Source organism: Colletotrichum higginsianum, chromosome 5 (genome assembly GCF_001672515.1).
Source record: "Colletotrichum higginsianum IMI 349063 chromosome 5, whole genome shotgun sequence".
NCBI classification, from domain to species: domain Eukaryota; kingdom Fungi; phylum Ascomycota; class Sordariomycetes; order Glomerellales; family Glomerellaceae; genus Colletotrichum; species Colletotrichum higginsianum.
Window position 1 is genome coordinate 3,431,213 of NC_030958.1, and position 534,353 is coordinate 3,965,565.

At 56.5% G+C, this 534,353-nt stretch overlaps 165 protein-coding genes across 165 annotated transcripts; 80 read left to right on the forward strand and 85 right to left on the reverse strand.

Annotated features, from left to right (window-relative positions):
- Positions 1-3,371: 3,371 nt before the first annotated feature.
- CH63R_07897 (Duf300 domain-containing protein) lies at positions 3,372-5,269 on the forward strand (the record flags this gene model as incomplete). Its single annotated transcript, XM_018302871.1, has 3 exons — positions 3,372-3,411; positions 3,525-4,108; positions 4,163-5,269. 3 exons carry the CDS (start codon positions 3,372-3,374, stop codon positions 5,267-5,269), a joined length of 1,731 nt encoding a protein of 576 aa, XP_018157649.1.
- A 1,525-nt stretch (positions 5,270-6,794) lies between these two features.
- On the reverse strand, positions 6,795-14,158 carry CH63R_07898 (THO complex subunit 2; the record flags this gene model as incomplete). Its single annotated transcript, XM_018302872.1, has 3 exons — positions 6,795-9,390; positions 9,448-9,542; positions 9,593-14,158. The coding sequence occupies 3 exons, from the start codon at positions 14,156-14,158 to the stop codon at positions 6,795-6,797; spliced, it is 7,257 nt and encodes a 2,418-aa protein (XP_018157650.1).
- Positions 14,159-14,816: 658 nt separating this feature from the next.
- Positions 14,817-16,838, forward strand: CH63R_07899 (Homoserine O-acetyltransferase; the record flags this gene model as incomplete). The annotated part of the gene is made up of 3 exons (XM_018302873.1): positions 14,817-15,123; positions 15,351-15,741; positions 15,797-16,838. 3 exons carry the CDS (start codon positions 14,817-14,819, stop codon positions 16,836-16,838), a joined length of 1,740 nt encoding a protein of 579 aa, XP_018157651.1.
- A 3,617-nt stretch (positions 16,839-20,455) lies between these two features.
- On the forward strand, positions 20,456-22,888 carry CH63R_07900 (H+ symporter; the record flags this gene model as incomplete). Its single annotated transcript, XM_018302874.1, has 5 exons — positions 20,456-20,636; positions 20,697-21,067; positions 21,127-21,176; positions 21,242-21,734; positions 21,797-22,888. 5 exons carry the CDS (start codon positions 20,456-20,458, stop codon positions 22,886-22,888), a joined length of 2,187 nt encoding a protein of 728 aa, XP_018157652.1.
- An 852-nt stretch (positions 22,889-23,740) lies between these two features.
- CH63R_07901 (uncharacterized protein) lies at positions 23,741-24,100 on the reverse strand (the record flags this gene model as incomplete). Its single annotated transcript, XM_018302875.1, has 1 exon — positions 23,741-24,100. One exon carries the CDS (start codon positions 24,098-24,100, stop codon positions 23,741-23,743), a length of 360 nt encoding a protein of 119 aa, XP_018157653.1.
- A 4,153-nt stretch (positions 24,101-28,253) lies between these two features.
- CH63R_07902 (KH domain-containing protein) lies at positions 28,254-30,250 on the reverse strand (the record flags this gene model as incomplete). The annotated part of the gene is made up of 4 exons (XM_018302876.1): positions 28,254-28,366; positions 28,423-28,603; positions 28,658-30,129; positions 30,205-30,250. The coding sequence occupies 4 exons, from the start codon at positions 30,248-30,250 to the stop codon at positions 28,254-28,256; spliced, it is 1,812 nt and encodes a 603-aa protein (XP_018157654.1).
- Positions 30,251-32,032: 1,782 nt separating this feature from the next.
- On the forward strand, positions 32,033-33,283 carry CH63R_07903 (uncharacterized protein; the record flags this gene model as incomplete). Its single annotated transcript, XM_018302877.1, has 3 exons — positions 32,033-32,142; positions 32,454-33,062; positions 33,115-33,283. 3 exons carry the CDS (start codon positions 32,033-32,035, stop codon positions 33,281-33,283), a joined length of 888 nt encoding a protein of 295 aa, XP_018157655.1.
- Positions 33,284-34,040: 757 nt separating this feature from the next.
- On the forward strand, positions 34,041-36,230 carry CH63R_07904 (Plasma membrane fusion protein PRM1; the record flags this gene model as incomplete). Its single annotated transcript, XM_018302878.1, has 1 exon — positions 34,041-36,230. The coding sequence occupies one exon, from the start codon at positions 34,041-34,043 to the stop codon at positions 36,228-36,230; it is 2,190 nt and encodes a 729-aa protein (XP_018157656.1).
- Positions 36,231-37,455: 1,225 nt separating this feature from the next.
- CH63R_07905 (Tryptophan synthase) lies at positions 37,456-39,929 on the forward strand (the record flags this gene model as incomplete). The annotated part of the gene is made up of 5 exons (XM_018302879.1): positions 37,456-37,503; positions 37,650-37,737; positions 37,809-37,879; positions 37,940-38,172; positions 38,231-39,929. 5 exons carry the CDS (start codon positions 37,456-37,458, stop codon positions 39,927-39,929), a joined length of 2,139 nt encoding a protein of 712 aa, XP_018157657.1.
- Positions 39,930-40,293: 364 nt separating this feature from the next.
- CH63R_07906 (Ribosomal L28 family protein) lies at positions 40,294-41,067 on the reverse strand (the record flags this gene model as incomplete). The annotated part of the gene is made up of 1 exon (XM_018302880.1): positions 40,294-41,067. One exon carries the CDS (start codon positions 41,065-41,067, stop codon positions 40,294-40,296), a length of 774 nt encoding a protein of 257 aa, XP_018157658.1.
- Positions 41,068-41,619: 552 nt separating this feature from the next.
- On the forward strand, positions 41,620-42,748 carry CH63R_07907 (uncharacterized protein; the record flags this gene model as incomplete). Its single annotated transcript, XM_018302881.1, has 2 exons — positions 41,620-41,760; positions 41,867-42,748. The coding sequence occupies 2 exons, from the start codon at positions 41,620-41,622 to the stop codon at positions 42,746-42,748; spliced, it is 1,023 nt and encodes a 340-aa protein (XP_018157659.1).
- Positions 42,749-43,154: 406 nt separating this feature from the next.
- On the reverse strand, positions 43,155-44,870 carry CH63R_07908 (Aspartate aminotransferase; the record flags this gene model as incomplete). Its single annotated transcript, XM_018302882.1, has 3 exons — positions 43,155-44,254; positions 44,434-44,494; positions 44,754-44,870. 3 exons carry the CDS (start codon positions 44,868-44,870, stop codon positions 43,155-43,157), a joined length of 1,278 nt encoding a protein of 425 aa, XP_018157660.1.
- A 3,718-nt stretch (positions 44,871-48,588) lies between these two features.
- On the forward strand, positions 48,589-48,941 carry CH63R_07909 (uncharacterized protein; the record flags this gene model as incomplete). Its single annotated transcript, XM_018302883.1, has 2 exons — positions 48,589-48,810; positions 48,861-48,941. The coding sequence occupies 2 exons, from the start codon at positions 48,589-48,591 to the stop codon at positions 48,939-48,941; spliced, it is 303 nt and encodes a 100-aa protein (XP_018157661.1).
- Positions 48,942-50,692: 1,751 nt separating this feature from the next.
- CH63R_07910 (Immunoglobulin a1 protease) lies at positions 50,693-53,377 on the forward strand (the record flags this gene model as incomplete). Its single annotated transcript, XM_018302884.1, has 3 exons — positions 50,693-50,780; positions 50,831-51,148; positions 51,258-53,377. The coding sequence occupies 3 exons, from the start codon at positions 50,693-50,695 to the stop codon at positions 53,375-53,377; spliced, it is 2,526 nt and encodes an 841-aa protein (XP_018157662.1).
- Positions 53,378-54,038: 661 nt separating this feature from the next.
- CH63R_07911 (Ferric reductase transmembrane component 5) lies at positions 54,039-55,951 on the reverse strand (the record flags this gene model as incomplete). The annotated part of the gene is made up of 4 exons (XM_018302885.1): positions 54,039-54,481; positions 54,537-55,414; positions 55,468-55,620; positions 55,686-55,951. 4 exons carry the CDS (start codon positions 55,949-55,951, stop codon positions 54,039-54,041), a joined length of 1,740 nt encoding a protein of 579 aa, XP_018157663.1.
- A 681-nt stretch (positions 55,952-56,632) lies between these two features.
- Positions 56,633-58,351, reverse strand: CH63R_07912 (Major facilitator superfamily transporter; the record flags this gene model as incomplete). Its single annotated transcript, XM_018302886.1, has 2 exons — positions 56,633-57,737; positions 57,816-58,351. The coding sequence occupies 2 exons, from the start codon at positions 58,349-58,351 to the stop codon at positions 56,633-56,635; spliced, it is 1,641 nt and encodes a 546-aa protein (XP_018157664.1).
- Positions 58,352-58,783: 432 nt separating this feature from the next.
- CH63R_07913 (ABC multidrug transporter) lies at positions 58,784-61,231 on the forward strand (the record flags this gene model as incomplete). The annotated part of the gene is made up of 4 exons (XM_018302887.1): positions 58,784-59,292; positions 59,365-59,483; positions 59,539-59,977; positions 60,040-61,231. The coding sequence occupies 4 exons, from the start codon at positions 58,784-58,786 to the stop codon at positions 61,229-61,231; spliced, it is 2,259 nt and encodes a 752-aa protein (XP_018157665.1).
- Positions 61,232-63,884: 2,653 nt separating this feature from the next.
- On the forward strand, positions 63,885-65,782 carry CH63R_07914 (Peptidase s41 family protein; the record flags this gene model as incomplete). The annotated part of the gene is made up of 3 exons (XM_018302888.1): positions 63,885-64,013; positions 64,086-64,220; positions 64,301-65,782. The coding sequence occupies 3 exons, from the start codon at positions 63,885-63,887 to the stop codon at positions 65,780-65,782; spliced, it is 1,746 nt and encodes a 581-aa protein (XP_018157666.1).
- A 378-nt stretch (positions 65,783-66,160) lies between these two features.
- On the reverse strand, positions 66,161-67,123 carry CH63R_07915 (uncharacterized protein; the record flags this gene model as incomplete). Its single annotated transcript, XM_018302889.1, has 3 exons — positions 66,161-66,394; positions 66,458-66,858; positions 66,946-67,123. 3 exons carry the CDS (start codon positions 67,121-67,123, stop codon positions 66,161-66,163), a joined length of 813 nt encoding a protein of 270 aa, XP_018157667.1.
- A 2,170-nt stretch (positions 67,124-69,293) lies between these two features.
- Positions 69,294-70,467, forward strand: CH63R_07916 (Antigenic cell wall; the record flags this gene model as incomplete). The annotated part of the gene is made up of 3 exons (XM_018302890.1): positions 69,294-69,670; positions 69,761-69,938; positions 69,994-70,467. 3 exons carry the CDS (start codon positions 69,294-69,296, stop codon positions 70,465-70,467), a joined length of 1,029 nt encoding a protein of 342 aa, XP_018157668.1.
- A 1,337-nt stretch (positions 70,468-71,804) lies between these two features.
- On the reverse strand, positions 71,805-73,596 carry CH63R_07917 (Fungal specific transcription factor domain containing protein; the record flags this gene model as incomplete). Its single annotated transcript, XM_018302891.1, has 3 exons — positions 71,805-72,041; positions 72,115-72,466; positions 72,521-73,596. 3 exons carry the CDS (start codon positions 73,594-73,596, stop codon positions 71,805-71,807), a joined length of 1,665 nt encoding a protein of 554 aa, XP_018157669.1.
- Positions 73,597-76,172: 2,576 nt separating this feature from the next.
- CH63R_07918 (membrane protein) lies at positions 76,173-77,156 on the forward strand (the record flags this gene model as incomplete). Its single annotated transcript, XM_018302892.1, has 1 exon — positions 76,173-77,156. One exon carries the CDS (start codon positions 76,173-76,175, stop codon positions 77,154-77,156), a length of 984 nt encoding a protein of 327 aa, XP_018157670.1.
- Positions 77,157-79,167: 2,011 nt separating this feature from the next.
- CH63R_07919 (Chloroperoxidase-like protein) lies at positions 79,168-80,050 on the forward strand (the record flags this gene model as incomplete). Its single annotated transcript, XM_018302893.1, has 3 exons — positions 79,168-79,261; positions 79,334-79,855; positions 79,920-80,050. The coding sequence occupies 3 exons, from the start codon at positions 79,168-79,170 to the stop codon at positions 80,048-80,050; spliced, it is 747 nt and encodes a 248-aa protein (XP_018157671.1).
- Positions 80,051-80,634: 584 nt separating this feature from the next.
- On the forward strand, positions 80,635-81,780 carry CH63R_07920 (NAD dependent epimerase/dehydratase; the record flags this gene model as incomplete). The annotated part of the gene is made up of 1 exon (XM_018302894.1): positions 80,635-81,780. The coding sequence occupies one exon, from the start codon at positions 80,635-80,637 to the stop codon at positions 81,778-81,780; it is 1,146 nt and encodes a 381-aa protein (XP_018157672.1).
- A 391-nt stretch (positions 81,781-82,171) lies between these two features.
- On the reverse strand, positions 82,172-83,823 carry CH63R_07921 (uncharacterized protein; the record flags this gene model as incomplete). Its single annotated transcript, XM_018302895.1, has 3 exons — positions 82,172-83,157; positions 83,231-83,715; positions 83,795-83,823. The coding sequence occupies 3 exons, from the start codon at positions 83,821-83,823 to the stop codon at positions 82,172-82,174; spliced, it is 1,500 nt and encodes a 499-aa protein (XP_018157673.1).
- Positions 83,824-88,384: 4,561 nt separating this feature from the next.
- On the forward strand, positions 88,385-90,671 carry CH63R_07922 (Choline dehydrogenase; the record flags this gene model as incomplete). The annotated part of the gene is made up of 5 exons (XM_018302896.1): positions 88,385-88,909; positions 88,968-89,553; positions 89,639-89,737; positions 89,840-90,519; positions 90,642-90,671. 5 exons carry the CDS (start codon positions 88,385-88,387, stop codon positions 90,669-90,671), a joined length of 1,920 nt encoding a protein of 639 aa, XP_018157674.1.
- Positions 90,672-91,045: 374 nt separating this feature from the next.
- CH63R_07923 (uncharacterized protein) lies at positions 91,046-91,466 on the reverse strand (the record flags this gene model as incomplete). Its single annotated transcript, XM_018302897.1, has 2 exons — positions 91,046-91,183; positions 91,362-91,466. The coding sequence occupies 2 exons, from the start codon at positions 91,464-91,466 to the stop codon at positions 91,046-91,048; spliced, it is 243 nt and encodes an 80-aa protein (XP_018157675.1).
- A 3,755-nt stretch (positions 91,467-95,221) lies between these two features.
- On the forward strand, positions 95,222-95,545 carry CH63R_07924 (F5 8 type c domain protein; the record flags this gene model as incomplete). The annotated part of the gene is made up of 1 exon (XM_018302898.1): positions 95,222-95,545. The coding sequence occupies one exon, from the start codon at positions 95,222-95,224 to the stop codon at positions 95,543-95,545; it is 324 nt and encodes a 107-aa protein (XP_018157676.1).
- A 547-nt stretch (positions 95,546-96,092) lies between these two features.
- Positions 96,093-97,236, reverse strand: CH63R_07925 (Alpha-mannosyltransferase alg11p; the record flags this gene model as incomplete). The annotated part of the gene is made up of 2 exons (XM_018302899.1): positions 96,093-96,661; positions 96,804-97,236. The coding sequence occupies 2 exons, from the start codon at positions 97,234-97,236 to the stop codon at positions 96,093-96,095; spliced, it is 1,002 nt and encodes a 333-aa protein (XP_018157677.1).
- A 1,264-nt stretch (positions 97,237-98,500) lies between these two features.
- On the forward strand, positions 98,501-100,078 carry CH63R_07926 (uncharacterized protein; the record flags this gene model as incomplete). Its single annotated transcript, XM_018302900.1, has 2 exons — positions 98,501-98,620; positions 98,711-100,078. 2 exons carry the CDS (start codon positions 98,501-98,503, stop codon positions 100,076-100,078), a joined length of 1,488 nt encoding a protein of 495 aa, XP_018157678.1.
- A 211-nt stretch (positions 100,079-100,289) lies between these two features.
- Positions 100,290-101,587, forward strand: CH63R_07927 (uncharacterized protein; the record flags this gene model as incomplete). The annotated part of the gene is made up of 2 exons (XM_018302901.1): positions 100,290-100,618; positions 100,744-101,587. The coding sequence occupies 2 exons, from the start codon at positions 100,290-100,292 to the stop codon at positions 101,585-101,587; spliced, it is 1,173 nt and encodes a 390-aa protein (XP_018157679.1).
- Positions 101,588-101,920: 333 nt separating this feature from the next.
- Positions 101,921-104,701, reverse strand: CH63R_07928 (Major facilitator superfamily transporter; the record flags this gene model as incomplete). The annotated part of the gene is made up of 17 exons (XM_018302902.1): positions 101,921-101,945; positions 102,003-102,133; positions 102,195-102,268; positions 102,317-102,363; positions 102,416-102,487; positions 102,544-102,949; positions 103,004-103,120; positions 103,171-103,184; positions 103,254-103,344; positions 103,415-103,457; positions 103,521-103,563; positions 103,619-103,657; positions 103,710-103,820; positions 103,890-103,960; positions 104,022-104,129; positions 104,209-104,370; positions 104,456-104,701. The coding sequence occupies 17 exons, from the start codon at positions 104,699-104,701 to the stop codon at positions 101,921-101,923; spliced, it is 1,800 nt and encodes a 599-aa protein (XP_018157680.1).
- Positions 104,702-106,122: 1,421 nt separating this feature from the next.
- On the reverse strand, positions 106,123-107,025 carry CH63R_07929 (uncharacterized protein; the record flags this gene model as incomplete). Its single annotated transcript, XM_018302903.1, has 1 exon — positions 106,123-107,025. The coding sequence occupies one exon, from the start codon at positions 107,023-107,025 to the stop codon at positions 106,123-106,125; it is 903 nt and encodes a 300-aa protein (XP_018157681.1).
- A 533-nt stretch (positions 107,026-107,558) lies between these two features.
- CH63R_07930 (uncharacterized protein) lies at positions 107,559-108,053 on the reverse strand (the record flags this gene model as incomplete). Its single annotated transcript, XM_018302904.1, has 2 exons — positions 107,559-107,684; positions 107,805-108,053. The coding sequence occupies 2 exons, from the start codon at positions 108,051-108,053 to the stop codon at positions 107,559-107,561; spliced, it is 375 nt and encodes a 124-aa protein (XP_018157682.1).
- Positions 108,054-110,370: 2,317 nt separating this feature from the next.
- CH63R_07931 (Nuclear pore protein-like protein) lies at positions 110,371-111,610 on the reverse strand (the record flags this gene model as incomplete). The annotated part of the gene is made up of 2 exons (XM_018302905.1): positions 110,371-110,825; positions 110,905-111,610. The coding sequence occupies 2 exons, from the start codon at positions 111,608-111,610 to the stop codon at positions 110,371-110,373; spliced, it is 1,161 nt and encodes a 386-aa protein (XP_018157683.1).
- Positions 111,611-112,327: 717 nt separating this feature from the next.
- CH63R_07932 (Nuclear pore protein-like protein) lies at positions 112,328-113,535 on the reverse strand (the record flags this gene model as incomplete). The annotated part of the gene is made up of 2 exons (XM_018302906.1): positions 112,328-112,824; positions 112,911-113,535. The coding sequence occupies 2 exons, from the start codon at positions 113,533-113,535 to the stop codon at positions 112,328-112,330; spliced, it is 1,122 nt and encodes a 373-aa protein (XP_018157684.1).
- A 1,632-nt stretch (positions 113,536-115,167) lies between these two features.
- On the reverse strand, positions 115,168-116,567 carry CH63R_07933 (uncharacterized protein; the record flags this gene model as incomplete). Its single annotated transcript, XM_018302907.1, has 2 exons — positions 115,168-115,971; positions 116,526-116,567. 2 exons carry the CDS (start codon positions 116,565-116,567, stop codon positions 115,168-115,170), a joined length of 846 nt encoding a protein of 281 aa, XP_018157685.1.
- Positions 116,568-116,871: 304 nt separating this feature from the next.
- Positions 116,872-119,126, forward strand: CH63R_07934 (MFS multidrug transporter; the record flags this gene model as incomplete). The annotated part of the gene is made up of 4 exons (XM_018302908.1): positions 116,872-117,009; positions 117,112-117,399; positions 117,583-118,494; positions 118,578-119,126. 4 exons carry the CDS (start codon positions 116,872-116,874, stop codon positions 119,124-119,126), a joined length of 1,887 nt encoding a protein of 628 aa, XP_018157686.1.
- A 519-nt stretch (positions 119,127-119,645) lies between these two features.
- On the reverse strand, positions 119,646-122,506 carry CH63R_07935 (uncharacterized protein; the record flags this gene model as incomplete). Its single annotated transcript, XM_018302909.1, has 3 exons — positions 119,646-121,000; positions 121,067-121,919; positions 121,988-122,506. The coding sequence occupies 3 exons, from the start codon at positions 122,504-122,506 to the stop codon at positions 119,646-119,648; spliced, it is 2,727 nt and encodes a 908-aa protein (XP_018157687.1).
- Positions 122,507-126,000: 3,494 nt separating this feature from the next.
- On the forward strand, positions 126,001-126,509 carry CH63R_07936 (uncharacterized protein; the record flags this gene model as incomplete). Its single annotated transcript, XM_018302910.1, has 3 exons — positions 126,001-126,162; positions 126,207-126,256; positions 126,311-126,509. 3 exons carry the CDS (start codon positions 126,001-126,003, stop codon positions 126,507-126,509), a joined length of 411 nt encoding a protein of 136 aa, XP_018157688.1.
- A 2,281-nt stretch (positions 126,510-128,790) lies between these two features.
- Positions 128,791-131,389, forward strand: CH63R_07937 (Fungal specific transcription factor domain-containing protein; the record flags this gene model as incomplete). Its single annotated transcript, XM_018302911.1, has 4 exons — positions 128,791-130,328; positions 130,423-130,497; positions 130,565-130,851; positions 130,920-131,389. 4 exons carry the CDS (start codon positions 128,791-128,793, stop codon positions 131,387-131,389), a joined length of 2,370 nt encoding a protein of 789 aa, XP_018157689.1.
- A 439-nt stretch (positions 131,390-131,828) lies between these two features.
- Positions 131,829-132,891, reverse strand: CH63R_07938 (WD domain-containing protein; the record flags this gene model as incomplete). Its single annotated transcript, XM_018302912.1, has 2 exons — positions 131,829-132,341; positions 132,403-132,891. 2 exons carry the CDS (start codon positions 132,889-132,891, stop codon positions 131,829-131,831), a joined length of 1,002 nt encoding a protein of 333 aa, XP_018157690.1.
- Positions 132,892-134,376: 1,485 nt separating this feature from the next.
- Positions 134,377-134,589, forward strand: CH63R_07939 (Metallo-beta-lactamase domain-containing protein; the record flags this gene model as incomplete). Its single annotated transcript, XM_018302913.1, is given in 2 exon segments — positions 134,377-134,454; positions 134,473-134,589. 2 exon segments carry the CDS (start codon positions 134,377-134,379, stop codon positions 134,587-134,589), a joined length of 195 nt encoding a protein of 64 aa, XP_018157691.1.
- A 594-nt stretch (positions 134,590-135,183) lies between these two features.
- Positions 135,184-136,761, forward strand: CH63R_07940 (uncharacterized protein; the record flags this gene model as incomplete). The annotated part of the gene is made up of 1 exon (XM_018302914.1): positions 135,184-136,761. One exon carries the CDS (start codon positions 135,184-135,186, stop codon positions 136,759-136,761), a length of 1,578 nt encoding a protein of 525 aa, XP_018157692.1.
- Positions 136,762-138,215: 1,454 nt separating this feature from the next.
- CH63R_07941 (Transmembrane amino acid transporter) lies at positions 138,216-139,885 on the forward strand (the record flags this gene model as incomplete). Its single annotated transcript, XM_018302915.1, has 5 exons — positions 138,216-138,341; positions 138,410-138,671; positions 138,738-138,929; positions 138,986-139,398; positions 139,463-139,885. 5 exons carry the CDS (start codon positions 138,216-138,218, stop codon positions 139,883-139,885), a joined length of 1,416 nt encoding a protein of 471 aa, XP_018157693.1.
- A 1,781-nt stretch (positions 139,886-141,666) lies between these two features.
- Positions 141,667-142,738, reverse strand: CH63R_07942 (Alpha beta hydrolase fold family; the record flags this gene model as incomplete). Its single annotated transcript, XM_018302916.1, has 3 exons — positions 141,667-141,840; positions 141,920-142,273; positions 142,373-142,738. The coding sequence occupies 3 exons, from the start codon at positions 142,736-142,738 to the stop codon at positions 141,667-141,669; spliced, it is 894 nt and encodes a 297-aa protein (XP_018157694.1).
- A 2,505-nt stretch (positions 142,739-145,243) lies between these two features.
- CH63R_07943 (Integral membrane protein) lies at positions 145,244-146,630 on the forward strand (the record flags this gene model as incomplete). The annotated part of the gene is made up of 3 exons (XM_018302917.1): positions 145,244-145,441; positions 145,528-146,006; positions 146,066-146,630. The coding sequence occupies 3 exons, from the start codon at positions 145,244-145,246 to the stop codon at positions 146,628-146,630; spliced, it is 1,242 nt and encodes a 413-aa protein (XP_018157695.1).
- Positions 146,631-147,698: 1,068 nt separating this feature from the next.
- CH63R_07944 (Methyltransferase domain-containing protein) lies at positions 147,699-148,823 on the reverse strand (the record flags this gene model as incomplete). The annotated part of the gene is made up of 6 exons (XM_018302918.1): positions 147,699-147,780; positions 147,835-148,254; positions 148,320-148,457; positions 148,513-148,550; positions 148,608-148,645; positions 148,700-148,823. 6 exons carry the CDS (start codon positions 148,821-148,823, stop codon positions 147,699-147,701), a joined length of 840 nt encoding a protein of 279 aa, XP_018157696.1.
- Positions 148,824-148,847: 24 nt separating this feature from the next.
- CH63R_07945 (Methyltransferase domain-containing protein) lies at positions 148,848-149,450 on the reverse strand (the record flags this gene model as incomplete). The annotated part of the gene is made up of 4 exons (XM_018302919.1): positions 148,848-148,921; positions 148,987-149,072; positions 149,129-149,157; positions 149,193-149,450. The coding sequence occupies 4 exons, from the start codon at positions 149,448-149,450 to the stop codon at positions 148,848-148,850; spliced, it is 447 nt and encodes a 148-aa protein (XP_018157697.1).
- A 1,928-nt stretch (positions 149,451-151,378) lies between these two features.
- CH63R_07946 (uncharacterized protein) lies at positions 151,379-151,732 on the reverse strand (the record flags this gene model as incomplete). Its single annotated transcript, XM_018302920.1, has 2 exons — positions 151,379-151,548; positions 151,651-151,732. The coding sequence occupies 2 exons, from the start codon at positions 151,730-151,732 to the stop codon at positions 151,379-151,381; spliced, it is 252 nt and encodes an 83-aa protein (XP_018157698.1).
- Positions 151,733-152,021: 289 nt separating this feature from the next.
- CH63R_07947 (uncharacterized protein) lies at positions 152,022-152,573 on the forward strand (the record flags this gene model as incomplete). The annotated part of the gene is made up of 1 exon (XM_018302921.1): positions 152,022-152,573. The coding sequence occupies one exon, from the start codon at positions 152,022-152,024 to the stop codon at positions 152,571-152,573; it is 552 nt and encodes a 183-aa protein (XP_018157699.1).
- Positions 152,574-152,972: 399 nt separating this feature from the next.
- Positions 152,973-153,426, reverse strand: CH63R_07948 (uncharacterized protein; the record flags this gene model as incomplete). Its single annotated transcript, XM_018302922.1, has 2 exons — positions 152,973-153,062; positions 153,130-153,426. 2 exons carry the CDS (start codon positions 153,424-153,426, stop codon positions 152,973-152,975), a joined length of 387 nt encoding a protein of 128 aa, XP_018157700.1.
- Positions 153,427-155,027: 1,601 nt separating this feature from the next.
- CH63R_07949 (Hexose transporter) lies at positions 155,028-156,744 on the reverse strand (the record flags this gene model as incomplete). The annotated part of the gene is made up of 3 exons (XM_018302923.1): positions 155,028-155,700; positions 155,769-156,428; positions 156,512-156,744. 3 exons carry the CDS (start codon positions 156,742-156,744, stop codon positions 155,028-155,030), a joined length of 1,566 nt encoding a protein of 521 aa, XP_018157701.1.
- Positions 156,745-161,575: 4,831 nt separating this feature from the next.
- CH63R_07950 (LCCL domain-containing protein) lies at positions 161,576-163,600 on the forward strand (the record flags this gene model as incomplete). The annotated part of the gene is made up of 1 exon (XM_018302924.1): positions 161,576-163,600. The coding sequence occupies one exon, from the start codon at positions 161,576-161,578 to the stop codon at positions 163,598-163,600; it is 2,025 nt and encodes a 674-aa protein (XP_018157702.1).
- Positions 163,601-164,421: 821 nt separating this feature from the next.
- On the forward strand, positions 164,422-165,450 carry CH63R_07951 (uncharacterized protein; the record flags this gene model as incomplete). The annotated part of the gene is made up of 4 exons (XM_018302925.1): positions 164,422-164,580; positions 164,708-164,810; positions 164,861-165,204; positions 165,310-165,450. 4 exons carry the CDS (start codon positions 164,422-164,424, stop codon positions 165,448-165,450), a joined length of 747 nt encoding a protein of 248 aa, XP_018157703.1.
- A 160-nt stretch (positions 165,451-165,610) lies between these two features.
- Positions 165,611-166,186, reverse strand: CH63R_07952 (Acetyltransferase; the record flags this gene model as incomplete). Its single annotated transcript, XM_018302926.1, has 1 exon — positions 165,611-166,186. The coding sequence occupies one exon, from the start codon at positions 166,184-166,186 to the stop codon at positions 165,611-165,613; it is 576 nt and encodes a 191-aa protein (XP_018157704.1).
- A 2,559-nt stretch (positions 166,187-168,745) lies between these two features.
- On the forward strand, positions 168,746-171,466 carry CH63R_07953 (Beta-galactosidase; the record flags this gene model as incomplete). Its single annotated transcript, XM_018302927.1, has 1 exon — positions 168,746-171,466. One exon carries the CDS (start codon positions 168,746-168,748, stop codon positions 171,464-171,466), a length of 2,721 nt encoding a protein of 906 aa, XP_018157705.1.
- An 869-nt stretch (positions 171,467-172,335) lies between these two features.
- Positions 172,336-173,683, forward strand: CH63R_07954 (Pepsinogen c; the record flags this gene model as incomplete). Its single annotated transcript, XM_018302928.1, has 3 exons — positions 172,336-172,431; positions 172,490-172,614; positions 172,747-173,683. The coding sequence occupies 3 exons, from the start codon at positions 172,336-172,338 to the stop codon at positions 173,681-173,683; spliced, it is 1,158 nt and encodes a 385-aa protein (XP_018157706.1).
- A 1,009-nt stretch (positions 173,684-174,692) lies between these two features.
- On the forward strand, positions 174,693-176,894 carry CH63R_07955 (uncharacterized protein; the record flags this gene model as incomplete). The annotated part of the gene is made up of 4 exons (XM_018302929.1): positions 174,693-174,830; positions 174,889-175,004; positions 175,128-175,229; positions 175,286-176,894. 4 exons carry the CDS (start codon positions 174,693-174,695, stop codon positions 176,892-176,894), a joined length of 1,965 nt encoding a protein of 654 aa, XP_018157707.1.
- A 2,760-nt stretch (positions 176,895-179,654) lies between these two features.
- On the forward strand, positions 179,655-182,468 carry CH63R_07956 (Secreted protein; the record flags this gene model as incomplete). Its single annotated transcript, XM_018302930.1, has 1 exon — positions 179,655-182,468. The coding sequence occupies one exon, from the start codon at positions 179,655-179,657 to the stop codon at positions 182,466-182,468; it is 2,814 nt and encodes a 937-aa protein (XP_018157708.1).
- A 1,213-nt stretch (positions 182,469-183,681) lies between these two features.
- On the reverse strand, positions 183,682-184,062 carry CH63R_07957 (uncharacterized protein; the record flags this gene model as incomplete). Its single annotated transcript, XM_018302931.1, has 1 exon — positions 183,682-184,062. The coding sequence occupies one exon, from the start codon at positions 184,060-184,062 to the stop codon at positions 183,682-183,684; it is 381 nt and encodes a 126-aa protein (XP_018157709.1).
- A 281-nt stretch (positions 184,063-184,343) lies between these two features.
- On the reverse strand, positions 184,344-185,807 carry CH63R_07958 (Integral membrane protein; the record flags this gene model as incomplete). The annotated part of the gene is made up of 1 exon (XM_018302932.1): positions 184,344-185,807. One exon carries the CDS (start codon positions 185,805-185,807, stop codon positions 184,344-184,346), a length of 1,464 nt encoding a protein of 487 aa, XP_018157710.1.
- A 958-nt stretch (positions 185,808-186,765) lies between these two features.
- CH63R_07959 (Beta-glucosidase) lies at positions 186,766-189,480 on the reverse strand (the record flags this gene model as incomplete). Its single annotated transcript, XM_018302933.1, has 3 exons — positions 186,766-189,180; positions 189,294-189,365; positions 189,424-189,480. The coding sequence occupies 3 exons, from the start codon at positions 189,478-189,480 to the stop codon at positions 186,766-186,768; spliced, it is 2,544 nt and encodes an 847-aa protein (XP_018157711.1).
- A 954-nt stretch (positions 189,481-190,434) lies between these two features.
- On the reverse strand, positions 190,435-192,537 carry CH63R_07960 (Ankyrin repeat protein; the record flags this gene model as incomplete). The annotated part of the gene is made up of 4 exons (XM_018302934.1): positions 190,435-190,467; positions 190,540-191,386; positions 191,443-192,130; positions 192,183-192,537. The coding sequence occupies 4 exons, from the start codon at positions 192,535-192,537 to the stop codon at positions 190,435-190,437; spliced, it is 1,923 nt and encodes a 640-aa protein (XP_018157712.1).
- A 383-nt stretch (positions 192,538-192,920) lies between these two features.
- Positions 192,921-194,754, forward strand: CH63R_07961 (uncharacterized protein; the record flags this gene model as incomplete). The annotated part of the gene is made up of 2 exons (XM_018302935.1): positions 192,921-193,319; positions 193,381-194,754. The coding sequence occupies 2 exons, from the start codon at positions 192,921-192,923 to the stop codon at positions 194,752-194,754; spliced, it is 1,773 nt and encodes a 590-aa protein (XP_018157713.1).
- Positions 194,755-196,307: 1,553 nt separating this feature from the next.
- Positions 196,308-197,969, forward strand: CH63R_07962 (Membrane protein; the record flags this gene model as incomplete). Its single annotated transcript, XM_018302936.1, has 1 exon — positions 196,308-197,969. One exon carries the CDS (start codon positions 196,308-196,310, stop codon positions 197,967-197,969), a length of 1,662 nt encoding a protein of 553 aa, XP_018157714.1.
- Positions 197,970-198,191: 222 nt separating this feature from the next.
- On the reverse strand, positions 198,192-199,717 carry CH63R_07963 (UbiD family decarboxylase; the record flags this gene model as incomplete). The annotated part of the gene is made up of 2 exons (XM_018302937.1): positions 198,192-198,864; positions 198,915-199,717. The coding sequence occupies 2 exons, from the start codon at positions 199,715-199,717 to the stop codon at positions 198,192-198,194; spliced, it is 1,476 nt and encodes a 491-aa protein (XP_018157715.1).
- A 1,567-nt stretch (positions 199,718-201,284) lies between these two features.
- Positions 201,285-202,236, reverse strand: CH63R_07964 (uncharacterized protein; the record flags this gene model as incomplete). The annotated part of the gene is made up of 2 exons (XM_018302938.1): positions 201,285-202,181; positions 202,228-202,236. The coding sequence occupies 2 exons, from the start codon at positions 202,234-202,236 to the stop codon at positions 201,285-201,287; spliced, it is 906 nt and encodes a 301-aa protein (XP_018157716.1).
- A 694-nt stretch (positions 202,237-202,930) lies between these two features.
- CH63R_07965 (uncharacterized protein) lies at positions 202,931-204,498 on the reverse strand (the record flags this gene model as incomplete). The annotated part of the gene is made up of 2 exons (XM_018302939.1): positions 202,931-204,388; positions 204,466-204,498. The coding sequence occupies 2 exons, from the start codon at positions 204,496-204,498 to the stop codon at positions 202,931-202,933; spliced, it is 1,491 nt and encodes a 496-aa protein (XP_018157717.1).
- A 943-nt stretch (positions 204,499-205,441) lies between these two features.
- On the reverse strand, positions 205,442-206,588 carry CH63R_07966 (Cinnamyl alcohol dehydrogenase; the record flags this gene model as incomplete). The annotated part of the gene is made up of 2 exons (XM_018302940.1): positions 205,442-206,341; positions 206,412-206,588. The coding sequence occupies 2 exons, from the start codon at positions 206,586-206,588 to the stop codon at positions 205,442-205,444; spliced, it is 1,077 nt and encodes a 358-aa protein (XP_018157718.1).
- Positions 206,589-207,638: 1,050 nt separating this feature from the next.
- CH63R_07967 (uncharacterized protein) lies at positions 207,639-209,524 on the forward strand (the record flags this gene model as incomplete). Its single annotated transcript, XM_018302941.1, has 4 exons — positions 207,639-207,756; positions 208,129-208,487; positions 208,540-208,911; positions 208,961-209,524. 4 exons carry the CDS (start codon positions 207,639-207,641, stop codon positions 209,522-209,524), a joined length of 1,413 nt encoding a protein of 470 aa, XP_018157719.1.
- Positions 209,525-209,606: 82 nt separating this feature from the next.
- On the reverse strand, positions 209,607-210,395 carry CH63R_07968 (uncharacterized protein; the record flags this gene model as incomplete). The annotated part of the gene is made up of 1 exon (XM_018302942.1): positions 209,607-210,395. The coding sequence occupies one exon, from the start codon at positions 210,393-210,395 to the stop codon at positions 209,607-209,609; it is 789 nt and encodes a 262-aa protein (XP_018157720.1).
- Positions 210,396-212,939: 2,544 nt separating this feature from the next.
- On the forward strand, positions 212,940-213,770 carry CH63R_07969 (Flavoprotein oxygenase; the record flags this gene model as incomplete). Its single annotated transcript, XM_018302943.1, has 3 exons — positions 212,940-212,957; positions 213,060-213,641; positions 213,705-213,770. 3 exons carry the CDS (start codon positions 212,940-212,942, stop codon positions 213,768-213,770), a joined length of 666 nt encoding a protein of 221 aa, XP_018157721.1.
- Positions 213,771-214,838: 1,068 nt separating this feature from the next.
- CH63R_07970 (Subtilase) lies at positions 214,839-216,341 on the reverse strand (the record flags this gene model as incomplete). Its single annotated transcript, XM_018302944.1, has 3 exons — positions 214,839-215,438; positions 215,616-215,945; positions 216,039-216,341. The coding sequence occupies 3 exons, from the start codon at positions 216,339-216,341 to the stop codon at positions 214,839-214,841; spliced, it is 1,233 nt and encodes a 410-aa protein (XP_018157722.1).
- Positions 216,342-220,994: 4,653 nt separating this feature from the next.
- On the forward strand, positions 220,995-222,033 carry CH63R_07971 (NLP4 protein; the record flags this gene model as incomplete). The annotated part of the gene is made up of 3 exons (XM_018302945.1): positions 220,995-221,151; positions 221,254-221,711; positions 221,794-222,033. 3 exons carry the CDS (start codon positions 220,995-220,997, stop codon positions 222,031-222,033), a joined length of 855 nt encoding a protein of 284 aa, XP_018157723.1.
- A 1,389-nt stretch (positions 222,034-223,422) lies between these two features.
- On the forward strand, positions 223,423-224,596 carry CH63R_07972 (Phytanoyl-CoA hydroxylase; the record flags this gene model as incomplete). Its single annotated transcript, XM_018302946.1, has 3 exons — positions 223,423-224,274; positions 224,411-224,503; positions 224,558-224,596. The coding sequence occupies 3 exons, from the start codon at positions 223,423-223,425 to the stop codon at positions 224,594-224,596; spliced, it is 984 nt and encodes a 327-aa protein (XP_018157724.1).
- Positions 224,597-224,757: 161 nt separating this feature from the next.
- On the reverse strand, positions 224,758-227,173 carry CH63R_07973 (Zn 2cys6 transcription factor; the record flags this gene model as incomplete). The annotated part of the gene is made up of 6 exons (XM_018302947.1): positions 224,758-224,906; positions 224,964-225,060; positions 225,130-225,245; positions 225,362-226,145; positions 226,222-226,820; positions 226,978-227,173. The coding sequence occupies 6 exons, from the start codon at positions 227,171-227,173 to the stop codon at positions 224,758-224,760; spliced, it is 1,941 nt and encodes a 646-aa protein (XP_018157725.1).
- A 4,542-nt stretch (positions 227,174-231,715) lies between these two features.
- On the forward strand, positions 231,716-233,809 carry CH63R_07974 (ZIP Zinc transporter; the record flags this gene model as incomplete). Its single annotated transcript, XM_018302948.1, has 3 exons — positions 231,716-231,965; positions 232,240-232,400; positions 233,120-233,809. The coding sequence occupies 3 exons, from the start codon at positions 231,716-231,718 to the stop codon at positions 233,807-233,809; spliced, it is 1,101 nt and encodes a 366-aa protein (XP_018157726.1).
- Positions 233,810-234,296: 487 nt separating this feature from the next.
- Positions 234,297-235,494, forward strand: CH63R_07975 (uncharacterized protein; the record flags this gene model as incomplete). Its single annotated transcript, XM_018302949.1, has 3 exons — positions 234,297-234,353; positions 234,401-235,288; positions 235,438-235,494. 3 exons carry the CDS (start codon positions 234,297-234,299, stop codon positions 235,492-235,494), a joined length of 1,002 nt encoding a protein of 333 aa, XP_018157727.1.
- Positions 235,495-235,551: 57 nt separating this feature from the next.
- CH63R_07976 (uncharacterized protein) lies at positions 235,552-236,334 on the reverse strand (the record flags this gene model as incomplete). The annotated part of the gene is made up of 4 exons (XM_018302950.1): positions 235,552-235,832; positions 235,911-235,991; positions 236,060-236,137; positions 236,196-236,334. The coding sequence occupies 4 exons, from the start codon at positions 236,332-236,334 to the stop codon at positions 235,552-235,554; spliced, it is 579 nt and encodes a 192-aa protein (XP_018157728.1).
- Positions 236,335-237,845: 1,511 nt separating this feature from the next.
- Positions 237,846-238,625, forward strand: CH63R_07977 (SCP-like extracellular protein; the record flags this gene model as incomplete). The annotated part of the gene is made up of 1 exon (XM_018302951.1): positions 237,846-238,625. The coding sequence occupies one exon, from the start codon at positions 237,846-237,848 to the stop codon at positions 238,623-238,625; it is 780 nt and encodes a 259-aa protein (XP_018157729.1).
- A 565-nt stretch (positions 238,626-239,190) lies between these two features.
- Positions 239,191-240,745, reverse strand: CH63R_07978 (Ubid family decarboxylase; the record flags this gene model as incomplete). Its single annotated transcript, XM_018302952.1, has 3 exons — positions 239,191-240,363; positions 240,474-240,546; positions 240,654-240,745. 3 exons carry the CDS (start codon positions 240,743-240,745, stop codon positions 239,191-239,193), a joined length of 1,338 nt encoding a protein of 445 aa, XP_018157730.1.
- Positions 240,746-245,087: 4,342 nt separating this feature from the next.
- On the reverse strand, positions 245,088-246,098 carry CH63R_07979 (Alpha beta hydrolase fold-3 domain-containing protein; the record flags this gene model as incomplete). Its single annotated transcript, XM_018302953.1, has 1 exon — positions 245,088-246,098. One exon carries the CDS (start codon positions 246,096-246,098, stop codon positions 245,088-245,090), a length of 1,011 nt encoding a protein of 336 aa, XP_018157731.1.
- Positions 246,099-251,029: 4,931 nt separating this feature from the next.
- CH63R_07980 (uncharacterized protein) lies at positions 251,030-253,372 on the forward strand (the record flags this gene model as incomplete). The annotated part of the gene is made up of 2 exons (XM_018302954.1): positions 251,030-252,054; positions 252,193-253,372. The coding sequence occupies 2 exons, from the start codon at positions 251,030-251,032 to the stop codon at positions 253,370-253,372; spliced, it is 2,205 nt and encodes a 734-aa protein (XP_018157732.1).
- A 2,475-nt stretch (positions 253,373-255,847) lies between these two features.
- On the reverse strand, positions 255,848-256,621 carry CH63R_07981 (Cell wall galactomannoprotein mp2 allergen f17-like protein; the record flags this gene model as incomplete). The annotated part of the gene is made up of 1 exon (XM_018302955.1): positions 255,848-256,621. The coding sequence occupies one exon, from the start codon at positions 256,619-256,621 to the stop codon at positions 255,848-255,850; it is 774 nt and encodes a 257-aa protein (XP_018157733.1).
- A 6,399-nt stretch (positions 256,622-263,020) lies between these two features.
- On the forward strand, positions 263,021-263,662 carry CH63R_07982 (NADPH-dependent FMN reductase; the record flags this gene model as incomplete). Its single annotated transcript, XM_018302956.1, has 1 exon — positions 263,021-263,662. One exon carries the CDS (start codon positions 263,021-263,023, stop codon positions 263,660-263,662), a length of 642 nt encoding a protein of 213 aa, XP_018157734.1.
- A 579-nt stretch (positions 263,663-264,241) lies between these two features.
- Positions 264,242-265,993, forward strand: CH63R_07983 (Aspartic proteinase; the record flags this gene model as incomplete). The annotated part of the gene is made up of 1 exon (XM_018302957.1): positions 264,242-265,993. One exon carries the CDS (start codon positions 264,242-264,244, stop codon positions 265,991-265,993), a length of 1,752 nt encoding a protein of 583 aa, XP_018157735.1.
- Positions 265,994-268,011: 2,018 nt separating this feature from the next.
- Positions 268,012-269,215, forward strand: CH63R_07984 (glycosyl hydrolase family 18; the record flags this gene model as incomplete). Its single annotated transcript, XM_018302958.1, has 3 exons — positions 268,012-268,037; positions 268,106-268,169; positions 268,190-269,215. 3 exons carry the CDS (start codon positions 268,012-268,014, stop codon positions 269,213-269,215), a joined length of 1,116 nt encoding a protein of 371 aa, XP_018157736.1.
- A 686-nt stretch (positions 269,216-269,901) lies between these two features.
- On the reverse strand, positions 269,902-270,272 carry CH63R_07985 (uncharacterized protein; the record flags this gene model as incomplete). Its single annotated transcript, XM_018302959.1, has 2 exons — positions 269,902-270,175; positions 270,232-270,272. The coding sequence occupies 2 exons, from the start codon at positions 270,270-270,272 to the stop codon at positions 269,902-269,904; spliced, it is 315 nt and encodes a 104-aa protein (XP_018157737.1).
- Positions 270,273-271,575: 1,303 nt separating this feature from the next.
- Positions 271,576-271,963, reverse strand: CH63R_07986 (uncharacterized protein; the record flags this gene model as incomplete). Its single annotated transcript, XM_018302960.1, has 2 exons — positions 271,576-271,857; positions 271,895-271,963. The coding sequence occupies 2 exons, from the start codon at positions 271,961-271,963 to the stop codon at positions 271,576-271,578; spliced, it is 351 nt and encodes a 116-aa protein (XP_018157738.1).
- Positions 271,964-273,641: 1,678 nt separating this feature from the next.
- Positions 273,642-275,504, reverse strand: CH63R_07987 (Carboxylic ester hydrolase; the record flags this gene model as incomplete). Its single annotated transcript, XM_018302961.1, has 3 exons — positions 273,642-274,900; positions 274,930-275,305; positions 275,370-275,504. The coding sequence occupies 3 exons, from the start codon at positions 275,502-275,504 to the stop codon at positions 273,642-273,644; spliced, it is 1,770 nt and encodes a 589-aa protein (XP_018157739.1).
- Positions 275,505-280,567: 5,063 nt separating this feature from the next.
- CH63R_07988 (Glucanase) lies at positions 280,568-282,280 on the reverse strand (the record flags this gene model as incomplete). Its single annotated transcript, XM_018302962.1, has 4 exons — positions 280,568-280,594; positions 280,637-280,906; positions 281,006-281,716; positions 281,816-282,280. 4 exons carry the CDS (start codon positions 282,278-282,280, stop codon positions 280,568-280,570), a joined length of 1,473 nt encoding a protein of 490 aa, XP_018157740.1.
- A 1,809-nt stretch (positions 282,281-284,089) lies between these two features.
- CH63R_07989 (uncharacterized protein) lies at positions 284,090-284,638 on the forward strand (the record flags this gene model as incomplete). The annotated part of the gene is made up of 1 exon (XM_018302963.1): positions 284,090-284,638. One exon carries the CDS (start codon positions 284,090-284,092, stop codon positions 284,636-284,638), a length of 549 nt encoding a protein of 182 aa, XP_018157741.1.
- A 2,824-nt stretch (positions 284,639-287,462) lies between these two features.
- On the reverse strand, positions 287,463-288,921 carry CH63R_07990 (Gas1-like protein; the record flags this gene model as incomplete). The annotated part of the gene is made up of 3 exons (XM_018302964.1): positions 287,463-288,082; positions 288,233-288,640; positions 288,804-288,921. The coding sequence occupies 3 exons, from the start codon at positions 288,919-288,921 to the stop codon at positions 287,463-287,465; spliced, it is 1,146 nt and encodes a 381-aa protein (XP_018157742.1).
- A 3,355-nt stretch (positions 288,922-292,276) lies between these two features.
- On the reverse strand, positions 292,277-293,026 carry CH63R_07991 (Duf1264 domain protein; the record flags this gene model as incomplete). Its single annotated transcript, XM_018302965.1, has 2 exons — positions 292,277-292,876; positions 292,943-293,026. The coding sequence occupies 2 exons, from the start codon at positions 293,024-293,026 to the stop codon at positions 292,277-292,279; spliced, it is 684 nt and encodes a 227-aa protein (XP_018157743.1).
- Positions 293,027-294,002: 976 nt separating this feature from the next.
- CH63R_07992 (uncharacterized protein) lies at positions 294,003-294,188 on the reverse strand (the record flags this gene model as incomplete). The annotated part of the gene is made up of 1 exon (XM_018302966.1): positions 294,003-294,188. One exon carries the CDS (start codon positions 294,186-294,188, stop codon positions 294,003-294,005), a length of 186 nt encoding a protein of 61 aa, XP_018157744.1.
- A 2,161-nt stretch (positions 294,189-296,349) lies between these two features.
- Positions 296,350-297,460, forward strand: CH63R_07993 (Ricin b lectin; the record flags this gene model as incomplete). Its single annotated transcript, XM_018302967.1, has 2 exons — positions 296,350-296,826; positions 296,954-297,460. The coding sequence occupies 2 exons, from the start codon at positions 296,350-296,352 to the stop codon at positions 297,458-297,460; spliced, it is 984 nt and encodes a 327-aa protein (XP_018157745.1).
- Positions 297,461-299,142: 1,682 nt separating this feature from the next.
- Positions 299,143-299,650, forward strand: CH63R_07994 (Secreted protein NIS1; the record flags this gene model as incomplete). The annotated part of the gene is made up of 2 exons (XM_018302968.1): positions 299,143-299,383; positions 299,457-299,650. The coding sequence occupies 2 exons, from the start codon at positions 299,143-299,145 to the stop codon at positions 299,648-299,650; spliced, it is 435 nt and encodes a 144-aa protein (XP_018157746.1).
- Positions 299,651-303,201: 3,551 nt separating this feature from the next.
- Positions 303,202-305,138, forward strand: CH63R_07995 (Aureochrome1; the record flags this gene model as incomplete). Its single annotated transcript, XM_018302969.1, has 2 exons — positions 303,202-304,833; positions 304,953-305,138. 2 exons carry the CDS (start codon positions 303,202-303,204, stop codon positions 305,136-305,138), a joined length of 1,818 nt encoding a protein of 605 aa, XP_018157747.1.
- Positions 305,139-305,201: 63 nt separating this feature from the next.
- CH63R_07996 (Aureochrome1) lies at positions 305,202-306,635 on the forward strand (the record flags this gene model as incomplete). Its single annotated transcript, XM_018302970.1, has 4 exons — positions 305,202-305,287; positions 305,407-305,633; positions 305,808-306,166; positions 306,297-306,635. The coding sequence occupies 4 exons, from the start codon at positions 305,202-305,204 to the stop codon at positions 306,633-306,635; spliced, it is 1,011 nt and encodes a 336-aa protein (XP_018157748.1).
- Positions 306,636-307,835: 1,200 nt separating this feature from the next.
- On the reverse strand, positions 307,836-309,324 carry CH63R_07997 (uncharacterized protein; the record flags this gene model as incomplete). Its single annotated transcript, XM_018302971.1, is given in 4 exon segments — positions 307,836-308,297; positions 308,470-309,009; positions 309,068-309,163; positions 309,172-309,324. Coding segments are annotated over 4 exon segments (1,251 nt in total).
- A 713-nt stretch (positions 309,325-310,037) lies between these two features.
- Positions 310,038-311,515, reverse strand: CH63R_07998 (SRPK2 bound unphosphorylated; the record flags this gene model as incomplete). The annotated part of the gene is made up of 2 exons (XM_018302972.1): positions 310,038-310,807; positions 310,870-311,515. The coding sequence occupies 2 exons, from the start codon at positions 311,513-311,515 to the stop codon at positions 310,038-310,040; spliced, it is 1,416 nt and encodes a 471-aa protein (XP_018157750.1).
- A 660-nt stretch (positions 311,516-312,175) lies between these two features.
- On the forward strand, positions 312,176-312,657 carry CH63R_07999 (uncharacterized protein; the record flags this gene model as incomplete). Its single annotated transcript, XM_018302973.1, has 2 exons — positions 312,176-312,315; positions 312,378-312,657. The coding sequence occupies 2 exons, from the start codon at positions 312,176-312,178 to the stop codon at positions 312,655-312,657; spliced, it is 420 nt and encodes a 139-aa protein (XP_018157751.1).
- Positions 312,658-314,538: 1,881 nt separating this feature from the next.
- Positions 314,539-315,606, forward strand: CH63R_08000 (Pyrimidine 5'-nucleotidase; the record flags this gene model as incomplete). Its single annotated transcript, XM_018302974.1, has 4 exons — positions 314,539-314,600; positions 314,685-314,713; positions 314,839-315,300; positions 315,431-315,606. 4 exons carry the CDS (start codon positions 314,539-314,541, stop codon positions 315,604-315,606), a joined length of 729 nt encoding a protein of 242 aa, XP_018157752.1.
- Positions 315,607-317,382: 1,776 nt separating this feature from the next.
- CH63R_08001 (Fungal specific transcription factor domain-containing protein) lies at positions 317,383-319,944 on the forward strand (the record flags this gene model as incomplete). Its single annotated transcript, XM_018302975.1, has 4 exons — positions 317,383-317,414; positions 317,500-318,726; positions 318,856-319,305; positions 319,329-319,944. 4 exons carry the CDS (start codon positions 317,383-317,385, stop codon positions 319,942-319,944), a joined length of 2,325 nt encoding a protein of 774 aa, XP_018157753.1.
- Positions 319,945-320,225: 281 nt separating this feature from the next.
- On the reverse strand, positions 320,226-321,341 carry CH63R_08002 (Aliphatic nitrilase; the record flags this gene model as incomplete). Its single annotated transcript, XM_018302976.1, has 2 exons — positions 320,226-320,620; positions 320,729-321,341. The coding sequence occupies 2 exons, from the start codon at positions 321,339-321,341 to the stop codon at positions 320,226-320,228; spliced, it is 1,008 nt and encodes a 335-aa protein (XP_018157754.1).
- Positions 321,342-322,287: 946 nt separating this feature from the next.
- On the reverse strand, positions 322,288-322,968 carry CH63R_08003 (Duf636 domain-containing protein; the record flags this gene model as incomplete). Its single annotated transcript, XM_018302977.1, has 1 exon — positions 322,288-322,968. The coding sequence occupies one exon, from the start codon at positions 322,966-322,968 to the stop codon at positions 322,288-322,290; it is 681 nt and encodes a 226-aa protein (XP_018157755.1).
- A 1,400-nt stretch (positions 322,969-324,368) lies between these two features.
- CH63R_08004 (Short-chain dehydrogenase) lies at positions 324,369-325,115 on the reverse strand (the record flags this gene model as incomplete). The annotated part of the gene is made up of 1 exon (XM_018302978.1): positions 324,369-325,115. One exon carries the CDS (start codon positions 325,113-325,115, stop codon positions 324,369-324,371), a length of 747 nt encoding a protein of 248 aa, XP_018157756.1.
- Positions 325,116-327,099: 1,984 nt separating this feature from the next.
- CH63R_08005 (uncharacterized protein) lies at positions 327,100-327,468 on the forward strand (the record flags this gene model as incomplete). Its single annotated transcript, XM_018302979.1, has 1 exon — positions 327,100-327,468. The coding sequence occupies one exon, from the start codon at positions 327,100-327,102 to the stop codon at positions 327,466-327,468; it is 369 nt and encodes a 122-aa protein (XP_018157757.1).
- Positions 327,469-327,850: 382 nt separating this feature from the next.
- On the reverse strand, positions 327,851-329,958 carry CH63R_08006 (FAD binding domain-containing protein; the record flags this gene model as incomplete). Its single annotated transcript, XM_018302980.1, has 4 exons — positions 327,851-328,155; positions 328,261-328,412; positions 328,497-329,020; positions 329,092-329,958. 4 exons carry the CDS (start codon positions 329,956-329,958, stop codon positions 327,851-327,853), a joined length of 1,848 nt encoding a protein of 615 aa, XP_018157758.1.
- A 1,458-nt stretch (positions 329,959-331,416) lies between these two features.
- CH63R_08007 (Dimethylallyl tryptophan synthase) lies at positions 331,417-332,631 on the forward strand (the record flags this gene model as incomplete). The annotated part of the gene is made up of 1 exon (XM_018302981.1): positions 331,417-332,631. The coding sequence occupies one exon, from the start codon at positions 331,417-331,419 to the stop codon at positions 332,629-332,631; it is 1,215 nt and encodes a 404-aa protein (XP_018157759.1).
- A 1,762-nt stretch (positions 332,632-334,393) lies between these two features.
- On the forward strand, positions 334,394-335,081 carry CH63R_08008 (uncharacterized protein; the record flags this gene model as incomplete). The annotated part of the gene is made up of 2 exons (XM_018302982.1): positions 334,394-334,574; positions 334,642-335,081. 2 exons carry the CDS (start codon positions 334,394-334,396, stop codon positions 335,079-335,081), a joined length of 621 nt encoding a protein of 206 aa, XP_018157760.1.
- Positions 335,082-335,984: 903 nt separating this feature from the next.
- CH63R_08009 (Isoflavone reductase family protein) lies at positions 335,985-336,979 on the forward strand (the record flags this gene model as incomplete). Its single annotated transcript, XM_018302983.1, has 2 exons — positions 335,985-336,023; positions 336,098-336,979. 2 exons carry the CDS (start codon positions 335,985-335,987, stop codon positions 336,977-336,979), a joined length of 921 nt encoding a protein of 306 aa, XP_018157761.1.
- A 359-nt stretch (positions 336,980-337,338) lies between these two features.
- CH63R_08010 (Endo-1,4-beta-xylanase) lies at positions 337,339-338,137 on the reverse strand (the record flags this gene model as incomplete). Its single annotated transcript, XM_018302984.1, has 2 exons — positions 337,339-337,674; positions 337,784-338,137. The coding sequence occupies 2 exons, from the start codon at positions 338,135-338,137 to the stop codon at positions 337,339-337,341; spliced, it is 690 nt and encodes a 229-aa protein (XP_018157762.1).
- Positions 338,138-340,338: 2,201 nt separating this feature from the next.
- Positions 340,339-341,601, forward strand: CH63R_08011 (uncharacterized protein; the record flags this gene model as incomplete). The annotated part of the gene is made up of 2 exons (XM_018302985.1): positions 340,339-340,805; positions 340,968-341,601. 2 exons carry the CDS (start codon positions 340,339-340,341, stop codon positions 341,599-341,601), a joined length of 1,101 nt encoding a protein of 366 aa, XP_018157763.1.
- A 2,240-nt stretch (positions 341,602-343,841) lies between these two features.
- CH63R_08012 (Integral membrane protein) lies at positions 343,842-344,948 on the reverse strand (the record flags this gene model as incomplete). The annotated part of the gene is made up of 1 exon (XM_018302986.1): positions 343,842-344,948. One exon carries the CDS (start codon positions 344,946-344,948, stop codon positions 343,842-343,844), a length of 1,107 nt encoding a protein of 368 aa, XP_018157764.1.
- Positions 344,949-349,097: 4,149 nt separating this feature from the next.
- CH63R_08013 (Amine oxidase) lies at positions 349,098-351,505 on the reverse strand (the record flags this gene model as incomplete). Its single annotated transcript, XM_018302987.1, has 5 exons — positions 349,098-349,257; positions 349,346-350,190; positions 350,297-350,422; positions 350,505-351,081; positions 351,168-351,505. The coding sequence occupies 5 exons, from the start codon at positions 351,503-351,505 to the stop codon at positions 349,098-349,100; spliced, it is 2,046 nt and encodes a 681-aa protein (XP_018157765.1).
- An 843-nt stretch (positions 351,506-352,348) lies between these two features.
- Positions 352,349-353,361, forward strand: CH63R_08014 (Amino acid permease; the record flags this gene model as incomplete). The annotated part of the gene is made up of 3 exons (XM_018302988.1): positions 352,349-352,617; positions 352,723-352,799; positions 352,964-353,361. 3 exons carry the CDS (start codon positions 352,349-352,351, stop codon positions 353,359-353,361), a joined length of 744 nt encoding a protein of 247 aa, XP_018157766.1.
- Positions 353,362-354,679: 1,318 nt separating this feature from the next.
- On the reverse strand, positions 354,680-357,390 carry CH63R_08015 (Fungal specific transcription factor domain-containing protein; the record flags this gene model as incomplete). Its single annotated transcript, XM_018302989.1, has 5 exons — positions 354,680-355,726; positions 355,783-356,061; positions 356,143-356,896; positions 356,974-357,138; positions 357,230-357,390. 5 exons carry the CDS (start codon positions 357,388-357,390, stop codon positions 354,680-354,682), a joined length of 2,406 nt encoding a protein of 801 aa, XP_018157767.1.
- Positions 357,391-359,351: 1,961 nt separating this feature from the next.
- On the reverse strand, positions 359,352-361,490 carry CH63R_08016 (Key lime pathogenicity protein; the record flags this gene model as incomplete). Its single annotated transcript, XM_018302990.1, has 2 exons — positions 359,352-361,109; positions 361,173-361,490. 2 exons carry the CDS (start codon positions 361,488-361,490, stop codon positions 359,352-359,354), a joined length of 2,076 nt encoding a protein of 691 aa, XP_018157768.1.
- Positions 361,491-363,352: 1,862 nt separating this feature from the next.
- CH63R_08017 (uncharacterized protein) lies at positions 363,353-363,875 on the reverse strand (the record flags this gene model as incomplete). Its single annotated transcript, XM_018302991.1, has 2 exons — positions 363,353-363,649; positions 363,840-363,875. The coding sequence occupies 2 exons, from the start codon at positions 363,873-363,875 to the stop codon at positions 363,353-363,355; spliced, it is 333 nt and encodes a 110-aa protein (XP_018157769.1).
- Positions 363,876-371,228: 7,353 nt separating this feature from the next.
- On the forward strand, positions 371,229-372,413 carry CH63R_08018 (uncharacterized protein; the record flags this gene model as incomplete). Its single annotated transcript, XM_018302992.1, has 2 exons — positions 371,229-371,617; positions 371,708-372,413. 2 exons carry the CDS (start codon positions 371,229-371,231, stop codon positions 372,411-372,413), a joined length of 1,095 nt encoding a protein of 364 aa, XP_018157770.1.
- A 1,393-nt stretch (positions 372,414-373,806) lies between these two features.
- CH63R_08019 (Glucosidase II beta subunit-like protein) lies at positions 373,807-375,508 on the forward strand (the record flags this gene model as incomplete). The annotated part of the gene is made up of 2 exons (XM_018302993.1): positions 373,807-373,908; positions 373,982-375,508. 2 exons carry the CDS (start codon positions 373,807-373,809, stop codon positions 375,506-375,508), a joined length of 1,629 nt encoding a protein of 542 aa, XP_018157771.1.
- Positions 375,509-380,042: 4,534 nt separating this feature from the next.
- On the forward strand, positions 380,043-383,430 carry CH63R_08020 (Fungal specific transcription factor; the record flags this gene model as incomplete). Its single annotated transcript, XM_018302994.1, has 3 exons — positions 380,043-380,298; positions 380,747-381,683; positions 381,792-383,430. The coding sequence occupies 3 exons, from the start codon at positions 380,043-380,045 to the stop codon at positions 383,428-383,430; spliced, it is 2,832 nt and encodes a 943-aa protein (XP_018157772.1).
- Positions 383,431-385,633: 2,203 nt separating this feature from the next.
- CH63R_08021 (DEAD/DEAH box helicase) lies at positions 385,634-387,388 on the reverse strand (the record flags this gene model as incomplete). The annotated part of the gene is made up of 1 exon (XM_018302995.1): positions 385,634-387,388. The coding sequence occupies one exon, from the start codon at positions 387,386-387,388 to the stop codon at positions 385,634-385,636; it is 1,755 nt and encodes a 584-aa protein (XP_018157773.1).
- A 738-nt stretch (positions 387,389-388,126) lies between these two features.
- CH63R_08022 (Protein kinase domain-containing protein) lies at positions 388,127-389,925 on the reverse strand (the record flags this gene model as incomplete). The annotated part of the gene is made up of 3 exons (XM_018302996.1): positions 388,127-388,643; positions 388,711-389,297; positions 389,353-389,925. 3 exons carry the CDS (start codon positions 389,923-389,925, stop codon positions 388,127-388,129), a joined length of 1,677 nt encoding a protein of 558 aa, XP_018157774.1.
- Positions 389,926-390,433: 508 nt separating this feature from the next.
- CH63R_08023 (Protein kinase domain-containing protein) lies at positions 390,434-391,594 on the reverse strand (the record flags this gene model as incomplete). The annotated part of the gene is made up of 2 exons (XM_018302997.1): positions 390,434-390,826; positions 390,908-391,594. 2 exons carry the CDS (start codon positions 391,592-391,594, stop codon positions 390,434-390,436), a joined length of 1,080 nt encoding a protein of 359 aa, XP_018157775.1.
- Positions 391,595-393,165: 1,571 nt separating this feature from the next.
- CH63R_08024 (uncharacterized protein) lies at positions 393,166-393,676 on the forward strand (the record flags this gene model as incomplete). Its single annotated transcript, XM_018302998.1, has 2 exons — positions 393,166-393,384; positions 393,551-393,676. The coding sequence occupies 2 exons, from the start codon at positions 393,166-393,168 to the stop codon at positions 393,674-393,676; spliced, it is 345 nt and encodes a 114-aa protein (XP_018157776.1).
- Positions 393,677-394,166: 490 nt separating this feature from the next.
- CH63R_08025 (Fungal specific transcription factor domain-containing protein) lies at positions 394,167-396,083 on the forward strand (the record flags this gene model as incomplete). Its single annotated transcript, XM_018302999.1, has 5 exons — positions 394,167-394,576; positions 394,662-395,205; positions 395,280-395,597; positions 395,657-395,809; positions 395,865-396,083. 5 exons carry the CDS (start codon positions 394,167-394,169, stop codon positions 396,081-396,083), a joined length of 1,644 nt encoding a protein of 547 aa, XP_018157777.1.
- Positions 396,084-396,954: 871 nt separating this feature from the next.
- On the reverse strand, positions 396,955-397,830 carry CH63R_08026 (Alpha beta hydrolase fold-containing protein; the record flags this gene model as incomplete). Its single annotated transcript, XM_018303000.1, has 1 exon — positions 396,955-397,830. The coding sequence occupies one exon, from the start codon at positions 397,828-397,830 to the stop codon at positions 396,955-396,957; it is 876 nt and encodes a 291-aa protein (XP_018157778.1).
- A 1,171-nt stretch (positions 397,831-399,001) lies between these two features.
- On the reverse strand, positions 399,002-403,543 carry CH63R_08027 (ABC transporter; the record flags this gene model as incomplete). Its single annotated transcript, XM_018303001.1, has 1 exon — positions 399,002-403,543. The coding sequence occupies one exon, from the start codon at positions 403,541-403,543 to the stop codon at positions 399,002-399,004; it is 4,542 nt and encodes a 1,513-aa protein (XP_018157779.1).
- A 1,159-nt stretch (positions 403,544-404,702) lies between these two features.
- Positions 404,703-406,860, forward strand: CH63R_08028 (Cytochrome P450; the record flags this gene model as incomplete). The annotated part of the gene is made up of 5 exons (XM_018303002.1): positions 404,703-404,942; positions 405,038-405,229; positions 405,333-406,137; positions 406,302-406,699; positions 406,816-406,860. The coding sequence occupies 5 exons, from the start codon at positions 404,703-404,705 to the stop codon at positions 406,858-406,860; spliced, it is 1,680 nt and encodes a 559-aa protein (XP_018157780.1).
- Positions 406,861-407,207: 347 nt separating this feature from the next.
- On the reverse strand, positions 407,208-408,917 carry CH63R_08029 (Fungal Zn binuclear cluster domain-containing protein; the record flags this gene model as incomplete). The annotated part of the gene is made up of 3 exons (XM_018303003.1): positions 407,208-408,044; positions 408,192-408,390; positions 408,529-408,917. The coding sequence occupies 3 exons, from the start codon at positions 408,915-408,917 to the stop codon at positions 407,208-407,210; spliced, it is 1,425 nt and encodes a 474-aa protein (XP_018157781.1).
- Positions 408,918-410,513: 1,596 nt separating this feature from the next.
- On the reverse strand, positions 410,514-414,086 carry CH63R_08030 (nitrite reductase; the record flags this gene model as incomplete). The annotated part of the gene is made up of 4 exons (XM_018303004.1): positions 410,514-411,627; positions 411,717-413,725; positions 413,806-413,956; positions 414,028-414,086. 4 exons carry the CDS (start codon positions 414,084-414,086, stop codon positions 410,514-410,516), a joined length of 3,333 nt encoding a protein of 1,110 aa, XP_018157782.1.
- A 1,813-nt stretch (positions 414,087-415,899) lies between these two features.
- Positions 415,900-416,808, reverse strand: CH63R_08031 (3-demethylubiquinone-9 3-O-methyltransferase; the record flags this gene model as incomplete). Its single annotated transcript, XM_018303005.1, has 1 exon — positions 415,900-416,808. One exon carries the CDS (start codon positions 416,806-416,808, stop codon positions 415,900-415,902), a length of 909 nt encoding a protein of 302 aa, XP_018157783.1.
- Positions 416,809-418,541: 1,733 nt separating this feature from the next.
- Positions 418,542-419,382, forward strand: CH63R_08032 (3,4-dihydroxy-2-butanone 4-phosphate synthase; the record flags this gene model as incomplete). Its single annotated transcript, XM_018303006.1, has 2 exons — positions 418,542-418,605; positions 418,748-419,382. The coding sequence occupies 2 exons, from the start codon at positions 418,542-418,544 to the stop codon at positions 419,380-419,382; spliced, it is 699 nt and encodes a 232-aa protein (XP_018157784.1).
- A 757-nt stretch (positions 419,383-420,139) lies between these two features.
- Positions 420,140-421,637, reverse strand: CH63R_08033 (FAD dependent oxidoreductase; the record flags this gene model as incomplete). Its single annotated transcript, XM_018303007.1, has 3 exons — positions 420,140-420,410; positions 420,508-420,754; positions 420,809-421,637. 3 exons carry the CDS (start codon positions 421,635-421,637, stop codon positions 420,140-420,142), a joined length of 1,347 nt encoding a protein of 448 aa, XP_018157785.1.
- A 3,772-nt stretch (positions 421,638-425,409) lies between these two features.
- CH63R_08034 (uncharacterized protein) lies at positions 425,410-426,292 on the reverse strand (the record flags this gene model as incomplete). Its single annotated transcript, XM_018303008.1, has 2 exons — positions 425,410-425,917; positions 425,970-426,292. 2 exons carry the CDS (start codon positions 426,290-426,292, stop codon positions 425,410-425,412), a joined length of 831 nt encoding a protein of 276 aa, XP_018157786.1.
- A 5,268-nt stretch (positions 426,293-431,560) lies between these two features.
- Positions 431,561-433,822, forward strand: CH63R_08035 (uncharacterized protein; the record flags this gene model as incomplete). Its single annotated transcript, XM_018303009.1, has 4 exons — positions 431,561-431,813; positions 432,006-432,413; positions 432,463-433,586; positions 433,652-433,822. The coding sequence occupies 4 exons, from the start codon at positions 431,561-431,563 to the stop codon at positions 433,820-433,822; spliced, it is 1,956 nt and encodes a 651-aa protein (XP_018157787.1).
- Positions 433,823-434,166: 344 nt separating this feature from the next.
- CH63R_08036 (Duf323 domain-containing protein) lies at positions 434,167-435,371 on the reverse strand (the record flags this gene model as incomplete). The annotated part of the gene is made up of 2 exons (XM_018303010.1): positions 434,167-434,941; positions 435,052-435,371. The coding sequence occupies 2 exons, from the start codon at positions 435,369-435,371 to the stop codon at positions 434,167-434,169; spliced, it is 1,095 nt and encodes a 364-aa protein (XP_018157788.1).
- A 13,822-nt stretch (positions 435,372-449,193) lies between these two features.
- Positions 449,194-450,205, forward strand: CH63R_08037 (Zinc finger protein; the record flags this gene model as incomplete). The annotated part of the gene is made up of 2 exons (XM_018303011.1): positions 449,194-449,196; positions 449,249-450,205. The coding sequence occupies 2 exons, from the start codon at positions 449,194-449,196 to the stop codon at positions 450,203-450,205; spliced, it is 960 nt and encodes a 319-aa protein (XP_018157789.1).
- Positions 450,206-452,370: 2,165 nt separating this feature from the next.
- CH63R_08038 (DSBA-like thioredoxin domain-containing protein) lies at positions 452,371-453,254 on the forward strand (the record flags this gene model as incomplete). Its single annotated transcript, XM_018303012.1, has 2 exons — positions 452,371-452,539; positions 452,764-453,254. 2 exons carry the CDS (start codon positions 452,371-452,373, stop codon positions 453,252-453,254), a joined length of 660 nt encoding a protein of 219 aa, XP_018157790.1.
- A 354-nt stretch (positions 453,255-453,608) lies between these two features.
- Positions 453,609-454,499, reverse strand: CH63R_08039 (Transcription initiation factor IIE subunit beta; the record flags this gene model as incomplete). The annotated part of the gene is made up of 1 exon (XM_018303013.1): positions 453,609-454,499. One exon carries the CDS (start codon positions 454,497-454,499, stop codon positions 453,609-453,611), a length of 891 nt encoding a protein of 296 aa, XP_018157791.1.
- A 1,698-nt stretch (positions 454,500-456,197) lies between these two features.
- On the reverse strand, positions 456,198-456,832 carry CH63R_08040 (Cytochrome b5; the record flags this gene model as incomplete). Its single annotated transcript, XM_018303014.1, has 3 exons — positions 456,198-456,362; positions 456,483-456,609; positions 456,720-456,832. The coding sequence occupies 3 exons, from the start codon at positions 456,830-456,832 to the stop codon at positions 456,198-456,200; spliced, it is 405 nt and encodes a 134-aa protein (XP_018157792.1).
- A 2,235-nt stretch (positions 456,833-459,067) lies between these two features.
- On the reverse strand, positions 459,068-460,158 carry CH63R_08041 (F-actin-capping protein subunit alpha; the record flags this gene model as incomplete). Its single annotated transcript, XM_018303015.1, has 6 exons — positions 459,068-459,413; positions 459,463-459,600; positions 459,653-459,795; positions 459,848-459,963; positions 460,034-460,052; positions 460,105-460,158. 6 exons carry the CDS (start codon positions 460,156-460,158, stop codon positions 459,068-459,070), a joined length of 816 nt encoding a protein of 271 aa, XP_018157793.1.
- A 445-nt stretch (positions 460,159-460,603) lies between these two features.
- Positions 460,604-461,862, reverse strand: CH63R_08042 (Transketolase; the record flags this gene model as incomplete). The annotated part of the gene is made up of 2 exons (XM_018303016.1): positions 460,604-460,641; positions 460,698-461,862. The coding sequence occupies 2 exons, from the start codon at positions 461,860-461,862 to the stop codon at positions 460,604-460,606; spliced, it is 1,203 nt and encodes a 400-aa protein (XP_018157794.1).
- Positions 461,863-462,320: 458 nt separating this feature from the next.
- On the forward strand, positions 462,321-464,484 carry CH63R_08043 (Beta-glucosidase 6; the record flags this gene model as incomplete). The annotated part of the gene is made up of 2 exons (XM_018303017.1): positions 462,321-462,858; positions 462,908-464,484. The coding sequence occupies 2 exons, from the start codon at positions 462,321-462,323 to the stop codon at positions 464,482-464,484; spliced, it is 2,115 nt and encodes a 704-aa protein (XP_018157795.1).
- Positions 464,485-466,572: 2,088 nt separating this feature from the next.
- CH63R_08044 (Major facilitator superfamily transporter) lies at positions 466,573-469,169 on the forward strand (the record flags this gene model as incomplete). Its single annotated transcript, XM_018303018.1, has 4 exons — positions 466,573-466,940; positions 466,983-467,563; positions 467,633-468,155; positions 468,770-469,169. The coding sequence occupies 4 exons, from the start codon at positions 466,573-466,575 to the stop codon at positions 469,167-469,169; spliced, it is 1,872 nt and encodes a 623-aa protein (XP_018157796.1).
- A 2,701-nt stretch (positions 469,170-471,870) lies between these two features.
- CH63R_08045 (Transcription factor) lies at positions 471,871-474,131 on the forward strand (the record flags this gene model as incomplete). The annotated part of the gene is made up of 2 exons (XM_018303019.1): positions 471,871-472,117; positions 472,303-474,131. 2 exons carry the CDS (start codon positions 471,871-471,873, stop codon positions 474,129-474,131), a joined length of 2,076 nt encoding a protein of 691 aa, XP_018157797.1.
- A 505-nt stretch (positions 474,132-474,636) lies between these two features.
- CH63R_08046 (Riboflavin kinase) lies at positions 474,637-475,475 on the reverse strand (the record flags this gene model as incomplete). The annotated part of the gene is made up of 2 exons (XM_018303020.1): positions 474,637-475,137; positions 475,359-475,475. The coding sequence occupies 2 exons, from the start codon at positions 475,473-475,475 to the stop codon at positions 474,637-474,639; spliced, it is 618 nt and encodes a 205-aa protein (XP_018157798.1).
- Positions 475,476-476,547: 1,072 nt separating this feature from the next.
- On the reverse strand, positions 476,548-477,267 carry CH63R_08047 (Nad dependent epimerase dehydratase family protein; the record flags this gene model as incomplete). Its single annotated transcript, XM_018303021.1, has 1 exon — positions 476,548-477,267. One exon carries the CDS (start codon positions 477,265-477,267, stop codon positions 476,548-476,550), a length of 720 nt encoding a protein of 239 aa, XP_018157799.1.
- A 2,287-nt stretch (positions 477,268-479,554) lies between these two features.
- CH63R_08048 (Ring finger domain-containing protein) lies at positions 479,555-480,263 on the forward strand (the record flags this gene model as incomplete). The annotated part of the gene is made up of 2 exons (XM_018303022.1): positions 479,555-479,573; positions 479,677-480,263. The coding sequence occupies 2 exons, from the start codon at positions 479,555-479,557 to the stop codon at positions 480,261-480,263; spliced, it is 606 nt and encodes a 201-aa protein (XP_018157800.1).
- A 441-nt stretch (positions 480,264-480,704) lies between these two features.
- Positions 480,705-481,115, reverse strand: CH63R_08049 (uncharacterized protein; the record flags this gene model as incomplete). The annotated part of the gene is made up of 1 exon (XM_018303023.1): positions 480,705-481,115. One exon carries the CDS (start codon positions 481,113-481,115, stop codon positions 480,705-480,707), a length of 411 nt encoding a protein of 136 aa, XP_018157801.1.
- A 7,985-nt stretch (positions 481,116-489,100) lies between these two features.
- Positions 489,101-491,326, forward strand: CH63R_08050 (Camp-dependent protein kinase; the record flags this gene model as incomplete). The annotated part of the gene is made up of 7 exons (XM_018303024.1): positions 489,101-489,143; positions 489,409-489,531; positions 489,645-489,756; positions 489,813-490,017; positions 490,070-490,225; positions 490,288-490,739; positions 490,795-491,326. 7 exons carry the CDS (start codon positions 489,101-489,103, stop codon positions 491,324-491,326), a joined length of 1,623 nt encoding a protein of 540 aa, XP_018157802.1.
- A 4,503-nt stretch (positions 491,327-495,829) lies between these two features.
- CH63R_08051 (Transcription factor PAP1) lies at positions 495,830-497,648 on the reverse strand (the record flags this gene model as incomplete). Its single annotated transcript, XM_018303025.1, has 2 exons — positions 495,830-497,116; positions 497,169-497,648. The coding sequence occupies 2 exons, from the start codon at positions 497,646-497,648 to the stop codon at positions 495,830-495,832; spliced, it is 1,767 nt and encodes a 588-aa protein (XP_018157803.1).
- A 3,328-nt stretch (positions 497,649-500,976) lies between these two features.
- CH63R_08052 (BSD domain-containing protein) lies at positions 500,977-503,242 on the forward strand (the record flags this gene model as incomplete). Its single annotated transcript, XM_018303026.1, has 4 exons — positions 500,977-501,174; positions 501,229-501,943; positions 501,997-502,462; positions 502,588-503,242. 4 exons carry the CDS (start codon positions 500,977-500,979, stop codon positions 503,240-503,242), a joined length of 2,034 nt encoding a protein of 677 aa, XP_018157804.1.
- A 754-nt stretch (positions 503,243-503,996) lies between these two features.
- On the forward strand, positions 503,997-506,786 carry CH63R_08053 (Lipase esterase family protein; the record flags this gene model as incomplete). Its single annotated transcript, XM_018303027.1, has 3 exons — positions 503,997-504,074; positions 504,197-505,231; positions 505,272-506,786. 3 exons carry the CDS (start codon positions 503,997-503,999, stop codon positions 506,784-506,786), a joined length of 2,628 nt encoding a protein of 875 aa, XP_018157805.1.
- A 303-nt stretch (positions 506,787-507,089) lies between these two features.
- Positions 507,090-507,492, reverse strand: CH63R_08054 (50s ribosomal protein 27; the record flags this gene model as incomplete). The annotated part of the gene is made up of 2 exons (XM_018303028.1): positions 507,090-507,209; positions 507,301-507,492. 2 exons carry the CDS (start codon positions 507,490-507,492, stop codon positions 507,090-507,092), a joined length of 312 nt encoding a protein of 103 aa, XP_018157806.1.
- A 2,147-nt stretch (positions 507,493-509,639) lies between these two features.
- On the reverse strand, positions 509,640-510,846 carry CH63R_08055 (Cation efflux family protein; the record flags this gene model as incomplete). The annotated part of the gene is made up of 6 exons (XM_018303029.1): positions 509,640-509,751; positions 509,812-509,890; positions 509,945-510,359; positions 510,420-510,575; positions 510,632-510,706; positions 510,769-510,846. 6 exons carry the CDS (start codon positions 510,844-510,846, stop codon positions 509,640-509,642), a joined length of 915 nt encoding a protein of 304 aa, XP_018157807.1.
- Positions 510,847-510,871: 25 nt separating this feature from the next.
- CH63R_08056 (Cation efflux family protein) lies at positions 510,872-511,831 on the reverse strand (the record flags this gene model as incomplete). Its single annotated transcript, XM_018303030.1, has 3 exons — positions 510,872-510,937; positions 510,994-511,547; positions 511,786-511,831. The coding sequence occupies 3 exons, from the start codon at positions 511,829-511,831 to the stop codon at positions 510,872-510,874; spliced, it is 666 nt and encodes a 221-aa protein (XP_018157808.1).
- Positions 511,832-514,794: 2,963 nt separating this feature from the next.
- On the forward strand, positions 514,795-516,341 carry CH63R_08057 (ZIP Zinc transporter; the record flags this gene model as incomplete). Its single annotated transcript, XM_018303031.1, has 6 exons — positions 514,795-514,885; positions 514,943-514,969; positions 515,029-515,144; positions 515,202-516,076; positions 516,126-516,253; positions 516,307-516,341. 6 exons carry the CDS (start codon positions 514,795-514,797, stop codon positions 516,339-516,341), a joined length of 1,272 nt encoding a protein of 423 aa, XP_018157809.1.
- A 3,566-nt stretch (positions 516,342-519,907) lies between these two features.
- Positions 519,908-522,573, reverse strand: CH63R_08058 (Glycosyl hydrolase family 3; the record flags this gene model as incomplete). The annotated part of the gene is made up of 7 exons (XM_018303032.1): positions 519,908-520,285; positions 520,350-520,979; positions 521,031-521,372; positions 521,429-521,509; positions 521,557-521,857; positions 521,910-522,153; positions 522,216-522,573. 7 exons carry the CDS (start codon positions 522,571-522,573, stop codon positions 519,908-519,910), a joined length of 2,334 nt encoding a protein of 777 aa, XP_018157810.1.
- Positions 522,574-524,042: 1,469 nt separating this feature from the next.
- On the forward strand, positions 524,043-526,406 carry CH63R_08059 (Glycosyl hydrolase family 31; the record flags this gene model as incomplete). Its single annotated transcript, XM_018303033.1, has 2 exons — positions 524,043-524,216; positions 524,289-526,406. The coding sequence occupies 2 exons, from the start codon at positions 524,043-524,045 to the stop codon at positions 526,404-526,406; spliced, it is 2,292 nt and encodes a 763-aa protein (XP_018157811.1).
- A 1,752-nt stretch (positions 526,407-528,158) lies between these two features.
- CH63R_08060 (Glycosyl hydrolase family 3 N terminal domain-containing protein) lies at positions 528,159-531,573 on the reverse strand (the record flags this gene model as incomplete). Its single annotated transcript, XM_018303034.1, has 6 exons — positions 528,159-528,176; positions 528,243-528,329; positions 528,380-529,605; positions 529,659-530,933; positions 531,006-531,124; positions 531,299-531,573. 6 exons carry the CDS (start codon positions 531,571-531,573, stop codon positions 528,159-528,161), a joined length of 3,000 nt encoding a protein of 999 aa, XP_018157812.1.
- Positions 531,574-532,368: 795 nt separating this feature from the next.
- CH63R_08061 (N-acetylglucosamine-6-phosphate deacetylase) lies at positions 532,369-534,032 on the forward strand (the record flags this gene model as incomplete). Its single annotated transcript, XM_018303035.1, has 3 exons — positions 532,369-532,989; positions 533,041-533,711; positions 533,762-534,032. 3 exons carry the CDS (start codon positions 532,369-532,371, stop codon positions 534,030-534,032), a joined length of 1,563 nt encoding a protein of 520 aa, XP_018157813.1.
- Between the last annotated feature and the right edge of the window lie 321 nt (positions 534,033-534,353).

Consider the following 534,353-nt stretch of genomic DNA (forward strand, 5'->3'; position numbering starts at 1 on the left):
GAGCCCACGGGTATGATGTTGAACGGCAACTGTACATACACACACACCGAGATTTCGTGGACCAGCAGAGGATCGGCTTGGATGACCAGACTTGGCAGGATCGTTGAGATTGGGGGGGGGTGGTTACAACCGGTAACAATCTGACAAGACTTGCCTTCCACAGAACACTTTGCGTGGGTGACGATGCTTCCATGACACGTCTTGGGGTTAAGCAAAGGACGTCGGAGTTAGGACGGAACTGGTCGAGCTGAGTCGAACGAGTGGCACTGGCTGGACAACAAGCTGTGGAGCCAACCACACAGTGCTTGGGCCAGTTCAACGTTGGACTTTGAACGATGGCTGCTGGCTGGTGAGAAAAGGAAGAAGGGTTTCTTAGCTACGTAGTTGCGAGAATCATAATGACAAACGAACGCGTACAGGCGTTTCATGGCACTTCCACATGGCATGCGTGACCGATGACGGGGTCAGCCTTGTGCAAAGACGGCCTCTGTTGCAGAAAACTACCACTTATTGCCTGTGCGAGCTCGGATCGCGGTACAATCTCAGATTCAAGACGCGAGTAGGAGGGATGGACGGGGCATTGCGACGAGGGCGAGGGCGCCGGCGAGGGCGGCTTACCCACTAATGAACGGCTGGTAACTAGCGATGAAGAAGGGGAAGATGTGCAATCTGGACGGGCGTGGGGGGGTCGATCGCAACATTTTGATGTGGAGTGTTTAAAGAAACGAGGGTCGGACGGAGGCTGCCCGTGTTGATGTGAGCGGGTTAGTTGCGTGCGTGGTTGATGTCATTTCCGCAGACGTTTGTGTTGTGGTAATTTGGCAGAGATTTTACCCTCTGCGTTAGATTAGGGGTTAGGAGGGGACGGACGTAATGATGGCAAAGCTTAGCGTGGTGGAGGATGGGGATGATCTGATGATGGACATTGGGGGGGGGGGGGGGGGGGGGGGGCGGGTGGATGCAACTGGAACGCGGGTCTTGTTTTTATTCTGGGGTGGTTGCCGGTGGTTTCCTGGTTGTTTAGCTGGAGCGCGGCGTAGTTGCACATGCCACAACGAGTTGTTGGTTAGGCATCGTGAGTTGTGTTTGTGACAATGGTCACTCCCAATTTCTCTCCCAGGCGAAGATAGGGGTATTGGAGGGGAGGGGAGGAGCAAGTGAAGGCAAACCACGGCGCCGTTCTGGGTTCTCGAGGGCGTTGAATCTAGCATGTGGGCAGAACAAGCGTGAGTGCGGTTCAGGAGCCTGCGGGCGCCCTTGATGAGAGAGATGTCGATGGTTGGGCGCCCCTTCGGAAAGGCGCATGTTTCGAAACAAAGCTGAACAATTTTATATGCTAGAGGGGGGAAGGGAAAGGATTCGAAATTGGTGATCAAATGAACTCGAGACCTTGGCACGATTGTGTGTTGTACTACTGTCTTGTTTCAGGAAGAGCACGGGGTAGTGTACATCACGACATGGACGAGACATAAATTTTATAAAAAATTGGTGTTTGCTTGGTGCCTTTGGCGCCGCGACAAAATGACGACAACCTGCTTCTTGCGATGACTGCTCAATGGCGGCCATGATTTAAAAAGGCGGGATTGCGTTTGGAATACGAGCGTTCCGCGGGACCCGTTTGACTCGTGTTCCGTCCTGGGATGCATGGCCCTCCCCTTGCCCCTACCTAAAATCCCACATAGGATGTAGGGGGGGGGGGCTCGCGGAAACGGTGGCTGAGGAGTCGGGAATAGCTTCAGCCAGGTGTCGGCCGAGGCTGCGGCGCGCGGGAAGGTGGGAGGACGTGTCGGTGTCCCTGTGTGCTGTAGTGGATGTAGATAGATCAAGGACGCGCCTTTTTTCGTCGGCTGGGTTGACCTGTGAAGTCGTCGTGTCTGTCCATCATCAGTTCCGTTCGGGCTCTGTGCGTTCGTCTCATCATCGAAAGGGGGGGGGGGGGGGAGATGCTGTTTGATCAACACACAGAAAGACGGGATGGATGAAGGGAGAAAAAGACAAATCAAACTATTTGCATCCGTAAGGGGGACAACAAGAAGGGGTGGGTAAGGGAACCCCCCCCCCCCCCCTAAAGAGAAGAGTGTGGCCACGGCCCATGATATGCCACCAAGGGAAGGGAGATGGCGCCTCGTAAGAGTACGCGTTTATCTTTTGGCCCTTTCTCTTGAATGGTTTGGATCCAGAGGACCTGGAAGACATCTCCCCGTTGGCTGAATGGACGTGGCCGTCGATGGCGGCCCTGCAATCTCAGAGGGCGTCGGGTCGCTGTCGTCCATTACAGCACTGCCGCACTACATGTAGCATGGATAGTATACGGATACCTACCTAGGTAGGTAGGTAGGTAGTGTAAGTAGGTAGCGGCTCTTGGCACAGCCACTGGTCAAACGGCCTGGCAGGACCGGGTAGGCGAACCCCGGATGCTGATGCTGACCCGCCCCTTTCCCCTGTTCCTTGCTCCTGAGGGTTGGTTAGTAACGTAACTTAGTGCTGCTGCTGTCAGTCAGCATGGTGTGGTCGTCAGTCTTTTCCCCTCCGCTTTCGCATTTTTGTCGTCATTTCATTCCTCCTGTGCATACCCACGACCGCCACACTACTCCGACTTTTGCTTTCTTTCTTCTCCGTTTTTGGTGCGCATTCTGTTCTATCTATACCTTCCCTCTCTCTCTCTCTTTCTCTTTCGCGCCCGGACACGCCCACATCCGCTGTTCATCACACCGCAACTTGGCACGCCGGGCCCCCTGACGAAACCAAGACGATACCCGGCAGCGAGGACGACGACAACGACGAAGACGACGGCAAACCGGCTGCGACCACGCGGCGGCCGGCTCAGTATCCCGTGGAACCTCAAGAAGAGGGAGGATCGGCCTGCGCAGGATCGTGAGCGTGCTGGGGACTACATCGATTGGACGAGGCCCGCGAACCACCATTTGCGAACAATTCTACAAAACGCAGAAACGCTACTTTATCGAAGCCGAGTAGGAGGCGGAAGAAAGATAAAATAATACAAAGGAGAGCGTCTCGACATATATACCCGACCGTTGCATCTCTTCCCTCTGGATCCGTCTCCGTCCACTGTTGCGAACGCGCGACCGCACCCCCGAAACATTCGAGTTCGAAAGCCACGAGGCGACCAAGCTCTCGCCAAGACCGACACCCGCTCTGTTCCTGCAGCAGACTAGTCTTGGCGATCATCCAATATCCCCGAGCCCCGACCCCAACCCACCACCCCTCTGATAGTCCACACATACCAACATCGGATCAGGCCTTTGTGTCTTGCTTCTTCCGGCCGTCACCTACCCCGAGTCTTCGGTTCCGTCTCCGACACCATCCAACGTACAGGACCCTCCTCGGAAGGGTCCTAAGCCGCCGCCACAATGAACCTGACGTGTAACTCAACGCTCGAGGACATGAGAAGTATGTCACCTTGCCCGAACCCCCCTCCCTCACCCGAAACCCTCCCACCACACAGCCAACGACCCCGTCAAGACGCAACCAAGCAAGCTAACAAGCTGACCACCTCCTTCCAGTTGTCCCCGGCTCCGAGATTCTCATCGCCGGCCCGTTGACCTTCCATGACCTGGCCCTCATCATCGCTGGCTCCTGCACCATCATCGCCATCTGCCTTTCCTTCTACCTCATCTTCATGCACTCCATCAACTACACGAAGCCCCGCGAGCAGCGCCAGATCATTCGTATTCTTTTCATGGTCCCCGTCTACGCCGCCTCGTCTTTCCTCCAGCTCTACTTCTACTGGCACGCCGTCTACTTCCAGCTCATGAGCGACTGCTACGAGGCCTTCGCCATCGCCTCCTTCTTCTCGCTCATGTGTCACTACCTCGCCCCAGACGTCCACACCCAAAAGGACTACTTCCGCAACCTTCACCCCATCAAGCCTTGGGTCTGGCCTCTCGACTGGTTTGCCAAGTGCTGCGGAGGACAGAGAGGCCCCTGGCGTACCCCCAAGAGCGGTTTGACATGGTTCAACGTCATCTGGATCGGCGTCTACCATTATGTCTTCATCCGCGTTGCCATGACTGTCACCGCCGTTGTCACGCAGTACTTCCACCGCTACTGCGAGAGCTCCAACAACCCCGTCTTCGCTCACGTCTGGGTACGTATATGCTCCCCCCAAGCGGCCCGTCGTGGTTCTGGCTGACATCCATAGGTCATCTCCATCAACTGCGTAGCCGTCACAATCGCCATGTACTGCGTCATTCAATTCTACGTACAGATGCGGGAGCCTCTCAAGGAGCACTCGCCCTTTCTCAAGGTTCTTGCCATCAAACTTGTCGTCTTCTTCTCTTTTTGGCAGGTCACTTGCATCTCTCTGGCCACATCCACGCTCGATCTCGTCCACCCGAACAGAGTCCTTGCCTATCCCGATATCAAAGTCGGCATCCCTGCTCTTCTTCTCTGTTTCGAAATGTCCCTGTTCGCCCTCCTCCATCTCTGGGCTTTCCCCTACGCACCCTACGTGCCCGGCGCCAAGATCACCTTCTACCCGGCCCCAGACGCCCGCGACCTCAACGCGCCTCTGCGCGAAAACGTCCACTCCGCCCCCGGCGGTGGCTGGATGGGTCTCCGCGCTATCGGAGATGCCCTCAACCTCTGGGACTTCGTCAAGGCGTTTGGCCGTGGTATGCGCTGGCTATTCTGCGGTGTCAAGCGCCGCAAGGAGGACCCCAGCTACAAGACAGCCGCCAGTTTGGACATGGATGACCTCGACAAGGGCGGCGACACCGCATACCATCCCGCTGGCCTCAAGAGCACCGAGCATCTCCCCATCGCCCACGAGTTCCGCCGCAGCACATATCTGCAGCCCTCGCGACCACCTCCTCGACCCGCACGCCTAGACAACGAGAGCGCCAGCCTCATCGCTCACGCACAGCCGAACCCTTCCCAGATGTCTCCACCGCGCCGCCCAGAACGGCCACGCTCACCATTGTCGCCCTTGTCACCTATCTCGCCGTACCAAGACCACGGCTTCCAGGAGACGGGCATGGCACCTGTGTACCATGCTCACCAGACCTCGAACGCCGACTGGGAGAAGACATCGCCCACAACGACGAGCCCGACGTCGGGGCCACGCGATCTGACTCAGCAACGGATCGGAGAGGCGCTCTGGGGACCACCGCAAAGCCCCGCCGCCGCCGCCGCCATGATGCCAGAAAGCCCCGTCCTCGGGTCGCCCATGAACGGCGCCCCCGGTCAAGTACGCCCGACACACGGAAACCAGCCACATGGGCAGCCTGGACCCGGAACGGCCTTTTGAAAGGCCTGTTTGCTTGTCAATATATGGGCATGTTGCGCGGCAGCGCTCTATCACATTTGTGATGAAGAATCCAGCAAGGGACCCTTGCGCCGCAGGTGTTGGACGATTTGGTGTTTGGATATTTGGCATGCATGGGACACGGCGTTTTGATTTCTCACGAGATACCACATCATTTATTTTAGCTGATTGGGAATGAAACCGGTTATTTACCCTTCATAGCGTGCGGCAGTCCGTTTGATTCGTTCCCACCCCCATCGTCTGCATTCGTGGTGATCTCGAGAGCATGCCCAAGTGGCACCACTCCCTTTCAGGGTCTAACGATTCTATGACGAGGAGCGAGAGGACGGGGGGGTTCACCGTTGAAGATGGTGATGCATGTATAGTAAGTGACAGAAACCCTTGGACATTCACGGGGCGTCACGATCAATCCTGGCACTCCCCCCTCTCCCCTATCCTCCCCTCCCTTTTTTCTCTGTAGTCCTCGTCTTCGAGGGACCATGGCAAAACTGGCGACGTCCTTCTTGACGCACACTTGTCACCAAAGGAAACACGCACCTCGACTCGGGACGCAACGCCCCTTCAATCACGATGGGACGGAACTGGAGGATCGGACTCTTCAAGAATTGGGTGGTGGACTGGGCTTCTTCTATCGGCGTCGCCCAACCCCTTTTTTTCCTCTTCCCGGTCTCGTCGCCTCTGGCGGGGGGGGGGGGGGGGGGAACAACCCGCTCTCATCGGTGACACATACAATCATACAATGCGTCCTCCTCCCTCCCCTCCCCACTTCCTTTCCCTTCCTTTCCTTTGAACCCTTCTAGTTTACCAATCCCACCGATTTTTTATGCGCTGTTTCGATCTCGATGGGTGATTTTACAGTTGCCGTCTACTCATCTCGACGATGCCTGCGGGGCCCCCCCTTTTTTATGCTTACAGGGGGCTCGAGGTCTTTGGGTATCATATTATAGTAATCGCTTCATGGGTCGAAGGATTGGGTCATTACGAATGCGGCTTGTGTACCGGGCCAATGCCTAGGGAAGATCCGAGACGAGTTGGAAGTCGAGTCATCATCTGATCCTCTTGTCTTGGTATGACGCCGGCGCCTCTCCCTGGCGATCCAGATGGTTGTGGAAAATGGATGTGAACGAGGCTGTGTGTGTGCTTGTGTGTGTCTGTGTGTGTGTTTGACACTTGAGTGGATTGGTTTGTGTATCTGAATTTGAAAATTCCGTCTTTCCCCTGGCGACCAAGACAGTTGTGCAGACCCCCCAAAATAATAGTAATACTCGTAGACAATAGAAGCAAGTGTAAAAAAGCGATAATGAATGTGTCTTCTTTCGTCGAGGATTGCGGTCTCTTTCTCGTCCATTCTATGCGCGTGTCGTCGTGTTGACCAATCGCATATTCTTCTCTTCTTTTTCTTCTTCTTCCGTTCCGCGCAGTAACACGACTCTTTCTCTTTGTCGGATTATTTCTCCTTCTTGTAGACTGCTGTTGGCTCCTGCTTCCGCTTCAAAGCCTCTCCATACTAACGTCTTTGCCTCTTCTCGCGTTCGTTCGATAGTCCAACTGCGTCTTCGCTCCTCCGCTTTCGGCCACGCTCATCGCGCAGCTCCCGTCGGTCGTCGGTCGGCCTCAATCCTCCGTCACGCGGACCATTTCTAGATGCGCCACGCACGTTTACGCCCCAGTCTTCGCCCCTTCCACCTGGACCCCCCTCTCCGCGTCCGCCTTCTCCGCGGTCGCTGCGATGACGCTGCTCACGGCTGCTTACGTGAGGGGCGTTGGCATGAGAGTCTCTGGTGCTGCTAGAGGGCTCTCGGCCAGAGCGCCGGGGCTCACGTTCCTCGCGGGTGCTAGACTGGCTTTGGGCCCCCGATCTTCGGTCCCTGTGTTCACGCGGTTCCTTGGCTTCCCTCTCGCGGTCGGGGCTGCGCTCTCGCTCGCGGCTGCCTCGCCTCGAATGTCTGCCGCGCTCCGAACGGTGTTCGCGTCGGCTGCGGTCGTGCTCACTTCGCAGATGGTCATCCCCGTTGGCCTGTCCTTTGTCTTGACGGACCGGGTCTGGACGCTCCTGGGTCGGCGTAGATACCGGCGATGCGCCCGTGAGGACTTGAGCATCAGAGCCAGCGATACTACCTCTGGGAGCTCCACGACCGCGAATGCTGGTGCCCCTGTTGCTCTCTGGCATGTTGGCTTGTGCTTGCTGCAACGTGCTGTTAATACCAGCAAGCTGCCTGCGACTGCCGCCGCTGCGCCCTCGGTCGTTTGAGGATGGCCCAGAAGGCGCGCCTTCTGTTGAACCTGGATAGCTCCCTGTTGGTGTACGACTGTTGCCACTTTGGATTATGGGGGCACGGTCAGGCGTGTTGATAGGTGGCAGCGATGGTCGAGAGTGGCTTGGTGGTTGGCCTGGAGGTGGAGGCGGCGGCGGCGGTGCGATTTGTGCCAGTCGATCAGGATGGATCCCAGGGGCCAGTGTGGGGCCTCCAGAAGATGGCGTGGGTGAGTTCGTCGGACCTGGGTTCATGGTACGTGTACGATCAGGGTGAGCGGCTGGCGTCGGCGTCATCGTAGACGGTGAGTTGACGGATGCGCTCGGGTCGTACTGGCTTCGACGTCCTCTACCAGAAGCCGGACCCGTAGGTGGGTGTCGCTCTTCGGGCGCCGGGTTGTCGGTGTTCGGGGAGAACCATGGGTCGGATCGTGAGTTAGGTGTGCCCATGTGGCTACCTCGGGCTGCCCCTCGGCCGCGACCACGAGGCCCCAGAGGAACGTCATTTGTGACAACTGACTGAATAGGGTTCAATCGACCGTAATTCTGATCCTGCTGAGTGGTCCGGCTGTGGTCGGGCTCCGAGTTTCGGCTGGAACCGAGGAAAGCCTCTCTGCTTTTATCTGGGCCGAAGCGTTCACCTTCCCTCTCCGCAATGCGATCCGCTCGCGGGTTGGAAGCGGGAGGCTCGACAACGTGTGTATCTCTGCCAGAGGGACGATGCTCAGAGTGATGAGTACGGCCATGTCTATCATCTCTGCCAGCATCAGCCGTTGCGTCTGGGTTGAACCGTCCGCTTCTTCTGGGCGAATGAGTTCGCGGGACGCCTCGGTCCCTGTGTTCTTCTCGCGCCGGGCGTGCTGACGGATCTGACCGTGAGTCGCCCATCAAAGCAGCACGCTCAGGGTTGATGATGTCGGCACGCTCTTGATCCGGGCCACGTGGCTCCTGACCACGTGAGGCCCGCCCACTGCGTCGGTCTGCTTCTGAGGATCGAGGTGGTCGCTCCGAGCGGCTAGGTCGGTCCGGCTCTCCTTGGATAAGGGCCAGCCTGGCAGGGTTCACCGGGGGGTCCTCGGCCGGCTGCTGGGTTGACTGCGGTGGCGGCGTGGCATTTACGGGTTCTCGCGAGAGCCTGCCAGCCTCGGCAGTTCGGCCGTTCACCGGCGCTGTCTTATCCCGAGGCGGACGGCTGTCACGCTCATGAGCTCCATGGTCGCGGCGGGGAAGCTGCGGGTCTTGCCTGGCAGGCCAATCTTTTTCGGACAAGCGGCCGGTTTCCCTCGATGGAATCTCTGGTCCACGCCGGTCTGGGTTGGGAAAGTCACGACTGCGTTCAGGTCTAGCAGCTTCAGGGAATCTGGGATCTCTCGAGGAATCTCGGGGGTCCCGGTGTTCTCTGGAATCCCTAGGCTCCCTTGTGTCTCTGGGACCGCGTGGCTCTCGCGGTTCTCTTTGGTCTCGTCGCTCCGGTAGGGCGGCGTCTGGCGTGAAGTGGTTACGTCCGTAATGACCAGGGATAGGAACGTCCGGTCGCTTAGGAAGACTGTGCGCGCTTCTGTCCGGGCCTGTGGGCGTGGGAGTCGACTTGGGCACATCCCGGTGGTTCGTATTGCTCTGTGCCGGGGCGGCAGCCGCCGGCTTAGGCGTCGAGGGCTTGCTGGAGGCATTGGGGCCAAAGTCAGCGCGTGAGTGCCCGGCCTTGACAGGTTCTATCGGTGAGGCCGACGGCTTTGGAGGCAAGTTGGGATCTTTTTGCGTGAGCGTGCCTGGCGCGGACGGGGCTGCGGGCCGAGCCTCGACATCTCTACCGTCCTTGACTTCTCCATCTTCGTGTTCCGTCGCGGTCCTGTAGACGAAATGTTAGTCGAGATGCGTGGGAACGTCCTTGGAACAACAGACGTACTTGGATGATCCTGGCTTGAACTCGACCGCAGTTGGGCGAAGATTTGTTGCGCCGCTGGGCTCGCCATCCTTGGCCTTCCCTTGAGCTTGACCGTTCTTCAAGACGTTAGCGTTTCCCTGGTTAAATGATTGCTTGCTTCGCTCACCATGTTCGGCCGGAAGCCGGCTGGCAATACCCATTTTGCCTTCCTCCTTTGCAACTCAGACAGAGCGCCTTGGGCGGCCACGGAAAGGTCTACACGGTGGCCCTCCCCTCCAGCGGATGCAGTCTTCGATGCTGCTTCTCGCTCGGTGATTGTCTTGAGCTGTTCGATGAACTGGTTGCCCATAAACGTCACGGCCGGGAAGAAGTCGAGAACAGCCTTGAGCACTGTCATGGCGTTGCGAATGTGCATCCACTCCATGCCACCCAGGCAAGACTTCAACGCCAGGTTGAGCTTGTTGTGCCATCCGTAGAGAATGTCTCGGAATTGCGCATGATCATAATAGGATGATGGCTTTCCCTTGTCGTCAAACTCAGAGGCAAACCCGAGAAGGAAGCTTCGCTTGCCGACAGCCTCCCTCTCGTAGACGTTCGTGTCGCGATGCCATCGGGCAAGGTCTTTGAGGATGCAGTTGAGGAACCTGCCCATGTGTTCGGCCTCGCGGACTGTGCAGGTGAAGATGATCGCCCGCAGCCGGTTGACGTTGAAGAGTCTATCATACAACGCCTTCAGCCGGAAGTTGGGTGCACCAAAGGTGTGGAGCTTCTTGATCAGCACGTAGCAGTACTCTGCGTCACTAGCCGAGAGTACGAGCCGCGGAAGCAAGCATTGCTCGAGAATGGCGTCCGAAATGCCGTTCAACTTAATCGCCGAGCCTGGGAACCATGTTGCCATGTGCTCTGTCATGTAGTCTCGCACTACTCGCGCTCGCTTCATCTGTGAGTCTGCCTCCTTAGGTAGCTCGTTGCTGATCTTGAGGAGTTCGGCTTTCTTGGCCTCCTTCTTATTGATGCCACTGCGGCTCATGTCTGAACGATCTCTGTTGAGATCTCTTTGCATATTTGACAGCCTCTTGTGGGCGCTGTTGTAGCTTGCAGCGGGCACCTCGATGTCGCCGAGCTGCAACGCCCAAAACAGAACATAAAACTCGGGACTGAGCTTGCTCCAGGAAGACGCTGCAGAGATGGACCGCATCGATTCTACAATAGGTTCAAGCGCCTCGTGAATCTGGCGAAGGGAGTCCTGCTTTGCCTTTTCTCGAATCTCCGCCGGCGTCATTGTCTTGTCCTCCGTCTCATTCGGTTCGCCGGTGGCCTCTTTCGCATCGGTGGCACTCTGGACCATCGCAACGTCTCCGTCTGGGTCAGCGGTGTTTGACGATGAATCAAGCCTCTTGGAGAACATGTTGTGAGCAACACCCTCCCGGCCAATGAGGAAAGCCAGGCTTGCGTCGAGGCCAAACTCGTCCATTAGACGGGTGATAGCGGGCACCAGCGAGTCGAACTCATGAGGCTCCAAGTTGGTCCGCAAAAGGTCAAGATACTGAACCAAGATCTGATGGCTGTCGTCGATAACGGAACCAATGTATTTGATGTGTGCCTCGTCGTCCGGGAGTTTGTAGATGGCAGACTGTCGATACTGCGCCACGTTGATGAGCACCCGGCCGGCGAGGTTCGAGTCGACGAGTGACTGCATCAAGCGCTTCGCGCTGCGAGTTGACTCAAATCGCTTGTCTTGGAGACTGAGAAGCGTCTGGCGCCGCAAAACTTCGCCTCCCGACATGGCCAAGATCTGGTCGTCTGTGAAGTCAAGAACTTGGACCACGCCACCCATGGAGGCCACAAGCTCCTTGAGAATGATCAAGTCGGTCGAATTGCCTTGGAAGAGCTGATCATTGACATACTTGAGAATCGGGGTCGGATCAAGTATGGAGTACCGCTTAAAGACTTTGCCGGCAAACTTGGAAAGCGCTTGAAGCCATTTGCTGGTCAGCAGGATGGAGGACTCTTGTGTGCGACTTCGCTGGCCACCCAGAGAGCTCATTAGGGACCAGACGAGGACGTCGTATGCCAGGTCGGTGAAGTACTTGGCACACTCGACGAATGCCTCAATGAGGTTGGCGTAAGACTCGATTTGGCCCAGTGCCTCCTTGAAGACAATGCCGGGCGAGGAGTAACTGGTCTTGGCCAAGGACTTGGCCATTTCACTGAGATTCGTGAGAGAGATGCGCTTCATCACGCCTCTGGTTTCGACACGTGTGCGGGTGAATGCAGCCTTCATCGCCGGCAGGCGGGAGATTTGACCCTCAAACCATTCGGCGTAGATGGAGTATCGAGTGGCAACGGGATAGAGCTTGAGCAGATCCCAGACAGAGTTGACAACTGCAGCGTTGGCAGTCGTCATGCTGAGTGCAGGGACTAGGATACGTCGCAAGAGTTCCTGCCACCGGTCCATATTTTGTTGAGAGTGATCCTCCGCCAGGCTTTTAGCTCCGATGCTGACGAGCTTGGCAAGCAATGCAGGGTCTTTGCCAATGTTTACGCCAGAGAGGTTCAGGAACGTGTCACACAGGGTGAAGACGTCGTCGACCGTCTGGCAGACTGGAACGTTGTCGGCCCATTCATCCCAGTAGAATCTGTAATGCTGGTCTCTGCTGTCGAACCCATCAGGAAATGGCCATCTCATGGACTTCTTGACCGGTATGGTTCCCAGCTTGATGGTGCCTTTGGCAACACCGGCTTGGTCGACATCGGCGATGGACTTTGCGGGGCATTCAGCCATTCCAACAGCGGTGGGTCGGCTTTCCTTGAATACCTTCTCGATACTGTGATTGAGGATGCGGTGTATCCGATCAAGGATCTCGGGGTAGGCCTCGGGAAGCCAGGGGAAACGACCTAGGATGAAAAGGGACTCGGGAATGGCGCCGATTGTCAGCAGGCAGTTGAGTAATGCAGCCTTTTGCTCCATGGGTTCCGGTAGCTTGTCCTTCTCGTCCGTTCCGACGTTGGTTTTGGCATCGGCATCGGTCTTTCCAGCGGCGTCTCGAGTACGCGTTGTGGGTGGCGGTGCCGTGTCGTCAGGCAACGCACCAGCCATAAGGAGAGCATTCTGTGCGGCACCGGGTCGGCTTTGCTTTTCCTTTTCCTCGAGCTCCTTCATCTTCTTTTCCCTCATGGTGTCCATCTCTTCGTCAAGAGGCCAAAGGTGGGGGTAAATATCGACTAAGGACATGAAGCCAACCTTGACAAGAAGAGCGACGAGGTAAAGGAGGTTTGCCGGCAAGACGTCGTCCGGATCTCTGGCGTCAGAGGCGTAAAATCGCAGCTTGAAGCCAAGTAGCTGGGCGGCGGTTCGGTTTCCCTGGGGGGGGAGGGTCTTCGTGGCCTTCATCCACGCGGAGGCGGCGTTGACTTCAGCCTCGGATGCGGACTCGGATGCCTCCAATAACTTGAGATGCTCGTCCGTGACTTGTCTTCCTCCGAGCTGGAAGAAAGCATCAATGTGGACTTCGCGCGCACGATCCCAGAATTCAGCATCTCGTTGACGTCTCAGTTCAGCGTTCGCCAGTTCGACATCTTCGCTGGTCATCCAATGGGAATGGTCGGGGAGAGCCCAAGGAGGTAAGCCGCCAGCGTAAATGGATGCAGCCGAGGTTTGGCTGCGAGGCCACCAAGAGCTGACGCGGAGAAGCTTGATGAAAAAGCGGAATTGCTTGATAAGGACGGCAGCAAAGACGTCGAGTGTGACATCGAGTACTCTTCCGACGTCGAGGTCAAAGGTTCCGATAAGCCCCTTGAGACGTTCGAATGCTGCGTGGGCCGTTTCGGCCGAGGGGGGCTCTGCGCTGCTCGTTGTGAAAAGCTCAGTCATCAACTTGGAGTAGCCTTCACTTTCTTCACGCAGCAGGTTGTAGTTTGCTTGCCGGTACAAGAGATTGGTCGCGCGTCTAATCCCAAGCTTGACAAAAGTTTCCCTGATGAGGCCAAGGTCCTGGAGTAGCTGAGCGTCGAGAGTTTGGCGAACAAGTTCTGGCGAGACGCCAGTTGCTTGTATGAAGTCGCGAAGTTGGGGCTTGAAGAGGTCTCGATCGTTGTCAAAGATTATGGACAAGGTGTCGAGAAAAAGGGTGTGCGGCTCGAACGAGAAAGAGTCCTTAATCATTTCTTGCGATTCAGTGCCGAGAATCTCCTTCATGCAGGCGCCAGCGTCGGCGGGTGACAATCGGCCCTCCACAACAGCATGAATAAACTCTTGGTAGATAGTGGTCAGCTCCTCGGTGTCCACATCTAACCTCGAGCTGATTCCATGATCGATCAAGGCCTGTTTGCTGCCGCTTGTCCAGGAAGCGACCGCGTCGTCGGTGATGTGTTCATAACAGTAGGTTGTGGGTACCGGGGACGGCGGATGGGACGCCGGCGCAGACGCCACTTGCTCCATAGCCATCGGGGCAGGATGTTGCGATTGCGACGGGGTGGGCGGGGGGCGGGGGACAGTCGGAGAGGTAACGCGGGAGGCGCTCGCGGACTGGCTCCCAGAGTGTGCTAGTTGTCCTTGGGCGGAATCGCGACGGTCGTTCCGTCTAGTGTTCCTGCCTCCGCGACCACCTCTTCCTCCTCCCTCGGAGAAGTCTCGATCGCGTTGGCCCAGTGCCGTATCTCCAGGTCGATGGGGGGAGGGTCTGTTGCCTTCGCTAGCAAGACCACCACGAGCCTTACGCTTAGGAGGCATCGTGCTCTCTCGGTCGCGGGTTTGTTCAAGGTATCATCGGAGACACGCGCGCTCTGTCTCAAACAGTCGTCCTGGAGATATACTAGTCAGCAAAGCTCGAATTGCCAGCGTGCGCGAGGCTGGAAAGGGAGGTAGGTACCTGGTGGTTTGAGAGGTTTGGGGAGCTCGTCGCGTGTAGCTCCGAGAGAGAGTGCCGTGCACAAAGGGAATGAAAAATAGCCGGTTCAATCGTTTGGACCAAGAAGAAGAAAAATTGATCAGAAGTAAGTAGAGCCAAGGAGGTTACAGAAAGAGGTTGCGCCTTAAGGTTGGCGATTTCGCTTGAGTTGGCGACAGGACGACGATGATGGCTGGTGTTTCGCGTGAAGAGGCAGTTGCATCGATCTAAAAGCTTCAGACCCACTGCAAACGGGTAGCAGCCTCACGAAAGACAAGGCTGCGAGGTGGCTGTGGATAGAGGCCTATGTACGTACTGGTTGACGGCATGTACCGGCTACTTGCATGTGCAAGGGAGTGATTGTAGAAGTTTCCGTCCCAAGAACCTGCCAACTGTCCACGTCCCTTCCAAGGGACCGGTTGTCGGCTGACTCATCAAGCAACCCCGCGCAGCCAATGATTCGCTGTCAAAAAAGCAACAACTGGGTGGGAACAAGTACTAATGTATTTATTACTACAACTGCAATTACGCCATTTTCGGCGCAAATCTTTGGCAACCCGACCAGTCATACAGAGTCACACTGAGCAAGCCCAATCCCCAGATTCTTCATATATCTCGCATATCTCGCCATCGCCGAGAAGCTCCAGTTTCTGCAGCCTTGCCCTTGCTCTATCTGGCCTCGGAATCTGTTGGCATCATCGAGTTCACGGCGCAATCTTCAACTTGGCAAAGTCTACAGTGCCCCTCGTTCACTCCGAGATCGGAATGGCTGCACAAAATTTACAGAACGGCGCTCAGCCGAAGTACGGTCAGTATGATGTTTTGCCCAAGAGTGTCATCACCTCTCTCTTTCATCTTCCCTACCTCGATTGTAATCTCTGTCCGTTTAGGTCTGACCTGAGTGGCCTGCTGATTTCGCGATGCTGTTCCCTCGCCCCACTGCATTTATTACATCACACATTGCTATCCCTCTCTCATTCATTCCCTTCCCCCCTCCGTATGAGATGAGAAGGCCGGTTGCTGAATACCTGTAAGAAAGAACCCAAACGCAGCCTGAGAACCCGTTTGCCGCATTGATTCCGGAGCAGCAATTCGCTGTCATCCCCAAGTTCACTCTTGAATCCGGTGTTACTCTTTACAATGTGCCTGTGGCATACACCACAAGAGGCAAGCTCTCGCCCAACGGCGACAATGCCATGGTCATATGCCATGCCTTGACTGGCAGCGCTGATGTCGGTGACTGGTGGGGACCCCTCCTCGGAGGGCCCGGCAGAGCTTTCGACACATCGCGGTTCTTCATCGTCTGCATGAACGCCTTGGGAAGTCCCTACGGCACTGCGAGTCCGGTCACTGCCAAGGACGGAGACCCGTCGAGGGGCAGATACGGCCCCGAGTTTCCCTTGACCACGATCCGCGACGATGTCAAGTGAGTTGAGGTCCCTCTTGTAGCTCAGACTGTTGAGAAAGCTGACGAATTCTAGCCTCCATAAGCTCCTCTTGGATGATTTGGGCGTCAAGCAAGTTGCCGCAGTCATCGGTGGGTCACTGGGCGGCATGTTTGTGTTGGAGTGGGCGTATTTCGGCAAGGAGTATATCCGATGCGTCGTGCCCATCGCAACATCGAGCAGGCATAGCGCATGGGGCATCAGCTGGGGCGAGGCTCAACGGCAGAGCATCTACGCCGATCCGAAATACGACGACGGCTACTACTCTTTTGACGACCCCCCGTCGACTGGTCTTGGCGCCGCCCGCATGTCTGCCCTCTTGACCTACCGCAGCCGCAACTCGTTCGAGTCGCGGTTCGGACGCAACATCCCCGACCCTTCTAGACGGCAAACGATCCGCGAGAGGCCCAGACCCAGCACGCCGTCGGAAGCGCACTTCCACATCCACAACGACGGCCACAACGTCAAGCGCGGCAGCCTGTCGCGTCAGAACAGCCAGGGCAGCGCGTCGAGGACGCCGGTAGAGAGCACGACGGCCGAGGCGGTCACCGAGGCGCTCGACCCTCAATTCCACGGCCCGCAGACCGAGAGCCTGACCGGGGGTGACAAGCTCCCGACGTCGACCTATTTCTCGGCGCAGTCCTACCTGCGTTACCAGGGACAGAAGTTCGTCAAACGTTTCGACAGCAATTGCTACATCGCCATGACAAGGAAGCTGGACACCCACGACGTGTCTCGGGACCGTGCCGCGACCATCGCAGAGGCCTTGGCGTTGATCGAGCAGCCCACCCTGGTCCTGGGCATCGAGAGCGACGGACTTTTCACGTTTGCGGAGCAGGAAGAGATTGCGGAGCACGTCAAGGACGCCAGGCTTGAGCGGATCGACAGCCCCGAGGGCCACGACGCGTTCCTGCTCCAGTTCGAGCAGGTGAACCGCTATGTCTTGGACTTTTTGAAGCAGACGCTGCCGGACATCATGGACAAGAAGGGCGAGGAAGTCGAAGAGCTCGGTGTCGGCCAGTTGACCAAGAGCAGCACCTTTGGAGAGGCCGAAGTGGAGGACATCACCGCGTGGTAAGACAACCGCGGGGACAGGGCGCGGTGAAATCGGTTGGCCTCGGCGTATGGCCGGGAGGGGGGGTGGTTTTTGCGTGCTTGTTTGTTTTGTTTCAACATGACTGGAGTCTTTTCAACAACTCAGCGATACACATACGGGAAATAGACGGGGGGGGGACAGAATTGGATCTTGCGGCACTGCTATTCGATGACGTGAAGCCTGGTTTCGGGGAGAGATATGTCCGGAATGAGAGGCACATGGTAAGAAAATGCCGCACTACCGAATGCTCCGTGGATCAGCTCATTTCGGCGACGAGAGACGGGAGACGGGAGATGACGGTGTCGGTCGGCGGACTAGCCATTGGCGAGCGGGTTTTCTTGCCATCTTCTCATCGTACGCCCAAGCGCCGGGCTATGCTAGACCCCTCACAACCAGCAAAGCAGATGCCGTCGCCGTCTGTATGAACGGCAGACCTTGTTGCCAATTGTTGCCAATTATGACCAAAGGCTATTCTCGGCCGTTGCCCGGTCCTCAATGGGGCAATCTGACCCTTCGATCTGGGCTTCTACTCGGCGTACGAAACCGATACGAGTATACATCGTACTACTTAAGTAACCCTGTGTGAAGCAGTGGGGGAAATAACAGGGGGTCGCGTCTTCGGGGAGGCTCGCCGTAGAGATCACGAACAACACTCCTTTTACAGTGAAAGGCCCAGGAACCCCAGCTCTCGATTCTCGTCCGTCCAGAGCAGAGCAGTTGGCACAAGCGGGAGGCGACGACGAACTATGCGCAGGTTCGGACAGTCAAGCAAGACGGCGATGAGCGCACGGGTAAAAAGGGTTAAAGGTCGGTTGATGAGGAAGGGAAAAAATAAGAAATGGTACGGGTTCTGTACTGTACAGATGTTGTGAGGAAGATGACTCGATCGCCAGGCGGTTATTGAGAAGGAACCAATTTTGAAACCAAACTCTATTAGGCGCAAAGGCCAACAGCAGGCGTCAGGGACTTGAGCGTACAGACGTACAGACTGTACAGTACAGACGAAGACTTCCGTGCTGAATGGACTGGGCCTGGATCCCATCGACTATGCAAGCTACATCATTAGGAATGCCGTGCCTCATCCCAGTGATTCCGGCACATCACCGAAAGGCCGGCCGCCGCCGACCTTCCAGGTGTCGTCGAGCACTGGTTACACGTGTGAGAGTGCATCCCTGTCATTGGCTCGGGGAATCCTTGTACGAAGGATTCACAGTGCAAGAAGGGCCCCTTTTCGACAAGCCAGGCGAGAAGAGCGTTGGCAGATCTGGAGACCGTGGGGGGGGGGGGGGGGGCTGTCAACAGTCATTTACCCGTCGAAGGGCATCCATCCACAAGGTGGAGCGAGGGGCAATCGTCTCTTGGCTGACAAGACTGGATCGTTTAAACTGCGTTGAGGCTGCAACCACAAAATCCATTTCCATCGAGGTGAGACAAAAGGGCTAGGAGGAACGGCGCGCCGGTTCGTCGAGTGCAAAATGGGAAAGAAGAATGGGAGGGGAGGGAGAGATGTGTTTTCAACGTGTTTTATCCCACATGAGACACAAGGAAGAGAAGAGCCCAATCGGGACGGATCTGCAGGACGGTCTGCGTCAAGAAGGGGGTCCCGTGTGCCCGGCGTTCCAGCATCCTTCTAGAAGGGACATCCCTGTTGTTGACCAAGAGAGTGTTGTGTGGGGGCGAGGTGGAAGGAGAGGAGAAGCCACCGGCGCATGAAGAGCAGAAAAGCGACGCCTTCCCACCTTCCATTGCCATTGATTTCTCTCGGGTCCGTGGTCAGTCAGTGCCCGCTCAAATGAAGAAGGAAGGCACGTTCGCGCCGTTGAAGACGGGTGAACGGCATGAAGGAAGTGGGGCTGCTCGGTTTACGCCTTCCATGTCAACTCACGTATCGTACACGGGCAGGAGAGATAGAGATACATCAGCACCTAATTGTACTCTGGACACCGGGCATGCTGAACGCACATCGCTGTACGATGTAGGTACCTAAGAGGTATCTTGGGTATCGGTGGTCCCATCCGGTCAACCATGTCCTGGTACGGACATTGTAGAACTTTTACTTTCTGTCCTTCCTCTCATCGTCTCATCGTGTGCGGTGTACTGTACGATGCTAGCCACTTCGCATGACCAGGGCCAAGCGCAGAACATCTCCCCGTCAAAAAGCTTCTTCACGGCGATCACGAAGCATCAGGTCAGCGTTGGGGGCCATTTTCATCCAACGTCCCCTGCGCCCTGGCGACTGCCATCCTTGTCGATGCTGCCGCTCGTATCGCAGAGGAAATTAAGCTGCATACAGTAGCAGCCGTTATCTTTGGCACGTGGTAGGCAGCAAGATACTACCCAGACATGGCTACGATTTAACTGCTTCTGAACAAAGTACAGATGTGCCCTCTCTTCATTCTGTACAATGCAAAAGGTGCCGCCGCGCCAGGTCAACTCAACCGAAAACGAAAACTTCGGCTATTCATTGATTTTTAACCCGGACTTTCTGATTCAACACGGTTGACAATTCTGACAGAGACACCGAAAAACAAAAACAAAGTGATCCGAATCCTGCGTCATTCCATGTTTCTCGTTGGCGCAACGAGTTGTGAGACACACCCACACAACACTTGTCGTTCTTCAGCACCGGATCTCTGACCACCCACCCACACACACGCATGCACATACCTCTTCAACACGCCGCAAACTCACCTCTGTAGCCAAGACACCTATACAGCCCTGTCTTTCTGGGCTGTTCTGCGCGCGTGTGTGTATGTGTGTGTATGTGTGTGTGTGTGTGTGTACGTGTGTGTGTGAGTGCGCGCAGTGTTTGTCCGGATCCGGGGATAGTTTAACTTCTTAAAATCGTGACAGAAGCAGGCCATTCTGTTCGATACCGTGGACAGAACAGCACTACCTGTACCACTACGCTTTATGGGCGACCCCCCCATCTCTTTATCAAAGCATCCCTCCCCTTCCCCCTCCTCCCCTTCGAAGAGAGAGAGAACAGCCCGCACCCGGACGCCATTACGTGCTGACACAGCCAATCGGCCTTGTCTCGCGGACGCTCCCTCCCTCCCTGGTAGGCATCCCCTTGCGACTTGCCTGCCTTGCCGAACCCCTGTCAACCCACGTTCAGCTCCTCGCCCCATCACGCAGGACCAGGACACCGAAGTCGTGCACATGGTACAGTGTTCACACCGGATTGCGTGGGACAAAAGCGACATGATTCTATGCAGCCCTCGGCCATTTCCCCTTTAAATTCTTCCTTGCCCCTCCCATCCCGTGCCTGCAACGGCCGAGCCGCCTTAAACCCGACCTTGACCGTGAACGACCTGCAGTCTCGGCTACATCACGTCTGATTTTGCGACGCCCGAGTACAACTGCTTCTCGCTTCGAAGACGCCGTCTAATCGCTCGCGGACCATTTCTGGTCAATCAAGGAGCCCGACCTTGGGAAGAAGACTTCTCGTTGAACGAGCACCAGCCTATTTTCCACGGACTTGCGGGGCTCCACCATGGCAGCAGCCGGGCATACGACTGCGATATAGACCGGGCAAGATTGCCATTGCGAATACTCTCCCTCGCCGCCCGAGCTTTCGGTGACCGTAGGTTTTCGAGATGAACGACATGTTGCCGCCGCCGATGACTCCGGCCGCCTCAGACTGGGGTCGCCGGCGGACCAACGGGGGCAACAAGGCCTTTCACAATTTTGCAAACGACTACTCTCATATATCCGATCCCAACTTACGGAGAAGATTAGCACTGAGCGAGATCGATAAGGTCCCTTTCGGCTTATACCGTTCGTCAATACCAGACCTGCCATGTAAGCCTTGACGCTAGACTAACACATTTCCAACAGATGTAAGAGCCATTCTCGTTGCCGGCGTTGGTTTCTTCCTCGACTCGTACGACATCTTCGCCATCAACCTGATCACCACCCTGCTCGGCGTCGTGTTCTGGCAAGGCCCCCCTAACCAGAACGTTCATGGTTACGGCGGCAACAACGGCGAGTTGCCGAGCTCCGTCAACTCGGCCCTGAAAGCTTCCACCAGCGGCGGCATCATCATCGGCCAAGTTGTTTTCGGCTGGTTGGCCGATGTCTTTGGCAGACGGAGGATGTATGGCGTGGAACTCGGAATCATCATCTTGGCCACCCTGAGCGCCGCCCTCGTGTCACCAAGCCAGTCCGTCAGCTTCACCGGACTAATGATATTCTGGAGGGTTATCATGGTAAGCGCAAAGTGTCTTGGGCCACGAGTGAGGGTCATGTGCGCTAACAACTGCGTCAGGGTGTTGGCATCGGAGGTGACTATCCGCTCAGTTCCGTCATAACTTCAGAGTAAGTTCGGTCTTCAACCACACAATCATTCTGCCGCCTGTATCTGTGGCTGATGCGTCTCTCAGGTTCGCCCCCACGCGTTGGAGAGGAGCCATGATTGCGGCCGTTTTCTCCATGCAGGGCATGGGCCAGCTCGGCGCTGCCGTCGTTGCGTTGGTGACCGCCGAAGCCTTCAAGGACTCGTACCTGGACGTGCACACTCTCAGTGACTGCCACGATCGATGCCAACTAGCCGCTGACCGCTCATGGCGCATCATCGTCGGCATGGGCGCAGTACCTGCCTGCATAGCCTTGTACTACCGGATCACCATTCCCGAAACGCCTCGATACACCTTCGACGTCGAACAAGATGTCGAAAAGGCCGACGCAGATATCCGTGCCTACATGTCGAGCAAGTCAAAGGGAGACTTTGATCCGGAGGTGCAAGCGAGGATGAAAAAGGAAACCGGTCTCGCCTACAACACGCCGGCCGCGTCCTGGCCTGACGCGTGGGCCTACTTCTCTCAATGGAAGCACTTCAAGATGCTGATGGGCACTGCTTTGTCGTGGTTTTTTCTGGTGAGTCGAGCGAGAATGTTGAAGCCAATGAAATGATGCAATATGCTCACCTCGTGAAACAGGATTTGGCATTCTACGGTTTGGGATTGAACAGTACAGTTGTACTACAAACCATTGGTTTCGCTGACGGCGACAACTTTTACGAAAGGCTACACAACCAAGCCATTGGCCTGATCATTTTGGCATGCGCTGGCGCCATCCCGGGGTATTGGACATCGGTTTTCACAATCGATACCATCGGCCGAAAGCCCATCCAAATCATGGGCTTCTTCATCTTGACTGTCATTTTCTGCATCCTTGGCTTCATGCTTCACCAGCTCTCGGACGCCGTTTTCATCACCATCTACGTAATCGGCCAGTTCTTTTTCAACTTCGGCCCAAATACCACCACCTTCATCGTCCCCGGCGAGTGCTTCCCGACGCGGTACCGATCTACAGGGCACGGAATCTCAGCGGCGATGGGCAAGGTCGGTGCCATCCTAGCACAAGTCATCAGCATCCCTCTGCTGGCCAAGGACGTGCCGGGTGACTGCCACGGCGACCACTGTGCGCCATGGCTCGATCGCCTCCTGGAACTGTTCGCCCTCTTCATGTTCCTGGGCATGCTATCTTCTTTACTCATCCCGGAGACAAAAGGCATGACGCTGGAGGAACTGGCTGGCGAGACCCCGACCTCATACAACCGCGGCCGTAATGGTAGCATATCGCACTACCCCCGTCAAGGCTCGAAATGGAACCCGTTTTCCGGGGGCCGTCCAGCGGGATTCCACTACCCGCGCTCAAGCAGCATCAATACCGCCCGGGTCGGCATCATGTCGTCCCCCGTCTTGCTGGCCGAGGAGGAGCGTTGGAGAAGGGGTCAGTCGCGGAGCTGGCGGAAGAGGAGGAAAGAACGAGGCGCGAACAGCAGCACGGCCGGCACGGATGAATACGCCATGAGCATCCGCAACAGCGGCGTCTCCTCGGCGCACGGTCGGAACATGGGCGCCGTTGACGAGCAGATGCCACCGGAGCCGGTGGCGCCCGGCGTCTTCCCGACATGGGGGGCTGGGTGGGGCCGGGTGGATCGCGGCGCGCAGCCGATGGAAAACGTGAAGCTGCACGATGTGGGGAGTCTACTGCGGAGGGACTCCCATAGGGACTCCCGGCCTTGAGTTGTTTTCTTCTCACTACTTTGGAGGGGGCAAACGAGCGTCATGGATTTTTTTTTTGATTTTTTTTTGTATTTTCTTTTTGCTTTTTAATATGGTTCAAAAACCGGCGAATTTGGCTGGACAGGTACTACTCTGGTTTGATTAGACAGGTTTGCATGATAATGCCCATTACGAAGACCGCTCGCGCGGTCATCATCACATTATTTTGATGAAATTTTTAGAGTGCCAGTCTGTCGTGTTTAGTTCGTATACGGTTTAAGCTGTCTAGTATGTTGGAGTCAGGAGACCGGGTTGCAGTGGCACATGAAGACCAAAAGGGGAGAGCCTTGCTTGGCTGAGCCTGCTGTCAAACAGATCTTTCTCGCAACAAAAGGGATCAACAATTTGTCTTGATTGATGTCTTAAATTATCGAAACTCCAGTAAAGGAACCTCCCTCTCAACGGCCTTCTCAACATCGAGATGCGCGTCGCGGATCACCCGCATGCCAAGAAGGCCGGACCCCCTCACTAGGGGCTCCTCCCGATCGCCACGCCACGCCACTCACTCACTCACTCACTCACTCATGCTTGGGTATCTCACCTTCACCCTCCTCTTCCCCAGGAATGCTACGGGGAATCTTCCGTGCTCCCGCAGTCTGTCCATCCGCCTGTAATGATCATGTATTCGTGTGTCACCATGCCCTCCGGATGATGATGATGATGATGGTGCCATAATGCAACAACGAGCGCCGATTCCCGGTATCCCGTAACCAATCAGAGTCCTCTTGAACACCAAAACGCCTCGCCCGGTAGTAGAGAGCATATTCCCAATTCGATTCGTTGTCCTTGTCCTTGTCATTGATGGCAGGACGCTCACGTCCTCGCCCTCTTCTTCTCCCCCCCCTCTCCCTCTTCTCTACCACCACCGCAGCCGCCGCCGCCGCTCCTCTTGCCAGAGCTCCGGGATGCCGACAACGACGAAGCCAATGCTTGCTGGTACTGCTGATATTGCTGCCCCCCAAAGTCCATGCCGGCAACGCCCTCGTCCTCGCCTGCGCAGGCGTCGCACTCCTGGTCGAAGGGGTGGGTCTCGACGTCGACGCCTCGGCGGCACCCGCCGAAGCTGTCGGCGTTCTTGGCCTCGAGGCACGAGAGATGCTGCGAGAGGTCGGCCCAGGTGAGGGACTCGTTGCAGCGGACGCAAGTGCCCGCGAAGAGCACGAGGCGACACATGGCAGATTTCTCTTTCTTGCTTTTTTCTTTTCTTTTTTCTTCTTTCGTTCGTCCCTCCCAGATAGATGACCGGTGTTGAAGAGCCGACCTTGCAACAGGGGCGACGGCGGTTGGAGATGCGTGTTGATTGACCAATGTGAGGATGCGTGGACGACGAGAAACGACGGGGGCGAGACCGAGTCGCGACCGTTTGCTGTGCGTTTGTTTGAAAATAAGGGGAACCTCTATGGAAAGGGAAGAAAAAAACAAGAGGAAGAGGGGAGAGGTCGGTGGGCTTATGGGGGGGTGGGTGGAAGGGAGGAATGAAGAACGGCAGAAGAGGAGAAGACTAAAACGGCGGTTCGAGGGATGGGCAGCCACGAAGCTTTACAGGTGATCGACACAGGGGGCTCTAGCACACATATCCTCGCATGAGGTGGGGAAGAGAGAAAAGAAATGGTAGACTAACAAAAAGAGTAGACTAACAAAAAGAAAAGGAAAAAGAAGAAGTAGAAGAAGAAAACGGGAGAGAGGAAGTGTGTGTGTGTGTGTGTATGCAAAAAGATGAAGCAGCTGGCAGAAGCAGCCCGGATCAGATTAGCAGCACCGAGTACGGACACTGACCTGATAGTCGTCCCATCGGCAAGGAACAGAAAGAAAGTAAAAAAAAAAGGAAGGTCAGACACACGTCGAGACACAAGAGATAACCGAGAAGCAATCACAGATGGGCAAGACGCGCCCTTCCCTTTGCCCGTGCAGCCGGCAACCCGTCTTACAGGCAGTCCAGGCGGATCGGATGCAAGACGCAGCAGCGGCAGCGGCAGCGGCAGCGAGCCTCCCTCGGATCCCTGCGCCGCTCAACTCACACATCCACACGGCCCGCGATGCTCTGGGACTCTTCGAAGCAACGAGGCGAGGAGCATTCACGCCACACCACACACACACACACACACACACACACCATGGCTTGCAGTGGAATCTTACGCCCTGCGTAGTAAACAAGGTGATTCCGACGGCGCTGAGACACTGCCAGCCTCTTTTGGCTTCGGCGGACGAAGCCGGAGTCTTCCTCCTGTGTCAACATCCAAACCTGTGCGAACCCCAATCCGGGAGTGCGCCGAGGCTCAGGGCTAGGAAAGAAAACAAGCTTTTCGGATGGGGGGGAGGGGGGGAGGGGAGGGGAGTTGGCGAGAAGAGAAGCATGGATCGTGGGCCGAGCAATGCAGCCAGCTCGACACTTGCAGGACGGCTCTGGAATCGCAATCGTCCACAAACACATACACACACACACACACACTCTCTCTCTCTCTCTCTCTCTCTCTCTCTCTCTCTGCGCTCTAATACTCCTACTGACTCACTCCTTCATCCATATTTCTTCCATCCGCCGTTACTTGAAGCCATCCAAGGAAGACGGACAGAGACACCGGACACCTTTCAAGCATGTGATGATCGAGAATATCTACGCAGGTCCCCCACCCCCATCGAACACCGAAAGCCAGCCGTTTCTCTCGCTCGAATCGCGCAGACCCCGTCCTTTTGAGACCTTGCTCCATCTCTTTACTTCAACGACAGCCACAGCAACAACAGTAGCAGCAGTGCATCTTGGCACGTCTCTCCTCATCTCCCGTATCATTGGCCGCCAGGATATCTACTACAGCCGGTGGGATACTGCCTCCCTTGGGATCATACGATGCAGGCCAAAATATCGCGCTGCATCTGTGTGCCTGGGTGTCTGTGTGATGGCAAGCGTCTTGCAACGGACCAATGCAGGTAACAAAGAAAGAAAGAAAGCTTGCAAAACGATGCACGGCGGCATCGGTTCATCACGTCTGTTGGCAACCTTAACCTTACTGCCCAACGCAGGACCAGGTCGTGTCACGCCTTGTCACGACGGGGAAAGCTATGGAACCTCCCCGCCCTCCAAAAGGAGGCGTCTCATCAAGCATCGTCCGCAGCTTCATCCTGTTGCCCTCATCGGAGGAGCATTCACTCCAAAGGGGAATGAGGGGGAGCGGCTGGTCTCGCTCGGCGCGGACGGTTGGAACCATTGGGCCCTTTACCCTCCATGCCCTCCAAACATCAGTACAACACTCGGCGGCAACCTCCGGGGCCCCTCCGTACTCGTTTTTTTATCACATGCGTGTCCGGCCACAGCGAAACGCACGCACCCTTTCCGCACGGCGGCGAAAGCTGCGGGGCGGAATCCAAAACTTCAGCCCAGATGCCGCAATGGTCCTGCTGCAGGAAAGCATATCTCAAGCCTGATGTCGCCGACGCAGATAAGCGAGAATGTCTGTTCGATGACGGCACGCGCGTGGGCCCCCCGCTCCCCTTCCCTTTCCCCTTCCCCTTCCTTCTCCATCCCCGGCCTCATCGCCGAACGGACACAGACGGATACTATATCCCCTTTTGATATCGCGCTCGCGCCCGCGCCCGCTGAGAGTCGAGCGGGCGATTGCTCGACAACCTCCCCGCTTCCGCCGAGCCGACGGCGCGCTGGCATTTCATATCTTTCCTCACTCTCTATCCCGTGTCTGCAGTCCGGGGCTGAAGCGCCATGGCAAACAAACGAACGCTCCAAGCCCACACTCCACAAGAAGCGCCAACACCCTCGTCGTCTGCCATACACAACTAATTCTGGGTTATAAGACACATAGGCGTCACTGGTTTCAAGACATGTAGCCATCGCTCCTTGGGGTTTTCGAGGTCGGCGATGGTGATGAAACAAAGAGAGGAAACCAACAAACACTGCAAGGAATCAAATCCAGCCCCCTAATAAGCTTCGCCCATCATGCCAGTGTCTCCTACTACTACTGCAAGGCACGTCCACATTACATGGCAGTGTCTGTGGTGCCACGTGCCGGATCGGCGCCGAGATCCCCAGTAGCGTAGGAAGAGCTCCCTCCCGAAACGTGCCGCGCAGACAAAAGCGAGAGCATCAAATTGGTAGGCAGTGCAAAGAGGAAAAGGAGGAGAGAGATCCCCATGTGAATGTAAAACAAGAGTGAAAGTGAAGGTGAAGGTGTAAGCGTAAGCGTAAGCGTAAGCGCTGAACACTGATTGGACCTGCATGCTTCTCTGTTGCAACACTGCTAATAGACATGCATGAACACTTGACATTTTGTTTGGTCTGGAATTTGAACATCACCAGCTCTTAATGTCACAGGTACCAAAAACACGAACCAGGAACATTGTCCTTTGTCTTTATTTGTAAATAACACAGAAGACAGCGCTGCACCAATTGCCTCTTGTGAGCGAGACTCATACAACCAGAAGTATTGATTGACTTGGAGATTACTATTATACAGAATGCACTCTTGTTTTTTCTTTCTTTTCCCTGCCCATCGTCCATCCCAAGTAGCGTCGTTCCACCAAAAATGCAAAGAAAATGGGGAATCAGTAGCATCAGCTTTGCGTGAAGAAAAGAGAACCCAGCCTGGTATCATATCCACAAAGACCATGAAGGAGAAATGGACTATACGAGAGAGCGAGAGAAAGCTGAGGACAATGCATGCAAAGCTTGTCTCAAGGGAGCATTGGCCACGGAACCCACAGAATGATTCAGTTGAGACAGGTTTCGATGCAGTTGCAGTTGTCGTGGGCTGAGACAGTCGCGAATTTCCTTAAGCACCCTTGTCCAGGTCTTGTACCTTGACCAAACAGACACATGCCTCGAGGCTCCATCATGGCCTTCATCAAGAGCGTGTATCATGGAGATTTGGCAGTAAACCAATGTCGCAGAGCGGCATCACGCACCGTTTCCATGTCAGGTGTCCAAGTCCCAGTCATGCCAGTCAAGGATCGTGATCATGTGCAAGCGAAGAGTGCCATCATCATCGTCAAATGTCGAGTGCAGTGCATCGGGAAATCAGCGAAGCGAAACCAGAGGCAGCTTGTCTCCCATCTCGATGTCCGGTCCTCTCCCAGTCCGCGGTTTTGTCCAAGAGAAAAAAAACAAGTTGGCGCTCTGCTGTTCCGAGCCCAGCAAGATGAATGTAATCAGTCGTCGGAGGAATCGTAAATGCGCACTGCCATGAGCCACCAAGTCAACGTGCATGTGCGGCGCTTCAGTATACGTAATGCGAAAAAGAGGCATCATGTCGAGGTCCATGGCAAGTGATCAATCACATCACACAAGCATGGCCCTCACTGGAAAGAGCGCATGCGGCTTGCTCTACGAGGAGCCTGGCGGAGGTTGAGAACCGGGCTGGCCGGCTGCACCGCCTTGCTGCTGCTGATACACGAGAGACTGGTACCAGAGGGCGAGGTAGTTCTGGTATCCTCCGTCTGCGGCATGTTAGCCATACGTTCCAGAATGCTTCTTGAGGGTATTGTGCACTTACACTGCGCGTACGGGTCGGCGCCGTCGGCTCCCGCGGGAGCTTGAGCAGCTGGCTGATTAGTCGATCCTGACGCTGGAGGGTTAGATGCCTGCTGAGAGTAGCTTCTGTCATAGTCCTGGTTCTGGCGACCACGGCCACCGCCGCCGCCACCACCACCACCACCTCCAGAGTTCTTCTGGCGCTTCCATACGTTAGTGACCAGGCCGGCATCGCACAGACGTAGAGATTAACTTACCACTGCGTCCACCTTCTCCTCGATCGCCTGCTTGGCTCGGGCAATGCTATCGCGCGAGCCGATCAGAGCAATCTCTCGCTGGACCTCGCCGGGGCCAGAAGACTGAGCAACGTTGATCTTACATCCAGTGCCGTTCTGCATGTCCCGGATGGTCTCGCCTCCCTTGCCAATGATCATGCCAACCGCTTCGGAAGGAACATAGATAGCATCATGAACCTTGTCGCCGCCGCCTGCAGGGCCAGCGTCTCTCTGGTGACCGCCGTCTTGCCTCGGGGGCTTCTTGGCGGGAGCGGCGGGCTGTCCCTCGTTTCGGCTGTCGCTATCGACAATCTCCATTATCAGATCCTTGGCCTGGGCAGCCGACTCGCGGGAGCCGATCAGGTTGACAGGTCGAAGGCCGTTGACGCTCTTGGATTCCCCAACGATGTTGATGTGGCAGCCAGAGCGCTCTTGCAGGTCGCGAATGGTCTCGCCGCCACGACCGATGATCAGGCCCACGGTTCTATCAGGGACCATGATCTGCATGCAATCCTCGCCGTCTCGCAGAGCTGCCGCTCCAGCACCAGCTCCGGCACCAGCTCCGGCACCGACTCCAGGTCCTCCAGGAGGGCCAGCGCGATGATCGCGGGGAGGCGGGCCCTTGGGGTTGGCTGCGCCGCGGTTGATGGCGCCCATGCCGCTGTCGTCAATGATGCGGTTGATGGCCTCCTTGACTTCACTGCGTCGTGCTCTGGGACCAGTGATCTTGCATTGGCGGAAGGGGCCGTTGTCGCTGGAAGGAAGGAACTGAACTCGGCAGTTAGACTCGGACTCAATTCGACGGAGGTTCTCGCCCTGGCGGCCGATGATAAGGCCGACGAGGCTCGACTCGATCTGGATAGTCTCGGCGTTGTCGTCGCCGCCACCACCGCTGCCTCTGAGAGGGGATCGCTCTCTGGCGCTCGAGTTACGGGGAGAGAAGGTGTGGCCGCCGCGGGGACCGGGGCTGTAGGAGCGGTCGCGGCCTTGGCTGAAGTCTCGCGGAGCAGGGCGATCATCGCCTCGGCGCTCGTCTCGGTAGGGGTTGAAGTTGTCGCGGAACTGGTCGCGACGGTTGGAGGGGGAACGCGAGCGTGAGGTCCTGCTGTAGCCGCGAGAGTCCGGGCCGCGAGGGGCTTCGTTGGAGTAGACAAGGGGTCGGTCATACGAGGTCACGCCCTTTTCCGCAGCAAAGGCCTTAGCTTGCGCGATGGCGTCCGCGATGCTGACAGTGCCAGAGTTGACAGGACGGATGGAGCTGAGATCCAAGCTGCCGCTAGACGAAGGCTGAGGCAGACCTGGGTAGCCGCCACCACCGCCGTAGGGCGGAGCGCTCTGCTGAGGCATCGGGGGGTATGAGGGGGGCGCCTGACCGCCGGGGGGAGGAGGGTAGCCAGGAGGCATGCCGGGCTGTGCCTGGGTCGGCGTCGATGATGTGCCTCTTTGTGCGGCGCCTGGAGAAAGACATGCAGTCAGTCAAGGTTGTTCCGAGATGCGGTCGACGCTCAGGTCGTGCTTCGGGTACCTACCTAGGGCCGCGAGGATGGAACTGATGTCGCGGGATGGGTCGGCCATTGTGGCTGTCGCGTGCGAAGACAAATAGTGGGCGACCAAGAAAGGAATTGTGATGTTTCAAAGGAGAAGAGGTGGACGAGTGAAGAGTTGGGCGGACGTAAGACTTTGCGCGCGGGTTGAATTTTCAGCGCGGCGCAGATGTGAATCGGGTTGATTCCGAGAGTGGGTTTGATCAGGTGACAGAAATTGAGATCAATGCCAGCTCCGTGACGAGATTGAAGTCAAAAATCCGCAATGAAAGACAGCCGTCGTGCTGATGAGAAGATGATCGCAATGTAATCGCGTCAGCTTTGTAGCAAGTCAGAGAAAGCTGAGCGCGCGAGACTCTTGCAGAGTAGGTAGGTATTGAGGTTAGGGAACGGGAGACCGCCTGCCAAAAACAGCTGCGAATGTACGGATAAGAGTGCGCTCCTTCCCGTGGGTCGTCGGGCTAGGTTTGCTCAGCTGCGATGCGTGGATGCGTGCGCAAAGGCCTACTCGGAAGGAGGCAGGGGGCTGGAGGCTGGAAGGTGAAAAATTGGCATTCTCGGACTTTTGCTTTTCCGAAGCTCAAGGCCGCACAGAGCCCAGATACAAGAGTGGATAAGACGGTCACTGATAAGATAAAGAGGGATAAGGAAATGGGCCGGTCACACAGGGCACTGAGAGGCTGGAGTCTTTTAGGGTTTATGACAAGAACATTACTTGGGTGAGCCAGCCAACTATGGATTTGGGTGCAGGTACCTACCCACCCAGAGGTAGGGGAAAAGGGCGCTGGTTTTTGTCATCCGAGTTGAGGGCCACCTTCCTGCAATATCAAAATTCTGAAAGTCATGCATGCGTAATAACTCGGCGTGCGTAAGTGGTTATGTTGTGTAATTCAAAGAATGTCAACTTGGAGCGCGCGAGGGAACCAGCATTAGTCGAAGTTGTTGGGGCTGGTGATGCTGGTGATCCTACAAGAATTAGACAATGATGTATGCTGGTGCGTCATGGGAGTCTTAAAGAATGAAGATGAGCCTGCAATGTAGTTTCGGAAAAGCGAGAGTTGTGTACTAACACCTAGAACTAGGCTGGAATTCTCATTCCGAAGTCCGGGGGGGGGGGGAACCTTATCGAGATGGGCCGCTTTTTATAAAGACACAAGCAGCCTTATATCCTCTTCTTCACATAGGAGAGTTTGAGCGAGGGTCTCGACGGCAGACGTGGTAAGCGTCAGCCTCATCGCTCGCGGCGTTGAATTTAACGTTGCGAAGCGCCCATCGCCATATCTTTGAGAAGTAGCCGGGGGCGCTCTCTTCCATCATCAAGAACTCGACAGAGCTCCACACGATGGGAAGGAGCACAGGGCACGTGCAGTTTCTTGTTTAGTGGAGCCAACGGCCGTCGGTGGCTTTTCCAAAGAAATGGATCGGGGACTCTCTGGGCAGAAAAACGGCGGTGCTTTCCCTTCCTACAGCAATTCGGATTCAGAAGGAACAACCACATACTCTGTAATTAGTCTTTGTTGCGCCTGCCTTCGGCAAGATGAGGGCAACGTCGACAAACCAAACAGGGAAGCAACCAAGCCGTCCGTCTTCCCCCCTTCTTTTGCCTTCCAACTCGTGTAATTGCTATTTGATCGTCTATCTGCACGTACCGACATTCTGACGTGGCGAATGGCTTGAGACGAACACTTCCTCGGATGCCACAATTAGTGGACCTCCACCAGGTAAGCTTTCGTGCAGGCTGACCAAGATCTGCCTCCCAAAAGCTGTTCCTGTCGCAAACCTGTTTTCACATTCTGTCGCGCTCGGTGGCAAAATGCTTGCTTGGCATGGATCATCGCTCGTCGGTCGACGACCTTCTTTGGACGCTGGAGGGAGCCTTGGGAGCCAAGCACAAGCGACATCACCAAAAAACCCCAATTCAGGGTCCGTCCCATGATCCCACCATGTTGGGTTCTCCTCTTTTGACCAATCCCCGCCGTTCTTGCCATCCGCTTACCGGGATTCTCTGATAGCGGCGTGAGCCGGGCGGCCTTTTGTAACCCATGATTGGACAAAATCACTGGAAGAAACGTCCAGGGCCCCCTGACAAGCGCCAGCCACCGCCGTCTCTTTTTCGTTCGCTGGCTGACGATCTTTGCTCTGTTCCTGCTTTGCTTCCTGTGGCTCTCAGGCGTTGCGTTGCGTTTCTCACGCACCTCTTCCCAGTCACCATGAATCCGTGACCCTTCGTGCAGCTCCGCAAGCAAACATCCCCGGAAACGCCAGCAAATCCAGAATCGAGAATCTCTTCCGGACCACTCTAAGCCAGGGCCAACTCACCGTTTCTTCCCTCCTCCGCCGGGCACAGCCACCAGCAAACCGCCAGCCTGGCTTGCTCTCACTGGCGTGACTCGCGACGGGGATGCGAACTGGGCAGCGCCGTTCACGAGGTGGCACCGTGGGAAGAGAGCTCTCCGCAAAAATGCCCTCGGCTTGCCAATGGCGTCACGGCGCATTCCCGCCGTGAGCTCTCTGGATCGATCCGAGCCTATGGACGAGACCGGGTTCACATTAAAATACCCTTCACCCTCTGCCACATCCCTCCGAATGGTGGCTTTTGGAAAGATGGGCACCATTCAACCGTTGCTCTGTGGTGTCCCCTTGCTCAGTGACTCAACCCTCGATTGGTATATCACTCGAGTTCGCCCCGTTCATGAAGCCATCTGTCGTTGGCTTATCTTGAGTTGGGTCTTTGCTCATGTGGTATCACAACACGACCAAATCTCACTGCGCATGTCTCAAGCAACGAGTCTCGTCACCCGATCGAACCTCATTGTGAAGAGCAGCAACGATAAAAAAAGAAAGTAAACAAGCACGGCAATTCACCGTTCTCGCCAAGCAAGCTCATCATATCAGCGAGTCTCGCCCACTCAGCCCTGCTCTCGAGGCGGACCGGACCGAGTCTACTGCTGTAATAGGGCAGAAGAACATCGCTCGATCTGATCACGCATACGGCCGGCTACACGACATTGAGCCTCTCGGGAGCCCCATCATCTCGTCGTCCAGAAATATCGCATTGCCTTAGCAGCGTTTGGGCAGCCGCTCATCGTGACCCCGGACTTTGCATTTGGTTGGCTGAGAGGAGCCGCCGCTGAGCGCGCTTACAGCTTACACCAGACAACACCGACTTGCCCAAAACCCACCCTCACCCGGTGCCGCCCAACGGAACAGCGATTTGGGCCAAGTCGAGGCAATTTCCTTTCAAGGCCGCGGCCAAACGGCCCTTTGACGGCCTTCTTTGGCATTGTAGCCCGAACCAGGTAAGCCACCATGTTTCTTTTCCCGAGTTTCCATTGTTGCGCGGCTAGGGAACATTGCTATGTGATGATGTTGTGGAACCTCGCTCGCTGTGTGGGTGTTAGTCGGCTTCCCTTTTTATTGTATGCGTTGCCTCCCAGTCACGAAACTTTCGTCTCTTGTCTCCGTTGTCCTTCCAAGTCATCCTCTGCCCTGCGTATTCATCCTCTCTCCCAAGACATACCCCATAATGGATTCATAGAATCTTGTTCGGACTCAGTGCTTGACGGATTTCCTTTGTCACTCTCCTTCCCTACGATCTCCATCGTCTTTTCCTCGCCGCGTCAAGTGATTCACCTAATTCTTCCACCACCCTTCACCAACAAATAATTTAACCTTGACGTCGACCGTCTTTTCCCCTTCATTTTTAGATTTCTGGATTTCGGCTTTCCACTTCTCTATTTCTTTTTTCTTCTTCTTCTTTTTCTTTTGCTGGCCACAAGAACTTTCGCATCATCTTCTTACGCTCTCAATAGACTACAAAAATGTTTTCCTCGCGGAATCGACAAGATGAGGCCTATCCGGCCGTGCCCGACTCCCTCAGGTCGGACTCGCTCGAGATGGCGGAGCTTAGAAAGACACAACAAGCGCGAGCCGATACTGCTCCTTACATCACGCCCTACCTCAGCCTCCGTGCCAGACTCTCCCAAATCTGGCTGAACCGGTGGACAATTCTGCTCCTACTTGTCCTGCTCAGGGTCGTCTTGCTGATCGCCAGCCTCAACGACAATGTCGACGAAGCGAACCAGAAGGCGCTCTCCGCATGTACAAAGGTTGAAGACATCGGCAGCGCCATGGCATCCATGCCTCACTACCTCTCCGTCGGCGTGAACGAGCTGTCGGCCAAGGGCATCGAGAGGACCCTCGACGGCATGGTCGCTGTGCTCGGTCTGCTCATCACCGGTGTCCAGAATCTCATCATCTTCGTCATCAACATGATGACTTCGATGTACACCTGCCTCATCACTGCCTTCATCCACGGCGGCCTCGACGTCGCTTCGGACGTCACCAAGAAGGTCACGGACGCCATGAACAAGGCGGTCGGCGAAATCAGCAACGTCATCGACGACAAGTCCAAGAGCCTGTCCGACGGCATCAACAAGGCCGTCGACGCCATCGAAAACTCTGTCCTCGGCAACGTCCTACCCGACTTCCCAAAAGTCGACTTCTCGGGGCCCGTCAACGATCTGCGTGACCTCAAGATCGACACCAGCGGCTTTGTCGGCGATTTGAACAAGCTCAACGACGACCTTCCTACTTTCGAAGAGGTCCAGAACATGACTGCCGAGGCTATCTCGTTCCCGTTCAACCTCCTCAAGAAGACCGTCGAAGATGCCTACAAGGGATACAAGTTCGACCGATCCGTCTTCCCTGTCGCCCAAAAACAGGCACTCCAGTTCTGTTCGACCAACAACAGCATATCTGAGTTCTTCGACAACCTGCGAGACATGATCCAGAAGGCGCGCATCATCTTCATCGTCGTTCTCTCCATCCTCGCTGTGCTGGTCATCGCGCCGATGGCGTGGTTGGAGATCATGCGCTGGAGACGCGAGCAGAAGCACGCCAAGATCATGGCCAGCAACCAGTACGACTCGATGGACGTCGTCTACATCGCATCCCGTCCCATGACTGCCACCTGGGGCATCAAGATCGCGTCTCACTTCAAAGGCAAGCGGCAGATCCTCGTGCGATGGGCCATTGCGTACGCCACGTCGCTTCCCGCTCTTTTTGTCCTGGCCCTTGCCATCGCCGGCTTCTTCTCTTGCTTCTGCCAGTACATCCTTCTCAAGGCGGTCGAGAGACAGGTGCCTGCGCTCGCCAATCAAGTGGGTGAGTTCGCCGACGACGTCGTTGCTTCGCTCCAGGACGTCTCCACGTCGTGGGCTGACGGTGCCAACGGTGTGGTGCTGTCGACGCAGAACGAGATCAACAACGATATGCTCGGATACGTCACCAACGCCACCTCGGCCGTCAACGACACGTTGAACACCTTCACCAACACCATGACAACCGGTCTGGAGACGGTTTTCAACGGCACCATCCTCATCAATCCCATCAAGGACGTCGTCCGTTGCACGATCGGGCTCAAGGTCGAGGCAGTCCAAAAGGGACTCACCTGGGTCCACGACCACTCGCAGGTCTCGTTCCCTTTGTTTGCCAACGACACCTTCAGCCTAGGTGCCGAGGAGTCCATCTCGGGCGATTCGGACCTCAACACGTTCCTGGCCTCCCCATCGTCGGTGACCACGGACGAAGTCACTGGCGCCGTGACGCACGTTACTGACGTGCTCCGCCGTGGCATCATCCAGGAGGCTCTCATCTCCACTGGCATCCTCCTCGTCTACGTCATTGTCGTTCTCGTCGGTGTCATCCGTGCCTTGGTTGGCATGGCCATGCCAGACAAGGGTCGTAGCGAGGGCGGGTTGCGCTATACGGGGGATGACCGTCCAGCCATGAGCCCGAGAAGCCCTCCCAGATCCCGTGACAACGATTCTCGGTTCCCTCAATTCGGCAGCGACGCATCTGCAGTAGACGACGACCATTACTCAGGATTCCGAGACGAGAAGGCCGTCAAGAAGACGAGTGTCCAAGGCGGCAGGGTACAGCCCATGGAGGGCCATCAAAGACAAAGCTCATATGGACACCTCGACACAACGTCATCCACCAAGATCTAACACGAGTATCTGAGAAGTATCAACTATAAGAAAAATAGAAAACGAAGAAGGAAAAAAAAATGAGGAGAAAGAAAAGAGAGAAAGAGAAAAAAGATATCGGAGACCGCTACACCTCAGGCCTTGGCTGGACCGACGCCGAGAGATACCCCTCATTTACGATAGGTCTGGATAGTATGGGCGTTGGAACATGGTTACCAGGGATTTCGACGTTGATGTACAGGAAAGGGAAGAGGGATACTTCAAGAGATACCAACGGCTCAGTCGCCGCACCGTTTGTTTTCGATTCCACAACGGTTCTCATTTTTGCACTCTGGTTCATTTCATCAAGATGATGATGTTGTTCTTTTTCTTTCGGTGGTTGCATCATTGGCCACTGGAACCTCTATACGGTACATATCTCCAGAAGGTAGCTCGAGTTTGAACATAGTGCTGCTAGCTGCAACCAAACACGCACAACATATCTTGAGGGAGAGAAGCGTCCCGTCAGTGACATATTGTGTGTCTGTGAGGCATCAAGGGGGGATCGGACCGCCTTGGCTCCCTACGCAGTGGCCCCCCCGCCCCGACTCAACGCACAGCGGCCGATGAGTCCTCCACTGCGATTTGCCTGCCGGAGCGGCGGATGGCGAAGCGGGGAGTTGGAGTGACCTCTTTTGGGCATCTCCGCCCCGCCTCGGATGTGGATAGCGGGCTCCGACTTTCTGCCCCTGGGATCGCACCCTACCAATCAGAAGACTCAATTCTGGATGGACGGGACGCTATCCGGCATCGGTGAGGTGGCGGTAATGGGATTTTCTGGGGCCCGTCGGGTCCCCAGGTACGCGCTGTAGGGCGTTCGCTATGCGCTGTAGTAGTCTGTAGACTGCAGAGATGCAGCGGGCGGCCGTCAACTGTCCAGTACCTAGGTATGGTGAGGTGGCCATTAAAGGGAGAGGTGACCTCTACCAAATGATAACCGAGTGGGACCCTTGCTGCGTAGTGACAGTGGTGGGCCCAGAGTCGGAGCTCCCGCTAAATCGGCCGTCCCGCCTTTTACACGCCTCCGACAGTCATTCCCGTCACTCCCCCACGCTGAGATCATTATTTCCCATCTACTACTTAAAAGTACCGCCGCCGCCTTCAACCTCTTCTCGATCTACTCATTCAACCCCCTACTCAGTGATACCCGCGAGTCAAATTCTTCTTTTATACCCCCAATTGACATAAGCAAACATCACACACAACCATGGAAGGCATTCGGCAAACATTCCAGCGCTGCAAGGCCCAAGGCCGGGTGAGTCTTCCCCCACCTAGTCTTCTTGCGCGCCCCTCGTTGCGATCGCGGGGCCCCGCGCCGACATTGAAGACGGCTTGACCGCAACTGGCCAAAATCCCACGACATTGGCAAGACAGGAAGCGATCGAACTAACAGCGTGGCAGTCTGCACTCGTTACCTATGTTACTGCCGGTTTCCCTACGCCCCAGGACACACCTGACGTCCTGTTGGCTATGGAGAAGGGTGGTGCTGGTGAGTTCTTCCAAACCCTCAAGACACCCGCAGAAGGGGAAAAGGAGGCATGACTCTGACTATGAAAACAGATGTGATCGAACTTGGTGCACCCTTTACCGACCCTATCGCCGACGGCCCGACTATTCAGACATCAAACACTGTGAGTGGCGGCTAGAGCTGCAGGAGTTGATGGCGGGCAACATGGACTGACAAGAGATAGGTTGCGCTGCAACACGGCGTCACGATCGAGTCAACGCTCAAGATGGTCAAGGATGCAAGGGACCGGGGCCTCAAAGCCCCCGTCATGTTGATGGGATACTACAACCCTCTCCTGAGCTATGGCGAGGAGAGACTCTTGACCGACTGCAAGACATCAGGCGTCAACGGCTTCATCGTTGTTGATCTGCCGCCCGAGGAGGCCATTTCTTTCCGCAAGCTCTGCACCAAGGGAGGGTGAGTGTCCGTTCTATCCCACGATACCGCCGTAATACTGACAGCCAACCCACTCCAGTCTTTCCTACGTTCCCCTTATCGCTCCTGCGACCTCCGACGCTCGCATGAGGATTCTCTGCAAGCTGGCCGACTCCTTCATCTACGTCGTCTCCCGCCAGGGTGTCACCGGCGCGTCCGGCTCTCTGAACGCAAACCTTCCCGCCCTCGTCGAGCGTGTCAAGAAGTACAGCGGCAACAAGCCCGCTGCTGTCGGCTTCGGCGTCAGTACAAGGGACCATTTCCTGAGCGTCTCTCAGCTCGCCGATGGCGTTGTCGTCGGCTCCCAGATCATCACAACTCTTCAGAAGGCTGCCCCCGGCGAGCTGTACAACGATGTTGCAAAGTACTGCTCTTACCTCTGCGGCCGCGATACCGCCAATGAGGAGACTACCCGCGAGGTCGGCATCGTAGAAGCCATGGCCGCCGCCAAGGAGCCCACCAACCCCACTGTCGACGACACCATCACCGCCGACCAGGACAGTGAGCTTGTTGCCGAGCTCGCCGCCATGCACGGCAAGATTCCCGACCGGTTTGGTGACTTTGGCGGCCAGTACGTCCCCGAGAGCTTGATGGACTGCCTGTCCGAGCTCGAGGAGGGCTTCAACCAGATCAAGGACGACCCCTCCTTCTGGGAGGAGTACCGCTCATACTATGAGTACATGGGTCGCCCCGGCCACTTGCATCTCGCAGAGCGCCTGACGGAGTACGCCGGCGGCGCCAACATCTGGCTGAAGCGCGAGGATCTCAACCATACCGGCTCGCACAAGATCAACAATGCCCTTGGCCAGCTTCTCCTCGCGAAGCGCCTTGGCAAGACCAAGATTATCGCCGAGACGGGCGCCGGCCAGCACGGTGTCGCGACCGCCACCGTCTGCGCCAAGTTCGGTATGGAGTGCACCGTCTACATGGGCGCTGAAGACGTCCGCAGACAGGCCCTCAACGTCTTCCGCATGAAGCTCCTCGGCGCAAAGGTTGTCGCCGTCGAGGCCGGCAGCAAGACGCTCCGTGACGCCGTCAACGAGGCCATGCGCGCCTGGGTTGTCGAGCTCGACACGACGCACTACATCATCGGCTCCGCCATCGGCCCTCACCCCTTCCCCACCATTGTCCGCACGTTCCAGTCTGTCATCGGTAACGAGACCAAGGCGCAGATGCTTGAGAAGAGGGGCAAGCTGCCCGACGCCGTCGTCGCCTGCGTTGGCGGCGGCAGCAACGCCGTCGGCATGTTCTACCCTTTCGCCAACGACCCTTCGGTCAAGCTCCTCGGCGTTGAGGCCGGCGGCGACGGTATCGACACCGCCAGACACAGCGCCACCCTCTCGGGAGGCAGCAAGGGCGTCCTGCACGGTGTCAAGACGTACATCCTCCAGGACAAGCACGGTCAGGTCGCCGAGACTCACTCCATCTCGGCCGGTCTCGACTACCCGGGCGTCGGCCCTGAGCTCAGCTCCTGGAAGGACAGCGAGCGCGCCAAGTACGTGGCCGCTACCGACGCCGAAGCCTTTATCGGTTTCCGTCTTATGAGCCAACTTGAGGGCATCATCCCCGCGCTCGAGTCGGCGCACGGCATCTTTGGCGCCATTGAGCTCGCCAAGACGATGAAGAAGGACGAGGACGTCGTCATCTGCCTGAGCGGCCGCGGCGACAAGGACGTGCAGAGCGTCGCCGACGAGCTGCCCAAGCTGGGCCCCAAGATCGGCTGGGACTTGCGCTTCTAGATATAAAAATTAGAAACATGAAAAGGGAACGGGACGGGCTGGCTGGTTGAATTACTTGCATGGGGGGTAAATCATGAAAAACAACGGGCATCTAGGCATTTGCAGGGCAGGGGCGTAACGAGGAGATATCCATTTTTTTCAGGACCAAAGGCTGGTCCTGGAAAGCGATTTTTGTTTGTAGACCAAAACCGACAGAGAAAAACGGAGGTTTGCTTCTTTTTGAAGAGTAAGGGCTTTCCCCAATGCGTATTTCTATGATGTGAGAAACTTTTGTACATATGATACACCAAGTCGTTCCCCTGTAACAACACAAACGTGGTTCCATACACGTTCTCCTCTATCCCCTCTTGCTTTCTCCCAGACACTACGATGACCACTTGGCCTTGGGGGCCGGCTTCTCGAAGCCTTCCGTGAGGCCCTCCTCCCCGTAGTGGGCGCCAGCCTCGAATAGCTCGGCATCCTCGCCGAGCACAAACTCCTCGGCGATCATCTGGCTAGCCCTCCGCTCGATGATGCCCCTGCTGACGGCGCTCAGCGGGCCTGGGGTGGCGGCGTCAACCATGTAGTGGACCAGGTCGGTCTGGTCCTCGGGCATTTCGCCGCGGACGCCGAGGGCTTCCCTCTCGGCGGCGTACTTCGTGCGGAAGGCTGACGACTGCATGACGAGCCAGCGCAGCTTCCAGCCGCCCGGGCCAAGCTCCCTGACGCGGGCGGACTTTGCCTTTGTGACGTAGGCGTCGATGCCGCCCTCGCGCTCGACGGTGCGCAGGACACGGGTGGTGAGGCGGATGCGGACCCAGGCGCCGAGGGCGTCGGACCAGAGGCGCTTGTAGTGGACGTTGGGGCGCCAGGTGCGGGCGGTGACCTGGTGGTGCTTCTCCGAGACGTTGTGGCCGTGGCGGATGCGGGCGGAGCCGTAGAGGCCGTTGTTGGACTGCTTGTAGAGGAGGCGCGGGCCGTAGGGGTAGGGGGGCACGGTGGAGGTGGGGATCTTTTGGAGGGAGATCGTTTTCGTGGCGAGAGGAGCGGATGTTGAGAAGGCGCGGGCGGCGGTGGTGGTGGTGGTGGTGGTGAGGGTGAGGTTTTGGAGGGAGGCGAGGAGGGAAGAGGACCCCGGCCTCCAGGTGTTGAAGCGCATCCTTCTTTTTTTGTGTGATTTAACGTCTTCGGCGGGTTCTTGGTTATCGATTCGGATCAGATGTGCGGCATTGGTTCGGTCGGAAGGGGGGTAGGCTCGCGGGCGACGGTCCGGGGAGGGGGGGTATCGTCGTCGTCGTCTCGAAAGTGAGGCCGTGAGCTGCGCGAGTCCGGGGATGGATTTTTTGGGCAATGGTCAGAGTTCGGAGCTTCGAGATTCGGCGGGGTGGATATTCCGCTCCTCGACAATTGGGAACTTTCATTGGCTGATGGAGTCAGAAAGCGAATCCACTCTTAAGCGTCAAGTCAAGCGGGATCAGGTGACGGCGTGTTCCTTTCGTGACAGGGGTCCGTGGCTTTGCGACTGGGAGCATCTCTCCTCGGGCCCGTGCGAGCGACGACCCCTCTACACCGACACACCGAGACCCAACTTTGGCGGCAGGCGGCCCGACGAGTGACATTTTATAGTTCACCTCCTGAAGCAGTGCGACAAGAAGCAGCGCAGGTAACATTGAGACAAGGCGCAAACCACACAAAGCCACCACAGACCGCCATGATACCCCCAATCGAGGCATCAGTCCTCGAAAACAACCCCGACTTCGCGGCGCTACATCACGCCCTTACAACCGCGATCCTGAACCCCGACGGCTCGACCAAGAAACCTGCGTCAAAGGAGCAGACCTCGATCCAGAATGTCAGTACATCCACTTTTGCGTGCAGAATCGCTCACGGCCTTCCCAGAGGTCATGAACACCGCTGTAACGATCAGCTTGCCCTCCCTCAGCTAAAACAAGCACCAGGAACTCGCAGACCACAGATTCACCGCCGCGAAAGAACACCTCTTGATCAGCGCCATCTCGAAGACCGTACCTCCCGAACCCAAAACAGCGCCCGCGAGGACAATCACCCGCAGCAAACCTGCACCACAACCGCAACAATCGCTCCCGGAACCCCTACTCGACCTCCTCCTCCTCCTCCCGCCCCTCCTCACTGCAACCGAACCCTTACCCCCCGATTCCCTCACGATCCTCCTGTCGAACCCGCCCTTCACCGATTTCCAATCGCTCCTCCCGCAACTCGGCGACCTTGTCTCCACCACCCTACATAACTCGGCCGTCTCACTCGCGCGCATCGCGAACCCGACAACGAACCCCTCCTTCCTCCACCGCAGCGTGCCCGCCCTGCAGACGACGTACCACAAGCTAGAGAACGACGTCCAAGAGGCCAAGCATGCGTTGGCCCGGGAGCGGCTGCGCGCAGCGGCGGGCCTGACTGGGGTCCTGGACGAGTACGCCAGCGCGCTGACGCTGCTGATCCGAGCGCTCGAGGCGAAGCACGGCGTCGTGGCGAGGAGCCTGGAGTTCAGGGCGGCAGAGACGGCGTTGCAGGCGCAGCGGGCCGAGGCGGATGCTGTCGCCGCGCGGGAGGGCGTCAGGAAAGAGGTGTACTCGCCCGAGATGGTGGCCGCGCTGGACAACTACGCCGCGCACTTGAGGGATGCGCGGTTGAGGCTCGAGAGCACGGTCATGACGCGGCGCGCCGAGCTGGAAGGGTACGGGGTCGGAATCGAGGGCGAGGAGGGCAAGGAGAGGAAGATGAGGGAGATGGCGAGGATGAAGCGGCAGCTCGATAGGGAGTTGGAGGACGTGAACAGGGACCTGGCGCGGTTGGACAAGGCGTGACCGAGAAGGCCGAGGAGCCCTGTACGAGCACAACAAAAGTCACTTGCGGGCGGCAGAGGCATGTTTGGAACATGGTTTACATCGAAAGACGTGTCGCTATATTGTACACAGCTGGGACGCATGTGTGGTCTACTACCGAGGGAGCCCAAACGTCTATGAAATCCACCAGCCGCATTTGCCTTGGCGTCGCAAAACAGACGGCCTTTCCCCTCCCTTGTTCGTACAAACCTCCTTTTTATGGTCATTCTGAGAGAGCCAAGGAACCAACTACCTTTCCAAGCAACGGCCATGATGTCTCATGATGGAAGCGCACGGTAGTTCAGACCTTGTTCTCCCCAGGATACTGCCCGAAACCCACCCTTGGAACAATAAGTCCCTTGTCTACTAATGAATGGCTGGGGTTGATTTAACCCTTGACCTTGTAGATGGCCTCGGCGAGACGGCCGACGTTGCCGCTGGTGATACCGGCGACGGAGATGCGGCCGTCCTTGGTGGCGTAGACGGAGTGCTCCTTGGCGAGGGCGTCCATCTGCTGGGGGGTCAGGCCGGTGTAGGCGAACATGCCGATCTGGCTGGTGATGTGGGACCAGTCGTGGGCGGAGCCGAGCTTCTCGAGGTTCTCCTTGAGCAGGGCGCGCATGGTGATGATGCGGTCGGCCATGCCCTTGACCTCGCCGAGCCACTGGCGGTTCAGGGCGGCGTCGTTGAGGATGGTGGAGGCGATGCGGGCGCCGTGGACAGGGGGGTTAGAGTACATGGGGCGCACAAGGATCTTGACCTGGGAGTCGAGGCGCTTGCGCTCCTCGGCGTCCTGGGCGACGATGGAGAAGGCGCCGACACGCTCGCCGTAGAGGCCCATGTTCTTGGCGAAGGACTGGGCGAGGCAGACGTTGTGGCCCTGCTCGACGAAGTGGCGGACGGCGAAGGCGTCGGTGTCGGTGTTGCCCGAGGCGAAGCCCTGGTAGGCCATGTCGAAGAAGGCGTAGTGGCCGCTCGCCTTGACGGCGTCGGAGATCTGGCGCCACTGCTCGGGGGTCGGGTCGACGCCGGTGGGGTTGTGGGCGCAGGCGTGGAAGAGGAAGATGGAGGCCTTGGGCGCGGCCTTGATGTCGGCGAGCATGCCCTCGAAGTCGAGGCCGATGGTCTTCTGGTCGTAGTAGCGGTACTTCTGGACGGCGAGCCCAGAGTCGGCGAAGACGGCGCCGTGGTTGGCCCACGAGGGGGTGGGGATGTAGATGTTCTTGGCGCCGGGGTAGAAGCGGGCGAGGAAGGCGCCGCCGATGCGCAGGGCGCCGGTGCCGGAGATGGACTGGGTGATGGCGAGGCGTTCCAGGGCCGACGAGTCGGCGCCGTAGGCGAGGACGGCGGCCGACTTGGTGAACTCGGGCACGCCCGTGATGCCGGCGTACTCCTTGTTCAGCTTGGCGGCGATGACCTTCTCCTCGGCGGCGCGGACGGAAGGCAGGACGTAGGGCTTGCCCTGGTCGTCGCGGTAGGCTCCGACACCTGTATGGCTTTGTCAGTCAATGAATGAAAAGGGGACCAGTCGGCGAAGAGGGATTGGTCGGCCCGGCAGAATCCGACTGGCTGTCGGTGTCTGGCTGGAGAGAGAGAGTGTGTGTGTCTCCAGCTGAGCTTGTGACAGCTAGCCAAAAATGTGGCTTGGCGGGGGCAGGTTTTCGTACCGAGGTTGATCTTGGCCTCGAATTTATCGGCCTTGAAAGCTTCCGTGATGCCTGTGTTTGTCTTTGTTAGTTGCAATTGAGCTTCGGAAAGGGGATGTAAAGCTCCACGCGCGGGGAGGGCTTTCGGATGCGTCATACCGAGAATGGCCTGTGATGCGGAGGGAAAAAAAGTGGCCAGTTAGCAAACCAAAATTTCTCTCCTCTTGTCTGTTCACTCCTTTCCTACGAGGTCAATCTACGCAGTCAATACTTACATCCTGCAGGCATTCGTTAGCAATCGTGGCGCAACGCCAATTGGCATTTGAAGGTGTGAGACATACAGGAGGACCTTGAGGGACGTTAGCCCAGGTCGAGCCGGCTCGCGCGGCCGACACGGGGAGAGCGCCCATGCGGCGGGCGGCGGCCTGCCGGGTTGCGATTCTGGCGGTGGACAGCATCTTCTCTAGAGGATTGTTATGGATGAAGAGAGAGAGGAGGGGGGGAAAAGGGTAAAGAGATGGTGGTGGAGGAGGAAGAGGAGGAGAAGAGAAGGAAGTTCTGCAGCAGTAGCACACAAAAAAAAGATCCCAGTGAGGTACCTCAGGTCCAAAGATTCCGAGACAGCGAAGTGCCGAAAGAGCTGCAGACGGGGAAGTGGTCTAACCAAGGAAATGGGCTGACCTGTGACTCTACCGCTTTTCTGGGGACTCCAGCAGCACATGAGTCTTGGCCGCCTTCGCCTAGCAAGCCCAAGTAGGTACCTAAGGGGCACAAGCTGGTAGGCAAGATACCTTACCTACAGGTAGCTACCTGCCCAGAGAGGGGCGCGCGTGTACTCCCGGTCCGGTGCGACTCCAGGACATGGAGAAAGAGAGGGCGCATTCGGAGTAAAGTGGATCGAGTCATGAGAGGCTCCGCTCCAATCGTGCAATCGCGGGGGAGCGGAAATTTGGTATCGCCGCAATCCGGATGATGTAATCTGTGCGGGACCCATAGCGGATGAATCCCGACGCGCCCCTGGCCAGGTCTCTCTGACTGGAGCGCATGTGGGCGACGTTCCCCTGGCCCTTCCGGCTTCGGATGTCGCCGCATTTGACTCAGTCCTTCGCTCATTCTCGTCCCTGGACTCGACTCGAGGGTTCTCGTCAGGGACAGCCGAGACTGTCTACGGTGGCCTGGGCGGGGTGGGTGGGCTGCTCCTCTGGTTGTGCTACTTGTTCGCTTCAAAGGGGTTTCACTTTTTCGTCAGGACGAAGGAGCTCAGGGACCCATCTCCCGTTTGCAAGGAAGCAGTTGCATCGATAGCCGACGTAATGTCATTCGAGTCGGGTGCTTAGCGTTTCCCCTTTGGGCCTCGATTGTCCAGAACCGTCTTGTTTGTCTCTTCCCGTGCGCAGTCTCGACCGATGCGTCGTGGTGCGACACACCCACAATGTTGGAAATCTCAGTCGCTTGAACCACGTTCCTGAACTGCGCCACATTATGCACACAACAGTTGCGAAGCCCATCCAATGATACTTTCTAGGGCATCTGAAGTGGTGTAAACAAGCACATCCGAAGGTCTCTTTCTTAGCTGCAACTGACTCAGCATGAAATGTGAATGCTACTTGGAGGGATGCTATTGAAACTGACTTGGTGAAGCACACATGTATGCCTCGATTTGAAATAGTTCTACACGAGATGCTGAGATAGAAACTCTTGCCTTTGTTTTATCGGCGAATGCCTGTAGACTGAATTTGGCGTTGTTTTTCTGGTGGTGGTGGTCATGGTTCCGGGAGATCCAGAGAAGCCGATCTTGATGTCGCCCATTGCATAGGTGCTTCTTTGAGGGAAACCAAGTGAGAGAAGAATACCAGAGACTCAGAAGTCGTGCTTGAAACCAGTCTAAACATGTATTAAGGGTAGAAGTGCAAGTACCTATGAGTTGATGCAGTTGCGACTTGAGTATTACGATGCGGCACGAAACAATGATTAAACTGATAAGAAACTAGAAAAAGTTGAATATCACTCCAGCCTCAGTGGCTGCTTCTAAGTCAGACAAATAAATAGATGACGATTTCATGTGGTTGAACAGCGAACGACCAATTCAAGAAACCACTTTACACATCGAAGTCTCTCATCATATGCGACGAGACCGAGATAATAAATGGTGAAGTCAAACGCAGACTTGCTGGAACCTTTGACTATGTACTGAGAAGACCGGTGATTGATAAATCGTATGACCTATTTAACAGCGAAGTATCTATCTGCGAAACGAGTAACCCCGTTAAACTTGCGAGATCCGTCACAGCCCGTACCTTGGAGATCCAATTGTCTTCCCTCATGCGTTTGCTTCCAGCTAACTACCAGCGCAACATGCGGTAATTAGAACTCTGAAAAACTGTTGAAAGTGTTGATATTAGCTGCCCGGGAATTTTGTTAAGCATCAAGACATACAAAAAAATCAAGTATATCCCTTTTCCCAGCTCTCTAATAATCGTAGCGCGAGTGCGGAACTAGATTCCGAAAACAATGGTTAAACGAGATGTTTCTTCCAATACATATGGTTGCTGTGGTTCATGTGTTTGTGTTTGTCTGTCATTTAATAGTGTATTGGTTCTGGTTGTGATCCTCTAAGCAGCAATGATTTGAGGGTGACCTTGTTCCATCCCGCCACTCGAATCAAAAAGCTCACAACTGATAAAACATCTTCAGAGAGAGAACTGGCTTGATAACTCATAGCGAATAAAACTGCATGATACGAGATAGTCTTTCTTGGTGTTAAAGAGGATAGCGAATTATTCCCAAACAACTCACAAAAAAAACGGGATTTTCCTACTACAGCCTGTATTGGCTCATGGCTAGAAGCTATTTAGGAACTCTCCGCACACCGTATCATGCAGTTCCCTGATGAGTCCTCGTCAAACAACCCCCTCCGAGGTACGCTGGCTATGTATCAGCACTCAAAGAGGATGGCTTGTTGAGACTGGCAACACGAGTCAAAACCCTCAGCTGGTTAAGCAACAAAGATAGAGGTATTTTGACAGCGACTCAGAGACTCATGACTGTTCGATCAGACAAGTATTCACAACAGACCGTATATGCGCAGTAGCAAGGTACCCTTATGTAAACACTGCAGTTTGCGAGCTACATGAAGACTAGTCCAGTCGATCGTGGAGTTCACCGACGGAATGGTAAACTTTAACCTGTCTCACATAGTCTCACATAGTCTCTTTGGAACCCCTCTTAGTTATTGCACGGTTATCGAGTTGGTCATATGCTTGCAATGTTCCTTGCACACTAGTGTGAGATGAAGGATGCGCTCTTAGAAGCTGATTATTGGCTACCTATGCGCGTCAGAAACCCCTGACGCCGACTAGTTCTTGCTGGCCAGGCGGTGTGACTTGGCTGTCCGGGCTCTGATCCGGGCGGCGACATAGTTTTTGGACAACCGGGCGGAGTATTGGGCAGAACAAGCACGGGGCACCGGCCAGGCCGGTCGATGAAGTGAGACCAAAGTCGGCGGGTAGTCAACTGGTCTAGACTCCTGAATTTGGCGTGGATGAGGCCAGTCTCGGTGGTCTGAAGACTTGAAAGGGCACCAATGAGCAGGGGGAAGTACGAAGTGACAAATTGCCCTCCGCTCTTTTGACTGCTTATCATGATGTCTTGACTAGGGTTCTCTTGGACTGAACACCAATTGGTCCTTGACTCCTTGACCGAAAAAGTCCCCTCGAGTAGGAACATATCGATCGGACCTACCGATGGAAAGACATCACTGACTGTTCGTCCACCTGGCTACTCAAGCGCCCTAGCCATGATGCCATCCCTTGCGCGGTTCGAAAACATGATACCGCTAACTATCTGGCTTCAGATATGAGCCGATTTAGCCCATGCGCACGGGGGTCTTCGCCTTCGTGTACATTATGTGCGCCGCAGATGGCATGTTACACCTCATTGACAAGAATCAAGTGTCAGATCGGTTATGCGTTGAGTAGATTCCCAGAACGAACATGGGTTCATTGATGATGCACCCAATGCTGGTCACTTCCGAGCCCTGGTTAGGGTATAAAGCTGGATAGCCATCCTCAATTCTAAGAAGCTCTCATCCGCAACAACAATGCTCACTTCTCTGACGATCACAGTTCTAAAGACATCCACTACCGCAATCTCACAACTCCTTTCTCAATACTCAACATGAAGTACTCCCTCGTCATCACTGCCGCTTTTGTCCTGCTAGCTACTGCGTCTCCTGTCCCGTCCCCGGAATCTATCAGCAACGGCGCAATGGGCAGCGGCCGTGTTCCCTGCGATGGGAAGAACAAGGCAAACTGTGTTCCTGGGGGCAGTACAGGGTCCGCCAATCCCCCAAGCAGTGGCTGCAATCACAACAACAAATGCCGTGGTGGCAGCAAGCTTGTAAGACCTCTGGGAGTGCTCTTTGAAATCGTTGTTCTGATCTCACGTAGCGACGCATGGCGGCGGATGAGCTTGTTGCTGAGGATAACGAGCCCGAGGATGAAGGTGGGATGGATATTGGTTACAACTAGACAAGTCCTATGACATACACCAACCACCCCGGGCTGCGGACCGTGAGGACGGCTTGAGAAGATAGAAGAGAGGATATTGGGATACACGCATTGGCCAAGTTAGACAGTTACGCAACGCGCATTATACGCACGCAATCGAAGCAATCTAAGCTGCATGCACCAAAAACACAAACAATGCCAGACGCATGCCTGAATTATGCATGTTTGTCGTCCCGACTATACATGTTCGTACACATGTTATTGTGAGACGATTGCTAGTATTTCTGAGTCAAAGTAATTGTTGTATACTATCAGTTTGCAGATCTTGACAACATCAATTCAAACAAAACGTTACACCACATAAGTCAGAGGCATCAGCTGACATAGAACCTCTTTGTTAGTGACGCCTTGCTTCAGGAACATGTAACATATCCAGCAGCCGAAAATCACGCACCGTCATGTTACACGCACTTTTGCTCAACATTATGCATTTGATCAAGGCTAAGCAACTGGGTCCTTATTGCTGGAGTGTGTCTCGGCTTCTCTTGCGCTGACAACTGTGATATCTGGAAACTCTGCTCATGAGTCTGACATTCTTCTGCAAAAGCGCCATCCTGTACAGAATGATGCATTTGAATATGTGTTCATTTGTAAAGTCGCATTTCTCATCCCACTAGAATCTGCATCTCACTCTATGTCGATCCGCACGATTTTGTCCAAACCAGTGAGCCACTCGAGTCAACAAAGGCCCGAATCCGAAACCCATTTGCGAGTCCGACAATCCTCTACAGTCAGCTTTAATTTCACGCGGGCTGTTTCCTCTGTGAAAAAGACAACCTCGTATCCATTCTTCTGCTTGCTCGGATCATTGTGCTATGGACCCATGGTAGGCTTGTGTACAGCCGTTCCGTCCGAGATGGCGGCAACTACCACAATGATCATGCTGTGTACCTGTAACACATTCATGTCATATGCTTCTGCGTTGCAGATTTCTGTCAGCGGAGTATCAATTGTGAGGAGATACCGTTTATACGGAGCCACTCATTGAGGACCTCTTGGCTACCGAAGCAAATTTAACTATAGATAGAAGCAGTGCCGAGATCGAGCAGTTCTCGGGCGTCAGTAGCATTTGTCATTTCGCATTCATTTGTTCACATGACAGTCAACATGATCTTGAAGATTGCATTCGCGCTCTCGTTGGTTTCATCCCTTGCAGAGGGGTCGGCCGGGCAGGCACGGCATCTTGGTTTTCGTCGGTTCGAAAACACAACCTTTCCTGTTCTTCAGCCAACGTGCCAGAGTGAGTTCGGTCTGTGTAGCTCATCGGTCACTATTCCCTGGCAAAACACTACGACTGTGAGTCTAGTACCATGTCCTTATACAATGTGCGACGAGGAACGCATTGAAAGACTATCACTGTGATTTATGCACCTACTGAGACCCTCTAGTCAGTGTCGACTGGAAGTGTCGATATTCCAGACACAGTCACCTCTGTCACCTCACTTGCCCCATCAACCACGAGCGAGATCACTGCCACATCGACGTCAAGCAGCCTCACTTTTGATGCTTCAACGCCACAACCATTCATTCCTATCCCAACCAACAGATCTCCTTCAGCGACGGATTCTCGACAATCTGTACCGGGTCTTCCGAGGGTAACGGTGCTGCCACAGCCACCCATTACGGGCCCTGAGATACCAATTCAGACCGCCTCAACTGCACTGCTCACGGCAAGCTTCTCAACCTTGACAAATCTGCCAACAGGCGCAAATATGATCGATGTCACTGGTGTCACATACACGTCTCCCGTTTTCATAACGACGACATCACCCGGAAGCGATGAACCTACCATAGTTCCTAGTAAGCTCCCCAGGCTCCATTGGGACCATTCCAGAAATGACGTGCTCTAGTCATCATCCCCCTTGTTGGCCCACCCAAGATATGCTTTGGCTGTCTCCCTGGTATTGCCCCTCCGAACCTTGAAATACGACTTCCTGAGTTCTGTATTCGAATTCCCATCATTGGTAAGATCGGCCATTGCCCTCCAGCAGACAATGACTTGGGGGGAAATGATGATGGAGGAGAAGACGACAAGAAGGAGGAAGAGAAGGAGAGGGAGGAAGAAAAGAAGTCGACAAAAACAGAATCCTCGACGTCTTCTTCGACTACATCGTGTACCACGATTGTAACTGCAACCCAACGGAGTGTCTTCTGTTCTGTTACCAAAGGTATGATTGAAGTGTTTCCAAAGTACAGAATGGACGTCTTACAACAAAGATTGGCTGTCTGGATTGTGCTAACGCAAACATGAAGCTGCAAATGACCCGTCTTCTCAAGTCTTTGGCGGTTGCACAACAAGCGCCTATACGACGATCACCGGGTGCAGCGTCTATGACTCAGCGAGAACCGTGACGACAACCAAGACGGTCGACAAGGCCGAACCCACGTGCGGCATCGTGACCTGTGGCAGTACTGCGTGCCCAAAGGATGCGGCCCCGGAGCTGCCAAAACTCCCGCATCATGCCCTTGATAAGCGCGGTTCAGCAAAAGAAGGAGACTGGGAAGAACCCGAGGACTACGAATCCGGACTTGTGGACGACTTCATCGACACCCAGCTCAAGTTGTGCATAGCCTATAGGGACGGCCGCTACCCCGGCATCGGGAGTATCCTCGGGTTCACACCGAAACTGGTCGCCAATTATGACATATTGAACGTGAACACGCCGCAAGAGGAGATGGTCAGCGCCAATTGGCTCTTGTTTAAAGACAAGGTGGAAGTTCTCGGCGTCGAGGGTTTGTACGGCTGCACCTCCGTCGTCTTGGTATCCGAACGCGGCGCATGGGCGGCACACATCTTCGAAATGAACATGCAACAAGACGATCTATTTGAATCCCTAGTCCTACAACAGACAGCGGTTGGTCTTCCCGAGAACCACCGGACTCGCCATCTTTACGAGTACGGCCTCAGGGACATATTAAAGAGGCCGGACAAGGGCGACCATGGTGTCATGTTTGGTGACTGGAAGCCGAATCCCGAGAGCGAGGGCAAAACGGCTCAAGACCTGGGCATGCAGGCCTTCATCATCACGCCTCGCCCACGAATCCGTCACTACCCGAATGGCCAACTTCGCACACAAGCGGAAAACAGCGACATCAACCGCGACCCCGGAACGCTGATGTCACCGGAAAACGTGCAAAGATTGTTGGAGCTGATATCCCGGGTTTACGGCGGCATCCAGCCCGAGATCATTGACTACGCGCCGATCATGATGCCCAACGAGGCGTTTGTGGCGATAGGCACGTCGAAAGCGTGGTCGGTGGGCAAGGTAACACGATGGATCCAGCGCCAGCAGAAGGACAGTCCCCGCGGCAAGGTTCTTATCCAGTACAAGCCGGCCAAGACGTGCGACGGAAAGGCGGCGTGGCGGGTCTGGAGCGAGACCCGGCAGATCGGCACGGCAGAGTGGACCCCGGCGTCGGGGCAAGTATTTGTTGCCCCCGGTGGAGCTCCGGTCCGAAGGCAGGCTTGCCCACTCCCGAGCAGGGGCCGGCCAACGGGCTCCGCCTCGTTCACCACCGCTTCGACGCGTGTTTCGGTATCGACTCAGTCCGCTTCATCAGAGAAGCAGGCAACCTCAGCCGGTAGCAGTGACAAGCCGACCCCATCCTCAGGCGCCATGATCACTTTTTCCGTGCTTCCGTCTCTTGCAGTCACTCTCCCAGCTTGGCCAACTGCCGTCCACACTTCTGCTGCGAAGAAGCCCTCTTCTGCGCCAAAAGACTCAATAGTCACTATCTCGGTGCTACCTTCTCTCGCAATCACTCTCCCAGCTTGGCCGACTGAAGCCGAAAAGACTATCGTGAAGACATCCTCGTCAAAAATCCCAGGCTCAGTGATCACAATCTCGGTGCTCCCGTCTCTCGAAATAACCCTCCCAGCGTGGCCGACAGTCATCGACACTTCGGAACCCAGAAAGACATCGGCATCGAAGCCCCAAGAAGACTCGACCTTGCTTCAATCGAGAACCGCCAGCACGAGCTCGGCGCCACGACCCCCTCCTAAACCTCAACCCTCGGAAGAAGCTCTTGTAATGCACGAGACGAGAGGGAGAAACAACTACCATTGGGTCATGTACGGCCGGAAACGTGGAGATCCGAACTTCAGTCCCTGTAGCGGGAAAAATGCAGGCTCAACGAAAGCCAACATGGACATCAGACTTGAATTATCGCCGTGGCCCAGTAGCTTCAGCGCCGAGAGCGACGTAATGGGACGGAAGGACTGTGAGTTTACCCAGGGGTTCGACGACTCCTGGCCCGGTTCGATGCAGTGCAAGGGCACCAACTCGTTTCCTTGCGAAGTCGACAACTGGGATAACAGGGAGGAGGTGTGCGGCAAAGACGCATATAACAAAGGGAAAAGCTACAAAGGCCGCGTCGTGTGCGTGTTTCCTGTTTAGGAATGGCCTATGTATAATGCATCTAAGTCTGGAGACAATGTAAACAGTAGGTAGAAGGGAGGGGAATCAAGGATGGAAATATTTGTTGACCTGTTCAGCCGTACTCTGATCACCTAGTCGCTCATCTCTGGTGGCACTTCATCATCACATCGTAAACGGCCATCTTCAAGTGAGTAGGTAAGTAAGGACGTTGCGTAAGATCAACGAAATATCTTGACGTTTATTCCATTTCAGAGTGGGAAGCATTAACGCCATTTATAAAAGTCCATCATGCCGATTCGTGATCTGGCCCTCTTATGTTTTTTCAATGATCATCTGAGGGGGAGTCACAACCCGTCAACCTACATTAGCTTGAATGCTCGATAAACAGAACCCAAGCAATCCCAAACTTGAGCAAATTGAGAGGAAGTCCTGCTGTCGCAAATGATTTAGAAGGAGTTCTCCATGCTAAATTTCGAGAGCGGTGAGTTTCCAGTGCCATGGGAAATCTTTGATCTGTGCGGACCGTCTGGCAGGACAACTGGAAACTCCAGGAAACACGCTTCTTGTCGGTCTCAGCACGTATGGGTGTGGCGTTATCGCCGCCTTTAGCGGCAGGAAAATACCGATACAAAGACTTCTCCCAATGTATGTTTTAAAAAAATGCCATTCATTGAATCCATCAACCGTTGAAGTCCTCGCAGTGGACATCTATCCTGAAGCCTCGCTTGCTCCGCCAATCGTCCGCCGAATCCTTCACGGCATCCATGAGTGATTCTGGACCGCAAGCCGCCACAAAAACTCTTTGACAACTTTTTGATGTCCCCATAGCTTTTCCAATCACCATTTCAATATCCATTCTCGTGAATGTGACAGCATCCCAGTCGGTTCCGCCCAGAAGTGCGTCCGTATCACATACCTCCGAGATACTCCCATAGTTGGCAAAACCTGTCTTCGAAGAAAGGCTTCTCTCCATTTCGGGTTGGACCCCAGATTCAACGTCAGAGTATGTGGCAAGACTCGGGCTTGCCACCGAATCCTCGCTCGTGACATAGAGCCTCACACTCACACCTGACCCAGCTTTCGAAAGATTGCGGAGATGCTCGGAGAACCAGCTCAATTGCTCTACTGAATGGTCAAAAAAGGCACAGCAAGTAATCGAAATTGCAGGTTGACATACCTGCACGCTTCACAGCCCACACAAACTCGATAGACTGGTGTATAGGCCGTTCCGACTGGCTCAGGATGCGATTCATGAGACCAACTGTGAACGCTGCTCCACTTCCGCCGGCAATAAGAATCAGCTTGTCGTAACTCTCTGTATTCGGGCATGATGTATATGGGCCGTCTACTGAAGCCCAAGCAGTACAGCGAGGGTAGCGGGCCGCGAAGTTGCCGACTGTCTTGGTAAAGCCCTTCCGTGACTTCATTACCAACTCCAAGCCAGAAGGGCCGTTACTGACGATTGTGAATGGATGACTTTGGAAGAGGTGAATTCTCGGGATCCACAGAAAGCAATGAGCGCCTGGGGGAGCGACCTCGATGCCTGGCTTCTTTAGAAGTAGTCGCGTTCCTCCGCCGGGAAGTGAGTAGAAAGTAGCAGTGTTGTTGACGAGGTTGTAGGTGATTCTCGCGGCCCGAAGTACGCGATCTGCCACCCAGAGTGTGGCGATGAACAGCATCAGCACGGGGAGTTTCTTCGCCCAGTTCGGCCGGTGCAGCGATGTCAACACGACGGCAGCCACGAAACCGACGATGTGACTGACGTAGAAGATCTCGTAGCTTCGGTGTCTAAGAACCCCCATGAGCAAGGCCAACATGGAAATTCCAGCGCCGATACCCTCCAGGTTTTCTTGTTTCACCATGTTTGCCCAGCGCCCCTGGCGGCCGAAGTGTATCGTATAGAAAATGGCATGGAGAAGCACCAGAAGCACCGCCGTATATCCCGCGATGCGGTGAAAGATATTGAGCTGAGCATGTGAAATAGGCGTTATATATGCAAGTGGCGTGTTCTTCAATCCAAAGAATACACACAGCGCCATATTCGCCGCACACATCCTAGGAGATGTCAGACACAGCGCAGAACCATGGGGAGTGCATTGGAAAATTACCATCCGAATCTAGATGCCCAGTGGTTCAGTTGATACATGGCCAGATTTGTCGAGGAGAAGACGGTGTTACCAGCGAGGTAGATGCCAACCAATATGATGAGTCCGAAGGAGCGTCGTCCAAACCACCCCCAATCTGCCTGTCTCTCCAGTTTCCTAGAGAGTGATTAGCATGCTGCCGGTCCAAACAAAGAACCCAAGTCTTTTTTCATGATATTTACCGGAAGAGGTGAAACCATTTGAAGAGATGGGGATCTCGCGACGCGCGAGATGCAGCCGAACTCGGGGTCCTGTTGCAAATTTCGCGCAGCCAACGAGCCACAAAGGCAAGGACCAAAAGGCCACAGAGAAACACGGCGTATATTTTCAGCGTCTTCTCATTGCAATGTTGTTTTGTGGTCGGAGGCCTGAGAGCCTGCATCATCGTTGCGGTAGGCATGCTGAGAGCGGCGTGGTGCAAGTCGAGAGTGAACCAGCCGACGAGCATGAGAGCTCGCCTCTGATTGATAAGATGAGGGATGTGGTCTGATTGATAAGATAATCTCGCATGAAATGGAAAATTTCGGGCCCCATACTTTTGCGAGACCGGGGCGGATCATGGAATGGAGAAGCTGATAGGCCAAGGGTGACAAGACTGGGTAGCCCCTTGGCGGCAGGGTTATCGGCATGTGTTCATCTTTCACAGTGAAAGAGGAACCCCGGTAACGAACCTGGGTGACAAGGATGCGAACTGGCTAGCGTTTATCACAGTGAGAAATCGGCTTCCACGGAGAGTCCAGAGACTAGCGTACATCTCAGCTGACTATGGATCCTGTAGTTCATCTGACCTGACCATTGACGTGAGGTAACGATAACTGGGTCAAGCTGGACTATTGGGTCGGGTGACGAGCCTTCTGGTAAGACCAGTCTACTGACTTGTGCAGCATAATCCAGTCAGCCACTCAAGCAAGATGCTGCTGGGCTCGTCGAAGAATGGCAGCAAGGGACCAAAGTCAACACCCGAACCCAAAGATTACTACCAGATTGACACTCTTATAGACTCTCACACTTACGTGCCGTATTGTGTTTGGTGATCGATGCTAAGCAACTCTAAATCTGTGGACAACTTTACATGAGCTGTGAGCTGTTCGACCCCCCCTCCCACCCCCCATGACCCGCCCATCCCATCTTAGTGAGACATGCTCACGTCGTCGATCCACCAGAGAACAGCCCAGTTGATCACCGCCAAAACCCCCAACAGCCACAGAGGCAAGCCCACGAGGTCGTGGGTAAGGCCCCAGCTAAGCATCGCGCCGCCGGCCGTCGGTCCCATTATCCGACCTGCGCTCGAGATGCTGGATGCCAGACCGTGTACCGTCCCGAGCAGGTTCGGGCTCGGGGCCGAGTCGTTGACAAGCAGCATCGTCGCCGGGTTGACAAACGTTCGAGACAAGACGTGCATCGTCAGCACGGCCGACAGGCACGTCCAGATCAGGACGGCATCGTCTGGCAACAGTACGAGATAGGGCAGCGAGAAGTACGCGACGATGCTGAGTGGCAGGAAGACGCGGTAGGATTGCCTGACACCAAGCATGCTGATCAGCCTCGGATAGAGAATCAGCTGTAGAGGTATCCCGATCATGCCTATCGTCGTGTTGGCCAACCCGATCTTCTCGCTGGAGAGGCCGAGGCCGCCGGTGAAGCGGAAGGGCGTGTGGAAGTTGTTGTTTTCCGCCCTGGGCGTCGGTAGGAGGCTGAAGAAGATGGAGTTGAATGCCGAGACGTGCAGGGATTGAAGAAACCGTTGCAGCATGTTGAGGCAGACTTGTCTCGTCAAGATGGCACTGAACGGGGCCCGGATCTTCCTCTTTGGCTTGATCGGCAATGCACCAACCTCCTCGTCTATAGGCCCTTGAACCGAGGCGGACGGAATACCAACGGCTCCTGGATCGTCGTTGTAGCCCGGCACCCGTCGCAGAATCGTATGCATAATGTGCTTGCCCAACCTACGTCCAGCATCCGGCTGATGCTTCAGTTGCGGATGCGTTTCGTCGAGACCCAAGATGATCCCGAGAGTTGCAGTTCCCAGAATGACTGCACAGAACAAGTTGGGAAGCGCATATGGGAAATCCCTCATCCATTGAACACCATGAGCACCGCCGAAGAGCGAGTCTGGTCCGAAAAGGCGTGGGAGAGTATGAACAGGATCGGCGAGGAATCCACTCAGAAGTGGCCCGATGATGACGCCGACGTTGAAGCACATGGGCAATAGAAGAAATGCTCGAGGTTGGTACCTGTGGTGTGACCGTGTCAGCATTTAGTCGACGATCTGTAAATGCTAGAAGGACGCTCCGGGAGGGAATTTTACACACCGCTTGTCAACGACAATCTCAGAGACCATAGTCCTGAGAACACCGATGTTCCCATTAAGAGCGCCGGCACAGAACCGGAAGAAGAAGGCAGCGTATAGAGACGTCGAGAAAGCCATGCCCAACGCAGACATGGCCGAGCCGACAAGCCCAATCGTCAAGACGCGCTTGCGGCCCAGACTCGGGTTGTCCGCGGCATGCCCCCACCAGACAGACGTGAGGCACTGCGCCGCTGCAAACACGGCAGTGAGGTAACCGGCTTGCTTGGGAATCTCGGCAGGGTCGAGGTCCGGGTTGAGCCATTGCAGTTGATAGAAGAGGTAGGACGTCAAAGACCGTTCGCTCAACGGCTCGGCCAGACGGGCCATGACGAGGACGGCCAGCTGCCACTTCCCAGGGATCGAAGCCCATGAGACAGAACGAGACTTTGCCGAGTCTGGGCTGCTCGCATGTTCTTGGAGGAGAGGCGTTTCCTCGCATGTTGGTTGTGCTGGACCGGGCTTGGACTTGTCCAGCTCGTTGGGTGATGAGCGGCCCATGTCTGATGGCAAGCAGTCTGCTATGGCTGCAAGTTGTAACAATGGAACAAATGAGAAATGATACAGCAAGAAACAAGTTGGAGGAAGAAGAAAAAGAGACGCGCTCAAAGGTCTTTCGAGGACGATGAAAGCCTTAGTCTCCGCTAAGAGCCCGGGTCCATTGTTACCTCCACGATCCATCCCGGTCTATTCGGAGGGCCCACCGGAACTGGGAACAAGAGCCTTCTACCGAACCAGGAACTTTCATGGGCTGGAAAGACGATAGACAGCCACTGGAAGTGGACCAATGTTACCCATGAACAATCTATCGGGGCGGGTCGGGTGCTTGCAGCGACGAGTGAAGCTCGACGACAGACGAGGAGTGGGCATCAAAGTCTGCAAAGTCCTTCTTTTACACAAAAACTTCGCCCTGAAACCCCCCCGCGCAGCGCAATGGATGCCACCTGCATCTGCAGCTCGATTCAACTCTTGGCCAAGGGACACGACGAGGACAGCGCCAGGGCCTTGATCCCTGCTCTAAACTGCCACCTGGAAGATCTGCGTCGTCTTCTGGCCCAGTCAAAATCGCTCTCCCGCGATGTCCGGTATCGAGTCACACCGCGTAATGAGCGAACAGGCAGGGTGTTGTCTGTGACATCAGCCCACATCGCGCCCGTGAACAGGATACGCGAGTTATTCGGCGATACTGTTGGTGAGTTTTGGGTATCTTCAGACGGCCGTGTCAGCACCGAGCTGCGTCGACGACTTGCGTGCGTTGTGATATTCCTTCGGTCCAAGTTGAGCTCCCAAGCTTCAGTGCCCCCTCAACTCGCCGGAATATTTCATAAAAACTACAACTATACCGACATTCGAAACTGTGGGAGCAAGTATCTCCAGATCGCTCGGAAGCTCGGTGGCCTCGGATCGATCCTCTGGCTTCCGCTGGACATCCCATCCTCAACGTAAGGAGACTTAGTCTAGTACCTAGTGGAATATTTCCGAGGAAGACAGATAAATGTACTTACGCCAAGCAGCTACGAGAGATACCTAAACTTGGACGATGAGGAGGTATTCCATCATTTGGCTTCTCTCACCCCTCGGTACGAAGACTATACAGCTCTTGTGCAGCGTCTCATATTAAGCCAACTACTTGGTCAGTAGGCTCTGGTTCTTGAGTATGGTTGTAAAAGTGCTCATGATTGTTTCAGATCCGACGCTGCCACCCTCGTATCTGAATCTTTTTGCCGGGTACGCAGATATACTGCCGGCCCCAGACCAGCTATTACTCCTCCTCCATGCACTCGGCGGCTCTGACATTCCAGAGAAGCTTCTGAAGAGTGTCCGTTTGCCGCAGAGGAGATGGGACAGCAATGGAGAGATCCAGACCGTCACCGCTGCCGAGTTTGGTCTCCCATCGGAGCTCATCAACATACTGTCTGATCAAATTCATCTTTCTCGCGCCGCGAAAAGCCCGTACATCATCAGAAGCGCCCTTGATGACACTACCATTGTGTGGTCTCTTTGTCCCGACTATGCGTCGATTTTGTCGCGCATCCTACATCCTAGAACGGCCGATGAGCTCGGAGACACAGCCTTGAAACTCATTTGCTATGTTTGCCCCCCCTGCTACGAGGGCAACACAGACTGGTATGCCTTCGTTTACGTCTCGAAATGTGTTTGAACAACCATCACTCACTTTTATTTTGCAGGTCACCTGTGCTCAAACAGGCTGTTTGGCCGATAGTGCAGAGAGTCACAAAACGACACAAAATACCACCGTCACTCAGAGTCCAAGTCCTTGAGACCCTTCTCTTCTTTGGGGAAAGAGATTCGGTTGCTATACGTCGTGTTGCCGTCGAGCAGGCCAAAGGACTCCTGCGGAAGTCAATGCCATATTATCTCCACGCTTCCGTTGCACTCTTCCGCAGCACCCTCCATCGCGTCGACGCAGACTTCGCCAAATCGGAGTCGTACATACGCGACTTCACCTGGCGTGGACCCCGTCCGACCACCCGCCGGGACCACGCGCTCCAGGGACGCCTTCACATTTCCCAGATGGAGAACAAGATCAAGTGTTACGACAACGACGTGCCGTCATCCATCTACGGCTGGAAGGCCGACCAGCCGCTGTCGGCCCTGGACATCGAGGTCACGTTCCGGCTCCAGAGCACGGCGGCGCGGTTCTTCCAGTCGGTCGGAGATTTTGGCGCGGCCAGGGACTCCTTGGAGCAGATCCTGTCCCTCGACACGACCAAGCCGATACGCGGCAGCACGCGCCGCGTCTTGGTCGGCAGACTCGCCGACACATACTGCGAGATGGGGGATTGTGCGGCTGCTGCCGAGATGGTCCGCGCAGAGCTGGACAACATGAACGACTCTCAAAGCCTGCGTCGCGAGTTTCGACGGCTGATGCTCGCCTCGGCGGAAGCCAACATCGGACTCGAAAAGCTGGGCGCGGCGGAGTCGGCGCTCGAGGAGCTGGAGGGGGCCACGCTTCCCAGGCCGGACAACCTGCACGACCAGCAACTACACATGCGCGCGCTCCTCGCCGCCGCTCGCATCGCTCACTCCGGGACGGACCGCGGCTGGGCTGTGCTGCGGTGGAAGTCTGCGCTCGAGGAGGTCCAGCGCATGCACACCCTCGGGTCGGGGGGCGGGTTCACAGCGGCGGTGATCCATGTGTCTCTGGCCCACGCCCAGCTCGCCGCCGGTGACGGGGAGGGCGGTCGACGGTCGTGGGCTACGGGGATGGAGCTTATGAGGAGCCAGACGTGCGAGTACTGGCTCCCCGTCGTGCCCACCGCATGGTTGCAAAGGATCGCCAGGGAGGTTCATGATTCGCAGGGTTGGCTGTTCCGCATGAAACTGCCTGGCGCGAGGTGTGACATCACATGGACTTGAAATCAAGAGGTGTAGACGGATAACTGATTCATCCTCGCCCGTCTAGTCTGTGTTCGTCTTGTTATTTATTGAAGTCTGCTGAGCGATTAGGAAAGGTTTCGGATAAGTCAACTTTTTTCTGTTCGTCAGGACGGCCATGAGTACTTTCGCGTCACTAACGAACAAGAGGAAAATGTGTCGCTTCGTCCTCAAAACCGGCAAACAATGTATTTCAGGATGCTGGAAGCTTTGCTTTCTCGCAGTTGCAGATATACCACCAGGCACTCAGTTGGCTATTGCTGTTGCGGTGAAAACTGGTTTCCCAAGTAAGTGGTTATCAATGAACATCGACTCTATGGCTTGTTAGTTCTACAAAATGGACTATAAGGATGATCTGCTATTATTTTACTTGGTTGGCACCCTATCACCAATAATCCAGGGCGCCCGTGAGGGCTGTTCATGACGAAATATTCTTGACTAAGGCAACCTATGTTCAATGTTTCGTTTCATCTCAGGGACGAAATCAAAGATAGACAAGCGTAGTGATGGCAATACTGCTACACATCATGTAACAGCCAAGTCTGATTCATCAACAAAGCCAATTCACAGCTGTAAGCTACAAATTGTAATCCCTGATGGAGCCATCCGACCCTATGATCTTGGATGTACTGTAGTCTGTGTCCGACTCTTCACAGCCCCATGTGCCGTAGAAGACAGAGGACTTGTGTTCATAAAAAAGATAATCCCATAAACAAACCATCGAGATTAACGATTTAGTGTATTCTGTCATTGGCTGCAGTTGACACCCATCTGATTCCATCAACCAAAATATCAGCAGCAAGGTCGAGGTACCCACTCGGCTCACATCTATTCCCTCAAGATTGGTTATGGACGACTCAACGTGGTTCAGGCCAGTCCACGTTAAAGAAGCAAACCACCAGCTGCCAGGATGGCGGGGAATTCTTCTAGATGGTTGCAGGCTCCGGGTCGCATAGTGCGGAGGCGTTTTGGGGCCAGTCAGGAACGTTCTAGGTCCAGTCGATATAAACTCGATCGCGTGCTCGGGCTAAGCCTTTCCTCATGGATAAGGGAACCCTTGAGTAGAGAGACTAATGTAAGGGCAATGCGGGCAGGCTCCGCGTTCTGCAGGGGAACGCCAATGTAACAGTTCGCATCCGTCTTCCGTCGATCAATATGGCGTGAGGCTCTGCCGGTTTGACGTGAAGTGGCTCTTTGCTTCGGCCCAACTTCGTTTTGCTCAGACTTCATTTAACCTCCTTTAATGTGATCAAGTCGCCTACGAGTAGTGTGTCCTATCAAAACAAGAAATCAAAGCAGCCCTGGCAAGATCTGCAACCGTAACTGAGGAAGACCTAAAGCTGAGCTGATATTTAACTCAAAAAAGGGAACCTATGAACAATGTCAGCTTGGAAAGCTGAGAACAACGCACGGAATGAATTATTGCAGTTTGCTTTGAGCTGGTGAGCTGGTGTAGGCTTCACTCTACATCAGGTCACAGAGTGTGTCTTGTACGGCCTTCTCTGTCCATCAGCCTTGAGCATACACACGTACATACACACAGTTGGTACCTTTTGTTAAATGACAACGTAATGACGACAGCTGCAGTTAATTCTAAGAAAACCTCACTGGCTGTGTGACGTCTCTGACACCAGATGGTTATGATGGGCCGAACCTGTTCCATTCCGCTTTTGATAGTGAGATATTGGCAAAGGCTCGGCTACAAGAGTCCAATCGGTTATCCTTTAGTTCTGATTGGTTGTGAATGAAAACCTCGCATAGTTGACATCTCTGGAAGAGACGCCTAGCCAAGTTGCGATTACCAACCTCCCCCCCGAGTCGTAAGCTCCAGCGTCATCTTTGATAGAGATATGGGATTCAACGGGCCTGCAGCTGACAATCCACATTCCCCATTGAGGTAAAAGCCGCCTAGCCCCCAGCGGCCGCTTGGTTACCACCCCGGAAATCGCTCAACCCGGAGAACTCTAATGCATTCTCCTCCCCCCCGCTGACCCAGGACCTCGGGCTTGTCAATAACAACATATCAATATTATCCCGCACCTGCCTAATAACGTAAGTAGCCAAGCCGGTACTCACCTTCCAGAAGCAGACAGCTTTGGAAACTAGTTGCGCGGCGAGTCGCGTTGGGCTTGGTTGGGAAGGCTCTGCAATGCTCGGCGTGCTGCGGTGCCAAGGCCGCCAAGGTCAGCTTGATTCCCGGCGTATGGTACCAAGCACTGCTTATCAAATAGTTTGATATGGGCCAAGCTTTTACGGTAGCATCACTCGTCTTGGAAGCTTCCCTTTCTCCCTCGGGGCTCACTGGAGGGACATATTAGCATCGACGTCTGGATTTCGCCAGCCTTCCCTAGAATCACGAAAGTCGTGGCATTCCCCACAGCAAACGTTTGCCATGGCTGCTATGCGGGGGAAAACAAAAGCCATCTTACTAGTTGGTTATTGGATGGAGGAGGGAAGCATGACGATCGAAGGAGACTTGTCGGTGAGTACTTATAGATCCGGGTGTGGTGTTTGCTTGAGAAGCTGATGCCCCCCTCTGTCCTACTCGCAGTCACCTCTTCCCTTCAGTGACAGTTTCGTGTGACAAAGCCGTGGTACTCTTTGCTGAGCCTACGACACAAGTAACACCGTCATCATGGTCCGAATCAACTCCGCAGCCCTTCTGGGCTCTGCCATGATCGGCTTGAGCAGCGCAGCCGGCGCCGGCACCAAGGCCGAGTACGCTTCTGGCGAGGTTCACCACCGCATCATGGGCATCAAGATGGTACGTTCTCGCACGGGAAATTTCACCCAACGATCATGATGCTTTGAACAGCTCTGTTGACGGTTTTCAAAGGCTCAATGGGAGGCCGAGTCCGAGGCCGGTCTGATGGACAGCGCCCGCTACCCTGAGCTCGGCTACACTCCGTGTGTCAACGGCTTTGCTGCTGCCATCCCCGGCGATGCCAACAACACCTTCCGGTGCAGAAACGTACGTAACATAACGCCCTCATGATACACCTGTTGCGTTTGCTGGTTGGCCGTTGAGACTAACCCCGTCCAAAAAAAAAGATTGACCTCTACCACTTCTTGTCCCACGAGCAGCTTGGCAGCTGGGGCGGACGAGGATCTTCGTCGTGGGGTTGGACCTCTGCTGATGGCAGAGAGTTCGTTGCCATTGGACAGTACGACGGCACCGCCTTCGCCGAGATCAGCAAGGAGGGAAAGCTGGTGTACCTCGGCCGTCTCCCCCAGTACGACTCCATCGGCTCGAACTGGAGAGAGATCCGCATCGTCGGAGACATTGTCGTCATCGGCTCCGAGGCCATCAAGCACGGCGTCCAGTTCTTCGACATGAAGAAGGTCCTCGACCTTGACCCGGCGAACCCCAAGAACTTCACCCAGGCCGACCTCACCGGCCACTGGGACGAGCTCCCCGTCGGCCGCACGCACAACATCGTCGTCAACCAGGAGCTCAACTACGCCATCGCCTGCGGTTCCGTCGGCGGGAACGCCACCATCCGCGTCAGAGACGAGCTGCCCTGCCGCGGCGGTCTGATCTTCCTCGACATCAGCGACCCCACCAACGTCACGAGCCCCGGCTGCGCTGCCGGTGACGGCTACGTCCACGACGCCGAGTGCCTCGTCTACCGCGGCCCCGACGCCCGCTACTACGGCAGGGACATCTGCTACGGCTACAACGAGGACACGCTGACCATCTACGACGTCACGGACAAGAACGGCAACGTCACCAACATCATCTCCATCAGCGACTACCCCGGCGCCGAGTACGTCCACCAGGGCGTCGTCAACAACGAGACCTGGCAGGAGTACCTCTTCCTCGACGACGAGTTCGACGAGCGCGACGCCAAGGTCGGCCCCATGACCCAGGGCCTGCCCACGACGCACATCTTCGACATCCGCGACCTGGAGAACCCCGTCTACACGGGCTACTACGCCGGCAAGACGCGCTCCATCGACCACAACCAGTACATCGTCGGCGGGTACCTGTACCAGTCCAACTACGGCAACGGCCTGAACGTGCTCGACGTCTCCAGCGTCACCAAGGACCCGACCGGCGCCGGCATCTGCGAGGCCGGCTTCTTCGACATCTACCCCGAGGACGACGAGGAGGAGGGCGGCGGCAAGGTCCAGTTCGCCGGCTCGTGGTCGTCCTACGCCAACTTCAAGTCCGGCTTCGTCTTCGTCCACACCATCGAGCGCGGCAGCTTCGTCGTCAAGATGACCTCCAAAGAGTGCCCCAAGGCGCCCGTCTGCAACGCCGACAACTGCCTGCGCGCCCTGCGCGCCAGCAGCGTGCCCGGCCGCCTGGAGGAGTCGGTCGAGTTCTGCGGCAACTTCACCACCCGCCAGCGGACCGAGGAGAGCCTGCTGCCCGAGTACGCGTCCAAGGCCTGCGTCGAGAACAACAACAAGAAGCCCGTCGAGAGGGTCAGCAGCGCCTGCGCCTGCATCCCGACGCCCGTCGTGCCCGAGCTGCCCCGGACGACGACCCGTCCCCCCGTCCCGACCGTGCTGCCTCCCAAGGCGTGAGCGAGTCCGCGGCAAAACCGCTGCGAAGCGAGAGCCCGGGAGGGCGGGGAACGTTTGGTCTGGCTGTAGAAAAGTTAGCAAAATACAATACGTTCTGACCACTCCATGTCCCGGGTTTTTGAACAGAATCTCCTGTGAAAGTGTCAGTTTGTAGGTGTCAGAAGTTCTCAAGGCCCGTTCTTGCACCAAGTTCTCAGTCACATTTGTGAATGTCAAGCTCTTTAGGCCTTGACTCTACACGGACTATATTGTCTAAAGACTGTATGTTATACAATGCATAAGCCTCTCTCGCCTTAGAGATTCTTGCACAACACTGATATAAGCCTCGCCGACAGTCCATGTCTGTGTATCGGCACACATTCAGTTGAGATGCTGTACTCATCGCGCTTGATACCACTTGATCCCCGATCCCTCCGGGATCTCACGCTGTTCAAAGGTCCAGTGGTCGCTCGCACTTCTCCCGGCCTTCTCGAACCAAGCGTAATAAATGTCCTCGGAGCACAGCCTCATCCACCCCTCGTAGTTGTCGCCGTCCTCGACGCCCTGATAGCGGTTCACGGCGCGCGAGTCCACGAGCCAGACGTATGAGTCGATGTAGGAACCGATCCGGGCCTTGGTCCAACATCAATATCAGCCACGGACAATAGGGTGAAAAAAGCCAACGAAGGACCCTACACGTCTATCTGTTCGGGACACGGGCCCCAGGTGCGGCGTCTCGTCGGGCAGAGCCGCGAGGGAGCGGAGGGCGTCCTCGTCGATAACCAGAAAATCGCAAAATCGAGGATTATCCCGAGTATCGAAGTCGGTCGACCCTGTAGCGCCATGCCGCCATATTTCGAAGATGTGAACAAGCGACTCGGCATGCTCCCTGCTTGAGAGCTCGTGCCCCCTCAACTCCTCCGTCTCGACAACTTCGAGCACGAAACGACGGGCAACCTCGTCATTCAACGTCCCGTCGAGCTTGTTCGTAATCAGCCGGTTCAAGTGCACAAAGTACTCCGTCACCCAACGCTTCAGCCTGTCCATCGCCGCCGGCCATAACCTGTCGGATTCATCGGAGTATGTCGTGCGAAGCACTGGGCAAAGTCAGTCCCCGCCCCCCCAAGAACGTGAAAGCCCGCGCGGTCTGGCCGACCAGGGCGACGTTTTCGGGGTTGACTCACCAGTGTATCCCCAGGACCCCGAAGCGTAGTCGATGTTTGACAGTTCGCAGGCGGACATGCTGTCCGAAATCACGCGCAAGCAGTTCATCGCCTGTAGATCCCTGTCGCGATTTTCTCGGAGGCCGGGCCACCGGTAGTGGCCATCTTCCGGCCGAGGAAACGTTTCCTTGATCGACATGGCGCACGATGGATAGCCCTCCTCCGGGGTTTTCTTTCTTTCTTCTTTTTCTTCTACCTCTTCTCCCTTCAGAAGGAAGAAATCCCGAGATCGAAGTCAAATAGGAGGGCAAAAGGCTGGGAAAGAGGGGTTTCGTCCCGAGCCAAGTGATGGATGACAAGGAGACGATGCGCCAACGAAAGACCCATGTTGACACTAGGCAGCCACGGCTTGATCAGGTTAGCCAATAGGCAAAAGAAGTACGGAGATTCCACACCGATATCTGCTGTCGACCTCGTCCATGAGATCCTTTCCTCTGCTCGAAACTCTACTCCCCCGTTTGAGCTTCAGAGCACCAAGAAGGCGTTTCTCCCCGCTCGCTCGAAGAGCCGCGTCCAGCCTGCCCTAAACTCTGCCAGGGTCTCTCCCGCTCTTTAAGTCGTTTTTGATTGTCTCTGTGGCACTGACTTTCGAGATCGCTTTAAACAGCGGGCTGGAACCCGAATCGCTGTAGTCAGGGTACTCTAGCAAAGGTCGGCCTACAAGACAAGAGCTTAAAGGGATAGGCTTTACAGAGTTCTCCTACAGATTCCTCATTTGGATAGCGTCCATCTTCGGGTCCGACCTGTGAGCCTGGGTCAGTCACGACGTCTCTGACGCGATGGTTCTGGTGAAAAAGTTTCTCGGAGAACAAGTCAAACAACCGACTGCGAGACCGTCCAGCGGCTGCCGGTACTCAGTCTGACGTTTCCAGCGTGGGGTACTGACAAACGATGACAAATGATGAAGAACCGCATATCAATGAAGACCGTCCCCTGAGAAGAGCTTGGAGTCAGGTTAGCCAGGTGGTGTATTGTCCGTAGCCATCCCGGGTTTATTGGGACGAGTCCCGTCGTTGAGTCACGCACTCTCAAGAGTGAAAATCATCAAACGAAAGAGAGATTCGCTGGTTAAGCGAGATCCCGAAGCCAAACCGCCTTCATCTGGTGTTGCGGCGTTTGTATCGGATGGTCAGCTTGGGCCAAGGGGTCCGTCGGGACCGTGAAGCGGGTGTGATGGCTCCAAGAGAACCCGAGAAGGCGGACGTGGTGGCCAGTCATCTGCGGTCTACTACCTCATCCCTTCTCCAAATCATTCTCCGTCGAGTAGCAATGTGTGAATGTCTCCGCAAGCCCTCGTCGGGGTGAACTTTGACCGCGGTCTAGACATCAGCAGAGTGCGCCGTTTCCCCTCTTTCGGCTGATGCGTCGTAAAAGCTATTCCCATCATTGGGGTGGCAGCCCCATCTTGGATGACGTTTAACTGAAGAGAATACGAAGATGTCTGAGACCTCTTCAAGAAGATTCCACAACCGAAAACGATTCCAAACACATCGCCTGACCCTTCGTACTTGTCACCAAACGGGGATGGACTGTCGACGAAAGAGCACGACTCCCAGCAATCCTCCCGAATTTTCCACAACCTTCCCTCGTCATACTAATTTTCCTAATACTTGCGTGCCAGGATGAGCTGTTGGACCGAGAAGAGTCTTGCCGGAGAGGGCGACCATAAAAGCATACCTTGCGAATTTGCCCGCCATCAGTCTCGGTCTGATTGGCCGAGGGGGGGGGGGGGGGGGGGAGAGATGGTGCCCGTCCCCTCTCCGTCGGTTCTGCTTCCAAAGAGGGGGGAGGGATCTGAACACCTGTTCGCGGAGAGCCCATAGTTCCCCATGGGGGATGAGCCTCCGGCGAGAAACTCTATGCCGACTTACGATGTACAGAACCCCGCGTAGCAATATGCCCGACCCATGAGCTTCTGGGGAATACTTGGGGTTTGGCTGCCTCGTGGAGGGGTCTCGTCTCGATGGCCCGTCACAAGGCCGCCCGACTCTGCGATTGCGACTCTTTCGTCAGTTGGGGTCAGCCTGGGCGGTTAGCCTATCTGCCCCTGGCCCTGTTCAGCGGCTCAGCATCTTCATGGTTGTTGTCCACTGCCTCGGTGTCACGGCTTGTGAAAATCTGGGGTCAAGAGTATTTACGTGATGTCCTATCCTGAAGTCGCCCTGTGGGTTCCGTCGCTTACACAAACCCCAAAAGAGACGTTCTAGTTCTACCTGTACCTGACCAACCTTTTCAACGAAACAACTTTCTAATTAGGAAATTGTGTTCGTCCCTTTCATCCTCTCGTCGATTTCATCCTATCATTCAAGATGCGGTTCCTGCTCGTCCTGTCACTGCTTCTATGCCTCGTCGTGATCAGCGCCCAACTGGTGATACCGCCCGAGGAGGCGCTGGGTCGTGGCGGCAGGGACAAAGGCAGAGGAGGCAGAGGCAAAGACAAAGACAAAGGCAAGGGCAAAGGCAAAGAACCGGTGATGGGCGGCTCGCAAGCTTTGCAGAAACAAATCGGGACTCTGCAAGAAAAGGTCACCTCGGCGAAGGAAACGCTCGAGCCCTTCAAGGGCGGCAGCCTGAAGGGCCTCGTGGGTCTGCTGAAAGTGAACGAGGCGGTCGTCACGCTTGGAGAGACAATCGACCGCACGACGGAGTCGGCCGAGGCAACGGACACCCTGTCAGCAAAGGAATCGTAAGACGATGCCCTACCCCGCGGTCTCTTATGTTCTCGATCGAAGGTGTCTGTGCTGACCCTGTCGTTTGCGTTTGTGCGCGTACCTAGGACGGAAATCGGCACCCGGTTCCTCAGTCTGCAACCCGACATCAACAACTTGTTGACCGAGCTCCAGAGCAAACGCGGCGAGTTCGACAAGGCTGGCTTCAAAATCCTGGACGTCAGGAGCCTTATCCGAGACTCCGTTGTCATTCAGAAGGATAAAGCCAGTGACTTGGGTGGTGCTGTAAGTTTGGAGAGCCCAGAAAGCCATGCCACGGGAATTTCACCTCGATCCCCAGACTGACCCGACCCGCCGCCAGTTCACCAAGGCTCTGGACCCGCAGTTCCAGCCCATCGCGACGCAGGTGAGCGATCAGATCCAGAGCAACTTCTCCCAGGCCATCGGAGAATACGAGGGCCGCGGAGGGAAGATCAAAATCCCGTCCAAGGCCGTGCCGCAGCTCACGAACCTCCTCGCCGGCGTGGCGAGGGCCCTCGGCGTCGGCGATCGGGACAAGATGGCCATGATGATGGCGGCGGCCGGGCCGGTTCCCAATGCCGCCGAGGCCGTCCCGATGACCAACTTCGCCAGCGCCGAGGCCGCCTTCGCGGACATCAACGCCTCCGACACGGTTCAGGCGAACACGGCCGTCGAGGCGGCGCTCCGGGGGACGTCGGACATGGAGCTCAGGAGGTTGGGCCCGGACGAGAACGACTTGCGTGGCATACCGCCTCTTGTCCTCGCTGTCCTGCGGAGATATGACATTATTTAGCTGACGGGTGCGAGCGGGCTGAGCTGCGGTCGTGTTTTTCTCTTTGGTGTTTTGTGCCCTCGACTGCTGGTTTTTGGTTAATGTAATGTGTGAAAGCGCACTTAGTCTAGAGACGAGCGGAGCAACGAATAAGTCAACTGCTGTTGGACAAAATCCTACCAGAATCGCAATGGGCTAGCTAGGTCTTGCGTATCCGAAATCAGACGTGTCCCGTTCCGTCTACCCAGGTTGTAATCGTTCTTCTTGCAGAGTCTACCAAAAGTACCCCCCCAAGATACTTTCGAGCGGTTCAACTCCTGAACATCCCCTTGACATTTCCTTCAGAGAGCTGCCGGTCTAGACATACAATCTATTTAGGGTCCGCCAAGAGCGCGAATCCCACCCGGCCATCACTTCTTGGCAAACGTTGGCTATTTTCACCCTTATGCGCTCAATGCCATTGCCATTTTATACTGTACACACTGCGATACGGTGTTACCATGTCAGAGGGTCGCGCGGGCGTCAAAAAAGTTTGCCCGATCAGGAATAAGATTCTCCCTAGCAAAGGTTCCCTCAGGCGGCTCATCGACCTGCAGTCAGCGTCAGCCTAGAACTACCGGGGCCGCGATCCCGGAGGATGGAAACATTGTGCGCTAGACCATATTCTGATAGTGAAATAAGGTTAACTCTTGCAAGTTGTGCCTATGAGAGTTTCGGATGAAAAAAGAGGGGAAATGGGGCCAAGGGAGGAGGCTGAAGAGGGTTGGAGAATGGTTCCGAAGGGGGGGGGGGTATCCTCTTCTTGGCCTGGGACACCATGACGTTTCTTGTCCCCCTTCCCCAATCAGCCGATTCATCTGAAACCAACGTGGCCGTGGTGCAGTTTAGACTTTTCCATCGACGGAGACCTTAGTTCGCCGGCGCCCGATGTCCCTCACCGAACCCATTCCATCCCTAAGTACAGCTCAGCCATGAAGTCTGTTTGATTTACGGGGAGGAAGAGAGGGAAGAAGTTGCCTTGATCACGGCCATCGTCAAGTAAACGGGCTTGCTGTCAAGAGGTCCATGTTTTATACTCAAAGTCGAAAACAAGTCTTAACTACGGCGGACATTGTGTCCTGTTGGAGCGAGTGTGAGTCGACTTGGCAAATTCTTCCAGGGCCGATCTTGTGCACATGGACGAGGCTTTGTTGGCGGTGGATTAAAGTAAACCGGAGTAAAGCATGTCGGAACGCTTGTGCAACTGAGATGGAATACTACCAAACTCCTACTCTGATCTCTTTTCGGCTGCAAGTTTAATCGAAAACCATTTCAATAGCGGCGATCATGTCGCAACCGAGCGTGAAAGAATGAAAACGCTACGAGTTGTTGTCGTACTCATACGAGAGGCTCGGCGTAGGACCAAGGCCTTGTTGAGCACCTGTGAACCCTCCATCATATTGGCCCAGAACGCCTTGATAAAACATGGGCTCCAGTTCCGGAATCCAAACGCCAAACAGGCTCATCACGTCGGTTCCGGCAGGGTGACTCGCAGCCATCGTCATTTCATCCGCGTCCATAGATTCCGCCGGATGCGACGCCGGGATCGGACTCATCTAGGAAAGGGGGGGCTTAGTTAGTCCTCTCATACAGTGACTTGCCATTATCGTGCTTGGTGCGAGATCTTACGTCTGAGAAGCCGGGCTGTACTTGAAGCGGCGCGAACCCGTAGTTGTCGACGTTTGGCAGCGACCACTGAGGGCAGAAGGAAGATGCCTGCAACGTGTTCGACGGTGCCTGGGGCGTGTTGCCGGTCGGGGTTCGGCGGTCGACCTCGATTACGTAGCTTCGGGCGATGTGTGCGAACTCTCCGATGAAATCGCCAGGTAGGGCGCCGTTTGACATGACATCCATCCGATTGCAGTGTGCGCTCATGACGTCGAGCAGTGCCAGGTTCGCTGCTGTCTGTTGCTGCCGGGGGTTGTGGATGACGAGTTCGAACAGGACGAAGAAGGCCATGACGGGAATACCGGCCATCATCCTGGCGTGATCCTGGTCAGAGAAGAATCAGGAGTTGCGCGCCGAATGCACGTACCATATCGGGGTGTAGGGCGCCAAGTCTATGATGGGGACAAGTTCGAGCAGCGAGCTGGCGGAATGCTCAACGGTCTTCATTGCGGACTCTCGCCGCGCACAGTCGGGCTGGGCTTCGGAGGACGGGAGATGCCTCAGAGCCATTCTCGTCATCGTCAAGAGGAAGCTGTAGTAGAGGAAGTGCGTAGCTAGCGCCAGCGTGCGCTCTTGGTCATCTACGATCGAGTGAGCCTTTGTCTGGCCGCCCGGCCTGAAACCGTTGTCCGGCAGTGAGACTCTCCAGTCCTCCAGCTCTACTGTCAGCTGTTCGATTGTGTCCAGGTAGTAATCGCCAGGGTAGTGAGACACGCCGACGGCGAAGAGAGACGTGCATGCTCGCGACAGCAGGCGCGCGTGGGTGACGAAGCACAGAAACCAGTCAAAATCTCCAGAGAAGAACGAGTCGGGGGTATGGGGGATCGGACATGCTATGTCACAGTCGACGATGCCCTTCTTGAGGTAATTAGTTGTCGAGTTTGATGCCACAAAATGGGCCCCTTCCTCAGGGCCCGCGTCCTCGAGCAGTGAGGGAAGACACTCACTGACGGTCTTCCATGGTGAAAGGTTGTGATCTTCTCCAGAGAGTACAGCACCCAGAAGGTCCTGTTGTACGCATCCGCCGCGAGACCGATGAACTTGGCGTCGGCCAGGTTCTGGGCTCTTCGTATGGCCTCGGACATGAGAATGTGCTCCAGCGCGATCCCGGCCACGCCGAGAGAGTAGATGAACATCGCCGTCACCGCTTGAAACGCCGTCACCGTGTCCGGCAGGACCATCAGGTCCGTGAAGTTGGCGAGGGCGATGGAGAACAGCTTCCAGGACTCTCCCTCGGTGGGCTGGAAGCTGCCTCCGCCGTCGTACTGGCAGCCCAGGGCGAGGACCGTGTGGTAGAGGCAGGTCCAGGACTTGCTCCTCGGCGCCGAGTTGGGCTTTTCCTGGTTGGCGGCGGCGGATTCGAAGGCTGCGCGATCCAGGAACGGAAACCGGGGATGGATTCGTTGGAAGTACACTAAAGCCTGCAGGTGAGTGGGTTGTCATAAGGAGGAGGGTATACAGAAATTGTCTTGCGTTGGATATACTTGGCGACAAGGGTTTTGTCGTCGAGGCATGATGGTCGATCGGCCGGTCGAGAGAGGTTGCAGCCGACCTGTTTCACGGCCCGTATCCGTTCCTCAACCGAACTGGCGATTCGCGCCACCAAGTCATTGACTCTATCGTGGCCGAGACATTGCGAAAGAGACTTTAGTCTGCTCTCGGAAAAGAAAGTCAAGTTGCTGGTGCCGCCTATGGGTACACGAATCGTAAGCAGGCTGAAATGAGTCTCGCCATGCAACCAAAGGACTGGCCGGCCACTGGCAAGTTGTGGACCGCGTCGTCTGTTGGCTCACCGAATATGCCGTTTCCCTTTTTTGCAACTGTTAGAAGAAGGGAAGTCGACGTGGGGCATTTTTGAGTTGCGACTTACTCTGACGTAATTGATACTCTCAGTTACAGGCCTGGATCGCCTGGGGGCTTTACGAGCTCGGTTGATGATGCGGTCGACGAGTAGCTCCGGCATACGGTATCGTTCCGCGGCATGTCCGGTGTCAAGCTCGGCAGCGGGACCGCCACTACTACGGTTCTTCGGCTCCGGCGGCCGGGGCGGCGGCGACGTGGCAAAATCCAAAACCGAGACGGTGCAGCTCTGTTGAGTTGCGTCAGGCGTGCCGCCCGAACCGGAGGTGGTGCTCTTAGTAGGGTTGAACTGCTTTTGGACTATTGTGGACATTGCCGTAAGAGATGGGAATGGCAATCAACTTGGGGTGGTGCTTCGGAACACCAACTCACCATTCGGCCTGCGGGCTAGCTTCCTCGTCCCGAAGACGCATTCAGTCTTCCGTCGCTAACAAAAGTGACATGGCGGTGAGTCTGCGGCTGATAGACATGAACGCCGGGCGCGCCAGGAAACCAACTCACTATGCAGTTGCTGCAAGATCCCGAGGCAGAGGGTCCTTAACCACCATGTCAGCTCTAATGCGCCTCACAGGATAATCTATCAGAGTTGTCGCGGGCGGGCGCTGGACTTACCGGCACAGCGAACTTTCCGCGTGGTGCAAGCATCGCATGACTTGTGGATGCGGGAGCTCTGTGTATTGGTAACCATCTTTCGGCGCTTGATTACCACTGCGGGATGGAATCCCGAGGAGGAGGAGGAAACTGGAGTTTGACGGATAGAGAACGTTGGGGTAATGGCGCAGATATCACGGCAAAAGGTAGGGAACACGACTGGTCCTCGGGCTCGGGTTACTCGATCCGGTAACGACTACCGAGGCTCGGGGTTCTGACAGCACACTCGGCCGATCACCAGCTTTTGTTCGCCGAAACCTCAGTGAGGACACCTCGCTTTGACAACCGCAAGCCTAGTTAAACGACAACGAGTCAAGTTGGAGTTTCTATTGGCTCTAGGCTGGAGAAACTCAAGGTGGTTATGGTATTGTTAGTGTGATGGAGTAGTTGTGGCATGTGAGTTACCAAGCATGGTATGCAAGCACTCATAGAAGCTGCAACGCCAGCCAGTCGGAACAGGCCCTAAACACACCAAGTTCGCAAGGATTAAGGCATCCCCGGCAGGCTAGGGTTGAAGCGGGTGAGGTTAGCGATGGTACAACGGAGTTCAAAGCAGTTGTATAAATAACAATTGCCGGCGAAATACTTGGAGAAATTGCAGCTGTTGATGGTTGTGTTGCGATTGTTCGATGTGGTGAGAGCGCGAAGTTGGTGACTGGTGTCACGCAACACGCAGCACAGGAGTGCACCAGCAACGTCTGCATTATGAAACGCTGCAAGGAAAGTCGACCTTTATGTGGATGAAATGAAATCAAGTCGCGGAGAGTGGGTTTTCGTGTACATCTTACTTGGACGTGAATTTACCAAAGTTAACAACCCACTTGTGCAACATCACACAGGCCTGAAAACCATACATTCACCCGCAAGTTCGTCGTTATAGAGTTAGTTGACTTCATTGACCAGAAACACAAGCAATACAGAGCTCCACCCACGTGCGAGTGCCGGCGAGAGGTTGTAACCCAGCTCCTCTCACAAGCCTTGCAACCCGTCTCACCCATTGGGTGGATGCCATGCAGAAACAAGAACGCGTGTGTTTTCCGCGAGTTCCCCCCTTCTTCGCCTATTTTACTCCACACAACATGCTACTGAGTGAATCTCGGCCCCGAACTGTCAAGTTGGGATGCGTAGATCCCTATGCCAGAACCTTTCCCGGCCACTCCGCGCTCTGCCCCGGCGATATGAGTAATCTACTGCGTCGATGGAGCGTCGTTTCTGCGTGCCTGACGGTTTGATTCCATGGACTGAGGCGAAAAGTGTGGAAATGGTTTCATCATCGTGGTTGGGAGAGGGCAGAGGAAGTGACCGCTCTCACATGCAGATCCCCGTTCGACCCTCTGATGGTCGGCCGCGACTTGCCGGATTTGGAGTACGCATACGTTGTCCTAGTAGTATCGACGTAGATAAAAGTCGGTCTTTGCTCAAGCTGTGTAAGAGTTGGTTGGATTCTTGAGTCTGTCTGCTTGTCACAAACAACTCACCTCTTATTTCCTCACAACATCAGGCAAGACATGGAGAAACCCTCCGGACGTCCACTGCTCACCGCAGCTCTACTCCTCTCTACTTTACCGTCTGCCCTGGCCCAGAATGCCCGAGTCAAAGTAACCTTGGACGAGACCTTCCGCACCGTCGCCCCTCCCAACGACGCCTTCGCCCACAATGCGGACCACGTCCGCGTCGCCTCGACGGTCCTCCTCGGCCTCATCCTCACCTTCGTCCTCCTCTCCCTCCGGGAAAGCAAACGCTGGTCCTCGACTGTCCCGACGGCGCTGACGCTCGGCGCGGCGACCTGCATTCTCCCCGAGGCCGTGGACAACTACCTCGCCAACTGTTACTGGGCCCAGTCCCACGACCCGTCGCAGCTCATGTTCACCTTCCTGGGGCGCGAGTTCGACGTCTACGTCGGCATCATATGGTGGTCCTTTGGCGCGGTCTTGGGCTGCACCATCTTCGGCGCTCTGATGCGCGGGGTGACCACCAAGACCCTCTGGGTCCTTTTGGGCCTCGCGGCCCTGTTCGACCTCGTCCTGGAGGAGTGTCTGCTCAACTACGGCGGGCTTTACCTCTACTACGGCCACCAGCCGCTGGTGCTGGTCTCCAAGTTCCCGTGGTGGTGGGGCTTCTGCAACGTGTCGGCCATCTTCCTGGGCATTGCCTCGACGTACCGGTACCGGGAGTGGTTCAACGGGTGGCGGAGCATCTTCGTCCTGCCGATACTGCCGTTTTGCTACATCGCAGGATGGTCTCTTGCCGCGATGCCCACCGTTTACGCCGTCCACGCGGACTACTCCTTTTTCATCACGCAGCTGTGTGGTCTTCTGACGTGCTGTTTGGCTCTGGTTCAGACCGGGGTCATGATGGACGTCCTTCTTGAGCGCGACCCGCTCAAGTTGGATCAGTCGGGCCGATCGCCGAGGCTGGGAAAGGGGACATCATCGTCAACCAGGTCCGCAAGCAAGACAAAAGCCTTGGGACAAATCTGGGAGGGAATGTAGAGCTCGTGGGCTGGTAGAGGGGCGTCTTCACGCTCCCGATGTATATCGATGGCCCTAGACCGCAGATTTATAAACCTTTCATGTACTATTATCACACGCCAGAATTCTTTACACTTCTGGCCGGTGGACTATTTGCTGATTCCAGCCAAGGGCCTGTATGTTAGTGTATGCGCAAACAACCCATTGGACTCTTTGAACTTGCCCTAGTCAATCAGTAGCTTACCAAAATAGAATGGCTCGGATAGATCAAGTGCGATAAGTTTAGTCCATCACGTCGTCGAAATCCTGTGAGCGAAACGGGCACAAAGTCCGCCTAGACGGGTACCCGAACTGTTCATCCCGCGAGACGATGTCCTATAACATCGTTTGCCTTGCTGAGGAGAGATGGACTAGCCATGTCAGAATAATCAACTACAACGGAGACAAAAAAGCAAAGCAACACTTCCACGGTAAGTTTTAAAGAGTAAATGGGCCTTGAATCTATTTTCTAGCCGGGAATTTTCCATGATCAGGCGGAAAAAAAATCACAGCTTCCAGCTGCCGATCGGCATTCTACTTGTGATAGAAGCAAGCGCAAGCTCCAGACATCTTCCGGCAAGGTGAGACAGCAGGTTATCCCACTGCTTCTGATGTCTGACGTTCGGAAGGACAAAGGATAGACAGGCATTCGGCTGTAGGCTGCTCTTAAGAACGGGGTAGCAGCATCGAGTCGTGCCGCTGGACTGGCCGTTCCGGCAGGAATCCGGTTCAGGAGAATGTCGCCGGTCCCACTTACGCCCCTCTACCGAGGAGTTGGAGCTGCGCCAGCCCATGGAAGCCGTGTCGGCAGTTGGTCCATTCCACACTCTTGAGGCCACTTGGCAAGTGTTTTCACTTGTAAACTCCAACTGTAAACTGGATTGCGAACAGCTGAGACAGTGGGATGTGCTTCCATCTTGGGCTTCGAGGAATAAATCGTCTGGTAATAGACACAGAAAGAAACTTTGCAACATTGAACACTGAGACTCTTTTGCTTTTGTATGCGGATTTTCTGACGAAAGTTTCTAGGCTTCACACGCCGACGGCAGCAGTATTGTGGGGTTGATTATCAACGGCTGAGCGATGGACGGCCACATCAGTATTGGCGGCCTCCTATCTGGGAGTACAGGATGCCTGCCGCAGTGTAACCGTCATGTCGGTAGTGACCTTGGCATGCTCGGCGGCTTCATCTTGGGGCTGGGTCGCTTTTCATTCTTGTCCTCTTCATGTCCGCGGCGGTGGTAAGCAACGAATGATGGATCTATAGGCCAACAACGGGCTACAAGACGCAGAGAGTGTGTGATGCATGGAAGTCAAAGATAGACACAGAACAACAAGCCCAACCCCTGCACACTGCGATTCGCTGCGGTGATGTGGGTTATAATAGGATAGTATAGATTGCGCCTACCGTGCTTGGCATGAGCCGGCCGTTTGCTTCTCCACCAGCCACGGACTTGAGAGACCGCATCATAGAGAGGAAACCCCTATTTCTAACCCGTCGCAGCAACCAAAGTTCCCGTCGGAACCCTGAGCGGTCCGGGGCTGTGACATATATACCGGAGCACACGATGATTAAACATCTAAATCCAGCAGGTGGTGGGTTCGCCCCGAGTCAAGGGCGTTGGTAATCCGCCGGCTGTGTTTGGCGAGACTGGCGGCGGCTCACTCAATTTGAGTTGGCGTAATTTCCAGAATACGGGGTGTCCTATCCACCCACATCGCCCATTCCGTCGACAGCCGTGTAGCCTATTGTCGGGGAGCCCGGGATCCGGGGGGACTTGGCCGGCCTTTCATCCTCGAAACGGAAATGGCTACCCGGTCCGCATCGGACAGTCCGCCGATCAGGGAAAAGCATATCTAGATCTGAGTGTCCCGGTGGACAGCTGTGTTGTGTTGCAGATCCTCTGGAACCAGTTCGCTTGCTCCTCTATGTCCAAACTAATACTCTGAACTGCCAGTCAATCGTTGCCTCCATTCGGTAGTTTAGTTCACGATGCGCCTCGCTGTATTAGCTCTCGCCGTCCTTGCTGCCCCGGCACTCGCCCAGGATGCTCAACACGTGTGGCAGGCTCCCGGAAGCAATGATCGTGAGTTGCTCTCTCGCTCGCAGACAGAGGTAGATCGGTTTCCCCTCCTTTGGTACTAACCACCCCCCACAGGTCGATCTCCGTGCCCCCTCTTGAACAGTCTCGCCAACCACGGCTACCTACCACGAAACGGCCAAAACATCTCCGTCGACGCCCTGATCGATGGCATGCACGCCGGCCTCAACCTGCGCGAGGACGCCAAGCTCTTCTTCCGCCTGCAGGGCAACAAGGCCGTCGGGGCCTCGTCGACGGGGGACAAGACGACCTTCCACCTCAGCGACCTCAACAAGCACGACCTCATCGAGCACGACGCCTCCCTCAGCCGGGCGGACATCTACTTTGGCGACAACTGGTCCTTCAACCAGACCATCTTCGACGAGACGAAGTCGTACTGGCCCTCGGCCACCATCTCCATCAGCGACGCCGCCAAGGCGCTCGCCGCGCGGCAGAAGAGCGCCGAGGCGATCAACCCGGAGTTCAACCTGCCTCTCGACGGGCACACCAACTCGCTGGGCCAGACGGCCATGTACCTCGGCCTGTTTGGGGACTACGACGACGGCAACGCGAACCGGGCCTGGGTCGAGTACTTCTTTGGTGAGTCTTCTTCGCGTGTCGCATGTACGATGCGGCAACTCGACTGATTTCCGTCGTTTCCTAGAGAACGAACGACTACCGTTTGAGCTCGGCTGGCAGAGGCGGTCGGACAACGACAAGATCCCGGCCACGGGGATCCTGGCCTTGACGACCAAGGTGGCCGTTCACTACCTCGCGGTCAAGATTGGACTCTGAGTAGGAGACCTCAATGGAAGATTTGTCTTCCGTTCTCGTCTGGTTACCAGGAAGCCGTGTATGCCCAGAGTCGAAGTGACGGAGACGGCACGTAATACAACCTAGACACCAGGATGAGCAACGCAGGGGGCATGGGACGAAAATCGATTGTTGGTCCAACCCGCATGGACCAAAGTTCCCCCCGAAATGGACCGACATTCCCGACGAAGCTAGATCTCGCCGTTGCAGGTGGAGAATGGTGTGTTGCAATGCCCCGGATGATTGATCAATGCCCAACCGGTAGCATGGGTCAAGAAGCTCTTCAGGGGGGCAAGCCCAGGGGGGGCTCTGTTGGTTGGCATCAGGTATGATACCAACGAGAGTTTACAGAGTCAGTCTTGACGGGGGTCTGGCGGTCTGGGAAGAGGGGAAGATAAAGTTGGTATGAAAGATCCCTTCCGAACAGTTGGTCGCTGTTCTCGCAAGTTTTCAATGTCGTGTTGGCGTGCTGGTGAGAGGTATATATATATATCCATGAGAACGTTGATAAGTAAAGAGACAGACTTCTTGAACCACAAAACTCTAAACTTTTCCATTCACTCACTATGACATCCTCATCCCTACCGCCCAAGATCCTTTTGACCGGGGCAACCGGCTACGTCGGCGGTTCCGTCCTCCATCACCTCCTCAACTGCGCCTCCCTGTCGTCCACCTTCTCTTCCTCTCCCACAACCGTCCCCATTCGCGGCGGCCCGGACCGCGCCGCGAGGCTTACCGAGGCATACGGCTCCCGCGTGAGGCTCGTCACCATCGTCTCGTTCGACGACGTGGTGACGCTCACAGCTCCCGCGTCCCAGCATGATATCGTCGTCAACGCCGGCTCCGGGTTCCACCCGCCGTCGGCGGAGGCGCTCGTCCGCGGTCTCGCCCGGCGCAAGGCGCTCACGGGGGGGCGGCCGGTGTGGATGATTCACACGTCGGGATGCTCGAACCTCGCCGACAAGCCCTTGACCGGCGTCAGCCGACCCGACAAGGAATGGGAAGACGCCCGTGCCGAGGAGGCCTTTGAGTTCGAGGAGGCCGAGGATGCCCGGGACCCGTACCCCCAACGCACGGCGGAGCTGGCGGTGCTCCGGACCGGCGAGGAGCTGGGCGTGAAGGCCGTCAGCATCCAGTCGCCGTGCATCTTCGGCACCGGGTCCGGCTTCTTCAACAGGGCGGGCCTGATGATCCCCATCATGATGGGCTACGTGCTGCGTAACGGATACGGCCTGACGGTGGGCGACGGGACGGGGTGCATCGACTACGTCCACGTGGCGGACCTCGCCGACCTCTACGTGCTGTGCGTGCTGGACGTGCTCGAGCGCGGCGGCGCCAACCTCCCCACGGGCAGGGGGGGCATCCTCTTCCCGACGGTGGGGAGGACGCTGACGATCGAGATCCCGCGCAAGTGTCTCGACATCGCGTTCGCGACGGGGAACCTGCCCAAGGAGGGCGGGCCGCGGCAGAAGGAGGTGCGGAAAGTGAGCCTCGAGGAGGCGGCCGAGACGTGCGCGGGGAACCTGGACGTCACGGAGACGGGGTACGCCGGGCATCGGAAGACGAGGGGGACTGTTGCGAGGGAGAGGCTGGGGTGGTCGCCGGTCCGGCTGGAGGAGGCCTGGAACGGCGACTTTGAGACGGAGTTGAAGGCCGCGCTGAGTGGGCAGAGGGGGTTAACGATGGCTACTTGTATCGCTGGTACGAAGTGAGGTTTGTGGGTCAGTAGGTCCGAGGACTTGGATGCTACTCTGAAGTAATATCATGTTTGGCACGGTGTTTTGTAATACTTGTGATGCATGGCCGTGATATTGGAATGTATCCGGATAGCCAGATGCCACCAAGGACAGAGACGAACTACACAACAGGATGTAAAACTCGCCTCACCGGGTTCTAGAGGGCTCTGGCACTATCAACTTATTTTTATATGTACGGTGGTTTTGTCTTATATAACGCTCAATATGCACACTCGAAAACAACATTCAACACTACGGTATCCGGCATCTGCCTTCACGGGGGATGATGAACCCTTCAACAGACCCCAAAAAAAAAACACTTGGTTTTGTTGATGGCGCAAAAGCCCAGGGATGGAAAACATCATGCTCATTTCAGGCCGCCAAACTTGATACACTTCTCGATCCAACCCCTCCGGGGCGTGCCCGGCGGCGACTGCTGGTGCTGGGGCTGCGTCACGCCGCCGCCCCAGCTGCGCCAGGTGCTCTCGGTCCTCGCCGTGGCCTCGGTGGGCGCCATGGAGACGCCGCGCTCGCCGAAGACGACGGGCGGCGGGTCCATCAGCCAGGGCGGCTGGCCGGGCTGCTGCTGGTGCGGGTGCTGGGGCTGGGTGTGATACAGCGACAGGAGGGAGTTTGTGTTGTAGCCGGTCGACGGGCTGTCGTCCGTGTCGTCGTCGTATCTGCTGGAGGAGGTGGTGTACCGAAGGTTGCTTCTGCTGCTGTTGTAGTTGTTGTTGTTTTGGTGGTGGTGTTGTTGTTGTTGTTGTTGTTGATGCTGGATGCCGAGCCCGGGGGGAGCTTCGAGGCGGTCGGAGCTCCGGTAGACGTCCGGCACGGCGGGGACCGGCGGTAGCGGGGCGTTGTTGACGGAGCGGCTGCTCGCGGCGAGGGTGCGGGTGGAGTAGACGCTGTTCCGACCGGACATGGGGTTCAGCTTGAGCGGGTGGTGGCGGCGGATCCAGCTGGCGAAGGAGTTGCGGACGTTGGGCTGGGCGACGGGCGCGGGCTCGAGGATGGGGAGTTGGCGGGCCGGGTCGTGGCGCTTCTCGTCGAGGTAGCCCTGGGGCGTGAGGGAGTTGCGGTCGGCGTTGTCGCTGGCGTAGGCTCCGGCGGCGCCGTGGCCGTTCTCGGCGGCGTAGGCGTGGCCCATGAGCTCGGCCATGACGGAGGACGGGGACCGCCGGACCGGGGCGGCGGCGGCGGCGGAGGGCGGCGAGAAGGTGGCCGAGGGGTCCCAGAAGCTACCATCGGGAGAGATGTTGCGGTCGTACATCTTGCGGGCCTTGCGGCGTTTCTGGTAGCGGACGCACCACCAGATGCCGACGCCGAGGACGAGGAAGAGCGCCGCGATGGCTGGGGGGGGTGGAAGTCAAGGTCAGTGGATGATGCCCGAGGCACGGAGACGAAGAAGGTCGTCAAGACATACCAATGGTCCCGAACGCGATGGCAGTCGGCGTCCATCCCGTCTCGATCGACCTGTCGTTGCCGAGTCCCTCCTCGTTTCCGCCTCTGGCCGCGCCTCCCGTCGGTTGCGAGTCGGAGCCGGTTGTGCTCTGGGGGAATGCGGTGGGAAAGGAGCTGGTTGAGGAGCTGGACGATTCCGAAGTGACGGAGGTGTCAAAGCCGGGAGGCTGGCCGCGTTGAGGTCCCTTTGGGGGCGCCGTGGGCGTCGGGAAGTCAGTTGACGTGGACGACGACGACGACGAGATGCTCTCGGTGGGATCGGCCGGGTTGAGGACGACGGGCGGCGCCGGTGGTGGTGATGGCGGCTCGGTCGGCCGCGCGCCGGGCGGGAACGTCGAGCCGGAGGGCGAAGGGGAGTCGTCGTCGTCGGACGAGATCTCGCCGGGGTCGTCGCGGATCTCGATCTTCAAATCGTCCCTTGCGAAGTGTGGGCGGCGAATGGCACGCCTACGCGTTTGTTTAGTCTCGTGATGTAACTTTTTTTGTTGTACAGTTTTTAAGATGCTTATGAGGCCGTTGCCCTTACCTCCTCAGCGAGTTCATGGGAGAAACCATTGTGAGATTCTTTTTTGGGGGGGTTTTTAAACAGGCTAATGGTTTGGTAAACCAAACTGAAGACCGGGTCTACGGTCGAGTAGAAGAAGAAGAATGTTGATAAAAGGTGTATAAATCAGGTCATCGAGACACACGAGGTTTGTTGAAGCAGCTCAGCTGTACGGGAGAAGTCGAACGGGAAAAAAGAGGAGGGCGCTGCCCGGGCGAAGAGAAAGGGAGGGGGGGGGAAGGAGGAGGAAGAGACGACGAAGGAAACTTGCAGTATCGAGAATGAAGCTTCTTCAAGTCATCTTGGCCCTTGTGTCAAAAAAGGGAAAAGAAAAAGAAGAGGGTGTCGTTTTCCAGATGTTGGATGGCAACGAACGTGTACAACAGGTTCCGATATGGGGGAGTGGTGACGGAGGTGGGGGAGAGGGGGGGGGGGGCCTCAGGAGGAGGAGGAGAACAACAAAAACAGGGCCGTCTTTACTTTTTTTTTACTTTTTGGTCCCCAAAAGCAGCCCGTTCGGCTTGGTCTGATGTCGTTCCGGCTTCGAATCCATCCCTCGATATCCTTGTCCGGCCCTCCTCCTCCCTCGCCTTCTGGGCCTGTCTGCAGACCGTGCAGCCGCTGTCTCGTCCGTGTCATTGCGTCAGGAAGCGCTGCAGCGAACCGAACCCACTCCCCCCCCCATTGTTTGTATAGACTTTCTGCCCTTGCGGCTTCTCACACCATCATCAGCAAGGGTGGAGGGGTTTGAAAGAGAGGGAGAGAGAGTGATGGAGTGATGGAGTGATGGAGTGATACAGCGTACAGAAAGTAGAGTTTGGTGTGGGAGGTGGACTTGAACCCGCAACCCAACCCATTCTCACGTTGCCAAGAGACGAACAATGCGAAGCCTCACTCACGCAACTCGGGGATGTGAACCTCCCATCGCAGAACACAGAGAGACTGACAGGCTGGTTGTTTCTCGGTTTCAGAATCTCTGCCAAGAGAGCCGAAAACGAGCTGGTGCGACACCATCCGTCCCCCCCCTGGGCTGGGGTACACGTCCACCGGCCATACATCGTACGCACACAACTACCTGTACGTACGGATACTACGCTGCTCTTATGGGGGGACCCCCCTGGCTGAGACTGTCAATCACTTGCCAGAGCCAACGGCCCTCTCTGGTCCCCGATTCGCCAGCCCCGATTTTGACCTTGGAGGCATCGAAGCCGATGTGGGCGGCCCGGCCGGAACATGCACCCTTCGGAAGCTAGTTGGTTGGTCTGCGGGTGCGGGTGCGTACTAAATCCTACAAATACAGAGTACAGGTATGTATAGTTGGACCAACGTTCTCTTCCATATTGTGCGTGTCCCTGTGCGATCTCGAGAGGAACCGACCGGCTTGGCTACGTATTCTGTAGCTTAGAAGATGGCTGGAGTACCTGTAAAACACCAAGTGGGAGGAGAAGATGATGACCAGGGTCTTCGCAGCTACTCAGCCCTGACTTGAGAGGCGCACCGTTTCAGAATGTCGTCTCCCCCCCGCCGCCATCGCCTGAAAGATCAGATCGGCCGTCCCGGATTGATCTTTTCTTGGTAACGGGGGAGCTGGTTCAAACGGGCCTCGATCCCTCTCTTTCTCTCTCTTTCTCTCTCTTTCTCTCTCTATCTCTCTCTCTCGACCCCCTCTGGGCCGGCCAATCAATCATGAGATGGAACCCTTCAGGAGCGTCCTCGATGGTTCCCGAGACAAACGAGTCAAGCTCCGGTATCTGCATTGGCAAAAGACGCAGAGGCCAGATCGGGAACCTGACTTTCTTGGGGGGAGGGGGGAGCAGTCGAACACCTCCAGGCCAAGGGACTTGTCGTTTGCATCTCGACAAATCAGCTGTATACGAGAGACCTGAGCGGCGGCGTCGTCCCTCCAGACTTTCAGTCGAACGGGGGGGGTTGGAGCAGAAGCTCAAACCAACCTTTGAGCAACACAGAAGGGAGAGTCCACACCAAGACCCCCTCTCCTCTCCCCGCGCTCAATCAAAGTCGAACGAACCACCTCCCCCTCCACCCTCGTTTGCCTTCCACATTTTCCATATTTTCCACCTTTCTTTCTTTTTCCTTTTCCCCATCTGCTTGGCCACTTTCCATCGTCTGAAGGAACGGCATCCCTCCCGTCGCGGCCGCCGCCCTGGACGCCTCGGCGGCGTCTCTCCAAACAGACGCTGGCGATGCTCGCCATCTCGCTTGCGTGACAGAGATGCGTCAAGTCAGCAGGCTGCAGCTCTAGCGTCGGCCGATCCTCCTCCCTATGCCTATGCTGGGCGCCCCCCTCTCCCTGTCGCATCACTGCTGATTTGGAGAGGGACTACCGAGTAAGGGGGGACAATAACCGTAGGGCTCTCAAGTCCCTTCACCCCCCCCCCCCCCCCCCCCCCCTGAAGCTGAAGAGGCTCTTTTTTCCCATCACTCTACGCAAATCACTCGGCCAATATACCTGAGCCACACGCCCAAGACCGCCGAGACCTCTCTTCGTGGGAAACTTGAGATGTTGTTCAATGTACGTAAAACGCGCGAGAGCGCGAGAGCCCATTGACTGCGAACGCTTGGCCCGGCGGGACTTCATAAAAGGGACAATGCAACAGAGGCGAGAGAGTGGACACCGTTTAATCTAAAGTAGTAGTGTGTGCAAGGCGAGGGAACCTTAAAAAAAAAATGCCTTGTGCGAGTCAAACCCAGTTCACCTCTCTCGCTCGACCTGGTATGTTTGCGCCGCCCATCCCGCACTGAGATTTTTTTTTATCTCCGTGAGGGACATGGCGCCAAAGTTATTCAAATCTCCAACCAACGTTGCTTGCCAACTCATTTCGACATCTATTAAGCTTAAAAACGTTGGTAATATTGCCCGATCCCCCCCCCTATCGGATTAAGTGCCCCCCCATGCCGGTTGTCCGTGATGCCGGTCGGTGTCTGCTAGATGACACGTTTTTTTCGGGTGAAGGGTGTATGCATCGGCCAAGTTGCGGAGGCTCGGCGGAGTTTAAATCCTGTGACGGACGCGACTCTAAGTCAACCGTAGACGGACGGCCCTTGCTATGTACCAGATTCCTACCACAACCAGCAGCCATCAGCAGCCGACCGTCCGAAATGAAGCGTGCCAAAGCCATAAGAAAGGAAAGAAAGGTCTACAGATAGTTCGCGGCTCTGCTCCAGCCCTGGGACGGCTTGGGATGAAGGCAAAAGTGCCGTGCATGCCATCAGACCGTCTGAACGACAGGACCCGAGGACGCGATGGAGGCCTGGGTTTCAGACGATTGCACCCGCGTTGAAAGAATAGAGGGCTAGATGACTTGGACTTTGAGCCCGCAACACCGTCAGCATGCTAGAGCTTCATGTCGCCAATAGACACGTGGGACTTGGACGGGACGTGTTATTCGATAGGTCAGTCAGTCATGTAGCTGGCTACATTTGGGTAAGCTCTTTTTCTCATGGCGCTTCTGCCAGTTGAATTCGACCTGCAAACCGATCTGTCAAGGAGGATCATCTGAGGCCATCCTCAGTTCCGCGATAGCTCACGTCTCCTCCTACATCCCCTTGACCTTCCTCTTTAACCATTGACCCTAGAGCCTTTCACCGCACCCATCCTCAGACCTACTTTCCAACACCCATTTCAGTAGCTGACTGATGCTGACAACACTTCCCACTCTATCTGAACGCTGGGTATAAAGAAGCGGGGACCTTCATGCATAGCCACTACTACTATAGTACGGATGCAGGGTTGACATTCGCCAGAAGCACGTCAGCAGCGAGCGCCTCGTCTGGTCCACGGCATCGTCGGTTCCCCTTAATCACCTTGTTTTTTCCCCCATCTTCTTCTGTCCTCTTTGGGGTACGGACTGAACAGCTTCCTATCTCGTACCTCGTACGGGCCGTACCTGTCCGCCATCCCCATCTCCCCCAGGATCTGCTACGGGGCGCGTGGTGGGGAGGGGTTGCAAAAGTTCCTTGACGGCGTTGCGGTGATATCTTCTGCCTGCCGGAGAAAAAAAAGGTCGAGCCGTCTCGTCGACCATGTCCTTAAGCCGCAACTACGGTCACAGCAACATACAGGATGCGGCTTTGCACCTTTCTGTGACTAAGCTCGGATCCAATTTGCTTCATTCTCCGAATGGAAATGGTAACCCGCGTTAAATCCGAGTGAGAGGGGACCCGACTCTTGTTTTTCCTCGACTTGGCAACTTACTTAAAGTAGAAGACTCGGCGCTTCTCCACAGCACCCTCGCCCACCGGTACCGGTGATTAGATTCCCAAGCCAGAAGGTCAATCTAGCATTGGGATATGCAGCAAGGTATCGTGTCATGGCAGGTGGATTAAGAAGACGGTCAAGACGGTATCGATGCCGGGTCAACGCCAAGTACGGATTGTGATCTGCGCTTGATAGAAAACCTTAAGACGCCCATTGTATAAGTATGGCTGTTGTGTATCCCGTACTCGGGTTCATCATTTCTAAGCCTCGCAAGGCGTCTACGGGCAACTGATTTACTATTTCCACTCATTTTTTCCGCTCTTTTTTTGCGCAGCAACGATCGTTATTTCGCCATGCCGTTCTTTCGCCAGTCCAAGTCCCAGCCTCGGTGGCCTGGGGTCGCGGTGGCAGCCCTCCTCACGGCGAGCTCCTTCGCCGACGCCTACGTCCTCCCGCGCTACATCAAGCCATCTCAGTTGCTGGATAGCTACGACTATGTCATTGTGGGAGGTGGAACCGCGGGTCTGACGGTGGCAGACCGCCTGACCGAGGACCCGAAGACCAACGTCTTGGTCCTCGAGGCCGGTAACTGGGGCAACATGTCCGACAACCTCATGGTCTACGTTGCTGGCAGATCCGGAAGCTTCACCGACCCCATGTGGCCCGGCCTCCAGTCTGTGCCGCAGCCCAACTTGAACGGGAGGCCCGGCAACGTCCTCGTTGCCAAGCAGGTCGGAGGCGGCTCTTCCGTGAACGCCATGATGAACATGCGTGGCTCTGTCGAGGACTACGACCGCTGGGCTGCCCTGTTCGGATCCGAGGCTCAGAAGGGCACTGCCGACTGGAGCTGGGATGGCATCTTGCCGTTCTTCAAGAAGGTGAGAGAAGAGAGCAGTATCCCTGAACCAAGCTGACTCGTCATATTAAAACAAAAAGGGCCTCCACTTCACTGAGCCCCCTCCCGAGCTCACCGACAACTTCGACAGCGTCAAGTACGACGCCTCCTACTGGGGCGACTCCTCGGAGATCTATGCCGGTTGGCCCCGGTTCTACTACCCCGGCGTGACCCCGCTGGTGGAGGCCTTCAAGGAGATCGAGGGCGTCGAGTTCCCACCCGACAGCGGTGCCGGACAGCCGGGCGTCTTCTGGTTCCCCACGCTCATGGATCCCCGTTCCGTCACGCGCTCCTACGCCGGCAGCGGTCACTACCTCAACGTCAACGCGACCCGCCCCAACTACCACCTCTTGGTCGACACCCAGGTCCGCAGGCTGGTGGTGGACGACGCGCTCTGCGCCAAGGGTGTCGAGGTCCCCGTGGGCAACAGCACCCTGGTCACCGTCAAGGCCAAGAAGGAGGTCCTCCTCGCCGCCGGCGCCGTCCACACCCCCCACCTCCTGCAGCTGAGCGGCATCGGGCCCAAGAAGCTCCTCGAGGCCGGAGGCATCGACGTGCGTGTCGACCTGCCCGGCGTTGGCCAGAACTTCCAGGACCACAGCAACCTTTCCGGGGTGAACATCACACGTGAGTGACTGGCAGCAGCTTTGGGAAGAGACGGACGGCGGTTTTGGGTGAACTTGAGATGACTGACCCTCTTTTCGTTACTTAGTCACTAAGCTCGCGTCGATTCACCCCAACCCGCGGGATCTGGTTGAAGGAAGCGAATTCCAGGCCTGGGCCGAAGAAGTGTGGCAGGCTAACAAGACTGGTGAGTATTAACCACACTTGTCTCCCATATCGTCCCCCCCCTACGCATGTTTTCCAATACTAGAGCCGGGTTGACAACTAACTGAATGACTCTCAAAAACAGGCCCGTACTCCCTCGCCTTCACCAACCTTGCCGGCTGGCTCCCCTTCACCACCATCACGGACAGGGCCGACGAGATCGCCACGAAGCTGGAGCAGCAAGACTTCGCCAGCCTGCTGCCGGCCGACACCGACGCCACCGTGCTCGCCGGCTTCGAGGCGCAGATGAAGATCCTGGCCGCCCAGCTGCGCTCCAAGAACACGGCCTTCACCCGCTTCCAGCTGGTCCCGGACCACGGCTCCCAGGGCCCCGTGGCGATGCAGTCCTTCAGCCGCGGCTCCATCAACATCAACACGGCCGACCCCTGGAACACGGAGCCCGTCATCGACTACCGCGCCCTGACCAACCCCGTCGAGGCCGACTTCTACGTCGAGTCCATCCGCTTCCTCCGCCGCTACAACTTCGAGACCTCCCTGGCCGCCGAGTTCGACCCGGTCGAGTACGTCCCCGGCCCCAACGTCACCTCGGACGCCGACCTCAAGGCCTACATCGCCGGCGCCCTGTCGCCCACCGACTACCACCCCGTCGGCACCGCCTCCATGCTGCCGCTCGAGCTGGGCGGCGTCGTCGACCAGACCCTGCGCGTCTACGGCGTCAAGAACCTGAGAGTCGTCGACGCCAGCGTCATGCCCATGGTTCCCGGCGCCAACACGTGCCAGCCTACCTACGCCCTGGCCGAGAAGGTGAGTCGATTGCTTTGAATTTCTTTCCATCCCATCATACGCCTTTCCCCTGGGTCGTTGGGTTTCCCACCAGGCAACTCTCTCCCTACGACTTGGTGCTAACAAGATCTTGCGAACTATAGGCCGCGGAGATCATCAAGCAAGGCATCTAAACCAATCAAACGACAGAGGCCTTGAAAAGAACTGTCGATGCTTCTTGTCACTTGTTTGCTTTCCGTAAGGATGTGAGTATGGCACGCCTGGTGCAGATGGAACACTTGTAGCTTCGGGGGTACCCTAGACACTACAATACAAATTTTATGAGGCTCGTAGTATGATTTCCACGCGTCCCTACATGGTGCTATGTTGGCCCTTCATTACTGGAGGCTTTGTGTTACTGATCATTCCTTGGCAACGTTGTCGTAGCAGTCGTAATAATCAATGGTACATCGTCCCTCTATGCTAAATCCAGACAAGGTCCAGCAAGAGACTCCGAAAACACAATCGCTGCATGTAGTGTTTCTGGTATGTAGACCAAAGCGGTCTACTATAACATCAAAGTCATCACGCTTCCATGAGAGTGGATGTTTGAGCTGTCTGACACCACATGGATGGCCTTCTCTCCTGTCAGACTAGGCAGGGCAGTAAAGAGCTCCGGAACAGCATGAGACGGCAGCATCTCTTCCTGAGTTGGGGGTACACTGTCATAACTTGAGTCAGCATTCACCTGATAGAGGGTTGTCAGACAGTTGGGAATGTAACCTTTTGTTTGCAAATTGCCCAAGGGTCTGCATAGTTTGTTCTACACTGCGGATTGTTTAGTTACCGGGACGTCACTCAACATTATCTCACGCCCAGCTTACGTCCTCAAAGTTGCAGTCCGGGGGAGGCCCCGTACAGAACTGAGCAGAAACGCCCTGAAAGACGGCGGCGGCGCTCAGGAAAACGGCTGTGGTTCGGAGACGCATGGTGGAAGAGACGGATGGGCGTAGGCCGTTGTAATGACTGTGTGTCCGGTTTGATTGATCAAATGATTGCTCTGCATCAGTCAGGGAATCAATCTTTATACAGACTCAGAACATTCTACGGCATCCCTCGGAGGCCGAGACGACAGAATTGAGTTTGAGAATGTTGGACTTAGATGACCGCTCCACTCCCGTTGTAGCAGATGCTTGCAGATCAACGACGGCGGATTGGGTACGAGGTAACAGCACTGACTTGTTCTAAAGATTGTACGATGGGCGTGGTGGAAAGAGTTTCTTGGGCACATGCCTGAGAAGGTATCCCATGGGCTGCGGACTCACGCAAGTTTTGCTATTCCCCAGTGTCTCTCCAAACTTCACTGTATTTCATTTCTTTCTATTAGATGAAGTTATCTTGTCAGTAAACCTGACTGGCATCCTCCGCACCCCGGGCAAAACTGGCGTGAGTCCGCACCCGGTGAGATGATGACAACCAAAACAACAGAAGATCTTCGGTTGCACGTGTTAGAAGTCATCTCGCCTCTTGCCGCTCAACGTTCGACCGCTTTGCGGATCGCTTGGTTGTCCAAATTACCGAAGCAGGGAACGAGAAATTTGGTTTGGGGACACAGGCATCAAGGGGTAGAGAAAACAGTGATGCGCCGGTACTCGGTCCCCTTGTGATACACAACAAATTCACAGACCAATCACGGCTTGCTGAATATGCTTCAGCACGAAGCGGCACAGGTGAGTGCGGGTATCTGGCTGGTTTCAAAAAGGTCTATGGCCGTATTCAAACCGCTTGTAGAAGTTGCGAGACGCACCCACATACAGGTTCACACCCTGAGAGTATTCTTCCCAAGGGTACAATCTGTTTTTGCCGACAACCTCTACAAAACGTTCTAGTTATTGGAATCTACACCTTTACAATAGTTTGTTTTATGCCTACCTGAAGAGTGTACAGCCTTGTTCAGTTACTTTTACCGCTTACAACTTTGCGTCCTTTCGAAACGTTATTTTTACCTTGGAGCATAAATCTCAGACAATAAGCTGTGTTAGCCTAAACGCAGAATTACTTCTTTTACTTCAAATAGGAAACGTATCTAAGTTTGCTCGGCGGCCTACGTTGTGGCTGTGACCATGGAGTTTTATGCCCAATGCAGTAAAACACGGCGGCCATGGATCCTTTTGCCTACGGCCAATTACTCGCACTCAACACAGGTCGATGATCTTTTCTAAATAATGAGGCTTCTGTTGCTGCCTAGAATGGGACCAGCTGTTCAGAGAACAGGGGTAATGTGAATTATCGGATGAGTAGCCTCGGCCCGAGTCAACCGCTTGAGTCGGCTCCCGCCGTATTTCTTCATAAATCCTGCTGTTTTCTCAAAGGCTTGACTGCAGAAACAAAAAGTTTTCCAAGTGTACATACATTCCTTGTTAAGAGCGAGTGTCCAAAAGACTGGAAACCGAGGTAGAGAAGCGTGGCATGTAGAGATACAATCTGTGTTCTGTGGGTTGAGTTAGAGACTGTTACGAGATATGGCTGAAGACGATGAGTGCGTCACTCTCGACGAATCTGTGTATTCAATCAGAGAAACATAGAAAATAAGAATCACTTTGAAGAACAAGGAAGAAATAAGTGTAGAGCTGGGAAATCCCCTACTTAGAACTGCCTAGAGATCTAGCTGTAGCCTACTTCTACTTGATTCAGGGGAGGCCACCGAAATCCTCTTCCTACACGCACAATATTACTACCAGCATTCCAAACAATCGTTCCATAGAGCAAGCAGCTATAAAGAGGTTGGATACAAAGTTTGTATTAGAGACGGTGCCAATAGGGTACAGCCAGTCAGACCCCACTGGCGAGTCAACGCCAGGGAGAGGGGCCAACATGGAAGTCTGGTTGTAGGCACCTTAAAAGCAGTAACGTTAGCGATAACAGGGAGAAATTACAAAGATCCAGGGCAAAATGAAAAGAACTGCCATGAAGAGAACGTGATATTGCGCTGTGCCTGTGCCCACTGGGTACACGGGTGCTTGGTCCCATGAGTTGAATGGGCGAGTACGAAATTATGTCGAACAATTACCGAACCCACCTCCCCAAGTAACTGATGCCATGGTGACTTCTTGGGGAAACCCGCGCCAACTGAATCAACTGAGCTGATAGACTGACGACAACGACGACTAGTGTTGCGGATGGCCCACGTGGCCTGGTAAGCGGATGGTATCACCCCAGTGGATAAGACCTTAAACAGCTTAAGGGGCTAGATTGGATGGGGAAATTCGTTCCAGTGGCGCAATCTCTCAACACTTCGCTGTGCTGTGGTTACCGGAAGCCCTGAATGCTAGAAGTCTAAGCCAATCGGCCGAACAGACCGAACCGATCAATGCTCATACTGACTCAGGATATCAAGCCACGAAGGAAGATGTGAAATCTCACAAGCCACAATTCGGGTTGGGTTGGGGGGCCGTTGGCCATTCAAATTCCAGAGGTGATGTGATGTGGCTGACTTGTCGTCAGCACTGCCGGTGTTAGTTTTAATTAGCAGAAAAAAAGCAACAGAATGGCGCATCTCCCGCTCGACAAGACAGACACATGTCCAACCTCCAAAAACAATGACGAGTCTGGCAGGCCCCCATGTTGGAGTTGACAGACGTTGCGGTGTGGCTTGCATGGGTGGCATGGGTGTTGTCCTTGGCCGGGGACGCACACATCATCACCAACCAAGGGACTTTGGCGGCCAAGGGAACATGACGTCATTCTAGTTTTTGCCTCCTCTCGCCAAGGGCGCGATAGGCATTGCATGAGGTCAATGACCGAGACGGGCGAAGAGCCCGCCAGCTTACGGGTGTAGTCCTGATCTGGACTTGCGGTTCAGAATGGCAAGGTTTAGAAACCTGGCATTGCGTCTATATTTTGCACGCTGTGAGCAGGGTTCGACAACCGAGTTCTGGATATAGATATCTGCAGAGACGGCACCTCCATCGGCTGCTTCCGAACCAGACTCCAGCGCTTTGAACATCACACAAGGATCATCCCCCACGTTTTAGTGCTCTATTACTGTAACTCACATCTCAACAATAAGGGAACAGTTCCTTCCCAAACGGCAGACATGAGACGAACGAGCTGCAGGTCGCTGGCTTCACTCGCCGCTTCCCTCCTCCTCCCCGCAACCGCCCTCGCACAGCTCGGCCTCTCATCGAAGCGCGGGCTGGCGTACCAGGGCGACGACCACGAGGCCGATAACCAGCTGCTCACCTCGGAGTCGTCCCTCATCAGCTGGTACTACACCTGGTCGACGTGGCCGACGCCGGGCCTCAACGACTCCGTCGTCTTCCTCCCGCTCGTCCACGGCGTCGACGACGCCTCGGACTCGGGCCTCGTCTCACGCCTCAACGGCCTCCCGGAGTCGTCGACCCATCTCCTGACCTTCAACGAGCCCGACGGAACCACGTCGTCCGGCGGCAGCAGCATCGACCCGGAGGACGCCGCGAAGGCGTACCTCGAACACCTCGTCCCGCTCCGCTCCGCCGGCCCGCGCACCTGGAACATCAGCCACCCTGTCGTCACGGGATCGCCGCAGGGCATCGAGTGGCTCCAGAAGTTCAACGAGTCGTGCTACGACCTGGACGTCGCCGGGTGCCCGACCGACTTCGTCAGCGTGCACTGGTACGGCGACGCGACGGGGCTGCGGAACCACCTCGGCGCGCTGCGCGACTTTTACGACGGCTCGGACGACCTCGAGTACTGGATCACGGAGATGGCGCTGCCGCAGCAGGACGCCGAGGCGACGCTCGCCATGATGAACGAGAGCCTGGCGTACCTGGACGGGCTGGACTACGTCGAGGGCTACGCGTGGTTCGGCGCGTTCCGCGAGGACGAGGCCAACGCGTGGACCGGCGACGCCGTGTCGCTGTTTGACGGCGACGGCGGCCTGACTGATCTCGGGGCCCTGTACCTCGGCGGCGAGGAGCGGGGGTTCGAGACCGGCCAGAAGGGCGAGGGCAACTTTGCCAGCTCCCTGTCGCCGGCCGGCCTGCTTCCGTGGGTGACCGTCTTTGGTGTCATTGCGGCGTTGTGGTAGACGCCGGGGACTCTTGAATCCGACGAAGAAGGGAAGAGAAAGTGTGTTCTTACGGGGTTGAAGAATGGGCAACGAGTACATGGCTATGATTCATTTTTCACGTTGTACATACGTGTGCTGGACACACAAAGCATGGAGTTTTGTGTAAGGAACGATACCTGGCCGGATTTTATTTTTGGTCTGCATATTATTATACCACCATACCCCTATACAGCAGATAACATTATACAGAACACGCTTCAACTACTTTGCCGCCGTGATATGCCTCGGTTCACAACGAGCCAGTCCTTTCCACCTCCCCCTGATTCTCAAGAGTAGTCTGTGCCGGTTTCGATGCTGCAGAAAGGCCTGCCAGTTGCGACCTGTTCATCAAGTTTGATAGATGAAGGGTGGTTTGAAATAAAATGCTTGGACAATGTCCATCGAGACTGGCCAACACTGCACAGCTCTACTTTTGTTTCCTCATGGCCACTGCCCCGGGTGATTACCTCTCACTCGTCATGCATGGGCCGTTAACTCTAATGTCCGAAACAACCTCGTCTATGCCTCAGTCGGCCCCGATGAGAAACCAAGCTCCAGAGCTGACCCAGCAGCAAATGACATCCCAGCCAACGCTGCTCACGGCAGGGTGCTCGTAGAGCGTCGTGAGGACAACCCCAAGGCCCTCGCCTTCGCCCGCAACCCCCTTGGTGGCCACGGCAAGCACCCACGCCATCGAGGCGGCCTTCCAGTACCATCCCGGCTCGCCCAGGAGCCGCGGCGGGAGGACCCTGTTGAGGAGCAAGGGCGCGAATGCCAGCAGATGAGGGCCCAAGAGCAGCGACATGAACCTCGGGTGGTCGATGGCGGAAGGGATCAGAGTCGCCCAGAGTAGAGTGACGACGAGGACGACGGTGTGCCACGAGACCGAGGACGACGCCGTCTCGTCATTCCGCTTCTTCTGGTCCTTGGGTGCCGTTGTTGGAGTCGTCGGCTTGCTACTGCTGCTGCTACTGCTGCTGCTGCTGCTGCTGCAGCATAGGATGGCGAGGAACGACATGTTGGCGGCAAAGGAGATGGCAACCACTTGACCGAGTAGCACAAAGACCCACGGATGAGGGATTCGCTTCTTCTGAGCTACGGGTTCAACGTTGACGTTAGTGACCATCTACACTGGGGGCAAAAAAACAGGGAGGAAAAAAAAAAGTAAGAAAAAAACAAAGAATAAATAGGAGGGTGAAGACGTCAAAAATCAGACGCTAGACATGCGGCTAATCACCTTGAGCCGCAAGCAGGACGCTCCAGTTGGCGCAGAAGCCAAAGATCTGCAGCGACCACCACGCCCTCGGCCCCGTCTCGAGCGTCGACACCCACGCCTGGCGGAAGAGGGTCGTGTCCCGCAGCCACTCGCCGAGCCGCAGGCCGGGGGGTTTAGCGCCGCCGACGACGGCGGCCCAGAACTGCCGGGAGTCCCATTCGAGATAGGACCACTCGAAGAAGCGGAACATGTGGTACCAGGTCGTGGCGAGGCTCACGGCGGCGAGGAGGCCGAAGACGGCGAGGGCGACGACGGTGGGAGCGGGACGGTCCGCGGAGCCGGAGACGCGTCGTCGCTGGCCGCGGATGATGCCGATGGACTTCGCCGTGAGGCCGGCGGCCAGGAGCATGTAGCCCGTAAAGATGGCCAGGGGGCGGGCGTTGGAAACCGACATGACTGCTCTTGGTGTGTGCTTCGGTGCTTGCTGTTTGTTTTGATTCGTCCCTCTCAGAGTCAAGTCTGCCGTCAGGGTGCCTTTACAGCCGATGGACCAAGCGGTCGTAAAATGAATGAATGATGTCAACGAACGCGAACGCGTCTTCCCCGATGAAGATGTACATCCCGGGCAAGCCGGGGGTGGGAACCCATTGGTTTGGGATTGGTCGGGGGAAATGGTTCAAATCAGCGTGTACTGCGGGGCCCGGGGGAGAAAAGTCTCGAAAAGGCCAAGCCAAGCATCAACGAGAGGAGTCGGTGCAACTTTCTGTCCGAGGGCCTGGGTTGGCCGTGCCGAAGAGAAACACACATGCAAGAGGCTGCTGATATCAGGTTCAGCCGTTCAACGGAAGACTCAGAGCGTCATGGACGAAGCACCTGAGCGTCTTCTCAGAGGTTTTCTTTCCGCGAGTGAATGCCCGGGTTCACATCATGGACTCTGCCTGCTGACGCGACTCATGTCTACCTGTAGATGCTGGTCTGGCTCGGTCACACTCACTCAGTCGGGTCCCGAGGGGAGAGAACGGACCCAGCTGCGACCACACTGCACTGGATCACACCACTATGCGATGGTATAAGTCTACCTCCAGGCCCTGACATCGCGCAGGGTTAGACCGAGTAGCCTAGCCCTTGCCATAACGTTACCTGGCTGTAGCAAAGCCTGAGTACATCGTATTTGAGTGACCGGACAGATCCACGATGATGCTGCATTCTACCTGGCATTGGGGGGGGGTGGTAAGAATTTTGCCTGCAACCACAGAAGAACCGTGACAGGGATGAAGCCTAACTATCACAGATTAGAATTCAACCGACGGGCGGCCTCGACCTCGGCAGACATCCACATCTTCCAGGGGTGGCATAGCGGCACTAGAGGGTACCCGCCCAGGAAGAGCGATTCGCTGTCGGGAGGAGGGCGTAGAAGCTGAGAAGTGAGAGAATAAGAGAGAGAGCAGGGCCATGGTGCATAAATGAAATTCCCTTTCCGGATGTTGACGGAGGACGTGGCCGTGGCGACTTCAAACGGTTTAACGTTCGCAATCTTCAGACGCCTTGTATTTGGCTTTCCATGAGATCGCGCTTCATTTTTGCTCATCGGCTCGTTCTGCACCCTGCAAGTTGGTGGAGAAGAACCCACGGAAAAGGTGCCCAAAGCGGCATAAGCCTGAAGAGCCGTGGGAAAACTCATCTCCAAAGTTCGTCCGCGAGGTTTTCCTCGTCGCGATATGAGTCGTGAGGCTCCCATCCGGGTGGCCCTTGTTGGAACCGGACTGGCAGGCCTGACCACCGCATATCTCTTGCAGAACGACGAACAGCGGCGGTATGCAGTGACTCTTTTTGAACAGGTGAGCTAAAAAAAAAGAATCCTGGATAAAGTCCCGGTTCAGTGACCCTCCCCTCCCCTCCTTGCAACAGGGCTGACTGATAGATTTCAGGCCGAGAGTCTATCCTTCGACTCGGCGTCCGTCGCCATCCGCGACGAGAGATCCGGCCATGTCGAGCGGGTTGACCTCCCTATGCGCGCTCTCGCGGGGGGTTACTACGCAAACGTCATGCGCATGTATGACCACTTGGGTATCCCGTACCATCCCATCCGGTTTCTGTTCTCCTTCGCCAAGGCGTTGCCGGCTCGGAGTCCCGAGGCGACGGCGGCCGGGAAGACGCCGGCGAACCCCGAAGGGGCGGGCAGAGCGCCGGGTGAGTACTTCGTGCACGCGTCGAACCTGCACCAGATTCCGCCCTGGCCGGGAAGCCGTGGCGTGCTGGCGCACCTCATCGAAATACTGTACCTGATCATCTGCCAGTTCTGGTTCACGGTCGCGTGCTTCCTGGTGCGCCCTCACACCGAGTGGGCCGACGGAGGAGGGGAGACGCTGGACGAGTACTTTCGGAGGATCTGGCTGCCTCGTCGCTACGTGACGCACTACCTGCTGCCCCTCATGAGCAGCGTGTCGACCTGCTCGCACGACGAGATGCTGGCGTTCCCGGCAAGCGACGTCGTGAACTACAAGCGGTTGACGCACGGCCAGCAGCACTACACGGTCTGCGGCGGCGTCCATCAGGTGGAGGGGCGGCTGGCGGCGGAGATGAAGGACGTCCGACTGGGAGCCTGCGTCGCCGAGGTGGCGCCCACGAGCGACGGGACGGTGAGGATACGTTGGCAGTCGACGAACAGCGGGCTCGAACCGCTGCTGGAGGACGTGTTCGACCGGGTCATCCTTGCCGTGTCACCGGACGTCGCCGGCAGGATCTTCACTCCCTTGCGGGAGACGCTCAGTTCGATACCGACTACCCGCGTAGAGAGTTCGGTGCTCCGGCCAGCGAATTCGACGCCGAGCCAGCAGCCCCTGACCCTGGTCGAGGACGAGAGCAGTCATCCCAAGTCCTGCTCGCACCACCGCGGGAGTGCCATCCCGCCGCAGGTCATCTGTCTGAGGACCGACTTCACCGCCGAGGAGGCGCGGACGGAAGCGCTGCACAAGATGCCCGGGGGCACGGTCGTGAGCACATGCCCGCTGGACCCGCAGGCCGACGCGAAGAGGGTGCTGCGCACGGCGAGGTTCACGAGGACCCTGAGGACGACCGAGAGCAGGGCGGCGATTCGGAGGATCATGGGCGAGACCAGGAGGTCAGACAAGAAGACGGATCCGGTCCGCGGCGCGGAGGACTGGGTGAACGGCCAGGACAACGTCTGGCTGACGGGGGCCTGGTGCTGGGACGGCATGGTTCTGCTCGAGGGGTGTCTGGTCTCCGCCATGAGAATCGCCGATGACTTTGGCGTCAAGGTCCCGTGGACTCGGTGAGAGAATCTAATCTTCAAGCCGCTAGGGCCAGATGGTGTCGAAGAACAAATGAAAAAGAAACGAAGTTGAAATAAACCTGTCCCCTTGTGGGTTGAAGCTAGCAAAGGGAACATCGGGACCTTCGTTCCTCGCCGGCACCGGCATCCCATGTAATACTCAATGGGTGGGCCTGACACGTGACACGCTTTCTCATCTTATCTCATCTCATTTCATGCTTTCGTGCCTCCGCTCGCAGATTTTTGATTGGGATTTCTCATCTCATTCTCACTCTCATTCCACTCTCATTTCACTCTCATTTCACTCTCATTCTCACTCGGGCCTCATCACAACCTCACTTGCCATGGCAAGTTCACTCGGCTCACACCCGGACTTCTGGACAGGCCTATATATCGGCATCATCAGTAGCTTGCCGGCTTTCTGTGCCACTATGGCTCTGATCACTTGGAATTATCTGCGGCAAAATGACATCTACGACAACGACCACTGGAAGCTCAATGTCAAGATGCCGTTCACCACCATGTGGATGAACATGGGCTACTGGTAGGCCACGAATTCTCATTTCTCTCAACACCCCCTGCGCATGGCCTACACCATTCATCTGTACGGATTATCTCCAAGTCTCACGATCTCGTCCTGTTCCTTGTCTGATACTCCCCTCCGTCCAGGACCGACGCCGACGGCCGGCCCACACAGGACTTCGAACAAGCATGCCGTGCTCTCCTGCACGAGGTCCTCGCCGAAGCAGGCCTCCTGAAGACCGACTTATCTTCGTCCAGGCTAGCCCTCCTTGACCTTGGAATCGGGTGCGGTGACCAATCCCTGGAACTTGCCCGTCTCATCCAGCAGAGTGGCTGCGACGAGTACCGCTACGTGGGACTCACCCTGAACCCGTCGCAGTTCCAACTGGCCCTGAAACAGCCGTTTCACGAATTCCAAACCCCGGGGGACGCCGATGAATCCATCCGAGTCTTCCGGGCCGACGCGGGGAGGCCCGACGCGTGGGATGCGGATGTCAAGTCCGCCGTGGCGTCGCTGGCCACCGGGCGACCTCAGAACCAAGCGCGCTGGGTCCTCGCCCTGGACAGCATATACCACTTCTTCCCCAGCAGGAGGCCGATACTCAAGTATGCCGCTCAGGAGCTTGACGCGTCCTTCATGGCGTTCGACTTGCTCCTGAGCGACACGGCCTCGTTCCAGCAGAAGCTGATGATCAAACTCATCAGTCTGGCGATGGGATGTCCCGTCGGCGCTTTCGTGACGGAGGCTGAGTATAAGACGCAGCTGTGCGAGGCCGGGTACGACGAGCGACAGATCCGGTTCAGGGATATCACCGACCATGTGTTTTCTGGCCTGGTAGCCCACATCCAGCGCCAGGCGGCAGCGCTCCGGCCGCTGGGCATCTCCGTAGCAAAGTTCAAGGTCGCGGCCAAGCTCTTTAGCTGGTTTGCCAGATCAAAGACGTTGCGAGCCACCATTGTGGTCGCGCGGAAGAAGCCCAAGGTCGTATGAGAGTCGTCGTTAGTGTCGGTGGTCGTGGAGATGAAGAACTAGATATTCATCACTTGTTCATCGAGTGGCTAGTGTGCCTTTAGTACTCTCTTCAAACCGTAAACACCAGATATGGAATCCGTTTTGTTGTCGAGACGGCCAAAATTGCTGTCGCATCGCTCTCAAGTTCATCCACGCTCATATCTCCCAACCGTCTATTCAAGCCTTGTTTCTTTCATTGCATTCTTTTGATTTGTCACCCCTTCGGAGTTTCTAAATAGCATCTCCCACATTGTCACCTTGCCCGCTTGCCATTTATCGCATCTAAGCTACTCATCTGCCATCGTCACAGGACTAAGTCGCGAAGCGGAAATCGAGCCTGCCAGTCAAATAAGGTTAGAGACGACTCATGCAGACATGTCAGGGAAAGACCTACCGCTTGTTTCCTTTGTCGGTAGTGTTGGCGCGGTAGTCGTGCTGCTGCTCTGGCGTCATGGCATCCCACTTCTTGGCCTTGGACTTGTTTCTCCAATTGTAGTAGAAGTACGTCGCCGGGTATTGCACCAGCTGTGGACGATGTAAGCTCTCTGCACGGTTTTCACCCGGGTATGGAGAGGGTGCTACTTACACACATCCACACACAGATGACCAGGAGACCTGTGTTGGCTTTGAAGTATCGGGGCGAGTCGCTGGGTTGGTAGACTTGGGAAGTTAGCATCCATCTCCCGGTTCGCAGGAGGCAATACTCACTGTTCGCACCAATCATGCCACTGACTTGCACCCACATATTGTAGAGCCTGGATGCGTTAGTAAGATATGTCAGGGCCCACGTAGATCAAGCCGACTTACGAAGCCGAGACTGTTCTGTTCTGGACCGAGCCGGCATTTCTGCTAGTCCATGCCACTTGGATAGGATGTGTGCTGGAGGCTCCGTTAGCTCTTCTTTTTCTGGTCCTCAGCGCAGTCTTTTCACCTACTATGGGAACGACAGCAGTACTGTAGCAATGGCAAAGTACGCCCAGGAACTGATCGGATCCGGCAGCGCAATCAGCGCCACGAAGCAGGGCAGAAGCCAGGCGTCCTCGGCCATGGCCACGAAACTGCGGTTGTTCAGCAGCTCGCTGACGGCTGTGATGATGAGCATGGTGAGACATGAGCCGACGACGTTGGGGATGGACAGCAGGTTGGTCTCGATGACGTTGAATCCCAGGCCTCGGAACGAGAGCGTCAGGTACTGGTTGACGGGGTACTTTGGCAGGCCGAACAGCAGGCCCAGGATGTACAGAGGCCACATGTCGTAGTCCTTGGAGCACTCCCAGATCTGCTTGACGGAGAGACCTTGTCGGTTGTACATTCCTCCCTTTTGGGGGTCATCGCGAATCACTGAGTTCCGTGTAAGTCGGCGTTACGAAGGTCGGGTCAGGACGCAGTGCTCACCAGAGTTGACAATGATCTTCTCTTCCTTCTCGGTGAAGTAGCCCTTGGGGTTCCACCAGCTCTTTGTCTTGGACGGGCACTGGGGCATGAGGAAGAACGACGCCAATCCCACGAGGACTAGCCAGAGTCAGCTTGGAGAGTTCAAGGAGCAAAGAAACTGATCTTACAAGTGAAGGCGCCCCTAAACAATTTAGTTAGCAACTTGGTCCCAAGTATCGCAGGCAAATCAACAAGGCTTGTTAAAACTTACTCGATGAGGAAAAGCCACCTCCAGCCCTCGTAGCCAAGGATACCACGCATGGATACGAGTCCGACGGCGGCGAAACCGACTCCAATATCGACTGACGCGGCATGTCAGTAAACGAAGCCGCACGTAAGGCGCGGACGTCACGGAGACTTTGGACAACCTACCCAGCTGCGAAGACATCCAGAACCAGGCCAAGCGGATCGGAAGCTAAGGTATATCAGTCAAGGCGTCCCAAGATTTTGCCAAGTCTTGTGCGCGAGCGCCACTCACCGATGTACCGGTGTACCAGTAACTGAGGTAGAGGATCGTGTCGCTGCCAAGCCGTTAGCCAAAGCTTGTGGTGCATGTCAAGACGGGACAAGACTTACGGGATGAAGCCACCTTGGAACGTCGCGCTGGTTGGCCGCCTGTGAGCAAAAGGTTCACTCCGACAAACGTCAACGGGACTCCTCAACTCACATCAGGTATCTTGTAGCGAGGAAGGAAGCCCGTCCCTTGAGGAAGAACTGCGCGCCGGAAATGGTGGAAAACAGGCAAATCTGGATGGGAATCCACAAATCGGGACCGATACTGCGCACATGGACGGATCAGCTGGGGTCTGTCTCCTGGTTGTCCAGTGCGAAAAGGGGGCCAACCAACCGCTTGGAGATCAACTGGGACGGAAGTTCGGCAACGAGGAAACCGACTCGAGAGATGGTTTGGCCGAGGTTCTTTGCACGTCAGTCTTGGGGCCCCTCCCATCCATTTGTCTGTTCACGGCCTCAAACTCACGTAGTCGCCGCGAGTCAGGTTCAGGTCGTCGAGCATGTTGTCCGAGACGGCGTTGGAGATGTTGTTTCTGTCGATGTTGAGGGCCGCAAACATGATACAGGCCCAGAGCTGCATGGCGGGATTAGCTCAAGTTCCACTCACTCCCCCCCCCGTCGGCAGCTGTAGAGTTGTTCCCGGGTCTTCGTACCATGATCTTCCAGTCAACCTTGCGGCGCGTTTCACGCTCTTCCCTCCACGTCCAGCGGAAGTTCGGGTCGAAGGCGGACCAGTTCTCCCATTGCGGGTGGATGTAGAGGCTCTTGTACTCTTCGACGTTTTCGGAATCCCAAATGCTGGGTTGCGTGGCGATCTTTGTCCAGGCACGTCAGCTTCCAAACCTCCCCCCAAACTAGCCACACGCACAAACAACCTCCCAGAGCCAGGGTATAACGCACCGCATCGAGGTCGTACTCGTCGCCCTTGGGGCCCTTGCGGATTCTGAAGAAGCGGAGGATCGCGTCTCCGAGCGCCGCTTCCATACGCTGGTTCTCCTGCGTCGCCAGCGCGGGTGCCGTCGGGGGCGCCGCGTCGACGGGGCGCTTGTCGTCGATGGCCGGCGTCTTGGATTCGAGCCCGCCGCGGTCGGAGGAGGTGATGGACCCTGGCGGCGAGGCCTTTGCTACCGGTTGCTGGGAAGTCATGTTTGTTTCGACCTTTCTTTTTTCGAAGGAAGAGAAACGATGACGCACGGGGAAATCTGCACACGACGAAGGGAGGGAAAAGGGGTCCAGACTGCGAGACCTGCCGGCCTTGACGTGCGTGAACTATCTATATAAGGATATTTTTTTCTTCTTCTCTCTCTGTCTACTATGATAAAATTCTTCCAACAGGGGCCCTTGGAAAGGGAGGGGGGAATCACGTCCGCGTGTTGCTTGGGGATTGCAGACCGGACTGCTGGGTTCTTCAGCCAAGCGGTTAGATGGAGCGCCGCTCCAAAAGGCGTGATGAGCAATTGAGGGCTTCAATAGGCAGGAAAGGGGTCTCGGTTCTCCAATTCTCGGTGACAACCCGAGAGGGACGATCCACAGGTTGGATGACGACAAGTCTGCTCGTCCGGCATTACTGGCCCCGACGACGTAGGGACGGAGGTCTCCCGAGGAGATGCACAAGTTGACCGGAAGTGCCGTGGAGCGCTACCGCGCGAAGTGTTGTTTAAGTCGACTTCATCGTGTTTCCAGGCCTCGATTGGGCTGGCTGGCTGGCTGGCTGGCTTTATCTCCTCAGTCCACGACTCAAGTCCATGGAAAGTTCAAAACCTAGAGTCTTTTTCAACCCTTGAGCTTGAGCAACTCACCTCGACAACCTCTCTCTTTTCTTCCTCTTTTCCCCCCAAAGATCCGTAACTGCCTTCAAGTACTTCAGACTCTACAGACCACCTCGCTCGCACTTTAGATCTCCCGTTGTTAGGGAGAGAGGCGAGGGATAAGCGTTTACTGGGGCCGATGCGACTTTACCTCCGCCTTAGTGGCTCGCGTGGGCTCGCGTCACCGGGCGTGCAGCTCACGCAATTGATTCACCATCGTCTCGGCCGATGGCGTGCTACACACAGGACGACGACGGATCCCGCAGCTGGGCTGGACGCAATAAATAAGCGAAGTTCTTCAGCCATATCGATACGGTAGCGAGCACGTGGGTACATACAGGCACAGTTAGTTGGCTGGGCTTCGGAGAATTTAAGCCGAGCCCATGCCACCGTCTGGAAGGCGAGTGCGGTTACATTGATGGGTTAACCCCCCCCTGGCTCTCTGCTTCAAGTTGCATCTACTAAAGTGTACGCTTTACACAAGGATAGCTGTCCAACAAGCTGCTAGTAGTAGTGTTCTGTCTTTTAATCTAATAATCTAACTACATTGAGCCTCATCGCTACAATTACCTAAAGAACCATGAGCGTGATAGGCAGCCGAGATCTCCCTCAATACAAAAGCATTGGCCTTGAACGTCATCATGAACCGACTCGACGAGACTGACGGCCTCGGAAGCCCGTTTACGATTACACCTTGACCACGTCTACAGTAAAAGCCCCTGTCTCGTCCTACATCGCAACAAAGTGGGTTTCCATTGTTCAAATCTCCTCACAGATCAATATATCCACATGCATGCCTGCCATTATTGGGACGGAGCAACAGAAACTGCAGTGCCGTTGCTCCTCATCTTTCAGTCCTTCCCAAATGCCATCGCTCCAGTTGTCTACATTCCACATGAAGTCCCAAGCATTCCGGAAGCCACTCGGACGTTCAATCTCGACATCTCCTTCGTCGGCGAGTGCCAAGTGGAACCCATCACCGTAAAACCCCTCGATCGGGGACTTGCCGGGCTTCATCTTCGCGCCGTATTGAATAAGGTAAAGCCGGCAATGTAGGCTGCTTTTGATCACCTCCTCAAGGGTTCTCAAAAAGGCCCCTCGTGGGCCTTCTTCACCCCTCATTTGATACAGGGTGAGGTCTCCCCAGTCGGTGAAGCTCCAGGACGCGTCATATTCGAACGCAACATGCCATGGTTCTGTTGTTGGCAAATCAAAGTCGAGTTGGTAGGGAGGCCGAATGGTCGACGGGTCCGAAAACCCAGGATCTGGAACTTGCATGCAGATGAGGTCTTCCCGATCGAGATCGAAGGCGATGTTTTCTTGGCCGTGTCGCAGCTTGACAGTATCCCAATCGGTTTGGCCGTGGCCTTCGTATCGCCTTGCAAGTCGGCCGGTGACGACGGCTCTCGATTCCTTGCAGGCCGTCCACATACCAATGTCGGAAAAGTATGACGAGGGATTCTTTTGGTTCCAGGGCCGCTGAGATGTTTCCGGAAACACGGGGAGGGTTATGAAGCCGCGGGTGCTGTCGTCCGCGTCTGGTTGTACCGCAAAGAAGTGCACGCCTGGGCGACCTGGGCCTGTTGGCCGGATCACCATCTCCCAGATGCATAATCTGAGCTCTACGGGCAGCCTTGGGAAGGGATGGAATGTTTCGTCCATGGCATGTAGATTCTCCGTGAACGCTGGGTGTTGTGTGAGATGCAGTATGAGGGACCTTACGAGAGGATTGTAGGAAGAGGATGCAACCAAGCCTTTCGAGAGTTTTAGAGTCTGATTTAAAGCAGGCATCTTTGAGAACCGTGATGAAGCAAGTTCCATCTTCGCCGGCCAGTACAAGAACGACGAACCTTACACTGTAAAAGTAAAGTGACCACCATGTGTCTGAACTCTCTCCACGTAACAAGATATCGACTAGTCATCAGGGTAAAAGCCCACAACATCATTAAGTTTATCAACAATGTTGCAAGATACGTCTTTTCTGGTCCTCTAGATGCTCCATTAATGTCACAGCCGTATCCACATGTCAAAAATCATGCCTTTGTAGGGACACAACTGCCCATCTTTCGAACTTGGCAAGCTTGAATGACGATGAGAGTCTTTCAGTTTTCAAGTTTCTTTCTAGAGTTTTCATTCTAAAACTAATTCTTTTTGAATGAACTTGCACAGCAGACACGGAGACAAACAAGAGCACCCTATATTGTAGATAGTGTCGTCATCTTGCCAACTAGCCCCAAAACACCCCGATTCTTGACCTTGCAGTAGACAAGCCTCTTCATGACAACATTCGTCCCAGTCCAAATGCACTCCAGTCCAATCAGCTATTAGCTCTTCAAGATCTAGAACAGCAAGTAACCTAATCCCAGGAACCACGTTAGCATAACTTATAATCATTGTAAATAGTTACAAGGAGGAGCTATAAGGGAAAGGTGTTGCAATACATCATAGAGGCAAGTAGGTGCAGGTTTTCCATTTTCATCCTTCCGTAGGCAGTCAAACCTGAGCTTTTGAAAGAGTTCTGTGCGTTGCCCTGCAGCGCACTCCGCTTGCGCTTCGTTACACATATAGCCCCCAGTGGTGCCCCCATAGGGATAGCATGAGACAGTAACTTTGGCATTCTTACACTGAGCTGCTGCCGGGGCAGCGGTCATCAGGGTAAAAAGTAAGGCGGTAACGTAGGATTTCAGCATATTGAAGGACGAGTTTGGCTAACGGTCGTGCGGATTAAGGTGTTGTTGGATTGTCGTCTAGTAAGCGTGTGGAAGAATCTATGCAGATTAACAGATGGCAGTTCTTACTAGGACAGCTGTGAGCTTATATAGTAGTTTCCATCTTGTGAAAGTTAGTCAGTTGGCTTAACGAAGTAGATGCTGTCCTTGCTTGCGCCCGGGCTTTCTACAAAGGCTTCAGGGAGCGATCCCTGAGCACATGTCCTTCATATAGGGAGGTTGGCTTGGGAAAATAATTTTTGAAACTCCCTCCCCCCCTTAGGTGATGAAGGAACACATGGGCGGACTCTGGCAGAGAAATGGGATGAACAGTAAGTACATCAAAGTTTAATTTGTCGGGATCAAACTACGGAGGCTCGGTGTTGATCCGGCCCCGATCAGCGAGGCTTGATCCGGTCCCGAGCAGCGTGGATTGATTCCGGCCCCGAGTAGAGGGGAATTGGTCAGGGCCTATCCATGCCTGATTGCCCCCACGAGACGGGCAGTCCGACTGGGAATAGCCTCACACAAGCAACGACGCCACCACGAAATCAATCACTGCAGCAGTTTCACTGTGGCCTTTGTACAAGGTTATAGGGGTAAGTAAAAGCCCCCTGTTGTGTCTACCCCGGCATTGAACCTTGGAATTATAGAATTACAATACATCTAGCGAAGTGCAATGTGCGAACAGGCCAGCAGGCTGCTAGAAGTACTACAAGCATCAGCTAAACCTAACATTAAAGAGGGGTAAGTGTAGGAAAAGAGTGAACAGAAGATACCTGCAGGGAGCTTTTACCTTTGCTAGATACTATTGCAATTTAAGTACTAATCGGATCTCTGTAGGGCTTCTGAAGGTTAAGCGCGAGGTAATTTGTTGTTATAACGGCTACCGGCGCTTTAAGACTTAGTACAGCAAGAGACCTAATCCCAAGAAGCACATTAGCCCAGCTTAGAATATAATGATTGTAAATAATAACAAGGGGGGACTTTAGGGGAAAGGTGTTGCAATACATCATAGACGCAAGTGTCCAGGAAGTTGCCATATTTGTCCGGGACATCGCAGTCAAACCTGGCCTGGCTGAAGGATGCCATTCGTTGCCCTGCAGGGCACGCCAGTTCACTTTCAGTGCACGAAACACCCCCACTGTTGCCCTCAGGGCCATAGCATGGGATGGTAACTTTGGTGTTCCTACACTGAGCTGCTGCTGGGACAGCAGTCATTAGGGTGAGGAGTAAGGCGGTAACAGATTTCAGCATGTTGAAGGAGGGGCTTGGCTGCCGGTCGTGTGGATCGAGGTGTTGGATTGTTGCCTATTGAGCGTGTGGCGAGGTTGAAGGAGAAAGCAGAGAATGCCTCTTACTGGGACAACGGTAAATGTCTTATATAGCAGTTGCCATCTGTGTGACAAATTATCGATTCCCGAAACGAATCAATCGTTGTTCTCGCTTGCGCCTGGGTTCTCTACAGCGGATTCATAGAACAATCCGTGAGCATATTGTATTCAATAAAGGAAGGTTTACTTAATCATCAAAGACGGTAGTTAGTGAGGTTAGTGAGGGAGTATCTGGGGGGTGGGGTTTGGCAGAGGACTGGGGGCAACAGTATATCAAAGTTCATCGTGTCCGAACCAAGACCACGATTTCCGGAGCCTCGGGATTGATCCGGCCCCGAGCAGAGTGGCTTGATCCGAACCCGAACAGGGTGAACTGATCAGGCCCCCGAGAAGAGTGGTACAGGCCAAGGCCCCTGCGCGATTGCCTCGCCGGATGGGCAGCCGTCCTCAGCCAGCCAGCCAGCCAGCCAGCCGTGGGAATACCCTCACAAAAGCAACAATAACACCCCCATGAAGTCGATGACTGCAGCACTTTCACTGTGGCTCTCTTACCGGTTTCCAGACTCACCACCGTGTGTTGTAACCAAAACATGAGTCTGTTCTAGTATGGGTAAAATACTCCCTCGGCGGCCTGTCATAGCCTACTGGATCTAGCCACTGGCCCTATCCCCGTCCTAACTGGGATAGAATGTGCGTGGTAGTAGCCGGATATCAGACTCAAGAACAAAGCCCTGCAATATCGAATAGAGTTTGCTTAGATTGTTGGAACAATCTCTGCCGTGTCCAAACTTTCAATAGCGAGGTTTCGGAACACTCGGCCTAGAGCCGACAGACACCGAAGGAGAAGAACGAAGAGTTGCGGTATCGAGATCAGCGCGGCTGTGGAGATGAATACTGAGCTTGACAAGAATCATTGCGGATCTCAAAGCCATTCCAGTCTAGCTGATTCTGCCCTCCCACTCGGCTCACTTGCTCGGCAACCCGGTCTTCGTGGCTTGGGTTTCGAGGCGAGCTCTGCAATCGTCCCCGATGGTCTCCAACGGAACCAGCTTCCACGAACACGTTCTGACTTGAGTGGCCTGCATCTTCCTGCAATCGTTGTGGTTGTAGTTTCCGCCGTTTGGCATGACGAGGATCTCAAGTGCGTCGACGCGCGATCCCAAAACTGCAAGGCTTTCTTTGTAGGAGCTGGCCGGGTCTTGATCTGTAATGTTGATTCCCATCTTGAGGAATCCCCGGACAAGGGATCCGAGAGCGATTGCTTTGCAGTGGGAAGGGGAGGATGTCGACGATGAAGATGTGCCAGACTGTGCAGATTCGCGTCTACATTTCCATTTGCCCTGTGTCAACTCATGGTAGATCGTCAGATAGGGCTGGAGCTTTGTAGATATCCATTGCGCCCGCGCCGCCGTCATATAATCTATAGTTACCAAAAGCGATCATGTCAACACACGGATGGCAGGCAAAGCTGGAGGGGAGAGATATGGAAGGCAACTCACCAATTATATAAGGCGGAATCAACGGTGCGGTTTCTTCTGCAAGCAGGCTCCAGCAGGACTTGTCTTCCCCAACCTCGGACGCAAGAAGTTCAACAATCAGGCGGCCATCTTCGTCGACCTCGCATATCTCGATAAGGCGTGATTGCATTTTGCTAAACAACCGCGAATCGCCCAGTGCCCACGCGACGGAGAGCAGTTTGCTGCTGTCTCTGCCCGATGCGGCCCTTTCTTTGCCCGTTTTGGCGCTATGCAGCCAAGCCTGAACCCACGGGCGAGTGACAGAAATGGCGTCGTACTTGTCCAGGAGAACAACAAGAGCGTGCAGGGTGTCGAGATCCATCGTGTCGGGCACCTTCGCGAAATGCCCATGGATGATGTCGAGCATGAGTTGCATTGGCGCCGGCTCGTCGTCCGGGAGTTGGACGACCCAATCGTCCTGGCCACCATCCCGGGGTCGAGACTCGGCGAAGCTGCCAAAGAGCATCTTCTTCATCACCAGGGATGAACGAGCGAGGGTTCTGGAGCAGACTAGGTAGGTCGATGGCGCTTCTGCATGATCGGCACCGACGCAGAGACGCAAGTCACCATATTCGTCCAAGACTGTTGTGGGCTTCGGCTCGGGGGTCTCACGCCTCGCTCGCTTCGGATCTGGCTCGTCGGCCGGGGGCGAATCTTGAGTCGCCTTGACAGCATCCTGGTCCTCCATGGGATTTTTCAATCAAAGAGACAGTATTTTACGCAGCTTCTGGGCCGATGGCTGTGAGAAGGTGGCACAAGAATAGCATCGCGAGAGGTGAGGAGGGAAGTGGAGAGCCGGTTGACTGTGTGAAATGATTGGGTTTGGACATGAGACATTTGCCAACTGCGCCACTGTTGTGGCTGAAGTAATAGCCACACAAGTTGAAGATAAATAGAAATAATATGAGGGTGCAAGAAAGGGCGAGTGAGAGGTAGCAATGACCATGTGGAAGCAAAGATAGATGATAGGTGAGTGAAGTTTCTTTGACGCTATAATATCGTTGCGGCCTTGCTATGAGTTGTAGTAGAGATGAAGAGAACTGGTTGCAGACAAACGATTTCTAGTCACTACTAAGGCAATCAAATAGAAGAAAGAAACTTTGTGCTCTTTTGTTGCCATTCTTTGTAAAATAGGTTGATTGTATCAGCTGGAAGCCTCATTGCATAGTTTAGATGTATTGATATTATAAAGGAAGACCGACCAACTCGGAATGACTTTGTGCCAAATCGTCTGGGTGTATCGTAGAGTAAAGATATTATAACGAAATCAATCTTACGATGACGATTGAACAACCATGACGGCAAACTCCCTCTCAATTATGGCTTGGCCGTCGCTTGGTCATCATCATCATCAACATCATCAACCATCATCGTCAACTTCACGCGTGCTCCACCAACTGACTGATTACTTGTACGGCAGCCCCGTCTTGGCGGCCTGCCTCTGCAGATAGGCCTGGTGCTTGGGCTGCACGAACTTCATCCCGCCCCTCACGAGCAGCGACCGCTCGACGCCCTCGCGCAGGCTGGACTGCAGGACGTGCTCGCAGGCGCTCAGGCTGAAGCCGAAGCGCGGGTGGGCGGCCTGGCCGAAGGCGAAGCTCGTCGTCGGCGGGTGCGAGAAGCCCGAGTGCGCCGTGTACAGCTCGAGGCGGAGCAGTACGGCCTGCAGGGCGGACGCGCTGCCGCGGTAGGCCGTCGCCGGGTTCGGGGCCGTCAGGTCGATGCGGCGGGCGGCGAAGGAGCGGATGAGGGAGCCGAGGAGGATGCTGTCGCACCGCTTGCCGCTGTTGGGGTCCTGCGGCGAGGCGGTGCAGCGGTCGCCGTCCTTGAGGGCCGTGTAGAGGCTGGCGTAGGGCTCGAGCATCGTCGCGAGGAGGGTTCTGCGTATCGAGGCGGCGTCCTCTGGGGGGAGAAGCGAAGCGTTAGTTTTCTTTCTTGAGACGAATTTTATACGACACCTCTCAGATGGACTTTGGGAACACGCGTACCTATGAAGCCCGGCGGGACGAGGTATTCCATGTTGCAGAGCTTGAACGAGTACGTCTCCCTGTCGTCGCCGGCGTACCCGAAGACGAGGTCGCCGTCGTCGTCGACGAGGCACTCGGTGGCGATCTTCATGGCCATGTTGTTGAACGTCTGCGAGTCGCCCAGCTCGTAGGCGACGCCCAGCAGCAGCGGGTCCTGCATGCCGGGCTGCTTCACGGCCTCCATCCACCCGCGCGCCCAGGGCCGCGTCATGCCGGTGGCGTCGTACTTCTCGGCGACGACGAGCAGCTGGTACAGGCGCGCGACGTCGAGCCGGTCGGGGACCCTGTCGAAGCGGCCGTGGGCGACGTCGAGCAGCAGCTCGAGCGGCTGCTGGCGGTCCTCGGGCAGGTAGACGGTCCAGTCGGGGTCGGCGTGCGCGCCGACGGGCGAGGGCCGCCGCTCGGCGAAGCTGCCGTAGAGCATCTTGGCGAATACGGGCGAGGCCCTCGCGAGGGCCTTTGAGCAGACGAGGTAGGCCCTGGGCTTCTCCTCGACCTCGTCGCCGACGCGGAGAACGAGGTCGCCGTTGGGGTCCAGAACGTGGAGGTCCTGGACGTCGTCGTCGTCGTCTTCGTCCATGAGCATCGTCATCGATCGTCACGGCGGGGCTTAAATGTCTTGGGAAAGCCTCTTCTTATGAAATCCAAAGAGAAACCCGGCGTGCTGTGTCTTTTCCTGCTTGCGTGCTTGATGTCGAACCCTTGTCTGGCCCCTCGTCCGGCACCCTTGTCCGGCCAGCTCCCCGACGAGATCAAGAAGGTTTGGACGTCGCGGTTGTGACCTAGTTTGGCCTGTCAAAGTCGCCTAGCCACGGAGTAGATCAGACGAGATGTGGGGTTTTTTGGTTGGTGCACGCAACCAAATGTTGGCATCTGCGCCGGAGAAGAATCCGCAAAGGGGAGAAGGACGAAAGTAAGACGATGTAGGACGAAGCGTGTGTCCAGTCTCTCTTGAGTTGGTCGGGTCAAGCCATGTTCATGTCCAGAGCGTGCAAAACATGCCCTTTATGGCAAACCCGACACCAAGAGACATGATAGGCACCAAAAGAGATGAACGAATCCGGACCAAGCCATGGCCGCATGATATATGTATGCACGCGCGCCCTCAGCTGCGTCAGCCGGGCGGCGGCCCCCGAGGCCCCCGCGATCCGGACCCCGAAAACATGCCACTCTCGGCTCTCCACTGTTCCACTGTCCAATGGCCGCTTGCATATCGGAATGCTCCCTAACGCTCCCCCCCGTCTGCTACGGCATCCCACCTCTTGGGGCGGCGCGGGACGCACGTATTTTGTCCCGCGGGCCACAACCGGGGACCGTAGCCCGAGCCCGTCGAGGCCGGTCATGAACCGCCGGGAGGCTGTTTCTTTAAGCGACCTGCATGCACCGAACTCCTCACGATGTAAGTGGACAGACAGTTGACCTCTCGCCAACGCAGTGATGAGTTCGGCAAACAGGGCAGTGGCCATAGTGACTTACACCACGGCATGGCGCTGCTCATAGAGGTCATGTTCGTCCACAACGCCGTTGCTTAGTTTAAACAAGACCAAAGATGGGAGGCATCATACTGATCTTAACTCTGTGTAAGTTCTTGGGGAGAGATGGCTTATATCTAAATCACGTCCTCGGCGCTGGTGACTAGGTTCTCTCTCACCCGGCTCCAATCTGTGTTTAATAAGCAGAGAGTGCCGCCTCCCCCCCTTGCATTGAATCTCAGTCACCAAATCAATCAAACACACATCATCTTACCCTGAAATCTCATCTCCTCTCATCCACATCGTAACCGTATCCGCTTCTCATCCCACTCGGCTCATCCATCTCTCTCTCACACAGACACACACACACGCTCAAAGCCTCACATCACTATTCCACTGAGAGCGAACGTCTACATCCATCATCCCCGTGAGATGCAATCCTCACCATGACTGAGCCGCAAACCTCCCCCGGCCAACGGTCGCCTGACGCCTCAGACGATGCCCCCTCAAAGTCGCTCTCATCACACCCACCACAAGCATCATCGCCGCCAGACACCCGCACCTCACCAAACTCACCCAGAACCAGACCCATCATCGCTCTCATCCCCGACGCATCCTACAACACCCTCGCCCAACTCCGCCTCATCACACCCCGACGGCCGCGCACCACCCGACGCCTCCTCCTCCCAGCGGCGCCGCCCGCCCCCCGGCGCCTCTCCGACGCCCTGCGCGCCTTCTCGACGCACCTAGACGACAGACGCGCGCGCGGGTTCGCCGTCGTCGTGTTCGCCATCCTCGCCAACCACGTGCGGCGGATGGTCCTGCCCGCGCTCGGCGTCGGCGGCTTCGGCGCGCCCATTGCGACGCTGAAGCTCGCGGCGGGGAGCCCCGCCATCTTCCTGGAGGAGGAGGTGCGCGCGGGCGTCCTCGGGAGGAACGCCGGGTGGGAGGGCGCCTGGAAGGTCGTCGGGGACGCGGTGGGCGGGTACGTCGTCGAGCGCGTCGCGGACGGCGGAGGGACGAAGACGAGGGGCCAGAGGACGGACAGGGACATGGTAGTGAGTACGGTCGTCTTTCTCGTCTGGGCCCTCGGGTGCGCAGAGTACGTGCACGCGAGGGCGGCCCACGCCGCGGCCGTCGGCATCGCGCACGTCAAGCTGCTCCTCGGCGGCCCGTCCCATCGACGGGCGCTGGCGGGGATCCTCTTCCCGCCCTCCGCCGCGGGTGTGCTGGCGGTCCTCGGGTCGCACCTGGAGCTGGCCTGCTACGTCGCGTACGGACTCCTGCCGCTGCTGTCCTTCGCGGCCGGGCTCGTCTTCAGGCGGGACCCCAGGCGCAGCAGGCCGGGGTTGGCGGTGCTGATGGCGGGCTGGGCCTGGGGCACGGGGTACGTGGCGCGGTACTCGAACAAGTACTACATCGGGCTGGAGATGAGCGGCCTCCTGCTCGTGGGGTGGTGGACTCTGGCGGCGACGGCGCTGTTCGGGTGGAGGGCTCTGAGGGCGCGTATCAGGGCGGCGTTGGGTGAAGATGGCCCCAGTTGATACGGGCTGGGTATGTAGTGAGTGTGTGGATTTCGATGATGCGAGCGAAGGAGCCGCTAAGTCTATCTTGAGGATTTTGTGTCTGAATAGGCCGAAACCCGCCTCGCACACTCACTCTCTTGAAGTCATGTCAGCAGATCGCCGCCGCCTGCCATGTGCCTATACCATCTCATCCAGCTCACATCTGCATACAGCAATTCATCCAGCCCCTGACACCGACCGTCACTGTCGTTTTCTCTTGTCTTAATCGTAGTCTTTGAATATCAAGACCGGGAGTGGACGGGAGGTGTGTGAATCCTGTTGATGAGTTGGACCCCAGCTGCCTAAATTCTCACCCTCATTCCCTCTCCATCCTCATGCAGTTAGTGCTTCGAACGACGCCAAGCATGGATTCTTTTTGCCATGTTCCTACACAGCTGGGATTCCTCCGCTGGGTCTCTGGACCAATTACGCATCGATCCATGACGTGTTTTTTTATCCTCGACGACCAAGTAAGCGCTAATCGTCACCGCTGAGCGCCAGGAACACACACACACACACACACACACACACACACACACACACTCATATCCCGAGTAAAAAGATGTGTTCTCTGGAATCATTCTACGCAACACAGATCAACTTCCGGTGAACCAGGCTCGTTCTTGGGGGACTCTGACGATCTGTGTCGATAGCCACGTGATTGAAACACTTGTTGGCCCCTCATTTCGTCCCATCATCGACGCGGTCTGGTCTAGTCTGTCTCACTCACCCGTGCTCTCATCCGCGATTTGTGAGCCTCCCACTCACTCACACTCGCTCTACTCACTTCCACTCACTTTCACAAACCTCTCACTCATCCTCACCCTCATCCTCATCCTCAACTCCTCATCATCAACCCCCTGGAGCATCAAAGCAGACATCATCATGGGCCCCCTCTACACCGCCCTCGTCCTACTCCCGACCCTCTGGATAGCCTCCCACCTCCGGTCTCTCTACAACAACTACCGCGCCGCCCTCCTCACAGGCCTCCCCATCATCATTTGCCCCTTTGACCCAGAGAGCGTAAGTCCAAACCCCCGGGCCCGGCCCCGGCCCCGGCCCGTCCCCCGTCCCCCGTCCCCAATCACCCCCAAAGACAATCCCTAAAGACGACAAACCACCCAGTTCATCATCGCCATCTTCTCCGTGCCCGCCCGGCCGCTCCTCAAGCGCGTCCTCCCGGCCCGCGCCTTCGCCGCCGTCGAGCTCACCATCTTCGGCTGGGAGTTCCGCGACAAGGCCGCCGTGCACGCCCGCGTCGGCCCGGCCTTCGTCGTCGTCACGACGGGGCTGAACCAGCTCATGTGCGCCGACCCGGCCATGGCCCACGCCATCCTCGCCCGCCGCCGCGAGTTCGTGCAGCCGGCCATCTCCATCAAGGTTATGAGTTTTTTGGGCATGAACATCCTGACGGTGAGTTTTGCCTTTTTGAGACGTGTTGTTGTTGTTGTTGTTGTTGTTCTTGTCGTTGCTGTTGCTGCCCTCCTCGTTGCTGTCCTCCGTGCCGTCCTTCTTGTTGCTGTTCTCCTCGTTGCTGTATCGTGACTGCTCTTCTTCTTCCTCCCATCTTCGATCCAAGCTCACGACAACCCTCAGTCCAACGGCGAGTCCTGGTCCCGCCAACGCCGCATCGTCGCCCCGGCCCTCAACGAGCGCATCAGCCCGGACGTCTGGAGGGAGACGGCAGAACAAGCGACCTTCCTCGTCGACCTCTTGCTGTCCCCACCGTCCTCGCCCTCCTCCTGTTCCTCCTCCGAACCGTCACCCCCGCACACGCCCGGCACCTCCGACACCATCCCCGGCCTCCGCTCCGTCGCCATCAACGTCCTCACCCGCATCGCCTACGGCCACCGCAAGCCCTTCGCCCTCCCCTCCCTCCCGCGCGACCCGCGCGCGCCCATGTCCTACGTCGACGCCATCTCCCTCGTCACCCAGCTCCTCGTCCCCTCCGCCTTCGTCCCCGCCTGGCTCCTCCGCCTGCCCGTCATGCCGCGCCTGCTGCGCACCCTCGGCGCCGCCCTCGCGAGGATGCCCGCGCTGACGGCGGACATGCTCGACCAGGAGCGCCGGCGGGCCGCGGAGCAGCAGCAGCAGCAACAGCAGGATACGACGGCCACGGGGGGAAACCACGCGCCGGACACCATCATGAGCATGCTCGTCCGCCTCTCGGACCAGGAGAAGAAGAGCCAGGCCGCCGCCGCCTCCGCCTCGGGGGACAAAAAGACCGCAGCGGCCACCGCGAACAAGACGTACCTCACCGAGGACGAGATCGCCGGCAACCTCTTCATCTTCACGGCCGCCGGCTTCGACACGACGGCCAACACGCTCGCCTACGCCGTCACCCTCCTCGCCGCCCACCCGGAATGGCAGGCCTGGATCCGCGCCGAGATCGACGCCGTCCTGGGTCCGCCGGGGACCCAAGACGACGACGACGATGACGGAAAACATGAGGAGTTGCCGGACTACGCTACGGCATTCCCGAAACTGACGCGGTGTCTCGCCGTCATGGTAAGTCTACTCGATTCCCCTCGATCCCAACCACACCCTCTCCAAGCAAAGAGATACTAAAGACACCACGCCCGAAATAACAGTATGAGACCCTACGTCTCTTTCCGCCCCTGACCCATCTCATGCGCTCCAACGAGACAACCCAAACAATGTTCTACCATTCCACCACCGACACGTCATCATCATCATCACCATCATCTTTCACCCTACGCGCCCCCTGCGCCATCTACATCAACACCGTCGCCCTGCACACCTCCCCCTCGACCTGGGGTCCAGACGCCCTCACATTCAACCCAGCCCGCTGGCTCCAGCCCTCCGTCTCAGGAGACAACGACAGCGAGGCACCGCAGCAACAGCAGCAACAGCACCTCATGACCCCGCCGCGCGGCGCCTTCCTCCCCTGGTCCGGTGGCCCCCGCGTGTGTCCGGGCCAGAAAATGTCCCAGGTCGAGTTCGTCACCGTCATCGCCACGCTCTTCCGCCGGTGCGCCGCCGAACCCGTCCCGAGGGAAGGGGAGAGCATGCCGCAAGCGAGGCAGCGGCTGTTGGACCTGACGCAGGACAGCCAGCCCATTCTAACGCTGCAGATGAACCGCCCTCAGGATGTGCGTCTGAGGTGGTCGAAGAGGTAGATTAATCCGTGTTGATTGGTATAAGCATTAAGCCACGTCATTGAACAACGAGTCTGTTGAGCACGCGAGTGAGTAAAGGATATCCAGAGTTCTATTAGTTATGGTTCCATGCAAAACTTCTCCACTCGTCACTTCAGTAGACCCCTTTTTAGCCACGCTACCTAGCGAGTCCCAAAATCCTGTTGACGCCGTCCCACCAGTCATTACGCGTGCCTGGTCAGTATGTTTCGTTCATCTAACGCCGTCCTTCCCTGCCTCATATCGAATATCCTGTATTTCTTTTGGCTTTCTGCCGACTAGAACCCATCCAGCCTGCCCGGTGGCACGACGGCTTCGCTTGTCAAAATCACTGTTGCTGGCCCATGCCCGAGTCCATTGGTTTCGCAGAGAAATAAGCAGTTCTATAGGCTACCTTCTCGCGCGGCGTTTGGTTTGTCGCAGTTTCGACGGCGTCGCCGATCTAGTTAACGCCCCGTAATCACGATAGTGCCGAGGTTGTCAAAACGACTGCCGGCCTCTTCAGCCAGCACGGTTCCGCAGACTGCTCGCCTTACCGAATCCCGGAAGCCACTTGCGCTTCTGTTGGGATGGACCGCCACCACTGCCTGTGTTGGCCGTTGGCGTCGTCTTTGGGGAAGCAGGCGTCCCGTTCGTCACGGGCGTATGCGAAGCGTGCGTTATTGATGCCATGGGTGTTGTGGGCATAGCGGGAACCCCGTTATTGAGAGGCACTCCCTCGTCAGAGCTGCCAGAGCGGGCAGGTCGTGGGTTCCGCATTATGGGAGGTGGTGTCGCGCTGGCCCGATCCTCATCAACGACATGGGACCGTTGAACCCACGATGGGACACCCATGGAACCCACTGTCGCTACCACCGACGGAGGTGGCACGGCCGCCGGACACGCCGTAGACACGAGCTCCACCTGGGCTGTTGTCGTCCCGCCGCCGATGGACCGCCTGAAAAAGTTCAGACGATGTCCACGAGACGCCGATGTAGTCGAGGGCGGGTAGTGGCTCTCCTTGGATCGGGTCCCGGGTCTCAACTCTGGACTGTGAGTCGTGTTGGCGACCGACTCGGCTAGCTGAACCATTTGCGCGTCGACGCTATTGCGCCGTGATCCGCTCCGGGAGGGTGACTTTTGCAGTTTTCCGTTGACCGGAGGGTGTTTCGAGGACGTCGGCCCGGTCTTTGCGCCGAGGCTCGACCTCCGGTTAGGCGGTGAAGGCTGCTGGGCTCCGTCGGGGAAGAGAGATTCTTGTGCCGACATGAGGTCTTGCGCATGATTGCTGTGTTGTGCCACAAGGCCAGGGACGTCAAAGACACCTCCGGCAGAACCAAAGATAGCGTGGGTGTTCCATCCTCCGGCGGACGTCGGGAAGCTGAAAAGGTCCGGAGACGCGCTTCTGTTTTGCTCCTTGTACCTCGGGTCTTTGCCCTGCTGCAGCCAGATGTCAAGGCTGGAGTCCAGCGAGTGAACAGAGTCTCCGTCCGAGTCCCAATCGACATCCCGGTGACTGGAGATTGTGGTTTCGCCTGCTGATCTAGGGCGAGGGATCGATGGCTGGCTCGGGTCTAGAGAAGTTGGGCCGGATATTTCTTTGCGGTCCACAAATGTAGAGGCCGGAGGCTGCTGAGACACCGACGCGCCTCCCTGGTGCTCCCCCTCGTCGCCCTTGGAGGTACCGTCGGAAACGGACCGGTAGCTGCGCTGATCCGATATGCCTCCTCGTTGCTTAGAAAGGGTATCGTTGGACGCCTTGAACCTGCGAAGTGTCGACGTGGAAATGGTATCGGGCGTGGGAGGCAAGACTTGCTCGCCGGATCGTGGGGACGGCGCGTCCGTCGTCACTTTGCGCAAAGAAACCCGCCTCGCCTCTTTGACATGCGCGTGCGATTGTCCTCTACCCGCCGACGGAGACTGGTCTTGGGCCAGTATATTACCCAAATAAGCATGGTCGAGCCTCGCCAGCGCCTGCAGGTGAGAGGTGTGGTCGATGATGTCGTTGATGGACTGAAACTGGCCTGGGCCAGGCGTACGGCCAACAGAGTTGGATCTGGTGGGTCGACTCGACCTCGTCGACGTTGTGGTAGGTGGCCGTGAAACTCCAGATTGGTTACTGTCGTACGACGGTTTGCGAGGCCGAGAAGGGGGCGCGGCGCCATCCGCCGAGTTCGTCTCGTCGGCGTTGGCGTTGGCGATGACTGTCCGGTCCTGGTCGTCCCTCTCGCCGTACACGCTTACAAAGGAACTCTCGCTGAGGACGCTGAGGCTCGGGCTCGTCATGGTGTTGACACGGCGGGCGTCGGCATCTTCGGCCTCGGCCGCGAGCCTTGGCAAGCTGAGAAGGCTACCGCGCGAACTTAGGTAGACCTTGCGCAGGTTCTCCGTGTTCTCGGTGCGATCCGATATGAAGCTTGGCATACGGTTGAGAGTCTTGGCATCTTGCTCGAGCCGGGCTAGGTTCGCTTCTCTGGGCCTCGGCGTCGGGCCGTCGAGGCGAGACTCGAGCTCTTCGAGAGCCAGAACGCCGGCCGCATCGATCTGCCGCACCATTTCCCGTTCCTTCAAGAGGGTCGCAACCTGGGCCTCGAGCGTCACTATCATCTGAACTGCCTCCTGTACGGCCTTGTCTCGTCTCTCCAGCTCGTCCAACAAGCTGTCGTTCACTTCGTCCATCTGCGCCTTGTCGGCCTCGAGGGCGTCGATGCGCTCCTCGAGAGCGTTCTGTCGTTCGCGTCGGTGGAAGAGCTCGAGCTTCAGGTCAAAGTTCTGTTTGTGCAGCGTGGAAACGGTCTGTCGAGGACGATGTCAGCAAGGGGTTTGGAGGGACAAAATGGCATGGGATACGCCAAACTACTCACGGCCTCCATCTCCTTGGCACCCAATCCCGTCTTCTTTGCGGCATCTGCATTGCCGCCACTCGACCCAGGCCGGCGCCCGTCCGAAGAGTCGCCCTTGGCAGGAGAGCTCTGTGCATGTCGTGCAGGAAGATCCATGGAAGCGCTCATTTCTTGGGCTGCCCGCGCCGCGGCCAGTCTCTCGGCCTCCTCCCTTCTCTTCTGCAGCTTGTCTTGCAGGTAGCTGGATGCCGCCGTGGCCTGTCGTCCGGAATCAGAGACCCTGTCTCTCGACACAGCGGAACCTGGGCGGGAGGCCACGGTGGAGGGCGCGCAAGAGCTGTGGTGGAATCTATGAGGGGGGTGAGCGCTGGAGGGTCGCGAAGAGGTGACAAAGTGCGAGGTCGAGCTGTTTGCGCTTCGAGGAGTGGCCCGGGTTGCATTGGTAGTTGTACTAGATCTCGATGAAGGGCGAGGATAGACGGGGGAGGCATGGGACCTTTCGCGGTCGCGCGACTGTGTCCGAACAAGATGGGAGTCCATCTTTGTCGTGCGTCAAAGAAACAAACAACGAGCGGTGCGCAGATTCAACCGACCCGGGGCAATTGGCCTGACCCTGAACTTTGTGTTACCAGAGGACCCGAGCCTTTCGGGCCCTGGAGTCAAAGAAGATCAAAGTACGGCAGTAAAATTGAGGTGGCCAGAGAAAGCGAGATCGAGAGAGAGTGAGATGCCGGATTGGGGCGACGGCAAGCTGGCGCAAACGGGATGATGCTTGCCGAGGGGCGCAGGATTACCCGATGGCAGTTTGCGTTCGGGCCAGCGCAGCTGAGGAGGGTACAACGGGCTCGAAAAAGGAGGGAAATCGATAGGTTTAGGTAGGACAGAATCCCTGGATGGTACTTTCGGGTCGTGGGCGGTGATGATGGATGGGGATTGCGCTTTGATGGTATATCGAAAGCTGCTATTGCGCAGGAACAGGAACAGGAACAGGCCTGAACCTGGTGTGCTGCAGCGTACGTTGGAGCGAGGTTGGAGCGAGGCGACGCTACGGAGGGCGGGCGACAAGTGGTGAGCCGGGTTGGGCAAGGCGTGCCCGCTGAAAGCGTGAACCTTGAGGCTAATCGTCTCTAGCTTTTCTTGAAGTGTGGCTCTCCAGGCCGTCTAGACACGATGGTTGTTGCGTTGGGTCGGAAGGGCTCGCCATGGACCGATGGACGGATGGGAGATCAGCGAAGGATGTCGGAGAGGTCGACGTCGTTGGATCGGCAGTCAGTTGGGTATATTGGTACAGCGTTGGGCTGGGTGCGCGTCACAGTCGGTAGCCCAGCTTGGCAGCCCGGCACGGGGTTTCCGTCGCGATGGCGCAGGAATGTCTCAAGCGACAGCGGGTGGTGATGCTGGAATGTCTCGAGCTGTGGCACAAGCGAAGTGAAGACGAAGCAGGGCGAGCTGACGGAAGTGGCTGGGACTGCAGGGGGTTGATGGGAAAGTATACTTGGATATCGTATGGTCTGATGTATCTGGAATGGAAGCGATGGATGCCGATGGTGTCGCGTGGGTGTTTGTCACCGTTAACGTCGTCGTCGGCCAGCGATGATTCAGCGTCATGAAGACGAGGACGAAGTCAAAGACGAAGGTGAAGGAAGACGAGGAAGAGGGTCGGCGAATGGGGCAAGAAGAACCCTCACTGTGCTCTTTCTGCGTTTCTCCTGTCGCTCTGCCTCTCTCCCTTCTCTCGCCGTCGATTCTGTACCCTAGAAACCTGAAGAATCAAACAATTACACGGCGATTGGTCGACAGGGCTATCGCGGGGAACCAATTGAAGCGTCGAGCAGCGAACAGAGCGACGGGATACGCCCGATGGTCGAGATGACGGACTGGGAATTGGAATTGGAATCGTAGCTCTGACGGCGACTCGCGGAAGGAAAGAGATAAACAGGGAGGTGCCGACGACGGAAACCGTACATTTCTCTCAAATCCCCCGGTCGGCGGTCGGTGGTCGCCAGTCGGGAGGGAGGAAGGACGCAAGTCGGGAAGTAGGAGGAGGAGGCGATGCAACGAGACAGAGTGATGAAAGTGACGAGGAGGGGTGGTGGTGGTGGCTGCAGGGGGGAGTGACGACCTGCAGATCCCACCTGTTGGTTGGTGAAGCACTCAACTCCAAGAGACTACGGTTGCAGGGGTCGAGGTGGGGGAGGACGGCCGGGGCGAGTGTTGGTGGTTGGTGATGTTGGTGATGTTGCGTAGGGTGGATGTTTGCTGGAGGAGGACAGACAAAGAAAGAAGTATGATGAGGATGCGTTGTGGCTGAAGTGAGGACCAGAGTGGGTGAGTGAGTGAGTGAGCGAGTGAATGAGTGGATGGCGGATGAGTGAGATTAGAGGTCATGAGTGAGATGTGAGCTGTGAGCTGAGCCGTGAGGTTGCTGCCATTGGGGTTGTGAGACACCAGCAGAGCACCACCCATGGTAATTGACAACTGACAATTGATGATGATAAAACCGACAATAGTCATGAGGGCACATCATGTTCCTCTCTCGCTCTGCCATTTGTGCCGTTCCCCCATCTGTCCGGTGCCCTCACTCTCCCAGCCCGACGAACTCCAATCCACACATTGACCAACTCATCACTTAGACCGTCCACAGCCCAGGAACAGGAATAGCATCGCCCCGAGGGAGATTGCCTGGCGTCCAGCTCGTCGCTGCTAGTGCCCCCCCGGCCGCCACCCGCAAGGTCGCTATTTACATTTGTATGAGTCGCTAGTTGCTGTCTAGCAGCACTCGGGATGAACACTCACCCATGATCGTCTTCCCACCGAGTCAGGAGCATCTCTGGCCGTTTTGTCTTTGGATTTGGATGGAAGCCTGGTTCACTACCACTCAAGGTGGAGAGGCAACTCTCTCTTTCTCGGGCAGCAATGAGGCATCATCTGAAGTTCCTCCGACCCATCAGGTCACATCACCCCTCCCTTCACCAACACGGTCACGTCAATCTTGCATCCCTCCCTCCCATGCGGACGGGCGGGCGCCAACTACGGAAGCCTGAGCCGGACTATTGGTGCCGTTGGAGCTCGAGCATCCTGACGGCACGTTCTTTGGCGCCGCTTCGAAGCAGCACCAACTCGGTCTGAGCTCTCTCTCATCCCACTCACAAACAACAGTTGAGCTAATGCAGCCAGGAAGCTCTTGTGCACACATCCACACACCAAAAGCAGAGGGTGACATCCAATCTATCCATTTGCCCCAAGCTGCTACCCCTGCCTCTACCTCCTGCATACTCCTCCCCTCCCAATGCCCAATGACGGGCCATTCCGGCGTCGTGGGAACAGGGTCGTTCCCGGTCCCCGGCTGCAGGCTGACGCTGCCGCAAAAGGGGTAAGGGGGGGTTGGTTGCATGCTTGCTTTTTCTCCTATTATTCCTTGTTCCTTCCTTCTTTCTTTACAGAGTAGAGAGGGGGAGAGAAAGGGAAACATTGCTTTTGAATCAAGAACGCCTCAGATATGGAGAGGGGGGAGGGGGGGCTGGTGTTGAAGACACTTTGCTGGCCTTTCCGCTGAGTATCCAAACAGGACGCTACACGGAGCCGAGATTGATTCTACGCCCGAAATGCCATCAACCGATACCGCAGATCCAGGGTCTTGGCAGCAGTGCAGCCGCTTTCCCTCGTCAAAGCGTACATGCACGACGTTCTGTGGCTGCCTGTCGATAGATGCCCCGATAACGCAGACCCGTTACGAGGTCGTATCGGTTGACTGCCGGTACGCCTACATGATATGGACTGAGATGTGTAGCATAAGTCAAGACCGACGGCGTGAATAGCGCCATCCGATCTCGATGCCGTCCACCACCGGAGGCCCTTTTTGCTCTGCGCCGCCTTCTCCATGCTGCTAGCACACGGAGGGACGCACACAGACTACCCAAGGAACGAAATACAGGGAAAATAGAACCGAGACTACCACAGAGCCACCAACGACGAAGAGTCCGCACAGAGTTCCGTCGCGGCTCAAAGAAATCCTCGTGTGACGAGAACCCAACATGCCCAGCCGGCTCCCGGATGGCGGCCCGCGGGAGCGTGTGACAGCAGGCAAACATGCATGCCGAAGCATCGCTGGACATGGCCGCATCCGCGGATGGAACCTCGACCACACAGTCGGCAGCGGCCGGTACCACGCAGCATCTCATCCTGCCCGTGAACATGTATGACCGGCAAGTGAGCACACTCTCACGTTTCACTGACGCAGACTCGTCACCAGAACCCTCACGACGAGACAGCCTCCTCTGGTGATCAGCTGTAAGATTTGGTCAGCTCGAGACAGGGTTACAGATGCTCGTACTCAAAATGGAGCGCGAAGGACCACCACTGCCGGCCGCCGACTATGAATATATATATCCCTGTTGCCGGCTCTGTCCGGCTTGCCAAACGTGAACGCGACGCCACACGACCCTCCCAGTCTCCCGGCATGACAATGTTTGCCTTCAATTTCACCCCAAGGACTCTTGATGCGCGGATCGCGCAATGGGATCTCTACTTTATCAGGGCGTAATTTGCATGAGTTGAACGCTCAACCGAGGCTGCGCGTTCTCGAATCCGTCTGGGCACCCACTCATCCCCAGGTCATGCAAGCACTTTAACAACGCTCCAGGATCCCATCACCCCTTGCCGAGCCCCCCCGTCTCCATACTCCCTTAAGCTTTTCGTAGTCCACATCCTGATGTGTGGGCCAAAGCAGTACATCGGGACAGTGATGGCCCCGAGAACCCCCAGGGATGATTGCAAAGGTGTCCATTGCGCCGCCATAGTTAATCGAGCTGGTCAGCGGCAACGGTCGAGTGACTGAGCCCGAAAGATATGAAGCCGCGCCCCGCCCCGAGAAACAGTCGACGGCGTGGGTAACACCGACGAGATTGGCGTCCGGGAACGCAAAGTGGCCCTGGCAGAAGGGGCCACGACGGTCATCCAGTGCCAGCGGTCCGGGTGTGCGCCCACTTGAGCCGAAGAAGACGCACGACACGATGGCTGATGTGACAGGCAGGCTGAGGACAACGAGCCGGTACTCGGGCTGGGTCCAACAATAATCACGGCGGGGTGTTTCTGATAAGAGACGAGAGTTCCCTCGAAGAAGCCGGTTTACCTGAAAAGTTCTGTGCCCCCCCCGTATTGTTGAACATATTCAAGCCAGTCGGAATTGAAGATGTACGGAGGAGACGTCACAAAGGAGCCAAACGTGGCGTGGAGGCTTGGTAGAAGTATATGCCGAGGAACGCGCCATTTACCAAGAGCATCCACACAATGTTCGGCAAGCAGAGTGCTTGGGCCGTCTCCTTGTAGAAGACAACAGTCTGCTTTCCGTCCGGCTTGAAGTAGAAGACTTTGAGATTGCGGCGCCATGTCCGTGGCCCGAAGACTTTGGGCTGCAGAGCTGCAGAGTGTGGCTCTCCCGTATCGAAGCTCGGAACACCACTTCCGTGTCGTTGCTCCTATTGACAATGCCGTCCCCGTTGCTCCTTGAGCGAACTGCGCCCTCTATCGTAACGAAACGCGTCACTTAGTCCACTTGAAGGTCTCGAAGACGCGAACGCAACTTGCTGGCGGCGTCACCCGACCGGTCGTACTTGGTCCGTGGAAGGACGTCACTAGCATGGGCGAGAGATTGACAACTCTTCGCCATACCTCTGGGATCAGAGCTCAGTATGGGAATCAAAACGACGGAGCACGCCCTGAAGCAGTTGCGCCCGTTCCATTATCATGGTCCACCATTGGATGGACTTTTCTTATCAGGCGTCTCGAGTATGCGTGCATTAGGTTCGTCGTCTTTGAGGGCCGTATGCTTGATCATAGTGGGTTCACCGGGTAAGAAGGTTGCCAATGTTGATACACACCGACAAGACTTAGATTGCAAAGTTGACATCTTCTCGCCGCGTGAAGCGTCACAGATCGAACCAAGTCAACCCAAACGGGAAAACTCAGAGTTGTGAAGCCGGCTAAGATCGGTCTACAGTCAAAACATAGACAGTGTGTACATCAACTAAACAAAGCGATGGACCTGTAACCTGATTAGTTTTTTGTTTCTCTGATACTAACAAATTTCGATCCTCCCGTGCTTGCTGCCCACCAAGCCATTGATACGCAACAGTGTTTCAGAACCGTACGACTGAGTTCTGAGTTGCTGTCGGTCGTGGCTCGGCTTGACCGGGATCATCGGCTCGGCTCAGACACATCAAATACCGTGGCCATTGCCGTCCAGGTTCCGGAGAATCGTTGGCAGCAGACGACGAACAGATTGGCACTACCTCCCGTCACCTTCGGCCCCAGGAACGATCCTCAAGGCGAGGAATTGAAGAGACTGACCATTCACCGATAGTAGTTGGCAAGACGACGACGTCTCTGCAACCTGACAGGGTCGATGACTGATGCACCGTCATGGCCACAGGAGAAACAACTGCACGATGTCCAACTCGCGACTCAGGACTCCCTTGCCGGTTTCCGGTTTGCTCACAAGCGTCTCCAAACGCGAGGGGCCGGCGGTCTGAGCATCACCGTCCAGTCTGTCCTCCCAGAAACCTTTTGGAACAAAAGTCAATTTGTCGTATGACGCCTGAACTCTGTTTCGGAACGTGTAAATGTAACGACGGCAAATCCTCACAACAACACGCTTCGGCATCTCACCGTGCCAAGCCGATACTACTTACACCTCAGCTTCCCGAACAAAGCCCCATCCGCCGGTCCGCCTAGTGGAGAAGATACTGACCGAATTCTGAGCCGTGACGGGCCTAGTCACAAACCGTATATCGAGACTGACTTGGCACGAATAACGGCACCCGGCAATGTCGTCGTCGTACGCGACGAACCCCGCACCCGCACCCGCACCTGCACCCGCACCATTCGACTCAGCCACCGGCCCCGGAGGCGCGGTGTTGGCCAAGAGGCGGCGGATCAACTACGCCTGCAACTACTGCCGCAACCGCAAGACGCGCTGCGACGAGCAGAAGCCCTCGTGCCGGGCCTGCATCGCCGCCGGCATCGAGTGCGTCACCACCGACCGCCGGCGGCCGGGCGTCGAGGTCCAGCGCCACGAGACCAAGCGCCGCGCGTCTCGGACGTCGACGTCAACGTCGACGTCGTCTCTGGCCAGTTCGCTCCCGGCCGCCAAGACGTCGTCGTCCCCGCACTCGCCTCCCCGGGAGGGCGGGGCCGAACCAGCGCCGCCGGCCGAGGTCCCGAAGACGAAGAAGGTTTCCCCGTCGGAGAGGCTCCACCGCGGCTCCGTGGCCTGTCGTATCGATCCGTTATCAAGGGACCAAAACGTCGCCGCCGTCCCCGAGGACGAGGACAACTCGTCGACAACGGCTCAGCCGCCGGCAAAGTACCAGGGAAAGCTCCCCGTCGTACGCCCCAGCCGCGGGAGCAACTCGGTCGAGATCCTCGCTGACTGGTTGGACCTCGCGGCCCGCCGGCTGGGCATCCAACAGAGACGCGGTCTGCCGTCGGGCCCGGAGAATCCCCCGTCTCATCGCGTCCGCGGCCTTCTCTCGTCCGAGCCCCTCCCGTTCCCTCCCAGAGACGTCGCCCATCAGCTCGCCTCGCGCTACCTCGACGGTGCGAACCTGGTCTACCCTCTCGTCAACCGGGACCGTTTTCGACAGGACCTCGACACGGCATCGGAGCTCGGCCCGATCAACTTTGCGGAAACCCGAGGCATCGCCGCCCTGGCGACGGTGTACCTGGTGCTGTGTGTGGGGTTCGCTTCCGAGTCGTTATCGGAGCCGCCCCTCGATGCGAGGGACTACGTGTCGTACTGCAAGGCCCTCCTCGGCCACCTCGTCACCACAAACGACGTCGATACCGTCAGGGCGATAGTGTTGCTGGCCTTGTGCCTTCAGTGCTACGACGACTGCGCGGGCGCCTGGAACGCCCTCGGGCTCGGCGTGTCCATGGCCACGTCGCTGGGCCTGCACAAGCCTCGCAGCGGCGAGGGCTGCCGCCGCAGCCGCACACACAAGAGGCTGGATTTTGTGGACGACGAGGAGCGGAGGAGGTTCTGGCTCGGCATATACGCCTTTGAGAAGTTCTTGGCCTTCGAGATGGGCCGCCTCTCCTCGATCGACGACGAGGAGTGCTACCCGGCCCGCGTCGAGATTCCCGCCGGCAACGGGACGTCGTCCAGGGACAAGGCGTTTTCTGTGACGGTCGACCTCGCCAGGATCCTTAGTGAGATCGGACGCAAGGCGGTCTTGGTCAGCCGCAAAGAAGACGGTCTTCGGGACGGCTGTTTGCAGGACGTCATTGTCGAGAAGATCGAGACGACTGGACAGGCTCAGTTGCTTCTGACGAGATGGGGCGAATCAGTACCGGACGAGTTGAGGTATGTAACTATTCACGAGATGGTTGGAACGTGGTCCCAAGGTACTTGAACTCGGCGGCTTCGAGAAAGGCTGACAGTGCGTTCCGCCGTCCAGGCCAATATCGGACATCCTGATCGGCTCGAAAATATGCCCCTTTGCGTCCTTCATCTCCATGCACTACAACAACGCGTACGAAGCTCCACGAACCCCCTTTAATTTTGAATCATCAGCGAAACACACTAAATTACTCCCGTAGACTCGTGATCCTCTCACGCAACAGTCTCCTCATCAGCGAAGAGGCCATCACCACCGGCGCCGACATCATCTCCAAGGGGAAACCGTGGGACTACATGATGCGCAACGGCCAGTCCCTCGCGGCCAACTCGGCGCGGAAGATGCTGAGGATCGTTGTCGAGGCGGTGGACTCCAAGTCGAACACGGTCCTGCCGAGTTTGCTGAATCCGCTCCACGCGCTGTCGACGCTGGCGATGCATGTCATCACGCACCCGGACTCTCGCATCTCGACCATGGATCTTCATGTGAGTTTTTCTTTCTTTTTTTCTCTTCCTGTAGCGCGGCTCCCGCTCCTCCTTTGGTGCGACGGTGAAGAGCTCACGTCTGCATTTCAAAGTTGATCCAGAATTCGTCGGACTCGATGAGGGAGATCTACATCAGGCTCCGAGGTGACGGGTTGCTGGACCTCTTGCTGCGGAAGCTCGACTTTCTCCTACAAAAGGGACTACCGCCGTCCGTCGGATCAAGCTACCGACACACCAACGGGCTGCCCACGCACGTCCCGAGGGCCGGGGAGACGCCCTGCCACCGGACGCCGGAGTACGCGTGGTCGGGCAGCGGCGATAACCGGCTCCTAGAAGAGGATTGTCCCGTCCCCACGGGGGGCCCGACGATACCCTGCTTCAGTCAGGGTCACGCCGTCGCCGACGGGAGCGAGTTCGGGTTCGACTCGTACGGCGCCATGTCCGTGACCGGAGACGAGTGGTCCCCGAGCGGGTCGGACGGGATCGGCTGGGACTGGGCCTGCTTCTCCCAGTTCCTGTCCGGGCAGTTCCAGGTGCATTAATTACCGTTCTCCAACAAAATTCGGTGTAATCTCGCTTTGTGGGCATAGAATCCGTGATATCAGATTTTGAAGTCATCTACGGCCTCTTATGATGTCACAAGGAGGATGCCCGTTTAGCTGAACAGGCCGTGATGCAACCATTCGCAGCTGCGTGGTTCCGGTAATTTCGAGTTGTTATATTATTACAGTAACCGAGGACAGCATGCCTCCCCCTCTCCGTACAGGTTCCGATCAGCACTGCCGACGGTCCAGTTTCCACTCCGGCCGGCAAGATCCGGATGAACTCGGATATCCGGCCGTAAGCCGATTCCGGCAGCCTCCCTACATCGCTTGACGTTTTGTCATCGTTCGCTGTTACATGTGCAAGTTTGTGCGCATGTTTCCTTTCTGTAATATGTATACCGTAGATGCCCTGGCCGGATAAGGCAACAAAGTGCATCTAAGCGTCTACGACTGTAAACCTTAGATTCAAGTTTGCGACCTTCATGTCCGTCTCCAGGTCAAACGCTCCGCTCGCTCCCCACACCACCACCTCCTTTATTCTCTTCGCACCCATTTCCTCTCTATGCTGGATCAGAAACCATGCCGTTGAAGCTCCGTGGGCACTGCCAAGGATCGCGCGTCCCTCGGGCGAGTCCATTGAGAACGTCACCCGCCCATCCCAGCCCGGGACCTGCGGATACTTCGCTTGGCGCATGGTCTCGATGACAGTGTCGAAAGTCGGGGCGAAGTAAATATTAGCACGGAAGATGACCTTGAGGCTGCCGAACTCGACACCAACAGCCTGGCAGCTGTCCCGCCACTGGAAGTAGGCGAGGTCGGACAGCGTGTCCAGGTCAGGGACGTCCCCTACACCATCTTCCTTCTTCTGATACGTGGGACTCCAATTTGAGTCAAAAATGAATGCGCCGTCGTGCGGACCGGCCACATTGTAGTATCTCGCTTCCGTCGGCTGCAAGATGGAGGGAATCAGTACAGTGAACAGAGCCTGAGCTCTCCAAGTCTCTACTCACCTCCCCCTTACGCCCGTCTTTATACTCAAACTCTTCATTGTGGACAAAGCGGTAGAGTGCGAGTTTCTCTTTGTCTACTGGGAATTCCGGGTCTTTGAATGCCACATCCAACTTGTTCCCGAACTCGGGCTTTCGAACCTTCTGCCCTTCTTGCAAGGGAATCCAGGGCGCTTGAACATAAGGCGTCCACCCCCAATCGAACAGTTCGTCCGGGCTCGGGTATGGGCTGGCCCATTTTTTCGCGTCTTCGTCATTCAGGGAAAAGAGGCTATTGAGCCACTCGCCCTTCTTAACGCGGCCATCGTAACCTTTCCCAAAATCAGGGATTTCTAGTTTCACTCTCTTGGTAAGAACCGGGTCTGGTGCGACGTGCGTGGGGTTGACTGCCGGTTTGGGAGATGCGACGACAGGAATTAAGTGAGCCAACAACGAGAAGAACACTACACACAGACTCCTCGATCCAAAAGAGGGAATTGTTTTCACCGTCATTGTGATCGACGGCGGAAACGGGTGGGAGGACGGAGCTGCGATGCTGTGGACGCGCTCTAAACGAGTGTGGTAGAAGTGTGTTCAAATGCCAGCGGGAACGCGCGCGTTCCGCGGCCGTGAGCCTTTTCAACGAAAACGGAAGTGAAGAGTGACGGACTCCGCGCGTTCCCCGAGCTCTAGCATGGAGCAGCAGAGCATAGACTTGTATAGTGCCATGGAACTCTAAGCTAATCGTCCAGAGAAGCCACACGGATCCCATTACGGAGTAGCCCGTCTCTCGGATAGGCTGCCGTGATACCGGTCAACTCTCCTCGCCCTCTGCATGGACACACCTTGTAGTCGGCCGGTGGGATGGCCTGCACGCCCCCGAGGCGCCCCGGACAAGGCCCGACTTTTCGTGAATGCGAGAGTACAGTTTTAACTATTGCAGAGATGGACTGACGAAACGCGGTTACAGTATTAGAGTCGTTTCCATTTTCTACTCACAATCTAGTTGCCATGTTAGGAAGCATTGATGTGTTGATGGCCCTCTTCTGTTCACCATTTCTAGACTCCACTTGCAATTGGTCCCTTTTTTTTGTGGCCAACTCTTAAGGGTGGTGCTGTGCTGATGATACATTTTATATTTGAAATGTATTATTCGGGTGCGTTCCGTCATTCTAGTACGATGTATACTGGTTCCGACACAGGATATGGCCCTAGGAAGATAAGGATCAGCACAGGAAGCAAACTTACTCAAAACAATATACCTTGCTTTAAATTAAGTGATTAAACCTATACCGGAACGGATATTGACGTCGCACGGGCTCCACCGCATCTCACTGCCACCTTCAGCCAAACCATCACCACCCCAGCCCCAGCAGCTAAACCCCGGTAACCTGACAAACTATCTGCCAAGTCATATTAAGTTCGTTAATGTCCCCCTCCAGTCACTCACCCCTTCGCCGTCATCTTCTCCCTCGCCTCTTATCCGCCACCACGTCGGACCACCATCGGCGTAAGGGACTGGGCAGTCCAGAAGTTCCTTTGCTTGAAACTCGCAAAACAGTTCCCAGCCTTCACTAACAGACCAATCGAGCTGCCTTTCCTCTCCTATAGCACGAAACAGCGGAATCATACTGTAGCATTTCGCTCTTCATCAGCTGCTTCTCTCTTTACCTAAACCTCTCTCATCCAAAACAACCCAAGCAACCAGGGACGGAAAAGGCTCACTACAGTAAACCTACCTGCCATAACTTCTAGTCGCCCATGCCATACCCCTATCCAGCACTGAAGATCTTGCTGCTGAGGACCTTCAGAGCACCTTCGTCGCTTGCGTCGCCGTTGATGGTCTGAAAGGTTTACACGGGGCACGCCTCGTCTCCTGGCAGGACGAAGAACGAGTGGCTGCAAGGGACCGGGATTGCCGGGCTCGGGGCGACAGTTTGGCTACCGAGCGCCGGCACTGAGTCCTGGCTCGAATTCCTCGAGCTGGTGACCAAGCCGATGCCGCGACGCGTCGCCCCCGACTACGCGCTGTACGTCGAGACCTTCAGCGCCTCTGAGGATGTCGTCCATACGCGTGTACGTCTCCCTTTGAAGGGGACCATCAAGACCAAACGCGCCGACTTTCACACGCCCGCTGAGATCTTGATCCCATTGACTCATAGGTTTTCGGGTCTGTTCAATTTCACATCTTCTACCACGTACTCGGACTAAAGACGTATGGCCCGGCAGCCTTATACACCACCAATATGACCTTTGTAGCTGAGGTTAGAGAACCCTGGTTACGGTGTGCCGTGCAGGTTGCAACCTTGATTGATTCACAACTGATCTTCCCACTCTAAAATGCATACCACCGAGCTGGACCAAAAACGAGGTGGGCCGGCTACAGCTTTCATAGGGCTGCAAAAACTTTGTTCCATTATCATCCAGCGGCCTCTGGCAACTTTCACCCTGACTGACTGACTGACGGACGACTTCTGTGAGAATCAACAACTTCTTGTCGACGCTGTCCGTATCGATAAGCTTGTACGTTGCTAGCTGGGGCTTCGCTTACGTGCCAAGCTGCAAACGACCTGATTCGGAATCGTGAGCCGACATCTGCCTAGAATGCGAGATGGCCTTGTTGAGAATAGTCCCGAGGTCTGGTTAAAATATCGAGGAAGTGCAACCAACAGCCTGATGGTTTCTCTCTCTCTCGTCTTTTATCCCCTTTCCCCAGTCTCGGTCCTACTGTCTACATGCCACCCCGTTGTTTGCCTCCCACCCAAACCCTACTCATCCACGTCACGCCGACTCTCTATTGTTGCAATGGGATACTCGGAGGTTTGGTGCCAGCTTTGTGGTGTCGGATTCAACATCGGACGCCTGCGCACTCCGGAAGAAGTTCGAGACCCGCCCGCACTATCTTCCCAGCTGCTCCTCGACTTCGAACGCTACACGAGGAACGCACGTAACAATGCGATGCACCGCTGCGACCAAGTCGTCGACGGCGTGGAGGGCTGCACAATCCTTAAGCACACACTGCCAGGTAGACCATACGAGGAAGAAGAGCACATCCCAGGCCCGGAATGCACCGACGGATCTGGCTACCACGGACACAGAATCTCCTTGCAGGAGATGCACGGCTGCTGCACCTTCCAATGCCTGATTCCCAAGACGGACGACTGGCACTCCCAAGACGACGACCAGGAGTTCGAGAGACGCGGGCAGTACTACCTCAGCGGCCCCTCCGACCACATGCCGTCCACGGACATGCACGATCCCGGCACGTTCCCCGAGCGACATGACTCCGACACGCCCTTGGTGAGCGAGGAAGACGTGAACAGGAGGGCCATGCCGTTCCACACCGCCTGCTTCGAGGTGTTCAAGCGTGCCTCGCTGCACAGGACCGGCGGCATCGACATTCACGGCCTGGTGGGCTGGTTCCGTCTCGAGGCCGACCACATACGGTGGTACCGGTCCCCGCGCTCCGAAGCCGTCCGCCGTGGACAGAACCAGTGGTGGTATCACAACAAAGGGGACGAGCACCTCGCCGCCAACCCGTGCTTCGTGCCCGGTTTGCAGGATATCTTGAGGAAGACCTACACGAAGAACCCCGTGCCCGATGATGACTGGGAACGAAGCGTCACTGGCACCGACGCCTTGGCGCCGTTTCACGGGAACGGCAAAGACAGGCTCGCTGTGTTGCCCTGCGAGCTGCGCCTCCAGATCCTCGGCGAGCTGGAGTCGCCGGACACCGGGAACCTCTGCCTCGCCTCCCCCGCGTTCCGCAACCTGCCACAGTCCATCTTCCGCAGCATCCTTCTGCGCACGAGGCCCTGGCTATGGGAGGCGTGGTGCACGCTGCCGTACTCCTTCTGGGCGACGACCACGTCTTCCTTCCTGGAGGTGCAGAACGAGAGGTTCAGCGAAGCGTACAACGCCTTCAACGACGCAGCCGACGCCCTGCTCGAAGACGACGACATCGACCTGACGGATTCGCAAGAGCAGGGGATTCTGTCCCTCAAAGTGCAGGCCGCGGAAGCCCACGATGGCATGGACGCCTGGCAAAAGGATGTCGACGTCGATGCGCTGCCGCCCGCGCAGACGGACTGGCGGGGCATCTTCATCGAGACCGAGAGCCGGCAGGCCGAGATCCTGGGCTTGGCGAACCGGAAGCGGATCTGGACGGACTGTGAGGCGATTCTGGACCAGATTGAGAAGTATTGGCGTGAGGGGGCCATTCAGCCTGCGACCGAGTGGCCGGAGAGCGAGTGGACGGATACTGAATCGGGCAGTGAGTCGGGGAGTGAGTTGGAGAGTGAGTCGGAGAATGATTCGCAGAGTGAGTCGGCACAGAGTCCGAGAAGCTCTGATGAGGGCTCAAATGAGGGTTCTGATGCATAATGTCAGCTGCTTCTGCATCATGAACAAGCATCTCATAAACTGTGTTTTTTTCTATGCCAGGGTCGCAGGAGGGATGGGTAGTGAACATCAGACAAGGTTTCCGCTTTCACCTCGAGAGTCACACTGCTCGTCGGCGACTTCTAGTTCTGAAGGATCTCATCTCGAACGGTTTGCTACAACAGAGCTGGCCCCTGGGTCACTCAAGCGATGTGAGTTGCATATGACGAAAAAAGAAGACACTAAAGTGTCGTTTCCACAGTCTCGAAGACTTCCTAGCTATAGCCTGATATGGTTTCGACAAGCGTATAGCTTACGAAACATTGCTCTGAGAGACGTTGAAACTCCAGTCGGCCCCGGGTTAGGCGAGGCAACTTTGACGAGTCCCGATGTTTGCTAGACTTTATACCCCTCAAGCTACGCTGAAGTGACCTGGTAAGTAAGAGTTTGACTCGAAGAAAATTGGAAAGTCGACGTCTAGTCATATCCAGCGATGACACCCAGATTAAAGCAGGTCTTGACAAGAGGATGAGCCTACAAGTTATATGCAGTCAACACAGCGGGATACTCTGGCCCCCATCAGTAATCCAAAATTCCATCCAGGGATTCTGCAGACAACCCACACACATAGGAAAACCCCCGAAATGAGCATGTCTTATCCCAGTAGCCAAGGGTCCAGCGTCTATCAATCAGGAAGTCAAGACACGATTCCTCTCTGCCAAAAGGGAAGTCTTCAGCGACGGCTTGATGTTATTGGTGCGTATGCCCGGTTGACTTCTCCACTTCCCCAGACAATCCTTTTCGCGGGAACCGGCATGGAGGCGCGCGCTCGAACATGGGGAAGATCCATCCCCATGTCCTACCTATGCAGCGCGCGGCAAGACGGACATCCGACTTTGACAGCTTGATAATCGTTGATTTTAGCATAGCACTCGCAGTATAGACTCTTGATATTCCTACAAGTTTCACACTCGCCTCTCTCCCTCTTGCTTTGGCCGCCGCGATGCCCCCCTTCGTGAGGTTATCAGCTCCCCCCATGGAACCAATCCAGTTTTTATTGGTTTAACCCACCGTGCATTGACTAACACGCTCCGATACCGGCGACCCGCGAGAAGGGAATTTTCGTCCGACTCCATTCAATTTATTAACAAATGTGTCAACCCGGCGGAGGCGACCCCCGGTGACGACGGAGAGAGAATTTTTTTCTTTTCCCCTTTTTTTACGGGAGAGCGGCAGGTCTGGAGATCGCTCTGCGTCATGCAAGGCGGTCTGGGGCAAACGTAGTTGTGGTATAACAGGCTTTTGACCCCCGTTCTCGCAGTCTCTCTACTCCTAGTGTCCGCGTTGCGAAGCGTTGCGAACCACCCCCCCTTCTCTGGAAACTCTGATTTGTTTCCACCCTCCATCTCAAAAGACTTCCAGCCTTCTTGTACTAGCCGTACTTATACTAGCCAACCATGAAAGAGAAGAAGGAAGGCTCGTACGGCCGAGGGGAGGCCTCATCGTCCGACGGCCCGGACAATGCCATCGCACACGATGCCGTCTTTGGAGAGATTACATCAGAAGGACCCAACTACCGGAGCGTAAGTCACTACGTCCACCACCCTTTCTATGAACCGTGGTTGGAGGGTTGCTGACACGGGGGGACTAGGTTGGGTGGCTGGGTACGTCGGTGCTCATGATGAAGACGCAAATCGGCCTCGGCGTCCTGTCCATCCCATCGATATTCGACACGCTCGGCATGGTCCCGGGAGTCGTGCTCCTGTGCGTGATAGGCGGCATCACGACCTGGTCCGACTTCATCGTCGGCACTTTCAAGCTCCGTCACCCCCACGTCTACGGTATCGACGACGCCGGAGAGCTGATGTTCGGATGGATCGGCCGTGAGGTCCTCGGTGCTGCGTTCTGCTTGTGTGAGTCTCCACCAGGATGCCATTGCATACCCGTTTGATGACATCCCTAACGGCCGCCCTCTCAAGTGTTCACCTTCACCTCCGGCTCGGCCATGTTGAGCATCTCCATCGCCCTCAACGCCCTATCCGTTCACGCGACGTGCACCGCCGTGTTCGTGGCCGTGGCCGCCATCATCGGTTTCGGCTTCTCCAGCCTGCGGACCCTGGGACGCATCAGCTGGCTGGCCTGGATCGGCGTCATCAGTATAGTCGTTGCCGGTAAGTCGGCCCCCTCGACGTTCGCTAGTTATCCGCTTGTGTGACGGGGCACACAGCTAACGAACGCCTTCGCCCAGTCCTCACCGTGACCATCGCGGTGAGCCTCCAGGACCGGCCCGCCGCGGCGCCGCAGGACGCCGTGTGGAAATCCGACTTCAAGATCGTCAACACGCCCTCCTTCACCCAGGCCATCGGCGCCATCTCGTCCCTGGTCTTCTCGTACGCCGGCACCCCGGCCTTCTTCTCCATCGCGGCCGAGATGCGCGACCCGCACCACTACACGCGCTCGCTCGTGCTCTGCCAGTCCGTCGTCACCATCGTCTACGTGGCCGTCGGCGTCGTCGTCTACTACTACTGCGGATCCTACGTGTCGTCGCCGGCCCTCGGTTCCGCCGGCCCCATCGTCAAGAAGGTCGCCTACGGCCTTGCGCTCCCTGGGCTGATCGTCTCGGCGGCCGTGATGCTTCACGTACGTGCTTCACACTGGCGATAATAGAGACTTGAAGAAGAATCACGCTGACCTGTTCGCACAGCTGGCTAGCAAGCACATCTTCGTCCGTATCCTGAGAGGATCCAAGCACCTGGCCGCGAACACCCTGGTCCACTGGTCGACGTGGCTCGGCTGCACGTTCACCATCTCGTTGGTGGCATACCTCATCGCCAGCGGCATCCCCGTCTTCAACAGCCTGATCTCCCTCATCGGCGCCCTCCTGGGCACCATGATTTCGTTCCAGCCGATGGGCTGCATGTGGCTGTACGACAACTGGAGCAAGGGCAGGCAGGCCCCTACTCTCGGGTGGTATCTCATGGTCGCTTGGAGTTGTTTCGTCATCCTCTCGGGAACGTTCCTGACGATCGCCGGAACTTACAGTGCCATTGTTGGCATCATCGACGATTACAGCAAATCAGGGGGTTCGGCCGCGTGGTCTTGTGCTGACAACTCAAACTCCATATGAGCGTATGCCTTGAGAGTATTGCTTTCCTAGTTTTAGCATGCTGTTGTTCAAAAAGTCTAGAAGAAAAAAAAATCCAAAACAGACGCTGTTCAAATCTCAACCAGAATGCCCATGTTCCAGATCAACCGTGACGGTGATGATGCACGATGTAGTCTGTGGGCTGTTCAAAACGGTCCTTGTCTGTCAGTATAATTTGTGGTCTTGTTCGACGTCCCATGGCACTGCTTCAGTCCCAACCATGCCAAGACTAGTTGTTATGGCGATGAAGAGGCTTGGGCTGTAGTCGGGGCAAGTCCATGGACGAGGTTCAAAAAAGCAACCATCCCCCTAGTTACTAAGTCTCACTAGTCTCATTCCCCGCGTAAACCTATGGAGCTTTTCTCCTCAACCTCCACAGGTCGGGGACACCTTCCAAGTCGGTTGTTGGTGACTATGTCCCAGCCAAGGCTGTCATCTGAGAACATCCTTGACTGTCATTGGAATTTCATTGGACGCATAGCCGCGTTGAGAAGCTTCTTGGAATATTCGACAGACATGTCCGTCTCTTATCTCTAGTTAACGAGTGGTAAAAAGAAGTGGAAGCAACCACTCAATGGCTGGCATCTTTAACCTACCCTATCATAGGGCCAGTACTTCCAGGTGTCAGTCGTTTTCAAAGTGAGAATGATACCAAACCCTACCAAGCTTTCCTCTCTGAGACCCATCTTCTTGTCAGAGGCTAAGCTAGTTCTACGGTTTCACTAATCAACCAAAAACTGCCTTTACTTCGGTTCGTTGGTTGTGGTTGCGGGCAGAGTCAGGAAGGCTGGCCAATGTGTCTTTTCTTTCCTCTTCAAGTAACACAAGTTGAAAAGATACAGTACCTCACTCAACTGCCGCATCAGTCAATTGTTCAACAGGCGTTTCCGTCATGGATAGTTCCTAATCCAAGCAAGTCCCTCCACTCAGATGTGGCATTCTCTGCGTGTGTGGTATCCTTATTCCCGGACTGATAAAGCTCTTGCGAGGTCATCCGTCGGCTGACAGGGGAAAAATTCTCCAGCGGCCGCCAGGCCGGGGGATGTTCTACACATGTATGGAGACGACTGGGCAAACGTGGACAGCAGGGGCCCTGACTCATGAGAATGGCTTGACAACGGGGCGAAACCTGCCCATCCGACATAAACTTATCGGCTGATGGGCAGCCAACCCGCTCCTCCGGCCGGGATCTACGCCAAACTCGTCATTTCTCCAGTCGCGGAAAAGCCCCCGCGAGATGGGTATTCCAGTATGGCAAGCTGCCGCATTTGCAACCCGGAACCTTGGCACCTCCTTGGTGCCCCCGGAACCAAGTCGGGTGATGGCCAAATCCGACTGAAAGGCCGCCGAATGGGTATCGCAACTCCATAACGATTGGCTCTATTATACTCAGAGAGGGGACCGTCAGGTTGCAACTGTTGTGGCTCTACACGAACGCCCGGCCCCCTTGGATCGACGGCCATCCCTGAGTTGACGCGCCTGAAGCTGGCTAACGTCCGAGTTCCCAGATCCAAGGGAAAATGGCCCCCAGCCAGGGGATGACATCCGACAATTGTCCGGACGAACCCAAGTTGTGACATGGTGAAGCATTGGAATAGGTTTCATTCTCCATATGTACGCGCGCCCACCACGATGCTTGGTTTGCTGCGTTTGGTATGCTGCCTGAGATGTGCCACAATTTGCCATCCCATGTCCCTCGCGTATCGTGTTACACGACTCATAATCATAACGCCATCCTTCAACCCTGACTCAATAGATCCGCTTCAAGCATACTTCTTAATCATCTTGAACAGAGCCTCCTCAACCTCCTTGGGGCTGGTGGCGTTCAAGTAGTGGCCGCCGCCCTCGACCATCGTCAGGGTCGCCTCGGGCGAGGACGTGAAGAGCTTGATCTGCTCCGTGGGGATGTCGACGCCAAAGACGGGGTCCGCGGTTCCCTGGAAACATGTGTCAATACTTTACTGTTTTGCAACGGCCGGGCTGTTGATTTGACACCAGAGCAGCCACGTCACGTACCTGGAGCCAGTAGACGGGGCACTTGATGTCTCTCAGCCGGAGCAGGAGGCCGTCGCGCGACATCAGGTTACCGAGGGCGATCTTGAGCTTCCGACGGCCCTCATCGCCCTTGTAGACGGCCTTGAGAGTCGTGGTCCAGAACGCGAGCGTCTCAGCTGGGACGGTGCCGGAGAAGCCTAGGCTGCCGACCATGCCGCACCAGATGTCGTCGACGACGAAGTCGGGCGTCGGGACGGGGCTCGACCAGGCGTCGTAGAAGGGCAGAAGCTGGGTCTTGGGGTCCCAGCAGCCCTTGCCGCGCGAGTCAGCCGACTCGTAGTCCATGGAGGTGCCCAAGGGGAGGAGGCCCAGGATCTGAAAAGGATCATCGGGTATCACGTCAGCGAGAGTCCCCCGCCCAAGAAGGATGAACTATCAAAATTGGCGTTTAAATCAAAACGGGGGCGGACATACCCTCTCCGGGGCCAGGAGGGCCATGCGGGTGACCATCCAGCCGCCCTGGCTCGTGCCGAGGGCGAAGGCCTTGTCGACGCCGAGCTTGTCCATGACCTGCAGCGCCATGATGGCGGTGTCCCAGTAGGTGAAGTGCTCGACCGGGCAGCTGGTGGCGCCGTGGCCGAGGGGCTCGATGGCCAACAGGTTGACGGCGTCCGTCAGGGTCCTGCTGTCGAACTGGTCGTTGTAGAGGGCGCTGGTGGTGCACATGGAGTTGATGAGCACGACGGTGGGCTTGGCGGGGTCGACCTCGCCCCCGGACAGGCGGTAGCCGGCCGTGATGCCGCCGAGGTGGGGGACTTGGATGGTGGTTGTGGCTGCCATGATGGGATTTGCTTCTGCTGCCTTGTCTTGTTCGAGTGATGTGGCCGTTGTTTGGGTTCCGCTTGATAGAGTTTTGAAGAGAGGTGTGCGTCGAGGTTCGGCAGGATGTCGAAAAGGGATGAAGATTTCTACATGTACTAGTATGTCCCGCGTGCTTCTGAACGTTCTATTGCCCCTCGTGCTGGCACGACCGTTGCGGGCGACTATGGATCATGGATGGACATGGTGACGGTGTATTTCAAATGGCCGTCCCCGCTGGACCCTTGAAGAAAGACCAGTCGAGTTGCAACCTCTCTCACAGTAGTAGGGCCATGCCACGGCCCTCGTTTCCTAGAAGGATTCGCTTCGCGGCAATGCCTGTCCTTGTTTTGGTTTCGGTGTGGTGGATATGGGCAGAAGAGAGGGGGGAAAAAACACACAACCACGTTCGAAGGGCCTCAGTTGTGTCCACTCCTTCTAGGGTTCTTCAACGGCCGTGACGTCCTCTTTGACAGGCGGATGTGGATATGAACCCACGACTGCAGGATCAGCAAAGGGGAGTCGTCGGACTTGGGATTCCTCAGGGAAGATCCTGTTGTGTTATCGCCGAAGAACTGGACACCGGGAACATGACTCGCGACTTTGAGCGGCGAAATGAGACCCAGTTCGAGCTGGCCACGTTCCCCAACCAGGGTGTTGGCTGGCGCTATTGTGACGGACGACCGAGGCATCCGGTGCCTCTACTGTCGTTCCTCTCTGCATGATTTTCTTCAGCGGGCCAGCCATGCATATCGTTGCAGAAGAGGGTGCATGGGATGTTCATCCAATGCCTGTTTTGGGTGTTGTGGCGCCAGGGGGGCACGAGAGCCGTCGTTTGAGAGAGACAGAAACCGTTGAAACTAAATTTCTCCTCCCGTCTGTCTAGAGGAAACGGAGTCTCGGGAAGGGACGGGAGCATCCTTCTTTAGTTTCTCTTCTCTGCGGTTGCTGGGCGCATAGATGGTTTACTACGGCTGATATCGTATGCATGTGTGTGTGTGTGTCTATGTGTGTGTCTGTGTGTGGTGGCACAAACACCCGACTCTGAGAGAGCCTCATGATCCGGACTCTCTGTTGATTCCATTCTTGGTTCTTGAGAATTTCTTCAGACGGCCAAGGCCGATCGCCACGCAGAGCATTCATTCTCCTGGCCCTCTGCCGCCCCCCAATGCAACACACCCAGACGGATCCAGATGTCGCTTAACCAAATACCCCTGTCCAGTCTGCCGACCCCCTGGACTAATGCCGGCCAAAAGCCGCATGCGAAATTTAAATGTGTAACGACAGGAAGCCTCCCGACAACAGAACGAGACTCCTCGGTTGGTCCATCAAGCCCAGGACCGTTAGGACACTAGCCATTTTGGAAACCAAAAGATGCCTGCTCAAAGGGGTAGGGGATTACTGAACAGAGTAGCATGCATACAACACAGCACCGGACGACATGTCCTGGGATGATCCCGCTCACGCCGTGCCATGCCGTGCTATGCCACTTGCCCCCCTCCTCCACTACAGCCTCGCCCCTTTCTATGGAGAACCCGAGCTCATCAAGGAACGTAGTTGGGCCTTCACAGAGGCCGGTCACCTTTGCCACTAGCAGAACTGCTAACAAACTAGGGTCCACAAAGCGTGGAAAACCACGGTCGTAGTTGTGGGCTCGGAGAAACCAAGAGGGGATCGACTCTTCGGCGAGAAAGTCTTGCAATGCCGACATGAGGCGCATCATATCTGCAGGAATATGCGAGCCAGGAGTTCCGACAGGGGATTTGGTTTGAATACCTCGTGGTAGTGAAGAAAGTCTGTCTGTCGTCTGCCCTTTTGGCAAACTTGTGCAAAAGAGAGGTATATGCCAAGTATGCTCTGATACGCTTGCTACTTCCACCAGGGCCTTTTCATCGAGCCAGGTCCCCGTGGGTGAAGATTCTCTTCCATCTCGGTCGTTTGATATACGCGCCTCCCCCTGTCCATCCGCCACTGTTTTAGGAATCAAGCAGCATCGTCCGACGGGGGAGAAAAGGCCCCATTGAATTATGAACGCATGTTGAACCAAGTAAAATCGTTTCCTCTCTCCATATCTCCTCTTTTTTTCGTCATGCCCACGTTGTTCAGGGGTCTGGCTCCTTGGCCTCTTTTTGACAGCCGTCCCAAAACAGTCTTCCAGGGACCAGGGCCTGAGAACGGCACTTGTTGCAAGACGATGTGGTTCGCTGGCCGGTGAAGTAAGTAACCCAGACGGCCCTGCCCTGATGGGGTCTCGACGTGGAGGGGGACGGGCGGATGAAAGGTTCTTGAGTGCATGTTGTCCCGACCCTCCCCTTCTTTTAGGTTGAAAGTTATCAGGCTGGGTCCTCGACTTGTCTAAAGTCCCCCCCCCCCCCCCCTTTCCCCGTGTTTTTGACACATTCCTTTCTTCTCCGCGGCAGGGTCAACTCTGTCCTTCACAGCATCCCATAAGGAAGAAGGGGAACACCTTGATTCGCGTACGCAAGGATGGCGTCGTCAGATTCCGGGCCCTCACAGCTGCCCGGGCTTCCCGGGTTCGACCCTCACAACATCCAGCCGTGGACCGTGGAAGTCGTCGTCTCAGTCACCGTCCTGGCGGTCGTGGCCGTCGCTTTACGGATCTTTAGTCGTCGGACAAAGGGACAGGAACTGTGGTGGGATGACTACTTGATAATCTGGTCAATGGTGAGAATCCCTTTAGCCGCGCGTTTGGTCTTTTTTTGTGACAATCCAAGCGAGTAGAGACCAACAGTTCTGACCGGGAATAATAGCTATGGAACCTCGTTGTGGTAGGCTTCATCTTCGCGATGCACTCCGTCGGCATGGGCATCCACGCCGACAAGGTTGAGATGGACAACATCGTCCTGATGGCCAAGTACCTCGTCGTGGCCGAGATCCTCTACGCCTGGAACCTCGGGTGGACGAAGCTGAGCCTGATGCTGATGTACTACCGCATCTTCCACATCCCCTTCTTCAAGAAGATGACGTGGTTCGTCACCACCTTCGTCTTCGCCTGGGTCATCTGCATCACCTTCCTCTTCATCTTCATCTGCGTCCCCGTCGAGAAGCTGTGGTATCCGGACATCCCCGGCCGGTGTATCAACCAAGTCGCGACCTGGATCGCCAACGCGGCGTCGACCATCTTCACCGACCTGCTCATCCTTCTCCTTCCTCTGCCCCAAGTCTGGAAGTTGCAGTTGCAAAAGGCCGAGAAGATTGCATTGACCTTTGCCTTTGGCCTCGGCTTCTTGTGAGTACTTCTGAATCTCACACCTAATGCTGCCCAGACATCTAACAAGAGAACACCAGCGTCGTCTTCACCTCGGCCTACCGAACCAGCGTCCTCTTCACCTACAGCTCAACCGACCCGACCTACACCCTCGCCCCGACCGTCGGCTGGACCGCCATCGAGATGTCGGCCGGCATCGTCTCCGCCTGCCTGCCGACCATGCGCCCGGCCATCCAGCGCATCGCCCGCACCTGCGGCATCAAGGGCAGCATGGGCGGCATGTTCCGCAGCCCGACGGCCCTCGGCTTCGGCTCGAGCCGGAGCAAGTCCAACTTCAGCAACGGCATGTCGTCGCAGGACCCCAGCGGCGGCGGCTCCCAGATCGCGCGGAATCTCTCGGCCACCAAGCACGGCGCCGGCGACGACGCCTTTTACCGCCTGCCCGACGACAACGCGTCCGACGGTACGAGCCGCCGGCAGACGCCGCCGCTGCCCGAGTCGAAGCTGAGGCCGGACACGACCGGGTTCGGGTACTCCGTCTCGAGCTACCCGGTCAAGGAGAGGGACGACACGAGCGAGGACGAGATACCCCTCCACGCCATCCGCGTGCAGAAGGATTTTAAGCACACCACAGCGACGGAATGAGGTTATCAGACGGTTGCGATCTCTGAAAAGGAGAATTTGAGGGCATCGGGTGCTGCCCCCATTCTAGTTGCTGTCCATAGCGGATATCAAGATGCTGTTGCCCCCGTCGTCTGCAACAATCGTCACACAGGATCAAAAGTTCCCACGATGGGATGGAGTTTATGGGGGTAAATCTCGCGTGGGTGGAAAAGAATAAGAACCGTCCACTGCTGCCACTTGGTGGGTAATCAGACTTGCACGAATAAAAGATTCTAGAACGGCTTGAGATGTCATTTGCTAGCTATGAAGCTGCGAGGAAGAGCGGTTGACTTGAATATAGAGTATTATAATATGAAATGAAACGAATAATGCGACAATGATGGTGATATTTCTATTCACGCAATCTCAGCTACATGTTGTCCTGCGTCTACCGAATGTCAAACCCTTAGTATCACAACTCACTTTGGACTCTGCCCCTCAAACCTCAGAAGCTATTGCTCTGGGCCCCTTTTCCAGTGATGTTCAATAGTGGGTTTTAGATTCTGCTCTAAGCAGTAAGAGAGCTAAACTCGCGTTCTCGACCATCCTGGTCTCCGTCCCCTCCATCCATTTGAACTCACACCCGGTATGAAGAGATGGGTCTCCAAGGAAGTGGGCATTATGTTGTCAAAGTAAGATTGATAGTTAAAGTGCATCGAAGATCCTGAGTGACAGCGGGTTCTATCTGTTTGTTGATTCACAAGTCATAAACCTGAGATTGTAGCAGATCTACTCCCCTCCACCCCCAGCTTACTCCTACGTCACACGCTGGTTCCTACCTTCCTTAACGCAATTCTTTTTACTCTTGACTGTTTTTAAACAATGTATTGACCAGTTCGATAGGAGTCCAAGACCCTGATATCGTGGTTGGGGGAGAATGGGAAACATGCTGTTGTTGAAACGAATACTCGGGCTGAATGACATGCATCACTCCAATTATCAATCGAGCAAACATTGGCAGACATCGACAGGCAAAAGAAGTAACTAGCGGGCAGGCTAACTTTCGATCCAATTCTGCCTCACAAGAATTCGACACCTCCCAGGTCTAGCCTACGCATTTGTCGCCTCCTGTCCCTGCTGTCCCTCCTCCTGATCTGCCTCCTCCTCGGGCTTTTGCCCATAGACAACATTGCTGCAAGCGACGTCAGCACGCGCACGTAATGGTGCACCGAGCGAAAAGACTTACTAATGCATCCAGGCATGAACTTTACCCTCTCTCACGTCCTTGCGCACTCCGGCCAGCAGGACAAGGACCGCTTCTCTCGTCCAGCCTAGAGCTCCACACAGCAGTCTCAGTGAGAACCCTTCGAGCCCGTCCAGCAACTGGATCAGGTTGCACATTCCAATGTCCTTCAGATAGGGATCTTTTGCCCAGGGGCCGACTGGGATCTTGTACGGCTGATGATGAATGTTGATCAGGCCGGTGTTTTCCCTTACCAAGCCCTCCAGCTTGGGTCCGATCTGGCCATCGCGACCGAACACGTCGCAGGCTTCCATGAAGAGGTTGACCCAGTGGAGAAATTCCGTGCCCTCGGCGGATCCGTCGTCCGAGTGTATCATGAAGCTCCAGTCCTGGAACTCTGCCCAGCCCCCGGGGTTGAGGTTCCTACGCGAGAGCGGCCGAGTTTTAGCAATCGTACTGCTGGTTGGAGACATTGGATGAGGCCTTACGCATAGACCCGCTTCATGTACGTTGGCCAGTCTGCAATGGAACCACACATGTAGCGGCTGAAGATGAAGTCGTACTTCTTGTCATTCACCCACGAACTCTCAACGTCGTCAATTTCGAACTTGACGTTGGGAGGGACCCTACGCGACTGTCAGTAAACTTCTGCCTGGCACGGTGCCATTGTGATGTTGTTACCAGTCTGGTTGGATAGCGCTGAGGTCATTCCCCAAGATCTACTCCCTTGTCAGTAACGGCGGACCATGAGATGTAAGGGCTAGGCATAGACGTACTTCCGCGTTGGGGAAGAGGTCGCCAATTTCTATGGCCCCTTAGAACTTATCATCAGCAACCTGTCTTGCATGGTAGAACTATCATAGCTCACAGATTCCTGTTCCTGTCCCAACATCAAGGATTCGGTGAGTCTTTGTCTCGTCAATGGGTGCCAAGAACAGCCTCCCTCCGATCGTCTTCACTAGCAGAGCGTGGCAGAAGTCAAGCCGGTCCATCTCTTCCTATTGAAGAAGGCATTATTATGTAAGCTTGTGTCTCTCCAGAGTCAGCCGGACGGCAAATTCACAAACCGCGTCGTTGGGAAAGTTGTATGCTGATGATCAAATCGGTTAGACTGCTGTCGGAACTGTGGTGGTCAGGACTTGATTGGAAGCTTACCGCCGGATCGAAAGGCGTGATAGCGTCGGCCATATTCGGTGGGATAATCGACAACGGAGGATGTCAAAGATGCCGTGTACGTGGAACTGAAAGGTCAGAAAGATTGCGCAACTTGTCTGGAATTCAAGCCGTCGGTACATACATTCTGTCGTCAATGGTGGATGCGCTATCCTGTGACGGAGATTAGTCGGCAGTCTGGTGTACACAATGACATCTTGAATCTTGGAGTCTACCGTGAAGCCCTCATCAACCGCAATTGACTCCTGGGGGGACGCGACCCCAAGCGAAGCGGCCTGCGGAGGCGGGGAAGCGGGTTCGAGCGGAGGAGCCGGGCTCGTAGCGGTCCCAGGCGCCGTGTCGGCGGCTCTTGACGGGGACGACGCGTGTCTCGGTGATGCCGGAGACTCGACGGGCGGGGCCGGCGAGCTTGCCGCGGCGGCGGGAGTTGGGGTTGCGTCGGCCATCGAGTGTTGTTGTTATTCCGGGGCCTTTGATGCGAAGGGAACGTCAAGGATGAACCGGACGGAGGAAGAAAACACCCCCTCAAAGACCAAGGAAAAGCGTAGTTATGTAGCCTTCTCGGAAAGCAGCAAAACCCCTCAGCTTGGCGGTCCGTCCTTTCTGCGCGCTGTTGGTTGTTTCTCGGCTCCCAACCCATGCCGCCACGCGGCGCGGATGTAGGGCCGGACTCTGCAGGCTGCAGAAGGCTCTTTTCTCCTTCCAGATCGGATCATCGCCCCCTTGTAGATACTGGACACAGCCCACATCAAGAACGTCGAGTTGCCCTCTATCTGCGCCCAAACTCACCGGACGTGTTTACATTCGATGGATAGCGGCGAAACTGGTGCGACTAGCCTACAACCAAGTAATTCAAGAGGGAAGAATACCGTGAAGAAAGCAAGCAAGTTGGTATCTCGATTGCGGACAATCAGTCCGGCGGCACGCTTTGGGCCTGGAGAAGAGCAAACAACGACGGTTACCGCGGTCGCAGCCAATCGTTCGTGGTCTTTGGCAAGACACCCCTGGAGGTGCAGAATTCTGGACCCAACGGGCCTGCAGGTTTTATTGACTCGGAAGCATCCCGGTGGCTCTCGCATGGCATTGGGGACAGGTGAGCCAACGATTCTAGTACGCGCGGTGCGCTCCGTCTACCCGAAGCGGGCGGTGGGCTCGACTAGCCCTCGGGAACATTGACGGCTTCAAATAATGGGTTCGTGATGATTGAGTCTCTCTCCAGGTATGTATCTCCACCATTCAATGCCATTAACATTGGCGTTGGTCGGGCTGTCCAGCGATCACCTACTGCAGCGAGGTTTTATCTGCCTACTCATGGCGAGAGTTTACGTTGACCACCTGGACACTGCCGTTTTTTCAATCAACTCGTAAGCCACGTCGCCGAGTTATAAATGTCGATGAGCTGGACGACGAGGTGTCGGAGTGGGTTGTGGCTTCTACGGCGATGGTGACCAGCGGGACCATTATTAAGAATAAGAACAGTACCCATTCCGAGGAAGTCATCTTCGAGTCAAATGATTTGCCCATGGATTCTTGGGGATTATTGCAGTGATGGTGTTTAGTTCGAACGTTGATAGCGGCGGCACGGCAACACAAGCCCGGCAAGTCTGCATGGCGCAGTGACAGTGAGTACATCAACCGTGACTGGCTGAACGATTGTTGATACCCTTTACCTATTTCGTGATAAACCCCGCCGGGCGCAGCCAGATACTTCCCCCCCCCCCACTCTGCTGGCGATACGCCTCTGGGAATCGGAGCGAGAGATGCGCAAGAACGCAGGTTGCAACACCAGGTAGACGAGACCAGGTCGTGCCTTTTTATAAACAATAATGAACGAATGAGCGCTCACACATGATAGCAGTGGAAGTTGTGAGGTTGCGGTGACCCATGAGAATTCCATGCGACTGAGATGCTACAGCGGAAATGGTACAAATACTCAAACCCGACATGTTCGCATGACTTCGGCCAAATGGTGTGAGTTGCAAACAGTCATTACAAAAGACAAGAGAGAACAGAAATGGTGTCAACTGTGAGGGGATCTCATGGCAACAACTAGCAACTAGCAACTGTATGGATAACGGAGTCATTAATTATGTAGTAGTCACTCATCGTCGTGCATTTACAACTTGTTGACCAGGAACATTTTCAACGAATTGAACAGTCTGACCACCAAACCCATGCCCCTCAGTGAGTTAGGGGGGAACACCGGGGGCGACTTGCGTATAGAATGTAATCTGCGATAATTGAAGAGAAAGGCATTAATAGTACTACACCCGGTACCAAGGCTTCACCCAACGCCTCTTCCAATGACAAATGATATATCCCCGTTCCGAAAATAAGTGATTCAACGCCCGGCCATGTTCTAATCCTCAAATAGTCACCAGCCCAGGACGTTGAACCAGCTCCTGCGCGGGTCCTCGACGGCGCCGTCAAAGACCTTTTGGCGGACGGCCTCGCTCTGCGGGTTCCTGTACTTGGCGAAGAAGCGGTCCATGGTCTGCGACTCGGTCTTGAGCTGCGAGCGGATGTTCACGGCGATGGCGGAGACTGGTGGTCGTTTGGTGTTAGTGGGCTGGCTGACTGCCGGACTGTCGGGTTGCGCCACCCCCCGTGCGGCTGGGATCCGGGGGGGTGTTCAGGGCTGCTTACCGATGCCGACCGTGATGGCGGCGGGGAGGAACCTGGCGAGGGCCGGGGTGGCGGCGGGAATTCTGGTGGGTTGGCTGACCATTGTGAGAGTTGGTTGGGAGTTCGTGGGTTTTGAGGTGGTGTTCTGTGCGGTTGCAAGGCAGTGTGACGGTGATTGGGAACCGGATCCAGGGAGTTGGTTGCAAGACTCTCTCTGTGTGTGTTGCAGCGTTGCTACAATGGAGATGAAGCGAGGTTGCTTTGCTTTTGTGTGACGATGTGTTCGATGTGGACTGGAGTGCATCTGAGCCGGTGTTCCCATCCCGCATCCCCATCCAAGGCATTTATAACAACCGACGTTACCTGCTTCTCCCGAACATGGTGCGTTCACAATGGTCATGCCCTCTGGCATTGTCTGTTGGTTGTCTGAGGGTGGTGCGGTGTCTGGCCGGATATGGTGGGGTGGTGGTGTGATTCCCGTCCCGGTGGCGCGGGTCGGCTCCAGAGCTGTCAAGTCTTGTCTGGAGAAGGCCGAACCCCTGTCCTCCCTCCTTTTACTGAAAGGATTCCTCTCGGACGAGACATCTCGCCCTACCCATGATTCCTTTCGCGCTATGCCCTGTCAGTGGAAAGGATCCAGAGTTCGGAACCCTCTAGGCTGGGTCTCCGCCCGACGTGGCTCTGCCCAGTCGCACGATCCCAGCCGGGTTTCCTTCGTTAGCCTGCGCTTCTATTCGCTGACCCCGACGGCGCAGCACAACCGAGTTGGCAGAGCGGGCGGTCCAGTCCCCTTGGGAGATGGTGCGTTGGGCCATCTCAGAGGGAACAGCTGGACTGATGGAACCATGGACCTCGCCGAAAATGGGTTGACGCGGGAAAGACAACGTCATGTAAAGGCCTCGGGACTGAGTCTCATGCGGTCTCTCGCATGGTTGGAAATTTAGTCTTCGTGGTAAGCCTTGATGGTGAACGGAACGAGAGGTGGAAGAAGTCACCCACAAGCAGTGGGAAATCCTCTCGGTCATCCTGACTGGACGATTTCGGCCCCGACCGCCTGTCTCTCACATGCTTTGTATCCGGAAACGGTCCAACTAGCAATGGCAGACATGGAGCGATCTCACGGCTATGGAAATCCACAGCCATACGAGTTATTCCATTACGAATTCTTGAACAAATCTTATGACGCACCTGACCGATGCCCTAACTCGTGAGCAATTCAATTAGTTGATTTGCTATTCCCTGACCTGTTTGATTATCTCTGCCCGAGCCACCAATTACTGGTGGACTGATCGAATGCACGCTCAAAGCAGAACAGACAATACACGCCACACCCTCTTCCTCTATCAGCAAGTAAGCTTCACATTTTGAAGCGTAGAGTAGAAGTTGACGCTGCACTTCTCGCCCGGATCCAAGGTGTACGATTTCCAGCCGTTCTGGACTCAACGTCAGCTTTCCGCATGGTATGCATCGACTCTTCAGTCTTTGGCCGAAACCGCGTACCTGGTTTGTCTGTGGGTTCCAGAACTGGACCGCAAAGTTCACCTTGTAGGTCTGTTCGTTCTTCAGATCGTACCAGAACCACTCGGTGTAGTAGGAGGACTGGTCCCCGTCCGTCCTCTTGAGGGTGAGCGTGTGCTCCACGGTGACGCTCTGGCCGATCTGTTTCGGGACGCTGTACGATTTGCACTTGAGAGGGTTGTTGCCGTGCCCCCCTCCAACGTTGGTGCAGCCGGCTTGGGCGGTCGTGGAGAACAGGAACAATGCAGCGAACGCGGCATAAAGAGGTGATGGATGCATGACTGGAACCCGGATTAGCGATGTGGCTCAGGACTCGATAGGGGACCTCAAAGACATTGCCGGGGAACCGTACTTGTGGATATACTTTGGAAGGAAATCCGCCCACAGGTCCCGAGAATGATCGTGTTATGACCCTCGAGCAGGTGAGTCTCTGTGGCCCAAAAGTACAGATGAAAAGTGTGAAGTGATGAGCCTCGAGGGGAAGACTTGCTCGACTCCCGTGCCACGTACTTATGAATTGCCACACGCCCTCAGAGGCGGATCATGGTGTCTTGCCCGCCGGTCCCTATGACCGACTCGTGTGTCGGTGTCCGGCCAGCCAAGTTTCCATACTTTTGTGTTATATGACATGCAGCCGGCGTGGCCAGACAGAGGGCTTGACCCAAGAGCGATTTGGCAAATCATCGGAAAGGCGATGGGGTTTGGGACAGCAAATACCTGTAGGGCAATTTGGCTTCAGGAGACATCAGCAGGGTTGAGGGTTAGCTGGATGAGTTTAGTACAACTAGGCATGTGCCAATACTTCACAATTCACGTAGTAAACTTATTGAAACTGCAGAAGATCTAATCTAATACTAACTACTACCTTACTTATTAGTACTAGGAATCCCTAAACTAATACGAAACTAATTGTCAATCCTGGGCAGCAGCCTGCTCCCTTCCCACTAAGGTTAAAAACCCCCATGTTGTCAGACATGGGTATGAGTTGAGATGACGACGACGATGATGTCCCATCCTCTTGGAGACATCCGTCACTAGCCCGGCACGGTTTATATTGTCTACACGTTTGCACGTAACAATATAGGCCGGGCGGGCGATGAGAGAAACAGGTCAACTGCGGCCGGTTGACCAGGATGATGAGTCACCTAGCTGGCCGTAGCAAGACCTACCTCGGTGTCGTGATGGCGGACTCCGGACTCTTCTTCGCTACCTCTAGCAACTGAGCGAGTCAGTGAATAGATGAAGAGGGTCGGGCACTTGAGTAAATCTGGTTGTCGCGTGTAAACAGTCCTTGGCTTCTCTCAAGATGCCCCCAAAAGCAACGGACCGGTGTGTAGTCCAGGTCCCGAAGATCCCGAACCCCAAAAACCCCCTTGGTCAGTTTATCGGAAAGATACGCAGTGTGGGAGCCTGGAAAAGCATGCCAAGTCGCTCTTGACGCCTCGGGAACAAAGACGACATCCCGGGGCTGTGGTCGGGCTCGCGGTTCAGAACGAATTTCCGAGAAACGAGGGTCCGTTCTTGGCTTTAGGCTCGCCGCGGCGAGATGTATACAACCCTAATCCCTGTAGCAGCAATACTTCAGGCTTTGCTGCACTCTAAACACCCTGGCACATCTCTTTAGGAGCATGCTTTTGCGTGCGTGAGTTGAGCTAAGAGCAATAATGACAAGTACAGAACACCCACCCCCGTAAGTGGCTACATCTTGGAATGACAGCAGCCCCATTCCTTTCTATATTGTAATATATAGTCGGATCGTCACGGGAACTTTGTGAGGGTGCAACATCATAGAGCTCGGCTGTTTAAATCTGCTGCCCCTTTCTCTAATCGCAGTGGGAAACTATGTTGCTTCGTCCTGGTCATCAACTAGCCCAACAACCTTACAAACGAGCGCCGTCTCCCCCAGCCTCCATGGCGAGCTTCTCCGTCCTCCGCGCCACCTCCTCCGTCAGCCTGTCCTCGTTCCCGTCCAGGATGACGGCGGTCTCCTCCAGGCTCATCTTGCCCGTCTCGACGAACAGGAAGTAGACGACGACGGCCTCGAAGGCCAGCCACACGTCGTAGGTGATGTAGTACCTCCACTTGGCGTTGGTCACGCCGATGGGGTTCGCGTACTGGTTGAAGATGAGGGCCAGGGCGACGAAGAGGTTGTACAGCACGAGGCCCTTGGCGCGGAGGTGGAAGGGCAGGATCTCGACGACGTAGGTGACCTGCAGGGCGCCCCAGCCGACGGTAAAGGTGACGTTGTACAGGAAGATCATGGCGAGGACGCCCTTCGCGAGTGCGGGGGACCCGGCGCCCGTGAGGTCGGTCTGCCTCTCGTAGGTCGCCTGGAGAGCGGTCCAGACGACGTAGCAGGCGAGAGACCCGAGGGTCGAGGCGAGGAACATGGTGCGGCGGCGGAAGCGGTTGACGAGGGTCGAGGCGAGAATGCCCCAGAAGAGGCCCCAGAGCGTGATCAGGGCGTTGATGAGCGTCTGAGTGTCTTGGGAGGTGTATCCGATCGAGTTAAGGATCAGGGAGAGGTAGTAGGAGATGAGGCCGTTTCCCGACCTGTCGTGGAGGCAGTCAGAGCTGAGAGTGTGTTATGCAGCAGGAACAAGGATGAGCTCGGGGCATACCATTGGGAGAAGAAGCCGACGCAGAGAATGATGAGAAGCCTTCGACGGTTCCCCGGAGTGTGGAAGAAGGAGAGGTACGACGTCGTCCGCGACGCCTCGGCCTCCAGCCTCAACGCGGTCCTGATCTCCTCCATCTCCAACGGCACGATGGGATCCGCCGCGTCGCCGTTGGCGTGGTACTTGACAAGCAGAGCCTCGGCCTCGGCGTCCCTCTCCTTTGAGATCAGCCACCTCGGCGACTCCTCGATGAAGAAGCACAACCCCAGCTGCACGATGCTGGAGACGCCCTGCAGGACGGAGGGGATCCGCCAGGCCCAGGTGTTTCCGATGCGGAACGTGCCGAAGGTGACCCAGGCGGCGGCGAGGGCGCCGAGCCCCCACAGCGAGTTGTAGATGCTGACGAGGGGCGCGCGCTGGGACGGGTAGGCGAGCTCCATGATCATGAGAGGGGCGGCGGTGATGTTGAGGGCGAGGCCGAAGCCGAGGACGCCGCGGGCGGCGATGAACATGGCGACGTCCTGCGCCGCGGCCTGCAGGGCGACGCCGACGAGGAGGACGGAGGCGCTGGCGAGGAGGGACGGCCTGCGGCCGAAGCGGTCGCAGGACCAGGCGCAGAGGGGGAGGGCGAGGAGCTGGCCGACGTTCTGGATGGCGTTGAGTCTGCGGCGTCGTGTCAGCATATCGTCTGCCGTGAGAGGCTACTTTTCTTGTGTGTGTGTGTGAAGGGGCCGCGGCACTCTCACAGTCCCAGTTCCTGAGCGTCGGGGTGGTTGAAGGAGTCCTTCCAGGTGTCGAGAGACTGCAGACCGTTCATCATGGAGCCGTCGTAGCCGGTGGCGTAGCTGGACACGAGGGAGAGGGCGAGCACGCAGTTGAGCTTGACGATGCCCGGGTTGGACAGCCACTTGAGGGCGCCCCTCTTGTTGGCGATGGCGGCGTCAACGGTGACGGGGATGCCCGCTGGCTCTGTTGCCATGGTGTTGGTTGTAGCCTTTTTCGACATTGCGGTTTTCTTCAAGCGATGGATCGATGCTAAGGATAGTTCCTAGATTCGAGATAAATTGGCAATCGATCTGTTCATATGTTGTGGGTTCCAGCTGGTATTACCCCATTCTGGCTTCTTCTTCACAGAAATCCCGGGTATCGATATCAATGCTACAATGCCCGGTCAACACCCGGGCCGGAGCAGGTAGGATTACTCGGTCTAGGACGCTTTGAGGGGGATGGTCTTCAGCTTCCCGATAGGGAGGCATCAGGAGACGTTAGCGGGGTAATCAGATCCTTGGATGCGTTGGTTTTGCTTATCAGTTTAGCCAGGGCTGCCCAAGGAAGTAATCTCGTTGGCATATGTCCCGTTGAAGTTGGGACGTGGTCTTGGTCCCTCTCAACTACGGGATTTGATCATGTCTATATCGTGCTATGCTCCAGTAAAACAAGACACGGCATAAGAAACAAGTCGGGCGCCTTCGTGGACATTACATTGCAACCCTTATCTCCGGCACCCCTCATGGTGACGATCCCGCAACGAACGTGCAGTTTCCCCCGCAAGCCCCCAACCCCGCCCAGGCACGATCGGCTAGCTCCACGTTGGGGTATGTAACCTCGCCCGGGGTACGGTGGTGGTCCACCGGTTCCGGCCCGGCTCGGACCGGGTCCAGTCTGGGGGAAGTGGTATCTGTGATGAGCGGCGTTGTCGAGGGCAGCTCGGAAAAAAGGCGCCCGACTCTCGAGAGAGATTTAAGAGAGAAGTTCATGAGGCCACTTGGAGACGCTGCAGACTAGGGCATGGCGAGATAGACTGGATAGTTTGCCGGTCTGGTTAAGATTCTACTCGAAGCCGAGAATTTGATGTATATAGCACTAGGGAGATCTCATTGAGAAAGCTGATGTCTTTGTTTTTACCGGCCGGGGTGCACTGGGATTTGTGAATGGCATTCGCAGGTTCCCCACGTCAGGTTCTTCGTGTTATGCCCGTCGGCGTCAGCCGTCGCAGCCGTGGCAGGCAAGGGGCTGCTGAGCGTTTTCGTACCTCACCCACCGCGACGCAGGTGGGCTCTGACATGTTCACGTTCGTGCTGTCTGGGATCATGCCGTCGCACAGGTGTATTTAACGATGGAGTGCAAGTTTAAAGTATGGGGAGTGGTCACGGTGAGGATCGGTAGTGTCTGTCACGCTAGAATATACACGCAAGGGGTTGCCATTCCGTGGAACCTGCGTTTGGAAATTCCTCGGCTCGTCAGCTATGCCCTTTAACCCAGCCATCGGGCAGTCCATCATACATGTTGGACTGCGGACTGCAACTGCTACTGAGAGGGCCACGTCTGCTCCTGTACGCTGTCTTTCTCACAGCATTGTTTAGCCAGACAACAACCTTCATTTAGCTAGCATAGGTCTACAACTGAAAGTTATCAGTCCGGTTTCACTTCTGTTATCTTGTGATAACTAGGCAAATACGAGGACCTTGCTTCCTAAGCCTGGGACGCCCAGTAACCTTTGTGTACATTGCAGCAAGACGAAAAAGTCCCGTAATCTTCAGTGCAACACTACAAGGTGTCAGAACTCAAGCAAAATCACAGCTGAGCTAGAAGAGAAATTACCGCGCCGTCTTGCATGAAACTTGATTTCGGACAGCAGGACTTGGTGTATCCAGAGTTTTCCTTTTTAGGGTTCAGGCATTGGTACATAATGGTCGGATTGCCGTTGCAGAAGGCGGCGGATGCTCCACCTAGATAGATGCTCTGGCAGTATTGCCATGTTAGCCGCCGGTAATCACAGCGCCCTAAGCTCAGGCTTCATGAGAGTTCTTACCAAGGCCAACGTTGCGGCGATGTTGAAAACCTTCATCTTTGGTTTTCTCGGTGATGCTGCTGGTGTGACAGAAGCTAAACTAACTTCACGAGAGATCGGGCGACAGAGAGGTTGTTCTTATACGTGCACAATTCTCAGAGTTGCTGTTGGTTTACTTTGCACTTGGGGACATCCCTTGTGAAAGAAGTTAGTGATGTAGGTGAATTCATCTATTAACTTTTCATCTAATTAAGTACTTCCATTTGCCTCTGGTTAGGAAATGTCATCCTCTTGCCTGCGGGGGTCCATCCTCTTGCCTATAGGATCTAATCCGCCTGCGCCCCTCCCCTGTCTGCTCTCCTCACTGGGTAGTGTTATTGTCTACGGTGTACATACACTCAGTCAGGAGACAAACTGAATCCATCCCCAGGGGCCAGGATCACGTCTATCCTCCTCCGAAGGCAAGCGTGAGAGTTAGATGGAGCGCGCGCGCGCGACACAAATGATGGCCTTTTATGGCCGTAAGGAGCCCGAAATCCATCACTTAAGATCCGGTTACAGCCGTGAGGAGCCGAACCTCCATGATGTGATGGCTGTGAAGGCTTGACCCTAGATAGGGCGCGAAGAACGTGATGATCTATCAATTCAAGTACCACAGTAGTCAAGCCCCGGTCTCCATTCCAAAGTTCAGCAACTCAAAATCTCTGCACGGCACGAGCAAAGGCGATGGACTCCTGGTCCTGGACAGATCAAAAACAAAACAACTGTATGATCAAGAGGGATTCATGTCGGAGCCGAACCCGATCCCGAGCCTCCGGTTCGGGATTCATCCGGCCCCGAGGAGAGTGGATTGATCCGGTCCCGAGCAGAATGGCCCATGCACGATTGCTCCGCCAGACGGGCCGTTCTCAGCCAGCCAGCCAGCCCGACTGGGAATAACCTCACCCAAGCAGACAAGACAGAACAACACCACGATGCCGATCACCAGCAGCCAGCTGAACCGACCTTTCGTAGCGAGATCCAACCCATCCGTCTGTAAAAGATCTGTGATGATGGCGCAAAAGTTGGCCCACAATTGCAGGGCGGCAATCGTGGCTTCTGTAGGGCGTTTGCATCTGTCACGACAAGATCATACCAACAGAGGCAGTAAAGCTATCAAAGACTGGGGAATGAACAGGACAATCACAAGGGAACGAAGTGCTGAAGTGCGGGGAGTCGTCCTATTTGTATGTTGGAGAGCCATTTTTGGCAGACTCTTCGGGCACTGCACAGCCGAAAGCCTCAGTCTCGCTCACCTTGAGTAAGCAACACTTGTCCTGGCTCACACTCAAAGTTGCGTCACTGGATGAGCTTGGAGAGAGCCGTAAATGCATGATCCGTAGAAAATAGTGCTGGGTGTTGTGGGTGTTTACATGTCATCTCCACAAAGAGGATCTGTGTCCAATGTGCGTGCGATGTGTTTGGCAGCAATATTGAGTATCTCGGGTAGTTGTTTTGGTACTGCGTTTCGGAATATACCGTAAGTCTCCGTCAGGGGAATTGGTCAAGTTTGATAGAGATGCTAGATATCAAACACCGAACATGTTCGTCTCCGAGTCGGCGGTATACGCAAGTCTCGGGACGACAGGAATGCCTTGGCCAACAATGTCTCACACGTGATACGAGTCACATCCCGACGATGAGTTGAGTTTGCGCCCGAAACCCAATTGAGTTCGACGTTGCCGTCTGTCAGAAACCATGCCTCAGCGGCGGCTCATCTGACTCGCCGCCTCACCTCACACAGACTTTGAGGCTTCAGCCCCATCCTGAGACGGAAGGTGTTGGTATTCTCTCGCGCTGACCGAATGCACCGTCACATCTCGAGACTGAAGAAGGGAGAGAGAAGAGAGAAAAGAAAGAAACAAGCATCGTAAATGCAGCCGGGTTTTCCGCGTCAAGTCGACAGTACCCGCTCACCGCTTCGTATCAACCCGTCAAGGGCGGCGGTATTGGGTCTCATCTTGAGCTAAGATTGCCCTGTGAGAGACCCTGGCCAAGACCCTCCACCCCTGGTAGTTTCGGATTGAGTGGAGAGACGGAGAGTGAGAGTGAGAGAGAGAGGTCGGGAGTTGTGGACTCGGAAGCCCAACCGAAGAAAAATCGTTTGTTCTTCTACTTGAGGGATCCTCAATTCGAAGATGCGTCTAGATTCTGGAAGACGGCCAACAACTAACGAGACCCGGTAACCAATGGGCGAAGGCAAGGGAGGGAGCGGGAGGAGGATGTCCTGGATGCGCATCCCAAACAGCGGCGTTTCTGGCCACTGACAGACACGCCCGCCCCCCCCTCTGCCTATGTGCCTATGGGGAACAATAACCCCCTCCCCCACTGATTGTCTCAAGTTTGGCGTCTCGTCTCCCTCGGAAAAGAGCGAAGCTTTGACGCTCGTGTCTCAAAGGGGCGAGGACATGGAGGCCAACTGAGAGTGGTGTAGCGCGCCCCCCTCCGATCCTTTTCGATGACCGGGCTAATTTCCACTTATTAGGGGGGTCTTTGGGGCCTAGGTGTTCATTGGGGGGGTGTAGCATAGCTACTGAGGAGGAGGGGGTGAAGGGATTATGAGTTGTTGGTTGGCAGGCAGCCATATTCGTTTTTTTCCCTTTTCTCTGCGCCCAAAAGTCTAAATTCGACCACGTTGTCCGTTTAAGCGCCGGCAACGTCGATTTCTGCTCGCCTCGGACTTCTCTACCCCTGAGCTGAGGGAAAACATTCATTGGGTTTCTGTTAGCAGTGTCGTCGTTTCTTGACGACGCTCACAATCGCGCACTCACTCGCCCACTCACTCACTCACTCACTCACTCACTCGTTTACTCATCAGCTCACTCATCAGCTCACTCACTCGCAAATCCACTCACTCACTCCCTCGCTCACAGCCTCGCTCTCACCCTTGCTTTCACTGACCGCCTCACTCACCGACTCGACTCGCTCACGCATGCACTGAACCATCACCGGCTCACCCAACGGAGACGACAGACGGGCCATGGGGGCCACCGGCGATGGCTACCCGCTGAGGGAGCGCCCGTTCAAAGACAGCGAGGACGACGACGCCGACGACAAGTACGCGCCGCGCCGCAGCATCGACGAAGAGGCCCAGTTCCTCGCCGAGGACGATGACGACAAGCACGACGACGACGACGACGACGACGACGACGCGTACGAGCTCGAGGAGAGCACCTCCAGCACGCCCTCGCTACTCTCCCAGCAAAAGTTCCCTCACACGCCCCAGGGCCGACGGCAACGACAACGACAACGACGCCACTGCCTCTCCGGCCCGCAGCCGCCGCGGACGCACGTCATCCGGCCCGTGTTCCCCGTCGTCCAGTCGGCGCCGCCGCGGCTGCTCGACCTCGTGGCGCCGACGACGCGCCGCAAGGGCGTCGTCGTCGCCGTGTTCCTCGCGCTCTGGGCCGTCGCCTTCTCGGTGCCGCTGGCCTCGTCGCGCGCCCTCAAGGACGACCTCGGCCGCGACGTGCTCAACCTCGGCTGCGCCGACTCGCTGTGGCGCTTCAAGAACGGCTGCGGCCTCGACGGCGCCGACTGCCGCCCGTTCAACAACGCGAGCTTCACGTTCCGGTGCCCGGCGAACTGCATGGCGCACCAGCTGCTGAACCCGCACGCCGTCGGGCCCAAGGAGGTTGTGTACCGGCCGCTCGTCGTGGGCGGCGGTGGTGGCAACGGAAGTGATGCTAATGCCGATGCTGATGTCAATACTAACGTTGACGGCGGCATCTACCGCGCCGACTCGATGATCTGCGCCTCGGCGATCCACGCCGGCATCGTGACGGACCTCAGCGGCGGGTGCGGCCGCCTCGACCGCGTCGGCCAGCACGAGAGGTTCAACGCGTCGACGAGGAACGGCGTCGAGACGGTCGCCTTCGACTCGTACTTCCCGTCCTCCTTCACCCTGGCCGCCGCCGACCCCTCGCTCCGGTGCCCGGCGTCCGACCCGCGCGAGGCCCTGCTGCCGACCTCGCTCTTCTTTTCGACGCTCTTCTCGCTCTTCACGACGTCGCCGGCCTGGCAGCTGGCCGTCTCCTTCGTCGGCATCTTCGCCCACGTCAGCTTCGCCTCCGACCCGCCCCCGGCCTCGCGCCACGCCGCCTCCGTCCTGCCGGACCGCATCTCCATGTTCGCCGGCCGCCTCCTCCCGGCCGCCTTCTGCGCCGCCGTGCTCTACCGCCTCTGCGTCCGCCGCACCCTCGCCGGCCTCGCCGCGCAGTTCGAGAAGACGGCCCTCTGGCTCGGCGGCTTCTGGTTCGGCGCGCTGTCCAACTACACCTTTGGCTGGATGCCGATCCAGCGCCTCACGGCCCACGACATTGAGCAGCAGCCCGGCGCGAAGCCCGCGCTGGCGTTTATCCTCGTCGTGCTGACCTTCATCATGGCCAAGCAGGTCTACTTCTTCTGGCTCGAGGGCCGCCTGCCGCGCTTCCTCGCCCTCTACGCCCTGTTCCTCGCCGCCATCGTCGCGGGGCTCTCGGTGCCGGGCGTCGACCTGCGCGTCCACCACTACATCATGGCCTTTTTGCTGCTGCCGGGCACGAGCATGCAGACGCGCTCCTCGCTCTTCTACCAGGGCATGCTGCTGGGGCTCTTCGTCAACGGCATCGCCCGCTGGGGGTTCGACTCGGTCCTCCAGACGCCCGACGACCTCCGCGAGGACGGCGCCTTCGGGTCCCTGCTCCCGGAGATCGCCGCGCCCATCATCTCGTCCGGCTCGTTCGAGCCCAGCATCAGCTTCAGCTGGGTGCTGCCGACCGACGCCAACGCCGTCGTCGCCGCCGGGTTCGACGGCATCAGCGCGCTGGTCAACGACGTCGAGCGGTTCCGGTACTACTTCGCCGACGGGGCGGACGACAACGTCTTCATCTGGATGCGCAAGGCCAGGATGGCGCTGCCCGAGTATTTCCGGTTCGCGTACATCAAGGACGGCGTCACGCTAGACTACACGCAGGCCGGGACGTGGTTCGCCAACGGCACATGGGCGATGGCGCCCTCGCATTAGAAAAGGGGGGGGGGGGGGGTGATGGAGGAGGGGATGGATTGGGTAGAGTTGTCTTTAGACGCATTGGGAGGACGGGATAGAATTGAGGCTGGCTTACAAGCATATCGGGGAGACATACACGGCGTTGGAATCCGCGGTTCCCTTTTCTTTCTTCCTTGCGTAGCGACTTTTTACTGGTATTTTCTATTGTTATTATAAGCTAGACATAAGCCCCCCCCCCAAAATAGTTCCAGACATTCAACAGCGTTTCTTCTTGTTTTTGACGTTTTGACTGCCTGTGAGCTCTTGAGAGTTTGGTTCAAAATGGCTTCTGCGTCTCCGGTACAGAGTAGACTTTCGGTAGTTAAACATTGCGCCGCTCGGAAATATCAGGTATTTACGAAACTCCAAGGATAAGCTTAACAATCGAATGTGAATGGCGGCACTGAAGAGCGAACGTTCCCCCCGCATCCACGTGCGTTGCTCCGCCATCCACGCCCTATTTGAACATGTCTCCATCGGACTGGGGAGCCTCTCCCACTTTTTTCCCTTTCTGATGCCGAGGCCGAAGCCGAGATTAGGGCGCCGTATGTGTATCTAAACAATGTAGAGCAGGCCGAACGGACTCATCCCTGCTTTGACGTGAGTGCTTAAAGCCACGGGCGGACGCTCGCTTGAGTTGCGTAAAGCACAAATGACTCACCACCACCAACAACAAGAACTAACTCTCCATGTTGCCGAGCTGTTGAGCATCTGTTTGCGGCAATTCACAGGCAGAAACTCTGCGTAACGCAAGACTTCGCGCAACGCAAGACTCGGGTATCAGCAACCACTCGGCAACCATGTCAAAGTCCCTAGTCACCCTGATCCCCTGGGACCCCGAGTCCCCCGACCACATCGCGCGGATGCTCGACCAGAGGGTGGAGTGCGGCTGGGATTTGGACCAGGTCGACAAGTGGCGGGGCCTGCAGCGGTCGGGCTTCAAGTGCATGTACTGGATTGTGAGTGTCTATCTAGTCCCAGCCCTGGATATGTATGGCGATGCAGATGCCTGGGAGTGAATCATAAGATGCGACGTCGAGACCTTCATCACAAGCCTCGAGACTCCTCCGGCTGACGACTCTCCAGGCTTTCACAAGTGAGGACCCGGACCGTGACGCAAAAATCGCAAAGCACGTCTCTGAATATCCAAAGGTTCCGTCCCGCCCATTCCTTTATCCGGTCTGTCCCGGTCTTGTCTTCCAACAAGAAACTAACGCTCTCACCAACCCCCTCCTACAGGAGAAGCAGCCGATCCTCGACACGGCGCAGTCCATCCGCGCCGTCTCAGGACGCCGAGGGAGACGCCCTTCCACCCCGTCGGCCACATCTCGCTCGACGTCGACAACCCGCACGCCAAGCGCCTCAACCTGCCGATCCCCAAGGAGAACGTGTACTGGATCAAGAGCCTCTACGTCTCCTTTGCGCTGCAGAGCGCCGGCATCGGGCGGGCCGCCATGGACATGGTCGAGAGCATGGCCACGAGCGAGCCGCTCTGCGCGAGGACGCTGATGCTCGACACCGTCTCCAAGGAGGATCAGCTGAGAAAGGAGTCTGCCGTCGTGGCTGCGGGGAAGCTGCCTGTGGTGAGTTTTCTTTTTGAGTTTTTTTCGTCTTCCCCCCCTTGGACGAGTTTTATCGGTATATGAGGAGTGAGTGATGTGTGGTCAGCTAAACGCGGATCGACGCAGACGCCTACGCACGCGTGGTACGAGAGGAGGGGATACAGGCTCATCTGGACGGAGAACAACTTTTACGGCTTCCCGGAGACGGACGGGGACGGCAACCCGGTCATCAGGAGGACCGTGTTTCTGCGCAGAGATCTCGTCTAAGGTATTGTTGAGTAACAGAGAAAGAAGAAAAGGGCAAAAAATGAAAAATAAAATAAGAATAATTTCCATGGAAAAGAATAATCCTGAAATGTTCCACGTCGCTTACACTACTCCACATCCTCATGCTGACTGACCACGAACAAAACGGATCAAAGATGCTTTATTGATCCCTAAAGTCCGGGTGTCCCCTCCACTTCATCTGCATCACGGCCGGGCTCACCCCGGCCTCGCCGCCCGCCAGCTTCATCTTCATCAGCTCCTTGTAGAACGGCACCGACCGGCCCCAGTCGTCCGTGAACAGCAGGCTCCGCCGCAGGTGCGGCATCGACTCGATCGTCTCCTGCACGCGGCCCACGAGCCAACGGGCCAGGCCCCGGCCCTGCACCGACGGGTCGACCCAGACGTCCGTGATGTAGGCGAAGGTGACGTAGTCCGTCACGAGGCGCGCAAAGCCGACGAGGGGGCGGGGGTGGTGGTTTGGTTCCGTTGCCACGCCTTCGCTGGTTGTTGTCGTCGTTGTTGTTGCTGTGTCGGGGGGCCCGTGGAGGCCGAAGCACAGCGAGTTCTGAAGCATCTCCCGCATGACGGGTTCCGGGAGGGGACTGGCCCAGTAGAAGGCGTCCGACGCGAACGCGGCGTTGAGGTCCGGGATGGAGATGAGGGAGGCGTCGGTCGAGACGAGATACGAGTCCCTTGTCCAGCTGCGGTTCCGCATCTCGGCCACGGAGGGGTTCATGGTTGGAGTCCCTTGGCAGACGAAGTGTTAGTTTGGAAACGTGCTTGACGGACTAGGGGGGATGGATGTTCCTTACAGGCTATCGCGATGTTGAGGGATGGTTTCCGAGGCTTGGTTGCAACGTGACTGGATAGGTTCCGAGAGCTGATGCTGGATGTCACTGTCTAGCTCCTCACAGGCTGACAAGCGTCCCTTAGATATATAGTCATACCGACGCGCCGTGTGACTCAACTCGTGTTGCCGATTCGTGTTCTGGGCGCGGAAGAGCCCCGCATCTCGGTCTCTCGCATTTCCCCGAGAGCTGGGTGTTTCCCAACCAAGGTCGTCATCAGAGTCCGTAGACGAGAGTGCTTTTGCATCGTTAGCTTAATACTAAGAAAAGTTTTCGTTTGGTATGGAGAACGATATGTGACGTCGACGGCGTAGGTAACGAACGATATTGTTCCTTTCGGCTTATTCAGCGCATATCCCGGCATCCCGGCCGGCGTGTTGGGCGTATTTGGATGGATCACATCATCTATCTGATTTGTCGCGTACACGCCCGGTTTCAACGAGATTTGGGCAATCTAAAAGGGCATATATAGGATGTCTTTGCCAGCTTTCAACGGCCGCAAATAGATTCACCAAGAACCCATCCCAGCATTTGCCAGCTTTTCCGTCAGGATTGGTCCAGGCTCTGTCGTGAGTCACAACATGCCAATTCGTGAGGCCCAGAATTAACTCATCTGCTCACAAACCGGGATAGGGGAGTGGCTGCCTCTGGTAGAAATGCTGATCTTCCAGATCCCGGATACCGGCGCCGTGGGCAAGCATCTTGGGAGGAGATTCTCCCTCAAAGTCCTGAGCGACAGACGACCCACGGTCCACAACTTGAACTGGACGGCCTTTAGTCTCTGCAACCACATTTCTAGGACACGTGTTGGTGTTTCAATCATGTCTTTGCTCTCGTAAAACACTGCCCTGTCTCTTTCGCTGTTGGTAGGAATTCGCCAACGAGCGATATGCCTGCAGCCAATGTCAAGGGAACGCTGGCGGTCGAATAAGTTTACAAGTTGGGAATGGTTGCTTTTTACAGAGTTTTCTGATGCCCGCCACGAGTTCTCGCTGCCAGGTGCAGGAGTTTGCTGGATTTTTTCTCCAAAGCATATATGCTGTGATAAATGGATTTTGATTACTGAGCTCACTTACAGCCGTAAAGTCCTATGCTGTGAAGTTCATTTGACGGGGGTTCCTTGCCGTGTTATCCAGCATAAGTGCTTGAGGCAACCTTGTGTCAAGCCTGTTTCTCTTCCCGGGAAATGAGATTAGAGACCCGATCCTGCATGCTCACTCCACGAGGGTTGATGATGTGTACAGCGAGGTCTTTGTTAGTAACTAAACGCGTTCTAACTTGGATGCCTCTATTTTGACCCCTTTGAAATGAGGATAGTTGTGAGTTTTAAACTAGAGCGTCCGGATGTTCTCAAGCGACAGAACGTACGTCAGACTCGTCGTGCATGAATTCTATGAGTCCACATGCAGAAACCCTGGAGCCAGGACACGTCATAGTTCGATATCAAACATTATCAAGTGTAGTCTTTGAAAAGACCGGTCTGCAGCCGCTCTGAAAGGGACAGTCCTGATGCAAGTCGCCGAATTGAGATTATTGACGGGCAGGCCTTGCCGAGAACTTGTTGCTGTTTGGCGTGTATGAGTCTCTAGTCACCATCGAGAATTCAGCTTCAACGTCTTTGGTTCGTTCTTCTTCGCTCGAGATCCAGAATAGCCTAATGAAGTTCAATTTGCTCCAAGTCAGTATCATGACGTTCTCGGAAGTATGATTCGTCCTTCTTCCGCTCAAGAATCCCAGAGTAACAGACACATCCGGAGCAGTTGGTTGCCAACTCATGCCCGAACGACTCCTGAAGCTTCAACTTCCTCGTTGACTCCACGACGCAAGACAACCCGCTGGTCGGGAATCACAGTGACTGTCTACGACCACTGTAGGACTAACAGCCGATCGTCATCCCAGCCATGGCACAGGGCGCGTGTAATGACGCCCTCCCCGTGAGGCGGGGTTGGCTGAATCGAGGCGATCTCCAACTCTCAATGAGCTCTTTTACCTAACTTTGCCCAACACCCGGCCAACTCGACAACATTTGTCCCCTCAACAACCACACGCGGCCCAATAGCTGCAACTCAACAGCGATTCAGCCTAAACAGATTGTGGGATGCCGCCCATCCATCCGCGATGGACCCCGCTGTACCGTCGTACTGTCGTGCGGAGAAACGCGGGGTGTTCCGTGGCTGTGTGGATGGCCTTGGATGGCTCCGGCCGAGATCAAGGCCATCAACAGACATGGACGGACTTGCAGAGCCGAGAGATGCTCCCGAGAGTCGATGTGGTACTGCTTCCTTGTGGAGATCCAAATGTCCGCGTTAACTTAACGGGATTACGTCGACTGCGATGGCCGAGGGAAAACCGCGTCTCGGCTCATTATAAGAGAAGAGCCCCCCTTCCCGTTGGCCGCGTATGTTAGTCATAATGGTGGTGCACTCAACTCACCGAGGTTCTTCAAAATGTCACATCGACGAGCCATACCAACACAAGCCTTCGGGCTGACTCTGCTGAGTCTTCTGCTGCTCTTCCTCGGCCCCGCAGAAGCACGATCACTCCATCCTCGACAGAACACGTCTACCACGACCAGAGAGCGCGTCAGCATCAACAAGGGCTGGAGCTTCTGGCGCTCCGAGTTCAACCCGGACGGCCTGATCTACGACCACCGCCCGGACCTCGAGAACCTGACCGACGTGTACGTGTTGAAGCCCTGGATCCTGCCCTCGGCCAACGACTTCATCAACGATCCGGCGCAGCACCACGAGCGTCCCGACGCCGAGCCGGCCCGCAACGTGTCGTACGCCGCCAAGGGCTTCGACGACGGCGCATGGGAGACGGTGGACCTGCCGCACGACTGGGCCATTGCAGGCCCGTTCTACACGGAGGAAGACCCCATCATCGGCGGCGGCATGGGCCGGCTGCCCGTGCATGGCGTGGGATGGTACCGACGCTCGTTGGCTCTCAACCCAGCAGACGAGGGCAAGTCTGTGTTCCTCGACGTCGACGGCGCCATGTCGTACGCCATGGTCTGGCTCAACGGCTACCTGGTCGGCGGCTGGCCGTACCCGTACAACTCGTTCCGGCTGGACCTGACGCCGCACCTGAAGCCAGGCGAGGACAACCTCCTGGCCATCCGCCTCGACAACCCGCCGGACTCGGCACGTTGGTATCCGGGCGGAGGGATCTACCGCAACGTCTGGCTGACCAAGGTCAACCCGGTCCACGTCGGGCAGTGGGGCACGTACGTCGTCTCGAAAGACGTCTCTGCCGAGTCGGCCACATTGGACTTGGTCGTCGAGGTCGAGAACAGCGGGGACGCGGACGAGGAGGTCCAAGTGGCCACCGACGTCCACGTCCTCGACGCTTCGACCGGCCAACCCGGAGGCAAGGTCGCCGAGTTGCCCCGATCAACCATCTCCGTCTCGGCCGGCGGCGGCAAGGAGCAGGTCACGGGCTCGACATCCGTCACCTCCCCGCTGCTCTGGGGCCCGCCGCCCTCGCAGACGCCGCACCGGTACGTCGCTGTGACGACCATCACGGCGGGCGGCAGGGCGGTCGACAGCTACGAGACGCGGTTCGGCATCCGGTCCGTCACGTATGACGCCAACCGCGGCATCCTCGTCAACGGCGAGCACGTCCGGCTCCAAGGCGTCAACCAGCACCACGACCTCGGGGCCCTCGGCGCGGCCTTCAACACGCGCGCCGCGGAGCGGCAGCTCGACGTGCTCGCGGAGCTCGGCTGCAACGCGATCCGGATGGCGCACAACCCGCCGGCGCCGGAGCTGCTCGAGCTGACGGACGGCAAGGGCATCCTCGTGGTGGACGAGATCTTCGACTCGTGGTACCGCAACAAGACGGACAACGACTTCCACCTCATCTTCGCCGACTGGCGCGAGCCGGACCTCCGGGCCGTGATGCGCCGGGACCGGAACCACCCGTCGGTCATCATGTGGAGCTTCGGCAACGAGGTCTCGGAGCAGCAGATCGGCGACCCGGGCACCGTCCCCGCGCGGGAGCTGCACGGCATCGTCGGCGACGAGGACCCGTCGCGGCCGTCGACGGCGTCGATGAACTTCGCCAAGCCCAACATGTCGTTCCCGACGGCCATGGACGTCGTCAGCCTCAACTACCAGGGCGAGGGCATCCGCGACACGCCCAACTACTCCTTTCTGCCCGGCGTCCGCACGCACCCGCTCTACGCCGACTACCACGCCGCGTTCCCGGACAAGGTGGTCCTCGGCAGCGAGACGGCGTCGGCGCTGAGCACGCGCGGCACGTACATCTTCCCCGTGGCCGGCTCCGTGGGCGCCCCCGTCAACGACACGTCCGGCGGCAACTCGACGACGCGGCAGGTCAGCGCGTACGAGGTGTACTCGGCCAACTTCGGGTCGTCGCCGGACAAGGTGTTCGCGGCGCAGGACGCGCACCCCTTCGTCGCGGGCGAGTTCGTCTGGACGGGCTGGGACTACGTCGGCGAGCCGACGCCGTACTACGGCGCCCGCAGCTCGTACTCGGGCATCATCGACCTCGCCGGCTTCAAGAAGGACCGCTTCTTCCTGTACCAGGCGCGCTGGCGGCCCGACCTCCGGTTCGTCCACGTGCTGCCGCACTGGAACTGGCCGGACCGCGCCGGCGAGACGACCCCCGTGCACGCCTTCACGTCGGCGGACGAGGCGGAGCTCTTTGTCAACGGGGTCTCGCTGGGCCGCAAGACGAGGGCCGCGGGGGAGTACCGCTTCCGGTGGGACGAGGTCCGGTACGCGCCGGGCGAGGTGAGGGTGGCGACGTATAAAGACGGCGCCGCGTGGGCGGAGGAGACGGTGCGGACGGTCGGCGATGCGGCGGAGCTGCGGGCGTCGGCGGACCGGACGGCCATCCGGGCCGACGGCCTGGACCTGGCGTTCGTCACGGTCGAGGTGCGGGACGCGGCGGGGGACCTGGTCCGGTTCGCGGCCGACGCCGTCACGTTCTCGGTCAGCGGCCCCGGGCGGATCGTGGCGACGGACAACGGCGACCCGGCGGACCTGGTTGCGTTCCCGTCGTTGGAGCGGCGGGCGTTCAGCGGGCTCGTGTTGGCGATTGTGCGTTCCGAGGAGGGCGTCGCCGGGGAGATCCGGGTGACGGCGTCCGGGGAGGGCCTGAAGAGCGCGGAGGTCGTCGTTACGACGCACCTATCTTGCTGATGTGAGTGATGTTGGGCATTGTTGAGTATCATACGGATACCCATCACACAATAAACACACATGGAGCTTGGTTAATATCAGAGAAGTCTGTTTCGTACATAGGCTCGCTGGGTTCTCTATGATGTAACTTATTTGCATCTATCCAAAGTATACGAGGCCCCCTTGGTAAAATGAATGAGGAATGTTCTCTAAGGAATATCTGCTGTAACCAAGGGTAACTGGTCTGATCTGCCCCCAGGCATAACAGTTGGGATGAACCGTGGGGGCGAGTCAGGACAGTTGATCCCCCCCCCCCCCCCCTTAACGCTCCAGTTGTCCAGCTGCATCTATACGAGCAGACGAACATGACTAAGAACAGAGCCGAGGAGCATCAAGCAGCGTCCCCTCGTGTTCGGCACCTACCAGCCGATCTCTTGGTGGTCCTCAAACTAGTAGTTATGGAGTACAAGTATGGAAAACTTCCCGTCGTCAGTGGCGCGACAGGCATGTTATCAACGGCGGGGATCTAGGCCAAGTACCGGAACTAGCTCCAAGGATGAAAATAGCAGCAGCCCTCCCCGGTTTATCAGGCACTAACGAGGTATAATATGGACATGAAGGATGGAGGAGGGGAGGGGGGGGGGGGCCTCCTAAGTTGCATGGAACGATCCCGGTACGGCGAGATTGGCCTTCCCCACTGACCACCCCATCGACACTCTCGTTTTACGAGAGGATCGTCGTGGTTGCGGAGAACAGACTCTGTTTTCTTAAAGATGGGATTTCCGTCGTCCCGGGCCGTCCATCCTTTGACCTAAATCGATCCCTTGCTTGTTAAGGCTGTGTCCGTCACTCGTTTAGATCAACAACAGCGAGAACCCTTCGCTCCCAACATGGCGTCCGTCACCCGCTTCTTCTCGGCGGCTGCGGTCGTGTCCGTGGCTGCGGCCGCGGTGCTCGACCTCCCCATCATCGTGCAGAACGGCTACGTGCGTTGGCTTGGGTGATCCCGCTGTAGAGGCATCAAATCGCTGACGACCTTTACAGAAGACTGTCGAGATCGACATCGGCACGCCGGCCAAGACCTACCGTCTCCTCTTCGACACGGGCAGCTCGTCTTCCTGGGCGGTCGACAGCGAGTGCGCGAGATCGACTTGCGCCAACGTCAGCGGGTGAGTTGATGTCGATATCGACTGGTGGTATCAAGCGACGATATGTCCCTATGACATGGTCCATATCACACCACACCAGACTACACCAGACTACTACACCAGACCACACACTAACGCAATCACCCCCTCTAGCTACGACCGCGTCGGCTACAGCATCAACGCCTCGACCAGCGGCTCCTACACCGGCGGCTACGCCGACATCGCCTACCTCGGCGGCGACACGGCCGGGCCGACCGTCTCGGAGACGTGGGCGGCCAGCGGCATCAGCTGGCGGCAGGACTTCATCGCGGCCAACGAGACCAACTGGGCGGCCATGGCCGGCGACGGCTTCCTGGGCCTCGGCTTCAGCTCCATCATCGACGGCGGCGCCAACACGGTGGTCGAGACGCTCATGGCGCAGGGCCTGCTCGACGAGGCCAAGTTCGGCATCTACTACGGCACCGAGCACAACCAGACCGGGGGCGAGCCGGGCGACGGCGTGCTCACCATCGGCGGCTCGCGCGCGGCGGACTTTGTCGACGGCGAGCTCGTCACGGTGCCCGTCACGCGCGTCGACGGCGGGTACGACGTGTGGCGGACCACGATGCTGGCGATCAACGGCACGCGGACGACGGCGGCGGACGGCAGCGTCGTCGAGACGGAGACGAGCTTCGACTTTGACAGGGTCGTCTTCGACACGGGCGCGGGCTCCATCACGCTGCCGACGGAGAAGAACCTCGCGGCGTACGAGTCCATCGGGTGGAACTACACGGCCATCCTGCGCGGCGAGCACGTCCCGCTCTGCAGCGAGTTCAACGCGACGTGGTCCTTCAAGTTCACCTTCGGCGACTACCGCGACCCGCAGACGGTCGAGGTCACGGGCGACCAGCTGCGGCGGCCGGGGTTCGCGTACCGGGACGACGCGTGCTGGCCGCCATTCCAGGACGGCGGGGCCGGGCTCGTCCTCATCGGCACGCCGTTCCTGCGCAACTTCTACACCGTCTGGGACTACGGCGCGGCGGCGAACGAGACGGAGATAGGGCGGTTCGACCCCAAGTTGTCGTTTGGGAAGCTGAAGAAGGGGAACTGAAGGTGTGGTTGTAGATAATGTGATGGGATGAGACGGTGAGGCGGGGCGTGGTTTACTGGTTTGTAGAGCAGAGACTTGGAAGAAGAAGAAGAAGAAGAACGGTGCTAAGAAGGCGAATAAACAAGACAATTGGAGAAGCTTGGTGTACAGAAGCCCTCTCGACGTGGCTTTTGGTGTAAGTGACGAACCAGATCGTGAGTTGACAATCTCAGATCGCACGCAGACCACCAGTCCCGACTGGGGCAGTATGGCCGTGCGTGCGTCGGGCTTCGTCTATTAGACTTTTGGAGTGACGTGCCTCGGTCGACGCTTGAAGATGGACGGCATCGCTAGTGTGCTTGATTCGATGGGGTTGACATGGACGAGGATGGATGGGATGGATGATGGATGATGGATGAGGGGAGGGTGAGCTAAGTGCAAGCTAGTGAGTGAGTGAGTAGGAGTTAGTGAGTGAGTGAAGAGTGTGAGGGTGAGTGAAGAGTGAAAGTGAGCTAGTCTGTGAGTGAGTGAACAGAGATGAGATGAGAGGCCAGTAAGGAGCGAGACCCCCCCTGACCAAAAACGCGAGGTGCAACCCCCAAACACCCCATGACGTTATCAATGACGTCTCGACCGTGCTGTCATTGGTCGTCATCTCTTCCCCCGGAGGCACTCGCCACGCGCAGGAGGTGTGGCTGGAGCAAAACCTGGAACATGCACAAGATGCACGAACCGCTCAGTCCGTCGTCACTGCTCCTGTGTAGTGTAGTGTAGTAGGTATGAGGACGAGCAGGAGGAGGAGGAGGAGGAGGAAGAGAAGAAGGAGGGACTAGTGTGCAGCATATTATTACTCAACGAACCTATCTCGTCCTTGTCACATCTCGAACTGACCTTCATGATACCCTTTTTCTCCCTTCACCTAGGAAACACCTACCAGTACATCTTCTGATTCACCTACACACCGAAGCATACATTACTCTTTACAGTTGTACCACTCTTTAATCTCCTCTCTCTCTCACACACAGCAAACATGCCTCGGACGCTGCTCCTCTGCTTCATCCACGGCTTCAAAGTAGGTCGTGACCGCCGCCAGCAGCGGGACCCGACGACGGACCGCGCGACTAACACGATCCAGGGCAACGACAACACCTTCCACGACTTTCCAGACGTGAGACATGCTCGACACCCGCTCGTATTCGTGCCATGCTAAACTAATTCCCTCCCAGGACCTCAAACGCTCCGTCACGAAGCAGCTGCCCGACCACCGCGTGGAGTCCATCGTCTACCCCCAGTATGAGACCAAGGGCGAGCTGGCGCAGGCCACCGAGGCCTTTCTCTCATGGTAACGAGTCTTCCTCGCTTTTGACGTGTTGTTATTCATTCATTCATCCATTCATTGATTCGTTCATTCGTCCACTCCTCCTCCCCATTGTGACACGGAGACGCTGACGATGACCCCCCCCAGGCTGAAGGAGCAGGTGATGGAAGTCAGAAAGGCCAACGTCGAGAAGCCGTGGCCGCCCAAGGACCGCGAGGTCGGCGTCGTCCTCGTCGCGCACTCAATGGGGTAACATTGAATCACATCGCGGACAAGCTCACTGAAGGAGAACTAACACCCAGCAGGGGCTTCGTCGCCGCGGACGCCCTCTTCCTCGCCATCAACGAGCGCGCCGCCTCCAACCCGTCCGAGGACGACCCCATCTTCCCGCTGATCCAGGGCATCCTCACCTTCGACACCCCCTACAACGGCCTCGCCCGCTCCATGTTCGTCTACGGCGGCTTCTCCAACTACCAAAAGGTCAGCAGCGTCTTCAACGTCATGACGGCCCTCTCGGCCGCCGCCCCCGCCAGCCTCGCCCGCCTCGGCACCCGCCGCGCCGCCACCTCCGCCGTCACCTCCTCCTCCTCCGCCGTCGGCCGCGGCAACCCCGGCTGGAAGACGTGGCAGCTCATCGCCGTGCGCACGGGGACCGTCGGCGCCATCGCCGCCGGCGGCGTCGCCGCCTACGTCAACCGCGAGGCCATCCTCTCCGGGCTCAAGAACCTCAACCGGGACTCCGTCAAGGAGGGCTACCAGCAGTCCATCGGCGCCCTGGGCCAGGGCCTCGCCTACATCAACCGCGGCAACGTCGGCCAGTCGTTCGCCTGGCTCTCGGACCACTTCACCTTTGTCGGCGCGCTGCTCAAGCAGAAGGAGCTCAACCGGCGCCTCGAGCGCATGGGCGCGCTGCAGGGCGTCGGCATCCACGACTTTTACGCCTCGCTCGGCGAGAACGGCTACTGGCAGGGCGGCTACTTCGTGCCCGAGAGGACCTTCTGCGCCGTCCCCGAGGGGGACCACGCGGCGTCGTCGCTGTTCTCGCGCCAGGTCCTGCAGGAGGTCGACGACGAGGTGCAGGCGCACATGAGCATGTTCCAGCCGCAGAGGCACAAGGGGTACGAGGGCATGACGGAAGACGCGGCGGAGCTGGTCGTGCGCTGGTTCCACAGCGAGGAGCCCGTCGTCGACGACGCCAAGTTCCGCGAGACGCCGCCCGAGGAGGCGGCCGAGGACCACGAGGTCGAGGAGACGCTGGAGAAGGCCATCTCCAACACGGAGCAGCCGGGCAAGTCTGGCGGGGAGGCGAAGGAGCAGGGGCAGGAGGGGGATGATGGAGAGAAAAAGATGGAGGGCGTAGAGGAGCCGGCCGCCGATGAACTACCCGACGAGTCGCCCATCGACATCGCAGCCGCGGCGTCGCTTGTGCCTCTGCCCGCGGACGGCGAGGGGGACCTGGTCGGGGACGTGAGCACGGAGAACATGACGGCCGAGGAGAAGCGGTCGTACATGCAGCACCTGTTCCGGATCGCGCAGTCGACGGGCACGGGGGTGAAGGGGTGGTGGCCGAACAAGATGCCCAACATGCCCAGCATGCCGAATATGCCGAATATGCCGAACATGCCCAACATGCCATCGATGCCCCGGGTCCCCGCCTCGGTCTCGTCCCTGGGCCAGGTGTCCATGCCGAGCGTCAACATCTGGCGGAAGTCGACCCCTTCGCAGGCGCCGGCTGACGAGGGTAAGAAGGAGGAGAAGGGAGCATCGATCGTCGGGGAGGAGAAGGGTGATACGACGGCGGCTGGGGGGGACAAGCAGGATGCCGCCAAGATTGAGGGTGGCGGCAACGAGACGGCCAAGACGGCGGCGGCGACGGGACAACTCGAGACGGCGGAGGGAGAGAAGTCGAAGTGAGAGGCGGTTGAGCCGGGTGCTAAGTTTCTTTCAAAGAATACGAGTAGTCTTTAGATATCCAATAATAACAGACCGAGTTGATTCATGTCACCAAGGTTCAAGGAGAGCGGTATCAAGACGGCCGAGATCGAGGTGAGTTGAGGACAAGAACGTGACGATGGCAGTAGATTAAGTATAGGGAGGAGGGAGGGTATGGCTAACTTTGCTATTAGGGGGGGAGGGGAGGGGAATTGCATCTTAGAAGTATTCCACGCATCATGAATAAAATCACACAAGAGTCAGTCAGCATTTAAAAAGCAAAAATGAAAAAACAATCATGGCGACCAACCAACTGGATTGATAGTGTAAAAATGCAAAAGATTGATTTCGCCCGGACTTGAACCGGAGACCTTCAGTGTGTTAGACTGACGTGATAACCAACTACACCACGAAACCAGATGATTGATGTGAGACACTCTGATAACACGCTCTAACTACCCCACCAGCACCGAGCTGGCCACTTGCAGCACCGCTACTCCTCGCCAAATTGTCCTCTGTGTTGATTTCGCATGACCAAGTTATCTTCATTCATTACGGCTCCCTATGCTTTTTCTTATAAATGATATGACCTGCCGAGTGGTCCCTGTCTAAACCAGTTGTGCCAATGAATACCTAGATTATTCAGACAGATACACACCCCATGTGTCCCCATCATGGGACAACTGCATCAACCTCGAGTCTTACCACACCCGGTCCAGGCGCATCCCTGGCTGACCGAGGCCCACAGCGTGCTGCCGGCCGGCAGCTCGGAGTCGCAGGTGGGAGTGATGCGACTGCACCACATGGGAAGATGGGACGAACCCGGGGGGGTTCTCTCGACATGGCTGTCTCGGCTGCTTTCCGGGCGGGCGTGCTGTAGACTGTAAACATGGTGGACTGTGAACCGTGGACTTGTGGACTGTTTGCAGGGACCGTGACCAGAATGCGGTATTGCGCGATGAGCCTCTTTCGAGCTTCCTGATGCGTCGTGGTGTCGCCGTGCCGTGCCCCGTCGTCCACCGCTCGCCATCCATCATCCATACGACGAGGGAGACCAGCCAGAGAGGGATCCTTGGTGGCCACGACGGGCCGAGCCGGGTGATGCCTTGGCCGGCGGCGAATCTTCACATTGGCTTCACGGGCTTTGTGTTGGGACAATTGCTATCTTGCTTTGCCACGGATCGCCACTGAGACGATGCCCATGGATAGTTCACATTGTAGTAGAATAGCAAGAGAGAGAGAGAGAGAGAGAAGGAGAGAAAGAGTGTGAGAAGGGGGGAGAGAGCCAGCATGCCAGAACCCGAAATTCCACATTCCCGCTCTCGGCCATGAGACGATCGAGGGCATGCATCACACTACCACGGGCTCATCTTTTCATCATCTGACGAATCTCCTCCAGCGTCTCTGGAGATGAGCCTGCATCACGGAATTTCATCTTATCTCTACGCCATGCGACGACCGTCGGCGGCACCCCCGGCCCCACGTCTCTTCCCGGCATGGCCCCCGCCATGGCCCCGGCATCCCGGTCTGTTCCTGCGTCAAAGGAGTCGAGCCTCGTCTGCCGAGGTCGGCCAGGGACCACGTTCTCTTCTCTATGGGTGTTTTTTCTTCTTTTTTTTCTCTTTGTGCCGCTTCCCTCGGTAGTAAGAGCTTGGCAATACTCCCCTTGACCAGTGACCGGTGACATGCCCTCCCACAACTGAGGCAACTCGGCGCTGAATGGTGCGATATTGCGTGCTGTGGGCGCAATAGGAGTAAATAGAGTGAATCGAGCGAATCCCGGACGGATTCCCCCCTGCGTCCGGCATCCCGTCACCTTGCAGATATGCATACCGGCGCCCTCATCTCGCTTCTCCTCCATGCCATCCGCCTTTCCCTTTCGCCCAGGATGGCCCATCTATCTACCCCGCATGCTGCTCGGCTCTTCCCCATTGGATCGCACTTGGGGGGTGGGAGACCGACCGGGAATCGCCTCTTTTACCTTTGGGGTTCTCGGCCTCTCGGTGCAACGTCTGCGGGACCTGCATCCCCGGCCCAATTACCCCGTCAGGGAGGTGACAGACTTCCCCCCCCCCCTGGCCTATTTACTTTTGAAAGTTGCCAAATTCAAGAGTGGAGAGAGTTTGGGGGGAGAACTCTTGGGACTATGTCACTTTGGACCCTCCCCCGGTTCCTTTCCTCCGCCATCGGTGCAATTAGGCCGAAGATGAGCTCTTCCCCCTTCTTTTGAGTCCTCTGCGGAGCGCTCGTGACTAACCGAGCTCAGAGTTGTCTTCCCAGGTATCCATACTCCGTTTAAACTAGACCTCATCATCGACTCATGTCCTCCCCCCGCCGCCTTGGGAGAAGAGGGGGAAAGGGGAGGAGGGGTCCCTTGGCCTAATCTAACGCGCAGATCTAGCGGCCACCAGCAGCGTCGTATCGAGCTCAACTGCGGGCGAGTCTCCGATGGCGAGGCCCCTACCTGTCACGAGTCGAGATCTCGAGGCCGGATGATGCCATCCCCAGGCTTGTGCTGCGAACCAAGAGTCGACGGAACCATGATGGTTGACACAGACTTCGCGTGGCATTGCCCCGAGGAACCTCTTGTCCGATGAAGATCTCTCTCTCTCTCTCTTTCTCTCTCTATATATGAACTGAAGCCGCCGTGGCCATCATAGACAGGTCCTCTTTTTCTCCTGTTTTTCCCCTCACACGACCAGACGGCCGCAGGACATCCATCCATTCGCTCTTTTTCCCAGGATGTCTCGAATCATCGTCGGTCTCGTCGCCCTCTCGGGCCTCTTGGGGTCCGGGAGCGCGCAACGCTCCGACAACGGCACCGGGTCCGGCCCCGACAGCGCCACCGTCAAGTGGCTCGGCCGCACGCCGTCCTACAGCGCCGGCACGACCTTTGGCCTCCCGTGGTCCCGCGGCAAGCACTTTAGCAACTCGACCGAGTTCACCGTCTCGGGCGGCGGCGCGCTGCAGACGTGGGTGACGGCGTACTGGTCCGACGGCTCCATCAAGTGGACGGGCCACGCGATCCCGGAATCCGAATCCATCCTCGACGAGTACACGGTGAGCGCCTCGTCGTCGTCCAACTCGACGACGCGCTTCTCCCGCGCCAGACGGCAGCAGCAGTCCGGCTCCGGGTCCGGCATCACCGTGTCCGACTCGGCCGACGCCGTCAGCGTCGACACGGGCAAGCTCGCCGTGACGTTCCCCAAGTCCGGCAGCGCCGTCGTCGGCGAGATCAAGACGGCCTCGGGCAAGACCATCGGCCAGAACGGCCGGCTCGTGCTCCACTCGCAGTCCGGCGTCGAGGACCAGGCCGAGCTCCGGGGCCAGCAGGCCGACATCAAGCACTTCAACTTTGAGAGCAACGTCGAGGAGGTGACGGTCAGCAAGGACAACGTCGCCCGCGCGCTCGTGACGGTGCGCGGGAAGCACGCCGTGCAGGACGGCAGCAGCAGCAGCGGTAGCCACGCCGACTGGCTGCCGTTCGTCCTGCGCTTCTACCTGTACCACAACTCGGAGGCGATCCGCATCGTGCACACCGTCATCTACGACGGCAACGCCGAGGAGGACTTCATCTCGGGCCTCGGCATCCGCTTCGAGGTGCCGCTCGAGGGCGAGGAGCAGTACAACCGCCACGTGCGCATCTCGGGCATCGACGGCGGCCTCCTGAGCGAGGCCGTCCAGGGCATCACGGGACTCCGCCGGGACCCGGGCGCCTCGGTCCGCAACGCCCAGTTCGAGGGCGCCGAGCTCGCCGACCCGGCCACGTGGGACCAGAGGGTCACGACGCGCCTGCACTGGATCCCGACCTGGAGCGACTTCAGCCTCACCCAGCTGTCCCCCGACGGCTTCACCCTCAAGAAGCGCACCAAGGCCGGCCAGAGCTGGGTCAACATCCCGGGCGGCACCCGCGCCGGCGGGCTCGCGTACCTCGGCGGCGCCACCAAGGGAGGCCTCGCCGTCGGCCTGCGCAACTTCTGGAAGCGCTACCCGACGGGCATCGACATCACCAACGCCGCCGCCGAGGACAAGGGCGAGATCACCATCTGGATCTACAGCCCGGCCGCGCCCGCGCTCGACATCCGGCCCTACCACGACGGCCTCGGCCAGGACACGTACGCCGAGCAGCTCGACGCGCTCGAGATCACGTACGAGGACTACGAGCCCGGCTTCAACACGCCCTACGGCGTCGCCCGCACCAACGAGATCTTCGTCTACGGCTTCGAGTCGACGCCGAACCGCACGCTGCTCTCGGACCTGACGGAGCACACCAACAACCCGCCGGTGCTCTACGGCGAGCCCGAGTACCTCGCCGGCACCAAGGCGCTCGGCAACTACTGGTCGCCGCCGGCGCCGTCGCCGCGGTCCGGGGTCGAGGCCGACATCGAGAAGCACCTCGACTTCCTCTTCCGCTTCTACGAGGAGCAGGTCGAGCAGCGCAAGTGGTACGGCTTCTGGGACCACGGCGACTTCATCCACGCCTACGACCCGGACCGCCACCAGTGGCGCTACGACGTCGGCGGCTACGCCTGGGACAACTCGGAGCTCTCGCCGGACCTGTTCTTCTGGAACTACTTCCTCCGCACCGGCCGCGAGGACGTCTACCGCTTCGCCGAGGCCCTCGTCCGCCACACGGGCGAGGTCGACGTCTACCACCTCGGCGACCTCAAGGGCCTCGGCACGCGCCACGGCGTCCAGCACTGGGGCGACAGCGCCAAGCAGGCCCGCATCTCGACGCCGCAGTACCGCAAGGTCTTTTACTTCCTGACCGGCGGCGACGAGCGCACCGGCGAGATCGTCCAGGAGATCCTCGACGCCGACAAGACGTACGGCATCCTCGACCCGAACCGCAAGGTCCGCACCGACGGCTGGGTCCCGACCCCGAACTCGTCCGTCGCCGTCGGCCTCGGCACCGACTGGTCCTCGCTCGCCGCCTCCTGGCTGCTCGAGTGGGAGCGCCGCGGTCCCCGCTGGGAGGAGGCCCGCACCAAGCTGACCAACACGGCCGCCAGCATCGCCCGCCTCAAGAACGGCTTCGTCACGGGCTCCGGCCTCTACAACCTCGCCGACGGCACCCTCGGACCCCCTCCCTCGGACCCGGACAACAACGGCCTCGTCGCCGTGTCGCACCTCTCGGCCGTCTTCGGCCTCCTCGAGGTCGTCGCCGAGTTCATCGAGCACGCCGGCGCCGACGTGCCCGAGGGCTTCGAGCAGGCCTGGTACGACTACAGCTACTACTACGGCGCCGGCACCGCCGAGCAGACGGCCCGGTACGGCAAGGGGTTCGGCAACCTGAACCTCAAGCAGGGCCACTCCCGTCTCACGGCGTACGCGGCGCACCGCAACGGCAACGCCACGCTCGCCGCCCGCGCCTGGAACGAGTTCTTCAACACGGACGGCCTCAAGCAGACGTCGCCCTGGTCCACCGTCCGCTTCAACGGCAGCGAGGTGCTGGCGCCCATCGACGAGGCGGCCTGGATCTCGACCAACGACGCCGCCCTGTACGGCCTGGCCGCCATCATCAACCTGGCCCTGGTGGGGGATTCTCTTGCGTAAATAAGACGTGTCTGTCTTGATCTCTCTCTCTCTCTCTCTCTCTTTTCTTCTTTCTCTGGGCTGTTGTCGATATTCCAACACATACGCTTTTTGTGTTTGGATGGTAGATAGCATGGACAAGGATGATTACGTGTACACACAACTCTTCTTTTTATAGTCTTCTTGTATACAATTGAGTTCGATTCACCCATGTTGTTATCAACCGGTGACTGAGTAATCAAACGCTTTGTTACGTTCCAATGCTCCAAGGCTGATAGGTTTATGTGCAGCCCTCATCCTCAAGCCAAGACTGTCGTAACGACAACCTAAACTTCATGTTGCCAAGGACACGACGTGTGATACACTGTAATGACAAGGGTAGAGTTCTGATGAAATTGATCTGAAGACGTATGTTCTGCTTATAACACCACTAGATGCGCAAGTCAACACAGATCAAAAGTTTAGGCAGTTGACTGTTGTCTTGTTGTGAGGGGCGCGGCAACGTTCGATGTCTGTTCATTTTCCTCTTTTCCTTATCCCTCTCTTTTTGCTCGTTTCCCCCTCTTCTTTCTTAAAGAGAGAATGCCCGAGCACGATGGTTGAAGCAACTCACACTTATGCCCTGACTTTACGCTAAAGACTCGGTTGAGAGGCAGCCCAAGAACGTAATCCCCGCGGAGGATGAATAGTCAACCTCCTCTTATTGATTCCATGGCAACATAATAAGGCATTAACCCAGAGAACCATCCGTACCAGTGCGACATGTATCTACAGTTAATAAACGAAACCAGCTGCCTGTCCGGTTTGGTATAGGCTACATACAATATTGGTCCAAAATCTCTCACAATTGGTGGGTATGGTGTACTGCCTCGAGTCAAGCAACGCCTACTCGACCTTCGCGACTCAAGACACGATCCATTTTTTTGTCTCGGGGCCTGCTACGCGCCTTATTGCAGAGCCACTCTTGGCAGGCTAGCTGCCTCTTATCTTATACATAACCATGTCACTCCCCCCTGGTGCTGGGGCTTCTGGAGAAACCTGTATAGAGAGTACACCGGCCCCGGTCTTGAGTCAAAACCCAACAAGATCAGACAGGGTGGAACCAACAAGCTGCCGACATGTCCTTCCTCTTGGCGTGCTTTCTGCCGTTAAATACGTGTGCGTCGCCGCGGGTTGTCGAGAGGGAAGCCCCATCGTACACCCTCGTCCGCTCTCGTTCTCCCCACGCCGTATATCACGCTCGCCAGCTTCGATCCCAAACCCCGAGATCTGACGCCCGCCTTCCGTCGCTATGAGAGTCGCCGCCGTTGCCCTCCTTTTCGCCGCCGGCATCCTGCCCGTCAGTGCCGAGTGCGGCACTTTCGGCATGAACTTCGGCGCCTGTCTCAACTGGTGTTACGACACGAACCCCGGCGCCGAGCGTTACATTGTCGAAGGGTGCTACCGAGCCGTGTGCTCCGGCTGCAGGCCCGGCAAAGAATAATGTGAGTTTGCCGTGCGTGCGTACGTTCGCCACGGAGAGAGGCATATGCTGACTTGATCCGAGTGTTCGGTTGAGAGAACCATGTTTCCTCAGGACAGGCTTTCGAGGCGAGACCACCGGGGCCAACTTCATCTCTTAAACATCATCAAGGCCCAATTCTGTTTCTTCAATGATTCTCGTTCAGGGGTTGCACAGCAGCCTGGCCCTGTTGCTTCCCACCATCTGTAATAGGTCTGCCCGCAACAAGCAAGCCAGTATATTTCCCCCTGACCTTCATGTAATAGCCATACCGTAGAACATACTTCTTATGCTGCCACACTCCCCAAATACTTCCCCCTGTGTTCCTTGATCACTGCCTCTTGGGTATCATACTGCCGTAGTTTAACTCTCTCTCAAGCAACAACCCAAAAACTTCATGACTTCTCCCCAGCCGACGGCCCATCCTCCTTGCCCCCGGTCACCTTTTCGTACGCCGGCGCCATCTCGCCGGGCCCATCATATGCCGGGACCTCCTCAACAGCAGACGACGATGACGCCACCGCCGCGGCCTCTGCCACTCCGCCGCCCATCCCCTCGCCCGGCGCCAGTATGAGAACCTTCTGGCTGCCCTCGCAAGCCCACGTCTCCCCGGCCACCGAGAGTCGCACCTCCCAGTGCAGAATGTGCTCCATTTTGACGCAGTACGTCACGAACGTCGGAAGCACCGTCAGCCCGAGGCTCGGCCGCCACAGGCTCGCCCCGTGGAGGACGCGGCCGAGGGCGTCCACCCGCAGACCCAGCACGGCGCCGAGGTCCAGCGGTTCTTCCTTCGGCCCGGACGGTAGTACGATAGCCCCTCCGGCGGCCGGATACTGCCCGTCCACCCTCGCAATGCTCATCTTGCGCGTCTTGCTCGCCTCGTGCGGGTCAAACGTGCCCGGGCAGATGACGGCACTCGTCGACCGCAGCTCGAGCTCGAGACTCTTGACCGTGACGGTCTGCGGCGTGTCCTGGATAACCTCGGCGGTCCCGTTCCTGTTCGGCGTCAGGTGCAGCAGAAATGGCACGTTGGCCTCGTTACCCATCTGGATGACGGTAGGGTATCGGACGTTGACGGCGAAGTGGAATGTCGGCACCTTGGACGAGTTGAAGAACTTTTGCGTCTTTTGCTTGAACGACAGCTCGGCCTGCTCCATCCCCGGCAGCAGCCGCTGGCTGCTCACGCAGCCCGTCAGGTCCCGCGCGTTGAGCCCGAAGTCGCGGACCGGCGGGCCCGGCGTCGGCGGCGAAAGGACTTGGACGGGCAGCGCGGCCTTGACGACGGAGCTCTTGCCGTCCACGACCAGCTCGGCCTCGATCCAGTACTCGACGAAGCCGTGCCACTTCTTGCTGAAGCCGCGGCCGTCGAGGTACATGCTCCCGGGCAGCGGCTGCTCGGGGATCCCGAGTCCTTCGGTCCCCGACGCCCCGGCCCCGGCCCCCGGCCCGGGCCGGATGCCGCCGGGACGAAGGAAACAAGCCTCCTTTGCGCTGCTGCCGCCGCAGGCGTTCACGGACGCGGCGTCGGTGTGGATGGGCAGCGGCAGAGCGAACGACCAGGCCGCGCGGCCGCCGGGCTCGACGTGGACGGGGCCACGGTGGACGACGGCGGCGACTGCGGACTCGGGCCAGAAGGCGAAGCGGCTGCGGTAGTAGCTCTTGGAGTTGTTGCCGCGGTCGACGACGAGCTTCGCCTTGGCTCGGCCGAGCAGGCGGACGCGGACGGTGGCGGAGGCGGCGACGATGTGCGAGTCGCGGACGACGTGGCCGTGGATGAGGCTGCCGCCGACGAGGGGCGTCTGCAGGCTGAGGAGGCGGATCGAGAGGTCGGGGCTCTGCTTCGGCTCGCTTTGGGGCATGGTGAGTGAGTAGGTGTGTGTGTGAGTGACCGAGTTGGTGTATAAGTGGTGAGCAATTTGGGTGAGTGAGTGTGTCGTCCGCTGTGCGACGAAGCTGTTTATGAAGGAGGACGGATCCCGGCGTGAGACCTCGCGAGGTGGACGGACGTGTCGTGTTCATAAACAGTTGGTGATCGTCGTTCCAGGTCCCGAGAACAACACTCTGAGGTCTCACTTGGCCTTGCTCGGCCCTCACTTTCGTAGCCTAATGGGCCACTATTTGTGGCACAGCCAGCCCCAAGACTACGCCCGACGCTAGGCAACGGCGGAACAGGGGCTGAATCGAGGATTGCTTGCATGCGGGGGGACTTATCTGTGGACTTATCGGTGGACTTGTCTGCAAGCTGCATCCCATCCCGTCACGGGTGTTTGAATGTTTGTTGCAAGCATGAGTTTGCAAGGAGGAAGATGATTAATCCCAGAATACTACGTAGGGGGAATAGCGTATGCTTTTCAGAGCTCGGATGCTACTGTAGTACCATGTTTTTTCATAGAGAAACCTTAGTGTTATTAAGCTTTAATATAACCTTACTGCTAATCAAGCTTTAGCATCACCGTGTGCCTACGTCTTGTGCGTCTTTGTCTCAAGCTGCCTGAACTGCCTTGGCTATGCTTCTCTACTGGCGATGACACTTATTGGACTTGGTGACACTTGTCTATAGGTGTTAGACAGTGAACCCGGTTTCACTGGCTTCATCTCGTCTCACTCCCCCTTCTTCCATTCATTTGATTCTCATGAACATCATGAGTCAGTCCTACGCATCTTATTCATCTCACGAGCCCAATCTCATCTCAGCTCAAATACATTATTGCTTCATCTCACATCCCATCTCATGCATCTCTCTCATGACATCATCTCGCATCTCATTGATTCATTACTATACATCCCAAACCTCATATTCTACCTCACAGACTAACCCTACCGACGGTACGTGATCCTGTCCAGAGTCACAGCAGCAGTCTGCAACACCTCGGCCGCAGACTCACCCAGGTAAAAGCTATATTCCCCTGCCTCAACGACCCATTGCCGCTCCGTCTCGTCAAACGAGGCAAAGTCCTTGGCCGTCACACTAAGCTTCACCGTCTGCGTCTCCCCGGCTTGCAGCCGGACCTTGTCAAACGCCACGAGTACCTTGACCGGTGTGTCCGCCGACCGCTCCGTCTTCCCGGCGTAGACCTGCACCACGGCCCCGCCGGCGACGGCCCCCGTATTGGACACATTCACCGAGACCTCAAACTCGTCCGCCACGTCGGCTTTCCTGGCGACCCGGAAGCCGGCGTTGTCAAAGGTCGTGTACGAGAGGCCGTAGCCGAACGGGAAGTTCACCACCTCCTTTCCGACCCGGTCGTAGTGCCTGTACCCGACGAACATGCCCTCGGCGTACTCGACCCGGAGCTGGCCCCCGGCGTCCCTCTCGCCGGGGAAGTTCCCGTGCGCCGGCGCGTCCTCGACGCGCGCCGGGAAGCTGACGGGCAGCTTTCCCTCCGGGCACACGGCGCCCGTGAGCACGTCGGCGATGGCGTTGCCGCACTCCTGGCCGGGGAACCACGACTGCGCGAGGGCGGCGACGTCGCCAAGCCACGGCATCGCGACGGCGACGCCCGTCGAGTTGACGACGATGGTGTTCCTGTTCGCCGCCGCCACCACCCCGATCAGCCCGTCCTGGTCGCACGGCAGGTGGAACGACTCCTGGTCGCGGCCCTCCGTCTCCCACTGCGGGTCGTGGCCCGTGAAGACGACGGCCACGTCGGCCTCGGACGCTACGCGGGCCGCCTCCCCCTGCAGGTCGGCGTCGCGGTCCGACTCGAGCGCGAAGCCCATGCGCACGCCGGTGCGGCCCTCGAGGATCTCGAGGCCGATCCGCGCGGGCGGCTCGCTGTGCACACGCAGGCGGTACGTCCGCCCCGCGACGAAGGCGTGCTTGATCTCGGGCTCGTTGGCCGCGAGGAAGAGGGCGCCCATCGGGTCGGCGCAGTTGCCCTTCTGCTCGAAGACGACGTCGTCGTCGACCCAGACCTGCGTCGGGCCGATGCCGGAGCAGGCGATGTAGTGCGTGCCCGTCTCCGAGGGCGTGAAGTCGCCGACGATGTCGAGCGTCTTCCACATGGACTCCTGCGAGCCCAGCGGGGAGTAGGCCGAGTTCGGGTACCCGTGGAGCACAGACACCGGGTCGGCGCCGGGGTTGTGGAAGTCGTGGAAGACGCGGCTGAAGCCCGGCTGGCCGTCGAGGCCGACGATGGCGCCGACGGTGTTGCTGCCGGTGGCTTCCTTGGTGATGGGCGGCAGGAGACGTTCCTTGTGAGCGCCCTTGGCGTAGGTGAAGGTCACGTCGTCGTCGTCCCCAAAGGCCGAGTGAAGCGCGTCCCACGGCGAGAGCCGGTAGTGCGCGTTGACGCTCGCGCTGCCGCCGCCGTGCGCGAGCCCGTCCTTGGCGTACCCGATCAGCGCGATCGTCTTGCCCCTGACCTTCTCCTTGGTCAGGGGCAGGATGCCGTTGTCGTTCTTGAGGAGCACGATGCCCCGGGCGCCGGCGTCCCGGATCAGGGCTCGGTGCTCCGGCCGGTCGATGGCCTTCTCGACGGTGATGGTCGGGTCCCGGAAGCCGTTGAGCTTCTCTGTCCACTCGAGGATGGTGCGCACGCACTCGTCGATGGCGGCCTCGGTGACCTCGCCGTTCTTCACGGCGTCCAGGACGGCGGCCGGCTTGCGGATTCTCGGGGGTCCCGGCATCTCGATGTCCATGCCGGCGTTGATGCCCTCGGCCACCGAGTTCGTGCCGCCCCAGTCGCTCATGACGAGGCCGTCCCACCCCCATTCGCCTCTCAGGACCTCCTTGAGCAGCCAGGCGTTGGAGTCGCAGTGCTTTCCGTTGATGAGGTTGTAGGCCGACATGATGGCCCACGGCCGGGCCTCCTTGACGGCGATCTCAAAGGGCTTCAGGTAGATCTCGCGCAGGGCGCGCTCGGAGATGGCTTCGTCGACGGTGGTGCGGGCCGTCTCCTGCTCATTGGCGACGAAGTGCTTGATGGTGGCCGATACGCCCAGGCTCTGGCACCCCTGGATCATCTCCGAGGCCAGCTTGCCGGCGAGGAAGGGGTCCTCGCTGTAGCTCTCGAAGTTGCGCCCGCCGAGCGGGTGGCGGTGGATGCAGACCGTCGGCGCGAGCAGGCAGCGCGCGCCCTTGGCCTTGGACTCTTGGGCGAGGGCGCGGCCGACGCTGCGGGCGATCTCGCGGTCAAAGGTCGCCGCGATGCTGCAGGCCGCCGGGAAGCAGGCCGCCTTGGTGCTGCCGTCGATGGCGGCGCCGCGGGTGCCGTTGGGGCCGTCGGTGGTCTGAGGGTGTTAGTATGAGGATGTTCATACGAGTGTTTGGAGCAGTTGGAGTATGGGATGTGAACTATGAGAACCGTCTGATGTGTACGTGTGTATCAATAACTATTGCTTACCTTGATTGCCGGGACTCCCTTCTCTGGCACATCGCCAGTCTCGACAAAGTTGCGGCCGGCGAGGAGCCGGACCTGTGAGGGGTCAGCCACTTGACTCGTTCACCACCATTGAATGTTAAGTGCGACATACCTTCTCCTCGAGGGCCAGACTCTTGAGGATGGCGTCGATATCTGTCTTCTCTGCCATTGTTGCGATGAAATCAATACATAACTTTCAGGAAAGAAACCCAACTCTCATCAGGGTCTGTGTCTCACAGCCACGGGTCTCCTTTATCATCTTCTAAGGAGCCGCGAGCGCCATGGATGTGGAGTGGCGCGGAGCTCGGAACTCGGAACGGCGCGCTATCCAGCCCACACACGCGGGGCCTCCGGATTCTCTCCGCATTTCTGTGGTCAGAGCGATGACGACTCTGGGGACTAAATCCAATAGCCTCTCATACGGGGCTCATTTCTAATATTACAAGCAAAGACCGTGTTTCTGGCTGTCAGTTGTAGTCTGGGTCAATGAGCTAGTTCTACTATTTTTGATGAGCATATAGCTAGGTCTGAAAAGCGCTTACTTTAAACACCACCACTCACTGCTGTATAATGCAATCTCTAAGTGAGAAGATAGTAGTCTTGCTAGACGAATCTATGAAATGGAGTAACCTTCGAAAACTACACTATGCACATATCATTTACATCGTAGTTCTCATATAAACAACTTCACATTAATACTGGATCAGGCAGCTTCTGCCCTCTGCTTTGCTTTGCGTCTGCCTTCACGGCAAACTACTCTAATTCTTCCTTTGCCCAAGCCCTTTTGTCTGACTGATGTTTCTTTCTATCCTGGTCCCTCCGAAACCTTTCGTGCCTTAACAGATTTCCGGTCTGTACCAAGCGACTTCAATACGGCCTGGTGGTCGTCTACTTCTGATGGGCTCGGTCATTCGCTCTGGGCACGGCGTTCGGGCTGTGGCTGAGCGACAGTGACTGTTTCTATGGTAGGCTGTAAGAGAGGTAGTGGTGGCAGCTTTGGCCGCAGAGAGGGAGGTGTCATGACTTCGGACAAGGAGTGCGAAGAATGGAACGCTCCTGAACCACCGAAGGCTATTGCAGCGCGGGAACAAACGGGCTCTGGGACTCGTCGTTCTCAAGGCTATCAGGTAGTGGCTTTGCTGTGGCTTCCCTTCGCCTACGAACCGGAAGATTTAGTTTGAGATTATTTGTATGCCCGCAAGAAGGGGAAGTTAGACAGAAGACTTACCTTAACTCGAACTCTCTCATCTCCATCGTTGTGTAGTACACGGTGCCTCCGGCTGCCTGGTCTTACAGTTGCCTGGCGCTGGGGCATCATCCGCTCCATCAACTGGTGACGCTGGGCCTTGTCCTCCTTCTCCTGCTTGCGAGCCTCGCGTGCCTCTTGTGCTTGGCGGTCGGCAATCTCTAAGCGACGTATGGCGTCAACATGTTCCTGTTCTCGCTGCTGGTCGGCTAGGGAAGGACTAAAGCCTGTGGATGTGCGTTTAAAGGGGATGGCGGTGCGGCGGGAGATTTCGTCATTCTGCTTGGCGATCCGTTCGCGGATGCGCTGTAGACGCTCCTGCGCCTTCTGGCGCTCGCGCTCCCTCTCCTCGTCGCCGGCGCTGGATGCACGAGAATTAGTAGGGGATTGCTCTGTCTTGTGATATACCTGGTCGAGCCCAGATTTGGGCGTGACGTCCGTATCCGCTCGCCATTCGAGCTCGAAATTTGAAATATACCGTATGCTGCCGTCAAACTGACCGGTAGCATCTTGCAAGGACTTTTCGGAAACTTCAGCCGTGGCATGTGATACTCCACCTCCAGAATCGCTGTCCGAGTCTACTCCAGGTGGCAAAGACGAAAGAGAGATTTCTTCGAAATGGGTTGCCAGGTGCTTGAGTATGGCCGTCTTCCCGTCTCCAGTGGACTCGAGGCAAAACGGACAGTCCAACGAGTGCCAGTCGCTTTGGAAACCATGCTGCAAAGCAAGATGCTGTGCCCAGTCTTCCTTTGAAGAGAATGGTTCGTTGCCATATTGGCATGAAGCGTCATGACACATCCACGGTCTCAGATCATCGAACAGATGTCGCCTATGTGTTGTCAGTCACGGCTCTCAAATGAATCGGGGCAACCCTGGAGAACCAACTTCCACGCCGAATTGTTGGCGATTCGGATACTTCTTCCGCAAGCTACACACTCGAATGGGTCGCCTTTCTTAGCTTCGGCCGGAAGAGGCGGTATGCGAGTTGACATGGATTTGCCAGAGTTCTGTCTGTAAGACATCACTGTCTCGGCGTAAGAGGTCGTCATCCCCAATGATGTTCCGAGTCCAGAGTCATAGAACTCCGATACGCCATCTTTGGTCTCCCGCTCTTCAAGTCCCGAGTTTCGATGTTTGTCTATCTGGATCCTTTGAAACCGTTTCCAACAGGCCTTGGCAAGTCGGTCTACCAAATCTTGTTTGGCGAGAGGAAACCTTCGACTGATGCGTTCCAGATACGGTTGATGTGGAGTCGGTGCATTGTAAGACCATTCTAGCTCGACAGACTTGCGCTTGGGCGGGTCGATGAAGGGTGACTTGATGAGAGACTCGAGGTCTAGAAGACACTCAACGTCGAAGCGAATATCATCCGTCATGTTGTTGAGAATCCTGGCACTGGGAGTCGATGGAAGTTTTCCATCGTTTTCCTCGCTGTCTTCATCCTCCAAGTCTTCAGAGCTGTCAGAGCTGGCATAGTTTTCCCGGATATCCGTTCGAGCATCTTCTATGGCATATACCAGCTTTCCAACGTAGATCGCGTTCCTGTCCGCTGGAATCAGGCTCGGAAGGAGTCCTAGACAAGTCAGTCTTCTCCCCATGGTATCAGTCCCATATTTGCAACCTACGATCAATCAGTGTTTGACTAATGCTTATCAGGAGTTCCAGGATGGACTTTCGGAGAAATCGAGATTTCTTCAAGACATCGTCCAAGTCCCCTTGAAGAATCCCATGGCCATCTGCCCACAGAATCAAAGAGGCCCCGCTCCTTTCCAAGCTTCGGCAGACGACTTTAGGCAGGTAATCGATTCTGCGAAGTTGTTTCAAAATGGATTTGAATGTCTCGACACATTCTTCGCAAAGCCGGTTGGAGAGGCTGCAACTCTTTTGGGCTTGGTCCGCAGCGATCCAGTCCCGAATACCGTCACCGTCGTGAACTCTCCAGCTCTGGGGGTTTTCCGTCTCCCCAAAAAAAGAGGACATTATCTGTGGTGAATAGCGGGCGTGACTGGCCTCTGTTTGGCCACGTTGAAGATCAAATCAATGAAAATTTCTGCCTTGAAGGAGGCGACAAACAAAAATGCTTCGGCGCTTACCGCAATCATGGGGGCTCGGCTGACACATCCATAGGAGAGGGGTAATGCATCTCAAGGTTTGTCACACCTCGGACTTGCTCGAATCATAGTGTCCGGTTCATACAGCCTCGTTACATTCTGCATATCTTGGAACTTTTCCAAAATCAGGCTGGGAGGTAACCCGCTCGTTCATCTCATGATCACCGAGTCGTCCTCACCATCTCAGCTTCAGACTCTCACGCCAATACATCTTCCGCAACACCCTTATTCTCTTCCACTAGGTATCCTAAGATGGCAGAACTTGCCCTAGGAATCCTTGGCGTTGTACCTCTCATCGGCGTCGCCACCAAGGGGTACAAGCAGGCGAATGGGAAATTGAAGGCTTTCCGGCACTGCTCAAGAGAGGCCCAAAAAGTACGAAAGGTGCTCAAAATTCAGCAGCAAGTCTTTGCCAACGAGTGTTTCCTGTGGCTCAGATTCGCCATTGATGACGACGAGATCACTTCGGCAATGGCCTCCGACCCCGAGCACGGAAATTGGGGCGACCACAGCCTCGAGTCATCCTTGAGAACGCGTCTCAAGAATAACTACGAGCCTTGGTTTGAAATTGTTCAGGATGTCACCCGATACCTCGAAGAGCTCGAGAACGGCTTGGAAAGGTTTGGCATCGAGAAAGAAAACATCCCCACGGTAAGCGGGGGTGGGTGGCCTAGATTGACGCTGCAGCAAGCCGATCTGATCTGATTCATAGGAAGGGCGTCTGAAGAAAACACTCAAAAGGACGCAGGATGGCGTTAAGATGGCTTTCAGTGCCAGCGAGTTCGATACTCTGATCGACAAACTTCGCTCGTCCAACAACGACCTAAGAGGACTCCGAGAGCAGATCCGTGAGCTCCACAAGTCAACGACACGCCACCCGAAGGATTCGAAAGCCGTCAAGCGAGGAGACGAATGGACAAGCCTCGTCAGTATACGGGGGGCTTCCAAAGCTCTCCATGATACCCTCACACGAACATGGAACTGTGGACAGCCCGACCACATGGGCCACGCTGTGAAGCTGTTCGTCGAAACACATCAAGTGAATGGCGAGATACAGATGAATCTGGCAATTGTGTGCCGCAGTCATGCCGGAGACACGGTTCAATCGACCCTGGTTCAGTTGGAGGTTCGATCACAGAATTTGGAATGTGTCGAGCCCTTGAGGTTGCCTGGACAATCGACGTTTTCAGCAGACTGCGATGCGTCGTCTTCCAAGCAAATCAAGGTCGTCCGGTTGGCGGATACAAGATTGCAGATGTCACTCCAGGGACAACCAACCCCGCCGGAGGGTGGTCCATCTACCGCTGCTCGCCTGGACGGTTCCTTCGATTTGGGTCTGTCGAAAGACATCTGCAGGGAATTGACCCAACAGCTCGAAGCAAACTGTATCGGCCACCTCGTCTTTCAGTCCGATGTGGCCTTCCGGCACTATTTCTATCCCGCCAAGAAAAGCTCCCGTGGGGAACCTCGCCCCTCATACTCGGATCGCAGGTCTGTCACCATGGATGAGGTCCTTGACGAATCTTCAGAGGATTATTTTTCGATAGTCGACCGACTGAAACTCGCCCGCTCCTTGGTTTCGGCGGTTCTGAAGTTCCACTCGACTCCATGGCTTGGCGACTTCTGGAAACTGCGCGACCTGGCTTTTTTCAGAGGTGGGCAGGACGAGGAGGTATCGGAGGCTCTTCGGAGTTTGCATGTTGGTATCGAAGTCGCCCGGAAGCAGCTTGACTCGACGGATGGCTTTCAGGACGCTTCGGATATGCTTAATCTGTCTCTGGCCACTGAGGACGAGCGGCTATATTGCGGCATCGACAACCTCACTCTGCACAGCCTTGGTGTGGCGTTGCTGCAGATAGACAGATGGACAAGGGTCGAGCCGAGCGATGTCCTTGCAGTCCGCAAAATGTCATTGAGATCTTCGTCGTTGGGACCGCGGTACCAGGAGCTCACGCGGAAGTGTCTTCGATGCGATTTCGGCTACGGCTCGGACCTGACCAAGCCGCGGCTTCAAAAGGCGGTCTACGAGAATGTTGTCGAGGCATTGGAGACGATGATCTCAAGCTTGGATTTTACAGATGATTGAGGCTGTTCTGCAAAAGATGGACAAGGACCACGTCGCTCCGCAGGCAGTTTTCAAAGACAAGACAGACTTTGATTATAGGAACTGCAGCATGGGCAAAGCATAATCAAATTTCGGCACAAGCAATCGATGGGACGTAGAGAAACCCATATCCTCCTCTGTGCGTTTGCCTGTGCGTTCCATGTGCTGGTCCAATGACTCCTGAGTCCCTTGACTTCTCCGATGTACACACTCTTTTTCACCTCACCAATTATATTGTTGGAAACGGATGTTTCCTGTCCGCAAGCGCGAAGTTGCCAAGTCCCCGCCGGCTCATTCCGACAGGAAGACCACCGGCGGTTGCTTTGGGCCAGCTCATTTGGCTTGGTAGTGTGCTGGGTTTGCACAACTCTACCATGTCAGCGCTCAAAGAGTTGGTGAGCCGTTGCAATGGGAAATCTATGAGTCGATACAGCGCCGATTGAAGCTTGCTAATTTAGACACAGCTTACCAATCACTCACTTATCCATCTCATGGATCAGACGGGGATGAGATTGCTCCAATCGCAAAGAGCACTCAAAAGATTTAAGATGACGTGAGATGCCACATGAGGGCGATTGAGACAGTAAGGACGTGTTTCTACTGAATTTTCTGACACTGATTGTCTGGCGGACTTCACCCCTCACGCTCACAGTTCACCGCTCACTGGTCATCCCTCACCCACTGCTTACAGCTCACTCACTGTCCGCCTCTCACTCACTGCCTACTCACTGTTGTTCACTATACTCTGCCCACTACTTAGTGCTGACTCAGGGCTTTGATGGGGTTCCAAAAGTAGCCGGCCACAGCATTTCATGACAGAGCACATTAGCAATAGAAGCAGACGGCGACACGGGCTCAGGTTGTCAGCGGGAAGTTTAAGAGTTGAGACGGGACAAACTCCACATTCTGTCGCCATGAAAGGGTCATCCCTGTGGACCACGTGTCGGGAGAACCGACATATTGACGGGCGAGACTCTCATGAAGAGCCACGTGGTGGACGGGGTTCTCTCATGCCAGACGACAGACTGACGTTCATAATGAGAACGAGACGCATTCGTGGGGCCGCAAACACAAGGCCTTGAAGCCATCGGCCTTCATGTTCGTCCGCCCGTCTCACGTACACCCGCGCGCAAAAGTCTCCGGAGATACTGACATCTCATCCACCCGGCCCAATATCTGCTCATTTTTTCTCTCGCTTCGCGTATCGTGTCTTACTCCTAGTTCGCCCGAGTCGTCCGGCTCCTCCACAAGTTTGCCCCTGACTGACTACGCTTAGCGGACGTCATCCAAGCGCGGACTGTTCCCCCCCGCTGTGAAGTCCGCCCTTCCCACGGCGCTAACATGAGGTCCTTTTGTTCTCCTTCTCACGCACAGGCACAGGCGCGCGCGCGTGCGGACTTTTGTTGGGGCTGATTCGGCCGTCGTATCCCATAAAGACTCTTTCCGACGCCTCATCATGACCTTCTCTCGGACACAATACATCTCGCATGTGTGTGTAAGGCTCCACCACGATCCGGAAGATGACGATACCAAAGATGGATGACGGGACCCCGTCCACTGGACGAACCAATCCTCAACCCGCCGAGAACGTCTCGCAACCCGTGCTCCCCGACGACGAGGAGTCGTTGACGGTCGCCGAGTCCGACGGCGTCCTCGAGGAGAGCACATCTTCCGATGCCTCTCGCGAGCAGGACACGCACGCCGATGGCTACACCCCCGGCCACACGTACGGCACCGCCCCGAAGCCCACCGACGGCGTCCCCGAGACCACCATCACCACCACCAACCCCCCGCCGCGCGCCCTCGCGCCGGACCTCCTCCGCGGCCTCCTCATGGCCCTCATGGCCATGGACCACAACGTCATCGGCCTCAACTCGTGGCCGCACAGCACCGGCCCGGACCCGATGGAATCCGACTCGGCGCCCGTCCTCCGCTGGAACCGGCCGCTGGGCTACGCCGTCCGCACGCTCTCCCACCTCTGCGCGCCGGGCTTCACCTTGCTGCTCGGCGTCGGCGTCGTCTACTTCGCTCGCTCGCGCTCGCGGATGGGCTGGTCCGCGGCCCGGATGGCGCGGCACTTCGCCGCGCGCGCCGCCGTGCTGACGGCCGTGTCGGTGGTCATGGGGTTCGTGCTGACGCAGGGCCAGTTCTGGTTCATGAACATCGTCCTCGTGGCCCTGGCCGTGGACTACCTCCTCGTCGGGCTGCTGTGGCTCGGCATCGCCGAGACGGAGCCGCTGCTGGCCTCGGCGGTCGACCGCTGGTTCGGCTCCGGTGACGCGCCGGCCGAGGGGACGCCTCTGCTGGGCCGTCGGTCCAAGTCCGCGGATGGCGGCGCATCGGCCCGCGCGCAGTCTCTGTCGTGGCATGTCCATAACGCCCTCCTCCTCGTGCTCGCCTTCGTCACCATCTGGTGGAACCACTGGCTCTCCCCGACCCACGGCGTCTGCGCGACATCGACATCGCCATCACCTACTGTCTCCTCCTCGACGACGGCCTCCGACTTCTGGCGCTTCTGGTTTTACGAGGTCTCCTCCCCGCGCGTCCTCTCGGGCTTCCCGCCCCTCGCCTGGCTCTCCTTCGCTGTGCTCGGCCTGCTCTACGCCCGCGTCGTGATCAAGGCCCGCCACCTCCCGCCGACGACGCTGGCCGCCGGCCACTTCGCAGCAAGCCTCGCCTTCGCCGTCCTCTTCGTCCTCACGCGCGTCCTGCGCGTCGGGAACCTCTCCGAGGGGTGTCTGCGGACGCCCGACCAAGCGGCGCGCCCCGACGCGAACCCGTATCTCGCCTCGGCGGCGTCCTTCTTCTACGTCGTCAAGTACCCGCCCGACTTCGCCTTCTTCGCGTACACCCTCACCGCCGTCTTCTTCCTGCTGGGCGTGCTCGGCATGATCCCCGGGCGGGTGGCGACGAGGCGGCTGGGGCCTCTCCTGGCCTTCGGCACGTCGGCGCTGTTCTTCTACGTCGTGCACCTGGTGGTGCTGTTTGGCCTGAGCATCCTGGTGACGGTGAGGCTCTTCGGACACGACAACGGGCTGCCGCCGCAGATGCCGGGGAGGCCGGCCGTGGGCGTCGACAACGTCGTAGTGTGGTGGGCGAACTGGGCGGTGGTGATGGGCGTCATGTATCCGTTGTGTAGGTGGTACAGCGCGTTTAAGAAGACGAGGAGCGCGGATTCGGTGTGGAGGTTCTTTTAGTGGGTGCGTGCATTAGTTATGTCGTGATGGAGGATGAGAATGGCGACATTGGAGTCGTGGACACATGTATGGTGGGACATGGTTGGGGTAGCATCACCAAGATCATCAGCATGGGCATGTTTGCTGGAGTTGCTCTTTCAGAGTAAATCTGTAAGTATTTTGAGTATTTACTCGTCTTGATAAAACCATAAATAAACAAAGAAAAACGCTATGCAAGACTGTTCAATCTGGGTATGTATGTACAGGGAGGGACGCCCTCCTCATGACCGACCTGCGTCCTCCGGCCATCAACAAACATGTATATATATACACTTCCACAAGCCATTCCCAACACATGACAAAAAGCTTCCTCACTTCCACCTCGGTTGCGCATTCGGCTGCGGATACGGCTGCACCCTGGCTGATCTCCGTCTCGTAACTCTCTGCGGCCGCCCTGGAGTCGTTGCCGCCGTCGCCGCCGCCGCCGCCTCCGCCGGTACCGTCCCTGTGCCCGGGCCGGGCCCCGGCGTCTTCCCGGTCCGCGCCCGAGTCCTTGCCGCCGGCCGCCCGCCGGCGCCATCGGAGCTCGCAGCAGTAGCGGTCCCACCCGTCTTCGTCGCCGGAGCTGGTTTCCGCGTCGTCGCAGGCTCCTTCTTGATCTTCGTCGCCGCCGTCGTCGCCGTCGTCGGTCTCGTCGGCTCCGAGCGCGTCTGGCTCTCTACCCTCCGCGCGGTGCGTAGTGCGCGTCCCCTCGCCGGGGTCGGCGGTGTCGTCTGTGTTGCTGTCGCCGCCGCTGCCGCTGCCGCTTTCGCTGCCTTTTCTGTCTTTGCTCTCGTCCTTGATGCCGGTGCGCGACGCGTGGGGGCCGTCTTTGCCGGTGAGGGAGCCGCCGGTGGCGGAGGCGGCGCCATCACCACTTCGGGAGGTGGCTCCGACTCTTCGGGCTCCGATTCGAGATGCTCTGACTCGAGGTACTCTGTCTCCATCGTCGGATCCTCCTCCGGGGGCAGCTGGTCCGTAAGCCGTCGCGCCGCCGCCCACTCCTGGACCCTCTTCCGCCGCGCGACCTCCTCGTCGTCGTCATCGTTATCGTCACCGTGATTGTCGACGACGTCCTCGCCGGCCAGGGCTAGCCGCTCGGCGACCCTCATCTTCGTCCACGACGACTTCAGAATCTGCCGCTGCGCCTCCGACTGCCTCAGCCACTTGCAGAAGCGCTCGTTGGACCTCTGCCACTTCTTATCCTCCGCCTCCCGCGCCGCCTCTCCCTCTCCCCCGTCGTCGTTCGTCCCACCCTCCTCCTCGTCGTCCTCCTCCATTGGAATCGCCGCCGGCGCCTCGTCGACACGCGCAGCCGACGCCCGCAGCTGCTCCCTCTCCTCCAGCGCCGTCACGGCCCGTCCGGCCTGGAAATACCGCCCGGCCGCCGAGATGGCCATCTCCTCGGCCGCCTGCAGGTTCGACCGCGCCGTCCGGCACACGTCGGCGTGGGTGCCGCAGTCGCGCCGAACGCGCTCCCTGCGGTCCTCGGCGGCGGCGAGGGCACGCTCGAGAGTGTCGATGGCGGCGTTGACGTCCTCGAACTCTTGCATCTGGCGCTTCATGAGGGCCAGCGACGTATCGCACAGCTGCCGCGCGCGCTCGAGGGCGGCGTCGGCCTGCAGCTTGTCGCGCTCGGCGTCATCGCGCTCCGTGATGGCGCACCGGGCGTCCCGGAAGTCAATGTGCTTGCCGCTGTGGCCGCAGTTGCGGCAGACGTCGGGGTCCATGGCCGGGCTGGGACTTTTGTTCCGTTTCGGAGTAAAGTGTTAAACTCCAATGGACGACTATGACCCCATGTCAGCTTAGGTGACCCCTTTCTCTCCCTGCCCGTAATGAAGGCATCTAGGATCCTCCCAAGATTCAGCACGGGGCGTCTCACCTTTGCGTGGTTCGGGGATCTCGCTACGGTGGAGATGTCAGAGACGAGGCATGTGTACACAGTACAGCGTAGATGATGTAGGGATAAAGGTGGACATGGACGGGCACAGATGAGCGGGAGATCGAGAAGAGAAACCTTCTCAGCACATTAGAACATCCTGGAGGGCAACGAGGGGAGAGAAGGAGGGTCACGATCCTCTCTCTCCATGGCAGAGGACCCCCGTTTTCTGCCGGGGGCGTGGGTGGATCTTGGATCTCATGGTTGGGTTTAGCGACATTGACACGACCCCATTTGGGCCGGGACGAGATTTGCCATAGTTTCGCTGGGCAGATGGGCGTCGTCATTGGGCCGGGATGCAGAGTCAGTTGTGCTCGAAGCTGCGCGGCGGCATGTTGATTATTCACCAGTTGACTCTCGGCTCTGCTGAAGATAGTTCAGAACCGCCTCAACGGTCGAAGACGGCAAAAAGAAAGGAAACTGAACCCCGGGGGGGGGACGGTGTGTTCCAACGGCTTGGTTCCATGCCATCCATCCGTATCCATGGCTGCCGGCATCACCTACGACCCTGGCTGATGTACGAGCACGACCCCGGCTGAAGCTTATGGACGTTCCCACACCGTTCTGTGGCTTCGATGCCGATTCGCTCATATGGTCTCTCCATCGGGTCCCTGTGGTTTGTTTCGAGTCCCGTTGCCGGGCCAAAGAAAAGGAGAATGGAGACACACATGTCCCATCCCAATCCCACTGACATCTTGACAAGGGGGGTCTCTCTTCAAAGTTTGCACAACTGGGTTTTCTCTTTGAGGGACTCCACCGAGATTGCAACCGAATGGGGCAAAGCGGCTCAGGTGGCCCGCCACGGATCCAGCGGGACTTCATGACTCTCACTTTCGGTTACGTGCCCAGGTAGGGGAGCATGGGGGGGGGGGGGCAACCCAGGGGATCTGTTGATTCAAGGATAGCCAGATGGGTTGATGATGAGATAGGTTTGATGACAATTCCTGACCCAACATCCGTACCATGCTTCATAATCCACAATGTTGGAGGTGTTTGGCCAAGACTCATTGTTTCATCCATTTGTTCCTGCTTTACTCATAATACAGGACTGCGTTGTATGTCATGCAACTATCCTGTGGCATCCGCGCTGTATCTGGGGTGTGTCCGGCCCCGTTAGTCCGGTCTGCCGGGTGGTTCACCGGGGCCGGGCCGCAGCCGTCAGCCGTTGGCCGGCCGAATTGCCGCCTCGGCACCAGAGGATTCACGGCTTGCTGCATCCTTTGCTGGACCATGCAAGTCTTCTGCTGCCTGAGTTAGCGCCGGTCTCGGTCAGATGTGCTCCGGCGACCCCCCCTAACGGCATCTTTGACTATACCAGGACAACAAGTGCTCCTGCAACGCAACTCTCCACCATGTGTTCAGAGGGGGTTCCGCGAGTACGGCGAATGCCGATAGCCCCGGCCTTGGGCTGCTTGCTGCCTTTGACTCGGCGGTCCATGCCTCCTCGCCGATGTCTTCGGGCCTGATCCCTCAGGACGCGGGTGCAATCGAACATGATCTTCCTCTGGGCCATTCCGGGGTAAGAATGCCATTGTGTCACCCGTTTCTGCCTCCAGAGGGTTAGGCATACTCTCAAAGGAAGCGTTCAGAGTCTGCTCGAGCCAGCTCTCCACACTCCTGTCTGCTGCGACCTCGCCATCGGCAACACCTGCCCGGGGCGGCTTCTCGTCCCCTCCTCTACACCGGCGTCTTCGCTGACCGAGCGGCTCCGCGAACGAGACCCGACTGCGCGTAGGCCGGTTGTTCTCCTTGTTCTCGTCCCACCCGGCCATGTCACCCCGGCCCCCGTCTTCAACCTCCTCCGCCCGGAAGCGCGCTTCCGTGTCCGCCAGATTGCGGAAGGCGTCTTTCACTCCCATGAACGCAACTGGGCACTTAATGATCGAGAGCCTGTGTCCGGTCTGGACCAGGCCCGGGTCTCTCCAGCGTGCGTTGAAGTTCTCTTGGATCTTTGCTCGGCGAGCATACGCTTCCCGGAGGGAGGCGTGCAGTGTCTGGATGTGCTCATCTTCGAGGGCGAGCAAGTTGCGCAGAAACTCCGATTCGCGCAGATAGTCCCGATCCTCGGCCGCGCACTTTTCGGATTCGCGCTCGACCAACCCGAGCTGCCTTGCGGCTATTTGGACGCCGTCCAACTTGGGGCGCGGCCCTTCACCCACCGTGGCCCGTCGGCCGTATCCTTCGTGAAGGGCGGCCGACCGCAAGGGCTCCCATGCGCGCCTCCAGCTCGAGTCATTGGGGGTGCCCGTCTGGCTCTGTCAGTGTCGTAGCGAATGGCATTGGCGTGGTGCTTGATGTTACCTCGTCCATCTTATCTCGACCCACGTCTCGTGTGATGTCTTAGTGGCCAAGCTACCAGGAGTATGATATGAGTAGTGAGTGAGAGTGAGATTGAAAGTGAGAGTGAGAGTGAAAATGAGACTGAAACTGAGAGTAACACTGAGACTGAGAGTGAAGAATGAGAGTGAGGGTGAAAGTGAAGATGAGGAGAGATGGATCTGAACGCGTTAATCTCGGCCCAAAGACGCGTCCCTAAACACACGCGCGCGGGGATGGAACCCTGGTCCCTTGACCCTTCGACCCCCCAAACCGGGCCCTTGTCCATTAGCATGCACCCAGTATAGTTTAGCGACATGAGAGCCTGTCCTATAGCCAGATTTCCCCTCGAGAGCCTGTGATTGTATTTCTGAATGTAACTACAGAGCACAATCCACTGTACCCCAGTGAGACTCCCGGTACGATCGATGTTCCAAGTATTGATGAGCTGTGAGCTCTCGTTCCACCCGTCAATGACCTTCTCTATCTCGAATTGTTCTCATGCTCACAATGGTGAAGAGTACAAAACATGAGGATCCCCTATATTCCATGTGAAAGCCTCAGTCATGAAACATGCATCTCGAGTCTGAGTTGTTGGCAACATCATGAACAGCTTAGGAAGCCGCAGACACTTCACAATGGAGTCACATCGGACACAATCACAATCGGCAGGTCCCTCGTCGTCCAATTACACAAATCTCCGCAGAGTACTCGTGAACATGCCCGACCAAGTGCCCGCTTCCGGGCCCGGGGTTGCCGTTGTCGCCGTGCTTGTCCCTTCCGCTGCCGCTGCGGCAACGTTCTCAACCTGGGCGCCGCCGTGACTGTCCGCCGTGTCGTTCTCCTGCACGGCGTCGTCTGCCGCCGTCGGCGCCTTCGCAGCGGCAGAGGCATCGTCATCCTGGTCCTCCTTCTTGTACGGGTGGTGCCTCTTCTTGTTGAACCACTTCTTCTTGTTCTTGTTCCGCTTCTTCTTCTTCCAGCCTGCTGTCTGCGTTGTCTGCGCTGTCTGTGCTGTCTGCGCTGTCTGCGTTGTCTGCGTTGTCTGCGGGTGATGTGGCGTCGTCATCGGGTTCCCCATCATCATCGGCGTCGGCGTCGACGCATATTGCATCTGCGCTCCCTGGTGCATCTGCGCTTCATGTGGTGTCTGCGCTCCCTGTTGCATCTGTGCTCCCTGTTGCATCTGTGCTCCCTGTGGTGTCTGCTGCATCTGACGCATGTGCGGCATGTGTGCCATCTGCTGCATCTGCTGCATTTGCTGCGTTTGCGGCCTCTGCTGCTGTGGCGGCAGTGGTGACATCTGGTTCATCGGAAACAGCTGTGTCATATTGGCCATCTGCGGCATCCGCATCATCGGATGCATCTGTGGCATTTGCGGCATCGGCATCACCTGGGGCATCTGTGACGTCCGCGGCGTCTCCGGTGCTGCCGGAACGGCCCCGGGAGGCCCAGACGCCGGGGCTCCGGGATGCGGCGCGATCGCGTTCAGGCTGGTCTCGTCCCGGCTCTCCTCCTCCGGCTTGATGACGACACGGTCGTGGGCATCACGCCCGCCATTCCTCGCCATCGGTTGTCGGTGTTCGGCCACTCCATGAACCCCGGCCCCCGCCGCCGCCGGCTCCTCCTCCTCATGCTCCTCTTGCTCCTCCTGCTCCCCGTGCTCCTCCGCCCAATCCTCCCGGCCAGTACCACTGGGCGCCCCGGCTCTCTCCTCGCTTGGTCCGGAACTCGAGGCGCCGGCCTCGGGAACCTTCACCATCGCCGCCGATCCCTCGTAGTGCTCGTGCAGTCTCTCGTGGGCCTGCGTCGCATACGCGGACTGGTTCCGCGCGAACTCGACCATGAGCTGCGTGGCCCGCAGCTCCTTGGCGGACCGGTTGCGCTTCTCGATGGCGAGCTGCAGCGAGATCTGGAGCTGCTTGACGAGGGCCTCGGCCTGGGCGTGGTCGTGGAGATGCCGGTCGTATTGGGCGCCCAGGCTGTTGGTGAGTTTGATGGCCTCCTGCGCGATGTAGGTGGCATTCTGCGCGTTTCTCCTGGCGGAGGCGACATATTGTACGGAGCAGTTGAACGTTAGCTGCTCTTTGTGCGTGCCGTGGCCGCCGCAGTAAACGCAGACGTCGTTGGCCGGTGTGGCATCATTCTTGAAAGGGGCGGTTGTATGCGTGAGTCTCTCTCTTTCTCTGTTCCACAGCGGGCAAGGGCGTGGACATCTCTCACCTGGGGATGGTTCTGTGCTTGGTCTTCGTCCATTTTGAGGGAACACTGATTCCGCCGTCGTGCTTGGACGCGCTTCTTGGGGGGGGGTTAATAGAGAGAATCACAATGGATAATGACTCGGATGAGGCATAGATGAGTGAGAAGAATGATGTTCTTCAATGCCGCATCTGTAAAGGGGAGGAAATCATTTAGAAAACTGGGATGCAAGGGTACGCGAAAACGCGTCATCGACGCATCCGAGTCGCATTCCATGTTACACACAGGACATTGCTTTTTCTGTGAACAGAATCCTACATGCCTGGGTGTTGCCCCTGAGACTGTCTGAATCCTTCTTGTTGTATTTACTGACAATAGCGTCTGGCTGAAGAGTAAAGACGCCCAGACTGTAGTTGGCCAAGTTGGCCAAGTAAGTATCGAGACACACCATCTACGGATCACTTTGGCCAGGTTGCAAAGCGCAATGGGCAGCAAGCTCAGCTCATTCAACCACCAACTCCCTTACTTGCCGTCAGCTTTGGGGGGGGGGGGGGGGGGGGGAAGATGCTCCAACTCTCTGTTTTCCATCATCCATCGTCCGTTTCGCACAAAGGGTTGTCAAGCATACATAATCAACTGCAGAGCTCCCCTTTCTTTTTTGCTCCAGTCACTTTGTATAGGAAACTTTCGCAACTGAGATGGTGTCCCTGCAACCGTGGTGGTTGTCAGTTTCAGCCAGATTATCTCCAAGATCCCATAATCCAGGTTGTCATGCTTCTTCCAGGGCGAGTTGCGCCTCCAGCCATCAAGTTGCATCTTTCGGCAGGCTGCTTTGATATTCACGTTCATAACCTGCCACTTGGACAAGTCACAGCACACCAATTACGTCTTAAACGACAAAGCCTAACCCGAACAAATCCCATGTTCCAATCTACATGAGCTGACGTGGTTCCCTGTTGCAAGTAGCAGACTAACATGATACACTAGGCCACCCTCCCCCCTACAACGTCAGAACATAACGGTAGCGGGCTTTCCCGGCCTCAAAATCCACAATCCCCTGATTCGCCTCCGACATGGGCCGTTCTTGGACCCAAAGCTTAATGTCCTTGTCTGCAGCCAGGTCCAGCATCGCGCGGATCTCCCTGCGCGATCCGATGCTGGACCCGGTGAGTCTGATGCGCCGCGAGACGAGCAGCATCGGGCTGACCTCGAAGTTGCCGTCGTCCGGCAGGCCGACCTGGATGAAGGTGCCGTCGACGCCCACGAGGCCGAGATACTCGCCAAAGGGCATCTTGTTCGTGCCGACGGTGTTGATGACGATGTCGAAGGAGCCGGAATGCGCCCCGGCCCAGCCCGGCTGCTCGCTCGTGGCGATGTAGTCGTCCGCGCCCATCCTGAGCACCTCCACCCGCTTCGATCCGCCGCGGGAGATCCCAACCACCCTGTCCGCTCCCAGGGCCTTCGCGAACAGAATAGCGCAATGGCCCAGTCCGCCCACGCCGACGACCCCGACAGTCTTCCCGGGCCCGCATCCGTTGCGCTTGAGCGGCGAGTAGACGGTAACGCCGCCGCAGAGCATGGGGGCAACGGAGGCCGAGTCGAGCCTCACGTCAAGCTTGAACACGAAGTGCGAGGGACAGCGGTGGTACGTCGCGTAGCCGCCCATGGCTTTCCCGCCGTTGTAGTGGGCGGCGCCGTACGTATGCACAAGCTTCCCGCAGTAAGGCTCGTCGCCGGCGTCGCACGGCTTGCAAGGGCCGAAGCGGCCGAGACAGGAGTCGGCCTGGGCACCGACGCCGACGCGGTCTCCGACGACAATGTCTCCCCCGACTTCGGACCCGACGCGCACGACGACGCCGACGATCTCGTGGCCGACGCAGATCGGATACGGGGCCTCGTACTAGGTGATTTCACCGCTGTCAGCGATGGCGTTTGGGTTGTGAGCGGCGTGACGACGACTAAAGACGTACCCAGCCGCTGCGCAGCGTGTGTAAGTCGGTGCCGCAGATGCCGCTGTGGGTGACTCGCAGGTCGACGTCCGTTTCCTCCCACGGCTTGGGCTCGAACTCTCTCCAGACCATGTTCCCGTCCGCGGCAGACTTGTCGAGGCCGAGCCAGCCCTCGAATTTGTACTCCGTAGTCGGCATGGTAGACGTTGCTGGGGGGGGGGGGGGGGGGGGGACTCGGATAACGATTGCGTGGTTTCGTCGGAGGGGAGGTGAATCAAACACCGGGTTGGGCCACCAGAAACAACAGTTGGCTGTACAAACGGTTTTGTTGGACATCCTAGCCATCTTATATATTCGTTCTGCAATGCACCATGGTGGAGAAGACACCTCCCCCCTGTGCTGCCATTCCGTGGAATCTGCATTCGTAGCTTCGAGCCGTCCCCTCTAGCCAATGGAGTGAGCTGGGTGGTTTTGCCGCTTTTGCTCACCCTCCACGACAACCAGGGTGAGGCCAAGGTCGGTTATTTCTTCAGCTTACCCCCCCTACTCATCTACTAAAGTACTAAGTATAAGACTCGTGCAGCTATAACAGAAACATGATAGCAACATTAAAGTCACATAGGGTTAGTCAGGGTTAGTTAGGAGTATGTCTAATGAAGTTAGGGTTGGGATTAGGGTTAGAAGAATGTCTTTTTCAGTAGGTACTATACTATATTACAAGGTACTATCTTATATTTTACCTTACATGCACTGCTTTGCTGTTACTCCTTTACATTTTCTCCGTTGGCCAACTAGAGGGTGACGTTGATCACGTTCCAAGGGTCCCAATACACGTGGTATGTGGCATATTTCCGCCACACTGAATGTGGCTTTATGGAATCACAGTCATGGTCTACAAAAGGACCTCTAGTTGGGAGATCGCCCACAGCCTATCAATGAGTAGTCAATGTTTGCTGCGGCAACGTCTTGTTAGAATGTATGTTGCGCTTGTCTGGAATAATGCTAATCCGCACCGACACACCTCCAAAAAGCAATCACCCGCTGTAGCTCATGCCACCACATCGGATGCCAGCTTTTATAATCCCTGCTTCCCAACACCTTTCACGCTTCTCACCATTCCTACCTGTTTCATTTAGTACAGAATCCCATCAATTCGTCTCCACACAGCAACTGTCCTCGAACAAATTGACCAAGATGCCCTGCATGCCGTATTCTCCCTAATATTCATCGACCCTCAATCCACATACAATGTCTGTGTCTGCAAACCAAGCCGATCCTAGGGAGCGTGAACTTGAACATGTGCGCATCCACCGTCAGTGTGGTGCTTGTGGATTTCTTTTTGATGTTGGAGACCGATTAGTTGCCCGTAAGAATACCTGTTTCCCGCGTTGTTTGGGCGCACAGCTAACCATTGACACCTTGTCTGAAGTCCTTCATACCGGGGATCCGATATCCTGTTGCAAGGTCCTAGATGCCATGGACTTTCCCTTGACAAGCTATGGAAACATCCGGGAAAATTATCTCTTCTGTCGTTATCCTCGATGCTTGAGGTGCAAGGAATTCGGAGAGACTGCAACCGTTCATGTGGATTGCTTCAATCTATACATGTCACGAGCCTTCTGCACGGACAAACTTCATCGGCTATGGTCATACTCACTCGCAAAATATCCGTGGCCTAGTTGCCCGGCTCTTCTCCTCCCTCCAAGGCCGGAAGCGGACCGCGCTAGTCGGCTTGCAGCTGACAGATACAACCTGAGAAGGCTGGCTAGCCTTCCAAACGAGGTTGCCACTATTATATGGAACTTCCTGGGACATCACTCTCTCCTGCGTTTCTCCGCCGTTCTCGAAGCCATCGACTATCTCTCCACAGCCTCGGATGAGCCAACCTCGGTACCAATAGCAAGGATCGAAGTCTGGCATCGTGGGAGCCAACCTATCACCAGCACTGTTGGTTCAAACTGTCCTATTGAGTTGACAATTGACTCAAAGGGCATCGCACGCATCGCGAGGCTTGCATCCTCAGTGCAGGAGTCTTGGTCTCGGTTCACTGTTTACACAACTGTTGATGCTGGTCAGAATTTGACAGTCGACTTCAGAGTCTGTGAGGTCTTTCTTCCGGTGATGACACTGTTGCTGATTCTCATTTCAGTTCGGTATTAGCCGCCTGGCATCCCCATGTGGACCAAACCAACTGCAAATCACAGATATCCCGAACCTTTCCAAGTTCAAGTGGTTTTATTTTCCTTTTCAAGCATCGACAACGCGTCTTGCCAGCATTGATCTCGTTTCTTGCTCAGGAATAACATTCTTTCTATTGGCAAGCGACCTGCTTGCAGTCCATGCCCACACTCAGGCTTCGCCTTCCGCAGAAGTAACTTTTGCACGGCTTTCCCCAACAATCCGGTCACAAGTTCAATGGTTCTACGTGCCAAATCCAACCGCAGATAAGATATCCGCTTTTGGCGTTCGGCTTGCGGCCCTTCCCAATGGGCGACTTCTACTCAATAGTCGTTCTTATTGTGTAAGCTATACCTTAATCACAGGGAAACGCATGACTAACAAGGAAGAAGATCCGTACACCCCACAGGGGAAACATTGCTATCGGCCCATACAACGAGGAGGATGCATCACAGGAGTACGCCGTTTACACTCCGGATAGATCCATTCTAGTATACGCCATTCCAGAACATGGCCCTGTTGTGTTCTTGGGGGCGATCACGGAGGGCCGTAAGTGCTCTGGGCTTCGTCCTTCTATTCCCTCGGTTTCTTCTCTGCCAAACGCCAGTTATGCATCAGCAACCCTGACGGATGTTACATGCATCTGGGTGTTCCGCGAAAGCCAGACGGATTTCTGCCGTGGGCTGATTGTTCAGTATGCAAATGGTTCAGAGCAAGCCCTCGGATATTGTCGACTGGGGTACGATCCTACCGAGAGATGTGCAGATGTATCCCAATTCGCATTTGCCGCTCTCGAATGTAAGATGGAGAACGGCTTGTCCCGCCGCATCGTAAAGGTGAAAGTATCGGCAGCGCTGCGAGATGGTGGTTACCTTGGTCAAGACTGGACACGCTGCTCCAACGGATGCACCTTGGAAGTTTGGGCAACGGGAACGGAAATGGTTATGACAGTTTGATAGAAGACTTCTCAAGAAGAAGAAAAAAAAGAAAGAAGAACATGCCCTTAGCGTTCCAGATCTTGCGCCCCTTCTGCGCATATCAGCCTTGGATCTTGTTCGTCGTAAAGTAACCAGCACCCGAATTGCCATCGTAAAAATAGCCATCGACAACCTGCCCATCCACGATGCACTGTGCTGGCGACCATCTAGCACTAACCGTCTTGAATTTGGTCCCCTCAAAGGTCTCAATTTCCGGGCCTGTCTTCCGGATTTTTGTCACACGTACCAGGGTGACGGACTCCGCGGATAAGAGAGTTGTCTCTGAGGACTCGGCACCCTGCAGAGGTCGTCTGAACACTTGGGCGGGAGGAACAGGGTTCCCCTTTATGTGGCGCAAAGTGTCCATGATCGCAGATTCGTGATATTTGAAGTCGATGTATGTTGATTTTTGCCCATGCTCTCCTTCGACGGGGTAGTATGGTGCGAGGTAAGGCCATTGAGAGTCAAATACCCAAAAACGGGCGTTGGGACCAAAACAGGTCATCGCCCATATCTGTCCTCTTGTGGTGTTCTCCTGAAAATGCTCGAGACATGCCGAGTATGCTTGGGCCTCAACCTCGGCAATGTCGACGGGCCCGGCTCGGCCCTTCTTTGCTTCGAGAAATAACAAAAGGTGAAATCGAGACCCACTCCAGGATTCAATGACAACGTCTACCCGTCTTAGACTTCCTAAAGGGACGGGGGGTTGCTCGGTAGACACGACGAAATGATCCTCCGTGAAAACGTACTTCGTGAGCACGTGATTCCAAAACTTCACGGTTGCCCATTCATCATGCCGCTCTGCGTCGTCTCGAAGTTTGATGAGAATAGGGTTCTGCATTAAGCTCATGATGGGGGCTGTCGAAATAGAAAGAAAGTAACCTATTTTTGGCATGAAAGTATGTTACAGTTTCCTTTTGGCATTTCGGTGAAAGACCGCGCTGAAAATTGCTGATACTTATATATAATCGACAAATGACTGCAGATAGAAGATCTTATCACTACCACGGCTGGCGCTCTTCAGCTGCCTTACACGACAGAATATCCCTGCCCGAGAACGAGGGCGGCTGCACCCCGTGGAGGAGTGGCCCAGGGGTCATGTATCGATCCTTTGCATACTCGGTTCCGAAGCCAACCCTCGACGAGCAGCGGTCGATTGGCAGCGCTATATCTAGGCGCCGGGGAATCCCCACAATCCCGCATGGTTATTGATCCTGGTTGGCCCGCATACTTCATTGACAGGTGGTGGTCGCTATTTCCCTTGCTTCTTGCTTTGCACGGAATTCCCTTTGTAGCGCAATCTCCGATGAAATCAAGGAACAGCTGAAGCATTCGCTGCCAGACTATGTGAATTATCCGCAGGAAATGTTCTGCAGAACATCTGCAAGTCACCATGTTTACATGATAGCCGCTATCAATGCCCGGTCATGTTGGCAGCTGAAGGGTTCTATTATTACCCAAAGCGCCATGGGGTCAGCAGGCTTGGAAGATCTACCCGTTGGATTGCGCCATCTGTAAAGGGAATTAGGTACCCCTTCAAAGCTGTTGGTTTCTTTGCCGCCCTATGATGATCCTCGTGGTTTCTGCTCATCTTGCTTTGAAACTCGGGGTTCAAGGGTTCAAGAGCTTGCTGGATTCATGGTGATACCTACCTCGGGCCTGCGTTAGGCCAGGCCCGCAAGTTGTAATAGTGTATTGTTCCTCCGTCCAGCCGAGGGTTTCGAACCTCAAGGGAGTATCCAATCCCGACCAGTGTCACTGATCGATCGCCCCGCATGTCGCCTTGCCCTATGGTAGGTAGCCTGTGTCGCCCTGCAACAGCAGCCAGCACAAGGCAATACGAAGCGGTCGTTTATGTATGTACCTGTACATCTCATGCTCGCAGCCCAGTTCTGGACCCAGCCAGACCTTTGACGAATTTGTTTTGCAGGGTTCGGATCGGACTCATGTTCCCATGCTTTCCCTGATTTTATTCGCTTCGCCAACCGCCACAAAAAGGATGGCAGCGTTTGCGCCATGCAGCCACCGAGCCTGTCTGCTGCATGCACAGAACACCAACGGCGAGTACGGATCTCATGTTCAACCCGGAGCGGTAGCACCGAAACAACGCTTTGGGCCGTCGTCTCTAACGCCCTCCGTAGCGCCCTTCGTGTGCGTTATACCCTCTAATTTAACATTAGTCTTACCCTTAAAGCAGAATTACTAGGTGTGCCTTGAGAGAGCTTTGAACGCAGTATTCGTAGAGCATAGTGCCATGCCATGTCCAACGAAGGACGAGGAGTCACGCCCTATGGGGGTAGGCAGGTCGACGGCAAGGGGGTTCTCAGGGGTCATGTTAACTGATATCCGATGACTTTCATCTCGAATGCTACCATGTATCCCCCTCATCTTGCCCCCGGTGTTGTTTGTTCAGATATGTATGTGCTGACTCCACTTGGGTGAAGCGCCAACGCTCTTCTGTCTGCAGCACCCTTGCTGCGTGTAGGTCACCCAGGACCAACCGCATATGCATCTCGGTCCATTTGCCTAGCTGGGAAACTCTCCTCGATCTGGTCTTGACCTGTCAATAAACGGTAACGAATGCATTGTAACTTGGTTCCGTGATCCGGTTGTTGATCATGTCCATCATTATTGGGTAGTTGAGACAGACCCTCCTGCGGTGGTTTTTTGTGGTCTTTTGAGTCAAGGTCAAATCAGTCTTGCTAGTCTTATCTCAACTCATGTATGATCTGTTACTAAGAAACAGGAGTTTCTGTGTTGTTTTCTAAACTTTTTAAGAGCAGGTAATACCGCAGAATCTGCAAGCCATTGTAAATCAGCCGACTTTTTCATTGTTCAGTACTTGAAGTATTAGCATTGTCGATTTGAATGTTGTTCATTCTAGACTGCCAACCGGTGCTTCTTTTCCTTTTCATTGTTCCAAGTTCGTTACAGACATTGGGACGACAAGATTGAGAGCTCATCTATCAAAATACCACCTAACCACGGACTAGACGGAAACTGGGCCTCAGCTTGGCGATTCCAGGCAAAAGGGAGTATTCTCTCGTCGTTGTTGATCGTGGTGTCTCGCTGATGGAATTGTCCAGGTAAGTTAGCGTGTTGTTGACCGCCTGAATGACCGATTTGTCCGAGGCATCAGAAGGGCCCCCAACCGTCCGAAAACGCCGGAAGCGTTCCGACCCCGAATAGCCCGAGTGTCAGTCAGTTGTGACGTAATCCGGGATGTGGCTGTCGGATGTGGCTGTCGGAGAATGGAACTTGACATCTCACCTCGCATGGACTGCGAACTCAAGTTTCGTCTACCAAAGAACCAAAAGGCAACAGTCTACTCTTGGAGGTCTGACAACTACAGTTGGTAAACAAACATCTCACTCAGAACATAGGCATCGTCAACATGTTTTATCAACCCGGAGTCAGTGATCATGGGCTTCCATACGACCCTTTCAAGGTATTACAGGACACATCCCATCCATGGCGCACTACCCCTCCGTCTCTCAAGACTGACAGACCCCAGGCATGCGTCGTGCCCCGCGCCATCGGATGGATCTCGTCCGTCTCCGCAGAGGGCGAGCACAACCTGGCCCCCTACAGCCAGTTCACCAACGTCAGCTTCGACCCGCCGATGGTCATGTTCAGCGCGAACCAGACCTACGACGGCGCCCGCAAGGACACCGTCAACAACATCGAGCGCACGGGGAGCTTCTGCTGGCAGCTCGCGACGTACGCCCTCCGGGACGCCGTCAACGTCTCGGCGGAGGCCGTCGGCCCGGACGAGGACGAGTTCGTCCGCGCCGGCCTGGAAAAGACGTGGTCCCGGAGCCTGAAGACGCCCGTCCCGATGGTCGCCGCCTCGCCCGTGCGCTTCGAGTGCGAGTACATGCAGACGGTGCGGCTGCCGGGCAACCCGCCCATGGGCGCCGTCGACGTCGTCTTCGCCAGGGTCGTCGGGGTCCACGTCGACGAGAGCGTCCTGACGGAGGGGAGGATCGACGTCTCCAAGACGAACCCGATTGCTCGGCTCGGGTATTTCGAGTACGGCGTCATCCGCGAGTCGTTCGAGATGATTGTTCCGGGAGACAAGCGCATGCTGATAGGGGTGAGTGGGCCATTCTCTTGGGGAACCTGCACTCATGGCGAGCAACTAACCTCGAGGCAATAGCTGGAGGGAAACGCCGGCAAGAATAGCAACGAGGGTCTCAAGGGGGCTCGGTCAAAGGCGGACTGAAAGCTGTCGAGACCAGCCACCTTTGAACAGTATTGATGGATTGCAGATTCTGATCAGTAGGTTAGGCTAGATAGTTCAATATGAAAGTTGCCCACTTCACATCAGACACAATACGCCATTTCCATCACCAATTGAAACAATCGGAATATGACTTACGAACCTTCCTCCCGTTTACCTAGTTATAGGTAAAACTAAGGTGATTCGAGAGTCCTTGCCTTGCTCAGGTTTATTTTGGTACCCAGCTCGCCTGGCTTTGTTGCGTTGTTCAGAGGGGAGTGTGACCTTGAGACGCAAAGCGTCGACATCGTCCTAGTGGTAGAAAGAGAACTTGTCACTGCTATCTTTGCTGTGCACTAACAACTTACAATGTTTCGTCTTATGTTGCCTCACTAGTGTTGCCAGCATAGATCAAAGGTGCTTGCTTCTCCATGATACTCACCCATTAGTTGCAAGTTGACGACGAGGCATGCCGAATCTCCGCTGGATTTAAAACACAAACACAGATACTCAAGTTTTGATAGTTTACAACTCAATGAATCTCGTCCAAAGATAGGGTGGAAACCGGTAGATGAGTTAACGAAGCAGTTGAATGAAAAACAACCCAGAGATATACATAATTAACTGGCACTTCAATGGAAGCCAGACGAAGGCTACTCTAGTAGGGTTGTTTGTGTCCCAATCAGTTACATCAGTACTCGCTGCTGTGGTCAAGCGTTATACAAACACGATGAAGTGACACAATACACTCTATCGGAGGTCACTTTGATGCCATGCACCACATCATCAACAACATCACGAAGAAGTAACAAGACTCAACATGAGACCAAATGTCCTCTAAAGAGGTTGTATTCAGTTACTCGGCTTTTGCTTTATCTACGCTCTGCCACCTCGAAAAACGAAGCTTTTCAACCCCAGCAACTACACTAAACCACGATCGACTTGAGAAGGAAAAAAAGTCGATGCGCGAGAGAGTATCCCTCCCACATCGCAAACGTCCCCCCACCCCTGATTCCCCCCTCTTTTGTTCTTCTATGTTTGTTCTGTTGTAGTCGTTGTCGTCGGGCGGATTTACGCGCCGTTGCCGTTGTAGGCAACCAGGTTGGGGCTACCGTTCAAGGTGCCGGTGACACGGCCGGAGGTGCCGAGGGCCTTGATGCGGGCGGTGACGGCGGCCGGGGTGGTTAGGCCCTCGAGAGCCTGGAGGTAGACGGCGAGGCCGGCGACGTGGGGAGCGGCCATGGAGGTTCCGCTGATGGAGTTGGTGGCCGAGTTGCCGCCGATCCAGGCCGAGAGGACACCGACACCGGGGGCGAAGATGTCGACGCCGGCGCCGTAGTTGGTGAAGGTGGCCGGGCGCCAGCTGGAGTCGATGGCGGCGACGGTCAGGGCGTTGGGGGCGTTGGCGGGGGACTGGCTGGAGACGGGGAGGGGGCGGCCGAACTGGTCACCGTTGCCGGCGGCGACGACGGAGAGGACGCCGCGGGTGTAGGCGGCCTGGATGGCGTTGGTCCAGGTGGTGGAGGCGGGGCCGCCGAGGGACAGGTTGATGACGGAGCGGCCGGCACGGGACTTGGAGGTGATGTCGTTCACGGCCCAGTTGAAGCCGGCCAGGATGGAGGAGGTGGTGCCCTGGGCGCCCTGGAAGACCTTGACGGAGATGAGGTTGGTCTAGAGAGAGGTTTGGTTAGCATCCGGATGGGATAGAGAACTGTGACTTTGTGAAGATGATGAGAGAGGAAAGTAAGGCGGGGGGGGGGGGAGATAGAGTCCGTCTGGGTGAACTGCATCTCGGGAAGACGATGGATGAAGGGGGGGTTTGGAACGAGACAGAAGAGAGAGACTCACGCGCTTGGCAACACCGTAGGTCGAGCCACCGATGGTTCCGGCAACGTGGGTGCCGTGGCCGAGGGTGTCGGTGTGGGTGCCGGTGAAGGCGTTGAAGCCGAGGGTGATGCGGCCGGTGAACTGGGTGTGGGAGGCAATGACACCGGAGTCGACGACGTAGGCGTAGGTGTCAGCACCGGCCGTGGTGTCGTAGATGTACTGGGTCGAGCCCGAGGTGCGGTGGGAGATGGAGCCCAGACCCCAGGGGGCGCCGGACTGGGTAGTCAGGGCGCGGTCCTCGATCTTGAAGTCGGAGAGGTACATGTAGTAGTCGGGCTCGACAATGGCGACCTGTAAGGGGGGATGTCAGACGGGTTCACTCACAACACACTCTTCCTCTACCCTCCACGGCTTCGTGGGAGAACAGGACGGGGAAGGACTCACATCCGGGCTGGCCTTGATCTCGGCAATGGTGGCATCGTCGAACTCGCCCGAGTAGGCGTTCCAGTTGCTGATGTTGAACTTGTTCTCGACACCGGCGGTGTCACGCTTGCCGAGGGAGCGCTTGTGGACGTCGGCGACCCAGTTCAGGTGGGACTCGACGTTGGCACCGGCGTCCTCCTTGAGGGTGACGATGTACTTGCCGGGGACGGCGGCAGGCTCGTCGCGGCGGTCGAGGACGGGCGCGGCGAGGACGGCCGGGAGCAGGGCTCCGATGGCGAGGGCGAGGCGGCGAAGGTTGGCCATTGCGATGAGGGGGGGGGGGGGGGGGGCTGATCAAGGAACCGAGAGGGAGGAGAGCTGGAGAGGCAGACAAGAGCGGATGGGGCTGGAGAGACAGAAGAGACGGTTGAAGGACGAGGGACGATGGCCTCGCTTTATACTCGATCTCACGAACATGTCATTCTTGTCCTGTCGAGAGCCGAGACGAGAGGAGACAGTACGATGTCCCCACGACGGAGATGTTGTCAGCTCACGCTCCCATTGCGCCTATCTGCGTCGTATCTTGCGTGATGCTCTGCCAAGCTGCGACTTGTGAGCTCGAAGCCGTTCAAGCTGCCTAAAACGGATCTAGAGGGAGGCAGACGGCTGCGAGGGCATCTGGGGGCATCTGAGCAAGGAAATAAGGGTGTGTAAGTGTGCGTGCGCGGTCTTGGAAGGGGGAAGCACGCGAGGGCCGCTCGACGCTCGTGCGAGGTGTTTGTTACCTTCCAAAAAGCCTCGCCTACGGGCTTATATTGTGGCCGCCGACCCTGCAATATCCCATGCGTGCCCAGCTTTCTTTCTGGACTCTGCCCTGTCTTGGTAGAGTTGACGTGTGATATGCTCGCTCGGTATTTAGGTTGTGAGGGGGACTTGACTGGGGCCCCGAGACAAACTGTCGAGCTCCGAGCACCACTACGGCCTTCTCTCGGGGAGAGGGAGGAGCTTGAGTGGGAGAGGGTCCCCGGAAGTCGTGCCGAGCGATCGATCAGCGTCAGCAGGTTGCTTGATGGTTGTTGGGTATCGGATATGCAACCATCTATGGAGATTGCCTATACAGACCGTCTCACTCACGCTGAACCAACAGCCCGGGTCCACGCGGGCAGCAGTTCACCCTCGCTCGCTAGGTCGACCTGGCTCAGTGCGGACATCTGGACGACAATAACGATACATATCATACAGCTCCTACGCCACTTGATTTGTTGCTGCTAACGGAACCATGGCTATGACCAAGAACGGCTTAGACAGCTGCTGCGTCTAACAGGAAAGCGGATGAGCCATAACAGTCTCCAACTTAAGCTTAATTCGGAAGGTCGCACAACACGGCATTAGCGAGGGGAGCTGGTGCATAAGGACATCCTGGGGGGCCAAGCACTTAATCAAATGGTACATGAATCCACACCGCCCTACCGCTTTTCCCGCCTGCCATATTTGTACTGACGTCCGACTGTGGAGGGGTGGCAGGGGGGTTAGGAGGAGGGGGGGAGGACCCAATAGACTATCTGGAGGCGGGAAGATCCTCATACAGGCCAGATGCCGACCGAGGAGAAGAAGCGTACACAATCCTTGCCGTCTTGGATGGTTATTGTGAGAGCGAGCGCGTGTGCCCTGCTTTGCTTCTTCAAGAGGTCAACTCAGCCTTGGCTCGCTCAGGCACACATAGAGACGACGAGAGTCAAGAAAGGCGCAGGGTCAGGCTGCGTGGGATGGTTGTGCGGCCAAGCTCATCTGGGCGTTCTAAGCGCCGACCCTTTGAGGGACGAGGCCATCCAGAAGTTTATCGCCTTCTCTGTTGGGATGGAGAACACCACGGAGGGTGGGAGGGCATCTTGGCTCTTGACCCTTTCTCACGGCATGCTTGACTCTCATCAACCATGGCCCTCTCTCTCTCTCTCTCTCTTACACACACATACACAGCCATCAAGGTTGGCGGGTTCAAGTCTCGCGACCAAGGCTGGCTTGCATCAACGCCACGTCTGCGTTGGTAACGAGCTTCCCGAAAGGTCCATGACGTCCCTGTTGAAGGCCTGAAGGCGCCTTCATTCTCGAGAGGCACGTCACACGACGACGGGTTTCCGTGCTTTTTTGGGTGCTGCTCTTTGCGGGAATTCTGAGGGAAAAGCCTTGGCGAGGTTCTACCTTTTCCCAATCCCCATTCAGTATGCTTTGATGTGTTGACTGCGACGGCGTTACTCCCGTCCCCCCCCCCCTGTGAGCTGTGAGCTGTGTCCCCAGTTCGATTGCTGCCTTTGGATGATGCCATTGAGGCCGTTTCTCGCTCGCCAGGTTCGAGACGAGGAATTGCGCCAGCTTCCCTGCGTCGATGGTCGATAACCTATGGAGCGCCAAGAGCCGCAGCCAGGGGGGGGGGGGGGGGGGGGGGGGGGAGGCAACTGCCGCATGATATGAGGATTGGGGGCCGGGGATGAGGGGCGATGATGATTCACCGAGTTGAGAGAGAGACAGGCCGCACTCAGGTCAGGTCGTTGTCGTGGCAGAGAAATCAAAGAGCAACGGGGAGGAGGAAGAGGAGGGAGAGGAGGAGGAGGAGAGCGGGGTTCCAGTACGACCGCCGTTGATGGAGGATGGACGGCAAAGACAGGTAAGCTTCAGCTTGGCGAGCATGGGGTCTCTGCCAGCTCCTCACCTGCATCATTCACCTCACGCACATCATTCTAACCCCCACCCCGGTCAGTGAAGGGGGGAAGGGGAGTTCCAGGTAGGCAATCCCGCCGCGCGGGCCGTAAACAGCTGCGGCGGCGGCGGCGGCAGTCAGATAAGGTAGGTCGGCCGACTTTGTAAACAGGTCCACGTAATGCATGATCGAGGGGGGAGAGCTGTGCCTGGCGGCACGCCGCACGCCCGCTTAAGGTGCAGAGTGTGGATGTCCAGGCACTCCTCTCTCTCTCTCTCTCTCTCTCTCTCTCTTTGGAATCCTTCGGCAAAGAGGGCAAAGTATCAGTCCCGGGAAGTAAGACGAGAACGGGATTAGGAAGGAGATAAAGGGCATGTGCCGGTTCAGATCAACTCAATGGCAAGGTAAGGAGAACAAGACGGCTCTTCGGAAGGGGGGTGGAGGGCCATTGCGCAATCTAATCATTGCTCTAAGGCCGTTCCTTGCTGTGGTTCTTCCCACTTATCATGTGCGTTATCGACAGGGGGGGTTCGAGTGGTGCAACCGGGCCAAGAGAGAGGTGTATCTGCTTGGCGATATTGGGCCCCATTTCTGTTACGCGGGAAGAAGCCGCCGGACGGACTACGGAGGAGTGAATGAGAGGTCGATAGCCCTTCACTGACATGTGAAGAAGCCTTCTCTCGGCGTCTCCCAGTTGAGATGGGGTTCTCCGTGAGTCCGTATCGCATCACCCGTGTTGTCTCCGTTCCGTGAGAAGCGTGCCAAGTAGTGGACTCTGTGGACCAGCCCGGGACCACCCAAGCTTTGGGTGGCTCCGGCTTGGCAGCTGGGCTTTGACGACTCAACGAACAACTACGATGACAACTGAACGTCAAGAGAGGTTTGACAACTGGCCGTTAGTGTATACCTATGTCTTCCAACGTTGGAAATTAAGAGATGTCGTCCGTGAGGCTCTGTAGACCCTCGACAAAAGGCAAATGCCGGCAGCCTAGTCACACACAGCCGTCAGCCGTCAGCCGTTGGTGGGTTGCACCGCCTTATCGGAGATCATGGTCAGTCACCAGCGCAATCATCCAGGATGAGAGTCACTCGGCACAAGCCGAAATTGAAAGTTGGCTGCGTATGCACGACAGCCCCCAGGTAGAGATGATGGCTGCTCCCCACGGGTAGATCGTTAGGACTGCCCTTGACACAACTCCCGCCATCATCTGTGTGATCTGTCGTTGGCTGTCTAGTATGACTCGACTCACCTCTTGCTGCGCAGCATAGAGCTAATAACACAGTTTTCCCATGTTTCTTCAATGTCGGCTTTCTAATTGACTGGGCAGTCTGAGTAGGTTCGCGTTGGCAACTCCTCTGATCGCTTTTGATGGAGGAAAAGACTACTCCCGACCTCCAGGTGAACGACCCGACTGCAGTGTGATGCGACGCCCGATCGTAAGGACAGGCGCCCAACCCATGTCTAGCACGTCCCGAGTAGCGCAGCAGCAGCATACACGGTAACAGCCAATCTGCCTCGCGTGCCGCGATCGCGACATACGCAGCCGTCGGTGCCGGATAGCCGGGTGTGGCATGTAGAGCGACTAGGGTCTCGCGCGTGTCTGGCTGCTGGTATCGGCTTCCCCTATTAGCCTTGCGACATGTCGATAAGGTTGCATGCAGGACCTGCCGGAATGTGGTGGGAGAACCCGGAAGCGGTTGCAACTTGCAAACGAGCTGATAAGAGCTGGCTGAAACCTGAGAGTTGGCACTTTGGAAGCAGTTGTTTGTGTCTCTGATAGTAGAAACTTAGTCTTTCGGTGTTGGACGACTGATGTTTTTGAACACTCTTGAAGTCTCGACGCAGGTGTATTTCAACTGCGTCTCTTTTCCAAGTGTTGCTCGTTGCGTGTATTAAGAAAATGCTAGCAAATATGACCTGTTGCAACCGTGAAACCCAGAAACTACAAAGATCCAAGGCCGTGGTAGCACAGCAGCCACCCTATATGTTATTCTACCCATGAGATACCCCGGAGACGTGCTGTAATCTCTTAGGGGACGAAATAACCTTGTCGACTGACATCCACCGTGATGTCCAATTTTCCTCCAGACCTTCAAAATCCAATGACTCCAGCCCTGAGAGGTTGCAAACACGCAACGGAGAAACCCCAGGGGCCCAGCTATAAGTGCCATCACTGATAGGCGGACGAAAGCTCTTTACAAAGCAATTCTAGACCAACAACAACAATAGCCTGAGTACGACTTGCTCACTGGCAGGCTTTTCGGACAGGCCCCTCTTTACCATGATCCCTAGCACTGTCTTGAGCGTCTGGGCCGCGCTGCTTGCTGTGACAACCGCTTCTCCCATCGACAAAAATGCCAGGAATACCCTCCTGAGGCGTAAAGCTCCCGCCAAGATGAACGTATGTGCCCCCGAAAGAGACCTAAAGTGGCAGCCTGGTAAGCCTTCCCCGAGTACCGTTATCCCTGAGCAGTCTGAACAACGACAAGGGAAGAAAAGAAAAACAAAAGCTGGCTGACTGGCTGACACGAAACAACCAGCCATGGATTTCGACATGGACAGCTGCTACAACACGCCCGCCGTCGACCGCGACGGCAACCTCAACCCGGGCCTCTCCGTCTGCGGGACGGCGTCGACCGCCGGCGGCTGCCGCGACGGGCCGGACCTCGGGAACAGCAACGTGTACTCGCGCGCGCGCTGCAACAACGGCTGGTGCGCGTACTTGTACGGCTACTACTTCGAGAAGGACCAGGTGACCGTCTGCCTCGGGCACACGCACGACTGGGAGCACGTCGTCGTCTTCGTCGAGGGCGGCGCGCCGAGGTACGTGTCCGTGTCGGCGCACGGGCGGTACACGACGAGGCCGTGGGGGGACGTCCTCGTCGAGGGCACGCATGTCAAGGTCGTCTATCACAAGGACGGGCCGGGGACGCACGCTTTCCGGTTCGCCAAGGCGGAGGACGATGCGAGGCAGGAGAATCACCTTGGGAAGTGGTTTGTACGTGACCCCCCGGAGCTCTGTAGTAGAATCATGGAGACATCTCGGCCGTAGAAGACAGCTGCTGATGACAGTTTGGCAGTACGGAGACCTCGTCGGATGGAACGGCTTCCCATCCACCGCCGTCCGGGACAAAATGACGGGCAAGTCTTGGGGCAAGGCCAAGATCGACTTCACGGACGAGCGGTTCGGAGACAACCTGAAGAGCGCCATCCAGGCCCAGGGCAGCACGCCGTACATTATCGACATGGACGCGGACGTGGACGACGCGTCTCCCGGCATGCCTGCCCATTGCCCGAACCACTTCCGGCGGGTAGAATGAGAACGGAGTTGTTTTGTGCTGTAGCATTGGTGGCTGCCGCTTCGGTCAGCGGGACAAGAATCAAACCCGCCACATGACTTGGCTGCACATGGGAAAGGACTGTGGGCGGTGTGGTTGTAAGTAAACCCCAACTCTGCATGCCGCCTGAACTGTTTTCGTAACTCTAGTATGTTGAGTTATATCCTTACGGGTGTGGTCTTGAAGTCTAGGCTCTAGAACGAGAGAAAATCAGCATACGGTCTGGAGAATACCAATAACTCAAAAAGGCAACTTGCACTGTATCTACATCTATTTTCTCAAGGAACGGGATCCTAAATGATACTCATTTCACGGTTAATCAAGCGAGAACTAAAACTGACTTACTTAATTGCGAAGAGCCTGTCATGGTGAAAGCCTTGATATAACTGGCAGATAGAAGGTGTACATAGTCAGACGAGGTCGACTTACAAAATATTCAATGGCATCACCTCCCTAATTCTCAAGGTTACACACACGAGGGACTGTAATTGTTCTGTTTTCCCGTATTATCATCGGCCAGCGCCCCAAATGCGTTCTACTGACGAATGTGTGCGATTCTGAAATGGACCCCTACAGTAACTTTCTAGACGTTCCGTCCCTCTTGAGCGTTCTCGATTCACGACGCTCACTCGTCTCACTCAGATGAGCACAGTCCCGCCTCAAAACACGGCCATCGGTCTCGGCAATTTCGTGGGCCCCGCGCGCTCCGGCCTGGTGAGACATGGTGGAGATGCCATAACGTCAAGCGCGGGGCCGGATCTGCCTCGACAAGGCACAGAGGCGTGGGGGAATATGGGGAGGGATATGAACGAACACCGGTTGGTGTTCCGCTAGATGCTGTGCCCCGCGGGTTGTATTCCCCTTTAGAGTCTTGCAGATGCAGGATCTCGCCACCCACACGAAGAGCCTGTTGTTCACTCGCCGAGTGTATCCATCCCACTGGCTGCAGCTGGACTTTGTTTCGCCCAAGGCGGGGTTTCCTAACCCCAAACAAAGCATTCCTAGGAAATTTTAGCCTGATCAGGAACTCAAGAATCGGCGATTTTGGTTCAAAACTGGGGTGTTTTCGAACTCTAGGGGAGTAAGGACCATTCGCGCCCGGTGAGATAAGAGGAGGGCAGATGATGACCAGAATCAAGACGAGTATTATATCTTTTCATACTTGGCCCTTTTCAACTTGACTTTCACTCACAGCTTTACTCACAGCTCTACACACAGCTCTACACACAGCTTTACCCTCAGCTTTACCCTCAGCTTTAACAACAGCGCCCGAGCTATATCATCGACCTGGGCATAATAACCACAAATAAGTGACGCCTGAGTAGTCGTTAGCTCGACCCAAAGAACGACAGCCTACTGGAACAAATCACAATGCCTCACGCCGAGTCTCTACACGAAACGTCCCCTCCCACGATCAACGGCGTCCACCTCCACGTCAACGATGATCTACTCTCCCCCGACGAGGTCGAGCTTCTAGTCCAGTCTCGCCCAACGGACGACCTCGACGTCCTCCGCGAGCAGTACCGCCAGAACGGCTACCTTCTCGTCAAGGGGCTCATCCCGCGCGAAGACGTCCTCTCGGCCCGCGAGTCCTACTTCCAGTCCCTCGCCCCGAGCGGCGTGATGAAGCCGGGAACGTCCCCCCGGGACGGCATCTTCGACGACGCGAAATCCCCCGCGGACTACCCCGGGATCGGCGCCGGCAGCATCAAGAACGCAGCCCCCGGCGAGACGGACCAATCCGCCGTCTTCACCTCGGCGGCCCTGCGAGCGCACACGGAGGCCTGGTACGCCGGGTCGGACGACGGCACCACCCGGGGCTTCTGCAACCACCCGGCGCTCGCGGCCTTCGTCGCCCGCCTCACCGGCTGGGGCGCGGACAACACGCTCGCCGTCAAGCGCACGCTGCTCCGCAACAACACGCCGGGCAACCGGGCCATCGGCGTGCACTACGACCAGTCCTTCATGCGGTACGGCGAGCCGACGTCCGTGACGGCGTCGGTGCCCATGGGCGACGTGCGGCTCGAGGGCGGCGGGCTGATCTACCTGCGGGACGGCGAGCGGCTGGGCGAGCGGATCGAGGACGAGTTCGCGGCCAAGGCGCGGGCGGCGGGCATGAGCGACGAGGAGACGCGGAACGCCTTCAACGCCAACATGATGGCCACGGGGTTCCTCAGCGAGGGGCCCGCCGACTTTGGGAGGACGTACGGCAAGAGGTGGATGGTGAGCGCGTACGAGGCCGGCGACGTGGTGTTCCACTCGGCGCACATGGCGAGTCTTTTTTCCTTCTTCCACGGCTCCATCAGCTGGTGTTTTCATGTCCTTTTTGAATCCATCCGGTTTCTGACATGTGTACCAGATTCACGCGTCGACCAAGAACTACGACCCTGAAGGCCGGATCAGGCTCGGGACCGACTTGCGCTTCGTTGACAAGCGGCGGCCGTGGGATACTGTGAGTCCGTTTTCAAGCCCTTGCTCAGTCGAGGAAGACGACTGACGAAAACAGCGGTGGGACAAGCACTACAGCTTCAATGACGGTGTTTGATATGTTTTACCTAGCCCGCCTCCTGTTTGTCAACTGTTTTCAGTTGACGAGTCGATAATTCAGATTGGTCGTACTCGCGTATGAAGAAGAGAGCCCCAGTCTCAACAAGTTCACCTCTTGAGAGGTAAATCGACGCGTCATAACTAATAGCAACTGTGAGACTACCTCGACGAGAAGCTGTCAAGCTCCGCCCACTGCTCCCTCAACGTCCTGACCAGCGCCCCCGTCTTCCACTGCACAATGGTCCTCACCTGGGCCAAGTATTTAATGGTGTGCTCCCGCTCGAGCGGATGTCTGATGAGATGCCCGCCTGTGAAGCTGTCGTCAGTCTTCACCCGGCAGTGGCTCCGGATCTGGCAAGACTTACATAGAGATAGCATATGCGCCGGCAGATAGTACGCGTTGACCGCTTCGTTCGACAGGGCCAGGCCCATTAGGATACAGAGATAGAACGTGATCTCGCGCTGGGCACACCATCGTCAATAATGTTGAGAAGGAGTACACCACAAGATGGCCACCCGTTTTCGACGTACCTCGCTGTCCATCCGCTTCTTTGTCCCCTCGAACCCCGCCGTCGGGTTCGAGCTGTTGTACTCTTGGAAGGAAAAGATTGCTTTTGCTGCGTAATAATACCCGAGACCGACGGTGGCTGGAGAACATTAGCACTTGTATCTCGGATCCCTACTCCATCCTGATAGATCATGGCCATGATTCTGGTCCTCTTATCTTTCGGCCCGAACATAAGAGGGTTGGGAGTTTCCTTACCTGGGTCGGCCGTCATCCAAAGCGTCGGGAACGGCTTGCCCCCGGCAACGTCCGCCTTTTCGTAGAACAGCGGCCGGAACGAGACGGGCTTCTCCCGGTACCACGCCTCGACGTCGCCCCGCAGGTCCTTCCAGGCCGCCGCCGCCTCCTCGCCGCCCGCCGGCGGCGGCAATCCCGCCCCGCCGTCCGGGAAGAACAGCTTCAGCACCTTGGCGAACAGGTAGACGACGCGGTTCGCGTGCGCCGTGTCGTCGTTGCGGCGGAACGTGGACGACCTCTCAAAGTTCTCGAGGCAGATCTCGATGGGCGTCCGGCGCACCAAGTAAACGTACAGGGCCTGACGGAGGTGCACCCAGCTCGCGGCCTCGGCCAGCCCGCCCTGCGTGACGAAGCGGGCGACGGCGTTGTGGCTCAGCAGGTTCCGCGTGCCGCGGAGGTGGTGGTAGTGCGAGTCCGTCTCATTGTCGTACTCCTCGTACAGCCGCATGATGACGACGGCCGTCAGGAGGATCGAGTCCCACGTCTCGGGCGGCTGCGAGAAGGCCTCGATCACCAGCTCGATGCACCGGTTGTGGTAGTAGGTGCTCTCCAGGTCGGACCCTCGGTCGGCTGCGACGTCGCCGTTGTTGTTGCCGTTCTTGTCGTTGTCGTCGTCGTCGTCGTCGGTGCTTTGCGTGTCGAAGCGGCTCGCGAGGGCGAAGATGCCGTTGAGCAGGATGGGCTTGTGGAGGGCGAGACGGGGGACGTCGAGGGTGAATGGCCGGGCGTCGTGACAGGCATCGATCTGGGACGGCGAGGGCATGTCAGCTGTTTGTGGTTCCGTCATGGGTAAAAACTAAGACAAGAGGAGCAGGTCTCACGGATGGCGCTATCCTCATGATATAAGTCCGGAAGAGAAAGGCCTGCCGTCCGGTGAAGCCGCAATGTTCAGGGTCCGTCGGTTGGTCCTGGTGGTCTGCATCCGGGGCAAGATAACCACCGGCCCGCTCCGGTTGATATGGCGGTCCAGGCTGCGTCGAGGGGGAGTCGCCGAGGAGATAGGATATCTGGAGCTGAGGCTGCACCTCCGCGGCGCTCCACTGACCGCTTTCAGAGAGGAGGGCATCACGCGTGGGATCCAGAAAGTCGGAACTCGACGTGAAGCTGGCCCGGTGCTGGTTTGCCGTCGACGCCGGCGGTGGGCCTCTGTTCAACACGAACCCGATCGGCGCGCTGCTGTCTCCGTGGGATCCTTGGCCCGAGAACCGCTGGCCGGGCGCCTCGGCCCGAACGCCGCGCGAGGCCGGCGGGGCGAAGTCCAGGGTGATTTGACCCTCGTATGGGACAGATCCAAGCGGGGAAGCCTGAGAGGTGAAGCTGGCGGCCCTCTCGCCGGGGACAGGCTGGGTGACCGGTGATGATGAAGCTTCGGTGAAGGCGGCGGCGTCATCCCCGCGGCTTATCTCGCTCTGGCGTCTCGCTGTGTGGAGTGTGAGTAAATGTATTCCATGCGAGGTGGCGGTGAGATGGTCGACATGAGACTGAAAAGGAGAGAGAGTGTGTGTGAGGTTGAATTGTGAAGATGAAGACGGATATGGGTGAGTGGAGGAACACGGAAGGTGAAAGTCGAGTCAAACCTTTCTGGCCCGTCTTCTGGACTCCATCCCCTGCAACCTTCTTCGCGCTCCCCGGCGCGTGCTTGAACCTCAAGGCCGTGTCAAAGCGACAGTCGAGCTCGGCCTCGACGCAGGCGCCGCATCCCTTGGCGCCGGGCTGGACGACGCATTTGCGGTGACGGCGCCGGCAGGCGTTGCAGCAGCGTCTGGGCTTCATGTAGGTCCGGCCAGGCCCTCGTCCCGTGGTCCGAGTCTCATCCGAATCCCGGCCGCCGTCAGTCTCTGTTTGAACTCTGGTCCTTTCACTTCGGGGCTAACCAACATGGGTTGTGAATGGCTGGTGGGCCGGCGCTGGGGGAAGGGGGTTGGGCAGACAGACGGTCTTGCGATCCTCTTTCGAATTGGGGTGTGTGTATTTGCTGGGCGGGAGAGCACAAGAGACGAATCCCGCGGGATACATGGCCTTTTTGAGGACATGACAAGGGCACAAATTAATCGGGTGGCACGGCATTGATGCGAGGCGGGGGGGGGGGGGGGGGGGGGGGGGGAGAAAATGCGGGGTGAACCCCGAGGTAGGCATCATGTAGTGTGGGCAGCATCGCGCGACTGTACGTCGTGGCCGATTGCTTTGGAGATGGTCTTGAAGCACGTGGATCAACTTTACCACTTAAGTGAAGCAGAACTGGTTTCTGGTGTGGTTGGGTTGGTTGCTGACGAGGAAGACGATGAGGCATCAGTGATGATGCTGCGTTTATCGATGTATGTATCTGACTTTCACGGGTTCTCGGCACGGTGGCTTGAGGTAAAGACGTTGTTTGACGAGAACCACAACCTAGAAACGAGTCATGACTAACTCCATAACGAAATGGAAGAAAAAGGAGGAGTCTCTAATGGCTGGGGGATAGAAATATACCTACAAGGTCTTTGCATTCGTAGACAGACTGAGAGGGAACTAGCTCTCTGAGACGTCCGTTTGGCGTCGAGAAAACAGCTTACCCAACTCCCCTTCAAAAATGCGAAGAAAAAGGCACCTAGAAACTCCCAAATGTCCCATAACTCGGCACAACTGACCTTACGTTCTCCTGCCCTGGTCGAGGAGCAAAAGGGCTGTCGAGATCTCTATCATCAACTTCCATCATCGACTGGCTAGCAGCATACAACAGGATTCCACGGCCATGAGCGCGCAGTGCAACAGGGCAACCGGCCTACAGCGGCAAAACGCTGTCAAAGTGCAAGAAAGAATGAAGTGCCAAAACCAGAAGGATAGACGGCACGGCGTCTGGTGAATGATGGCCTACGGGCTTGTCATTATCATACCGTTCCTAAGGCTGCTTTTTGTGTTGGTTATAGTTACAACAGCACCTTCGATGTAGAAGTGCAATCCAGGGTTTCTACTGTTTCTGTTGGAAATACAGAGTAAAACTGCAACAATAAGGCAGCTATTCGCAAGTCTGTCGCTGTGGGACACTCCCGCAAGGGGCTGCTTTCTCGGATCAAGTCGCAGTCGTCAGTTGACCGATGCTGTCGGTATGGTGGACAGCAGACTCCCACTGATTGCTGTCTGAACAAGAATGACGAGCGATTCTCCCTGCGCCGAGAAGGTATATGCCAGCATACGAGCCATTCCGTTGTCGAGCGCCAACTCACCATCGCAGGACTCTCACCTCTGGTCATTCAATGACACTTTGGTCAACAAAGGTCCCTGTCAATGCCCACTGGTCGCCGTTTTCGGGCATGGCATCGCCGTGTGATTGTGAAATAATACGTTGACCAGTCTTTTGTGCTTCTCCTGCTGTCCAGGCGCATACACACCCAACATGGTCAAGAAGAGTCGATAAATTGCTTCCTCAGATTATCCAAGGGAAAATGTTTCCAGCTGATTTTACGAACGTGCCATCAAAGAGGCTTAATTTTCACGCCAGGCCCGGCTCTGACTTTCAACTTTCGACCCCTCGATCGTTGTTTCATAGACGCCGTTCACAAGAAAGAAGACCCTGGAATGGACTCATGTTCCAACTTGACTGTGAGATCCGGACAGCAGACTTTCGTTTCTCGAAACCGGGTGGGGATTCGGCGATTCTGATGTCGGGGCTCGCAGCCCAATTCCTTTGTGCGACGATAGTCAAGCCTAGAAGGGGAGCAGTTTGAGCTGGACCAAATAGTCACAAACTAAACGCATAAACTAAACACACAAAGAACTCACTGTTTGAGGTTGCCTTGGTTTGCATGTCGGGTCGATCGAGCGCAGCTAGCGGCGCTCAGCTGCCAAACGCATGGCGGCGGTAAGACGATTTCAGTCAAGTGCCGCCATTTCAAAGAAAGCGCATCCTCCAAACCGTTCGGTTTGTGACAATGAGCAAAGTCGGAAATTTTTAGAGTCTCTGACCTGGTGTGGCTTACCCAGTAGGTCAGCCCTCACTCATTCGTCTCCTACGGCTCTCATGAGCCTCAGTCGAACTTCCACGCGTGGCTATCCATATCACGACTCCGGGGACAGATGACCAAAGAAAAAGTCATGATTGGGTCATGGCGCGTGGGCTTCGGGAAGTCTTACGTAAACGCCATCATCTCTTGTCTCCTTTCGGGACTAGTGCATCTGCTGCTGATCTCAGGGAACTCGGCAAAGCAGCAGATCTGACTTTGCAGAAAGCCGTCGCGCCTTTCCAGATGCTTCTGGACCTGGAGGGGGGCGTTGAGCACGAGTCCACGGGAGCGTCAGTGAAGCCGGTATCTCAACGTTAGGGTTTCCAGCCGGTTATCTTGAGTTTATTCCTTGGTTCATTCTTCAAAATAAGCAAATACCATGACCATGGCACCGACACCGACCTCGGAGCGCGCGCGTTCGGTTTCCGGCAACGAAAGGCCCCGCGACGAGCCGGTACTCGGATCCGAAAGGACCCATCGCGACGCGCAGCATCAGGTTGTGTGAGGACCTTTGTGTCTCCTATCTGCCCTCTGCCCACTGCCCTCTGCCGTATCTCCGGCTCTGGTGTCAGAGGCTCAAAGTGCTGAGAGTGCAGGGTTTGCGGGTTCCTCGGCCCCCCCCCCCCCCCCCCATACCCATAGGAACAGATACCAAGGAGACAAGAGACAATTGACGCGTCACTGCTGCTGTGGGAACTGCTGCACCGGCCGGCCTGGGGCCTGGGCGGCGTCCAGGGCATGAAGTTTGAGCATGACTCTGGCGGTCGCAGCGCAGGGACGCATAGTCTTTGCATGTACTCTGTAGAACCACGGGCCACGGATCACGATCTCACGACTCGGCGCGTGGTCACCCGAGACCGTCCCATGGTGGAAGAAAGAGGGAGAGAGGGAGGGGAGGTCGAAACTGACTTATCGGCGCCGGGCTTCGTCGGCTATCGTGTGTGCATCTTCCCTCGGAATAGAGCGGGAGCGCTGTGCCCCCCCCCATGGGGTAAGTGGGAGAGGCAATCGCTGGCAGTCCCCGGATAGTCGAGGGACGACGGGATGCGGCCATGGGAGGAACCGGGTCGTGGAGGGAGCAGTGACGTCTCCACGTGGGTGGTGATGCGGGGGAGGAGTATGTGCATTGCCGGCGATGCAGGCAGTCCAGTCCATCCTCGGGAGCTCATCATGATTCCGAGTGGTGAGGCGATGCACGGAAGCCGTCCAGGTGGTGAGCGTGAGAGTGAGCGTGAGAGTGAGCGTGAGAGTGAGTGAGTGAGAATGCGAGTGAGACTGAGACTGAGAGGGGTGAGTGAGTGACCAGCGGTGATTTGAGCCAACAACGCAGAGACTGGATCTCTGTCAATGAGAACCTTAAGGGCTAATCCTTGATAACTGTATCCCATCTGATGGCTACGTGGTTTGGTTTACGGTCTTTTTTTTTTTTCTTCAAAAAAAGCATATCATCCTTGATGAACGCATCAACGGCAGACATCCGTCACTGATTGACAACACACCAGAAGTCTACACCAAAGGTCTCGTCATCCAGCAGGCTTACCCCCTATCGGCCCCGGCAGCTACAAGTGAGTGCCAGTCGGGAGAAACCTCCCTCCCCTAGGCGCCAAGTGAAGGCCGAGACCGCCGTGGCCCGTCCCAAGCGAATCCCAAGGCTCACAGGATCCATCAGGGCTCCGAGCGAGTTCTCATGACTGGGACGCCGGCTGCCGCTTGCTACAATCTGAAGACCGGAGTAACTAGGTTTCCTTGAACAACAGCAACAGCCCCCCCTGTAGACTGTGGTATACCCCCCTGGCAAGACTGGAGGCTGTGTTCCGCATTTGGCCGAAGCATCGTTCCCGCCCCTCGCCGCTAGAAATCTTAGATCCCGAAGACGGCCACACCCACCAGTGGGTGACACACACTCGGGCCCCAGGCGGGCGTGTGTGTTCGATTATAGATAGGGGGAGGGAAAGAGGTAGAGGTGGCTTGTCACTGTCCATATGTATTTAGGTACAGGAGTACCTTGACATCATCACCGCCTGTTCTTCTTTTTTCCCCTTGCACCCACTTGGACCAACGACTCGTGTGATCCATCTCCGTTTTCATAGCATCATCCTCTTACAATACCAATTCAAGACACACGTCCCGAAGCCATTGCTTACAGCATTTCGAAGACGACCAAGACCATTTTCGCATCGGACGCAGTCGAAGACGACGTTGAACTGAGTGGTGCTTTGAGGAAAGACAATCAGCCAAAACATACACAACACACACACACACACACAAGGACAAGACATCAGCCAGCAGCAGCAAGGAGATTCTCTCTCCTCTCCATCCCACCGCCGCCTCCACGATGAACTGCCCCTCGCGCAACGACGACATCACGCTCGAGCACCCGGACTGGAACCAGAACCCGCCCTTCCTCGCCGCCGACCTCACCACCTGCGAGGACCTGAACGGCATCGCCAACGCCCGCGAGCAGCGCCGCGCCCGGGGCGGCGCCGCCGATGGATCCGACGGCCGGGGTGACGAGATGAATTACCAGACGCTGCCGCGCCTGCAGCCCGACAGGCGGCAGCCCGTTTCGGGAGGGTGGAACCACGGTGAGTGAACTGTCCCCTCCCCCCTCTGTCTTTTTTGTGAATGAGGCCATCACCAAGTCTCTACCGTCCACCATCCGATGCGCACCACGGGACGGTGAAAAAAAGGGGAGGGAGTCTGGTTGCTTGTCAGCCAGCCAGCCACTGAATTGAGCCTCTCTCTCACCGCTCCCCGACCTGCAAGCCCCCTTTCGAAGGCTTCCGTCCACCGTCTCACATCGTCCGCCGCCTCACATCGTACACGCAGACTAACACCCTCTCTCTCTCCCCCCCCCAGGTTTCCACCCCCGAAACAAAAAGGTGCATGGTGGTGACGACCATGCGCCTCTCCTCTGGGCCTCCGTGCCCGCCCGCTCCGCCCTCTGGGGCTGGGTGAGCTGGATCCTGTCCGTCCTCGGCTGCTCGGCCATCATCTCCGCGCTCAAGAGCCCCGAGGCCGTGGCTTCGTTTCTCGTTGCCTCCAAACAGGCCGCTGCATGTGAGTTGTCCTTGTCCCGTCCATCCGTTCATCCATCCATCTCACCCTCATGACATCTCACCCTCATGGCATCTCACCCTCATGGCATCTCACCCTCATGGCATCTCACTTTCATGGCATCTCACTCATGATATCTCCCACTCTCACGGAATCTCACCCATGACATCCCCCCTCTCTCTCATGACATTCGCCCTTCATTCGGCCATGGCATCTAGCCCCCCCCCCCCCCCCCCCCCCCCCCCCCGCGGCATCTCATCCGCCGTGACCTCCTCCCGCTGACCTCTCCGACCTCCCAGCCATCACCAAACGCTCTGCCCGCTCCGTCCGCCGCTCGACCTGCCCGACCGGCGGCCTCGGCGACGAGGACGCCTACAACACGCCGCTCCACGTCGGCGCCCTCTTCATCATTCTCGCCGTCTCCTTCCTCGCCTGCGCCCTGCCGCTCATCGCCGCCGCCGTGCCCGGCATCCGCATCCCGCGGCCCTTCTTCTTCGCCGTCCGCCACTTCGGCACTGGCGTCCTCCTGGCCACCGCCTTCGTCCACCTCCTCCCGACCGCCTTCACCCTCCTCGGCAACCCATGCCTCAGCTCCTTCTGGGTCGAGGACTACCCGGCCATGCCCGGCGCCATCGCCCTCGCCGGCATCTTCCTCGTCACCATCATCGAGATGGTCTTCCAGCCCGCCCGCCACATGACCCACGTCCCGGACGACTCGGTCTTTTCGGGGCCGACGACGACGACGACGACGACCCCGGGCCAGGAGTCTCGGTCCCCCTCGCAGGCCGACGAGAGGCTCTCCAAGCGCGTCGACGAGGAGAACCGCCCCGTCGCGCGCCTCGACGCCCACGGCGCCCTCGTCCTCTCCCCCGCGCAGCAGCACCAGAAGGACATTTTGCAGTGCATGATGCTCGAGGTCGGAATCCTCTTCCACTCCGTCTTCATCGGCATGACCCTCAGCGTCTCCGTCGGCCACGAGTTCGTCATCCTCCTCGTCGCCATCGCCTTCCACCAGACCTTTGAGGGCCTCGCCCTCGGCTCGCGCATCGCCTCCATTGACTGGCCCAAGGGCAGCCTGCAGCCGTGGATGATGGCGCTCGCCTACGGCTGCACCACCCCGGTCGGCCAGGCCATCGGGCTCGCCACCCACCGCCTCTACAGCCCGGACTCGGAGTTCGGCCTCATCCTCGTCGGCACCATGAACGCCATCTCGTCCGGCCTGCTGGTCTTCGCCGCGCTGATCGAGCTGCTCGCCGAGGACTTCTTGTCCGACGAGAGCTGGCGCATCCTGCGGGGCTCCAAGCGCGTCTGGGCCTGTCTGCTCGTCTTCTTTGGCGCCTTCGGCATGAGCCTCGTCGGTGCGTGGGCCTAGATTCCGCTCGCAGAGAGACTGCCCGAGGCCGGAATAGTGGGGGAGGTTTTCTGGAGATCAGGGCCGCCGTTGCTGGCCTGTGGTCTGATCCGCGCCTGAAAGGGCGCCCTGAAAAGACGCGGTGAGGCGTCTATTCAGGAACCGTGAAGGGACATAGAAAGGGGGGGTATAGCGTGAGCTGTCTCCTCTTTGACCCGTCAATATTACCGTTCGTCGATGGAGGCACGCTGGTCTAGCTAGCTGCCAGCCTTCGTCTCTCGTTTATAAAGTCTTTGGTTTTAGGATGGTTGTTTGGCAGATTTCGTTCATGGAGCCACGGCTTGGAAGATAGCCGATTGGTTGATTATCTTGGTTTTTATGTTTCGCTTGTTGCTCGTGTTACATGGGCGTCCACTCGTTGCCGCGGATAGATATTACATACCGAAAAGAAAAGACCAGGTAGAGCAGCGAAGGAACAATACGACTGTTGTCTTCCCCCTGGACCACGATGGTAGCAGATGATGATCCCCCAGCAAATGTCTCCCTTATCAGATATGTCTATCATGTCTACCTTCACACCTTTCCAGACCTGAAATCTCTTGCTTCGAACAGGATCGACTTCAACCCCTAAAGCCCCGACGCCTCTCAACCGACAAACGTGTTGTTGGAGCTGGTCAAATCCGACACGGACGGACTACCGCCGAACCCGCTGTCATGACTCCCCGACCGGCCCCCCCGGCCCCCCCTCCCCCTTGTCTCGAGGCCGACGGTGGCTCCCGTTCCGCTGACGCTGCTACTCTCGACCCCGACTCCAACTCCAACTCCGACTCCGCCGCCGACGCCCCGCGCCGCCTGCCAGGTTCTCATCTCCAGGTCCAGCCGCGCCTCGTGATCCTGCCTCTCCCTCTCCTCCCTCAGCCGCTGGCCCAGCGTCTCCTCGGCCTGGCTGATGTACGAAAACCGCTGCGGTCGGGCCCGCTGCTGCGGCTGCGGCTGCGTCTGCACGGGCGACGGCATGGACCGCCGCTCGCCTGCCGGGTAGAGACTCCACGCGGCGGCGCTCTCGCGAGCAATCATGGCCGTGTGCGAGGCGCAGCACACCGAGGCGGCGTTGGTGCCGTCACTTACACCTCTACCTCCAATCATACCGCGCGGGGCCGGGCATCCCGGGACGGCGCACGCGTGGGCGGTTTCGCAGTAGTTTCCGTTCGGCCGAGCCGGGCCGTGACACCCCGCGGTGTGGCACTCGTGAGTCGAGCAGAACTGGCTCCCGGAGACGACCAAGGGATCGGCGGCGCGAGGGGATGGGCACGAGGTGTGGAGACAAGCGTGCAGAGCGCAGTGGCGGCTCGCGGGCTTGGACGGGTGGGTGCAGGCGGCGCTGGCGCACTTGTGGGTGACGCAGTATCGGGCTGCCGACGGGTTCGCGAGGTCTGCGGTCGGTTGGGGACAAGACTTGCTGTTGCAGGTGTCTTTGGCGTGGGGCGGTTGGCTGTGTTAGTATGTATACTCTTCATAATGATGGAAAGGGGGGAGGGGAAGAAAGGAAACGCACGGGTTGCACAATATAGCCGTGATGAATCCGAGGCGTTGTCCTTCTGCTCTCGGCATAATGGGTATGTACACTCGTGTTGTGAACAGAACCGCAGGCCTCCGTTGATCGTGTTGGCACAGCCTGGAGAGAGACAGGCAGTCGGCAGGTCTAAAGAGACTATCGTCAATATTCAACATCCAAGAGTTCGATACGGCCCGGTAAAGGGGGGTTACTCACGCTGCCAGCAGACGTCCTCGGACTTCCCACCCGCCGTGACGGCCCGCTGGAGACCGCAACCGTCCGTCTTGCACAGGCGGTGGTCCTGGCACCAGTGGCCGCCGTTGATGACGCTGTTGCAGTCCCGGTCGGTGCAGCTGTGGGAGGGGCAGTAGAGGCCGTCGTCGACGCGGGGGTGCCCGCAGCCTGGGATGAGGCACAGAGGCGTGTGATGGACGCACATGCGGGAGTTGGAGGCGCGCTTCTGGTGGCATCCATGGTGGAAGCAGGTGTCTGGAGACGAATGATGTTAAGCATCGGTCCGTATTCATGTCTGGCGATGAGACCGAGCCGAGGCAGTTTGGGACTCACGGTTCTGGCAGTAGGGCCAGTCCTGGCTCGTATCGCAGCATATGCGCTGGTGGGGACAGCCTTGGTTCTCGCAGCGGCGGTCTGGTGGGCGCCGTTCATCGTCAGCAAGGATATGAAATGACGGCGAGAGAGCGGCAAGGACAACGTACGGTCTTCACAGTACTTGGAAAAGCCGGACGCCTTGTAGTTCGGGCACATCAGCTCGCCCAAGCGTTGTCGACAGGCGTCTGGGGGCCATGGTCAGCGTGGCATCTTACCGAGGTTGAGGGGCCCTGGAGAACTGACGATCTTTGCAGTAGAGCGAGAGCATGGCCTTGCCCTCGCTCTTTGAATCGCATCGCAAGGCGCGGTGAGAGCAGCCGGAGTACAGGCACTGCGGCCGAGGCGGGCGAGGGGTTTGGCGAGGGCGGCAGCTGAAGAACATGGTGGTTCTCGTGATTTGGAGCGTTCAAGTGGTGTCGCGACAGTTTGATACGGACGGGGTAGCTGATGGCCTTCTTGCTTACCGTGCGGTCTAAGAAACATACCATAGGCGCGAAACACTCGACATCATACATGGGCTGTCATCGTATAAATCATCTTGGGGGGGCGTCACGAAGGCCAGGGCATCAGAGACACCCACACGGCACCGGGATCCTATCGGCCTCGCCGGCGTCGTTCTGAATCGCTGGCGGGGAACCTAGGCGGATTTCATTGATGACGGGCTCGGGTTCATGTCGAGAATTCTGCTTGACTATTGAATGCCATCATTGTTGAACCCAGACCGGGGTTCTCAGGACTCTGCGCCGGTGTATGTATGGTAGGGCTGAGATGGCGGGATCCTGCATGCAGAGTGTGCCAAATGACGATGATAAGCGGGAGACAAAAACTCCTAAGAAACATTGCTGGAATTGTAAATCTGTGAAACCATGTCGTATGCCTCCCGGCGTGTAGGCTGAGCTACCTAGGTTAAAGCAGGACACAGGCTTCAGGGACAACCCTGAACTGCACAGGTCTGTCTGTAGCATGTCCCCACGCCTGACGCCTTTTGGCTAAGCCAGACATGCATGAGAAAGTGATCAGATTGAGCAGTAATTGGATATCAAGGATGGAACATCGGTCAGATAATGGCAGACAAAGCAAGGGTGTTGCTGATATAGCGATGATACGGTGGGTTGATATGCGGGCATCCGAGCCAGAGCCAGACCGATGAGATCCAGGAAACACTTGTAAGGTGGCGACCAGGCGGATGATGGTTGATTGGGATTACAGTAGGGTTCTCATCACCAGGAATGGAGCTTCAAGAGGAAAAGCTGCCACGTTTTGAAGTGTCTTTCGTTGTAAGAAGGGGACGAAGCTGAAGAGACATGTGTTAGTGGTTAGTTGTGAGAGGAAAAGGCCAAAGGTACGTACCTTCCCAGCAGAATGGAGCTTGACCAGATACAGACCATGACCCACATGTCACTCTTGGCCGCTTGGTCCGTGCGGTCAGATAACTTCCACCAGCCACATTAGCTACTTTGACCTTGCGCCACACAAGCCATATCAACCACCAGCCACACTCAATTGCGAAATCAAGTTTCCCATCCTGGCAACAACAACAGTCAAGATCGCCAACCACCGCCTCGACTCGTCCGTCATCAGGTTGGTCGGGTTCCCCCCCTGGGGATCCGACAGCCTGACAACCTGGCCGACGCAACAGGCAATCTCCGAACCACCGCCACCTCTGGCGCCGCTTTCTGTTTCTCAATTTCTTCCATCCTTCCATCGACACAAACCAACAAACAAACAAACACACACAAACATTCGAGCCTCATCTAGATTCGCGACATTGCAAGACACGGACATTCGCTCTCTTTGATCCTACGAACAATGTCACCCGGTCGCCGTCTTTGACGACTATCGCATCGCCCCTACGACTGTCTCTGACACCGAAACACCCTCGCAACGACCACAATGGCCGACGAAGAACAGGCAATCCAGCGCCCAGCGCAAGCATACCAGACGCCCGCCTGGGAGACGCCTGCCACCAACAAGCGTCGCTCCCTCTTTGATCGCTTCGTCCCGTCATCGGCGACACACGGCTACAGGACGACCTCTGACGAGCCGTATGCCAAAGAAGCCTCAGCTCATCATCCCCCTCCCGCATACTCGGCTGGCGCAACGGCCACGACGGCGACGACCACGACCGCGGCTGTGACTGCGACCCCAAGAACGCATTCCTCCCTCCACGCCCGCTTCGACGCTCTGCTGCCCCCGCACAAGACCTACGTGGGCCTCTCCCGCAAGCGATTCCTCCTTTTCGTCCTTCTCCCGCTCGCCATACTCCTCCTGCTCGTCCTCCCGCTCGCCCTGGGCCTCGGCCTCTCGAACCGCGGCGACGGCAAGCAGGACCTGCCTCTGCCCACGAACAAGGAGGTCCACACGGGAGACCTGACGTACTACGCCGTAGGGCTCGGCGCTTGCGGGCAGACCCACGGCGACACGGACATGATCGTCTCCGTGTCGCACTACATCTGGGACGAGGTGCAGACCGGCGGCAACCCCAACACCAACCCCTTGTGCGGCAAGAAGATCCGCGTCCGCCGCGACGGCGAGGGCTCCGTGGACGTGACCGTCGTCGACCGCTGCACCGGTTGCGAGCCGACCGACCTGGACCTGAGCCCGGCCGTCTTTGAGCGGTTGGCCGACAAGGACGAGGGGAGGGTCACGGGCACCTGGACCTGGCTGGACTGAGCGTCGGAGGACGAGGCAGGGAAGGACAAGTTGTGATGAACTGAGAAATACTGATGTGCATCGTCTACATCCATACACCCCTGAACCTCGTAGGAGTCTCGCCGGCCGGGATTCGATTGGGATGTTCAGAGAGAGAGAGGGAGAAAGATGATCGTCGACGAGGAACCGAGTAGGGAAAGAGTTTGTGCTCGCGTGTTTGGAATTGCTTCGATACCCTAGTTATGCCCCCTTTTCCCCCTTGTTTTTGATTCCCGTTATAGATACCAGTGCGAATCGAGCCACGCGAATACGAATACTTTGTTACTTTTCATCCATCCAAACGCCGCAGAACCCCCCCTTCCCTCGCCCGTCGATGATCGGTCAGATCGGCTTCTCCGACGGGGTGGGCGCCTCTATCAATGCTTCGCTATTCACGTTTCACTAGGTACCCATCATCCATCCTCTTATGTACCGCCCCCAAAGCAGCAAGTAACCCAGGGGCGTCCCGTCGATATCTTTACAAGGTACGCCGGCAATGCCCATCCCGAACTACATGTAACCTACATGGAACCAGAACACAAACGGGCTATTTCATCCGGCCAAAGTCCATCGTTTTCAGAGGCGACAGGTCTTGTCCCGGCCCGTAACAGCTGTATAGCCCCCGTTCGACATCCAGCTCCATCGTCTGCCGCCGCGGACTCGCCTGTTCTCCGCCGGCCTGGCCCGGCACGAGGGCCCCCGGAAGCGACGACCTCCTCTTCCGGCTCCTCCTCTCCGTACCGGGCGGCGAGCTCTCGATGTCTTCCTCGTCCCACTCCAGCATATGCCGCTGGCTCGATCCCGACCCCAGCGCTTGCGACGACTTCTGCAGCTCGAGGTCGTCCGCGTTCAGCCAGGACCCAAACTCCTCAAACGTATCTCTCCTCGCCGTCGCCGGTGTCGTCGTCGTCGTCGTCGCCATCGTCCCATGCGGCGGCGGCTGCCAGCCGCCGAAGCTCTGCGTCATGACGCCCGACGACCCGTTCACCGTCTTGGTGGTCCGCCCGATGTTCTGCGTCGTCGTCGCCGGCTGCACGTTCGTCGCCTTCGCGCCGCGCAGGCACGGAAACCACTCCCGCAGCAGCGGCCACATGAGCGGCAGGTTCGACACGAAGACGGCGACGCCCGCCTCGCGGATGTACCACAGCATGTACACGGGGCTGTAGGGGTCCTTCAGGTTGAAGATCTTGGTCAGCAGCGCGGCGACGACGACGCAGATGCCGAGGGAGAAGACGAAGACGAGCACCGCCTTCTGGCGCCAGGGGACCTCCATGCGCAGCACGAGCGGCAGCGGCACGAGCAGCATGAGCACGTCGGACGAGATGTTGAAGCACGCCTGCACGATGGCGTAGCTCTCGTACGTCGCGCACTGCGGGTCGGGCGGCGGCACCGCCCAGTAGCCGCTGAAGGGCCGGCAGGCGGCGAACATTGTGACCTGGGTGGCGACCCAGCCGACGGCGACGTAGACGGCGAGCCCGCGGACGAAGAGCTGCGCCGTGAGGCCGAGCGTGAGGCGCGTGTAGAGGAGTAGCACGCACGCCTTGAGGACGTAGATGAGGTTCAGCATGGCCTGCTCCGAGACGAGGACGAGCTTGGAGCCGGCGACGCGGGCGGCGACGTCGGACGGCGTGAAGGACGCGAGCTGGTCGGGCGGGTAGAGGTTCGAGCCGCCGTTGTCGGTGATGAGGTTAAGGGACACGACGAGGAGTGTGAAGAGGATCTGGAGAGAGGAGGCGGGCGGGCGGGCGGGTTAGCCGGGATGATGGGATGAAGGGGAGGGGTAGGGGGGGGGGGGGATTCGCCGTAGGATCCGGCGATGAAAGGACGTACAGCGGCGAGGATCTGGAGATAGTCGTCGGTCTGGTAGTTGGTCACTCCTCCCAACCTCTTTGCTCTCCCGTACCTGTGCTCCCGGAGGGTCAGCATCAACAGAGTTCAGATGTCATGGTCCAAGAGAAAGAGAGAGAGTGAGTGAGAAAAGGAGAGAGACAAGGGGGGGATGTGACGCACATTCTGAGGAGGATGAAAACGATGCCCAGCCCGTAATGAATCCAGCCCTGCCGCCGGAGCCTGGCGGCGAAGTGCTCGTCGACTTCCACCATGGCGGTTGGATTGAGGAGGGCGGCCTCGAGGGCCAACGATGCGACAAGGACTTTCCCAGGGGCGAGGTATGAGATTTCGTAGGAGGGTGAGGGTCTATCTAGGGACGGTCGAGGATGAACGGTCACTCGAGAGGGAGAGCCTGACGAGAGAAGGACTAAAGACCAAAGACCAACTACACAGACAGACGGACGGACGGACGCCAAGGGTCCGGAGGAAGGGGGTCCCAGAGGCAATAACCTCACGCGAGGCGAGGCGATACGAGGTAAGAAAAGCCATCGGTGGCCTGTCACTCGCGGTTCCGGTCCAGGTCGAGCGAGACCACCGAAGGAAGGGGGGGCGGGAGGATTCAATTCCCAAGAGTCCAAGACAGGTGGTCATCTCTTCCCAGGCGGGCTAGTCTAAAGACATCTGCCGGTTTCAACAACAAAGCCCGGCACCAGGATCGGAGTTGATCCTGGGCGAAGCAGCCGCAACGACAGATGGCACGCGGGAGAGTGGCATGAAAAGTCCGGGGGCGCTGATCCAGAGGATGACCCAGCCTTGGCATGGTGTGGAATCATGGGGACGGCCTGGGGTGGAAGATATCAACGGCACAGTAGCACAGGGTCATGCAGTTTGAGGAAGTGAATTTCCAACGATTCTACAACTGCTTTCGTAGCGAGGCTCGCGAATGTCCAAACCCCCTTCACGGGGGGGACGGTTCCGCTCTGGAAGCGGCGATGTGCTCCCGACGTCAGCGACGGAGATGGCTTAGACTCGAACCGATCCCTCAGAGGGGCTTGAAGAGTGAAATCCTGGGCGGGGGGCTGCGTTTTTTTGACGGAAAGCCCAGCCGTTACCACCGCGATCGATCCACGAGGAAGAAGGAAAAACAAAGTTATCGAGCGAAGAGCCAAGGGAGGAGGGAGGCTCTTTCTTTCTGGCCACGCCGGACCCTGATGCTCCCGGCTGGGCTAGGACGTGGGCGTGGGGCTTCAGTAGTATCACAAAGATGTTGTTTTATCTCTCTCTGCCGAAGTCCCTCGTGGCAATGGAAGTGTTCTTCAACCACAAGGGGAGAGGGGGAGGGGGAAGAAGACTAACCCCGAGGGAATGTTCGCTCCTACGCATCCGGTATGCTTCGGTCGGATTGGCGATAGCCCGGACGCTAGGCGAGGCGGGTATGTTTGTGTGTGTGTGTGTATGTGTGTGTGTGTGTGTCTTGGGCGAATTCCCGGGATTCCAGAATTCCAAAACTTCTAGTGTGGCAGGACGAACGGTCTCGGCGGGCCAACGCCGCCGAAGCATTCCAGTCTTTATCAGTGGAGATTCCACCGTTGCTCGCTCGGCGGCAGTTCTGATGGGGGGCAGTTGAAAGGTGTTACGAGGTGGAAAACCCGGGACAGTACACAACGGTAAATCTCGTAGCTCCAGCAACGTCTGTAAACATTTGTATGGGAATTCATGTTGGCAAGGATCCATTTGGCTGAGCTGAAGAGTCTTATGGGGACGGCAGAATTCACCGGCGAGACTCCAGACATCCGTAGGCTGCATGAGGATGTTGTTCATTTCCATCTTTGTTGGCTCCGCTTTTCTCGATGTTGTCCAGTTGAACACGGATATTCTCGAAACCCATTGTATTGCGAGATATATCCAGAATCGTTGAGTCACAACACAACGTCAAGTTCTGAACACAAAGTCTCGAACGGTGAGTCAAGTCTATCTCCTTCTTAGTATTCAATAGAGCGTCAAAAGATCAGTTTTAGAATTGGTATAAATGGTCGATGGAGCTTCATCTTTTTTCCCTCCTCCCAGAGCATGGAGGAGGCCCTCGAGGTTGTCAGCTCAGGCCTAGCAAGGCGCTGACGAGCTACTTGGTTACTTTTGCCTCTGGAATACAACCACTAGGGTGGTTCGAAGATCTTTGTTACTGCGGTTCTCTCTGACTTGGTATTCATTTGTTTTACACTTCAACAGCCATCTATTCCCTTCGACCTGTGGCGGGATGCTGGGGGGAAGCGGGTTGTTGATATGAAGTCAGCGATGGTAGCATCCAACAAACACGCCTCGAGTCTTTTGTGACAAAAGACGAATAATGTCGAGAGAACACGGGAGTGGCTCTCGGGTTCCGATCCCCGTCGCCGTCAGAGACACAAATGACCCGACCTGGTCCAGACGGCCAGATGCCATGATACCGGTGGTCGAGAGCGAATTTGTGACGCCAGACTGGTTGTCGCCTCACTAGTGATCCACGATTTCCAGACCACCTGGGGAACCATAAGCACGCCGGAATTACCAGCCCCGACGTGAGAACCTCGGAGGCTTCTCGTTCATGATGTCGCATTCGCACTCGTTGGCCTGCGAGAGGAGGGTATTGGCTGCAACGGCTCGTCCGATTTCGTATCGTCCCTCCTGGGGGGAGCCGAATGGCGTCAACCCCCCTTCCGACAAACCTTGGAAGCATTTACATCGTAAATGTCGTTAGAGGTTCCTGGCCGCAGAGAAAAGCTAAAATAAAAATGAAGAATGAAAAAGTGAAAGAAAAGAAGGAAAAGAAAACCCCCGAAAAAGAAAGAAGGATTATCGGCGCGAATTCCCGCGGAACCCTCAGTGGGTGCCAAAGGCCGAGCCCTCACACGGTTGGGCCATGCTTGTTGCCAGCACTCGCTATTAGTGACAGACTCGTCGTAGAGGTAGTTGTAGACCTTGTACATGGAAAAGCTTCACGGCCGAAGAGAGAAATCTCATTGGGCTGGACACGAAGAGAGAAATCTCATTGGACCGGATGCGAAGAGCAAGGGGCTTGGCCAAACTATGGGAGTACAATTCCGCATCGTAGTGGACGACTAGATCCCTCTCTCGTGAATGGGCATGAACCTAGCCATTCCCACCAACGACCGCCTCGTTCCTATTTCCTCGTTCCTATACTTCGTTGACACGGACTTCGGAAACACCTGTGCCGTGAACATGTCCATGCCCAGGAACATCTCCCTAGTCAGGTACGGTTGTCGGCATGGATCGATCGCCATGATCTACCCAGACCGCGCGGCGGGCTGTGCCGCTCCGGGACTGACAACGGGAGGCCGAGACCATCGGGGGAGGAGGAGGAGGAGGAGGAGGAGGAGGGGGCCAACGCACGGGAGGTTGTCTCGGGAGTGTCTTCATGGCACCAAGTCCCTCCCTCGGCCGCCCAGGTTCCCTCTCTCCCCTCTTTTCTATCAGTCCGACTGTTTACTGTCTCTCTCTCTCTCAACGACCGCACTGCCTTCAGCCGCCCAAAACGCGGTCAACCCCGTCCGACCTTATGAAACGGAGACAAACACACACACACACACACACACACACTCAACACACACCCATTAACATACAGGTACGCCCTCCACGGGCTGGCCGGCACATCCCCCAGATGCAGGAACAAAAGACTAATTCACCCTTGTTTCTTTCCAACCTCCCCTCCCCTCCCCAAGTAGGCATGCCCCCTCCTTTGCCCTGTCTGGATCCCGTTTCTTGTCAGTTGCTTAACCGAGGTCTGTCGTCCGAGGTTGGCACGTCGACACACTGACCGTGTCGAGTTTTGGCGCTTAGACAACCGGTGTCATGTTGTTTGGCGGGCGGAGGGTGGAGGAGGAGGTGGCGTGTGGCTGCACAGACGCGCTGGAAGAGGAAATGGGGAGGAGACCACGGCGATGATCTGTTCGTCGGCCAGCCGCGTGCCGTCGACCCACGGGATATATACCAATGCGGGTTTGACGTGAGCCCGGCGGCTATGTCTGCTGCGGGTTGAAGCAGGTTGGCAGGTTCTCTGATCCATCAACCTCGCTTCTGCGTTGGTACGTAATCGTGCGTCTGTCCTCTCTTTTCGTCCGAGGTTTGTCTGGCAGGTCCTCATCCAGCAGCTAGCCATGGAAAGAAGCACTTCCAGCGTCTGACCGCTGGCATCCCGCATGCAAATGTCCGTTCGGTTCAAGTCACATCTCGGACCTGTTTCATTGGATAGTGGCTGAGTTGGAAGCGCGGAGGCTCTTGGCCTGCATCGGTAACTCTTGTCAAGCTACTCTGATTCCAACTTGCTTACTGTCTGTTGTTTCACTACCAGCTAGCTCAAGGCCAGTCATTGTTGATCATGGTCTTCATGCCGCCTCATCCTGGAACTCAACCGGTGGTCCGGACGGAATAAGGAGTTGCCGCTGCGTTTGAACTTATATCAGAAATGCAGGATAGAGAAACCCGGCTTGGGACGACGAATGGCAATGCTCGCCAAGTGCACTACGAGTTGAGACTGCAAACAAGCCTCATGCATAATTCTCTTCCGCGCTCACACGACCCCCTGACCCGTTCCCATCTACACACGTGTCCGGCGCACTAAGCAGCCTTCTCGGCCAGCCCAAAGACTCTCCTGACCCATCCCAACCTCGTCTCGAGCGCAGCCTGGGCGACTTCGGACCCGACGGCCAGGCCCAGCAGGTCGAAGCCGTGGAAGCCGCCGCTCCAGACGTGCAGGTCGGCCTGCACGCCGCAGTCCCACAGCCTCGTCGCGTACGCCACGTTCTCGTCGCGGAACGGCTCGGCCGTGCCGACGTCGATGTAGGCCGGCGGCAGCCCGGACAGGTCGGTCGCCCTCGCCGGCGCGACGTAAGAGCTGACGGCGGCCGCGTCCTCGACGCCCGCCCGGTCGCCCAGCACGCACTTCCACGCGCCGTTGTTGTCCGTGGCGTCGTAGGGCGTGTCGTGGCGGAACTGCCTCTTGGACACGCCCGCGTCGCGGTCGTCGAGCATCGGGTACACCAGCAGCTGCGCGCAGAGCGCCGGCCCGCCCGTGTCCCGCGCCCTGAGGGCGGCGCCGGCGGCGAGGCCGCCGCCGGCCGAGACGCCGGCGACCATGAGGCGGGCCGGGTCGATGCCGAGGTCCCGCGCGTGCTCGGCGGTCCAGAGCAGGGCGGCGTAGCAGTCGTCCTGGGGCGCGGGCGCCGGGTGCTCCGGCGCGAGGCGGTACTCGACGCTGACGACGACGGCGTCGAGGTCCTTGGCGATGCGGGCGAAGGGCTCGATCGCCAAGAAGGCGTCGCCGAGCACCATGCCGCCGGCGTGGAAGTAGAGGATGCCCGGCCGCCCGCCGTCGGTGGCCGCTTGGGAGTTCCTGGACCGGAGGATGACGAGGGGGATCTGGCCCCCCGGGCCGGGGATCGTCCGGTCTTCCACCGACAGGTGCTCGTCGTTGCGTACGGCTGCTTGCAAGGGGGCCATGGCGGCGGCGCGCAGTTGGCGGCCCTTGACGATGTCTTCGGCCGTTTGGGGGTATGGCAGCATCCGGCTGAACGCCGCGACCAGCTGAGGGTCGTACGGCGGCCTGGGAAGCAGGTTCTGGGACGACATGTTGTCCGTGTTTGAACAGGGAGAGAGAGAGAGTGCAAAGTCTGTCCGTGTTACGGGGGTCGAGAGTATTGAGCCGGCCTGTTCTTGTCTTGTTTCGGGGATGTTTTGCCGTCCATGTGATGGAGAGATTAGTACTCAACCCGGAAACGGAAACCAGTATTCAAACCTGGAGACGGAGGTTCGGAACAATTCGCACGACGCGCCATGCGTGGTGTTTTCTACTCCACAAGCCGCCGCCAGCCACGGGCGGATGATCCTTCGGGCTAACAAAGCCAGGCAGCAAGCCAGCCAGCCAGCTAGCTACACGTCTGAGTGGACGTTTGCCAACTAGTTGGCCAGTTGATGGGGCTAGGATGTCAATAGTGAAGGGTAGCTAGCCGAGGGCCGATGTAGCCGCGGCCGGGGCTGAGATCTCGCCTCTCGCGAATCTCCGGTCCCGCCTCGTGTCAAAGACCGGATCACGGCCATTATTGATCATTGCCGTGATGCTACTGTAGCACTGCGGAGCCGTCCTGGTCGCCACGGAGATTGGTAAGACTAAAGGGTGATTAAGGTCTACAATCCGATTCAACTGACTGTCTACCCCCCATGATCAATCATCCTTCAGCAGTCAGCCCGGGTGGCATGGCTTTGTCCATCTCCCAACTGAGGCGATGGTTCATCGAACCGCATCAACAACGGTCTGGGCTACGCGTAACCGCGCGTTTATCGGTCGCCGCGCGTGTTTGAGCTTGTTCCAGACGGAGATGGGTCTTGGATTGTGACATGCTCTCAGACTTGTCAATGGTCAGCTCGGGCAATGGTCAGATCCCCCGTTTGACGGCCTGGCGCACTTTTGACAAGAAAGAGCTTTGGAGAGGAGCTCATACAAGTCACGGCAGACGGGCCTCACATCTATTTCTGTGAGGGTGGTTGGTTGCGCAAGAAAAGTGCCGCGTTCAAGGGAGATTGAAACAACAAACCGAAAAGAACGTAAACATACAAATAATCTTGATCAACTCCCGCGCCCAGCAGCTTGTCATGCCACAGGCATGAGGCTTGTCCACAACGGCCACACCCTCAGACCCCCAGATTGACCAGTTCCCTTCAAGGTGTATTATTCCACGCACAAACTTACACCTCCCCCCCCCAAACCCGTTGGACCGAAAGAACAAAGTATGCGAGGGCGTTTCCGACACTCTGGCGTACAATGGCATCGGCTCGAGTACCTTGGTGTACACGCCACAATACGAAAGACAAGATGCAAACTTTGGCTGACAACCCGGCCCGAGGCGACGGAGAGGGCCTCGGCCTCTTGGACGCTCATAGTCCGGATCAGGGGGGGATGCAAAGTCTACGTCGGTCTTGGATGCGGGTGTGGCCCGGCAGTGCCCTCGCCTCAAGCTACGGGCTGCGAGCGAACGATGTAAGATTATGTGAACGTCTGTGTGTAGCTTTTGGAGCAAGGCGGTCGAGTGGCCTTTGTATACACGGAAACCGAGGAGAGATTCCAACCTTTTGATTATATTTTCTTAAGAATTGTTTTTGATTTTTACTACCAGATACGCACACTGCCTCGGCAGCTTCTTGGAGCGCTTCACTGTGGTACAAGTAATCAAGGGTGACGGTCATGCTAGCTGAAAGCCGAAGTTGGCAATTTGCATCGAGACTAGCCAAGATGCCTCGGTTCCCATGTCATCTGGGGCCGATTAGTGATGGCGGCTTATTGGAGTGACGAACCAGAAACTGGCTGGCCTTTTTTTCTTTCTTTTTCTTCGTCTTCTTCTTTGTTCTCCTTTGTCACACACAAACACACACACACACACACACACACACAGAGAGAGACATATCCTCTTGCTCAAAGTACGACTTGGTTCATCGAAACATGGTCGTTATTAACGCTCTTGTTGTCAAAACTCTCCTGGGCTCGACTCGGGGCACATACCCCATCTAGGGACAAGCTTATCCACGGCGACGGCAGCAACGACGAACCCGGTGCCGTGCCCTCTTGTCGATTCTCGGAACGTGCCAATGCCAACTGTCCGCCTGTCCGCCTGTCCGCCTGTCCGCCGCCCAGGTCCCCGAGACCCGTGCCCCCGATGTCAGGAGTTAGACTTTCCACCCGCCAGGAACCAAATCCGCAGATGGCGCCCCCCTAGGCCTCGATGAGGTGCGTGCCCTTCAGCGCCGGCATCGACTGACATATGGAGGGGGGGGGGCGCTTTCGGCTGTTCCTTGATACCGACACTGGAATCAGTGATCCGAGGATCGAGGGTGTCTGTAACTCCCAACAGTCCACAGTCTTCGATAACCCTTTTTCAGTTGCCCCAAAACGGAGCTAAACTACCACAAGACCACTCTTCAAGCCTCCAGTCTGCAGGATGCCGCGCTGCAGATATGGATTAGTCGGCCTTGAGGGGGGGGGGGGGGGGAAACGCATCGTCATCGAACTCCATTCAGGCCCCATCAGCAAGTCGGTGATGCCAGGCGCGTCCTGCGATGTCACAAATCACAACTGGACCATTGTTTGTCTACAGGTCACTTGACGGCGAAAAAAGCTGCGAGATGGATATTGGGGGCCCGTCAAGCTTAAATGGGCGCTCCGTTGACAACCATAAGAAGAGGCTCATTCCTCTCTATCCGTCGGGTAAGAATAGAGCCAAACAAAAAAAAGAAGAAGAGGTGGCCGGCCATATGCCATATGTCATTTCCCCCATCCCAAACTAGAAATGCATGCGGGCACGTCGACAAGGGCTCCTCTTCTTAGTGTATGACAGGGTTGGCTTCCTCCTCATGGGAAACTTCCCGTTCTTATGTCACCGCCGGGTTCCATGTGGCCGCATTTGTCCCCCCCGCGCTGCCCGTTTGGGTCTCCTCATACAAACATCGATCGAGGGACAGGACTCATGATCTCCAACCCGCAGGCCCAAGGGTCCAGGGATGACCCTCCCAGTGGCATCCCTTGGATGACGGGATTCGACATCAGCTCTCCTGATTTTCGTTTTTTGTCTTTTTTCTTTCTTTTTGCCCTTCGGACCTGACTGCACCGCCAAGGGGAACACCAAACCCGAGCTGCCGAAGCTTGTGACATGGGAAAAGACTGTCCACTGGCTTGTGAGCGCCTCTCTCACACATCACACTTCGGTGAGGGATGCAACCGATGCCTTGAGGGCCCAGTGGGGGCTGAGAGATAATGTTAACGTTGGCCTGTTGGTGTTTTATCATCCGAGTTCAGAAGTTTAGATGCACATCCCGCCAAGGACGAACGGGCCGACATTGGGCATCGTGATTGTTTACTAGTTTCTGCTGCCCTACACGAGGAAATGCTGATTCCCAGGGACGGAATCTGTCTTCATTGGATGTGTGCATCGTAGGCAGGCGGGCAACCGGCCACCACCCATACCGGCTGTAGTCTTACGAGATGGAGTGCGAGCAGGGGGTGGTCGGTAGAGTTTCTCGTTGAACCCCGATGCTCTAGAGACGAACCCCGTATCCGTATCCAGGTAATACGTCGTATGTAATACTCAGAGAGTGTGGTGTGGTATGGGTGGCGACTGGCGTCGAACCGCCCGTTTTGTACTTACATACAGCTGCCGGCGGCACGTAACCCGAGCATTTCTTCCCGCGTCTCCCTTGCTACGTGACTAACACGCTCTACTTACTCTCTTCGGACGAGAGCCGGGATTCAGGATTTCACCGTGTGGTGTTTGCTGGCTGTACCTACCTACGCCTGGCACGGAATTGTTATCCGGGCGACGGTAGAATGTTTACGACCGATCCTCATCAGACCGGCTTCCAACCGGGTGTTGCGCAGTTGTCGTTTCATTCCGTCCCCTCGTCTGCATACAGGTAAGTATCCGGCAAAGAACAATAGGGAAGAAGACAGGGCAGCAGAAAGGGGAGAAGACCGACAATGTCGGACGGCCCATCCCATCTTCCCGTACGCTGTCACGAAGGTGCCTCAGAACGTCAAAAAGGAATCACCCCCCCCTCTCGGCTATCTGGGGCGTGATGGGGTCACCGTTGTCAGTTCTGGCTCGTACCTCAGCCGGCTCGGAAAGCAGCGAGTTACGATGTAGAGATCGGACTGCAAAGGAATGGTGTACTCACTAATGGTTTTTTTACACTCACTAAACTACCACTTACCAAGGGTAAGCAAAGACTCAAAGCGGATGCGGGTAGGGATGGTGCATGTGTAGCGCGCGGGTGGGCGGGCAGACCCCGTCGTTGAAACCCATTCTCTAACTCTATCGACTTACACACAGATCCGAGTGACGCACAACCCACACATGTACACACACACACACACACACACACACACACACACACACACACACACACACACATACACTCATACCCCAAGAACTCGATCCAGGACGGCGCTCTCGACACGGGCAACGTCTTGTTTCCGGGAATGGGCCAGACGCCTTCAGCCTCCTTCAACCATGTCCTCGTTAGAGAGCGAGAGAGAGGGAGGGGCCGCACACCCCCCATCCCCCCATCCCCCCATTCAGAGTAATCAGGTCGTCAGTGATCCCGGCAGACTGTTGCCGACTGGGACATGGCTTGCTCGAGTCACTCCCTGGTCTTGTTTAACCTTGCCTCAACCCTCGTCTTCCTCCTTCTCCTTCTCCCTCTCCCCGCTTTAACCCTCCTCCTTCTTGTCCCTCTATCAGCCCCATCAGTCCATCACATATCTCGTCGTGGTTGTACGGTCATGGAGTCCTTCTTTTCGTGCTAGCGTCTCTCACCTGCTTCTGCTTCTGATTCTCTCACACACACTCTCTCTAGCCTCTCATCACCATTCCAACACCACCACCACCAACAATAACAACAAACAAACAAACAACAAACACATGCTGGCATGGATTAAAAACTAATTTCTCATCGCACATGAGAGAGAACCCTGAGAGGCCTGTACAGACCGCCCTCAAACTCGTCTCAGCAACACCATGAGGTTGTTCAGCATCGTTACGATAGCAGCAGCAGTAACGGCAGGCCTACGCATAGGACCTGCGCGGCATCGACAACGACACGAGCAACTACAACAGAAACAACAACCGCAACTGGAGGGCAGACAGCTCCTTGATGCCACGTCCTTCATAGCCGAACTCCCAACCGGCCAACCTCAGGCGGACTCGACTTCAACAACAGCGCCGGTTGCGACTACGCCTCCGCCACCACCACCTCCTCCTCCTCCGCCTCCTCCTTCTCCTCCTCCACCTCCTCCGCCGCCAACATCAACCTCGACATCGACGACGACAACATCAACAAGAGTACCGCCGCCGCCGCCGCCACCACCACCACCACCACCAACACCGACTTCTACACGTCCTCCGCCTCCACCTCCGCCACGAACGACAGCAGCGAGGGCTTCAACTTCAGCTGCCCCTCCACCACCTCCTCCTCCTCCTCCTCCTCGAACAACGCTTAGGACAACTTCAGTTGCAGCACGTCCATCCCCGCCTCCTCCTCCTCCGCCATCAACAACGCAGCGTTTGCAGTCCACAACCGCTTCACCACCAGTCTTCTCAGCTCCGCCGCCACCGCCGTCATCGTCGACAACGTCAACCCCTGCCGCCGCCATGTCGTCAAGCACGGTGCCCATCGCCCTGCCTGCCAGCACCACCGGCGGCGGCGCCGTCGCCCCCGGCCAGACGCTGCCCCCCGCGCAGGGAGCGGCACCGCCCCAGCAGCGGCTCGTCGACCCGGCCGCGGGCGTCTTCATCGGCGGCGACCCGAGCACCAACATCGACGTGCCCGTGACGTTCCTCTTCCTGCTGCTCTTCGCCGCCGGCGCGTACACGCACATCCGCATCTACCGCGCCAACGCCAAGCGGGGCCACAAGTTCCTGCTGTCGGACCTCATGTTCGACTTCTGCATGGTCAGGACCGTCACGTGCATCATGCGCATCGTCTGGGCCTTTGAGAAGACTCGCGTCGTCATCCTCGTGGCGCTCATTGTCCAGTTTGGAGGGTAAGTTTCCATGTCAACTCTTCGCTTATACGTATGTGTGTCTATTGTACATGGTACACACACGTATATCTGTCCATATATATGTTTACCAAGAGAAGGAGAGAGATATTAAGAACCTACAACTAACAAACTCCCCAGTTCCGTCGTCGTCATGGTGGTCAATATTATATTCGGCCAGCGCATCATCAGGTCCATCCACCCGCACTTCGGATGGCATCCGGCCCTGCGTGTCTTCACCCTCTTCTTCCTCTTCTCCGTGCCGGCCGTCGTCGTCCTCAACAGCACCTCCATCGGCGTCTCCTTCTTCAAGATCGAGGACCAGGACCGCGTCGACACCGCCCTGAACCTGCTCAAGGCCGGCGTCTCCTGGATCATGCTGCTCGCCGTGCTCCCCGTCATCGGCGTCATCGTGGCCTCCACCATCCCGGGGCCCCGGCCCGAGCGGTTCGGCCAGGGCGACACCCACCAGAAGATCGCCGTGCTCCTCATCGGCGCCACGTTGCTCATCTCCGGCCACGCCGTCCGGCTCGCGGCGACGCTGAACCCGGAGCCGCCGACGTCGACGAACAAGATCTTCAGCAAAGAGGTCTTCTACACCACGGGCTTCATGTTCGAGATCTTCGTCGTCGTCTTCTACGCCGTCATCCGCGTCGACCTGCTCTTCCACGTGCCCAACGGCTCCAAGGGGCCCGGCGACTACTCGCGCAAGCCGAAGCCCGGGGAAGAGGACTACGAGGCCGCGCTCCTCACCAGAGAGGAGATCGAGGACGAGCTCATCGGGCTCGGGCACCCGTACGAGGTCGTCGACTCGTCCGGCCTCGGCCGGGATGGCTCCGGGCGCACGATTGTCGCCTTTAGCACGAGGCGCGTGAACGGCGAGAAGCCGGTCGTGCTGCCGCCGCGACCCGAGGCGTACAGCCGCGTCCGGTCGATCCGGGGCTCCGTGAGGTCCATGAGGGGCTCGCTGCGGTCCGCCCGGGGCGGTCTCTCACGGATGGTGTCGACGAGGATGTCGTCGACGCCGTACCTGAACGAGGTCGAGGTCGGCCGCCCAGAGATACGGGAGAACCCGTTCGGGACGCCGCCGGTGAGCCACTACGGCGTGGCGCAGCCGCTGTTCATCCAGTCGAGGTTCAGCAGATACACGGACCCCGAGGACGAGAGGTCGCACCTGCGGCCGGAGAGCCAGGCGACGTCCGGCGAGATCCCGCTCAGTCTGGACCGGGAAGGTCTCGGGCCGTACGAGGGACGACCGTTGGCGCGATCGTCGGTGCAAAAGTTCACCATCCTCGAGAGGGAGGGTGGTTCTCTGAGATAGAGGCTCGAATAACGAGCATATAAGTTTAGTGTATGATGGGGGGGGGGGGATACGGCGGGAATCACGGGTTTGCTATGATTAATGACGCAAACACCACCACCACCTTAAGTTTAGTCTTTCAGTAGATAATTGCACACGCATGGAATGTATATAGTAATTCAGTGGCAACTATCTTTGATGACTTGTCTGAAGTCTCGAATAAGGTTCTGTACTGGCTGACCCAGTGACATGGCTTCATACTGATTTTATTAATGCTGTATAACCTGATACTTCTTGAACATGCTTGTGGTAAGTCAACATACCCACTTTTGGAACACCCCCTCATTTGGAACACCTAAAAATGCCTCAACCCCACCACCAGCCTCCTACTTCCTCCAACTTCGAACTATCACAACAATTTCATACCTTATGCAAATAACCTCATTTTTTCAGAGGACCTTTATTCCTGCCTTATGGCCCAGTATACCGAGTATGAAGTCAATCAGGCAATCCAGGCTGTTTCAGACGGCCAAAGCCTAAGGAAGGCAGCCCGCGAATATGGCATCCCAATTACCACCCTCCACAACCGTCTCACAGGCACCCAGGCAAGGGCAGCAGCATTTTCAGACCTTCAGAGGCTTTCCCCTGACCAGGAGGCTAAGTTGGCTGAATGGGTGCGAATCCAGCATGCCCTTGGTGTTGCCCCAACCCATCAACAAGTGAGGGCATTCGCAGAACGAATCCTCTGTGCTATGGGGGACAAGGAGCCTATAGGAAAGGGCTGGATCCATGCCTTTCTAAAGAGAAACCCATCTATCAAGGTCCAGAGAAGTCGCCTTATTGACTCTAGACGTGTTAATGGAGCATCTACTGAGGTTATCAGGGACTGGTTCAAACTCCTCGCCATACCAGAGGTCAAGGGCATTAAACCATCCAATAGATACAACATGGATGAGACTGGTATCCTTGAGGGCCAGGGATCTAATGGGCTGGTGCTGGGCATGTCTGAGACGAAGTCTGTACGCAAGAAACAGCCTGGATCAAGGGCATGGGTATCCATCATCGAATGCATCTCTGCCCTGGGCCATGCCCTTGATCCCCTCATTATATATAAGGGCAAGACAGTCCAGCAGCAGTGGTTTCCTCTAGACCTTGGCCCTTATGAAGGATGGCAGTTCACTGCAACAGAGAATGGATGGACTACAGACGACACTGCAGTTGAATGGCTGCAGAAGGTCTTCATCCCTCAGACTATCCCTCAGACTGCCTCCCAGGGCAAGGAGGGCCAGGAGGGCAAGGAGGAGGCCAGACTGCTGGTTGTTGATGGCCATGGGAGTCACACAACGACGGACTTTATGTGGCTCTGCTATATTAATAACATCCATCTATTGTTCCTACCACCACATACCTCCCATGTGCTCCAGCCACTTGACCAGTCAGTCTTCAGCCCTGTAAAGGCAGCCTATAGGAAGGAGCTTGGATACCTTAGTCAGTGGAATGACTCTACTATTGTAGGCAAGAGGAACTTTATAGGCTGTTATCAGAAGGCTCGTACTGCAGGTATGACGATGCAGAACATCAGAAGTGGTTGGAAATGGACAGGGTTATGGCCTGTCTCTATGGCGAAGCCTCTGATGAGCTCCCTCCTACTCCCAACAACACCAAAGCCATCAGCATCTTCAGATCAGGTCAGCAAAGGGCAGTCTGGAGGCAAGGAAGGCAAGGAAGCTGAAGGATGGGCATCTGCGTCGTCTGCAGTAGTGTGGTCGACGCCAAGGAAGATGAAGGATCTGGCTGGGCAGTTGAAGCTATTCACAGAGCTAGAGAATGATGCCTTCACTCAACGCCTTCTATTCCGGAAGGTGAAAAAAGGCTTCAGCGAGCAGGCCTATGAGCTGGCTACTGCCCAGCATAAGCTGGAGCTCCTGCAGGCCCAAGTCACCAATACTGCAGCAAGGAAAAGAAGGACAGTCCAGATCGACCCAAACACCAAGTTCGCCAATATTGAGGACATCCAGAAGGCTCAGATTGAGGCTGGCGAAAAAGAGGATATCACAGATGAATCCAGCGACTCTGATACCCCTAGTGAAGCTGAAAGCTGTATTGTGGTGGCATCTAGGCCTAGTCAATAATTAATTGAAGATGGTGGTGATGTTGGGGATAGCTTCATTCTGGGTGTTCCAAATGAGGGGGTGTTCCAAAAGTGGGTATGTTGACTTAATATTGGTCAAGCCATCAACACGATGCGTAAAAGACAAACCAGAACCCCATACCAGCAACACGCACACGATAGAGGAGCTTCTCTCAAACGATGGTTGTATTAGTGTTGAGAGACGTTCAAAAGTTTTACTTTTTCTTTTGTGAAAGAGAATGAGAAAAACCCCGCTTCGGCGTGTTCGAGACGGACCCTGCCGTGATATATCTTGCACGCCTAATAACCCACAAGAGAACGCCAAAACTTAATCGTAACAACGCAATCTCATTCGAGAGGCTCCTTCAATGTTTCAGTAGCCCTCCAAGGAATCCCATGAGGCCACCCAAGAGGCCGCCCCCTCCAGCAGGAGCCGCGGCGGGGGCGGCAGCAGCGGCAGCGGCAGCATCGGCGGCAACGGGAGCCGAGGCGGCACCGGTGGCCGGGTCCACGACCTGACAGACGGTGGTTGCTCCGGCCGACGCCGCAGCATCCGCGCCCGCCGCGGGAGCCACCGTGGTCCCGCCAAAGATGCCGATGCCTTGGTCCAGGACGGTGCTGAGAGCGGTGGCGCTCTTCTGCGCGTCGGCGTTCAGCTCGGGCGGCACCTTGCTGACGAGCGCCTGGGCGAGGGCGACGCTGGCCGTCTTCTGGTCCTGGAGGGCGACGGCCACGAGCGGGGTGGCGCCGAGGGAGTCGACGAGGCTCTTCTTGGCGACGACGTCGTTGATGGTGACCTTGACGTTGTTCGTCAGCGCGTCGGTGGCGGCCTTGAGGTTCCGCGCGTCCTGCTTGTTGAGCGGCTGGGAGGCCTGGACCTGCGTCGTGGCGTCCTGGATCGACGTCTTGACGCCGCCGACGGCGCCGAGGAGCTGGATGCCGCCGCCGATGGTGACGGACGTCGTGGCCTTGACCGAGTTGTCGAGGCCCTGGAGCGCCGAGTTGATGGTGTTGAGGGCGGCCTGGATCGAGGCCAGGTCGCGTTTCCGGACGGCGGCGGCGGCGACGGTGGCGGGGACGGGGGCGGCGAGGACCGTGGCCGCGACGAGGGAGAGAGACAGCAAAGAGCGGAGCTGCATCGTGGCCTGCCAGTGGAGTTCGGTGCCTTTTTTTTTTGTTTTTTTTTGGACGAGAGAATAAGGATCGAGAGGTCACTTCTTCTACTACTACTCCTTCTTCGTTGTCTTGCTTCCTTTGAGATTATAAGAGAGTGTGGTTGGTGGTAGTGGTGGTAGGGATAGAAGAGAGTGGGAGAGAGGGAACTTCAGACTGTTCCAACTCAAAGGAGTTCCAGATCATGAGGTGACGGAAGTAGTGACAGGAGAGAGAACAGGCAATCTGAAAAGAGAGAAGACTTGACTTCGACAGCGGTGTCCATATAGGTAACAGGAATGCGGGGAGGGGGGGAGGGGGAAGGGGGTGGTAAAGATGATGGATGATGGGTGATGGATGATGACAGAGCCTGGTCTAGGCCTCTTCCTCCCCTCCCTCACTCTCTCTCTCATACACACACACACACACACACACACAAAGATGCTGGCCGACAAGAGACTTGGCTGCCACATGTCTCAATTTCAGCAGCAGTACTTTCCGGCGTGATTGGGAATGCCGGCTTCATGGAGCAAAGTTGAGACGGCCTTGGACTCTTTTGGTATGAGTGTGTGTGTGTGTGTATGGGGGCGGAGCCTCTTCCATGTAGGGTTCCCGAGCCGTAAGTAATCAGGCAGGCTTGTAAAAAGACATTGTTAACCTGGTCGGCGAGCTTCGCGGCTGGTTGATGCGAGCAATACAAAAGTTCAGACCAGTTCCCTGAAGAGGACATTTGGTTTGAGTTTATGTTTCACGATGCAAGAGTCCGGACGGTTCAGGACGCATAGTTTGGCATGTTGCGTGATGTTTACCTTGGTACTTTCTCCTCACCTTTTTCAGCCTTGAAGAAGAAGACGGTCGACTTTGATTTTGAGTCCTCGTTGGAAGGAACTTGGAGTTGGGTCTATTTGAAGGACATGTCACATCTAAACTGTGGAACTGGAACAGTAGCCAGAAGATCATGTTGCGTTGCGTGAGTTGACCGTCGACGCGAGGTCATCTCTGAGCCCTCTTCGAGTCAGGCACCGACACGCGAGATCAGCTCGGACTCCCTTGATGCTCATTTGATCGAATGAGTTTCCCGATTCCAACGGTGATACAACCTTGTCTCTACCTGTACCTCAACCGTCTCAACCTTTTCTCGTTTTCGTTTCGAAAAAAAAAAAAGGGGGAAAAGAATAAATGAAAAAAACAAGACTCGCACGGGCGTTGTTTACTTAACTAGGAGAATTTGCATCGTCTAATCGGTCGATCCGCGATGATCCCGCCCACCCTCGCACAACGGCGGCCCATGGATTCGAACAGCGGACAACCCTGGGCCAGAGTCAAAGCCACCACCGCCCTCCCCTTAACCCGTCATCATCTAGACCAGGGATCCCGTTTGGTTTCTCGTCCCACTTGCAGTGTCTAACACTCGACTGGCGCTGACCAGCACAACCTCTATGCCGTGTGGTAGGACGACCGAAACATCAAGGAGGACGGCGACTAATAAAGCAGCTATGTGGCATGTCGTCATTCCGACCCTCGACGCCGCATGAGTCCAGCAATCCTTGACCAGTGGCCAGGGGGGGGGATCTTATGCCTTGACGGCCATCAAGAAGGGACCGACAGCCAGCGGTGTCAACGTGATCCATGATTGCGCTCGTCATGGGCCAGCAGACGCGCTCTGCATCGGAACCAGGGGTTATAACCCGTCGGCGAGTGTTCGTCCGCTCCGGCTGGGGAGGCGGGATTGGCGGTTCTCCCTTCTGGCCGACTCCGGTTCTTCCCAGTTTTTCAACCGTTGTCACTCGACAGAAACTCATCCCAGCGATTTATACCCAGAACGGCCACCGGCGGCGGCGGTACGGTCAACTGCCTCTTGCTTTCTGAAATTTCAAGCAGCTTTTACGTCAAAAAAGGAGGCCAATGCCTAGGCTAAAGTGACGAGTAGTAATAGAGTAATGGTCCTTTTGGTCCTCGCGAATCTAAACGCTTAAGAACTCCCTAGAGCAGAAGCTTGCGAGAAAATAAAAGTCACCATTTTGCATTCCAGGTACCGGCCGAGCCGGGGATCTCTTCTTTCGCGGGCAGCTCTCGCTGATCTAGACTTTTTTTTTGCAAAATTAGGCTCTCGAACGCTCCTGATTTTCCCCTTTGGTCACGTCAGGCCAGAAGCTAAGCATGTGGAGGAAAATAGAGCGTTCAGGAGCAACCGCCCCGAGAGGCCCCTCCGAGTTGACGGAAACGCAATCGCCATGGAATTGCCTTTTGTTGCATAGCCCTTGACAACGAGCCCTACGATGGTACAGAGTTTGGAGCCGGGTCCCATTTGACGTTGTCGACATCCGTGTCACCTTGGGCAAAGTATGTGACATGAATGGACGTCAAGGTGGTCCATCCGACCGTTTGTTGGCTGCCAGATGCTAAACCCAAAACGGTCCCGGGATGCGGACAGAGGGGGGCCAGAGCGAGGGATTCCTGATAAAAACTCTCCGCTGCAGGCCTCGTTTAACTCGGGTCCGCTGGTTTAAAGCCGAGTCGTTCGCATAGTCTTGTTTGTGACGGATCTCAGGGCACCTTCATGTCGACCTCGAGATGAGCGTCATGACGTGATGGAGGACCAAGGGCTGAGCGTTCATGGGACGATGGAGGCTGAAGACGGCGGCGGCCGAGAGATAGATGTTCCGTAGTTCTTTGCCAGGAAAGCACGTGGAATGTTTGCGCTCGATGCCGATGCCATCTGCCGAAGCCATACACCTCCCGAAGTCCAGTGTGATCCAACCCTGCGGGTTGCCAGAAGAATCGTCTGACGGAGAAACTGTGTACCGATTTCTTTGTAAAAAAAGTCAATCCCCAGAGGGAAAAGGTTTCCGACGTGACAGCCACCGTGTGTTATGTTCGGACAAGAGAAAAAAAAATCTCGGCATCCATCTTCTCATGAAGGACGATCGAAAAGCTTACTTTTTGTCCTTTCTTTTTTTCCCCCGAGAGCTCAGGTTCCAGTCTCTCGGGAGATGTAAAGACTAATCAGGCAGCTTTAGAGAAACCTTTCGGTGGCCGCGGGAACAGAATTTGAGTGTCGCTTCCGCAACCAAGAGGGCAAACGGGGTTAACTCACGTCGGGGGGGACCAAGCGAATTGCGTCCAGCGAAGCTCTCGCGAGCTGGCAGATCAGATCCATCGGCACTATCGGGATGAGGGCAACAGACTTCGGTCGGTTTGGAGGCCACCGAAAGGGATAGCGTCTCTCTCTCTCTCCCCCTCTCTGTTGCGGTGAGTGATACGGAGCCGGCAAGGGCCGACGCGGATCTTGATCTGGAGACAGACGGCACGTTTGCAGCCGGGTGTGCTTTTGGATTCAGAGCTGCGGGCTTGCGTCGTTGAAACTGTCGAAGGATTCCAACGACCATGAACCCGGGGCTTTGATGAGTCAAGAGTTTGACTTGGGTACTTCTTTCAAGTTGCTCGGGCTACCAGTCAGATGTCAGGAGATATGGAGAAGGATTCCATCGTGGATCAGCACGACATCATCTTCCGGAAGCGAACATGATTCAGTGATACGCCGGGAGAGGAAATCTTGCGGTTGACCGTCGGCTGGAACAAGAAGGTAGAAAGGAAAGCCTTGACGTCGCCGTATATTGACCATGGGTAGATATCTGTTAAAACATCACTTGACTCTGTCAATACATCACTTGACGAGCGGGACGTTTGTCTTGCACTTCACCCTAGTGAGACTCCAGTAGCTGAGGGACAGTTTCAGAGGGCCTATTCAAGTTGTGTCCCGTCTGTCGGTGGGCACAAATGGCAAACGCCATGGCAAGATGTCTCGCTGGGACCGCGGTCAAGGAGTCGGAAAGCCTCTTGGACGAGCCTCAGGGTCTTGACCCTTGAGTCGACCACGTTTCTGTCCGCTTTGTCAATGATCCCACTCTGGCGGGGTTGTGTTTCCGGGCTGGGTTTTTGGCGAGCCATGTTCCCGTCGCGACTCGAGACAGATGACCTGCAACGTGTTGCTTGCCACAAACATACCCTGTATACAGCAACCGCAAAGACTCCGGTTCCGCTTCAGAGTGTTCTTCTGCTTCTTCTATTGCCCGACCCAGACATGGCCGTCGGCCGTATTGTACGTCCGTTGAAGGACGCTATACATCGTAGACTCGATAGTGCAGGTCACCCGAACCACGCCAACGCGCTGATGTAAAGCCAATTCCAGTCGTGCCTTCATCATTACAGTTGGCCCCATACGGAGCTCTTGTAAGAGTCCTACTAGGAGCGTACGATGTATGTAAAAAAAGGGTGGCGACGGTATATTACTCGCCCGCTGCGTGCGTGTCAGCAACCGCTCCAAGCCAAAACAATGGAGAGTCAACGGGAACGGATCATCGCCGACGCTGAAACATTGGGATGACAACCCTGCCCGTGTCAACTCTGCGGGGCCACCCGGCGGAGACGGGGGATGTGGTCGTGTTTCCAAGACGTTTTGCGAGGCGGCCCGGAACTGTAGAGAGTACATCGTACTGTACAGGTAGAGGAGGGGAATGCGAGTTGCTGTCGCGTGGGAGCTTATTACCCCGGGGTCGTCCCTTGAAGTTCCCCAAGATCCGGGGTGAGAAGGCAGACAGACCCGACACGGGGGCCACCCTTGCTGACGAGATCCACCGCCAGGTTCAGCGTTGACAGTGTCAAGCGAAATTAAATGGAGCTATCCGTGGTCGTCGACGCTCATGCTTTTTGCGATGGATACCTGTGCATGGATGGCGTGTTGTGTTGTCTTTGGTCAGGAAACAGAAGATGACTTCATCGAGCAGAAGTGTGAGACGATGTGAATCAACGTCAGCTTGGCGGAGAATGACACGGCGTAGGGAATTGGAGCCATCTCCTCAGCGGCAGAAACAGTCTAGTCAACCATTCATTTATTCATTCATTCCTCCATGGCGGACATGAACATCAACTTATGCAACTCCTTAGAGGTTGCAAGTCGCAAGCAAGACTTGAAGAGTGGCCAATTAATAATATATGAAGCGATGTCGCAACTGCCATGACGATGACTAGCTGATATACACTACCAATAATGGAAAATCACGCAAACACATTGCCTAGGTACAACATTGCTCAGCTTTTTACCAGAGTCCCCCTCGCTTCTCTTCTTTCATCACCACCCCAGCCAAACCAAAAAGAAAACCACACACTGACTCCGTCACATTTCGCCAACCCCCCCCCCCCCCCCCCCCAAAAAGACAAAAGCAATGGCTGCCTCGAGGGCGAATCGAACGCCCGATCTTCTCATTACGAGTGAGACGCTTTACCACTGAGCCACCGAGGCGTTGTTGTTCTTTGCGTAACCAGATCGTGGTTGGTGGTTCCACCGATGCTGGGCGGGGAAGCGCAAGACGACTATGGCTCGCGCGAGGAATTGTCATGGTCTCGTCTCACAGACGAATGCTGGCTATGTCTTCTCGGCCTGCTTCGTCGTGATGAATTGCCGAGCTTCCAAGATATGTAGCCAAGGCGGGGGCCCCCTCTCCAGGTCTCGCAGGTTACACGAAAACGATGGAAGAAAACGGCGGTAAAAGAATACATGGTAGAAAACATGATATTAGTCTTCACGTCCATCCACACGGCACAGCGAGGATTACCTGCCGCTCCCAAGACCCCCCCCCCCCCCTCCAAATGCAGTGGGAAGATAGAACACCTGTCTGATCTGTGGCTGACCAATGCCCGCGCGCTTCGTCTCGCCTTTCCCTTCTCGGTACGGCGCGGCATACCCGGTTCGCCTTTCCTCCTAGTTGGGGACGAGGGGTCTGCCGCGCGCAGTGGGATGTAGGATGTAAGCCCTACTACAAGCCAGGTCTGCTTCCTACAACTCCGGGATGGCGAGCCCGTCACAGATGATAGGCTGCCCCCCGGATAAGGTGGACATGCCAAGACATATGTTTGGAAGATTTGGGGAGAGGGAGGAGGGGGAGGGGGATGACTGCATGTCCATCATCACTGATCAGTTGGACGCGCGCGGGATGTGACGTGCTGGGGGGGGGGGGGGGGGGGGGGGGGGGAGCTCCCGCCCGACCAAGACGCGGAAGAACAGGTACAACTTGCAAATGGAGGGTTGACGGGTTGATCCAAATGTTGGAGAAGGTAGATGGGTAGTTGTCCCCAACAACAAGTTCGCTTACGCGCGCGTCAAGATGCTTCTGGGTGCCATCGGTACGGGTGGAATATAAAAACACAGGCTTGTCCGAGCTGTCTTCCTCTCCCTCTGCCAGACCAGACCAGACCCTCTTGAATCGAAACGCTACGACCAGGAACACACACATACACATACATATATACATATATATATACGCATCTACAAACAGAGAGAGTCTCCCGCCTCCCATAGCCAGAAGAACATCACAAGACAGAAGACCATGGCCGCCACCAAGAAAGTCGCCGTCATCGCGACAAGCACCCGCACCCCTCGCATCGGGACCAAGGTCGCCGAGCTGGTCAGGGACGTCATCGCGCCAGACGCCGCCGCCGCCGACGTCGAGCTCGCCTTCGTCGAGGTCGCGTCCTTCAACCTGCCCGTCTTCGACGAGAAGCTCCTCCCCGCGCAGGTGCCGGCCTTTGGCGAGTTCGCCCACGAGCACAGCCGGGCCTGGAGCCGCGAGATCGCCCGCCACGACGCCTACGTGCTCGTCGTGCCCGAGTACAACTACGGCCTCGCGGGCGGGACCAAGAACGCCATCGACTACCTGTACAACGAGTGGATCGGCAAGCCCGTGGCCATCGTCAGCTACGGCATCGCGGGCGGCAACTCGGCGTCGTCGCAGGCGCAGAAGACGCTCGAGGGCATGAAGCTCCGCGTGGCGCCCACGCGCCCGGCGCTGCCTTTTGCCGGCGGGGGAACCGGCCCGGACTTGATGGCTGCCATTGGGGGTGAGATCGGCGACGAGTCGCGGGAGAACTGGAAGGCCGAGGCCGAGACGATCCGGAAGGCGTTTGCGGAGCTGAAGGAGCTCCTCGACGCGCCGCCGCCGCCGCCGCCGCCGGCCAAGAGTGAGAGCTGAGCACTCACTCACTCATGGGCTCTTGTATTACAGCAAAGGCGGCAGTCAGTGAGTGAGCCGGGCTGAAACCTGGTCTCGATCCGTGTAGATCGTTCCATCAACCATCAACGGGCTAGATGGACAGAGTCTCCGGGGGGTTAGGGGAGGGGAAGGGAAAGGGAAAGGAGAAGAAACAAGCTTGAATTTTAGCTTTAGACATACAATATCGGGGGAGAGTCGTCTAACCACTTCCATCGCACCTAAACTCCACCGCATCATATCGCTTAACACCCCCCCTGTCGACGGTATCGTGAGTCTCCGTGTTATCGCGCGTGTTATCGGTCTCGTTGTTTATTCGCAGACTCGACAGGTAGAGAAATCTGCTGCCTATTTTCCACCTTGCTGTGCCGCTTTCCAAGGGGTATTATTGAGTCTTGCATATCCGTATTGAGATGAGGGGAAAAACCTCGTTGCATCAGTTGGTAGGGGAGAAATTTCGATTTGTTTTTCCCCTCCCCTTTTCCTCTCTCTCCCCGTCTCTCTTTCATATGCGTCCCTGATCAACCGCCGCCGTCCCCCTCGCTCATTGTCTTGTCCGCCATGAGGACGTCCACTCTCTTCGCCGGCTCCGTCTGCGCCGTCTCTCTGGCCTCGGCGCAGGTCCGTCTGCCCTTCACCCGCCAGAGCAGGTCACCCGCCGGCACCAATGTCCAGACTCGGTCCGCCGCAGCCGCCGCCGAGGGTCCCGGTGGTGGCCGCCGATCCCTCCCCTCGGTCGACTTCTCGGTCGACAACTGGCAATACGTCGTCAACGTCTCCGTCGGCACGCCGCCGCAGGACATGTCCCTGAGGCTGAGTATACTGGAGAGCGCCTCATGGGTCCCCAACCGCGCGCACTGCGCCGACTCTCTGCCCTACGACGACTACACCCTCACGTACGCGTCCCAGGCGGAGAAACCCTCGTGCGAGTACGGCGCCTTCGACCCCATCGCGTCCTCTACCTACGTCAACCGGGACACCGCCTCTTTCTCAAGCTGGGACATCTCCGACATGGTGAGAGGCGACTGGGCCAGCGACACCCTGAGCATCCCCGGCGCCACGCTGCCCAATCTGACCATGGGACTTGTTCCGTCGGCCGAGAACTTCGTCGGCGTGCTGGGTCTGGGATTCAACGTGAGCCGCGATCTCTGGAGCGCCTCGACCGATCCGCCCACCGTTCTCGAGCGGCTGAAGAAGGACGGCCACATCAAGTCCACCGCCTACAGCCTCTGGATGGACGACAACAACGACGATGACGACGACGACGGCTCACCCAAGTCCGGACACCTGCTGCTGGGCGCCGTCGACAAGTCCAAGTTCGAGGGGCCCCTCCTCCGCTTTCCCACCTGGAGCTCCCAGGGCAGGGTTTCCAAATACAGAGAGCGCATTTTCGACACGCCCATCTACTCCGTCAACGGGAACAACTCGCCGTTGGGCGCACCGCAGCCTCTCGGGCAAGAGGTGCTGCTGCAGAACGTAGACGCCGTCGTCATCCTCGCCCGGCTGGAGCCCCAGTCCGTGTTCTCCGTGCTGCCAGACGCCCTCGCGCGGGACATCTGGGCCCTCGCGGGCGCCACGTGGAACACCGACTTCTACGCGGGCGTCATCCCGTGCGCCGCGGCCGGAACCCTCACGGGAAGCATCGGCATCCGGCTCTACGGGTCCCAGGGCCCCGTCCTGGTCGTCGCCCTCGCCGACCTGGTCGTGCCCGCGGACGTCTGGGCGTACGCGCTGCGGTCCCCGGACGCCCGGTCGACCCAGGAGTACTGCATGTTCGCGATTCAGTCCGAAGTTTCGACCTCCTCCTACAGCCTCCACTGGCTGGGCGGCGCCGTCTTCCGGCAGTCCTACATGGTCTTTGACCTCGCCAACGAGGAGGTGGCCGTGGCGCAGGTCAGTCTCGGCGGCGCAACTTCGACGGAGGAGGAGGAGGTCGTGCCCTTCGCCAGCTTCGGGGCCAGGGTCCCCGAGTCGACGTGGGCGAGGCCCGACTATTGCCCCGGCTCCTACGCCCAGTGCGGCGGCAACGGGGACAGCGAGTCTCTCCCGCCCCCTGTCAAGATCGGGATCGGCATGGGCGTCGGCCTGTTCTGCCTCCTCGTCGGCGGCCTGTCCTTCTGGGCCATCAAAAGGTGCCGTCGGATCAGGCAAGGCGAACGGGAAGTCTTGGCGAAGCAGGCAGACATGGAGCAAGAGGCCAACCCGCGGGACGGCACTGGTGATGGATACAACGTGGCTCAGGAGGGCTCCCTGCCGCCGGCCGCCGTGACGTCGGAAGGCCCTCATGACGAAGACCATCGACGAGCAGCGTGACAGTAAAAGAGTGGCTTCCGCGAGACCGCAGTAGAGACGATGGTGATTCCCGTAGAATAATTTATAATGCAGCGCCTGACTCTCAGTGCGTAGTGGTGTAGTCATGGAAGCATTCTTGTTCTTGTCTGGTCTCTGTGTCCTGTTGATACCAGGCTGCCAGGGCCAAGGGACCAGCGTCAGTTGTTCTGCAACAAATGTGCGGGCTGGTCCGGTATATTCGAAACCAGTCGGACAGTCATGAGGCATAGCAGTCCCTCCGGAGGTGATGTATCGGTGGCAAAGCTTCTCTCGGTAGATGCCCATTTTTGCCGTTACGGGAGGGAAGTTTTGGTTTTGCAAGGTCCCGATAACCCAATCCGCGAGTGTCTCTGCCTATTCCTGTCTTCCCTTGCTGCAACGTTGCAGACCACACCGCCGTGGCTGCGTGGAAACCAACCTCATGAACACACCCCAGATAGGACTGATGCCGAAACCCACGACCGATGCTACTCTGCAATAATGCAGGAAATCAGATGGCAGCTCCCAGAGTCCTCGGTTGCCGCCCGACCCCTCGGGGGTTGCAGTCTGGTGAACTGATAAGACGGAGGTGGTGGATGGATGCGCCGTTCATTCGCGACCTGGTCACATTTCCACCTTGGACTTCCGGAAGTCTGCCAGGCTGCGTTCATTTTGCTGCTTAATGGTTCTATAGACGGCGGTCTTTTTTGATCTGATTTTTCAACTCCTTGGGTCGTTGCGCATGGTGTTTGACAAGTGTCAACACACTTATCAGAGTTGAACTTGGAAGCCAGAAACCCCGTCCAAAGAGTAATACCCATCGTCACAACACGCACAAGTCTTTCCAACCCCCCTCTTGACTCATTAGTTATGTGACAGCTCTCATCCAACCGTCCATGCAGAAGCATGTGCTCCCATTTGCCTTCCCCTCAGGCGGCCCCTCCCAACAGCGAGAAGCACTCGCAGTGGAGGGTCACATTCGGCCCCCCGAACACGGTCATCCGCTCTGAAAATCGCCAGCATACGAGGGCACATGGGCATCAAGAGTGGCTCTCTGAGGAATATCAGGCTGGGCCAATCTGGGAGCACCATTCGCTTCTGCTAGTAAAGACGAAGGGGCCTACACCTGCATTAGTCCCGGTTCCCCCCCTCCCTCACCTTGCCTGGGCCACTCACCGCGCACCATCACCAAGTCCTCACCGGTGGTGTTGGCCATCCATCCCACACAAGTCTTGTCTCAAATCCCCGACTGCCCTCTTGCGTCCAGTTCTTTTTGTCGAAAATCTTGGTCTTGCGTGTGCTGGAGGTGCATTGAGTCAACCTATTAGGTCGTGCGTGGTTGGCCTGAATGCGACCACACGAACGTGACGCGCAGACTGTCTGAATCTCTTCACAAGTATCCCACGATGTAGTTCGGAGTCTCCGAGCGGTGAAATGTCTTACTGATAGCGTTCGTGGTTGCTTGAACCTCTTAGGAAACGAGAACCCCTAAAACGCAACGTTCCGTGCAACGTGGACATGAGTTTGCAGCATAGCCTGACTCCGAAAGAACGTGTGAACAAGAAACAATGGCTTTGTTCCTTGGCACCTAGTTTCTGTGGGCGGCCTATGGTCTAAATGCGACGGACTCGACTAGCATGTCATGGTCAGTTGATTGCTCGACCACTAGTGACGTCTAGTTAAACCTCAACACGATTTTTCTCCCTCCTTCCGGATCCTATTTAATGGGGGACCATAGATATTCCAACAAGAGAGTTTTGCCTCGAAGCTCCATAGTCACAATGTCAGGAATACTTCCAGAAGCAGTCCATTCTTCCGAGGCGTCGCCGGTGAAGTCCACCGAGCGAGGTCGAGATGGCTATACCAATGCCGTCTACTTCACCAACTGGTACATCAACGTTTTGTGTCTATCGAAAACAATGCTTCCGGGACACTGACAATGGCAAAGGGCAATCTACGGCCGTAACTATCAGCCCCAAAACCTTCCAGCATCCCAAATCACCAACGTTCTCTACGCATTCATGAACCTTCGCCCATCTGGAGAAGTGTGAGTTTGCCGAGTCTCACAAACCCATCTGGCACAACACAGAAGCTCACTCAGGAGAACTCTGTCAGATACTCTGCCGATACCTACTCCGACCTGGAGAAGCACTACCCCAACGACTGTAAGACGGCCAGTGTTCGTCAAGATTTAAAAAGGGCATCAACCCGCTAACAGCTCACAAAGCATGGAACGACGTCGGGAACAACGCCTACGGCTGTGCCAAGCAGCTCTACGTCCTGAAGAAGGCCAATCGCCGCATGAAGGTCCTCCTGAGTATCGGAGGCTGGACGTGGTCCACCAACTTCCCCGCCGCCGCCAGCACCCCCGAGGGCAGGGCGCTCTTCGCGTCGTCCTCTGTCCGGCTGATGAAGGACTGGGGCTTCGACGGCGTCGACGTCGACTGGGAGTACCCCTCCAACGCCGCCGAGGCCGCCAACATGGTCCTCCTGCTCCAGGCCGTCAGGAGTGAGCTGGACGCCTACGCCGCGAGACATACCCCGGGCTACCACTACCTCCTGACGATCGCATCGCCCGCAGGGCCGAGCCACTACAGCATCCTCAACCTCAAGGCACTATCGGACGTCATAGACGCCTTCAACTTGATGGCGTACGACTACGCCGGCTCATGGGACGCCAACAGCGGCCACCAGGCGAACCTCTACCCGAGCCCGGGCAATCCATCCGCGACGCCCTTCTCGACAGACGCCGCCGTCACCGACTACCTCCGCGCCGGCGTCCCGGCCTCCAAGATCGTGCTCGGCATGCCCGCCTACGGCCGCGCATTCCAGCAGACCGACGGCGTCGGCCGGCCCTTCTCCGGCGTCGGCGGCGGGTCCTGGGAGCCCGGCGTATGGGACTACAAGGCCCTGCCGCGCGCCGGCGCGACGGAGCTGTACGATGCCACGGCCGCGGCCTCGTATAGCTACGACGGGGCCGCCAGGGAGCTCGTCTCGTACGACACGCCCGCCGTCGTCCGGGCCAAGGTCGCGTATCTGACGGGCAGGGGCCTCGGCGGCTCCATGTTCTGGGAGGCCAGCGGGGACAGGAGCGGCGGGGGCGGGTTGTTGGCGGCGAGCTTCGATGCCCTCGGCGGCGCGGCCGCGCAGGACAAGAGCCTGAATCAGCTCCACTACCCGGACAGTCAGTATGACAACATCCGGGCTGGGGTTCCCGGCGGTTGAGATTGGGGGTTGGCATTGTGCGTTCTCTTTGACTGGTCCCCGTCTTGATTAGTCCTCGGGCTTGATGAAGGTTCGAGTTCTTGGGTTAGGCTGCTCTTTCTTGTCTTTGTCTCATCCAAGTTTGTATCCAGTTCAGTTGTTCGAGTCTTGGTGTTTGTTACTTTGATTGAATCAGAGCGACTGAACTTGGTTGTATTATGTTGTACACGCCACCTCAATCTCGGAGTCCAGACAAAATGATGTCTCCGCCGTCATCTTTGTCATAACCTTCAACCAGGCAATCGAGCTGCAAGTCCTGGACTTGACAATAGCTAGTGCAGACCGCAAATAATTTACTTCGTGAGAGTCTGACTCAACTCCATAGGTTGGGCAATACAGAACCTCGCAAGTCATTCCACTCATTTGCGTCCCTGGTTCATTGCAATCTACACCCACTGAGAGACCGAGTGATGTGAGGTTTACTAAAACGTCGAAACCTGTCGTTGGTCGATTTATCCTCGTCCTTTGTCTTAACCATGCCACCCGTGGCGAGTTCGATACTGGCAAAATGCAATCCACGGATCAAAATGGCTTGCCTTGTGCTTCGGCTTCTCATAATTCAACCTAGACATTTGCTTATAAAACACCCCCCTTGTGGCTTTGGCGTGTCTACAGTTCAAGGCCTCCTGATCTCCAAGGCTAACTGTTTATGCAACTGCGGATGTCTGGGGTGCACGCGTGACGGTGGTCCTGAAGGTTGACCCCGTCTGGTCGGAGATTGTGTCGACTATACATTTGCCCTTGGCTCCCGCCTGAACCGCGGTGCACTCCTCGTCCGTGAACGTTGTCGGCACCCTGATGCACAGGTGACTCGCCTGCGCTTCCCCGCCTTTTGAGACACACAAGGCCTCGACGCCACGGATGAGCCAGCCGTTGGCGTCGGCGCAACCGCACCGGAAGATCTCCTGGGAGAATGCAGTGCTGTAGAGCGTTATCAGCGAGTGAATTTCAGCGACATATTACGGCCGCAGACTCACCCCATAAAGGCAAACACCAAAGCGAATGCAGCGGTCTTCATGTTGGTGATTGTTGGATCTTGGGGGGTGGGGGTTTTCTTTCCGTTATGAGGAGTAACTAGACTAGAGAATGGAGTTTTGTATGTCGTAACGCGGAAAACGCCAATGAATCTTTGTTGCTCTTCCAACGCCTTATGTCGAGAACGACAGGACGGAAAGGGGTTATTTATATTCAAGACGAGCAGCAGCCACGTCCAGGGCCATGAGCTGACAACCACCCAAAGCCCCGGCAGATCAGCCAGGGTGAGTAAATTAACATACGCCTCCCTGCCGTCGCATACTGGCCATTTTCCTCTCTACGCGAGCCTTGGGTGGACTAGGCTGATTTACTCGAAGTCATAACACGACCGGGATGCGCATATACACCATGACTAGTTTTACCGGTCCGAAACGGGTAGCAGCCTGCCAAAACGCAACTTGATATAACAGCTCTTGGCCAGTTCATATATGTGGTTTCGCCTAGATAAAGTATTAAGTGGCCAGATGAACTTCCGTTCGGATGGTCGAGAGCTATCCATTGGAGTCAAACCACCGGATCGACGCGCTTGGCGGGGACGGCGCTTCGCATCCCGCGCGTCGCGAGGAGGGCCGCCAGTGATCGTCAAACTCCCTAAACTCTCTTCAAACCCCTTTTGCAGCCATTATTCTGCATTCTAGCATCGAACAGGGAATTAAGGACGGCGTTCCAAGCTCTACTACTATCACCCAGGTCCACAATAAGTGGCGTGGCGGATAATCACCATGTACCCGAAACCGGTAGACGAGGTGGTGGATGTGGGCCAGACTATGAGGAAGGCCTCATGTTCCGGAAAGATTCTATTCTGAGGTGGAAGAACTCAATGTCTGCTCCTCTACGGATACGTCTCCTTGATATAGCGCTTTGCTTCCCAGCCTGCCCCCTTCAGACAAATCACAGAGCCTAGAACGGATCCCTGCAATTGACGTCTTCTGCCTAGGATAGAAAACAACGCCAGTGCAGTCGGCTCACCCGCCGCCTTCAGGACAGGCAATCAGAGTTAGCGGGGTGAACAGGGTGATCAAATGCTCAGATTGTTCCATCAGCAAATCAAAATCACCCGGTTAAATGCCAATGGTGAAAGGGCTTACTGCCGCCCATTTGTCTGATCCATCCCCTCTCGCCCTCCCTCCCCACAACTACAGCCAGGAAGACCGCAGCGACAACAACCACAAGGTCGACAAGGTTCATCTGAACGACGGTTATAGTGACAACCCACGCGATGGCGCCGCGAAGGATCCGAGCCTGCTGATCTCCCACGATACAATACTGGGAAGGGAGGGAGCGGTTTATGGAGAATTGCCTTCGGTAGCTATGACTTCACCAATCCTACAGCTTGCATTGCATAAAATGTTCAATCCTGGCTCCCACGGTACGATGACAGCATAGCCTTTGTTTTCTATCCCGATCGTAATCTTGTGTTGAAAGTCGCTCGTGTATATTCTGACAGCACAATCCTCCGAAGTTCGCATGTCTACTATCACGAAAGCTGTGTCTGAAAATGGCTCGTATTCTTCATCGGTGAATGTGAGCCATTTGCGAACAGAGCACCGCTTTTGGGTCTGCAAAGCCTAAGTGAGCGCATGCCTCCATTGTTATTCGATGTACACGTACTTTGTTTCCGCACTCCTTGACGAGGTCCTCGTCCAATGAAGACTTTAACCGGAACGTTTTCATTTTATCAAGCGTTCTACCAGTGGGGGTCGTTGGTGGTCAAATTACGTACGACTGGGTCGGTTGCGAAATCGTCAGGAGAAATGAGCTTGGGGAAACTGTGAGAATACGTTGGAAAGCCCTCCAAAGGATCCAGCGGTAGGACAACCTGATCAAATTCTGCAAGTGGCACAATGGTCTGTTGAGTTTTCAGATGTTGTAATGTGGAAAAGAGGTTCCTCCCCGCCCACAATCGACGTCTGATGCTTTAGAGTCGAAGGCAGCTTTCGGATGTATGTCATACCGATAGTCGTGTCTGCCCCTCCCCCTCCTTTTTCTTCTTTCTTCTTTCTTCTCATCCTATCTTATCTTATCATATCTTATCCTTATCCTCATCATCTTACAAAGGTTGGCGTGTTTAATGCAGTGAAAGATAATTCACATTACTTACGTTGATTACTAGCACCAAATGGCGCTTCCACGCGCCCCCTCAGTGAATTCTAGACTGGACTTGTTCAGAGCTATAAACGTGACAAGGTGGTTGTCTATGCCGTTCCTTAAGGTATATTTGTTAGACTTCTTGCAGCTTTGTATTGAATCACCTGGGGACCTGATTCTTGTTTCTGAGCATTCCGACTAATATTTGCTCCAACCGGCTAGTGCAATGTAGCAGGGAACCCGACTTTTGACTGTTAGTCCATTTAACTCTTGTGTCTAGCGCAGCAGGCATTCTAGAGAAAGCAGTAACACAACTAATAATAGATTATTTAAATCAGAAGCACATTAGTACTATAACACACTTAGGCCTGTTATTTGCTGAGAACGAGCTCGCATGGAGGACATCATCTCCGTCTGTTGCTACTAAATATAATCACTGTTAATGGGGCCATTTCCCACTGCGTTCGTCTGGCCCCCAACTGAGCTCATTCCTACACTGGAGCAGTCGAATCCCGGGGAGATGCTTCCATCCGCCACAATCCTGCGTTTACAGAAAAGACACGGCCAGGTGTTAGAGTTCGAGATTCCGGTCAAGCTACAGTGGCGCTTCTGCGATTCTAGTGTCATACGGCTGACTGGTTTTCGGTATTGGCGTGGGTTCTTTCTATCTGAAACCGCCCAGGACTGTATACCCTGCGCCGACACAATTCCGTCGTGCCGTTGCTGAGCCGGGTCTCTTGGGTCGACTGGGCGGCAGATCGTGTTGGACTAAATCCAGAGTCTTGTTGATGCCGTCTACCGGCCACATCGGTCTTGTCAGGTCTCAAGGCGAACATGATGAGATACTCGGGTCGTGCCCATCGCCGGCAAGCATCATCTCCGCCATGGAGACATGTCCGGTATGACACAAACCCGAAAATATCAAACTACAAACAGGCAGACTTATCACATTGGGTGGGCACTGCACATGTCCACTTGTGCCTATAGCCATGAAGATATCGAGTTGCCGGTCAGCAACTCCGACGAATGTGCTACATCAAGCGATCGGTTATCCTATACCAGACTTGCGGGCTGGACAAACACGTATACCGATTCGCGGTTCGGCCAAGACAGTCAGTGTTATCGATGTTCCCTCCAGGGTGCTTATCACTGCAAAACGACTGACCAGAGAGTCTAACAAATTTGAGTGTCTTATTACTCATCAAGCGCATCTTCTGTTTATACAGCTTCTAAACATCCCATCCTCCTCTAATACAGGAAAGGTCTATATGAAAAACGCCTTCTGCCACCAGTCACATCTCTCCGCTACAGCGGTGTCAACGACAGTCGTCCTGTTGTACAGAGACACGACGGCCGCGTCATCCCCATAGAGGGGCACCTCCGGCAGACCATCCTGGTTCGGGCTCCCCGTCTTGGCGAACGCCGTCAGGTACGCCTGCAGCGTGTCCGCGACGGAAGCGTTCACCGGCAGCCCGTTGTAGGTCGTCTCGCCGTTGAAGAACGTGTAGCCAATGTCGTTGCCGTGGTGGCCGGGGGGCACGTCAAAGAGGTAGTTGTACGCGACGCCGCCCAGCGCCTTGTTGAGGAAGTAGTTGTTGCAGATGAACCACGTGTCCGCGACGGTCGCGGACGCGCGCGCGAGGGGCGTCGTCCAGGGGTGCGTGCCGTCGTACACGGCCGGGTAGAGCTGCGTGGTGATGTAGTCGACAACCTCGTCGGACGCGTCCGGGAGGAGAGGCGTCAGAAGCAGCGAGAGGTAGTCCTCCTCGTCCTCGATGAGCGGCGAGGCGAAGATGAAGCCCTCGTCGCTGTTCCGGGCGCCCAACACGGCCACAGACGAGTCGAATCTGCCCTGGGATAGGAGAAGGCCGGGGAGGTCCGGCACGAAGTCCCCGTCGACCGTGGGGCCCCAGCCGAACCCGCCCCAGTACGCGGTCGAAATGGTGACCTGGTTGACCTTATCGAGCACGTCGTATGGCAGCTTCCTGAGGTCGTCGAGGGTGCCGACGCTCGAGTTGCTGAAGTAGGACGCCCACTCGAGCGCTCTGGCATACTTCCCCGCCGCCTTGCTGCCGTTCCCGGTGATGAACTCGAAGCCAGGAGACTGGAGGATGGCGCGCCGGAAGGGGGCGCCGCTGGTCGAGCCGTAGGCCGTGAGCTGGTGCAGGATGGAACCGGCGCCGGCGGACTCTCCCAGGACCGTGACGTTGTCCGGGTCTCCCCCGAAGAGATGGATGTTCTCCTGGACCCACTGCAGCGCGAACCGCTGGTCGCGGAGGCCAATGTTGGAGACGCCGCCCTGCTCCTCGTACTCGGTGCCGGAGATGAAGCCGAAGAGGCCGAGTCGGTAGTTCAAGGCGACGTAGACAATGCCGTCCGAGCCGTCTTCTTGGGACTTTGCAATGAGCGTTGCCGGGTTGCCGCAATAGTTCTTGTCGCCGACGGTGTATCCGCCTCCGTAAATCCACACAAGGACGGGGGCTGCGTCGCAGTCAGTCAGAGCTGTGGGCTCATACGGTCTCTCTGCCACCACCACAGGGGGAAGAACTCACCGCCACCAGCCGAAGAATTGTTCGTGCTTTTAAATATCTTCTCCGGAACCACGACATCCAAGTTTAAACAGTCTTCCGTGATGGTGGAAGCGGGCACCGTGATGGGGGTGTTGAGGTACTGCTTGATCAAGGACGGGTCCGAAGACGGGCTCAGGCCTCGGATCCCGGCAAAAGTCGCGTTGACTTCGTCCAGAGACAGCTGTCCCGCCTGGTATTGGGGAGAAAGACTGAGCCATGGGGGGCTCCCCATTGGGCAGTTTCCCGGCGTCTGACCGTCGTTGACTGTGCGATTCACGACGGTGACCGGGGTGGGAGCTCCGAACCGGGGCGCCGTCGCGTAGCGGATGTTGGAAAAGGTGAACAACCCTCCCGACTCCTGAATATCTTAGCATCAGCCATCTTAGATCTACCAACCAGCAAATGTGTTCTGGACGACTTACATTGTAAGTGGCCTGGTGTACGGCGTATCCAAGGTCAACGGTAGGCAGCTGAGGGGTGCAGTCGGCCCTTGCTTGCGATGCAAGAGCAACAAGTGCCAGAGCGGCCACGTGCGTGTTTCTGATATACATCAACATCGTGACAAAGCTGCTGTGAGTCTCAGAGGGTAACTTGAGCTGTGTCGTGAGGAAGCTGGCATTGAAGCAAGTGTCAGAAATGCCAGGCCTTTTGTACTTCTAGCATCTCATCCTTTTCTTCCGCAAGTAAGCATGATCACAGCAACAGTTCAACTTACCCACTTAAAAACGATGCATTTATCTAACCAGGTTAATTGAATTATGAAACTAGAGGGTGTGGAAGCAACTTGGAGATGGAAACCCTTGGCCGGGCTCCGCCAGCTAGCTATTCAGCAGCCTGGCGGGAACTAAATTACAATTTGTGCTAAGCAGTGGGCGGCCGGTCAAAAGGCCTTAGGCAACTAGACAGCAGCTATGTGTGTATACGAGTTGGTTATACCGGTAAACCACCTACCATAGTAGTTCATTATGCCCCGTTGACACTATCCCACAAACTGCCCCCCTGCTTACTGTCTTGGCGCGGTGGATGGACGCACTTTTGGCGGGTTTGTGGTGGCGATGGCGCCTATGAGTGGCTATGGGTCATGTCTGATGCACGGTAACGGGGTGTGGCGGTGATGGCGCCTATGAGTGGTGGTGATTCATAACCGATGGATGCATGTCAGACAGGGTCCCGGCTGGCTGGTGGTGGTGATGATTCATATCCGATGCACGGCAAGGGTCTTGTCCTGGCCCAATGCGGGATAGCACATCTTCTACCGCCGTCGGGTGGAAAGCCTGCGAACAAAGGAAAAGGGCGGGTTTGTAACCAACCAGCTGCGGGTTTCCCGGCACAGCTGTTGGTGAGCCGTTCTGCAGAGTTCCCGTCATCTCTGAGACAGACACCCACTGCCCTTGATGTCGATCACCCTTGCTTTAGCGGACACAACTCTTGCCGATGACGCTGTACCCACGGGATAGAAGACTACTTGACAGGTCGACTATTTCGGATATTGGTCGAAGTTGCAGCGTCGCAAATGACTTTTCCCTGTTGCATGGCCATTTCCACAGACTTCACATTTCATGTCGGGGGCCAGGCCTACTTTGGCATACAGATGATCATGTCTGGCCCGCCATTAAGGAGAAACTGCATGTCGATAGCACCAGGCTGAGACAAGGACGCTTTGCAAGAGAGGAAGGATGAAAGAGAGTAGGAAACTTGTTGCCATCGGGCCAAATTCTGGTCCCCGGGATGAATCCGGACCCGACAGCACTCGGAGGAACAACGGGCCCGGAGCAATCTCCCCGGCAGGTATTGCCCCACTCCGCTCTCCGGACCATACCGTCCGCGGGCTCCTTCATCCGTGCTGCCCCACTTCTTGGGATGCCGGTTAACCCATGAGTGACAATACCACAGTGTTGAACCAACAAGCCTGACCTGCAGCTGGGAATAGCTGCACCCAGGCTCTGTTAAATAAGTCAGACTACCCACTTTTCGGCACCCCCCCCATTTCGGCACCCCAAAAATGAAGCTATTCCCATCATACTCGTCGACTTCAATTAATCATTGACTTCTTCTAGATGCAACAACAATACAGCTTTCAGCTTCACTAGGGTATTCAGAGTCGCTGGATTCGGCTGCATCATCCTCTTTTTCCCCAGCCTTAAGTTGCGCCTGCTGGATGTCTTTGATGTTGGCGAACTTAGTGTTAGGATCCAGCTGGACTGCCCTTCTTTTCCTTACTGCAGTATTGGTGACTTGGGCCTGCAGAAGCTCCAGTTTCTGCTGGGTATTTGCCAGCTCATATGCCTGCTCGCTGAAGCCTTTTTTTACCTTCCTGAATAGAAGGCGTTGAGTAAAGGCATCATTCTCCAGCTCTGTGAATAGCTTCAACTGCCCAGCTAGATCCTTCATCTTCCTTGGCGTCGACCATGCCACTGCAGATGACGCAGATACCCATCCTTCAGCTTCCTTGCCTCCAGACTGCCCTTTGCTGACCTGATCAGATGATCCTGATGCTGCTGGTGTTGATGGGAGCAGTAGGGAGCTCATCAGAGGCTTCGCCATAGAGACAGGCCATAACCCTGTCCATTTCCAACCACTTCTAATGTTCTGCATCGTCATACCTGCAGTACGAGCCTTCTGATAACAGCCTATAAAGTTCCTCTTGCCTACAACAGTTGAATCATTCCACTGACCAAGGTATCCAAGCTCCTTCCTATAGGCTGCCTTGACAGGGCTGAAGACTGACTGATCAAGTGGCTGGAGGACATGGGAGGTATGTGGCGGTAAGAACAATAGATGGATGTTGTTTATATAGCATAACCACATAAAGTCAGTCGTTGTATGACTCCCATGTCCATCCATGATCAGCAGCCTGACCTCCTTGCCCTGAGGAAGAGTCTGAGGGATGAAGACCTTCTGCAGCCATTCAACTGCAGTGGCATCTGAAGTCCATCCATTCTCCGTTGCAGTGAATTGCCATCCTTCATAAGGGCCAAGGTCTAGAGGAAACCACTGCTGCTGGACTGCCTTGCCCTTATAGATAACGAGGGGATTCAGAACATGGCCCAGGGCAGAGATGCATTCGATGATGGATACCCATGCCCTTGATCCAGGCTGTTTCTTACGTACAGACTTCGTCTCAGACATGCCCAGCACCAGCCCATTAGATCCCTGGCCCTCAAGGATACCAGTCTCATCCATGTTGTATCTATTAGCTGGTTTGATGCTGGTGATCTCTGGTATGGCGAGTAGTTTGAACCAGTCCCTGATGACCTCAGTAGATGCCCCATTAACACGCCTAGAATCGATAGGGCGACTTCTCTGGACCTTGACTGATGGATTCCTCTTCAAGAAGGCTTGGATCCAGCCTTTTCCTATAGGCTCTGTATCCCCCATGGCATGGAGGATCCTTTCTGCGAATAGCCTCACTTGCAGATGGGTTGGGGCAACACCAAGGGCATGCTGAATGCGAACCCATTCAGCCAGTTTAGCCTCCTGACTAACAGAAAGTCTCTGCAGGTCAGAAAAGGCAATTGACCTTGGTTGAGTGCCCTTAATCCGATACTGAAGTGTTGATCTTGGGATGCCATACACCTGACCAGCCCTCTTAATGGGCATGCCGTTGGTTATTGCGTCAAGGGCCTGATTGACTTCATCTTCGGTATACTGGCCCATAAGGTTGAAAAGAAGCTCTGAGGAAAAAATGAGGTTATTCGCATAAGTATAGAAAATGTTGTTGATGTTGAAAGTTGAGGGGTATGTTCTGGTGATGAGGCATTTGAGGCATTTTTGGGGTGCCGAAATGGGGGGGGTGCCGAAAAGTGGGTAGTCTGACTTACGACGGATGTCTCCCGTACTTACCAACAAACTGTTTTCTCCGTGTTGTGAAGCTGTTTTCCCCATGACTCAAATCCCGCGAGATGCCATTTTGGCTTGGATATCGGCCTAGAGGTGAGACTGTCCGTCGTCGAAATCTCCAGTAGGATGAGCCCTAATAGCGGGCAAATAGATACTCTCGAATCAAGACAAATATCCCAGGTCATTTCCAACCAAAGATAACACAGTATTTTGCAATCTAACGGCGCGGCCCATTCGACCACCGACAGACAGCAGTGAGGCGACGGCAAACCCTTTCCAGAGGATCACGAGCCCTTCCAAAACACCTAGCTAGATACAGCTGGCAATGGAATGACTGCGAAACTAGAAATGTCTCACCACCCTAACAACCGACACTGGCGGTGCTCCCCCGGGCGGCCTCCCGTCACCTACACGAGGTCCCCCGAGCTTTCCAGCCAGGCCGGAACAAGTAAAGGGAGCGCCAAGAGAAAATCGCTCATACTAAAAACACGACAGACCCCAAACGCGGCGGTACGCGATCTCGGTGTGCGTGTGTGTGACAGGGGCAGTCATTACGTTAAAGTTAACCAACGGAATACCGCTTTCGGTCCCAAACGGCAAGACGGCCGAAATCCTGCGGGGATAAGATTCCGACGCCGTGCCAATCGGCTGCTAAGTTTTGGCGATGCATCGCGCGAGGCGGTCACTGATCTGGCAAAGGCCGGGCATCGCAGCTCTTAATCCCTCATCCAAGACACGGCACGGGCGAACGAGTTGCGTGAGAGCGATGTGTGTTGCTCCTCGGTGCGTGCGTGCGTTTACAGGGAGAGGCAAAATTGACTTAAATTGTTGGCTGAAGGTCGATATTCTCGATGCTCCTTCATCTAACAACACACACCCGCATTGGCCTTTCTCTCCTTGCCTCACATGTCTTGTTCCATATGAGCCCAACAAGCATCCCGGATGCCGCTCCGAGCAGCCCGCCATCCCCTCCAGACCCCGAGATGCAGCGCTGGGCCGTCACGGCGGCGGTTTGTGTGGCTTTCGCCGTCCTACTCAGCCTGATACTGTACATGCTCGGATGGCAGAAGTTCAGTAGGGCACGGCATCCACCGGCATCACCGTCCCCCGCGTCGCCGTACCGCGCCCAACACCAGGACAGGGGAGACGTCACGCTGCAGTTGACCAGCCATGCCACGTACAAGATACCAAAGAGGCCGAGGCTGGTGAAGGTGGACAGCAACAGGCTCGGTGCAACGACCGACGTCGCCGATGCCAGGACCTGTCCGGTGTGTCTGGATGATTTCGCCGCCGGCACGGTGGTAGGACGACTCCCGTGCGGCCACGTCTTTTGTTCGGCCTGCATCGAGCTGTGGCTTTCCAAGCACGGGTATACCTGTCCTATGTGGTGCGTTTCCCGGCTTGCAATACGGTTCACATACTCCGTGAGACTGATACGTATCCCTAGTCGGTTCAACCTCGAGGCGGGCGCTACTCACTGTGGACGGCCTGGACAGTGAGAAATATGCACACGAATATTGGTGAGAAAGTAGCCCAGTACTTTGCATGGTAGGGGGGCGTGCTTTTGTTTCAGCAACAACTATGGAATGGCATCATCTCGCAAAGCGCGTTGTGGCCTTATACTTCGTATGTACAGCAGGAAGATAGGAAAACATGTACAACAGAAAAGATGATGATGCGTGCCTCGTACGTGAGCCACCTTTGTGGATGAACGTTCCATGAGCGCGTCTCCGGGTAGGTGAATCTCCCATGTCAGGGCTCCCATGTCAAGGGAAGACACTTAATCAAGGCCACTGACCTCAACTAGCTAGCTGGTTCCTATTTACTAGAGAAATCGTTAGCGAGGGACCATGAGAGACAGACATAAACAGGAGCCCTCAGACGTCGGCCGGTTGACTAGACGGACGGGGGGGCAACTCACGGCGGCAGCTCCGGCGCTGTTGAAGGTAGATCCGATAGGGCCGACCTTGATGTTGGAGAAGACGACGGTGGAGTCGGGAACCTGCGACTCGACGTCGGCCGGGACGCCCGAATCGATTCCACAAGACCCGCGGGTCGCGCCGGGGCCGGTGGCGTTGGTCGGGTAGGTCGAGTCGAGCCAGAGCATGTTGGAGTGGTGCTGTGTGTGAAAAGTGTGTTAGCAGAAGACACTTGGTAGCTTGACTGTTTTCTCTCTCTCTCTCTCTCTCTCTCTCTCTCTCTCTTAAAGGCAACTTACGTCGTCCCAGACCGACATGACGAGAACCATGCCCTCGGCGAGCGCCTTGCCCATCTGCGCGAGGCCGCCCTTCTGCGTAAAGACGTCCTCGTCGCCAAACGCCTTCTTCTGCGCGCTGCAGTAGGCCGCCGTGACCGAGTTGCCCTCGACGCCGGCGACGTCCGACTTGGAGTTGGCAAAGACCTTGCCGTCCTGGACGTAGAACCGCCTGATGTCGGCGAGGGCGCCGGCCTCCTCGACGAACTGCGTGACGACCGTCATCTTCTTGGAGGTGTCGATGGCGAACTGCGAACCCTTGCCGTAGAAGGACGTGTTGCCCATGCGGTAGCTGTTGAAGTCGCAGCCGTCCGGGTCGCACTGGCCGGCGTACCGGGTCGCGCTGTAGGTGCCGCCGCACGCGTCGCCGGAGCAGCTCAGCTGGCCGACCGTCTCGCACGGGTGCGGCGTGTAGGCCGTCGAGACCGAGTTGGCCTCCCAGATGTCCATCTCGGAGCAGCACGAGCCCATGTTGCCGACGCCGGCGTTGGCGTCGTTGGACGACGGCACCCAGCCCTCGACGTTGGCCTTGCCGTCGATGAACTTGAGGTCGCGCGGGCACTGGCTGTCGCAGTAGCCCGTGCCGTACGACGCGCCGGCCTTGTTGGAGGGGTGCTTGGACGCGCCGCCGTCGGCATCCATGGAGACGAAGTACAGGGCGCCGTTCAAGCCGCACTATACATTGTTAGTCATGGGCGGCGTAAACAACATCAGAAACCGGGAGATGGGAAGGGGAGTGTGTGTGTGTGTGTGTCACAAGGGACGGGGACTTACACCCAGCTTGGAGACGTCCACGTCAAAGGTAAACTCCTGCCCCAGCAGTTTGAACATCTGGTATTTGTCGGTGCCCTCCATGAGGTACATCCGGGAACCGATGTTCTTGCTGTAAGGGCCCTGCTGGACGAACTTGAGGCTGAGGGCGTCGCCAGTCGTCGTGGCGCCGTACGTGCCGGCGTAGTCGGCGCCGTCGAGGCAGCACTTGGACGCGCAGTCCTCGCCGGTGCTGCAGATGGACGTGTCCCATTTGTTGCCCGTGTAGCAGTTGGTGCTGCCGCTCGTCTGGTGCGTCCAGCGCCAGTTGGCGTCCACGGTGACGGCGCCGTTGACCTTGGTGCAGGCCCCGCCCGCCGCGCAGTTGGACCAGGTCAGCGCCGGCTTGGTCTCGGCGTTGAGCGTGCAGACCTGCTGCGCGCGGACGGCGGCCGCGAGGGCGGCGATGGCGGAAACCTTGGTCAACATGGTGATGTGTGGGTGCAAGTCAAATAAGTGCACACTGATAAAAATCTTCAGACGTCGAGTCGAGTAGAGAACGGATGAGATGAGAATGGTCAAAGAGCGTGTGTTGGAAACTGTTCAGATGACTTTTGTCTCTTTAGGAAAAAGAATGAAGGACTTGCCAGAAAAGAATGTCGCGAGTGGCTTGGGATGAGAGAGAGAACAGCTTTCCAGTGAGACGATGGCCTCCTTCACATTATATAGACTCTCGGGAACTGTTTCGAGATGGCACTCAAGGTTGAACTATCACCATGGCGGCTTTCCCCCTCACTTCCTGCTTCCCCCTCAACATTTCGAAATTCTGCAATCTCCGGCCAAGGGGCTTACAGCATCCTGTAGGTGAGTCGTGATGTTGTTAATTGGGAACATCGACCCCGGATACTACGGTCACCTGGAGGGATTTTGACGGTCCAGCGGGACCATCAACCCCCAAGATCGGATGCCTTCCCGTCGTTCCCAAGTTGCCCTCGCAACACGGCATTGGACGAACCTGGCCCCGCGTTCATTTCTCCGAGACGTTGGCTGGCCAAGCCGCTGGGCGAAGCTTGTATCCGGAGGGGAAGACTTGGCTCTTCTTGCGGTGGGCCCATCTGCACCAAGTTGATTAAAACTGCCTCAAAGAGCGACGTTCTAAGGTGAGTGACGGATAACGCGGGAGAGGGGGGGGGATGATGGATAGGAGGTGGTTTGAGCGAGTTGGAGAGACTAAAGACCACACACACAGTTGCCGCAACCCGTGCGAGTGAGGTGACATCGTTCGTTTTCTCCGCAAAAGCCCCCCCCCCCCAGGAAACTAGAAAGCCAAGTTCAGGATCCATGCAAGGGACTCCCGGGCGGAACATCTCCCACCGCCCTCCGTTCTATCACTGACGCTGGATGCCATTGGCCGCACAACGCCTGGCATACCCCCCTCGCCCCCTGCAAAGTCCGGAGGCCCGGCACTTGCGAGCCAGTCGTCGAGAGGAGTACCGACAGCCGCAGAGGCGGGTGTTACGGCCTTGCTCATGCTCCGACAATCAACTTACTTGCGGCACTGGCTAGTTAGCTGGTGAGGAGACGGGGTCACAGACTTACCCGTTGATGTGGCCCGTCAAAGCTTCACGCCCTTTTCTGGGCCAGAATGACGGCAACGGTGGGCCCAGTCAACGGTATGACCTTCGCAATAAGCCTCAAATTCTCTCATTGCACGCTCAATCTACCGCAAAGTGCTTCCTTTGCGGACGTTCGTTGGCATCTGCGTGGGATGACCACATCTAGTATACAGCTTCAGACTCTACGCCCGCCCTACACTACCAAGACCACAACCACGTACCTGTACAATAGGCACACCCAACCGGGAGCCCTCAGTCCCGGCATGAGCAATTCTCTGCCCGCGGTAGAAGAACAAAAGTCAAAAGTCCTGTTTGTTCCCCCTCCCCGCGTCATCTCCTCCCCCCCCCTTCGTCTATTTTACTTTCTTGCCCCTTTTCCATGCCGGGCTATGCCTGCTCCCCGGCTAGAGCATGCCGTGTGTGGGGCCGTGGGGTCTCCGGAGCACCGCGCGGAACGACGGACCGCGGAGACGAGTCTGCTCCATCGTCTGGCCGCGCTGTTTTTCGAACCCGAAGCTGGTCGCAGAGGAAGCTCGCGGTCCCTGTTACGTACACAGTGCTACTGAAAAGATTCTCACGAGAGAACTTCCATCCATCCAACCGTCTGCCACAAAAGATTCCCCTCTGCTCCGAGTCTCCCTAGACCCTCTCAACACGTGTGGAGCAACCACCCCCCTGCACAATGGCCTGCCGGTCGGTGAACGCCACGGAGCGTAGCGTGCCGCAGTCTCGGAACGTTAATGATCGACCACGTCCACTTCCTCAGAGTCCCGCCGTCATCTGCCGCACGCGGCGCGCGCGCGTTCAAGCTCTGCGGCTCCGATGGGTAGGATGGCCCAGCTTGGCCCCCCTCTGCGCGATCAGCACACTCGACGCGAACTCGCGAGAAGAGCTCCTCGGAGATTACCCTCCAGACGTCCGAGTCTCCTTCGGGGGCTTCTCACCTTCGAACCCGAGACGCACATCGCCGATGCGGTCTACGCTCCCAAGACTTACCCTTACCCACCTGCGAAAACACTGCTCCAAAATAGCACGTGCCAAAAGGTTGGGGAAAAACAGCGTATCGGACTTGGAAACTCGCGAGTGGGAGAATACTGTCATTATTGAGAACGTCCGAATAGGAAAAGCTTCATCATCTCACGTCCTGCCAAGTGACAAACTCGCGCCTGAAATGAATATTTCAGAACACTTCTGGGTCGTGGGTGCTACCACACTGTTCGAACCTTTCTAGGGGAGGAAAGAAGTGAAGGATGGTAAAAACATAGCGACAGTAAAATGACGGAGGTCCGCCATGTCAAGGTCCGGCCAGCCCAGCTTCGCGACTGTGTGTTCTTCGTCATGCTCGGCGGGAAGGGTTTCCCCGACTGACAAAACGGAGAAATGTCTTTCCTGAGGCCGTAGGTATGACGGGGGTCTGGTGGCATGTTATAGTTCAAAACCCATGCCACGGAAAGTCGCCGCCGGGACACATGAGACAAACAGGACGAAGACAGAGCGATTAATCGCAACCTCTTGGTCAAGTTTACTTTCGCCGACTTCAGTTTACCTTTGTCGACTTTAGCTTACCTTTGTCGCCATCGTATCAAGTGATGCTGTCAGCATGCAGGTGGGAAACCAACTCTATCTCTGTTCTTATGTTTCGACGGCGACAGGTGTGTCCGAGGCTGATCGACGGGCCGTGGGCTGGAAACGAAACTGGCAATCACTCGGCGCCTCAGCAACTCAGCGGCACGGGCGGCTGACTCGGATGATTCGCGCCGGAGATGTGCTGCAGATCTTTATAGGGAATGGGGTTCGGTGCCGGGCCCGGGCGTCATCGAGACGAGAGTCTTTGGGCCTTCCAGCCGTAGCCGGGTCCCCCCCGTCTGCTGTCGAAACGGTCGAGACGTCAACCAGGACCCAGAGACGCCGAGCCATGCCCGACCGAAGACCGAACTGGTCAAAGGCACATGAGCGTCGATAACGATGAGTATATAGACACTAAGACGGGTTGCGCGTTGCAACAAAAGGATTCGGGCTTGGTTTGATCGTCTTCAGGGCCTTTTGAAAAGGGGCCGAATCTCGACGTCGGGTTGGCTGTGTGTTGCTGTTGATGAAGGGTTGTCTGCATGTGACAGGATATGCGTGTGGAAAGGTTGCTTTCTTTTTTGACTTTCAACCATCTGCAGGTACAGCCGAATCTTAAACCCGCTGCATGTGTCGTGGCCCGTCCGTTGTTTTTAGAGTTGATTTAGGGGGGAAATAAGGACTCGGAGTGAAGGACGGGTAGTTTGGCCGAGTCCAAACTGGGGAGGCTGTGACAACTTAAACTTGCTTGGACTCTGCCGGCCACCCGGTGTGCCGGCCCCCCTATCAAGAGGTTCCCAGATGCTCCGGTCCTCCATCGACGAGCTGAGACCGAGTAGAGAAAGCGGGTGGTGTTTCCAGACTCCGCCATCGAAGCCAAGAAGGATATCCGGCAGAGCTTGGCGCCCCTCCTCACAAAGGCTTGTGGCCATTGCTTCTTCCCGCATGTAAAACCGTCGAGACACGTCGCAGGAATTGTGGTGGCCCTCGCGATCCCAAAAGTCACCAGAGGGGGATAACTTGTAAGCGAAGGGGTGGGGATGAGCGGCGCACAGAGACCCGTTTCTCCGTCTGGGACGGACTGAAGCTATCGCCAACCCGCAACCTCCATGTTTGGGTTGGCGTCAGGCCCTAGATGCTCACTTGCTTGGTAAGATACGCTCACATAGCTTAAGCTTTCCCCTAGACCCTCTTATCGTGTGTGGTAGTGTTAGCCTCACAGGCTGGTGATTACCAATCGTCTCGGTGGTGGCTGTCAGATCTTTATGCGTCGCCAAGAACGTCATCACGACCCCTCTTCTGATGTGAAGGAGGGACTAAACACATGCTTGATATGGATACGTGCGTTTGGGGGGTGAATCGCTGCAGCCTTTGTCTGCTGCGGTTGAGAAGTGGCGTCACGAAGCGCACCGCTCTTACACCCATCCCTTAGATAATCACTTCGTTTCTGTTGCTTTGGGAAAGGAGCGGACGGGGCTTGATGCTCTCTTCTCTGGCACTTATGGTCCAGCGTCCACATGGACTTTGGGTGCTCGCTATACAGCATCAACCTTTCTCCTTTCCCGGGTGTGTTTAATGACACATGCTGCGACATGTGCCCCCCCTCTCCCCCTCACGCCCTGCATTTCTGTCTATCCATAGAATACGTGCGTTTCAGCACGGGTGAGCCTTTTCAGCTGCAGACGGAGGGGAGGGGAGACAACAGGCTCTGGGAATAGGACGAAAAGTCAAAGACCCCACCGCCGGGTTTCAGGAACCGTGAAAGTCTCTTTTTGGGATGGACAGTCTAGGAACGGAACACGGCAGTAGTCGCAGAGCATGTTTGTCAGCCAAGAAGCCCGTCTGGGACGAGGAGGAACACGAGACTTGGGCGTCCATATTCACGACTGCTCGACATCAACTCACGATATTTTCTTCCTTGGGGAAAAATCTAACAAGATCTCCCAGTCTCACTGCCAAACCCCTGTCTGTTTGTTCTTGTTCACATCTCATTGGGGTTCCCCCAGGCTATGCCGTAAACGTTTTGGGTCGAATCATTGCTAACAGGGTTAGTTTTTCTTTTCCTTTTTTTTTGAATTTTTTTCATGTTAAGATAAGTTTACACACGATAAAAGTATAAACAAAATGTATTTTGGGTGGGGGGTTTGATGTAAGAAAAGAAACGACAAAACGAGGAAATAGAATAGCACACTTCGCATCCGCTTCCCTCCCCCGCCCATTTACTTTCTCGGCTCTTCTCCCCAGAACTTTGAGTTTCGCCTTTTGTGCGTGTCTCTGTGCGCTCAACAAAACAAGAAGGGGTGTGTGTATCGTGTGTGTGTGTGTGTTTTGAGATCTGTTTCCATCAAGAGAGACCACTGATTAGAGGAAGAGAGAGAGAGAGAGAGAGAGAGAAAGGTCGCGAAAAGAGGTTTGAATTTGGTCAAGAGCGAACAACGATGAAGCCGAAACTTCTCAACGTCTGTAATAACGATGGGGATATATGCCATTTACGGGGCGACCTCGGGCTGGAACTCGGCGCCGGGTACGACGTAACGCCTGGCCCATCGGAGCGCCTGGCCGGCCTCCCCGCGCTTCTGGTTGTTGTTGCCTCCGCGGTTGCGGCTGTTGCCCCTGTTACCAGAATTTCCGCGGCCGCGTCCGTTGCCCGTGTTATCGTTGCCGTTCTCAGCGTCAACCTTGTTGTTGTTGGTGTTCCCAGCCTCAGCGGCAGGGGCACCTCCGGCGGCACCTCCGGCGGCAGCGCCAGCATCGGCGCTCCCGTTGGCGGCGTTGGGGCTGGCGTTGGTGTTGGCGCTGGGGCCCGTGTTCGTGACGGGGGACTCCTTGATGACGACGTCCGGGGTGCCGAGCAGCTTGCTGGCGGCCTCGGCGGCGGCCCTCTGCTGCTCGGTGCCGTCGATCTGGTTGGCTCTGACGGCGGCCGGGAGGTCGGCGACGTTGCCCTGCTGCTGCGCGAGGACCAGGTCCAGGGTCTTGAGCGACTGGATGTTCTGGGGCGTGTTCACTGTGGGCGTCACGTCGGTCTGCTCGATGGGGAAGCAGCCGCCAAAGGGGCCGGCGACGGCGTTGTTGCGGCAGCGGACGGTGCAGATGTTTCCGGTGGACGCTGTGATGCTGTCAGTTTCTGTCTGTCCTTTTTGGTTCCCCTCCTCTTTTAGAAGAGCGGGTGGGGGGGGGGGGGGGGGGGAGAGAGGGTGAAAGTGAAAGATGGAGAGGAAGGGTGAAATATGGAGAGAGAGGGGTTGGCTCTACGAACCTCCAGTGCACTTCATGTCGGCGGGCAGCTTAACGGTGACGTTGAACTGCTGGGCCTTGACCTGAGAGAAGCCGTTGGCGCCAGGCACATTATTGGTGACCTCGAGAGGGACCTGGCCGCTGCCGCCGAGGGCGTTGCTCGTCTGGTCGAGGTCGCAGGCGAAGGGGCCGGCGCCGTCGGCGTTGACCTGGTGGATGGTGACCGTCAGCTGGCCGCCTGCCTTGACCTTTGTGACCTGGCCGGCCGCTAGCGCGTTCTCCGTGTTCTCGCCAATGTCGATGTTGCCCGAGATCTCGGTGCGCCCGCACTCGTTGACGATGTTGGCGTTGATCTCGGCGTCGCGGATTAGAGTGGCGTCCTGCTGGCAGGGGTTGATGGCCGTGCAGTTGCGGGCAATGTTGGGGTCGACTGGGTTTTGCGTTAGTTGTTTGAATTCCTTGAGAATTGTGCGAGAGACTCTGGGTTCATGGGATATCTCATGAGAGAGGTCCCACAGTCTCGTGAGATATCCCACAATCTCATGAGAGCTCTCTCTCTCTCTCTCTCATCCTGCACCTCCTTCTCAACGTACCCTTGAAACCAATACTGGCAGGCGAGCCCGCCTCTCCCTGGGCATTAAGAATGACTGCATGGCCCCGGGCCACCGCCAGGACGGCCGAAGCGATAATAATATCCTTGAATGAAAGCATCTTTGTGAGGGTCTCGCAGAGACTTGGTGTCGAAATGTGCCAGCACGATTATGATAGGTAAAATAAAAGAGTGATGCAAGGCAAAGGAATGGGAGGAGATCCAAAGGTGAAGAGAAGAAGCGAAGAAGAGAACAGAAAGGAAAACGGGAAGAGCCCGCTGAGAGAACGGAGCGGCGGCGGTGCAGAGTTGATATTTGATGCGGGTGTGTGGCCAGAGAACAAGGGGGGGGGGAAACCTAAACACTGGACGACGCCGCGAAAAGGTCGTCTTATACCAAAAACAGAGGCTCGCGACGTCGAGTGAGTGAGTGAGCGAAACGACGTAAGTAAACGGTGGAAGGGGGGGGGCCAGCGCGGCATGCCAAACGCCTACCGGGGGTCGGTGATGTACGCTGATCTGCTCAGATCATCTGCAACATCTCCTGTCGCAAGGCTGCGTTGCTGGGTGGAGTCGCGACCTTGTCCTGAACCCGACGTTTCTTGGCGAATGGAGGGATCATGGGTGCGGGCAGGGGGGAAGGAAGGGAAAGGGACGAATCTAGGAAGACAGAAGTGAGGGAGAGAGAGAGGACCGGGGGAGGGCGGTTGACCAAGGTGCTGTTCACGTTGGGTCGAGACCTGGTGAGCGGCTGATAGCGAGGCGGCCGGAAGAGAGGAGGAAGACAATAGGCGAGGCATGGGGAGAGGTTCACTTACACACTAACACGCACTTACAAGGTACACAAACACTTGCACACACATGACGGTGGTGGACCTGGAGTTTGGCCTGGGACCCCTGTCGGACAACGGACTCGGCTACCACGAGTCAACCGACGCTGGTTTTCACAAACGGCGTCTAGCCCGTGTTTGGCAGTCCCGAGACAGATGGGAAAACGTCGGACGAGTGTGTTGTACGATGTAAGCGCCCGGGGAGGGGCTGTCCTGGGAAAGGCGAGTGTGTTTCATGGGGCGAGGGAGGGGGGCAGTTGGGACAGATGCCCTGGTATTCACCGTATTATTACCATATCGAGCAGCGGCTCTTACAGCCATTTCCGGGCATGTCTGGGCACATTGTCAGAGGTGGCTGGCGAATGGGTGGGTGAAAGACTGCAAGATGGGGAGGGGGAAATAAAGTGAGAGGGGAGTAAGAGAGAACAATTCAAAGTGAGTGCTTGAGTGTAAGTGTGAGTGTGTCAGACGTGGGGGAGGGGGGGGGGGCGTTGAGTGTGAGTGTGAGTGTGAGTGTGAGTGAGTTTGAAGGTAAAAATGAACGATTGAATGAGACTGAAAGTAAGAGGGAACGAAAGTGAGTGAGACTGTGACGCATCGAGCAATTCTCTCGCTGCAGCCCTGGCTCTTCCGGGTCCGACGCTGCGCTGCCTTCGTCCGTTATCCAGGGCAGTCCCATCTCCGCCCCGGCCTCGAGGGGGTCACAGACTGGAAGGGGGATGATACAGACGCCAAGCTTTTAACGCGCAAAACTCCCTCCTCTTCCCATGCAAAGGCCAAAAACAGCGGCCCTGCATTCTTGTGTCGTGAGGCGGACAGGGTGGCGTGGCGGGTCGTGAGTGAGCCAGGGACAGAGATTCTTCGTGATTCTGTCCTACGATACCCTCTTCCCCCCCCCCTTTCGTCTCATGCCTGATGCCCGCCCGCTCCCTGTTGACGTTGACAGGCGACGATGCGTGGCCGCCTCCCGGTTGGCGGCGGGATGTACGTCCAGAAGAACGTGGCTCGTCTGGTCTCTGCGATATCCTGAGACTCGCTCCTCGGAGACAGACCGAAGGCGAGGGGGGGGGGGGGGGGGGGGGCGAGAGAGACACATGCACACAGTGAGAGTCGCCACTTTGCCCCAAAAGATGCCACAGAAGCGCGCAACGGACCGTACGTCCGGCACATTTCTCAAGTCCAGATTGGTAGATGGATGTAAAGTGTCGTTAAATCCTCCCTCCCCGGAGAAAGGGAGAGGGGGGCACAAGTCTCCTTGATGGCAAGAAGACGCGAGTGAGGCTCACGGCGGGATGGATGTTTATGGCGATCGGAGCCACTTACCAACATACCAACTTGGTGATCATCTGCGGTAGCCAAGACTCCCAGAGGGGAGAGAGAAGAAAGTCAAGCCACGGAGACGGCCCTACCGATAGTAGCATACTCACCTTTGAAGAGAGGGGGAGAGGGTCTGGGGACGGGTGCAATCTATCTCGCCCAGCGGCATCCCCGTATCCACCATAAGGACCAAGACAGCGTACATCGTACCTGTACGGGTACCTGAAGGCTTGAATGCGTGTACCTTGCATGGAGGGGACGTGGGAGACAGGGGACACGCTGCCCTTGGATGGCGCACCTCAGCCTGCCGCCAATTCTTCTCAGAGTATTTCCCAACCAGGCCAGAGCCCAGACTCTGCCGAGATTGGTCAGCCGGTTGCACCAACCACTACCCTAAAATATTTTCCGTGGGTGGACGGAGGAGAAGGAGTGCAAGGTGATCCACATGATTTGCTACAAGGGGATGGGAGGGGAGGTTAGACCACCATCCACCACCATCTTCATCCCGGCGGACCGCCCCAGCATCCCCCCTTCACGATGTTTCACACTCGGCCCACCGGCACTGGCGAGGGCAGCAAGCGAGCAGGTGTCATTCGGTCGCAGGGCAGCCTCAAGTGGGGAGTCGGTTGCGTCGAGGCAGAGCCTGGAAGAAGGGGAGGGGGGGGGACTGTTTCGAGACGAATCTGAAGCATCGACATCGAGCCCGCTATACCGCAAAAGGGGATAGCTCGGCATCTTGCTTTTTCTCTGCCTTTTTCTGGTCCCTTTTTTGTTTTGATTTTTTTTGTTTTTGGGGGGGGATGTTGCTTCATCGTCACTCTCTCGCAGTGCATTTCCCTCCTAGAACATTCATTATTATCCACAACCAACGGAGTTTCGCTACCGGACAACATAACACGACACAACAACCCCTCGCCCTTCCTCCTCCTTTTCCTTCTCCTCCCCCCCTGGTCCCTCCTCCGTGGCCTGAGTCCAGACGGTGCATCATCTCGCCTCGCGCCGCCCTCCGCACCTTGTTAAAACCGTACGTCTCTCGGCCTCGAGAGACCAAACAAGCGTCAACTCCTGTTCGACCCGCCTTCGACCCTTCATGCATCGGACCAATAGTCGATGAACGAGAGCCAACGAGTATAACCCCCCTTTCCCTGCCTGGGCACGACGCATCAATCTCGCAGCCTGTTGTCTTCACCCCCCCTTTTTTTCCCTTCCTTGCATGCATGCGGCCTGTCAAAAGTCACCGTTTCACCAGAAAACTTCAGCAGTGCAGTGCGTTTGAAGGAGCATCTATAGTTAGTTATACTTATGCTTCCTTGTCCCGCCGCCGCTACTACTACTGCTGCTGCTGCTGCTGCTGCTGCTGCCCCTTCCATGCCTGGTCGGCGTCGGGATGAACCGAGGGCGTCTCAATGTGCTTCCGCGCCTCCTTCTTCCTCTTGTAGTCCGTCTTGAACCGGCGGTCCCTGTCGCCGACGCGCTCCTCAAAGTCGAGCTGGCCCGGCTGCGTGAAGCTGGTCATGAGCTGCGGCTCGCCCAGCGGCAGCCGGTCGCCCCGGTCGACCTGCCAGAGGTGGAAGGCCTTGCCGTACAGGCGGAAGACCTGCTCCATCTCCCGGTTCTCCGCCGCCTCCCAGACGGCGTCCGGCAGCGCCCCCTGCGGCATGACGAGCATGCCCGACTGGACCTCGTAGACGTGGCTGTGCCACAGCTTCCGCTCCTCCGGCTCCAGCGTCTCGTACAGCTCGGGCGTGATCATGTACTCGATGCCGATGATGCGCGCGCCGGGCTCGGGGCTGTCGTAGAGGATGCACTGCCGCACGTCCTCGTTCAGGTGGCCGCAGTAGTGGTTCGCCTCGACGGCGCGGGTCGGGTCCGACGCGTAGGCGTGGAACGCGTTGAGGTGAGCGCACACGTTTCTGAGGGGCGCAAAGTCCTGCGTCCTCATGGGTCAGCATCGCGGGTATCGGCCTCTTGACCTGCAATAAAAGGGCGGGCGGACCTGGATCGCTGACGCGCCGGCCAGGAGCACCTGGTTCTTTGTGCTAATCGGCTCCCCGGATACGGACTCTGAGTTGTCTGCCATTATCGGTCGTTGACGAGATTGCGGCACTCCGTCGATGGTTTACAGGATAATTAAGTCGGTATCAAGGTGCACGTTACCAGATGGATGTTTGACGATGCGGTCGGTCTGCCCTCTGTGTCTGGGTATGTTTTCGTCTGCAATGTTCGCGATGCGATGGTGAGGGGAGCAAGCCATCATGTATATGTGACGTCACAGACGCATACTCGCATTCTCTCTCTCGGTGATTTCATCATCATTGCGGCATCGCTGCTCTGTGTGTTCCGGCATAACGGAATACTTGTCCCCGACCGCCCCCCATCCGGGCGGAGCGTTTTCTCCGGTCGGCTTCGGCAACTGGTGTGGGGCCATTCGGAGCGGCTGCTCCCGTGCCGACGCGGCGGGTTCCGTTTTGCCGGGGCCCTCTCGGCCGGCGCCGAAGAGGTGGGAAGGGGCCAGAACATGTCACGGCGTGGAGCGGACATGCATGCCTGCGCTATCGGGGACGTTGATGGCCCTTCCTGAATCATGTCGGTGCTCATCATCTCCACCGATCGTTTGAAACGAGACTGACTCGGTTTGCCTGGTGCTATCTCTGTTTTCTTGGGCATCTTTCCTTGACATATTGGAAAAGGGGGAAATTGGGAAGCGAGAATGGAAGAGGCTGTAATGATAAACCGGCAAACTAGAAAATTTGCCAACACTATCTTGATCAATAACATCAAACAAGAAGAAGGGGACAGCAAGTGCGTCTACATTTCATTTAATGAATTTTGCTGGATGACCTAGATCGGAACCAGGAATGAGTGCAACGTGTTTACGATTCACACTTGGGCGGCATTCGTGACAGTATCTTTCAAATCAATCAATGATTTGAATTATGCTAATTGGGAATAATCGTACAAGCAAATGCCCGTCTTTCGTCAAAATCCTAGTCAAGCCACCGGGTTCCCGATCACTCGTCAAGAACAGGCATGCCGTTCATGCGTCCGGGTGCTGTCTAGACGCAGAATATGCAGCCGCAGGAGAAGTCGAAGGAGCAATCGCGCTTGTGGACATCCGGGTAGGCCGCGATGATGGCGTCGACGGAGTCTTTGCTGAGCTTCACCTTGGTCTGGCCCTCGGGGTTGGGGGCTGCCAGGGCAAGCGAGGCGAAAGCGACGGCGACGGCGGCGGAGAACTTCATGTTGAGTACGGTGATGATGAAGATGGCTAGCCAAGGGGTGTTGTTAGCTCAAATGATACTGCTTTGCTCGGGCCGTCTTTCGAGTCAAGACACTCGGCGAAGGAGGACTTCATCGATGGATGGAATGGACATACTTTGGAGATTTGGGCTGGGTCTTGGGATTGGTCTCTGGAGGCTGGAAGAGTTGGCTGTCGGATGATGATCCAAACGAGACCGTTCTGGCACAGGAACAACGGAGCCTTTTATAGCTGGACTCCGCCGTCTCTTCTCAGTTGCTACTGTCGATTGTAAAGTCGAAAGTATGACAACATCATCATCAAGACTTCTCGAAACCGAAGTTCAGTCCTGCCCGACAGCTGCAAATCCACGAATGAAACGGCTGGCATTCCTTATCTTCTAGTTTGTGGCTGCAGGAGGAATGGCAAGACGTCCTCATAGCACCCACCACCAAAGCCAGTAACTCTCTTGTTTCAATGCCACTGGGAGGGCATCGTTACAGTCGTGAGCCTGGACGATGCTTTGAAAACGCCTCCGGCTGCATACTGCTAGTATGTGCATCCCAAAAGAGTAAGCTTGAAGGGCCAGTCAGCGACACTACATAGGGAAGGATTGCCAAGCCGTCGTAATGGGGCGGGCGACATGCGACAGCAGACCGATCCAATTCGTGGAAACAGGCCCATCCGTGGGATCTACAGTTGAGAAGGGCCATAGTCCCTCCTTGAATCCTTCAGTTTATTGCTTTGGTTGCTTCAATGATCAGCATATACTGTCAACTGACGATACAAACGATTAGGCCTCGCCTCTACGCCCGCCTCGACAGACAAAAAGAGCAGCTCGAGAATGCCCCCGGGCTCATGCAGCGACCCGGGATATTTCTCATGATGTATTCTCGCATAAGAGCTGCGGTCTTCCTGAGGGGAACCTGGGTCATCACTTCTCGTCGATAGCGTTTATCGTTGGCTACAGAAGTGGTTGTACAACCTCATGTTTGAAGTCAGTACTGAACTAGCAGTTACCTTGTGAAACACCGGCTGTGCTGCAGGCCTCTGATATGTGTAGAAGTGAGGTGATGCCCACCGTATCTGTGTGGTGATGGTATCGGTTCAGTCGAGCCATGCAGCCCTTAGCCCAACGAAGCCTCCAAGCATCCGACTACTGCTGTGACCAGCTCACAAGATAGAGCCCAAAGCACTATGTGTTTGCGATTCCTCAGTTAGGGCTTCAATATTACGCATGGTGCAGCTTGGGGTGGACAGCGAAGACTGCAGGTAAAGCTATAGATGTTGAAATGGTCAAGAGCGAGTTTCACCTTTGAGATATTCAACAATGTTATGTCGCTGATCTCGACCTCCAGGTTTGGTTCATGCTCGAGGAGGTGTTGCTAGTAGACATGACTGTTTCCTGACTCTTCCGATGAAATGCTCATTCGTGACAAAAAGAAGAAAAAAAGGCATCTTTCGTACTCGATGCATCATGCAGAGCCGGCTACGCTGTCGTCCGGCCAAATACCTTTCCACCAACGCCCTTCAACCAACCTAACCCCCCCATCGCTTACCTCCATCTCATTTTCTTTCGGAGACTTTCCAGCCCAAGATCGGCGAGTGCCGGCCTTTCGGGCCATCGTAGGCGAGCAGGTTTGCGGGGAAGAAGACCTTCCCCGCAAACCTCCTCGTCATCTGGCGCGTCCTATGGAAGGACGCGCCAGATATCATCCCACCGGTCCCTGTGCGGGGCAGCTGCTGAACAACATGCACGATGAAGAACGTCGGCGATTGCTTCTACTGTAAGTGATCTCCACGGGTGCTCTTTGGCTAAATTGGAGCATGCGCTCGGAAGTTTGGTGGACTTGTCATTGGCGGGAATGGAACGAGATCGCGAGTGAGGAGATCCCGGGTAATGAGACTGGAGCTTGGCGATGAGTCGAGACATTCTGGGAGAGGAGGGGATGATGCCTCAGATTTTCCATGCGTGGTCGATATATCAATGGTATGTTGTTCATTGCGGTTTGTGGACCTCAACTCTCATCGGATAGATGTCCGATACTATCGCGTCCGGCCTTTACAATTTTCACGGATCTGAAGGAACCCCCCTTCCGTCACCAGGATAAGAAGACATCACGAAAAGAGGATTGAAGAAGAGGATGCCACGCCACGTTTCTGCAATGACTCAGGTCAGCTCCTGTCTCACTCTGCTGCTCGCGGTCCTCCCGGCTCTCGGGGCCGGTGCGGCAACCAACGTCACATGCGCCAAGTGCGACGACGTAGCCCACGGCTTCGCCTCGCTCAACGGCGGCACGACCGGCGGCAAGGGCGGCCGGATCGTCACGGCGACCTCACACGCGGAACTGGTGGAGTACGCCAACGCGACGGAGCCGCTGATCATCCGCGTCGAGGGCGAGCTCACCTCGGAGCCGAGGGGGTACGAGATCCCCATCAGGAGCAACAAGACCATCGTCGGGGTCGGCGCCGGCGCCAAGATCCTCGGCGGCGGGTTCGGCATCACCAACCAGAGCAACATCATCCTCAGGAACCTGCAGGTCAGCGACACGTACATCCCCGAGGACTACAACGGCAAGTCGGAAGATTGGGATGGCATACAGGTCGATAAAGGGACCAACCTCTGGATCGACCATGTCACCGTAAGGTTTCCCTTCCCCTTGGCCTTGGTCTGTTGCTATTATTATCCCCTCTCATTGTGGAGGGGGTGTCGACATGACCCTCAGATCCGGGTCGTGTCTGGCTGGCGGCTACTGACAGCAAGACTAGTTCGCCCGCATGGCCGACGGCCTCATGGACCTCCGCAGAGACACGGACTACGTCACGGTGTCCAACTGCCTCTTCTCGTCGCACAACAAGGCGTTCGGGATCGGCTGGACGCCCAACGTCATCTCCAAGATGACCATCAACGACAACTTCTTCAACTCGACGAACCAGCGGAACCCGTCGGCGGACAACCTGCTCATGTGCCACATGTACAACAACTACTTCCTCAACGTCACGTCGTACGGCAACTACGCGCGCGGCCACACGGCGCTGCTGGTCGAGACGAGCTACTTCGAGCGGGTCAACGACCCCGTCGTCGCGGGCCCGAACGCGACGATCCGCAGCAACTGGCTCAAGTTCAAGGACTGCACCGGCGAGACGCACCTGGACGTCAACGGGGGCGCCGTGTTCAACGCGACGGACTACTATTCGTATTCGCTCAAGGACCCGTACGACTTGCCGACCACGATTCCCCCGTTTGTAGGGCCTCGGCCGGATATTGGCATCTGAGCGGTGGATTCAGAAGTAAGTTGCGTGGAACTCTTCACAACACAGCGGGAACCGAGTGAGTTCAGTAGTAGTGGATTAAATCAGTAATTAATTGCCTGCATCCATTCATACTCAAAAAAGTATTCTGACCAACGACGCAGCCTGAATGCCTTCTTTACTTGGCCGAGGCGAACAGACAAATCAATATAAACTTGACTTACCCCGGTGCATCCCATCCACCTCCAAAGAATGAATGACTCGATGCAAAAAGACGGCGCCGACCAGAAAAAAATAAAGAATAAAAAGAATCTTGGTCAAAAGGCAAAAGGTTTAGTCGTCGCCCACAGGATTCGAACCTGCGCGTCCGAAGACACTGGCTATCGGCTCTCCGGGAGATGATCCCAAACTAGCAGGCCAGCCCATTAACCACTCTGGCAAGGCGACTATTGTTGATAGCAGAAGACGATAAGTGGACTATGTACCATCTATGCAAGGATCCTGAGAGCATGATTCGATCCACCCCTAAAATGCCGCATCGAGAGACATGCAGGGAGCGGGGCAGAACATGTCTGCACAATAAGCCTGCACAAATCGAATGCCAAATTCATGACGATAGCTTGAAGACCCAAAGCAGTGGGATAGTGAGTGATAAAGGGATAAGCGGCATGTTGCAGGTGTTCCGTCTGAACCGGCGGACATCGTTAACAGTTTCTCTAGCCCAGCCAGCCACCTACAACGCGGAATGATATCATAAGCTCACTCAATCAACTCTTCTTGGTTGCTTTGGCGGCCAGCTGATTGCGTGTTGGGCCTCGTTAGCGCTGGAACGTTGCCGTGAGGAACATTTCTCTTGGAGTCAGTTGGTTGATCACTGTCGTGTGCCCCCATTACGACAACTCGTGTGGCGTAACTCAGTCACGACGGTTTTCCCCTCTGACAATACGAGCTTCCATCGCCTCCAGCACGGTTTCTATTGATAATGATCGGCCAGATCGGCACAGAAGTTGGCCAAGGTTTGATTAGTGCCCAGCGCGGCCTCGCCCTGCGATCTCCATCTTCCCCATACCATCCCGCAAAGAAATTCCCCGGCACGCCGTTGCCGATTCTCCCCCCCCCCTTTGCGATTCATGTGCAGATGTTGGCCGGCCCCGACAAGCCGGGCTAAGCCCAGCGGTCACTGCTAAGAATAGGTAAAAATAGGTTGACTGCCCCAGCCTAACTTTCGTCTCTGGCAAAAACTCTCCCTAAATACATAGTACCGGATACACAGCCCGGGATGGCGCCATCCGCCGCGAAGCCCAACTCCGCTAGACCCTGGGCCGGCTGCTGTCGGGGTCGGCTGGCACGGCGGAGGCGGGTTCCCAAACGATGTCATATCATGTCATGCCCAGATGATCCGCAGCTACGGAGATAATCGAATTTCTGCGCTCCCTGACGTCCGGTCGTGCGAAAGTAAACACAGGGGGAAACCCGGCCGGGGTTGTGGACATTGATGATCATTTGATATTTTGATAGAAATTGATATTTAAAAGCATGGGACAAACCCGCCCCTCCCCGGGATCAATCACACCTCTTCCTGGACTCACACTCAGTAAACAAACACAGAGCACACACATCGACACCTTGTAATCAGTCTCGCGCAAGTCTTACTCAACCCACACAGCCATACATCACAATAGAACCCATCGCCATCCCAAAAGAAAATGCAGTTCCGCGCTTCCATCGCTGCCGCCGCCGGCCTGTTCGCCCTGGCCAACGCCCGCATCTACGGCATCGCCTTCCCAGAGACCGTCAAGGCCGGCGACGAGGTCGAGGCCGTCATCACGACGGAGAACTACATCCAGGCCGTCCAGGACATCGCCATCGCCTTCGGCATCGCCACCGAGGCCTCCGCCTACCCCGAGACCCTCGGCAACGCCCTGGGCTCGTTCTACTTGGGACCTGGTAAGCAGCCCCTCCCCCAGAACCGATCCAGATGAAGTCGTTTGTTCGGATTGCTGATTGCCGTCGCGCGCAGAGGAGTCCAACACGCTCGAGAACATCACCGAGACCGTGACCATCCCCGCCGGCCTTGCTCCCGGCCAGTACGTCGTCGCCGCCGGGCTGTACAGCCTGTACGGCGCCTCTTCCTCTCCCACGTTGAGCCACTACAACGTCACCGTCACCGTTGGCAACGTGACCAGTGAGACATACGTGGGCAGCCAGCGATAAAATGTGAATTCACGAGTTGCGCTGAAACAAAGGTGTTCAAATGGCGTTCAATGTGCCATGGTCTGGCCTGTTGCATCTTTGTGGTTAAGAAAGAGGTTTCTCAATTTAGATTAATAAGTTAGACATACACACACAATCCTTTCCGATCCTCTCAGTTGGATCTTGGCTCCCGAAATGATTCTTGTAGTGAGATATTTTCGTTCGCACTGAGATGATCAACTTTTCGCGCGACACGTTTCGCTTACTTATGCTGTTGGCTTCAATTGTAAGAATGGCTCATATATTGTGAGCAATAGAAGTTCCGATAGAAACATGTATTGGGCGTTGTGTCCGGCAGTCCAAGGCTCCGTACATCGAAACCGGTACGGCTTGAAGCCGGTAAAACACGTAAAACATGTGAACCAGAGATGTTGTTCCTGCGGATAAGCACCGATCAGACAGTAACATGACCAGGCTTGTTGCTTGTCAAGTCTTTCTTACATATTGACGTAGCTTAAGCAGGTAGGAGGCAGTTGCTAATCCGAGGCCGTGATTCAACTGCCATTAAGCTTACTTTAAGCTTACCCTTGAGCCAGACGCCAAATGAATATGTTCCTAGGTCTCGTGTCCCATGCTGGCAATGATCGTCAATGACCGGTAAGAGCGTTCAACCAATGGTTTCCGTATGACCATGGATTAAGAGACGATTTCCAGATAACCAAGGGGCCAACCAGTCGAGAACTCCATCTGCCTATGGTCTACCCACCTTGCGATTACGGCTCGAGGCAGCGGACAACCAGCAAGCAAACTTTAGAAGTTTGCTGGCTCTAAGCTGCGGCAGATTGGTGAAGATGGACTACTGTCTATCAGCCTGGTTCGTCTTGGATAAAGCCGTCAATTGAGTCGGGGGGTTTTCTTTATTTCTTTCTGGACTTCGAGATCAGAATAACCTACCATTCCTGCCATTCAAAATGTCGCGCGAGCTTGCGCCTTTTACACGTACATACGATGATGAGCGGCGGTGGCCGGGTCGCTAGTTCGTCGAATGGGTGTCAAGCTCAACTCAAACCCGAAGGGGTTCTAAAATGTAATCATAACTCGTCTCCATATTGAACGTGTTCACGGCATGTAGTAGGTAGCTGGCACGTGAACGGACTGCACCACGGGTATTTATACGACAATACAGCGGCGGTGTCGTGGCCTCAAGTTGATGCGTACACGTGAGACATTTATCTACGTCGTGATTTTGCGAGTCAGACGGTTCCGCGGCCCATTGGAGCGGGAGTTATGACTCGAGAGGCCCGGGTCTGTATGTGTCGATGGCTGAGCATTCCGAAACCGAAAACGCGCTTGTTCAGATGATCCGGAGGCATGTCTTGGAGCTGCGGGTAGAGACACTTGAGGCTTGATCACAACATCCAGGCCTAGAAGTCTTGGTCACATTTCACATTTCACATTTCACAATCCGGATCGGTGTGCTACAGAAGATCGTCATGGAGAGCATGTGCGCCGATGTGCCGGGATGGCTGCGCCGGAGCCTCTTCCCATTGGCGTCACTTCTTTCAGGACTCAACCTCGGATCGGAAAAGGATGGGGAGGCTCCATTATTTGGGACCCAGGCGGTTGGTTGAACTACTCTACTTTTCCCACTTTCCGCTGCCTCGCCTCATCCGAGCGAGTCCCGGGTTGGGACGAACCCATCCATCCATCAGAGATGCCCACAAATCGGACCTGGTCCTGATTCCGAGGCCTCATCCCGGCCCCCCGGAGTCGACGAATCGGACTACGCTCCGAAGGTTGAGTGAGATTAGTCAATGAATCAATCAAAGAAAAACGAGGAAGCAAGCAAACGGTCAATGGTGCCAATTTGCCACGAGAGCAAGCAAACGGCTAGTTAGTTAGCTTGGATCCTCCACCGATAAACAGCCCATTCCCCAACGCTCGAGCCCATCATCGTGTCGTCATGTCGCAGTGAATGGCACATGCAGGGTTGCGCCGCGTCCTTTAGCCAGGCCAGTCATTTCCCAACTGGCAGGGGGGGGACAGACGCCCCAGGCACTCTCGGAAGCTTTTCAGACTGCTGCTATCTATCTACAGACATCATTTCGCGGTGCGCAAGGTTACTTCACCTTGATCTCAGAAGGATCGCGGGTATCGAATGAGACGTCATCGTGGTCAATGGGGCATCTCGATGGAAAGAAGACTTGAAGGGAAAAGTCAAGCAAAGCGTCGAGCTTTGTCTTTGTCGCCCGGCAGGCATCGTCGGTTCTGGAGGAGTTGGGGGCTCGGAAGGAAAGGGTGGAATCGGCGATTCAAGCAAGGGCTTGCAATGGGAAGAAGAGAAACCTTGGGGAAACGTTGGAAAGCCGACATGGAAAAGGGCGAGGGAAAAAAACGCAAGCAAGACAAACTTCTGCCAGCCGCCGACGACCCAATCATGAACGCATTCTGCTCCAAAGTCACTGGTTGGTTGTTGACAGACAGAACAAGCCATAGAATTCGAAGGGGGACGGACATCAAGGACACCCCTCGGTTATCGATGATCCTCGACCCATGCACGACGAGCAAGGAGTTGATGTGGGCGATTTAGGAACCATCTCCGATGAGTCCCCTGTTGCCTCGAGAGCCAAGGTTCAAGAGTGAGAATCAACAAGCACAAGGGCGGCTCAGGACCCGTGTAGCTAGTAACGAGCAGTCTCGGTTGACTTGTCTCGAAGCATACATGGTTAAGGCCTACTAGAAGCCAGGCTAATAATTCGCGCAAGATGAATATTACACGTAGACATCTGCAGCAGTTGAGACACAACAGATTCTTTACCTCCATCTCTTCTGCCATGGATGGACGATGGACGGATCCACGCTCCAGACTCACAATGTCACCTCGACGTCGCAAGCTGCCCCCTGCCGGACCCCAACCAAGTCCCGGGAGGCGGTCCGAGCACAAGCTAGCGAGGGGTCTTTTGGATCCTTGGATGGTGGGTAGTGGATGGATATGTCTGGATCTTGTGGCCCTGTCGTCCCAACTTCAAATTCAAACCACTCGCAGCGGCGGGGGGGGGGACAACTGTCGCCCGGCATCTCAGAGTCAAAGTGCGAGAAAACTGGGCTCTGACGGGGGCCGACCCTCTCTCCATCCTTCTCTCTCTCTCCCTCTCCCTCTCTCTCCCCGTGTGTGTGGCGAGCATTCCCCTGCCTAGAGCCAAGTGCTGGAATCGTGTCGACATGGCCGAGAACGCGGGAGCGCTCGAGCTTTGAATGTTGGACGGTGGGGGGAAGGATATTACGTTTCTGTCCGGGTAGCGTAGGCAGATATCTTACCGCTCCCATCTTTCAAGAAACGCCGCCAGACATCCTTTTCCATCCTGTCTGTCGTCTCAAAGCATCCCCCCTTTTATCTGCCCCCGGAAACATCCACTCGTAAGGCCGCAAGGTGAGACACAAACACATAGCAAGGTTTCACTTTCCGCTGGCAGAAAGTAAGAATTCTGTTTTCTTTTTTGTTTTTGTTCCCTTTACCCTTTTCAGCCCCTACAAGGCAGTAGAGAGACAGGCGTGTGTGTGTCCAACTAGTCATGGCGGCCGTCTATGACGCCGATGACGACGCCGCAGCCTTCACCTCGTCCGGAAACGGCGATGTTTCGAAGGCTATTCTCCCCACAGGGTCCATGGACGACGACGAGCTGCTCTCGAGGGTCTTGCCGCGGGTAGACACGGCGGCCATTCAAGCGGCGCGTATGGCCATTGCACAGGAGTCCGAGTCCGAGTCCGACAACAATAGCGATGTAGAATACGCTCGACCTCACACCCGCCAGTCTCTCTCCGAATCCAGCCTGTTGATGGGCCAGGGCGGCGCCAGTGACCGCTTCGATGGTTTCCTTGATACGGCCTTAGAGAGGCATGGAAGGCATGAAAGGCCTGAAAGGGCACCCCCCCGTTCCGCACGAGAGAGCGTCGAGCTTAGCCGCCCTTCCCGCTCGTTGTCTCGGGTCGACATGGTCCCCCAGGACTACTCCCATTCCCCTCGCCCTTACACCACCAGCAGGAATGACGACAGGGAGGGCGTGGCCGTTCCCGCTCGCCGTTCCTCCCGTCCCGATCCAGCCATCGACAGCCCCGATCGAGCAACAGCCAGGAGAAGAGGAAGCTCACGCCGCGACTATAACACGCCACAACGCCCGCCGCGCGCCGACGAGATCGAGGCCGCCAGACGGTTGCTGGCGCAGGTTTCCGAGGCCGAAGAACACTCGTACAGAGACGACGACAAAGGGGCAGAAGATTATCCCCCGAGGGTGCCTCGCTCCGCAACACCTCCGCCCATAGGAGGCCGACGCCGGAGGCTCATCCTTGTCGATTCGGAGGAGGACGAGGACGACCGGGACGCCCACGGTGACAACGACGACGACGACCACGACAACGGCGGCGTCACCGACCAGGAATACCACGGATATCTCCACGAGCCCAGTCGCAGCAGCAGCAGGAGGAGGAGGAGGGAGAACAGAGACATAGCAGCGACGCCCGTCACCGTCATCCACAACCCAATCCAAGAAGACACGTCCGAACCGCATCATCGGTACACGCGCGACCGTCCCGTCACGCCGAGGACGTCGTCCAGGCAGTCGTCGCAACCGCCGGCGCGATCGCGCGCGGCCGACGCCCTCGCCTCGCACAAGAGGGGGCTCCGGACGCCGGTTCTGGATCACAACCGCCTGTATCACGATGCTGAGCCGCCGCCGATCAGCCAACGACGACGACCACGCAACAACAGCAACGGCAGCACGAGCAACAAACCACGCGCCCGCAGGACGACAACAGCAACAGCAGCAGCAGCGGCAGCAGCAGTGGCACCGGCAACAATAGCAACAACAGCGTATTACAGAGAGCGCCCAGGCATGGAGGAGGAGGTGGTCCACGACTACAGCGTGAAGAATGGGCTGGGCGGCGGGCCGCCGGCGATGCTGACGCCGGACTACAGGCCGGCGACGGCCGACGGGAGGAAGACGGCGATGAGCGACGACTCCTTTTCCATCTCGAGGCAGTCGACATCGAAGCAGAGCGTCACGAGCAACGGGTCGTCGAGCCGCGGCGTCGACTTCTTCGGGCCGGGCATCTTTCAGGTCGTCCTGCACAACCCGACGACGGTGCACCAGCTGCTCAAGTTCGCCGAGGCCCGCTTCTGCAGCGAGAGCGTCGAGTTTCTGAAGAAGGTGAGCCGTTATTCGTTGTCCTAGGAGTCCGAGAGTGAGAGAGTGAGAGCGAGAGTGAGAGACAGAGGAAGAGAGAAAAAGTGACTAGGTCGAGTTAACCAATGTTGGACTTGTGGCAGGTCGAACAGTATCAGACCGTCCTGAACGACCTCGCCGGCATCATGACGAGCATCCACAAGGACTTCCTCGCCGAGGACTCGACCAAGCAGATCAACGTCAACGGCGAGCTGCGCAAGTCGGTCCACGCCGAGATGAAGTCCCTCGTCACCAAGACGCTCCCGTCCATGGAGACGCTCTTCTCGTAGCTGCAGGAGAGCGTCGAGCAGGACGTCTTCCTCGACATCTACCCCCGCTTCGTCCGCTCCCAGATGGCCCTGAGCGCGACCAGGGCCTTGTCGTCCAACCGCCACACCTACCAGGGGCTCGGCGACTGCTTCTGCCTGACGAATCCTGGGTAAGGAGACACTCCCTTAACCCTCACCAACCCTAACCCCCGTCCCGGGAGGTCTATTCTCATGACTTTGTGTGAGCGAGTGACTTGACTGACTGGCTGAACTTGTGTATTGTCTACAGTCTGGCCGACAACCCGATTGTATTCGCCTCGGACGGCTTCGTCAAGGTCACCGGCTACACGCGCTCCGAGATCATCCCGCGAAACTGCAGATTCCTCCAGGGGCAACACACCGACCGGGTCCCCGTCCGCAGGCTCAAGACGGCCATCAGCGAGCGCAAGGAATCGGTCGAGTTGATTCTGAACTACAAGAAGAACGGCGACCCGTTCTGGAACCTGCTTTACGTTGGTGAGTCATACTTTATATATGTATCCTTCTGAAGCCTCTTCACGAAACTCCCGCAGCTGCGTTAAGGAGTATCATCAACCAAGTCTTGTCGTCATCCACGCAAATCCATGTACACCTCAAAAAAACCAAAAAAAAACTCCAAAAAAGCTAACCACGGCGCCGCTCGCTCAACAGCCCCTTTGTACAACGAAGCGGGGAAGCTGGCCTTCTTCATCGGCGGCCAGGTCAACTGCTCCACGACCATCCACAGCAACGCCGATGTCATGAGGGTCCTGTCCGTGTCCAACAACGACGATGTCCAGGACAAAGCCAAGGACAACAAAGTCAAGGCGCCGCTGCCGCTCCACCGAGCCTCGTCGGCGCCGTCGGCGCGCAAGGCCTTCCTGAAAGCCCTCGGGGTCAAGGTCGACGACGCCCACGCACTCACCACGTCGTCGGTCATCGACCCGGGCATGGAGAGCAAGCTGCTCCACCAGCTCGAGGGGAGAGACCTGAATACGCAGATGAAGGAGTTTTATACTGCGTACTCCAAGGTATGTCACACACACACACACACACACACACACACAAAAAGAAAACCACAAGAGGGGAGGGGGTGACTGACCACCAAACATATGACAAAATACCACCCTGATACTGACAACAATCTCTCCGAAACAACAGTACCTCGTCGTCAGCTACGACGCCTTCATCATCCGCTTCTACTCCGAGGGCGTCCTGGACATGCTCCACCCGGCCAACAACACCGTCGGCCTCGTGGCCGGGCAGGACGTCTTCCGCTTCCTCAAGCAGAACATGGTGAACCACCAGTCCGACTACAAGACGCGCGTGCGCAACGCCCTCCGCGCCGGCGGCCCCGTCAGCGTCGACGTGCGCCTGCAGACCCGCCGCAGCGCCCTGTTCCGCGGCGACGAGCGCTTCGTGACGCACTGGACGCCCCTGAAGGACGAGAAGTCGGCGGTGCGCTGGGTCGTCGTCATCATGTCGCCCGCCATCTCGTGATCGAGTTCGTGATGATGAGGGGGGCAGGCAGTGTTGTACAATACAGACGAGAGATGTAAAGAGAAGGGGGGGAAGGGGGCGGGACAGGCGGAGTTTGATAAATGATAGAATGTTTTGCGAACCAAGTCAAAATCAATACGAGAATACCCTTCTGTCTAAGGTCCATCATCCATAGAATTCCTGCCTACCAAGCCAGGGTCAGCTAATACCGCCGAGGAGCCAGCCTAGTTCCCTTCGATCTCGCTTATCTCTCTGATTCAACCAACGGCCTCGCCCAGACAGAATAGCCTTTCTACATCGGGGGGCAGAATTCCAAGGAAATGACCATGGGTCCGAAGAATCCGCTCAAGATGGTCGGCCTCTCTCTCTTCCCAGGAGAGCAACAAGTCTAAGCAACCAAGCCAAGCGCAGCCCGGCCGATCTCCATCTCCTGGGCGCGCTCCCACGGGAATGTGAGACCATTCCTCCCTTTGACAACGAGATATCGAACAAGGACCCGAGCTCACTGCCCTGACATTCCAGACTGCGTTTCCTCCCCGCGCTCTTTGTGCTAGGCCGTCCTGTCCGCCAACTTTAAGTTACTATTATGTGTCCTCGTCTTCATGTGCTACTGCGAGCCTTTGGTCCAGCCGGTGCCATCATGCGTCAAGTGTCGGGGCACATGCCCCGATATATGACAAGACTCCTCAAGAGAGACGCCTCAACAATAGCCCGGAACGTCATAAAACAAACAGCAACGTAAGCTCCTTGTCATAGAACAAACTCATACCGCGTGTCCTTGATCCCCTCTTCAGCGCAGGCTTCTGGCTCTCCTGCCTCGATTTTCTCTCTCCCTCTCTCTCTTTCCATGTTTCTCTCTCCGCTTGCCTGCCAAGGCATGATAGGAACGACCGACGAGTCGCCTACGCGAAGATTAATGTGAGACGGCTGGCTATCGCCGGCGGTGCTCTTCTGCCCGCGTAAAATGTTCCACAGGCCTTGTGCTACACCTACCTATCGACGTACCTCGAGTTGGGGCCGGTTGGGACTGCCGGCCCGGCTCCGAGCGGCTCGACCCCCTCCTCCACAACGACGATATCTCCAGCAGTGCCCACTGCTGGCACCTCCGGCTCCTCGTCGCCTTCTTCCGGTGGATCGTTCACGGCGTTGCCGACGTCGGCACCTACGACTTCTGCTTTCACGACCTCAGCGCCCACGACGTCAAGCCCGAGCCCGACCACCAGCACGCTCGCCGTCCGGCAGGTGATCCTCCTCGTCGCCCCGGTCCCGGCCCCGGCCAGACGGGTACGGAAGAGAGACGACCTCGGCGGATTCGTGAGCACGGGGACCGACGAGAACCCGCAGGTCTGCAGCGTCGCAACCGTCTTCGTGCTCTCCGAAGATCAGGTCCTCGCCGGAGGCCAACCCTTCTTCTACGCCGGCGAGTCCTTCAAGCCGCTCCGCAACGGCGGGACCCCGCCGCCTGGCGCCGTCACGACGACGTTCGGGCCGGACGCTGACGGAGTCTTGCGGTTCACGAACCCGGCCATTCCCAACGGAGGAGCGAGCTTCTGCCAGTACCCCGCCAACGGTCAAGTCTACGTCACCTTCACGTCGAGCCCGCTGGGCTGCGTACCGGTTTTGATCCTCGCCTATGGAGGTAAGTGACCGAGGATGGTGGTCCTGTACAATCAATCAACTGACAAGATGCTGGTCTCCTGTCGACAGTCGAGCAATGCCAAAACGGACGGGTTGTGAACCCTATCCCTTTCAGCTCCAGCACCACCGCGTCAACTCAAGCCTCCGTCAGCTCCAGCAGCGTCCAGACCGGCCAGCCTCCCATCGTCCCTCCCACCTCGAGCTCTACTCCGAGCTCGACACCGCCGCCTCCTCCGATTACGAGCAGTGTCTCCCAGACCAGCCTGACGACATCCACCTCCCAATCTTTCTCCTTCTTCCCCAACTCCACCATCCAAACGACTTCTTCGTCATCGACGGCGTCGACTGCCCAAACAAACTCACAGACGACCACGTCGACATCATCGTCTACAGCGTCAACTACCTTAACTACTACTCTTTCTTCCTCTAGTACATCTACATCTACAACAGAGTCAACTACAATGGCAACAACGACAACAACAACATCTACTACAACATCAACAACAACAACCACCACTACCACCACCCCCACAGCTTGCATCTCAACACAGCGGCCAAGTTTAGTGCTCCCAACCCCAACACCAATCACATTGGACCCGCCTGATGGTGGCGGCGACCAGTACGATAAGGGCAGCGCGCAAATCAACCTGCCGTTCCCGGTGAGCGTGTACGGCAACAATCTAGCGTCCGTGTTTGTGGAGATGAACGGACTCGTATCAAACACCCCGTCAGATTTCTACGGTGTCGGGTCAATACCCTCCACCGGCTTTTCACCCATCACCATTGCGCCGTACTACGCAGACTTTTACAGCTTCAACGCACGAGGCCAGGGCATCTGGTATGAGATCCGCCTCTCCGCCCGCGGCGGCCGAGAGGTCACGTTCGAATTCCTCCTCACGCGGTTTGCGCCAGGACTCTCGTCAACATACTGCCACTTTACGGTCACGTTGATGAACTTCACATGGTAATACAACCTGAAGAATTCTTCCGACTCCCGGCCGAGCAGAACTCCTCGCAGGAGGGCAACAGCCTTGTGCTGGCAGCGTTCCATCCCATTATCTTTCACTTAAGAGACCACTGAACGCCTCGAAGGGCGGGAAGAGAGAGACTAAACACGCGTCCCATCAAGTTCAGAGATGGAGAGCCACACATCACGTCGACACACTAGTATCATATTCATTGTGCAGTAATCCGGCTGTCAAAGACACGAACCGAGGCCGCTGCAGCGCTCATCTATCACAATCAACGTAACCGTGGCCACGATAATGATCCATCACCGGAGGGGTCAAGACGCAACAGCTGACACACACCAGGCGCGCTGCCTAGCTAGAGAGCCCCCCAGAGTAGTGCCTCATCGGAACAGAACATCGTGGTTCACGCTTTCAAGATTTCTTGACACAGGTTGAGTCAGTACTATCCCCAGACGTACCCGCATGACACCCTAGCCGCATCACATCCGGTATGAAGTGACGCAGTGTAACTAGCCGACACGCCTTTTCTCTCACGATCATAAGGTCAACACTGCAGCTTTACAACCATGAAAATCTTTTCATCCTCAATCCAGCAACTGCCCCGACTTCTTCAACCGTTTGTTGGTCTGGGCAAGCGGTACAGGAAAAGGGGAAGTGTAACTGTAGGTTAAAAAAAAAAAACACCTGCCAGATCTCGTTCACCTGTTTTTGGGACAAACGCTGTGACGGATGGAGGTTTCGGGGTGACATACACACACCCTCAGCTCAGGTCCCTTGGTCAGTCCCGTCAAGATCAAACCCCATCGAGACCTATCTGGTACGTTGGCAAAGCCCACCGCGTCATCCATTCCGCCTCCAGCACCTCCAGCACGTCCGGTCTCTCGCCCGGCCTCCATGCGAGCATCCACCCCAAGAGCTTCAACAGCGCGTCCCGCTCGTCCTCCCCCATCGTCTCCATGCCCCTCGACCGCCGCGGGCTCTGCACCCACTGCTCGAACCGCCGCTCCCACGGCCAGATATCGGACGCGTTGCTCAAGGGCCTGGCGGCGTCGTCGTACCATCGCGGCCGCTCCTCCCATTTCCCCCACCACTCGGGCGGCATGGGCCCCTGCAGCTCGACCTGCTGCGCCGTGATCTCGTCCTGGGGCGCGAGGAAGCCGTCGATGAGCGAGCGGTGGGCGAGAAGCTCGAAGAGCACACAGCCCAGGCTCCAAACGTCCGAGGCGAGCGTGAGGGGCGTTCCCGGCTCGAAGAAGGCCTCGGGAGGGCGGAGGACGAGCGGCGTGTAGGACTCGAACCGAGACTTGTCGGCTGGACGGAAGGCAACTCCAAAGTCGCCCAGTATCAATCTGGCGTCACCTAGAGTGACTTCGTTACTTGGCACGCCCAGCCATACCGGAGGCACCGCGTAAGACGGGACTCCGGGATCCGTTGACGGTGCTTGTGTGTCTATACGAACCACCGGCTCTTTCTCCGGCTCGCCGTACCGTGCGTACAGCTGCTGTATCGAAAGATTATCCAGAGACGAGGGAAGCTGTAGGAGAAGGTTACCAAGATGAAGATCTAGGTCACAGTGTCAGCCAAGTTTTACCCGATGCAGTACAATGGTGGACTGGGACGCTCACCTCCGTGGGCGTAACCTTTTGAGTGGACGAGTGAGACGGCCAGAACGAGCTGCGCGGCGAGGGACCTGGCGACATCTAGCCGAAGCAAGGAGTTACCTGATGCCTCCTTTGCGTCCCGCAAGCTGCAACGTGCCGGAAGGGTGACGAGGCAAGGGTGAGTGCCGTTCGGCCCGTTGAGACTGAAGCGATCGAGGACGACGGGGACCAGCGAGCGATTGTGTTCCGAGTCCTTGTGGCCTGCAACGCTCTGCGTGAACAGGGAGAGGACATCAACCTCGGTGCAGTCCGCATCCGCGGTGCCGACTTTGACGGCAACGTACTTGGACAAGTTCTCGTCGACGGCAAGCCAGGCGGTTGAAAACGTGCCGTGGCCTAGCTTGTGCACGACTCGGTATCGCTCGTTTAGTCGGTCGTCGATGTGGATTGGGTGATAGCCGCCCGGTCGATAGTCGCCGAGATGCTCCACCCCGTCAACGTATCCGTACTCGACCGGCGGTGCTGGTTCGGGCATGGCCGAGTAGTGGTGGCACTGGAAGAGGCGAGATCGTATGCGCTGTGGAAATGAAAACCTCGCGGGGGAAACGTGGACCCTTGGAAGAATGTGACGCGGTAGCCGGGTGGTTTCCTGCAGAGCACGAGAGATCATTGCACCTGGTCCCGGATAAAACTCTTGGGACTGAATATGGAGGTTATGTAGATGGGTGGTGGTGTGCTGTGGTTTCTTAACGATTGAAGATTGAAGATTGGCTTCGCGATCAATTGGTGTTTGGTATTAGGCACGGTACGTACCGCCACCCCAGCTAACAAGCAGCAAGGCAGCTATCCTATTGGACGCTGGCATGGGCGTTTAGTGGTGTTTGGGGCGGCTGCCTCCCTAGTGGTTGGGGTAACGCTGCTGTGTGGGCCTGCCAGTCGACCGCCGAAGCGCCCATTGCCACCTTCGTTGTGCCCAACCGCCATGGCACTGAGAACACACCCCCAATTGGACGCACAAAGGCGTCCCCAAAGACGGGCCACCACAGGCTCCGGGATGGCACACATGGGGTCAATCTGGCGATAGGGCAGATACCACAAGTGGTTGACCCTCAAGCGCCTAGCAGAGTCGAAGACTCGCTGCCCACAAGGCCGGTCTCCAGGCGGCCGGCCCCGTCGCTAATTATAGGCCAAAATGCAGCGACCAACCAACAATGTATCGAGTTTGGTGACATCGCGACATCGGGCGTTGATTATTTATAAGACGTGGCGGGCAGCCCTTCATCACCTGTTTCACGCCTGCCCGCTACTCAACAGACCTTCATCTCCCATCATGTCTTCCATCAACATCGTCAAGTATTACTTCCACGCTCAGCAAATCCCCAGAAGCGAGGCCAGGATGCGCCAACTTGTCGCGCTGGCGTATCAGACAGCGCGTGACAAGCAGCTTTATCCCAAAGCAGTCTTTGTTCGGTATGCCATGGGTGTCGAAGCTAACTTCCCTGGATCCTTCCACCAAGGCTGACTGACAACAGAAGCGAAGTTCACTCAACGACGACCATCAATGGGAGGCGACAAAAGGATCCAAGGGGGGATCACGTCACTTTCAGCTACAAGACGCAGGACCATTTGGGTCGCGAGACTCACGTTGCCTGCCATGGCTATGTCAAGGACCCCCTTTCGCTAGAATTCAAGGAGGCGACCCATGCGGCAGAGAAGCCTGATTCCATCCTCAAACGCAACAACAAGCCGGTTTGGCCGAATGACGAGGATCTTTGGGAGGCCCCCGATGTAGGTTATGGACACATGTCATGAGATACCCAGCTGCCTCTTTGCTGGGGCTTCTTAGTTTTGCTAGAAAGTGGTTGCCTGCATAAGTACGCTTGTGTTGTACAACAATGTACAATGCACTTAGCAAACTTACCCATTATCGAGCTGCGTTGTGTTCTTCGTCTTTTGATACTCCAGTCTCTCTAGGATGATTGAACAAATACCTGCACAACATGACTTCTACCTAGACCAGTCCGTTCATATATTTATTTGCATTGCAATGTCAGTGTATCTGTGTGCAGATGCAAATCCAGTAGTCTCAGTCGATAGTCGCCGAAATGCTCTCCTGCGTCGACGTATCCGTACTCAATAGGCGGCGCTGATATGGCCGAGTAGTGTGGTTAGAAGAGGCGGGATGGCGTGCGCAGTGGGTAAGGAACACTCGCAGAGCAAGCCCTCGGGAGCGGGAGAGTGTGACGCGAGCTCAGCTGCAGAGCACGAGAGAGCATCGTGATTTTGGTACAGGATGGCGCTCGGGATGATCGCTGTGAAGCTGGGTGGCGCTCATTTTCTGGCGGTTGAAGGTGTGTTGCAGACGAGATTCCTGGGTCAGTCATGCTGAGGCGGGTTTCATTCGTCGTGCCTCCAACGAGCAGGCGGTGAGGCGTGATATTTGTCCTCGAGGACACGGCCTCTTGCATATCTTTGTTATCCCGACACGACCCTTCTCCCCTGACCAACATATGATGTTTAGGATAGAAAGTGTGGGTTGGTAATTGCTGACCTGGAAAGATCTCATATTCCTTGTGTTCTACAGTTGTTCCATGAGAGAGAATGAGTATCACCTTGTTGAGACCACGCTACATTGGGTGTCTAGACATGAAAATGAGGCAGAGGTGCGTCTTGAAGTTATACCCGATCGATTTGAGTGGTACCCCAATGAGCGACAGATGGCCAGTACCATAGTCACTGAGATGGGTGACTGCGAAAGGTCGGTACAAAGCAAGTCGTCGGTCGATGACTCCCCGATCTCACTGTTGGTGCAGCCCACGATGTCCGTCACATTCACGAGTAGGTTCTGGGACATCACACATTGTCAACACAGTCCCCTTCGAGTTCAACCCGGTCACCAGCAGCCGTGTCAAAAACTCGTGTCGTACTGGCATATAAGTCAGTGTAAAAAACCGGCAGCTTGGTTGGCTCGGAGAGGTGACAGAGGTGCTTGATACAACTCGCCCAGTACGCGGTCAGTGGTAACTGGATTAGAAGAGGCTCGATATAGTGTCTCTGCCCAGGAACCTTCAGATACAATCCTGTAAGGCTGCAGTCTCAGACCATGTTAATCATTGGCTGATATGCATGCAAGTGAGCTGAATAGACCAAGACACCACCATACAGAAGGCTATCAAACTGAAGAGCCTTTAGTGTCCACAGTTTCTTTGTTCGTCACAATTGTGCTGCATCGAAAGCAGGGTGTGTTGGCGATACCTGGGCTGGATGCTTCTTCCCACACCAGGCATCTGTCTCAAGCAGCTTGCCGGAGACAGATTAACAAAATACCCTGAGATCAGACTGTAGTTTTGGGCCATTGTCTTTATAAGAGAAGTATTGAGAAACCCTCATTCGAGCTGAAATGCTGAAACATTGACATCAAATGTTGACCGTAACGCACGCCGATAACTGCAGTGGGTTGGGTTGATTCCCTGCTCCAGTCAATGATTCATGGGCCGCGACAACGCTAACCCTAATCGGCTGGACGGGGATCCTCCCCTACAGTCGTCTCGTCTGTCTCCAAGATGCCGAAGTGTTCTAAAACTACGGAGGAAACCAAAAACCCACCTCTCTCAGCTTGACTCGTACAAAACCTGCGTTGTTTATCTGGCGCTCCTTTTGACAAACTCAAGACGGCCGCAACGTTTGCACAGAATGACCGCCATGGAGAACGGATTACCCCAGGGCGCCACAGCCGGCAAACCTGTTCTCTTCTTGTGAGTTGTGGAGGCGTCTGGTCCTGTCTGGCAGGAAACCGGGGAATTCTTCACCGATCAATCACCCTGCTAACCTTGCCACAGCGATATTGACAATTGCCTCTACTCAAGGAGTGAGTCACCACCAACCAGCTAGCAGCCTCAGCCTCTCATCCCCCCCCCCCCGGGAGGAGGGGATGGGGGATGTTGGATTAGATTCAAAAGAGACTCACTCACACCCCAAAAACCCCCTCACAAGGCCACAAGATCCACGATCTCATGGCCAAGCTCATCGACCAGTACTTCGTGACGCACCTCTCGCTGCCCGAGGACGAGGCGGCGAGGCTGACGAGGGAGTACTACAAGAGCTACGGGCTCGCCATCGAGGGGCTCGTCCGCCACCACCGCATCGACCCGCTCGACTACAACGCAAAGGTGGACGACGCCCTGCCGCTGGAGGGGATCCTGCGGCCCGACCCCGAGCTGCGCCGGCTGCTGGAGGACCTCGACCGGAGCAAGGTGCGGGTCCGGCTGTTCACCAACGCCTACGTCAACCACGGCCGCCGCGTCGTGCGGCTGCTGGGCGTCGACGACCTGTTCGAGGGCCTCACGTACTGCGACTACGCGCAGTACCCGTTCGTGTGCAAGCCGGCGCCCGAGATGTTCCGCAAGGCCATGGACGAGGCGGGCGTCGAGAGGGCCGAGGACTGTTTCTTTGTCGGTGAGTTTCCGGTCAGTCCGGGGGAGCTGTGGTCTTCTCAATTTCTCAATTTTCTTTCCATCTTTTTTACACTTTCTTCGCGAGGCCAGTCGGCTAATGTCTCTGCGTTCTCCTTTCCCATCGCCATCAGACGACTCGTACGACAACTGCAAGAGCGCCGCGGAACTGGGCTGGACGGCGGCGCACCTGGTGGAGGACGGGCTGCCTGTGCCCGAGAGCAAGGCATCGCAGTTCCAGATCCGCCACCTGCGGGAGCTGCGCGACGTGTATCCGCAGTTTTTCAAATCGACCAACGCCGAGGCTTGAAACCCGGACGGAAAAAAAAAAGGTAGCAGGCTGGGTTCACCGAGGGTATGGAAGCGGCATATGGATGGTCGACACAGGGGCCGGGCGAGCGTCGAGACGGATGTTTGATCGTTACAAGATAGCATCAGCGCACCGCTAGAAACTAGACGTAAGACGGCATGAGTATAGACGGGGGGTGAGGGTTTTGCAAGCAAGGATCGTCCGTAGAAAAGGGCCTTTCGTGCGAGGTCAGAACCACCTTATCTCTCTCTTTTTGGTTTCTTTCTTTTCTTCCCCCCCCCCATTCCATTCCTTGAAAGCACCAGGCTCTTGTACTTGACCAGCACCAGTTCGCGTGCAGTTGTCCTGTGTCCTGTAAGATGTCATTATGTTGTCGAACGGCAGGATACTCCAAGTAGCGAAGAGCCTGTAGAAATTGCAACGACTTCATGTCATTACTTATTCAAGACCCTTCAGACGGCAACGGTCCCTCTTTGAGGTCTGCCCCGGGCTCATTCATAGGCCCTGTCAACGCATAGTTTTTAGCTCGTGCTTGTGCTTTAGTCTGTTGTAATGAATGACTCGCAATACCATAGTACACAATCAAACAGAAGAACCTTGATACCGTGGCCCTCGCAATAGACCCAAAGCCACACAGGCCGGGTAGAATAAAACGGACTGCTTCTCGTCTGTACAGTAGTTGATTACGATAATAGTGTGCGCGCGCCGGAAAATATTCCGACGTCCGCCGCCTTTCAGCCACATGGCATATCAGGGTTTGTCAGGCCGCCCCCCTTCCAGCCAGACATGTCTTGGAACCCCCTCATCTCATCTCACCTCACCTCACCTCATATCCCATCCCATCCCATCTATCGTCTCTCGCCGACGCCGTCCTCGGGACGTGCCACACAAACCATCTCCGCTCGGCCCTTATCCTGCGGAGGTCTCCACCCCGCAGATCGAGACCGACAACCTCCCCCCCTCCCTCTCTCACCTTTCCCCCGTCTACGACGACGACGACGGCGACGACGACGACAGTATCTGTAAGGCCCCCCGTTCATCGCTACCCACTTCCGGCGTGTATAGTATCGACCACGACGACGACGACGGCCACGGCTACGGCCACAACCACTCCCGGGCCCTCGGGACCTCTTTCCACTCGCCCCCCTCCCCCTTCCCCTCCCCCACCGTGTCTCTCACTCACTCAAGTCTCTTTTCGTTCGCCTGCAGCGAGCGGTATTCGCTCAGCAGCCGATGAAAGGGGCCCCCCATCCCCCCCTGCCCCCCAGTCGAGGACCCTGACGCGGCACACGTCAGCCAGCTTTACCCGCTGCGCCTCGCCGAAAAGGACGACTCGGCACTCTTACCTTGGAATCATCGTGCCCCTAACCCCCTCTCCATGCTCCCAGGGCCCCAGGCACGCCATGTCCCAGAAACAGACAAGCTTCGCGTGTGACCGATGCAGGGCGGGGAAGCGAAAAGTAAGGTCCCCCCCACTGGGCCTGCAGGCTGTTGACGGCTCGACTACCTACCGACATACCTACCTCTAAACCCCATGGGGAGACGGGGAGACGGGGAGACGGGGAGACGGGGACGGGGACGGGGGCTGGGGCTACCGGGCTCCTGGGCTACTGCTTAGTCCCGGTTCCCGATTCCCGTTCCCGTTGCCTGTTCCTGTTCCTGTTTAACGTTCCTGTTCCCCGTCATACTCCACGTGTGGCTGGCTAACCGGTGTTCTCGTCGGCAGTGCGACGCGGCTCGCCCTGCATGCTCGTTGTGCAGCCGGCAGAATAGGGAATGCGTCTACACCGAGCAACGCCCCAGGAAGTGTGTCATCATCCCACTCCCGGCAGCTAGCTAGCTAGATTATAGTACTTTTGACTAACGACGGTCATCTTATCTTCCCCCCCCCAGGCGGAAGTACTGGGACGAAGACTACGTCAGGGCCCTCGAGGCACAGGTCCAGTCTCTGCTCTTGGCCCTGGAAAAGCAAGGTGCCGAGAGCGAGCCGTCGCCGGCGGCGCTGTCTCTGAGTGACCGAGCGTCTCGGTCAGTAGAGCCCGATGCCGGTCTCGGGGAAGATGTCGCCGGAGGTGATGCCGTAGATGAAGAAGATGAAGAAGAAGAAGCAGAAGAAGAGAACTTTGTCAGCGGCAACCACACCAACACCACTGCGACCACCGCCGCCAACAACGTCTTCTCCCTCGGAGACGGCCGTGTCGCCACCGGCAAGGGCCCCGGGGCGATGACGGCGACGACGACGACGACGACGACGACACAGGAGAGATCCCAAGCGGCCATGGAGGAGCTGTGCGTGATGCTCTGGCGGACCAACGTCGGCGACGGCGTGACCATCATCGACGACCCGAAGACGGGGTCCCGCTACTCGGTCGACCCGGTCCTCCAACAGCCGGCGCCGGCGCCGGCGCCGGCGCCGTCGCAGCCGCCCCCGGCGCACCACCGGGCGGCGGTGGTCACGCCGCCGGAGCAGATCCTCGCGTACTGCCGCCAGCAGGGCCTCGTGCACGAGATGGCGGACCTGTTCCTGGCCAACATCAACCGCGAGCACCAGTTCACGCCGTACACCACGACGGCCGACTTCCTGCCCGGGTACCCCTACCAGGCGCCGGACGAGGCCTTCTTGCACAGCGCCATCATCGCCACGGGCACGGCCTTCTCGTCCCGGCCCGACGCCCGGGTCGTCGGCGACGCCTTCGCCGAGTTCGCCGAGGGCCTCGTGCTGACGTGCTGCCGGCAGAACCCGACGGTCCGGGTCATCCAGGGCCTCTCGATGATGTCGTGGCGCTCGCTCGCGCTGGGCCGCGACCACTTTGGCTGGATGTTCATCTCCATGGCCGCCGGCATGTGCGTCCACCTGCGGCTGCACGTGCTGGCCCTCGACGAGTGCACGGCGCGGCAGCTCGAGGCCACGGAGCAGGAGGTCCGCACGTTCTGGATGTTCTACATCATCGACCGCACCGCCATCTCCATCCTCGGCCGCAACTGCGCGCTGCCCTGGCGCCGCGTCAACGTGCCCAGCTTCGACACCACCTTCGAGAGCTCGACGGCCGACCTGGCCCAGGTCTCGTTCGCCTGGCAGTGTAGGCTGTGGTATCTCCAGGACCAGTACATGGACCAGGTGTAAGTCTCGCCCGGGATATCTCGGTGGACATGGACTCTACCTTGCTCCTTTTCTCCCCCCCTCCCCCCTCCTTCGAATCAGTAATATTCCACCTCCGACTAACCCATACATCTTCTCCTCCTCAACAGCTTCTCGACGACCTTTGAATCCCTACCGATCCCGCAGCAGGTCCGGGTGCTCGTCGCGAGCCAGGACGCCCTCAGCACCTTCTTCCGCTCCCGCGACGACCGCCTCCATCTCTCGGGCGACTCGACGCCCAAGCCCGTCCTGCAGTTCCACCTCGCGTACCAGATGACGATCCTCATCACGATGCCGCCCTTCCTGCGCATCTTTGCCGCCATCTCCCAGACACCGCCGGCGGGGGGCAGCAGCAGCGGCAGTAGTAGTAACAGTAACATCAACGGTAACATCAACAACGGTAACACCAACAACGACACCAACAGCATCATCATCATCACCCTCAAAACTCCGAGTTCATGCTCCTCGTCCTCCGCTCCCTCACCGCCGCCGCCACCGCGACCTCCCGCCTCGCGCGCACCTACCGCCGCGCCCACGGCTTCGACACGCCGCCGAACCCGGTCCTCATCCACCACCTCCTCAGCGCCGCCATCGTCCACCTCATGAACGCCACGAGCTGGACGCCCGCCCTGCGCCACCAGAGCACCTACTGGCTCCGCCAGTGCCTCGAGCTCCTGCGCGAGCTGCAGACGCCCTGGCCCGTCCGCGCCATCAAGAGCATCAAGATCATCCGCGTGCTGGCCCAGCGCTGGGGCGTCGTGAGGGCGCTGCCGCTGGAGTTCAGCTACCAGGTCGAACCACCACCGGCGCCACCGGCACCAGCAGCAGCAGCAGCAGCAGCGATGGCGCCGGAGGCCCAGGACGACTACGGCGTGGAGGCCATGAGACGGAGTGGAGCAGCGGCGGCGGCGGGAGGGGTCCTCGGGCTGGATCAGGGGGCTGTTGACCAGGTCCAGCTCGAGTACGAATGGGACGGGTACGCGGCCGGGGGGAACGCGGTAGACGCGCCGGCCATGGACCTCGGCGCGCTGGGCGTCGAGTCCTTTGCGGCGATGGGGGGCCTCGACATGTCCGCCTTGGGCGGAGAACGTGCCAACGCCGTCGGCGGCGCCATCGACTTCCTCCAGGCGTTCCAGGGTCTGACGGACTGCGACAACTTCAACTGGCTATCAACCAACAACAGCAACAACGGGCTGTGAGGAGAAGGGGAATATTGAGAAAAGAAAAAAGGGGGGGGGGGGGGGGCGCGTGTTCCTGGAAACAAGGGATGGAGTTTTTGTGATTCTTTTTGCCCAAATACCACATTGGAAAACTAGCTTATTAGTTGTTTTGTAGTCGTTGTAGTCACTCATCAGATCGCCGAGTACGTGAATCATGAGAAAATAAGACTAGCGTCACTATCCGATCTGGAGAATCATCGAGTTATCCGGTATATCTTGACATATGCCTCTCCCACCGCTCACCATGCACACATAACCACTCAAAGCCCCAGAACCACCTCCTCCTCCCTATCCCTCGACTCCTTTGCAACCTCCCCCTCCGGCCCCACCGGCACCTTGATCTCCCTGTCGGCGACGAGCCGCAGCAGGTCCGGCCTGCTGTAGTGACCCGTGCAGTCGGCAAACATTTTGGCCCGGTGGATGGCGTCCATGTCGAGGTCGGCGTAGATGATGGCCTCGGTCGTCTCGTCCACGGGCTCCGTCAGCCGCCGGCCGTCCGGGCCGAAGACGGCCGAGGTGCCGCCGCCGGGGGCGCACATGATGGCGCCGCCGGAGCTGTTGTGCGTGTCGACGCCCCGTTGGGATATCAAGGCCGTGCTGTGGAGGACGAAGGCGCTGGCCTCGATGGCGTACGTCCGAGAGAGCGTTTGGCAGCCTGTACATACATCATGGTTAGCGTATAACACGGCGGCGCGTGTTGTGTTGGTCGGGATTTCGGAATTTCGGAATTTCAGAATATCAAAAAGAAAAAAAGGTCGCCAACCTTCCGCGCTCATCGACCACATATCCGGACCGTCGCCGGAATGCGGCGTGACGCTCGGCCACGCCGCCACGTGGATGTCCTCCCTCTGCGCGATGGTGTTGTACTTGAGCAGCGGCTGAATGTGCTCCCAGCACGCCAGGGAGCCGACGCGGGCGAAGGACAGGTCGCCCACGCTCTTCAGGCAGTGGCCCGACGCGTCGCCGAAGACGGTGCGCTCCATGTGCGTCGGCTTCATCTTGCGGCGGTGCACCTTGAGCTCCCCGTCCTGCCCGATGAGCGCCTGCGCGATGAAGAGCGAGTTGTTGTCGTTCTCGGAGAAGCCGAGCGAGACGGCCACGTTGTTGGCCCTCGCGCACGCCCGGATGGCCGCCATCTCGGGCGAGTCGAGCCGCAGCGAGTTCTGCATGTAGCGGACGTTGAGGTCGAAGTCGATGAGCCGGCTCCAGATCCACAGCGGGTATCCGGGGATCCAGCACTCGGGGAACGCGATCAGCTGCGCGCCGTTGGACGCCGCCTCGGCGATGAGGGCGCACGTCTTCTCGACGGCGGCCGGCAGGTCGATCCACGCGGGCTCCGCCTGGGTGACGGCCACCTTGACGCTCCGGGGTGACATGTCTACCTACACAGCTTACACAGTTACTGGACGAGGTATTTGGTTGTGGGGGGAGGTGAAAAAGACCAAAGATCAAAGTGATGAAGAACAGAGTTTTGAAACCCGAGACAGGCGAGGAGATAAGATGAGAGTCTCTGCAGGTTCAATACAAGATTCTGGCTCATCTGATATCGGTCGATTTCCCCTCTCCTCTCCTCCCTCCCCTTCAACCTCCTCCCAGTATTTATATAATAATTCCTGCAAGGCCCCCCTGCTTGTTGTCGGCCTGTCTGTCGGCCTATGTCCAATGCGCAGTGATACAAGGTAGTTCCCAACCAAGATAACGCCAAGAGGGGGGGTCCCCATCCAGGTTCGTCCTGTTCATGCAGAGCAGCTTCGGTCCAACTGATAAGGGAGAATGCGGGGTAAAATGATATGCTAGTCTCCCATGCCGGTTTTGCTGTTGAAGATTCCGTTTCACGGGGCCGGTTGATGCTAGGGGAGGGGGTTGTTGTTGAAGACATGCCTCTCTCTGCCCAGCCTCCGGGGACGCCGCGGCACCTCTCCCCCGGACGCGGACTACAAACCTCCGCAACGATACTTGGTCGACCCGTCTCTTTAGACCCGTGTCTCAAGACACAAGAGAGTCAAGACCCGGCAGAGAGAGCCAATAAACGCAATGATTAGTGCAACAAGTGCCGTCTTCATAATCTCCCCATATCGACGCTATCAGCCGACGTTTATTTTACCAAATACACAAACACGACGTAGACCAACTCCGTGATACGGCCGGGGCCCCGGTTGCGCACATCACAGGAGGAGAGCAAACAGGGGGGGGTTTGTTCAGATCCCGAGATCCCCCCCCCCTGCATCATCATGAATATACCCAGTTTGAACATACGCAACTCCACTTCAACACGTTCAGTCCCCGATCTTCAAAAGTCGGCCTGGCCATCCAAGCAAAGCGTCAGTAAGCTCCGCCCTCCCAGGGCCGATCGAATCGGATGCCCTGAGACCCCTCCGAGTGCAGCTCCAGCCAGTCGAGATAGCCAACCCACTTGTTCTCCGTAATCTCGCGCAGGTCGAAGCCCTCCTGGCCGGCGTCGACCGAGTATCCGTTGACGCTCAGGTAGCTCCCGAATTTCTTGCCCTCCTTCCAGCCGTCCCTCTTGGGCCTCCAGACCTTGGTCGGGCGTCCTTCTCCGCCCTGCGCCCCGTCCTTGGCCCCGTCCTTGGCCCCGTCCTTCGCCGCGTCACCCCCGCCGCTTTCGACTCCCATCGCCTCCAAGTCCACCTCCTCCACCTCGCCCTGGCCCATCAGGATGAAGCACCTCATCCCGCAACCCCTGCAGAAGAGGAAGTGCAGGTCCTTCTGGTAGACCGTGTAGTCGCCGAGGTCCCCGTACGGGTCGAGGGGCTTCAGCAGCAGGAAGTCGTCCGGCGACGAGGCGAGGCGCATGTGGAAGAACCCGGCCTTCTGGCAGGTCGTGCAGTTGCACCGGTAGAACTCCTGATGCGCCCGAGGCGCCACCTCCTTCGGTGGCCGCGGTGGCGGGAGGGTATGCGGGAACGTCAGGAAGACGATGTATTGCGTCTCGCCGCAGTGGCACGAGCCCTTGTACGGTCGTCTGGCTGGGGGGGCTTCCATCGTCGGGCAGACTCTCTTTCTCTCCCTTGCTGAATGAATGCTGTATATCTTCTTTGCCAAGAGATTGCGGCTCTTGTATCAAGCTTCGTTGAGAAGAGGGCAACGCCCCCGCGGAACCGTTGACGAGGTCTCGTTGTTTGAAGATTTGACAGTCAAAATCACGAAGCGGGGAAACCTGCCGCGCCCTTTGCGCAACATGAAAGATGATGGACGAACCCGTCGTCCAATAACTGACTTTTGTCAAAGTCCACCCCCCTGTCTGCCTGCATGAAGTCTCGGAAGCAAAATGTGTCGCTTACGCCACTGAAGCGCCCCTTATTCAGCGGAGGTTGAGACACACACCGAAGCAGGCATCAACTAACAAGTTGGCATGAAAGCCGGAGACGGGGTATTTCAACAGATGAGAGAGTCATAAGAGATACATGGAACATCACTACGGTCTTGCTGCGAAGGCCCCAGCGGGAGGAGAGACAAGCGCTGCCATCAACAGGGAGGCCAACGATGAACCCCAAGCAGCTGACAAAGAACTCCGTAGGCGCAGGCCACAGGCGGCGATGACACGGTAGATCAGAATACGGTCGAATACTCCAGCGGAGACAGGACGTAGATATCAAGCGGTGGCTCTGTTCTTGTCAGGGAAGATATTTTTATCCTCTCTGAGGGTTTCCATCCCCAACGGGCGTAGGGTCAAGCCAGAGTAGCTTCTGATTGTGTAGAAGATCCCGTAGTTTTCGTCCGAGACGTTTGGTAGGCTAGAGGGCCGGAGGCTTCGGCCAAAAGTATTGGTAAGAATAAGCAGTGCCGTAAACGAGGACAGAAGTTTCTAAAGACACGGAGTGCCAGACGGAGGGGATCCTGGAGGCAAGAGGCCAATACCAAGAGGCCGAGATTAGTCGGTGCGTACGGTAGAAGCCCCCTCTGACCTCCATATATCCTGAACCGTCGCCAGTTCATACATCTCTAATAGGGAGCAGGGCGTGTTGCTGACCATACAGAACCTGAACGGCTCGGTGACCTGAAGGAAGTATCTCGACTGAAGAAGACACAGTCGTCTAGAACTACAAACTCAATCACAATGAAGACAGGGTTCGGTTTGGTGCCACTGGCGACAAGCCATCAGTATCGCGACGTTGATTACGAATACAATAGCTTCACCGGGCGACCGTACGGATCAGGCAGCCTGCCCTTTTCGAATCTGCAAAAAGCTGCCCCTTAACATGGCGAAGACGACGAGATTTGAAGCTTTGGGGGAAGATGTCAACAGAAATCCACGATTCGTTCCATGCCTTTAATACCAAAGTCACTATTACAAGAGTTGAAGAGCCTGGGTTCATCCAAGACAAATGCATTATGCCGCTTTCGGCTACTTCTTCTTCTTCGTCATGCTAACTCCCACTTGCTCACCATGGCAGCGGCCCATGCCTGTTGGAGAAGGACGCGTTCACCCCGTCGGGCCCCAACGTCGCCAGCTTGACGGCCTCGATGGACCCGAGCGACGCCTCGTCGGGGCCGTCGTAGCCGTTCATGTTGGTCGCGCAGTGGCCCGGGCAGCAGATGTTGAACTTCCACGCGCTGTCGCCCCGGAACCGCGAGGCAAAGGTCATGGCCGCGTGGTTGAGCGCCGCCTTGCTCGAGCCGTACTCCATCAGGTCCATGATGTGTATCTTGGGCTCCGGGTCCGCCCGGACGGTGAGGCTGCCGATGCCGGAGCTGACGAAGACGACGCGGCGCGTCTTGGCGGAGCTCCGGAGGAGGGGCATGAAGGCCTCGGTGACGGCGATGGAGCCGAACACGTTGGTGTCGTACACGGTCGCGAGCCTTTTCCGGATCGGGTCGCCGGGGTTGCCCTCCATGATGGCGGCGTTGTTGACGAGGACGTCGAGGTGGCCGAACTTGGCCCGGACCGCCTCCACGGCGGACGCTATGCTGTCGTCGGACGTGATGTCGAGCAACAGGGGCTCGACGTTGTTGAGTCCTGCTGCTTGCAGCTCCGCCGTGGCCTGTTTGATGGCATCCGGCCGTCTTCCCGCCATGTAAACGTGGTAGTCGGGGTGTTCTGAGGCCAGACGCTTAACGATCTCGTATCCGATGCCCTGGTTGGCCCCGGTGACCAGGGCGACTGTTGGATCTGCAGACTCTTTGGACATGTTGACGCTTTGCCGACTTCAATGGATGTTCGTATCAAAGTTTAGCTAGGACGTGTTGGTGATACCTCGGCGGTCCAAAACGAATCAGTCCAGGGTAAGAGAGATGGAGTGAGACCCGAGAGGCTGCAGCGGCTGAAGAGTCTGAAGAGGCAGAGAGAAAGCCGGCGGGGGGGGGGACTGCCCTGGTTATTGAGCAGAGCCGCCGAGGAGCATATCACACCCCATCAATGCAGAAACTCTGCCGTTGACGTAAATGACCCATGGCCACTGGCCTTTGAAGAGCCGCGTCCACAGCCGGGATTGCGGGAGGGTCAGTCCACAAACGCAAATCGCCGGCCATTGTCAAAACGGGAAGAAAAAGCCCGGGACAGCGTGCGGGAGTCTGAAGGTTGAGACGAAAACAACGTTTCCGCCAATCCCAATGCACGGAAGCATTCGGCACGCTCTGGAACAGAAAGGCTCGTCGTTCTAAAGGTGCAGGTATTTCTTGATTACTAGCATGCTCTGAGTTTGGAGGCATAACGAGCTGACAAGAGGCTGAAACAGAGGCCACAGATGTCTTTGCTTGTTCATTCCCGCCGGCCGGTCTCTTTTGCCTGACTTTTTAGTGATAGTTTCGATGCCAACTTTGGATTGCCAACTGCAATCCAGAGGAAGAGCCAACCGCATTCTACCGCAAGTCATACAAGTCATACATAGCCAGAAAGCACAACAAGACCTTGAAACTAGAAAAGGGAAGCTATCCGCCAAGTTTCTCGCCTCTAAGGTCCGAATCGTTAAGTGTCCATCCACATCGCTGGAGTTTATGTTACTAGTGTTTACGGTTTAAACCCTCGTTCCTTGCGTCTCTGGAGGAGCCCTAAACCTCGTCAACAAAGCTCTTGTCGCTGCCAGTCAGAATTTCCTTAACTCCCCGTCACTTAAGGTTGTGTGTAAGTAATCCCTGCTTAGATCTTTGTTGCTGTTGTTTTCGTCCAATCCGGGTTGCCCCCGCTCTTGTCGCCCAAACATCCGTCACCAGAGTCCGCGTCGTTGCTGGAGCCTTTGCTGGAGCCTTTGCTGCCAGTCGGCCTCCAAAAAGGAGACATCTCGCCTAGCTTCAAGCGGCAAAAGGATGGGCCCTAACCAGGATTCGAACCTGGGCCCTCACCATAGACTGCCGGTTCACCATAGACTGCCGGTTCACCATAGACTGCCGGTTCGCGCTTTTGGTTGGAGGGAGGTGGGGTGGTCTGTGCGCGTGTACCCATGTGAAGCTATTCGCAACCCTAAGGGAGAATCATACCGCTAGACCATCAGGGCTGTGATCAAGATGTATCTTGATCTGATAGTTGCGACAGCAAACCAGATTATTCCCCTAGCTTAGAAACCAGCAGAATCATCTTACACATTCTAAAACATTTACAAGACAGATAATTCTTAATAGAAACATCTAAAACTAAGAATAATGTGTGAACAAGTGCCTAATGCTTTGTAGAAATATGCGTAGTATCCTACATTTCTAAACAAAATGTAGGCTACATTGCAAAGTATATCTAGAGGCAATTTGCTCTATTGCTGAAGTAGAATTTTATTACCTATTTTTGATTAATCTCTCACCCCAACCTCACACTCACCCTCACCTTCATAAAGTCAAACGCCTCACCTAAATGGAACAACTCATTCCCTCCTTCACTCGTGTTCAACTCGGCCTGGACCAACCCTCCAACCTCATTGCCCGTTTCCCCCAGTTCGAGTCCGCCGTACTCTCCGGCGACGACGTGACCATCTCCCCTTCTTACCTTTTGCTCCTCCTCGGCCGGCCCTCACCCGCTCTGTGGCGAGGAATGTGCAGACTGGGAATTGGGCGTTGCATCAAATTGGGTGGCCTGCAGGGGCGACCACCGACAAGCACAAACGCGGGTTGTTTGAGCGGCTGCGGAGGGACTTCCAAACGGTTCGTGGTGAAGCACTGCCTGAGGGGATCCTTCAGAATGTCTTTCTGATGGTGGACCGGGATTTCGTGCACTCGGTGCTGAACGGGTCGAAAGAGGGAAATGTCTGTGATGACATGTGGGTGTGGGCTGTTGATCCGGAGTATCACGACGACGACGACGACAAACAAGAGGGTCAGGACACGGCCCAAGAGCAAGATGGAGCAGCATACCCAGGCCATGTGCGCGTGCGGCTGCAACAGCTGGTCAACAACTTCTACGTGGTGCGGCGGCCGGACCAAGGCAACGTGGTGGTGCCCTTGGAGACGCTGTGGGCATGCGCGCAGAAGAGCCACCAGAGGGCGTTTGTGTCAGTACGAGAGGAGGACTTCCAGAAGTGGGTGCTGAATCGCGATGTAGGCAGTTGTTTGAGGCAATGAGAGGTCAGAGTTGGTTACATTTGGTTCGGCCCAGTCTAGATCTAGGTGTGATTGAAGATTACACTGGTGATTTGAGGCAGGCTTGGATTGAATCATAAACGAGAAAGATATTGCTCAAAGTAATAAACCCGTACTAAAAGATTCAAACTACTCGGATTTTATTACCATATATATAGTTAAACGTAAGGTTAACTACTATAAGTATTTTATACTCTCTGGAGTCTTCTAAATGTACAAGTGGTAGCTTGAATTCAGACTAAGCAAAGATAGTGTATAGTTGCAAACTCCTATCCAGACACAACTGCTACACAACAGAACTCTCTTTTCTATCAATTAAATTGCCTTACCCCCCCGATCATCCCCTCCCACAAGCCGCCCTCTCCTATTTGATGTAGTCCTTCTTCAGCGCCCACTTGGACTTGTCGTAGCTCTTGGGCCAGACGCCGCTCTTCCCGGGCGCCAGGATGCCGTTGGGGTCCAGGGCGTCCTTGATGGTCTGGTTCAGCCTGCCGAGCGCGTGGTCGTTGAAGTCGTACGTGTCGGCGATCTGGTCCATCAGAGCCACGTGCGTGCGGAACTCGCCCCAACCGTTGTCGGCGCAGTCCTGGATCATGGTGCGGACGAGCCACTGCGCGCGGCGCCGCATGTCGGGGTCCTCACGGTTGTACACGATGCACACGATGTTGTCTGTACGGGGGGACCAACGGGGTAAGTATTGGGGTTTTCTCTCTCTCTGGACAATCACTCTCGGAACGGGGGGGAGGGGGGATGGGGTAAGGGGAGGGGACTTACGCATTTCACGCATGCCGATGCTGAGAATGCCAAAGTAGTCGAGCCTGGCCTCGGCGAAGCGCTTCTTGGCCATGGTGTACTGCTTCATGGCCGACTTTCCGTCGACCTTGGAGATGGGCGAGAAGGAAAGGAACGTGCAGTTGGGGATCCAGCTGGGTGAACCTTCGTTAGCACATTCACACGGCTCATCATATTCATCGCTTCGAGCTTTCTGGGGGTGAGGGGGGGTTGCTCACTGGTTCAACCACCGCAACTCGTCCCATGTTGGCAGACCTCTCATGGTATCGGCGCGGCAGTGCAAGGTGCTGAACTCCTCCTTGCGATCCTCGAGCAGGAACCACCGGCTGCCGGGGACCTTGGTCATCTCCCGCTTGGTGATCTCGAGATGGGCCTTGCGGATCGGCTCGGGCCCGTAGGCGGCTCCGATGTAGACCCAGCGCCCCAGGTTGACCTTCTTGGCCGCCGCGTCCAGCTGCTCCTCCGTGAGGGGCATGTCGGGGTTGTCGGTGTACTCCGTTCTGGGGTGATAGTGCGATGCATCAAGCGAGATGTGGCGGAGGCTAGCAGCGTTTTGGAGGACCATGTTCTTGTCAAAGCATGTTAGCAAACGACTCGACCGCGGCAGAGATGCAGAGGGTGTCCGGAGAGGCCAGTTACTCACAACACGAAGGGGACGGATGATGTCGACAACAGCCTCGAGATCCTCATCCCTCTCGTACGTCACCATGAACGGGGTGATGCCAGGCGCGGCAGGCATAAGCTGTGTATGTGTCTGTCAGCTCGAGCTCTTTGTTTCTTCCCCCAAACAAACACTACTTCCATCCGACTTACCCACATGCCCATCTTGGTGACGATGGCGTTGTTGCTCTGAGAGAAGATGCCGTCGTTGATGGGGCCGAAGCCGTAGGGGAAAAGCTGCCAGCACTCGTTCTGGTGCTGGTCCTGAGGAGGCACGCCCTGGGCAGCCTGCTTCCGGCCCTCGGGGCTCTGCATGGCGCCCATGCCCGTGCGGACGACCTCGCCGTTGGCGAGGATGACCTCCATGCCGCAGTGCATCATCCAGTGGTCGCCGTAGGGGGTGAAGCCGACGCCGTGGTCCAGCGCGTTGCCGATCATGGAGCCGTAGCCGAGCTCGGGCGAGTCCAGCCAGACCTTGTCGCGCAGGCCGTTGTCGTCGAGGTACTTCTGCATCTGGAGATAGGTCACGCCGGGCTCGACGAGGCAGTAGCAGTCCTCGGCGTTGACCTCGAGGATGCGGTTCATGTGCGTGCCCAGGTTCATGACCAGGCTCCCCGAGACCCTGGGGGCGGCGCCGCCGTAGCCGATGTTGTGGCCCTTGCTGAAGGTCCACACGGGGACGAGGAACTCGTTGCACAGCTTGACCACGGCCTGGATGTCGGCCACGTTCCGCGGGTGGACGAGGACGCTGCCGACGAACTCCTCCCTGTCGTACAGGTGGTGCATGTCGTGCGTCTGGCAGTCGACCGTGAGGTAGTCGCCATCTTCCAGCGCCGTGTCCTGGGTGATGATCTGCAGGTTTTCTTTTCCTACCGCCTGCCGGAGGCTGGCTGCGAACTCTTGGAACTTTTCGACCGAGGTGCCGGGAGGGAGGAACCGCGGGGCGGGCGCCGAACCCTGTGAGGGATAGGAGTCACTCTCCGTGCTGGTGGTGGTGGTGGTATAGACACCGGGTGCCATCTTTTTGCTGCCGATGGTTCGATCTTATTTATCGGTTGAAGAAGAGTTAAGGTTACGGAAGAGGATATCAGTCTGAAGAATGTGAAAGTGTAAAGGTTGAGACCCCCGATGCTGATGTTGATGCAATAAAGACAAAACGGAAACTTTGATTTTATAGAAGGAAGTCGGCTCTTTTTATTAAGCAATCGATGGCAAACCTTTTCAAGGACCCCAGAGCGTCCCCAAAGGCCAGCAGCTCTCAGCCTGCCTGGGTTGTCGCCAGAGACCTCGAGATGTTGGGAGTTCGGCCTCCGCATTGCCGTCGTTCATGTCGTTCCGGCGGCGGCGCGCGGTCCGTTCGACTACCGACACAGGGCTGACTGGTGACAGTGACACACATACACACACCCCTATCTGCGAGGGCGTCCGCTGAGCAAGAGATTGGTTCTCTTGGAATTACTCGAAACGGTGCCGCGGTGATGGATAGGCTTTGTCGAGTCCGATGGGAACCTCCGGACTGCTATTTCCCTGTGAGACGATGATACCAGTCAAACAACCTCTCCCCGGACTCCCGAAGACAACAAACGATGGCCGCTTGGTTCAGGTAGCGATGTTGAGTCGTGGATCGTCCGTCCCCGTCCGTGGCGTTCCGTCTGATAGTCATGAGTAGTTGCAGGTCTGCCCAGGTTGCCGAGTACGGGTTTGCCTCCGACAAAGCCTTCAACGAGCATCAGATGAGAATGTAAGGACGGCTTCGAGAACCCACGACGTTCGTGTCAATGATTGGCCATGATTTACCGACGCATACGCACTCGCGTGTCCAGGTGTTTCGCCGGCGAAACCCATGATACCAAGTCGGATTGAAGCGTTTCGTCCAATCTGCCCAGCATCGAAACACATCCGGGTTTCCCTTGTCGGTTTCGAAGGAACTCTTGCTGTAAGGGCACACGGCCCTCAGCTGTTCGAGATTGACAGCGTGGAGGTTGATCCCGTTTGCGGCGCCATGAAGTCCAGTGTCTTCCCGGTGATTCAGTAACTGGAAGTTGACAACGTAGTCATGGGTGGTGTCCGTAGATCATGGGCTCGGAGGTAACTAATTTACTGCATTGATTGAGGTAACGTCGTTGCGAGATGATACCGGACAAGGCCAGGCGCAATCCCGCCCACTTTCACACAGATGTTACGGGCGATGGGAAACATGACTAGGTAGATTCATGGGTTGCCATTCTCAGTCCGTTATCGTCTCCTGAGTTGAGGTTGTCAGAGTTGACGATCACGAATGCTCTTAAATCAGAGCGGGTTCCCGAACCACTCCTTTTGGGCACATTACACTTTTCTCCGTGTCCTATAGGATCTATCAAGACAATAAGCAGACTTTCTTCCAGAACGCTCTACTACAGCAGACTTTCGTCCTTTATCTGACTAGTCTTTCAAGACGAGTACGCCATCTCATTTTTCTATTCCACATAGCCTTCCAACATGGCACCCGCAGTCACCTTGAACCATGACACCGACACACCACTAAGGTCGCCAGATAAGCTCGACACCCTCGCCTGTTCGTCCAAGAGCAGCCAAACAATCCCAATCGACCCCCCCCTGAACCCAAAGCATCGGTGGTGGTGGGACAGGTGCGCGCCGCTCCTGAACAGCCTTCTCACCAGTGCGGGATCGTACACCCCTGAGGAGAAGGCGGACCACCTGCGCGTCTTCCGCGATGTCGTCGTGCCTTCGTTCGGGACGCCGACGCCCGAAGCCAAGGTCAAGCCCCTCCTCACGTACGACGGCTCGACCTTTGAGCCGTCGTGGAACTTCACCGAGGGCGACGACGGCGTCATACGCTACACCTTTGAGCCCCTCGGCGACGACGCCGGCTCCGAGGAGGACCCCTTTGCCGGCGAGATCGGCCGCTCCATGATGCCCGTCCTCTCCCGGGTCTCGTCCGACGTCGACCTGCGGTGGTACGAGCAGATCGTCAACGCGTGGTTCGTCACGCCCGACGAGGCGGCCGCGGCGCGGCAGAACATGCCCGCCTCCGTCCAGCGCATCCCCCAGGTCTTCCTCGCCTACGACATGAAGCGCGCCAAGCGCGTCCTCAAGGCCTATCTCTTCCCCGTGCTGAAGCACTTCGCGACGGGGGCCGCGACGTCGGACCTCGTCTTCGACCTGATCCCCAAGCTGCAGCCCTTTGGCGACAAGCTCGCCGCGCCGGCCGCGAAGCTGCGGAAGTACCTGGCAGGCTGCAGAGAGCCGTGCCTCGTCGAGATGATGGCCATCGACTGCGTCGACCCCGGCAAGGCCCGCGTCAAGGTCTACGCGCGCACGGCGTCCAACTCCCGATCCGTGCTGGCGGACGTCTTCACCCTCGGCGGGGCCCAGACCGACGAGGCGACGCTCAGGGGCGTCGAGACGGCCGAGAAGGTCTGGCACCTGCTGCTCGACGAGCCGGAGGGCATGGCGCCGGACCAGCGCAAGGAGTGCCGGGACGCGCGCACCTTGCACAAGGGCATCTGCTTCGCGTTCGAGCTGAGGCCCGGGGCGGAGCGCATCGACATCAAGGCCCATCTGCCGTGGGGCCAGACTTCACGGAGCGACGCCCGGACGGTGGACAACTTCTCCCAGGCGTTGAGGAACCTGGGCTGGGACGAGTCCGCGGACAAGTTTTACAGAGGAGCCTCTGCGGCCGCCAAACTGTGAGTTGACACTTGGTTGATTTCACCCACCCCGGCGTCGTTTGAAAGCTAATTAGTTGGTCTTTTTTAGAACCGGTCGGAACTCCTCCGGGCCGGGTGGTTTGTCCTACGTTTCCTACAATTACAACGAGACCGGGCCTTATTTGTCGTCCTATTTCTCTCCAAGGTTGCAAAATCATTGAGAACTGGGAAGGTTGCGAGTTGGGTGCCAACTCGACTATCCAAGCAGTCGGAATTGGCTGAACAAGAATGTGTTTTCTAGAGTACTTTAGCATATTAGACATCGTTTCTTGGTTGATTAGGGTGTTTGACTATTTCATCAACGAGCACCAATAGCTCCAAAACGTGAAGTCAAGCCCTTGTAAAAGACCAGAGCAGTGTGACTGAACTTCTCAACTCGAGTGGCATTTCGTGACTTGATCACACCGTCACGCAAAGTTGTCACAATACAACAGCAACAATCAATGTAGCATTGCTGGAACTGGAGGTGTTGTGAGCGCCCCCCTGTCTGCAACCCGGTATCTGTCAAACTGTCAAACACCGACGTGACAGCTTGTAAACATCCAAGACTGTAGCAAAGATCAAAAGACACATCGAAAACGTGGCTCACGAGCCGCCTGGTGCTCACATCACCTCGGGCTTACCCCCCAGCTCCGTGTGCCCCCCTCGGGGTAATTTGATGCCGTTCACGTCCGGGAATGGCCGCACCGGGCTTTTGCTACCGGCCATTGCCGACTCGTCAAGAGTGCTCTTTGGGAACACGAAACCGACACGCAGCATCCCGAAGCCATGTCAGCGTCACAGACGTCCGCGTTCGTATTCAGTTCCCAACGACTCGACAGCTCGTTGTCACATTTGACTCCCTGGCCGCCCTGCTGCCCGTTCCCTGCTCTCGAGGGTCAATGAAACGCGCAGCCTACGGACCTCCCTTTCGTCGATCACCCCCATCTCATGTTCCGTTTTGTCCGGCGCGTGGTTTCAGAGCATCGGATGCCTCAAAAAGGTAATTCCTTCTTCAAAGGTGATCCCTTCTTCTTGGCTTCCCAGAACCCCCCTAGTCGAGACCACCTCCACGTCATTGTCGTATACTGTCTCTTGTCATCCAGGCCGCAGAGTTTCTCACCGGTAGCTTTACCCATGCAAAGGCAAACTGATGACCCTTGCCAGTTCGTCTGAAGTCCTGACCCTATATGAAACGACTTGTTCCGGAACAGCTTCTCATTTGACGGGGTGTTGGAGTGTGAACCAGAAACATTGCGGGAGAAAGCCAGGACGCTGTGTTCACCGCCGTGCCAGCATGACGGCTCGGAGAACCCGCAAACACGGCTTTCGAGAACAATGCCATGTCCGGCAACTCCAAAGCGATGCATAGATGGTACACTGACTCTTGGCCATCATCTTCTCCGGCCACGATGACGAGGGCGTGGGGTGGTCTGACTCGAGCGGCGGGAGTCCCCCAAATCGAGCATGGGAACGCATCAAATCGATCGAAAGCCGCTGGGACGGCCTGTTACGTCGTTCAAGATTCATTCCGAATATGGCACTTCATATTCATGCTTCCCCATGATGAACTACTCCATGAGAGTTGATTCAAACACACGGACTATCCTCTCTATCTCTACTTAATTGGAAACCAATCACTCTCTCCAGCCGGTTTTCAGTTAATATCTTGAAAAGACTTGTCCGCAAACCTTGCCCAACACCGACTCATTCGATCGACCAGATTCAAACTTTACAGTACTCAAACCCCTTCATTTCAAGCAAAGATGTCTGCTCCCCCCTCCGCCGGCGTCACTGAGCGCATGATCATCCCCGTCAAGGGAACCAAGGAGGACTGGAAAGAGCCCCTCAAGGCTTACCTCCTCGCTCTGAAGCAGCAAGACGGCTACCTCCGTACTCGTTGGGGCCCTTGGTCAGAGAACGAGCAGATCCTGGACCTTATTTCCGGTACGCAGAGTATCCCCAAGAGCGGTAGAAATCGATGGGGGGTGGATGATCTAACAGACAGCAACAGGCTGGAAGTCAAAGGAGGCGCACGACAAGTTCTTCGCCTCGTCCGAGTGCGCGGAAGTGATGGGCAACTTCAAAAAGGTCATGACCGGCCCCGTCAAGTCCTACTTCATCAAGTTCGTGCCCTACGCGCCCCGGGCGGCGATCGACTCCCCCATCGCCGAGTGCATCACCATCAGCGGCGCGACCATGACCGAGGACGAGATGAGGGCCCAGATCGACAAGGCGCGGGCCGCGGACGGCCTCAACGACCTCGCCAGCGGCTTCTCCGTCGACGAGGTCGACGGCGGCAGGGTCTTCGTCGCGGCGCTGGGCTGGGAGAGCGTGGAGAAGAGCAGGGCGGCCGACAAGTCGGCCTACATCCCGGCTACGGGCAAGGTTGAGACGCACCACGTCAACTTTCACTACCCGGTGAAGGGCTTCTCTGTTACCAACACGCACTAGATTTAGGAGACGCACAACAGCATTTTCTGAGGAATACTAGACTTTTTTTTCTATTTGCCGATAATTTGTCTGAATCTTGTTCCGTTTACATAGTTCATAGTTCCAGGCTCTAAATTCCGTGACAAGTAACTTTCGTCTCTCTGTAAATCACCACATGGGAAGCTTGAAGATCCGTAGCCATCATCAAGAGTTCGGATCAGGAACAAACCGAAGCCATGTATGTCGTCAGCCATGAGGCCCATTCTCAATGAGAGAGAACCAAACTTCAGGAGTCAGGAGAGAAGACTAGTTTGCAGCACACGCAATCCTGCTCTCACGGACGCGTGACAACATGAACTCTGGTTGAACGCCCATCCCGAGATAGGAGCAGATCAGACGACACGAGACAACGTGGGTTTTTGGTGTGCTTCAAATCTTGACAGAGGCATCACAACGCGCCCCCCCCCCCCCCCCCCCCCCCAAAAAAAAAGGATAGAGCTCGGGAAGTATACGAGGCGCAACGTTTCCAAACAAGGTTCTGTCCGGACTGGGTCCCGCGGGAGTGGCACGTCAAACCGGGGGTCCGGTCCAAGGGACTTTGGACGATGCTGACAGAGAACGCGAGATCCGAGGCAGCGACACGGCAACGGCAGATGCGTCTGTCTCGGGAGGTGCCTTGAAACCGCAATGGCTGGAGCGGACTATGCTTATGCCGCCGAGGATCCAGGACCGGGGGCCACAATCGGCGAAGCGCCCGGTTCTGTGAACTGTCTACACCGAGATGATAATTAACTGATGATAACTCCAGGTACGGATCCAAATCAAGAAAAACAAAATGATACATCATCTCTTATTAGACTTGTCTTGAGACCAAGAAGCTCTCTATTCTGTCCACGTTGGTCTACAAAACAGTCACAGCTCGCCATGGCACCACCCAAGGTACAAACCGTGGCGCTCGCGGGTGTAAGCTTCACGGCCCATACATATTAAAAGACTGGTTGATGGAAACCATCCCCCACGCTGATAACAAAACTCAGGCAACCGGCAACGTTGGCAAGTGGACTCTGAAAGCCCTGGTCGCGGATGGCTTCCGCGTGACCGTTCTGGCTCGCAGACAGGCGTCCTTCCCCGACGGAGTGACTGTCAAGGTGGTCGACTTCGGCTCGTCCGACGCCTTGACGGAGGCGTTGAGAGGGCACGACGCCTTTGTCGACTGCACGCTCGTCCACGACGACACCCCGGCGCGGCTCATGGACGCGGCCGCGGCGGCGGGGGTCTATCGCTACATCCCGTCGGACTTCAGCCTGGACCTCCACAACCGCAACGTCCACGAGCTGCCCGTCTTCTTCCGCAAGGACGCCAACGACAGGCGCCTCTTCCGGACGTGCGAGGAGACGGGCATGACCTGGAGCGTCGTCTGCAACGGGGCGTTCCTGGACTGGAACCTGCGCTCCGGCTTCATGAACATCGACGTCCACGGGCGGAGGGTTGACTACATCGGCGACGGGGCCAACGTCCACGTCTGGACGACGCTCGAGGCGGCAGGCAAGGCCGTCTCCGGGACCCTGCGCCGCGCCGCCGAGACGGAGAACAGGCCGGTCTACGTGCACTCCGTCAACAAGAGCCAGAGGCAGATGGCGGACCTCTGCAAGGAGGCCCTGGGGGGGCCCGACGACGGCTGGGAGGAGTCGCAGTCGGACATGGACGAGGTGCTCGCCGGGGCTCTGCGGGAATTCCACGCCGGCAACTATGGGTGGAACGTCTTCGGCGACATGATCCGGTACGCCAACTCGAGGCCGGACTTCTCGTGCCCCTGGGAGAAGAGCGACAACGCCTTGTTGGGGGTCGAGACGATGACGGACGACGAGGTGAAGGGGTTGATCAGGGCCATTGCGGCCGAGAAGACGGCATCAGCTTAGACGACATTTCAAGCAGAACAATGTGTGAATGCACCTTTTCGAGAGTTTCATTCGTTCGTTTGCTCTCTGGATCGACTCGTATGGCATAGTTTTTTTTGAAGAAAATCATACATCAACACATGCGCATATATCACGGTTCAAGTCACGGAAATAATAGGCCTCCGATAGGCTTTATACTTTTGTAGTGGCTTGAGCGGTCTGTCGACCACAGATCCTGGATCCCTCATCTCTCCTCAAATCAACCTTTCTCTTCCCCCTAGCCACACCCTGAAAGCATCCCCAGCGACCCGCGATGGGCTTCGAGTGCAGGATTCCAACATCACACAGCGCCACGCTGTGCCCCTCAACCATCCATCCGTCTACGCAGCGGTCTCGACCTTGATGCTGGCGGAGCCGGCGGACTTGTAGCCCTCGGTGGCGACGATCATGTAGTCAAAGGTGGTGCCGAGGTTCATGCCGGCGTTCTTCCAGGCGTTGAAGAAGTTCTGGGTGGTGACGGTGCCGCCGGTGCGCTTCTTCTCGCGGATGGCCCAGAACTGCTTGAAGGTCTTGGTGCCCTCGATGCTGGGGGCGTTGGTGCGGGTGCTCTCGTACAGCTTGTAGACGGAGCCGTCGCTGGTGACCTGGCCCTTGAGGGTGCCGGCGCTGCCCGGGTTGTACTCGCCGTGGTTCTCGACAATGTAGTACTCGATGAGCTGTGGCAAATGTCAGCCGGGGTCGTCATTGTCTCCTTTTGAGGACAAGTTTCCTTCATGACCAAAGTATATGGTTTCAGGGATATAGAGTCAGGGATATGAGACTTACGGGGTTCTTGGTCCAGCCGTAGACGGTCAGGTAGCTGTTGCCGTTGTTGACGGGGGACCAGGTGCCGGAGTACTTGATGGTCTTGGGGCCGCCCGTCTTCCAGCCCTTGCCGCCGACGAAGTTGCCGCCGGACTTCCACTGGACGCTGTAGGCGCCGGCGGCGCCGTTGGTGTAGGTGACGGGGGACGCGCCGTCGGTCCACCAGCTGTAGAAGTAGCCGTTGTGGGTGCCCTGGGTGGACGGGGTGGACTGGCGCTTGATGAGGTCGGTGGTGGTGACGGGCTCGGCGGCGGGGGCGGCGAGGGCACCGACGGCGGCCAGGGTGGCCGTGAAGAGGGAAGCGAAAGAGCGCATTTTTGTGAAGGAACGTTGGTATCTGGTATATAGAAAGAGTTATGTACAAGCAATAAAGAGTGAAGAGAACGAATGTAGTGGGCGGAGTATAGACAGAGAGAGAGAGAGAGAGACAAGTTCGGTGAACCAGCAAGAGAGGATGGGAGATCGTCGCCAACTACGAAGGGCGGACGGCCGGGTCCTTTTCAAGCAGATGCTCGAGATCGTTTCTCTGGGGCCCCTTTGCCGGGTCCGATGATGGAATGGCAGGGGGGGGAGGAGAGAGAACGGGCGGAGATTCAAGTGCAGTGTCCATGCTGGCTGGGCACGTTGCCATCAGTTTATTTATTTTTTGCGTGGCAGCCCAGGATAAACCAATGTTGTTGACGCACGCCCCGGTAACATTCTTTTCCAAAGAGGAAACGATTCCACTTGGTCTTTGGTCAACCTGTCTGGTTTGGTGGCCCTTCTCCTCCTCCCCCCTGGGAACTGTTCCCCGAACGGTCGACGGGGCCACCGCCGTGATGGAGTCATGGGCCATTCCGACGAGGTGTGCCCCCCCGGGAGTTCCGCAGTTCCGCCAATGGACGTGTCGGGTTAAAAGGCCAGGGAGTCGGGTTGAGTGCCGCGATGTCGGGTATAAATGAACCAAGCCGGGGTCGGTGTTGCACGATCCCTGCCGCGCTCCTCTCCCGCAATTTAAAGCAAGGAGCACGCGCCGGCACTGCGGCCGAACGAGAGTCCTTTTTTTTCCTTCTTTCCGGTCTTTGGGAACGTTGGAAGAGGAAGCTCCTCCGTGTTTATTGGTTCTCCTTCCCGCCCCTATTGTCGTATCGATCAGTCTATCCGTATTCCTCGATTTCTCTCTTTAGCCGGCCACACTCCCAGGGTGCGGCATGGATGGAGGGGGGCGGGTTCTTTATCCAGTAACTGAGCCGGCTGGTGACAGCCTTGGTGATCCTGGACACCGGTTGAGAAGTACCAGGCCCCGGATCTGGAATAAATTGGTCAGGACGAGGTGCTGAAGGTTCGGGGCATGTTTTTGCACTAGCTGCGGCCCGCCACCGATTCAGCGGCACGTGGATGATGGGACGGACACGGACATGCAGCATGCAGTTGGGCCTTTAACCGGTGGTTGAATGTGCTTCTTTGGACGGCGATGTTTGGAAGCAGTGGGGGAAAAGGAGTCGTGAATCAATTCTGCCAACGCCTATCCAAACCAACCAACTAACTTCCTTACTCTCCATCGCTGTACACTCCGTGAATGCGATGGCGACGACATGTTCGTCCATGGTTTGGCTGGGAGAACCAACCCGCAAGGGGAGGGGGCCACGAGCATGAACGCCGAGGCCCATTAAGACGATCTCCTATTATTCTATCCAAAATCCAAGAAGTGGATGCCGACCCAGACACAGGCAGGCTTTCCTGTTCAACCTGAAGGTCCAGCCAAAAGCTTGGCTCAGGGGCACCACCAGAGCTTTCCTTTCGGGGGCATTGTGCCGATATTGGGCTCGGATATGGCATTCTCTGCGCTCCATAGACTCACTCTGCTGTCTCAACCCACAGGTCAGTCAGGTGTAGGCTTGAGATGCTGAAGTAGAGTGAGACTTTCACTGAGACTCTCACTGAGATTCTCTCTCACTCACACATACACACGCACACACTCATATACTCATCCATCCACACACACACACACACACACACACATACACACACAGCGTGATGTGACGATGCCAGACGCCTGCCGATCTCCTTCCATCCGCACCACTTCCCAACGCTTGTTGGCGCCATGATCAACCAAAGCCACACCCAACTCAACGACCTGTTGCCACGATCGGGTCTCCCACTAACCCAAGCAGAGCTGGGTCGGCATTGACAAGCTCGCCGTCTCGCATTAGCGGCCTCAAGCGAGTGACCCTGACTTGAACGACGGGTTTGGACTGGGGGGGAGGGTGCCCAGCCTGCGAGAACCCCGCATTTCGGCCACTCCAGGCTTTTCCCTTTTCCGTCAAAGTGAGCCCGAGCGAGGCACAAGACCATATTGTAGGGAGAGACTAGACACACATACTCACACACACACACACACACACACACACACACACACACACACACACACACCAGACGACGAACATCAGTACACGTACAACCGGTGGTACTACCGCCATCCTATTGGCCTTCTCAACTCGCGTGTGCTACACTAGCAAGTGAGGCGGTGGCTGCCAATGCCTCCTCTTCCTTCTCCTCCTCCTCATCAGATCATAAGCCGCACCCTTCGAAATGCGGGGTGCCTTGCTCCCCGTCCCCCGTGGGCGAAGAAGCTGCCGCCGCCGCACTCCAGGCTCAACTCAACCTCGCAGGCGGTGAGCCACGGGAGAGCTCGCCCTCCCACGACATGCCCGACGACGCCCGCGAGACGAGGCTTCTGCGCTTCAGGCCACCATCGCGACTCTGACTTTGCCGCCGCCGCCGACATGACGCCGCCGTCCGCCGGAGGGGGTCTGCCCCGGTCCAACTCCTGCAGGACGCACGCGAGGGCCCGCCTCCAGGAGACGCTCACGGCCGACCTGCTCGAGAGGCTCCGCCGCTTCTGGTTCAAGCACCTCAAGACGGACGACGCCTACATCCTGCCGCAGAAGAGCCAGATGGGGCGGTGGTTCTTTTCCGACGCCGACTTTGACCAGGTTTGCGTGTACGTTTGTGTTGTTTGTTATTGTCCTCCTCGTCGTTGTTGGTGTTGTTGTTGCCGTCATCGTCGTCGTCGTCGTCGTCGTCGTCGTCGTCGTCATTGTCATCATCTCCATCATGAGAGAGAGAGAACCCAAAAAACTACACTACTAACGTGCTATACCAGGAGAAAGTACCGTCCCGTCCTCGAGGCCATGAGGTCGGCGCGGACAACGAGCAAAGACCTGCTCTCCATCCTGAGGCCCTCCACACCCCTGCAGTGGCTCGGCCTCGTCCTCCTCCTGGACCAGGTCCCGCGCAACGTCTACCGCGGCCCCGAGTCGTCCGTCGTCTTCCACTTCTTCGACCCCGTCGCCCGCGAGGTCGCCCAGCACGCCATCGAAGCCGGCGCCCCGACCCACCACCGGGTCCGGTACCGCGTCGCCTACCGCATGTGGTTCTACCTGCCCCTCATGCACTCCGAGGACCTCGCGCTGCACGACGCCGCCGTCGGCCACTACCGCCGCATGAGGGACGACTTCGAGGAGCTCATGGCCGGCGACGGCGCCGCCGGGCCCGACGACCAGCGCAAGTGCTGGGGCGTGCTGGCCGCCCGCCGCGAGGCCGCCCGGGACCTGCTCGAGACCAACTACGACTTTGAGATGAAGCACCGGGACATCATCGTGCAGTTCGGCCGGTACCCCCACAGGAACGCCGCCATGGGCCGGCCCTCGACGGCCGAGGAGAGGGACTATCTCGACAACGGCGGCGAGACGTTCAACAACAGCAGCAGCGGCGGCAGCGGCGGCGACGGCAAGTAATGAAAGTCTTTTTATCCAAATGGCTTTCCCTCTCTCTCTAGGATTTTGTCGCGGTGTGGGTGAGCGCACTTTCTCGTGTCTTTCTGGATGCAGCGAGGGAACTTGATGGTTGCGTCGCCTGTTTGCGGACTCTTTCTTTTGCGTTGCCGATTTTTCAAACTTCTTGAGACATCGACGACAACTTATCAAAGTCACCAAGCCTGGCAGGTGGTCCTGTTTCAACAAGACTTGAGCCGTTGTGCAAAGAAGATATCCGAAACACGACGAAGAGGGACCGCGGTTGAACAAATCTTTTTTCATAGTTAATGTCTATCTATCAGCGATTTGTGTTGTTTGCTGGTCAACAATCTCAATGGGTTACAACATCTCACGTGGTTGTCAACTAGCAGTCTCCTTCTTCTCTCACCACATCGTATCGCATATTTCCCTGAACCCCAAATCCGGCAACTCACCACGTTTTCCAAAACCTTCCAGGGTCAGCCAACAGAGAGAGAGTTGAGTCGGCGCAGGGAGGATCAGAGCTGTTGCTGGCTCGAGTCTCCCAGCTTTATCCCGCCAACTTTCAAAAACCCAGAACGCGACGGCTCTCACAACATGCCACCCATGCCTCCCATCAGAATGTCTGACATCACCACCAACGCAGCCCGAAACCCAAAAGATCGAAACAGTTCAGGGCTGGCATGCCCACCCACCCCCCCGACAGGTCTGCTGGAGGCGGTCGCACGAGGCGTCAATGTTCATGATCGACCTCATTGCTCAACAAACAGACAATGTTTGCGTACAGGGTGTTGGATATGGACGGTCCTGGTCCCGTCCCTCCTTGCTTATACGACACTTCCAGATCCAGCATGCAACTCTCACAGCAGAGAGCACTAGTGTAAGGAGATGAGCCCGCCAAGTCGTTCATCATGCGCCTCAACCTCACCCCCCCAAACTGGCTGGCCACTCACTCAAACAGAGCTCGGGCGACTGGGCAAACCTTAAGGCTCTGTCTGGGGACTGCCGACTCCTGGAGCAACCCGTCTCGTTTGGGGTTTACGGTTACTCGCAGCCCGTCTCCTCCCCAGCAACAGATTCCCGCCTTCCCGGCCGATCACCTCAGGAAGGTCGTTCCCGTCCTCATCGGCGTCGGCGTCGGCGTCCGCGGCTGGTGACGAGACGCCTGCCGCCACGCGTGATTAGTTTTGTTGGCCCGCCCGCCGTAGCAGTGGAGAGATTGAAACTTTCCTTTACAGGGATCGAGAATCACACGCATGCTTGTGGGTTGGGTTTCGGTCTTGGAGGGCCGGCACCGAGTCCGTCTCGCACTCGGCGAGACCCCTCGTCGTCGCTGAGAACGCGGTCGAGATACGGCGTGCCGGAAGAAGCAAAAGTAGGTCGACCTCTCAGCATGCAGTGGGACCTGGTCTTTAAATAGGATGAGTTTGCCCTCTTGGGGTGGTTATAATTGAGACTAAACTATCCCTCGGACTCGGCGTGAGCCCCTTGACGTAGTATGTGTGAACCTTGGGAAAGTTGACGAAATCATCAACTCCCTATCCCTCGTTGGCTGCTGGAGCGGCCGTCGGGAAACCATGTTGATGCAGTTTGGCCGTCGTGACAAGTGATTCGAGGCTCTTCCGCGACTTGTCGATATTGACAGCCGCGTTCTCGGCTCCTCGAGCAGGGGAGAGAGAGAGAGATGAGCGCCACGAGATTCAAGACTAGTCGTAGATTCAAACTGCCCGGCCCAACCCGCTCTCAGCTTTGATACGGCCCACCAGAAAGAAGACTCGCAGCGGAAGAAACACCCGATGGCTGGAACCGCCCGAGAAAACTTGCTTCCTTTTGGAAGCAAAAGGATTGTTCCTCGGCCGAGTTGAGGGGTCAAGTCTACGCTTTCATCAAAAGCCGGGCTTCTGAATATCGGAGTTGCTGTTCTGAAAAACCTGAAAGCTCCGGTGGCTAGGTAATCGCATGATTCTCCCTCAAAGTCTCTGGTTGAGCCACGGTAGCTCCAGCAACCGCCCGTTGAGTAAGGATTGTACGGGGGTTTACTGTGTGGACTTGGAGGCCTCGTTCTCAACTCAATTTTGGGACGAGTCCTTTGCGTCCGTCTGCGAACAAGCCATGCCATGCCCGCTTGAGCAAAGAGAACCTACGCAGCACATGCGCCGACCCCAAACCTAGGCTAAGGATGAAGGGATGGCACTTTGACCTGTGATAAGACATTCCGACTTTTTTTCTTTCACCCGCGGTACTCAGCCATCGTCTTTGATGGTCTTCATCTGTGGCGGCGGCGAGAGGGGCGAGGTGGCCTCCGTCGTCGTGATTTCAAACCCCCCGTTCTCCTTCGCCCGGCGCCGGCTGCGCGTGCTCGTCGGGGACGTCCGCCCGTCGAAGATGCGGTCGCTCTGGATGGACTGCCAGATGGGCGACAGCGACCCGCCCGTCTGCTCGACGTCCGGGAGCGCCAGCTCGGCCGGGTTGCCATTCTTGTTCCCCCGCGGCCCCGGCGCCGTCGTGCGGTTGTTGCTGTTGCTGTTGCCGCTGCCGCCGGCGAGGGCCAGCGTGGCCGAGGGGATGCTCTCCGGGCCCCGGCAGTTGCAGGTGCTCATGCGGGTGAAGGCCAGCAGCTTGTTGAGGACGACGAACTCGACCTTGAGCTTGACGCTGTAGACAAAGGGCTTGCACATGGTCTGGATCTCGAACTTGTCGCTGTACTCGAGGATGATGAGGCCCGTGTCGAGGACGAAGACGACGGTGAGGAGGGCGGCCAGGTGGCGGACCATGTTGGTGACGGCCTTGGGCCGGATGGCGCTCAGCGGCTTGAGGCTCTTGTAGCCCTGGTAGAGGAAGAAGGCGGCGATGACGGTCTCCTGGACGGTGAAGACGACCAGCTCGACCTTTTCGTAGATCTTGAAGGGCCCGGCCCACTGCTTGCCGACATTGTTGGCGAGGAAGAAGATGACGGTCTCGGGGATGTGCATCGTGACGGCGTTGAAGACGATCATGGCCAGCACCAGGCGGATCTGGCGCTGGCTGTGGACGACGAGGTGGAGGCGCGACCACAGGACGATGGCCTGGCCCGTCACCATGGAGTACCAGGCCAGCGGGATGATGATGCTGGAGGCGAAGACGGCCTCGCGGTAGTAGCCGAAGTAGCGCAGGACGAAGGCGATGACGTTGACGTTGATGCCCGCGTTGGCGACGATCATGCTCCAGAAGTACCTGCCCCGCCGGCGCTTGAACGTGGTGAAGATGGAGAAGAAGATCTCGATGGTGTTGTAGTACGCGGTCGCGGCGAAGGCGATCATGACCATCGCCTGGACCTGGGAGACCGAGATGGTGCCCGTCTCGCCGGCCATCTGAAGCGGGGTGGGAGAATCGGATCTCGGTCTCGGTCTGTTTCTTTAGCCACGGCGGCGGCAGCGGCGGCCGACGACGACGACGAGGGGGAGGAGGAGGAGGAGGAGGACTTGGTCGTTGTTCGACGGCTCCGGTCGTTCGCTCGTTCTCGGAGGCATCATGGGACCCGGGGCGACCGAACGGGTGAGGGCTGCTACGCAAGACGGGATGGAAGATGCGATGGGATACAGCTTTCTCACTCTCTCACTCTCTCTCTCTCTTCCTCTCTCCCCTCCCTACCGAAAATAGGGCGGGCTGGGCTGGAACCATATGGTCCGGTCTCTTAAGACGACGCGGTCCGTAAACTTGCGAACCCCGAGCTAGATCGGCGCCACACACAACATCACACCACTTCACTTCAATATCAGTAGAGTTTTGGCCGCCACTTTGCGGGAAAGCTTATCTGATACAAAGCTGCCAATCCGCGTCTCGCCCGTGAAACCATCACGACTGCAAGGGTGGGGGGAGATGGGGCCGGTTAGCGACCCGCTGACTCGGTCGACGCATCGGCAAATGGGGGAAAAGGCGTACGGAAGTCGGGAGCGAGTAGGCGTACGAATCATCTGTCGCCGACGATGAATCCCAGTGCAACGCTGCGCAAACTCTATACAAGTACATACCCTCCCTCCCCTTCTGCGTACACGTGGAATGGGAAGGTCGAGCCAAGTGACTACCCAGCACTGGCTTTCGATTTCATCCAGAACCCCGAGCCGCACATGGGAGATGCTGGTGGGATACTTATCCTGGGGGTCGTCGAGACAGCAGTCCGGATCGGCTGAGGCCAGTTGACTCCTGGCCGAGCAAGTGCTCGGCGGGCAGAGTTCAGACGACACACGTGTTTCCAGGATCCCGGGAAACAAAACAGTACATCGTATGGGGCCTGGGTAGGCTGAAACCCTAGGCTTCCTTTCCGCTCGCTGGGTAGGGGAGTACAGATGGCGAGGTTTAGGAAACTGACGTATGGCGTCGGTAGATCATTGCGCTGTTCTGCCTAGTTTGACACGAGAGGAAGAAACACTGGTTCGTGGCTCCCGTGAAGTATACAAGGCCGGACCATACGAGGCCGGACCACATGAGGTCAGAGACGTCAGCCATCCTCGATGCTCCGGACGTGAAAAGTTGCCGGCTCACTTGTGAGGAGCGAAGTTAAGCCACGAACGTCGTTGTGCATTTCGTAAATTCCTGCCGAGTCTCTTGATGCAGGGTAAGGCTCTCTAGTCGTTATACAGTTACATGATACCTATCTTATCACTAAAAGCTTGAATGGGTTCAGGTCTATGCTAGGACTTGGCATTGGAGCCGAGAGTCAGTCCCCTGCAGCGCCGCCTGCAACAAGCTTCTTTCGGCCACAGCAGGAATGAGCCATGCTGGGACGTGTTCGAGTATATTCAGTGTATCCCTTCAACTGGATATTGCTTGTGAGCCTCGAGCTGAACCAGTTGATCGTGTCTTGTTCTGTTTCAAGTCGGACCCGAGACTTCATCTTGAGGGCCGAAAAGTTGGCCGCTGTTATTCGCCTCTCCATCGTACGGAATATCTCCACCCCCACCATCACTGGTCGTTAGTTTTTGGTGGTTGCTGATATTACCCGATTCATGGACGGGTTTCAAGTGCCGTCCCATCGGTGCCGGTAAGATCACTAGCATCTAGGTTTCTAGCTGCGAGTTATCCACTCGTAGACAAGGACTTTGAGGCAGCTACCAGCCATATTAGGAAGAAACATCCGACGAATGTCTATATTCGTGAGTACGAGAGTTCACTTTAAGCCTTTCCTGTTGATCTCTGACGTAGTTGTTCGAACTCGTTTGGACAATCAAAATCGGGCCGGCAGTTGTTGACATGAGGCAAAAGTTGAGGGTGGCAAGCCTCTTTACATGAAGCTATCAGAGGGATATTGACGTTGTGTCTATCCGTCAGAGGGCAGGGTGATCTGTTCAGCGAGTGATCCCACGCCGACCAGATTCCAAAAATTAAGTCAAAGCACCCACTTTTGGGCCACCCCCACATATGGGCCACCCAAAAATGCCTCATCACCAACCTCCTCCTTCATCCTCCTCCAACTTCAAACTATCACATCTTTTTCCAACCTTATGCAAATGGCCTCATCTTTTTAGGGCACCTTATTCTAGGCATTATGAGCCAGTATACAGAAAATGAAGTCAATCAAGCGCTTGAGGCCATTTCGAACGGTCAGAGTGTCAGGAAGGCTGCCCAGCAGTATGGTGTGCCAAGGTCTACCCTTCAGCATCGTCTTCAAGGCACCCAGGCAAGGGCAGCAGCATTTTCTGACCTGCAGAGGTTCACAGTGAGCCAGGAGGCCAAGTTGGCTGAATGGGTGCGAATCCAGCATGCCCTTGGGCTTCCTCCAACCCATCAACAAGTGAAGCATTTTGCAGAAAGAATCCTTCATGCCATAGGGGATACCCAACCTATAGGGAGAGGCTGGGTCCAGGCCTTTATAAGGAGGAATCCATCAGTCAAGGTCAAGAGAAGTTGCCCTATTGATTCAAGACGTGTTAATGGGGCATCTACTGAGGTCATCAGGGACTGGTTCAAGCATCTCGCCATACCAGAGATCATCAGCATCAAACCAGCCAACAGATATAACATGGATGAGACTGGTATCCTTGAGGGCCAGGGATCTAATGGGCTGGTGCTGGGGATGTCTGAGGCGAAGTCTATCCGCAAGAAACAGCCTGGATCAAGGGCATGGGTGTCTATTATTGAATGCATCTCTGCCCTAGGCCACAGACTTCATCCCCTTATTATATATAAGGGTAAGACAGTCCAGCAGCAGTGGTTTCCTCTAGATCTTAGCCCTTATGAAGGCTGGCAATTCACAGCAACTGAAAATGGCTGGACAACAGATGCTACTGCAGTTGAATGGCTGCAGAAGGTGTTTATCCCTCAGACTGTCCCTCAGGGCAAGGGGGATAAGGAGGAGGCTAGACTATTGATCCTGGATGGGCATGGGAGCCACACAACGACTGACTTTATGTGGTTGTGCTATATAAACAACATCCATCTATTGTTCTTACCGCCACACACCTCCCATGTCCTCCAGCCACTTGATCAAGCAGTCTTCAGCCCTCTTAAGGCAGCCTATAGGAAGGAGCTTGGATACCTTAGTCTATGGAATGACTCTACTATTGTAGGCAAGAGGAACTTCCTAGGCTGTTATTATAAGGCTGCCCTTGCAGGTATGACGATGCAGAACATCAGAAGTGGTTGGAAATGGACAGGGTTATGGCCTGTCTCTATGGCGAAGCCTCTGATGAGCTCCCTCCTACTCCCAACAACACCAAAGCCATCAGCATCGTCAGATCAGGTCAGCAAAGGGCAGTCTAGGGGCAAGGAAGCTGAAGGATGGGCATCTGCGTCGTCTGCAGTGGCATGGTCGACGCCAAGGAAGATGAAGGATCTGTCTGGCCAACTGAAGCTATTCACAGAGTTGGATAATGATGCGCATACCCAACGCCTCCTTTTCATGAAGGTGAAAAAAGGCTTCAGCGAGCAGGCCTATGAGCTGGCCACTGCCCAGCATAAGCTGGAGCTTCTGCAGGCCCAAGTTACCAACACTGCAGTAAGGAAAAGGAAGGCAGTTCAGATCAACCCAAACACTAAGTTCGCCAACATCAAAGACATCCAGAAGGCTCAGGTTGAGGCTGGCGATAAAGAGGATATCACAGATGAGTCCAGCGAGGCTGATTTACCTAGTGAGGCTGAAAGCTGTATTGTGGTGGCATCTAGGTGCAGTCAATAGTTAATTGAACATACTGGTGTCGATGGGAATACCCTCATTTTTGGGTGGCCCATATGTGGGGGTGGCCCAAAAGTGGGTGCTTTGACTTAACGCAAACTCTCATCTTGACAGGCAACAAACATCAAGCATGTGACCCGTCTCACATGTCTTGATGACAAAACAGTATTTCGAAAACAGGTAACAGAGTCGTTGGTCTCGTCAAATCTAAATCTAAATCTAAACCCCCTCGTTGCTACGTACAATACACAGACCAAATGCTATCGTGTGGCCCCCTTTCCTCTTCTTTTTTTCCTCCCCCCCACCATCTTCTTGCTTCCTTTTTTCTTCTCTTTTCGCCTTTTGTCTCTCACAGATTGCTCCGGATGGCTACCTCCTCCTTGGCACAGCAGCCCTGGTTGCCCGTCGTGAGCTGAGAGCCGATATCCTTGTTCGAGGGCACGTCGAGCGCCGGGTTGCCCGTGAAGAAGTCCGAGGGCGTGATGTGCAGCTGCAGCATCTCAACGGGCCTATACACACGTAGTCATTAGCCAAAGCAAAAACCCCCCAACCACCATAGGTAGTCATATGTCTCAGAAACATTCATCCAAAACTTACATCACCGGCCAGTCCTCGACGCGCGGGTTGTGCGTCAGCCCGAAGACGCTCCACAGCACGACGTCCTTGTCCAGGACGTCCTCGTTCCGGTCGGCCGCGTCCTTGACGCCGCCGACCTCGGCCTTGCTCTGCAGCGTGTACCGCCCGCCGGCGTAGAGCTCGTAGTCGCGGTACCGCGTCACCCAGAGGTGGTGGCGCGCGAACAGCGCCCGCCGCGACTGCACGCTGTCCGGGTCCGCCAGCAGCAGCTGCGTCGGGGGCGGCGTGATCTTGTACGCGACGGGTTTGCCGCTGACCGGGTTCGTCTTGGCCGCGTTCTGCACCTTGAAGACGCGGTTGCTCATCGGCGCCGCGTCGAAGCCGCCCGAGGTCGCGACGGGCGTCCGGCGCACCTCGTACATGTTGCCGTTCGGGTTCGTCCGCGGGTCCGCCCGCAGCGGCAGCGACTCCTCCTGCACCACCGTGTTCTCGTGGCCGTCGACGGACGGGTCGATGCGCACGCAGAAGACGTGCTGGTGGTTCTGCGCCAGCGCGCCGGGGCTGACGACGTTGCCCCAGGGCGCCGTCTTGCCCTCGTCGATGTTGACCACGGAGACGATGCCCGTGGCGCGCGCCTCCACGACGATGCCGGCCGCCTGGTCGAACTTGAAGTTGAAGATGTACTCGTAGTTGGCGAGGGTGATGATGAACTGCACGACGAGCTCGCGGCGCCGCGTGACGACGGCGCGCCCGGTGCGCCAGTTGGTGTGCTTCCAGTTGATGCCGTTGTCCTGCTCGTGGAGGCAGATGACGTTCTTGGTCTCGACAGCGTTGCCCTTGGCGTCGGTGAGGACGCCGTCGAAGTACTGTTTACCATGAGATGAGCATCATACTGTGTGTGTGAAACGAAAGGCTCGGAGGAGCCTTCACTGAAGACTCAAGTCCTTTGTTCCTCGTGCGGGACGAACGTACCTTGATGACGCCGAGACAGTCGCAGCCCAGAGTCAAGTTGTTGACGGCGTTACCGAGGCCACCATCACCAAAGTCGAACGCCTGCTTGCGGTGAAAGGGCGGCCGAGGGTCGGCATATGGTACGGTCTAGTTACAAGGATGATGTCAAGCGTTTGTCCTTACCCCAGATCCAATCTTACAGACAACGGCGGCAAGAGACTAGACTCACCATGTCGCTCATGCTGAGACGGTACATCACCGGACGGCCGTCGTACCGGACGTCGTGGATAACGGCGCCCTCGCGCGGGTTGAAGGTGACTCGCATGCGCCACTTCTGCCACTGGACGAGGTTGCCGTCCGTCACCGAGAAGCTGGGCCCCTCGGGCTGGACGACGGTCAGGGGCTTCAGGTCCGCGCGCGTGCCGTTGGGCAGCAGCTCCGGCACGTACTCGCTGTCCCGGCAGTGGTCGACGACGGTGGGCTTGTGCGTCCTGCCGCCGAGGGCGTCCCCCTTGCCGCCGGTGGCGAGCTCGTCGATGCGCACAATCTCCTTGGTGCGGGCGTCCATGACGGGGATCAGCGGCAGGGGGTAGGCGTAGAAGTTGGAGTCCGGGTTGCCGCTCCGCGTGTCCCGGGCGAAGATGAGCGCCTGGAAGAACCGCGTGTCCCCGTCCGCTGGGTCCGGGGCGCCGTACGGCCACGGCTCGACGACCACCTCGAAGCCCTCGGGCAGCTGGAGCTCGGCGATCTTCTCCTTGAAGAGTGCCGAGCGATCGACGGCCTGGGCGAGGGTCTCGAAATCATATCTGGGCGGGCGCGCACGCATATGCATGTCAGCAACCTCGTCCTTAACGCGGGGTGCATTAGCCAGGGGGTGGAAGGGGGAACGTACATCGTTAAGCTCGCCTGGTGCTCGGGACCAATGACCTTCTGGTCGACGACCTTGCCGAGGTCGAGGTCCACGACGGACTCGGTGTACTGTACTTTGCTGGCGCCGCCAATGACATCGTAAAAGACCTGGGCGCACCTCGCCGGTCTCGGCGACGAAGCTGTGAGTTTGCCCGAGTGCTCAAGGTCGAGGAACTTGATGACCTCGGCCTTTGGCGGTTCCAGCACGTAGAGCTGTCTGAAGTCGAGGACGGATCCGGCATGGGCGGCGAGGACGATGTCACGGGCCCGGTTGGTCTCTGCCATGGACAGAGCCGACAAGGGATGTGGGATCGAAGCCATTGTGAGAGGTCAACGAGCAGGGGGGGGTTGGATGGTGGGGATCTGGTGAGTTGTGTGTGTGTGTGTGTGTGTGTGTGTGTGTGTGTGTGTGTGTGTGTGTGTGTGTGTGTGTGTGTGCGTGTACCAGACAATGGTAAGCTGGTTGATAGGAAGGGGAGTTCCTGGAGACTGAGCACAATTGCGTCGTTTATGAAGGTTCGGAAAGACGGAGGATCGACTGGCAACTGCTCTGAGACGATGAATCCGGTTTGGCTGGCTGATGTCCGAGACAACAGTAGGACAGATGGATGTTACGCCAGCAACTGTCCCATTAAATGAGTCTCAGGGCCGCGTGGTTGGTTGTGCTGCCGGAAGGGATTCCGAACGATAATCGCGGAACGGGCCTCGGAACGCACGGAACTGCCCCCGAGTCAAGAACTACACTACACAACCACCAAACCCCTATCGTTTCGTTATCTCTTTACCCTGGCCTAGATAAGAGGTTCCCGGGGGTTCTTGTTTTTACTCGAGAAAGTCGGGCCCTGGAAAGCCTGCTAAAGACTCTCGTGATTGGCCACTGATTATAACATGTCTGGTGATTGGATCTGCCGGTGAAGATAAGATGCCGGCAGCTGCGTGCGTGACGGGATGTCGTCTCCATTTCGGGGCAGCCGGGGGCTGCAGACTTATACCAACCTAACGGGTGATAAGAGCAGTTGGTTGTTTCTCGATGTTGTAACGTAAATTAACCATGGCGTACATAACGCGAGAATCGCCCGATACACAGGGATCATCAACTCGGGAACATCGTACGAGAGACAAGAGACAGCAGCAAAGTCTAGACTCTCGGAGCTTCAGTTGACAATGGACAACGACATGAAGAAAGACGCCGCGAGACTCGAGAGGACCGGCTCCCAGACGGGGGCCGCCAACGGCACCGGCAACGGCAACGGTAATGGCGACGACGACTACCGGCTGGCCCAGCTCGGGCACGCGCAGGAGTTGAAGAGACAGTTCTCCCTGCCGGCCCTCGGGGCGCTCTGTCTCTGCCTCATGGCAACCTGGGAGGCTCTGTCGACCGTCATCGCACCGGCCCTGTTGAGCGGCGGCGCGCCTTGCCTGTTCTATAATCTGTAAGACGTCTGACATGCGTCCCCCCCTTTTATTTTTCTTCAAAAACTCTCTGCTGGTCTGGATGGAGTCTGACAATGTTTTTCTCATTTTTTCTGTGTTTCCAGCATAGCCTCCACCATATGCACCGTCTGCATCGCTTCCTCGCTCGGGGAGATTGCTTCGATATATCCGACTGCCGGAGGTGAGACAACTCGCAGACTTTGATTCAACAGACCGTAGAACCTCCGGTCTCAGAGAGACAGGCGGACAGGCAGAGAAAGAGAGAGAGAGAGAGAGAGAGAGAGAGAAAGAAAGAAAGTCAGACACAAACACAACACACATCCAAACTGACAACCGAAACCCCAGGTCAATACCACTGGGTCGCAGCCCTCTCCCCGCCGTCGACCCGGTCCGCCGCCGCCTTCACCACCGGCTGGGTCTCCGTCGGCGGCCAGGTCGTCCTGACCTCCTCCGCCGCCTTCGCCGCCGGCCTCCAGGCCCAGGCCCTCATCGTCCTCAACAACGACGGCTCCTACGCCCCGGCCCGCTGGCAGGGCATGCTCTTCTACTGGGCCGTCCTCGCCTACGGCATGGCCATGAACATCTGGGGCCACAGGCTGCTGCCCTCCGCTAACCTGATCGCCGGTACGACGACGCAACCGTGTCCCGTCTTTCCTTTACCCCTTTTGAGGGTGTTGGTGTTGTCCTTGCTCGGGAACACTGCCTTTATAGTCTTTACACACTCGGCCACACTCACTAACTGACATAAAAAAACAACAACACAGGAGTCCTCCACGTCGTCGGGTTCCTCGCCATCCTCATCGTGCTGGGCGTCATGGCCCCCAAGAACAGCGCCGCCTTCGTCTTCACCGAGTTCGTCAACTCCAGCGGCTGGGAGAGCGACGGCGTCTCGTGGCTCGTCGGGCTCATCAGCGCAGTCTACCCCTTTCTCGGGTACGAACGAACCTCTCTCTCTCTCTCTCCTTTTACCCCTTCCCTTCATCCTTGACCCCTTTTATCTTCGTCCTCCATCCTTGACCCTCCACCCTCCACCCTTCTCCCCCTTTCCACAGCCCCCAAGAGCATAGCCATAGCCATAGCCGTTTCCTAACGAACACCCCGTTCCTTTCCCCCCAGCTACGACGCCGCCTGCCACCTCGCCGAGGAGCTTCCCAACGCAAGCCGCAACGTGCCCCTCGCCATGGTCGGCAGCGTCGCCGTCAACGGCCTCATGGGCCTCGTCTACGGCACCGTCCTCCTCTTCTCCACGGGGCCCCTCGACGCCCTCCTCGCCACCCCGACCGGCTTCCCCTTCATGCAGATCTTCACCGACGCCACCCGCTCCCTCCCGGCCGCCACCCTCCTGTCCCTCCTCATCGTCCTCACCGCCGTCGCCGCCACCGTCGCCGGCATCACCTCCACCTCGCGCACCCTCTGGGCCTTCGCCCGCGACAGGGCCACCCCCTACGACCGCCACCTCAGCCGCGTCGACGCCCGCCAGCAGATCCCCGTCCACGCCGTCGTCCTCGTCACCGCCCTGCAGATGCTGCTCGGCTTCATCTACCTCGGCAACACGACCGCCTTCAACGCCATCCTGTCCATGGCCATCATCGGCATGTACTCGAGCTACATCGCCCCGATCGCCTACATGATGGCCTACGGCCGCAGGACCCTGAAGCCGTCCGACTACGGGCCCTTCAGGCTCGGCCCCGTGCTCGGCCCCGTCCTGAACGCCGTCAGCCTCGTCTGGATGGTCGTTGTCATCGTCTTCAGCACCTTCCCCTCGGCCATGCCCGTCACGCCGCAGACCATGAACTACTCCGTCGTCGTCATGGCGGGATGGCTTCTTTTTGGCGTCGTCTACTACGTGTCCTTTGGCAGGCACAAGTTCGAGGTGCCGTCCGTCAGCAACGTCGTGACCGGCATCTCCGTATCCGCGGATGTTTGATGTCTACTGTTCTCGGATAGCTTTTCTGTTTTCTGGGGGGGGGGGGAGGGGAAGTGGGATGGTGAATATAACGCTCTTGGAATAGGCCCTCACTGAAACATTTGTTTGACTCTCTTCACAACTCTCATATGAACTTATATCAGCCCCTGAAACCGCCGGGAAATCTCCTCCGGATCCCCAAGTGACATGACCTGCTCGTTGCCACCTGCGAAGAACCCCACGGGGAAGTCCGACGGCGCCGGGTGACCCGCGTTGGCGTGCCCGAACGCGTCAAAGAGGTTCAGAAGGTCGTTCCCCATGTTGTACATGTCCGGTATGGACCCGTCCGTCGGGGGGCCCGTATCCCAGGCGTCCCACAGGCCTTCCACCCTCCTCCCCTCTCGCTCGTTGACGCCGGCGTTGTGGTGATCCGGCCCGTTCGCCTGTGCCTCGGTCGTCGGGTTCATGCTGCCGCCGCCGCCGCCGCCGCCGCCCTCGCCGCTGCCGCCGACGCCGTTCTCCGTCCCCCGAGAACCGTTGTCCCCTCTGTCCGGATCGCCGCCCCGCAGGCCCAGCGACTTGATGCCGGGCATGAGACCCCTGATCGTCCTCCACAGCCGCCGGCTCGCGTGGCCGTGGCGCGAGAAGCCCTTGACCAGCCGCGCGGCCCGCAGGAACGTCTCCTTGCACGGCTCCGCGAAGACGCCCGGCGCGTGGCACACGGCCAGCAGGATCACGGCCAGCGCGCTCATGAGGAAGTAGTTGAAGGCGTTCTGCTGCCGCGCGTAGATGTCGCTCGTCTCGCTCAGGTGCACGAGCACCTGGATCGTGTCCAGCGCGATGTCCGTCACGAGCCGCGCGGCCTGCATGTCCGCCTTGATGCTCGCCGTGCTGAGCACGTGGTGCCGGTGGATGAGCGTCCGCATGTGGTTCCCTCGAAGGTAGAGCAGCGTCCGCAGCCGGTGCACGCTGCGCGGCTGGACCCGCGGCGCGAGGCCCAGGCGAGGGTGCCGGAGCTGCAGGTCCTCCGGGATCGAGCTGAGCCAGTTCAGCGTCATGAAGTCCAGGAACGCGACCGTGTCCCGGGGGATGAACTGGGACGGCGACTCGAACGGCGGGAGGGCCTCCCATACTTTGGAGCACAGCCTGCCATACGCGACCATGCACCGGAGATAGGGGTACTCGTCGCCCTTCGAGCGCGGCTATCAGTATCGAAACGAACAGAGGCACAAAAAAGAAACAGGCAGAGAGGCCTCACCGGTTCGGGTAGCTCGGGGTCGATATCTCTGTCGATGAGCCCAAACGATAAGCTCGTCCCGAAGCTCCACCGGCGATCCAGCACGTAGACACACCAGAAGCATCGCAGGGCCAGGTCCCGGTCCTTGGGGTCCTTGAAGTTCTCCATGAGGATCGCACGGCGATGCAGCCCGATCTCCAGCACCTCCCTCCCCGAGATGCCGATCGATCTCCAGGCCAGCAGCTCCTCGCCACAGTGGAACCAGTAGATGCTCTTACTCGCGACGTGGTCAGTCAACGGCTCTCAGGGAGAAGGCATGGCCGAGTCACCAGGCTTTAGGTAAGGGGGAAACTCCCGACGGGTCGTGTTCGAGAAACTTACCAGCATGGTGATGATCTGCAGCTCCCTCAGGTCGATGGACGCCTCCCCGGAAACACGGCAGACGACGGGCTCCACCGCGTCGATCAGCTTCGTGCTGATGGCGTTCTGCCCCTGGGCCTCCATCACAATGGACGTGGCGATGGCCACCTTGACAATCTGGACTTCCTTGAGCTCAGCCTTGGGTCGGTGATCGCCCGGCGGCACCGGGTAGGCGGACGGGTTCTGAAGGTGTCTCGCGTAGTCGAGGATATGCTCCAGGTTGGCCGAGATCTCCCTCATGTTGGTGAAGGGGTAGACGGACTCGATCTCCTCCTGGTAGACGTCGATCAGCCGGAGGACCTCGTCGAACTCGAACGTCAAGAGGGCGTCGTTGTCGAGATCCGTCGGCGCCGATGTCGCACGGCGGTCCGGCGCCTCGGACGGCGCCCTTGCCGAGCCCGCGGGAGAGGCGGACCGGCTCGTGGGCGAGGCGTCGCGCGTCTGAACAGGCACCCGTGAGAGGGACGACTCGGCGATGCGGAGGCTGTAGGCGGATCTTGTGGGACCGACGAACTGGGGTTCTCTCGGCTCGCTGGGCCGCCGGTTCGTCTCGCTTGTGTACTGAGGATTCGGGTGCTGTGGACCGCCGAGTGTGGCTGGCGACCGCGTGTTGATGTGCGCCATCTTGCCGGTGAGTTCCCGGAGTGACGACGTCAACGCAGTAACCTGTTCGCGGAGGATGGCCACCTCGGCGCTCAAGTTCTTGTACTGAGTCCTGTCGGTAATGGGGGTTAACACTTAGGCACTTAGGTTTGGGTCCTCTTGAGGCATGGGCTACAGGCGTCATCGTACGGGTTGACATGCTCATCCCTCTCGTGGGTAAGCTCGCGCTCTCTCAGCGGCGTCTGCTGCGGCCCGGGGACGAAGACGCACTCGGCTCCGTTGGAAAGACATCGCTGACACGCCGTACGATGGTCTTCTCTGATGCACTTGAGCTTGCGCTTCTTGCACTCGTTGCTATCGCCCACCAGGGAGTCGGTCAGCTCATGATCGTGATGGTGCTTCTGTCGCTAACATATGTCAAGACACTCTCGGATGCCATCCATACCAGGCTACAGGGGTGTACTTGGCTCGTTTGGACCGCTGGGCCTCGCCAGAAACGGAACCAGATGCGGATGCAGGGGCGGCGGCGCGCTTCTGCGCCGATGCGGAGCTTGGCGCCGTTGACTGCGGCGTCACAGCCTCCGTCGTCTCGGGATTCGGGGCCATGTTGCGCTGTGCTTTCGGGCTCCACGGAACAGGTCGAGGTTGGGTCGGAATCGGCGGGCGACGTGGGTGATGATGAAAAGGAATCGTTCCGAGGCCATGGGGGGGGGGGACGGAATGCGCGCGTTCCGGCCGATGATTAAGAGCTGCTTGGGCTTGGGCATACTAGGGTACCTACCTACCTAGGTATGTACACACTGCTAACTAAACTAAACCATTTTGGACATACCTACCAAAGGTACCTAAGTCGGGGAACGAGTCAGTGCCCGGAGTCTCGGGCAGAGGGCCACTGGCACTGGTAACAAACAGCAAACGCTTAATAAGACATAGGAACTTGTCCTACCTACACAGTCAAATTGGTAATCCATCCAAGGTACTTTGAGGATGTCCTCGGCTTTAACCCATATTATAACGGCATTTAAAGACAACTAAAGACAGCTAGAGCTCTAGTTCCTCGGACCCGCCAGATTCGAATAAGTGACAAGTTTCCTAGAGTCTTCCCTAGGAATGTTTTTTTTTTTCTTTTCTTTTTCACTAGAGCTATACATACACCTAGGTACCTGACATATACGATAGAAAAATAAAGCATAAGGATCTAGTTGCTGCTGGGCCTAGATGCAATACCATTATAACCATGACGGCCCCCGATAGATGCACTTCGGCCATGTTCAGCTCACATCTGAATCGGATGCAGCTTGCATCCTACCTAGTGTTCGCCAATAACCCAATGGCTTTCCCTCAGCAGTTGTATTTCCCCCTTGGATTTATTTACTGGAAACACCAGTCCTGTCCGCATACCAAGTACACAACACGGCATCATGATCTTCCATCCCCAAGGCCTCTTGCTTGACTATGTATTTCACACGCAAGCAATGCATTCACCAAACCACATGATCCACACAGCACTTCTTGCCCCAGTTGATGAGTTCATAGGTGCCAAACACCCGATTCTTGTTAGAGCTAGGTACCTTTATACACCACCTCCAGGACATTGCCAAGGTCCTTACACTATCCAGCACAAGCACATGCTGTGCCCTGAACCAACCGACCTCACGGTCTCCATGTATATACATGACAACGCCACGGGGCATTTAACCCAAATCAAACCCAAATCAAACCCAAAATACATACCATATCCCCAACACCTTGCAGGACAATCCAGAGAAAAAAAATCCCATAAAGGACACTCTTGAAAACAACCCTCCTTGCAGAGGAAACAACGCCTGTAGTTTGTACCATCCAAACCGAAGCCGCCAGGAGTGACATCCCCAGCCCTGTCACCGGCACCAAGCCTTTTGATCCTAAAGGACTTTGCGTCCAATCCGTGTCCCCATGTATGTACAGCTGTCCAAGCTTCGGTCACACCACCAAAGCGTTTGGCTCGTTGGGTGGGCGTGAAGTGCTGTCACCACAGTTCACTGAGCCATGTGAAACGTATCTCCACTGACACACTGCGGAGCAAAAAAAGAGAAAAGAGTACAAAAGTAGTAAAGAGAAAAAGTCGAGAAACAAATATAATAATAAAAAAGGGTGGTGTGGAGGGGAGTGAGAAATTGAGAAACGGAATGCAGAAAGTTACTAGCTGGGGTGGCTGCAGTGCCTTGGTGTTCCCACTAGACCAGCATCCAGCCACTGTGCCTGCGTCGATCATGATGCCATACATAGCATGATTGCGGGCGAGAGGGAGTTCTGTCGTCTTTTTTTCTTTTTTTCTTTTTCCCTCGTTCTTTTCGGTTTTCTTGCTTGACCTTGCAGGTCGCCATGGTGTTGGTTGTGGTTGTGGGTGGATGTTGGGCAGACTCACGTCATGCAAAAGGCCAAGTCAGCCTAACGAATGCCTGAGCGCAGCCCAACGCCGATCCCGTACACAGTCGCGGGGTAGGGGGTACAACGTAACACCCCAAAGCTGAATCAGAAACCCGGAAAAGAAGAGAATTAGGTCAACGAGATGCGAGACATGTTGGTCAGTAGAGGGCGTAACCATCGAGCCCCTCGGCGAGCGGGTCCTGGAAGGTGGTGGGTGTCACCGTGTTTGACGATGAGATGGAGAAGGCCGGCTCGTGCGACGACAGGCCGTTCATTGGCGAGTTGGACGTAAAAGGCGAGAAGGCGAATGCTTCCGACGCCGACGAGAGCGGCATGTTGGTCACGGCCAGGAACGACGCCTGAGACGTATCGATGGCCGCCAGCTCGGGCATGTGGTAAGACGTCGTGAAACCCATGTCGTAAGTCATGTTTTCGCCCATGTGGCCCAGGGAGAGGTCCATGGACGCCGACGGGTCAAACTGGACGGCCTCTCCCTCGTCCTCCTCCTGGGCCTCGGCCTCGGCATCGGCCTCGGCAGCCTCGTCGTCGGCCGTGACAAACACCTCCTCCATCCACTGCTTGAGCTCGTTCATGGGGGGCCAGTCGCCGCCGCCCTTGCCGCCGCGCTTCTCCTCGTCGTCGCCCCTCTTGTTCTTGCCACGGGGGGTCTTGGGCTTGAAGTGGGTGCGGCGGAGGTGGGCTGCAGCATTGTAGTAGGCGCCGTACTGCTTGCGAGCGACGCACTGCTTGCATTTGGAGAGCGGGTTGATGGCCTGGACACCGGGTTGAATGCCCACTGTCGAAGGGTCGCGGCACACAAACTTCTTTACGACGCCCTCGTGCTTTGCGTTGATGTGTCTTCGCAGCTCGTGGTCGCCACGGAAACCGTCGGGATGCTCGTTGCACATATCGCAGAACACCTTGGGGTGCTTGGGGCGAGTGTAGGAGCCCTTGGACACGGCAACCTTGCCCTCCTTCTTCGCAGCAGCAGCTGCTGCAGACTGGGATGGCTTGGCGGCCTCCAGAGGCTTGGGGCAGATTTTGGTCCGGTGCGCATTTTGGATCTGCTGCAGGCGGGCCTCCTTTGCGCGACGCTCGGTAGTCGACTTTGTCGAGGCAGTGCTGTTGGCAGAGATGGAGCGCTCCATCATTGAGGAGCCCTGCGAGAGGAATTGTTCTTCCATGGGCGACTGCTGCGCGTACTGCGGGGAAAGGCTGGCGCCGGCGCCGACGTAGGCAAGGTAGCTCTCGGGCTTGACGTTGGGGGAAGTGCCAGTAGCCGGGACGGCGTACATGTCCGAAGGCATGTAGTCGGCGACTTGCGACTGTGCCGAGTTGATTCTCGCCATTTCGAACGCGCCGTTGAGGGACTGGTTGTCGAAGCGGTTGTCGAAGGAACTGTTTTCCCTCGTCAAGGGCATGGTCTCGGCGGCGGAGATACCGGAGCTCATCGACGGGCAAGCCGAAGTGATGAGGCTGGCCTGCGAGTTGCGGCCGTCGTAGGGGTTGAGGAAGTTCTGCTGCGGCGGCGGGATCATGGCGGGGGAGGGTATCTCGTCATGCGCGGCCAGGTAGTCGGCGATGTTCATGCCGACGCCGGGGTCCGGGAAGGCCGTGTGTTCCTCGACGGGCGAGAGCCCGGAATGGCGACGATTTGACGGCGCTCTCTGCAGGGAGGACTCAAACAGCACATGAGGGTCGTCTTGGCCTTGGTAGAAGCGATCCATCATCGTGTTGGGGTGATTTGAAGATGTCTGGAGGGGCTGCAGAGGACCCTTGACGACAAAGGGAATCGACTTGTCCGATCTGTTGGACGCGCTTCTTGACATGCCTGTCATGGGCGCGGCGCGGGGGTGCTGCTGTGACATGACCCTCGCGCGCTTGACAGGCTGGGGCGAGTCGTCGCTGGTGCGTTCCTGGGAGCTTGTTAGTACGGAGGGCGCCCCAGTTCATGACGGCGACGACGGGTGGTGCGTTACCATCATCCTCGGCGGTGCGGCGGAGTAGCCCATGTTGGACTTGCTCCTCGGGATCGTGGCCCGGCGGCCCAGAGGGACAGCATTTGACTGTAGTTGTTGTTGATGATAATGATGTTGTTGTTGGACAAAGGTTGCATCTAGTTGTAGTTGGAAGTCGCCTTGGGTAGGGAGCAGGTTCACGGGATTGCTCTGGGCGGGTGGTGCGGATACATTCTGCTGGAGCATAAAGTTGTGGAGGTTGTGGAGGTTAGCCAGTTCTTGCTGCTTCTGATGCATCTGGCGCTGGATCTCTTGGACGTCCTGGTAAGGATGGCTCATGTTGAGAGTCAAGTCGACGCCGAACAGGCGGGGTGATGAGCAAAGACTAGGGTTGTGTTTGGCACTGTGGAGAGGGGTGAAGTGTATCGGGACCTCAGCTCAGTCGAGTGATCCAGGGCCGTCCGAGTCAGGACGGGAGAGGCCAAAGGCGTTGGATAGTAGTTGGTGGCTGGCTGGTGAGATGTGTGAAGCGGCGCGATTTGTGGTGGTGCAGCCTCGTTCTTGTTTCTCCAACGCATCCAAGGGCCCCCGAGTGACGACGGTGGGAACCTGGCGGGGATGTTTGTAGTTGTCTGGTCTGGAGCGAGAGACAAGACAAGAGACAAGGCGGTTGTTTGTTGGCTTGTCCCGGTTGCAAAACAATAAACCTCGAGGGCGATGCTTTCTGTTCTCTTTCTCTCTCTTCTCTCTCTTTCGTGGTGTCTCTCTTCCGCTCGAGACTCTCTCGCTGTCTCCTGGGGTAGATGGGGCCTCGAAGATTTGTGCGAGGACGAAGTTTCAAGGTTGACTTGGGAGGCAAGGCGAGACAAGGCGAGTAGAGTCGAGTCGAGGCGAGTCGATGGAACAGGGAGATTGTGGCTTCGAATAGGAAGACGATCGTGGGAGGATATGGGAAGGCGGACGGTGCGATGCCAGTGGTTTAAAGAAGTCGACAGGATCAGCAGCGCAACGAATGTCCAGTCATGGAAGTGAGGCTTTGCGGCGTCTCCACAGCGAGCTGGTAATGTCGGTGGGACAGGCAAGACAGAGCACGCTAGACGAGCAGGGATGGTGATGGTGGTGGTGGTGGTGGTTTTTGATGGATGGGTGGATGGATGGATGGATGGATCATGGATGTGAAGGGGCGTGTGCGTTACGATGATGATGAGGTGTGGTGTGTGATGTAGTATGTGGTGTTGAAGGGAGGGGGGGTGGCTGATGGAATAGATTCAGGTTTAGTTTGGCTTAGGGGGGGAGAGAAACAGAAGGGACGAATGGGTTGTTGTGGATGATGGGTGGATGGGTGGATGGATGGAGGGTGTGATTGGAAGGGAGATGGACATGGAAGAGGCGGAAGAGGAAGAAGAGGGGAGGAAGTGGTGGTGGTGGTGGTGGTGGTGGTGGTGGTGATGAGCTGGCCGGCGTGGAGCTGCAGAGTTGCAACTTGCTGGTGCTGGGCTCTCTCTCTTGCTGTGAGTGTGTGTGTGTGCGTGTGTGCGTATCTTTTTTGATATTGCAATTGCAATTAGTGGTGTATTCTGCCCAGCGGGACAGAAAAAAAGGTGCGGTGAGAGGAAATGGGGGGTGTGGGCTGAGCGATGAGAGGAACAGACAGCTCGCAACCGGTACGTACTGTACAGTACTCCCTTCTCTTATGTGGGCAGCAGATCAGAGCCGAGCTGAGCAGCAGCAGCAAGAGTATCCGTAGCAAGAGCGAGAGAGAGAGAGAGAGAGAGCAACTGCAACTGCCAATAAGCAACAGTGTACACAAAAAACCGAAATGCAGGGAAGGAACGAATGGAAGCGAGGAAAGAAGGTTAAAGTGGATGCAGCCCGCCCGGCCGTGGCCGTGGCCGTGCCCCTAGCGACTCCAGGTAATTGTAATTGTGAACGTGACTTTTTCGAGAGATGAGCTTCTGCCTCCTAACTTAACTCTGCCTACTTACCTGTACGTACAGGACCTTACCTATCTAGCCTGCACAGTTGCACTACACAGGATACACCCGGGCAGCGGAACCCTGAGAAAGAACGAGACAAAAAAACAAAACAAAAAAGCACCCCCAAAGTACTGTGTATAGACGGTGAGAAGGGTGAACCAAACCCCCCCCCCCCCCCCCCCAGGGGTCTTCCCCGTCTTCTGCAGAGCGCTGGCATCGCGTTTTCTAGTTCCCAGCCAGCCTGCCTGCCTTGTGCTTGCCTCTACATACATCGTAGGTAGACTCCGTACGTAGTGCAGAGTACATCTCGTGCCTTGGATGGTCCTTCGACTCCTCTGGCCAGCCAGAGTGGGCCGGGTGCCGGGGACTGTATTTTCGGCTTCGGTGACGAATGTCCCTGTTTCCGGTGTATTTTTGGGCCCGAGAGAGGGGTGTGCGGGTGGGTTGGCGCGGCGAGACTTCGAGTGCCGTGTTGCTGTCGAAAGTGAAAATGAGAGTGAAAGTGAAAGTGTCAAGTGCTAGCTTGGGGGGGGGGAGGGGGGCGTGTGGGTACCGAACACGTCTACTAGCGTGTGCGGTATGAGACAGGGGGGGTAAGCAGTGTCCAATCAGCACCTCTCTGTCTCTGTCTCTGTCACTCTCACTCTCACTCCACACGTCGCTCACACTGGCCTCTCACCTACTTGACCGCTGACTTGGTACGGAGACTTACACTACCGTTGCTGTCCTGGGCTTTTGACTTTTGCATCGTTACTGCATCGAGACTGCCCCCCCCCCTTCGTCGAACCGCGGCACGGAAACCTTGCCCTTAGCTGGGCTGTACTCAGTAGCTGGGCTGTACTCAGTAGCTGGGCTTTAACCGGGCTTTAGCTGGGCTGTAGCTGGGCTGTAGCTGGGCTGTAGCTGGGCTGTAGCTGGGCTGTAGCTGGGCTGCCATGGGTGAAGCTTTGCCTAACACAGTCTCTGGTGCTGCTGCTGTCCCCTTTCGCCAGTCATTGTGACCTGGCCTTTCAATGTGGCAGGCAGGCAGACGTACTTCGCAAAGCATGGCGGGCCGGCCAAGAACTGAACCTATGCGTCACAGAGGAGACGGGTTGCCCATCTGTCTGTCTACTCTCCCATCCCCGGACGCTCATCACGGCATCACGACTCAACCACACACGAACACTGCGTGACCGACCAACCCCCCCTGGCAAAATGAGAATGGGCCCCGACATCGTGATCGTCCCGAACTTTCCTAGAGGTCCACTTCCATGCGGTGGATCTCCCATCTTGCTCGCCGCAGAACGAGATCGCCGTGCTTGATGAGATGAGATGTATGCCGGCCGCGTAGGTAGGTATGTGCGTGTGTCCGAGTCTCTCTCTCTCCCCCCCCTCTCTCATACACTCTCTCTCACTCACACACTCTATCCGTAGAGTGAGTGGTCTCTATCAGTCTCGATCCCAACAAACTCCCCTCCACCTCATTCATCCCTCCATCCAACCGCCAGTTCCGATCTCGTCGCACTGTCGCAGCTCCGTCTCTTGTGCAGAGAGCGCCCACATCACATTTCATCAGACTGTCTGAACCGGTGAAGAATGACTTGACTCTCTTGACTTCGGCCCATCTCTGTGCTTGAGTTCCGCCCGCAAACCACTCCCACCCCCCTCTTCCCCTCGGCTCCCGCAACTTGTCCCAACACGGTGACCATCGCGCGCCATTGACCGACTGTGCGTGCGCCGAGTAAGAAAGGGAAAATGGTGAGAGGGAGGGGGGAGAAGGGAAAAAATCCAAACGCACCCCCGCGTTACACAACGCATGAACATCGAGGGAAAACACCAGACCAGACCACGATCAAACGAGACCAGCCAAACTATCCTCCTCTTTTTCGAGGGCACCGAGCGCCAGGCGCGACGATGGTGTGCGTGGCTTTCCTCGGGAGGAGGTCTTACCGCCGCCCGCCGCCGCCCGTCTGACATGACTCGTCCCTGACGCCGTCGACCGTTAGGTTTATCGTCCCGCGCTACTTACATGACAGCGCGCGCCGTTGACTATCAACAGCAGTACCCTAAACCCTCCCAGGGAGGGGAAGACGGAAACCTTGTTTTGGTCCTTTCTTGACATCGTCCCATCCGTCGAAAGGGGGGGGGGGGGGGGGGGGCTCAAAGCAAAACACCACCACCATTATCAAAAACATCACCCGCCAAACGGCCAAACGGCCAAACGGCCTCCATCATGATGACAGGCTTGGCGGATTCAGACTCCGCCATTGTCATGGAGAGGAGAAACCAGAAGGGAAACAAGGGACGGAAATCCCCCCCTCTTGCTTTGGAGAAACTCTATCCGTACTTCGTCCCGACCTGCGATCTCTCTGTAACCCCCTTGCCCCGCCTCGTGAATTCGCGTTCTTTTTCATTTTCTCGTCCTGGATTACCCTTTTGAAGAAGAGCATACCTTCAACAGCGTTCATGCGGAGCTATCCTAGCCTTGCTTCCCTCCCCCCTTCTCACATTTCCCCTCAATTGGCAGAGAGCTTTCTGCCCCTCTCTGACGGAGACGGGGTCAAAGAGCGAATTGGCTTTTTGCTTGTCTTTTCGGGACGATATCCGGATGAGAGGGGAGGGGAGCCAGGTCGACAACCTAGCTACCGAGTAGATTCATGAGTTTTCGTCCCAATTCTCGGATCATAATTCTCTACCCTTTTTTCCCCCTCTCCTCCTTTTTTCTTTCTATCTTTTTTCTTCCCTCGCTCTCTTTTTCCGTCCGACTGATGCTCTGCCGTCCGTGATCCAACTAGACTTCGCAAAAGTATCCAAGAGAGGGAGCGATAATTACTCCGTGGTGACGACTCCCTAGTGAGGGGGAAACAGGTGGTGCGAATCGTCAGTCTCGAATGACGGAACGCGTCAAACGTCGGACAAGGACCGGCGAATCATAGGAGTGAGATTTGATTGTAAATTCTTTTTCTCCCTTCCCGGTATGCTTTGCGTATCTTGAACGACGACGACGACAACGACAACGACAACGAGTCACACAATGAGAAAACATCCCCAAACTTAGCCTCGTGTAAGGGGGGGGGCCGTGGACCGTGAATTCGGTGTCCGTCCCTACCCGGCAGACCAAGCCCCCTTGCCCCGAACTACCTAATCTGACTGATCTCAATTCTCCCGGTCTGGGACCGGGGACGGGGCAGTCGGAAGGGAGGCCCGGCATGCTCTCTGTTTAAGACACATGAGCAGCGCGGGATGTTGATGCATAAAGAAAAGAAACGTGAGCATGACGGCAGTTGGCGCTGTATACATCGCAGACGCGTCCGGGGAATGCTGGGAAGGGAGGGGGGTGTGGTCTTGGAGGGGGGGGATTTGCGCCAGCCCGAGGAATAAGAAAAGGCAAAAGAAACATCGCCAGAGACATCGCCCGTCATCGTGGTCGACGGCAGGGACACTTGGGGCAGCAGATCCCGCCTCTTCTCCAAGGGGGGGGGCGTTCCATCTTCAGGCGTTTTCTCACCGTCACACGGAAACAAACATGCAGCTTCCCGTGTCCACGCCGAAAGGCTGATGATTTGTGCCCATGGACACGCCCCGACCATCCCATGCCATGGCCATGATCTCCCCTCCAAAGCTCAGGGGCTCAGGGCAGAGACTCCATGATGTTCAGGCACATCGACCATCTCAGCCTCCCCTATTGTGTGTCTCTGGGGGGGGAGGGGGAGGCATCATGTCGTGGATGTCCATCACCGACTGCAACCCGACGTCTCTCTTGAAATCGGCAACGATGCGGCGAGGGGGGTTTGCTAGCTGACCACCACCTCCTCCTCTTCCTCCTCTTTTACCCTCGTCCTCCTCATCCGCCCGCGTCCTCGTCTGTATCACCTCAGCTCGTCACCTTACTCGACAGAACCTCGCTGCATCTCGAGCGGGAAAACGCCTAACCACTGGACGTCAAGCCAGCCAGCCATGGCCCATTCCATCCCATAGCAGCAGCGGGCACATCACATCCACAGACGACCCCCGCGATGCATATACGGTGCCCACCAGTGGTCGCATCTCATCCATCCTCAGTCTCGCGATCCCCGTCCAAGTGACATCCATTGGGCCATGTTGGTGGTCCAATCGTCGTGCTGTTTGCCTCGTTTTCCCTCGGGGTACGTACCCTCGCTCACCTCTTGATGTTGATGCTGATGTTGATGTTGGAGAACCAATCCCCCCACACACTAGACGATCATCACCGCAGTCCTGCCGTACGTCTTACTGGCGCCCACTGAAGGGCCACCTGGCTGCTGTACCTAGGCTGCCTGTCCTGTGATTGAGTCGGTATTGGGGGGAGGGGGGGTCCTGAAATGGCCTAGCTCAGTGGTGTTAGCTACCTACTACAACTTGCAACAACTGGAAACTGCTCTATTTCCAGTTCCCCCCACTCATACGACCCCACTTGCCGCGGGATTGCGGTCATGACGAATCACAGCCTGTTGTGTGCTCGTCTAAATGAAGACTAGCGCCGCAGGGCGTAGCTCGATTGGCCACGGCTCGTTCCCGCAAAGTGAGGCTGCCGCCCCGCCTCTGGAAGCCATTGGCTCCTGCCGTCTGCGATCCCGCCCGCCTACAACACGTGTGTGGGGGGGATGGGAACAGAACGGCAACGAGAGTTGGAGAGAGAAAGCAAGAGCAGCGCACCGTTGGCGCCATTTACCGGCTTCTAACCTGCTAACCTGCTGGCTTGACGCGGTAATCTCGTCTCCCTACGGATACGCTTGCTACTACTTTAGGTAAACACTCACTGTAAGTAGCTGAAGACAAGGCACTTACACACGAAGCCCACTTGTGTGGTTTACTTCCAAGGACATGCCGGACAAGGGGTCGGTCAGTCCCCATCTAAGTACAGTAGGTAAGTACGGATACCTCTGCATCCGTATAGAGAACTCCAAATCTCCAACTTCCCCATTTCATCCTTCATCAAAGTCAATCCAGACCTGCTCGCCGCCCCCCACCGGTCCAATACCAAGCAAAACAAGCAATCATCTTGCTTTCCAGAAGAAGCCTGGGATCGTCCCGCAAACCACCATCGCCGCAACAACTCCGCCGCCGAGGGATCATCCCGTTCGTTTCAAGTCCACACGGCGAGAGAGAGAGAAAGCCCGCCCAGTTCCAAAAGTTGGCAGAACCCGCCCGGAATGAAGCATCTCCAGACTCCTGACTCCAGATTCTTGACCGCCGGAGCGATGCCGTGTCTTCAATTGCGAACCCCATCCCCCCTCCCCCTCCCTCTCCCCCTCCCATCTCCCCCTCCCATCTCCTTGCGGCAATGGTCCATGCATCTTTGCGACAATCTCCCGTCATCAGACGGCGGCTTTCCGTCTTGGGGGAGGGATGATCCCGGCTGCCCCGGGACGTATTCCTTTCCCTTTCTTTTGCGAGCCTGTGTCTGCCGCCCTTTCCCCAGTTGGCGGCTGCGACAAATGGTTATCCCCCCCCCATCTTCTCGCAGATCGTAACTCTGTTCGTCACCCCTCACTGACTGAATTCGCATCTCGAACACGCGGGATGATTTCCCGGGGGGGGACTCTACGCTACGTAACGGGCGCACACGACTCACGCAGAGCGACTGACCGTACGGACACACTAGTTCTACTCAATGAAGGTTGATATGACAAGAGTGGGTTTGGTCGTATCCCGCAATGTAATGCTCGACCGTCGCTCATTTCGCTTTCTCTCGCGCTTGTCATCGCTTCTAGACCGTCTTACGAATGGCACCGTTCCACTCGTCGGCGACACGGCTCTTACCGCTCTCCACCTCACGAGGTTGTCTCGGTGAGGTCATTTGCGGATTTGCGGTCATCGGCCAATGGATAGTGGACGCAACCCAACGGAGCCCAGTCCGACGCCAGCATTTTGCTTTACTGAGTGCCGCATGGTCTCCTTTTTTTTTTTTTTTTCTCAGTTCTTTTTGGGGGGAATAATCCCATCTCAACCTCATGTTGCCAAGCACAGAAACCGTCAGTCTGGTGTATTCATCTTCTGTGCGGAGGCTGTGCCGGACAAGTCCATGATGTTGCCGGCACGGCATGACAAACCACACCATACCACACCACACCATGGTCCGCACGGTTGCATTCCTACGCCGATTCCCCCTCGGCAGAAGGAGGCACACCACACATCCTCAGCGGCTACTGACACATGCATGTTTGTTTGTTTGTTTGTTTGTTCGTTCGTTTTAGCCGTCTTTCTTATTGGTCACACCTATCTCGGTGAAGGGGGGCCGCCGCACACGAGAGACAAGACACTGATACCAAGAGCGCCTTACCGCTGGGACATTGTCATCCAATCCGGGCAACCTTGAGTTCGCTTTAAACTTCAAACTGGCCCGTGAGGCGCAAGTTAATGCCTCTCTATCTCACTTACATACATACGATGTACCATCGTATGCATACGCACACACACACACACACACACTCACATACACACACACTCATATTGGGCCTCAACGTGTAATGGACGCGTCCCCTTCGCCGAATAGGATGAATCCGTGGATCCGTGCCCTCCTTCGGCCCCCCGCGCCGCATTGCAGCTGCTTTTGCATGACATGGCATGGCATGAGCTTGGCCGTAGGCACCGCGGCGCTGCGCCGACCCACGCGCAAGAGAATCAGTCTGTCCCCCCGAAGTCTTGCCCGCCCGACGGTGCGGGCTGGCTGGCCAAGTACGTCGTGCAGCGGCTGCCTGACAGCCTACCGCGATATTGTGTCCTATCAGGCAACCAGAGAGCTAAACGCTTCCTGTGGTCAGCCTCTGGTGGGGGGGAGGGGGGAGGAGCAGCAGCCGGAGAGCCACTGGTTAGGCCGGTGCCGGTTCGAGATCGGGACGTTTGTGTGTGCAACTGCAGGATCTACGTGTTTTTGTGCCCATCCTGGAGACTTGTGATGGAGGCAGAGGCCGTGTTCGAGTACAACACTATTGCTGATATCGCTGCAATGCATAACATCCCAGACTGACTAGCCCCCGGCAAAGAGAGTGAGTCCTTGGCCACGTCAAGTCCCCTTTCCTTTGTTGTTAGCGGCTCTTGGGATGTCCAGGAGTGATTGGTCCCGGCAGCTCGGTGAAGCTGCGAGGCCGGAGGACAGCGGGCGCGAGAGCAGCTCGCTGCTAGCTAACGAGTCCATCTCGCTCAAGTCCTTTCCAGAATGAGGTACTTCCTGTAGACTGCACTGTGACATGAGGCTCTGTTTCGTGAAGCCATTTACACACCATCAGTCGCCGCTGGCGGGCCACAGAAAGTGAAGCGAATCAGCAATCTGTCATAGTTACTTCCTGCTTTCAAAAGAACACTTCTCAACTACTACTCTATGTTTTAATCCATACCAGCTTCCTTAATGGATCAGTATGAATTGAAAGCGACAGATGTGCCTAGCTATCTTGCTGCATGGCGTGATAGAAGCTGAATATTTGTCGCGTGGCACTCGCAGCGTGCTACGAGATCCCTTTTACCATCACTCGGTCAGCATTGCGAGTGAAGTGGTCAACGTCCATAAACACCACAAACATATCTCGTCCCAGATCAACGTGTCATGGGAAGTGAGACGCAGAGATCGCAAGCGCATTTCGTCTTCAAACGTCCAGGGGACAAGAGTCTATAGTTGCCTCGCGCCAAGTTTGTTTCTTCAGCGCGGAACTTCTTACTCCTCCGTCTTCTTCCACACGTGCGGATTTTATGCTTGAGAGATTCTTGATCCGTATTCTAACAAATCACCATGCTTGACTGACCGACTCTCTCTCTCTTGTGGCTGGCCTTGACCAGTAAGGCTCTGCTGCTCGGCGCCGTTTGACTGGCGGGTCGATATTGTACCGCGTTCAACCCCCTTTCTGAAGGGTGTGCGATGAACTGCAGCCTGCCTGAGTGGCGCTCCTGAATCCGTAACCTGCTGGAGGAAAACAGAGGTCACCCCAAGACATGGAAGAGAAATCCTTTCAGGGGAAATGACTACGCTCTTTGGAAGAAAAGGGGGGGGGGAAAGCCACTGGGAAATAGAATCTCTGGCCCAACCTCTGAGTAAATCTCCGTCGTTACAGGTTTCCGCAAAGGCACGTCTCAGTGTGTTCGCCGACTGCTCACTACAAATTCCATCATGAAGATGAAGGTTTTTCCTCGTGACCCCTGGCGGAAAGCGGCCTGCCTGTTCTCTGCCGCGGCGTTCTCCACGTTCGCGGTCAACCTGGCCTTCACGCTCTGGGCGACGAGGTGGCAAGGCGAGACCGTCGACGACGGCATCGGCGTCGTCTTCGAGGGCGGCTGCTCCGACATCAAGAGGCTCAACACAGCCGTCCACGTCGTCATCAACATCCTCAGCACGGTGCTCCTCGCCGGCAGCAACTATTGCATGCAGTGCGCAATCGCCCCGACCCGGTCCGAGATCGACCGCGCCCACGCGAGGCGGAAGTGGCTCGACATTGGCGTCCCGAGTATCCGGAACTTTGGCAAGATCAAATTGGAAAAGAAAGCGCTCTGGCTTCTTTTGTCCTTGTCGTTCTTTCCACTACATTTACTGTAAAATTGGCCAGCACTCTAGACTTTTTGCTAGATCTGACGAGATCAACTAATTCGCAGATACAACTCTGTCATGTTCGCCTCAACTTCCGTGAACATTTATAAAGTGTTCATAGTGAAGGAACAGTTCATATTGGAAGAGAACAGAGCTCTGATCCAAAACCGCTCGGAGCCTCTTGCTCAGATGTACGAAGGCTTCAAAACCGGCATCCTGAAGCCCATTGTCGCGTCTGAGTGTCTCAAAGCCTATGGAACCCCGTTTCAATCCTCGAGAGGCAACCTACTGCTGGCCACGAACGAACCTGATATAATTGATATATACCCCAAGACCAGACTCCCATCGGACTCGTTCTCGTATTATCACTATGAACAAGGGTACACAGCGAGCCTCCGGATGCGAGAGGACGGTCAATTGGATCAGCCTTTTGAATGGATTTGCCTTAATGACGATGAACGAATCTGCGAGGAACTGATACCCAAAATCCGGGAAGCCCCGCAGGACTGGAGACCATACGAAATGACAGTGACACAATTCTACAGCCAGGAAATGGAGGAACACTGCAGATTACTCTTTAGCGTCACGATCTGCTGGACTGTGACCGGTCTGAATCTGCTGAAAGGCATTCTCATGCTGTTTGTTGCTTTCCGAGGGGGCGATAGTCCCATCCTGACGATCGGAGATGCCGTGGCGTCGTTCCTCGAAATCCCCGACAATTTCACCAAGGCCATGTCCCTCAAACCGAAGAAACCCTTCACCGAGGAATGACTGGTCTCAAGCACCACAACAGCTCCATGTTCAACCACAACGCAAGTTTTCAGCCGAAAGTCGTGGCCGCTGGACCATATGCACTTTACTGTACGTATCAAGAAATCCGGCCACACGATCAGGTGGCCGCCTACCGCACATGGAGAAACCGCGCTTACCAGAAACTCAGGTATCTGGTCTCCGTTGCGATTTGTTTGTCCTTACTACTAAGAGGGCTTATGGTCATGGAAGGGAATAGAAGCATTGTACAGTTAGGATTCGGTACATTGCACTCCAAGACAGTCATGAACATTGGTCTAATAGGCCAAGGTTCCAAGTACCTTTTCCTGAATGCATTACTCGCCAACACCCCGCAAGTCATCATGTCTCTCCTCTACTTCGACTACAATGCCCTCTACACCAGTCTATGCATGGCTACCGAGTGGGATAGATTTGGTGGCGAGTACAAAGGTCTACGAGTGTCATCTACAAGCATAGGAGCACAGAGAGGCACGTACTTCCTGCAGCTGCCGTACCGCTACTCTCTTCCACTCCTCGTCTTTTCCGGGGCTCTCCATTGGCTTATCTCGCAAAGCATCTTCCTCGTCAATCTGGAAGTGTACGAGCCTTCACCTGCCAACATATTGTCCAGAGTTCGCGCGGCGGACAATGGGCCCAGACATGACTATGAGGGCGACGCGAACCTCATGTCGAGCGGATGGTCGCCATTGGGAACTTTTTGCACGGTTGTAGTTGCCCTGGCCATGATCGGGTTTCTTCTCGCGTCGGGATGGCGCCGTTTCAAGTACGGCATCATGCCTGTCGCTGGCAGCTGCAGCGCAGCGATATCCGCGGCCTGCCATCCCGACACAGACGAGGCAGAGGCGTGGGAGAAGCCGCTGCGATGGGGTGTGGTGGCCGAGCCATGCGACGAGCCACGACACTGCTCTTTCTCGAGCCTGCCAGTGGAGACCCCTACCAAAGGCCAGTGGTATGCATGAGGCAGATGCAGAGTGTAGATGCGATTTGTATAATTTGTGCAGTTCTCGATTTACGTTATGCTTAGGACATGTCTACCACCAGGCGTTCTGCTGGTGGCTGAGAGTTAGTCAAATGAGAGGGTGTATAACTCAACCTGCATGATTGTTGCCAGTTCAAGATCTACAATATAGGCAGTCACGTGCAATGTCTCTTATCGGTCATCGGATGCTTCTTCCCCGGTTCTACCGGTAAAACGCCGGCAATCTTATCTCAGCGAGACCCCGTAGATGACACCTGTGAGCTACGGACGGAGCAGTCGGAGCCAGTGCGCGGCGAGAGTGTCTAAGCAGCTTCAAGGAGGTGGACAAGCACCTCTCCCTCCACCACAACTTCTCTCCTCTACATGTGATCGAACACCCAATCACACGGCACGATGCGCCGTATCAACCTAGTCTTGCTGGCGACAACCGCCCAGCTGTGCGGGGCCCGTCATCCCGGCTTCAGTATCCACGACGACCTCGTAGCTTATCCCCAGGTTCGTCCGAAGCCAACGACCAACGCCCGCGACGGACCCGTGACATGCTGACCCTGTGTGTGCGCGCCTGCAGTACGAGATTGTCTTTTCGGATTCATTCATTTTAGAACACGATGCGCAGGCACTGCTGGACCGCGCGAGCCCGCATTCGACGTACTCTGCGGAGTTCTCGGCCTCTTCCGACATCTCGCAGAACGTCCGAGAGGCTGCCGACGGCGACGACGGTGACAGCGACTCGGCAGACGTCTTTGAGAAGTACGAAATCATGAACATGAACCCCTCGAAATACCTCTGCTCGATTCCTGTCCTGGAGCCGCAGACGCCCGAGAACCACACGGCGACGGAGCTCGCGAAGCAGGAGGAGGCGCGGGAGCTGGCCAAGGCGTCGGCGCACGGCTGGGAGCTGCTCGACGAGCTGGATGGCAACTGCCTGTACTTCATGTCCGGGTGGTGGAGCTACAGCTTCTGCTACAACCGCGAGGTCACCCAGTTCCACGCCCTCCCGACGGTGCCCAACGGGCAGCCGCCGGTCCGCGACCCCCACACGGCCAAGTACGTGCTCGGCCAGGTGCCACAGTCGCCCAGCCAGCGGCGGCAGGCACAGAACAACGACGGGGAGCAGCATCAGGAGGCTGCCCACCAGTCCTGGGAACCGCCGGCGAACACGGATCTGCAGGTCAAGGGCGACCAACGTTACCTCGTCCAGAGGATGGAGGGGGGCACTCTCTGCGACCTGACGGGCCGCGACCGGACGATCGAGGTGCAGTACCACTGCGTGCCGGGTATCAAGGGGGACCGCATCGGCTGGATCAAGGAGGTCACCACATGCGCGTACCTTATGGTCGTCAATACCCCGCGCCTTTGCGACGATGTGGCCTTCCTCCCGCCGCGGGTCACGAGAGCAAACCCCATCAGCTGTCAGCTCATCCTCCCGTCGGACGACGTTGACGCGCAGACCGAGTGGCACCGTCAAAAGACGTTGGAGGCTGAGGAGGCGATGACGGAGAAGAAGACAGACGTCGCCACCGGCTCCGGCGGCAAAGAGGGGGAGCAGTCAGGGCAGCTGAAGCACAGCCATAAGGGCGCCAACGGCCGGGACGGGGCGCAGAAGGGCGTCAACGTTGGCGGGGTCATTGTCGGGGCGCGCAACGTGCTCGCAGACGGCGACGAGGAGGGCAAGCCACCGACCAAGCTCGCGCCGCCGCGCAGCTACCTCCCGGGACGCGGGCACGGCCCATTGGTGGAGATCATCGCCAGCGCCAAGAGCAAGGCGGAGGGGGGCGCGACGGAGGTGCTCGACGAGAGCGAGCTGAAGAAGCTGGACCTGAGCCCCGAGCTCGTGGAGGAAATGCGGGCGGAGCTGGAGCGCATCGCGGGCGACAAGGGCTGGAAGCTCGAGGTGGTGGAGCAGCCGGGCGACCCGAGGGAGATCCGGGGCATCGTCGACCACGGCTCCGAAGGGGAGCTTGGCGAGGATGTCGCCAAGGGGAAGAGGAAGAAGAAGGCGGCGGCCGTGGAGGGAAGGGCACAGCAGCAGGACGAGGACCAGGAACAAGAGCAGGAGGGTAGCGAGGAGCACTTTTTCCATGAGGAGCTCTGACACGCGCCGTCTTAGTTGTTGTCCGAGATGGCTAGCATTGGCGTTTGGGATGCGGTCTGTATGGAAGCGCAGAAGTACGCTATGCATGGCATGATGCCTCACTGGCTCTCTAGCTCTACACTGTTTCATTCTCTCAGTGACGCTGATCACGTCTGCCAAGAAGTTCGTGCCTCTTACTCCCCCAATTGCATTGCAAATCGTCTGAAGAGCGGGCGTCACAACGGACGAACAGCACCCTAAAGTTCACAACAGATGTTGTTTGGTATGACACGAGGGGGCGGGCTCTCACTCTCACCCCCTTCTGACATGTTTCATTGCTCTGAGGGATTTACAACTGGCGTCCAACGACAGGACACGCTTCCTTGACCCTTGACCCAGTGGTCTCTACTTCGGAATTTATGACACATCACTCCGGGCTGGAAGGCATCTAGGCCGTCCATCCGTGTGTAGATAGGGGAGTTTGGTAAGGTTGTTAGTCGGATATGCCGTATGTACGTACTCCTCTTTGATCCTGTGTGAGGCTCCTGCTCTGAGTTATTCTTTCCCAGAGCAGGCACCTCCCTTGTTCTTGCCCTATTCACTCCTCTTGTTTAAGCCAAAAGGCAACTGCAATCCACCTTCGCTCTCCGGTTACTTCCACAACTACCACCATCCGCCTCTTGGCATTTGGCTGACCTTGGACGGAAGGCGCTCTCTCCCTCCTTCGGATGCAACTCCGAGCACAACATCTACAGTGCGCCCGAGCTCTAACTTTTCAGCTTCGTTTCTCAATTTCGGCCAGATACCTTTGCCAAGTACCATCGTGTGACCTGGCCTAGTCTATCCTGCTCGTTGGGTCGTGCGTCTCAATCACACCCACCTTTCCCAAGCATACTTCCCAGAGGCACACACATGTTTGGACGGCCGTCCCGGAAACAACACTCTGCTCATCAGCCGCCGCGCCGGGCATAACCCATCTGAGAACCTGCCCTCTAGGACGCCGCTCGGATTCGGCAACTTGACGCGATACTACACAGTGGGCGAGCCAGGACATGTCGCCCCCGCCTTGCACCGCCTCCCCACGCGTCTGAAGAGCGTGTCCCAACATACCTGTATCACCAACCACAAGACTAGACACCATGCCCAAAAGAGCAAACTGGGATCACCCTGAACCGCATCTTGAGCTTTCCCCGCTTCCCCCAAACATTCTAGAATGGCTTCTGAGCTTCTTTCCAGGGGCATCAACCAGTTCGCCGGATCAAAACACTCGGAACACTCGGCCCAGGGGCATGAGTATCGTCGCTGATCTCCTCACTGGGTCTGCACTATCGGCCACGCCTGGTACTGGATACACGATGTCCTTTGCAAAGAACTCAGTTGCTCAACCTGCCATCGGGACCCCCAGGCCAGCCTCTCAATCTCGGCGGCTACACATGCTTCCATCGCAGGGAGAACTGGCAAAGTTTGTTGAGGCCGCAACATGATCCTCTCGGCAGCATCCCCCCCACAGTGATTCTGCAGATACGACAGGGATGGGTGACGTTTTGAGCGGCAATGCCCGTCATCAAGGTTGAACTGCGATCGACTTAGCTTTGAGGGTATTCTTGTTGGAAGAAGTTTTTCCTGCCCACATCTCATGACACCCTCACTTGGGCAGCACACTCGGCACACAGCCCTACCAGCGTCTCTGGGGCTCAACTGCCCAGCGGCCTTGGCCATTACGCGATGGACTACTGTGGTTGCAGACAAAGGGTTGACCCCCACGTCAGGTAGAACGTAGAGGTGCAGCCACGCTTACTTTCGCGGCAGTAAATCTAGTTACCCACGTACTCAAGTTTCACTCCAGCCGGTCAACGTTTTGACATGGGCTGGGCTACTCAGCCTAACCCTGCGCAATATCAAACCTGGAGGGCAAACTTGCCGTTTACGGTTACCATACTATCCATAACTGTTCATCTTAAGGTTGGGAACCGCTTGGCACAAAGTATTTGCCAAGCATCCACGCCCTGTACGGTTTTTACAATGTCTTATCTGGGTCGTCAATGCATCGATTCGGCGATCGGCAGGCCACCCGAGCCCCTCGCCAGTCATCAAAATGATCTTCGTTCCTGCGCCCGTTTCCCCCCATCGGCTCCCCCGGATTCGATATTGCATGGGCAGAGAATGGCACCCGTCGCAATCTGAGAGAGACCCCCCAATACCACCATGGTGTGTCACACTCCATGGCCCAAGCCGTGCGGCTCCTTGTCTGTCTAGATTATGCACCTGTCATCAAAACCCATGAGTGGCTGGCTCCAATGCCGGTAGCAGAACGACGATCGCGGCAGCGATGCATCTCGAAGATTCGACGGCCAGGAACCCCCCGTTGGAGCACGTCGTGAAGATGGCATGCGAGAAGTGATCGGCAGCTTTACCATGTCTTCGGCTTTGCACGTACCGCCACGGTCAAGTCAGTCTGTCGTGTGGTACATACATTGTACAGATAAGGGGCAGTAGTAATCGAACTTCATGGGAAATTCCGTCACGTGTTGATGAGTGCTGATGTTGGTTGGGGAGTCTGAGCCCGACGGCGTTTACGGCGGGTACACATACATACCTGTCCTAGGACATCCCAGCACTGCACAGCAGCTAGTTGTATGGGTGATACGCAGGCCAGGCGCACGACTTAAGCCAGCTCAATCGAAGGGATTCTGGCGTTAGGAACATGGGCATTCTCAGTAAAGTTCTGGCAATCGGTCAAAGTTATAGCAACGACGGCCAGTCTGGAGAAGCTCGTCCTCCAGCCCCCAGGGAAGACGCGGCATCCCCGGAATCCGCGGTGACGGGGGCACGAACAAGAACAAGAACAACAACAAGAACACCAACAACAACAACAACAAAAAAGCTCGTAGCAGGTGGTTAACGACGGCGGCGGCGGGGATGGTGCCTGTGGTTGGCTCCGCTCGGCGGTACTCGCAGTGGAGGAAGTCGATGCGTCTTGGCGAGAGGAGCGGGCGGATGCCGGGCACGCATCCAGGAGCCAGACAAATCCCTCCGTTAGCAGAGGGGCCGGAATAGCGCCGCACATGGTTTTTGATCCAAAATAGCTGGGCGTCCCCCAGTTCCCCCTGGGCCCTGGCCATCCATCCCATCCCCCCATCCATGGATGATACTGCATGCGCGGGACGGGAGGCCCTTCCGACTCGACTCAGTCAGCTCAGCTCAGCTCAGATCAACTCACAGCTCGACAGATGGGCAAAGAAGGGGGGGAGGGAATCGAATTCTCAGCATTGTGCTTTTTTTTCATTATCAATTTTGTTTTATTTTACTTTGAGCAAACTCGACCTCCTCGACGACCTCGCGGCGACTTATTTGTCTCACTCTATCTCTCACTCTCACTTTCACTCTTATTCTCTGTCCCTCGCTCTCTCACTCTCCGTTTCTCCCCCCCCCTCTTCTTTTCTGCCGGCCGTGTCATGCCGTCCTGTGCAAGCTTCATCTGAAGTTGATTGGCCTCAAACCTCCCTTTTCCCCCGCACATCTCCAAATCTGTCCGTCGGTTGATTACCACGACCATCATTTCGTCCTTTCATCAGCTGACTCGACGTCGACGGCCGCACCACTAGGTCTAGCACCGCCCTCAAACCCTTCTTCTTTCTCACCCCCTCGTCTCGTCCTTGGCCTCGAACTGTTTCGTCTTTCCCCGCATTTATCAAAGGCAGACGTGCACGCGACGAAGACGGCAGAGAAAAGAGAGAGAGAAAAGCGAGCGAGACAAGAGAGCGAGACATGCGCTAGCGGACCACTCACTCACTACCTTGCTTCACACCTACTCTCACCTACACACACTCACTCTCACTCGCACTCTACTTACTCTCCTGCCTTGCCCCTCTTTGACCTTCTACGGCTACTCCGACTAGGTCTAGGACTACTACGACTCGACTACTACCACTACCACTACTACTATTACTATTCCTATTACTATTACTATTATACCACTACCACTGCCGCCACCTACACCACCAGCACCAACACCAACACCTACACCAACACCTACACCATTGGCAGCCTACTCAGTCAGTCAGTCAGTCAGTCACCGACATAAACACTGGCATCTCTTGCCCTCTCTCCCTCACTACCACATACCCCTCTCACCCTTTATCTCATTCTTTCTCTCTCTCTCTCTCTCTCTCTCTCTCTACCCCGCTGGCGCGCGCACACCGTACGGACCTCACCTACCAACTAGACACATCTCGTAGTTTCGCCGTTCCCTTCCCCCTTGCCGGTGAGGGGCTAAGGTGTCCGAGAGTGGACTAACTCAGACCGGGGGGGTCAGGCTGGACCCGGAAGCAAAAGCGCTGTTGGAGTCGAGATTTTGCGCTCCGTTACGGGTTCTGCCTCTGCTTCTGCACTGCTTCCCATCCACTGGGCTGCACATAACTCGCTCCACCGCGAAATTCCTCGCTCAAACCCTTTTGACGTCCGGCAACCCCCTGTGACAACCGTCCTGTCTCTGGCCTCTGTCTTCTTCTTCCTCGACCGTTCCCCCTTCTCCTCATTGCGTCATGTGCCAGTGATGGACGACACAGATACCGCGAGAATTGCTGCGAGCAGAGCGGGCTCTGCAGAAGTCAAGACCGAGTCGCCGGACGATGCGACCGTCACCAGCAGCACCAGCACCGCCGAGAGCGAGCAGCAGCACCAGCAGCAGCACCACCACCAACATCAGCACCAGCAGCACACGTTCCAGCACCAGCAGCACACGCTCCAGCACCAGCCGGGCCAGCAGCAACAGTCAGCGCCGCTCAAGAGAACAGTATGCGACCACTGTCGTAGGAGAAGTATGATGATGTTCCACTTTCACTCTCGCCCACCACCCCCTCTCTACTACCTCTCTGCCTCTGCCTCTGCCTCTGCCTCTGCCAGCCTGCCAGCCTGCCAGCCTGCCAGCCTATCGTCGTATTTCTCTCATTTGCTTTTCCCTGCCGTCGTTGCATTCATGAACTTTCGTGCGATCCTCCCTCTTCCCAGCAGTCTCCCGCCGGGACAGTCCATCTGTCGGCTTCATGGTATCATCCCGCCTCAGCCACTGCCTGTCCGCCCGCCCGCTGTTCCACTTCACCACCACCAACACCACAACCACCACTTCACTACCACTTCATTACCAAGAATACGCTCGCCATGTTCGCAACCCCATGCCCCTTGCCGCCTTCCTTCCTCCCTCCCTCTCTCTCCATACTGGATCGCTTTGTCGAGACAACTGCTGACCCTGTCTCTCAGGAATCCGCTGCGACGGCAAGTTCCCCTGTGAACAGTGCGTGCACGCCTCCCTCACCTGCAAGCGCGAGCATGTCCCTAAGAAGAGGGGACCGAAGCGTGGCCATGGACGGGTCATAAACGAGCTGCGCGCGAGGGAGTCATCCCATCAACTGCATCAGCTACCGCAACACACGATCCAGAAACCCTTTAATGCAGAGAATGCCCTCGAGAGCCCTACAGAGTATGTGCGGCGTCGATTGTCAGCAGCCTGCCCGCCGCTGAACCTAGACAGCGTCGACATCGGCATGAGCAGTAGCGACCTGGGAGAGGCGGCCTCTCAACCCTCCTCCAATGCCTCCGCGGCCTCGACCCCGCCGAGCTTCTGGGCCGCCGTCACATCCAATCCGGCACACAGCAACGTGCCGGAGCCCAGGGGCGTCTTCTCGAGCGACGAGTTCCGGCCGAGGACGAGGAGCTACTTCCACATGATCCCCCAGCTGGTCGAGCTGTACTACGAACACATCTACCCTATCATGCCACTCATCTTCATGCCCGCCATCCGCGAGACCATCAGCCGGCCCATGACGCCGAGCGAGAAGAACCTGGTCTACGCCCTGTGTGCCCTGACGTCGATGCACATGTCTGGCAAGAGCATCGGCGCGCCGGGGCCCACGTCGTGGGAGGTCGTCGGCCGCTTCTTCCTCGACGAGACCATCTCGACCCGGCATTCGTACGACTTCCTCGAGGATCTGTCCCTGTCTGCTGTCATTTCGTCCTTTTACCTCAGCACTTCCTTCTTCGAAATTAACCAGTCGCGCAAGTCGTGGTACTACTTGCGGGAGGCGTTGACGAACGCGCAGGACCTAGGACTGCAGGACGACTCGACATATTACGGCCTTAGCCGCGAGGAGACTCTTTGCCGCCAGAGGGTTTTCTGGATCCTCTTCGTGACGGAAAGGTGAGCAACGAACCACCGGGGAGGGGTGACAGAGCAGAATCCATTCATTCATGCCCCAAGCCCATCAAAAGATACAGCACGCTAACAAAGTCCCCGTGCCCGTACCAGGTCCTTTGCCATCCTGCGCAACAAGCCCATCACGTTCAAGAGAACGCCGTCGCTTCCATCAACGCGACACTCCTACGAGGGTCCGGACATCCACGCCGGATTCCTGCAACTCGTTTCATCCTATACCCCACTTGACGAATCGTTCGTAACGGCGTGGAACGAGGGGTCCGATCCCCGCGTCAGCGCGACGACGTTCTTGGCCCTGCAAAACCTTCTCTCCCTCCCCCCCGCGTTTCTCCGTCCTCGTGGGCGGTCATCGCCCACGCAGCCACACAGCCAGTTGGCCGGTTCCTTCGGCGCTTCGTCTGCCGCCCAAGATTCGGGCTCGTCGGAGCCGACGGATATTCAAAAGGCAGACCTACTTATCACACAGCAATGGCTTCGTCTCATTGTATGGCAGTCGTCGATGCGGCAAGGTCTGCTGAGCTGGACGAACCCGGCTGACTCGAGCGGAAGCGTGTCACCGGAAGACGGAGTCACCGAGGGGAATAGCATGTGCTTCTCGTTCCCCTTGACCGTTGCGCGCGACACCGCGGCGATCCTGTCGAGCCTGCCGAGCAAAGCCGTCGAGGTGCACGGAATGGGCATCATGGAGAAGATCTTTGAGATCGGAACCTGGTGCGTCAACGTGCTGGGGGCGTGCGAGAGCGTCGGCTTCTCGACGTCGATGGACTTCACCTCGGGCGACATGGGCGTGCTGGGCAGCGGCAGGAAAGGGGCGAGCCTGGACCCGATCGAGTTCTTCGTCCGAACACTCAGCGCCAGCGACAACTCCCGGAAACAATTCGCCGAGAAGCTGCTCACCGCCGCCGGGGAGAACCCCGGAAGTATGAGGACGCAGCTTAGCCCGGCCATGTCCGGAATGGGTGCGTCGGCGGCTTCCGCGGCGGCGGCGGCGGCGGCGATGATGGCCAGCAGCCAGGGGCCCAACGCAATGGACGCGACGGGATGGGGTCAGCAAAGAGGAAGTGTCGTTGGCGAAGTCTTTGAGGAAAACGAAGAAAACAGCAACGGCAACACGCATCATCACCACCATCAACAGCATCAACAGCCACAGCAGCAACTGGGTATGGGCGGCACCTCGATACACCATCATCATCATCAGCAGCAACACCAACATCAACAACAACGACAACAACACCACTCACAACAACCCGGCATGCAAGGCTTGGGACTGGGCATCGACCTTGGCGCTGGAGAGACGACCGGCGGTCTGGGCGGCGTAGACATGGACGCGAGCAGTGTTGATCTGATGAGCCCACTAGGCCTGACAAGAAGCAACACATCCGACATGGCGACCATGGGCATGCCCGGCTTCGAGACGGCTTGGAGTCCCAGCAGCGGCGGGACCGGACCGCGAGAGTTTCCAGACTACGGCGCCGGGCCCTTTGCGACCCAGAGAGAAGGGGGAGGAGCGCCGGGGTATGCCGAGATGGGAAGCGGGTTATTAATGCACGACCGGATGGTGGCCGGTGGAGGAACCATCGGAGGCCCCGTTGGCGGGGAGAGTCCCATGGTGGATGAGCGTCACCATCACCATCACCAGCAGGTAGATTCCGGCCCTTACGATACGAGGAGGGAGAACAAAAACCTCGGGTACCAAAACGGGGCCAGGGTAGGCCTGTGGCTGGGGACATGAGCCGGCTTCCGAGGCTTGGCTGGTCTGTTCACGCAGACGCCACGGTGGACACACGGACGGACAGGACGGACGGTCGATTGTACTCATATTCAACATTCGGATTATTGGCACGGGAGTAGGATAGGATGGGTAAAACTTGGGAGCATTTCTTATTATTTACCCTATGGGAAGAACCTGGGATTTTGCGTTTCTACCAGGTGTTGTCTTATAGGAAGAGGAGGGGTCAGAAGATGGTCGGGGGGAGCTTTCCGAAAAGAAAAAAAACATCAGCCAGCAATCGATCTGGTTGTAGGAGGCGGGGAAAGGGGAGGGAGGAGTCTTGTGACCCTTTCTCATGACATTTGGCGGGAGAGAGTGGTTTGATCTACGGACCAGGGGGGGGGGGGGGCGGTTGAGACTATTTTTTCCTCCCCCCTTCCCCCCGTCCCATTCACGTGTACATGTTTATAATTTGGGCGACGAGAACGAACGAACGAAAGAACAAATTGATGTTCCAACAAACTCCTTGCGCTTCTCGCATCTTGTGTCTTGTGTATGTGCTTGATTGTCTGTATGTATTGTCTCTCGAGCAACGTCGGGGCCGGAGAGGACGGCCGACGGTCGGCTCGGGTATCCGGTATATCGGCGGGCCGGGGTGGCACGGTCGTTGAGGGAGGGAAGGGGGGGGGGGGGGGAGGACTCGTCCACTCCCCCTTCTGGACGGAGTAGAACCCGAGCACGCATGACATGGCGGGTGATTCCCGTCACGGTGCGCGCGGGTGGCTTGGCGAAGGGGATGACGCCTCAATGCTTAGGTGTGTGAGGAAAAGAGGAGGAGAAGGATGGAAGGGGGGAGGTTGTATGGTGGCCTCGGTCGGGTCTCGTCATCGCTCTCGCTCGCGCGGGGGGGGGGACACAAGCTCGTCCGTCCGTATCGTAGGAGACGATGCGTCTTCGCATCCCGAGGACACATGATCGCGGGGGAGGAGGAGGGCCCCGGGATGGGGTGGGGGTGGAGGGTTTGTCGGTTCGTTTCCGAGTCATGTTTCTTCGACGTCCGTCGTCCTCTGCGACGGGGGGGGGGGCGCCCGGTACTCTGTTATCAGCAAGTAAAGATCAACGCAGGGAGAAGAGAGCGGGGTGGGTTTTGTTCGGCGGCGCAGAGATGAGGTTCATCTTACTTTTGGCATTCGTGTTGTGCTGTGTTGTGCTGTGCGTCTGCACTGCATCCCTTCCGCGTGGTCGACGCCGTATTATGTTATATCTACGTTCATGCGACTCCTCGTCGCCCGGGGTATCCGCGGCGGGGGGGGGGGTGGCGGACTGCCCTTTGTTTCGTCGCGACGTCATGGACGTGGGGAGTGGGCGGTTGGTTGGGATGTCTGCGTTGGCTACTCTGGGGTATCTCGGGCCCGCCATATGGGTTTAATTTACCACTCTGACAGGCCGGGTTTAACCTCCTTGGCCTGTGGTCTGTAGCCTTTTAGGGAGGGGTGGGATTTGGTTTGGGGAACAGGACGGCTTTCGCGATGGAGGCGTTGCGGGCGCTTCTTGAATGAGTCCCCAGACGGTATGTCCGAAGGAGGGCGGGGGTTCGCCGATATCGAGTGGAAGTGCCCGCGAGGGAAGACGTTTAGGGGAGGGAGATGACGAGGGAGCATCCTCGAAGACACGCACGTTTCTTTGTGGCATGGTCAACATCAAGAAATTGGGGTCTTCGCCTTCGTCCGTCGCGCGGACTATACAACAATGTCCCCGGCCACGAGGGGGGGGGGGGGGGGGGGGGGGGGGTCGGTCGCCATGCCCCGGAGCCACCCGCCTCCCGCGTGGTGAGGTCGGATGGGCGGTGGGGTCACGGATCGGCCATGCTGACTCGGGGGACGGCGGGTTCAAGGAAATTGGGGTGCTTCACCCAATGTCATGGAAATCACGAGCGAGGAACCGGTGTGTTCAGGAGCCAAAAGAGTCTTCGAGGCCCTTTTCTGGGGTTGAATTGCAACCCAGGCCTTGAAGGGATTGATTTGTGCGTGTGTTTTGATTTTCCTCCCAATTCTAATAACCGAAAATCATGTCTATGCCGAAAAACGCCAGCCACCTATCCCAGGTGTGTCCCATCTCCCGTCGTACAGATGTATGAGGGTATCAAGTTGTAGTAGTGTAAACAAGCTCAGAACCGCCAGAAAAATGTGCAAGTAAAGAAACAGGCATCAGGCGTCGCGACCATTTAGAAACGTCCGCCACGTCTTCCACCGCCGCCGCCGCCACCACGGCCACCACCACCACCGCTGCCGCCACGTCCGCCCGAACCGGCACTGCGGCCCTCTCCACCGCCGCCACCACCGCCGCCGCGGTGTCCGTGGCGGCTCTTAGGCGCGTCCGGAACGACGACGAGGCCTCTGGTGCCGCGGAGACCCATCTTGCCGACGGTGCTCTTCTGAATGGCGGGCGTCTCGGGGGACGCAAGGGCGTCGCGGGCAAAGATGTTGCCTTCGGCGACGAGCTGCTCCTTCTCCCACTTGAGGGACTTCATCCAGTTCTTGTAGTAGCCCAGCCAGGCCTGGTAGATCTTGGCCTTTTGCGCCTCGTCGATGCGCTGCTCGGCAATCTGGTAGACCTGGTCGGCGGACGAGAGGTCGGCCGGGCGGGTCTGGAAGGAGATCTCCTTGAGGGTCCACTGCGGGAAGAAACCCTCGACCTCGGCAACAATGAAGATGCCGCGGCCCTCGGCGCCGGCGCGGGCAGTACGGCCGAGGCGGTGGATGTACGACTCCTTGTCGGCGGGGATGCCGACCTGGAAGACGGTCGTGACGCCGGGGAAGTCCATGCCGCGGGCAATGACGTCGGTGGCGACGAGGATGCCCGACTTGGAGTCGCGGTAGTCGTTGGTCGTCTTGGTGCGCTTGCTCTGGGAGATGCGCGAGTGCAGGACGGCGGTGGGGGGCATGCCGGGGACGTTGGCGAGGACGTCGCCGTAAAAGTCGGCGAGGGCGGCCGTCGGGGCGAAGATGATGGCCTTGAAGGCGTCGGGGCCGACGTGGGCGGCCTCCTCGCGGATGGCGCCGACCATGGCCGGGGCGACGGCGGCGAAGGTGGGCACCTTGACGAGGTGCTGGGGCACGCGCTCGTGGGTGTTGGACTCGCCGGCGGGGATGGTGGAGATGAACTTGTAGCCCTTGGAGAGGACGATGCCGGCGACCTGCTCGACGTGGGCGGCGATGGTGGCGGAGAAGAGCATGCCCTGGCGGTTGGTCTTGGCCTTGTCGGGGAGGGCGCGGACGATGTCCTTGAGGGCGGGCATGAAGCCCATGTCGAGGAGGCGGTCGGCCTCGTCGAGCACGAGGGTGTCGAGTTGGTGGAAGGACTCCTTGATGTAGGCGTTGGACAGGTGGTCGATGAGACGTCCCGGGGTGGCGATGAGGATGTCGCAGCCGTTGAGGATCTGCTTCTCCTCGCGGTCCTTGTTGGTGCCTCCAATGGCGATGCAGACGCGGTACTGCGGCAGACGCTGCAGCAGGGCCTGGGCCTCCTTGGCGATCTGCATGGCCAGCTCGCGGGTCGGGGAGATGACGAGGAGCGAGATGCCGGCGCCGCGGCCGCGGTTGTTGGTGATGAGGGTCTGGATGGCAGGAAGGAGGAATGCGATTGTCTTGCCGGTGCCGGTCTTGGCCTGGACGAGGCAGTCGCCGCGCTTGGGGGGCAGAAGCTCGGTCAGGGTGGCGGCCTGGACGGGCATCATGTGGTTGAACTTGAGGTCCTGGGTGATGGCCTGGATCAGGGCCGGGCTGACGCCGACCATATCAGCGAACCTCGGCGTGTCCTCAGGAACGGGCTCGGTCAAGGGCGGCGCGGTGCTGTTCTGAGGCGGCGCTGCTACTGCCGGCGCCGTGTTGGGCTGGGCCGATCTCTCGTTGTAGGGCGCATCCCGGCGGTCGCGTCTGGGACCGCGGTTCTGGTTCGAGCCTCTTCCTCTGCGATCCATAATGTCTGTCGGGTTTGGGTGAGGTTGTTTTGGGGGAAGGAGAGAGAAGAAAGGGAGAGGAGAGAGGACGGCGAGAAAATTCAGGCCGTGGTTTGAGGGAGGTGATGTCAAAGGGAAAAAATTCCTGGGACAAACAGGGGGCATCTGGCGAAACCTGCTCTAGGCAGACTCTAGCGCGCCGCGATAAGAGATCTCGGAAGGAGCGATAAGCTTCCTCAGGGGTCCTGCCGCCCTCCCTCAGCGCTCACCGCCCGGCCCGGGTCCACTTTGCCCCTCCCCCGCTTCTTTTCTTATTTTATCCTTCTGCCTACCTATCATGTGTTGGCGAGAAGCTGTTTCTGGCTACAGAACACCCTCAGTTACTATCACTGTCACGATCGTCACTTCACCGAGGGAGAGCACATGTTGATCATACATCCTCACCCTCACTTTTTCCTGTTTCTGTTTCAACCCTAATTACTATGTGATCTACTCATCACGTCCCTAATCCATCTTCCAGACTCTCATTATCGTCTCTTTGGACTATGGTATCTCACAATCAAGGCAAGCGTAACAAAGACAGAGGGTATGGACACTACGGGCTAAAACACCTGCAACCGCCCAAGACGCCAGTATTCAACCGGACCCCCAACTCCGAGGTTGTATGTGTGTGTGCGCGCGCGTGTACTAACTCTGACAAAACAGTCAAACTGATCAGTCCTGCGTGGTCAATTGCCGTCATCTCCCATGTGGCCGACGCTATGGTCGGCGAGACGATCGGGATGGTGTTGTAGGCGGCGCTGACGATGCGGGCGACGTGGGAGGAGACCTCTGCGTGTCATGATACGAAGGCGACTCCCGCATGAAACCTATTCCATCTGGTGATGCAACGGTACTTGGCGAGATTGGGTTCGCCAAGCCGATGGTAGACGACCTGTGGAGAGGTGTTGGGAAATTTTCGCTTCGCAAGTCTGGGGATGTAGGGAGCTCATGACGCTGCACGGAAGGGGTTGAGGGCCGGTCTTGGTCACCGGAGATCCGGTCGTGCTGATCCGACCCCCGTGTTGACGTATGAGAGACGGCCGTCGAGCGATGCTCGGGTTGCGAGGGCGACTGGAAAGTATCCTGAGGGCGGAAGCTGCCTCGCTCGATGCTGGGCGAGGCAGAGAGGGCGGGGCCGACCATGAAGCGCATCTGTTTGTCAATGTCCTGGCACAGGCTTCCCAGGAACATCTTGTAGACATCGCCGCCTGCGTGCTCCGTGTCGATCAGATCCCTTCACCTCTTGGTCAGCATACAACAAAACACCCACAGGCAAACGCCAGACAAGAGGTTCTCCTTACGGGCACCCATAGAGCCTCATGTCATCGTCCAGCCGCCGGAGCCTCTCAACGGCGTTCATGTCGTGGCCAAACTGGACAAACTGTATCGTGACCGGGCGGATCGTTGATATGTCCACTTGTTCTTGCGACTTGCCTGGCCGTATGTACGAGAGGTCACCGTGCAGGTCTCTCAATTCGTGTATGATGGACCGGAGATAGATGTCAATGGTGTGTTCCATTTGCATGCCGTTCCAGATGCCGTCCGTCAGAATGATGATGGTCTTCTTGCGCGGCGGCCTTTTCGACGCCTTGGCCCGCGTGTAGCGGTTGATGATGCGCGCGAGCTCCGGCACGATTGTGGTGTTGACCGCCTGTGTCGGCGACTTAGGCTCGTCCGGCTGTGCGAACATCATGGCTTTGGTGAAGTCCTCGACCTGCTGTAAGCAAGATTCTGTGACAGTTGCCCTCGGATCGGTGTCCGGGTCCGTAAAGTACAGCTCCATCCCATTGTCATCGTATCCCAAAGATCGCCAGACAAGAACCTCCAGAAGGTGAGTCACTTGCAACCAGTGAGATGCCATTGTAGTGCCGTTGTCGATGAGATACACCTGACCTTGTTAGCCGAAGAACGCTGAATGCACGATCTGGGGTGGTCGGGCGCACGATGTCGCGGTTCTTGAACTCCACTTCCAGGCGCTGGTCCAGATGCTCCGACATGTTCTTGCCCTTGACTGGCACGGGCTTTGGTTTGAATAGAGAACTGAAACTCTTCAGGTTTGGCCTAAATCTCATTCCGGTCTTCATTAGCTCGGTTCTCACTTGCCAGGCGGTAATGGTCTCGCGAGGCTTGACAGGCGAGTCGGGGGGTTGTGTTGTGCTCGACGTTCGGGTTCGCGAATGAGCCGGCAGCACCATGCGATCTCGTGACCGCTGTGCCACTGGCTGGATGGCTTGTTCCAAGAGAATACGACGACTTTCAAACTCCACGTCGGCGGGCGGTAGGTTCGGAACCTGTGGTAGCTGCTTGGCCCCTTCGTCTGAGTCCACTCTTCTGATGCCTGAATGTTGGTCGTACATCTGTTCGGACTGGAGGTCAATCCTCTGTAGCAGGGTGTGCAGATCTTTGGGGACCTGGGACTCTTCGGGCTCGGTGGAACCGAAGAGCTTGTCAAATTGTAGACAAATCTTTTTCGCAGACCATCGGTCTTTCTTAACAAGCATGTAGTCGTCCACCATGTCTAGTACAGCATGCGTGTAGACGTCGTTTCTCCTTGCAGCTTCACGGAGATACCTATGCCAATGTTGAACTTCTAAGAGCACGGCATCCCCGTCGTGAAACGCGTCGCTTGAGTGTTCCGTGTTCTTGAAAATGGCTTCTCTTCGAAGTCGATTGAAGATAAGGACGCCTTGTGTCCCAAGCACTACGTAAGTCGCGGCAATCGAAAGCACACACCCGAGAGACCACACGTCACTTGTTTGCGAAACTTCTGGCTTTTGGCGGCTCAAACCGTCCAAGTAGGCGGCTTTCTCCGGGGCGGCTGTGGATCAGAGTCAGCATGGCAGTAATAGAGGACGAAGGGAGGGCATGAAAGCACCGTAAGTCCTCGTCCCACCCGTTGACTTTGTTTTCTGGTCCCTTGAACTACCGGCGGACTTTAGCCACATGCTTGCCTCCCCTGGATCTGCCAATTTAAATCGGTTTTTGACTCGAAGGATGTTCTCGGGTTTGATGTCGCCATGCCATCTAGTTCATCATTGTTAGGATTGAGCCAATACTTGCGAAGAACAGACACCGAGACACATACGTCAAATACTGTTGTCGATCAACGACAACCGTATGGATAGAGGCTAATGCTCCCGAAATCTCTGCCATGGTCTGCCAGAATCCCAATATCTCCTTTGCCGAGATCGGGGGTGATTCCTTCCGAATCGCCGTGTAAAAGTCGAAGTCGGCTAGCTCCAATACGATATTCCAGCACTCTTCCAGTCCTCCACGATCGTCCGGCTCAAAGCTCTGGAACCAGCCAATGTACTTAATCATGCCTTCCTTGTTTTCGAGGTTGATGAACATTTCCTTTTCGTTGATAAAGTGCTCTCTTTTTGACGAGTTGAACTGTTTCAAGGCGAAGCGGTATCTCTGTTCACACAGCTTAGCTCCCGTGATGACTTACTGTACTTCACAGATGAAGGGAGGGAAAGTAGACGCGGCGCAGCTTACCTCTTCGCCGGTCCCAAAACTGTCGGTGCCGTTTTCCTGGCGCTCGATCTTCGCTGACGCCATTTGCTTCTGAAGCCTGGGCCCAACAAGTTCTTCGGGTACCTCGACGGCGTACAGCGTGGCCGTGTTCACTCGAGGTCCTTTGCCATCGCGGTACGGCTTGATCTTCTCTTTTCGTGAGAAGGGACTGATGATGTTGTGGATGCTGTGGCGATGTGAAGTGCCCATATCCATTTCAAACCTGATGGGACACCACGCAAATTGACTCTCATAGAACTTGTCGTGGAAGTCGGGATAGTCACGCGGTGGTTTTATATGTTTTCTCAAGGCATCAAGCTCGATGGGGAGGGTGGTGAGGTTGTTGTTCCAGAACTCGTGGATCAGCGATGGCGCGTTGATATCTAGGAGATTGTAGAAAACCTCAAGACAGTTGTCGAATTCTCGAACTCGCAGTCGAGGAGGGTTAAGTTTCTCTCGAAGATATGCCGTCTGTGCAATTCTGACCAGATCGTCGTTGTAGATGGCAGGGCAGCTCGGAGATCGTTGTCGAAGTCGTGCGGTAACATTGTTCACCAATACGAACTGTTGACCACGAGCAGAGGTTCGTGTCTGCTGCCGACGAAGTTCGCGAAATTCCAAAAGGGCTGTTTGGAACTGTTGCTCAAACTCTGGTTGCCTTGAGCCCATTGCTCCAGTGGTGTGTACAGTTTGAGGAACGGGTGTACAATGGTAACAGTGGTGTGTCGCTTGATCGAAGTCAACAACCAAAGTAGAGGAATACCTTGTTTGTCAAAGAGCACAGCGAATGACGTGAGAGACAGGACCAAGTCTATAGAAACGAGCGGAATGGAAGTAATATATAGCCTGGGTCAGGTCCAGTAGCAACGGCTTGGCCATGCGAATTAATAATGTCAGGTATAAAAGAAAGTCTCATGGCCCGGGCCCCGCCGATGGGGGGTACTCTGCATATTCCAAGAGGGAGGGCGCCCGCTGCCTTACCTGACCATTTGCGGCTGATGTGTCCCATTTCCATCATTTATCATCGGTATCGATGTAGCTGATGAGGAATCCCTGAAGCTCAATGAACATGGTCGAGGAACATTGGACTCGGTCTGAATTCTCCGAAACCACCTATAAAAATACAGCCCTGCGCATACCGTCTTTCAATAGCAAGATGAAGCAAAAGAAGCCGTCCCTACCCCGAACCTGCCTCCTGTCATGTTCACACGTTACTTCACAACGCCTGTCAAGCAGTCACGTAACTTGAGAGGAGTGTGTGGACGGCGGGAGGGGGGCCGGGGAGCGACTGCAGCAGCAAGTTGGCTGCATGGCACGCCGTCCGTCACCTGAGATTAGCATCCAACTCAACACTTTGGTATAGCCGCAGACCGGGGACATCATTACCCCTCTTCTACACTCGACGCCACCAGAGAAATGAGCAACACCTCGTCTTGATCCCTGAGCGGAGTACAGATGGTATGAAGGCCACACACACAGAGGCATCGTCGTTTTGCATTCCAATCCCATTCCAAAATCTACCGGCCTAGGCCTCGGCCTCGCTCTCGTGAAGCTAACGTAGCCTTACCGTCCCGCCAAGTTACCCGCCGGACCCGCGAGTTGGCAACCTTATCCTCACACCATCGAACGATACGACGCCGCTCCATGCATGCAGTCACCCCCTTACAAGCCCAATTACGAGCAATCATGAGGGGGGTGTAAGCTGGAGGCGCTCGGGATGTCTAGAGCGGCGGGGCACAGAGGGACCCATGGCTTGGAGGGCATGGCTATGTCCGTGTTGGTCTGCGGCTCAAGAGGCGTGAGGCAACCGAGCCCACCCATCTACTTTTCCTAGAGCAATACGTAGCGCCCTGTTTGGCAAGTGAGGTGATTGGACTTGACTTGACACGCCTCATGGATCGGTGTTGAATCCTGTAAGGCGGCCGGATGCCTGTTGCCAGCCTGCTCAGTCACTCTCTGCCTCCAAGGTCGTACAGAATCCAATAATGCCTCCCCAACCCCAGAGCCGGCCTTGATAAGGAGCACCACCCCCCGCGGGCTAAAAAAGCAATCGACACCCCTCAAAAAGCCACTGCCTCCCCATAGCCTGCTTGAAGGAGGTATAGGCTTTTCTCTTTCTCGCAAAGAACTCGGTTCAGGCAGCCTAGTCCTTGACACGGTGAACATTCAGTCCCTTACCGACCTGGAGAACGAAACCGAACTCAGGCTGCTTCGACTTTTCGCGTTTACCAACAGCCAACATGGCTGAACCTTCTCGAGGAATCATGTCGAGGTTTTCTTGGGATAGAGAAGCTCGACCCATGGAAGACCCATCCTTTCAGCGGGCCCCAAGCTTTCCTGCGCCTCCTCGTGGCTGGGTCCAAGTGACCGTGTCAGCGTATAATCTGAAGTGGTCTCGGCTGCGTCAGTGGCTGATCAACAACTTCAAAAAGGAAAAGGCACAATTCAACGAGCGCCAGGTTCGTTGGAGCAATCACGTATTACGCATTGTTTTCATCGTTCAAGGCTGACATTCAGCTGCTTTAGGCGTTGTATGACGACGTTTTCTTGTTTTATGCACCCAGGCAGCTCGTGGATGTAAGGCAATCATCCGTCGCAAAATGGACCTTCGCTAACATGGACAAGAACGAGCTGTCGGCCATTGACGACTTGCGCGAAATCAACAGAGCCGACCAGAGGAGCCATTCTGCTCATCGGGATAGGACGCCTGACCCCCCTGCTTCTTCAACTGCACCCAGCATTCCCTATTGAGGCTGGGCCGAAGCAAGGCGTAAAGGTGTTTGGCGTAGGACTTGTGCTCGTCGGTGTTTCACGCGGGTTAATCTGTTGGGTAGTCTGAGAGATGGGTCAAAAGGGCACTGTATGAGAAACAGCCCACTCGATGGTACTAAATGCAAATGAGAATGGTGAAGGAAAAGAAAACCGGGAATGTTGCTATCCGTCCATACCGAAAAGAGGCGTAGCTCAGCGAACTGCAAGCCACGTTCTCTCGGGCGCGTAGCTTGTGGTTACACAGCATAAAAAACATGCGCATCAAGGGACCTCTTTATTGGTTCGTCAGATGACAGCTGAAGTGCGCCATCTAGTTCTCCGCCACTCATGAGTGCAAGGTCATGCGCAGCAGGCTGACACAAGGCTTTTAAGCTCTCATCTCACTAAAATGTACAAACTCAACTTCTGTTGAACAGGATATGAGGATATAGTCTTTAGAAGATATCGTTTTTCGTTAGGAGTTATCTCCATGGACTCAGAGACCGGCGTCTCAAATAAGGAGTACACAGTCTTGTTCTTTCCGTCACTTACAGCTGCGAGATTCCAAAGACCATCCATGATGGCTTCAGTTTCGGATCTAAGAACGTTGTATCCGTCATTCGACCAAAATCCAACGCAGTACTTGGCAACCACCTCTCATGGAAGATCTGCCCGCGATAGGCTGGTGAAGTGTATGGGAGATCTTTTCGTCGCAGACAGAGAGAAACACAATATTCCAGTTAGGGATATCTCGGCGGCAGGGAAAGTTGACAAATACAACATCCCCAATGACGACAAATTAAAGAAAACCCTCGGTGGCGTCCCAACAAGCGGAACGAGTAATATCTCAACAGAAGACATCACTTCTCCTTTCAACCCAGACGCAAAATGTCGATTTGTGTGAGTTTTCAAGCATTCCACTGTTCGATTAGCCCATGTATTCCTACAGGCAAATCAGGTACAGCAATGAGCTGACTTGAACAAGACATTTGTGCGCGGAAACCACCGTCGGGCGCCTGGAACTGAATATAAGGATGCTGCTCCGCCTGGTGACTTTCTACCAAGTCATGCCGCAGTTCCTGGATTTTCTTCACGTATACGCCTCACGTCATAGCAGGGATAGGGAACTCCGCTTCAGCGGCTTCAGGACAGACAAAACTCTGACGGATCCTGTCGATGGAGCCATGATCCCTGAACTCGGAAGGAGCGGCAGGAGGTATCAGCTCTGCTTCAACCTCAAGACCGTATCTCCCAAAGACGGAGGAGACTGGAAGATTCGACAGGCTGTCTTCCATCACCAGTTCGATCTGGGGCAGGGCACTCAACTTTGGATCATCGGGGACCCTCACGCCACGCTCAAGAAACGCATTGTAGATCTCTTTCCAGAATGGAATCTCTATCCAACGAGCTTCAGCACCGTCCAGCAGGGGTTCGCCACATCCCTCGAAGTGAATTTGGATTTTGCGCAGTGGGCGACGTCGGAATGGAGATGGCACATTTTGTTTCTCGAGGAGAGAGCAGAAGAGCTGGTACGACTCTCACTCCCAGACCCAAGTTTCTTCCGTTCGATACGTTCTCGGCTAATCAGTGTTGAGCTCAAAAGACCAAGCCTGCTCGTATCAGAGAAAAGGTGCATATCGAGAAGCTGGAGCCAGAGTCCCTGAGTGATGTTCAGAAGTGGGAAGAAAAAACAAATGATACAATCATGGCCATGGAATCCAACGTGAACATCATGCGGCTCCAACAGAAGTTTTACCAGGACCTAGTCAAGGACGATAACTTCCCTCAACGAGAGCAGGAGAAGTGCCGGAAAAATGTGGAATGCTACGTATCACACCTGGAGGAGCTTATTTGCGAGACTCAAATGCAGATAACGAGAGCCAACATCCTGGTCAAGACGGTCGGAGACAGGAAGACGATCGTAAGTGTAGTTACCAAACCTCTACACAACAGATATCATACTAACACTCCGCTTCTAAGCTCATTCAGCACCTTCAGACGCAGAATGCCATCATAGCTTCCAAGCTCACAGCCACAATGTACGAACAAGCCGACCGCAGTGCTGTGGAGACCATCGCAGTTAGGATCGTGACCATTGTTACTTTGATCTATTTGCCTGCAACTTTCTCTAGCGTATGGTTCACAATTATTCCCGCGACTGCTGGCCCGTACTAAATTCTTCATTTAGACTTTCTTCAGCACAGATATTATCAAGTTCGAGAATGGCGAGGTTTTTTCGCAGGTCGCTCTGGAGCGGTTCCTCCAGGTCACGCTGCCCCTCATGTTTCTGACGTTCTTTTCCGCCGGGCTATGGTTCTGGATGGAGTGGCGTAAACGCGCCCACAGATCCCGTCGATTCAAGATTGAATATTCCGATATATTCCCACAAGACGAAGAAAAAGTTTGATGGCTAGACCATCACTCAGATGGAGTGTTATTACTTTCAATATCGACAGCATACATAAAGTGTAACCAGTACACGACATTCTTTTGTGTATTGAACTCTCCTTATTCAGCAAAGCATGTACAGGTATGAGAGTAGCATTTTCAAAGCCGGAGTCAGCAAACGCTCATCAAGGGAGGGAGGAAGACAAGGAGGGAAACCAAGATGCTGAGCATTCGGTTCGGACAGGGCTTTCATTCGCTTGCAAACATGTTAAAACACCAGACTTAAATGCCATGGATGAGGTACTAAGGATAATTGAATTATTGATTTAAAAGAACCACCTGCTATATCAATTGTGCACAGCAACAACAAGCTTAGTCTCCTTGATTGTGAAACACGACTTACTCATGCAGCACTGGGCTGAGCACAACTGCGACGATAATGCAATGAGCTACGAAGGCCATGTTTGATATTCCAAGAGAAAACCCATCCATTGGTAGAACTTGAATCATCTTGCGAGGTCTCTACCAACCTAAGAAGTTGCAGGGCTTAGACACAGTCAATCAAATGTTTGTTGCTCTCACAACTTGTAACTCTTGGGCAACCGACGATTCCCTCACAAGCTTCACAAGCCTTGACCTAGGTACTCCTAGGCCCTTGATCCAGGCTTATAATATATGCTCTTCGAAATTCTTTGGGAAGGATGCCGTTAATCTTGTTTTAATACTTGACTTGTATTCACCACGGCTTACTGGCTCAGGCCTAAGTTCTTTTGACACTAATTAAGTCTGAACATCTCCATCGACTTCTCTTCATTGGCATACAGCTAATTATGTCTCCATGTGCTCCCAGACCTCTGCGAAGCAGGACCACCCTGCAAACCAGTCTCCCTCTACGCCTTGTTGAAGAAGTCGATAACGGCCTTGGTGAACTGGGCCGGGTCCTGCATGGGCGCGAAGTGGCTCACGCCCTTGAGGATCGTGACGCTGCTGCCGGGGATGGCCTTGTTCAGGATGCCGGGGACGTCGCGGTTGACGGCCTCCTCGTGCTCGGCACCGGCGATCATGACCCGCTTGCCGTCGATGCCCGCGAGCTGCGCGGCCGTGAACTGCGGCAGCGTGCCCTCCATCGTCGCGACCTTTGTCGCGAAGGCCGTGAAGTCGACGCCCGGCTGCAGCGAGGCGTACTCGGTGCGGCAGCGGGCCACGAGCGTCGAGAAGATGGCCGTGTCGGAGAAGGTGGCGTTGGTCTGCTCGGGCCTCGACGAGGCGCCGAAGACGAAGGCCTTGTTGATGGGCTTGGCGGTGACCGGGTTGATGAGCGCCGCGAGCGTCGTGATGCCGCCGTCGGACCAGCCCACGACGTTGTATTGGGGCACGCCGGCGCCCTCGAGCAGGGCGTGGATGTCGGCGGCCATCTGGTCGTAGGTGAAGACGTCGTTGGCGTTGTACGTCGTGCGGCCGTGGCCGCGGCGGTCGACGGCGATGACGTAGTGGCCGGCGTCGATGAGGCGGGTGATGACGGAGCCGAAGTAGCCCGAGAAGCCCAGGCCGCCGTGGTCCATGACGATGGGCACGCCGCCGGCCTTCTCGTTGTACTTTTGGAACCACATCTGGATGCCGTTGATCGGCGTCTTGACCGTCGAGATGGGCTTCGGCAGCTCCGGCGTTGGCGGGAGGACTTGCCAGGCCGGCGTGTTTTGGCGGACGGCCAAGCCCGAGACGGACCCGGCGACGGCGGCGACGGCGAGGAGGGCGTTGAAGTGCATTTTTCTTTTCAAATCTCCAAGAAAATCAGAACGAATGTGGTGGGTTGAGTGAGAGACAGAAAAGCGAGAGTTATGGAAAAACACACACACACAAATAGCGAAAGACTGTGAGTGAGTGAGAGCAAGGAGAGTCAAGAAAGTCCCAGGGCAGAAACAACAGTGTAATTAAATACAGCAACCCATCTCACCACCCTCCTCCCGTGGCCCATTTTCTTCTTCTCCTCCTTCGGCCCCGCGCGCGTACCGAAGGGCTGGAACTGGGTTAATTGCCATTGTTTACACAGACCGGGTGAACCCCCCCTCTCCCCTCTCCCCCTTTCGCAGCGGAGCCGAAAATCCGGAAATAGGAGGTCCTGCCAAGGGTCACGACTCGAGAGAACCCCGGTTTAGAGTTTGCGCGGCTTTCGCCCTCCCCGTTTTGTCGGCCACGCTGGGTTATTTACCTCATTAACTGGTTATTGACTGCGGACCTCGTTAAGCCCGGCGGTCCCGGGAGCCCCCCCCCCCCCCCCCATTCTCGGGTTTACAAAGAGCACCTCGATCAACCAACTCCACGGCAACGGGACTATCGAAACTGGAAACTCAAAGTTGCGGAGAAGACGAAGTGGCTTGAACGGCTCGGACGGCAGCCATCGACTGATTGTTCATGAGAGGCGGCCAAAAAACTCCTTCATGGAGTCGTGACAACATACTGATTACTATAAACTCCGGGAGGAATTGGACATCTCCTTCCCCGTCCCAAAGTCCCAAACGGATGGCTCCGGATGCCCTCGGGAGGAGCCGACTGCACGTCGGTTTGGCACATGGGACGGCAGGGGTGGCCTGCTTCGAGCTGCGTCTGGAATTGAGGGGACCTGGCTATATCGCAATGCATTATTCAAGTCAGCTCATCCAGGGACCCTCAGCGTCACATTTATCTTGAAGCCTGAGCCTAACTTGCAATATCGACACTACTAGCATACATGCCTCCGAGAGACGGCAGTTCGATCGGAGCCTACTAATGGAAAGGTTGCGAGTAAGCGACTTCGGGGCGCTCTGGGTTCCCGAGACCGAAAACATCGAAGCCAAATCCGATGGTTGGATTCTGCCAAACAGAATATGACTGGTCTTGTTTTCAACGGAGCAAAAAACAACATTATCCAAGGGGGCGTTGATGCAGCTCTACTCTATACTACCGGTTCAGTCCTCGCGTTGGGCCGTGCTCAATTACCATTCCCTTGTCCAGACGGATGAAGTAGTTGGCGTCCTGGACAGCCTCCAGCCGGTGGGCAATCGTGATGACGGTGCTCGTGGTCAGCTCATTTCTCAAGACCTCTTGCACCCTCGCGGCCGTCTCCTTGTCAATCGAGGCAGTGGCCTCGTCCAGCACCACAATCGGGCTCCTTCTCAGGACAGCCCGACCGATGCCGACCAGTTGGCGTTGTCCCTGGCTCAGATTCTTCCCGCCGCCTTCGACGCGTGAGTAAAGGTCCCAGCCGGGTCCCAGCACACGGTGCAAGACGACGACGCACTCGGTGTCGGTGTACTGGTGCAACGGGTCCAGGTTGTCCCGCAAGGTTCCGGGAAACAGCACCGGATCCTGCGCGACGAAGCTCACGCGCTGCCGCCACACATGAACATCCACGTCGGATAGCCTGTAGCTGCCGATGCGAATAGACCCCTCGGAAGGATGGATCGTCGCGAGGAGGGCGAGGGCGAGCGTGGACTTACCAGACCCTGTCCTGCCCAAGACCGCGCAGGTCGAACCGCCAGGAATAGTGAACGAGGCTTCCGATACGGATGGCTCAAGGTGAGGTGCGTACTTGAGCGTCACATTGTCAAATGTGACATCGTCCGAGTGGTGAGGCCAGTTGAGGGGGGGTGTGAGCTCGCCACAAGGTTCCTCGGGGATGTCTAGAAGCTCAATGACGCGCTCGACAGAGACGAAATCCATCTGCAGGGTGCCATACTGCTTGCAGAGGTTATGGGTAGCCTCGACGAAGGCCGAAGCGGTGGTCAAGACGAAAGCAGTCAGGCCAGGTGATAGACCCTTGTAGAGCGCGAGCAGCGTGAGAGCAAAGGTGGAAATGGCCGACAGCGCGTCGAACCTGTACATGAGCCAGGCTTGGAGGCTCCAGTAGAAGTGGTCCATCTTCTGGAAGGCATCGGTGACGACGATGTTCATGTTTTGGAAGTGGTGCTGCGCCTTGAACGCGCGAATGGTGGCCAATCCATCGAGCAAGATACCAAAGTTGGACATGAGCGGGCTTAGCGACACCATCTCCAGTCTCCGCAAGCTTTGAGAGGTGGGCAAAAAGCGCATGAAGATGTAGACGAACCACAGGGTCATGCCGACGGAGAAGACGAGGAACAGAGGCGTGACAGAGGCGATGACAACCATGCTGGAGAACCAGGTGATGGACTGGGCGGCAACCTCGCGCAACGGCCGCATGATGCCTCCATCGATCATGCCAATGTCGGAGACAAGGCGGTTCATCAAGCGTCCCACAGGGGTGACGTCGTAGAACCGGAAGGTTGCTTTGCTGACTTTGGTGATGACCCTCTTGAACAGGTCCCTTGCCGCCGTGATGATCATGAGCAGGGTGAGGCCTTCCGACAATGTGTAGATGGTAGCCTGAGCAACAGCAATTGCTAGATAGACCCACAACCAAGGGCGAAGATCGGTGTCTGGATCCGGGAGCCCCCCAAAGAGATTCGAGAAGTCTACGCCGCTCGATGCTTCTTGTGTCGAGGTCTTATGTTTGTAAGCCTCGCCCCAGGCTTTGAGGAACCAGTAGTTGAGCAGGCTGCCCAGCCTGAACAGGCCAAAGACCAGGAGGAGAACTGTCCACCACTTGAGCTTGCCGGCTTTGATGTAGGTCCAATAAACCGACAGCATTACGCCTCCGTGAGCACGATGCTCCTCCTCGATGAACTTGGACGGCATGGCGGCGTCTTGCTGCTCCTCGAGTGTGTGCTCAGGCTCGTCGTGGTGTGCCGCCGTGTCGTCGTCTTCCGAGAGAAATTTGGCTACTTCCGCTGCTGCCTCTTTCGAGTTCAAGACGCGGGCAGTGCCGTCGGCAATTTCCACCATCTGGCCAGCCAAGTGGAGGCAAAGGTCAACTCTGTGAGTGACTAGGACCACAGTACGGCCTTCCACCAACGGACCCTGCAGAAGCTTCTTCACGATGGATTCGGCGGTGTTGTGGTCCAGCGCGGCAAGGGGATCATCCAGAAGCAGCACGCGAGACTGGCTATATACCGCGCGGGCCAAAGCAACACGCGCTCTCTGGCCACCCGACAGGCCGATGCCGTTCTCTCCCATGTCTGACAGGTCGCCGTGTTTGAAGTTGGCCAGATCCGGGAGTAGCGCACAAGCATCCAACGTCTGGGTGTATCTAGTGGGGTCGAAGGGTGCTGAGAAGAGGATGTTGTCGCGGATGCTCATGTGTTGCAGCCAAGGGCTTTGAGCGCAGTATCCGATGGGCTCGGTTGGGATGATGACATCGCCCACTTGCCGATCGAGTTCTCCAAGGATCGCCTGCAACAACGCCGTTTTACCGGAGCCAACCTTGCCGAAAACGACAGTGAGGCCTTGGGGGAAGCCGACGTCGAGGTTAGTCAACACCGGCTGCTCGTATCCGGGCCACGCGAACGTCGCCTTGGTAAACTTGATGTCATTTGTGAGGTGGTCTGAGTAGACGCCTTCCTTGTCTGGTTCGCTCATGAATTCCTCAATGCGGCCCATGGCGATGGACGCGTTCAGAAGGACGGTGATCAGGCTGGGCAGCTCTTTGAAGCTGGTCTCTAGCAAGGTGAAGAGAGATAGAGCAGGGAACGCCACATCAACCGTGAGAGTCCTGCCGGCGATGAAGGTGTAGGCGAAGAACGTGGCCACCGGGAACAGGGTACCGGAAGTGATGTTGAGGGTAGAGATGGCGATGCTCCACAGGCCCGTTACAACTCTGGTGCTCAGCTCGTGTCGTCGAGTGACCATGATACTATCGAGCCACTTTGATTGCCAGTCGTACCACCGAAGGTGCCGAATACCCTCAACAAACTGGGATGTGGACTGCAATCTCGCATCAGTTGCAGCCCTGCGTACGCGTTCGTTCTTGAGAAGCTGGGTGATGAAGATGGTGTTCAGCATCTGGGCAAGCATGACGCAGGCCATTCCGAACATGCAGGAATAGCCGAGGAGTTGCCACACGAGGATGAATGAGAAGATGAACTGAAGTGGTTTCGTAACTAGAGAGGGAAATTCCCAGAACCGCTGGGCAACTTCGTAGACATCATTCCTCATAAGGTTGAGGATCTTTCCTGTGGTAGCTGGCTGTCTTTGTGCCTTTGGCTTCCGCAGCCGCTGGTACTTGGGACGAGTAGAGTTGTCGCGGCGAAGCCAGCCCAGGAATCTGCTAACGCGGCCAATTCGCTCGTCATTATCCGTGGTGCCAGCGGCATTGGCATCGGCTCCTTCGCCATCCTCGTCGTCGTCGTCGTCGTCGTCTTCTTCGTTATCGGTGTCGCTCACCTTCTCGCCGGCAGGCTGGCCAAAGTGTTTCCGCGACAGAGTTTTGGCGTAGATGGTCGTGATCATCTCGCCTCGGGACCTCTCGTAGCAGCGTCTGGAGAACCAAAGTTGGAAGACGGCCGCCTGGCAGGCGAGCAGACGGACAGCCAGGATAGCAATGGCATAGAGGACAGACACCTCGATGTTATTCGGGCCGCTCTGGATAGCCCGCAACAGCTGCTGCAACAGCATGGGGACAGAAAGGGCAGCGGCGCACTCGATCAAACCAAGCAACGACTGGATAATGAGGTCCAGTCCGTTGGCCGAGAACAGCTTGGTGGTCATGGAGCCACGGAGGTCACGAAAGAGAGAATGGAGCCGTTCGTGCTGAAAGTCGAAGGGCAGCTGCCAGACGTCTTCGTTGTGCAACTGTTTTTCGTATCCCCTGGCGATCATTGGCGCCATCCATGACACCGTCATGAATCTCCAGAGCGAGAGGTTGTCCTCGGGGCTGCGGAGCTCGTCGGTGGGCTCCTCGCGGGCAATGTCAGAGTCGGTGAGTGAAGGGTCTCGCATCGGCATTGCGACGATGCCGACGATGCCTGCCAAGCCTACAACAGGATCCGCGAGGATAAGAGTAGGAACCAGCCTATGAAGCCGGTAGCTGAATGCTGTCGAGACAACGCCACATGCCAGGATTACGACGTAGAGAAACAGCAGCGTCTTGGGCGTCTTCGTAGGACGGTCGACGGCGGTGATGAGAACAGCGGCAATCCACGGCACGAGATCCAGGAGGTACAAATGGCGACGAGGCGGCGCGACGACGGACAAGATGGCCTCGATCAGGCCAGCCAATGCCACTGCAAAAAGGTAGACGGTCCAGAACGTCCAGGGCTTCTTCAGTGAAGGCCGTACGACCTCGGAATACAGAGACTCCTGTGCAAAGCCACGGCACCAGGCGGGCCTCTTGCGGAGAAGCGGTCTTACAAAGAGGAGGCACAGCAGCGAGGCTGCGATGGAGGCGCGCACGATGTTGGTGATGTCCATGATTTTGGAGGCATTGAAACGAGCCAGCGTGGTCAGGGTCGCGTTTTCGGATGCAGCGTGAGATGAAGGAGGTGGAAGATGGGGGCCACCGAGGACATCCTGAAGGGCGACATAGCTGTAAAAGGACAACCCTCCTCGAGGAAGAGAGTCGGCCTCAAAGTTTTCAGAGCCATCCATGATGGAGGAAGTTTGGCAGCGGGTGCCTAACGAGACGTGCGAAACCGTGGTTGCCACACCATCAAGGGAAGCCGTGAACCGCGGTGTGCTCGAAGCCAAATGAGTGGGATGAGGTTGAGGTCGAGGCTGGTCGGGTACCGCTGCCGTGCATTCACCGCTTCCCAGGTTCGCGAATTCGCCAAAGGGTAAAAATGGAGGAGGGATTCCTTAGTAATTTGTTTCCGGAAATCCTTCACCTGACTGTTCACGTGGTCCCTCCCCCACGGATAACGACACTGCGTCTCATTTTCGTCGGACTCATCGACCGCATTCGGCAGGTGACGATGTATGGGCAATTGAATGCAATTGACGATGCTGAGGCTGGGCTCGAGCCTGGATTGTCTAGTGTTTAAGACAAAGGAAGTGAGAACAAGAGAGAGAGAGAGACACACACACACAAACGAACGGAACGAATTGGGGCTTGGCAAGACGTGCTGCTACTAACGGACGCCACGGAAAAAGAAATGGCACGTGACTCTTTTCCGAAGATGTTCCGGCAGATGACATAACGCTCCGGGCCACTTACACTCCGGCAGACCGCACTCTCTGAATGTGGAGCTTGATGTGGGTCCCGGCACTCAGGCACCAAAAGCCCGGAACCCGCCTTGGCGAATGACACTTGTGGGGCTGAGTTCGTCCCGCCGCATTTCCAAACGAGACAACCCACCTTTGTACGAACACGAACCCGAGCACCCTGTACCGGCCCCTTTCCCTCGCGAACCCAAACCCCTGCGATCTGCATTGCCAAACCTCGCGGCAACTTTAGTACGTGACTACGCACCGACGGCGTGCGGGGCCAACTCAACAGTCTCTTATCAGAGCTGTGCGAATTACGCTTATGCGGGGGAAAGAACTGGACTGGTCGTTAAGCGCAGCGTCATGTCGTTATGTCCCCGGGGGGGTTGAATGGTGGCCACCTACCTAGTGGAAGGGCCCCGTCATTTCCAAATCTCCGTCTGAGGCACGAGTTGCCGGGGCCTGGGGGTTAAAGAGAATGGACGATGAAGGGATGGGTACATAAGTCGGCGGCACCCTTCCTACATGGCAGTTCGTCTGTACTCGCAACCAGTCCCCCCTTCCCAGGTCCTTACAAATCTTTGGAAGACATCATCGCATTACCATGACGAACGCAACAGACCCACTCGCCTTAGCCGGCGTCCTGGACGCCCAGTTCTCGAAGCACTGGCCCACGGCCACGGCCGGCGTCATCTTTGTCGTTTTCGCCTTGCTGGCACAGAGCTGGCTCGCCGTTGACCCGCTGGCCGACGTCCCCGTCGTGGGCAAGGGAGGAAGATGGGCCCGGAGAAAGCAATACTTGCAAGGCCAAGGAAACCAACTTTACATCGACGGCTACAAGCAGGTTCGTGGGTTCTTTTTTGAGCGGGAGGGGATCGTTCTTGCACTCGGCGACTCCATTCCTTTTGTTCGGTTCTGACTGTTTGATTATTCTTCTAGTTCAAGGACAGCATCTTCCGCCTCACGACGTCAAAGAGTGAGACTCTCTTGAACCCCCGTGACTCTTCTCAAACTCCCCCAGCTGACCCGTTCCCCCCAGAGAAGGATACCATTTGCGTTCCTCCTAAATACCTCCCCGAACTGAAGAAAGCACCCGACGATGTCATTAGCTTCGCCAAAGCCATCGATGAGGTATGCAGCTCCCTCCCTTCCCTCCTTGCCCAAAAGCCACTGTCGTCCGTACTTGAAAATGCTGACCAGCCAAGTCCATGCAATCCCAGTACACAAAGATCAGTGGCGACACGCCCATCTTGGTCCATGCCGTCAGGGCCTCGTTGACCCCAGCTTTGCGTTAGCCTCACCGCGCGGTTCCCCTCTCCCCCTCCTCCAAATGCACGGCGCTAACCAGCTCTCGACAGCCCGCCTGAACGCGAGCATCTCGGACGAGGTCGTCGAGTCGATGCGCCTCGAGCTGCCGCAATCCACCGACTGGACCGAGGTCAACATCAACGCCAAGCTGCTCCGCATCATCGCCATGGTCTCGGGCCGCGTCTTCATCGGCTCGGAGCTCTGCCGGGACGAGAGGTACATCGACGCCTCCATCAACTACACCGTCGACCTCATGACCGCCGTGCACGTCATCGCCCTCGTCCCGTCGTTCCTGCGCCCCATCGTCGCCACCTGGCTGCCGACGACCAAGAAGCTCTACCGCCGCATCGCCGAGGCCGAGAGCGTCTTCCGCCCCATCGTGACGGCCCGGAGGGAGGCCGCCGCCGCTAACAGGGACGACTACCGGGAGCCGGACGACATGCTCCAGTGGATCCTCAACGCCCAGACAAAGTTCGGCCAGCTCAGCGACCGTGACCTCGCCTCGGCCCAGCTCGGCATCAGCTTCGCCGCCATCCACACGACCACCATGACCACGACCAACGCCATTTACTGGCTCGTGGCGAAGCCGGAGCTGATCCCCATGTTGCGCGATGACGTGCAGCAGGCGTTGCTCGAGTCAGGGGGGGAATTCACGAGCGGGGCTCTGCAGAACATGAAGAAGCTCGACAGTTTCCTGAAGGAGGTTATGAGAGCCTCCCCGCTTTCTGCCGGTATGCGTTCCCCCCTTCCTCTTTTGGCGTTCAGATTGTCATGCCATGCATGGATCTGGGGCCTCCCATCTTTCTCCTCCTTCTCCCCCTCTCCAATGTGGCGTGAGCTATGAACTTTTGAAAAAGTCGTCGGAACTGACCAGCCTCCCCCCCCCCTGTCATAGGCTCCTTCACGCGCAAGGTTCTCAAGTCCCTGACGCTCCCCAACGGCCAGACCATCCCCGCGGGCATGAACATCGAGACGCCCGCCGCCGGCGTCAACAACGACCCCGAAATCTTCCCGGACCCGGAGGTCTTCGACGCCCTGCGCTTCTACCGGCTCCGCGAGGCCAAGGAGCACGCCGCGTCCGGCGCCAAGGCCGCCGAGGTCGTCATGCAGGCCCAGTTCGTCAGTGTCGGCACCACGCACCTGACGTTCGGCTACGGCAAGCACGCCTGCCCCGGCCGCTTCTTCGCCGTCAACGAGATCAAGATGATCATGGCCAACATCCTGTGCCACTACGACGTGAAGCTGCCGGACGGCGAGACGGGTCGCTACGAGAACCTGGTCTTCGGCGCGAGTGTAAGTGCCTTTTTTTTCTTTTTCTAATTTCCTCTCACAAAAGCCGGGCCAATACCCCTCTCCATTTCCTTTCTTGAACGTTGAGATGAAAGCTGACACGGGCCTTCCTTGATTAGTCCGTTCCCGACCCCAAGAAGACAATTCTGATTAGGAAACTGTGAGCTGGGCTGGGGCGGGGTGGATGAGAACCGAATACGAATACGGTGTCCGGGCTACGCGTCTCACGAAGCTTTCTTCTGTGCTCGTTTTTTCTCGGAGTGATGAAGGTTGGATACGATGAACATCCATGTAAAAACTGCCGATTGCCGATTTGCTGCGACAACCCCATCATTTTTTGATCCTCACCCCCACCCCCCCCTTTTTGTTTTTGTTTCTTGTTCTTTTTGGGTACAGATTGTTGGATCACAGCGTTAAAAAGGGTACGGAACCGTTTTGTTGTTTTTTTACACCGTCCCCTGTCTATCTATTCAAGCATCTATCGGAGGTGTCAATCAAGTGCATATCCAGTTCAGACCTCCATGTCGTCGACATCGATTCTCTCCGTCAAGCTCCGCTTCGGCCACTCAATCCAGGGCCGCCACTCGTCGTCCAGGGCTTCGTCCAGGAGGGACATGACGGTGTCGCTCCAGCCGTAGAAAAGCCAGTTCGACGCCTGCTCAAACAGCCTCGCCAGCGCGGCGTAGTGCGCCAGGATGACGAGGGCGGTCGGGTGTCGGCTGTCAATCATTTCGATGAACAGGGGCGGCAGGTTGGCGGCCCACGCCCAAGCGACGCCCGACTTGTCGACTCCGTCCGGCTCGTCGTCTGCGCTCTTGCAGATCTGGTGCGTCCTCCGCAGTGACTCGAGCGCCAGCACGCAAACGGACTGCGGGTTGATGACCTCGTTGAAGGAGGCGCGGACTTCGCGAGCCAGGACGGTGACGGCGTCGAGGCGCTTCTGGAACGGCGACGACGACCAGCTCCCACCCGGCGGCACCTCGGCAGCACGCAGCAGGGTGTCGAGGGGCCCGCCGCGTTGCCTCCATTTCTCGATGGGCTGGAATTCGAGGATGCCCTTGATGCCATGAAGAAGCATGAAGCACTGGCTGACGTTATCGAGCGAGACGGCCCTGCCCAGGCGGGTGCCGTGAGCGACGGAGTAGATGCTGAGAATGAAGATGAGCGTGGCCAGGAAGAAGTATGCCTCGCAGTTGTCCTGGTTGATGTCGTTGAGACGGAGGGCGAAGGAGCGCAGGGCAAGGTTTTGGTGGTGCACCGAGATGATGTCCCATTTCTTCTGTTCATGGGGGTGGAGGCTCGCGTAGTGCATGGCCGAGAGGGCCAGCAGGCCGTGCATAAGGAATTTCTAGCATCGCGTATTAGTACATCCCTGTTTTTGTTATGTGAGTAGAAGATGTTCGCTCTGGTCTTAAGAGGGGGAAGGGGGGGTGGGGGCTAGATCCAAGACGGGAGCGGCTATGGGGGGAATAGCCAAGTCAAGGTCATGACATACGTGCGAGCAAGCCATCTCAGGAACAGCCGTCTTCCAAAGCTCTTCCGTGCATCTGTGGTTGATCAAGACATGGCACGTGCTGGTGTTGTAATGGTGCATCAGGCGTAAACTTTGCAGCCAATTCTCCGAAAGGTCCCCGGGATCCGCGGCGGGGTCGACGCGCGGATCCCGTGCCGGGTCTCCGGGGTACGGCGAGGCGCTGCTCCTCACTGTCAAAGGAAGGTCAGCCAGCTGCAGACTGCAGGCGCCTTTTCACCTTTGGATAAACCCGTTACCCAACTATGGAGCGCCTGGCCAAAGGGTGTCGTACCTGCCGTCGGGGTGAGACCGGCCTCACTCGCTGCCTCGTGAGCGCCCTCCGCAGCTGGGCGGATCGGGACGAATTGCCGAGCAGCAGCGGGCTTCGGGGGCGCAGTTGGCGCAGTTGGCGCATGGGGCGGCTGCGGCGGCGGCTGCGGCGGCGCCGTTAATGGAGACGTCGACGTCGACGTTGACAGAGACGTCGCGGGTTGATCGACGAGACTGCAGTGGGCCCCGTGGGCGACGCACTTCCGGCACGGGCGTTCCTCGTCGCACTGCCAACAACCCCCAAGACGTGAGTTCGTGGAGAGAGGGCAGAGCGGTGCTCGACTCGCGGGTCTCTCGTACCTTGACGCGGCGCGCTTTGCAGCGCTGGCATCCGTTCCTCGACTTCTTGTGGCCAAGACGCCGGGTGCGCTTCTCCATGATGCGGGATGGCGCTGCGTCCCCGCCTGGCTTCGGGACTGTGTGACACGGAGGTGGCTTGGAGGGTGGATTAGAAAGGGCGCGGCGCGGCGCGGCGCGGGTTCGGGTTCGTATAGGTAATGAAAGAGGTTGTATCTCCGTGAAGATGAGAGAAGGGAAGAGAGAGGGAGCAACTTATTTGAAAAGAGAATGCGAAGGGCGCCGATAAGCCAATTGGAGCACTGGGAGGTCCCGAATACGGAATCCCCGCTTCTATTCATGAAGCTTGCAGATGCTAGCGCGAGTCATGACGTGAAGAAGGCTGGGGGGGGGGATTTTGAATGAGACAACCAGGGGTATGTATACGAGCAAGCGGGCTGCCTAACCGAATGCGAAGTTAAAATCAGACAAGACAGTACACCGTACATCATAAGCCCCTCCCCCCTCCTTTTCCTCGTGCTCCATACTGTATCATCGTCGCATGGGTACTGCATAACACTCTCGGAAGAATACAACCTCTCATCGCTTGTTGATAGGCTTGAGTACAGAAAGAGATGGTGGCCTGCATGCTCTGATGCAACAATAGGTTGGCCCGCACGAATTAGAAGAGAGGCTGCCGCATGAGCTGCCACAACAGCGAGGCCATCCACCATACCAACAGGACTGTGGCCATGGCGTCATTCGGAGATCAGAATCCGTCGCCAGTCTCTTCGATCTTTACCGGTTTTCAATGCAAGGGTAGTAACCGCTTACCGTTGCGGTGGGGGGGGGGGTTATTGTTGTTGATGTCCCTCGCAGCAACGCAGCCAAGCATGCTCACGACTCGAGCCACCTGTCCGTGAGAGAATCTCAGGTCAACGAATGGCCAGCTCACAGTTCCTCAAGCGGGGCGAACATTCCGATAACCGTCCATCAGTCGGTCCAAGGGAGGGGAACCAGGGCCTCGTTGTGTGAAAGTTGCCGTGATAACCCAACGACTGTTGCAGGGTGATATATCATAGGCCATCCAACCCGCACTTGGACCACTCACACGCACCATCCATGAAGCTCATCGTGCACGGGGTACGGCGGAAGCTGTTCCGGGGGAAGAAGGGCTCATGCTTGTCCACCCAAGTTCCGTACTTTCTCGTCTTCGACAGAAGTGTGAACGAACCACAGAAGGTTGACCTTGGGAGGGGTTTGAGTGGCCGATTGAAGATTGAAGATGCCTTCACCTATAGACAACCTGGAATTGGGTCCCAAGACACACACACACACAGAGAGAGAGAGAGAGAGAGAACCGCAGACATCATGTCCAACCTCTCATAACAGAGACACATACGGATACCTCACATCACATCACATCACATCACATCGCGTCACCAAACCCAAAGAAAGGGCAAGATACCAATGACAGCAAGACATCTTCCCGTACAGATCAAAAACGCTTCAATTTTTTGCCTACTCATCCCGGTATATGTATGTATGTGTATCATCCCCCCAGTCCCGATGCATCATCATCATCTAAATTCCCGAGTCTACCTACACCAAACAACGCCATCCCAATGACATGACCCAGAAGCAAACATCTCAACATCATCAACATCAAACAACCCAAACCTTTCCACACCCCCCGCCTTACCAGTCCGGCGCGCTCCCGCATCCCCCACCGCCGCCGACCAGCAGCTGCGCCGGCTTCTGCATCTTGAGCGGCGCCATCGGCCTCACGCCGGGCTTCTTGGCCCGCAGGCCCTTGAACTTGATCTTCTTGTCCAGCTGCTCGAACGGCGACCCGCCCGACTCGCCCTTGCGCACCATCCACTTGGCCGTCCCCAGCGCCGCGTCGAGCTCCTCCACGGGCGGGAGCCGCAGGTAGATCATGCCGTCCGCCCGCTCCTCCACGGGGAACGTCGCGATGCTCACCTCGGCGTCGTTCTTGCAGTCGCCGTTGGCCAGGTCGAAGTTGCGCTTGTGGTACGGGCACGAGATCCACGGCGCCGACCGCTTCGCGTCGCCGCCGTTGGTCGAGCACCCGGAGTCGGGCTTCTTGGCGTCGTCGCACGTGTCCGCGCCGAGGTCCTCGCCGATGAGGCCGTCCGACAGCACGAACTGCCGCTTGTGCGGGCACATCTGCTGCGTCGCGTAGTACCGCCCGCGGATGCGCCACACCGCCAGCTGCGTGTCGCCGCGCTTGACCGTCGCCGAGATGCCGTTGGGCGTCTCGTCGGCGCCGAAGAAGTGGCTCGCCTGCAGCATCGGCTGCCACGACGTGCTGCTCCACCGCTCCCGGAGGCCCTTGAAGTCCTCCTTGACCGAGTCGGGTGCCCAGTACACCGGCCGCGCCTGATCGCGGTCCAGCTCGACCTCCATGTTCTCCACCGTCTCGTCCGTGTTGTCAAACTGCTTGAACTTGGCCGCGATCGCCGGGTTCTTGATCGCCTCGGCCCACTCGTCGAAGAAGCTGTCAACGAGCTCCTGCATTTGCGCCTCGAGCGACGCGCAGATGCCCAGCTTGTCCTCGAGCACCACCTCCTGGAGGTACTTGATGCCGCCCGGCAGGTTCTCAAGCCAACGCGCCGTGCGCTGCAGCTTGTCGGCCGTGCGGATGTAGAACATCAGGTACCGGTCGATAATGGGGATCACCTCGGTCGGCGGCACGTCCTTGGCCAGCAGCTCCGAGTGCTTGGGCTTGGCACCACCGTTGCCGGCCACGAAGATGTTGAAGCCCGTTTCGGTGGCGATGAGGCCGAAGCTATCGTTAATATGTTAGTCTCGGTTTCTCTCTCTCTCTCTCTCTCTCTCTCTCTCTGTGTGTGTGTGACATATGACGGGCCTACTTACTCCTTATTCTGGGCCTCGGCGCATTCGCGGACACAGCCGCTGACGCCGCCCTTGATCTTGTGCGGCGCGCGGATGCTCTTGTACCGCTCCTCGAGCCGTACCGCCATGCCGACGCTGTCGCCGACGCCGTAGCGGCACCACGTCGTGCCGACACAGCTCTTGACCGTCCGCAGCGACTTGGCGTAGGCGTGGCCCGACTCCATGCCGGCCTCGACCAGCATGCGCCAGATGTCCAGCAGGTCCTGCTTCTTGGCGCCGAACATGTCGATGCGCTGCCCGCCCGTGATCTTGGTGTACAGGTTGTACTTGGACGCGACGTTGCCGATGGCGATGAGCTTATCTGGCGTGATCTCGCCCGCCGACACCCGCGGCACGACGCTGTAGGTGCCGTTGCGCTGGATGTTGCCGAGGAACCGGTCGTTGGTTTCCTGCAGGCCGTGCATGGGCTTGTCCATGACGTGCCGGTTCCACAGCGACGCGAAGATGCTGCCGATGGTGGGCTTGCAGGCCTCGCAGCCGAGCGAGGTCGGGTCGTTGCCGGCCTCGCGCATCACCTCCTCGAGCGTCTGCAGCCTCTTGACGAGGACGATGTTGTACAGGTCGGCGCGCGAGTAGTTGAAGTGCGCGCACAGGTAGTTCTTGACCTCGTTGCCCATGGACAGCATGGTCTTGTTGAAGATGGTCGTCACCAGCGGCATGCAGCCGCCGCAGCCGGTGCCGGCCTTGGTGCACGACTTGACCTCGCCGATGGTCTTGCAGGTGCCGTCCTTGACCGAGTTGACGACGTCGCCCTTGGTCACGTTGTGGCACGAGCAGATCTGCGTGTCGTCCGTCAGGTCATCCCCTTCGTCGTCGCCGTCCTTCTTGGCGCCGAGGATGAGCTGGCTCGGGGGCATGTCCAGCTCCTTCATGTTTTTGACGATGGGCACGAGCTTGATGTAGTCCTTGGTGTCGCCGATCATCATGCCGCCCAGCAGGTACTTGCCGTCCTCGGTGAAGATGTACTTCTTGTAGACGTTCTGGAAGGGGTCGCGGTACGTCAGCGCCTTGACGGGGGCCGGCGGCAGGCCGTTTGTCAACGTCTCGAGGGTGCTCTGCTCGTCGCCCTTCTTCGCTTTGCGGGCCGCCTTGGGGGGCAGGTACTGGGGGCCGTCGCGGTCGGCGAAGAAGTCGCCGAAGCTGGCGACGTCGACGCCCAGCAGCTTCAGCTTGGTGCTCAGGTCGGGCCTCTTGAAGGCCCGCGGCTGGTGCAGCTTGGCCTGTGTGAGGTTGAAGGAGAGGACGTCGGCCATCTCGACGCCGGGGGCGATGAGACCGAAAGTCTGACTCTGCCAGCTGGCGCACTCGCCGATGGCGTAAATGTCTGGGATGTTGGTGCTCAGATCGTCGGCGACGACGATGCCGCCGCCGCGGTCGGCGCACTTGATGCCGGCCCTCCGGGCGAGCTCGTCTCGCGGGCGCACGCCGATGGCAAAGCAGATGGTCGAGCAGTCCATGCGCTCGCCGTCCTCGAAGACGACGCCCTGGACGTGGTTATCCGGCGTCACCTCGATCTGGCCCACCCGCTTGCTGAGGAGCACATCGAGGCCGAGGTCCCGGACCTGGTCGACGACCATGGAGCCGGCGTCGTTGTCGAGCTGGCGGCTCAGCACCCAGCGGTTCCGCTCGATCAGCTTGACCTTGTCGAAGCAGTCGAGGTCCATCATGGCCTTGGCGGCCTCGAGGCCGAGCAGACCGCCGCCGACGACGGCTCCGACGGTGCCCTTCCGTTGGGCGGCGAAGGCGATCAGGTTGATGAGGTCATCAATTGTGCGGTAGACGAAGACGCCCTTTGCGTCGTGGCCCGGGGTGTGTTTGGGGAGGACGGCGTCTGAGCCGGTGGCGATGACGAGGATGTCATACGGCACGACCTCGCCGTTTGAACATGTTACTGTCTTTGACTGGGAGTCGATATCTGTGACTTTGGTGTTGACGTGGTAGCCCAATGAGCCTTGGGGTGTGCTGTGGTACTGTTGGGTTGGGCGAATCAGCAAAGAGCGCGAGGCGTCGCATATGGGGAGGGGGGAGGGTGAGTGAAGGTCACACATACCCATTCTTCCGGGTTGAGGTAAAGGTTCTCTACTTTGCGGTGGTCGAAGAAGCTCGTCAAGCCGACGCGGTTATACGCCAGATGCGGCTCCTCTCCGAGGACTGTGATGGTGTACTCATTTGCGCGGGCGTCCAGCTTGAGCATCTTCTCACTTTACAGGAGTCGGTCAGTTAGTCCAACAGTCCAGTCCAGTCCAGTCAGTTCACACATATCGGCACTCACATGAAGGCGATGCCGACCATTCCCAGGCCGACAACGACGAGTCTCTTACGTTCCGCCATCTTGGAGATGTCAAACGCTGCCGAGACTGCGGAACAGAGGGAGGGAGGGAGGGAGGGAAAGAGGATGGTTTGTTGGAGGAACGGAATACAGATCACAGACGACGACAAAAAAACAAAAAGGAGGAAGAAAAGGGCAGAGGACTTTCCCGCGCCGACTAATATTCGGTCGTCTCGTCCAGGTCAACGAACAAGGTCACATAGCCAGTCACACACACACTCCCTTCTCTCACTTGCTCTCATATGGGTGGGAAAAAAGACGCATCATCCCGTCCTCAGCGCACAATGAAGTCAGCCCAAGGCCGATCCGCTGGGAACAGCATCTCCGGCGAAGAGACGAGGCATGCGCACCAGGTCCCAGGTCCCAGGGGGCGGCGGGGGCGTTGATTGGTCGCGAGGCCAGGAACGGGCAGCACCTGAAGGCGCATTTCCACGGTTGGTTGACCTTTTGAGACTTTCTGGCCCGGACGGAGCACGGCTCGCATGGGCGCATGGCAGTGGCATTAGCATTAGCATTGGGGAAAGAAGTGTGTGAAGGTGGCGCCAGGTATTACATGTAGGCAATTGTATGGCGTCCGAGGTCGATCGTGCTGATAAGGAGGATAAGGAGGGACCATCGGATGATAAGGCACCTCACCGACGAATCAGAGGCGCAGCATTGCGGGCCGCAGCGGGCGGCTCTGGTTGCGCCCGCGGAGAAAGGTGCTTCGGGGGAGGGGGGGGGGCTCCATGACTCCATAACTCCATTATCACGGCCGCTGCTCGCCTCTTGGATGTTGGTCTTCGCGACGAAACCTCTCACCTCCCACGCCCACGTCCATTGCTGAAACCGCGAGCGAATGAGGGACCGGGGTGGTGCCGCCGTGCGTGGGGAGACCATTGATGGGCATCTTGCCTCCTAGGAGAAAGAGAAAGCAGTTTTCAGGTCCCGTCCCCGTCCCCGCCCCCGACGCCTCGATACGCTGTACTCGTACATCATCAACACACCCCTGATAACAGATAAGCCCAAGCTTATTTGATTTCAACCGCGTCTGATTGGGTAAGCCACTGCCGATATCAGTGCCTACCTAACCTACTTCATCATGTTGGTGTACAGGGTATGCGGACGGCGGCTTTGGGCTACCCAAGGAGATATGGGAGATACACATATTACAACACATGTTCTAGATTGGCGTTCCAGTGACTGACCACAGAGCCACACAGCCAATGTCCCCCCGCCGTGGCGAAATCTGCTTTTTGTCTCTTCTTCTCGTCTGATCGTATCTGATACTGTCAGGCATGTGTACCAGGCATGTGTACAAGGCATGTGTACACACTGCCAGGCATGGAGGTCACAGACCTCTCTCTCTCTCTCCCCACACCCATCAGACCACGGGGAGGGAATCGCATTAGCAATCGGAACTCGGCTCGTGGCGCGTTGCCAGCACGGTAGCACCACAACGGCCCGAAAAGTCAGAACGCAAACTCAGTCATCACATCACACATCACTTGACGGGTCGGACCATTGCAACCGGTATTGCAACCGGCACAGCCGAGGGGGGGGCCCGGACACCCGGGAGGGCATGGAGCGCAACTCGAACTTCCATCTATCGGCAATGTCGACTTTTGTGGGAAAAGGGAGGGAGGGAAGGATAGAGAGCCTAGATAGAGTTTTGTTTTATGGTTATGGGTGCCCATTTGTTTCAACAAGGCCAGCCTAGGGTATCACCGGGCCTACTGTACAGTACATATCATTATCCTCCCCCCTCTCTCTATTGTTGTTACACAGACGGCACCGTCAGACGTCGATGACCCCCCCCCCCCCCCTTTTCATATCTCAGTCGACGTCGTTACGGGCCCGCCTCACGCCGAAAAAGTAGTTGCCGACCTTCTCGCTGCCCCGGACCTCCCTCCACCCCAGCCCCGGCACGTAAACGACGCCGACGACGCGCGGCGTCTCCCACCCGGCGCCCGCGAACATGGCCCGGAGCTCGTCGGCGTCGATGTACTTGCGCCAGTCGTGCGTCCCCTTGGGCACGATGCCCAGCAGGTCCTCGGCGATGAGGTTCGTCGTGAGCCAGCTCACCCAGGTGCGCGCGATGGTGCTGCCGACGAGCCACCCGCCGGGGCGCACAAAGGGCGCGCACCGCGCAAGGAACTCGGCCGGCGACGACACGTGCTCGACTACCTCGAACACGGAGACGACGTCGTACTGGTCCGCCGCCGCCGCCGGCACCGGCAGCGTCTCGATCGTCGCGGCCCTGTACTCCAGCTTCCCCCGCAGTGCCGGGTCCCGGCGCGCGTGGCCCTTTGCGATGGCGAGGACGCCGGGGGTCGGGTCGATGGCGGTGACGGCGGCTGTGTCGGGCAGGCGGGCGGCGCTCTCGGCGAAGATGCCGCCGCCGCAGCCGACGTCGAGGAAGCGCGCGGGCGTCGAGGGCGCGTCGGGCTGGCTGGCAAGGCAGTCGCGGATGAAGGCGTGGCGCAGCGGGTTCATGAGGTGCAGCAGGCGCGAGGAGCCGTGGGGGTCCCACCAGTCGGCGGCGAGGGCGTTGAAGTGCTCGACCTCGTCGGGCGAGACGGAGGAGAAGGTCGAGTGGCACGCCGCAGCGGCCGCGGCGGGTCGGAGGAGCGGTGTCGCAGCAGCCGCGCGGGACGCATGTCGGGTGGCGAGTGGAGCTGTTAATGTGGTTGTCCGCCGCAGCGCGCGCAGCAAAGCGGCTGTCGCCGGGCGAGAAGATGACATGGCGGATGTGTCGTGGAGTGGCCGGGGGAGGATGAGTGGGTGAGCGGTTGAGGATGCGAAATCGTGAGAAGTTGCTGACAAAGCCAAAATGGTGACACGACTTTTTTTTTTTTTTTCCCCTTCCGCAAGGGGGATAAACGATAGGGTGGGTAGACAGACGATGATGATGTTTGGAGAAATTGGAGATTCTGCGGCCGCCTCGGCGCTGATCCCCCCTCTCCGCCCCTGTAGATAGACTCTGTCTGGGCTGCACCTCTCACCTATCTGCAGGCGCGGGATTCTTTCAGCGATGCATGCTGTCCTCCACCCACCGTCCACGATGCTGAGCAAACCTTGGGTTCGAATCTTCCTTGCAGCAGTAGGAACCATACAATTGGGCACCCCCTGTTCCCTGATGTCGTTATACGTTGCGCAGTATCCGTAGCCACCAAGAATCGTCACCAAAAAAAAGAACTAAAAAAAGGTCGAAGAAAAGGAACCGAGCAGTGGGCGTGCGTGCGTGCGCATTACGGGGCCGCGCGGGAGTCTTTGTCAGCGTCAGTAATACGGCTAGGTACTCTAGAGTCTGGACTCACGAGCATGAGCCCGCATGCGGCTTATGTAATCCACGCTGTCCGCTCGCATCAAGTTACGCCGATTGGCATTTGAAAGTTGCTACTTCCCACGCCACCTGTCGCGCAGCCCGCGTGGACGGAACCCGACAGCTGCCTGCAGTGGGCTGCCCCATGCTGTCAGTCGCAAAAAAAAAAAAAAAAAAAAAAAAAAAGCCCGACCGCCGACCGAAAAGTCGAGAATGCGACCCCGCGCAGGCCCGAAAGTCCTCGGTGCCGTCGGCGCAGTTTGGCGCCAGGTCGGCTAGACTTGGCTCCTGTAGCCAGGGTCCAAACGCACCACGACCATATGGATGACAGTTGCACACTAATCAGCCGCCCTGCCTGTCAAAGTGGTGTAGCGTATCCCGTAGCCGGGTGCGCAGAAGGAGGGACGGGAGGGAAAAAGAGAACACATGAGTCAACCAACAACAGGGGGGGGGGGGGGGGGGGGGGCGAGGGATCCTCGGGATCTTTCTAGTCCTTGTGTTGACGACGACATTTGTCAACATATGGTGGCCGTCGCAGCGAGCTCGACACATGTTCAATTAAACAGACAAAGACCACGTTGTGACTACAGCATCTGAACCCGATTGATTGATATCTCGTACCCGAAACCGGACCATCCCAATCCCAATCCTAATTCCAATCACAATTCCAATCACGGATCCAGCCCACGAGAAAAGAAGGAGAAAACCCCCCAGATCCATCTGCCGCCATCGCCTCGTGTTGCCCCTCTCTCGCGTGACGGAACCCCTCCTCACTCCCTGGGCGCAGCATCCAGCAATCGCAACATTCTGAGGGAAAAAGCCATAGAAGCGCAAAAGGGAAAGTACAAGACGACGAGACCACCGAATTTTGTCCGTCAAAACCCCAACTTTGCACCTTATTTTTTTCCCTTTCCCTCTCCTCCCCTCCGTTGCGCCATCTCATCCGACCCGAATAGCCCCTCCCCCTCACTAACCCCCCCCCTCGGTGTTCCTCCGTCACCACTTTCGCCGACGGACCTCGAATCTCAACTTCAACCTCAACCTCACCACCTCCGTCGACCTTTCCACTCCATCCGCACTCCCTCCCGCGCCTTGCTCGCTCTCTCCCTCCCCGCCCTCCCATCCCAACCACCGTCACCACCAGCCGCCAGCCATGCCTTCCTCCACAATAGACCAGTCCAAGTTCGACTCCATCCCGGACGCCATTGAGGCATTCCGTAAGTTCTCCTCGAAAACCCCGAACCTCTCACTCACGCGACACTCACAAACCCTCCAAATTCCCCCCTTCCCCCTTTTCCTTCCCCCCCGCCTGCGCACGAACAAGCCGCTGACTCTCCTTCCCTTCCCCCCCTCCTCCAGGCAAAGGCGAGTTCCTCGTCGTCCTCGACGACCCCTCGCGCGAGAACGAAGCCGACCTCATCATCGCCGCCGACGCCCTGACGACGGGCCAGATGGCCTTCATGATCCGCCACTCCTCTGGCTACGTCTGCGCGCCCCTCGCCCCCGAACTCCTCGACCGCCTCCGCCTGCCCCCCATGGTCTCCTCCAACGAGGACCCCCGCGGCACCGCCTACGCCGTCTCCGTCGACGCCGCAGACCCCCTCGTCACCACCGGCATCTCCGCCCACGACCGCGCCCTCACCTGCCGCGTCCTCGCCGACCCGGCCTCCCGCCCCGACCACTTCCGCAGGCCTGGCCACGTCCTGCCCCTCCGCGCCCGCCCCGGCGGCGTCCGCGAACGGCCCGGACACACCGAGGCAGCCGTCGACTTCTGCAGGCTCGCCGGCAAGCCCGAGGCCGCCGCCATCTGCGAGCTCGTCGACGACGGCAACCCCGTCGAGGGCGCCGCCGTCCACGACGACGCCGGCATGATGCGCGGCGAGCAGTGCGTCGACTTCGCGAGGCGCTTCGGCCTCAAGGTCTGCACCATCGCCGACCTCGTCGCCTACCTCGAGAAGACGGAGGGCAAGCTGGCCGTCAACGGCTCGTCGTGACGCACCCGTGGAGAGAGAGAGAGAGAGAGAGAGAGACAGAAAGAGAGTGGATATGTACGGCGTGAGAGAGTGTGACTGAGTGAGTGTGATCGGGCGACCCTGGAAAGAACTTGGTCAGGTTTGCTGCGCGCACGCGTGGCACACGCCAGGGAAGCAGGTCAGTCGGGAGACCGCCTCTGCACACCGAAACCGAGCGAGCCGCCGAGTAGCAGCAGGATTGAGGGGGAGGGGGATTCGGCGTGGGTTGGGAAGCGTAAAACGACATCGAATGTCAGTATATATATATTTATATCCATGGATATCGATCGAACGCGGGTCAGTCAAGAAGAAAAGAAGAGTCTTTGGCGCTTGGGTCTTGTTTTTTTTCGTCATTAACTACCAACAACCAAATAATAAGAAAAACAGCTTTTTCTTGACAAATTCCCCCCTCCCCTCCCCTCCGCGTCTCGGAAAGATCGTGTGTCTCGTCCCTTTTCTCATTCGTTGTTTAACCTTGAACCCCCTGTCGAATTCGTGTCGGTTGAACAACACGACCGATGGGCCATTATAGCGTATCCCGTCTCCCATCCTTATGCGGTATGCGGAATACAGACGCTCTCCGTCCGAAATGTGCAATTCATTTTGAAAAAAAAAAAAAAAAAAAAAAAGCCGACATCGAGTATTCGTCCCCCGTGCTTGTCATTCTTGGCTGGAATTCAACCTTCCTCAACAGCCCCGAACGTTCCCACTATGCTGCGCGCCCCGACACACGCGCTACTTACTGCTTCTTCTCATCCTCCTTGATCCATTCGCCTAGGTCGCCCTCGATGTCGTATGTCGAGTTCGCCACCTGGCCGCCCGCGTCGCGGTCCCAGCCCCACGTCTCGGCGTACTCGGGCTCCAGCTCGCCGCGCAGCATCTGGACGACGTACTTGCCGATGACCGGGAAGAACTTCCAGGCGTGGAAGGAGCCGCCGGTCGCGATGAAGAGGTTCTTGCATCGGGGGTGGTGGGTGATGAGGAAGTCATGCCGGGGCGTCGTCGTGTCCCTGGCGCGGCGTTAGTTGGTCTAGAGTCAATATTCCTGGGGTTCGATCAACGGCGCCACCGCCATCATCAATACCCTACGCCGCCGACAGCACTCACCAGCAGATCCGGTATTTTTCAATCACCCTGTCCTCCATCTCGTCTCCATACAGACCTCTGAGGGTTTTGTAAGCCCTATTCTTCAAATGACGAGGGACGTGCTCCTCAGCGGTCCACTCGGTGAGGTGGCTATCCGAGGGTGCTAGAGACATGACGGTGCCAGAGGGGACGTGAAGCTGCTTGTATGTGAAGGCCATGTCACAGTTGAACTTGAGTGTGCCGTTCGCAGTCATCGACATGGACTCGCCTGTGTTCTGGTCAGTGTCCCGTCTCCCAACGGAGGCTGACTTTGCGTGCGTACCTTTGACCGAGGGCAGGCAGTTCTTGAGCACCGGGATGCCCTCGAACCTCTTCCTCTGTTCTCCATGGGCCGTGATGGTGAAGCTTAAGGCACCGGTGGCCACCAGCCTGTGAGCAGCATGGAGTTCCTTCCGCCCAGGGGCGCTCTCGGCGAGCAGGGCAGAGGTGCGAGCACCCGTGCAGAGCACGACGGTGCCGTTCAGGACGTCGCCGCCTTTGGCCAGTCTGACGCCCGCGCAGTCGTCATTGTTGTCGAACAGCAAGGTACCGACCTCGCCGACGACAAGCTTCGCGCCGGCATTGATGACGTGTTGGCGGACGGTTTCGAGGGAGTCGGCGGCGTCAACCCAGCCGCAGTGGGGGTTGTACCTCACTCGATCAAGCCCCTGGAAGTCGGCCGTGCCAAAGCCAGACCATTTGGCCTGCACGTCATCGGGTTTCAACCAGCTGGCGCCGGAGTTGTGCCCGAGGCGGTGGTGGGTGGCCAGGGCCTTGTCGTTGTGACCGCCGGGGTCCGCACGAAGGACGCCGACCTCGTGGTAGAAGCTCTTGAAGAGAGCGTCCGTTCTCCAGTAATCCATGGCTTCGATGGCCAAGGGTGCATATAGCAGGTTTGGGTAGTCATCCCTCAGGATCTTGGAGATGTCGTGGGAAGCCGCCTTGGGGTTAGAGAGTTCGGTTGGGTCAACAAGGACGATGGTACAGTCAGGTTTGCTTTTCAACAGCCAGAGGACTGTCGACAAGCCAAAAACGCCGCCACCGACGACGATAATGGATTTGTGTCTGGTGCTGCCGCGTTCGTGAATAGTAAAGGGATGAGGCCTGGCCATTGTGTATGTCGCTTTGATGCTTCTGTGTCTGTCTCTGTCTCGGTATCTGTTCCTGATCCTGTTGTTTCTGTTTCTGTCTATGCGAACGAGTTCTGGATTACCAAGAAGAACCTCACATCGCAGGGGGGTTAAGATTCGAGTCTTTTATAGACGAACATTGGCATCTTGAAAACCGGACCGGAGTAGACTCTCCTGCCGCCAGACAATGTCAAGTAAGCACGCGTCCAAGGTTCTCACGTTGTATCATTCCCCTTTTGCCCAAATCCGTCGACTCGCATCGAGATGTCTACCTGGATACCCGTCATTCGGCCCAGGGAAGCCGAAAACGATACCATCCATCTCTCTCAGGCCTCTTACTGTCAGTCTGATTGGGGGTGGTCTGGCTCCCGAACCCTTGACAACCATGAGTCTGCGACTGCGGCGAGAGGAGGACCCTGTTCTGCACGTGCGACGGGATTGGGAAACTAGGACTTGTAACGATGGAGCACGTCGCTTGGCGTCGTGGTGGTAAGGCGTACGCTGCACACGGCAACAGCCCAAGTGCGCACGCCTCTATCCTTCTCTCTCTGTCTCTCTCTCTCTCTCTCCTCCAGGCAAACGGTAGCTCAGGAGAGAAGTCCCGGAGCAGTCCGTCCACCTCGTCATTTTAGGGGATAGTAAGCGGCATGGAGGTAAGCACTCGAGCGGCTCTCGGGATATCCGCGAGAATCGATCTACAATCTGGCAAAAGAGATTGGTTAGACATTTCGAGATGGAGGGTCATCGACTGAGGTACGGTACGCTCACTCGCTGCTTTGGAGAGTGCGATATGACAGGTCAGGGAGCACGGTTGGGGGCAGAAGAGCCTTAGCTTAGAAGGGGACGCGGGGGGGGCGTGTGATGTACCGCACTTATCTGGGCGAGCTGATGATCGTTGGGTTGGTTGGAGACAAGGAGCGGATCCGCGGCTGCGGGTCTTCGCATGCAAGTAGATACACTAGAAGCTTTAGGTACGCACAAGTAGTCGAAGCGCATGTCGTTGTAGGTCATTGAACATGGACTCACAACACATTCCCCAACCCACCCACCCGGGCCTGGGACGGACTCCTCCCCGGGAGGGGGCAACCCGCCGCGGAGATCCCAAAGGTTGCCCTACACGGTTGTTGCTGCTTCGGGTGTGCTGCCTCGGGGTTGCCTCGCCGTACCTCGCCGTAGATACCTGTTTTTGAATAAGTTTAGCCAGCCCCGCAGAGCTCATTGATTGGTTCGGTCGTGCCTCCTTCGAACCCAACTACAGTCCCTCGACTTCAGAAGCGGGTCTCGGTTCCCGTTGGAAACATCCTCTGACCCACAAGCTTCAATTAGCGTTCTTTCCTCCGTGAGACTATTCGCATGTTCGTATCGAGCACACTCACCAACACCCGCAAAAATGGGGACTTTGGTTGGAGATGGAAGAACACGCGCTCGATTCCTATCCCACATGGGCCGGCCCTAGTATCTAACAGCGCGAATGCACTTGGCCTGAGTGAGCCAAGCCTTGGACATGCCCATCAAGGCCGGTGGAAACAAATCGAGTGCTTGCCGGCCTTGATTATTGGCGCTCACTGGGTGTCTACCTACCTAACTGACTACTTGCCCAGATCGATTGCCTGTTCGATTAGTTATTGCCTATCGTGCTCGCTCTATCTACTTACAGACACCATACCAGGGCGGTATGAAGACCGACGCCTTTTTCGAGAGTAGGAAAGAGAGAGAGAGAGACAGAGGGGGGGAGGGGGTGCGATAACAGCTTCGCGACTCGCAGTCGACAACATCATCTGTCATCTCTTTCGGCCCCATGCTCCTCCTCTACGGGCCAGTGTGTCTCTTGTCCCCTTCCGTTGTTTTCGTTCGACATGGCTCTTGCGTCGATCTTGTCGTCTACTTCCTCTCCAACAATCCTCCCCTCCCTCCTCACATGCACCCTGCTTCCAGTTTGCTTTTGCAATACGGCCATCAAGACGCCGCACCGCACTGCAGAGCCACCAATATGCCATCGCTCGCCTCGACTTCTTACAAAACTAGTCGATACGAGGAAATATATACCCGCGAAACTCGCCTCCGTCACCCGCACCCCTGCTGACGGTGATCTCCTCTTGTCAACATGACCGTTCGAAGAATATATCCCCGATCCCATAGCCTGTCTGCCTTTTACGTGTCACTGCCCATCCCTCGCCCACCCTCCCCACGTTAGTGCCGCAGGACGTCCGTTCATACCCTCCCCAAATTGCTCTCTTGCTTTGCTACGGTTGTCGGCCTTGACGTCACCGCTCTCGTCGCATTCTAGACTGACATGAGCGAACCGTCTTTCCAAGACAACCATCTCATGCAACGCTGTTGGAAGCGATGACAACCAGTGGCCAATCGCTTCAGAAGTAGTAACAATCTCTTCTGCGGGAACATCACCTCGCTCTCGAGGAATGAGGGGGATGGGGGAGAATATATTACTTGCTGGTCTTGTATCTATCTGCCCACGAGGTCTGGTTACACCAGGTACCGCAGTGGCCTGTACGGCAGGAAATATTATGACAGGCAGCCCCCCCCCCCCCCCCTTTCTCTCTACTGTGTCTGCAGGTCCAGAGCATCCATCGACACAGGTTGGGTAGGTACTACGCTGACGCCCGCTGGAGTTCCATGCGTGAGCGTCCGCCCTACTGGCTTGCGTCCTGGGACTTTGGCTAATCTTCCGAAGCTTTATACATATCACGCTTCTTATTACAATAGACCCCATGTACTGCTTTAAGTGCTACGTATGTTGAATAAATTATGTTTCTATTGCTTCTTTTGAAAGTACCTGTACCTAGGCGACCTTGGGAGGAACTACATTGGCTGGACATCTTAGCAAAAAACTTTACAATAGGGTGGCTAGGCTGCTGCGTATTGATTCCGTTTTTACTAGGTTCCCGTTCGGCATTCCAGCCGCTGCGTCGAAAGACATGGTATGACTGGCCATCCTTCTATGGCGCCTGCATGAGATTGCTCGTGTCCCACTTGCAGGTCTAATGGCTTGCGGCATTTGGCCCTCGTCTACCACCAGCTGACAGTACATGTAGGTACATGGGTCACCAGTTGGGAATGTTTCCCCTCGTGTTGACGCTCATTGAGGCTTCGGTGCCGAGGAAGATGTGATGCAATGACCCTTGGTTGCTTAACGGAGTTCGTTATTTGATGACCGACTTTTGTGGGTACGATACTTCGTACGCCATGTTTGTACCCTTTCTTTTCCTGCTTCGGCTGCAAGTCCTTGAATCTATCAGCCGAGCCAATGGCCATGCCTCATGTTTCTCATCTACATCCAATCCATACATCCTGTCCCCTCATTCGAGGTGGGTATAACATGCAAATCTCAACCTTGAAAACTCCGCTGCTGACGGGGATACTGATACAATATACCAACCCAACGCCTCGAAACGCCTGTCCGGTGTGCACCGACCCAACCGAAAAATAAAAGCCTGCTTGACATCAAATCGATGGAGTGGCGCAAGAGTAAGATATGCGCCCCGCGTCTCGACAAAGGTCTGAGTCGCCATTCCATCCTTTACCTTAGACGCCGAGTTGCCTTCGAGGCCCGGGTAAAGGCAAAGGTTGGTCGTGCTTCACATTTGCCTGGTGTCGAACCAACTGATCTTTCCTTGCAAACCCATCCTTGTTAGGACACCCAGGAAGCATGCACTTGTGAGGTTTAGAGTGCTTCTGTAAGTGTTGCCTGTCGTCTGGGTTAGCCTCAAGTCTCATTATGTGGCCTAGGTTGTCATTACCTGTACATGCAGTTGCGGTAGAAGATCTTGGGTCCACCCTTGTGATCTTGGCCTCCTTTTTGACATGTTTGCCAATGGGGACATATGTAATGACCTTTTCCTCTGTGCCTCAAGGAATCCATGTCTACATTGGTACCTGTTCTTGCGCCGTCCACGCTACCGTCGCCCATCGTTGTGTCGTCATCGTCGTCTTCGTCATCATCGCCGGCATCTTCATTGCCGCCACCGTCGTCGTCTTGAGGGGAAGCGGGGGTGGATGACCGACGGTACCGGTCAGACTGGCGGTATGTGTGCGAACCATCTGAAAGGGATGCCTGTGAGCCGACTGCGGAAAATACCGCCCCGGATGACGATGCCGAATAGGAAAACGATGATCTGGAACTTGATTCTGAGAAGAATGCGTGCTGGTTGAGCTCTAGAGGGCGTTTCTCTTGGACAGGAGAAGCGCACTCTCTGATATTCTTCAGGGTGGCTGCGTTAGCATCGACCGCCTCCTTCATACTCCTAGTCCAATGTCAGCAATGCGCGAGCCCCTACATCGCGTGTCCGAACGAACCTGAGCATTTTGCGTTTCCTGGTGTGGAACTCGAGGATTCCCATGTCGTTGAATCCATTAGCGCGGTATGCCTGATTGACGATGGTGTGGCCTGTCGAGTTCAAGCGTTCTTCGTCCAGGAGCTCGTCCGTAAAGTTCTTATACAAGACTTCAGTGATGTGGATGAGGACATTGCTAAAGTATGCTAGCGCGCCTTCCTTTGGGCTTTGCTTCGGTAGTGTCTTCTCGCAGTCGGCATATGCTTTGCTAAGTATCTTGCGGACCTCGGTCTCCTGGTTGATGGATCCCTCGGGGTTGAGAAGCGAGTTGATGTTAAAAGCCATGATGAACAACAGAGCAATTCGCACGCATTACAGCCGTGGTCTGCAATCTTTGGGTGTCTCAAAAACGCGTCGCGAGGTGTTTCAAGAAGAAACAGCAACAGGAGCAGCAGATCGGATGGGTTGACCGAGTCGAGAGCGAGATGGGAGTCGGAAAAGCAGCTGCTTCAAGGACAAATGTCAAGGCGGTCCAAGTGGGTCGTTGAAAGGAAAGCAGAAGTTGTGATGTTGATGGAAACCAGACCCAGGCACGTCTACAGAGAGACAAGAGGCCAAAAGACGAAGGGCAGTGTTGGTGCTGGCGAAGCGAGAAACGTGGTAAAGGCAAGAAAGATTCAGGTCACAACTCAGTAAAAGTTGTAGGGTTTGGGCAAGGGGGGGACTGGGAGATGGAGACAGGTGGAGAGGGAGGGCGTCGAGTTTGAGCGGAGGCGGGAGGGAAAAGAGAAAAGAGATAAGACTTCAGAATACACAAGGAACAGTGTGATCAGGCAGAGTGAGGGAGTGAGAGGGAAAGAGGGGGCAGCCAAGGTAGGTAGGGTCGGGTCGGGTCAGGTATCCGTAGCGAGAGTCTGACGGAGACTGGCAAGAGACACGAGGGAACGGGGTAGGGCCCCCGGGGACGGCGGACACCCGGGTGTACGGTGCACCTAGTGTAAGACTAGAACGAGAGGGGGGTAATGGGGGACCAACGACTCGACGGGGGTTAACGAATAGAACGACGTGCGGGTGTTAGTGCTGGTGTTGTGGGTTCGGGCAAGCTGTGAGAGAAAAGGGACATGAGGGGGAGAGCGAGAAAATGCGACAACGACAGAGTGAGAGACATGGGGAGTTGTAAGTCGCAGGAGATGCAGATGCAGATGTAGATGCAGATGCAGATGCAGTCTCAGGCGTAGCGGCAGTCCCTTGCCTCTTTACGCCCGTATTGAGTGATTAGGCAAAGCCAAGTAATCAGGAGAGACAGTAGACTCGGGAGAGACTGAGAGGGGGGATTCGAGATAAGGAGGGAGGAAAGACCGAGCTGGGCGGCTGGGAAGGGGGGGAGGGGGGCGGAGAGAGCAGGCTGCCAGCCAGTCAAGCATGATGAGGCAATGAGGGCGGTTGGCACTGCATGTTCCATTTCCTGCGCATAGACCTACCTAGGGCGGCGGCGGGCAGGCCAATGGATGGTTGAGTGACAGCCTGGTGTGAATGGGTGAGTAAAGCGAGTGGAAGCAGAGAGCCAGAAGAGGGAATAGAGATGGGGCATGTGCCAGGAAGAAGCAAGTGTGCGGCTTGAGGAGCAGGGCAGGTCGGGGGTCCAGAACATGGCCGATTTCTACGACGGAGCGTGGACGCAAAAGACATGAAGTGAGGTGAGTGAGAGGTGGAGGGGGTGGTAAGGGGACGGAGAAAATGGAGGGGAGGGGGGTAGAAGAAGTTGGAAGGGAGGGGTCGTGATGGGTCACAGAGACCGTTTACCGGGACCCGCAAGGCAGGATCCAGTGGACCGTGGAGGCAGACTGGACAGGAAACTGAGAAGGCGTGGGAGACAAGGGTAAGGAAGGCAAGGTAATGAATGCGGGCAGCTTGCGGGGCCGCGGCCAGCAGCGCTGAAGCCAGAGCTACCGAAGGGAAGGCAACAAGCGGTGTCGGGTCGGCGTTGGGAGGCGGTGCGGCGTACGTGAGAGGGGAAAGCCGCCGCAGCATGAGAACCCGGGCCTGGTGTGGAAATGGAACCCGAATTGGGGGTGAGATTGACGGTCGGTATGGGACGGCTGAGACATGCTGTTGGTGTTGGTGTTGGTATTGGTGTGGTATTGGGGGATCACGATCGTAATGGTGGTGGGGGTTATCATGGGCAGCAGGCCAGGAAGCGTTGCCGTCGGGTCATGATGTTGATGACTTTTCGATCACTAAAAACCGTCGGCAAAGACTGAGCCTCGCCCGGGGATCAGCGAGGTAATGGAAGTAAAGGGGGGAGGGTGGTACACGGAGATCCGTATTCGTGTCTGTCCACCAACCTACCTAATCATCGTACGGACAGGTCAAAACAGGAACGAACGGGTTTACTTGTTTGTTTAGCCTTGTCTTTCCCTTGATGGAAAGCCCGGGTACTGCTGCAGACGAAAGTGGGCCAAGCGAGGCATGTAGAGAGAGAAAAGGGGAGAGCGAGAAACCTTCGACAGGCGGGAGACTGTTGAGAGCAAGGATGGCTGACGGGGGTTGCGGATGCTGATGAGCTGGTGAACGGCAAAGTTGCTCATGGGCACAGGCCTGCAGTGATGATCGATTTCCAGGCCGACAAGGGCACGATGCAGGCGCAGATGGAAAGGGAATGGCATGCTGCTGCAGGCGTTGGTGGCGGGGAAAGAAGGGAGGGGACTTTGGGAAGGAGAGACATTCGAGGTAGAACAACGCTAGTGTGAAAGTGGAAGGGGACGTGGGTATGGCCATTGCCTGGGGAGGAGTCAGAAGTGAGGAACGAAGGCCGGGGGGAGGGGGGGGGGGGGGGGGTGCGAGGAAAAAGTGAATCCAGTCTGTTGTCGCACAGGCAAGATCGACCGTCAAGGTCAGATATGCATGTCGCTTACTTTGACTTTGCTGTGCCTATGTACATGTATGTTGGACCGTTGGTCGGTCTCCTGGGGGTTTTCTGTTAATTCAATCTATTTGGGGTTTTTTGCTTCCTTTTTCCTTTCTTTTCTTCTTACCCCCCCTTGCTTTGGCTTCACTCTCAGGACGCCGCCCCTCCCATTTGCCATCCAGCTGCTGTGCCCCTTCTGACGTGGTCGGAAGGGAAGGAGGGGAGGGGGAAGATCCTCTTACCAATCCCCCCCCTTCCCCTTCCTTTTTGTTCTGTTCTCTCGTGCTTCATCGTCCGAGGCATCTAGAGTCAAATCTCGGTTCGTCATTTCTTACGCATTCCAATTCGTTCCACATTTGATGCATTAAGCAGCCAACTATTGCCTTCTGTCGAAGAAAGGAGATGTCGAATTAAGCTCACCCCCCCTTCGAACCCCTCGACTTTAGAGTTCGTCTGGCGTGACGCAGCGAGGACCACTTTCACCCGAAGTTACAGTCTCAATCCTCAACTTCGCCGCTCTTTTCCAGGCCAAGGAAGGATCTTGTTCTCACGCCGTGACGCTTGAGCGTTGTCCCCTCCTTTCTCGCCTCTCATTCCGTTCCTCTCCCCTCCCGTCTCCTCAGCTCCTGCCACTTGTCGAGTTCTCTCTTACTGCTGCACCTTCCTCTCTCCTCCTACTCTTCCTTTTTCTTGAGTCCTCATACTCCTCCTCCATTACCTACCTAGGTAGGTACCTACTTTCTTACTTGGCCACTGGGCCCACTCTCGTAAAGGTAGGTAGGTATCTTCGTCGTCGAGGTACGAACACACGCATGGTCTTCTTTCCCCTCGATCCTTGCAGTCCAATCACTCTCGTCCCACGGAATAGCCCGTCTGCTCGTCAGACAACCGACACCATCCAGACAGCATCTGGTGTTGGGGTTTCCCTTTTGTTTTAGCCTCTCATTCCATTCGAGGGAGGTGCAGTCTACGTTTACGTCAACGATCCTTCATTGACTGGTCCACGCGGCTTCTGTTTCATTCCTACACCTCCTCCTTCCTCTTCTCTCAGTCTCTGTCTGACCCGCTCGGCTCGCAGCCGAATTTTCCAGAGCCCGTGTTCATCACCCGGGGCCACACTAAGGCAAAGACCAGAGGAGAAAACGGAAGGACAGAAAGACAAGGCAACCTATCGCGGGCCATATAGCGACGACAAATCTCCCTCGTGCAACATTCGCGCGCATTCGTACTGCGCACCTCATGCAGGCCAGACTCCCAGACAGCCTCAAGACCGTCTGATCAGGACGTCAGGAGAGGAGCGGGAAGGTCCCATTGGGCTGAAACTCTAAATCACGGACTCGGCCCAATTCAAGACTCGTCCGGCATATCAGGTCATCTGACAAGGTGCAGTCCTCCCTTGCCTTACCTTGTCTCGTCCTGTCTTGCCCCCCCGCCCCCCCCTCCGTCGTCGAGACATCTTGTCGCTCAGTCTCCCTGCCACTTCCGGCTGGTGTTGATCTCTCAGGAGACCTGCCGTTCATCGTCGCCCGGACACGCAAACGCAGATACTCCCTCGTCGATCCTTCGTAGCCAGAACTTCGATCCTGAGCCAGCGGCCAGAACATCGAATTTCATACCTCGACCCTGCCAGCCAGCCGCCTGCTCTTCTCCCCACTCGGCATCACAAATCCCCGTCCCGACACACCCTTAATCCCCCTTCCCCTCCCCTTTCATCCGGTCAGCCAGAGTCGCGGACCAGGCTTCATAGCCTTTCTGGACTGTTGACGGTCGAAGTGGAACCGGTACCAAACCAGCCCAGGCTAAACTAAACCAAGCTAAACTAGAGCCCTAACACATCGGTTTCGTTCAGTCCTCAGCGGCACGCGGTATTGTCCGTAGGGCGTCGACATCTGTGCTCATCGTTTCGCTACCATCATTCCGTTACCTTATCTGTCCTGGCATCTCGCTGTCACTTGTCTCGCTCTCCATCACCTGTCGGGTTGCGCATCGGCCACACCCCACGGTACGGGTACAAACACGCACGCACGCACACCCGCCCGCCCGTTCGTACACCAGTACTACCGTACCCTCTTACGCCCTTTGGCCCCGTTTCTTAGTGGGCGCCGGAGGACATCCTGAGTTTGGGCTGACAGTAGCGTGTGCCGGGGCCCGTTGTTGGTCTTGCTGTTAGCGTTGGCTGCTCGCTGCTGGAACTTGGTCGCGGGGTGCTCGTGTTCTCTTGCTGGTTCCTGGTCTTGGGTTCAAGCCTCGTTGCTTGGTGCTGTTCTCTCCTTCGGCCCCATCTTTCCTCTTTGGCCCGCACCTGCAATTAGATTCCTTGTTTGGTTGACGCTAACGTTGACGGCTCCGCCGTGGCCCGTTGACGCCGCCGCTTCTGCTGTTCCCGGCCCCGGTCCATATTCAACATCCCCCTGCCGCCCTGTCGTGTTCCTGGCGACCTCGACGTTGCTTTCAGACGCTCTCCTCCTCCCCACTGCTCTCTCTCCACTTTCAATTTCGACCACGTTACGCATCGGTGCACACGCCCACGCTCGCTGTCCTCGGGGCATCACCCTCCTGTACTGTCAGGGATCAGGGCGGCCTTGGTCTCGTGGAGTCGCGTGTCTCTCTCCCTGTTTTTCGGACTACACGGATACCATACCAAAGCCCCGTTTTTATTACACTGCGGGCCTCATCCGAGTCCGACGGAGCTGACTTGACTCGACATGACGACTAAGCAGCCCCGCAAGAGAACACTGGACCTAGACGAGGATCCCCTCCCAGTAACACCTTCGTCTACGCCCATATCAACCCCCTCGCCCGGGGACGACCTCGACATCGCCAGCCAAGACTATCAAGTATGGAGCCCTCCGTCAGAGTTTCCCCCGTCCCATGCGGAGTCCAATCCGACAACACGCCGGCGGCGGCTTTCCAAATCACAAAGCCACCGTCATCGACTCGCGGCATCTTCTGTAGCGTGTATGTTGACCATTTCTCTTGTGCTCGTTAATCCCTGCGTTTGTTTACCTTGCTCTACCCACCCTTGCGTGACCGCCCAAGCATGGAGGAATTGAGGCAGAAGACGAAAGAGGACGGAAGGGGTGGATCAACAAGCATGCAACAGTGTGCTGGTAGAATGGCTAAAGCATCGGGGGCTGACAATTCACACAGCACATCCTGGTTTTCCATCCAACTCGTCGACACTGGGGCCTTTGTACGGCCCGCCCGTGTCTCCTCGTCGGTCTGCCAATGTGGTCTTCTCGCCAGTCCTCCCGCCTCCGGAGTCTCGCTACGTGGAACACCTGGCCCTGTCGAACCCTTTCGATGATAACGCTGACGATGAGAACCGTCTCGTCTTGGGCCAACGCCCAATACAGCGGGGGGCCAAGGTTGACGGATACATCAAGTTCCACAACGAGAAGAAGAAAGTAGCCAGCGAGGCTCACGTCGCCATCTTCCAGTGCAAGGGAAGCGGACAAGAATATTCCCCCAAGTCGACCCTTGCCATATACCTCTCTCCGCAGTACATGGGGGAGATGGGCCTGCAAGATAACGATGATAGGAGTCTCTTCGCGTTTTGTAGGTGCATGGTCATTACTTGAATAGACTCGTACTAACCCCCCATCAGATCTCAAGGCTTGGTGCCCGGGCCGGAGCGTCCTTGACCAAACCAACTGCTGGTTCGAAAACATCCCCCGGATGGCATCCAAGGACTCCTGCGTCAGGTCCGCCATCCTGGCGCTCGCTGGGACGTACGTACTCGACTATCAGCCCAGAGAGAGGATCCGGCAGGTTGCCCAGCGCCATTACAAAACTGCTGTCATCCTTCTGAACATGGCATTGAGGGATGCTCGTAAGCAACTCCCCACAGAGAATGAAGCCAATTGCATGGTGGCTGCTATTGCCCTCCTGAACATGATCGACGTAGTATCCCCTGAGCAGCGACGCCCACCAAACTGCGTTCCTCGCTGGTTAGAAGGTGCTCGTCTGGCGTGCAGGATGCTGGACGCGACTGATCCAGGCCACCGCTACTGGAACCCTGTCAACATTCAGCCCTCTGAGGCCCAGACGGGTAACATGATCATTGCGGGGAGGGCGGCCATTCTCGCCCTTCCGATGACTCCCCTCGACTTGGCTGCTACAGACAACCACCAGTTTGCGTGGCTGTTGCAGGGATCTGAGCACGATGTCCACAGAGTTCACGGCGGATGCGGCATGTCTCCGACACTCCTGCATCGTTTTTCACAAATCACACACTTAAGCGCGTTTTTATCCGCGCACCCCATAGATAGCGAGTTTTTGATCAAGGCGAGCGTCGACGAGCTGCTTGGGGACCTCAGGAACCTCCGTCAGTGGACTGAGTCTGCCTCATCTTCGGCCGTATCTCGACCGGACAAGTCTAGAGACATTTCTCTCCCCAGCGACCTGCTGTCTTCGATCAAACTTGGCAAGCACGGCCTCATAGTTGACAGGAACTCCATGACAGAAGTCACGGCAGAGGCGTGGCGTCTAGCGGCCATCATCTATCTGCGGTGCCGTCTCGAGAGGCTTCCCCGCTCTCACCCGGACGTCGTCTCCCAGATATCAGAATTGGCGAAGTGTATTCGGGTGATGCCCACATCAGGTACCTTCTTCACCGCCCAAGCTCCCTTCTTCCCAGTTTTCCTGCTGGGTGTTTTGGCCCTGCACGAGTCGCACGTCCAATGCGCCTTGGACTGGTTCCACTCAGTTATCAGTACCAGTTGCCGCTCCGTAAGCCTCTCCAATTCTGTTGTCTTCTTTCATCTTCACATAGTCTAACTGGTTCATCGTGATAGAGTGTCCCCCCAGCGTTCCGGTCCCTCGAACGGGTTCGCGCATGGATGGACCCCAACATCCATGACATGAATCCCTCCGAACTGCCTCGGCGTATCTTTGAGCGATATCCTTGGTGGGAGACCCTCGTGGCACATATCGTCTCGACCGAAGGGACATTGTGCCTGATTTAGGAGCGAGAAGGGCGGAGGGACGTGATGTGGACATTATGACTTCACCAAGTAGTTACGCATTTTGGAAAAGAGCATAAGCCATTAATTTCTTGAACTATCGTTAGAGTTATCTCTAAGTATCGCTTGATCGTACACCTATTCCATTGAGTCGGGTATTTCCTCGCCTCATCCCGCCGATGCCCATTTTCCTATTCCTCCTTCCCCGTTCTGGCAAGGTGTGGGTAGAAAGTGTTTTATGAACGAAAGGAAAACGAACGTGGGAGACGGCGGAAGGAGAGGGTGTGAGGTGTTGCATTCGTACACGCCTTCACCTGCTCCCCTCGTCCATGGCCGAGAACAATGAGTTACTCCCCGCTGACAGAGATGGCACTATCCTTCTCGTCAGACGAGCTCTCGGTTCCGGCGTCGGGGTTGTTGCGGATGAGATACTGCCGCATGTCGGAGCCGTCAATGGCCCACGACTTGACGACCTCGAGACCCGCCTCGGCACACATCTTGCGGACGTCCCTCTCGGACCGCTTGTGGGCGTCGAACCAGTCAATCTCGAGACCCGCCCTCAACGTCGTGCCCTGCGTCTCCGACACGACGTCCCGCTTGGCCTTGACGAAGAAGCGGTGGCGCTTCTCGTCCTCCTCGATCTCGGCGCAGATGTCCCAGTCCCGGGGCCGGAAGATGGGCTCCCCCAAAAGGGCGTTGGCGTGCGCGAAGCCGTTGTAGAAGAAGCTCTCGAACAGGGCCGGGTGGCTGTGGTAGGCGTCCCAGACCTTGTCCGAGGTGACGTCGTGGCCGTCCATGCCGGCGAGGATGAGGTCGCCCGGGCGCATGAGGGCGGCCCAGTCGCGGAGGGAGGCGACCGCCTTCTTCCAGGGGTCGTTGAAGAGGACGGAGCCGAGGGAGAGGAAGACGCGGGGGGCGGCCGTGATGGTCTCGGCAAAGGCGAGGCCGGCCTGGAAGTCGCCCCAGAGGCCCGCCATGTGGACGCTGCCGCCGACGTGGCCGGGGGCAAGGTCCTCGAGGTTGGAGGTCAGCGAATGCTTCGAGATGTCAAGAGCGAGGTAGGTCGCCTTGCGGCCGCGGTGCGCCAGCTCCTCGAGCAGATAGTTGACCTTGCGCATGTCTCTGGAAAGGAAACAAGTCTTTTGGTTAGCCAAATGCCCGTCATCATCTCTACGATGTATCTTATCAAAAGGGGTGAAGGAAAAGGAAGAAAAAGAAAGGAGGGGACTTACCCTGCGCCCAGATCGATCAGCGTGGCGTTGTCGGGGATGTAGTGCTCCGCCATCTCCCCGCTGTTCCTCTCGAACAAGGCGATCTCGTCGCGCGTCTGGTAGAACTGGGGCGTGAAGATGATGTCGGCCCAGATAGCCAGGCCCTTGTCGTCGTACAGAAGCTCGTCGGGCATGGTGGGCAACTCACCGCCGACGACGGGGTTCTTGGCCACGACGAAGACGCGGCGCAGGTTTTCGAGTATGTTTGACGACATTTGGCCGCCTCCAATGTCAAGTACGCCGCCGTGCTCGGGAACGACCATGTTTGACCGGGCTGCCATTGTTGCGGGGCGTTCTTGGTGTGTGGTAGTAGTAGTAGTAGTAGTAGTAGTAGTGGTGGCGGTAGGAGTAGGGAGCGGATATATCTCGATAGATCGTTGCCGTTCAGAATTGATGAACAGAGTAGAGAGACAGCGGAGAGAGGAATTGAGTTCTTCTTGTCAGGGTTATGATAACCTGGAAAAGAACATCAATTTACCTGCCTTTATATACATGCCTGTCCGGAGTCTGCCGTCATTCACTTCAATCACCTTTTCCATCCCTCCTCCTAGGCAGCCCCGACTTGCGCCTACATTCACCTGCTTCGCCTGGACTTCGCATCACAGAATGGTAACACCTTAATTGTCCCGCCCGTCCCTTGGCGACGAGTGTTCCGAGCGGCTTTCTCTCCTGGGCACTCGGCTCCGTAGTTGCCTCACATATGCAGACCGGGTTGCTGAGATGCGAGACCCCTAGCATCCATGCCCTCTTGAGAGCTTCAATTCCGTCGGATAATGGAGGGGACTCACTTCGTGCAGCGCCATGGCAGGGGAGAGGTTGCTTCAGGCAAAACCCCCACGAAAGGGATACTCGGCTACATCAGGTGCATTGAAAGAGAGAATAAAAGCGGCTCTGGTTCTCTCATTTCTCCTCTTGGCGTACCATACAAAGCCCTACTTTGGTTCCTTCCTCTCTCGGTCAGAAAAAAAGCAGCCAACCACCATGCTGCAGGAGGTCGGTCAACATGCATGCAACACGTGTGCGGTGATGGTGTCCATCGCTCGCCGGTTGAAAATTGCGTGTACTGAATTTGAATCCGGGGAAGGTGGGACTTTCTAGGGTAGGACTTGGTGCATATGAGTGGTCAGTGGACACATGAATCAACTGATGATGTTGTTGTGATGGAGGCCATCTCCACCAAAGCGCATGTTTGTTCTGAAGCCTTACGACGTGATGCGGGGACCTGATGGTCTGCCGCAGCCGCCGTGGCGTCGAGGCTTCGGACTCGGTCATCGAGCCGGTGGCGATGAGGCGCATCTGACGAAAGAGACAGCGGCCACGCGGTCAAGTTGATGAGACTCGCAGCACTCTCATGGTACGGTTGTCGTCAAATTTGTTCGGGCGACCATTTTGTTTATGCAGCCTAACTGGTCTGTGCCGACGGCGTCTTGGGTGAACGCACACCGGCGCCGGGTGGCTTTCCGGAGCGGGCCGCTGGGAAAGGAGACGGCGACTGCACATGGCCTCATGATGGCCTCTGCGGTCGTGGACCACCACGCCAGTCGCTGGATGCAACCCTAGCACGTTGCAAATCCACAAGCATATGGACTGTGCCGCTCCAGACCGGTCGGATAGGTCTCCATCCGAAGCAACGCCTCATTTGAGGCCAAGAGCCCGACATGCAATGAGATTGTCTTCTGCATAGACTGGCATTCTGGTCACATTCGTTAGGAGACCGGGTGTCATTACGCATCCCTATCCATGAAGGCTGCCAGTACGCCAAAGCAACTGTCCGGCGGGTGACTCGCAACAACGGCAGGTTTACTCACGCAAACCCGCCTGATAAGAAGTAAGAAGCTGGCAGTATTGTTTGGGCACGTCAGCGGGGAGACGGGCCAGAAGCGACAGTACGTATGCAGCTTTGGTCGAGGTTCGGGCTCCGGTAGGGATGCGTTGCTGCGGAGCTCGGGGAGTTGCAAACATCCACGTATCCACGACCTCGGACAACGCTGATGGGACTAGAGCCAAGCACGAATGTGGCACGGCTGGCCCGAGAGAACATTGGATTTGAGCGAGCCCTAGGTCGTCGCTGGTAGCGCACGCGCATTTGAAAGGGATGAATGTGGCTGGGGCCTAATCCTCCATCGTTAATCCACCACAGCTCGTGATCCTGGATGTCAAAGAGGCTCGGGGCATATACATCGTGGTGGACGACTTTGTCAAGTTTCGGGTGGTTGTTTTCTTCCCCGGACTAGATCGTCTAACCGTCCAGGTTGCTCGGCAATCACGAGTGAACCGTCTTGTCGGATATCCCAGAGTTCGGCAAGACAGGTAGAACCCAGGCTCTCAGCGAGGCTAGCCAGGGCCAACGTTGCTCTCGCAAGGCCCAACTCCCCTGTTCAGCAATCAACTTGCGTCGAGTCAGGGCCATGGAACTTGGAAGTGCCCGTTGGATAGTCAAGAGCTGCCCCCGACAGTGCCTCTCGGGCACAAGGGGCCGTGCAGAACCTGGGATCTGTCAACCTCACGAGGCAGAGACCCAAGCATGTCATCGAAGGCTGCAATATCAAGGATAAATCTGACAAAGTCCATATGCCATCTCGGGGGCAAACAATGAGTTGAGCAGCCCCATCACAAATGAGACCAAGGTATTGCAGATCTTCGATTTCGCAGCCGTGCAGACAGAGCAAGCTTGTGCGCGAGGCACGAGGCCTGGGAATGGTGGAGATGCAGTGGCCATCATGAGGTGAGGGTGTGGATCGGTTACTAGCTCAGCCTGTGGGAGTTTGAGCCCTGTTACTTGACTCAGTTCTCGCTCCCGGCCTGATTGAATTTCCATAGTGGTTTCAGGACGGGAGAGGTTGGCAAAGATGCTTGGTCGAGAGATTCGCCTCCCATGGCTGGCGCGTCTCGACAGTGCAGCATGAAGAGATGAACGTTGAGATGATCAGTGTGGAAGCCCAATGGTGCCCAAGGTGGAGGCCAGCAAGCCTACGATGTACAGTTCGGCTGGGGGTTATGGACTGGCGACTTTGAGGTTGGCATCGGGACCTTCTAGAAGCTTGGGATAAAAGTCAGTTGCGAATCTACGATGTAAGTTGCAAGTGCAACGTTGTGGCTCCCGGGCGGCGTGACTTGTGTGTTCGTCCCCCGTTTCGTGCCGATTCTCCCAAAGTCCACGGGACCATCGAATGCCGAGGCTTCGGTGCAGAGCCTCAAGAGACGATGACCGGCGGCGGCGGCGGTGGCGGCGGCGGCCGTCGCGTGTACAGGTAATGGCTTGTTTGGCCCATGACCGCGGTCAGTTTTTACGGAAGCATTATGTACCGGTCCTCTTCTTTTCCAGAAGCCTGGCAAGCTGCAAGGATGATAGTGGAACGGCGGAAATGCCGGAGCCGCCACAGGGTGATCCATCGAGAAAGGCTCTGGGGTCGATGCCGATTCAAAGCATGTTGTCCATTCATGGTTTGCCGATTCTGTGTGTCTAGTCGAACGGACATGGTCTGCCCGGACACTCGGAGCGTCGTCTATGCACTGCGTAGCCGGCGAGAGGGGTGCGAGAGCGCCCGTGTGAATATGGCGAGGTCCTTGCCAGGCAGTCAAGACGACAAGTCATCAAACAGCCAGGCGACCGCCATGCCCTTGGGATTCTCACAACCCGTGACGCAAAGACCATCAAAGCCCCCGTCAAGTGAGCATTGCTGCAAGCTTGGCAATTCAAGTTGACTTGTTCCTATGGGGTGTTGGCGCCTTGGAGGACCGGATTCGGGACTGCAAAAAAAGGACGGTGCAACATGGCCAGCTGGCGGTCATCTCGGAGTCAGTTCATCCCACTCAGCTAGGTTTAACTAGGAGACGTAGTTTCCTCGTGTGAGTGGGTCTAACGAGATTTAACATGCATATCCCTTCAACTGCCGACTGTCTGCGTGGTGCTCCCTGGCACAATCTGACGTTGCAACTTGTCGTTCTCGCCCGCTAGTGGAAATGCAAGCAGGGCAACGAACGTGAGGCAAGGCAGAGCTAGTGCCTTTCGGACGCTTGCCAACGAAGCTGGGACAGGGCAACTGACGGAGATCGCCAGAAGCCAGGTTTCGGCACGGGCGTTTCATGCCCAGATCGGGGAAGGATGGTTGTATGGATTTGGACGAAGTTATGCAGTGACACCAGGCGCCACGGCCGACGGAGAATCCATTCACACATACGGTCATTGTCGAAGATTTTTGACAGAACCGATTGGGGGTGTGGTACGGATCCTAAGTTCTGGGAGTGCTCGTTGGCAACGATCGGAAGACCAGGGGCGAGGCAATTGGCGACCCCATTTTGCAGGCTCCCCCCCCCTTCCTTTCTCACCTCGCCCTTAACCCTGACTAGCTCACCAACGGGACAGTTCCTGTTGGCTGACATGTGCATCCGCCACAGCGAGAGACCTTGGCAGGGGAGCGCACTGGGGGAAGTCATGTAAGTTTTTTTCTTCATTCAGGCAATGCGACAATTGAAGCTTAGTAATGCCTTTGTCCTGTCAAGCTTGCCCACATTGTGCCAGCGTGGGATGGGTGGATGGATGGATTTAGGGGGAGCATTGACTTGAGTACTGTAATCGAACGTCGAGATCAGGCCCAGCGTTCGTCGTGTGTGCCGTGGTCCCGTGTATGTCCCTGGTGCAGTCGAATGGACATTGGGTTGGGAGATGTCGATGCTTGGAACGAAAGGCGGCGACGGACGGGAGAGAGGTGCGTTCAATGCATGGCAGGGTATGTGCAGAAGGCGTCCACGTCAACAGGACACGTTGGCCTCGTGGATTCGGGACTTCCAGAGTCTGGGTGCCGCCTGCCATGTCCAACAAGTACACGGCTTCAGCTTGTGCATGGAGCTGCAAAGAACGGCGGCGGCATGTCTCCACGGACGGGGAGAAAGAAAGACGCCCAAGCGAGGAGAGAAGACTGAGACAAAAATAGACGAGATTTCCGGTTTCATGGCCCTCCCCAACGATGCTGAAATGACCTAGGCCGTCCTCATCGGGAAGGGAAGAGCAAGGATACCTTGGTGTTGGGAGAAACCTTGGGGTCGGTCAGATCGTGAGCCGGCAGAGAGAAGAGGCACAAGACGACGCAGGGACTCTGGTTCGTGAGAGGAGTGACGGCGATGGAATCGGACTGGCCAGGCATCCATCCGCACTCAGACAATGGCGCTGGAGGAAGAAAAATCGACATGATCAGTACAGACTCGGAAAGTAACAGCGGACGGGCGACGAGACGCAAGGCACAGAGAGAGAGGCGGGGGGAGAGAGAGAGAGAGAGAGAGAGAAAGAGAAAGAGAGACAAAGAAACAGTAGGGAGGAAAAACGAAACAAGGAACAAAGCAGAGAGCAGAGAGCAGACAACGGTCATGACACGAGGCTGGAAGGAACAGTCGCCCTTCCCATCCCTATTGTCCTCCCCATCTTAACATTTGTTTCTAGGTACGAGTACTTGATGTAGACAGGTGAGTAACTATAGATGACTGTATACAGTTTACCGCACTGTACGCTCTCTGTGCCACAGTCTGGGGCTTCAGGCAGACCCGGGTCACTGCTAAGGGCGAGGGGGCAAGACGACAGTACCTAGGTACCCAGGGCTGAAGGAGGATGAATTTGAGGCCTGCATGGAACAGTCAAGGAAGCCTCCATGGTCCCGAGGGCCTATGCATTCAAGGGACCATCTCTTACGATTACACCGCCGACACGACATACTACGCATACGATGTACCTGTACACTACCTCTCCTCCGGGTTGATGTAGCAAACGGTTACCCGTCCTTGATGCAAGGCGCCTTGATGGAGGTCCCCGAGATGGATTAAGGGGGGTGGGGGGTGGGCATCGATACCCACGTTAACGATGCAGCCAGCCAACCGACCACCCAACACGACTGCGTCGAGCGTCCGTCGAGCGTCGAACCACATGGACAAACCCAGCACGTCACTCACGCTTCCGACTCAACTCGGTTCGACGACGCGAGTCCAATCAGCTTGTGCACATCGGCACCGTTAAGACAAAACAAGACGTGTCCTCGTCGCTGTTTGTGCTTGCCTTCCAAGTGGGATACGACAGCAAGACAAGGTATTATTTGAAACAGCTTGTTCCGAGATAGCCTCGTTTCGCTGAATCGTACAATAAGCACACTTTTGTGTGTGTATGTGTGTGTGGCTCATGTTTGTCGTCCCAGATGATGATGCTACGTAGTTGCAGACTTGTTTATCAAACCTCATCACCACATTCGACGATAACGACTGACAGCCGCCTCGTCCACCAGGTGGCCGCTCTCTCATCCCCATGCCGTCCTCTTCTTCGAGTCTTCGGAGGGGAGGCCAGCGGGTGTCAATGTCATCAAGTTTCTCATGAGCTTTGACGGATTGGGGCCTCTGTACAGAGTAACCCTTGGGAGGACAGGACGGCTCCGGCAGACAATCGAGGTGCAAAATCGTCTGCGGCAATCTCCGCAGAGGCTCATCAGTCGAATGACCCTGACACCTGGATCATCCTTTGGGCCATGCATAACGGTTGTAATCAATCGTGGTTGCTTTAGACATGGGCCATGGGAGATGCCGTGATGCGCCCGTGCCTCAGCTGAGTCCTGGCGAGGCGGGAACAATTCGCAGAGAGGGGAGGGGGCGGCTCCCGTCAATGGGGGCCCAATGTCTGAGCTCTCGGGAGCAGAGCCGCGGGACATTCATTACCTGGGTGCTTGACCATCAACACGTCCGCCCCCCCTGCCCTGTCATTGTTCTGACGCCTCAGGCTGGTCATCGTTGCGTCGTCCATCCTCCCGTCCATCAGCTTTCTACACAACACCTACCCTTTTCTGCAACAGGCTGCCCCGTCCACAAGTCAAGGCAGCCATGCGTGCGTGCAGTCGAACGGGCGGCCAGGGCGACAAACACACCTCCAACGCTTCAACGCCATGTTTGAGGCCCTGAACCCGTCTCTCGAAACACGTCCTCGCCGGCCACACATACCTTGGGTACTCATGGAGTACTGGATCCGTACGATGGTCGCGGTACTCAACCAGCGGGTGGGTGCCGCCGCTACCCACCTCCCTCCCCCCCCCCTTCTGGATCGATCTTGAGCGCCATGGCCCTTCGCCTTTGCAGCGCAGCAAAAAGTCTGTGTAATCTTGTCTGTCGGCCAATTACCCGGGGACCCCTGAAGCTGGCTAACCTTCTCGAAGCATTCCAGAAGGAGTGGAGAGAAATAGGCCAGGGATATTTGACATTGGATTCCCCACCATCGTCGCAGATGAAGCGGCGCGACGGAGGCGCAGCGCATCCATTTTGACGCCGCCCTAATACCAACTACTGTACGGATACATCGTACGAATTCCACGCCGCTAATGACTTCCAGAAGCCTTCTGGAAACTTTCTCTCCTGGGCTTAGCGCTAATCTCCTGGGCTGCACTACGCATGCATGCATCACGTCTCCCCACGCACACGCACACACACTTCTAGGTATCCGTACACTAGTCGTGCCAGGTTTGCGCCCCCAACCCTGCAGCTGTATTGTTAGAAGCACAACAGAGTAAAGAGATATTGAGGGGGTCGCCCCCTTTTTGCCGTCACTCCCTGGCTCGGATGCTCATGTGTCCCTCGCAACGGGTGGCCCCATATATGCCAAAAGCCAGGCCGCTGATGATGATCCTCGCCCAACGTTCGGCAATAACGCCTGTGTGTCATCGTCGCGCATTCCGGCGAGACATGTTTGCGCTGGGCTTTCCCCATGGCACGCAAAGCAGGCCGGGTTGCTGCAAGATGGCCGTTACGGACGAGGGGCTCTCTTTTGGGAGTAATCGAAGCTAACTCGGCGCGTCATTCAGCGTTAGGGATGGACACCTTGACCGAGAGACTATAAAGCATGTCGCACAGAGTTTCTTTGACTGTGCAAAGTCAAGCAGTGAAGGGTGAGTGGTGGCGGCGGTGGCACGGATGCACCAAGTTGAGCAGCAACGGTTCAACCGTCGTCTCTTTTTTCTTTTCTTCCATCGCATCAGTTAGTTGTGCTTTGACCCGGATCTCAATACAAGACACGCGACAGCAGTGACGAAGGCGTTGGTGGCATGTCACCTGCACTGTCAAAGATGTTCTGTCGCTCGAGCCCGGGGCCTCACACGGCGCGTCGGAAGACTTTCCAGAAGGAATGGGGCCCTTCTACGACCATGCCCATTTTCACGCAAGCGGAGCAGCCGGGAGCCCCTGCACCTTGGACTGTTGCGACCGTCACAAGGCCGTCGAATCGAGATTGGCCATGCCAATCCAGAGTACACCCATCAAAATTGGCGAGAGGAAGCTGGCCCTAGGCATCACTACTCCCGTATACGGAACAGAAGAGGAATGGGTGGACTCGAATGGAGGCAGGGGGTCCATTCAAACAGCTCCAGCGCAACTCTGTTTCGTGATTTGATACGTGCCTCGGAGGCCGCTGGCAATTTCGAGGCGTCCGAGCGTTCATTAGACGGCACTCTGCACCTCGTTGTCGTAACATTGCTGCAAGGGCGTAGGCAATGTGACTGGCGAGGATTGGCCGCCAAGAGGACAATCGGTGCAAACAGTATTCCGTAAGTAGGCACACTACTGGGTTAGGATTCAGGAAAGCAACAGGTTCTGCGGCAACTCAGTCCTGAGGGCGCCTTTGTGAACGTGATGCATGGGAAATGAGTGGTAATGAGATACGCATCTGCCCATCCTCGCCCCCTCCCATTACCTCTCGTGTTGGCTCGAGTGGGCTCGACGGAAGGGGGAGGGCACTATCTGTCTGTATGCGTAATCTGTACGGTGCCGTGCCATGCAGCGAGGTCATCTCCTTCTGCGGCGCCAGCTTGGTATTAGAGGTACTGGTTGTATCCGTAGGTACTTCGTATTTGGGGTGGTGTAGATGATGTGTGAGATGGAGTGGCTTTGACCACACTCTGTCGGTTCTCCGTGGGCCGTGGCAAGCCCAGGCTCAAAGAAGGTTGATCTGAGTCCACGACAGTTACCCAATCGAGACGAGGAGTGACCGCATGGAAGCTTTCGAACATTCGTCTGGCGTAGGGTCATAGCACTGCCAAGTTTAGCTTATCTGGCGTTTTGGTTGCTGCCATGGCTTAGTTGCCGAGCGTCCAGCCATTGCTGGTAGGCATGTTGGGCTCGTTAACAGTCGGCGGATTGTCGACCGCCGACAGGCAGGCGAAGTACGGAAATAAGAGAAACACACAGCGCGCAGAGAGAGAGAGAGAGAGAGAGGGTCACGGGCCGTACTGTATATCGAGAAAGCGTGTCGACTCCAGAACAAAGTCGATAGAGGAAGGGCGATGCCACCAGTGGCGGGCGCTGGGCAGGCAGCCTGACTCCGCGCAATCTGTACTCTGTCTTCGTACCAAAGCAAAGCATGAGAAACAGAAAGAGCTCGCCCCTGCTCCGCCCTATCGTAGGTTTTGTCTGTGGGGCTGTAAAAGGCAATTTGGTATCTCACTGTGGCTCTTGGCTGGGAGACGTAAGAGTGACCCACTATGAGCGGGTGGATACTATGGCAGAAATAACCCGATTGTTTGATGATGACGAGGCAAAACGAGAGAAAAGCTAAATGTGCTGGGCGCTGGTCACTGGCTGGGGGGGAGGGGTTGGCGAGCCAGCTGCCAGTGGTCATGAAGTCTCGACATGCCCCTCTTCACCCCCTGAAGGTTTGGAGACAGACAAGACAAACAGACAGACAGAGAGGGAGGGAGGAAGAGAAATAGGAAAGACAAGGGGTGCGGCGGCTGCGGTTGATGGTGATGAGCAGCATAATTAGGCGACTGCGGTATCGGGTAGATGTGATGAAGGATCGCCCCTTATCCCCCCTTTCCACCTCGATGGGCCTCGCATTGTTTGTCTGTCATTCAATGGCCCATTTGTCAGAGCGGCCTTGTGATACCTTGTGGTGGCGGCGATGGGGCGGCGATGGTGGCCTGTCGGTGCGGGCAACCCGCCTGTCAGTGGCATAAACCTAGTAATAGCATCAGTCGCAGTGCTCTGATAAAACCAACAGGGGACGTGTTGGATGGGGAAAGTGAGAACAAGTGGGAGAGGGGAAAAGAGAAAGAGAGGGAAAGGTAAAAGCATGGCAGGGCATACGCGAAGCTTCGTCAACAGGCGGCAATGAGGTAACATTTTGTGCATCGCGCTTGGTTTTTCGGATGTTGCAGTGCCGAGTCGTACTGTTGCTGATGTTCTTGTTGTTGTTGATGGAGCGTTTCTCACAATACCTACCTTAGGTAGCAAAACAAGCAACGTAGACTTGATCATGTTCGAGGATCATGAGGCTCAAGTTGCTTGTCGTGGCTGGGCTATGCGGTGTGCCCGTAACGCCTTCACTCACCCAGCACACGCAGGTACGGTCAGCAAGTGGCTGCGTCGGCGCCCATCCGGGGGGAGAGAGGCCGGCACCTCCAGCTTCAAATCGAGCTGCTCGCAAGGTGGTCCCAACCCCTGGCCGGCGGCGGCGCCATAGAGGCGATCGTCACTGACTCTGGGTCCAGAAGGCCCAGCAGGCCCAGCAAGCCCAGCGGAGTGGAGCAGCGCAGCGGCAGCGGCAGGGAGTGCTAGGGCACTGAGTGCTTGGAGGCTACCCCTTCCAAGTTCCCAACCGGCACACAAACACCCAAGCAATCCGCCTTTCGCACTGCCTGCCTACACTGTGTGTACCGTGCCGTGTTGCGGCAAACACAACCGCTGGCAGATACGATCAAGGTCACGGTACGTGTGTACCTATGATCGGACAGTGGGAGGAGAGGGAACAGGAACTGGACAGGAAGCAAAGAGACCGACCGGGACGAGTAAGTGCATGGTCGAGGAAGGGGAGGGAGGGGGCACGTACCCTGGTTCTCGGGTACGTATCTTCGCCCTTCCAAGTTCCATGCGTCTGAGAGAGTGAGGTCGGCTCGGCAGGTACCTCTGTCATGTACTGCCTTATGTACCCCCGTATCTTCCTTATTTTCCTTTCCCTGAGCACCTAGGTAAGCAGGTACCCTTCTCCCACCATCCCCATAGCGTACCAAGCGTGAATGGTCCTCAATTGTCCCAGCAGGACCGTTCGTTTCAATTCACACAAATTTCGCACTTGGGACCTCTCACTTGACCTGTCCTGGGGGGAGGGTGCGCGCGCTCGCTCACTCTGGTTCTGAACTTGGATAAGCTACAACTACGGCCGCTTGGCATGAGTACCTTTTGCGGGACTGGAGGAAGAAAGGCACCTCGCAAGAGTACGAGTGCGTGCGCTCGCGCGTCAGTGTGGTGTATGCGTGGTGTATGTCCATGTATCCGTATGATTGTAGGTGTGTATATGTGTGTGTGCAATGGATCAAATTGCTTCTCCATATCGGACATGAAAATGCATTCATATCTTGGCTTGCCCTCTTCTCTTCACCCTGGTCTCTTCATTTCCGTCTTCTCTGTGACCGTACGTACATGCGTACATACACACATACAGACTCGACCAATCTACACAGGCAATCCGTTTCTACCTGGCCTCTCTCGACATCAATCCGCCATCCAGCCATCCCTCCATTAACCAGGTCCCTGTCCTGATCGATCCGTTACGACAATAGGTACGGATACATCCTACCACGACACACTCTGCCCCCCTTCTCCAGACGCCCCCCTTCCTTCCATTCTTTCTTCCTTTCTTCCATCCCCCCGGTCTCACTAAAAGGATCGTCTCCGTGGTTGACATTTTTACAATACCTGCCGAACCCCGTCCGCCTGTCCCTGCGCTCCGCCTGCTGCGTCACAGCTTCTTTCCCTTCTTCCCCCCTTCTTCCCCTTGCTCTTTCCCACAACCAAACACAATTCGAGAGCCAAGGACCCCGACCTTACACCTCCCACCAGATCAGGTCGAGACTTCTTCCATACATATTCAAACGCTCCCTCCGCTGCAACGACAAAAACGCAAGCCACCCGTGCTTTCTTTTCCCTTCCCTTCCCACCCTTTTCCTTGCAACTGTCAACGACGACGCAATCGCAACTTCTCCGATTCTGAGTGGGAGAACAAATACCCATCATCAAGAAAGACAGACGCCTACTCCAGTCCGATTGGGCATCCTTTCCCTCTTCATCTCCCTCAAGTAAGTTGCCATTTTCCCACGTTCGTTCATACATTCTCTTCTCCTTCTTTCTACTTGCCCATTCCCCACGCTCGTTCTCGTTTCCTTCTTGCGTTGCCATTGCCAAAGTCGAGGTCAATGTCTCGACGTCGAGGCCACGATTCTTTCCCCCTTCCTACTCATCAAAACATCTGTCACTTTGTTACCGCCATGTGCGCGTGGCCATAGTGGGAGGTAGTAGGCCTGAATTGTTGGCTGGCACTTGCGCTCCCACCCAGCGCACACACAACCCGTAGCTACCGGGCCTTCCTTGCCATTTGCTCCTGTGGCTGCCCTGCTCTCGCGCCTGGGGGGTGCCCAGCGCCTTGGTCACGACTGCGGCCTTGCTTCAGCTTTTTTTTCTCTCCCTTTCTCTCTTTTCCTTGCCGCCCCGCTTTTCTTCCCCTAACCCTGCCGGACCATCTGCAGCCCCGATCAAGGTTTCTTGGCCCCTGTTACCTCATCTCTCGTCCGAGACCTCAGCAGACGCGAACCTTGACAAACACCCTTCCCTCTTGACACAACTGGTCGAGCCCTCGGTCCGGAGGCACCTGCTTTTCTTCCTTCTCCATCCTCTGCCCTTCGAGCGTTGCACACCATCAAGTGCAGCATCGGTCTTACTTCAACCTTATATCTTTGCATTCCATCTCGACCGACACTAATCGGAGGCGCGTCGTGTAGGTCGCTCCGACAGCACCATCTTTTGACCTCCATCACCCACACTCTCCTTTTCCGTCAACGTTTTCGGTTCGATCACGCATATCCGATCCATACTCATCATCCTTGGACAGGACAGAACGAGCACTTGGCACTCATCTGGATCCCACGACACTCCTCGACGCATCCTTGGTGGGCTGTGCCGCCTTCGACAAAGAACCTATCGAGTTGTTTTGCGCCACGTCAGATCCTGGAGTCGTGACGACACAGGGAGCTCTCTATATATATCAAGCGCCATCAATCTAGCCCTTCGGGCACGATTTCAAAAAAGCTCACCTCCCAATTCTCCGTACCAAACACGCCCACGATCCCACCGGCGTCATTGCCACGGCTTGGGTCGAGCTCCATCTTGACGGGCATTTCGACGGCGAGTACGAGCAACATACTGGTCTGTGATCGGTCGCTCCCGGATTTCATTTCGGCATCCGCACCAGGTAAGCCTGCGAGCGAAACACGTCAGTCTGATTCAAAGGGCCCGCCACCGGGCGCTCCTGGCACATCTAGTCATGCCAGGCGCCGTGCTGGGCCATCCCCGTCGTATTTCACCCCTCCGCAACCCTGCTACGTCGAACTTAGCCAAACGCTCCCTACTCGTGGCGATGTACCCCCCCTCCTCAAAATGGCCTTTCTCCGAATCCCTTATTCATACTCTTTGCCCCCTCGGAACATCGTACTAACTTTCCATTCCAGGCTTGCGCAGTCCTTATAAACTCAAAGTCGCCTTCGTCTGACGCGGAATATCGTCTGAAGCAATTTAACAAGCTGGCTATCCACGCAGGGATTCCGAACATTGCTAGCGATTTTCTTCGCCGTAATATGAGGTCGCCAGCTCCAGGCGAGGTAATGGACATTGGCAACTTGATGAATCAAAGAGGTGCCGCTATGCAACAACACGCTTCCATCCACACCGGATCGACTCCCGAACGCCAGATGCATCAACTCCCTCAACTCACTGCGAGAAACATGCCCGAACCGCCAATGGATCGCGCAGGCTCTCCTCACGGCTCCGAGCACTCCCAATTCTCTCGTCACACCATGGACGGCGTCCCGCGTTCCTACCCTTCCCCCAGCGCCATGGTCGGCGCTCCGATGCAGATGCAGGTGCCTGTCTCCCACATGGGACCCGGCCCTGTGATCCTGCCCGGTATCCCCCAGCACGACATGTCCCAAGGCATGCCTCAGTACAAGGCCCCCGAGCAGCAGGTATCTCAGCAGCCGACGAAGGCTTACCCGTGCAGCACTTGCGGCAAGGGCTTTGCTCGTCGCAGTGACCTGGCCCGTCATGGTATGTGTAAAGACTCAATGCCTAGGGAGATTGGTCGCTAACCTGTCACTAGAACGTATCCATAGCGGCATCCGCCCGCACGTCTGCGACTTCCCAAACTGTGGAAAGCAATTCATCCAGCGATCCGCCCTCACCGTTCACCAGCGAGTTCACACAGGAGAGAAACCGCACATGTGCGAACGCTGCGGCAAGGTATGACTTACCCTTCTGCAGAGGGAGAACGCGAGCTGACTTCTCCCAGCCTTTCAGTGACAGCAGTTCTCTGGCGCGCCACCGCCGAATTCACTCTGGCAAGCGTCCCTACAAGTGCCCCTACGCCGACTGCCAGAAGACCTTCACCCGTCGCACTACCTTGACGAGACATCAAAACCACCACACCGGCACTGTTGAGGAGGCTGCTGCCGCGACCGCTGCTGCTCTCGCCGCTCGCGGTGCAACCATGAAGCCAAACGCGACGCGTTCCGACGGCGATGCCATGTCGAACCGTGGCTCCCCGCTGACGACGCCTTCTCCTGGTCAGAGAACCCTCTCCATGTCTCCCAGTGCAGACAGCATGCACCGCGCCAACTCGGAGTTCCAATACATGGGCAACAGCTCGCTTCCCGTTCACCTTCAGCGAGACATGCATGTTGGTAGCCCTGCGTCGACATCCTCGGGCGGTTATAACACCGGCATGAGGCCCACCTCGCACCCTACCAGCTACGGACCGCCCCCGACGCTGGAGCCGAGTGTCGAGCAACATTCTGGCCCTGGCAGCGCTGGCGGCAGTCCCCACATGAGCAACGTCGGCTGGCAGTCTCCTTCGCATGTTGCCTCTCCTTCCCATAGCAGCAACGGTGGCGGCTACACCTACCCTGACCCCGACGGGTACCCCGCTGCTCCCTCACTGGGTGGCCAAATGTTTTACGGCAACCCTGGACAGGTTCGTCGTCCCCAGAGCACTGAGCCCCCTGCTGGCGCTTATGACATTAAGGGTCGTCAGAGCGAGCTGTGGGCAGGAGCTCACTAGGATGAGCAACTGCACCAATAGTGCTGAAAGCACCCCCTTCTGTACACCAACATCGGGTCTCCAAGGCAGCTTACGACTCGGCACTTTTCCTTGGCGTGTTCAAAATACTCTCTTCTTTTTCTCTGATACGAAAAGTTCTCGCATGGCAAGGTTGGGGGACGGTAAATACATACACCTTTAATACTGCGGGCTGCACTAGGACAGGGTCAGGAAGATACCAAAAGGGGTAGGGCAGCCATCTGGTTCGGTTTTACACACAAACGCCTTTTCCTTTGTTTTCATAGACTGGCGGGAAGCACACTTCATGATGACTGGGTCTCCATGGGCATTGGCTGGAGGCAAAAAGGTTGGGAGGAGTTTCCAGACAGGAAACGAACGCTCTCGAGCAGCACGCCGATGGTTTGGCGGAGACTCACTCGAGGAAGGAATCTGGCTTTTTTTTTTTTTTTTTTACGGTTCTTGTATGCAACCCTGTAAGGCACTAGACAATGAATGCTCGTAGCTTCTACCTATCCCCCCTCTCCCCCCCAGCTCACTCGTTCTGAAATGTCGTCATATGCATGGCCTTGCGTTTTATGGTGGGGTGGGCAGGAGGTCAAGCTTGAGGGTTGACCTCACGATGGTCAGTGTGTGAACGCCATGCCATGCACATATGGCCTGCATTTTGTGGAGGCGCAATCTGGATGCTGACATGCCATCAACGGTGATCCGGGGTTTGTGTCACGCTGCAATTGGGCCCGGCGAGAGTATTCTCATCCGGGAGCAGGCCACTAGCGTGATTACAATTCGTGTCCCAGACACGTGACAAGCGCTCGGCAGCTGTAGTAATGTGCACAGCATGTCTCTGTATGTTCCCGTCTGTTTTATCACCCCCTTGAGGGCTGGTCAGTCGAGTTGATCAGTCGAGGTCTGGCGGGCTCAACCCAGCGATATTCCAGTCGAGAGAGAGGCGGGAATAACCCCGATCACTGTATTTATCCCTGCCCCCCCCGGTGCCACATGAGGATGGCGGGAGACCCAGACAATCGCAACATCGCGAGGGAATACAAGAGGGATTCCAGGGGTGGGGAGGGGCAAAAAAGGAGAAGCACGCGACGCAGGTGATGAGAGGTAGGGGACGTCAACGCCGAGGCTCGAGAGGGGGGTTTTTCTTCCTTTTCTTTCTTGGTTGTTGTCGAACAGGTCGGGGTTGATGAGATAATCGAAAAATGGCAAGGATGCGTGCGCGGTTCAATTCCGGCAAGGTAGAATGAGTTATCCCTCTTTCCTGGGTGATTGATTAGTGAACTGTCACACCATGTGCCGTCCGTCCGAGTCTCGTAAGTCTCGCAAGTCTCGTGCTGCCACACAACGAGGAGAAGAACACAAGAAATCAGAGAGACAAAGAGAACGAGGTCGGGAACTGGCGTTGTGGCGTTGTGGTATCGCAGTTAGCCAGCCGGGCGGGCATGCTAAGCCTGGGAGGACTTTGCTTCCTCACTGGAAGCGGGGGTCGTCTCGGTTTCTGGATTTGAAGAACCTCGGACCTCTCGCCAATCTCTCTTCGGATTAGTAGTAGTCTGATAGTCATCGGCGAGACTTGCTCGGTGTGTATTGATGAGTGAGCAAATGGGTGTGTGTGTGTGTGTGTGTGTGTGTGTGTATGTGTGTCCGTTCCTGTTTGTTCGTGTTCGCCCTCCCAGTTTGTGCATACATGCACGCCTGTCACTGCGAGGGCGAAAAAGATCCGACACTCGCGGACTTGTCGGCTTCATCTGCAAAGGCGCATCGTTTCCAGGTCTGATTAGTATTCCAATCCAGCGTTTGCTATTCTTGTTTTCTTCTCATATTCGTTTCTTACCCCGTTCGCCACCTTCCATCCCGTGGCCACCTTTCGTTCCCGTCTGACGACGAATTGGCTCGGTCAGAAAAGTGTTAAAACCATTTTGTTCCAGGCTGCATTGACGACCAGCAGCAGTTTACTCGGTACCGCCATCTTCGCCGTCCATTCATCCCCCCCTTCTCGCCGAGCGTATGACTTTTCTCCTCCGTGTCGAAGGAATGTTGCTGACCAGGGAAGAAAAAGGACTCAATTTTTATTTTTTATCTTTGAAGAGTCCCGAAAGAAATCCGGAGCCCACGCCGGCTGCGTAACTTTTCGGATCCGGACTCGGGCGTCCAAGATAATGACCGTCATCAAGATCGAGGCCGTCACGGACCTGCTCTGTCCGTGGTGCTACGTTGGCAAAAAGAACCTCGAACGCGCCATCGCGCAGTACCGCGCCATCGACCCCTCGGCCGAGTTCGAGGTCGTCTGGAAGCCCTTCTACCTGAGCCCGGCCTTGAAGAGCACCGGTTCGTTCTTCCTTCCTCGTCGCAGCTCTCACTCACCCGCCCTATACTCCGCCTGGACACTACTCAACTCTACCAGCCTCACGTCATGTTGAGCCCCCTCCATCTCATACACGAAAAACAAAATAAAAATACACCTCTCATCCCATCTCATCCTATCTCATCCACTTCTGAATCCCTAGCTCTCGCCCCTCTTCACTTCACCACAAAAAGACTAACCCGTCAAGGCTACGACAAGCGCACCATCTATAAAACCTACCTCACCGCGTTGTCAGGCGACTTCGCCACACAGTTGACCAGGGTAACCTCCGCCTTCGCCGACGCTGGCATATCCCTCAACATCGCCGGCTCTATGGGGAACTCGCGCCAAGCCCACAAGCTCCTCGCCCTCGCCCTGCGCCGGAACGGCCCGGCCGCCCAGAACCGCTTGCTCGAGACTCTGTTCCGCGGCCACTTCGAGCTGGGGGAGGACATCTCGGACCGCCACTTCCTGCTCGCGGCCGCGACGTCCCACGCTGTGGGCCTCGATAGGGACGACGCGCGGGCCGCCCTGGACGACGATCGCACCGGCAAGGCGGTCGACGAGGATGTGCTGGAAGCGAAGCGGGCTGGCATCACCGGCGTGCCGACATTCACGGTCCAAGGAAGGTGGAGGGTCGGCGGGAACCAGGAGCCGGACGTGTTTTTGAGGGTGTTCGAGAAGGTTGACGAGGCATAGCGAGCCGGTTTGGCCAAAGGCCTTGTTTCCCAAGTCCCCTAGTCGAGTCAGCGGCATTGCGAGTATCAGCATATCACCCATAGCAGAGCGTCGGTGCTGGTTATTGTTTGCATTTAACATCTTGGGTGTTTCTTTGCCTTCTTCATCTGTCTGGTCATATCAGCAAGAACCCTAGACCCCTGCCCCGGCCGTGGCCGAACCGTTTCCGAACCCATCTATAAAACTGGAGGAAAAGCGAAAGAGACAACCTGTCAGTTTCGCCAAAGAAGCCTCCCCAGTTCCGTGAACGCCTTCCATATGCATAGCCTCGTTGTGGGGGAAAAAATTGAAACAAGAGAAAGAGGGCTGCCTCGCTCATCGCTTGACCATGTGGCTGTAGTCCTTCAGGAGATGCTCCATGTGGGTGTTCGTCGTCTTGCCTGTGCGACGCACCGCGCGCTTCTTCTGCTGCTTTTTGGAGTCGATCTTCTTGATGGTGCTGGGGTCGGCGCTGGCAGGCTTCTGGCCAACTGAGACGAGTTTCTTGACAATGTCGTCGGTAGTCGGCACCTCGACAGCGTTCCACATGCGCTTGAACTCGTCGTCGACGTGGTGATGGAGCGAGGCGTCGTCGAGCCAAATCGCGCGGGGGTGCTGTTCCTTTTTGGTTTTGACAATGAGAATCTTGTGCTCTCGCTCGAGCTCCATCAGCGACTGGTCGCAATCGGGCCAGCCGTCCTTGAGATCCTTGACCGAGGTGCCTTCGGCGTCCTTCTTGCTCTGCAGGTGCCGCAGTAGCGAGATCTTGTCGCGGACGCCGGGGATGATGGGGCGGTGGATGTACGTGCCCGTCCTCCACGTCTGCTCCGATAGTTTGGGGTCGGGCGTCCACTGGATGCGAGGATGGCGGCGCATGGCTTCGACCAGCTGCTGCTTGTGCTTGTCGGTGCTGCGGGTCTGCCCCAGGTGATCAAAGATCTCGGTGGCCGTCTTGGACTCGTCCTTGCCCTTCAGCCACTCAAGCGCATACTGCATCTGAGTGAAAACCTCCTGGCCAAAACTAGTGTTCTGCGGTTGCGAGTAGACAATGGCGTTGGGGTCGCGCTTACGCTTGCCCGATGCTGTTGTCTCATTTTTGGAGGCGGTACTACCGACGGACGGGGATGGCGACGGCGGTGCGAGAGATGGATTCTTGGACGTCAGCTTGCTCGCCGCGGAGGCCAATGAGCTGCTGAAGGCCGCCTTCTGCTTCTCAAGAAGAGACATGGTCGGAATGTTTGGATTGGTGATTCCGCGATGGGGGCAGGGCAAAGATGCGGATATAATGATACAACCGCAACGCGTGGAAGGGCAGGTAGCGGTTCAAGAGACTGTCGAGGTGTGAGACGGACAGTCTTTTCGACAAGTTTTCCCCAGTCTCTCGTGTCCCCTCTTGGCAGTATTGAGAGCTTGTGTAGATCTGCCGTAAGACGATAGTGATGCTGTCAAGCTTTCAACGTAGCTCCCCTCCGCAGAGAACAGCAGATGTGGACCAGTTGGTCTCGTTTAAGCGTTCTGGGAGCCTTCACGGTCTCGCAAAATGGTCTTGCTGACGGGATCCAATCCACCAACTAGTCGAAAGGAAAATATGAATATCGAAGGAGGTCTTCTTCGTGCAAGCTGAATTGTTTTTTTCAGCGTATAACGATGTTGCCAATGTAAAAGCGACCAGATATCCCACAGTCGTCGTCGGCTTCTCGAATCGCAGGCGCAGCCCAACGTGTCGACTGACGATACTGGGGCTGCTACTATCGGAGTGATCGTCGTGAAATAACCTTTCCAAAATCTCACAGAGCCCGTCGTTTGCGTTTCGCCTCGGTGACGTCGTCTCTGCGCCTTGATCTTCCAGCTTCACCCTCGCGGTCGGTCAATTGTTCGGATCGATTTCGCTTGTGTCCTGCGACTTGATACGTTTCTGCGCCGAACAGGCTGCAAATAGCCGTGTATTCGATGCGCGTTCGTGTACGATAGAGACTTCGAGGGTTCGCTGTAGAATGGCAGCCTGCTCTTGAGATAAGAAAGAAAGCAGTCCGTTGGATGATGGGTGGTATGCTTGCTGATTCAATTCTCTGGAAACTGGGTGTCCAAGGCGAGGTACCTGATGTGGCGCACGGGCGGGGCTGGTGAGGTCGCCCAGCCATGGAACGATTTGGTTGGCTCGGGAGCTGGAGCCTGCCTCATTCCGCTCCCTACCAAAATTCCGAGGTGGATGGATGGGTGGTCAACGATGGACCACTTCCGCTTGGGCCCTTTGCTGTGGAGAGACCAGGCTTGATGAAGTGACAAAACGGCTGCCAAGTGGTGATGACACCTATAGGGGAAGTGCTACATGTAAACGCGTCGCTTCAATGCGAGGGATTGAGCTGCTAAGAGTGGTTTGTGCGCGGGGAGGCGCATCAACTCTACGTGCCCGCAATTGCATGCTGCATGGTGTGTTGGTCTTTGGCAGGGCGGTCTGGTTATTCACCAACACCCGCGATAAAGAAACTCAGTCCATGTGCGAGACGTTTGCTTTAGCATAATACCCAGCGTCGCGCTGCCTGCTACCCATATATCTAACACACAAACTAACAGTCATGACCAGAACATATATTCTATTAAAAGCGTATCATCCCCTGGCAGACTTGGCTCGCCGGTCTCAGTTGACCAGCGTGGCCTTCCTGCCGCTGTGAATCAACATCATAAAGCCCCATACAACACCCGCGTGCGCCAGCTCATAACACATCCCCGTTCAAACATCGTTAGCCTTAGGTGACGCGATGGATAGCCCCCCCTTGCCTCATAACGATCGCACTTCTTGAGGACAACGACTTGCGGCTCCGGTCGCGGGCGGCGTGGGCGCGCGTACTCCCTTTCTCCAGGAGCAACGGGCGGTTCGAGCTGCACCCCCAGCATACTTGAAAAACAGTGACAACGACCGGCACATTATGCGGACGCCTGCTGCTGCTGCTGCTGGTACTGGTAGGCGACGTAGGCGAGGACACCGCCGATAAGGAGAACGGCATAGAGGCCGATGCCAAAGCCGGCGCTCTCGGTGCTGCTGGCTGAGCTGGCGACGGGGGTCTGCTTCTTAGGGGCAGGGTCTCCGGGCTAGAACGAGAGGAAACACGGGAAAGTTAGCAAGTCTCATTCTGTAATAGATAAATCATGGCGGCGACGGCGCGCACGCACGCGAGTGGGTAGGGAGGAGGGATGTTGGTGGGAACTCACCTGGCGCTTCAGGTCGCCGATGAGCAGCTGCTCCAGGGTCTCGCGGGCCTCGTCGCTGTGGCCGACATCCTCGAATGCCTCGGTGGCATCCTGACCGCCGACGTCGAGAAGAACCTCCTCACCACCGCTGTGCGAAGAAGACAATGGTCAGCCCAGGTCACGATGTGGAGGATAGGAGCTTTGGGGAAACTCCGAGCATGGCATGGCGCGGCGCGACGTGGAGAGGGCGAGACGTACGGGTGCTCGTCGACGAACTTGGTGCAGTCATAGATCTTGTCGTGGATCACCATGAAGAGGTCCTTCTTGGTGTTGTGCTCGGCAACATCCTGGTAGGTAAGTTCGACGCCCATTGTGACAGAGTTCGGTGACGACTGAGGGTTTTCGGTGATTAAACGTGGCTCTTTTTCGGCGTATTGGTTTGTTGGGGGTTTGCGGGCTGGGCTCGGATTCGGGACTGAATTCGAGTTAGGGTTTGCGCGATGAACAAGTTGCGAAGACTTTCCAAATGGAGGGCAGACTGTGGTGGGCGGAAAGGACCTTTTTTTTCTTCTCGTGCTGGAGTAGTGGCTGTAAAGGGGAGTTGGTGCAAAAAGGATTCGGACGTGGAGGAGGTCTCCCGGATGTTGTTGAGCCCGTTTGTACACGCACTTTATCGCGGGTCCCAGAAAAATTGGGGGAAGGCCGCACTGCACTGGACGGCTGACAGCTGATGAAAGCTTCCGCGCCAGGTGCTAATGTGGACTGTGGATACAATGGGCGCAGCTTGGGGGGAAAGATACCGGTGGTCCGCTCAGGGGGGGGATGTTCGAGCCAATGGGAGAAACCCAAATTAGTGTGCCGCTGTCGTGATTCGCTAGATAGGCGGGCTGGGCTCTTTAAGGAGAAAAGAGGGTGCGATTTTAGGGGCCAATTTGAAGGTCAGACAGGACTCGGTGAATAAGGAACCTACCGACCTACCTAGGTTGGGAGGACCCTCACCCTATGTGCCTAGGTACCTTACTTATCCCGACATTGGAGAGCCACTGACAGATGGCCGTGGAACTGGATCGGAATGCTGAGTGGTGCCGGCGACCCTTTCGGCATCGCATTCGGATACTGGCACCCCAGAGCACTGGCACTGGCACTGTCGCTATCACAATATTATTTCTGGGCACGGTACAACCTCAAATGCCTAGGCAAACCAGCCCAAACAGCCACGTCTCCTCCTCTCCCCCGCCCGTTGAGACTCGAAGACACGGTCTCGAGTCAGGGCCTCTCTCGTTCCATAACCGCTGGCCGGTGACATTAAACTCCCGTTACCACCCAAAGCTCTCCGCGACGAACAGAATGACAGGCTAGTCGTTTCGAAACGGGGCATGCCCCCCTCGCTCCTCGACCGCCGGGCTTCTGTCGGTGTCCGGGACTGGAAACTCGTGGCCGAGGTGGGGGAGGGGAGGCATTGTCACTCTATCTATACCTAGTAAGCAAACGAATCTGCAGCTCTCGTTTATAATAACCCTTCTTCTCTCGTGCCAGCTTCAAGACTCGCATACATGGGGCAGCACACTATCCCCGCCCTGCCGAGTCTCTTGCAAACCTGCAGCTTGGTCCCCAGTATTTCGTGTTCGTATCCCAAACGACCGCCAATCCCCAGGCACTCCATGGGCTCGACGACAACCCGACTGCAACATCGATGGGCCTGCTTCCCACTGCCGCTGGCCTGTTTGTGTGTGGCGGGGGGAACCTGGTGCAGGCTTGCAGCCGCAACGGAATGTCGTCGTGCTCCAATTCCGCCGGGATGAGAGTCAGTACAGACTACCTACCCACCTCCATAGTTATGCCGCCATCCCGTCCATGTCCTGCCGTCAGATGTTGTTCGGTTTTGCCAGTCCGCGGGGTCCTCGCGGATTTTAGTACGCAATAATACACTTTGACCCCCTTACCCCCCTTTGCCCGCATCCTCGTGGGCTGCGGCGCCGTTGCGAAGTCCGGATTCAGCGGACCACACGGGGAGTTGTAAACTTTCAACGGACAGTTGTGTATGGGCACTTGTCGTTCGGCGAATGTGATCCTTTATCCTGCCTACCCGATACCAAAGCACACAAGACAACCCGATATTTGCACCAGCTGGCAACCTCGTCCCGCATCCCGCCGCCCGTCGTCGTCAATCTCGGGATGATGTTCAGTGCGGTCTTGGGGATTGGGATTTCAGTCCCACACCAGATAAAAGGCGGGGAACGCGCGGGGTACAGAGGTCCAACTGTTCATAACAACTTGTCCATCTACTCCATCTACGTATAGCAAGTTGTCAAAGCTTCTGGTGCCGCGTTACACTGCCTGATTGGGTAATTTTGGCCGGCCTGCCCCATTGCCGTATTTCCTCCGGCAGACGCATCAAGGAAACGCATGTGCTCCTTTCATGAGGCCGAAGCCGCCATACGACGCCTCGCTTTCCATCGGGACTGTCACCAACACGGGTCTTGTCATGTGTGCTGTAGAGAAATGTTCAACCACTCCAAGCGTGCAGGCTCATGCAACCAAAAGCACACTGCACTAGCTATGGCCATCTCCAGAGAAGTTCAGCGCCTTCCTCTCACGTTTTCAGCTCATCGTCTCGCGCCGCCACCGATATCCTGGCCCAGCCTGTACGACGTAATCTTGTCCCACTCAATCTTCTGTCTCGTCACGGGCAGCTGCCGTCTCAAGCCCTTGAACGCGCCCTCGCTCAGGTTCGTGAACCCCCTGTTGAGCTCCTCCTGGTACTTCTTCTCCGACGTCGAGATCTCCTTGACAATGCCGGCTCCCGTGCCAGACGAGACCGACGCCTGCGAGGGCCGGTTGGTGAGCAGCCGAACGTTGCCATCCTCGTAGTAGTGCACGTCGACCTTGACGGAACCCTCGAGGCTCGACGAGGCAGGGTCGAAGATGTAGAGGGATCGCCAGCGACCGTTCCTGGACACTGTCAGTTTACCGAAAGAGAGCGAGACCCGCGTGGACATACCAGAAGTTGTTGGGAGAGTATTTGTTCGAAACAATGACGACTGCGACCTGGGTGTCGTTCGCCGTAGGGTAGACGCCGTACGCGGCGTTCGGGAAGTGCTCCTGGACGTAGGGACCAAGACTCTTCAAGGTCGACTTGCTGCAAAGCTTTTAGCCCCCATCATGACTCCATTCGCCCCCACTGAACCTACATCAACTCCGCGTTTGCGCTCTCCAGCACGTAGCTCTGCACGTTGCTGGCCTTCTGTGTAGTGTGGTCGAAGGAGAAGCTCGTCGAGCTCTCCACGTCAAAGTACTGGCCATCCCCGAGCGAGCTGTGGGAGCTGATGATGACCTGAAACAACTCTTTAGCGTCCGATACCTCCTGGCGACCGAGTTGAACTGACCTGCTGGCTTCCACCCGGCAGCTTCACCGTGACGAACTGCTCCTCGTTGTACTTCTCAAACGCCGGCTCGAGGCTGGAGACAATATCGGGATCCGAAACGGTGAGCGACTTGATGTCTTTGTCAGATTAGTATCAATCGACACGGATTCTCGAGGATGGGTCGTGGATGATCGGCCATGGTTATACCTGCAATGACATCTGCGAGCTTCAATCAGGTCAGCTTCAGGGGCGTTGCATGTAGGGACGAGTAGACCGACCTCGCCTGGGGGGGCTCCCTCCACGAAGGAGGAGACGGTCTCGACTTGGGACATTGTGAAAAAGCTTGCACGCGCGAAGTTGCAGTCGATCGAGCAGCAGTTCGGCGTTGAACGGCGGTAATGCGGATGCGGATGCGGATGCGATGCGGCTGCGATGTCAAGCTGTTGCTGCTGCCGACGTTGAAACGTAATGCGGGGCAGTTGGAGGCGGAACAGGGGAGGGACGATTGGCTGGGAATGGGGCTAAATTGTTAACACTTGACCTCCGCTTCAAGCCGAGTGGAGCGGGGCCATTGGGTACTGTCTCATCACGAAAGCTCCAGGTATAATAATCAGGACTCAAAATCATCCAGCTGGCTTCTACATTTTGCACGTCTACTGACCACAGGCATCCGAAGATACTGATGGTCCGCCTGGTCGTCATGGGTATGTACTAAATACTGGCATATTTCCTTCAACCTTTTTGAATACTCCTTATCCACCGGCAACAACTCCAATCTCAGTAGTCCAACACTTTCTTGATGTTGTCGTAAACCCCTTATGCAAGTTAGCGCCACGCATTGCTACTGGCGAGATGGGATCATCAAACTTACTTGCAACGTCCGGAATGTTGAACTTCTCGTACAGCAATGGCGAGTGAATGCTCCATCCCGCAACTCTTGCGACCGGTGCTTCCAGTCTCAAGAATGTGTCAGGGTCTTCCTGAATAGTGGCGGCAACCTCGGCTCCGATACCAGCGTTCACCATCGCTTCGTGCACCACAATACAGTGGCCGGTCTTCCGCACGCTCTTGAACACCGTCTCCTTGTCCCAGGGGTACAGCGTCCTCAGGTCAATGAGCTCGACGGAGATGCCCAGATCTTCTTCAGCCCGCTGGATGGCCGACATGCAGGTGTACAGAGGCTGTCCGTACGAGATAATCGTGACATCCTTGCCCTCTTTAAGAACCTCCGCCTTGGACAAAGGCAGCGTGTATGCTCCCGCGGGAACCTGTTCAACGGCCGCTCTATACAAGATCTTGGGCTCCATAAATATGCATGGGTCGTTGCTGCGGATAGCTGACAGTAGGAGACCCTTGGCCTGGAGAGGAGACCTGGGCATGATCACTCGCAACCCGGGGATGTGAGTGAACAGACTCTCGGGCGATTGGGAGTGGTACATCGCGCCGTGACCGACGCCGCCGCAGGGCATCCGAACGGTCAATCCGCCCACGCTGCGTCCGCATGCTCCGTCCCTGTACCGGTACTTGGCAGCTTCGTTGACAAGTTGGTCGAAGGCCGGATAGACGTAGTCGGCGAACTGGATCTCCGCGACGGGTCGCATCCCCTCCGCCGCCACCCCAATGGCAAATCCCATGATGCCCTGTTCTGTGAGAGGCGTGTTGAAAATGCGATCGGCACCGTATGTCTCGGCCAGCTTCATCGTGCACCTGAAGACTCCGCCGAAGGCTACATCTTCGCCAAACACCATGACTGAATCGTCCTCGGCCAACGCGATCGAGAGGGCGTCATTAATGGCCTGGAACAGGTTCATCTTCTTCGTCGTGCCATTGCGCACGTCGTCCGGAAGCTCTGTTGTGCCAAGGGCCGTCTGAGAAGAATGTGCGAGTAATGAGGTCGTCGCGTAGTCGACGGGGATGTTGAGCTTCGCATTGGGCGGGTGTGTCGAGTAAAGCCGAGAGACGGCAAGGGGAAGGTGTACCGATGCTGACGGCGCCAGCGCTCGCCGCAATGGACGTAACGAAATCGACGACCTCATTGTGAATGATGGAAAAGATCGGGAAAAATAAAACCGTTACGAAGGGTCAACTCCTAGATTGGAAGAGTGTCAGAGATGAAGGAAGTCAGGACGGTCGGCCAGACGAGGGGGACGACCCTCATCCTAACCCGAGGGATGGCGGGTGATGTAAGTCAATGCTCGGCTTGCGCCGGCGTTCGCGGGGTTGTAGCGGCCCCTGCATACCACGGACCCCGGTAGCCACTTTACGCCCTGATAAGGCGGGCCGCTGTTGATTGCTGCCCTGCCAACAGCCGAGCTGCCAATGCGCGTCCAAAACAAGGCAGGGGAATTAGATACGATCTTGGTATCCTTGGCGTCACCGTCGACGTATCAGTATCTACCACAAAACCGCATGCTCTACTCCTGGAATGTCAGCTGAATCGCAAACATTCCAGTGCAACGGCGACTAGCCCTTACAAGGACGACCTCTGACGAATATGGCGCCCGGTGAATCCTCCAGACCGTCGTCGCATCGGCCACGAGACTCATCGGGTAGGAAACACCACAAAAAACGACGATCCAATGCGCAGGGATCCCGACGACCAGCCACGGAGTCGGGCGAGAGCAGAGACGAGAGAAGGTCGCAGACGCTGTCCGCCGACGCTCTGGCGGCGCTGAACCACGAAAATACAAAGAGGAGAAAGCGAAGGGAGTCGCGGGACCCAGAGCGAGACGCAGAGAGGGCTGCCGAACGAGCGGAGAGGAGAAGGGCGCGACGCGAACAACAGTACAGAGATGCCCCGAGGGAACGTCCGAGGAGGGCGGAACGGGAAGAGGACAGGGAAGCCGTCTACGAAAAGCCGAGGAGGGATCACAAGAGCAGGAAGAGGCGAGTGGTGAGCGGCGCGGTGATGGAGGAGGGACGCTCGCGCGGCCACCTGCGAGGCGGCGGCTGGAGCAGTTCCAACAACAGCCTCGAGAAGGAGTACCTGATGGACGACCCCCCACAGCCCGTGAAGAAGCGGAAGAAACTCTGTGAGTTATCCGAGTGGGAGCACGCGGGCGACAGAACTAACCTCGATAGGGATCTGCCTCGGCATTTCGCTGGTTCTTCTCATCATCATTATTGTAGTAGCGGTGGTGGTCAGCAAGAACAACTCAAACAAGAGCAGCCCGTCAAAGACCACGCTCGATGACGGCGACAAAGACAGCGTGCCGATGAAGTGGCGCGGCACATATCTCGACCCGTGGTCGTGGCAGGACACGACAGATTTCAACGTCACCTTTACCGAGGAAATGGTTGGCGACCTGCCTGTCATGGGCCTGTACACCGACTGGGACGATTCGAAGCGGGCCAACGACAAGGTGCCCGCCCTCAAAGACTCCTGGGGATCATATGGGTCACGACCTGCCCGCGGGGTGAACGTCGGCGGGTGGCTCAACCTCGAGCCCTTCATCACGCCCTCTCTTTTCGACTACGACTCGCGGCTGGGCATCATCGACGAGTATACGCTCTGCAACCACCTCGGCACTCGGAAGACGGCCGAGGTGCTCGAGAAGCACTACGCGACGTTCGTGACGGAATCGACGTTTAAGGAAATTGCCGACGCCGGCCTCGACCACGTCCGCATTCCCTTCAACTACTGGGCCATCGAGGTCTACGATGGCGACCCGTACCTCTTCCGCACCTCCTGGCGCTATCTCCTCCGCGGAATCGAGTGGGCTCGCAAGTATGGCCTCAGGGTCAACCTGGACGTCCACGGCCTCCCGGGCAGCCAGAACGGATGGAACCACTCAGGCCGCCAGGGGTCGATCGGGTGGCTCAACGGCACCGACGGCGCGACGAACGCGCAGCGCAGCCTCGACATGCACGACCGTCTGTCCAAGTTCTTCGCGCAGGACCGGTACAAGAACATCATTGCCTTCTATGGGCTGGCCAACGAGCCGCGTAACGTGGATCTGAACAATGCGGACGTGGTGGCGTGGACGGAGAAGGCGTACAAGCTGGTCAAGAACAACGGCATCGGCGGCATCGTCGTGTTCGGCGACGGGTTCATGGGCCTGCACAACTGGCAGGGCAAGCTGACGGGGTACAGCGACCTGGCGCTCGACGTGCACCAGTACGTCATCTTCAATACGGACCAGATCGTGTACACGCACAAGAAGAAGGTCGAGTACGCATGCAGCGGGTGGACGGAGCAGACGGAGCAGTCTATAGATACGTCGACGGGGTACGGGCCAACGCTCTTCGCCGAATGGTCGCAGGCCGATACGGACTGCGCCAAGCACCTCACCAACGTCGGCTGGGGCAACCGGTGGACGGGCACATACAACACGGGCAACGCGACGACGTCGATCCTGGAGCCGCGGTGCCCCACCGAGGACAGCAAATGCGACTGCGACGCGGCCAACGGCGACGCCAAGGGGTTTAGCAGCGACTACAAAAAGTTCCTGCAGATGTTCGCCGAAGCGCAGATGCACTCGTTCGAGAAGGGGTGGGGGTGGTGGTACTGGACGTGGGATACAGAGAGCGCGCCGTTGTGGAGCTACAAGAAGGGCCTCGAGGCCGGCATCCTGCCGGCTAAAGCGTACGATCGGGATTTCGACTGCTCCGGGACCGTGCCGGATTTTAGCAGCCTGCCCGAGTTTTACCGGGTTTGAGAGCGGGGAGTTTCGGAGGTCCGTAGGTCCGGCCGACGACGACTGGTGGATGACCGGCGAACGACATGAAGACGACATGCGAGCTTAAATTCTTCATTTTCCAGCATGCGGTCCGGCGTTTTTTTTTCCCCCGGGGCTCAGCAACTGTTTTTTTTCTTCTTTTTCTTGCTCCGGTTCAACGAACCATAGATCTAGAAGACTTACGGGCGACGATTTATCTTGTACGAAGGAAACATGGAAAGTCACGTATGATGGCAATGCGCTGAAGGATATCCGCATGGTTGTACTACAGGTGGGGTAGATAGGCAGATAGTCCAACAATGAGAATGTTACATATGCCAGAATTTCCCAGCCGACCTGTCAGAGAAATCCCAACAGAACAGACATCAGAGACCGTACCGGGATTTCTTGGAATGGATCCAAGATCATCGACCAAAGTCACCGAGTCAACGCGCGTCTTGGGTCTTTCGATACTAGGGCAGTATCTACGGACGCGAACCCGCGAGTCTGGGCGCCAACGGCACGTGGCGCGGCGACTAGCAACGGCCCCGAATGGCGAATGGGTGCCGGGACGCCGAGATGTCGGGATGTAGGGACTCGGAAGCTGCTTAGGAAGAAGGAAGCGACACAGAGAAAAAGAGAGTGAAGCACAGGCACACCGTGACGGCGGCGCGGGAACGATGGCCGACCGAGCCCTCGCGGTTTCGGCACTTTGGAGAAGAAGCGAAGTGACAATTCAGATACCCAGAGTCCCGAAAGAGGGTTCGGATGCGGGGATGAGGCCCCTTTCCTTTTTGGACTCTCCTGCCGGTGGGTCGCGTACCACAACAAGCTGGTTCTTGTGATTGTTAAACTAAGAATTCTGATGAGAAAGGGTGATTACAAGGAAAAGAAGAACGAGAAGGGGAGGGGGGAACCACCCCCGATAACAGAATGGTGGAATTCCGCAATTCCGCAGAGCATCTAGAACGATTGCTGGGAGAACAATCTTTCTTTGGCCCTGTGACTCTGCATAACCTGAGTAACAGACGCCTCCCCCCCCCCCACCCGGGACCCAGATGCCGAGGGTCCCCCGGTTGTGTCAGCGAGCTCTCGGCTCTTCCGACGTCATGTTAGTGGCGGTTTATTCCCGAACACGCCCCTCTCCCTGCCCCCGACCGGGCTCTCCCATCAGCATACTTTCGTTTTTCCCCCCTTCTTTCTCAATGCTCGCTAACGAGTGGCATGGGACGAATTTTCGAGATGGTTGCGTCCTAGGATCGACCGAACCGCCCTTTCAAGAGCCTTCTCGCCGGTCCTCCCCGATGGCACTGTCATGTCATTGATACAGGACGCCATCGCTCTGGAATAGATCGCAGCGTCATCCATCCGTCCATCCATAGTGGCTCCTTATGGCTTGCATTCTCTGCGCATCCCACCTGGCATCCGCTGCCATGACGAGACACATCCCTCATCCCCTAATCCGGGGTGCAGTTCTCCTAAACAGCCAACCGCGTTCCAGGGCTGAATAAGCAATCAGTAAAGACGTGATTGTACAGATACGCAATGGGAGGGGAAACTGCCAACCAGGAATGGGATGCGCCGCCCGCTAGCACCACTTGCCATGCTCGTCGTTGACTAATACCCGCGTGGATGAATGTGCGCGATGGGTGTGTGTGACGACTTTTACCCATCCCATACCCACCCGCCTTGCCTGTGTGTCTGGAAGAATGCAAAAAGAGACCCCTCCCACCTCGTTTTCATACTGTTCCACTGAGAAGAAACAGCTGCGCTACGATGAGAAAAGGGACTCGTTGCTACAACCTCCGATCACAAGCGACCCAAAGCAGACAAGCACAGGCGGCATGCCCAGCGACTAGCTGATCTGATACTGATCCTGTCACGGTCCCCACAAAGCCTGCTGGAACTCGGAAGCAGGGCCCACACAACGGAACACCCGTACAAATACTCACAGTACCCGACATCCGCGATCCGCCCAGTCGACAATCACCATCCTTGGTGCTCGGGGGTGTTTTTCAAGCGGCTGAAATATCGACGAGAGACGGAGTAAGACACAATTTTGTCTCCCTCACCATTGGAGGACAAATCATGTCGGACGACGTCGAAAAGGCCGAGAGTCGCTCATCCAACCCCGACTATGACAGTGCCACGACCCACGAGGAATCGGGCTTCGAGCCGATCCGCACGGGCGGTGCCCGCGGTGCCCGCGGTGGCTCATGGCCGCTCCGCGAGTCGCGCTCCCTCAGCCGGACGCGGTCGCACAACGGCTACAGCTGCGACGACTATCAACAGAGCGACGACAATCCGCCGAGGCGGGAATCGGAGAGAAAGGAGGAGGAGGACCCATACGAGGTGGCCTTCGACGGCGGCGACAACGACCCCATGAGCCCCCGCAGCCTGAGCAGCTTCAGGAAGTGGCTCATTGTGTCGATTGTGTCGTGCGCCAGTTTTTGCGTGTAAGTGAAATGATTCGTTTTGTTGAAGGGAGGTTTGGAGAGACCAGAGAGAAAGAAGAAGAAGAGGAAGAAGACCAAACAGAACGGAAAGAAAAGGGGGAGTGTTGACGCGTGGCACAGCACCGCTGCAAGTTCCATTTACACATCAACATATGCCCAGATGGATGCAGAGTTCGGCAACTCCCGTATCGTAGGCACGCTCGGCCTGTCGGTCTTCGTCCTAGGCATCAGCCTGGGCCCCATGTTTCTGAGCCCGCTTAGCGAGTTCTACGGCCGCCGGCCTATCTACATCGTCTCCTGGTCCATGTACGTTGTCTGGATCATCCCGTCGGCCGTTGCCAAGAACATCGCGACCATGATCGTCGCCCGCTTCCTCGACGGCCTGTCGGGCAGTGCCTTCCTGGCCGTGTCCGGTGGCACCGTCAGTGACCTGTTTGCCCGCCATGAGCTCCAAGCCCCGATGCTCATGTACTCGCTCGCCCCCTTCATCGGGCCCTGCATCGGCCCGCTGATTGGCGGCTTCGTCAACTACAACGCCAACTGGAGATGGACCTACTACGTGATGATCATCTGGGCCTTTGCGCTGCTGGTCGCCATCGGCGTCTTCGTGCCCGAGACATATCGTGAGTTGGCTCGTGGAGGGTGCGCCCCTCCTAGTTTAGCTCCTGGCGGCTGACGTGTGCGCGGTACAGATCCGATCGTCCTTCGAAGCAAGGCACGCAAGATCCGAAAAGAGACAGGTGACGAGCGCTGGAAGGCCCCTGTCGAGAAGTCGACAAAGTCCGTCATCAAGACCATCGGCATCTCGCTCATGCGCCCCTTCCAGCTGCTCTTCTTCGAGCCCATGGTCCTTAGCCTCGACATCTTTTCCGCTATCCTCCTGGGCATCTTGTATCTCTTCTTCGGCGCGTTCCCGCTCGTCTTCATCAACATCCACGGCTTCAACTTGTGGCAAGTTGGCCTGACCTTCCTGGGCATCCTCGTTGGCATGTTCCTTGCCGCCGCGACCGACCCCCTTTGGCACCACATCCGCAGTCAGCTTATGGCCGATCTGGAAAAGGAGACCGGCGTCGAGGGAGCCAGCGAGCCAGAGTTCCGCCTTCCGCCAGTCATCTGCGGCGCCTTCCTGTGCCCCATTGGCATCTTCTGGTTCGGATGGAGTCTTCATGTACATTGGATCATGCCTGTTATTGGATCCGCCATTTTTGGAGCAGGGTAAGTCAACATCTATCTCCCTTCGCACAGCATCGCAAGCATCGCAAGCATGACCCAAAGTTGGAAAAAGGCCCGTGGTTCCGCAGCATCCGCATCGTGCTGCCGTGACAAGACATGCGCCGTGACTGCGTCAGGCTGGCTTCTGCAGGTTCATGTGTGCTGGCGTATGCCCTTGGCCGTTGGGCAGTATTTGTCAGGCCCCCACGGACCGTGGTTGTGGCGGTGTTGTCGTTCTTGTTGTTATTCCAACTTGTGAACAGGACATGCAGCTGACCGCCTCGATGTGTCACAGAACCCTCCTCGTCTTTACTGGCATCTTTACATTTCTTGTAAGAGTGGTCACCCGCCCTCGGCCCAGCTGGCCAGCTCCCCGCCTGTGGCGTTCCAGGGGTTTGGAATCAGACTCAGGACCGGGGGTTCCACGGCAGGACAGTGTGCTAATGCCGGGGCTTACAGGTCGATGCTTATCCTTTGTACGCCGCCTCGTCCCTCGCGAGTAACGCCTTTGTGCGATGCATGTTTGCTGGTGAGTGACCCCGTGGCACCAGTCCTCATAACCGCCCCGTCGGGTGGTGTCATGTCTTGTTCGATGCTGATTTTGATGCCTTGGAAAGCTGCTTTCCCGTTGTTCGGAACTCAAATGTACACGAAACTCGGATATTCCTGGGCTTCGTCTCTGCTCGCTTTCTTGACGGTGGCCATGGTGCCGTTTCCTTTCATCTTCTTCAAGTACGGCAAGAGGATCCGGGGTCGCAGCCGGTTTGCCACGCGTGCCTAATGAGGAAGCGCACCGAAGTTGAGGAGGCGCGGTCGGACGTTGGCGAGCGGGCCGAAGCGACGAGAGATTCAGCGACAGCGGGCGACGGATCAGACACGAACGGCGCCGCACAGACTTTCCACCTTGGCGTGGAGGGCCAACAGAGGCTCGCTGATTCTGGTATCCTGGATGGTCGACGGACTATTCGTGTTGTCGCACGCAGCCTCGCTCCAGCTGCTGTTGGTGCACCCGCATAGTATGCACGTTCCTGACCCAGATGGCCGAGGCGGAATGCTGCCCGGCGTTCTTGGATGAGAAGTAAGTGGAGAACATGCACAGCAGACGCGGCTGTTGGTCGCGGCGATCGTCGTGAGGCGACGGCAGTAGCCGTCTGCAAGAGGCCAGGAGTCAGAAGCCCAGGCCGTCGATGGTTGGAGGGGATTTATCAGGCAGCCATACCGACATAGCGAAGGGGGGGTTAACGCAACGTAGGCGACGCAGCGCATCGAATCTGCCAATGACAAACGAGAAGCTTTGGATGGGCTTTGTGCCCACATGCAACGAGATATTTCTAGTGGCTGCTGGAATGCAGAAGTACCTATAGACAGACCGACGCTCGGTACGTCGGCTAGACCAATGTTAATGCAATGATACCACACTGGCCGGTCATGGAGAGCTTGAGCGGACAGTGCCTGAGCTGCACATCCAGATAATGAAGTGAAGCTGGTGTTGGTGCATGCCACCATTCTACGTCGGCCCTTGACTTGGCTCTACCTAGCTGGGCAGGCGGGCATGGAGATCGTTTTAGATCTCATATGCAGCAGTGGCGCAGTGGAAATGCTAGATGTGCAATTTGCAAGTGACTCGTTAAAGTAATGCCGTGCGACTGGTTAAGGCGATTTTGATGTAAGAAGACATGGGCATCCCAAGAAGTCGAGGTGAGCTGACGAGGCAGCCAGAGGCGAGAAAGATTGATGTTGTTTATGTTTGGTTCCGGATTTGACAAGATTTGAAGAGGTTGACATAAGAGCAACAGGGCTGGTCGTTCGTGGGTGAGGTGAATTGGATAAGAAACAAGATGTGGTCTGGCCAACCTGGCCCACGTTCATGCACGTGTGGTGGGTGGTTTGTGCGAGACGACCGTTTTATTGCTCGGATTGCGTCCGGGCCTAAGTTGGCTGCCAATCTGCATGTGCGCGCACAGGTGTAGGGCGAGCAGCGCAGCTTCTGCGAAAGCAGGTGGCAGGCGGCAGGCAGCAGGCGACAGACAGGACAGAAATTCAGAACCCACTCTTTCCTCAAGGTCAGGAAATCTTGGGGGGAAAAAAGGCGTTGAGTAATACAGAGGGAAATGAGCTTTGTGATTTTTTTCTCTCTCTAATATCGCCGTTAAACCACCAACAACACAACCCTCCTTCTCTTTTACCCAGGAGCTGCGTGTAAAAGCGCTTCAAGGGTATGGATGGGAGCGCATTCTCTAGCAATGACGAACTTCAATATCTAGTAACGAGTACTTCAGTTCTGGACGTTCGTACCGCAATGTTCCAGGTCAACTTCCGGGGTACAAAAGTACCAGCTACAAAGAGGGCACATGGCGGGTGTCCACATTAACCACCCACATCCCTCCTTGGCCCAGCGAATGACAGACTTCACATTTTCTCCAAGAGAAACCCCGCAGCTCAGCAAGCAAATCTTTGACCAACGACAGCGAGGCTGGGGAAGAGAGCGTTCCTCAATGGCGTTGGGTTGGTGTGGTACGGAGTACCTTTTGGCCTGTCTCTCCCTCTCTTTCGTTCCCTCTTTCTCGTTTACTGTTTACCTGACTGTGACTGTCGGCTCCAACGACGAAACCTCCTCGCGTGTTCCTCTTCCACCCGACCGAGGATAAACATCGCGACCCCAAAAAATCCCCGACCCCGACCCCGACCCCGACGACGACGGCTTCCGCTCAATTGCGCCGCCGCAACGTCGACCTCGAACCGCGCATGCGACCCGACCCGCCTTACAAGAACCACCTGCTTCCACACAGTAACCGCCGCCGCCGCCAACAACCTCTGCCTGCGTGTCAATGCTTAGAGCAGACAAGCACAAGGGCCACGGCTACCTGCAGACACCACGCCTGCTGTTGACCTCTTAGAACCTCCGTCACATCACCCTGGCTCGACGCCGCCGCTGCCAGTCCTCTCTACCCGCCCTTTCGACCCTGTCCCCGTACTCGTCCCCGTGATCTCATGTGGTCCGCGACGCGAACTCCGGTCTCGAGACGACTGCGCCAACTATCGAGTCCTAGTCCTGCTGTGACGAGCACGTCGCACAAGGAACGCCTCCAACCACTCTCCACCAACCTGCCATTGGAGTCTCCTGACTGCTGAGGATACGAGCTTCAGGAAACCCAAGACTCCGCCTGCTCAATCCCACCTGCGTCGTCCTGCTTGTAAGCCCTCTCTGTCTACGTGCGGCGCATCTAGGAAGAAGGAGGGAGACAACAACACCCTCCCGTCCACATTGCGGGATCACACAGCGCCTATTTCGGGGCCCTTTTCTGCCATACCACGTCGGCACGGGTACCAGTATCCGGCTCGACTCCTATTCGCAAACCCAGATCTGCCCTTGCGCACGTAGGCCCTGGAGACAGCAAGCCACGCCGGCGCTGTGCTTTGAACCGTGTGCCTCGCCGATCCAGTCAGACTCCCGGTGTGTGCCACTTCAACTCTGATCACGGAAGGATTTTCCCCAATTCATTTCCTATTCTGCGAAGCCTGCCCAGCGCGACACCAAGCCAAAGGCTAGGCCGGGCCACCCACGTTTGAAAGTAAGCCGTGTGGTTTCGCAGACATAGTATCAAGGACATTACTGGACGTGGCTTACAGTACGGTGCCGTCACCGCGCCAGCTCCTTCGCCGCTGTCGCCTTCCTTGTATTTGCCCAGGGGAAGCTTGTATATAAATCCAAGACACCATGCCGGACGGCCTCGAGGACACCGGGACAGAGGTCTCGGATGCCATGTCAGATAATGACCACGAGTACGACGACGACACGCCCGTAAAAGACGACGACGACGAGAAAATGGCAGAATCTCACGAGAGCGGCGCCGATACAAACGGCGAGGTCAAGAAGAAGTACGATCCTAAGGATCCTTCACGGCCGAGGAGAAAGAAGGCTCGCCGGGCGTGTTTCGCCTGTCAACGAGCCCATCTGACTTGTGGTAAGCCCCACCAGATTTCTCACGGTCCGGCTCGCGATAGCCTCTGGTCCAAGTGAATGCTCGTGAAGTCTTGTTCAGCGTTCTCTTCTCCCTCTTCTCCATCCTCCCAGATAGGGGGTTTCCACGTGGCTTGCTCCACCCGTATGGCTGTCTGCGATGCAACCTTGCTGATGTGATGGCTACAGGAGATGAACGGCCTTGTCAGCGATGCATCAAGCGTGGACTCGCAGACGCTTGCCAGGACGGCGTCCGCAAGAAGGCCAAGTATCTTCATGATGCTCCGCCAGAGGCCCTCAGGCCCGTGCTGGGACCCAACTTCAATCCAAACGCGGCCCCGACCCGTCCCAACGGCCAGCGGCATCACAGTGGGACCTCAGATACGGCTTCGACCGCCGGCAGCACCTACTTTAGTCAAAACTCGACGGCATCCTTCCCCGTCTACTCTGGCCAACAAACGCCAGTCGGAATCCCCGAGAGTCTTCCATTCCAGGCGCAACCCTCACCGATATCGCCGTCTTTTCCGCAACCGGGCAACAACGCGCGGTCTATTGGGGGCATGATATCGCCGCAGGTCACCAGCGACCCCTTTAACACGTTATTCGACCCAAGCAACCCGGCCATCTTCAACTTTGATCTGGAAGGGCTCAATTTCGGTAGTCAGTACGGCGCCATGGAGTTTGGCATGCTCGGACATATGTCGTCGGGCGCGGCGGAAACCCCTCCGCGTGATGGCTCCTTATCCGGACCCAGTGGTGGTGAGGTCAACTTTGGATCCACAAACGTCTTTGGCAATGGCAACAACCAGTTTGGCCAAGTCTACGATAGCGGTATGATCAACGATTTCATGGGTGTAGACCAGTCTTCCAACGGCATGTACCAACAAGGCAACCTGCAACATGGCCTCCCACATGCCTACGCCATTGCTGCTGGCCCAACAAGCCTACATAGTCCAAGCACAGACAACACCGCCAGCCCGCAACCTACTAACTTTACCTTTGAAGGATCACCAAGTGGGAATTTTGGCGCTGTTGGAAACTCCCAGACCATAACCGCCCCGACTCGCCCCAAATCCAAGCCTGGCCCGGTCCAGAAGAGCGGACCGCACACCCTCCTGGGCAAGCGACAGCGCGACCCGTCGTCCATCTACGAGACCGTCAAGGAGCCGTACCCATACCTGGCCGGCTTCCATGCCCTCATTGACTATCTGCCGAAACGCTTCTCCGCCAATATGACGTTACGCATCGCCAAGGCGCTCGCCAGCATCCGTCCGTCGTTTATTGCCTGCACCAAGACACTCAGCCGACAGGACCTCGTTTTCATGGAGAAGTGCTTTCAACGGACGTTATTCGAGTACGAAGAGTTTATGCACCACTGCTCCGCTCCGACCATCGTCCTCCGCCGTACGGGCGAGATTGCCGCCGTGAATAAGGAGTTCATTGCCCTGACCGGGTGGACCAAGGATGTCCTCCTGGGCAACGAGCCGAACCTGAACGTTAACACGGGTGGGACGGGGTCGACGACCAACAGCGGTCGCAATACGGGCCGCGCGGGCGTCTCAACGCCCAAGGCGTCCTCGGCGACGCTCGACCAGATGAAAAACGATAGCGGCTCGCGCAAACAGCCCGTTTTCATCGCCGAGATCCTCGACGACGACAGCGTCGTCGAGTTCTATGACGATTTTTCCCATCTCGCGTTCGGCGACAGCCGCGGCAGCGTCAACCGCACCTGCCGGATCCTCAAGTATCGCACAAAGGAGCAGGCCGATGCGGCGTCATCGACGGACACGATGCCGCAGCAGGACCCGCGCAAGAGCATCCTCAGCAACCGCGTCACCCGCATCGACGGCGAGCACGGCATCTCCAGGATCGAGAAGGACGGCAAGGTGGACTGCCGATATTGCTGGATGATTAAACGAGACGTATTCGATATCCCCATGTTGATTGTGATGAACGTGGGTGGCCCCTCCCTTTCTACGATCCCTCGTCCATCGGGAAGTCAGTCCTTTCCCCGCTAACAGAAAACTAGTTTCTTCCGTGCTATTACCAGAACAAAGAGCCGCACGGGCTGGCAGTGTAAATGGGAGTTTTGAACAAAAGAAGGAGAGAGGGGGGGTCATCATGGCATATATGGGACGGGTGTCATCATGGGAGGCGTTTTTGGTCTTGAATCAGGACAAGTTTTTTTTCTCTTGTTCCCGCTATCACTCGAATCATGGTGTATTCCCGTTGAATGGGAAGCCGGGAAAGGGCGCGCGCATGCTGGTATGGGATCATGGTTCATTCACATCGATCGGGCTCCTACACAACTGCACCTCGGCCACCTCTTGGGGGAAACGGGATACATGCTACTTATTACCCTGTAGTCCGGCCCCTTCCTACTGTTTTTCTCCAACACAAATTTCTCGAAGAGAGACAGGAGAAACTTTCAAATGATACTTTTTTCTATATATTACGCTCCGCATCCCGTTCGTGCCCTTGGGAAGAAATGTGCTGTGGTTAGGAAGCGAGGACGCAGGAATTCTACGCCTTGGGGAGCGGCTCCACCAGCCACTTCGCATCCAGTACACCGTCCGTCTCGGCGCCGGGTGTCAGCGCCTTGGGCGGCGCCCATCGGTCGCGGGCAAGCGAAGTCCGCGCAACGTCGCAGTCGGTGTTGATGTCGGCGACAAGGGCTTCAAGGCTCTTGTAGTCCTTCTCTTCCCGCACGAAGCCAAGAATGAGGAGGCGCATGTGAGCGTCGTAAAAGTCGGCCGAGAACTTGTGCAGCACGTGGACCTCGGCGGAGCGGACCGTGTTCTTGTAGAAGGGGTTGTAGCCGATGGACATGACCATGGGATACAGCTGGAACTCGAGGTGGGGCTGGGCCGGGCCGGCGCCGGAGGAGGGCGGCGGGGCGATGCGGTCCGGGTGCGATGCAGGGAGGGAGAGGGAAGCCCAGCCAAAGTAAACGCCGGATCTGGTGTTGTCTATCCAGGGGGTTTGAGAGGAGTCTACTGGGAGGTTTGCGGTTGGGATTCCGAGCTGTGGTCAAGGAGGGAGTTTGTTAGCCGGAGGGGGGAGGGGGGAGGGGGTTGGCCTTGTGAGGATTCTTATGAGACAAGTGTGAGCGCGGTGGGGGTACGAGAAGGAACGTTGGGTGGGTGAAGGGCGGGTGTGTTTCTCATGTGTTAAGAAGGTGAAGCAAGAGGCGTCGGCGCACGTCGTGAAAGACGCTGGTGAGGGAAGAGTCGACGAAAACTGACCTCCTTAGACCCCCGGCCGAAGCCGGAAATGACCTTGCCCTCCATTTTGAGCGGGAAGGGGGCCTCGGGACCGGAGTCCGGGCCGACGACAAGAGGACGTGTCGTCGTCTCTGCCATATTTTCCGTCTTTTTTCGGGCGGGTGAGCTCTGTCACCTTTCGAACGCGATAAGTGCCCTTCTGCTCCGTTGAGGAAGTGCTGATTAATCAAACCACTTGAGCGAGCTTTGCTGTCCCCAGGGTTAGCGTTATGTTTTTCCTTTCGCGCAATATTGAAAAGAAGGGAGACGCACCAAAAAAAGAAGAAAAAAGAAAGCCTGTGAGTCCAAGTAGGGATGACTGTGTTTCCTGCAGTGCGAGTACCGCAAGTAGATGGAGAAAGTCAATGTGAAATTTGAGGTGGAAGGAAGGTTTGTGAGAGATGGTGAGAACTGGGGGGGATTGCGACATGGAGAGTGGTGAGTCGCCGCTGAGCCGATGAGACGCGGTGGGGGCTGCATGATTGATGGAGGGGTCGACTGCGGTCTGTGATTCGGGTAGCTTCGATAAGCTCTAGTCCGCCCGTCGTCGTCGTTGTTGTCGTTATCAACCTGATGGATGGATCGAGAGGGGCGCCTAGGCAGGCACGCCGCACCCTCGTTCAAAGGCAGTCGGTTTGGTGTGGTGGGGCAGTCTTGGTTCTTAATCCACATGGCAGGTGCACACGACTTCAGCCTTTGGGAGGAAGGACGAGCCGGCATGCCGGAGTCTGCCGTATGCATCGTCAGAACAGTGGTGCTTGGTCCTTCTCGTCCAATGGTTTCACAAACTCGTCTCGTGTACTATGTAAAATTTTGGTATATTCGATTCCGATAAACGAGGGTATGTATTTTTTTTGGTATACGGATGCAAAATCAGGAAATCACGCGCTGCTCGGGCGCAACAGTTTCTCGTCTAGAGAGACAGTGGGTGGTTTCGTACAAGAGGGATATCAACAAATTTCATCAAATCAACACAATTATCGACTGCAAGATCAACGGACATGAGGAAGGTAAGGCGGATGGATCTCTTGGCGCCGGCGAATCAACTTCTGCGGGACGAGATCCTGGTTGTTGCCATCGGGTCACCTGGTCGAACCAACACTGCCGAACCTCGACGACGCCGTATCACCGCACCGTTCTTCCGACTACTCACTTGACAGAGGCTCAGAAGCTAAGAGCGGGGCCAAGGGCCGTGCTTCCACTCCGTCCGCCCAAGCCGCACAATCTCGGCGCCGCTAATCTCCCACACTCCGGCCGGCGCCTTGCCCTGCTCCACAAGAACAGCTGCATGCACGGCGGCGCGAGCAATGACCTCGGCTTCCTGGCCAATGCTGTCCTGGATGTTGCGACTGACCATGCCAAGGGTCCTGATGACGCTCTGGAAGATGCCCTCGGCGGCACGGCTCTCCTCGCGCTGGCCAAGGATCATGCCGGGCTTCAAGATAATTCCGTGGTCGAAGCCGGCTTCCTTGATGGCATCCTCGACACCGTTCTTCATCTTGCTGTAGGGCGCTTGGGCTGAGAGGGCGCCTCGGGTGCCGGCGCTCGAGATGAAGATAAAGGCCTTGCAGCCGGCCGTCTTTGCGGCCTTGACGAGCTCGATGTTAAGGTCATGGTCAATCTTCCACTGCTCGGCGATGCTGCCTGCAGCGGCGCGCGTGGTACCGAGGGCCGAGAAGACGACGGTAGGGAGCGGCTGCAGGGCGGCCAACTTGGGTGGCCAGGCTGAGGTATCCTGCTCGATAATGGGCTTCAGCGTGAGGCCGCCGGCCTTGGGCGGGCGGCGTGAGATGGTGTTGACGGCGGCGAAGGCCTCAGAGGTGATGAGGTTGGTGAGGATGTGGGATCCGACAAGGCCGGTGGATCCGATGACTGCGGCCGAATGCGCCATGGTAGGGAGGAGAAGAGGTCTGTTGTCAGGGTAACTTTGGAGGAGCAGGTCTCAGCGAAGAAGAAAGGAGTAACAAGACGATTGATTCGACGACCCGGCGGCTTGGTACGTGACGTTGGGTTACTTGGAAGCGTCTGTGATGCTGCAGCTGTCGGTCTTTTTTTCCCCTGTCTGTGTGTGGGCGAAAAGAAAGAGAAGATGATGAGAATGCGGCGCGAGAGCAGGATGCAGGAAGTCCGTGAGAGAAAGGGTTGATGCGGGCTTTATGGGAACTTGCTGCCTTTTCTTGCTTGCTTCGAGTTCGAGGGCTTGACCTCTTCGTTGTCTGTGTGTCTTTGGGTGAGACAAGGCCGAGAGGGGTGCGACGAAGCAAGATGAGAGGGGAATGGCAAGATTGGTGGGCAAGAGGAAGAGGCAAAAATTCGGGCAAACGAATGGGATGCTTGCTTGGTGACGGGCTGGAGCTGGAGCTGAGTGAGGAGGAGGATTTGTCGAGCAATGTTCCTGGGAGATGACGAAAGGCTGTACTGTGGCTGCGGAGACTTGTGTTGGCGCAAAGCACTCGGACTGGGGACGACGGCTGAACCGGGATGGAGACCGGACGAGGAGGCGGAGTAGGCGCTGTAGGTTGGTTGCGAGCGAGAGAGAAAAAGAGAGAGAGAGACAGAAAGAGGGAGAAAATTGCTCGAAAAGAACCACCTCGTTGAAGACGAGAGAAGGGACGATTGGGGAAAGTTGGAACGGCGATTTTTTCATGCTCGGACAGGGGAGGTCGGAGCGGGTTTCTACACTGATACCTACCTGCCTGCTCTGTACATGACGGTCTCAACATCCTCACCTCGCAACGGCGATACTGCCCCGGCTCCAGCGGGCTCGTCATGCCCGGCTGCTCCACACCAGCAGAGAACCATTGCAGATTTCTCCTCCATCCTCCTCCATGGTTGCACCCCGGTCTGGTCCGATCGAGCCCCACCTTAGGTTCGTGAGTCTCGTCTTCGTCACCGTATCTGCCTCACTTTTACCCTTTCCTTCCCCAGTCGCTGGCACTTGGACGGAAAACGAATCTGTCTGGGAAGACAACTACAGCAGCCTCGCATGAAAGAGGATTCTACGCACGTCCAAGCATGACTAGCACATCCGACCTCGCTTGCTAGAGTGTTTGACCAAATTTTCCGGTGCTGGAGCAGCTCCCGGGACATGGACGAACGAAACTAACAAGGGACAATGATCAAAGGGAAGATGCCCAGCATGACGAACCCCCCCGGCAGCAGCTTTGCTGTCTTACTCATGCAAGCAGGTCCACATTGATATTTGCACAGAGAGGAGCTTGGCGCCAATGGGCTTGCTAACTTAACGCCGGGATCCGGTTTCTACCGTCGCCGTTGACTCTCTTATACACCTCTTGTTGCTGGCGGGCTTGCGGGTTCTTCGCCCTGGCTGATCGAAACAGCACCTGGTGCTTTTTGGCAGCGAACTCTGCAAATTCATTCCAAAAGCACCACCCAATACTCTGAGCCGTAGCCATGCCGAGCTCTGAACGAGCGCCGCGTTGTGGTTTTTAACCATCTGCTATGATCTGCCGTGGTGTTTTTCTTCGGCGATAAGATAGCAGTGACACAGCCCTTTAAACCCCACCACCGCGGAACCCATGGCAGAATTTCGACAGAGCCTTCGGCTTTCCCGATGTCTTAGAGACGCTTGCGAGAACTGATCGGCTGGCGGTACGGATTCCGCGGGACGGATTCCACGGAGTGAAATGCGAAAGGAAATAAAATAAAAGGCACTCAGATGATGGCAAACAAGCCAAGCATGTGCAATGCCAGCAGTCAGCAGTGTACCGATTATAGTCTGTACCTGCTTAGGTACCTACCTACCTAGGTAGGCAGATGATGTGGCAGGAATCATGGTGTCTAGGTGAGGCGCTCACTGGGACAGCCACACCAACGCGGGGGGTTGCTAACCTACCCCTGCATCTGCCGTTTTGCGGCGCACTTGCGCTAGAGAAGCTCCCCCTTTCCGCCAACCCCTCACCACCTTAGATCCTCTCCATCACTGGCCGAAACTTGCGACATCAACGACTGCCTAGCCACATCATCGCGGCCGCCTCATCCTTGATTCTCCAGAAAACAAACAAAAAAACAGCTGCAACCTCGTCTGAGCCTCGACCTCGACCTCGACCTCGATCACCCAAAGAGCTTCTTCCCCTCAGATTCTAGCCCTCAAGATCCTGCATCGCCCCCTCAACAAGCAACAAACTAGCATCAAGGCAACAAACAAGTCGCCCACAATGGCAACGCAGTACGAAAGTGAGAACAAACCCCCTCCGCTCCTTGGACCATTCCCGCAAACCTAATCACCTACCCCCTCATCATGCGTTCTCTGACTGACAGACCCCTCCCCCCCAACCAGTCGAGCACAACATCAAGCCCGGGCCCTCGACCCAGGAAGGGACCCGCCGCATCGACATGTCCTCCTTTACCTCCTTCCTCACAAACCTCACCACAGCCGACGCGCCCTCGGCAGACCGCCACACGAACCCACATGCGACGCCCACCCCTGTTGACGCCGCCGCTCTCTACCACCTCCTCCAACAGCAGTTCCAGACACTCTTCTCCACCGCCCCCAACGCCGACAACGCCCGCTTTCTGTCGGGCCTCGTCGAAGCCCTCGAGCGCGACATTGCCAGCCCTCCCACCGAGATCCCCGGCGTCTCGCAGGAGTATCTCGACTCCCTCGACCGCGTCCCCAAGAAGTCGCTCCGCGAGGACGAGGCCTGCCCCATTTGTGCCGAGAAGTTTCTCGACGACCGCTACCCGCTCGTCGTCGAGCTGCCGTGCCACAGCAGCCACCGATTCGACCTTGAGTGCGTGAGCCCCTGGCTGCGCAGCAAGGGCAGCTGTCCCATGTGCCGCAAGGACCTGACCAAGAAGAAGCATCAGATCGTCGTGCCGGACGATGACGAGGAGAATGACGACCCGGATGGACTGTATGCATAGATTGGGTTTGCGTCTGGGTGCGCGGGAACCTGCTATGCTTGAAGTGAGAGAGACAGCGTGGGGCATCTGCTTGGGCCGGTAGGGACAGCATGGAAGAGGCAGACGGGCGAACGGCAGATGACATAAGACACGGAACGGGGTCCGGAGTTTGGTTGGAGTTGGGAGGGGGCTGCATTTGATATCCCCTCTGCTTTTCACGACGGACGCTACAAAACAGAACAGAAAACAGCCCGGAATACATCCTCACATATGTTCAGTCGCCACGCGATCGATCGGTGTCGAGATGCAAACGCAAGTTCGTTGTCCGCCCCTGGTGCTGATGATGCTACACTAGTACATGCCTGTCGATTTGTTCATCATTCTCCTCAGATATCTCGACCGACCGCCGCCCGCTGCATTCATCATCGGTTTCGCTTTGTGCACAAGTATCGCATGCCGCACTCAGTTCTTCCCGTCCTTGGCCCCACCGCCGCCGCCGCTCCTGCCCCCCTTCCTTACCTCCTCGCCGCCGCCGCCGCCGCTGTGCGGCTCGTCGCCCTGCGGCTTGGATGCCGCCTGGTTCGCGCCCGAGACGTCGAGCGCGCCACCGTCGGCCTCGCGCTTCTCGGCGCCCGGCCGTGTCGTCGAAGGGTCGAACGCCTCCTTCTCGTGCGCCACCTCGGAGTCCCGTCCTGATTTGGTGCCCTCGGTGCCGCTCGGGTTCAGCGACTCGCGGTCCTGCGTGTCCTTGTAAGCGTACCGCCTCGCCGCGGCGTTGGCAAAAGACCGAGTCGCCGCCGGGGTCCGGGCTATCAGGGACGGCGTCGCGGCTGCAACGCCGAGGTTGAGGGTGCGCAGGGCCCGGGATGCCATTTTGTGTGTATGTGTATTGTTGTTGTTGTTGTTGTTGTTGTTGTTGTGTGTGTGTGTGTGTGACGAGTTCCTTCGTGGTGGATTTGACGGAGCGTTTTAATGAATTTCAAATCGGCTTGATATTGTCTTCTCGTGTTTATCTTCTTCTGGGAGCGGGTATTTTTCAACTCAATTGGCGGGTTTTGGCTTGTGAGCCTCTGTTAATGTAGAAGGCAGGTAGATAGGAAGAAAAAAGCTATGAGTTGGTGGTGCTGTAACTAGGTGTTGTGGTGAGGAGAGCTCCGGCCGGAGGCGCTTTCTCTCTCTCTCCCTCTTTCTCGTCTGTGACGTCATCAATACGTGCAACGCAATACGTGAACCCCAAACGGCTCTTCGGCACCTGGCGAGCTTTACCCCAGACTTGTCATATTTCATCATCCTTATTTTCACCACCTCGATCTACATAGTCATGCAGAGCTGCTCGGATAAAGTTCTCCCCCGTTTTGTAATCGTCCCCCGAATCTAGGAATGGGATGTAGCCTCTCACAAGGTGCCTTGTTCCTGGCAATTGACATTTTGCTAATCCCCTCAACCTCTTTCCCCGCGGCTTGCTGGCTTCCTTTGGGGAGGGGAGGGCATGGATGGGATGGAATGGAGTAAGGGTAACACAATTCTCTCCTCAATCACTAGAGTGTACGTACCTAACCAAGTCCATCTCATTCCACCCGGGGCTCGGGCGAATCACAACCGGCGCCCCATTGGCCGTCGATCAGTTTCCGGCCCAGAAACATGGCGGTTTGCCAAAGGCATTGAGTTCTCTATGATTCTTTGACGTCGTTGACACCTCGATCGGGTTTACTTTATAATTTTCCTCTTCTCCCTCTTTCTTCTTTTTACAATATTACGGCCGAGTCGACCGGCACGCATGTCGGTTTCCGGAGATACCGCATCCGGCCATCCATTGGACGCTCCAAGAAAGCCAAGCATGGCGTACATCGCCGCGATACCATCATCGGCCGTACAACCTGGAACGCCGAACGAATGTCACTGCCCCGACTGCTCTGAGCCACGCGCAAGTTCTCACCTTGACGGAATTTTGAGCCAGTTCACTTGACACCAAAAGAAACTACTGACGCCCTCAAGATCTTCTATCAATTCTGTGTGTTTCGGTGGTGTCTTATTCGGAATATTTTGATTTTGTTACCCCCATTCTTTTGGCCAATTTTTTTCGTCTTCTTTTTTCTTTGCCTGTTTGAACACAACACTATGCCACACTGGAAAGACGATACCCTCCGGTTATGTTGTCAGTGTCGTCCATGGTTGGGGCCAGCAGTCCAGGCCGCCGCGATGCCGCGTTGGGTTTCCACTGCATGCCAGGCCTGATCGAGTCTCTCCATGTACTTGCCGCTTCTGTTAACACATGGTGAATGGAATGACTTGGATTACTGAACCCGTGTCTTTTGTGATCGACATCTCTGACCCCTCCCACAAGAGAGCGCACGCCTCCGGAAGCCGCCTACTTTTTCGGACGTGGCTGACCAAGTCTTCGGGATGCCACGGCTCAGTCTGGACGGTATGTATCGGCCGACGTGAAGCATGAGACTCTCTGCTCTTGATTCGTCGAATTCCTCGGATGGCTGGGTGGATGCATCTAGCCTCTAGAGGAAGGCCATCAAACTCACATTCCTACGACGGTTATGGTGTGTACCAAGACTGTGAACTCGAGACGGTTTGATGCGTCTGTGGCCCATCGCATCACAAAGGGAAAGCCACCATGTTGCGCGCGGGCATTCGTCCAAGACATGCCATGCCCCCGTGATGCCCCCGTCCCTTGAGAGAAAACTCTTGCCAGAGAACCTGACTACTCGGCGCTCGCGTGCAACCATGACCCGACAGAACTAAGAGGCGGCACAGCGCCGGTATAGTAGGATGTAGCGTCGCCTACAGTTTGAGTTCGCACCCAAACCAGCCATTTCCAAACCATGAGCAACGCTGGTTGATAACCTGGCCTGAACATTCGAAATAAAACTCGAATTTCGGACCCTGGCGACGTTCATTCAAGACGCATCTTCGAGGCACATGCCATGCCTGGCCACGCCTGGCAAATGCTGGCCAAAGCGGCCATTTGGTTGAAACCAGGATTTTGCAGTCTTGTTGCCGGCCCTGATACTTGGTTTTTTCTGAGAGGGGAGAGCTAGCACTTCAGAAAAGGTGCTTGTCTTCCGGCTGGCATGACAAACGGATTATTAGCAAGCAACTCTCGTACCGCTTCTCACCAACACGAGAAGGGGAGTTCGACCAGCCGGCTGTGTGGCTTCGAATCCGATCCCACCGTGGATGTCCACTGCATTTCAATTCTGGCCGTTTGCTTTGTAGGTGCGAATGCGTTCCACAAGTTCGTGTCTGGTCAGGTTCGCTGCAAAGACTCGTTCGCTGCTCCTGAGATTTCGAGTGACGGACAATTAAACATTTCACGGTAGATACAGGCTTGATGGCCTTCAGATCACTTCCACATGCCGTATAAAACTCGGTTTGTCAGCGACAACGCCCCCCTCTCCCCGAGTCGAATGCTAGCAGCAGGCTTGTATGTACTGCTGGTGGGGGGGGGGGGGGGGGGGGAGGTTGAGATGAGGCTCCTGGCGGACGCATTCAGACGCTAAAAGTCGGTGCCACACCCAAGGAACTCAAGCGGCCATATTATTCATGACCCCTGGACATGGGACCTGCCAGACGAAGCCAGAGGACCGACTTTCGCGTCAGTCTTGTTTTGGGTTTGGTTGGGATCAGCAGGATCAGCAGGTGCTTGCAGTCGACAACGCCGTGATTACCGGCGGAGAGTCGTCAAACGAGCCACGACAACTCGAGCTCTGCCTGGAGGCTGGTTGTCAGCGTGAGGTATCATCGGCTACCAAATGTTAGGGAAAAGGGGGATTGTGGGTTGTGTCATGCGTTTGACACGGAGATGACCGGTGAAGGGTGCTCGCAGGTTCAGTACCTGTACGTTCCCGGAGTCGCAGCTTCTGAAACAAACCTGCAGATTGTTAGGACGATATCAGGGTGCCGGCATAGCATTTCCATGTCTTAGTCGGTGCTTATTCGCATGTGGGTAGACGATTCAACCTTTGCCTCTCGGAGCCGAAGATGTGCATCGTCGAAACCAGAAATGGAAGAGAAGCCATCTATTTTGGTCCAGTCAACCGAAGACTGTGGCTTTTACTTTCTTACTGTAAATGTCTCGACCTGTGTTCGTTTGGGGCGTGGCGCTGAGCGGAGAGCCTGTCTGGTTTTGCTTCTTTCCCCCGACAACGGTCTCCATCGTAACAGCTGTCGCACAGGGTTTTGTCGCCCGCGTGGCACGAGAGGGAAGGCGGGCGGCAAAGAGACGAGTCGCTAATCTCAGACGGCAGGAAATCTAAGGGGCAGAATCTTTCCAGAAGGCGGTACAATGTTCCTTACGTTCCACACAGGCTTCGTGTCTCGCATTGGCGGCGACCATCTGCAAAGAGCGGGGCGCGCCGTCGTCGCCAAATTGACGGCCGAGAAGCATACATGGATACAATGAATGTGTGCTGTGTTCCTAGGTATCCAGAACCGAGTGTGGAGTTTCGTGACCTCCATGGTGGTGAAGCTCATGCGCAAGTCCGAATGCTGATTCCTCGAGAGACAGTGGAAAAGACTGGGTTTCCTGGAGACAGGCTTGAAGCTGACGGAGCCCAACAGCCGTTGGTGCTGGTGAAGATATTGCACGGCTAATTCGACCCACGAATCGTCAGAGAGGCGGCCCAGCCCCCTAAAAAGGATTAGGCGACGAGCGTAGCGTGTGGGGCACCGGGTTTTGGACGACACTACAGATACAGATACTCCATGTTGCATTGGTAGGTTACGAAAAGGGCGATCACCAACTGGAGAGGCAAAATTCAACATCTCCCCTGTCATCGGTCGCCTGCTGGTCGGGCGTCCGGCAGAAATGGCAGTTTCGCGAGGTAATGGGAGAGGGGGAAAGCTATTTTGCACAGAGGCTCGGTAGCCGTACGTTACGGCCTACGGTGAGTGCTCCATCGCATTCCGCACGTGGGGACCGAGGAACTGTGCTGAATCCGGCTAACCCAATGTGCGCCGCCCGTTTGCAGGGCAGGGCGCAGTGGGATGCGGTCGTTTTCCTTACCTCCAGAGGAGCCGTAATGTACTAGTCCGACACGGCTTCCATGTCTTGAGTCTTCTCCGGTGCGCGATTCCCAGCACTACGTTCTCATGTCTTTCAATAGACCTTGTCGAAAGGTTGGAATCCATGGCACCGGTGCTGCAGCCCATCAGAGTCCAAGTATCTCCCTGGTGGCTTGAGTTGACGGGAACAAAGGCGGCGAGGCGAGGCGAGGCATTGCCATGAAGCCGCGATCTATATCGACAGAGAGACCCGTCCAGCATGTGCTGAAATGACATGACGAGGAATCATAAATAGGTTGTTAATCGAAGGATTCAGCGGGCACTTCGGCAAGGACCCTATCGAGCTCCGGGGCGGTTGACCTCGTGGCTATGGTACCTTATGTGCCTTGGGTGCTTGGCCTAACACTGCACAAGATGGGCTTCTTCGTTCTCGTCACCAATACAGCTGTGACTTGTTAGCGAGCGGTGTGTTGGATTAGCGTGGCTGGATTGGTTTAGTTCGTCCAAGAGCCCGACTGCTACACACTAGTTGTGAGTTGGACCTTGAGCTGGACCTTGTCATCCAGAGATAATTCCCGCCGCCAATCCGTTCGGTCACCAAGGCGCAGGGAAGTACACGTGAAAGTCCGGCTGAGCACCAAGCATTGAATATCCCGTGGTCCAGATGCTGCTGGCTTGTTCATGGCTGAGGAGATGTGGTGTTGGAGTCGAGCCGTCGTCGTTGCCGACGTACCTATGTTTGATGGTTAGTTGCTGGGAAGGGCTATTGTTTGTCGGAGGCCGGTTGGCTGGTGCAACATGGGGTGCGAGAGCCTTCGGGCAACAAGGTCTACCACCACATCTTCCATTCCCAACCAGTTGCAAACCGCCTGTTACAATGATGACACATGGCGGGCCAATGGTTTGCAGCCGACAACAGCAGCAACTGCGACTGCAAGTACAACTTCTTTGGGGAGCTCGATCCAACAAACATCAGAAAAAGAAACGCGATTCCTTGGAGCCGGCCAGGGTGAATTGGCTCACAGTTGCCCCGAGCCGGTTCGGCAGCAAACCCGTCGCTACCCCCCTACAGTGCAGATACATACCCCGATAATTCCTCTCCTTGACAGGGCCATCCCCGGCCACTCCGGCCTCAATTTGGGGACCACGAAAACAAGGGAAGAAGCAAATGGTCGCTTGTTACAGGATCCCAGCCTCACATGCGGATGGGAGTATGCTCGTGTGCTCTGCTACCAGCCCGCGGATACCTTGTGTGGCTTGACCGGATCATTTCCACCTTTTGTGGAATCGAAACCCAACAACTCCTGCAGCCAGGGTCCATGGGAGTCCATTGGAAGTGTGGCTTTGGTTTAGATGGCTTTCCGTATCGCTCAGTTCCGGAGGCTAGGAGATTGGAAGGGATGCTCCTCCATTTCTCGCCGCCTCGCCATTTGAAAATTGACGTCTCTTTGTCTCCTGTTTGCCAGTAGCCAGCTCGACCTACCGGCCTGGCCCAGCACTGAGAGCCGTAGCGGGTAGGTTCGACGGGTTGGATGATCGATCCCATGCGGTCGCTCTTCCCCTTGGAGACACTCTCGTCTCGGATTCTTCAATCTGGGGTACGGGCTAAAAACTTAACAACACTGGGCAGGGTTCATCGGCCTCTCGGCCTGCCTCTGCTTCGCCTTGTGGCAATACCAAGATGGGAATACAGCATACTGTGTAGAGAAGAAACAAGAGGATCAGGGTATCTCGTACTGCTGCAGGTCGCGTTGCTTTTTTTGATTACCAGCATCATCCATCGTCCATCATTCAGCGAAACCTCCCCTCATTCCCCGGTCCTCCCACTTGGCCAATCCATCCTTCGAGGACTCACTTGCCATCACCTCATTCGGCCTCCGACCCTTGTTTCGTTGCACAAGCCTGCCAGTTCCCACTCTCGCTCCCAAGCCCACTCCCATTCACACTGCTGTTTTACTGTTTGCTCCTCCCCTGTCGTGAGCGAGAAGAAGCACTGGAGCCCACTTCAAAGCCAAGGTACGTAACGTGGGAGGGAGGGGACAGATAGTGCACCAGGTACCAAATTTTACTGTACAGAACACGTACATTTGTTTGTACATCTCACCTAGGTAGGTAGGCTGTAGCCGCATGTCGCGCTAGCTTGGCCTAACCTTACTCGACCTACATTACCGACCGATCCTGCGTCCACCCCGGCTCTTGGGGGTGCCTCTGGCGGACACCGCCAACATTGGCGCCGTCAAAGCAGTTCAGGAAACAAGGCTGCAATGCTGGTGGTTATGGCAAAATGTAGGCAGTGTGGCGTGTAGGTAACACGACGACAACGTTGGGAAGCAAGACTACAGAGCATGCGAAGAGGCTCTCAGCCGTGTGCTGTGCCCAAGACGCCAACGTTCCTCCGACTGTCGACGCCGTCTAACCTTTCCAGAGCGGTGGCCCTGGCCACACCAGAAAAGGCAGATCTGGAGTAGGTTGGCTTTCGCCCGCTCGCTAGCAAGACACCACAATGAATGTAGCCGTGTCTCGCCCACACCTTTGCGTGCCGACGCAACAGGGTAGACAAGGCAAGGTGCGTCTTATCGCGGCGGTACACGAAATTCATTTCAACTTAGAACCTGTATAGAGAGGGGTGCTGGACTGGATACATAGGACGGCAATGCAGTTGGTTGGACGGATGCTTGTTCGCTCACTCTCCCGCTGCTCGTTTCCCCTAGAGTAGCCCGAAAAATAGAAGGTGTAGAGACTCAGACGGTGAGTCCGTAGGTACGATCCCGGTGCCATGTGGGTGAAGGGGGCAAACTTTGTAGTTTGGGTTTATTGGCCAACACAAAGCAAAGACGTGGCTCTCCTGCTGCCATCCAGTCCAATGTGTCTTCGTACCTCTCGCGTGTCCCGAAACGCGGAGTTGGGGCAAAAAGAAGAAAAGAATAGGAGGAAAAGAGGCTCCCTTCAATCGCGCCTGGATGCAGGCCACCTCCAGTACTATCACCAGGCCCGAATCGATAGCACTCACTACCTACTGGGCGCTCAGCACCCAGGACGGGCCTCTTTGCCATTGGCGTACATGCTGTACCTGCTGTACCTGCACCAGTCTACCTTGCCTGGCCTCGCCTTGCTTTCTGTACTTTGGCCCGTGGCCCCCTGGTCTTTTCAGTTCGTCCCCTGCCCCTCCCCTCATTCCCCTGCTGCTGCTGCTGATGCTGCTGGTCTTTTCTCCCTCTCCCTCTCTACCTACCTCTCTCTCTCTGTCTCTGCTTCGCCCCCCCCCCCCAAAAGCCCCAGCTATCCCTTCTTTACCTTTTTTCTCTGCTCCTCACCTCACTCATCATTCATCCTCGTCCTTGTTCCCCTTCACTTGCTCCTCCGCCAAAATCCACCCCTGTCCTTCATGTTGACACTGTTATTCGAGGCAACTTAACGAGCAGCGCAACCCAACCGGCTCCTACGTAGTCCCAGTCCCAGTCCCAGCGTCGGCGTCGTCCCCTCCCCCCCCCCTTGTCACCCGTGCCAGCTGACTGCAACGGACTCCACTCCTATCTGTCCTGCCTGTGCTCCATTTCTGGTGCCAGTGCTCTCTCTCACACACTTCTCGTTCTTGTCTCTCTTTCTCACTCCTTGCCCATTCATTTTGCCTTGCCTTATACCTTACTTTCCACCTCTTTGCAATTGCCCCAAAATTCCTGTCCTCGCTCCCACTCTCAAACCCATCTCTCTCGCCGCCTTCGTACCAAGAAACCACCGTCCCCGTTTGGATCATGGTGCACTCGAGTCGGCACCTACTTTCCTAGATCCAAGCAAGTGCAGACGTGAGAGGCATTTGAGAAATACGACTGCTCCACGTCGCAATGGGCAATAGCCAGGGCAAGCCCATCGATTTGGATGGTGAAGGTAAGCGTCTCGCAGTCGCATAGCACCGCCTACACCAACAACCAACACCGCAACCACAAACTATCTTCACCTTTGCTGCCCAAATGATCAACCACCAACACCACCGCCGTCGCCATCCTTGATCTGCTGTCGCCGCTGTCGTCGGTGTTGTCGCTGCTTCTGCTGCACCGCGCAGCCCAGGCTTCATGCTTAACCCCACCACCACTACCATCACTGCCTCCTGATACCTCAACACCAAGCTAATCGATCTCGTCTCTCTGTGTAGTCAACCTCAATCATTTCCGCCTACTGCGAGTAGTCGGGCGAGGTGCCTTTGGCAAAGTGCGCATCGTCGAAAGAAAAGACACGAATCTGTCCTTTGCCCTAAAGTACATCCGGAAAGATGAAGGTACACACCGCCTCCTCCCACCATAACGCTTTACCGTCTCCCTACGCCTCAACCATGACCTGAGGCTTGATGCATTGCAGTCCTTCGATACTGATACTTGGCCCATGGAACAGTCGTACGATCGGAGAGTGTGAGGAACATTATACGAGAGCGCCGAATGCTCGAGCACGTGAATCATCCTTTCATCTGCAACTTGCGATACAGTTTTCAAGATATCGAGTACATGTGGGATAACTCTCTCGACGCAGCCCGGCCCCTGTTACTAACCATTCCTTTCTCAGGTACCTTGTTGTCGATTTGATGAGCGGTGGTGATCTACGATTCCACATTTCAAGAAAGACATTTACCGAGGATGCAGTGCGCTTCTGGATTGCCGAACTGGGATGCGCTCTCCGCTACATCCACAGCCAGAACATCATCCATCGCGATGTTAAACCCGACAATGTTCTCCTTGACGCCGATGGCCATGTGCATTTGACTGACTTTGTAAGTTGTCCCGGAATCGTACTTTGCGCTACTAAAATGCTGATTGGGTCAGAACGTCGCCTCCGACATCATTCCTGGCAAGGTCTTGTCGAGCAAGTCGGGCACTCTCGCGTACCTAGCACCCGAAGTGTACGCCGGAAAAGGCTACGACGTGCGTGCGGATTGGTGGTCGTTGGGTGTCCTGTTCTACGAATGCATATATAACAAGGTGCGTGTTCTCCCTTTGTTGGACGCAGTCTGCCGATAATTCCACTGACACCTATCGCGCAGAGGCCATTCGATGGCAACTCAGAGAACACTTTGAGCCAACAAATTCAGCTCGCTAACCCCAAGTACCCCATCACTTCACCGCCCGTCAGTTTACCCTGTTTATACGCCATACGAGACGCCTTGGACGTCAACCGTGACAAACGAATGGGATCGACGTGGGAGAGTTTCACCAAGCACGAATTCTTCATGATGATCGACTTTGAGGCGCTCGAGCGGAAAGAAATCGAGCCCGTCTTCGTCCCTGCCGCCGACAAGACCAACTTTGACGCCACGTATGACCTCGAAGAATTACTTTTGGAGGAAGCTCCCCTTGAAGCGAGAGCCCGACGACAGAAGCCCCGTGAGAGACTCAAGGAGTATGCCTCCGACAAGGAAATCAGAGAAGACGAACTGTACCGCATGATCGAAAACGAGTTCCGCCCATTCGACTACACGTTGGCTGCTTACAAAAAGTATGCCCCCCCTTCCGAATTAGCCCGTTGCATAAGGTGATGCTGACAATTATAGAATCACTGGCCAAGCCGACGAATGTGGCTACGTCAACGGCGACATGGTGACGATGAACCAGCCCCAGGCGTTGACAACAGATGAAGCCACACCTGCGGCCATGGCCACGAATGGGGGAGCGTCGAGGGCTTCCCATCTTGCGGGCCCGTTGCGCAAGAGCACAAGCTTGGAGAAGCGGCCGGGAAGCAGTCATACCGGCGTGCCTCGTCGACCAGTCTCCAAGCCACCCCCTATACCGCACTATCCCAGTGAGTATTCCAATCAAAGAGCGCCGCCTCCAGGGGCAGGAAAGAGGGTCACCAGCCCGACTGGTGGCATGCAGGTCACACTAGATGGTGGCGGCAGCTGGTCCGATCTCGCCCGGCAGGATGCCACCCTGCCAACGGACGCCAATGCCATCAGCGAAGGGAAATCCGAAAGCTCTAGCGGCGTCTTCGGATTCCTTCGGGGGAAGAAGGGGAGAGGACACAGCCCGAAACCGAAGGAAAGAGGAGTATTGGGAAAGGAGGGCGCAAGACAGGTCATTGGCTAGAAGACAACTGTGGTCTGTTGAAGAGTTGAATAGACGCACAGCAAGAGAAGGATCGATACCCGAGGAACTCAGTAACGTAACGAGAATCCACCAACCGACGTCCCCGGAGAACACGCCATAGGCAGCCTGCGGATGGCTAGATTATGGTATGCCAACAACCGACGATGCCGGAGCCAGTGCGCCTTATCACTCCGGAGGGAACTTGCGCCGTAGAGAATTCACTGGGAACAGACTGCCACGCCGAGACGGCAGACATTACATGCGGCCGGATCGGACTGAATTGTCCGCTAGGCGAACCTTCTCGCCCACGGGCAAGACGAAAGTGGGCTGTACACTTGACGCAGTGTCGAAGGCAACCCTTTCGGCTGACGAGCCCGGCGGACTTGAATCATGAGAAGAATCTCAACCTGTCGAGTCACAGGATGTATGAGCATGAAGCGATAGGCCATGAAGCAATTCATGAGGCATCAGATGGCACGAGCTGTGGAGTATCGGAGGGAGATAGGTCAACCGACGAAAGAAATATACCCTTTGTAATGCCAGCCTGCGTTGTACATGCACATGAGTGTGTACCTCTAGCCTCGACTGGACCTGTTCGCTTTGCCCGTGCAAGATTGGGTGCATGAACCCAGAGCCGCAAGACCAAAGGCTGATTCCCCCCTGGTGATCAAAGCTTCTCGGTCACTCCGTCACCCCGTTCGAGGGCGAGAGGGAACATGAGATTCAAGAACGTTGAGCTTGCTATCGCCTCGGACTGGGATTGGATGACGTTAGACGATTAGAGCAAGTCTGGCCCCGGTTCCCAGGCTCATCATTGGCTGCACATTTGATGCAACCGGCGGTAGCTTCTTGGGAGAAAGACACGCAGATCATTTTGCCTCCCACTACCCGCCAGCCCCCTCTTTGCAAGGTTCTGGCGTACCAGTGAGTCGTCCCCTTTTTCGATAGGGCGAATGAGATCAATTATGGTCAAACAGACACATGATCCACACGCACAAGCAACCGGACTACACGTTGCATGCAAGTAAGAGCCTCCACACCGTCCTGTCCAAGTTTGCAAATGCCGACCGTAAGCCGCCTTGGCGGCGCACGGGCTCGGAGGATGAGCTTAGCTGGAGTGCAGGAAAGAAGGCGTGAGGGAGGAGAGGGGACCGGGCCGACAGACTAGAAACACGGTATCAGATCCCGCGATGTCGAGCGACTGATAAAGGCAAGATGGGCCTCGGGTCCTCCATCCTGGCCCAACGTGGGCCATGTGCGGCGTTGTCTTGGTAGACCAAGCCCTGCCTGGTTCTTTTTAGCTCCCTCGGATGCTTGGGGGCTATTGCGCAGGCAGGGAAAAAAAAGCACTCCTCTTTGAGGGCAACCAGCTCTTCCGAATACCTATGCGTTCCGGAGTATGGGCAGTCTCAAAGAGAAATGGTGCCCAGCATCTACAGCATCGTATACATCGTACAGGTACGCCGCTCTTCCATCATTCCATCAACTCTCGTCTCGGTACCTGTGCGTTGGGAGGCTATCCGACGGCCACGTGCCGTTCGTTCCGTCCATGGTTTTGGTTTTTTCCTTTCCTGCCTTTCCCCCCAACATTACACCATCCTGACCGTTTTGGCAGCCCCCCCCTTCCTCGTTTCCCCCGCAAACCTAAACCTTGGAGCGGAAGATGGCTTCGAATCTTCATGTGGGGGGCGCGGAGGAGTAGGAGTTCGAGACAGGTGCCTGTCTCTCCGTCCCATCTGCCATATGACATTTGCTCATGGGGAGCAGGGAATATCTATCCATGTGTCTTACTCGTGATATTCCCGCCCGTCCTACCACGCACGCTGCAGAACGTCGGATGCGGGGACGGCCGGAATGGGCGGCGGCGGGTGCGGGATTCGCGGGCTTCGGGTACGGGCGCGGACGGGTGCGGGGTTTGGATAGCTGGGGCCTTGTGGGGAGGGGGGAGGGGAGGGGGTTGGGATAGAACACGCGGGCGGGCGGACAGGCGAGCGGGCAGACCGACACACAACTTGACATATGTAAAGCCGCAAGGTTGGTCGGAAGTGTGATCAATGTCATGTCATGTCCGGACCTGACGAGGCCTAGGATGTTTCGTTTTTGGCAGGGCAGGCAAATGTTGGCGGCCGCCGGGCGCTAGGAGACCGAGCCATTGGCTGCCGTCGACGAGGAGAAAGGGGATGCTATGTACACCTCCACAGGGATGCCAGACGTTAGTGCAGTGAAATCCCCCACTTTTAGAGGGCAAGAGCCAATACCTTTTTTAATACTAGTTTCTTATACTAATTTAAGTATAGATACTAATAGTAAAATTAATAATAATACAGGTTATACCTTATTGCCACTTTTTGCCTAGCCCTTTTGCCCTTTTGCCTACTCTTTTACTTACTTTTTTGCCTACCTTTTTGCCTACTTTTTTACCTACTTTTTTACCTTAATACTACAATAATTATTACTAGCCTCTAATTACTATAGTAAATATACTTCCTGTATTAAATTTAATTATAACCCCTCTACTTTCTATACTTATAAAGTAATAGAGTACTAATCTTATAAAGGAGTAGTAAATTAAATTTTAAGTCTTCTAAAAGTACCTTAATTAAATGTATAAAGAAATTATTAAAAATATACTCTTTTTGTATTAATAAGTCTAATAGGCCTACTCTAATACTTTACCCCTTATACTGCAGAAAAATAAGTACTACAAGGGCCTTATTTTAACCCCCTAGAAATAGTATCTTAAGGAGTAGCTTCTAGAAAATAAGAATTACTATTATATATACTAGTATAATTTCCTATACTTTCTACTACTTAAATTCTTAACTTTTAGAATTAACTCTATTTTAACTACTCTATAGTTACTTAAGTATATATAGACTATTTAACTAAAGTATATTTACTTAAATACTACTAATAAGAGTAAATACCTTTCTTTTACTTATTACAACCTCTAACTTTAGCCTTATTTAGAGAATTAGGAAGATGTAATTTTTTCTAATAAAATATAGGCAAATACTAATTCTATATAGAAGTAGTAAGTAACTTATTACTAATTAGAGAATTTAGACTCCTTTACCCTCCTATAGTAGAAACTATATAGTTAGATATTTTAGGGGAGTTTTATAAGTAGAAAAAAAGGCCCTAGTTTTATTTAGGAGAAGGTATAGGGGGGTATAATAGCCTATAAGTACATTTTTATAATACTCCCTATAGTAGCCTCTTTCTACTATACTAAAGGACTATACCTATTTTAATAGAATAATACTCCTACTTATAAAGTAAGAATTACAGTTTAAGCCTTAGAGTTAATAAGGGTAATTAGCTTAGTCTAATTAGCTAATTTACTTAACTTTAACTTAATTAAGAATATATAATTCTAAATAAAGAATTAAATTAAGAAGTACTATAATATATAGACTCTTTTACTTAATGCTCTTTAGATAGCTATTTAGGCTACTTAGTAGGTAATACTAGAGGATTTTCTAAAAAGCCTAGCCTATAGGATGCCTTATTAGCTTCAGCTTATTATTAAGAATAATAGTAGAAGGATTCAGTACTAGTACTTAAAATCAGTACTATATCCCTACTATTAAGAAGTATATTAACCTGCAGATCCCCTCCCTAATCCAGTTAGGAAGTATAACACTAACGTCTAGCATCCCTATGGAGGTGTACATGCACAGGCACTAAAATACATGACCCCAAGACCGCAGTCAGAAGCCATTAAATGCCATCTGGTAGGGGGGAGGGGGGGAGGGGTTACGTGCCTTGCCCAGATCTACGACGCCGGCAGCTCAACCCCTGCTTTTGCAAAGCTTGACCGGGTATCGTCTTGTTCAACGCCGCAGCCCTTTACTTCCACAGGGGCATTTCACTCGAGATCAAGGCCGTTGTCTCCGTACCGAGGCACCGAGCCTGAAGTCCGCGGCCCCCTCAATGAGACCTAATCACGGAGATGAAGCTCCGGCGGGGACCGGCTCCAGCGAATCCGTGCACTTTGGCAAACGGGAAGTCGTCCAAACGACAAACAATTCATGTTCAACGATTGCTTCGCGAGTTCACATTTGTCAATGTGGAGATTCTTATTCGTTCGTTCGTCAAAAAAGAGTGTAGCATGAATAATTACATTTGCGAAACATCAAACCCCTCCCGAATTCAAATGGGACCGTCTGGCCGCCTGGAATATCATCATCATAGCCTCCTTGAACCGTTCTCAGTCTCTCGGAAGGGGCTCTTTCTCGCCAGGTACAAGCCAGTGCCTGCATACCGCCTGACAAGATCCCCTTACCAGTGTATACATTTCCGATATGGATGAATAACCATTCGCCTTGCCTTTGGGGTCGAATCATACCTCAAGTTCGCCCTGTTTTGGTCCGTGATATAACGCCTGCTGCCCCCAAAGTTTCCCGACCATTTCACCAGATATGCCTCCAAAGCTGACCACCTAACCCAGTGCCCTAGGCACGTATGCCAATGTACAGTTAATGACGTCAAAACGGTCGCTTAGGCTTTCGTCTTGTTGTTGTCCTGGCTTGCGAAGCAGGCAGCCGCGTCCTTGCCCATCCACTTGTTGACAACCGTTTGGAAGTCTGTCTCGGAGACAACCGGACCCTGGCCGGAGCACTTCGCCTTCTTCTGCAGTTCGGTGCACAAGCCATCGAGATCGAACTCGCCGGCCTGCACACTGGGGCAGTTCTGGAGCTTCTCCCTGTTAAAGCGGTGAGTAACTGAAGCAATAACATCTGGTTGGGCTGGGCCATACCATATCTTATTGCAGTTGTAGTTCTCAGCCTTGACGGCCTCCTTAACTACATCATCGTCTGCGTTCTTGGCGGCATCAATTTGGTCTATGAGGTTCTTCTTGGGCACAGCAGGGCTAGGGGCCATGTTATACGGCGTGATGAAGTCGGCATCGAGCGCGTCGTTGAAGAAACTGTCGTCGAAGGTGGTGCCGGCAAGAATGTTTTCTTGCGGTTCGCGGTATCCGCCAAATAGCTGAGGATCGAACTGTCCGCCATTCTGTTGCGCGAGCCAGTCGAAGTTGTTGGTGTCGATACTGGCGAACAACGATTGCTGATTGGCAGACTCTTCACCGATTGTCGTCATGGTGTCGACAGGTTTGAAACCCATGGGCGACTGAGTAAAGGGCTCAGGGGAAGTTCCGCAAGATGAGCTCGGACCTCCATTTGACTGAGACGATGCAGATGGTGAGCTGGTCGACGTGCCGTTGTTCATCCCATATGAGCCCGAGTCAACACTGGCGCGAGATGTACCCGTGCCTGTCGAGGCATTGGCGAGTGATGGACTGAAAAGAGATGTGAAGTTGACCAGGTCGTCCTTGGTGCCAAAGTCGAGCCCGGCGATAACGCCTGGGCTGTTGTCCTTGTTGAGGGGGCTGACGGGGTTGCTGCCGTTAACAATCTGAGGCGATGAAGAAGACCTCGCTCCCTGTACGGGCTTGTTGGGCATCTGGGATCCTGGCAGGACGCCGAACTTGGGGAATTCAAACTGGAAGTTGACGTCGCTCAGGTTGCCAATAGCAGAGGCCCCAAAGCCCATAGACGACTTGCTGTGAGACGCGGAGCGAGTGCTCATGGCTGCCATCTTGGTCTTGTACTCGTTGAGCTCCGCCGTCATCCGGTCGATTTGGGAACGTAGCTGGCTGTTCTCGCTGCTGGCTTCCTTTGACGCTTTCTCCAGTTCCTCCACCTTCGTCTCGAGATCCTTCAGGTGCTTCTCCTTGCGCTCGCGGAATGCCCGCTGGGCAGCGCGGTTTTGGGCCTTGCGCTTCTATTCCCGTATTAGTATAGCTTCGGAATCGGAGGGGCAGTTTCAAACATACCGAGCTCGGTTCCGAGGTAAGGGGCTTACGTCCCGGCTTCTTCGGGACTTTGTCGCCACCCTCACGCCTCTTGGCGTCATTCCCAGGAGAGTCTTCATCTTCCTCGTCGTCGGGATGGGCTCTCTTATCCATACCATCGTTCTCGGTCGAGTCCGACTTGGTCGACTGAGCTGACTGAGCGCCACCAGGGATGTCGCCAATCATTTTGGCCTGGCCGACGGTACTAACATCGAAATCGAAGCTGGAGTCGCCAAAATCGTAGTCGTAGTTATCAAGGTAAGGGCTTTCTTGAAAGCCATGAGCCGCACCCTGAGCCGGCGACGTCTGATAAGAGGAGGGCGACATGGAAGTGTCCTTGATAGTAGGAGACTGGTTCGCCAGCTGCTGCTTGTTCGAGTTGAGGGCAGCGAAGAGCAAGCTTTGTTGCTGCGGGGTTAAGATGAAGTTGGCCGGGAAACCACCGTTCGTTGCTGAGGCCATTGCGAAGGAGTGTAGAAGAGCGAGGAGACGAAGGCAAACGGAAGTCGATTCGAAGCAAGAGGGCTATGGAAGAAGGCAGATTCGGAAGCCGATTGCGGCTCGGGGTGCCTCGGGGTCAAGGTGGCGTAGGTTCCAGATGGGCCGGATAGAGAGGTGATGTCGTTTGACAATGAGGAAGAGAGGCTCGGCAACCGGGCAACAATCTGAGATCCTTCTCCGTTGTTCGTGTACTTTGAACTCGGCGTTGGAATTAGGAGAAAAGAGAGGCAGTATCAGGTCCTGCGCAAAGGGACCCTAGTGCTATGAAGTGACGAAATGGCACCGGCCTAGGGTGGGATGGAGATGGTAAGAGTTGATGCCTTTGCGGCTTACAGTTGCTGCCTGACTCACAGGCCGGTCTCCGGGGCCACCTGATTGCTCTTTGGGAGGATCCAAAAACCCACGGAATTCGGGAGGAAAGACGTGCTTTGGAGAGGGTGTGCGGTGATGCGCGGACGGAAAGTAAGGGGAGAGGGGAAAATGTTGTTGGTTTGTGGTGAACGCGGAGCGTCTGAGTAGGGAAGTGGAGAGAATCGAACTGAATGGAGGGCTGCAGACGGTGAGGAGGGGGAAGAATTTCAGCGCCCTTCAGTGTCAATTTGTCAGCCGTCATGACACCAAGAGGGAAGAGGAAAATGGAGGGGGCCGGCCAATTGAGCCGGGGGTCCAGGCGCAAGGGACGAGTTGACGTCGGGCCCAATGAGCCTTATCCATTGGTTAAAGTGCCGGTTATCGCCGATGATGCCACAGGGCGCAGCCGTAGTTTCCGCATCAGCGAGCCGTACGATGTAGACCGTGGCCTCTGGTGCACAAGTACGAATATCCATGCTGCCCCTCCGATGCCCTTCTCTCCCTCGGGACCTTTTTGGTGTTGTGTATCTGTACACTAGGGAGTAGAACCTGTGAAAGGGACCCCCCCTTCGAGGAATCGTGTCACCATTGCACCACCCCCTATATCGGTAGCGCCTTGCCCCTCTCCCCTTCAGGTATTCGCAGAAGGACACATTCGCCACTCATCCTTCCTGCTGCCTCGTCGTCTTCTGCGTCTGGTGTGCGTCAAAACCATCAGCACAACAATCACGGCTGGATGTGTGGACAACGGACTTTTGCAAGTGGGTTCCGCGACGGACGGACTTAATGGCCGAGGACCGAGGACCGAGTATTTATGTTGCAACACACAGTCGTCGTCCAGCGTTCTCGTCCCATCTCCATCTACTCTGTACTCTACATACCTTTGCAGTGTCGGATCATCGCAACTTCGCTCCCTATGTCCAGCCCCCCCCCCCCCGGCATTTCAACACAACACGCGGACCACAACCTGCCAGTAATGGGCGGTGGCTCACCAGCGTCGCATGATGTGGGGGGGCAGATGGTTACTAATTGCGTAACAATGCGAGTGGCGGGCCATTGGCCAAGGCCAAGAACCAAGGGCAGGCCTCGCGCTGCAATCTTGATCAGTTAGGTAGGTAGTCTACGTACCTACCTGCCTGCCTAGGCACCTACCTGTAGGTAGGCTGTGGAGGAGCTGCACTAGTGCAACCCAGGCTGGTTGCCAATTCTTCAAACGGCGCGCCCGCCTGCTGGTATGACTCAGGGTCATCATCCACACCAAAAAAAAAACAGCGATACGGCTTTTGCATTTGTACTTGTAAGGATAGTGTAGTACCTACCTAAAGCTATGATTCACGAAAACTGTAGTAGCGGACTACAGATAAATCCGGTATGTGTCTATATCCGCCAGAAGTACTCTGTACCTACACCGATACCCAGCCCACACACAGAGCAGTTTTGTAACTAGCATGTCGCTCCCGGCCAAAACCCGCAGTGCGGCAAGCAACCCCATGGTCTCGCTCGCGCTCGCGCCTACACTCCACTCCAAGCGACGTTGGAAGTTGGCCTGAATGACCGGAACTTTAATCGGATACGGCTTATGAGGCCGTCTTGGCCTTGATCAACTGTTCACGCACAATTGAATAAGTGCGGGCGTTCTTCGGAATAGGTTTAGAATGGGTTTAGACTAAAGTGCATTATTCATCTGCCATGGGGTATGCTCTGATCCTGTCCAGAATGCAATTATACTCTTACAGGTCATATCTCTGTCATTTCACTTGCCGGCGCTCAGGACACGCAGGCATTTGAACAGGTTACAGCCGGTCTTTGCAGACCTGTATGCCCCCTTGCCCAGCCTGCATCCCTCAGATAGTGCTGCGCCATAGCGTGCTTGCCACTGTTGGTCGAGGACCCAATACCTGCCCGCTTACCTACTTCCTTGCATAAATCGCCACAACCCAAGAAGACGTTCCAGACCCGAGCTACTCCGCCCGAAAAGCTTACATCAGTGACGCCGTACGCCTCAGGAGTCGGGACCCGGGACACTGGGAAGAGGCTTGATCCTGTGGGTTTGTCCAAACGGATGCAAAGAGTCGCCAAGTGTCGAGAGTGTGAACTACCAATCTTTTTGTTTTATTTTAGTAAAAATGATGGTATCATGCAGATCGACAGTGAGTTGACAAATGAACAACACTTGCTGTTGTGTATAGTCTCCAGTCATCCGATGAGAAGGGCACGCAACCACCCTTATTGAGCGGGTGAGTGACTCCGTATCACTTGCCATTCGAAGAGAGGACTCCAGCTTTCTGCTTCATGATCATCCGTCGTGTATCGGTGTTTTTTTGTGGCTAGGTGATCGGGATGAGCGTCTCATAAGCTGCCGGCTGCTCGGAGTGTCGGTGTCATCCGCCCTCATTGAGGCATGTGTTGAGCCGACTCGAGGTCGTTTGCAGGTCCCGTGGTGCGGGAACAGAAACCTGCCCGTCCGTCCATGGTCCAGCCTATTTTTTCCCCCCAATTTTTTCCATTTTTTTTTTTAAAATATTTCACCTACACTCGCCGTAAATTTCCGACTGGCTTTTTGCTTCCTGTCTTCAAGGGATGGACATTGGAATGGCAGATGCAAACAGCGGAGCGATTTTCCATTCCTCGGTGCAACAAATAGCAGTTTCCGGCAGCGGTCGAGTTGGTTCCCCACCCTGGGACAGGTGCAGACTGTTGCCGACGGTAGCTAGATAGATACCTAGGTACTGTCTCCCCGCATTGACCACTCCTCCTGTCAGGGGGCAAAAGCAGCCTCATGTCAGAAGCCAAACATCATTCGTCCGCCGGCCTCGACATCTCGCGATATCCGCTTCAACCCAACACCCGCCTGTCAGCCTACCCAGCCGCGCAACGGCCCTCTGAAAATACCGGATAACAACACAGTCGAACAGAGAGAATTTTCAACCGCGCTGTGATGGATCTGGCTTACGATTACATTCAGGAGAGCTCGCTCCCTAAGGATGCCGACAAGAAGACGGGCGACGCCAAAGACTCTAATCCCGATCAGCCGCAACATTCGCTCAATGATGAACTTCAGGAGGCGTACAAGGCCATATCATCTAGCGCCTGGGGCATGCGAATTGGTGGTTTCTTGGGAAATGCTGTGAAGCAGGTAAGTAATCGTGGCAAAGCTCCCTTGGGAGCAGGCCGGCTAATCCGACGTCAGGGACAAGTAGTCTACAAGGAGGCTTCCAAGGAAGTTACCGAACTCGGCGGAGACGCTGCCAAGGGCTTCACGTCCATCATCAGCCGCACTCGATCGCTGACCGTCAACACGGCGCAAGGAGAGTCTTCTGGGGACAAGGGCAAGGAGACCGACAGCCAGACGACGCCGACCAAGACTCGAGACCAGGCATCGGACGAGGAGGCTATGAGCAGTTCGGAGAACTATTTGGCGAGGCTCCGCTCTGAGGCTGCCAAACGGCTCAAAGACTTGCAAAAAGCCGAAGACGCCGCCGACGAGGCTCTCCTTCGTTTCGGCACCAACATTAGCAACTTCCTTAAAGAGGCGGTCAGCATCGCGCCGCCCTCGGATTCCAACAACCAAGGAAGCACTGTTATGTTCGAGAGCAAGGATGCACAAGGGAAACGCGTCATTCATACTTCGCGGCAGGACGCCCAGCTGCACGTCATACACACGAGCACCGAGGGCTTCGCAAAGGACCCCGCGACGGAGGAATTTACTACATGGGCCAAGGCTTTTGACGTTGAGAAGAAGACGGCTGAGATAAGCGACGACTTGAACAAATACCCCGAACTGCGAACGACGATGGAGAAGCTTGTGCCCGATCAGGTTCCTTATGCTGAATTCTGGAAGAGATACTACTTCCTCAGACACGGTCTCGAGGCCGCCGAGACCCGACGACGTGACTTGCTCAAGGGTGAGTGCCGCAGCCCAGAATTGCCAAACAAGTCTCAGCTAACGGATAAACAGCTGCATCTGCCGAAGACGAAGTTGGTTGGGACGACGATTCTGAGGATGAGGCTGCCCGTGCTCCGACTTCTGCCCCGACTTCTGCCCCGACTTCTGCCCCGACTTCTGCCCCGACTTCTGCCCCGACTGCTGCTCCTGCTGCTCCTGCTACTCCTTCTGCTTCTGCTTCTACTTCCACTGCCCCTGCTGCCTCTGCCCCTACATCTGCCCCTGCTCCTGCTCCAAAGGCCGAGCAGAAGCAAGTGCGCCCCGCATCGGTCGAATCCTCCACCACGATCCAGCCCCCCCCCACACAGACCTCCGGCCTCAAACCTGCCGCCGAGTCCCGTAAGTCGAACGACGAGAAGTCCCAGGCCGACAGCGACACAAGCTACGATGTTGTGGGTGCCACATCCGGTGTGCCCAGCCAGGCTCCCAATAGCCCCAAGGATTCCCGCAAGGCCGACGATAGCGACGACGACTGGGAGTAAACTGACGTGGTTGCTTTTCTTCTTTTTTGCCGGCTGGCGTTGGTTGGGTTTGGTTGAACCTTTTCGGCTCGAATGGCAGCTCTTAATTTGCGGACATTTGTACATCAGCCGTGGCTCGTAGTGCACCGGTTTTCTTTGTGACCAAGTCGGATTCTCTTCTCTCGTGCTCGGATTATTTATTTCTTCTTCCTCGTGACTGTGGTGAATCCATCCTCGTCCACCTCTGGTTCCGGCTTTTCCTTGGGCGCACGAACGAGCTGCGGGGCGTCGTCCATGTCGACGTCGTCATCCTCATCGTCCTCGCTATCGTCCTCCCAGTCGGTCTCCTGGTCCCCGCCCTCGACTTTCTTGTAGAGCCCCTCAACCTTGGCGCCCTTGCGGCTTTCCCACTTCTTGCGGAGGCTGTCAACAACGTCCAAGTTGCCTTTGGCTATGTCTCCCCTCAGCTTGATGATCTGCTCGGCGACGTCGAAGCCGGTCTCATCGTCGACGTTGACCTCGAACTCGTCCAGCATGACCTGCAGCAGCATGGTCTCGACGTACTCGGTGTCAGGCTCTTCGGGGGCGATGGCGGCGGGGACGGCCTGACCGTTTGTGATCTTGGAGTAGGCGGGGAAGGCCTCGGCGACCGCGCCGGCGAACCAGTCTCTCTTGTCGGCGGAGTCTGGGCCGCCCCAGTGGTTCTGTACGGCGAGGGACAGGGCCGGCCACATGTGCAGCGACAGGGCAACGGCCTGCTCGAAAGCCGACTGGCAGGCCTCTGGAGGAGATGTTAGCATCGTGCAACCTTGATCTTTCAAGGGCCGGGCATGTGGACTTGCCTGCTGTGACGGGGCTGGAAGATCCCGTGGTTGCCATGTTGAATCAACTGGTGTATGCTGTTTCGCGGGGTACTTGGAGGGGCAGTTTTTTTTTCCCTTCTGGCAGTGACAGTGCTTCTAAAATCACAATCACAATTTTCCCCCCTCTCGACTGACGGTGCGTGCGACACAAAAAACTGTATTAAGGACTGTGCGGAGCCTCCCGGCGATCCCGCTTTTCTGGTCTAGGCAGGGTCTTCTGAAATTGGGCTATCGAATTCCTCAGAGTCTATCCGTACTATGTACAGAGTAAAGAGATGCTGAACAACTGCATTTACTGCAATGCCATGATGAAGTTCCAAAACGAGGCAAAAGGGCATCCCGAGATGGCCCCATTGGTCCGAGACACAATTCCGTGCAAATGTCAGTTCTGCTCGAAGCCTTGGGTTCGCCAGAAGGCCTTCGGCTGCTGATCAGGCGGCGCGGACATTGCCATCCACTTGGGCGCTGCAGTGATGTCATCAGTTCCCTATTCCGGCAGTGAGCTCTGGGGGAGTTTCAGGGTTGTATTTCCTCTGTGCTCCTCCCACGACGTGATGGCCTGTTCACAACCCACAGGGGCCGTCCATCGTTCGGGGAGCTTCAAAAAGGCTCGCGTGCCCGCCGTCTGCCGCCGACGACGGGGAGAGCTGCATTTTCTGTCGCTAGCTTCGTCCGAACGTGACCGACCATGAATCCGTTGAAGCTCAACACCACTTCGGTGTCATTGGCCGTCACGCCAACCGTTGTATCCACCCTCTTCTCACATGTGAGTCCCTTTGGACCCCTATTCCGGGTCCTCGCCAGCTTTCCCGGGTCTGTCGTTGCGGAAAACGCGGTGCAACCCAGAAAATCCGATATGTAACGTATGGATAACTGATCTTTGACCAGTACCTCAATCGCAAGGCTACAAAGCAGCGGCCCGACGCCCATCTGTCCTACGACGAGGGCCTGCACCTTGTCCGGTCGTTCCTCGAGTTCGCTTCCCAGCACACCGTCGAGGAACTGCAGGCGTTCACGGCCCAATGGGTCCCGCATCCGCAATGGGTCAAGGTCGAGGATGCCGAGATCCCCGAGACACATATTGAAAGGTCCGCCGGACTGATCGAGGCACAACTGGGGCCCGCTGGTGTTCGGGCTGTTGGCGGACGCAAATGGTGGACATGGCGAAGGCCGCAGAGTCCGCTCAAGGCCGAATGGGTGGAGATGCGCGCCGACTATCACGAACGCAAGAAGAACGGTGGCGCGACTAAGAGAGTCATGCTCTATATCCATGGAGGCGCCTACTTCTTTGGCAGCGTCGACGAGCACCGCTATCAGATGCAGCGGCACGCGCGCAAGCTGAAGGCAAGAGTATTTGCGCCGCGTTATCGACTGGCGCCGCAGTTTCCTTTTCCTTGCGGTTTGCAGGACTGCTTGGCCGCCTATCTCTATTTGCTTACGGTTCAGGATCCCACAACTATTGTGCTGGCCGGCGATTCAGCCGGTGGCGGAATGGTCTTGTCGATCCTGTGCGTTTTAAGAGATCAGGGCATCCCACTTCCGGCTGGAGCTGTTCTCATCAGTCCGTGGGTCGACCTCACTCACTCCTTTCCCAGTGTCTCTGGCGACAATGAACTCGACTACATTCCGTCTTGTGGCTTCCATCACAAGCCATCCAGAGCATGGCCACCCCCAAACGAAGACGATATGGAGATGATGAGGGAGCAGGCTATCAAGGCACGAGCGGGCAAGGAGAAGAGCGCCACAAAACTCAACAGCCTTGAGAAGAAGCAAGCTGCACCCATTGCATTGGATGAAGAACACGGAGCCCCTGGACCGGAGGGCAGTCCAGAATCTTCGGATAATGCAGATCCTCTCAAAACTGCATTGCAAATCTCTGTTACTATCAACGGGGAGCTGGTCACGGTCAAGGATCAGATCCAGGTAGGTTCTCTTTGCTCTCGCTTCCGGATACTGCTGACAGTTCCAGATGTACACGACGAACGCGCTGCTATCGCACCCGTTGGTCAGCCCTGTCATGCAACCGACTCTGGGCGGACTGCCTCCGTTGTTAATCATGGTTGGGGGTGGTGAAGTCCTTCGCGATGAGCAGGTCTACCTTGCACACAAGTGTGCCAACCCAGCCAAGTATCCGCCACCCGGTCTTGACGAAGCAGGCCTGGCCCAGATGAAGCAGTACAAGCCTACGGATGTACAACTCCAGGTCTGGGATGACCTTTGTCACGTAGCCCCAACTCTTAGTTTCACCCGACCCGCTAAACACATGTATCGAGCGGCTGCGCAGTTTGGCGCCTGGGCCCTCGCGAGGGCGCAACAGACAGAGATTGAAATTTTGGACGATGACGATATCTCTCAGATTTCAAGCTCAGCCTCTGATTCGGAAAGCCATCGGCAAGACCAGACTGAAAACCCATACCCTCTGGAACAGGTCGGTAAAGCCGGCATGCCGTTACCGCCTTTCAAAAAGCACATGATTAGACAAAGAATTATGACTAACGGCGTCGTCCATGATCTTGCCCCTGAATCGCAATTGCCAGGCTGCGTCATGAGTTCCGAAGAGGTCGGTGTCGTTAAGGGAACCCCGGTCAGACGATGGCTCGACGCCAAAGCCCAATTCGACAAGAAATTCTCAAGTGCCAAAGCCAAGGTGCACAAGGGTATCATCAAAGATCTTGCGGATGGTTACATAGATTTTGGCGACGGCGAGAAACCACCACCTACCGCCTTGGCGGGACGAAGGAAAGCATCGGACGAGTTGATTGACAGAAAAAAAACGAAGAGCTTTGGGCTGGCTCTATGGTCACTTTGGGGCTCAAAGCATGATGAGACGACAATGGAAAGGGAGAGGAAGGCAGATTCGGACGCAAAAACATCGGCGTCTCAGGTTTCGCCGAGAGGTGGCGAGGGGGCCAGACCATTCCAGGATGTTGGGGACCAGCAACCGCCATCGGTTGGATCGCCCGGCAGCAAGAGGCGGATCGTCATGGACGAGAACCAGGTATCGCAAACATCTGACTCCCAGGTTGAAATCTCTCAGGCCACAGAAGTAGAAGATACTCCCGTTGCCTCTCTGATCGAGATGAGGAAGGAACAGGAGAAGCAAAACGAGGAGGCCGCCAGTGCCGCCGGCCGCTTGAGTCCTGACTTCGTGCCTGGGACTGGCGTCGCCGGCAAGCGGCCATTCCTCGATGGTATCGCCTTGCCCTTCAGCCTGGGCAAAAAAGACGCGGAGACAGCGAGCATGGTAACTCTCATGTCCGGGGGCGACAGTCGGCCTATCAGTCCCATGCCGCCAATGAGCCGGGCAGACACTTCGGACTTCAACGAGGCATCTGCTTCCGAGGCCACTACGCAGGTCGCCGAGGCCGAACACACCCGGCCCACGCTCGACAACTTTGTCACAGCGGCAGAGGATTTCCCTCTATCGAAGGGCAAGGGCAAAGAAGTTGCCAACGGAAACATTGAGCAGACTGCGTAGTTGTGTACAAAGACAGCCAATACCCCCCAATACCCCAGGTTCGTGATCGCAGTGTATTTTGATCGATGTTCTTTTCTTCGGTTTGGCTTTTTGAGAACCATATACTTTTGAATGCTTCCCGTTTCATGTGAATGTTTTACATATTGTTACAGTGTCGAGGGTATATACAGCTCTTGTAAACTCTTTCCGGGGCTCGCATTTACCCCCCGATCATGTTTTATTCAATTCCAATTGATGCTTGTCGCTGAGAGGCGATCTTCTTCGCTCTCTTCCTGTACCGTTTCCTCCGTCGCCAGATCCCTCTTAGTCGAGACCGTTCTGCTGCTTCCAGGTGTCGAGGTAGAGCTGGGGGCTGCGGGGACCCTCTTTCGTTGGGTAAGTGCCCTTCATGGGGCGGACGGCGTCGGAGACGAAGGGCGTGAGCTGAAGTGTTCGAGATGTGTCAGCAATCGAGTTTTCGCATCTGTTCGCGAAGCCCAAGGTACACGGGAGGGGCCCTCCCAAAATGACCAACCTTGGTGTCCTTCAAGCCCTCGGGCACGACGTACGTCCGCACCTTGTGCCACTCGATGACGTATCCACCGAACTTTGTGTGCCGACCCATGGCTCCCGTGCGGTTTCCCTTGTAGAAGCCCTTGTTGACATCCTTCGTCGTCAGGCGCAGATGCTTGTACTTAAGCACCTGGAGGATGGGAGAGGGTCTCATCGTGGGCGGGTTTTTGTCGGGGACGAGACCCGGCGATTCGATTGTGATGATCTGAGTCGACGAGGTATGTTTCGGTCAGCTGACCAGTCGTCGCTGGGGGAAGGGCGGCAAGTCTGTGGGTTCGTACGGATTCGTCGTCGTCGTCGTCGTCGTCGTCGTCGCCTTTCTCGTAGGCTTGGGAGACTCTTGATGGCTCGATTGGATGGCCAGTCCCCGGAAATTTTGGCAATTGCGCCGGATTAAAAGTTGGTCCTTTGCCGACGCCCATCCCAGCACAACCGGAAGGGACGTGCACGGCCGGAGCCACGGACCCGGCGACCCATATCTAGGTCTCAGCGCCGTGGCGTACTGGATCCGAGAGTCCGGAATGCATGTAAAGGGTTGAAAAAGGTGACATCAGAGTGAAACAGCCCTCATTCGACGAAGTCGACGCCAGTTTGCTTCGAACCGACAATTGCAGACCACTGCATGACACTTACAGCTTTCTCAAGTTAAAAAAAAAAAGGACCCAAGAAGCGCAAGCATGTGGTATCACTACCTGAGTAAAGAATGTATGACTTGGAGCATTTTATGCGCATCACTCTCAATAAGTGTGTTGGTAACTTTGATTCAATCGACTGGTCTTGATATTCAGTTCGGAGTGTTCATGCCGCACCGCGCCGAGCTCCCGGTTGCCCGTCCACTGATTAGCTTCTTGTGATCCTTTCACAGTATCTGGCAGGCAACTGTCAGAGGCGGCAAGCAGGACCCCGCGAACGACTTCACAACTGCGTCCGTCGCCGAACGCAGTGGCCCGCGTCTACCTAGGTCCCGTAGTTCCGCAGGATAAATCAATCACCTGTATTGGGTGTGTTCTGTACTGTGTTTCATTATCAAAGCCAAATACTACTTATGCTGCATGAGTTTCTCATTTCTACAACATGTTAATCAGATAACTGTTCATTGAAGGAGACCATCTCTAACGTTGCTGCATTCAGAGACAACAGCAATCTTCTCTAAATGTATGTTATACATCCTGATTACAATCTAAGTAATTCTGTCATAACCTCGGGATAGGATACTAGTTGGGACATATTTTTTGCTTCCTTTGTTTTCTATTGGTTTTTTCCTATAACCAAGAATCCGCGCTAGGTTTGTGAGCGAACGACCGGGTGAGAACCAACATGGCGGCATCTCCCAACAGAGCAAAACCAACCCAAAGCACAAGACAGAGACCGTCAGAATCAACTTCAACACTTAACGGCAAAATGCCATAAATTGACGGGCATGGACGTACTCAGCATATTGCAATGCAGAGTCACGCCGAATCTCCGGAACCTCCCAAGAGCCAATTACCCTGCATGTCCCCTCTCGTCTCACCATCCGTTCCCCTTCTCAGTGCCTCCGATCTGCTCTCATGAGCCAGCCCCAATATCCATGAGTACCCCACCAAGCCAAGACTGGGGCTGTAGGGCAGGAAGACGCGTAGCTAAGCGTTTGAATACAGGGTGGGAATACGACATGCCAAAACTGCTTGGCGGTGCCGTCTTATTCTGCCGCAGTCGCCAAGTCTGTCGCTTACCTCCTTGGCGACCACGGACGACAGAGTTTAGGCAAAGTCGCGACGCGAATAGCACACGCCAAGCGCCGCATGCCACGAAGAAAGCAACTACACCGCCCGCTTCCTGTCATTTGACGACATCGCCATCGTGGTTGCAGAGGTATAAGCACTTCAGACAACTTTGAGGCTCTGGGCACGAACAACGACCCCTTGCGGACTGCTTTGCTGCTTTGCAGGCCTAACAATCACGCATTTTGACGGCGTTCTACCCACGTTCTTCTGCGGAAGACACCATCTGCCGTGCCCACATTCGTTTCACGGCTTGCCAAAGCCGCTGGAGTAGCAAAGCCACTGCATGTCATTTTGGCTCCATGAATTCAGCTGAATCGTCCCGTCTGTCCCTGTTCGTTCCTATTTACCCATGTCGAAGAAAAGCAGCATCTTTGTCGACACATTTTTTCTGTCATGGCATTGGGCATGGTGATAACACAGATTATGTAACATTGCGACCCAAACGCCAAGTGGCTTGTCCCTCCCTCATACCTTGTTTCCTTTTTATTACTCGCACTTTCCCTCTTCAACGTCCATCCCTTCCTCCCCAGCATGCTCAGTTTCGGCTGATGGAGATCTCGGCCTCACTCACGTGGGCCGTGTTCTTCTTCGTTCTCAACAGAATATCCTTCAACGTTCTCTTGGGCTTGCTTGACTGTCTTTCATACCTGATGTTGATATCTATGGTAAGAACACTAACCATGAACCAATACTGGAGAAGTACTTACAATGGTTTATGCTCTTCGTGGGGATCATGTGCCTCGGAGTAATCTACGTGGACGAATGCCCTCTCGACATCACCCAGTCCTGGTCAAAAACGTTAAATGTGCAGCAAGTTGCACCACCACAGAATGATCTTACCTTCGACCTTCCGTTGCAGGTCCTGCGCAACGTCATGAGAGATTTTCAGAGCAGTCGATTCGTCCATGACAACGTCGATTTCGACGTAGTACTTTTGTCCAGCATGGTATGCTCGGCACTGCCGGCGGTTAGGCGGCTCCAACACTCGCGGTGACAGGATGCTTACAGTATCGACTTTGAGGATCCGAGTGTCATGGGTCATTGCCATGTAGATCAGCTTGGAGACGAAATCCCTTGGTGCCGACTTGCCAACCAGAAGCCAGACCTGATCGAAAGCATTCGAAACCCAAGAAAACAGAATGAGCAGTGCGATGCAAATGGCGCCGATGGGATCCAGATACCACACGAATCGGTCTCCGACAACAGACATGATCAGGCCAAAGCTGTTGACAACAATGTCATTGCGGTGGTCGATCTATTGAGGGTTTCCCTTTTCAGCAGAACTCACCCACACAAGTGGGAGGGGTGGGCATACGAAGAAGACATGCACCGAGGGGTACTTTCGGTATGCGAAGCAGTACACCATCAAGGAGCCCTTGGCAAATATGGCGACGCCGACGATAACGATGGGCACAATGTGCAACTCTTCAGAGGCCCGTTGACCCTCGCCAAGGGCGCGGCCTGACTCGACCTGGGCTCCAGATCAGCGTCTCAAACGACCCAGTCACACGGCTCTTGGCAACTTACCAGAAGCTGAATGGCAACTGTGGTCATCAGAGCACAAAATAAGATGATACCTATCGTCTCGATCCTGGTTCGTCCCTATTATTCCCTCCCCTGTCAGACACTCGAATATGTCTCGCCAAGGTGTAGCGATAACTTACCACGGGATATTTGTATATACTCGGACGAGCCGCCATCCTCGACGTGATCAGCATAACAAAGGACGAGACTAGATCCATCTGGGCGCCGTATCGTGGTCAACCTCTAAAGTAATGCCGCATCGGAGAGAACGGGTCTACTAACGAAAGCGTCGGCTGCAGTGGCAAATAGCTGGATTACATTGGTCAACAAAGGCCAAGGGGATACGATTTCCGGTGCGTATTTACCGATAGAGATCCGGTTGAGACGGCAGCATAGAGTTGGATGACAAACAGGCAAAAGTTGGCTGTGAAGGAAGCGTTGACGGCGAATTTGATTTTAGGGCCCATCCGCGCATCTTCGGCGACTTGTTGTCTTTCCTCGTCTTCGGCACCAAGAAACTGGTCAATGAGCACATTTTGTCTGTTGTAAAACTTCTTCAGCTTTCTCTTGTTGCCCTTCGGATGTTCGATGGCCATCTGCTTTTTGGAGACATTGTCACGACGGTGTCGACCAAAGTCGTAGGGGTCCGGCCGGTAGGTATCAACGGCGGAAACATCTGCGTCGTCAACGTTGGAGTAAGGTCCTTTGTATGAGGTTCCAACGATCTCGTTCTTGTTGGCTGTGTTGTTCGAGGTGGACTCGAACTGTTCTTCGGCAGCAAGCTCGCCGTCCGTGCCGGAAACTGGAGCCGTCGAGATGACGTCTGTATTGACTTCAAGGTGTTCGTTGAGTTCCTTGTTCGCCTCACCGTTCGAATTACTTTCTACGTGAGCGACAAAGTTTCCTCGGGCTGAGGCGGCTGAAGCGACGGTCAGTGAAGGCTACCTGGTCCGTTGTCAAGTGGGACGAAGCATTGGCAGGCGGTGGTCGATTGGCAAGACAAGGCAAGCCGATGCGAGTGGCAGTGTTGCACGCCTTTGCGACTCGCGGGTTGTGATGAACTAGCTTCCGGGGAGGACAGGCGAGGCGAAGAGTGCTTGGTGGAAGAGAGGGCAAGGGGTGTGGCCATAAAAGAGATTGAGCTGAAGCCCACGTACCAGAAGATGGGTGGCCGCCGTCCCGAGACTCGCGTGGAGCATGCATTTTTTGAGAATTATCGGGCTGGGTTCGTCCGTGGTGAATGGGAACGGAGAAGGAAGGCAGTGATGTGATTAGAAATTGGCAGTCATATATCTAACAATCATGGCTTCCTGCGTCCTCTTCTTGTCATGCCTCCTTCTCCCTCTAAGTTGTCCCGGGGGGGAAACAAGCTGTTGCAGAGCCGGCCCCTTACATGCTCGACTTCAGAGGACAGTCGCAAGCTCACTACCAATGAGTGAATGGCGACCTTGGTTTAATGCATCCTAATGGGGCTGGAACGTGAGAGGGGAAACGAAACTCTGGATTGGCGGCAGAAAGATTCAAAGCTAGGAGGCTTCTCGCTCGTTTCCTGGTATTCTTACTCCACCGTTCGGCCATTTGACTGGCGACGACGACGATGATGATGATGATGGCGCACGAGGTTCGTTGCTCAGGAGGCATCTATTTGCGTCTTCCTGGCCGAGACAGGTGGTGTCGGGTTGACTTACAAGTGTGAGCGAGGGTACTGTCGCAGTCGGTAAGCAGAGCCGGGGGTGCAGAAGGCCACGTTGGTCGTGGCTTCGAGACAAAACGGCAGAGATGCCCCTGGTAGTGAGAGCCACTGAGCGACAGAGTATGGCGTGAAAGCTGGGTCAGCGACCAATATCTGGCGAGGACGATCAGAAGGCGAACCGAGCGAGTAGAGTACCGATTGACCGAGTGCATGTTTCATAGCGGCGGCAGCCCCAGAACCCGCGTGGATGATGCAGCGAGACAAGAAGCGAAGCCCATGCCGCCAAGAGTTTGGGGCTGTTACAGAGTGTAGACTTTGGTAGTTAAGTACCTAGGTACGGATACACCGATGACTTGTGATGTATGCATCCGTAGCACTGACACATGGAGAGAGAGAGAGGGAGAGAGAGGGAGAGAGAGGGAGAGACTCGGGACAAGTTGCTTCATTGTTTCGACCTGGAGCAAGAATGGACGGCACCGAGACGCTGTCGCTCCACTTCTCTCTCGACTCCAACTTCTCTTCTTCAACTCAACTCCAGTGTCCAGCTCGAATGCAACTATCGCTGGGATTTCATAGTTTCTTTTTTTCACCATCTCTAGCAACAACACGCGGTCTGCCTCCGGCTGGGCCTCATCATCAGTCATCTCAGACGTCGAGGGTTCCTCTTTTTCATCAACTTCTTGGCTCCCCAAGTTTTACTAGCCCTGTTCAGAAACCCTCCGTGCAGGGCGATTGTCGAGTTCTCGGCATCAGACTGTCATCTCATCCCGCCAGTGGGCCCATTCAGAGTCATTCTGTTACCTGATCTTGTCAGCTTTCTGCCATTGGGCGTTAGCCTCCCCTACAAAGAACCCAGACCTACGCCGTCGCGGTGACCGCTGCTTGTTGGGCAAATTTTACACTCGACAAATAGGCCGACACAGATGATGCAGCGTGCGAGACTCTGGAGCAAGAAAGAAACCAGATCCGGCCCCAGAGGGCGAAGCGGACCGGGAAGAGATTCGTCGAGACTCGGCAGATGCCACGCAAAGACACCATCAATGGCCACGACGAAATGCCAATCACTTACAAAGAAAAAGGGGACAACTGTGTCATTGCTCTTGGCCCGACTCTTGGCTCTCGACGGCTGTGCCTATCCCGCCGTCTCTGAACCCAGTCTTCCCCGGCTCTCCGCCTCGCGTAGTCCCCTCCCCCGCGCTTCTTTGTGGCTACCGTATCAATAAGAAGCCTCACTAGACACCAAAGTCAAATCCAGTTAAGAATTCTCCGACGGGCGACCCTGGTGGTGAACCCCGGGAACCTCTCGTTTCACGCAACCCAAAATCTCCAAGTGCCGGTCGGTTGCCACGACACGACCCCTTCGTTCTTGGCGACGACCCGATAGAAGATCGACCGTCGTCTCGTTTTGGATATTGTCCATCATCAGCCATGATACCCATCATCATCTCTCTTCTTCGCCAAGCGCAACAAGTGTGAAGCTGGCAGAATCCAGATGGAGGAATGGAGTAGCCAGCCAGCCATTCAGCTACTGCTGACCGTCGCATCTGTCGCCATTACACCGTCAATGGTTTCTTATCTGGTCAGGTCGAGCCGGGCTCTCAGACTCCCAGTCTTACCCTGACCGGCAAATCATGCTAGAAAGAATAACATCGGACCTGAATAGTGACCGGGGTGATCGATGCCAGAGACGACCTGGGTATCAGTCTGTCAGGCTCCGCAGCGACTGCAGCCGTTGTTGGCTTGGCCTCTCATCCCTCTTCCCCTTCCTCTTCGCCTCCCTTCCTCCTAACACCCCCCTCCCCGTGCACACGGCCATTCTTGAGTATTCTTGAACCTTGTTCCCCTAAAGGTCCTCCCGCCTCCCGCTTCCCGCCAGGCGGACGCTAAGGCCACGTCCCCCCATCACGAACCCACCCAGGCTCATCCTCAGCTCTCTCGCACCCTTGGCAACGTCTTCTATTCCTGAGTCGGCTCGGCGGTACACGTCCCACTCACTGTCCCATGTCGACGTTTAATCTTGCCTCACCCGTTCTTACACGGGCAGCATTGGGCGGGCCATTACACACGAAGCACATTAAAGCGAGTCGAGCCCAGACTTCAACAACGCAATCTCTGCTCGCCACCAAAGCGTCTGTTTTCGTTCTATCCTTTCATCGTCCGTTACTTCCTTCCGTTTTTTCTCCATTCTCTTCTCGTCCACTCCTTTTAACTTGCACTTTAAATACGACAGCGGGGACTTGATCAGGACTTTCGTCTGTTCTCTTACTGAAGCTGCGGGACAGCTTCTTATGTCCCCTTGTTTTAGTCGCCTTCATTTCGTAAATGAGCAGTTATCAGTAGGCGGCCCCGGATATTTTGGCTGCCTTTAACCTTCTCAGATTTCTTTCTCTTATATGTCAGGGTTGCCAACCAAGCAGCAACCCTTTTCACCCCTTCTTCCTCCCCCGCATCAATTACCGGTTTTTTAATCAAGATGGCTGAAGTTAAGGAGCCCAAGCCCCAATGCGGTGGTGGAAACAAAGCCGGCGACGAGTACGATGTCGGGCTGCACGTCGCAGGCCTCTGTAAGCTCGAACCGGAGGGTCCTTGTGGTACAATGCAACTTGGCTAACTTGGCACAGTTTTGGTCTTGGCCTTTTCGATTTTTGGTACGCCGAACAAGCAATGACAGACCTTGTGCGGCATCTTGCTAACATGATGAGTCCAGGTGCCGGATTTCCAGTGATGGCCAAGAAAGTTAAGTGGTTGAAGGTCCCTCCCAAGGTCTTCTTCGCATGCAAGCATTTCGGCACCGGTGTGCTTATTGCAACGGCGTTTGTTCATGTAAGTGGTTCATTAATCATTTCTTAGTTCAATAGGATAGCAGCTGACATGCCACAGCTTCTGCCAACCGCCTTTGGCAATCTCATGAACCCTTGCCTTCCGGACCTCTTCACTGACGATTACCCGCCGCTCCCCGGAGCTATCATGATGGCGTCCATGTTCATGCTGTTTACCATCGAGATGTGGATCAACGCCAAGATTGGAGGTCACTCCCACGGCGGTCCCACCGGAGATGTGATGCACTCGCATGCTCATGGCCCGGCGCCAGGCGCACCTCCCCGCCCCCCACGATCCGGTCGCGACAGCTTCGACGCTGAGGCCGACAGCATCGATTTCGAGAAGAGAGTTGCACAGCGTGCATACGACGACGAGAAATCCCGCTTCCCCGCCTATGGGCCGCAACCCGCAAACACTCTGTCCGACTCCGATATGCCTCCTTGGTTTGTCGTCTTCTACGAGCAATATGTGCGCCAGCGCATGGAGATGATGAACATGATCCGCACCACCCAGGAGAAGCAAACTTCGTCGCAGGTCGCAGTGACGGAGGTAAAGCAGGAAGAAGATCCTTTTTATGATGCAGAAGGTCAACAGGTTGACCCGGCTGTGTATCGCAAGATGTCTCTCAACATTACCATGCTTGAAGGTGGTATCTTATTCCACTCGGTGTTTGTTGGCATGACCATTTCCATCACCATTGACGGTTTCATCATTCTTCTCGTCGCTATCCTGTTCCATCAAATGTTCGAGGGTCTTGGTTTGGGTTCCCGTATTGCCGCCGTGCCGTACCCCAAGGGCAGCATCCGCCCATGGGTGTTGGTTGTAGCTTTTGGTACTACAGCCCCCATTGGACAAGCCATCGGACTGCTCACCAGAAGCTCCTACGATCCCGAGAGTGCCTTCGGCCTCATAATCGTCGGTGTATTCAACGCAATGTGTGTCTCATGTTCTGGCAAACTATGGAGCTCAGCTAACATGAACAAGTTCCTCTGGTCTGCTTCTTTACGCCGCCCTGGTCGACCTCTTGGCTGAGGATTTCCTTTCCGAAGAGGCCAACCGTCTTCTCAGCAGCAAAGACAAGATCACTGCCTTCTGCTACGTTCTTGCCGGAGGTCAGTCGGAATGTGACATCCTGTTCTTCTAATTGCTGGCTGACTCCACTTAGCCGCTGGCATGTCGGTTGTCGGCATCTTCGCCTAAACCCATTGCGACACTACTAGGGAACTCTATCCCCTCGACGTGGCTCTCGCGAGCGGGATCAAAACACCGCTGGTCCAGCCGGGCCGCTAGATTTTCGACCTTCTCAGGACGACACAAGGACGTACAAAACGTGTAACCACTTCCGTGTTCGACTGGACTTTGATAGCAGAGGATTAACGATAGTTCACCAATGCTGCGCCAGATTTTGTCTCGCAAATTCAAGAGGGGACGGACTGTTTTTGGATACCGACAGTAACCCTGACAAAATCTACCACATTCGTTATTTCTTTGCCACCCTCATTTTCAGCGCAGCCAACTGCCGGAAAATTGTACACCAGCAGTGATGTTACAGTTCGTGGTCTTGTCCACACCCTAAACGCACACCAGCACAACAGGCGATACAATTAAGGAGGATCATCGGATCGGCTTACAAAGGCATTTCTATAGTATATTCTAATATTCAAGGGCACCCACTGTTTTTGAGCGTCACCATGTAAAGACACGGACATGGGCATCTTGTAAGATAGCAACCTCCGAAACAGAAAGAGCAAAACATCACTAGATTAGCCAACATCATGCCATGCTATCACACACACTTACAAATTGTTCATACTTGAAACAGCCCAACTTGAGTGTTGATTGATAGACTATTGTATGATAGAATGCTCCCACTTCTGATAGGACCATGAGGAGCAAGCCACGATGCCATTCGAACTTGATGGACAGAGCCGCACACAAAGCACAATGCAAGAATTGGGTAGCCGAATAAGGCTCAATTAGACTTTGTTCCCCAGACTCGTTGGCGTCTGGAAATGTAGTGGTAGTCAGTGGTGCAGAAGTAGGGGTCGATAGAAGCGGGAAAGACAACACAAGATGCCAAGGTGCCTCGGAATGAAGCATAATAACGGAAACCAATTGGGTGGAGGTTTTGACGAGACCAACAACAAATGCGAAGCGACGTCAAGGAGGTGTTTGCGGGGGGTGATCGAACCATAGACTGACGACAAGCTTACAAGCCCCAATACTCTAGGTAGGTAGCTAGCAAGCATGCAGGAGCAAGCCTCATTCAAAAAAAAGTTATAAAAAAAAAAGAAAAAAATTGCAATTTCTTGTTGGAGGACTGGAGTTGCGTTTCGTCACGAATGTCGACTTGCTAGTAGTTTCCGTGCATCGCTGCATACCTGTACAACCTGGAAGGGGAGAGGTGAGGAGGGGGGGTTGGCCTGAGTCGTTTCGATTGTAACCATGTCACATATGAAGCTAATGCCACGGGCCGGCGGATTACTGAGCAGGGTAAGGGAGGGAGGCGGGAGAAGGAGGGGGAGGTGCAGCAGTCATGATGCCATGCAATGCTTGCTGGCTTGCTTGCAGAGCTTCCCGCGCGACTACTGCAAGGGTGGGAGGGAGGCATACTATCCAATAATGAACCTTCGTGGAAATCGCAATACTTTGCCTTGCTCTGCATGTGGATCGGCACGACATGACATGTTGGCATGCTGGTGGTGGATGGTTGACCATGAAAGGGGGGGTACTACGGTGTTACTGGTGTGGCTATAAATAAGATTTCAGACAGTTTGAAGCAGCGGGGGCCAAAGCTCCAGACGAAAGGGGGGGGGGGGGGGGGGGGGGGAGGTTGAAAATGGTTACATGAGGAACTGATGGATAAAGAAGAGGCAGGGAGGATGTTCCACACACGTAATTCTTTATAGAAGCATGGGCAAAGTCGCCGATGATGGTAAAGAAGGGTATTGGAGTTTCTAGAACTTTGGTTTCCCTCGTGTTTCCCGATGGCTCGATCTTGTCGTACTTGCACTGCGCAGGATGCACGGGTCTCACGCACATACTTTCGCCTTGCCTTTGCCTCACCTTTTCCTTTAGGTGCGGAACTGCAGGAGACGCAGGCGCAGGCGTGCGGAACTTCGCGCCAAACGGGCTTTGCGGCATGGCTGTTCTCCATCTGTTTGGTTGATTGCGAGACGAAGAGGACGTTCGCTGACGATGCGTGAAAGATCAACGAAAAGCGAAACCGGCGGGAGGAGGAAACTATGAAATTGCCTTTCCTGGCCCAGCATCACTAGTCTTTTCCACACAGACCAACCTTTGGCTGGTTTATCTTCCCTTGCTGTTTGAGAAAACGAACGGGGAGGGTAAGCAATGACTTCAGACGTGACATGCAATATAAGCCGAAATGACGGAGGCCATTCCGGAAGAAACGGCCACGGTGCCAAGACTCGTTCGTCACAACCAGCCAGGTCACCTTACTTACCCATTCTAGACACGAGATTGTCCTGTGTGTGCCATGTGTAAGAGAAGAGTGATGAGGCGAGCGAAACGTTCTGACTACAGACATATGGACAGGAAAGAAACCATGGTACGGCCGTGCGTTTACATCCGTTGTTCGGTTCTCTAGAGTTGCCGTTTTGAAACTTGTGGATTCATGTCGAGAGCCAGGCGAGAGGGACACCAAGCTAATCTCGACAGAGAAGGGGCCGGGCAGGTTGGTAGCGTGGTGAACATGGTCATTACACAAACTGGGAAAGGGTTAGCGATTTCCTGGTTGCTACGGAATCGTGATACCGGAAGGTGGCACAACAACTGTTGTTGCCAGTTGCTCCGGTATATCGTGAGCTTGCCAACCCCGCTCGACCTTCCCGTTCGAGTAAGGCTGTCATCCAACGTGAGAGATAGAGGGGGAGAGAGAGGGACAATGGAGGGATGGTGCGGTTTGGAGAGGTGAACTGGACGTTTGGGGCGACGGTGGGCTTGCAAGGGGAGAAAATAAGCAGAAACTCGAACCGGGAGGTCATGACGCCGCTTGGACGTTGGGTCGTGGAGGGAGGGTGTGTGTATTCCTTCATTACGGTCGGTTCGGGCAAAACTTGCCCGAACCCCTTATTCTTCCTCTCGCTATCCCGTGGGGAGGAGGGGCTGAGACGAACTTGCGATATGATTTCCGTTTCGGGGCAGTTGCTACAATTGGTTCTACTGGAGGAAATCCAAAGCTCTTTCGTTATTCAGCTCCTACTGATCTATACGCAAGAAGCGGCTCGGAACAGTCATAGAGCCATGGTTCCTACGAACGCATATTCCATCGGCGAACGAAAAGGATCTCCGCAAACCTTTGTGGACGTGGGTTGCGCGGTTCGTCAAGGCAGGTCGAACATGACGTACCGACTGGGAAAACGATAAAAAGCTTCGAGTGTTCTGGTGTAAACAAGGCTGTCGACAAAGCATACCCTCGTCGGGGTGGTGTACACCTGCACACCAAGCAGTATAAGAGTTCATAATCGTCATCACGGACGTTGTTACCAGGCTAATTTGAGGAGGGAGGCGAGTAAGCCATACATTTGAATCATAAGTCCAATCAGCGAGCTTCTCGCGTTCGGCGTCAAAGACTTGTTCATATCATTCAAGCATTATGGATAAGTATCTACAGAGAAGGCGGCTAAAGCTGGCCTAAGGTTATATCATCTTTGCCCAACCTTTGAACCTAGCTTTTCACAGTCTAGCTTGCAACTGAGAGACGGACCAGGCAGGCAGGCAGGCGAGAACAAACCCCTCCCATCCTAGACAACAGTCACGGTGACGTTGCCGCGGAAGTCGTCGCTGGAGGAGCCGACGAAGACGGTGAAGTCGCCGGGCTCGACGACGTACTGCAGCTTCTTGTCCCAAAGACCCCAGGCGGAGACGGGCAGGTCGATGGAGACGTCGGCCGTCTCGCCGGCCTTGATGAAGACCTTCGAGAAGCCACGGAGCTCCTTGTTGGGTACGACGATGGACGAGATCAAGTCCTTGACGTAGACCTGGACGACCTCGGCGCCGTCACGAGTCGAGTTGTTGGTCACCTTGACGTTGAGAGTGACCGTATCGGCAGGGGAGACGGTCGACGAGGATACGCTGATGTCGGTGTAGTCGAAAGTACTGTAGGAGAGGCCGTAACCGAACTATCAATCACATTAGAGGGGCCTTCTTCTGACGGTTCAAAGAACGTTTGGGGGCTTTGCTTACCTCGTATAAGGGCAGAGGAGTCGACAGTACGTAGTTGCTGCCGAAGACCAAGGTGCCGTTGGGATATTCCTTACCCGGGTTGGGCCAGGAGCGGGCCGAGTTGAGGTAGTCGTAGTAGACGGGGGTGGTGCCAACGTCGTGGGGGAAGGCAACGGAGAGCTTGCCGGAGGGGTTGACGTTGCCGTACAGGATATCGGCCAACGCGTGGCCGCCCTCCTCGCCCTGGTAGAACATCTGCACCAGAGCGCCGGCCTCGTCTGAGATCCAGGGCTCGGTGATGGGCTTTCCGGAGCTGAAGATGACGACAGTAGGCTTGCCGGTATCAATGACGGCCTTGACGAGGCGGCCCATGGCGCCAACGAGCTTGAAGTCGTGGACGTCGATGTGCTCACCAGTGGTGGCGTTCAGGCCGGCCCACAGCTCGTCCTGATCGCGAGACCATGTTCCGACGATGACAACAGCGACGTCGGCGGCCTCGGCGGCAGCAATGGCCTCGGGGAACCCAGACTCATCGTTGGACCAACGCTCGGCACCCTTGGCATAGGTGACGGTGCCCTCAGTGGCTGCCCGGATACCGTCGAGGGGAGTGACCCCACGCTCCATGGCGGTGTGGATGACATAGTCGCCGTACTAATTCTTGTTAGTTGTTTTGGTTGCGGCCTGCTATGGTTGTCAACTTACGTTGACGTAGCCGTGAGCCATGGGTCCGATGACAGCGACGTGGGCATCCTTCTTCAGGGGCAGTGTCTCGTTGTGGTTCTCCAGCAGAATTATGCTCTCGGCGTCAAGGTCGCGAGCAATCTTACGGTGCTCTTCAGTGTTGATGTAGTCGAAGAACTGGTCGTCGGGAACGGCGGTGTAGGGGTGCTCGAAGAGGCCCGACTTGAACTTGGCCCGAAGGACACGGGATACGGCCGTGTCGACAACGTCCTCGGGCAGGGTTCCGTTGGCGACGAGCTCAGGGATGTACTGGAAGCTGTAGCGGCCACCGCCCATCTCGACGTCGTTGCCAGCAGGCAGGGTCTGAGAATGGTATGAGCAAGGCTGGCAGGTCCAGGCATGATGGATCAGATACTTACGTTCAGGGTGATGCAAGCATCGTCAGTCTCTCCACAGACGAAGAAGGCGTTGGCCAGACGAGCGGTCCCGCCAGCATCGGACTGCATCTCGTTAGTCAACCTCGGGGTCAAGTGCCAGATCAACTCACGATGACGTAGTATTCGTAGCCCCATTCCTCGCGCAGGATCTCGGTCAGCAGGTGGTGGTCGGCCACAGTCGGGATGCCGTCGTAGGAGTTGTAGGAAGACATGATGCTCCAGGCGTCGGCATCGAAGATGGCGCGCTTAAAAGGGGGAAGGTAGGTGGTGCGAAGCTCTCTGGGACCGCCATGGACGGGGGCCGTGTTGACACCCTGCTCAGGGGTAGCAAAGGCAGCAAAGTGCTTGACCATGGCGCATACGCCCTCCTCCTGGAGACCCTTGGTGTAGTGGTAGCCGTACTCGCCGACCCTGCAGCCTGTCAGTCTGGTTTGTTTGCTTGTGTGAAGTTGGAAGCACTTACAAGTAGGGGTCCTCGCCGTACGTCTCCTCGACACGGCCGAATCTCAGCTCACGGGCCAAATCAACTACCGGGGCAAAGATCTGATTAACACCAAGAGCCTTGGACTCGATGGCGATGACTCTGGCCATCTTCTCGACCAGCTCAGGGTTCCACGAGCAGCCGTGTGCAATGGGCGAGTTGAAAATGGTGGCATTGAGGGCGAGGAAGCCGTGGATACCCTCGCTCTGGATGAAGGCCGGGATACCTGGAAAGAGTCTCAGCATCTCAATTGTTCCAATTGATCCAATCGATCGCGTTTCTGCTCACCCAGCGTGGTATTGTGCACAAGGTAGTCCTGGGCCAGTTTGGCTCCATACGAGACGGTTGAAAGGTTAGTGTAGAGACCAGTCCAGACGGAGTTGGCTCTGTACTCTGCAACCCAGGCCAGACCGGTCTCGTTGAAGCGGCCATCAGTCAGGTTGAGGTAGTCACGAATGTCGGCCTGGACCAATTGGGCAGTCTTCTCCTCAATAGTCATACGTCTGAGGAGGTCCGATACTCTGTCGTCAATGGTGGCATTGGGGTTCTTGTAGATGGGCGTGCAGGTGCCGTTCGTGTAGGTGCCGTTCTGGGCGGCAACTGCCGCGAACAGAAACGACGAGGCGAAAGCCAGAGAGAGCTTCATGATTCCTCGAACTGGGTTCAGGTCAATGGAAGGCTAGGGGGCGTTCCGGCTATAGCTCAGAGCTCAAGAGAGGACGCGATTTCCGGGACTTGACGCGCACCGGCACAGGGTATTAATACAGCTCTCGCTTGCGCAGCTGCCTCAACCCAGCATCACAGCGACATGATGCCATGGGCCAAGGAAGCAAAGTAAACAGACGTAATTACATTGGGCAAACAGCCAACGAGGGAGAGAGCAACTTCTCCGCATCGATCATGAAGGCCCCTACCCCATCCCATTCGCACCCCAGTCTATCCAGAAAGGCAAATATCTGGAGCGATGTAACTGCCAATTTGCTCTCACAGCGGTCTTGTCTGGCATTCATTGGGTAGATGAACACGAATACCCCTGGCCGTTCCTGCACATGGCCTCTCGCAGACTGAAGTTGTGGCGGTGTCGGGGACCAGAAGGAGCGGACTGACGACAGACCCAGAGCTGCCGGACAGCTAATTAGGTGATGGACTTGCAGCAGGCCATTTCGAAGTGCATATCGGCTCGTGAAGCTGGTGGTGATGGGTGATTTCGCATGAGGGGAAGTGCAGTTTGGAGATGAGGAAGTTGGGGAAAAGCCCCTCTTCGGGTCTCCAGATCTGCAGGAGAGCGGCGGCAGGGGAGGGGGGAGAGAGGGGGGCTAGGGTTCGCTTGCGGAGAGGGACGGTGGGGAAAGCGAGCGAATAGCTGGTGCTTGGCGAGTGGATCTCTTCTGGGCTCGTTTCCACCAATGATGGCGCGCGCGGCCCCAGCTGATCCGGACCCCGAGAACCGCTCAAATCCGACCAGTCCGGTTGAAGAAACGACGCGGTCGACAACTGCGCTAACGGGGCCGGGGACGGCAGACTTACCCCACACCATGTCACCAATCGAGACGAGGGCGATAATGGTCAGTGGTCAATGACAATGGCACAACATTGAAAGTGGTGGATGGCCCCAGATCTCCGCAAGAACCAAGAGTGGTCTGCCTATCCCTCCCCCCTCCCTCCCTCTGCCGATAAGTCCACGCTTACAGATACCGTCCCTCTCTCCTTTCTCTCCCTCTCTCTCCCGAGTCCTTCTCGCCAAACCCGCTCGCTCCAACACACCCGATCCTGCTCTATCGGGCCGCCCCCCGGAACCAATCGGGCAAACCCAATGGCTAAACATGAATCAGCGGCCTCGTGGTCGAGGCTCACTCCATTGCGGATACCGGCGGGATTGCGACGATGGGATTCGCTGACCGTGGCCCCGGCAGCGGGACTCTGCCGTGTGAGCACTCTCTGCGACGACTAATCCTCCGCAGCCCTCGTGCTCTCGCCGCGAAGCAATTGTCGTACAAGAGACCAGTTTCACTCGGGTTTTGAGCGGTTTCCCGGCTTGAATCGTGTCTTGACTCCCGACATCTCTGTTCGTCGTCTGTTTGTGTGCAAGATACCCCCTTTTATTCAACCTTCATCATGGTTCGCCTCCGCGATGGAATGTGGCTGCCTGCCGAGGGCACGGCGACGGAGTACGCAGAGGAGGTCTATTACACCACCGAGATCGATGGCGGCAAGGGCCTTAGCCTGCTGTGCCCAACGAGGAAGATCAAAACGCGCGGCCACACCTTGAACGCGAGCACCGTTACTCTTGTAAGTGAGCAAACATGCCAGCGAGGAAAGCACCTCGGATCCCTCCAAGTCCATTGCTGACTCCCGAGACAGGATATCAAAGCCGAGTTTGACGGCGTCATCTCAGTCGAGGCGACTCACTGGGCCGGCGCGCTCAACAAGGGTCCTCATTTTGAACTCTTCCCGGATGGCAGACCAGAGGTCGAGGCGCGGATCCAGAAGAGCGACAAGGGCACGACTTTATCCTCGGGCTCGCTGTCCGCAACCATCCACCCGGATTTTGACATACAGTTCCACAGCACTGATGGCTCCAAGCGGCTGACGTCCCTTGGAAGCCGAAGCGTCGGCCTGGCATACAACCCTGCGCCAAGTACGCCAATGCAGACCGGGGACATGCGCGACTTCAAGCACTACATGTTTACCCAGACCACGCTCGGCGTCGGAGAAACGATCCACGGCCTCGGTGAGAGATTCGGCGCCTACAACAAGGTCGGCCAGTCCATCTCCCTGTGGAATGCCGACGGCGGCACCTCCAGCGAGCAGGCCTACAAGAACGTCTCCTTCTGGCTTAGTTCCAAGGGCTACGGTGTCTTCATCGACACGCCTGGTAGGGTGGAGCTCGAGATCGGAAGCGAGCGTTGCAACCGCCTCCAGACCGTGGTCGAAGGCCAGAGGCTCAAGTGGTACATCATCTACGGCCCCACACCCAAGGAAATCCTGAAGCGGTACACCACCCTCACGGGCAAGGCGGGCAAGGTGCCCAGCTGGAGTTTTGGGCTGTGGCTGACAACAAGCTTCACGACCAATTATGACGAGCAGACCGTCAACACGTTTCTTGAGGGCATGAAGGCCCGCGGCTCCCCTGTCGATGTCTTCCACTACGACTGTTTCTGGATGAAGGCCTTCACGTGGACCGACTTCGTCTTCGACTCGGAGCGTTTCCCCGACCCCAAGGCGCAGATCGCCCGTCTCAAGGCATCGGGCCTGTGCAAGAAGGTCTGCGTGTGGATCAATCCGTACATCGCCCAGCACGGTGAGGCCTTCAGGGAGGCGGCCGACAAGGGCTACCTCGTGAAGCGCAAGAACGGTGACGTCTGGCAGTGGGACCTCTGGCAGGCCGGCATGGGCCTGGTAGACTTCACGAACCCCGAGGCGTGCCGGTGGTACGAGGAAAAGCTCAGCACGCTCTTCGACCAGGGCGTCGACTCCATCAAGACGGACTTTGGTGAGCGCATCCCGACGCTCGACGTCGAGTGGCACGACAAGACGGTCGACCCCGTCAAGATGCATAACTACTACGCCTTCATCTACAACAAGGTCGTCTACGAGGCGCTCCAGAAGCGCTACGGCCAGAACGAGGCCGTCCTGTTCGCCAGGGCCGCCTGCGCCGGCACCCAGCGATTCCCGCTGCAGTGGGGCGGCGACTGCGAGTCCACGCCCGAAGCCATGGCCGAGTCGATCCGCGGCGGCCTTGGCCTGGGACTCAGCGGCTTCTCATTCTGGAGCTGCGACATTGGCGGCTTTGAGGGCTACCCGCCGCCCTGGATCTATAAGCGCTGGGTGGCCATGGGCCTGCTCTGCAGCCACAGCCGGCTCCACGGCAGCAGCTCGTACCGCGTGCCGTGGGTCATCGACGACGACGATGCCGGAGATGAAGGCTGTTCGCGCACCCTGGCCAAGTGGACAGCGCTCAAGTCGCGCTTGATGCCGTACATATTCGCCGAGGCGCAGGCCGCCGTCGAGCAAGGGATCCCCCTGTCCCTGCGCGCCATGTGCATCGAGTTCCCCGAGGACCCGACGTCCTGGTACCTCGACCGCCAGTTCATGCTGGGGCCTAGCATCCTGGCGGCCCCGATCTTTGACGAGTCTGGCGAGGTGGAGTTCTACCTGCCCACGGGGCGGTGGACCTCCTTCTTCTCGGGTGAGGTCCGCGACGGGCCTGGGTGGTTCAAGGAGACGCATGGGTTCGGTTCGCTGCCGCTCTACGTGCGCGAGAACACGGTGCTCGTCCTGGGCAGCGAAAAGGCTGTCGGCGCCGTGTACGACTACGTGCGGGACGTCGAGGTCAGGCTGTACCAGGTCAAGGAGGGCGCGAGGGCGACGGTCGTCGACAGTGAGGGCCAGGAGGTCGGCGTGTTGGAGGTTGGCGAGGATGGCAAGCTCAAAGACACGGCGATCCTGAAGGGCGAGTTTACCGTCACCGAGGTTTGAGGAATCAGTACCAGTTATTGGTTGCGTGTTGGTGCGGTTTGTCATGTTCATGAATCTTTGAGGCTATCAGCATATCTAGGGTTAGATGGCTTAGAACCGGGATATTCGGGTTTTCATCCAGGGGTAACTCATACCAAGCAGCGGTCCCCCCTTCAGACGTCATCGTGTTTTCCTCTTCCCGTTTCCTTTTCCTCGTCGCCATCTCTCGCCGAAGGGTCTTTCGGTCCCTCCCAGCAGAGGTTCCAGCCAACCCGGACCTGTCGGTTAGTCGGCTATTCCCAGATACGCTGCCCACAGCAACGAGCGCAGAGCTATCGAAGTAACACTACCCCGCTTCATGCACAGTGGCCTCGATGTGGCCAGGTCGCTCATCTCGTCTCCCATGATGCAGGCCTCCTACTATGGCCTCACCTAGTCTCACACCACGTCCGTATACGCTGATTGTGGTCTGATAGATCATACACGAGAAACGAAGTCCCTTATTCTCCAAATTTTACGTACTCTTCCAATGCAGTCTCAAAGTGATGAGACCCATGTTCTGTGGCTCGCATAGCTGGGTCTACAACACCCCAGTCGGCCAGAGTTTCCCCGCGAACCACGATTGAACCCCTCTCCATTAGCATCCGCATCATGCCTCCCTCCCCCCGTCTACATGCTGTACCCCTCCCTCTCTCGACCCCGCATCCCAGAAGGTGGCCATTCACAGAAGCCCAATGCCGCCGCTACGCACGGTGATGGCCCTTTTCCCAACTGTGCTGCTAATGCCGGCTTCACGTCTCGTGCGGGACCACGAGACCGTCAGCCCCTCCTCGCTGGTCTTCGATTCTTTTGCTTGGGAGGGTGCGTGGGAATTGGGGTAAACATGCCGCCTGTCATCCGATGCCGTGGCGGTGTGGTGTACTCGTATGCCATGCAAGACTCGACGACACCCATTCGCCTTCTCCAAATCTCGGTTCTCGCCATTTTTGGGTTTCCCCAGACGCGGGGCGTGAGCAAGGCGATCGCCGAGGAAACTCAGAAAAGGTCGAGGGCGAGGAGACTCGGGAGGGTTGACAGGGGGTTCCTGCTGTGTGTTCGGATGATGTTTCCCAAATCAGACGTTTCTTGGTGGCTACTATCCTGCAGAGTTGTTTACATCTTCCATGCTGACTTCATCAACCTGCCAAGGTTGTGGCCCCATTGATTTTCCCTTGTCCAAGGTAACCGAAATGATACACAACCTGTGGAAGCGCAAGCAAGGGGATTCGGGGGACTGAGATCACAGGACGAAAGGCTTCTCAATTGAAAAACGAATACAGAGTCATTCATTAAAAGGCGTCCGAGTACAAACACGGGACAAAAACATATGGGCGAGGCAGAGGATCCTGACCACCGGGATTCGCGGCCTGTCAGTACCATTCGCGCACAGCATCTAATCGACATTCGGGAGGCCCACCGAGGGATTCAGGGCCGTGTCTCGGGGTGTAACTCTGCGATGCGACTTCGAGGTAATCTTGCATATATCAAGCACTGCTTGCGTCACTTGCAAACATATGAAGTCTCATTCGCCTATGTCGACCCAACCAAGAAGATAAACTATGTATCATAGATTCGACCGACTTTTGACATGCGTGTATAAACGTATTGACAGACCATCCCGATCTGGGAACAAAAGCGGCCATCTAGGCTGCAATATATATGGTGATGAAGCAAGAATCATATCCGAGAGGGTATACTGCACTCTGAGCCTCCCACAGCGCATCGCAGATGTGGCTAGTTCATATCAGTCCACTAAGGAGTGCATTGGTTAGCTTCCTCTGATGAACATTACGTCCCACCGCAGGAAGGAAAACTCACGTTGTCTGGCGTAGTCGTAAGCTCTTCGTATGCCTGCAAAATCTCAAATCCCATCGCCATGACATGTTCATAAGAGTCGTCTTGCACCTGAGCACTGTTAGTCCTAAACCCTCGTCCGCCAAAACGACTAAGCTTACCCAGCTGAGCACAGTCTTGGCCGACTTGTGCGCCTTATTCTGCCGCACGCCCATCAAAGTTAAGCCTTGGAGGACCAAAGTATCCTGGGATCCCGGGTGTACAACCGGCGCAAGCACGCCCCCGACTCCCTCGTTCCCGTTCGAGAGTAGTGGGGGAATAAAAGTTGACAGCGGGCTGCCTGGTCTACAGATGATAATGGTCCCAAGCAACGCGTCGCCCGGCCCCTTTGCCCGCACTATGCCACAAGCTTTGGTTTCCTGCAGAGCACACTTGTACAGCTCCAGGACCTCGGGATTTGCGCAGCTGCCAACGTGGCCAAGGACACTTTCCGCATTATCTAGGCCATGTATCAGGTCGAAGCTAAGGTTGCCTCGCTGAATGCTCTGTAGCAGACCCTCAGGAATGCTCCAGCCACCCAGGTCGTTGATGATCAGGTTTGTTAACCGTTTGGGGAATTGAACATCCCAGCCGTTGTTGGCAAACCAACACTTGACGCCGCCCTCGTCAATGGGGACGCCCAGAAACACGCCTGGAAACGAGGTCCCGAGCTGTATCTTCTTGACGCCCCGTTTGCCGGTGAGGTAGCGCAAGGCACGTCGGTGAAGGGAGCGTCCCACTGAGACGTTGCGCTTGGAAGGATCAACGAAGATAGCTCCCAGAATACCGATCCCGTCTACCAAGTACGTCGCGGCAAATCCGTACAAGGCGTGCGTGCTGCTGTTTCTGACGACGAAGTGTGCTTCTTCAATGTTTTGGTTGAACAACTCAAAGCTCGCGGCGGACATCGACTCCAAGTGGCCCAAATCCACTGTGTTGGCCCGGGCAACGGCTTTGGTAAGGTCTTCGAGCCCATGGCTGTCACGGCGGCGGTCATATTCTTCCACAATCCAGTGCTGACGCGACTTCAGTACCTTTTTGCTCTTTCGCAGCGTCCCTGGAAGGGTTCCCTTTGGCACAATGTATCCGCAAAGAGCTCGCACCAAAGCATGCAACGCAGTCTCTGTAAAGTCGAAAGTACAGATGTAAGTACCGATCGACTTGTCCATGGCAAAGTCGTACGGAGAGCTAACGGCTACGACGATGACGGACTTCTTCTGGCCGCGCGTTCGTAACATGGAACACATCATCTCCACGTGTTTCGTGAAGCCGGCTTGGTACAAGTTCCTGTTGGCGTCCGCTGTGACAATGATAATGCAGGACGCTCTGTGAATGAGATTCTCGTGGACTACGAGGTTTGGTTAGCTGCGTACCAAGTGTTGAGGGAGGGAGCCAACACACCTGGTCTGACTCCATTTGCCGTGTAACTCGTATGGAGGAGCTTTCCATGACGAGATCGTGCCAAAGAGCGCCCAAACTCGCGGAACACGCCTTCTCCACTCATTATGGCCCCCTTCTCTCGGTGAAGCCATTTGTCGTGAGGGGTCGGCGCTAGCCCCTGAGCATCATTGGCCTGAAGAATGCTCTTTGTCAAGCTTGAAGCCGGCAACGGCTTGACTAGCGGCGTGAGAAGCAGTAACTCTTCATCCTTATGCATCGATTCCGACAAGGGTAGGAGGTTCTCCTTATCTCTGATGACTGTTATCGAGTCGTCGTAAGCTTTCCTGGACAGGGCCATGTGAGATGGGTGCAGCTTAGACAGGAGAGATATCCCAGGTGGGTTGAGGGCTGTCTGCCACGAAGTGCACGTGTCCTTCAATCGTAATACCCGCTTCAACGAGGTGTAGATCCGTTCTTCGGTGAAGATGCCGTTCTCAACACCTAGTTTGAGGCCTTTGATGGCTTCCAATTGTACATCGTATGCTCGGCATAGTAGAACGAGATCACATCCGGCCTCGACGGCCATGACGACCCCGTTTTGCACCCCAAGCTCATGGGTAAGTGACTCCATTTCGAGACACTCCGAGATGGCAACACCGTCAAACCCCAGCTCTTCTCGGAGAAGATCATCTACGACCTGGTTGGATAGGCACGCATGAGACACGTTCATGGAAGGGTTCGAGATGGCGCATCCTCCTACGAACATGGCATCAAGCTTTCCAGTGGCGATGGCATTGCGGAACGGTACCAGCGCGCTCAGGCTCAGCTCTTCCAGCGTCTGGGTGATTATTGGGACGTCCAGACTCGACCCCAGGAAGTCCAAGTTTCCATACGACGGAAAGTGCTTCCCGCAACAAGCAAGACCGGCATCGCGAATACCATTGATGGCGGCGATGCCGTATTGAGAGACCTCTTGGGGGTCGTCTCCAGTGGCGCGGACCCCAACAGGTTGGTACCTGGCGTTGGAGAGCACATCCAGGACGGGGCCGAGCATGAAGTTAATGCCACACGCCCCGACCTCGGTCGCGGTAGCTTTGGACACTTCATAGGCCAGTTCGACCCGTCCCGTGGCTGCTACACCCATAGCGCTGGGAAACTGGCATACGTAGTCCTCATCGAAGAGACTGTTGACACCCCCGTTCTCTTGGTCTAGGGCGATAAGCAGCGGCTTGGGATGACCGGCCTTGTGAGCGATGGTCTGAAGCTCCTTGACCAACTTGGCCGTTCCTTGAGCAGCTACGTGGTATCAGCATGGATCAATAGCATGCTGTTCCAGCACGCCCGCCGGAGTCAATAGGGAGTACTGACATTTCAGGTTCTTGGCGGTCAAGATAATGGTTCCAAGATGGTGGTCCTCAATGAGAGAGCGGATCTGGGGCGTCACTTCGGTGCCGTCCCAGCCCATGATCAGCATTTGGCCAATGGCCCTGCAATGCGCAATGACACGGCATGTCAGCTAGTGGAATGGACCTGGGTCAAATCACTTGCGCCATTCCACCCCCGTACGCGATGCCGTAATTGAGAGCTACGACGAAACAAGGGGAGAAGTGCGATTCGGGATGAGATGGTGGATGCGGGTCAAACGAATAGAATCAACGTACCAATCGAGATCCTGCCATAGTGGGTCGAGCTCCATGTTGAGCTGGGCCATGGCTAGCGGTCTGCGACTCGTCACGTTTTGACGCGCATAGTACCTCTCGAGGTAGCGTGTCTTCAGGGGGGAAAGGTAACGGCGACCCTTCTCGGACGTGGATGTTGACGTTGACGTTGACGTTGACTCCCGGTTGCTGGACGAATGTGGCCCGGAGCCGTCGCGCGGGACGTGGAAGAACGTCTGTGTCTGTAAGGAGGATGTGGAGGTGGACTGGGGCGCCATGTGCGGTGGATATGGTGGTGGGCACTGCACCAGCCAAGGTCGACTATTACTGGCTGGATAAAGGAATGGGGTTCGGGGAATTCGATTGGCCGATAACCCGTGAACATCCGCCCTCGTCGTTATCGCGATAAGTGGGCACTGGCGGTGGGTGCGGGACAGGTGGGTCGGTGTCTGTGCCGGGCTGGGACGTGTGCTCGGCTAGTACGTACCGGGAAGCCAGCTCCAATTCTGATGTTAGTGTCTCTGATCTTCGGCCTTGACAACGGAACGTTACATGGAGCCTCACCACGTCAAAACCTTCTTTCTGTTCCTCCTTCGGTCCCTTCCCTGCTCCCCAACCGATTCGATGTCTCTCTTTCTCTTACTCAACCCCTGGACGCTCGTCCTTTGAGATGTTCCAACGTCAAGCGTTCAGGGTTCCGACACGATGTGGGGCTCCCTCTCCAATTCGAGAATCTGGAAGTAGTGATGCGTTACGTCGGATGCTTGGGTGCTTGGGTGCTTTGGAGTGAAACGAAGCTCCAGAAACGAATGCCTTCTGCCAGGTGGACCAACGGTTGGTCAAGTACTTTCTCTGACTCGGAGGGGACCAACGCGGAAAGAGGCAACATGGCAGTGCAACGGCCCCCAGTGCCATCGGGTCTAGCTTTCCCCCACTTTACCAAAGGCACGTTTGATGCCATTGCCAATATACACGCCCATTCACACACACGAGTCGCCGTCCTATCTCATACCACCATGTGTGGTGGCTATCTCGCTGCGACTGTGGGGGGGCGATGACGATGTGCCAGTGCCATGGAAGTCCATGAGACTTCCATGCAAGCCGGGCCATGCCGGCACCCATTGGCTTTTGCCAGTCCAGTTACAGCTGCTGCAGCCGCTGCGCCTGGAATAATACATACCCAACTCCGTCCCTCAATGCCATTTTATTTCGACTTTATTTATGGCGTTGGTAGTGAAGATCAGCACAACACGCAACCACAGATCCCGTGCCAACAACCCAGAAGCCAAGCAGCACCCATTGCTCAGTTTGACAAGATGCCCATTGCCATCCCCAAGACGCCTAAGAATGGCATCACAAAATTCACAAATTGTCGCCTCGTAAAGGGCGATGCTCTGGTGCAGGAAGACATCTGGGTTAGTTCCGTTACTGGCAAGATCATTCACAGCCAGGCAGCCTTCTTCGACGACCTCTGTCTTCCAGATGAGACCATCAACCTAGGTGGCCGCATCGTGTCGCCCGGCTTAATCGACTGCCAACTCAATGGTGCTTTCGGCTTCAACTTCTCCACACTGCTCGAAGACATGACGCAATATGGCAAGAAGGTCCGCGAGCTCAACAGAAAGCTAGTGGCCACGGGTGTTACATCCTACGTCCCCACGCTCACCAGCCAAAGACCTGAGCTTTACCAGAATGTGAGTGTATATGAAGCCTTCGGGAAGTCGAGAAATACTAAGTTGGAATAGGCACTACCGTATCTCGGGCCATCGGGAGGCTCACAAGCTGCCCACGATGGTGCCGAATCCTTGGGAGCCCACGTCGAGGGACCGTTCCTCAACCCCACAAAGAACGGCATCCACAATGTCGACGTATTGCAGCAAGCAGAGACATTTGATGACCTAAAAGAGTGCTACGGCGCCGAGAACATAGAGCCAAGCGCTAACGGTCGCACGATCCCGATCAAGATGATTACGGCGGCGCCAGAAAGGGGCAACATGACCAAGATCATCCCCGAGCTTCGGGAGAGAGGTATCATCTACTCCATTGGTCACTCGGAGGCGACATACGAAGAAGCGTCGGCGGCAGTGGCTGCAGGAGCCACGATGATTACCCATCTCTTCAACGCCATGCGGCCTCTTCACCATCGCAATCCTGGTGTCTTTGGCGTTTTGGGCATTGCGGAAAGCCTAGCCAGGCCGTATTTTGGTATCATTTCTGACGGCATTCATCTCCACCCGACAACGATCAAGATTGCATTCAACGCCCACCCTGATGGCTTCATCTTGGTGACGGACGCCATGCACATGATGGGCCTCGCCGACGGCTCATATCAGTGGACTAATGGGCAGGATGTGAACAACATCATCAAGGTCGGCTCCACGCTATTGCTGGAGGGGACCAGCACCATCGCTGGAAGGTGAGTCTGCGCCAACTTGGAGAGAACGGATCATAACTAACAGCTGATAGTGCCGTCACCCTGATGGAATGTGTGAACAACTTCCTCCGATGGTCCGGCACGGGCATCCCTAAGGCGCTGAAAGCCGTGACTGCGACGCCCGCAGCAATGCTGGGTCTTGATGGCGTCAAGGGCTCATTGGAAGACGGAGCCGATGCTGACTTGGTCATCTTCTCCGAGGAAGTGAGAGACGGCGCCACGCAGCTGGTTGTGGACGAGGTTTGGAAGGCCGGAGCAATAGTATCAAGCCGAAAGGAGAGCCAATCGCCGATTACTCCGTAGAACGACGGCGGACTGCACGACCCAAGAACCGGAGGATGTTTGATAGAACAGCAGTCGAGAGGACAGTGGCTTCGGGCTCAACAACAGACTGTACAAGCATAGAATTGCCATCTGAATCGTGTTGTATGTGGATGGTAGGGCAGATGAAGTTAGTTTCGAATCCGGGCTGTAGGCTGTGGCGATTGGAGCGCAGAAGCAAACAAGGCAGCATGGGTTCTCGCTTCTCCCCCGCCCCTTACTCAATCCCAATGATTCGTGCAAAAGCATGGTTGTACGACATCGAGTTAGATTAGAGACGCCGACTTTCGGCCGCGAGAAGAA